General features: G+C 45.0%; 1 protein-coding gene, 1 non-coding gene and 1 pseudogene across 11 annotated transcripts; 2 read left to right on the forward strand and 1 right to left on the reverse strand.

Moving 5' to 3' along the window:
- Positions 1 to 35,509: 35,509 nt before the first annotated feature.
- Trnaa-agc (transfer RNA alanine (anticodon AGC)) lies at positions 35,510 to 35,582 on the reverse strand. The gene has a single exon. It is a non-coding gene; the product is annotated as a tRNA-Ala (tRNA).
- Positions 35,583 to 37,593: 2,011 nt separating this feature from the next.
- Slc39a11 (solute carrier family 39 member 11) lies at positions 37,594 to 387,548 on the forward strand. Of its 10 annotated transcripts, none has more exons than XM_074045239.1 (10): positions 37,594 to 37,715; positions 40,997 to 41,115; positions 42,926 to 42,964; positions 78,620 to 78,778; positions 149,831 to 150,053; positions 242,598 to 242,768; positions 320,901 to 320,970; positions 382,008 to 382,106; positions 384,426 to 384,584; positions 385,916 to 387,548. In XM_074045239.1, the coding sequence occupies exons 2-10, from the start codon at positions 41,008 to 41,010 to the stop codon at positions 385,992 to 385,994; spliced, it is 1,107 nt and encodes a 368-aa protein (XP_073901340.1). In that variant the 5' UTR covers positions 37,594 to 37,715; positions 40,997 to 41,007; the 3' UTR covers positions 385,995 to 387,548. The 10 variants fall into 10 exon arrangements, with proteins under 10 accessions (XP_073901340.1, XP_073901342.1, XP_073901343.1 ...); XM_074045241.1 differs by having other exon boundaries at positions 149,831 to 149,972; XM_074045242.1 differs by having other exon boundaries at positions 149,831 to 149,951.
- LOC109684553 (COP9 signalosome complex subunit 4 pseudogene) lies at positions 56,753 to 59,543 on the forward strand (annotated as a pseudogene).
- Positions 387,549 to 425,853: the final 38,305 nt, after the last annotated feature.

Here is a 425,853-nt window from a genome sequence, read left to right on the forward strand (position 1 = left end):
GATGCAGGAAGTGCCTTCTCTGCCCTCGAATTCCTTTCCCTGGGACCACACTATCTGGTAAAAGTTCTCTAACTTCTGATGCCAAGTTCATCTATCATTTAGAAAAATAACCACCATTTTCTACAGCATTGAAGGAATGACCCACTGACTCTCATCTGATTCCTCCTCTACACACAAGGTGACTCCCAGGGGTGATGTCCCGTGTTTGGTTTTGAGAGTGTTAAGTTTTAGTATGAGAATCACCAGCCAAAGCAGGTTGTCCCTGGAGGATCAACTCCCAGGCAACTTGAGTTAAAGGGCAAGTCTGCATGGCCTTTAACTTGAATGACCAAATATAGTGAAATTTCCCCACTTTCTTTGTGAAGTCTCCCTCCTGCCCCTCCCCCCCATAGGACAAGTTGGGCAGGTCCAGCCTGGAGAAAAGCACTGACCCCGACCATCTGAGTCCCACCTATCTTCCTGCAGCTAGCTGAGTGGTACCTGAACACTTTGACTCTGACAACAGAAAATGTATCATCTCCAGAAATCCTTGATTTTGTCTAGATCATGTATGACTCCCCATCTCTCCTCCACCTGTGAATGTTTGATGGCGCTGCCACCTGTGCCCAGCAGCCAACTCAAGTTCCTACCCCTGGTTCTTCTTTTGACTTGTATCCCCCTCCCCTAACTCTGTCCCCATTTGAGGAGTGAGGTCTAGGCTGCTGTGTCTGGTTCTCTTTCCCCTCTGTGGCTGAGTTAGTAACTAAGTAACAAAACCTTGAGCCAGAAAAATAGAGGGGTTGAGGAGGAGATAACCTCCCTAGTGGCTTGATATCTTTAAAGCAATTAAATAACACCTCCCCCCCCACTTATCAGAGGGACAATAAGTGGCAGGAAATTAAGAACAGGGGTCCGGACAAAGGGCCAGGCTAGTGCTTGGCCACTAACGCATAGCAGATGCACTCAGCTCACTCTTGCCTTGAGAAGTTCACAGCCTAGAACCTCTGCGGTGAAGACCCCAAACTCCCAAGTAGGTCATTATGTCTTTAGAAGCTCGATAAATTAGTTTGTGTGTGTGGGGGGGGATTTTTCCTTTACAATCAATTTGGTGGATTTGTAAAATGTATAAGTAAATGTTGCAATTAAGCCTGGAGGAAAGTGAGAGTGTGAGCCCCAGGAGGCGAGCTGGACCTGGTTGGGAGTGTTAGACGCTGATCCAAACTTCCAATGTTGTTTCTTGTCCTCCTCTCCATGGGACTGCCAAAGATGGGGCTCGTCACTTCCAGTGATGGAGAAAGAGCAACACCTGCAGTGCAGAACATGAACTGGGGGAGAGGGGCAGTACTGGCTTCCTAGGATACTCCTGTTTTCAGTTGTTCTGTCCCTTGTGCCTCACAAATTATCTGCATTACAAAATTTGGAAGGTCGACATCCACATTCTCTCTCTGACACTGTGGCATACCTGATGACACCAAAAAATCCTTTCTCACATTGTGGGTGCTGATGTTTAGTTTGGAAAACATAGGATGTAATGACCATAATGCTTTAAATGTGTGGCGTTTGGGCACAGGGTGCTTAATGGTCTTTTCAGATGCACACGGGCTAATGTGAGCACCTTCGTTACCTCCTCCCTCCCCAACCCATGATGCTTACGCATCTGGCCCATCACCATTCATTCTCTCTTAGTATCCTCCATCCTAAGTGAGCGAGTGAGCATTTGAACCTCTTTGGAAACCACTCCCAAAGAAGTCTAGAACCAGGGGTCATGAACTAGATATTATTCCTTTTTCTCTTCCCTCCCCCATTTTGGCAGAAGTACACAGAAATGAAATCCTGGCGCCAGAAGCCACCTTAGATATCCCTAGGTTTATAGCTCATGCCCCAACATTGTGCAAATGAAGATATAAGACTCAGAGAGGCCAGGTGACTTGCCCAAGGTCACCCAGCTAGGTAGTAGAAAAGTCAAGAGTCAATCGACTATTCTGAATCTCAGACTCATACCCCCTCTACAGGAACACCACCCATGTGGGCTGTGAGGGGTCCCCCTCAACTTGTCCGAGCACTTCTCTCCCCACAGTTGGTCATTCCTAACAATCTCTTGTCCTTGGTGGTAGTAGTGTTGTCATTTTTGAGAAGTCTTGAAGTAACGAAACCTGTTGATCTTTGCCCCGGTGTTTCACAATTTATTTTCCCCTGTGGATAATTTTTAACACTTACTGAGTTTCCTGTGTGCTCTGCACTGTACTAGATTGTTTATATTAAGTCACTGAATCTTCACTGTGATCTATGGAGCACCATTGCATAACTAATACCCTCACTTGTAAAGGAAGCAACCAAGGCACAGAGAGGTCAAGTACCCTGCCCAAGGCCACACAGCTACCAAGTAACAGACGATAACCACTCCGCCTTCTCAAGTGAATAGGGCCTATCCGTCCTCTGGAGCCCGGTAGCACGGAGGATGGACGGTTTCTTCCCCTGACAAATAACGTTAATTATTAAGGGCTTCTCCCTGCAGTTCTCACCCAGCCTCAAGATGTCTTTGTGAATGGGTTCTGTATTATTTCCAAGTTCTCTGAGGTCCTGACCACCAGCCAGTCTTACTCCAGCTCCTTTTCCTGCCCCCTTCCAGATGGAACCAGAAAACTAGAAGTGCCTGTGGCTTCCCTGCTATGTGGGTGGGGGGTCACGCTGCTCCAAGGCAGGCGTCCTCTTAAGAATGGAGGATTTATAGACTCCCAGCAATGACCCAGCCCGGGCTGTGCAGGAGAATCACCTGGGGAGGTTTCCAAACCAAGGCTGTGCTGGCTCCATCCTCAGCGATTCCAAGTTAATGGGCCTGGGTTGGAGCCCAGATAATTCTTTTTAGAGCTCCCCAGATAGCTTTCATGTCAGCTAGAGCTGAGAAGCCTCTCGAAGTTAAGCCATCTCATTTTAGAGGTGGGGGGACGTTTGGATGAGAGAGATAGAAAGGCTGCCCTGGGCGGCGCCCAAGGAAGCTGGTCTCTAAGCCAAGGTTTCCGTGGGCTCCCTGCACCCTCAGCCCAGCCTGGGAATCCTGCCAGGGGCACAGCGACCTCAGCAGGGCCTGGGAACCTCTGCTGTGCTCACAGGTGGGACTGTGGTTTTGCCTCTCATAAGGCAAAGCCTCTTTGGGTAGCAAATGCCCTTGTTTGCTAGTGGATGCCAGGGTGGGATAGGGCTCCCTCAGTGCCCTCTTGCAGGTGCTGATTGCAAAGTTTTGGCTCTGGTAGGAATGAGTATCTTGTGGCTTGTGACGAGGGCAACAATGTCACCAATGGGCTGGAAGCGGTACATGGGTCTCAATGGTCTTATCTGAGCATAGAGCAAGGGAGAGCAGAGCCAGGTGTAATCCTGGCCCAAGTGATAGACTGACTGCACTGGATCAGATCACTCCCCTATTTCTGGCATCTTCCCTCACTGGGTCTGTGTGCCTGTATGTCACCAGCGGCCAGGGACCTTGACCAGGAGCCCCACCCTGTCCTCCCTCCATGGACAGGACATTTTCCTTGTCCTTTTCTTCCTGTGCTAGTGACCCAAATGATAGCTCATTCTTAGTGGTACATGGAGAGGGCTTTGAAGAGGTTTCAAGATGCACCTAGCCACAGGGGTGTCTCTGTGGAGATGCTGGCCTGATGTGTGAAAATGGTGGGCTTCACCTGAGTGGTGTTTCCTCTCTGATCACAGAGCACCGAGCTTTTTCTTTTAGAGTCAGGCATTTCTACTGCCAATAGGCCTCTGTCCACCAAGAGGTCAAAGCCAGGAGTTGATCCAGTAACTGCAGCTGACCTCCAGGGGATGCCTGGAACCGTGGATAGTACAAAACCCTGTGTGTGCTATGTTTTTTCCTACACATACATACCCATGATAAAGTTAATTTATAAATTAGGCACCAATAAAATAGAATAATTAAAATGCACTGTAATAAAAGTTATTTAACACTTAGGAATTGTTTATTTCTGGAATTATCCACTAAATATTTTTGGACCACAGTTGACCCCAAGAAACTGAGACTGTGGAAAGCAAACCCTTGAGTTGGGGGAGGAGGGAGTTGGATGGCCTCTTTAAATCCTGTTTCCAAAGAGGCTGCAGTTCCCTTGCTGGCCCCAGGGTGGGGTGAGCACACAGAATTCCTTACTCCCAGGGCGGCCTCTGTACTTGGACCAGGCCTTGTAGGATGGAGCCCCCCAGCCCACACCACAGATTTGCTTTTCTCTTCTTCCTCCCCTCTGTGTCTCCTGCCAATGTGGGGAGGAGATGGAGATTGGACAGGTTCAGAATGATGATTAAATCTCGAAACCAGTCCAATTCTGCAACCAATTCTGACATCTGTCTCCCAGGGCTCCATCTGAGATCAGGGTAGCCTTCCTGGAGCATGCTTCTTGCTATGTTGTCTGGAATGAGATTGTTAGAAGGCTTGAGGGGGAGGCAAGGGGACAGGTATATTTTTGTTTGTTTGTTTGGTTTGGTTTTTATGAGATAGGGCCTGGCTATGTTGCCCAGTCTGATCTTGAACTCCTGGGTTCAAATTACCCAATTGCCTCAGCCTCCTGAATAGTTGGAAACACAGGTGCACACCACCATACCCTGCTCCTGGCAGGTACAAATTCTACAAAGGGAACTGCTGTAGCCAAGTGGATTTGGACAAGGGTGTTGAAAAATTGTCCCTGGAGCTTCTTTACTTTCTTGGGCTGTATGCTAAAGCCCCAAATGTGACATCTGCTGAGGGCTGCAGAAGTGTCTGCAAGGCAGAAAGGATGCACTTTTCCTCCTTGTCATTGGAGATGGCTCCCTAGAGCACTGGTGGTATTGGCTCTAGTTTCTATCGCAGGGCCAGGAGGGGCTTTGTTCAGCTGGATGAAGCCTAGGAAGGGGCCCTGGCCACTTTCCAAAGTTAGATTCAGTGATGGCTTCTCCCTTCTCCCTGTGGGGCAGCCAGCCTGTGGGCTTTGTTTGCTGGTCCAGTTGCCAGTCTCCAAGCTTCACGGTGCCCGCCTGCCCAAGGTCCCAGAACAGATGGCCAGACTGGGAAGGAGCCGTGGGAGGCTTCCCCACCCGCAAGTCATTCATGTGCCTCCTCTCACCCCGCCATGGCCCCAAGCGGCTGGTGCTTCTGTTCCTCCTCCTCCTCCCCCTCCCGCTCTCCCACCTCACTCTCCTGCAGCCAGACCTCTTCCCCAACAGATTGTCCCTGTCACTGCTGCCAAAACCAATTTTCTTTGTGCCACTCCAGACACTCAATCTTTTACCTTGGAAAGACTTTTTTCTTTTTATTCATATGTGCATACAATGTTTGGGTCATTTCTCCCTCCTTCCCCCTGCTCCCTCCCTTAACTACCCCACCCCCTCCCTCTCTCCCCCACCCCCTTGCTACCTGGCAGAAACTATTTTGCCCTTATCTCTAATTTTCTTCAAGAGAGAGTATAAGCAATAATAGGAAGGACCAAGGGTTTTTTGCTAGTTGAGATAAGGATAGCTATACAGGGAGTTGACTCGCATTGATTTCCTGTGCATGTGTGTTACCTTCTAAATTAACTCTTCTTAAACTAAACTTTTCTCTAGTTCCTGGTCCCCTTCTCCTATTGGCCTCAGTTGCTTTTAAAGTATCTGCATTAGTTTCTATGCGTTGAAGGCAACAAATGCTATCTAGTCTTTTGGGTGTCTTACCTATCCTCACCCCTCCCTTGTGTGCTCTCGCTTTTATCATGTGATCAAAGTCCAATCCCCTTGTTGTGTTTGCCCTTGATCTAATGTCTGCATATGAGGGAGAACATATGATTTTTGGTCTTTTGGGCCAGGCTAACCTCACTCAGAATGATGTTCTCCAATTCCATCCATTTACCAGTGAATGATAACATTTCATTCTTCTTCATGGCTGCATAAAATTCCATTGTGTATAATACCACATTTTCTTGATCCATTCGTCAGTAGTGGGCATCTTGGCTGTTTCCATAACTTGGCTATTGTGAATAGTGCCACAATAAACATGGGTGTGCAGGTGCCTCTGGAGTAACCTGTGTCACAGTCTTTTGGGTATATCCCCAAGAGTGGTATTGCTGGATCATATGGTAGATCTATGTTTAGATTTTTAAGAAGCCTCCAAATTTTTTTCCAGAGTGGTTGTACTAGTCTACATTCCCACCAGCAGTGTAAGAGGGTTCCTTTTTCCCCGCATCCTCGCCAACACCTGTTGTTGGTGGTGTTGCTGATGATGGCTATTCTAACAGGGGTGAGGTGGAATCTTAGTGTGGTTTTAATTTGCATTTCCTTTATTGCTAGAGATGGTGAGCATTTTTCATGTGTTTTTTGGCCATTTGAATTTCTTCTTTTGAGAAAGTTCTGTTTAGTTCACTTGCCCATTTCTTTATTGGTTCATTAGTTTTGGGAGAATTTAGTTTTTTGAGTTCCCTATATATTCTGGTTATCAGTCCTTTGTCTGATGTGTAGCTGGCAAATATTTTCTCTCACTCTGTGGGTGTTCTCTTCAGTTTAGAGACCATTTCTTTTGTTGAGCAGAAGCTTTTTAGTTTTATGAAGTCCCATTTATCTATGCTATCTCTTAGTTGCTGAGCTGCTGGGGTACCTTGGAAAGACTTTTATTTAAGGTTGTGAAGCCCAGCAACTCCTGGACTTTGTTTCCAACCTGCTGCAATATTGGACTCTTGGACAATTGGATGCAAAGCTTAGGGGGTGGCCTTCCTCCTAAGAGAGGTGAGTAGGATCCTAACATGACCAGACAGAGCAGGTGACTGGGGCGGGGAGGCGAAGCTTCCCTTAGGGTCCTTAGAAAAATAAGCTCAGGTAAGCAGAGCTTAAACAATTTTTATACAACTTTTCTATGTATACACAGCATTTAAAAATGTTAAACAACTTAACCAGAATGTGGCTGGCTCTAAAAAATCATATCCATCACTCCTCTGTAAAGATTTGGCACCCATGAATCTATTCTAAACATTATGGTTTCAGCTCCAAAATGAATTTTCAAAGACAAGTTCCAAAAATGATTTGGCAATGGAGATATCAAGTGCATATTTAGTTTTTCGTGATGAGCACTTTTGAGTACTATATGACTGTTAGACTTTAGAAATAGTGAACACCCAGTTTGATGTATAGTTCTAATGTTATTGTCACAAATAAACAAACCAAAAGCACAGAACAGGCAACTGACAATATGATCATATCTCTGAAGACTGTATCTGTATGTGATCCTCCTACATAGATGTAAGCACCTTCATCCATCTGTCCATCCATCCATCCATCTATCCACCCACTACTCACCACCTATCCATCCAACCATCCATCCACCCACTCATCCATCCATCCACTCATCTATCCATCTGCCCATCCATCCACACATCCAGCCATCCATCATCCAGCCATCCATTCATCTACCCATTATCCATCCATCTATCCTTCATCCTTCATCCATCTACCCATCCATTCATTCATCCATCCATTCACCCATCCATCCACACATCCATCCATCCATTCACATATCCACCCATCCATCATCCATCCACCCATTCATCTACCCATTATCCATCCATCCATCCTTCATCTTTCATCCATCCACCCATCCATCCACACATCCACCCATCCATCTGTCATCCATCTCACCTAGTCATCCATCCATCCACCTATTATCCATCTGTCCATGCATCCATCCAGTCAATAAACAAAAAGAGCTTATCAGAGAAAAGGGGATAAAATTATTTTCTAAGTCTTGAGATCAAACTTCTGACTTTGTCCTTTCAGAGAAAGAGTACCCAGAAGCCCCTACCTCAACCCAGAAACCCTTAGCAAGAAGAATACAAGGCAATATTTGCATTCGATGAGGCCTGCCTGTGCAGACCTTCCAGAAATCAAGTGTTTTTCATGGTCTCTTACATTTTATCCAAGGTAGAGACTGTAAAGGGTTTTTATATCTAAAACTGTTTTTGTCCCTGATTTTGGTATCTTGCCACAACACTGGCAGTTTGTCAAAAAGCAATTAGTGGTACATGACTTTGCGAGGATTTGATTCATTTCTGTAGTGTGGTAGGAGGGGGGGTTGCGCCATAGACCTGAGTGGATAGAGGCTGCCTAGTGGGCTTGAATTACTCATCCTGGTTAATTTCTCCTAAAATTACATCATTCTCCCTAGTTAGCAGTATAGATAGTAAAATATATGCTGATACATGAGCTGATCTTCAGTAGAAGATGGTAGAAGGATTTGTTTGACCAGTAAAATCTTTTTATTTTAAATTTAATTTTTTTGCTTATCAAGTTATATATATAGATGGCTTAAAAAGTCAAATGATTGTGAAAAACAGTGGAGTCCTTCTCCATCCTTCTCTGTTTCTGATACACTCCTTAAGGACAAATGCTTTCAGTTCTTCCTGCTGTTTCTTCTGTTACTCAATTTACCTGTGCATCTTATACATGGTCCAAGTGCGCTTCTGTTTCTTATTTTTTCTGTTTTAGATTCTGTTGACTTTCCCATACAAAAGATGCCCAACTCACTGCTTATATGATGAATTTCCTTCCTCCCTTCCCTATAGTGACCATCCTTTTTTTTTTTGTCAGATCAATGCCAGTGTTTACACTACTATAACTTTGTAAATGTCATTTAAAGCTGAACCAAGCACTTTTCTCTGCTGGCCTCTTTTCTTGTAGCGCTTTTTGTTTTCCCTAGAGTTAATGATTACCTCTCCTTTCAAAAAACCTTGCTTGCTTACTTTTCTATGCAACTCTCAATGATTTGTCCTCAAATTCTGACAGTTGAAAATTTATTCAACATATCATTTTCATTTCTGGCTTGAAGGCCTCTTCCCTGGACCCCATTGTTCTTCTGCACAATTGGAAGCAGTTGTCTTCAAAGTGTGAGGCACAGTGCAACCCTTCATTACTGGTCTGAGGTTTCCTTTTCTCTTTCCAATGTCCATCTTCTGTGTTTCTGCTCTTGCTCCAGATCTGGTTAGTTTTCTTGTGTTGGTGGAGCAACTCTAGGGACTCCTTGAGGAAGGGTGCATGGCAGCTAACTTCCAGGATGGCCTCTGTTGAGCTCACCTCCTGGTACTCACCCTGTGTGGCCCCTCTCATATGGTACCAGGATCACTCTGTGTGACCAATACAATACAATGGAGATGATGGCGTCACTTCCCGGATTAGGGTATTAAGAATGGCTTTCATCTTGAAGACTCTCTGGTTTGCTCTCTCCTGTAACTCTTCTGACCTCTCTCCTCTTTTCTTCTCTTCTTTCCTCTTCTCCTCCTTTTCCTCTGATCATCTTTCTAAGGAAAGCCAGTCGCCATGGCATGAGTGTTCCTAGGTGGTGAGATGCTGGAACTGCCAACTAACAGCCACGTGAATGACCTTGGAAGTCGACCCTTAAGCCTCATCAGCCTCAGCTGACTCCCTCATTGCTCCTTGGGAGATGTTCACAGCCAGAACCACCCCGCTAAGCCACTCCCAAATTTCTTATTCACAGATAATAAAGGTCCACTGTTTTAAGCCATTAAAATTGGGGGTGATTTGTTAGGTGGCAGTAGATATGTCAAAGGTAGATTTTTTGATATCATGCTTAAGACAATGTCCTTATTTTATGCTCACTTTAGGCTGATGACACGACCATGTACGCAATCCTAGTCTCCAGGTGGAAATTCTCTTCCTTGGAGTTTTGGAGGCATTCATCCACTGTACCCTGGTTCCCATGTGGCTGTTGGAGTGCTCAACGCCTTTGCTTTCCCTGCCAACTTTTTGAATCTTCCTCTCATCGCTAGTGTTATGCAAATTCCATGCAGCTATGCCTTGGGGCGAATCACTTTTTTAAAATTATTATTTGTTGTATTTCACATTCAGTGGGCCCCTTTCATCTTGAAACTTATGTCCCTTCTTTTTGGAAGATGTTATTACTTTGAGTCTCTGTAATTACTTCTCTTCTGGGGCCTCTGCAGTCTGTCAAAGGTGCTCCTATTTTTCAGACAGACTAGTTTTTTGATTCCCTTGGTTTTTTTCTTTTCTACCTCTTTATTGTTTTTATTTTACTTTCTAGGTGATCTTTCATTCTAACCCTTTTGTTGATCTTTTAAAAATTTCAGCTATTGTATTTTGCATTTCCAAGAGCTTGTTCTAGTCTCTAATCATTCCCTTTTTATATCCGCTCTGTTCTTATATCATCAATTCGATATTTTAATCTCAAATTTCTAAGGATTTTGCTTATTTTTAGTTTTCTTCTACTTCCTATGCTTCCTTCAGATCCCTTTATCTTATTTGTGTTCGTCTTTCAGAGTTTCCTTCAGAGGTCCTTGGCGGCCCTTGATTTAATTATATTTGAGAGAGAAATTCTAAAATGCCTTTTGCAGCTCTTTGGACACAAGTGCAACTGTCAAGGGATGGAGTCACTGTAGAATTGTCAAGGTCAAGGTCAAGTGGCTGGAAAATCTCCCTAATCCTTAGAGTCCTTTCACTGGTCTACCAGCATTCCCAGAATCCCCAACCTGGATGCTGAAGTTCTCTATCCCTGGCTACTAGTGTTAGTGGAGCCAGATAAGAGATGTTGGCTTAGGATTCCTTCTTTGGTGTAGAGATGTTCATTAGTTTCCTTGTTTGGCGTATTATAACCACATCCTCACTTTCTAGTAAACCCAAGACCACAGGCTGTAGGTTTTAACCATTTCAGACAGTAAACCCACTGAAATGAAGAAAACCTGAGGTAGGGGAATCTATACAGTGTGAGGCAAGGAATGGAAGGAGCTGTTTGTCATAAACTCCATCAACCATCTCTCTCTTTCCAACTCTGCCTGGAGTCTCCAAGTCCTGGAGATTTTTGGAGTTCTGCAGCTCAGATGGACTGTTTCTGGTTGGCTTTCCCTGTTCAGGCTGGTTTTTCATTGCTCTACTCTGCAGCACCAGCTATTTCTCTGCTTATTATCCAACTTCCAAAATTTTGTTGGCATTTCCTTGTTTGTTGTCATTTCTTCTGTCATTCTCCCTTTTTCCCCTTAAAATGTTTGCTTTAAAATTTTTTTACTGTAATTTTAGAATAGTTTGGAAAGAAGAAGAGAAAATTATCAGACATCTGAATAGGTAGTCCCCACTTGAGTTTTGTTTGGTTTGGCTTTATTCATTTGTGTGTGTGTGCTCAGTTTCTGTTTGTTTAGTTGCTTTTAACCAGCTGAGTGTTCTTCCCCCTCCCCCTTTGGCAGTACTAGGTTTTGAATGCAGGACCTTATACTTGCTAGGCAGGCTCTAACACTTGAGCCACAGCTCCAGCCCACAGCTAAGCATTCTTAATCTGGTTAACTTTGGACTTGGTCATTGATTTGGTTGGCTAAGTATTACTCAGTTTGGACAGCTTACTACATGGCTCCCACCCAAAGATGTCCTGGTGCCCACTCTAGCTCATATTCATAATGCCCTAATGGTAGGGTTGGTGACCAAAGGGTCTAGCCCATGGTGGACTTACTACTGTGCTTCTCTTTTCCCTGCGGCTGGATTGCTTTTCTGGGGTTTGGGACTCTGACTAGCAAAGTGGAATGTCTCCCTCAGATATGTGGAAATACCATTTCTTTCCAGTTAGTGTTTCTACACATGACAGATGGTTGTCAGCAGCTGGCCTTCCAGGGCCAAGTGATATAATGGACCACCTCCCACTTTTTTTTTCAGTGCTGGGGATTGAACCTAGGGTCTTGTATGTCCTAGGCCAATGTCTTACCACTGAGCTAAACAGACTGCCTCCTCCTACTTCTTGAAATTCTCTCTTCCTTGAGTCTTCCTCCTAGATGGCCACCACCTCCTGCTGTCTTTCCAGTGCCTCTCAGGTCCCCAGTCTGTCCCTCTATTCACTTAATTGAATACTTTGAGTACCTGCTTTGTGCCAGCACCTGCTTGACTAAGACAGAAAGTCACCCATCACAACATATGCCCACACTGGAGGTGGAGGGGTTAGGATGTCCATCAGCAGCATGGTTATTTGGGTTGACTGGAAGGAAGGATAAGAAGAAAATTTTAGAGTAGAGTGTTCTGAGCAGAGGAAACAACATATGCAAAGACCCTAGGCAAGGATGAGTCTGGTGAAAGCAGAAGGTCATTACCTTTGGGCCATACAGGAAATGGGAGTGGGGAGGAGAATGGCCAGGGTGGACGTTAAGGAAATTGGCATCCAACTGAAGGATATGGAGAATTCTAGCAAAAGTGTGACATGCTCAATCTTTTGCTTGGAAATAAATAGACTGAGTGGAAGAATGGATCACAGGAGTCTAACAGTGGTTGTAGGAGGGAGGGGACCAGCTAAAAGGTTGCTAGAGTTACTCAGGAGAGAGTTGTCAAGGGTTTGGACTGTCGCAATGGGTGTGAAAGAAGACCATATATCTGACAGCTTTAAGAGGGAAGAATCCAGTGCCCTAGGGGACAAAGGATCAGGGATGCAGTGGGAAGATGAGGATTTTTAAGACTTCCAGCTGCAGTGACTGGAGGGTGGAGGTACTGCACCCTTTCCCCAAGTGCAATAGACAGGAGTGCACACTGCGGGCAAGAGAGTGAGCTAGCTGAGTTTGAGATGCCTGGGGGACAGCTAAGAAGTGCCTAGAAAACAGTTTGATTTATGAGTCTAGATTCCATGGAAGGAAAAAATGAGCTAGACACTGAAATCTGGGAGTTGGAAATGAGGGAGTTGATGAGGCACCCAAAGAGAATATAAAGATGAGAAGAGAGAATGGGGAAAGCCAACATTTGAGAGAGAAAGAGAGAGGACCCTAGGGTTGTCCAGGATGATGAGAGGAGAGGGAGTTTCACAGGGCGGGGATAGGGAAGAGGAAAACTGAAAGGTGAAGGTAGGATTTAGCATCCAGGAAGTCTCTGGCCACAGAAGGCGGTGTGGGCAAAAGGCAGATGGCAGCTGTCGAGACAGGAGGAGGCAAGGGAGAGGAGGTGGTGGAGCCAGAAGTGTAGGCAGTGCTTTCAGTAACTAGCTGAGAAGAGGAGGGAGACAGCCATGATTGGTTGGAGGAAAGCATATGGCTGAAGAGTTTTTATAAGAGGTGGTAAATGTTATATGTACATAATGAGATGGGGTGGGGGAAGAGATTGAAGAGTTAGGAAGAATGATGGACTAGGACAGTGTTTTGGTACATTTTTAAATACGTGAGAGGTTTATTTTGACTCACATATCTGGAGCCGGAAGTCCAGCATCAGGGGGCCATGCATGTCAAGCGAGGACCTTGTGTTGAAGCCCTAGTGGAAGAATTCAAACCCAAGGGGTAACCTGGCTTATCACAACCGGCTCTCACGGCAACTAGTCCAGTCCCACAAGCGTGAGAACTCATTCACTCTTGTACGATGACTAATCTATTCGTAACAGCTCTGCCCCCACAACCCAGAGAACTCCCACAAGACCACACCTCCAACACTGCCACATGGAGGAATTAATTCTTCATATGAGTTTTTTTGTGAGCGCAAACCATATTTAAACCATAGTAGAGAGCAAGCAGGGCTTCTCTTGCTCTATGATTGGAGAAACTCATAAATACCAGATGTGGCTAGGGTGTCAGGTGCACATGGAAGGAGGAGGAAGAATTTGAGTTTATTGTGTATGTGTGTGAAAGAATCATCCATCCATAAAACACACACTTTTTGAACTCCCACTGAGACACTGTATTCCTTGCTGGGGACAGAGAGATTAAAAACACAACCCCTTCGGAGAGCTCAAGGCCCAGGAGGGCAAACAGATACAATAAAATGTCAGGGGATCCTGCTTCTGCCTAGAGGGAGGGGAGCCCGGAAGCATCCACAAGCTGACTCCAGCACTCATATGGAGTGAGGTGTGAAAGAGTGAGAAAGAAGTTTCCAGGTGGACAAAGTGGATAGAGTGTGTGTGGCCACGTGGCTTAACCAGTCACTTGCATGTATTGGGCACCATGCTAGGCTCCCTGAATTCAAAGACAACTAAGCATGGAGTACCATGCAACATCCAGGAGAGGCACACAGACTGCTTCTGAACACTGTGTGGCACATTCTGATAGTAGAGTGGTGTCCTGTTGGGGATGTAGAGGGTAGTTTGCTATGGAAGGAAATAAGGGAAAGGAAAAGCAGGCAGGTCCAAGGTCAAGGTGAAAAGAATCTTAGCTATGAATTGAATTGCACTCTCCAAGACATGTGTAAGTTCTAATAATACTGGTTCCCTTGAAGATGGTCTCATTTTGAAATATGGATTTTGCAGCTGCAATGAAGTCTGACAGTGGATGGAGACCATCCAAATGAGAACAAACAAAGGCTATGGTTGGATCGGCTCTCACCGGCTGCTAGGATCCAGTCCTCTTCCTGCCTGTTACTTTCTTCCATGCTCTTGCCATCTGTCCTAACTTGGGCCACCGTAACAAAATACCATAAACGGGGCAGCGTAAACCACAGACATTTATTTCTCACAGTTTTGGAGTTTGGGAAGCCCAAGATCCAGTGTTAGGTGAGGACCCACTTCCTGGGTTACTGTGTATTTTCACATGGTGTGGAGAGAAATCAACTCTTCCATGTGTCTTCTTATAAGGGCATTCATGAGAGCACCACTCTCATGACCTAATCACCCCTCCCCCCCAAAGTCCCTACCTCCAAATCCCAAATTGGGAATCAGGGCTTCAGCATATGAATTTAGGGGCCACATTCAGGAAACTGAGGTCTGGTGCCATTTTCTGGGAAGATCTAAGGGTGGGGGGAGAATGAGTCCTATGTCCTTACCTGTCCCTCTGCTCCCCAGCCCCACTTCCACCTGTAACTCCTCCTCTGGTGACCATGCATTAGAAACACATCTCTTCTAAGAAAAACAAAGCAAATTAAATATTTTAGTTACAAAAGAATTGCATGCTGTCAACCGAAATAACTTGCAAAACATAGAAAAATGCAGAGTAGAAAATACATACTAAAACATACACTCCCCAGACCCAATCTCCATAAGAATGCCTTCTAGTCTTTTCCATGCACGGTTGTAGCTGCCTGCAAACATATCCTCTTCCTCCAAGTGCAACTAGCCACTTGGTGTCCACCAGCAGGCAGGCTCCTGCTCTTGCTTCCGTCTTCCACAGGAAGCAATAGTGGTCTTTGGGTAACACATTGCAAAATGACAATGCCAAGTGCTCCACTGACACCAGTAGGTACTTCATCTCTTCTCTCTTGTCCTCCTCCCTATCTAAGGACTAAGGTGTGGCATCTTCTATATTAATATTTTAAAATTTTGGCACAGTAAATGACATGGGTCAGACGCCTAGATCCCCACTGCTCTTTCACTTTCTCCCTTGCCTTCCCTCACAAAGAGGCCCTTCTGAAGCTACTTTATTTATTTATTTTTTTTCCTTTTTCTTTTATTATTCATATGTGCATACAAGGCTTGGTTCATTTCTCCCCCCTGCCCCGACCCCCTCCCTTACCACCCACTCCGCCCCCTCCCGCTCCCCCTCAATACCCAGCAGAAACTATTTTGCCCTTATTTCTAATTTTGTTGTAGAGAGCGTATAAGCCATAATAGGAAGGAACAAGGGTTTTTGCTGGTTGAGATAAGGATAGCTATACAGGGCATTGACTCACATTGATTTCCTGTGCATGGGTGTTACCTTCTGGGTTAATTCTTTTTGATCTCACCTTTTCTCTAGTACCTGTTCCCCTTTTCCTATTGGCCTCAGTTGTTTTTAAGGTATCTGCTTTAGTTTCTCTGCGTTGAGGGCAACAAATGCTAGCTAGTTTTTTAGGTGTCTTACCTATCCTCACCCCTCCCTTGTGTGCTCTCGCTTTTATCATGTGCTCATAGTCCAATCCCCTTGTTGTGTTTGCCCTTGATCTAATGTCCACATATGAGGGAGAACATATGATTTTTGGTCTTTTGGGCCAGGCTAACCTCACTCAGAATGATGTACTCCAAGTCCATCCATTTACCAGCGAACGATAACATTTCGTTCTTCTTCATGGCTGCATAGAATTCCATTGTGTATAGATACCACATTTTCTTAATCCATTCGTCAGTGGTGGGGCATCTTGGCTGTTTCCATAACTTGGCTATTGTGAATAGTGCCGCAATAAACATGGGTGTGCAGGAGCCTCTGGAGTAACAGTCTTTTGGGTAGATCTCCAAGAGTGGTATTACTGGATCAAATGGTAGATCAATGTCTAGCTTTTTAAGTAGCCTCCAAATTTTTTTCCAGAGTGGTTGTACTAGTCTACATTCCCACCAACAGTGTAAGAGGGTTCCTTTTTCCCGCATCCTCGCCAACACCTGTTGTTGATGGTGTTGCTGGTGATGGCTATTCTAACAGGGGTGAGGTGGAATCTTAGCATGATTTTAATTTGCATTTCCTTTATTGCTAGAGATGGTGAGCATTTTTTCATGTGTTTTCTGGCCATTTGAATTTCTTCTTTTGAGAAAGTTCTGTTTAGTTCACTTGCCCATTTCTTTATTGGTTCATTAGTTTTGGGAGAATTTAGTTTTTTCTGAAGCTACTTTAAACTCTCTCTCTCTCTCTCCCTCTCTTTCTCTCTGTCTCTTTTTTTTTTTTTTTGCAGTACTGAGGTTTGTACTCAGGGCCTCACAATGGCTAGGCTTTCTAGCTAGAGCACTCTACCACTTGAGCCACTCCTCCAGCCCTGAAGCTGCTTTAGAACCAAGAATTAGTCCTTTTTCCATGCAAATGCAATGTGTAATAAAGACCTGCCCAGAGTGGGGAATAGGGTGTAGGGCGGCTTTTCCCAGCCATGTCTCTCTTTGACAAAGCATTTTTCAAAGTTATCCCAGGAGGGATCAAAGCAAGACAGCAGCTAAAAAGGTCCCTGACTAATGGTTTGGGATGTGGGGCCATTTCTGTTTAATTACGCAGGAAGCTGGGCAGGGTGGCTTAAACATTGTCAATGTGAGACTTTCTCTGCATCGCAGGTGTATTTTAAAAGTCCCTTTGAAAGTCATGTTCAAATGCTCCTGCTAGGGCTGGCGGGAGGAGCTCTTTATGGATTCTAGTCTCTGCAGTGCATAGAGGTTGGGAAAAAGAGTTGATGTAAGCGTTTGCTGGGCAACTTCTTTGCACCTTGCCCAGTGGTGGCACTTCCGGGACTGAATCCTCCCTTGCTCTCTGCCTGGGAGACATGAACTCCCCACCTACCCCCTGAGAAGTCAGTAACTTCCTTAAGCTCTTGAGGTTAATTAATGCACCACTGGAATCACTTTGATACTGAAGTTCAAGTTCTTTTCCTCCAAGCTGTATTGACATATCACTAACAAATGAAAACTGTATATTTAAGCTGTACAACATGACAATTTGATGAACACCTTGTGAAGTGTCATTATAGTCAAGTCACACGGTTACATTTTGCATGTGTGAGGAGCCACACGTAAGCCACTGTTTCCCAACGCCAAGCTCTTTTTCCACACCCTGGCTCACTTTCCCTGGACACTGAGAGCCCAGGTAGAGACAGTGGAGTCGATCCCAGGTGATCAGAGAGGATGGTACTATCCCCAGGCTCATGGAAGGACTCCAGAATCACCTGGAAACACCTGTGGGTTTCCAGAAAGCTGAAGTGAAATACAATAGGCCTCGAAGGGCTCTGAAAATCCAGAGATGCTTCTGGAAGAGGACCAGGTATGGGAAGAGGAGGACTGTTCTACAGGGAGGGGACAAGCAGAAGGTCCGGGTACCATTTCACTTCATCTTCCTGACCAGTTGCCACTAGGAAAATGTGCCATCAGCTGGACAGGAGTCAGAGAGAAGAGGGAAAAGAAATTCAGACATCTGGAGCTTTAGTTTTCATCTTTCTCCTATCCCCACTCTAGACAACAGTGGTCTTTGTGAGGGACCAGACAGTGAGCAAGGGCTTTCCAAATCAGCCTGTGAGTCTGCTGGGCCCCAAACAATGCGTTTGTCCCACCCCCACCCATGTCCACTGTCAGGTCATCCTTATGGGCTGTCCGGGAGGGCTGCTGTTTGACATGCTAGTGCTGGGCTGGTGTCCAGCCAGCAGGTGACTACAGGACAAGGAACTGTCCACCCGACAGCAGCATTGCCCAGCAACTGCCAACAAGTTTCCCATGGATCAGTGGTTCAGCTGCTTGTGAAGCAGCGGCTCTGTCCGCCTGAGGCTGAAGCACTTTCTGTGGGACCAGAGCCAGTGCTCCACCACACCTTGAACTGCTCACAGGACATATGACCAAAGGCACTTTGGTTGAGAAGACAATTTGCTCCAAACACTCTGTGTGTTACAAACTTCCTGCCTCATCTTCCCAAAATGCTGGGATTACAGGCATGCACCAACCACACACAGTGACATTTGTCTTTTCTGGTGTCCCAGCATGAAAACTGTCTACTTTTATACTTGAAGGTGCCATTCACTCACCAGGTGTGGGATTTTGTGGTCTCTTTTGCAACCGGGTCATGAGTGCCATGAGTGGGACATCGCAATCACACACACTTGCACATGGCCTTGGATGCAAAGCTGGTGACAGAAAGAAACAGGGACCATGCAAAGTGTTCTTGTGAGGGCAGCAGCAGCAGCAATTATGTCCAGCCTCTAGAAGATGCGTGACCCCGTCCTGCTGTTCTCACTGGTTAGTCCTGTAGTGCAATTATGGCTTTGCACCTGGTTGTTTTTTGTTTTTCTCCATACTAGGGTTTGAACTCAGGGCCTTGTGCTGGCTAAGCAGGCACTCTACCACTCTAGTCATGTCCCCAACTCTTTTAGCTTTAGTTATTTCTGAGATAGCATCTTACACTTCTGCCCAGGCCAGCCTGGATCACAATCCTCCTATTTACACTTTCTGCATAGCTGGATGACAAGAGTGTGCCACCAGACTCAGCTATTTGTTGAGATGAGGTCTTGCTGACTGCCTGAACTGGCCTAGATCGACCTCTGGCTGGCTGTCCTCTATGTCTGGCCATTCTGTCCTTCCTGAGCATATGGTTATTGAGTATCATTTTGTTTTCACTTAAACAGTCAGAGGTAGTTTCTATTACATACAGGTGAAAATTCTAGTGGAGACACACACATTGCCATGTATTTCAATATATTCAGTTTGCGTACCTTTGATCCAGTGGTGTCTTTATAAATAAAATGATGGTAAGTTTAAAAAATGCATTAGGACTAAGAGAGTTTTTCAGAAATTCCAGGCTTTTAAAAATAATACAAGATATTTGCATGACTTATAATACAAGATATTTGCATGAACGATTTAAGCCTAAAATTTTATGAAATCCTTAGAAAGGATTCTAGGGGGATCTTGTTGATGTTAGCTAATGAATTGGGTCATATATTGAAATTTCCAAAGGCCATGAAGGCTGGGATGAAAATATTATTTATAATGAATTTCATAGTTAGTCATTCCCCCAAGTGGCCCTGCATTTACATAATGGTAGGAGTTCTGTGATGAAGTCTTTTGATTTTCCGTATTGCTGCAATGGTAGGTCATTAATAACTCCTAAGTCAGCCTTGAACCACTGTTGAAATTTCAGTGTCTGGAGGATAGCCAAGAGAAAGATAAATATTCTTTGCCAGTCATCCTCTCCTTCCCCTCAGAGATATCAAACCACGGGCCGATGTATTTAAACCAAAGATTTTGTAAAAATTCCAATCATGTATTTTCTTGGGATTTCCCATGAAGTTAGTGAAAAGAGGGACTTCTTGGGCCAGAATCTTACCTGTTTTTTTGGTGGTACTGAGATTTGAACTCAGGGTTTTGCATTTGCTAGACAGGCACTCTACAGTTTGAACCATGCCTCCAGCCCCTTGGGCCAGAGTCTAGAGTGCAGAGACTTATTCATGCATATAATAAACATCCTTTCAACAAACTTTCAGAGTTAGAGGTTGTTTCATCTTCAAGTTCCCTTGTGGTCCAAAAGGGATGCTACAGTGATAGCTTTCCCCTCATACTCCCACCAGCAGGAAAGAAGAAGCAGAGAAAGTCCTATTTCCTCCTTCTAGGATAGGGCACTTCCTGGTTAGAGTTTAATCCTAGGACCTTGGATAGCTGCAAGCGTTACTGGGAAATATAGTCCCTGTCCCAGGGACATGGGTCATGTGCCTAGACAAGAACTAAAGTCTCTTTAGTGGAGGAAATAGGAGAATGGGTTCTCACGGACAGCTTGATGTGTCTGCTAGATGAGCTTGTCTAGGAATGTGATAGACATGTTGACAGTGACGCATTGAAAGGGCACAGGAGGGGTAGGAAGGAGAGGCAGCACAGCCCAGGGTCCAGGCTCTTCAGCTCTGGACTAGCAAGCACTTCACTGCCCGACTCCAAAGTGTTTGCGGCATTTCCTAGCTGCAGGACTTTCGGCAAGTAACAAAACCTCCTTGATCAGCCCCTGTTTTCCAGGGTTGCTACATAAAATGCAGGGCACCCAGTGATCCAATATTTGGGTTATGTCTATGAGAAAATATGCTCAGCTATCCAACTCAATGAATGGACTCAGAGACGTGGACTACAGTGGGAAAGAGACTTTAAGGGTGTCTGGGAAGCAGACATGCAGGAAGTGGTTATGACAAGCATGATATTGTCTAGTGTGCAAGTCCTTCCCCAGGTTCCTCACTGTCTGAATACTATGGGGTATACATTCTTTTCCCAGAAGTCACTTAGATTTCCTACGCGGTTATTTAAAATCTGCCTCTCTTGGGATTGGTCAAATTCTAGAGGCTGACTTTGGGTGGTACCTGCCTTCCTTTGTGGTGGGAAGGTCTCCCTGTGACATGTGCTTTCTGGCACATGAGTTTTTCCCTATTTGCTCACTCTGTTGTGACTTAACCCTCCCAGTTTCAGTTCCCTCATCAGCTGGCATTCCCCCTACATCCACAGGCTGACATGCTAGCTAGCAGCCAGCGGTAAATGCCTTGCCTCCGAAACGGACCACCACTGACTGACTTTATTTCCAACAATGTCTATTCTAAAAATTGTTTTTATTTATCTGAAATTTAAATTAACTAGATGTTCTGTGTTTTTATTTGCTAAGTCTAGCAATTCTACTCGATTACTTCCTCACCTGTAAAATGGGGAGTTATTCAACATCATTAAAAAATAGTCAGTGAATAAACAAATGCTTATTCATTTATTATTCCAGGAGCTTGTTGTAGGCTGGGTACTATTGTAGGATAGGGATCAAACTTATACTGTGGGGTTATTTGAAGCTTAAATAAGCAAAGAAGAAAGCCATGTCCAGAGCTGGCCTGGTGTGGGATGGATGATCTTGGGCAAGGGGCATGACCACTCCTCCTGGTCCTGTGGGCTGGCCAGTGCTGAAGAGGTTGAGGGATGCCAACAGAGCAAAGTCTCACCCATGTGGCGAGGTGGACACTGACCATCTTGAATGGCCACAGACGTCCTGCTCACTCTGAGATGCTATAGAAAGCACCTCCTCCTCTTAGTTCATAGTACAGACCATTCCTGACCTATGATGATTGGACTTAGTGGTATAAAAGTCATATGCATTCAGTAGAAACTGGTTTTTGGTTTTGTTTTTGTTTTTTGGTGGTACTGGCATTTGAACTCAGGGCCTCATCCTTATAGGCAGTCATTCTACCACTTGAGCCACACTCCCACTCCTTTTTGTTTTAGTTATTTTTCAGTCTTGTGCTTTTGCCTAAGGCTAGCCTCAGGCTGTAGTTTTTCTTCCTACGCCTCCCATGTAGCTGGGATCACAGGCGTGTGCCAACATTGCTGAGCTTATTGAGATGCGGTCTTGTGAATTATTGCCTGGGCTGTTCTTGAATCACAATCCTCCTGATTGCTACCTCTCAAGTAGCTGGGATTACAGGTGTGAGCCACCTCACTCAGCCAACCCCTATTTCTTAATTCCAGCCAGGCCCTGGGCTTTCTTGCATGGTGAGGCAGGCCCTTCCTTTGGCGTTCAGCCCCCTTTTGATGGTTTCTGCATCCACATTGCCTCCCTACCTTGCAGTCAGTAGGAATTGGGGTGCTCTGGGAGTGTGAGCGCGTCAGCCTAAGTCATGCATGATTAGGAAGATAAATCTGCCAGGGGACAGAGAGGGAAGTGGATGACTCCTATTAGCATCAAAAACCAATTATAAATGCTTTTGCCTTATCTGCAGCTGGGGATTTTCTGTGATGCTTTGAACACATCTGGGAGTTTGTTCCACTCAGATGTAGAACGGTGGGAGAAAACAGAGGGGAGCAGATGGGGCTTCTTGGTCCTTGACTGAACAGTGAAGCATTAATCTCTCCTTTACCAGGGGGCACTGTTTTCTTTCCTTAGAGCAGGGGTTGGCAAACATTTTCTGCAAATGATCAAAAGTAAATATTTTAAGCTTTGTGGGCAATACAGTCTCTGTCACAACTACTCAACTCTGTATTGTAGCAGAAGCAACCATAGACAATGCACAAATGAATGGTCATGGGAGTATTCCAATAAAACTTTCTAAATAAAGTTTTATTGGAACCAGACGATGACCAGGTTGGGCCTGTGAGCTGCAGTATGCCAATCTTTGCACTAGTGCTCCCGAGTGTTTGGTTCCCTCACTGCTTCCTCCCTTCCATTGAGTGTTTCAGATGGTACAAGTTGGCATGTCCCCATGGCTCCTGCTTGGTCCTTGAAAGGGCAGTAGGGTCCTATTGCCTTCTAGGAGAGACCACTTCGTCAACTGAGCTTGACATTTTTAGAGCCAAGTTTTGTGCAACCCAGTTCTTGGCAAAGAGCACTTTAGCTGACTTTTCTTGTTAACGACTCTTGTTTCATAAGCTGGTTTGGATGGTCCCCCGGAAACTCCATCCAGCCACATGACACTTTTCCAGTCTGTGCTGATGGGCTCCTGGAGACAGGAGCTGGTGCTGGCAGTCCTCAAGGGCGTTGCTTCCCAATGTGCCACCCACCAGGATGGTCCCCAGTCAAGAGCAGGCAGCAGGGCTTTCGTGGGCTCAGCTGCCCCCTCACCAGCTTGTTTATGAAACAAAAGTGTAAAATTATATGTCCATCTGTCTATAGCTTTGTATAGCCAGTTGTGAGGAAAACGCGTATTCAATTTCCTTCTTAACCATTCCGAAGCATCCAGTTCTTCACTACATACACATGTGTATCGGATCTTTAGAAGGTTCCATCTTGCAAAAGTGAAACTCTGTATCTGTGACACAAGTCCTCACTTCCAACTCTCTCCTACTTCCTGGAGCTCATCATTCTATTTTCTGATTCTATGAATTTGACTGTTAGATATTGCATGGAAATGAAACCAGTTTGTATCATCAATGTCATGTGATCCTCTTCCTTTTCAAGGTCGAATAATTTCTACTGTGTGAATGGACCAATATCTTTATCCACTCATTTGTTGATTGACCATTTGGAGGCTTCAACCTCTTGACTATTGAGAATACTGCTGCAGTGAACAAAGGTGTGCAAGCGAGCACCTTTCTGAGATCCTCTTTCCAATTCTTTCTGGAGTACACTCACAAGTGGGGATTGCTAGATTAGATGGTAATTCTAGTTTTAATTTTTTGAGAAACTTTCAGCTTGTTTTCCATTGTAGCCACATCATTTTCTATTCTCTCCAACATATTTAAAAGCTTTTTTTTTTAAAGGATAATGTAAACAGGGGAGTCTAGGTAGTTCCATCACCCATTCATTCAACAACAGTTACTGAGTGCCCACCCAAGGCTAAAGCGTGGAATACCGCATTGAACCAGACCAGCCCTTGCTCTTTTGGAGTCATAGCCTTTTTTTGGGAAGACAGTCAATAAACAAATAAACATATAATTCCACCAAGGAAATAAGAAAAGAATTTAATTTAACTGTGTTTACATTTCAAAGTGGCGCCAGGCATTCTAAGATAGAGATGGGGGAGCGGCCCTCACCACCTCTCCCAGGTCAGGCAAATGCATCTGAGAAACCCAAAGTTAATTATCATTTTTCTAAAAAAAAAACTGAGGTGTAATTCACGTAACACAAAATTAGCCATTTTAGCTGGGCATGGTGGGGCATGCATGGCTGTAATCCCAGCTACTCAGGAGGCAGAGGCAGGAGGATCACAAGTTCAAGTCCAGCCTAGGCAAAGTGAGCCCCTGTCTCAAAACCAAAATATAAACAAAAGGACTGGGGAAATTGTTCAAGTGATAGACTGCTTGCTAGAATGTGCTAAGGCCCTGGGTCCCATCCCCAGTGCCACAAAAAAAAGAGAAAACTCACCATTTTAAGAGAACAATTCAATGGTAGGTAGTACAAGCAGAAAGTTGTGCAACGATCACCTCTATCTATCTCGTGACAAACATTTTTTACCACCCTACAATAAAACCATATCTGCTAGGCAGTTGCTACCCGTTCTCTTTTCCCCACAGTCCTCGGCAACCAGCAATCTGCCTTTTTCTGTCAACTTACACACTCCTGCTGCTTCGTATAAATAGAATCACATTGTCTGGGGCTTCTTTCACTAAGCATGTGTTCGAGGTCCATTCACGTTGTAATGTGCAGCAGTACATCTTTTCTTTTTTGTGGGTAAATCATATTCCACTGCATGGGTATGCTCATTGTGTCTGTTCATTCCTTGTTTGAGGGGCATTTGGGTTGCTTCTACACTTTTGCCTGTTGTCAATAGTACCACTCGGAACATTTCTGTGCAAAGATTGTTTGACTCTCTGCTTTTGACTCTTTTGGGGGGCTGTGATCATGGTGATCACAGGTTCTAACCTACTGTAAGTAACATTAGGAGGGTATTGTAGTTTCCCTTCAGTCCTCTTCCCAGCTTGGCTGGGCTAAGTACTCCCTTCCTCTTGTTCAGACTCTTCAAAACTCTCTATCCTCGACTCACTGAAAGAGAGTAATCTGCTCAGTTGTCCTGGGTTCCAGGGCTCACCTCCTTGGGGCTCTCTGGCTCCCAGTTGTACCCTCTGGATCTCTCGGTGGTGTCTTTTGATGTCCTGTCTTGCTCTGCTGGCCTTAGTGGAGCTGGATCAGGGACCAGGTGTACCCTTGGGGTGGGGTGGGGCTCTGGTCTCACCTCTGTCCCTTTTGTGAGGTGACCTGTGCTTTGGCAGCAGTCAGGGGCTGGCAGAGGTTTCAGGTTGGAGGTGGAATCCCATTTTCCAGGAGGAAAGCTGCTTTTTCCCTCAGTGGGTCTCCCCAGGGGGTCCCCTGGCAGATTCCTCAGGACAGGCAAGAGGCACTTGCCTAGGATTGGTGTCCAAGAGCTCCTGGGGCTCACTGGTGAGACAGTGGAGGAGGCGTGAGTCCCAGCTTCTGTGTTCTCCTTTCAAAGGTGTTCTGCTTCAGGGTGAGTGATCTGTGAAACTCCAAGCATCTCCATTTGGTACCACCTGGGAAGGAAGAGAGTAGCAGGGAAAGAACAGAGCACACAGAGTAGAAGACACACACACACACACACACACACACACAAAGAAACACAACCACAGTGGGGACGATCGCGCCTCCCATAGGCCTGGCAGCTCAGTTATCTCCTGGTCTTTGACCTTGAGGGGCTGAATTTCTGTAGGATTTCAGCCTCTCCAACTCTTAGCAGAGCACGTAGTGTATGGAAGACGCCCAGTAATGAGTCTTCCATTGTCATTGACTGGTGGCTAGGTAGGACATGGCATGCAGAGCTTACCATGCTGCCACCTGCTCACAGGCTTGGAGAGCACCCCCTTTGGCAAATCTCATCTTGGGTATCCAAGATTTGCTCCAAACAAAATCAAAATGAAATATCAACTGGTTCAAGTCGAGAAATAATCCTGCTTCCTGCCCAGGTCACCCTGGCTTCACATTCTGGACTGGCTGACAAGAGGTTGGGGGACTGTATTGACTGATTAGCTCATAGAGCAACCCTTGGCTTCCCAGGGCTGGGCTGCTTTTATTTCCCGCTATATTCCTTGGGCGTAACTTACCACTAGGGAACATCTGCATTATCTAATTTATTCCTTTGAAGCATTTCATTTCTGCTGATTGCTGCTTAAAGGTCATTTTCAAATAAACATGGAATGAAAGGTCACTGTACCCAGCTGAAAAAATCATCTTAAAGCAGCTTTGGGCTGCTCAGTGCCATCACCGACCTCCTCTGACCTCCCATGCTGGCTGGAAACACTTATTCTTCCGGTCCCATGAGACTCATGTGGATTTGGGGGTGGGGGGTTAGGAACTGGAAGGCAAACGGCACAGATCTCATTGTGGATCTTTGGCAAAGGGCAGGAAAAATGGGGATGGGGCAGTGCAGGAGATGGAGATGAGGCCATTTTCAGAAATCACCCGGAATAATATGAATTCTGGCTGTCATCTGCTGGACAATGACGCTCCTGTACAAGATAAGTTAGGTATCTAGAGTAGAACCTGAAATTGTGAATCTGCTGAGCAGATTTCAGAAGAGCATAGGAAGGAAAATTACAGCAAAAGACTACGGAGGCTCTCCTTACTTTTGTGCTTTCCAAATAACAAAGAAGGAAAAGACTTCAAAGCCAGGCTTGTGGGTAAACTGCCAGTCCTAGAACAGAGTGCACAGTAGATGGTGTGTGTGTACCTGGAGGGAAGATGTGAGTTACAAAGAGCAAAGTAATGTTGGTGCTCATTCCTCTACTTTCTCCTTGGCTTAGGGGACAGTAGGTGTGTCCAGGGGCACGCTGGCACCTTAACAACCCATCCCCCCACCATGCTTGGGCAAGGAGGTGGGCTCAAGAGCTGCCCACAGAATAACCCAATTAGGTGTGTTTAAAATGATATGTATTCATGTTATACTATACAGAAAGGGGAACACACATGTGTGTATGTGTATATGTGTTTACATATGCATATAAAACATTTTAGAATATGTCAAACTGTTTTGGTTTGCTTTGTGGCATTGGGGTTTGAACTCAGGGCTTTGCACTTTCTAGACAGGTACTCTGTTGTTTAAGCCACACTTCTAGCCTTCACACTATTACCAGTGGTTACCTCTATTGGCAATGATGAGGGGTAGGGGAACTCTTTATCTCTGAAGAAAGGAAGGAAGAGATGAGAGTGGTAGGTATGGGAGACTCTTCTTTCTCATTTGTCCTTTTGGTATCCTCCAAGTTGGAGGAGGATTAAGAGGCACGGAATGGGGAGAGTAAGAAGTCTGCATGGATGGAATCATTGGGCCCACCTGGGAGCAGGAAGGGCCAACTCTCCTCGTCCTTATCACAGCGCCCTGGGCCTTTACCCTTAGGGGAGAACAAGGGTTGAGGGGCACTTGGCTGAGCGAGAGGAAGAATAGTTAGAAGCACTAGTCTTTGGGTTTGAAGAGGAAGAGCTGTGGACTGGCTGTGCCTTTAAGTGATAGGAAAGGATGCCAGAGGCTAGAAATGCCCCACATCTTTTGCTTTTGTTTTTGGCTGTATTAGGTTTTGAACTCAGGGCCTTGCACTTGTTAGGCAAGTGCTCTACCACTCGAGCCACGTCTCCAGCCCTTTTTAGCTTTAGTTATTTTTCAGATAAGGTCTTGCACTTTTTTTGCCCAGGACCTCACTTATGCCTCCTACTTAGCTGGGATAGCAAATGTGTGTCACCACGCCCTATTTGTTGATTGAGAAAAAGTTTCACTAACTTTTTGCCTGGGCTGGCCCTGAACCACGATCTTCCCAATCTCTGCCTCCCAAGTAGATGTGGTCATAGGCATGAACCATCATGCCTGGCCCTGCTCCACACTTTTGATCAATGTGTAGCAGGGTCCCTATCAGAGTTGTGTCCAAGAAGAGGCTACAGGTCAGCTTGTGGGTGAGGTTACAGAGAATGCTGTGGTTTTACTGTTCCATGTGTCCCAATCCAGCAGAACACCACTGATTCGGTTCAATCTTTGAAGCCAGAGCTGCACCATGTCCCTTCCATGACACACCTGAGGTTTGTAGCCCTTCCATCTCCACAGTGTCCCCAGGGCACTTTTTGTCAATGTTGGGACGTTGGCAGTGGAAGCACATCTCAGAAACTCCAGCCAGTAGTGTGGGGAATGCCTCAGTCTGTATCTGTACAGGGAGTCAAGAACTCATTTCATAAGGTCATTGTGGAGACGGAGTGAGGTGCTATAGGAAAAGTACTTACAATGGTGCTTTGCACAGGATTAAGTGTTAGCTATTGTGGGTCACTTTTAGATGTTTCTAAGTGATCCTGATTCATGTCCCCTGTCCTCTCCACCCTTAGCCTCATCCTGACCAGGTGAGAATCTGTGGTCTAAGACAGAAGGAGGTAGGAGGAGGCAGAACCAGAATCTCTGGTCTAAGGTAGAATCTGACACATTTATTTATAGAGCACCTACTTGTAGATTCACTTCTTTTAGGTGCTGGTGAGCCAAGATTGAGCAGTATCAGCATTGACTTTGTACCCTGGGGTCAGCATTCTCATTGAAAGACAGATATACAAGCAAACACAACACAACTACCACCACTCTCCCTTACCCACTCCAACTGAAGACAAGTCAGTGAAATCTTTGCATATAACTTGAGTTTTCAAATGCGGCTCCCAGGATCCATGTCCCTAGCCCCTCTGATTATTTGGGGGGTCACCTCTATGTGTTTAAAAGCACTGTGCTGTGTAGTGCCTCATGCTAAGTTACCAACTTACTGATGCCTCTAGGTCTTGAAGTATGTCTTTGAAATTGAGCCTTCTGATTCTGTGATGCTCAAAGAGGAAGAAGTAAAACTTTTCAGGCTAGGCTGGCTTCAACAGAATGGGCTGGTGGGTTCAGGCACTGCTGTTCCCTGGGAAGCACAGAACTCCCTTCACAGCATGTGTGATGTCAGCCACCAGCCTCTAGTCTCTGTACCATCCAGCTTGCCTCTACCTGGCTCTGAAACAATTGTTTTAACTTCTAATCAATTTTTATAGGATCATTGCATTTAGTCCTATTAGTGCTATGATGAAATACCTGAGGCTGGGTGCTTTATAAAGAATAGAAGTTAATTAGGTTCATAGTTTTAGAGGCTGAAAGTCCAAGATTGGGTGTTCCCACTGGTTCAGCCTCTGGTGATGGCATTAAGATGGTTGATCTCGAGATGGTGGAAGGATATATCACATGGTAAGACAGGAAGCCAGAGAAATTCAGGGTTTAGTCTTTCTGTTTTTATAACAACTAACTCTCAAGGGAACTAACTCACCCTGTGAGACCAGCATTAATCCTTTCTGGGGGCAGCGTCCCCAGTGACCCAATTCTCTTCTACCAGGCCCTACCCCTTAAAGGTTCCACCACCTCTTAATACTGTCACATTGGGGACCAAGTTCCCAACATGTGAAGCTTTGGGGAACATATTATCAAGCCAGATCCAAACCATAGTAACCACCCAGGAAGCCAAGAGCTCACCTAGCCCTGAGGGCTAAACTGGCTCCCAAGAAAGAGAGAAATCTGGTCAAAAGGTGGAAAGGCTGGTGGCTATAGGCATAGTGTCACGTGGGGCTGCTTAGCACGCTGATGTCTTATACCCCTTCTGCTATCATGCCTTGGGTGAGCATGCTGGGTCCTGCCTACTAAGGGGAGGCTGAGATCAGGAAGATCACAGCTCAAGGTCAGCCTGGGTACATACTTTGAGAGACCCCAGCTCATAATGACCAGAGCAAAATGGACTAGAGGTATGGCTCAAGTGGTAGAATGCCTGCTTGGCAAACCAAAGCCCTGAGTGCAAACCCCAGTCTCACAAAAAAAGAAAAAAAAAAAGGCAGAATTCTCCCCTTTGAGCAAGAAATACATTATTGCATAGAAGATGGTGACTAGTTGTGGTCTAGCCTTGTGAAAGACAAGGTTAAAAGTCTGTCACCAGAAATCTAGGTTATGTAGGTTAGATCAGCAAAGTCAGGTAGCAGAATCTCACATTTTATTGAGTCTAAGACTCTACCAATCTGAGGATGCTCTATTGTTTTATGAACCTCCAAGAAAGAAAAAGAAAAACAGTCCCAAACTATAATACTTGCTTATACTAATTCTTATGAGAACTCTTTTAGACATCATTTTATCATATACTGTGCATATCCATAAAGGAAACTATACATTAAATACATATTATGCATGCATACAAAGGGAATATAATTAAATGAATTGAAGAGGAATCACTTCCTAAAACTTCTTCATGTCACTAAAATTCCAGGGAATATTTTTACTCATACAGTATAGTCCTTGTGTACCGTATTGGTAATGGAGCACTTAAAAGATTCCCTAAAAGAACTAAAAGCCTTTGATGTTGATCTCTAAATTTAAGACACATGTGGAAGCCAAGTATAGTGGCTCATGTCTGCAATTCCAGCACTCAGGAGGCTGAAGCAGAAGGATTGGGATTTGAGGTCAGGTTGGGCTACATAGTGAGTTGGAGGCCAACCTGGGCTACTTAGCAAGACCCTGCCTCAAACAATCAAACAAAATGAAACAAAATAAAAAAATAGAACAGCACTTCTTGGCTGGAGCTTGCAGGAATATGTGAAGGGGGCCTGGTGCTGCTAGCTGGACCCCACCACAGAGATTCTGAATCAGAAAGTCTGGGGCAGGGCCTGAGGACTTGCATTTCCTGCTGATGCCTCTGGTGCAGGGCACACACTTTGAACACAGAGCGGGGCTGCCTCACTCTGCCTCCTTCAGACACCTGATCTCTCCCACCCCTTCCCCTTTTCATGGCTGTCAATCTTCTGTGTGGGCCAAGAGAGTTCTTTCTTCCAAGGGCGTACCGAGAGGTTTTATGCCAGTGCTTTGGATGTGGAGTACAATCAGGGCATGATTGCTTCCCACCTGCCACCTGGTTGACAGCATTGTAAAGTTATTGCAAAATGAATCCAGATTTCCAAAATGCCCAATGTAGGGGAGGGGAAGAGGGAGGAAAGAGTGCGTCTTGGAATTGGCAAAATATATAGTTTACCTACTTTGTATGCCTCGAGGGAGGGGGAGCCCCCGGGCAGCCTGGAGGCAGAGGTAGGAGCCTATTGGCGGTCCCCAGCCTTCTGGAACTGTGTAGATAGGAAACAGCACTCACCCATGATGGGTCGCAGAGCCGGGAACGCCAGGCCTGGGCTGGCCTCACTTCTTTGAGGATTGAGCCAGATGGTTTACTCTGGTGATCCTAACATAAACTACCCAGCCTTTTTTTTTTTTTAATAACAATGCTGTTAGAAAGCCTCCAGAATGATTCAGCACCACACACTAATAAAAAGTCGAAAGGCCTTTCTTGCATTCTGTGGATTAAACAATAAGGAGTGGCTGTAGGTGGAAGGGCAGATGGCATGAGCTAATGGCAGCTGGAGGCTGTTTGCCTTCATTAGTGTCACTGACAGAAGGCTTCGCCTTAGATGAGGGGTGGCCCTTGGTCCCCCAGCTGGTTCTCTCTGGAGCCTGTAGGGGATCACCCTGGCTTAGTTTTCAAGACTTTAATGAACTCCGTGGCAGGCAGGAGTACACACATTTCTTCTGCTTTTGGCTCTCATTTCTTAAGAGTGGCTCTTTTTTGTCTAAGGTAGTGGTTCTTTTTATTCTTTTGTTTTTTTAGTGGTACTGGGATTTGATCTCACAACCTTGCAATTGTTAGGCACTCTACCACTTGAACCATGTCTCACTTTTTTTTTCTTAGCTAGCCTTTGACAGTGATTCTGCTACCTCTGCCTTCTGTGTAGCTGGGATTACAGGCATGCTCTTTTGTGCAAACTATTTGCCTGGATCTGGCTTCGAACCACAATCCTCTTGATCTCTGCCTCCTGAGTAGCTAGAATTACAGGTATAAGCCACTGGCACCCCACAAACCAGTGGTTTCTAACTGGGAATTATTTTGCCTCTTTGGAGACACTGGTCAATGTTGGGAGACAATGGTGGTTGTCACACCTGGCAGGAAGTGCTACTGGCGCCCAGTGGGCAGAGGCCAGACCCCCACCAAGGATGGTCTGGTGTAGACTGTCCACAGTACTGAGGTTGAGAAGCCCTGGCCTGACGAGCAAAGCAGCTACTGAGCTCAAGATGCTGTTCTGGACTTTTCCACTCTTTCACGAAACCTGGAGAAGAGAACAAAGAGAGGAAATGGAGGACTAGTGCCGTGCGGTGCTGCAATTGCTCATGAAAAGCCAGAACTCACTTGGTACCCTGTTGGTGTGGCTCCCTCTGATATTGAGACAAGAAAAGAAACAGCAGGTGCACAGACTCACGGAAGGCACAAGGAACACATTCCATCTCACAGCTTTGTGCCCCTTACACATCACTGTGCATAGGAAATTTCCTGGGATCTTGTTGAAGTTTGGGATCTGATGCATCTTCTCTAGGTGGGGCTCACTCTCTGCATCTCAACAGGCTGCCGGGATAGGTCCATGCTGTCCACGCACAGGCCACACATCGAGTAGCAAGGCATTCACCTGACTTGGTGTCTCCCAGCCTGGGGAAGGGCCATTCCTTTCCATGTGAACTTCAAGACAGCCCTTGGCGGACACACACATGGTCAGGTTTCCTTCCCTCGGGTACCAACTCATCCTGGTTTGCTCAGAATTGTTCCAATTAAAACTGAGACTCTCCATCCCAAGAAATCCAAGTCTTGCATAAACCAGGATGACTGGTTGTCCTGAGGGTCTCTCAGAATTCCCAAGGGGAGAGATTGGATTGGGCTTTTTGAGTATCCATTAACAAGGAAGGCTCTGAGTCCTGGTGTGGTGGGGATTTGATTTACTTAGCTATTTTAAGTTTTTCTTCTGTTCTGGAAATAGAACCTCGTGTCTCGTTATGAAGTCTACTGGCTGACATCAGGGCATCTTTCCTGTGATCAGGATTGTATTGTGAGTCCTTTCCCTGAAATGTGCATTCCCCACAAAAAAGTCCCTCAATTCCAGCCTTTTCTTCTTCTCATCTCTGTTATCCACTGCTTCCAGATTCTTCCCCAGCTTTTCCTCTGAGTGGGCCATACACCTACTCTGAAACTTTCGGTATTTCCTGACATACAGTTTTTATCCTCTGGGAAATAAGTTTTATGTAAAGAAAAAAGGTAGGACATATTTACAGCTTTTTTTATGTGTGGTACTGGGGGTTGAACTCAGGCCCTTGTGCTGCTAGGCAGGCACTCTGGTGTTTGAGCCATGCCCCCAGCCCTTTTTTGCCTTGGTTATTTTTGAAATAGGGTCTGGTCTCAGTGTAATGCCCAAGTTGGCCTGGACCATGCTCCCCTCCCATTTGTCCAGGCTGGGCTTTTTTTTTTTATTTTGGGAGGTGAGTAGGACTAAGGTTTGAACTCAGGGCTTCATCCTTGCAAAGCAGGCACTCTACTGCTTGAACCCAAACTCCAGTCCATTTTACTCTGGCTATTGTCGAGATGGGGTCTTGTGAACTATTTGCCTGGACTGGCCTTGAACTGTGATCCTCTTGATCTCAGACTCCAAAGTAACTAGGATTATAGACCTGAACCCTGGGCACCCAGCCCAGGCTGGCCTTGAACTGTGACCCTCCCAATCTTTACTTCTTGAGTAGCTAGGATTATAGGCTTGAGCTACCACATTTGGCCTCCGACTCTTAAGTAACTTCTCTGCTTAGTAGGTGAGAAATATACATATATCATTTTTTTTACAAAAAGGTCCAAGATTTTATATAATCAAGGGCCGCAATGCTAGATCTATATGGGGTCTATATGGATATAGGTTTGTAAATAAACTAGAACAGAATAAGCATGCCTTCTAAAATTCCCCTCTGTGTTGACTTGGCCAGTGTCTTTGTAAGTTGTTCAAAACCTGGTGGTTAATTTCCACCTCTGAGCCTTTGTTCAAACTAGTCTTCCCATCAAGAATGAGAACTTGGGCTGGGGTGTGAGCCGTCACTTAGCAGCGGTGGAGCGCTTGCCAAGCCTCAAGGAATATCAAACACTATGGGTTAACTTCTCTCTTCTTTTCTCAGTCTGGTCATTGATTGAGGCCCTGGGTTCCATTCCCAGCACTGGCTCTAGGTCCTAATGGATACTAACCGTAGCCTGGCCAGTAAGGGCTCTGGGGGAGGGGTAGCCCTTGGCTAGATAATGATCACCATTGAAGGGGGACATCATTCAGGATGAGCTTTGCAGGACCCCACCAGCCTTATCACCTATGGTTTTCCCAGCCTCCCCAACAGCAGCTGCAGTTACTTTGATTAATTTTGAGTTTAGGACATGATCTGAGATCATTCACCAGAAGTCTTGCCCTGAAGTGTGCACTGTAAAAATTAATTGTCTTAAAAACTGTGGGTCACTGTTCATTTATTTGACAAATACTTATGGAGTGTCTTTTCTGCTCATCAGAGGGGTAGCGCACATTCATTGTAATTCCCTCTAGAGATGAAAACCCTAATTGGCCCACATGTTAGAAGAGCAATGTTACTTTGCTAATTAGCTGTTTTGGGTGGATATATTTATGTGATTGTGAACTGTGGGTTCCATTTATTCTTTCTGCCCTTCAGGAGTGATTTCCAGCACAGGGCTCCTGAGCTTGAAGGACTGCCTGTATCATGTTTATCAATTATTAATATTTCCAAAAGCTGAGCAACACAAAGGCAAATTAAAATCCAATTTGTAGCCCTTCGGTTGTGTAGCCTGGTCTGTCATGCTGATCCGAAGCTCTGATTGGTAGCTGCTTCAGTGTGCTTTTGATGAATAAAAAATGAGGCAAAAAAAGAATTCTTAGCTAACATACTTTGCCTGGCAAATCTCTTTCAAGCCATCTAGTTTGGGGGTTGGGTTAGGGAAATAATAACCAGAGCCTTCTAGTCAGCACAGAATTGCTTACATCCTAGATAAATAGTGCTTGTTAAAAAAATACAAAGAAATTTTGCTATTAAAATAGGCTGGACTGCATAGTGGTATATATTTGTAATTTCAGCACTCAGGAGGCTGAGGTAAAAGGATTGTGAGTTCCAAGCCAGCCTGGGCTACAAAGGGAGATTCTCAAAAAAGAAAAAAAGACTGGATGGTGCATCCCCATCTTATCTATAGAAGGTTGTGGAAGAACTCATAGCCTTCTTCACCCCAGAAGCAGGTACTTCAGGATACAGCATCCTGAAGTCCAGCTGCAAGGAGGCCACAGCTCTGGATGTATGTCCAGGGCCTGTGTAAACCCCAGCATCTATACCTTTCTGGGGCTGAAGGAGTAGGAAAAAGGATGTTGAGGTGTAGACACTTTGCACTCGGGATCTCCAGGAACAGGGTCTTTGGTGGATGGTGGGGTCAATAATGGTTCTGGAGCCTCCTCCAGCCTCAGATGCTCTGTGTGAGCCAGGGCTCACCAGCCATCTGTCTGTGAGGCTGATAAGGAAGGGTCAGGAATCTCACAGAGCAAGAGGAGCTGGCCTGGTGGTGACAGGCAGGCCCCAAGGGACTGGGGTGCCTGGGCAAGAGGGAGGGAGTGATCAGGAGGAAGGCATCTTCCAGAGGCCTCCGGCTCTTGTCACAGGAACAATATCTCATTCTGCAGCTGGCCTGTTGAAAAGTTAATGAAGGGAAAAGAATTCTTGGGAAATGATTGATTAAAACAACTGTGGAAATTTTCGAGGGAAACTGGTTTCCAAAGTTCTGCATGTTTAAACATCCAGGAGGCTTTGGACATGAGAGCAGAGTATCTGTTTCCCATACTGAAGGTCTTGTGCTAAGAATTAGGCATTTCGGTTTCTTTTTCTCATTTTTATTTGGTGGCACTGGGGTTTGAACTCAGGGCCTCATGCTTGCTAGGCAGGTGCTCTACCACTTGAGCCACTCCACCACCCAAGGATCTTGGTTTCTTCAATGGGTTTTGCTACTAGTCTTATTATATAAGCACAACGAGCCTTAATTTTTGTATGCAGCCTATTTTATACCTTTTAAAAGTATTTCTGAATTATGAAAGGAACATAAGGTTATGGAAAGGTCAGGGGATTGTACTCTGTTATCATGCAATGCCCCACCCACTTTAATTAGTATGGTGTCCTCTCTGGTCTTCTGTTACTTGCTGTGTTTTACTGGTGTGATGACAAATGGCATGTATTTTTGTATACTGCTTTTTTCACAAAATGTAATACTGTAAATATTCCTTATGCTGTTAGTGTTTATCATTTTGATTAGTTGCATTAAAGTCCACTTTCTTTTTTTTGGAAGTATGATTTTTTGAACTCAGGGCCTTGTGCTTGCTAGGCAGGTGCTCTACCTCTGGAAACTCCCTTCCCACCCTTCATCCCTTTTTGCTTTAGTTGTTTCTCAAATGGAGGCTTGAGTTTTTCCCCAGGGCCAGCCTCAGACAGAGATCCTCCTACCTGGAATGCTAGGCACATATCAGCATGTCCAGTTTGACGGTTGAAATGGATAACCTCTTTCTGCTGGCAGCCATCCCTCCCGATCTCTGCCTCCTGAGTAGCTAGGATTACAAGCATGAGTCTGTTCAAACTATCCTTTCCTCAATGAGAGCATTGAGGTGATCAATGTCTTTCCCCGCCTGTATTTAAATAGTCTTATTAAGCAAGTTCCTGGGAAATCACCTTGCTGGTTTAGCTCCACTTAGAGGAGCAGAGGGAACAGAGCAATTGCAGGGTCATCATTCAGTTTAATTAGACAAGTGAGTTTTTGAGCCCTTCCATGCATGAGGCTTTCTGTCTGTGCGGTTATCTGTCTCAGGCCTCTCCAGAGGTTTCCTGAGAATATGCAAAGACTTTAAACCCTCACCAGTTATGGTAACTGTAGGTAAAAGGCCAGTGTGAATCTATGTAAAGTCTCAATTCCATATTGCTATTATTTTTGCAGTGCTGAGGATGGAACCCAGGGCCTCACACATACTAGGTTAGTGCTTTCACACTGAGCTACAGATCCAGCTCCACATTATTTTTAAATAATCACAGAAGTTTTGGCATGAGAATACCTATCGTTTCCACGTCTTCCTTCTAAGCCATGTTATGACCTGGACAGGGAATGTCGGTTGTGTGCTAGAGGCTAGGCCTGGCAAGTCTTGGAAACATTTTTTCAAGCTTTGATATTTTGACCTATTTCTCTGCAGTCTTGTTCAGAATAATCATTGTCATGTTTGAACTGCAAAGAGTGACTATTCCCACAGCCTGGGAGGGTCAGGGGCTCCTGCTCATCTGTGGCCAGGCTTCTTCAAGCTTCCATGTGATGTTGCAGTACAATGTCAACAGAAGTGTGCTCTCATGCCTCTGTGAGCATCTGTAGCACAAATTCAGAATGTTAGACCAAAGAGTGCTGCCTCAGTTTCTCCTTCAAGCCCTCAGAAGAGCTCTTCCCTGGATCAGGCTTGATGTGTGGTGTCCAGTGGTACCGGGCTACTCTGATGGTGTTTAGCTAAGAGGTTGGTTAGAACTTTCTTTCCATGGGTTTATCAGTCACATAGAGCCAATGTCAAGGGTAGCCAGATCTGTCCTAACTGTTGGGGGGTTTCTATCAAAGCCCTTCCAGGCGTTTCTATGTAGGCAGATCAGTAATAGAAGGTGTTCTGATGACACCACCAGAGCATCTCTTCTTTCTCAAGTTTTATGGGGGATCAAACGCTAACTAGCGCCGTGATCCGTGCTTCTTGAAACTCGCGTTAAATTTTCAGGAGTGATTTTAATCATCTTGTTATTTTGAGATTTATTTTATGGGATTGCACCAGGCCTATGCCTGCAGAAGCTTGCCCAGCGCCGGTGGTGGCTGCTCTGCTCTTGGGCTCAGGGGTCTGGTCTGCCCGCCCCAACCTGTTTCGGAGCGGGCAGATGGCTGTGAACCAGAGACTTTACTCGTTCTCGGGGCGGGGCCTGGCGGCTGGAGGGACACGTGTGCCGGAGGGAAGCAGGAAGTGACTGCGGGAGTGGAGCGGCCGAGCGGGAGCGGCGGGGCCGATGGAAGTGGAGTGGGGGCTAGAGAGGCCGCCCTAGTGAGTCGGCTTTTCTCTCCTTCAGCACCTGTGGTTGGGCTGGAGGCCCGGGGGCCGGGGACATCACGACAAGAGTGTGGGACTTTAGGGCAGCGACCTGGAGCTTGCCAGGGGATGCCTTTGGAGAGAAGAGGGACTGGAGAAGGAGCAGGAAGGCTTTGGCAGGTGGCAGAGGAGGGAGGGGGCCCGGTCCCCTCTCGGCCCCTCTCCAGGCTGAGCTGGAGGCAGTGACAACGCAGTGACACGCATCCTTTTAGTCCTCTTCATTCATTACTTCATAGTGGGTGTCGGGGACCCAGGAACCCTGGGAGTGGAGGTGGCTGCAATTGCAGCAGCTTGGAGGTCCCTCCCCTCGCTCTTGGGCTTTCTCAGGAATCTGGTTAAACCTGCAGCAGGTCTGGGAGAGGCCTGAGATTCTGCGTTTCCAACTCCCAGCTCAGCTGGTCCGCGGACCACACACTTTGAGTAGCAAGGTGTGGAGAACTTTTCCACAGGCAGACCGGCCCACTTCTGAATCCTCTGCTGGCTTCCCCTGGGGAGTCCCATCAGTGTGTTGTGTGCCATCTCACTAAGTCCCAGGCAGGGTTCCAGTCCTCCACCTTACCAGCATCTTGGAAGGGAAAGCAACAGGTTTGAAAGGGGGCGAGGAAACAACAGAAGAAAAAAAAAGAAATGTTTTATGAGCCAGGACCACTTCGTGTGGGCTGCTGCAGCAGAAATGTGCACACGCTTAGGGTTGTGTTGGATTCTTTGAAGTTGGAGTGGGCAGAGAAAGAGCCTCTCTTCTGCTAACTCAGGTTGGGGTTCACAATAGTAATGTCCAGCTCAGGAAGTCGCTTTGCAGGTGCGGTGGCTGGTGTGCCCCGCTCCTAAGGTCTACCTGTGAGAGACAACTTTTGCTCTCTTGGAAGTTTTTATCAGCTTTGCCAATCCCCTGCAGGGCAAGAGGATTCACTTGCTAAGTTCTGAGTCTTCTAGAAGCTGTCCAGGTTTAGATGGGTGCTTCCCACACCCAGGTCCCCCCGAAACTGGGTAAGGTGCAGTCTGATTCTACACTTCTAAGTAGCTCCCAAGGGGAACCACTGCTGCTGGTTCTCAGACCACCCTATGAGTAGTGAGATTGTCAATCAGCAAATGGAAGAAACTTCTCCAAGGGGCACTAGGCTTGCATTGCCCGTGTTAAATGCTGTTCTTGTTGGGAGGGAAAGAATGTGGTCTTGCTTTTTCTTTTCTTACTGTGCTCAGGTGTAAGTGGGGAAGGGCTTAGAAGAGGGTTGTCCTATTCTACTAACCATCAGGAGCACCCACGAGCTCCTTTATGCTGTTCCCCCACCTGCAGAATCCACCTTGACTTTGGCCTGTTGGCAAACGAGGATTGTTTGCTTTCTTGGGTAGCTGACAAAGACACATTTGACTCCTGGAGGAACAAAAGGTGTTTTGTGTTATGACCTGTCTGGGTGATAAGTACTAAGAGAATGCTAACTTCGACCTTGTCTATTGAAATGTTTAAAATTTTATCCACAAACAGCTAGACTAGATGGTTGGTGTAATGACCCAGATGTCTAGGTATAAAAATAAACAGACCAGTCTTTTTAGGGTGACTTGACAAAGTGATGGATGTAAAAGGGTGGCTTTTTTTTAAAGAAAAAAATGATCTTTTTTTCATGGTTTGGAGCAGTCACCCATCCTGAGCTTGATTTAGACTATGGGGACCACAATCTGGATCCATAGGTGTTATTTATCTCATACATTTCCCAGCATAGGGGCTGAGTTGGGAATCACCTGGGCCTGTAGCCTTTCCTAGGTTTGAACTGGCTATGTTGCTGAGCCCCTTGGCATAGGCCTGGTCTACCATGCCTATGGTAACCTCTGCCGTGGTTTCCTGAGGGGTCAATAGAGGTGACGTCTTTAGCTCTTGATCTGCAGACCCAGGGTTCCTAGATTCTCTGTACCATGCCTGGCAGAGCTGAGGCTGGTGGGGTCAGGTCCAGCCCTGTGGGGGCTGGAAGGCCAAGGGAGAGCTGAATGAGGCCTTTGAGACGAGGCCCCAAGCCCAGTGTTTGTGTACTGGAACGCAAGGCTGTTCAATAAGTAGGCTCCTCTGCCTTGGAACTTTCCACAGGGAGAGGTGGGACTTGCTGTCATTTCAGAGCTAGGACTTTAAGCATGTTAAAATCAGTAGGAAGTTCTCTGGGTTCAAAGAAGACGCAAGGGCATTTGATTTTCTTTTTTTGGTGGGCAGTAGCTTCACTTCAGTGTCAGCAGCAGCATGCTGAGTTGGCCAGGGGAAATGTCATTCATGGGTCTGTTTCCGTGTCCTTGCTGACTGTCCTGTCCAGGTAAGCGCTCCTTCTGATCAGCAAATATTTTTCAGGGGCTGCAAAGCTCTATTTCACAGGGATACCACCTGTGGAAAAGCATTATCTCTGCTCTCAAGCAGCTAAGGATAGAAAAGCTGAAGGAGGCAGGCCACACAGAGAAAGCAAGGATGTGCAGATGGATGGGTATGGGATGAGGAAAGTCTTCATCATGAAGTTGGCACCAGGAGGGTGCTGGGTTCTGATGGCTGCAGCTATGGAAGGAAGGAATTGCAGGAAGAAGCTGCCTAAGCAGAGACTTGGAGACAGGACCAGCTGGGGCTCATTGAAGGTGCCATAAAGGTTTGAGTTGAGTTGGACCATGGTGCCTGTGCAGGGCTCAGTGGAGACACAGGCATGAAGAGTCGATAGGGGAAATGGAAGGTCAGTGGGTAGAATTTACCCTTCCTCAGCCCAGGGGCCCTCATGGGGAGCTCTGAAGGTGTGATTTGGAGTTTAATGGAAGTGCTTTAAAGGGGCATCTGAGCTAGTCACCTGTATTTGGAGAAGACTGACCACAAATGACAGGAAGGGCAAGTGTGAGGCAGAATGTGTAGGGAAGGCTGCAACATGTCCTCTAGGGGAGCCCTCTTGGTCCAGGTTACACAATCTACATTCTTTGAGCTTCTTCTCTTTGAAACTACTCCTAGTGTTGCAACTTCTTGTGAGGGCTCTCTGGCCTCTCTTTAGGTGCCTCTGTGTCTCCTTTCAGAGTTAGATGGCTTTTGATGCCTTGGGAACCAGCAGTGTGACCTGTGTGCCTGGTCTTTGAGGAGTGTTGAGTTGGTGTGGCAGAAAGGTGCATGCCACCAATCCAGATGGAGGGAAGCCAACTTAGGCAGGGAGGTTAGGAGGCACAAGGACATGTTCATGTCACTGAAAGCGATCTCTAGTGACTCACCCTGTGGCTCTTTCTGCACACAGCTGTATCCAGCATGCTTCAAGGCCACAGCTCTGTGTTCCAGGCCTTGCTGGGGACTTTCTTCACCTGGGCTATGACAGCGGCTGGAGCGGCTCTTGTGTTCATATTCTCTAGTGGACAGGTGAGTACCTCGAGGTTCTTGGGGACCTCCTTAGCAAGGTCTGAACCGGCCCCTCCACACAGAAGCTTGGCAGTTCTTGAGATTCCTGGCCACACCTGTGGGTGGTGAGTGGGTGGTGAGGTTTCTCCCTGCCTGTCTCCCTTCTAGGTCAGGAGAACAGGTGCCTGCTTGCTGCACACAGGTGATGCATTGTCATCTGCCCCTCCCCTGCCTTTGATGACCTGACTCCAGGATGTGGGGGCGAGGAACCCAGATATTCAGTCTCTAACCACTACCTGACTTCTAGCTTCCATTAGTGGACAGTGCAGTGCAGGACCCAGAAAGATTAGTGTCACTGCCCTCCCCTGTGGCCTTGCATTAGCTGGGACAGTTGAAAAGGCCTTGAGGGGAGAGAAAGGGGTCTACTTCCTGCTTACCCCAGCTCTAGGGCTTTTCATTCTTCTCCCTTGGATGAATAAGGGACAGCTCATCCCTCATGCTCCTATCCACTCCTACCCCATGTGTACTTCCTGTATTCTGCTCATATCCCCCTTGCTCACGCTCAGGCCCCACCGACTAATGCATCTCCCGTCATTGGAGACTTGGAACTCAAATCTTCTCAACCCAGGATCACAGAGCACCAGAATTTCAGTGCATAAGATGCCTAGAGATGTCACATTCACAGAGATAGAAAATAAAATGGTGTTTGCCATGGACTGGACAGGTGAAGAGTTGTGCTCAGGGATGGCTCATTTCACTTAGGGTAATGTCTTCCGGGTGCAACCACGAGGTCCCAGGTGCCAGAATTTCCTTGTTTTAATGCTGAAGAATATTCCATTGTATGTACATACCACATTTTGTTTATTCACTCCTCTTCTGGTGGATGCCAAAAAACTTCCCATTGGAATATTAGATGCAGAGTAGAAAGTGCATAGCTTGATCATTTTCACAATTGCATGTGAAACTAGAGCCCAGATCAAATATCAGCCCTCACAGCTCCTTCAGGCCCCTGTCCAGCCCTACCCCACCCTCACCCTCCACTCAGGGGTGATCCTTCTCCCACTCAACAACAGCAGGGGAGTGTTCCCTGTTTGCTGATTTATTTACATGGAGTAATCATATAATAGGTCCTGTTCTGTGTGTGGCTGAACTTACCCTGTGTATTTACCAGTCTGCTTAGTGCCTCTGCCTACTCGTGAGATGTGTGTGTGTGTATATAAAATGTGTATATATGATGTGTACATAATGTATATATACGTATGCACATATTCACAGAATGTACTATATGTGGTGTGTGTGTGCAGGCATTTTCTCATTGCCATATGGTGTCTATGGTATGTATATGTCCTCTGTGGCATTCCCATTCTACTATCGGGGATTTGGGCTCTTGCAAATAGTAATTCCAAGCATGCATTTCTTTTAGTTGTTACTTGGAAGTGACATGCACTGTAGGCACTTGTCACTGGTGCTACAAGATAGTTTTCCGACATGGTTGTGCCAGTGTGCATTCTCACCTGGGTGAGGGTTTTGGTTGTTCCACACGCTCCTCACCAAGCCTTGAAAGTTTTCATTTTTTGGGTCAGCTGCCTACTCAGTGTTCATGGTCATAATCCCCAGGGGGAGCTGAGTAAGAGAGAATACCTGGGCCTGGACCTCCCAAGCACACCCTGAAAGGATACTTCTGATTGGCCCTACCTCGTGGCTCATTTTATAAACTCAGAAGCTTACCAGCTGAGGCATGGCTCAGTGGCTTTCTGGTTTGCTCTTGGTCCAGGACACATCATCATCTTCTTGTCCCTTGGAAACTGAAACTTCTCGTTTTCCTTTTCAGAGGCGGATCTTAGACGGAAGTCTTGGGTTTGCTGCAGGGGTAAGTTGCATGTAGCAGGAGAAATGTCAATGGAGATATGTTTATTCTGGCCTTTCTCTGTCAAGGGCTATTGCCTGGATGGTTCTGAGTTCTTTCTTTAAGTGCTAATGCCTCTCCTCCATCACTGACCATATTCACTTTCCAACTGATTGGATGTGCCTGCCTCTCTTTATATAGTGAAGGAGGTCTGCTCAGTGGCTGCCTGAAGACTTGGAAAGTAAGATAGTATTTAGGAAGGGTGTTAGCACGGCCTAGCCTGGTACATAATATACTTAACAGTACTTAAGTGCCCCCCACCTTCTCTCCTCTCCTTCCTTCTTAAAGGATGTTTTATTTTATTTTATTATTTGTATTTGGAGATAGAATCTCTCTATGTAGCCCAGGCTGGCCTCGAACTTGCGATCCTCCTCCTTTGGCTTCCCAAGTGCTGGGGTTACAGATGTGAACCACCACACCTGGCTAATGGATGTTTTATTATAGATATTAAAAAAAACCAAACAAATAGAATTCTAAGGTACATCCCCAGGTACCCATCACCCAACTTCAATCATGATTGACATTTTGCTAATCTCACTTTATCTGTCTTCCTTTATCCTTCTTGGGAAGTTAAGAATGTTTTTGTAAAAGCAAATCTCAGACATCATGTAATTTCACCTGTAAATTCAATACACATCTCTGAGTGACTTAAAAAAACCCCAACACAATCACCTTTCCATCATCACACCTGTCAAAGTGAACAGTCATTCCTTACTATAATCTAACACCAACGTAAATTCAGATTTCCTCCATTTTTCCAAAGGGGCCTTCCAAGATTGTTTTTCTTGAACTGGGATTCACATGAGGTCCTCATGTTACATTAGTTTGTTACATCTTTTAAGTCTCTTAGTCTCTTTTGTTCTTCAGCAATTTTTTAAATTTAATTTTTTTTTAGCATAATTTTTTTTAACTAGGAATTTGTTGGAGAAACTGGGTCATTTGTCTCTAGAATGTTGCACATTCTGGACTTCGCTTATTGCTTTCTTGTGGTGTTGAATAACATGGCTCTCTGTTTTCTGTCTCTCTCTCTCTCTCTCTCTCCTGTAAGCCAAGAGTTAGAACTAAGGCTTGGTTGACTTCAGATTTCATTTTTTAAGCCTGAGTACTTCCTGGTGGTGGCATCAGTCATTTCAGAAAGTACATACTGTGTGTTTTCCCTTTTAGTTGATCATGATTTGGTTCCTTTCTGCACTGTTGATAGTCCTGTGATCTGGAAAAACTTGTCGTGGGGTAGGACCTCTCTCAGGTCATCTAAGTCAGCAGCTGTCAGATTAGGGCTTGTCCTTCTATGACACAGACTTTCCCAGCTGTACTCAGGTACACAGAGAGGGCACAGAACCAGTTTCCAGGTCCTCAGCTTGCATTCGTTCTCTTTCCTAAAACTGCTCTGAGAATGATCTGGAAGAGCTGGCTCCCTTTTCCCACCTTCCCTCACACAGGTGTGCTCTCTCACTTCACCCAAGAAAGACATGCCCTTGCCTTGTTACCTTGTCTCTGGGCAGCAAGGCCTCCCATCATGAACAGAGGGGCCCTTGGGATGCTAGTGGTGGTGTGGAGAAGGGACCCTCATCACTGATCCCTGGGCCCAGATCCTTCAGCAATTCAGATGTTTTCCCGGCCTTTGAAGGTGGATCTAATCAGATGCTCAGTCAGGAGAGCCTTAAAAGTCATTTCTCATGATGAGCCACTCTGGGACGTGGGGCCTGTAACTTAATAAGAACTCAAAGAACAGACTGACAGTATTATAATAGACCCCCCCATCTTCTCATTTGCATGAATACCTTTTCTTTTTGCTTAAGTTAATGAAGAGAAAAATGCAAAGAAAAATAGAAGTAAAATCGATACTTAACCCTATCTTAATCTAACAATGGCTACTTAATACTTATTCACGGATATATGAATGACTTGAAAAAAATAAAGGGGTCATTCATTAAGATATGCATTTCCAAGAATATTTAACTTTTTAATGTTTAATAATTAAAGATTGTCTGTTTTTATTGCTATAAATCTCTTCTTTGCTGGTATTGTAATTGTTGTTTAAGCATTAAAAACCTAGGCTCACAGGAAATTAAGAAAAATTCAATTGAAATGTATATAGATGTTTAGATGATAGAGAACGGTCGATGCAAAGTGCAGCTGTTGCTAGAAGGGTGTAAGAATAGTTAATCTGAGTGATTGTGGCTGAGGAGCACAGATTCAGATTACCCTGAATGACATGGTCTACTTGGAAGAGGTCACATGAACTTTTATGGTCACAGAACAAAAGAAAGTCATAAATTAATGCATTTACCAAACACACAGGTGAGGACATCCGGTGAGTGATGGGGGGCACATCAGATAAGTGGTTTCAGCAAAGCGGGGAAATCGCTTCTGTAGTCAGGTGTTATAACATTCGTGGCTTTCGGGCTGCTGAAAGCTACTGGTCTGCCGAGTTTAACAGTCCAATCCAAAAGTTTTACCTGATAGTCACAAAAATGTCCATCACATAAAGGGTTTGTAGTAAATGGCTATTACTGAGATCAAAGATAACCCAAGGTCATTTTGGCTCTTCATATGCACCAATCCATCTCCAGAATCATCCGGTTTTAGTCAGCCAGTCAGGCTGCACGGTCTTCAACAGGTAGTAAGATAAATCAATCACAGATTTTCTAGCATGAAATATAAGTTGCTTTAGAATGCAGTTCTGAAATTGAAATACAAATCAAGGACAGACAAAGAATGATGTAAATTGATTGACTTGCTGAAGTGTTTACTCATGGTGTTTTTTTTGAAGTTTAGGCAGAATATAACACACAAACAACATAGTGCATAAAACAGAGGCACACTCCCAGGTGTGCTGGCTCACACCCATAATCCTAGCTACTTGAGAGGCTGAGATTGGGAGGACTGTGGCCAGTCCAGGCAAATAGTGCACGAATCCCCCATCTCCAAAACAAGAGAGCAAGATGGACTGGAAGTGTGGCTCAGGCAGTAGAGTACCTACTTTGCAAGCGTGGAGTCCTTAGTTCAAACCCCAGTCCCACCAAAACTCCCCTCCAAAAACCAAAACAAGCAAACAAAAAAATCTACCCCCTCAAAAACCCCCAAAACCATAAAGGAACATTGCTTAGTTTATATATTATTTTTAAGTGAATAATGGTGGGGATAAAAAAAATCTTTATACCATTTAGATCCTGCTGGATATATTTAGAGGACTGATAAAATAGTTTGTGTTTTGTTTTGTTTTGTTTGTTTGCTTTTTCAGTGCTAGAGATTGGCTCCAGGGCCTAGCACCTGCTAGGAAGGTGCTGTACCACTGAGTCACACCCAAGCTCTGAGGAAACAGTTCCATGTATACAACTCATTATCTTTTGAACTATGAAATGAAAATATTTTAAATGAGGAAAAGGCTACTTAGCTTTCCAACATTCCTATAGTGGGTACACAGATAGAAAATCTGAAGAACCATGTTCTATGCTGTCTTCTCTTTCTGACAGGCATTTGGGTGTTTTGTTCTAGAGTATACTCTTTTTAGGTCAAAAGCTATTGCCAGATTCACAAAGCAAAAGACAAAAAATATCAAACAAGAAAGGAAGCAAACCAACAAAAAGAGAGTGTGATAGTCTTCAGGACATGTAAGAATAAATTTTAGAGCATTAAAAACACGAACATTTAAGATATAGTTTGCATAAAGAAATCACGAGGTCACTATATTAGCATGTTTATTTAACTGTGAGAATCTTCTGAATTTTGAAATAGTTGGTAGGAATATTTGAAGTAGTTAGTAGGAAATTTTGGAAGTTAAATATGTATATTCGTGAGAAAAATCATTTACTCTTGTGGAATTGACCATGAATATGGTGCATAAAGAAACTCCTGGCAGGTCCCACAATATACAGAGAAATTTAAAATGTGATGTGGGAGAGAGTTGGAACACAAATCCAGGAAACTTCGGCAGCACTGATCACTAGAAGTGGATTCTCACCCTTGCTTCTCCAAACCGGGAAGAGATGATAAAGCCCAGGTGGCTTTAAGTCATAATTGCCTGGACTTTTCATGGACTAATTTGTGTTTAATATAGCAAGGGCAGTGGTTCTCAACTGGGGACAGTTTTATCCCCAGGCGGCAGTTGGCATGCTTGGTTATCTCAGCTGGTACCTAGTGAGCAGTGGCCAGGGGTGGTCCTGAACATCCTACAATGGCCAGAACAGGATGTGTCACAGTCACAAAAATTCACAAAGCTTCGCTAGTGCCAAGGCTGAGAATCCCTGGTCTAGAACATTTTGGTGTCATCTCTAGTCAGAGAGTGATGTGAAAAGATGTGAAAAAGTCTTCCCCAACCCATCCATGAGATGCTTTGAGGAAAGATTTTGAAAATGGCAGAAGTGGCCCTGAGTTGGTTGACTGGGGTCCCCTTGTGCCTCCCACAGACACCTGCACAATGCGTGTTATGTGTGCATTGTGGTACATTTCTAACATGACGTGGCATGTGCACAATCTTAATCGTTCACCAAAATAAGTGTTTCTGTAAGAGAGAATCCTGGGACAAGGGACATGTGGATTTTAAATGCTGACCAATGTATTTCACAGGTTCTTTTTCCTCATTGGCAGGGCCTTGGAAGTGTGAATCTGTTCTCCTTAAATGACTCCTCTTGGAATCTATTTAACCATTTTCTCTCCAGATTCCTTGAGTCACCCTGCACGTCTCCAATAATCACCTTCTCTCTCCTCAGTACCTGTATCTCACCTTGATTTTTTTTTTGAGTTAATATGGAGAACTGCTACCATTAAAAAAATAAAGGTAGTCATTGTTCCCTGTTAGAATTCTAGAGTAATACAACTTTAAAGCTAGAGATTGCAGCCAGGCACAGTGGCTCACACCTGTAATCCTATCTACTCAGGAAGCAGAGATGGTGGGGACTGGGATCGCAGTTTGAGTACAGCTCAGGCAAAAAGTTCACAAGACCCCATCTTAAACAATGGCTAGGCAGAGTGATGCACCCCTGTCATCCCAGTTACATGGGGAAACACAAACAGGAGGGATGTGATCTAGGATGTTCCTGGCATAAAACAAAACCCTATCTCAAAAATAACCAACACACAAAGAGCTGGTGGAATGGCTCAAGTGGTGGAGTGCCTGCCTAGCAAGCACTGCCTTGACTTCAACTCTTAGCACTGCCAAAACAAAACAAAACAAAACAAAAAAATCCAACTAAAAAACCTGGATATTTCAGATGATTGTAGTATCTAATATTTATCTAGGCCTTATTGTGTTCAAGGTGCTCTGCTAAGCACTTTACCTAGGTCATCTAATTTAATTTTCACAACAAGTCAATGAAGTACACAACAGGTACTCTGATTTACTCCTACTTTGCAAGCACAGTGAGCAGAACCAGGATATGAACCCACAGTCTGACTGTAGAGCTCCTACCATTAAACCACAGTGCCTCCTTGCTGAGGTCTGGTCCAGCTGCTTCTGCTTACAGACAAATAACAGGTTTAGGGACAACAATGACTTATCCAGAATGGAAAATTACTAGACAGTGGCAGTGCTAGGACTCCGATGAGAAGTCAGGGCTGCCAGTAGTTAGCTGAGTGACCTTGGACAAGCTCCTTGGTGTTCCTGAACCTCAGTTGACTCTGCTGACAGCTGAGGACAATGGACTGGATGTTTCCTTAAGAGTTTTTTGGCTCTGGATGGTATAGAGGTGAGTTGCACTACAGGTTGGCACATATCTTTTCATTGTAAGGCAGCTGTGAAGCATGTCAGGTTCTGGCCTATTTACTCAGGGATATGATTTGATGGCAAACTTAAACATGTAATTGAATATCTTTTCATGTGAGTGAGAAAGAAAGCAGTGATGATCCCCAAAGATGTCCGGATGAGTTTGGAGGGGCTGAAACATGGAGGATCACTGTTTCCTTCTCTTTGCTTAGGTGGTGTGTCTCCTTGCTATTGCTTGAACCAACTGGGAATCCCACATCCCTGCACATTTTCTCAAACACGAAGCACTTGTGTGTAATAAATATGATTGTCATGATACTTGCGGAAGAGAAAGACAGGCTGCCAATCAAGAAGCTGGCTTCTAGGCATGGAAGGCAATTTAGCATCTATTATTCTGTCCCATGGGGAGAAGGTTTCTTAGGAAAGATAAGATTTTCTTGGGGAGGTTTTGGCCAAGTCTGCTTTTATGCAGCAAGTAGTGATTCATGTTTTCTCCAAATGACTTGCTCACTGTTGGAAGTTAATGATGCTGTTCCATGTTGGTCTCTGAGTCTGGAGGGGTGTTGGTGGCCAGCTGTGCCCCATTTCCATGGAGAAATGGACTTAAATTGTAGAGGATATTTTAGCCAGTGCCACCAGAAAGTTTCATTCTAGAGTAAATATGAGAGGTAGAAGGTCCAGGGGAGGGAGCGACCATTGGATTGGGTTTTAGAAATGCTAGCTTTTTGGTTTTTTGGGTTTACAGACCCTGGTTTGAGAAATAATTGCTCCTCTCTATTTTCCTTCATATCACCTGAGAGGGCAACAAATGTGTCCTAATGGGCTGTTTCATGGCACTGGAATATGGGGTCTTTGGATCACAGTAAAGTGGGCTGGACCACAGACAAAGTGCACAGGGAAGATGTTGTAGGAAGGAATACATAGCTCTGGGGCTCTGCTGGGGCTCCCTGACGATCACTGCTGTCTGTTTCTCTGAGCAATGGTTTCCCTCCTTACCAAGCTAGGAGTCCGTAAGGACTTCAAGATGGTCTCCCAATATGATGCTTCTCAGGGATGAAGGATAGTAGAGAATGTTTACCCTGGGAGCAGTCCCCACTCCCAGGAGCAGTCCCCACTCCCAGCATCACTCAGACCAGACAGATCACCTCAGAGGTTTTGGGGCAGTTGTCCAATGTGGAGCTTCTCTTAAATGTGCATCTTAAGGATTTGGGGAGCTGGAGAACCCCAGGGTTTCCTAAATTCTACTCTCTGCAGGTTTCTTGTTTTGTACTGGAAAGATGACCAGAGAGATGATGCTGTCTATCTTAGGCCTAAAGCTGCCTTTTTTAGGGGGGCATTCAATAAAGAGGTGAAGAGGTGTATCAGCATTGGCTTGTGTTTTGTAAGCTTTCCATCATTCTAACAAAATACCAGAGGCAATTAACTTCATGATTTTGAAAGTTTTAGTTCATAACTGAACAGCCCTATTACTTGGAACCACTGGCAAGGTAACATGTCACAGCAGGAGCACATGGTAGACAAATCACTCTCTTCATGAGCCAGGAAGAAAAGAGAAGAGACTGGAGTAACATAATCCCCTTTGAAGCATGACCCCAATCACCTAAGGATCACCCATAAGGCCCCATCTCTCAAAGGTTCCATCATCTCCCAATAGCACCACCCTAGGGCCAAGCCTTTACCACAAGGACCTTTTGGGGAATGCTCCTCCAAACCATAGCATTTTGGTTGATTTTGAGCTCCCTGCCCCAGGGGTCCCACCTGACAGCCAATGCAGTGTGGTGTGTGGGGAAGAGGCTTTTTTAACCCATTATTCATGGCCTTGTTCCAGGGTCCCTGGTACTGTTCTTATGGGATCCGTATGACTTCTGTCATGTTGCTTCCTGTACGGCAATGCTGGAAGACAGTGACACCTTTTCTAAACTCTTGTAATCAGGGGGTTGGGACCAGTAGGGTTTGCATGATGGAGTAGTTGGCATTTTATTTTAAGAACTTAAATGGCCAGTTTCCAATGGGAAGACCTCTATTTTCCTCCATTTTGGTTCTCTCTTTCTCTCTCTTTTGGGCACACTGGGGCCCAAAACTCAGGGCCTCATGCTTGCTAGGCAGGCACTCTTACCACTTGAGCCAATCGGCCAGTCCTTTTTTTGTAATGAACTTTTTTGAACTATTTACCTGGGGCTGGCTTCAAACTGTGATGCTCCTGGTCTCTGCCTCCTGAGTAGCTAGGGTTGCAGGAATGAACCACTGGCTCTGATTTTTTTTTTTTTTTTCGGATTCTAACCAGGTGCTCCTGGCCCCCGAACGCCAGTGGTTTCTGGGGACTCTAGAGTACTGTGGGGACATCCTTGGCCCTCCACTCATCTTGGGCAACATGTCCCAGCTAGCCCAGGGCTTTTCTGCCCAGTGCTTCCTGCCTCCTGACCATGCTGCCAGGAGAGCAGTCTCACATCAAGGAGAGGAGGCCAGGTGAGGGAGGCAGAGGAGGAGAACCACTCAGGAACGAGACAGATTATTGTTACTGTATTCTCTCTTTTCAGTTTCATGCTTTAGATTTCCAGTGTCGTTATCAACAGTGTGGGGAGGTAACGAATATATCACCTTTCCTCTACGGTGATGGAAAGTAACGGCTTTTGTCTTGGTGGAAGAGTTCCCGTGTATTCTCTGGCCCTGCTGAGCCCCAGTTGTGTGGTCCTGAGGCTTGCCAGAGCCTCCCAAATGGCCACTTCCCTCTCCTCCTTTCCTCATCCTCTGTTCCCTCTCTCCCACATTGGTACTCAGGCTGCATGAGGAGTGAGGGGTCCACTGCTGGCCTCATTCTCCCAGCCTAGAAGGCTGCCTCCTGCTTTCCCCCTCTGCTCTGCCTTGCAGGCCTGGGCCTTCTGTGAGGGGAACTGGAGCATCCACCTGTGGCACATCTGTCCCTCCCTGCTTGGGGCATCCTTCTCTGGTCCTATAAAGAGGAGGTGGGAATTGTACAAGTGATGGACGGAAGGCTAAGGATTACACAGTCCAATGTGAGCACTCTGAAGTCACACTGTGTATGTTTGTCCTTAGGAACGGGTAGGTTGAATAGAAATGTCTCTAACATGATTGGTTCATACTTCATCCAGTCACTCATCCATCCATCTGTCGAGAACCTGCTCTATGCCCGTCATGGTGCCCAGTGCTGGGGAGTTGAGGAGGGGCGGGAGACAGTCTTTGTCTTACAGAAGTTGTGATCTAATGGAGTGGTGTACAAATTGCATGGGTGGTCTCAATCCAGTCACTGCCTCTTTTTGTAAATAAAGATTTATTGGAACGCAATGCTCATTTGTTGACATAATGTGGGTGGCTGCTTTTGCGCTGCAATCGCAGACTGGAGTAGCTGCAACAGGACTCTGGCTCCCAAAGCCTCAGATATCTAGCCCTTTACAGAAAAGGTTTGCCGGCTTCCGACGCAGTGGTTTTGGCAGAATGTTCTGAGGCTGGGTGGCATTGTGAAGAGCCTGAGCAGCAAGGACAGGACCACGGCCCTGTGCTGCCAGGGCCTGACTGTGGGGCCCTAGAATCCTGCCTGGAGCACCTGGTCTTTCCAAGTGGGTGATTCTCTGGAGAATGCCTGACTTTGTGGTGGACCCTTCCAAAAGGGGCCTGGCCTTGACTCATGAACTCCATGCGATCGCTCCTCTTCTTCTGAGAGTCCTTCGGAGACTCTTCAGGAGACATGCCAAGCATGAGTTACATGGGCTCTTGCACTGTTCTCCATGTCACATAAGACACAGGGTTTCAAGAGAGATGGTCAAGGGCAGAAGCATGCAGCTTGAGATTGTGAAAGCAAACTAGGTTTCCCAGTTCCAACCCCACTCAGTTTTGCAATTGCCTTTAGCATCTGTGGTCTAGCAGAGTGAGCTAGCTTGATCTGATGTCCTCCACAGCTCTGTGCCAAGAGCTCTCTGGCTGTGGGGACATTCCCTTCATTCCAATGCCGTGGGCTCCACCCTGACTGCATGTTGGAATCCCCTGGAGAGTGTTTACACTGGCCCTCAATGCCCTGGGTACTGACTGCATCTGAATTTTGGTGGTGGTGGTGTACATTTAGGAAGATGAGGCTCCTGGTGACTACACTGTGCAGCCAGTGCTAAGAGCTGTCATTCTGATGGGTACTGTGGTCTACTGAAGGCTGAACAGACTCCCTCCAAAGGCTCCAGCAGCTGTGAGGCTAAAAATTGAACTGAGTCAATACTTAGGGTAGGGGCCATGGTCAGAAGGTGCTGGACCTTGGGGTTGGAGAAACCCATGAGGAGACTGCTGCCTCTCTCTCCAGCTACAGCCCTGTCTATTGCAGCTCCCATTGCAATCCACCATGAACTTGACAGTGGCCTTGGCTCCCAATCCTGGCGAAGTGGGCAGCTGTCATACTCTCAGTTCATTTCCAGTTGGTCAGGCAACATTGGACAGCCACCAGCTGGGAACATAGGCTCTTCCTCTGTGTTCCTTGGCTCTTCACTGATTGGAAAACTGATGCTTGGGTTTAAATTCTCACTTGATGCATGAATGCTCATTGTATTACATATTATGTGTGAAAAGCCTCAGGCCTGGCAGGGACTGGTGGGAGTCATCTCTGCCATCAGACAGGGCAATGCTCCCCCGAATCCAGACAGATGGTGGGAGTGTAGATTGTTCCCAAAGACAAAAGTGAACTAAGACTTTACAATTTTTTTTTTGTAACCTAATTGAGTTTAGCTGGCTTGTTAGAAAATGATCTGATCTCAGTGTCTTCTGTTGTAATTTAAATAATAGAGAGTAGCTGACATCATTTTTTTTAGGCATCTTGGTACCAATCCCATTAAAAAGCAGTTGCTGAGTGAAAGTCTTTTGAAAGATACTCTTACTGCATACTTAGGACCAGAGTTAGAATTGATTTAATTTTGTCCTTTATCCTTTGCATGTCAAGGCCAAGTCTGTTACACGTTATTAATACAAGTGCTTTGTGGAGAGGCGGCTGTTGGATCACACATTACTGCTTTTTAGTGTTGGCTTACACACAAGAGGGGAGAAGAGCCTGTAATCAAAGCCTCATCAAGGGCCAATATAATTTTAGACATGGTCAGACATGTTCTGTTTGCACAATAACTGTTGCTTTTCTTTTTTTGGAGAGCGGCTGCTCCAAATATAGGAGCAGGCAGAGAATTGTCTTCAGGCCAGTCCATCAACCATTTAGTGAGCACCTATTCCATGCTGGGCATTGTGGGAGCAGATGGAAAGCAACTGTATGTAATCCTTCGCCTCAAGGGACTCAGCATCTGCTGAGAGGAGTCACATTCACCTGTCGTCACAATACAGATGGGCATGTGATTTGAAGAAGGTAATGAATAAAAGGTGCCAAGAACCTAGGCACAGGGAGGCTACTTCTAGTTGGGGAATTAGAGAGAGCTTTGTGGATAAATGGAAGGACAAGCTGGGTTTTGACAGGTGGGGATGAGGAGGAGGGTGAGGAAATGAATTATAGACAGAGGGAACAGCATATCAGAAACACACTAGTGACTGAACCAGTGCTGGCAATTGGCTTGGGTGGGAAGTGGTACTGGAGAGGTAGGTGTTGGAGCTCTGATAGCGACAACCTGGGGTGCTTTGAAAAGGATTTGGATCTTGTCCTCTAGATGGAGGGGAGTCCTGGAGGCTTTTGAGATGGAACCAGGAGTAGTGCTATGCTTTGGGGACATGAATTCTGTGGGTAGCTGGTAGTGGCCATAAGGAGCATGCAGGGGATGCTGCTTGCTGGCAGCTGTGACAGGTTGAAGACTGTTGTGTTGCTTTAGAATGGTAAGGGTGAGGCCTTGACCTTGCACAGAGGCAGAGATGGGAAGCGAGAGCCAAGACAGTCTTGCTAGAGGGCCCCGAGGGCTTCACTAGCAGTCTTTTGATGGTGAAGTATCAGAAGAGGTTCGACCCTACTGTGGCAGCTGTGTTCCTGGGGCTGCCTCTCCTAGGTTGAGGAAGGGTTGGCATCCCTGTCTGGCTTGTGGGCTGAGGGGAACTCTACCAGAATGGGGAAGGGGAGTCTCAGGCTTACATCAGGTCTTTCTCATGTGAGTGGGTTTGTACTTTGGAATCTATGTGTTGGGGTGGTCTCCATGGCAACCAGACACCTACAGCTAGTGTACTGCTGGTGATGTTTCCTGCTGCTCTCCTTTGGGTGATCTGTATCCGTACTGATTAGATTTGACCAAGATGAACTGAGACTTGAAATACAGTGATTTAGACAAGAAAGATACCTTTCCCGTAGAATTCCAGAGACTGTGGCTGAGAAAGAAGGATGGATCACAAAGTCACCAGTGATCTAGGGTCCTGTTTTGCTCCCTGCTATGCCCTACAGGGTAGGCTTTGTCTTTCTGGGACAAAGTAGCTGTTAGACCTTTGGTCATCACAGCTGCCTCCCAGGCGGTAAAATGGCAGGAGGGAGAGAGGTTGCCTATAAGCCCTGCATGGCAGCTCTCCTTATATTTCATTGGCCAGAACTTGTTCATATGATCAAATGTAGCTGCAAGGAAGGCTAAGACATGGCCCTTTAGCTATGCGGCAATGTGCCTTACTCAACGTTGGAATCATTTTACTGAAAGGGAGGGGAGAACTGAAAGTGGTAGGCAAGGCAGTTTGTCCCACTGTCTGGTACATAGAGAACCTTGAGCCCTAATGCTGTTCCTGATTTATACTTTCAGTGTTTATTTTGTAGTTTTTAAGATGAGTCGTGTTATATTTTCTTTGACTAGTTTCCTTCTAAATGAAGGAGTAATACATGAGCTTGGTAAGAAATTCAAGTATTACACAGGGTATACAATAAAAATAAGTCCCTTGATCTCTTTGAGTCAGCCAGGATGTCTCAAAGAATTGAAAGTTTCATTCAATCTGGTGTAAGGAGGAATAGAACTGTTTGGAGCTGGGCTCAGGCAAAGCTGGACAGTGATGGAGAGGACATCCGGGCACCAGGGTGTTCTCCCTCTCTTGGCCCTGCTTTTCCCTGTGTGGCTCTTCTCTTAGGTAGTCTAGCTATATCCTCCCAGGCTCCAGTCCAGAGGTGAAGCCTCTCTCCCATGGCTCAGATGGTCCTGGCATTGACACTCACGGTCATCAAGGAGCTGGCCTGACTTGGTTTATGTGCTCATCCTTAAAGACTAATCCTGTGGCCAGGGGATGCAAGGGCTGAACTGGCCAGCCTCGGGTCTCCCTCCTTCTGGCCCCTCTCTTTCCCCATAGAATAGAACGCAAAGGCTAATAATGACTAAAATGGAAGGACGAGTGGTTTCTCCAAAGCAAGTTGAGTGGTGTTGCCAAAGTAGGTGCAAAGGATGCTGTGTGGTCAATATAAGGCAAACATATCCCACATACTTCACATGTGGTAGATGTGCCCTGCATGCTTCAACACACGTCAAACTTCATGCTTCTTGGAGTGGTGGCTTGTCAGCAGCAACTCCTCCTTTTCCTTCTTCCTTCTTCTTCCTCTTTCTCCTCCTCCTATTCTTCTTCTCTTCTTTCTTCGTCTTTCATTTTGAGATAAGGTCTTTCTATACAGCCCAGTCTGGTGTTGAACTTGCTATGTAGCCCAGGCTGACCTCAAGCTCACAATCCTTCTGCCTCAGCCTCCTAAGTGCTGGAATTACAGGTATGGGCCATCTGCCCTGCACAACTTACTATTTTTTATGCCTCTGGGGTAAGTGGGCTCAGCTGGGTGGCTCTTCTGCTGGCCTGGCCTAGGTCACACATGAGGCTGCTGTCACCTGGCAGCTCCCCTAGACTGGAGATGTACCACGGTGTCCCTGGCAAGGTTTGATTCTTGGTGCTGCTGGTTGACTGGACCTCAGCAATGCTACGTTGGCTTCCTTATCTGGCAGTGGGAGAGCACCCAGAGGCTGAGGGTGGAACTGCAGGGCCTCTGAAGACCCAGACTCTGAACTAACCCCAAACCACTTCAAACACATTTTCTTGGCAAAGAAAGTTACCAGACCCATTCAGATTCAAGGGGCAAGGGGGTAGGGTGGGGTGAGGGGTGGTGGATGGACTCTAGTTCTTAAAGGGAGGAATCTGCAAAACATGGGGGCCTGCTTTTCTATTTCCTTCCTGGCAGGATGCTGGTTCCAGGTGATCCTGATCCTTCCAGTGTCAACATTCCTTTTGGTGCCCAGTGCCTTCCTGTGCCATTCCCAGCATCTGCTTGACCCCATCCTTTATCTTGCTCTCTCAGTGTTGTCTCTGAACTTCCCCTTGGGCACCAGTTCCCACCCAGTGAGAGAAAAGGTGACTAAGTTTCTATTTGGTTTGCTTTCCGCCTAAACACCAAGGAGGAAATACTGAGCCCCAGGCAAACTTAGTTTGTTCTCTGTGAGCAGCAGAGAAGCAAAACCTTTGAGGGCCCAGATCAGTCATAGGTATTTTGATCTCCTGAAAGGGAAGGGTTTGGACTAAACTCTTTATCCAAGGGCTGTGTTGTTCTGCAAGTAAAAGCTATTAGAGGGATTAATATCCAGAGTGTATAAAGAGCTTCAAAAATTAAACACCAGAAGAACAAATAATCTAGTTGATAAATGGGCAAATGAATTGAACAGACAGTTCTCAATAGAAGAAGTACAAATGGCTAATAAATACCTGAAGAAATGTTCAACACCCTTAGCCAGAAAGGAAATGCAAATCAAGGCAACACTGAGGTTCTAACTCACCCCAGTCAGATTGGCAGTCATCAAGAAAACAAACAACAAATGTTGGTGAGGATGGTCTTGGGGGTGGTAGGGAGAACTCTTACACACTGTTGGTGGAAATGTAAAGAAGTCCAGCAACTATGGAAATCAGTATGGAGGTTCCTCAAAGAGCTAAAAATAGAACTATTATATGATCCAGCTATACCACCACTGGGCATATATCTGAAGGAATGTAAGTCAGCATACAGTAGCGATAACCTGCACACCCATGTTTATTGCAGTACGATTCACAACAACTAAACTATGGAATCAGCCTAGGTGCTCACCAGTGGATGACTGGATAAAGAAAGTGTGGTACATACACACAACGGAGTATTTATTCACCCATTAAGAAGAATGAGGCTGTGACTGGGCTGGAAGAAAGATGGCGGCCGCTGTGCGACAGGATTTGGCTCAGCTCATGAATTCAAGCGGCTCTCATAAAGATCTGGTGGGCGAGTATCGTCAGATCCTAGAAAAAGCATTCAGTTATCTGGGGCAGAACAACTAGAAGCTTTGAAAGCTTTTGTGGAAACAATGGTCAGTGAGAATGTCAGTCTTGTGATCTCACGACAGTTGCTAACTGATTTCTGCACACATCTCCCTAACCTGCCTGATAGCACAGCCAAAGAATTCTACCATTTTACCTTGGAAAAGATCCAGCCTAGAGTCATTTCATTTGAGGAGCAGGTTGCTTCCATAAGACAACATCTTGCATCTATATATGAGAAAGAAGAAGATTGGAGAAATGCAGCCCAAGTGTTGGTGGGAATTCCTTTGGAAACAGGACAAAAACAGTACAATGTAGATTATAAACTGGAGACTTACTTGAAGATCGCCAGGCTGTATCTGGAGGATGATGATCCTGTTCAGGCAGAGGCTTACATAAACCGAGCATCGTTGCTTCAGAATGAATCAACCAATGAACAGTTACAGATACATTATAAGGTATGCTATGCATGTGTTCTTGATTATAGAAGAAAGTTTACTGAAGCTGCACAAGGGTACAATGAGCTGTCTTACAAGACAATAGTCCATGAAAGTGAAAGACCAGAGGCCTTAAAGCATGCTTTGCACTGCACCATCTTAGCATCAGCAGGACAGCAGCGCTCGAGGATGCTGTCTACTCTTTTTAAGGATGAAAGGTGTCAGCAACTTGCTGCATATGGGATTCTAGAGAAAATGTACCTAGACAGGATCATCAGAGGAAATCAGCTTCAAAAATTTGCCGCCATGTTGATGCCTCACCAAAAAGCAACTATAGCTGATGGTTCCAGCATCTTGGATAGAGCTGTTATTGAACACAATTTGTTGTCTGCAAGCAAGTTGTATAATAGTATTACCTTTGAAGAACTTGGGGCTCTTTTAGAGATCCCTGCAGCTGAGGCAGAAAAAATAGCCTCTCAGATGATAACAGAAGGACGTATGAATGGATTTATTGACCAGATTGATGGAATAGTTCATTTTGAAACACGAGAATTCCTGCCAACATGGCACAAGCAGATCTAATCACCTTGTTTCCGGGTGAATAACATTCTGGAGAAAATTAGCCAGACGGCACCAGTATGGACAGCACAGGCCATGGAGGCTCAGATGGCCCAGTGAATCCTGCAGAATGTGTGCACACTGCATCTCCATGTTGTGCACACTGATCTCCCTGTCCCTCTAAAGTGTGTGCATCATGACCTGTACATTTCAATCCCTTTAATGCTGGATTCCATTAAAGAAGAGGTTAGAGCAGGAAGGACAGGCATTTAAACGTATGTAGTCACATATTCAGGGTCTGTGTACTAAGCTAACTCAGATGTTTAGAAAGCTTCCTCTTTAAACTGAGGTGAAGTATCTGTGACTAAAAGGTTTGGGATTTGTGATAACTTTGCAGTCATGTCAAACAAGTGCTTTGTGCTTCTCCAAATGTTGTAATTCTAATAAATGGAGAAATGAGCCAAAAAAAGAAAAAGAAGAAGAAGAATGAAATGATGTCATTTGCAGGAAAATGGATGGGACTGGAAATCACTGTGGTCAGGAAAATAAGCCAGTCTCTTTCTCCCATATATGGAATCTAGATTTAACAAAAAATGAAATGAATGTAAGAGAGACTGTTTGGGGGAGGAACTAGCGGGAGGGCAAAAGGGCAGGGTAATGGGGGTAAATGTGATTGACAGACATTATAGGCATTGTGGAACCCTTTGTACAATTAATATACGTTAATAAAAAATAGCACTTTCTGGCTAACAGAAATGTGATCTTTCAGAACTATGTGTTAGGGCCTCCTGATAACAGGGCCATCCAGGCTGTGGAATTGGAAGAGGCAGGGGAGAAATGCCATTTTTTCCCTTACATTCTACATGTTGACATTGCTTGATTTTGTTAATTTGCATATGGTAAAAAAAAGTTCTCTTTCAGAATCGAGACTCAACCTCCTCGTTATAGGGGAGAGTCTGTCTTATTTTATAATCTAATCTATGGGTATAAAGTGACCTTTGCTGAGAGTGGGAAGGATGGAGAGGAAGCTCACCCTGTGCTTTTTGAGCAGACTTTTGGACAGAGCAGTGGCAGAGCAGTGGTACCACCAGTGGCAAGTCCTTATCCCTCTCATTACCCCATGAGTGTGGCAAGAAAGATGGAGAGTGGAGCACTCATGCAACAGGCTAAGAATGAGTGCTTGCTGCCCTTCCCAGGGACATTCCAGGTCTGTCAGCCCCATGTTGGATGCCAAATGGAGGGAGGAGTTTTCTTGACCTCATTCCACCCTTCCCACTGTGGTCACTCCCACCCTGAGGAATGGGGCCTTGGGTATGCCCATAAGTATCTTGGTAATACTGCTGCTTTCCTTGGGGAAGATGAACCCCTTTTTGGGCAGCTGAGGCTGGGAAGCAGAACTCTGATCCCCACAGTAATGAAGAGTGCTTCGGCTCAGATGGGGAGTCTGGAGCCCAGCTTGTGCTTTTAACTGTCTTGCTTATCATCCTCACAGTAGCAACAAGTCCCTTAACCTCCAGGCATCTCAAGGCCTCATGAGGCTGAAATCCTTCCTCTCCTACCTTGTGCCAGTGGTGAGAGGATAAATACAGTCCTGACTGTTTAATGCTTCTGTGCCCTACAGAGAAAAGAGAGAACAAAATCCTCAGGAGGCAAGCGTTTTAATAGCTGGCTGGTGGAAGCTGATCTTTGCTGTCAGGGTACCCTGGCTTTTAATCCTGCATCTGACTTTAGCCTGGGTCCCTGAGCCATGGTTCTGGATTTCTACAGGCCCATCAGTCAGCAAGAGGGCAGCGCATCAGGCCCCAGGGAGATATGTGCATCTGGCAACAGGGAGGAGAGACTGCATGTTCACCTGTGCATAGATGCTTGTTCTTTTTTCTCCCTTTTTTCTTTTCTGCCTTAGCATTTCTTTGGAAACCTCTCTCAGTTTCAGAAGCTCTGATCTTGTGAAGAAATGAACCATGACAGCCTGAAGCTAAGTGAGTTAGCTCTCCAGGAGGGTGGAAAAAAATATATATCTGTTAAATGTATAAACAAGGGGAAAACGGATTAGTATTGTATTTAAAACAGAGGAAGGGACACACAGTCATTACCTGGGCATAAACTTTAAATAGATTATGGATTTTCAAATTTGTAATTATGCACAGAGTTACATGGAGTGAAGGTGTCCATAAGCTGATGGCAAGGAACACTTGTCTTAGGGAATCCTGAGTCCCCTAATACTATGAGGTGACTTTGCTTTATTGCTTTGGATTTCTCAAATCCCTTTCCCATCCGTTATCTCATCTGATTCTTGCAATAGTTCTGTAGCTGGACATTTTACTATTTGCATATAATAGATGAAGAGGGGGCTGCATCCACATGGATCCTTTGTCTCATCTGTCTATGGGATGCTCAGCAGTGGGGGAAAGAAGGCAGCTCAGTTGGGTCCTCCTGGACCAAACTGGGTGTCTTAAATGACTGGGCTGCCCATGAACTTCTAAATCATTCATCTACTGAACTACTATTTATTGACAGTCCCCTACCCCCTACTGTGTGCCAGGCACTGTTTTAGGCACTGGGGACAAACAGTGAACAAAGGAAATAAAAAGTCCTGCCCTGTGGGGCTGCCATTTTAGCAGAGAGTCACAGGATGCCCTGTACAATTGATGTATAGCATGTCAGACAGCAGAGAAGGATGAAGAAAAAGAAGGATAGAGAACACCCTAACAGGGGTGAAGGGACATGTCTAAATCTTAAAAGAACAGATCAGCAAAGATGCTAAGGAAGTGTGCCTGACTTTGGGAGTTCTCAATAAATACCTTTTTTTGTTTTTTGAATGTAGTGAGCAAATGAACTAATACGCAAATGGATGAGTGGAAGAGGAAAGATGGGCCCTACCTGCCTGAAGACTTGCCCTCTTTTCAGAGTCTTAGTGGACCTCAACATTTGCACAAACTCTTTCCTCCCCAATGCCATAAGTCAACATGGAGCATCCTAAATGGGACCCTATCTCATGACTCCCCCTTGCCAAAGAGATCCAGCCTCCAACTGGCTGGGGATAGGGACACTCCTGGTGCTGTGGGGGTTGGGATGGGAGACCAGTGTTGACACCTGTCCTAGGGAGAATTTGCCTGTCTTACTCCAGCTACACCTTTTTGTCATGGACCTGGCTTCTAAGCCCTGAGTGTCACTTGTTCTCTCTCCCTTCTCAGATCCTGGTCCCTTTTAGTCTTAGCCATCACGTCCTTGCCCTTAAGGGAGTTTTCCCCTTCTTCATCCTTTTCTCAACCCCCTGGATAAGCGTCTATAATCCTCCTCCCCACCCCCACACCTGTCTGTAGATTCCAGTGACTTGTTTGCTTGTCTTCCTCCCCAAACTGGAAGGACTGTCCTTTTCATTGGTGAGCCCTGGCTGTGCAGGTGGGGGCTGCATGTATTTTTAAAGCAGGCATTGAATGTGCGTGGCATATGCGTTAGAATTTTTCTTTGGGTTTCAATGCCTCTGGGCTCAGCCCAATTTCTTCAGACACCATTGTATGTTGGAGCATCAGTCTATGGTCTCAGAATGTGCAGTGAGAAACGCTCCCCACCGAGTCCACAAGAAAATTGGTATTACTGATTCTCCCAATGAAGGAGGAAACTAATTGAATGCAAACTCATTACATCTCTGAAGCACTTTGAAAATTTTCCCATGATTTAATTAGGACGAACTCTTGTCAGGATGTAGTCATGCCAGGAAATGTCTCAAACTGTTGACTGCATGGGGTGAGCTCAGGGCAGGGGCAGTGGGCACTGAGGGCAGAAGCCTTCTTTCTAGCAGATGGTCAGTTGCTCCGGCATCAGAATGGACCCTGGAGTCACTGGCGTGGGTTTGAACCCAGTTCTTTTACTCGTTAGTTGTGTGCGTTGGGACTTTGTAAGTGTCAGTTTCCTCATCTGTAAGGTGGGGTGATCCATTCCCTCCTTGGAGCACTGTTGTGCAGTGAGATCAGTAAATGCGCTAGAAGCCTTTAGCACAGTGGTTGGTCCACACCAAGTGTCAATCCCTGCTGACCATTGTTACGTGGAACGTGTAGAAGATGCCTGAGGGGCTAGGGTTGGTGTAAGTCATGGTCTTAGGCCATTTTCCCTCCAGCTGTAACATGTTACTAGGTGCCCCTTTCTGCATCTTCATTAATTACGTTCTCATGGAACCCTCCAGCCCTTTCTTCTTGGTAGCGTCCTCCATCCTCTCTGTTCAATATATAATTGAAAATAAAAAATGGGATCACAGCATCCTGAATCATTCTGGGCTTTTCCTCATCATTTTGGTGGCTTGTAATTCTCTGTAGCATGAGGCTTCACTGTGGTGTTTGCTTTGTCGAGGTAAAATCAAAGTGCAGGAAACTGGCGTGTAACCGTGACTTTTTAGATAAATCACTTATTGGAATCTTGCTAGGCAGGTGTTTCACCGCTTGAGCCACGGACCCAGCCCTACTTATTGGAATCCTTAAGTTGGTCCTGAGGTTTTGAATCTTTTCTTTTAATCAAGGGAATAGATGTACACATCTAGAAAGAGCAAATGTGAATAAAATGGCTTATAAAGGAAAAAGCGAGTAGTTCTTCCTAGCCGCCTTCCACGGACCTGCCCTTCTCTCCAGAAGTAGCTACTGTTCTGTTTCTTGAGAAATCTGGTCTCGCATTTCATAATAAACTTACTGTGTCCTTCAGCTCTGGTAAGCATCGCTTGACATCCTTTAATAGTCCCTGCAGACCCTCTGTTCTTTGTCAGTTTTATTAGTCGGTTGTTCGGCTTTCTGGACAGTCCCTCATTTTCTTCTTTCTTTGTGTATCAAATTTTGTCTGTTTTGTTAGTTGGATGGGAAATCTCCTTGACTTTAACTCCAAAAACTGGTAAATGTGTCTTTTTTTGGTTGTTTTCATAGTTTCAGTTTTTGAAAACTCTGTTGTTCTCTCTGCTTTTATTTATTTATTGGGTGATAGTGGGAGTTGAACTCAGGACATCACTTGCTAGGCAGGTGTTCTACCACTTAGGCCATGCCCCTGCCAGTCCTTTTGCTCTGGTTATTTTTGAGCTAGGGTCTTCACTTTATGTACAGCCTATACTGGACCTTTATCCTCCCATTTGTGCTTCCTTGAGTAGCTAGGGTGACAGGTGTGTGCTAACACGCCCAGTCATTGGTTGAGATGGCATCTCAACTTGTTGCCTGGACTGCTTCCAACAGCAATCCTCCTGGTCTCTGCCTCCTGAGTAACTAGGATGCAGGTGTGAGCTACAGCACCCATCTTTCCCTGCTTTTTTATTTTTATTTTTTCCCCTCTATCATCTATGCTTTTTTTCATGGGCTTATTCTGTGCATTCTATCTCTCTGATATTAATGATTTTTTTTTTTTTTGCTTTCTTTTCTTGGTGGTACTGGGGTTTGAATTCAGGGCCTCACACTTGATAGGCAGGTGCTCTATCACTTGAGCCACTCCACCTGCCTGGGTTATTATTTTCATAAAGGTCATTTCTCTGGCTTCCCTCAGAGACCCTTCTTCTTTTTTTTGTTTGTTTGATGTTGTTTTCTTCCTCAGCAATACTGAGGGCTTGCATTAAAGAATCATTTTCAAATGGGTAACAGATGGTGCCTTGCATTTGTAATAGCTGGCATTCTTTGTGCCCAGCAGGTGCCAGGAGCACTGTTAGCTCATTTTGTTCTCACAACATGGTAGAGCTAGGGACCATTGTTCTCATTTTACAGATGACAAGACTGAGTCCCAGAATCTGTGGGATTTATCCTCAAGTCTGTCTGATTCTTGAGGCTGTGCCCTAAGCCTGGTGATACAATTTTCCCTGATGTTTCTTCAATTATAGGCGAGTTTATGGATTTTCTCACTTCCTCATACCTTTTGGCATTTCTTTTGTGATGAAAGACAAAATTTACATTCATTTTTCAATTTGAAGTTTTAAATGATCATTTTCACTGGAGGCTTTTGAACTCAACCTTTTGCAGTCTTTTTACTCTCTCCCTTCTCCTGCACTCAGTCTGCTTTGCACTCACCACTGATTTGCCCCCTTTCCTCCTCTGCCTTCAGCAGCTCTGCCTCCAGTATGGCAGCAGCTTCCTTCCCAGTTGAAGGCAAGGTCGCTGTGCAGCCTCCTGACCTGTCTCTCCACCTGCCTGCAGCATCTGCCATCCCCTCTGTTCTACATCTCCCTCTGGCTGGCTGATGGACAGCTCACCTGCCAAGTTCTACCCATAGCTCTTGCCTATTCTACCTTTCTTCCTCCTGCATCCCACCCCACACCTGCTCTCCCCCGAGGTTTCTCTTCTCAGTCGAGGGCACCATGAATTTTCAGGGTGAGTAAATTGGGCTTGAATTCCCTAGGAACTCTAGCATGTAGATCACAAGGCTTTGAGTCAAACCCTTTTCTCAGATCACTGGCTGTCATAACAGCAAAAATAGGAACAAACATGTGCTCTCTGGTTCTTATGGGCCAGTTTTTCTGCTGAGTGTTTCCCATGCACAGCCCATTTACTGCCCCTGATGCCAACCCCAGGAGATAAGCACCAGGTCAGGGAGGCTGGCATAGCTGTGGCTGTGGTCAGGGAAACAAGAGGCCACTCACTGGACTTGAATCTGCCTTGCTAGTTACCAGCTCTTTGACTTGGTTCAATTACTTAGCCTCACTGTGACTCGGTTTTTCCATATAAGAAACAGAATAACAATAATATTTAATTCTTTTTTTGTGTGATACAGGCTGGCCTTGAACTCTTGATTCTCCTGCCCTAGCCTCCTGATTGCTGGAATTATAGGCATGGGCTCCTATGCCTGACCTAATAGCCAACTCTTAAGGGCCAGGAGAATTGATTCCATTATTTCTACATGCTACTATTATTTCTATTAATTACACTTTATATATGAAGAAATAGTAACCCCCCCCCCCAATCAAGAGCTTGATCTCTTACCCAATATCCCCAAGCTGCTAAATGGTGGCACTTGGACTTGAACTCAGGTAGTCTGACTTCAAAGTCATAACTTCTGTCCACCATGCTGTCTTACCTTCCATAAAGAGAATGGAAGGAAAAAAATATAGTGGACGTGCTCCAGCATTACAGAGAGATGTGGGGTTACCAGATAATGCAGAGTACATCTAGTTAAACTGAACTTTAGATAAATAATGGATGGGTTTTTAGTTTAAGTAAGTCCTAAATATTGTATGAGACGTATAAACATCTTATTCATTGTTTATCTGAAATTCCAACTTAACTAGGCCCTTCTATATTTTTCTTTGCTAAAGCAGGCAATCCCAGGAGGGATGCTTTTTCATACTATATCCAGTCCCCTCTTGAGGTCTTGCCCTGTCACTCCTTACTGGTTCTCTCCCTCTCTCAGGAATCACTGCCACCAAACCAGTGAGGTCTCTTGCATCCGTCAGGTACGTTAGGACTGAAAACACTTGCACTAGCCATATTTCCGTGAGTCACTGGTGGAGTGAAGTGTGGCTTTGGAATGAGAGGCGGCCTCTTTTCTTCCCCTTGACCTCGAAGGTCCTGTCCCCGAGTCTTGCCACAGTTGAGAGAGAGGCACAAAGACAGGAGGTGGTGACTTGCCACTTCTCTTGCGGGACAGGAGAGCTCATTCCCAGATCTTTGCATTTCCTGCCAATGGAGCCAGACACCTTCCTCTGCTGTCCTCCTTCCAGTGCTGGCAGGGGATGCCTGCTGAGCTGCCAGACCTGAGGCAGATTGAAACAGCGTGAGTATGTGGCAGTGTTGGGTGGGGGAGGCCTGGCCAGCTGGTTCAGTTGTCCATCAGCAGTCCCACGGCGAGAGGTGCTGACGGATTGGTGGCTGGGTGCCATGGAGAGGCTGGTAGGGGCAACATGTTCACACCCTCTTGGTGACCAGCTGGTGAAAGGACTTGATAAGCATGTCCCCTACCATCACCCTGCTTTTTTTCTTTTCTTTAATAATGCAGTTAATAATTTTAGCAAGGTGTAGGATTTGGGGAACCCTTCTTCATTTATCTGGTCTGAATCTACCCTGAAAGAAGGATTAATTAGTATACTTGCTCCTCTGTTCATCCAAGGAATGGGTGTGTGGAAGGCAAACATTAAACTCAGACAAAAACCCTAAATATTATTTGACTTTGGAGCATAATGGTTTTGCTTAAGGTGTGGCTAAGGTCGTTGCCCATGGGTGCTCCAGTCCCGGTGGGCTTCCCACACATCGCATTCACCTGTTAAATGTTTGTTGAGTTGAGTGCACTTGGAAATGGGAGCTTATATTTGGAGCAGAACCAGGCTTGTGGCTAAGTCTTTTTCAGCTCTGTTGCCAGAATTAAGTTGTTGGTCAGTAAATTTGAAGCCCAGGCATGACTTGGGTGATTGTCTTTGCTTTAAGAAACTTAAGGTAGCCTAGGACTTCAACAGCAAGGACCTGTAGCCCCTGAGAGTGGATGCTCGGAGGCCCCTTTGAGTGTGTTTGCTATGCTTGTCTAGTACTGATGGTGCTTGGGGTTTTGGAAGCTTGGCTCTCTACTCTGGGCCTGGCTCTTGTCACTACTTGCAGATTATATTGGATGACCCTACCATAGTCCAGGGGACCATTTCAGGGTGGACTCTAGAACAGAGAAGCCAAGCATGATGCTCGTGGAGCAAAGTTGGCTCATCAGAATCGCCATGCACTTGACCTTCCTGAGACTTAAAAACCAATGCAATTCGTTACAGTAATATGCTCAGACCTTAGTTGTCAGCCAAATGAGTTTTTTTTTTAACAGCAGTATTAATTGCAGGTTTACATGTAGTTATCCTACATTGTCTTCAATCCAAAGGTGTAATAGCAAGCAGAATAAGAATGATGGAGGGGGTAAATTCAACTATGATATATTGACAGACATTTGTAAATGTCACAATGTAACCCTAGTACAACAATAAATAAAAAAACCAAAAACCCAAATACGTAGAATAACAAATTATGTCATATCCATATAAAACTACTTAGTAATAAAAAGAATGAGTACTCAAACATGTATGTAGGGTTGGATCTCCAAGTAATAATGACAAATGGGAGAAAAGTGTCTGAGAAGTAAACACTTTATGGTTCAAATTATATAAAAGTCTAAAAATGGCAAACAAGTTTATAGTGAAAGACAGCAAATCACTGACCTTGTTGATGAGTAGCCAGGGAGGAAGGCAGAGATTAATAATAAAAGGCACAGGTGAACTGTGGGAGAGACAGGTACATTCAGTATCATGAGTGCGAGGGTTTCATGGGTTCATTCACATGTTAGAACAACACCTTTTCTTTAACTAGGTGTAGTTCATGTCAATTACAGCTCAACAATATCTCAGTTTTGAAACAGTTCCATGAAAAATCTTGGTCTCTCATTCCTCTTGAAAAACCAGATTCAGGCGGTTGGCTCTTATCCAACTGCCCACATCACCCCCTGTGTGCACCGAGGTATACAGCCACCACCCCAAATGAGACTGAGAACATTCCTGTTGTCCCAGGGCGAGCTCTTGTTCCCTGGGTGAGTTCTGCCCTCCTCCCAATCAAATAGTCTAGACTCTGTCACCATAGCTTAGTGTTTCATGTTCTTGTGCTTAAGTGGAACTGGTGTGTGTGTGTGTGTGTGTTCTGTCATTTTGCACTCAGTGTAGTGATTTTGAGATTCATCCAATATTGCTATGATATCAGTATTTTGCTTCTTTTTATTGGTAAGGAGGATTTTATTTTACAAATACACTATGATGTGTTTATCTATTTCCTTGGTGATGGACATTTGGGCTATTTCCAGTTTGGGGCTATTGTGAATAAAGCTGCCGTGAACATTCTTGTGTAAGTCTTTGTGTGGACATATGTTTCTGTTTCTTTTGGGTAACTGTCTAGGAGAGGAATTAATGGGTCATATGGTAGATCATGCATGTGTGTGCATGTATGTGTCTATGTGTGCATGTACGTGTGTGTGTGTTTTCAAGGAAAATGGTCTTGGGGAGAGTGTGAGCCCAACTTCTGCCCATTACCGGCACTGGGTAGGTGTACTAAGAAATGTTAGGTCATTCAAGCAAGTCTGTGATAATTAATAACTGTAATTGAAGCTGAATGTAATTGATTATAATTTAGAGCTGTTAAGTTTAATTCTGTAAAATTATATGAAGCTGATATATTATGAGGGGTTGCTGATAAAATCAAATTAGGCATAGATATAGCCCCTGTATGAATTTGATTCATAGTTGAGTCATGACTAATAAATGACATGCCAGATTTGAAAGCTGACTCAGTGCAACATTCAGGTGTCCACTCATCATGAGTTTTTGATCAAGTGACTCAATATTAAAGGGACATGGGTGATTTCATTCTGGCGGGTCACATGCAAATTCTTTCCTTCTTCCCAGTATCTCTCCATGCTTCACCACTTCACATCTGCTCCATTGGTTCCCAGTCTTCTCTCACATCCATCATGATGCTAAGCTAGTCTTCCAAGATGCCTCCCTTACCCCACTCAAGATCCCTAGTGGTTCCCTACTGCCCACTTACTCAGCATTGGCTGCACTTCTCCCGCATCACCTGTGGGGCTTTAAAACATTGTATGCACGGCAAATGCCCTGGCCCTGTCAGATGTGTCTCACCAGGCTGCGCCAGCATCTTTATTTTGAAATTTCCAGTTGATTCTAATGTGCAGCCAGACTTGGAAACCATTGCCTATTGTCTGAAGTCCAAGCCATGCTGTCAGACTTCTTAACCATACAAACCCATGTACCCGTGCACACACCCTCTTCCTCAACCAGGCCAATCTCCTTGATGTCTCCACAGCTCACTTCCCAGCCCCCTCTTCTCTTCTCAGCTAGAAAGATCCCTCCCTGGTGTTCTTTCCAAACCATGGCCAGCCTTGAAGAACCCGCTGGTGGCTCACATCTATAATCCTTGCTACTCAGGAGGCAGAGACCAGGAGGACCACAGTTTGAGGCCAGCCTGGGCAAATAGCTGAGAAGACCCTATCAAAAATGTGCATCACAGAAAAAGAGCTGGTGAAATGGCTGAAGTGGTAAGAGTGCCTGCCTAGCAAGTGTGAGGCCCTGAGTTCAAACCCCAGTGCTGCCAAATTGAGGTTTTGTTTTGTTTTGTTTTTTACATTGGCATCTCATTTCTTGGAATGACTGTAGACTTCCTTATTTATCATTTTGGATGTCTTCTGTAGTCTCTCATGGTACAGAGCTAGCTCTTGGTAAAGTCAGGACCCAGATGTACTTAGGGTCTTTCCTTCCTCTCCTTTGGTCCCCAGGCTTTAGCATAATGTCTATTAACAGTCATTGACTAGGTACTTGTTGATTGACTTTGAAATTTTTTATATCTGATTTGGAGCTAGAACTTAGAGACATCACTTGGCTTCTGTACTTAGGGAATAATTATTACCTTGATTTTTTATGGATTGCAAGCCTGTGCTTACTCCTTAATTACACGGTAGCTTCTTGAGTGTAGAGTCCGTGTTCATTTCCTTAACACACGTTTGTGGAGGGCCTACTCTGGAGCAGGTCTCCAGACAGGAACTGTGTGTTCCCGTCTTCTGTTGACTTCCTTGCACCTTCCTTAGAGGCATGGGGAATTGATACTGCCATCGATGCATGGTAATGGACTAAGTGCCATCATTTCCTCTCCCCTTTTTATTAAGAAGGGGATTTTGTTTTGTGGCTTAGATTTTTCTTTCAGTATTCAAACCATCACTGCAATAATAAAGGGAATGTTTCGCAGTAGCCCTGACACCAGTACTCTGATGCATCCCTCAAGAAGCTCTTCATAAATTCTCTTCTATTTGCAGAGCTGAAATTGTTCCAAGATGAGCACTTAAGGAGAAATAAAAAGCTTTGCATGCTTTGGGGCTAGGTGTTTGGCTGATTGGTTTTGACTATACTGTGCTGGTACCTCTGACACCAGAGGGAAATTAATAGCATTATCAGGACAGGACCCCCGAGGCATGGTATTTTGAGAACAAGGACTATATTATGAGCTAGGTTGTGAGAACTACAGAAGGAAAATGGGGATTTACTCTCTAGGAACACGAAAAAGAGCTTGCAGATACCTGCTGATTTTAAGTGTTTGCTTGGGTCCCTGGCACGAAGGCTGCGATTTTTGGAGTCTTCATAGCTCACGTGGGTGTTAGGTTACCACACAGAGACATTTCTGAAGACTGAGTTTTTGTACCCAGGATACTTTATCCCATTGGATTTCCATTGTAAAATTGGGTAAGGATGTGGGGGAAGGCTGGGTGTCCCCATTCCAACACATAGACTGTCACTTTTTCCCTGTTTTGTCATGATACCATTTCCATGGTTCAGCTGGGAGCCCCTGAATATTGGTGGGACAGTTGCTTGCTGTGTGGCATGCAGGAAGAATCTGTAGTCTATTTGCTTCTTACCTAAGCTTCCCCCAGTTCCTCTTTGTGGGCCTGTTTGTACTCTCATTTCAAAGGCTTCTGTCTGTCCCTGTGGATTCTTCTTGTCCTGGACTTTCACTGCAGCAGGAATGTAGCAGTGAGCAGCTTATTCCGTTGGCCACGTTTGACTAGAAGTTTTGCAACTTACATTTTGTTAGGTTCCCAAAGGGACTAGGGAGTTCACGTTGGCAGAGCAAATATTTGAAAATTATTAGAAGGAAATTACTTTCTTATTAGATGTACTTACTAGGTGACACTGCAAATACTATAGTTTGTTAAGGAATTTAAAAACAAAACAAAAAAGCTCCCAAACTCTTTAATGTGTTGTAGTAAAATGAATAAAGATCTAGTTTTGATTTTTACTTAACTGGCAAGCCAGTTGTTTCAGTATTATTTGTTGAATACTTACTTTCCCCCAACTGTTTTGAAGTGCCATGATAATTTATTCATAAAATTTATTTTTCTGTTAAAACAAAAAACATTACAAACATCCAAGCATGTAGCTTTGGGGTTAGGAGCCTGGTTATGTTTGTTTTGTTTTTTTTGGTGGGATTGGAATTTGAACTTAGGGCTTTGTGCAGGTGTTCTACTACTTGAGACACAACTGAAGTCCATTTTGCTCTGGTTATTTTGGAGATGGGGGCCTCTCAAACTGTTTGTTTGGGCTGGTCTCGAACCACGGTCCTCCTGATTTCCACCTCCCCAAGCAGCTAGGATTACAGTTGTGAGCCACTGGTGCCCGGCAGTAGCATGGTTTTAAAATTCGGTCTGGGTTTGAAATCTCAGCCTGATCACTTCCAGCTGACCGGGGGTGCTCTTGGCTGCTTTCATGACTCTGCTTGCCTGGTTTATGCCTCTTATCTGGGCTGACCTCCCTCAATCTTATCCCAACCTCTGTAACTTTTATATTGTCATTAATTTTTAGTAAGCTCTTTCCTTTGGAGGTATTTTAGATATACAGAAAAGTTTCAGAAATAATAAGAGGAATTCCTGTGTACCTTTTGTTCTGTTTCCCCTAAGGTAACTATTTTACATAAACATTCATGCTTGTCAAAGCTAAGACATTAACATTAGAATATCATGATGACCTAAACTCCAGGCTTCATTTGGATGTCACCAGTTTCCCCATTCATGTCTGTCTTCTGTTCCAGGACACCCCCCAGGGCACATAGTACATGATGCAGAGTCTTCTTCTTCTTCTTTTTTTTTTTTTGGCAGTACTGGGGTTTGAACTCAGGGCTTCCCACTTGCTAGGCAGATGCTCTACCACTTGAGCCACTCCACTAGCCCTGTTTTTGTGATGGGTTTTTTTGAGATAGGGTCTTGTGAAACTATTTGCCCGGGCTGGCTTGGACCACAGTCTTCCTGATCTCTGCCCCCTGAGTAGTTAGGATTACAGGCGTGAGCCAGCAGTGCCCAGTTACATGTAGAGTCTTCTAAATATGGCTCACTGTGGAGGAAGGTGTGTCTGGTGTGCCTGCTATCCACACACAGTGTGTGTGTAATGCTTTGTTTTCAAACCCCCAGTGTCAGCCACACACTAGGGGGTGATTATACTGTGAGCTCCTCAATGCCTAATTCTTTACCTACTTCTAAGGCAGTTAGAGACTATTAATAGACTGAGATTTGTGAGGTCTGATTTATCTTTCAGAGGCAAGTGTTTAACAGTTTCATTACCAGTGTTTGTTAGTTGCCAAAAAATGTCTGGTTCTGGGTTTTCCGGGAGTAGTTTATATCACAACTTTGAGAATACCTGTGGATCAGTTGTGTTCAGTTATTTCTGAAATTGATTCATTCCAGACTTTTTATTTTTTAAATTGACATGTAATAATTATATATATTTGTTGACTACAATGTGGTACTTCTATACATGCATATATTCTGCAGTGATCAAATCTGGGTAATAACCATATTTATCACCTTAAATATCCTTTTCTTCTGAGACCATTTGAAATTCTCATTTCTTGACATTTGGAAGCATCTAATTCCATTATTGTTAACTATGGCCACCTCACTGTGGAACTTCTTCCCCCTAGTTGTAACTTTGTATCCATGGTGTGGTCTGTCCTCCAGCAGCTCTTTTAGAGTCTACTTGTGATCATGCCTTGTTTGTCTTTCTGTGCTTGGTTTATTTCACTTAGCATCATATTTTCCAGTTCTAGCCACATTGTTGCAGGTGATAAGATTTCATTCACTTACATGGCCAAATAGTATTTCATTGTATGTGTATTCTGCAATTTCTTCATCGATCGATGGATGGCTAGGTTGATCCCAGGTCTTGGCTATCGTGAATAGTGCTCTGATAAACATGAAGGTGCAGATATCCCTTTGACTTACTAAGTTCATTTCTTTTGGATAGATACCCCTTAGTGAGACTGCTGGATCATATGTTCTGCACAGTGGCTGCACTAACTTACATTTCCACCAACAGCGTGAAGGTCCTTTTATCATTTTCTTTTCTTTTCTTTTTGATGGTACTGGGGTTTGAACTCAGGGCCTTGCACTTGCTAGGCAGGTGCTCTATCACTTGAGCTACTCCTCCAGTCCTTTTTGTATTGGTTATTTTTGAAATAAGGTCCTGCATTTATGCCTGGGCAGGCCTATTTACACTTCCCACCTAGCTGGGATAACAATGTGTGGACCACCATGCCTATCTTTTTATTAGTTGAAGTGTGGTCTCACTAACTTTTTGCCCAGGCTGTCTTTGAGCCCAAATCCTCCTGATCTCTGTGTTCTGAGTAGCTGGGATTACAGAGTGAGCTACTGTGTTGACACCTTTGTCTTTTTGATAGTAGCCTTTCTAACTTCATCCTGGGATTCATGCCTGATAAGGGGAGGCAATAACTTAAATACAGTCCTACTGTTATAGCTTTTAGAATTTCTTAAAAGACCCTGGGTCCAGTAGGGGTAAAGGTTTGCACTAATTTGATCTGGAGATGGTGCAGTCAGCTGTGGGTGGGATCAACTTGCTCGGTACTTTGGGAAAGCCATGGCACCTCTTGAGGTTTCACTTTTCCCATCTGTGAAGGGAAACATTTGGATTAAGTAGTCTGTGAAAGTCCCTTTCAACAGAGTCTGAGTCTACCAGAAGACCATTCAGTGGATTATCCACGGAGCTTTGGAAAGTAAACCTTGATTTCTTTCTACACCTCTAAGAAAATCCATCATTTTAAACAATTAATCAGCTGGTGTTTGTCGAGGAGCAAAGGCGTTTAAGTGTGAGTCTGTATAGTACTTAATTTGGAAGGTAAAAGTCACTTTAAAATTTAGGCAATAAGCTAAAAAGTGAGTGTTAAATCATTTCCTGATCACGGGTTTCCCAACCCCCATCACTGCCTGCATTAGCAACGATGACGGGGAACTCATTTAGGCATCAAATATCACACAATCCTCAGTCTCACACTGCTGGAATTTCTAGTGCATGAAGCCTAATTTTTTTTATTAGGATATATTCGTTAAGGGGGGATTCATAGTGGCAATTCCCATTAGACTTATATTGTACATTAGCTACATTGCCCCCTTCATCTCTCCCCTTCAGCCCCCCCACCCCTCTTAAAGCAATTGCAAGTAGTTTCTTTGTTCTATTTCATACTAGTACCCTCATTTTTTAAAATTGCACAATTAAAAAATTCTTTAATCAAGTGCAAGCAAGAGCTGCTCAAAGCTCTGTCCAAGCCCTGGGGTGTACGGGGGCCAGGGAGTTTGGACACCCAGCACAAATCCAGTGAGATGGAAACAGGCCCTAGAAGAGGGGAGCAGAGGAAAGTGGGAAGAGCGTGTCTAGTGAAGGCAGCCTCAGGGAGGGGGAGAATCCAGAATCACACCGGTTCATCACCTGTTTCCTGCCAGCACATGGGTTGGCATGGTGGCTGCATTGCGTCATGATTCTTGTAATAACCCTATCCAGTGGTATCATTTCCAGTTGGTCACATCAAGCAGTGGAGACCTCAAGTAATTTGTGGTGGAACTAGTAAGTGGCAGAGTCAAGGTTCAAACTTGGACCTGGTCCTAAATCCTGCATTTTCCTGTTATAAATGTAGACTCGGGGTCCAGGGTGCCTGGAAGAAATGGCACCTGAGACAGGTCTTGGCATTTTGTCATTGTCACAAATACAAGTGTTAGACCTTATGAGGGGGCTGGAGAGTTCAGCACACAGCATGGGCCAGTTGGTTAAGCCAGCTTTAACCTTTATTTTTTTAAGCTTGTACAGTTCATTAATCCTCTCGTGAAAAATTTGTGCAATTGCCATAGATAAGGCTATTGCAGAGTTTTTACTCCTTCTGCTGTTGTCCAACTTGCAGCTCATTTGTTACCAGCACCACCATGGGCTCTGCAGTCCCTGAATCTTTCTTCACTCTTTTCTTGCATTCTTTCCGCTGTTTGCTTGAGGTCTCTCCTTCTCACACAGGCCATGCTTTGCCGGGTCTGTGTGTAGGCTCATTTTTCTTTGCATAATCCAGGGAATCATAAATCATGCCAAACTCGCCACCAAAATGGGTTCTGACTCTAAATACAAAGTTGACATCCAATGTGGTCTTGTACATTTTGGTTAGTTCTCCCCAAATTTCTGTGTTACGTACTGTTGTTTTCCCAAGGTGAAGGACATGGATGATGACCACTGGCTTCCTCTAAAGTGGTCGGTTGGTCACGAACTTCAGATAGTCACTGTGTCAGCAAAGAAAGGAAAAGAAAAGAACTTGCATTTTTTTAAAATTGAGATAAAAGTTTACGTAATATAAAGCCAGGCATTGTGAAGTTTACAGTTCACCAGCAGTTAGGACATTCATAGTGCAGTCCAAACATCACCTGTGTAAACTTCCAGATATTTTCATCACACCCATGAAGCAATCGTTCCACTTTCCCCTGCCCGCCTTCTCCTGGTAGCCACCAGTCTGCTCTCTGTCTGCATGGATTTACCTGTTCTGAATATTTCATATACAGGAACTCACACCTCTGGTTTGTTATCACATGGTCCCCTGACCCTTAACTCTTCTCACACCCTGATAAGGACCCTTGGGATGACATTGGCCCCTTTCAGGTAATCCAGGAGCATCCTCTCATCACACCCGAAGATTTCCTTTTGCCATGTGAGGTGAAATAGTCACAAGTTTTGACTGTTAACATGTGGTCATCTTGTCTACCATAAATGCCCAATAAATTAATTTTTATTTGGGCTGTACTGTCATTTTACACAGACAGCCCAATACCATTTACAGATTGTTTTTGGTCATTTGTCAGTTTGTGGGGGAGGCTGGCAAGGAAAAGTAATCCAACTTTGTCCTACAGATTGGACGGGAGAGATAAAGAATAGTGATTCCCAGGGGAGAGGAGAACCGAATGCCAGCATGCCAGTGTCCAACACGCCCCCCTCCGAGAGACACTTTTTTCTGCTCCACATTGAGTAGCTTGTCCATGAGAACTCTTTGTGTTTCTCACATGTAGGGGCAGAAAAAGAAGGTTGGTACTTAGTGATACAGAAGGATGTAAGGGAGTTACAACAGAAGATGTTGACTTGGTGTGGAAAAGGAGATGATTGCACAGGCTGGGGAAGTACTTCAAGTGACTCTGATAAGCATGCTGGGTTCCTTCATGACAAAATGAGTTTGGGAGGGTTGAGAGGAGAAGGTAAGTGGCCTTACCTGGATTATACAGCTTCAGAGTTGCTGAAGGTGCAGCTGTATGGGAGCCCCTGAAACATTCAAGGAGAGAGGTTACTAGATGGGTCAAGTTTACAAAGAGGAATAAGGACATCTTGACCTCTGTGACCTTGTATAAGTCCTCTCTGATGCATAGCTATAAGGGCTGTTGGGTTCTAAAGCTAGTGAGGCAAATTGTGGAAAAGGAATGGATGAGGCCACAACAGAGAGTGGGGAACCCTTGGTCTTCCTGTGATGGACTTTTCGGCAACCTGGCTCATGCAGTTGAGCTGGTCAACCTCAGCACCCTTCTGGTTTGGATGAGGCATTTTCATTCTGTCTGGGAGTTCCAGAGGCAGATGCAGTTTTCCATGTGTGCTGAAGAGGCACCAAGACTTTTGGCTGTGAGAATTTGGCCTACTGCTTGAGGATCTGTGTGAACGATGGCTGGAAGGAAGGAATTTATGATTTATGCATGGGTTTGTTCTTTATTGCTGCTGCTATGCCTGGTCCTGTCACTCCAAATGTTATTTTGGAGATGGGTGATGCAGGTGTTTTTTTTTTTAAGGCAAGGCATAATTAAGTAATTTTTAGAAAACCATTCAACATTTTCCATGTTGGCGATGACTGTCATACAGTTGGAACGGGTGGTGGGTGTACTGTAGCCACGAAGATGTCACAGCATGCATAAGAATAAACAGCCATGGGTGATTATTTAATTTGGTCAGTGCTGGAGACCTTTTACCAAATTGACGTTGGAGAGATTTGAGACTAGCCTTTGTTTTTCTCTTCTTTATTTCTTCTCGCGGTCCTGTTTGGGCAGTTCCTGGGGTCTGCCACCTCTTGTCTATGTGAAAAGGAGCAACTTGCCTTCAGTTTCTTTACAAGGAGCAATGGAAGGCAACGACTGCCTTGTAGGGTTGTGAGGATAAGACAGGGTGTCAAATGTAAATCTTGGCCCTGGAAATTTTTGGTGATTGATAAATATTAGTTGACTTGGACTTGCTGGTGGTCTTCAAACATTTCAAAGGCTGTCACATATCACAGAGGAAAGACATATTTTTGATGCTTCAGTTAGCAGAAAAAGAACTAATAGGTAAAAATGGAAGGGAGACAGATTTCAGCTCACCACGTGGAAGATCTTTGTAATAATTAGAGCTATGTTATAATACAGTGGAGCTCATGAAATCATGAGCAGTTTGAACAGGATTTCTCAACAATGTTATTACCAACCTTGGGAGCCAGGACATTTTTTGTTGTCAGGTACTATGGTGTGCATTGTAGAATATCTACCAGCACTGTTGACCACTACTCTCTAGAAATGGTTACTCACCAGTAGCCATTTCCTTCTCTACTCCCATTGTGACAACTGAAAATGGCTCCAGACATTGCCATATGTCCCCTGGGTTGAAATTGCTGCTAGTTGAGAACCACTGATTCAGAGCCTAGATGACAGCAGACTGGACTCACTCTTCCCAGGTCAGTTCTATCCAGTCCAAAATAGGTTCTTATAACAGTAGTTCCAGGAGGAACATTAGCTCTGGGATTGGGTTTTTGGTTGGGATAGTTCCTACTGTGGGATGAAGTGTAGGGTTTCGTTTTGATCATAGAATACAAGTGAGGTCCCCACTTGGAAGGCTTCCGGGTTGGTTTAATGCTATTTTGCTCACTGTGCTTTTGCCAGGTCATGTTAGCAGCTTCCTATTGGTCTCTGCTGGCCCCAGCGGTTGAGATGGCTACATCCTCTGGGGGCTTCGGTGCCTTTGCCTTCTTCCCAGTGGCTGTTGGCTTCACCCTTGGAGCTGCTTTCGTCTACCTGGCCGACCTCCTGATGCCTCACCTGGTGAGTACCGCTGCCCTCTGGGCTGTGCTGTCAGGAGACGCCCACCTCTGTGCAATACATTTATTTCTGTTCCAATTTGAGACACCCATTAATGCTTATTTAAGTAGCCAGTGGTGTCTAAACTGGTAACAAGGCATTCAAGGAATTGAATGGTGATTCTTTCCGTAAAGAATGTGCTCTCTTGGTGCTAGGTCTCATCATCCCCTGATTTATGTTTGGTAAGTTCAGATTTTGAACGTCAGATTTCTTTACAAGTAGAGTGCAGCTGATGTTGTTCTGTGTGGTCCTGAATATTTGTGTATGTGAGCAGACCTGATGCAGGAGAAGGAAGTGGCCATGTTTTGGTCCTGGCCCTTGGTGAGTTATGATGTCATTAGGAAGGTAATGACACACCCTGCTATAGCATAAGACCTTTGACAGAGCAGCACATGAACATGGGCTGATGGAGGGGTAGATGGAAAGGTTGGACAGCAGGGCTCTGGGTTTGAGCTCACTGCCATGTCTGCCATGTTCTGGCTATGTTTCTCTTAGCTCCAGTTTTCCTTTCTATAATTTGAGGATTACTCTATTGAGGGACCATGTAGTAAAACAAATAAGCAAACAAATAAACAAGCAAAAAACAAACTAAAAAAGCACCAAAACTGAGTGTGAGCTAGAGATTTTAGGCTTTTCCCTCTAATATCAGGTTGGTGAATTGGATTTTTGATGAGCTTGTACTTGCCAGAGAAGCCCGGCATGAACCACAGCCCGAAGGATGCAGTGATGGCTTTCCAGAGAGAGCCAAGGCCAGGCCATGCAATGGCAGCTGCAAGCCCCTGGCTAAACCCCGTTAACAAAAGACACTGCTGTTGGTAGAGGAGAAGGGGTGATGCCAATAACGACATGAGGCAGGCACATGCAGCCTTACCTCAGTAAGTCCAGGCTGGGCAGAAGCACTCCTGAGCTGCTGCCTCCTTTCCCTGCTCACCCAGAAAGGGAAGAAGTATGGGAAGAACCATGTGGTGGAGAATGAGGTCAAAGGCTATTTCTTCTGTTAGATCTTGGTAAGGTAGGAGTCAACTGATGTGTACCTGTTGAACAGCATCTTGCTCTGTAGCCCAGGCTACTCTCAAACTTATAGTCTTCTTGCTTCTGTCTCCCAAGTGATGAGATTACTGGTGTGAACCACTAACCCTGGCCTTGCCTTGTCTTCTTTCTTTCCTTAAATTCTTGACTAGAGAAAGAGAAAGGTTTCCTAGGATCTTGATTTCTGGCCCTTGAGGCTAACGAAAGCTTTGCTCATAGGACTGAGGGACTATCTTCTGGATCTGACAGTTGGATCTGAAGGTCTGATGAACAGTTGTGATACTGGTTTGAGGAAACACCATCTGTCCTTTTTTTCGTTTCTTTTCCCATTGGAAGCTTGATCGACAGTGTCTGTTCTGCCCCCTGGACATTTGTCACCCTTGCCATTGCGTGTATCTAGAGGTGGTTTCCAGAGGTCCTTACAGTGAGCTGCTGTATTGCACTCTTTAGTCCACCTGGCTACGTGTGAAGTTGCTATTGGAGTTTATCCTACCTGCCCTAGCAGTAGGGTCTTGTCACCAGTGGTCTGAACTGAGCAGCAGACAGAAGTCAGGCTCAGTGGCTCTGTACAGCCCCTGCTGGGCCCATTCAAGCCTCTCACCTGGGCCCACTTGGGTTCCTAAGCCAGCCTCATTTTGAGGACCTTTTGCAATTATGATGGAACTGAGGGCAGGCATGACAGAGGTGTCAGGCTTGGCGTCAGGTGTATTTGATCAGCTGTCTGAACAGAGGGGCTTTCTCTGCACATGTAAATAGTCATTGGCCAATCCGTACTGTGCAGTGTGCTTTTTTTTTTTAACCTTTTGACTCATGTTTGTTCTAATATATGCTTTGAATATAGAGAAGCTCCCAGGGTGAGCCCTGGATAGATGATATAGAAAACCAGGAACAGTTTGGGAGACAGGGCTGAATGTTGGGGTGGGGGGTTAGGGCTCAGAAAGAGGCATGATGGTCTTTAGTGTCCAGAACTTTGCTATTTGGCAGAAAAATCAGTAAACATCTGTTCTAGGACATTTAGAAAGAAATTATTTCTTGCTATTAATGTGGGAAGGGGAATTTGTCTCAAAAGCCCTTTAATAGATAAGCAGTATTTCTAATTGCTGCAGTCCCTGAATACAAATGTGATCGAAAGAGTCGTGCTTAGAAACAGTGTATTGACCTTGACTATGAGGCCAGCTGAAGGTTTCCCTTGGTGTCACTATTAATTTGCTTACCAAGCCTGAAAAGGGCAGCAGCTTGGATCTTTCGAAGATGTTTTGTGGAGTGAGAGTTAATGCCTTGTGATTGAGCACCCACAGGGAGTATAGACTTCGGGGGAGGGGGGCGAGAATTTGTTTTCAGCATGTTCGTTGCTCTTAGAATTTATGAACCAGCTGCTTTTGAGGCTGTGGGAAGTTATATGGGCAAATTCAGCTTGGGATCTTTTCAGTTCCCAATTCCTTCCACAAAGCCCCACTGTACAGCAGATGGCTCCAGGATGAGGATGAAGTTGGTAGTGAGAAAGCTGTTGGCTGCAGCTCTGATTGGTGTGATCCTTTCCTTTAGGACAGGCCCAGGGATAAAAGGAGACCTGTCTGCAGAAAAATCCCTTGTCTCCTTTCTGTTCCCTGGATTATGCTTAGAGTTTGATGGGGTGAAAGAAAGTGAGTCTCTGTGTTATTTCACCTGGAGAAATAAGTGAAGGTAGAAATGTGGCTTGAGGGACCCACAGCCATCCCTGACTTGAGTCCTGACAAGTAAGTCAAGCACAATCCCGCTGCCTGGGGCCATCAGAGCCAATGACCCTGGTTATGTCCAGGAAGTGAAGGAAGGAAAGCCCTGGGTTTGGCAGGAAGGAAATGGTTAACATGTGGCCAGGTCCCCTAGCTGCACTGCTATGCTGGCAGCTTTTCAGATTTATTTCTCTTTCTATTGGAACTGAAGCAAAATATTGCCCATGAAAAGGGTTTTACTCATCACGGCCTGTCAGGTTGGAGCTGAAGTGGCTTTGTTAACTTTAGATGCATCGAGTCGCTCTCTGAATTGGGTTTTTATTTCCATTTATCTGTCTGGGGATAAAGGAGAGAAGGTTTGTGCAGTATCAGTTAAGGGGAAGTGAACAGACTGGGATTTACAGAGATTTTGCCAAATGGTATCTTAATGAAAGGGGAGGAGGCGGGGCGTAGGCCATGAGGGGGCAGCCTGTGAGGCTCGGGAAGAGGGCTGGTGGGGGGTCAGCCTGAGCCCAGTGTTCCCTGGAGGACAGCCCTAGGAAAGCAGAAAGGACATCAAACAGCAGTCGGGATATTGGCGAGTTTATGATCTTTGCAGTTTTGTAACTGTGAGATGATCTGGGTGGCCACAGGTGGGGTCTTCACCTTCAGTTTAAAGCAGTGATTTTTCTATTGTGTTTGTCCCCAAGGCCTTGTGTCTTTCTTTTTTAGCCTTATTAGGATCACATCAAAACAATACAGAAATCTCATTCTAAAAATGTTGTAGATTTTTTTATGTGAAATTTCCTCCTTTTTCCTCACCATCTCCCCAGACTACCAGTCAACTACTGTCATCAGTTCAATGGGTACTTTTTCTAGACCAATCAATTTAATGGGTGTCTTACCATTCTTTTCCTTTTTTTTTCTTAAAGAAAACCAGTTATAGGTGGGCATAGTGGTACATACCTGTAACCCTAGCTACTCAGGAGGTAGAGGTAAGAGGATCTCTGTTCAAGGCCAACCCCAGGGAAAGTTAGCATGGGACCCTAGCTGAAAAACAAGCTAAAAGCAGAAAGGCTGGGGTGTGGCTCAAGTGGTAGAGCACGTGCCTAGCAAGCAGAAGACCCAAAGTTCAAACTCCACTATCACAAAAAAACCCAGTGTAGTTATGATGTGTCTTTTAAATACTGAAATGCAAACACTTGCCCCACTTGCCTGCCTGGTTAAGTAGACTTTGTATCAACTTTATGGCAACAGGAACCCTGGCTCCATTGAGCTGTCCCTACTCTGTTCTCTCATATGTATGCACATATGTTTATACCCAATTGGAATCTGTTTGTGCACTCTCTTTTGTGTTGCTTTTAAATTTAAAATAATTTTAATGCCAGGTGTGGTGGTATACACCTATAATCTCAGCTACTTGGGAGGTGAAGATTGGGAGGATCACAGTCCGAGGTGGGTTCCTGACAAAAATGTGAAACCCTGTCTGAAAAATAACTGAAGCAAAAAGGACTTGGCTTTGCGTCTGCTTAGCAAGCACGAGGCCCCAAGCTCAAACTCAGGTACCACGATGCCTGCCCAGCATTCTCTCATCTCGGTATACTTTGCTCAGCCATCTCCCTATGTGATTCTCTGTGCTTACACGTGTGTGTATGTCTGGAAATGGAATTTTGTTTGGTGTTTTCTGCAAAACAAATGACAACACATTGTGTTGGTGCTACTTGCTTTTTGTGGCTTGCCTCCTATTTTGGCAGGCTTCTCCTGTGAGCTGTGTGCTTCCCTCTCCCTCCCTTCCCCCTCTTGGTGCTTGACATCTCCTGCCTAAGAGGCTGCAGTGCTGAGGGGAGGTAGCTGGTGTCTGTGACTGCCTGGGATGCTCTCCTGTCTGAGAGGACTTGGCCCATAGTGCTGCCCAGACAGGCTACTGGGGACAGAAGAGTTTAGTAAGTGGCTACTGCCTTTTCAGCTCTCTCCTTAATTTGTCCGAGCTCCCCAGTCAGGGAAACCGTCAGCCGTCTGGAAGTGACAGATGTTGCATAGGACCATTTTTCTCCCCCAGAGGAGTGCTGGCATTGTTTGCATGTGTTTCTCTCCTTCATAGATTTCCTGCATGATTAGCATTCCTTATTCTAGTTCACCAGAGAAGAAGAGGGGAGAGGAAGGTGGGGGGGAGGGAGGGAGGGAGAAGAGAGAAGTACATCTTACAGGACACAAAAAGGAGAGCTGTCTTGCCTCTACCTTAGAGCCTGTAAGACAGGCCTAATGTTGTCAGGTAAAGCCCGCCTCACCTCGGGTTACAGTGTAAGTGAAAATTGGTCCTTTGGGTCAGTTTTAGATTTGGCTCTTTCTAGTACTTTGTGAGGTTTGAGATAGACAGTTCTGTTTTATCCTGTATGGTACCCTGGGCAGATTGCTCGCTGACATTTTGGCTGGGCTACAAAGAGCCTCTACAGTCATAGCAGGGTCTTCCTGGTGGGGATCCAGTTATGCCACCAAAAAAAAATGGCTGGTTATGTGGGGGTGACTTGGTAGTTCCAGGCCAAAGAATATAGTCTTTTGCAACTAGACCTCTTGCTTACCTATCTACACATTTGTGTTAGTTTGCCATGGCAAAATACCACAGGTGGGATGGCTTAAACAACTGAAAGTCCAAGATCAAGTGTCTCTCTCCTTAGCTGGCAGATAGCTACCTTCTCTCTGTGTCCACACATGGTCTTCCTCTGTACACAGATCCCTGGTGTCTCTGTGTGTCCAAATTTCCTCTTCTTACAAGGCTAATAGTCAGATTGGTCCAGGGCCTCCCTTGTGGCACCATTTTAGTTTAATCACCTCTTCCCAGCCCCTGTCTCCAAACACAGTCATGTTCTGAAATACAGGGAGTTGAGGCTTCAACGTACAAGTTTGGAGGGACACAATTCAGCTCAGGACATTTTTGCAGTTTCTTTTGCCACTTGTACTAAGATTGAGAGATGACTGGTAAGGAAGGGGCCCATTCTGTGGATGTCTTCGGAGGACGTGGGCAGTTGGTGCCTGGGCACCTGACAGCAGACTGCCTGGGTGTGCCCTGAGGGGCAAGGCACTCTATAAATCCATGGCAGTAATTAATTCCCCAGCTCTGAGCTGAGAGAACCTGTGGACTTATAGCAGTGGAGGCAGTGTCTGGGGGGCGTTCTGACCAAGGAGAGCTCTGAAGTGTCGGACAGGATGCTTCACTGCACCGGGGACTCTTGGCACACTGAACCCACAGCCATAGCACCTTCATAAGATGGTGCCCAGATGGAACTGGAATTCCTATCTCCTGGGCACCAGGTTTCTTTTCTGAGTGCAAGTGGAAGCCATGGTTGAGGTGTTTTCTGCCTTTGGAACCTTCCACAGACTCCTGTGGCTGCAGCAAGGACACACTCAGGCAGTCTGCTGTCAGGTGTCCAGCAAGGAGTCTGCTGAGCATCAGCAAAATGCTCAGGTATGGTTTTGGGTCCTGATGGCATAAAGTCGGGGCTGAGGCCACTTCCTAATGTAATGTGCTTGCTAATTCCTTGAGAGATCAGTGGCTTAGCTTGGGGATGTGGCTCAGTGATAAAGTACTTGCCTTGTGCCTGAGGCCCTAAGTTCAAGCCTTAGTACTGCAAAAATATAAACAAAATAATCAAAACCCTGTGGCTTACCCATTCCATGGATGGATTACAAATGCACACGTAGGAGGGAGAATGTATGCATGTGCTCTTGCTCTTCCTGTATACTTGCTGTTTCTAGGGCACGTGGTGAAGACTGCTGCATGCATTTGTGTGCCTCTGTGCTCGCTGTGTCAGTCCTGGCTTACTGATGTTGCAGGAAAATGACTTGCAGCATTGTAGACAGTGGATAAGAGCGTTGTCCAGAGAGTGCCTGCTCTGGGTTTTGACCAGGGTTCAGAAACCTGCCTCTGCCAATGTTGTTTATTCCTGGAGGGCCCTCGTGGGGACTAGTGTGAGTACACACACACACACACACACACACACACACACACACACTGAGGCTGCTGTTTCAGTTCAGGCCAGCTTGGTGAGGGGGACTCCTCAAGCACCAAATGGTTCTAGTTATAATAAGCGTGGCAGGGATTCTTAAATGTGAACAGGCATTTCTGGTACCTTCTAGAACTTGTATTTTTTTTCCCATGGGTGGAGCATCTTTTCTTATGATGGACCATAAAGTGGTGACCTGTCCTCTTGCTATCACTTGAGCTGGGCAACATGTTTTTGAAAAATATCCAGAAGTCACCATGGAATTGTGTGGGAGCCAGCAGGCAGTAGGGGATAGTGAAGATGGCCGATGAGGAGGGAGGGGTGAAGGCATTGGGTGGGCATGTCTTCTGAACTGGCACTTCATTCCTCCAAAGGTGGCTGGGACCGGTCAGGTGGCAGATGCAGCAGCACTCAGTGGAGCAGCGCCATGGAAATAGTGAATGGTCATGGAAGATGGCGCAAGTGTGTGTGGGTGTGCACACGCACACACTTGCATATGGATAGTGCACACATGCACACATTCCTGCACACTCGCACGTGTGCACAGCAGACATGAAGGCCACGCATATGACTCTTCGGGCTGGCGTCCATCCCTCAGACCCCAGGAACTAAGCACCTTGTTGTTGCATAGGACGGCAGTGTCCACACAATGCACGGGGGCAGGTTGACAGCAGTAGCCTCTGCTAGAAGCTGGTGTTCAACCCTGGAATCAGTACAACCCACAGAACAGCCTGCACTTGGCTGGTGAACGGTTCCAGGTATGACATAGACGGCACTGCCTTCAGCTCCAGGGACTGCAGCTGATTTCAGAATGTCTTTTGGCTAGCGATCCTAGAGAATGGCTTAGGTTTTCAGGGTCAGTGATAGCGGATTAGGGTCAACAGCTGAAGCAGAAGTTCTCCCAGGTTCTTTTCAGGAGTCCTTTGTTTCCCTTTAGAAATACTATCCAGGTGAATGACAAGGCTGATGTGGCCTAAGTGTGTTCCTGATGCTGCAGTGTGGGCTGCTGTAACAGAACAGCAGAGACTGAGGGAGGGGCTTAAACAACTGTCAGTATCAAGGTGTGAGCTGATTTGGCTCCCGGAGAGGGCCCTCTTCCTGGCTTGCAGATGGCTGCCTTCTCATTATATCTGCACATGGGGAGAGAAAGGTAGAGGGAGCTCTCTGAGGCCTTTTCTCATTAGGACAGTAATGCTGTCATGGCAACCCCTCCTCCTGACTTCATCTAGCCTTGATCACCTCCGAAGGGTTTCCAGTGACATTGGACATTGTCAGTGCTTCAGTAGATGAAGGTTTGGGGTGGAAGTGGCACAAATACTCAGTTTGTAACACCTGCTCTAAAGAATTTGAGGAATTCTCTTCTACCATCTCAGGGAACTCTGAAAATTTTCCCAGGAGAACTCGGAATGGACACCTTTTTAGACAGCAGGAGGCCTGTGTGGTTCCTCACGTTTACTCTCAGTGAAGAAAATCAACAACGTTCGTGGCCCTCAAGCCCTTCATTTTGATATCAGTACAGGCGCTGCAGCATCTTCTGTATGGTGTGAGTTTCCCATTCTCGTACTTTTAGTCTAATAAAATTAGACTAAAACAATTAGACATCTAATTGGGTTTCACTGTTTTATCTAGTCTGAGGTCAGTTTCTTAATTAGGACATTTAATCAATTCACATTTAATTGATGTGATTACATTCATGCCGAACATCTTACTGTGTGTTTTCTTTTATTTTATTTGGTTCTTTGTTGATGTTGTCACTATTCTTTAAAAAAAAAATAGTGTATATTAATCACACAAATGGGTTTCATTGTGATATTTCCACACACACATAGTGTGCTTTGATCACATTTGCCCCCTCTGTTTCTCTTTATTTTCCCCATCTCTGTTCCTTCTTGCCAGCTTTTGGGTTAATGAGATGGATTTTGGTGTTCTGTTCTGTTTTCACTACTCGATTTAACAAATGTTACCTTTGCCATAGGAATACCAGTGTCCTAATGACCCCATCTAGCATGGTGCCGCTTCCCGTCTTCTGCAAGACCTATAGCTAGGTACTTCCAGTACTCCTCTTAGGTCCGTTGTACATTTTTCTTGTCGTACATTTTGTTTCTTCATACGGCATAAAATATTCAACATGTTGCTATTGTTTTTGCCTTAGTCAGTTGTCTTTAAAATAAAATTTAAAATTAGTAAAAATCTTTGTAGTTGCCCACAGTCTTACCACTTTTCCATGCTTCTCAGTTGTGGTCCTTATTAGACCCAAATTGTTATTTTTTCACCTTGTTTCTCTAAACATTTATTATGATTCAGGCATACTTGTGGCCAATTCACTTTGCTTTTACTTATCTACACGTCTTATTTTTGCATTTATTATTTGAAGAGTATTTTCACTGGATATAGAATTCTATGTTAATAGGATTTACTTTTAGGACTTTACAGATGACATTTAAAAAAAAATTTAAAAAAGGACATTCCAAGGACTTCTGGCTTAAAGTTGTTTCTGATGATAAGTTAGCTTGTTCTCCTGTGTGTGCTGTGACTTCTTCTCTGGCTTCTCTTAAGACTTTAACTTTTATCATTTTGGCTACGATGCATGGTCTTCTTTCTGTTCATCGTTTTTGACTGTTTAGCACCCACAACGGTCATCCTTTCCTTTGTGGTACTGGGGTTTGAGCTCAGGGCTTTCACCTTGAGCCACTTCACCAGACCTTTTTTGAGATGGGTTTTCTAGAGATAATGTCTTGTGAACTGTGGAGAGCAAATTATGAAAAGCCTATGAGAACTGGATGTAAGCAAGGCAATTGCTTTTACCTGTAGGTCAAGATAGACACAGCCCCGGCCATGAAACAGAAAAAAGCAGAACAGCTGCATCTCTAAGCTTGTGTTCAGAGAAGCAGGAACACAGGTTTCTCCTGTTACAATGTCACACCCCTCCCCAAGAGCCTCTGCTCCACTGTGTTTGCCACTTGGGTTTTTTGGGGCTTTGGCTTGGGTTTTGGCTTGATTCTTTTGGTTTGGGCCTTTTGGTGTGGGAAGCTTTTGGAAGGGAAAAGAATTACTGAAGGGAAAAGAATTGCTAAAGGGAAATTGCTGAAGGGAAAAGTATGGCTTAAAAAGGGGTTGATAGAAAGTCTGCACTGAGAACTTTGACACAGGCTTTAGAAAGCAAAGCTAAAGAAAGAACTTTAACATAGGCTTTAGAAGCTAAAGAAAAGCCAAGGAGAACATGGGACAGTACAAGATAGAGGACCGAGACTTTGCAAGTCTGAGCACCTAGGCTTAAGAAAGCTAAAGAGAGAACGCTAAAGAAAAGCTGCAAGCCTGGGGCAAAAGACTTTCAGAGTGATTAGGCTAAAGATTGCTTATACTCTCTCTACAACAAAATTAGAGATAAGGGCAAAATAATTTCTGCTGGGTATTGAGGGGGGGGAGTGGGAGGGGGTGGAGTGGGTGGTAAGGGAGGGGGTGGGGGCAGGGGGGAGAAATGAACCAAGCCTTGTATGCACATATGAATAATAAAAGAAAAATGAAAAAAAAAAAAAAGATAAGCTAAGAGCAAACACGGGGCAATGCTAGTCTCAGGAAAGAGGTTTTAAGCTAGGCTTTAAAGAACTGCAAGGAGTAAGGCCTTAAAGAATAAAGATAGAGAAAAGAAGCAATCGAGGGTTAGGTGTCTCCACCTGAGCACCCAGCACACCTGGCCCCACTTTCTGTCTGTCTGTCTATCCTGTGTCTTTTCTGAATCTCCACTGGCCCCCAGTTAAGCCCAGTTAGGTTTGGTAATAACCAGGAGTGAGAGAGAAAGCTCGCTCTAACAAGGGAGGGAGAGAGAAAACAGTGCCTCCTCCAGCGAACTATTTGCCTGGGCTGGCTTTGAACTGCAATCCTCCAGATTTCTGCCTCCCAAGTGGCTAGGATTATAGAGATGAGCCACTGGTGCCTAGCTTCATAATTTTTTATCATGTTCTAGGCATGTGGTTTGTTTGTTGTTGAATCTGAATTTTGTTGCTCTCTTGAGTGTGTTGTTATTACATGCAGTGTCAGGGCTTGGTCTTGAGCTTTGTTGGAGTGGGGAGCTTTTTCTTCGGGGTCACAGTGGCCGTATTTTTCTGGTTAATTACGTCTCTCAGATCTGGAGATTTATATTTTAAAATCAAATGAAAAAATTAGCCTGAATTTCTGACCTCATTCTGCCTCTCCCCTCTTTCTGATTGCACACACGTTCATTCCCTTGACTGGGTAATAATGTTCCTTAAGTCATTGACCTCTGCTTCTAGTTTCCTTCTTTTTTTTCTAGGTGCTTTTATGGGAACATGGCTATTGATTGGTCTTCAGGTGCCCTGGTTCATCTGTTTGCAGTGATCAGTCCATTAATGAAGACCATTGAAGGACTTTAATTTTATTTTTTATTTGACTTTTTCGAGATGGGGTCTTATTTTGTAGCCCAGGCTGGTCTTGAACTCATGATTCTTTTGCCTCAGCCACCTGAGTGTTGGGATTACAGGCATAAGCTGCACACCTGGATGGATTTTTTCATTTCATTATTTAATTATTTATTTTTGATGGTACTGGGGTTTGAACTCAGGGCCTCACGCTTGCTAGGCAGGTGCTCTACCACTTGAGCCACTCCACCAGCCCCTTTTTTGTGTGTTGGGTATTTTTGAGTAGGATCTTGTTTTTTGCCTGGGCTTGCCTTGAACCTCGATCCTCCTGATCTCTGTTTCCTGAGTAGCTGGGATTATAGGCATGAGCCACTGGTGCCGGAGATTTTTCATTTTAGATAATAAAATTTTCTGTTACAGAATTTCCCTTTAGTTCCTATTTAAAATTTAATTTTTAGATTAGCATACATGGATAGTATGAGGGGGTTCCATAGTGAAAATTCCACAGATGCTGAAGTGTACTGTCAGTTCCTTTTTTAAAAAATTTCCATTTTTCTGCTGAGATTTCATCTATGCATGCATTACATTCATCTTTTCCTTTTAATCCTTGACCATGTAATAGCTGTTGACAACTCCTGGTCTGCTAATTCCATCATCTCTATTAACTCTGGGTCCATTCCTTTTGGCCTTTTGGATTTAAATCCTTGTTATAGATCATATTTTTGTTGGTTTTGCATGACTATTAATTTTTTTTCTTGGCACTGGGGTTTGAACTTAGAGCTTCATGCTTGCTAGGCAGGTGATCTACCACTTGAGCCACTCGGCATGTTTTATTTTACATTGTACATTGTCAGTACTATATTTTTGAGAGATTGGGCTTTGTCATTTCAAAAAGATTAGGATTTTATTCTGACTGGCTGTTAACTTACTGGTGACTCAACATGATCTTGCAAAGGCCTGATTTTGGGCTTTGCTGGGATGGGAACAGACTAGCTTTTTCTGTCGGAGTAGAATAGCTCTATCATTCAGGAGGATCTTTATAGCCTTCACTGAATGACTGGGGTCAACCGTGAGATCTCTCCACTATGAGCAGTTGGAATTTCAATAACTTCCTCTTCTAGTACCATATGATCTCCATTCAGCTCAGAGTCCCCAGGAAATGATTCTCTTCCAGGACTCCTAGTGTTTCTATTCGCACAGCATAGCTTAGGTTTTAGCCAGCAACTCAAGATACCTCTTGGTAGATGTCTTGAGCTCCTATTCCTCCTTCTCTGTGGTACCCTGCCCTGTGAACACCGGCTGTGTCCGCCATCTTGAATGTGAATCTCTTTCTGTTTTCCACTCATTTCTTTATGGCATAGTTTGGAATGTGCTAAACCCACAGTGTGCATAGGTGAGTGCTGAGCATCCTTTGTGTGTTTCCCTTCTTGTGAGGGTCACAGCTCTGCACAGTCTATTGTCCAATTCCTGAAAATAGTTGCTTCATCTCCTTTAAAGTGGTTTACTTATTACTTCATCAAGACTAAAACAGGAAGTCACGATGGATTTAACTTGAAACATTGGTTCCAGATTCTTTGCAGGTGATCTTGTCCCCCCTTCCTCCCCCTTTTCTCTCTTCCCTCTGATCCCTTGACTTTCAAATGAAGGTGATTTAACTTGTAAGTTCATTTTAAGAAGAAGCATTTTTACTCATGTGTTTCTGGGCAAAAGTTTCTGCTTTTCTTTTTTGTAGCATGGATATCTGCTTCTAGAATCTTTGCTGCCTTCTGGCCACACACTTTTCCTTTAAAGGCTTTAATTAGTAGGCACTTGAGTAGGGAGCTGGAGCCTCTTGATCCTGATGTTTAATGGAGTGTTCCCTCAGATAACAGGAATCAGGATAATTGGATGATGGCTGGGATTCTGGGGATTCAGAAAATAAGCTGAAGGCTGACACTCTTGGGAAGGTGACTAGATTTAGCTATGGTTTAAGGGGTCTGAAGTATTGCCCTGGCTGTCTTGAATCTTCTCAAGTTCAAGGAGACTGCTTACATTTAGAAAGTCATCTCTTTGCAACAATGCAATTAAGTGCTCCTTGAGAGGATTTGGTGTTTGGAAGCTTTTGTGTGCATTAGAATGATGTGCTTTTAAAACACAGTTTTCTGAAGCTCTGCCAGCCTGAAAATCTCACTTGGGAGATTTGGAGTGGAAGAAGGGATGTGTACTTTAATAAAGTATTCTATAAGATTCTGATGTAAGGTAACCTATGAACCTTGCTTGAAGAAACACTGTCTAATGGATCTTTGCAATAGTTTACGTTTTAACAACTGGGCATGTTGTCATGTATTTCATTTTTCCTTCAAGAAAACGTATAGGCAGAATAGTCATTATGAGCTTGTGATACAGATGGTAAAAGTGACCTTGGAGATGTTGTGACCTTAGCTGGGTCTGAAAGCACCTTGATAGTGGAGCTCAGACAGAGAACCATCTTCCCATAACCTTGGGCTCTGTTGACCTTCGTTGGTGATGCCATGGTATAAGATGGGAAAACACCATCTCTTCCCTTCTTTAAGTGCTATTCCATTAGCATTTTGTAAAGGGTAAGTTATGGGAGAGAATGGGATGGCAAAAACACAGGGTGCATTAACACACTCTAATCTGTAAAGTACACATGCCAATGCAAGGTGCTGGTCCTTGAGCTTGTATAGGTTGTGACATTCTCCAGTGGTGTTTTTGTAGGTGAATCTGACACCACATAATAGAATGATCAGAAGGTCAAGAGACAAAAGGCCCACTGGCTCACTGGGAGATCCACCCAGAGGTGGCATGGATTTGCCTAAGGTGAGAAGAGTGAGGAAGCTTGCTGAAGAGACATGCAGGAGGAGGAGGCATGGGGAGGAGATGGCTGGAGAGATGGAGGAAAGACAGTGCAGGACCAGTCCTAGTTTTCAAACTTGAGTGGCTCTGAGACCATGCCACTGTAGGATGACAGCACACTATTTAGAAGGGGAAGAATGATTCAAAGGGGAGTGAAGTTGATTTGGGAAACATTGATTCTACACACATTGACTGGTCTGTAACTCATGTGTTATGTCTGTGTTGATAGCAATGGATCTGAGTTGTGATGCTTACAGGAGGTCGGGAATGGGAGGCAGGGTGGAGGCCAGAGAGATCTATACAGTGTTGGCAGGAGCCCTCAAGAGAAAGGGAGATTTGACACATGAGTACATGAGCCAGGAGACTGGCACAGGTGGGCTCAGGGTTCATGCCTAGACCAGAGTCAAGAGAAACCTGCACCCAGACAAAGCTGAGAGTGGATGGAACTGGGCCCTCAAAAGCTGGCAAAAGCCTCTGGGCCTTGGTGAGGCAGCGCAGGCATGGAGGCTGCTTTTTCTGTCTACTTACGTAGACAGAATGCTGAGGGGTCTACTGTTTAATAGTCACCCAGCTGATTCTTAACGGGACAGATCTGATGGGCTAATTATGTCAAGAGAAGGATCAAGGACTGAATGCTCCCACAACACCAGAGGCATGGGTCAGGTCAAGGTGAACCCGGCTATCTCCTGAGTTGAAGGGCCTTCTGAGGGGACAGACTGAGGCTGTCCCTGTGCAGGGGCAGAGGCCCTGGGAGGATGAGGTGGACTGCGAGGGTTCTGGGTTTAAGTCAGAGGGGCAGGTTGCAGAGATGAGCTGCAGGCTGGCGTGGATGAAATAAGTGAGCACAAATACATGAGGGCAGTGGTGTGAACTGTGTGGTGTCCTTGTGGTTTCTGAGAAACAGCAAAGGGGCACTGCTGGTGGATTTGCATGGACTCCTAGGTCGGATTGCTGGGCCTTTCTGTGCTCAGCCTCCTGACTGTGATGCAGTGGAGACATACCTGCTCTACCATCATTGTGCCCTAGTCAGCCACAGACCCTGCAGATGTGATCCTTTACGAAGGGGGCTAGTGAGTTGTAATGGAAGCAGACCCCCTTACAATTGACCACTTTTTCAGCACTACAAATGTAAGGCTCAATAATTAAACATGCAAGAGAATCAAAATGCAAATCTTAATCCAAACTTCAGATCTGTTCTTTGGTTGTTCATTATTTTCTTTCATAATTGTGTTTGCTTAGGAAGCTTTAGCCTCATGCTGCATTTACAATCTGCATTTTTGAGCTAGAAGGGAGGGCTGGGGGTGGGGAAGTTGCCTGTGTTGCTTTAGAAAAATATTGACACCTGGGTCTCCCTCTTTAGGTTCTGATTCTCTGTGTCCGGACTGGGACTGGGGCATCAAAAAAGAACTATCCCCCCCCCGAAGGACTCTTGACATCCAGCAAAGGTTGCTGGCCGCTGAAGGCTACTTACGACTTGCTTTTGTTAAGGTGCTGGATTTGGGGTAACTTCCAGATTCAAGTGTTATACGTTCCTTTTCCCTGTGAGACCAAAGTTCCTTTTTCAAAGGACTCAGGAAAGATGGAAAGAAGGCTTTTTTTCTGCAGGTGTTTTATGGTCAGTCTCAAGAGGAAAAGGGAGAAAAGGCCTGTCTGTGTGGACTGCAAACTTTGGACCACACCAAAATCAAGGCTCCATGCTATACTCAATGGCTTAAGAGTCCTGGTGTGAGGCACAGGCAACTTCATTTTAAGCTAGGTCCCCAGGGGCTTTCAATGCTCAACAAAGTAAGAGAAACAGAATAATCCAGAAAAGGCAGCTAGCAGTACAGTAGGAGTCTGGAAAACTGAAGTATCTGGGGGCAAAGTACTGAGGACTTTGGAGTAGTTGCTTAAAAAATTTTCATGGAGATGAAATTGATATTACATAAAATTAACTATTTTAAACTGAACAATTCAGTGACATTCAATGTATTAATTTTTTTCTTTTTCTTTTGGTGGTACTAGGGTTTGAACTCAGGGCCTTGTGCTTGCTAGGCAGGCACTCCTACCACTTGAGCCATGCCCCGAGCCCTACATTAACAATTTTATGCAAACAACACAGCTATCTAGTCCCCAAACATTTTCATCACCCCAAGAAAAGCCCATGCCCATTGAGCAGTTAGTGAGTCCCCTTCCTTCCTCTCCCCAACCGCTGGCTGTCATTGAGAGATTGAATTTGTGATGTTTGCTGTTCATGTCTCTTGTGGACTCTTTGTGTATTCCAAGAGCAGGTGGCCCATTTCTTCTATCACTCCCAAAGGAATGAGTTGGAAACTTCTGCCCATAGATTATACCACAGTTCATCTTTGTCACTTCTACTATGGTTCAAAGCAACAATGACCAGTTGGTCAGTCAGGCATCAGAATAATATGACCAGCTGAGGTGGAAACCTCCAAGTGCCTGGTGCCTTAACCTCAAATAATTAGACTTACTTTACTTAGAAGGTTGCTACTAGGCTACCAACCTCATGGGACACCTTGGTTATGGCTGGAGACTGAACCATGACCCTCCAAATTCATGTGTGAATATCCCAATCCCAGTGTGATGGGCACCTTTGGAGGGTAATTAGGTTTAGATGACGTCATGAGGAGGGGACCCTCATGATTAGTGCCCTTATAAGAAGTGACACTAGAGAGCTTCTTCTCTTTCTGGCATTTGAGGACAGATCAAGAAGACAAGCCAGGAAGAGGACCCTCACCAAAACCCAGCCATGCTGGTACCTTGATCTTAGACTTCCAGCCCCAGGACTAGGAGAAAGTAAGTTCCTGGTGCATAAGCCACCCAGTGCTTGGTATTTTGTTGTGACAACTGGAGCTAAGGCAATTGTAAAATCTATGCCTGCTGTCCCAGATCTTGGGTGACTCAGTCCTTCTGTGCTTCTTGCATTGGTCAGTGCCACTGTCTGCAGCTACCTAGCCCCTTGCTTGGCTTCCCACTGTCGTCCTTTCCAGTTGTGTCTGTGAGGTATCCTCTGCCCCTTCCCTTTGTTGCTCTGCCTTCTCACTGAAACAGACACCACTCTTGTCCTTCTCTGCCCACAGTTTCTTTGTGAGGTTCAAGTTTTCCATCAGTTTCCACCCAGGACTCTGCTTCACAAGCCTGGCCAGCCCTGTCTCAGGCCATTTGTCAGCCTTTTGTAGCCTTAGCAAACGAAACTCCCATTCCTATGTGTGTGGGGGTAATCCTTACATTTCTAGAAAACTTTTGGGTAAAGTTTATCTTCTAACTATTGAAAACTCAGCAAAGTTGAGTATAGGCTCAGATTTTAGCACCTTGGACATACTTGCTTAGGTATCTTGGGCTTGGGAGGCCCCAGTACCACTCCAGCTCTAGTTTGTGAGATTAGCTCAAGAATGGCTCTTGAAGGTGTCCACGTCCTAATCCCTAGAACCTGTGAAGACTACCTGACGTGGTAGAAGGATCTTTGTAGAAGTGATTAAGCTAAAGGATCTGGAGATGGGGAAATAATCCTGAATTATCTCTCGGCTGGGCCCTAAATGCAATCACACATGTCCTTGTCAGGGATTTGAACAGAAGAAAAGGAGGTAGTTTGACCGTAGAGGCTGAGGTTGGAGTGACAAGACCAGGAGCAAGAGACATGAAGCAGATTCCTCCCTAGAGCCTCCAGAGGGAGTGTGGCCCTGCCGGTGTCTTGATTTCAGTCTAAAGAGTGATTTTGGGTATCTGGCCTTCATAAGAGAGAGTGAATTTCTATGGATTTTAAGCCCCTAAAGCTGTGACAACTTGTTAAAGAAGCCATAGGAAACGCTTATGGTTTGCATCTGCAGTTCTCCCTTGGTGTTCCTGCTCCACCTGGCATTTGGGAAGCTTTGCACCCCTGAAGGGAATTCAGCAGTGACAGGCCTTCCTTTGACTCTGACCAACCATCACTGCTGGTGGTTAATAGCTTTTGGACATCTAAAAGCTCAGACTAGATCAGTGACTTTTGCACACATTCAATCAGAGTTTGGTTCTTGTTTTGCACACATTCAATCAGAGTTTTGGTTCTTTGACTTCTAAATGAGCTGCAAGGCTGCAGAGAAGAGTTGCCAGTAGCACAGGCTCTGCAGTTCACTGTCTGAGATCACTCCCACACGCTTCCACTTGCTGATCATGGCACCTTCAACTGTTACTTGGCCTCTGCCCCTTTAAGCCTCACTGCCCCTACTTCCAAGGAATTTTTTTAAAAATAAAGATTGGTCCAGCTGGCATGTTTCGTTGATTCTGAAAAGCATCTTTTCATATTTTGCCATCTTTAAAATTGGGGTGCTTCTTGCAGGTCATTGTTTGATTGGCAGCATGCTTTTCTTTCTTAGTGACATTGGGATAATGCTGTGCCTTGCCGTAGAAGGCATCTTGGAATAGATGCCCGTGCAAATGCAGGCAGATGTGCTTTGCTCAGCACCTTGACCTTCCACAGGCTCACTAAGTACTGGCAACTGTGCTATTGCCATGATTTCAGTTGTGGCGCACAGCCGAGGGCCGTAGGTATGATATCACCATCCTTTTCTATGCCCAATAGTCTTCCATCCCATCAGTCATCCCTGTGTCCCTACCCAGGCCCAGAACCCTGTCCTGGCTCTAATCCCTTCCATTGCCCTGGTGCAGAGAACCCTGAGGGCTCTGGTTAATGCCTTGGGTCTTCTTTTCCTTGGTCTCCCACAGTGCAGAAACTACCCAAGTGCACATAGTACCTTGCTTGCTGGGCTTGTGTAGCTTGAGCTCATTTCCTTTTTTTTTTTTTTTTTTTTTCTTTTTCTTTTTGCAGTCCTGGGGTTTGAACTCAGGGCCTACACCTTGAGCCACTCCACCAGCCCTTTTTTATGAAGGAGTTTCTCAAGATAGGGGTCTCAAGGAACTATTTTCCCAGGCTGGTTTAGAACCTCGATCCTTCTTATCTCTGCCTCCTGAGTAGCTAGGATTACAGGCTTGAGCCACTGGCAACCTGCTTGAGCTCATTTCTAGGCCCTCTAAGCTTGATAATTTACCTCTTGACTTGTCTGTTTTCTGTTGCTAATACCACATCTAAGCCTAAGTCATAAAGAAACAAGTTTATTTTGTCTCATGGTTCTGGAGGTGCGAGGTTGAAAGACCACATCTGGTGATGGCTCTCTTGCTGGCAGGTCCAAGGTGGCACAAGGCACCATACTGCAATAGACAGAGGACACATATGTGTGTATGTGTCTGCTTGGTCCCTGTCCCTTTTCATATGAAGCCATCAGTATTCAATCATGGGGTCTTCACCTTGATGACCTTGTCTAATCCTGATTGCCTCCCAAAGGTTCACCTCCAAATACCATAGTTGAATTAAGTTCCTGTCTTCTGAATGCCTCACAATGAGGATTAAATTTTAACCCTTGAAGCCTTTGGGGCACTCAGACTACATCCAAACCATAGCCTGTAAACTTTTCTTATTTGTCTGTTTCTTTTTTCTGTGGGGGCAAATGGGATACTCTTTGCTAGCTTTTATAAAGGTTGGTATCTATCAGTCGGGGTCTCATCCAAGATGGAAACCACACCAGTTATTTGAACAAAGGACTGCCGAGGAACAAAGTTGTTAGCTAAAGCCAAAAGGGTCTCTAAAGTATCATAGAGGTAGCAACTTCAGAAATCAGCTGCCACCCTAGGGATGAGGAAATAAAGGAGGAAGTTGAAATTGTTAAAACTTAAGAACCCAGAGGACAGCCCCCTCAGAGCTGAAACTCAGATGTCCGAGAGGAAATGCCTACAGGCTGGTGATGATGTCCTGGGCTGGGGCACAGCAAAGCTAGTTATGCACCGTAGATGCTGTTGGTGAAGACATGGCTGGGATGATGCTCACAACAGCAGTCAGCAGAAGGAAGAAAAGTGTCCCTTTCCAAGCCCCATGGTTCCTCCTAACATCTCTAATGGCTGCGGGAAAAAACAAAAATTGAGGTCGCAAGGCACAGCCCAGTGTCACAGAGCTGTGGGAAGGTCCATTTGGACTGAGAGACAGTGCAGGATTGTGAACTTCAGTTAGTCATGAACCCCACGCCATTGTAGGTAAAGCTGAGTGTGTCTACCTGCCGGGGTTCTGGATAGCAAGCAGCAGATGGTGACTCTGGCTGATTCAGTAGGAATGGAGCTAATGAAAGGACACTGAGTAGCTCCCAGAATGTTGGAGGGTAGGAGGGAGCTGGAGAACCAGGCTCAAGGCTTAGCTTCTAAGAATAACCCACCAAACCAAGCCACTGAACTGCTTCTTGAGCAAACTGCTGTGGACCACGGAGCACCAGAAACCTATGTTTGTCTGTGCCACATCCTTGCTGGGTGCCTGACTTGGATGCAACCACTACTGCTTTTGGGTCAGCCAACACTAGAGAAAGGGAGAGAGAAAGAGAGAGAGGAAAGGGGACAGAGAACAAGAGGGAGGGGGAGGAAGAGAGAGAGAGAGAGAGAGAGAGAGAGAGAGAGAGAGAGAGAGAGAGAGAGAGATGCTCAGTGGCCTCACCATTCCCGAGACAGCTGAGTTGGGTGCCTTTGGTAAGCAGAGCCCAGCCATGTGGCTGTGCTTAGCTGCATGGATGTCAGGAAAGATTGTCTAGTACCTAGACCTCCTGGGATGGAAAGAAGTCGTCATCCTCCACTCCATAAAGTGAGCAATTCCCTAGACACAGAAAAGGGTCAAAACAGGATGACCAAAATGAAAGGAAGCTGTCTGCTGCGCTGGGCAGTGTCACCAGCAGGAAATGGGTTCCCACCTTCAGAGGCTTCTCAGCAAAGTCTGCCATGCCCATGTGCCAAGGGCTGCTCAGGATTACTGCTTGGAGAGCACCCAAAACACGCGTCACAAATGATCTCCCCAGGTAAGGGCTCAACAGGCCTTCGTTGGTGAGACCCTTTGATAATTTTGATTTCGAGGTGCTCAGCTTATCTCCCAGGATTAGCAGCCCGGAGGGGATCTTACCCACAGAGTGCTAAGCCCCATGAGATTTCCAGGTTGGAAGGGCCTTTGGGAGTCCAGTCTGGTTTTTAATTTTCCAGTAGGCTCGCAGGATGGGAAGATCAAATATTAATGTGCTTCTGCCAGAGATACAGCTGGGTAGAAGAGCACGTTTTTTGAGGGTATCAGCAAGAGAATGAGGGACAGTCAAAAAGTGAAGGATGTAATTTGGAAAATGAACACTACCACCCTGCTTTTAGGAGGGAGGAGGTGCTGATGTCATTCCTGACATGCCGGTCTCTCTGAATTGCACCGTCATCGCTTTTGCCCTTTTTGTAGAGTCTCAGAGAGACTCTACAACCACTTTTGCTACCTGTCCCTTTCTCATCACACCGAAGTCAGGAGCATCTTCACAACAGCTACTTTAAACTGCTGTGTTCCTCCTTTAGTCCCTTTTCTGTGGCTGCAAACAATGTCACCAGCTCTCAAAAGTTCCACCTCCCAGAACCAGGGAATCCCATGTGGCTTTCTGTGCACTGTTACCAAGTTGTTCCAATAGGAATCATCTGGGTACCCAGTGACTGGGTAAGGGTTTGCACCCTGAGGAGGACGCCATACTGCGCCTGTCAAAACCATGTTGTGATGTGAGGCTGGGCTTAAAGATGTTTTCCAGACTTCTGCAGTCTGCCTTTCTAGGCCATGATTTTTTTTTCCTTTCCTTATTACCAATTACTGCCTTGTTCCGACCAGGCCTCTGTTTTCTCTGATTTATTCAGTGCCAACTTTGGGGGCCAGACATTTTCTGGTGCCAAAGATCAAAAGGCTTATAATTATCTAAACAAGAAAAATGGAGCAGTGACTGCTCTCCAGAATGAGGCGTGAATATACAGTGGGAACTCCAGTCTGCTTGGGGGAGTCACGGGAGGCTTCCTGGAGTCGGAGTATGAGTTAAGACTTAAAACCTAGGTCGACACTTGCCAGGTGGCTGTGCTTGATGGGAGACAGTGGGCTAAGCCTTCCAGATGAAGGGAAGAGCGTATCTGAAGCTAAGCTGTAGCTGGCTGACCAGTTCTTTGAGGCTGTGGTACACAATGCATATATTAGTTAGCTGTCACTGTATGACAACCATCCCAAAGTCCCTATGGCACATACAATAGAGATCAGCTATGGCTGGATGGACTGTCCTGATATGAGCTGTGTTCCTTATGCACCTGTGGGTCAGCTGTAGGGGGTTAGGTTCATTGATCTTGGCAGTGTTAAGCTGCAAGTTTGCAGATAAGGTGGCCCTGTTCCAAGTGTCTGTAATCTGCCTTGGGCCAGGGCGTTGCTCTTCTCCTGGTGAGACCATGAAAGAAGGGCAGAAACAGCAAGACCTCTTAAGGCTTAGGCACAAACTGATCCTCTGTCCCCAAATCATTGGCTAAGCAAGTCATATGGCAGAGCCCAGCATTGAGGAATGAGTATACTAGACTGAATGGTGTTCCCCAGATGTGTAGGTTTCCTGCCATGGACAGCATGACTGTGATGAGAGGCAGACTGAGTCAGAAAGGCTGTGGCATGTTATATGAAAAGCTAAGGTTCTGTCCCATCGGCCAGGGTGAGAGTGAGGAGTACTGGCACAGAGAGTGACATCTTCAGATTTGTATTGCAGACGATGGCTCTGGGGCAAGGGAAGGCCGTGCAGAGGGTCCTGGACCAGACATGGGCTACTACAATAGACCAGGTGAGGCTACAAGATTGTGGGAATTCAGGTGACCATAAGGAAGAAAAATTACAGGTAGAGCTAAAAAAATGTTTAAAGAAAACCATGGGTCTTGGTAATTGATTGGATGTGGGGAATGAAGCAAGGGGGAAATCTAGACTGAGTTTTAATAATTGGCTTGGGGAGTGTATTAAGTCTTAAATCTGACAAATTTTGCATATTAATCACCAAAGCATAGTGCTAGTTTATACTTGTATGCAAAGTGAGTTAGACAAGGTCTTGACTTCATAGAACTTGCAGTAGCCAGTTAAGTAGCAAATAGCCATTCCCACCAATGTCTGTGTTCTCTTTTTCCTGGAACAGTTAGATTCCAGTTAGGTTAAGTGTGTTAAATCCTGTACTAAATTTAATTAAATATTAAATCATGTCTGAGCCCATGGAGCCTGGGATCTGCCATCTGCAGACGGGAGAAGCAGAAGTGCCCGTGGTGTATTTCATCCTGAGCCTGAGAGTCAGAGAGTGGGTGATGGTGTAAGTCTCAGTTTAAATCTGAATGCTCAAGAACCAGGAGCATCAAGTCTGAGGGCAGGAGATGGATGGCTCCACTCCAGCAGAGAGCAAGTGAATTCCCCTTCCTCCATCTTTTCCTTCTGTCCAGGCCCTTGAAGGATTGGATGATGGCCACAGGCATTGGTGAGGGGGATTGTCTTAGTCTGAAGTTCACATGGGAGTCTCTCCTGGCCATACTCTCACAGTCATGCCCAGGAATTGTGTTTTACCAGCTATCTGGGTGTCTCTTAGCCCAGTCAAGTTGACATGTAGAATTATCCATCTCAGGGAGCTGGGTGGGTTTGTTCCCTTTCCTTGACAAGTGAACACAACAAGCAATGGAGCTTCTGGGGTAGGATTCAGATTTTGTGGGTCAGGCCCGATGTGTGCTCATTATACCTGCTCACCATCTCCTGGCCAGTTCTGAGTCACATGTACATCTACCTGGATGAAAGACAAGTCACATGGCTGAGCCTAGGAAGGGGACATACATTGTGTTCATTGGCAAGGGCATAGATGCAGAGAGGGATAAAGAGCTCAGCTCATCATTGAAGCTGCTGTGCAGAGTGACAGTGTTGAGCGATGAAGTCAAGGCAGGTAGGCAGGGCTGTATCAAATACAATCTCACTGTGTCTAGGAAGAAGAAAGAGCATGGATGTTGACAGGAGTGGCTGTTTGCTACCTCACCGGCTATCGCGAGCCTTTTGTAGAAATCACCTTTGTGCGCAGGTGGAAACCAGTACCACACTCTGGTTATTAATATGTGAAATTTGTCAAAATGACATGCCTCCTCAACATACAGTGTATTCAAAGCATGGAGAGTGGCTCAAGTGGTGGAGTGTCTGCCTAGCAAACGTGAGGCCCTGAGTTCAAACCCCAGTATTGCCAAAAAAAAAAAAAAAAAATCTACGTCAAAGCATGGAGAGGCTGAAAGCATTAAGAAACTGTTTTGTATAAGACATATATTTGGAAGTACCATCTATGATTTCTGCAGAGAAGATTTGGAGCTCATGCGTGTCTAGGCTGTGCCTCCAGCCCCTGTCCAGAGAGAACCTTCTGTTTACAGTGAGCTGGATCCTGTTTGTGGGGCACCACTTAACTTCCACAGAATTCCAATTTTAACTAATATAGGCCCAAACTAACCATCTTCCCACTCATTTTTAACTTTATTATTGTAAAATATACACACAATCATCCATACAACAGAGATATCAAGAATGGTTCTAACGTAAGTGCTTTTGTTAACCACTAATACTAGGTAAAGACTAGGAGCCCTCCCCACGCCCCTCACATTCCTTCTGGATCAGTCACGTTCCCTCCCTGCTGGTGAGTCACCACTATTCTGATTCGCTTACTTGCTTTTTTGTTTCTTTAAATAGCTTCCCCCATTATGTATACTTCCCTAAACAGCATAACTTAGTAATTCAACTTTGTATAAATGGGAACATTCTGTGTGTATTCTTGTACATTTTCCTTCTTTTGTTCATTATCCTAGAGATAAAATACATCTGCTTTGTTGTCCCAGCAAAAAAAATTCATTTAAAAAAATTTCTTGACATTTTACTGGGCAGTTTTTTTTTTTTCGGGGGTAGGGAGGGGCAAGACCTAAAAGCTCAGGAAACAAGTGCAGAAAATAGACATGTGCAATTGCACCAAACTAAAAAGATTGTGGGCAGCAAAAGAAAACAACAGGGTGAACAACCTATATAGAACGAGAGAATCTGTTTAAAAACTGTACATCTGATAAATGCTTGATATCAAGAATCTTAATTCCTCTTGGCTGTTGTATAAGTCGTCTACCATATGCATACGACATAATTTATTTTTTCATCCTGCTGTCAGTGGGCATTAGAGTTGTTTCCAGGTTGGGCTCTGTGTATGTAAGTCACATAAGCTATTGAAAGATGTTCAGAGAGGAAATTAGAAACAAATTTTTAAGGGCCCTAAAAGAAACTAGAGATATAAAGAAACTAGAGATATTTATCAATGAGAGAACTCACTGGAAAAAAAGCAGCCATTTTTCTTCAGACATAAATTCAGTCATTTCATTAAAAACTCTGCAGGTACTTGCTTTTGGGTGAAACTTGTGAAGATAATTATGTAATTTATATGGAAGTGTATAGAACCAAGAATAGAACCAAGGTGCTTCAAGGAGGGTGAGAGAAAGGAGGAAGAAGAGAAAGGATTTGATGTTCCAGGCCCTAAAACCTGGTAATCAAAGCTGTATGGCATTGTCACCTAGCTGTACAGGGTCCAACAGGAAGGCTGTAGACAGACTTGTGTGTCTATAGAAACTTGCTGTGTAGAGCAGCGCCAAGGTGTCAAGAACTGGGGAAAGGATTGCTCAGTCAATAAATGTTGACACAACGCCATTCCCTCTGGCATTAGATCTGTACCTTACATCATAGGCAAAAAACAACTCAGGTTTACAAACACCCAGAACAGCAGTTCCCAACCCTGGCTGTACACTGTAGTCATCTGTGGACTCTTTATTTTTTAATCACTTTTTGATTCACAACTGTTAATTGTGCATGTTGAGGGGGTGTACTGAGGCATTTCAGCATGTGTGTGATCGATCAGTGTGTGCTAAGTTAGCATAGTGAGCACAGCCTTCTTTTCATTTTTTTATGTTGGGAGCCTTCAGGCTCCTCTCTTCTAGGTCTTCATAAAATAAATCATAGGTTAAGGGCCAGGCGCTCTGGTGCATGCCACAGTAATGCCAACTACTTGGGAGGCAGAGATTGGGAGGATAGGGCTCAAGGGAAGCCTGGGCAAAAAGTTAGTGAGACTCCATCTCAGCTGTTAAGCTGGGTGTGGTGTCATGTGCCTGTGATCCCAGTTATGTGGGAGGCATAGCTTGGAGGACTGTGGACCAGGCTGGGCTTGGCAAAACTGCAAGACTAAGGGCTACAGACATGGCTCACGTAGTAGAGTGCCTGCCTAGCAAGCCTGAGATCCTGAGTGTCTCCTGTACACACACACACATGTACACACCCACAACGCACACTCACATGCACACATCCACACCCACACACGCACACACCCACACCTGCCCCCCTACACCCCCCCTGCCCCCCCCCACGGTTACTGTGAACTATCCCCCACTGTGCTATGGAACACCAGAAATCATTCCTTCTATCTGACTATGTTTTCATACCAGTTATCCAACTTCTCTCTCTATCCAACCACCCTCCTCAGCCTCTAGTAATCACTATTTTACATTAAGTTAACTTTTCTTTGTAAAGCTTCTACATATAAGAGAACAGGAGGCATTTGTCTTTCTGTGTCTGGCTTATTTCACTTGATATTAGGTCCTCCAGTTTCCATCCATTTTGCTGTAAATGACAGGATTTCATTCTTTTTTTATGGGGACTTGGATTTGGACTCAGGGCTTTGTGTTTGCAAAGCAGGTGCTCTACCACACGAGCCACACCTCCATTCCATTTTTCTCTGGTTATTTTGGACATGGGAGGGGTCTCAAGAACTATCTGCCTGGGCTGGCTTCAAACTGTGATCCTCCCAGTCTCAGCCTCCCAAGTGTCTAGGATTACAGAGGTGGGCCATCAGTGTGCTCGGCTGATTTTATTCTTCATTATGGCTGAATAATATTCCATTGTGTGTGTGTGTGTACGGACACATTTTAAAAGATAGAGCGTCTCAGTTTCACCTGCAGAGATTCTAAGTCACATTGTCGATGGTGGAGCTCCAGCATGTGTGTGTTTCCAGTCTACTGCACTGAGGTACAATTTACATGAAAGGCACCCATTTTACATACACAGTTTGATGTCGTTTGATAAGTGCACATACCTGTATGATTTTTACAACAATCAAATCGAAGGCTTTCGTATCCCCAGATTCCCCTGTGCCTCCTTTGGCATGGCGCCCCATCCTCCTGCATCAATCCAGACAACTGTTGCTTTCAGCCACTGAAGCTTAGTTTTAAACATCAACATTTTTAAAAGCTCTCTATGTGATTTTAATGAGTATCCCACTAATGAGAAAATAAAGCAATTGATGACATTAAAAATCTCTCTATGATAAAAAGACTTTGTAAAGTGAAATCCAAGTCAAAGCCCGTGAGAGGATATTTGTAGTTCCTATAATGGACAGAGGGCTGATGACTGGAAAATGTAAAGGGCTCCCACAAATCAACAAGGCAAGGGCAGACCATACTCATTAAAAAGTGAGCTAGGAAAAGATGCTCATGAGGTGGTCATTAAGGAAACGCAATTTAGACCCTTACCTATTAAATCTGATCAAAAATGGAAATAAGTTTGATGGTATCAAGTATTGAAAAAACAGGATTTGGGTAAATTGGAACTGGCATGGACTATTTGTGGGAATACAAATTGATACAGCTGGCTTGGTGAGTTACTGGGTAATATTTAGTGAAATTGGGGCTGGAGGGCCTGCCTAGCAAGCGTGAGACCCTGAGTTCAAACCCCAGTACCACCAAAATAATGATAATAAAAAACATTTAATGAATTTGAAGATGTACATATGCAATGACCAAGTAATTCCAGCTTTAGCTGTTGGCTATCTCAGTGTTCTTAAGAAAGCACACAAAGAGCCATGTATGAGAATGTTCGTTGCAGCACTGTCTTGTAATGGTGGACAATTAGAAATAGAGAAAATGTCAGTCATCAGATGGATGGCTAATTAAATTATGGTAAACCCATAAGATGGAGCACTGAATAGCCATTTATCTAAATCAGTGGCAAAATGCTATGTTATAATATTATTTGATTAGGTTTGAAAATATATAAAATACTAGTGCATGCTTTCAGAGACGTATAAAAATATTAGCATGACATGGGAAATGTACAAATAAGACCATGAAGGATCTGCACAATCTTTTCTAGATTGGCGGGGGTGGAAAGGAGGACCTTCAATTCTATGTGTAATATTTTATTTAACCAATATGGGCCTATGGGTTTTCATCTTGGTGTTTCTCTGTGCTTTTCTACATTTCTGAAAGAGTTTCTTTTTTCTTTTTTCATTTTTCTTTTATTATTCATATGTGCATACAAGGCTTGGTTTATTTCTCCCCCCTGCCCCCACCCCCTCCCTTACCACCCACTCCACCCTCTCCCGCTCCCCCCCTCAATACCCAGCAGAAACTATTTTGCCCTTATCTCTAATTTTGTTGTAGAGAGAGTATAAGCAATAATAGGAAGGAACAAGGGGTTTTGCTGGTTGAGATAAGGATAGCTATACAGGGCATTGACTCACATTGATTTCCTGTGCATGGGTGTTACCTTCTAGGTTAATTCTTTTTAATCTAACCTTTTCTCTAGTTCCTGGTCCCCTTTTCCTATTGGCCTCAGTTGCTTTAAGGTATCTGCTTTAGTTTCTCTGCATTAAGGGCAACAAATGCTAGCTAGTTTTTTAGGTGTCTTACCTATCCTCACCCCTCCCTTGTGTGCTCTCGCTTTTATCATGTGCTCATAGTCCAATCCCCTTGTTGTGTTTGCCCTTGATCTAATGTCCACATATGAGGGAGAACATACGATTTTTGGTCTTTTGAGCCAGGCTAACCTCACTCAGAATGATGTTCTCCAATTCCATCCATTTACCAGCAAATGATAACATTTCGTTCTTCTTCATGGCTGCATAAACTGAAAGAGTTTCTTAAGGAGGAATATGAGTAAGTGACACCATATCAAAGGTGACACATCATCTGGAGATCAGTGGCTTTATGTTTTCCTGTAACGGTTAGCAAAATATTTCTTCTATATTTTGTAGTAACAGTCCCTGGCTTTCAACAGTCCTGAAACTTACATATTCTAAATTTTTGTATGTAAAAAAAGTCTGCAAGATTTTGGTGTGTGTGTGTGTGTGTGTATTTTGAATCTATTTATACCTTCATGCTTGAGTCTCCCCTGTGTTTTCTTCCTGTTCATTTTTTAGTGACTTGTTACATTTCTAAGTTTAATTACTACTGAGCATCAAGTTGTTTGAATTTAGCAGATTTTGGGTTTGTAACTTGTTGGAAGACATTATCCAGAGTAATTCTTAAGGTACCACATTGACTTGACTTTAATATTCCAGTTGTAAGACCAAGAGGAATACGTCCCAAGTTCTTTGTCTGATGACGTTGCAGCTTGGTGCTTGCGTCTGAGATGAGCCCTTTGAGAAGTCACGCCTGTCACGTAGTGAGAGGCTCCAGCCATCCACAGCAGCATCTGCAAATGTCTGATAATATGTGTAGCGTTTTTCTCTCTTTCTCTTTCTGCTTTTTTGCATTGGGTAATTTAGGATGACTTCTCATTGAAAGGCTAAATTACTCCGCTGATGAAGACAAAAGAAATTGCTAGAGAACCTCTTACAACAGCATTCATTTCATTCTAGATGAGTTATGTCCCTAAATAATTAAGTTTTAATAATTAAGTTTTGTCATCTACATATGTGAAACCCACCACTGAGAGAGCAGTACATAAGGGTCAAGTACTGATGGATGCTCCATGCAAAGACCTGTTTAATTTTCAAGGTGGGAATTTATCACTTTCTCTTAGTGACTGCAACATGCTATATCTTGAAACAGTAGAACAAAAGAAATCCTAGCATTGCTCACAGCCTGGCTTGATAAACTACCAGGGTGAGGATACATGACAAATTGTCCTTTTGAGTTAATGTATATCTCAAGTACAATGGTAATTTCTCATAACAGTGGGTGCCCTTTAAAAATTGTATTAGAAGGAAAAAAACCAAAGACCCCAGAGTGGATTATTTAAAGGTAATCTCCATTCTGAAGACATATCTTGGGGTGGTATGAAGAAAAGAATCTGACATAAATGGAATGCTTTTAACGTTCCTGTTATCATGTTACAAAGCAAGATGGTTGCTCAAAGACTTATGGTGACAGTCATTCCACTGCAAACAAAAGGGTTAAACAATTAGAGGAAGAGAATCTAGAGTCAGGGCACACTGGAGAATGCCTTTTGTGAGAACGCTGATTCTTTATTATTGTTGTTGTCCTGTTTTTATTTTTCTATTGTGGTAAAAAGCAGGACACAATGTTTACTGTTGTGCTTTAAGTGTACAATTCAGAAGTGTTAACTGTATCCAGCGTTGTGAAACTGATTTCCAGAACTTTTTCGTTTTGTAAGTCTGCAACTCCACTCCATACCCAATAAACAACTCCCTTTTTCTCTCTGTCCCTAGCTCCCAGCTCCCAGCAATCTCTAGTGTCCTTTCTATCTCTGTGAACTCTGTCTTAGGTACCTCATGTGAGGGAAATCATTCGGTATTTGACTTTGTGATTGGCTTGGTTCACCTGGGTTGTAGCATAGGACTGAATTTCCTTCCTTTTTAAGGCAGACTAATATTCCACTATGTGTTTATCCTTTTTAGCTCCCATTTACTGGTTAGTAGGTCACTTTCCTCTATTGGATGTTGGGGGTATGCTGTTATGAACTATTTCTTTGAGACTCTACTTTCAATTCTTTCAGATATATACCCAGAAGTGATGATTGTTCTATTTTTACTTCTTTTGGGGAACCTCCATACTGTTTTCACAGCAGTTGGACCATTTTAGACTCCCACCACCAGTTCACAGAGTTCCAGTCACTCCATATCCTCTCAACACTTGTTACTTTTTGTTTCCATCCTGGCTGGTGTGAGGCGATATCTCACTGTGGTTTTGATGGTCATTTCTCTGATGATCAGAGATTTCGAGCACCTTCTTAGTTTATTGGTTATTTGTCTGTCATCTTTGGAGAAGTGTCCATTCAAGTGCTTTGCCCATTTTTTAATGATCTTATTAGCATATAATACTTGTACAGGGGGATGAATTGTGATATTTACATATGTGTTTAAAATATTTCTTAGTTGGATTTACTTCCTCATTGTTCTCCCTCTTCCCTTCGACCCATGTCTTAGAACAATTTCAACAGGCTGCATTCTTCTATTTTTATGTATGGGTAAAAAAATACATCCACCGTATACCGCCTCATTCCCCCTTTTTCTTGTGCTCACCCATCTTTCACTGGTACCCATTCCCAGAAAAGATTCATTTTTCCCTTCTGACCTTCACTTTTTTGATTAAGTGTATATTGATCATCCAAAGGGGTTTCGTCTTGGTATTCCAGGCCTTATATATGGTGCTTTAATCAAACTTACTCCTTCCCTGTTACTTACTCATTCTCTACCTCCATGCTCCCTGAACAGTTGACAGCTTACGGTACAGCAAATTATATTATATTCAGATATAGTTGGGCTGTTTGAATATTTTTCATTCGCTAACATTTTCTTTCTCCTACCTCCCATAGCTCCCCAGATGGACTCACTAACACCATTTTGTTCTCTCTCAATACACACACACACACACACACACACACACACACACACACACACACACGTGTATATATATACATATTTCTACGTATACATTTAAATTACAGGTCTAACTTCCACACATGAGAGAACACATGCAACATTTGGTGTTTTTTAGCCTGGCTTACTTTGGTTAACATGAAGTTCTCCAGTTCCAGCCATTTACCTGCAGACAACATAATTTCATTCTTCTTTATGGCTGAATAAAGCTCCATTGTGTGTATATGTATCACATTTTCTTAATCCATTCATTGTGGGACATCTGGCTTTGCCCATTTTTAAATAAGATTATTTGATATTTGTTGGCATCTGTTGTAGTCAGACTTACCAATTTAATTTACTGAGGGAGAAGGTTTTCTCCAAATATGGTACCTCCATTTTAAGAAATGGAGAGTCAGTGGCAGAGTAAGACATTATTATTATTATTATTATTATTGTTATTTGTGTACTGGGGTTTGAACTCAGGGCCTACACCTTGAGCCACTCCATCAGCCCTTTTTTGTGATGGGTGTTTTCAAGATAGTGTCTCATGAACTATTTTCCAGGCTGGCTTTGAACTGTAGTCCTCTTGATCTCTGCCTCCTGAGTAGCTAGGATTACAGGTATGAGCCACTAGTGCCTGACTATTATTGTTATTTTTTTTTTTATAGTGACTGCTTCTATAAAACCAAACACAAGCATATGGATTTTCCCATTTGTTTTAGATCTCTCCAGCTGGCACACAAAGAAACAAAGCAAAAACTGGCTTCCCTCATATATTTTCTGTAGTTCTTCTTTCTGGTGTAGATACTTTTTTTTTAGGCAGGGCATCAAACTCACAATGTAGTTCAGGTTGTCTTTGAACTTGTGATCCTCCTGCCTCAGCCTCCTGAGCACTGGGAATACAGATGTGTAATACCACTCCCAGCAGTTATGGACACTTTCTAAACCATTCATGTCAAGCAAATGTCACAGAATGTCACAGAATGACGTATGTTCTGGTCAATGTCAGACTGTGGTGCTGTAAGGTTAGGTCACCTAGTCACTTCCTAACATCACAGCTGGCTTAGTCTGTGTAAGTACATCTATGACATTTGCATAGTGAGGAAATAGACTAACACAGTACTTAGAATGGACGCCATCATCCAAGGATGTGTGATCTTATAATAATGTAAAGTAGGCTGGGCTTCTTTAGGACACAGGATATGAACATGGGAAGAAATTGCCTCTACCAGTAGGTAACTGGTAGGTCTACCTGACTGGTAGTGTACGTGTACGTGTACTGTTAGATAGCTGTCATTTTGGATGGCTGGGTGGATGAGGGAGAGTGAGTCTGCTTGACTTCAGAATGTCACCCGTCTCTCTAAATTTCATGAATTTTTGGAAGAAGAGAAATGGGTACGGACTTAGGACTTTGTCTTTAGTCAAAGAAAAATCTCTGGTTTTCTCAAGATTTCCAAAGAAAGAAATCTAATGCAATCCCCATGCTCCAGTTAAGAGCCCATTTCTGTTCCTTTCTTGGGGGCATAGGGTGTATTTTTAATGGTTAATTTGCCATGGGAGTTACTAAGCCCCCCACATGGGTTTCTTTAGTGTTCCTGGGGTTCATTGTCTGTTCCATCTTATTTTTGTAACAAATCTGAGAGCCTTGTGCCCCACTCAATCTACCTGGATACATAGGACATTTGTTGATTATGTAATAAGAGATAAACTGAGGCCTGTCACAGAGCTTCCAGCTTATGGGGTATCTCAGGGTAGTATAAACAAAAGGGTCCTTTCTATTCTTTTATAATTTCCCTTCTCATATGTCAAATTGTAGTAATTGAACCTGGAGATAATAAGCCATTCACCCTTTAGTTGTTCCTGGGTCTAGATAGCATGTATTGAGAATACATTGTGCCTAGGTACTGCTCAGAGCTCTGTTTGCCCATCTCAATCCTCACGACCCCACGAGGCAGACCCCACATCACCCCATTATACAGAACAAAGAATTAAGGCCTGGAAGGAGTTCCAACTGCAGTGCCCAAGCCCTTGACGGTTATTCAGTGCTGCCTCCCAACTCATTCTGATGTGTTGTTCTTTTGTCATAGTCACTTGACTTCTACCCGCAGAACATCTTCAGGCACTTTTTATACCAGAGTGTGCCCCCAGTTCATCTCGTGATCTCATGAAAAGATAGGTTTGATTGCGCAGGTCTTTGGTGTGTCCCACAGCTCTCAGGGATGGCTGAGACTTCTGGCTCCTGGACTCTAATCGCAGTAGCCAGGGGTGGAGGTGGCATAGCTGTCACTGAATTGGAAGGGCGCTGAAAGGGTCTGTGCACCAGTGGCTGGCAGGTGGCACGTCACACCTAACCCTCTGATATTCTGATTTAGGAGACTCGAGGTGGGCACTGACCTCTGTATTTCTAAAAACCTTTAGATGTGTTGACAGTGTTGGGACCCACCCTGTCCAATTCCCCAACCACAGTTTGAGTCACTTTCTCAATATCTCCCTTTAGTGGTTGTGTGATAACTGGCAGGTCCTGACCTTCCAAGATGGCTCTAGGGGCCACCCTGCTGTTCAAGGAACTTGATGTTTCCTAGTAAGGTACATCAGTTTGTTAGGGCTGCTCTGACTAACAATGTGCCACAATTGGAGTGACTTAAACAACAGAAATGTATGGCTTGAGTTCTGCAGATCAGAATTTTCTAGAAAGCAGTTCTGGAAGCCCAAGATCAAGGTATGGAAGAGCCAGACTCCTTTTGAAGGCATTGGGGAAGGATTGCTCCAGGCCTCTTTCCTAGTTCCTGTCCTATGGTAACACATCTCCAGTCTTCTGTGTGTCTTCCAGGTATTCTGTGTGTCTGTTTCTAGCCAAATTTCCTCCTCTTACAAGGACACAGTCCTTGGGGATTAGGTTCCACCCTGACAACCATATTGTAATTTGATCGTTTGCAAAGACTCTGTTTCCAAACATTTAAGCCAGTGGGGGCTAGGACTATGACATCATTTGAGAAAGCAGTTCAATCCATAACAGAGAGAGCTGGAGGATTAACAAATAAAATAAAAGGCAATACCGAAAAGTATGGGGGCCGTGCAAACACAAAGAGTTCGGATGGAAATGAACATCACTAACGAATACAGCCTCATCACTCATCAGCATTATTGTGGGTAGAGATTTAGAGGGTGACTGTGTGACTTGCTCTTCCCTCCATAGGCTCGGTCTGCGGGATCCTCACTTGGCCAGGTCTTTCTGCCCAGTCCCATTAGCTCTCCCTCCCAGGCTGTTGCTACATTCGCACATCATTGTCCTGTGCCTGGCCCAGGGATGAGTGGGCACATTCCTATGGAGGGGACAGCCTCGGACAGCTTACTGTACTCACGCCCAGCTCACACCCGGGCCTCCTGCTGCGCTCTGATGGATGAATCAATACGGGTGGAGTTGTTCGGGGGCAGACCGCTTTGTTCCTAACTGGAGAGAATTGATTCTATGAAGGTTGTTGCAGTGCATGCAATTCACTAAAGTTATTGGTTAGCAGAATTGTTAGCGTTAGAAATAAATGGATATTGTTACGTTTGCGATAAACAAATGACCTTCTTTGTTATTTGTTTGGCATTCTGTTTCTGGGGCGGGGTGTGGAGGGGCAGTGGGAGTGGATGACTCAGGGCTTGATAAGATAGTTTGTGGCACAAAGGAATGGCAACCAGGTGCCTTGTGAATTTGCCTTTCTTGCTCCTGTAAGAGGCATTGCTTTGTGCAGTGGTTCTCACACCTGAGTGTCCATCAGACTCACCTGGAGGCCTTGCTAAGACACAGACTGCTAAGCCCACCCCCAGGGCTTCTGGCTCAGGAGGTCTGGAATAGGGCCCCTGGGAATTTGTGTTTCTAGCAAGTTCCTGGGTGTTGCTGAAGTTGCTGTCCCCTGGGACCCTGCTGGAAGAACTGCTACGTTCCTGAATGCGATCCTAGGCTTATGGGAATCCTTTGGGCTTACATGCCTAGGACATCTGTACCCCACAATGCCCAGGGAAAAGGGATCTTGTTCCTTGAGTTTGTTAGAAGTGCCTGCCCAGCTGACTTGGCTAAGTAATGTCACAAGTAAAGTCACTTAGTGGTGATGCACCTGGAACTTTTCTAGTCTGATTCAGTTTTCACCCTGCCCCTTCATCAAGGCCCTGCTGTTTGCTGGCCTGATCCAACAAGAAACCCCTTTCTGGGGATGGCAGTGACATAACTACAGTTGTGTAGGATCATGAGTGTATATCTCAGTTTGCAGACCCACCAGGACTAGTATCTTTTTCTTCACTCCTGTTTGCTTGGGATGTACAAACTCAGTCCCACACCTCTCCCCACTTCTTGCCTAGTGCATAATGTCAGGGAAATTTGGGGGGGCCACAGGCATCTGATGTGGGTCCCTTTTGGTCCCATGGCTTAATACTGAGTTGAGTTGATCTGTGTTTTCTAGATTGGGGTCAGAAAAGTTTTTGTTTTAAATTTAATTTAATTTTATTTTTTTAGCAAAGGGCCTGATGAGAAATACTTTTGGCTGGCAAACAAGTGGGCATAGCTGAGTTCCAATAAAGCTTTATTTATAAAGATAGGAAGTGGGCTTGGTTTAGCCCTTGGGTGGTACCAAGCCCCTTCAGGTCACTTGGCTACTTCTGCAGGTGGACTGGCTTGTTCTCTGTTCTGTGCTGTGTATGATGAGGATGCTACAAGAAGCTCTCTGAGGGCCACTCTCCTTCATGGGGAAGAAGGGCAGGACTGGCTTATTGCTGTTGATTGGTAGAATTTGATGGGCTGGCCCCCTGATTGCCCTATCTCTGTGGTGTCGAGGCTCCTGGGATGACTCTACTATTCCAGTGCCCTGCTGAGCCATAGGGAACCTACAGGGAACCTAAGGCTTCACAGGGGTCTCTGCCTAGTCAAACCATGCTTGCCTCTCTAGAGCTTGCTGCTCTCCTGAGCTCCACTCAGCAAAGGGCTCCTGGGGCCTCAGCTCTTTGATTCCCAAATCCATATGGGAATTCTGTGGTTTCTCCATCCCTATGGGACCTGGTGTAGGCAGTAGGCAGATCTCAGGGCTCATTTGTCCACAGTGACTCACCAGCCCTCAGCCTCCCTACTTCCCTCCCACTGCTGGAAATGTTTATCAAGCCTAGCAGAAGTGCCCTGGCTTTCAGTTGAAAACAAAACAAAACAAAACAAAAAGTGGTGTGCCCACAGCTCACCTTTCAAAAGATGCAGAAGGGACCATGACAAAGTCTATCTCACCTCCGACTCCCAGTTACTTATTTTGCATCAATAAAGGCTTTTTCTCTGTGCTTCCAGAGGTACCCTGTGCCTACCTAAGCATGTTTGTTTGTATGACCATGTCAGTACTGCTCTGCACCCTGATTTGACTGCTGCTTGGACAAGAGTTCCATATTGATATGTCCATGTGCTCTTTCTTTTCTGTTTGTGGCTCACATCTCTCTCTCTCTCTTTGACTCTCACACACATGTGTATATGCTATGTATATGTACTATGTGTAAGTATGTATGACACATACATATATACATTTGAAACAGGGTTTCTCTTATGTAGCCCAGTTGGTCTTGAATTACATTTTATTTTTACTGTGCTGTGCTGCTCTAATCTTTTGTGTGTGTCTTTTCAGGTACTGTAACTGTTTCAGTCATTGGAAAATTGTTTTATTATCTGTTAGTCCCTATATGTTACTTTTCCCTGTCAAACGTTTCTTGGTTATTCTTACAGCTTTCTTGCTCTAAAAATGTCTTTCAGGTAGTTTAACAAGCTTTGTTTCAAATTTATAGATTAATTTAGGCAGAAGTGACAGGTTGGTGACCATGTGAGTTTCTCTCTAAGAACAAAGCATGCCACTCCATTATGGATGGATGTAATTAATTATGTCCCTCAGTAGCGTTTTCAGTTTTTCCATAAGGGGGACTTTCCATATTTTTGCTTCAGTGTATCCTGGGTGTTTCATTTTCCTGGTTACTGTTGCACATGGGGCCTTCCCTTTCACAGCATGGTTTATCTGGCTTCTTGTTTTTGCTTAGAAAAACTACTGATTTTTTTCACACTAATTTTGTACTGAGTCACCAAACTGAATATTTTTATTGTTAGTAATTGTTCTTTAGGTGAATCTCTGAGATCTGTACATATACAAAAATATCTTCATAAGTAACGTTTGTTTAGTCCCCCTGCCCCAAGTTTTATACCTTCGTTGTCTCATTTCTCTCTCTCTTATTGCCTAGATAATCTGGCTTTTAATTATCAGATATATCGTTTTTTCTCTAGGCTGAGTCTGTCATCCTCACAATCCCACTTAGCAGTAAAGTCTGCATTTTATATTTAGTGCTGTGCTGTTCTTTTCTTTCCCTGAAAGATTGATCTGAGTGACGGGGCTGCCTGACTGGGAACAGCAAAAAGCCAATGGTGCAATGAAATTATGGAATAAAGCCCCATTGCAAACAATAATTAAAAATCTTTTCCTGCCATATCTGACACTGAAATTGGGATGGATGTGGGGAAATTCATGAGCACAAGGAATTCTTTTTTTTTTTTTAGTGGTGGGGAGGGAGTTGAACTGAGGACTTTGTGCTTGAGAGGCAGGTGCTCTGCTACTCGAGCCTCATCTCCAGCCCTTTTTGCTCTGGCTGTTTCAGAGATAGGGCCTCACTTTTTGCCCAGGCTGGCCTGGATTTGTGACCTTTTTTGCTGGCCTGGAGCTGTGATCCTCCCAATCTCAGCCTTTTCTATAGCTTGGGATGTCAGGCACACTCTACTGTGCCCAGCTGCTGGTTGAGATGGGATCTCTCAAACTCCCAGCCTGGCTGGCCTTGAATGGTGATCCTCCTGATTTCCTACTACTTAGGAGGCTCTCTCTCTCTCTCTCTCTCTCTCTCTCTCTCTCTCTCTCTCTCTCTCTCCCTCCCTCCCTCCCCCTCTCTTCCTCTCCCTCTCCCCCACTCTCCCCCACTCTTCCCCCTCCCCCTCTCTCCCTGTTTCCCTCCCTTCCTCCCTCTCTCCCCTTACGGAATGAGGTTCGCTTTCCCTGAGTGTGGCTTTTGTGTGAACAGTCATGTTTTTGTCATCTTGTCTTTAAGGCTGTGTAATCTAGGGGTTTAATAGCTGTTTTACTAGAAATCCAGTGTGACAGGGCATAGACTAGAATATCTTCTCTTTTGTTAAGTTGATCATTTAGTTGATATGCAGCGACTGTGAGCCTAGCACCATGCTAGGCATTGTAGTGGGATTGAGAGGGCAACCCATGTCCTCCTGAAGGGTGTAGATTCTCTGAAGAGACAAACCCGGGCATCCAGAGGGCATCAGGCAGTTCAAGTCTGAAGGAAGTGGCTTGTGTTCACTGCAGATGAGTGTGCTGATAGCATGGACTATGAGCTCAAGGCCTTGAAGGAGTGTAGGAGTTGGCTGGGGATAGGAGAGGGAGGATTAATTCTCTTCTGGGGGATAGCTCTACTTAGACCGTGACATGGGGCAAGTGCCACATGTAGGTGTGTGACCAGGCTAGGACAGGTAGAGTCCAGGTGAGAAAGTCAAGAAAGGCACATGCACGATAGAAGGTGAGGAGATGAGGCAGGTCTCCTCTGACTCTCCCGTGGCTGAAGGCCAAGGTCAGTTATTAAGTAGGAGTTAGATCCTGGATAGTTAGAACCAGAAGTGACTCCAGGGGTCTTCTGCCTTCCTTCAGGGGCCTGTGCCAGAGCAGTGGTGGAGCTCTGCATTTCACCAGGTATCTGGCTCTAGTTTCATGTTAGGCAGTTATTATTCTTTTTTCATCCAAACTGAGCATTTCATGAATGAATAGTCTTAAAAATCAGGTAAGTAAGAAGCTGTGTTTTGATCTCTCATTTTGGCAACCCCATGGGGGGCTGATGTTCCAGCTCAGCCAAACTCGGAGTTGAGTGGCTGCTGGTCCTCCTGGGGAGACCTGAGCTTCTCTCTAGTCCTGCCTCCCCTCTTTCCTCAGTTCTCAGACAGTGAGCACACTGTCAATGAGCTACCTGCTCATTGAGGTAGCTCACCTGGGTCCCACCACACACCTGATCTTATGACCCCTGGTTTTGAATTTTAGGGGATTCTATGTAAAAAGTGATTGGTTTCTGGAATCCAGTTTATGCAATTTTTGAAAATACCGGTGCTCTTTCATTACTTCTGAATCCACCTGATTTTTAAATTCCATTTTTGGGGGAGGTGTTTTCCCATTTTTGCGCCATTATTTGATTTCTTCTGTCCCTGGACTCTGTCTGTGAGGCCTTCTTTGAGGCCTGACTTAAGTGACCCTCTTCTAGAACATTTTTGTTGGTGCTCTTAACTCTCTTCTTTGCCTCTGATAGCATTTTTGATCCTGCCTGTATTACATGGTGCTTTCCAGAGACTACTTTTGTTTTGCATTATTTGCATGCATGACTGGTAAACTCCTGCAGAGGCAGCAGCCATGTGTAACACATCTTTGTCTCTCCTATCATGGCAAGTTTGGTGCTTTCTACATACTAGCTGCTCAATGAGTATTTGGCTTTTGATTGGAGGCCACAGGATAGATGGAAAATTTGGGGGCAGCTGCTGAGTCAGGACGTTGATGGCTGGGTGAGGAATTGCCAAAACCTGTCAGAGTCTCTGTTATTGGGTGGGCTTATCTGCCCTGTTCTCTCTGAGTAGGTTATTTTGTCCAGGAGCAACCTGTGGAATAGAAGGAGATGCAGAGAAACAACCCATAGAGGAGTGAGTAGGGAAAAAATGCTCTTAGTGCACTTTTTTTTTTTTTTTTTTTGCAGTACTGGGGTTTGAAATTAGGACCTTGTGCTTGCTAGGCAGGTGCTCTACTATTTGAGCCATGCTTCCAGCCCTTTCTCCTTTAGTTATTTCTTTGAATAGGATCTTGTGTCTCTGCCTGGCCCTCTGGACCACGCTCCTCCTATTTATGCTTCCTGTGTAGCTGGCATGACAGGCGCACAGCATCATGCCCAGCCCAGCCTATTATTGGTTGAAATGGATTCTGGTGAGCTGCTTGCCCAGTCTGACCTTGAATCATAATCCTCTAATCTCTGCCTCCTGAGCAGCTAGGATTAGAGGCATGAGTCGTTGTGCCTGGTTACAATTCAGGTGGGGATCGGGAGGACTGAGGTTCAAGGCAAGTCCAGTCAAACAGTTCGGTGAGACCCCATCCTAACCATGGCTAGGTGCAGTGGTGCATGCCTGTCATCCCAGCTATGGGTGGCAGTCTAGGCCTGCCTGAACATAAAGTAGGATCCTTACTCAAAAACAACCAATACAAAAAGGGCTGACAGAGTGGCTTGAGTGGTAGAGTACCTGGCGAGCAAGCATGAGGTTCTGAGTTCAACCCCCAAAACTGCAAAAACAAAAAACACAAAAACACAAAAATCAAACAAATAACCCTCCCCCCCCAAAGAACAAAACCAAAAAATAAACAGAGAGATGCCTTTTATGGCAGGCGGTGTGATGGGCACAAGGCACAGATGATTTTGTTTGGACTTTGTAACCTTATGAGGTGGTTAGTGTTCACTCCTATTTTACAGTTGAGGAAACCTAAATTTGGGGAAGTTAAATAGCATATCCAAGGATGAATAGCCAAAAAAACAAAAAAAATGGCAAAGCTGGGGATTGAACCCAGTTCTGTGTGACTTCAAAACCCCTAACATAATTTTCTGCAGGTCAGTGGAGACAATTTATTGTTCATATCTTTGAGCTTTGCAGAAATTTGGATGACTGTGTGTTTAGTGTAACAGGAGAGGGATTGTTGAAAAGTCTGATAAGGTGCTGTGTGGGGAGGGGATGAGTGTGAGTGGTGACGTAAGCCACTAGGAGAAACCTAAAGAGGAAAGAGGTGACCCCAACTGAACAACCTACCCAGCACAGGAATCATGGCTTCACCCTGTTGAATGGGTGCTCCTCCTGCGCCATGGACAACTTCAGGGACTGGAAGCTTGGGTTCCACGACACAGCGTGTTCTGTTTCTGAACAGCCTGATGAAAAAGGCAATCTTTTTATTTCGCTGTTAAAATGAGACCAAGGAGGAAGACTAAGGACAAGGCAAGAATGGATTCTAGAATCCTATTTGACATTGAGGAACAGATCTTTCTCCTAAGGCAGGCTGCCCCCAAATCCTGTTCCTGTGTGGACAGCTTGCAACCAGCCGACTCTTCAGAGCAGCACAGCAGCCCCATGCTCCCAAATGGGAGCAGCCTTGTGGTGTGTTTCTGCTGAATGTCCAGTCTTCGTAGTGGGAACCAGCTTCTGAGGAAGCTGGAGGAAGTCTGACACTGCAGGAAAATGATTTCTCTTCCTTCTCAATTCATGTGGGATCTCATTGAAAAGAATCACAGTCCAGAGAAAACCTCCCCAGAGGTATTCCTGACCTCAGCAGCAACCTTCCTTTACCCCAGTCTTTTCTGAGTCACTCAAAGGACAGGAGGCATTTTGCCAGCTTGGAAACATAGCTTAAGGCATGCCCAGTGGAGAGTTCAGTGGCTTTTAGTTAACTCAGCAAAACATTTGCAGAGAAGAAATGGGGAGGGAGCAGTGATACCCCATTGCCAATCAAACTCAGCATCCTTGAGCAGCTGAGTAAATGAACCAAGACCATTTGGCAGGATTTCCCTTGACTTTCCTGGGCTTGTATCAAAGGGACAATGGCATAGACACTATTGAAATCCTTTCTTTCTCTCTGTGTGTATTTATAATTTTTTTAAAAAAAGATTCTTGGACTCTGTTGGCAAAAACTACCCAGTCTACAACTGGAATAGAACAGCGAACCCAGAAGGGGTTGGGGATGCCTGGCATAGGCAGAAAAAGGAGTGGTCCATTTAGTGACCTAGAATTGCTGAGTGGGCTGGGCTTACAGCCTCAATAAGGTGACACTCCAGAAGCCTAAGTCGGGGACATTGCAGTATAGGCACATCAAAAAGAGAGAGCTGTGTTATGTGCTAAAGGATTGACCAGGAAGCAAGTTCAGAGTGTAAGACGTCTTCTGTGAGGGCCGTGGGATGTAGGAGGTGGCACGGTTCATGGTTGTCAGAGCACAGGCCTGGAGTAGACTTCTTGGCTTTTCTTCCCCAACCTCTCCTAGATTCCCTGGTGTCCTTCAAACAGTTAGTTAAGTTCTCTGAGTTTAAGTTTCCTCCTTGAGCAAATGTGAATAAAAATATTATTTGCCTCATAAGATTGTTTGAGGGGAGTAAGTGAAAATACCCACATAAAGCAGGTTCAGTGCCTGACATTCAGAAAATATTAGCGAATATTATCTTAAGTGAGGCTCTGTTTGTGAGAGGGGTTGGCTTCTTATTTAGACAGAACCAGAGCCTGTAGGTTTTAGAATGAAGGAAGATTCTGTGGCAGGCACCCAACCTTTTCCTTGGTCTTTACCTTTGACCAGTAGTACCACTTTCTCTTCAGTATGAGAGCATGGTCTCAGGTGCCTAGTTCTTCTTCTCTGAGATAGACTGGTGTTTTTAGATACTTGGTTAGCTATAGGAAAATAATGAAGAAGCCTAAGAACCACAGCACGCCAAGTGCAGCTCACTTTAGAATCGTGAGGCCTTCCCTCGCCACCCTGACAAGTGAGTTCTCTGCAATCCAGCCACAACCAGTGGCCACAGCTCCAGGTATTATGTTTTTGTTCCTTCTTCTGCACTGCCAGCTTTTCTCTATAAGGGGCAAGTCAGGATGAAGGAACCTACAGGATGGGGAATTTCCAGGGCACTTTCTCTGCCTAGAGATTCTGCAGGTCCCAACCCTCGGAGGGTCTGGACTTTCTTCTTGATGGGATGTGACCTTCCCTTACATCTTCATGTTTCTTCCTCCTTCCCTCCCAGGAGTGCTGTGACCTTCCAGTGGGAAAACTCTTGCTGGTTTGTTTGTGTCTCTTCTTGATTTCACCACGTGTCCTACAGTGTCTGCTGGCTCTCTGCTCAAGGGTTTCCCCCTGGTCCTCTTGCTGGGGTCTGCTGTGATGTAGGCTTTTGGCCTCACCTCAGCTGGGAGTCAGCCAGATGAGAGGGATGTATACAGCCAGACTGGGAGAGGGCTGAGGTTCCGGCATCCACTTAGGGGTATAATATTTGGACAAGTGGCCTGTCTGGTCCTAGTTCATCTCAGACGCAGGAAGGCAGTCAATCTGTTGCTGGCAGGGTGGAAAGCATCCTCAGGCTCCCCCAGCATCCTGCTGCTGTGTGTTGCTGTTTACTTAGTTGAGTTGCCTGGTGGGTCCTTCTGGTTGCTCTGTGGATGTTGGCTTGTGCTCCAGTGACTTATGCATTTTTTGTTGGTGAACTCTGTTGTAATGATCACTGTATGGGGAATCCTGGGGTGTCCTCCTGGGCTTGCCACGTCCCAGCTCTGTACATCTCTGCATCACTTTGTAGTAATTAAGGAAGCAACCCAGAGGTGTTCCTCATTGACCCCACTACATCCTTGCCAGGAAGCACTCATTCCATCCCTTGAAGTGGGGTAAGCATTGTACAATCCAGGTAAGAGTCCTTCTTCCTATCCTTTAGGAAATGACAGATTAAGTTGGCCAACAGCTACAGGCATAGAAAAAGATCCAGGATGACTTCTATGTGTCTTTTGTTTTAAGTTCAGTAGGGCTCATCTTTGGGGCCAGAACCTTGTTTCTCACATGCATATAGATACTTGCTGGGTGCAAGGTACTTCATGCGTCTTGGTTCTTTAATCGGTCGGACCTGTGTACATCACCATGTCATCTCTGTTCATTAGGAAGTAGACTGGGAGGCCTTAACACCAGGTGGATGAGGATGGTGGAAGGACTGTCTCTGGGCTGCTCTCCTCTCCTCTGGCTGACACCTTCCTGCCCAGGGTGTGGTCTGTGACCTGCATATTCGGAGTACTGGGCGCTTGTTAGAAAAGCCGACAAATCTCAGGCCCTGGCTAGTCCCTGAATCAGAGTCCAGGTTTACCAAGGTCCTCATGTAGTTCAGGTGCATATCAAAGATTGAGAGGTGTGACTCTGTGAGCCAGGGATGGTGGTACACCCCTGTAATCTTGAGCTTGGGAGGCATAGGCAGGAGGATCACAAGTTCAAGGTCTTTGAGTTCCTGTCTAAAAACAAGCAAACAAAGAAGGTTAGACATGCATATCTGTGAGAGTGTCACAGGATACTTTTTGTATCTTTGGTGAGTGATAAATAGTTCTGGAACCTCAGAGGCATGGACTGATCACTCCGGAAGGAAGTCAAAAGTGTTAGGGCAGGTGGGGAGTGTAAGCTTGTACTTGGCTGTAAGCAATTTCCAAGGAAAGAATGTCCAGCCCTCTGAAGCTAGCATCTAAAGGAGCACGAGAAAGTGAGGCCAGTCCCGGCCAGTGTCTACCTGCAGTGATCTGGAGTCCAGGGTATACAGAGGCGACACTGGGGATTTATACACAGTAAAAATGCTTGGATGCAGGTGGGAGCTGGGTCTGGTTCTGGAATGTTCTTCCAGGAGGGGCAGATTGCCCTGCCAGCAGCTCACCCAGTCCAGTTTTTGTTAGAGTTAGAGATGCAGGTGGGGTGTCATGGTCATAACCAAGAAGACCGGCTGGGGAGGTCAAGGCTGCTCTCCCAGCAGGAGAGCTGGTGTGTGAGTAAGTGGGTCTGGGGACTGGGTAGGGGACAGGTCACAGGGGGTAACCACCATATACCTTGGCAGTAGCATTGGGTGGGAGTCTGCTCTGGGTCTGAGGTCTTAGTTCTGCTAAGACCTTCTGCTTCTGCTGTAGGCAAGGCTTATTTGGGTCCTAAGCTGGGGGTGGGTTAGAGGACTGAGTATTGGTAAACAGCCTCTTTGCAGTTTGGCTGGCAAGGGAGGGGGTGAGGAGTGTCTGGAGGGGCTCAGTTTCCATGGTGCTTCACTTACCTGACTGCTCTCATGCCTTCCCTGTGCCTTCTCCTAGAATGCGCACCTGTCCCCTTCTGCTTCTCAAGATCCAGGTGAGAATGGGTGGTTTTCCTGGTCGGACAAGCTTCCAGTGTTCACACTCCTCTCTCTCACTGTGTGGCTTCAATCATCTGTGTCCCTTATTTGGCCCAAGCAAGTGGAGCCTTTAAAAGTCTTTTCCTATTATGTTTCCAGCTAGTTGGGCACCTCACTGAAGGCAGGAACTGGGGAACATTCCACTTTGTGTCCCAGGCTAGCAGTCGTGCCTTTCCCAGAGTCACTGGGCCACGAGTGTTTGACAATAATGGAGCCAATTTGTCATTTCATTTCATTCTCACAAACAGGTGCTATTGGCTCTCTCCCCAACAGGTCTCGAATCCATCCGCTGCTTTCCACTTCTGGTGCCCATGTCCCAATCCATCATTGGCTCTTCCCTGGAATTCTCTTGGCAGGAACTGTGACAAGTCACCCTGTGTCTGTGCCCTGCACCCCAGCCTGTTCTCTGCACAGCACACAGAAGGGTCTTTAACACAGAGAAATCACATTTCAGCATTCTCCTGCTTAAAACCCTTTGCACTTAGAAATAAAGCCATTCCTTCTGCTCCTAGAGCTCACCAAACTTTGTCCCACCTATGGACCTTTGCACCTGCCGTTCCTTCTCTCTGAAGTGTTTGAGCAACTCGGTGAGGGGCTGCCTCCGGGCGTACAGCCCCTCTTCTCTGAGCCCCTCCAATCTGCCTGTTCCTCCCTGTTCATTTCTTTTCTAGCACTTACCATCATCTTTTGTGTCCAAGTTTGTTTCTTTGTCTGTTATTTTACTTACCATCTGTCTTCTCCACCAGAATGGAGGCTCCTTGAGGACAGGGACTTGTTAAGCTTGTTCTGCTGGTGCTCAGCACAGTGACTGACATGAGAGAATGGTCAAGAAACACCTGATGGAAGGCAGGGAGGGAGGGAAGGAGGAAGGGAGGGAAGGCAGGGGAGATGAGGGCTCTGTTTAACAGGCTTGCAGATGGGGCCTGGGCCCCAGGAAGTTGGGGGCATCCCAGATTCTCCCTGTAATTCTCCTTGTGTCTGCAGGTTGGCCAGTAGCCCAGAAGGTTCCCAATGGCCATTCTGACCGGGAAGCCAATGGTGACAGAGAAGCTTGGAGACTGACATTTTGTTAGTTTTCTTCTGGTGGAAAGTGATCTCAGCACTGGTTCTCATTCCCATAGCTTTGCGGGAGGGAGAGCTCCCTGGGAACAAAGGCCAGTGTGGTTGGTGTCTGGTACTGTGACTCTCCCAGGCAGCTGACGGCTCATGGTGTCTCTGTCACTTTATTGCTGTATTGAATGAAGCATTCATCAACCTTGGGAACTGTCCACTAATATGACTATGATTTCTCCAAACTCATTACTACGGGGTATAGGGTGGGATTTTGTTCTATTTTGTTCTAGTGGTCAATCTGGGGGAAATTCTGGAAGGTGCCAGCACCTTGTGGTTCTTTTCTGCATGTCTTCCTGAGTCCCTCTCATCGCTCAGCTTCTTCTCTTTCTCTGATGCTTTTGCTGGGGCTCATCTCAATTTTCTCCCTGGCTTATCTCACCCAAGCAAGGGCTGCTCTCCTGTTGCCTCAAGTATATCCTAGAAGACTTTGTCTACACCCACTTGGCCTGGGACTCACTGCCTCCCCTGCTCTGGTATAGAGCAAATGAATAAAGATGTACTGACTTTAAATAGCACACAAGTATGAGCTCAGAGTTCTGAGGTCAGATGTCTGAGAAGACATGGCTGGGTTCTTCCTTGGGTTGCTGTTAGGGTTAAAGTCGTGACGTCAGTGTTCTGGATTCAGTCTGGAGTCTTCTTCCAAGCTCATTCCCACTGGCAAAATTCAGTGGGATTGTAGAAGTGAGGCCCCTTTTCCTGGCTGGCTGTTGGCTAGGTCTTCTCTCACCCCCTCTTGGCCAGCCACATTCCTTCCCACATAGCCCCATCCTCAAGCCAGCCATGGCGCATAGAAGCTGTCTCTTTTCCCAATGTCTGCAACTTCCCTTTCTGTCAGCACCAGAGAAAGCATCTGCATTTAAGGCCCAGACAGGGTAAGGTCAGCCATGCCACATAACACACCTCAGTCATAGAGTGGATGGCTTGTCACAGGTTTGGGACGGTGGTCTTTGGGACAGCATTTTAGAAATTCTTCCTGATATACCTGGCCCAGGGGTGGAAATGTACAATCCTGAGAACCAACAGAAAAATTTTCTGCCTTACTACAAATTAAGACTTTTCCCCAAGTTTAGTTTTCTATAGTCTGTGTCACTTTTTTTTTTTTTTTAGAAAATTAGGATGTGGTGTGTGAGAGTGTTGGACCTTGAGAGCAAGTTGTTAGTTAGAGCGTCGGACACCTGTGGTCATTTGTCAGGGAGGTATGAGGTTAGAGTGGTGGCTCTCCAAGTTTGGAATGAGGAACTCCCATGGAGGGCACTCAAGGTTCTTTCAAGGGAGCTGAGTGGTTAGGATAATAAAAGTTAATTTAATAATTAAAATAGCTAATTTTCATAAGAATAGTAATATGTTCATTCTCATTCACTCAGAACCCCAGTCCTTGCTGATCTCTGTCCTCCTTACCAGGCCTTCCACAGGCTAGCCTCAAGGACTTTGACATAAGAAATAATTGTGCAGCTTTTTTTTTTTTTTTTGGCAGCACTAAGGTTTTGAACTTGGGGCCTCACACTTGCTAGGCCTGTGCTCTATCACTTGAGCCACGCCTCCCAAATCTTTTTTGATTTGGTTATTTTTGAGATAGGGTCTTGCATTTATGCCTGGGCTGGACTTGACTTTGATCCCCCCATTTATGCTTCCCTGTATAGCTGAGGATGGCAGGCACACGCCAACATGCTCAGCTTGTATTGGTTGAACTTTTTGCTTGGGCGGGCCTTCAACCAAAGTCCTCCTGATCTCTGCCACTCAAGTACTAGGATTACAGGCTTGAGCCACCATACTTGGCCTATCATTCTTTAGTCATTGTTAACTTTCTATTTTTGTTATGGCAACTGAACTGATGCCTATTGTCTTAGGCCATTTGGGCAGTTATCAAGAAATGGGTGGCTTATCAGCTACAGAAATTTATTACAGTTCTAGAAGCTGGGAAGTCCAAGATCAAGATGCCAGCAGATTCAGTATCTGTGGAGGACCCACTTTGTGGTTTGTAAAGGGTGCCTTCTCGCTGTGTTCTCACATGGTAAAAGGGGCAGGAATCTTAGGCCTCTTTTATAAGGATCTAATCTGTTGTAATCTTGAATCTAGTTACTCCCATTCCCCCTCCACACACTAATACCATTACCTTAGAGTTGAAACTTCACAGTTTTTTGGGGAGAACCCACACATTCACACCTATCACATATCTACTTACTGTTCCTCCTTTCTAATAGAACTGTGGTTTTGTTTGACCCAGTCATATGTCACTATAAATCTCCAGTGAAGCAGACTCCTTGCAGCCATGGGAACCAGGTGACAGGACTGACAGAGTCCATATGTAGGGCTTCTCTCCTCCCCTTCTTCCTTTCTGGAACTGTGTGGCAGTACCTGGGGCCCAAACATCACTGAGGGTGACAGCTGGAAGTCAGTAGGTGCCCAGTCCTCTCCTGGCAGTGCTGGAGCCACTGTAACAGCTGAATTGTTGACCCTTGGCCTTCTTGCTGAGCCAGACAAGCCTTTCACATGTTTAGGGCCCTTGCTAGGGCTTTCTGTTTATTCTCATTAATCTAGTTATCGTAATAAATCTAGTTAATTTTAAACCAGTTATTCAAATTGACTTTTGTGTAAAAGAGGGCTTCTGTAATTTTTCTGTTTCTCTTAGTTCAGGTTCCCTAAGAGAGGGACAAGCAGAAGAAGGCTTGGATGTGTCGTGGTGGGCACAGGGGGCTCAGATGGGAGTCCGTGTGGGGGTTGTAGAGCACTTAAGTTAAAGGACCTCATGGTGCCAAGCAAACCTCAGCATCCTCTTCATTGTGGACCAGCCTACCACAATGTTCTGAACAAAGTGTTGAGTTCTGAACAAAGGAAAGAAAAGCAGAAGGTCCAGCAGGAGGTCTGGCCACAACTTGACGCTGGCCAAGAAGGTGAGGGCCAGGCCAGACAACTAAATGTGATGATCAAAGTGCTTTCAGGGGCAAAACAATGTTCTTCGTCCAAGGCTAGCTCCAAGAGGCCTCATGAGGACTGTTTTGGTTGCTGCAGTCTGGAAAGGGAGCCCCACGGAGCCCAGGAAATAATCTGTTTGGCAAATAGAGGGGAGCAAAGTTAAAAATGGTGACCTTTTCTTTTGAAGCTTCTCCAAGGGTTGTAATGATGGAAAGTAATTATTAAGTCTTGGTTGTTGGCTCAGAGCCCCTAAATGGAGGTGGGAGAGAGTATTGATTACCTGAATGGCTCTTTAAAGAGCTGGCTGTGTTTGCCCTCATGCCTCATAAGCAAGCAGCTCTTTTCTGTCTCCATACATATTGGATTTTAGATGGCAACGTACACAAATACTGCTTCCACTGGGTAAACATTAGCCTTATGATTGGATGGAGGCCTCAGAGTGCATCTATCAGATGGAAGGGTGGGGGAGCCATCTATACTGTGATGCACAAGCTTGGCTGGGCTGTGTACCCTGCCTCCCACCCATGCCCACAGGTTTTCGCTTTTAGTTCTCCTAAAACAACATGTCACGATAGCTGTCATCCACGGGGAAAGGAGACAGCAATGGCGTTGATAACCATGCTGTCTTTTTCTGTTCTACTGTGGAGCATGCTTTTGTATGCTCACTTAGAGTTGAGTGACTGTGATTTTGTTACAAGTGCACTGAGTCTGTTTTCATTCCCGTTCCTTCTGTTCCCATGATAGCCCCAGGAGTAGAATTTCCTTTAATCGTGATGATGGTGATGGTAATCACAGCTAATATTATCGGAGGGCTTATTACTAGCTAGCCTGCTAACTCTTGGCACACATTTTAGGGAGAAGCTCAGATCCCGGCAGGTTGGAAACAGAATTTGGACCTGAAGCAAGCGTCCTTTGTTCTGGAGTTGGAATCTGGGATCTGTTGTGAACACCACAGATGCTTTGTAGATAAAATCTTGTGCCCCCAATGGCCAACTTGGAGTCTGTATCTCCTCCATGCCCTGGGGCTTCTCTTCTTTAGTTTCATACAGCAAATGTTTGGGTGCTGTACCCAGTTAGGTGTGGTGAGGGGTTAGCATTCAGGGAGCCATGAGCTTGTAACCAGGTTATCTTCCTGGGGGGAAAGAGGATGCCCTTCAGGCTCCTCTCCCAGCCAGGATGGAAGCGGGTGGTTCAAACAACTCCCTTCACATTTGTTCTCACTCCTTTGGGAGCCAAACTTCCTTGAAGTGCTATTGATCACAAGCCCCAGTGGCACATCAGTTGTGTGATTATTACAGTTGTGCTCCATCTGGGCAGGGAAAAGGAGAAAACACACTCTTGACCAGAAAGGGGTTGGAAATAAAGAGTTGAATTTTTTATAAAAATTGGGTGTTGTGCCATTTCCTGTGGGAGGTAAGGCTAAGTAATCAGCCTAAAGATGCTTTTTTTCTGCCAGAGAAGTAACCATTTTCAGAGAGAGAGAGAGCAAGTGAGAGAGAGATGTGTATATGTGTGTGTGCATGAGTGTAGCATGGTGAATACTCAAGTCTTCAGCCATCCCCAAATCTGTTGCAAGAGATGGCCATAGTAAACAAGTATTTATTTACTTATTTTGCATTTGATCTCCATCCTTCAGGATCACGCCCTGTAGTAAATGGAGATTGAGAAACAATCTCTGAGACAGACCAGGAGAAGTAAGAGGTCTGAAGTCTGGGGGATTCAGAGGTAGGAAAATAGGCCTCTGGGGTATGACACACAGTCTGTAGATGACTAGTTGTGTGTGGGCATTGGTGAGGCATCAGGGACCCTGTGAGTCCCACACCAGCAGCAGAGGTGCAGTGGAGGAAGGGACCAAGGAGAGAGCCCCGTGCACCTGTTCTGAAGATGCCTGGTGCCCATGAGACCATCTGGAAGTAGCCCCTGAGGGAGCAACGAGTCTTTACTATTCCCTGTCTTGCGTTGGTAGGAAGCTTTGGCTAGAGACCTCAGGTGGCCCAGGACTTACATATCCCCTGACTCAGGGCCCCTGGATTGCTCTTCTCTCAGCCAATTCCCTGTTGTCTTTTTAATAAGCATAAGATGAGCGTCTTTGGGGGCAAATACTGGTGTCCTACAGCTGACTTCATTCTCATCAGCTAGCTTGCTCCAGCAAGATGTCCAGCGCCTGAATATCATGTAGACAAGAAGCTGACGGGGCCGTTAGAAACTTCCTCCTATCAGCAGCATCTCTTCCCTGCATCTCTGGTAGTTCAGTCAAAGTCTGCTCAGAATTCTCTTTGTTTCAGACATGAAAGGGGAAGCCTGTGTTAGTGAGATGTGGCTGGCTGCTGAATGCTCTAAGGAGCTCATGTTTCCTGGCCCTAATAAACAGTCTTGCAAATGCGAAGGCAGGAAAGTGGGTCCATGAGAAGCAGAGAATTGAAGGAGAGGTTACAACTCAATCTGCCTCCTGGCTCCAGTTGGAAACTCAATTCCTTGTTGAGGGGTGGGGTGTGAGAGTGGGAGATACTCTTTTTTTTTTTTTCCATCCCCTCCATCATTCTCCCTCACCCCCCTCTCTGCCTTCTTAGAACAATTTCAACAAGTTCCATTGTTCTATTTTCATACATGAATACAAAATACACCCACTGTAGTCACCCTCCTTCACCCTCTCTGTTTACCCCTGCCCTCCCACCGGTACCCACTCCCTGACAGGACCCGTTTTTCCTTCCTGTCCTTCATTTTTTATAAGGGTATATTGATTGTTCGCGGGCATTTCACCTTGGTATTTCACACATGTATATATTGTGTTTTAATCGGATCAACTCCGTCTGTTACTTTCTCTTTATCGCCCTGTCCCCGTTATTCATCAGCTTACAGTGCCTTGCATTAAACTGTCTTCATACACAAACACATCGTTTCAATATGATCCACTCTCTATCTTTCTGTTTTCTTCTCTCAACTCTTCATAGTCCCCTCAGGCAGACTCACTAATACAGTCATGTTCTCTCTCTCTCTCTCTCTCCTCTCCCTCCCTCCCTACCTCCCTCCCTCTCCCCCACCTCTCCTTTTCCCTCCCACTCTGAGAGTGAGTTATACTTTGGTTTAACCCCAGACACTTATCATGGTTTGCTCATTAATTATTTTTTCTCACTCATTTTGTGAATACTGGCTTTTTAACTGCTGGAAGATTAAAGGCTAAATGGCTTAGGACTTTAAAAAACTACTTGGGCAAAAAATAAGTGCTGTGAACACACTGGGAAGCCCCATGTTCAAGTATGTGGTGTGGATGCTGGGTCTGCCCTGGACTGTCTCTTTTTCCCTGAAAACCATGTTTGTCTCCTCAGAATGGTTCGTGTGAAGGAGGAGGAATCGCTGGCCTGCCAGCCTTAGAAAACATATTCCAGGGGCTCTCATGTGTTGGGATGCACCCACTTTGCTGTCACATAAGCCCTCTGGGCTTCAAGATTTTTAAAGATAACAAGGATAAGACCAATATTCTCTTTGGTGGTCATTTATTCTCAGTGTTTAATGTCTCCCCAGTAACCAGGGAGCTGAATTGGGAGTCTTCTCCTGGATTGTTTCGGTGTTTTTACACACATATGTCTTGAAACTTATATACATAGGGATGGAAAATACATAGGTGTGTGATATGAGTATATATACATATATATGTATATGTAGAGAGACAAAAAAGGAGAGAAGGGGAGAGAGAGAGAGAGAGAGAGAGAGAGAGAGAGAGAGAGAGAGAGAGAAGAAGAAGGAGGGAGGAGAAGGAGAAACACAATGGCACATTGTTCCTGCCTGAGATTCCTGGTGGGGGCTCCTAGGCATGATGAAGAGGTGACTTTGCCCTCTGGAGATGTCTTGTTTTTGTCCCCAGGATTTTCTGTTAGTGCCCCCTTCCCCTTTCCAGCATCTCCCCTGCCTCGTGTGTTCTTTTCCTAAAGACAACCCTCCCTTTCATGATCTCACTGGTAAGTCCTCTGGGGGAGAGGCTCAGTTCCTTGTTGCTGCCACTGAAACTGGGTTTGTCCTGTGCCCCCTGAACCCAGCTGGTTCTCCATTCTTCCCGTTGGCCCAGGCTACCACAGTGGGGCTCCAATAAAATAAAATGCTAACCCTGTAACTTTTCTGTGGTCATGTTCTCTGAGGCATCATGATGGGTAAAACCTCCAAGGACCCTGTGCTCCCACAACACAGGACACTGGTCTGTCCTTTGGTGGCACTCTCTTCCTATGAGACACATAAGCCCGTGCATTTCCTATCCATGAGCCTGAGGCCTATGACCTCCCACTTGGGCAGGCAGTGGTGAGGGGGCAGAACCACAATGGCTTGGGAAGTTGGTCAAGAAACCCCCCTAAAAAATGCTTTCCTTTCTGTTAACTCCTTGGGGTGCCCAGGGATTGTGTCCTCAGCTTGTGTGTAGACTATTTACTCAGTGGCTGAGACTGGTCACATCTTGCTCTGTGTGACCATCTCTGATGCATGCACTTTTCTGACTCAGTGGGAATGAATACCACACTTTCCTCTTGTGTCCTTTGCGCAGGGTTCTGTAGTCTGTGGGTGCTCATGCGTGACGGGGTCAGTGACTAGACCTGCGGAAGGCAAGGCCTCTGTGAACACCCACGTGGTTCCTTGCTCAGCTCACCACCTGCCCAACAGGTCAGGTTACCAACCTGGGCTGAGGCAGATGGCTGGCTGGGTTGGGGGGGCTGACAGATTATAAGTCACTTTCCTCTATATGAATTAAGCATGACCTATACCCCTTCACACGCCCACTAGGTCCTTCCTCATAATTGTCTTAGCCTTAGAAATGGGGTGGTTGGGGAGGAGAGGTATGAAGCAGCCAGTTTTCCATGAGTTGGTCCTGACATGGCTGGAATCAGGCAGACTGTTTCGGACACTGACTGACGGTTCTCTGTCTTTACCTTCATGGGGGTGTTTCCCTCCAAATTCTGGAACTTACTTTCCCTTTCTGTTTCCCCACTCTGGCTCATGGGGTTTCTTAGACAGCAGCTAATTTTTTAGATATGCATCTGCTCCTACTAGCAACAAGCATTGCTTTCTAGGCTCCCCAGGGGATACATCCATCTTTTTTCTCCTTAGTACTCCTGGCTAAGTCAGGATGTAGAATGGTGCTACAGGTTAGGCAGGGATGATGCTCCCATATTACTCACCCACGTGAAGGCCATGACAATAAGCAGGGGTGGCAATGAACCAAGCGGCAGACAGAAAGACAAGGCACTCTGACCTGTAGTAGAGTCAGGACCCAGGTACTGACCTCTCTAGTTGACCCCACCTACCTCAGCAGTGGCTGCTTCTCCAGGGTATACATGTTAATCTGGAGCTGTTTTATTGGCCCAGTGCATCTACTCCAAGAATGCATATACACCCTTGTGGAAGTGCTCTGCAGAGGAGGTGTCAGAGAGACACCATGTCTCTATGATGGCCTTGTGTTTACAAAGAGCTCTGTTCCAGCCCTTTGGGCTTCCCATGATGGGTTCTTTTTCCTCACTTGGGAAAAGAAGTGTATGATTTTTCTTGCCTGAGTTAGCTCAACCCTCCCAGTCACCTGTGGTCACTTCATCATTTTGCCTGCTTTTTGGGATCCACTTTGACGTGGAGGACACTTTTAGAATGTCTGCCGTGATGTGTTCATTATCTAGGTCTCCCAGGTAAAAAAGACACACATGTGTACACACACACACACGCACACACACCACACTCTTGTGTATGCATGTTTATCTCGGCAGGTGCTTCCTTATAATAAAGAGGTGCAATATCCCACTCTAGCAGATCCATGAATTTCTGAAAGTGCTGTTACTTCCAGAACATTCCCACCTTTTCACCTGAGTGTGTTTTCTCAGCTCCCTTGTGTGGTGGGGAGGTAGTCATTCTCAACAGATTGTCTTCATGGGGGAGATGCCCAAAGGGCGTGGCCTGACCTCTGTGAGTTTGCTGTGGTTAGGATAAGTGTCTCTCTTTTAAAGACCCATGTGTTAAGGGTTTGATCCCCAGGCTGTGGTGCTATTGGGAGTTGGTGGAACCTTTAAGAGGTGGGGTGTAGTGGGAAGAAGTGAGGTCATTGGGGCATGCCCTTGAAGGGGACACTGGGACTCTGCTCCGTCCTCATTTTCTTCACTTCGTAGCAGCCAAGAGGTGAATAGTCCTCTTTGGTTACCTGCTTCTGCCATGATGTCCCCATAGGCCCAAAGCAACAGGGCCAGGGAACTGTGGATGAAACCTTTGAAAATATAAGCCAAATTAAACCTTTCCTCTTTGAAAGTTGTTTTTCTAAGGTATTTTGTCCCAGTGATGGAAAACTGGCCTACACATACTGCCACAGTTTTCTCAGTTCACCTCCTGTCTGGAAACCTCGGGAACTCAGTGTTCTTCTGTAATGGAGCCTACCACATTTGATGTTCCCATAAGGAAACTCTGCCTGTGAAAAGGCAGCACTACTCCAGGTTAGTAGAGAGGCCGGCCATGTCCTCCCTCTGCATCTCACCCTTTTGAGGGTCTTGAGTGGCTGTGTTGTTGCCCCTTCTGGGCTTGTCACCTGGTCCAGCAGGATAAAGAGCCACCTTGCAGCCAAGGGCTCTTTTCCTCAAGATGCACTACACCTTACATGACAGCTTGGAAAGCTATGGGGAGAAGCGATTGGATTGATTCTTCCTTCTGTGGAGTGGGTGTTGATATATTTTTCTAGAACTAGAAATTCAGAGATTTTTGGTGGTTAGGTGTAGACCAGGCCTCAGGGGCCATCTAATCTGGATACCCCAGTTTTATGAAGAGTTAAAGTGACAAAGTCAGGAATGTTAGCAACAGAACTTTCTCTCTGTTCAGGATTCTCAGCTCTTGGGTTGTTGAGACAGAGGGGCCACTGTCTGTCTCTGGTCATCGTCCTGGCATTAAGCCTCTCCCTCTTCCTTGTACTTCTGTCCACCTTGGCATCACCTTGTCCTTGCAGTCTCCCAATCCTTGGCATTTTTCCACCTCTTGTATACAAATGTTTAAGCATTACACACTAACACCTCTTATGATCAATTTATAGTCTTTTACTTTAGTTTCCTCTCTTTCTCTTCTTTTAAAAAAACAGAGTGATTATTCAGTTGATAGTGTCAGTAATAAATAGCTTTATGCTTGCTTTCTGGTATTTGAGAAAGATTTTAATTAGTTCATTTAAGTCCTTGCATCCCCTTGGTGGCTATCCACTCAAAGCGTTGAGGCAGTGGTGGGAATTAGGGGCCCAATGTAACCATGGATCTAGACAAAACTAAATGGCCTTTCAGGGACCAAACTTGGCCTATGTTTGTAGCTTTAAGCTAATTTATTCCCATCAAACTAATTAGTGTATTAGCACTGTTTCACAGTGGCCTGAGAATTACTCTGATCTGTCACTTAGCATCCTCATTGCAGTGAGGCCAGGGTTCCACCTTGTAGGGCAAAGATCTTGACTCTTTCTTTCTGAGGCAGCCTCTGGTGCTCTCTGGAATTGCCATAGAGCTTGCATTGTGCAAAGAAAACATTTGTGTCAAGAGAGAAGAATGGCAGGATGAATGTTGTCAAAGTACATTGCAAACATATATGAAGATGTCATAAGGAAACCCATTATTTTGTATAATTAATATACACTAATGAAAAGATTTTTTAAAAAGGTGTGTGTGTACCCTGAAAGGATGCCACACCCATCTGTGGCCACCTTTGGACTTTCATGGACCTTGGGGACCCTGCCTTCCAGAATTCCTTCCGCTACACACACACACACACACACACACACACACACACACTGTGTTGCTGTGTTGGTATAAAGATGAAAATAATTCTGGCTAGATTTATTTTTACGTATTCATTATTATTAATTTTTCCCTTCTGATTTGAAAAGGAATTATTTTTGTGTCTCCATAAGTGTGCTACTAAGTTCTGTGTCTAAGGGATCACTCTCTGCCACATCTTGTCCCATGATGGTTGAACTGAAGGCCTAGCCTGAGAACTTCTGAAACATAGCATCAGTCAGGAGGCATGGGACTGGTTCTGTGAGGTTGAAACTCTGGTTGAAAGTGTGTGTCGCAAAGATTTGGCACAACTCCGCACCTACTCTTGGCATATAGCCCCAGACTTAGGCTCCTAAGGGAACATGGAGACCCTGGTAATCTCAGGGGGGCAGATGTCAGTGTCATGAGAGGCGTTGTTGTAGGCCCAAGTTACACCCTTGATGTGCAGGCCACGGATCCTTCTCTTGATGGGTTTCGATTCCATGAAGTTATCATCATCATCATCCCTCAATCAGTTGACTTTGAATCCAGCAAAGAGGAGCTCACCTTGGACTGGAATGACCTAATTGGAAAAGCCCTTAGATGCCAGGCTAGACCCTCCTTGAGGTCTGAAAAATTACAAGCAAGATGGAAGCCTCTGCTGGCTTCAAAAAAGCAAGCAGCCATGCTGTGACTTGCCTATGGAGGGGGCGATGTGGTGAGAACCAGAGGGCAGCCTCTGGGGCTGAGCGTGGTCACTGACTGGCAGCTAACAAGAAAATGGAGACCTTAGCCCTCAAGTACAAGAAACTGAATTCTTCCAAATAACTACTGTCTTGGAAGAGGACCCTGAGTCTCTCGGCTGGACCCCAGCTTGAGCCCTAGGATTGCTTCAGCCTATGAGATTCTGAGCAGAGGGTTCAGCCTAACCTCCCACCTGGATTCTTGACCAGTGAAAGCAGAGATACGAACAAGGGCTGTTTTAAGCTCTTGGAATTTGTTACATGGCAGTGGAAACTTCCCAGAGACATGTCTGTCTCAGCTTGGCAGTTTGCTTTGGAATTTAGGCTTAGAAGGGAGAGAAGAGGGGGAAGATGACAGTCCCCATGTACCCACCGCAGAAAGCAGGAAAACATTACCTCAGAAGCAAGCTGCTTCAATACCATCTCAGCTGTCAAGCCCTCATCAAGCCCAGATAAGCTGAATAATTAATTCTGCTCCAAGCAGAGAGATGCCATGGATAAAACTCTGTTAAAAAGAAATCAAATAATGTTCTTCAAAGCCACAGCTTTCCCTTTGAAGTGGTTCATAAAAATGTACAGAATCTTCCATCTTCACTGAAAGCCTATCCCTTCCTGGCCCCACCCTTCTATCCCCCACTGAATGGTCTACCTGATTCCACATTTTCCAGCGGGATTGGTTTGGGATGAATACCCTGCTAGAGATTTCCTTCTATGAAGCTGTCTGCCCTGGCCTTGGAGGTAGCAGAACAGCTGTTAGACCCTGGCAGTCAAGACTACACAATGGGATATTATTGGGAAGGCTTCTGCTGGAAGGGTGGGTGGAGACTGAGGAGTTGAGGGTGACATTGACTGTGAGGATGAGAGGGAGTGACTGTGTAGGCCTCCTTACACCCAGTGCCCTCTGTATCCTGCTCTCGCCAGCCCGTCCTTTGTCCTCTGCGTAGTAGACTGTGAGCACTATTGGGTTTCACCTGAAACAGTTTAGGAGACAAACATTCAGCTCTCTTCACTTGGTTTTTGGAGGAGCAGTCTTTTTCTCCTGGTCTCTTACAGCCAATGGTTGTCTCAGAGCCTCTGATGCTGATTTCCAGGGTGGCTGTCTGATGCCTGTCACTGCACCGAGGGCATCTGTCCTTGCCGAGGAACAATTGTCTTTGTCCTCTTTTCCATCTTAGGATCTCTTTAACAACAGCAGTAACATCTGACAGTTTTTTCCTGTAGCCTGGAGGTCTGGTCTTCTTCCGGTTGGGCCCTTACCCTACAGAACTGTGCTTTAGCTCCTTCTCTCTGTAGTTGGGGAATGAGGATTTTGTGGGCAGTTGCATATAGGCTGAGAAAAGGGTGAGGACCATGGATCCATTCCCTTGGATTCCGCTAGGACCAGAGACTCATGCCATACCAAGAGGAGCGTGGATTGCCCTGCACTGTGGATTCCAGGTTCGCACTGCTGAATACACTGGCTCACAACTTGACACCTAGGGTATGCACAGGCCCACGCAAGCCCCATGCCTCCATGTTTATGGTGTTACTTCTTGAAACCTCATTTGCCGCAGCACATTGCTGGCTGCCTGCCAAGAACAGCATGGTGCTGGGAGAGAGGTGAGATTGGGAACCAGAGGTTCTGGACTCGAATCTGCTTGTGCATCTGATTAATAGTATGATGCTGATTAATTTATTAGCTTCTATAAACACTTAATATCCACAAATGTCAAATAGCAGTGGTATTTGTTTGTTGGGGCTGTTGGCACAAAGTACCATGGAGTGGGTGGCTTAAATGAGAAATTTATTCTGTCACAATTCTGGAGGCTGGAAGTCAGAAAGAAATCAAGGCATTGGCTGGGTGGTTCCTTCAGAGATCTGTGAGGAAGGAGCTGTTCCAGCCCTCTCTCTGGCTGAGGATGGCTGTCTTCTCCCTGTGTCTTCACATTGTCTTCCCTGTACACATGACTCTGTGTCCAAACTGCCTCTTTTTATGAGGACAGCAGTCATATTGGGGTTAGGGCCCTCTACCAACCTCATTTTAAGTTAATTACCTCTTTTATGGCCCTGTCTCCAAATACAGCTACGTTCTGAGTTACCAGGTCTTAGGGATCCAACATACGAATTTTTGTGGGGAGGGATGCAGCTCAGCCTGTGTGTTTACATCACTGGAGGACATTGAGAGTCACGCACAATACTGAAAGAGAAAGCATGTTAAGAGGCCTGGTGTGTGGTAGACTGGAGAGTTGTGCAGGCACAGAAGTTACCTACAATGCTGGGGTCAATGCCAAACGTATTTCTTCTCAACCCTGTCCGTCTTCTGTGCTTCAGCTCACCTTGGATCTGGCTGGTCACCAGCAGCGACGGGGACAGGCCTCCTAATCGGTCTGCTGTGGGTTGTGACTGCCAAGAGTTGACTCCCTGGGCATTTGTTCTCAGTCTCCCTCCTTCGCCTGGAGTCAAGAGAGAATTGTTATGTGGTTGTGAAAGCCGTAGAGATTGGTGGCAAACAGACTTCAGCCTTTTCCCCTTTGTAATACTGTGATAAGGATCTGCTTTCCAGCACTGGTAATAGAAGGTTTATTCATTTTTATTTTTATTTAAGTTGTGGTGAAGAAAGGGGAAAGGCTGGGTTGTACAGAGTAATTATCTTCTTGGTTTTCCTCATTCTCAGCCGGTATGCCCATAAGGGATAGGAGCGTGTGTGTGCGCGTGGTATTCTAGTGAATCATCTCAAAAGATGATAAATACAGACCTTTATTTGTCCAAGTGATATGATATTTGAGGCCAAGGGCTCCAACCACCTTTTTTGCCCCTTGATAAAATCTGATCAGGTTCCAGTGTGAGGAGAAGTATTTTGTTGAGTTTTCTGAGCACTAAGCACAGAAGAGAGCTGTACTGAACTCAGTTCCCCAGGGCTTTGTCTGCTGAATATGATGTATGGCCAGATAATACGTGGTTAGCAAAACTCACATTCTTTGCTGTTGCATTTCTTAGAATCGTTATCTGCTCATGTATAGACTTTATCAAATGTATTTCTCCAGGGAATCCTTTCTCTTGAAGCATCCCATGAAATAGGGAACTCTGGGAACTCGTGGACAGGGTAAAATTAATCATGAAGGAGATTTTTATCTGTGCACAGAGCTCTGCATGGTATCTTGGCTAGTGTGTTACATTGACTCCACGAGCCCCAGAGTGTTTAATTTTAACCAGTTAGTAATTGTAGAGCACAGAAAAACCATTATTAAATCACTCTGGGCTGTTTATGTTCTTTGTATTAGTTGGCATGGAGAAATTTCTGTATTTTGAGAGGTAGTTAATAGGGAGGGAAACAGGGAGGAAGAGGGTCCATTGTTCTGGGCTGTAGGACAGTGTTTCTCCTTGTTGACTAATACATGTGTCCATTTTGAAGGAAATAAAACCCAAGCATCTCCCAAGGCTGAGTCAAGTTATTTTTACTGTCCTATTACATATGTATTTATAAGCATAAATATGCACAAGAATAAAGTTTGCTATAAATTAGACCTCAGATTTTTGGCTCTTGATCTTTCATAAAACCAAAAACTTGTCAGGACAAATCAAAGCAACAAAATCGATAAAATCAAAGCCAATATTTTTGTAATGTGGCAACAGATATTTTGCTAAAATTAACCACCAACTGCAAGGTCCAGTTGTGCTGGCTTCTGTCATCAGCTCCCTTGTGTCCTGGTAGCTCTAACTCATGAAAGGCATTGGATGGAATGAATCTTCTCTCCCAGTGCAGTTCTAGAACCACCTGGAGACCTACATCAGCCCTGTGGGGCTCCATGAAGCTATGCAGCTTGCTCTGGGCCCAAACAGCCCTGCCTATGGCACTGTCTCCACAGTTAAGGCAGTGCAGCGTGGTACCCAGGCATGGTAAATATACATGTACACAAAGGCACTGAACTCCAACGCTAGCGTGGCTGATACTACTTTTTCTTCAGAATATCATTTAAGTAAAAATTAAAAATTTTTTTCATAAAACTTTCAGACATCTGAGAATGTGTGTCCATGTGTCCTGTTGGAGGAACCCCATTTTAGGTGAAAGAGACTGAGTTTGTGTGTTTAAGCTAAAGCCGTTGTCTGTAGTCTACACCCATGGAGAGCTGCCAGGAATTAATTCATGGGTCCTGTTCCTCATACTGAATGCCATGTTTTGTATGTCAGTGCTGCCATAAATTACAACGAGGTCACAGCTTCTTTCCCCATTGGCATCACACTCCGATAACATCACACTGTAGATCCTTCCAGCAACAAGTGCCACAATTTAGCCATCTCTGCAGAAACGATGGGCACTGACTTGCTCAGAGGCTTGATTTGCACTTGATCTTGGAAGCCAAGTATCAAGTATACTACATGATTTGACCTCAGTCTTGCCCCCTGGAGGATGGGCTGTTTCTCAGCCAGCTGTCAGCCTGTCTTGCCAGACCACCCGCCCTGAGTGAGCCACCAGCTGACCAGACACACAGGCACCCCAGGAAGGTCAGCAGCAATGCCTGGCTGACTCCACAGCAATAATAACTGGTGGTAGTTTTAAGTTACCCATTTTGGGATGTTTTGTTACCTTAGCAATACGTACCTGAAACACGTGTATTTTTATGGGAAGATACGAGGGCTCCAGTGTCCTCAGTATGGGCAGAAAAAGTTGTCTACGAAGATGGCTGGAGAGTCTCAGACTGTTGAGAAGCCAGAAAAGTCTGAGGGGATGAGATGGGTGTGTTTTAATGACATCTAAGACTAGGTCTAGGATTTGATTAAAAGCATTGAGTAATCAATCACTAAGGGTGGATTAGAAAGCAATAACCTTGTGATACTTAGGCACTTGTGTTCTTCTAGATTTCCATTGTTTTAGGGAAAATTACATTTTAAAATTTAATTTCTAGTTATCATTCATTAGAAATATGAGGGGACTTCATTGTGACAGTTCTACACATGCATATAGCGTACCTGGACAAGTTCACCCCTTCCACTATGTTTCCATCTCCCCACCAAAAAAATCACACATCGAGCTAAAAGAAATAGTGTAATGGCTTGGAAAACTCTGCTACATCTGCCTCTCTGCCACCCACGCTGCTGGGACTCCCAGCTCTCTGGACTATGAGCACAGGGCTGTCTACCTGGTGGCTGGAGGGCTACCTTTGCAGATCCTCACAGACCTGTGTCTGTCTTTGCAGAGCTGTGTGGTGCTTTAAAATCTGTTTTATGTAATAAAATAGGCTTGATTATGAATAGTAATTTGGCATCAGAAATAGGAGAAGGTTTTGCCCCTCCAAAGGTGGCTTGAGTAATAGCACGCTCCCACCATTTAAATATAGCTGAATTTCCATAACCAACTGCTTCCGTGATGGGGCTTCATGCTGAGGTCCAGGATGAGATGGAGGAAGCTGGAAGATGTGGCCTGGGTTTCCAGTAGAAAAATCCAGCCTTAACAAGGAGCTGCCTTGGTTGCTTCCTTTCTGCCTGACGGGGGAGTGGAGCTGGACACTTTGGGCACTTTGGGCGGAGAGTCCCAGGCTACCCGTCCTCAGGTGGTCTCAGGACTGATGTTGATGGTCACACACAGTCTTCTAGAGCATAGAAAAGCTGTGCTTTTTTTTTTTTTTTTTTGGAACTGGGGTTTGAACTCCAGGCCTCATGCTTGCAAAGCAGGTGCTCTACCACCTGAGTCACACCCCCAGTCCAGAAAGCCATGCGTTTTGCCATCAGCTGGGATATCATGATTTATTTAATCTCTTTCTAACGCTCTCTGCAGGAATCCCTCTCATCTCTCACGGCTGAACCCCTCCGTGGTCTCCCAGATCTTGGCTGTCCATGGTGGGCAGCATTTCTCTCCCCTTTCAGAGCTTTTTTATGTTACACAGAGTACAGGGTCCTGACAGTGGAGCCTCAGCTCATACGACCTCTGCTGTAAGAACCTTGTGGTTTTGAATGGTCAACAAACCTGAAAAGCTACTTTTCAGTTTGGTAAATGAATGACAGAAGCAAGCTTGGGATGTCAGGGGCGGACAGAGTGGGGACATTTGATCCAGACAAGGCTGAGTGATCCAGCAAGCCTTCCTGGAAGTGAGGTTCTTCTTCTTCAGCCAGGATTTTGAAAGTCTCAAGCAGGGAGTGATTGAGAGCTTTAAACCTGCCTCAATTTAAAGTTGATCGGATGTAGTGTTGTTTTGGTAAGGACAAGGGACTGAAGCTCAGTTAAAGGTGCAATCTTGGTGTTCTAGACAAGGCAAGAGAAATTGTACTTTGAAAGCCAGAAGGAGCTGGGCGTGGTGGCTCATGCCTGTTACCCCAGCTATGCAGGAGCAATAGCTAGGAGGATCGCAGTTCTTGGTTGGCCAACAGTAAAAATTCAAGACTCTATCTGAAAAATAATTAAAACAAAATGGGCCGGAGGCTCAAGTGGTAGAGTGCCTGCCTAGCAAGCACAGGGCCGTGAGTTCAAACTCCAGTACCACCAAAAAAAAAAAAAAAAGCCTAGGAATCCAGTATTTTGAATTGTCATTCTCCTTACTTCTAGAGCTCCTGACTATGACCCGCAATCCCTGATTGTATAGATAAACTGAGGCAAGGAGGACAGTTGGCCTTAAGACCTGAGGCAGGACTGTGCACTCCACCTCAGTGTCTACACCACTCTGTTATCCCCATTTGCTTTGAGGCTGGCTGCTTGTCACCTGAGCCAGCCTGGCCCTGGGCAGCAGGCCATGCCAGGCTTCCCTCCAGAGAAGGTCATCTATTATGTAAGCGTCATCCATATTCTAGCTGGTGATCAGGGGTGACATTTAATTTTTTCCCATTATATAGAATAATTTAAGATTGTGTTACAAGTGTCATTATTATGGCAATGTCTCAGTCATAAAAACAGCATCAATTATTCAAGGTCACCTCATGTGTCTGGGTTAAGTGCGGATGTCGGGAGGTGGGGGTGGGGAAGAGGTAGGGCTCCAGCAAGGCCCCAGGCAGGTGGCCTGCAGACCCTACCCCATCAATGCCTGGGTCCCTGGGAGTGAAGTTCCTTTCCTGGTCCCTGGTCCTCTCTCCCCTTGGTGTAGCATCCTGACTCAGCCTTGTTTTAGAGGAGTCTGGCAGGGGTGCCAGTTAATCCCCTGGCCTTTCTCTTCCTCTAGGAGTTCTGACCTGTTGGCAGCCCTCATTTAAAGAGCCTTCACTCCAGGGGGCCCAGGAAGCTCAGAGTCCACACAGCCTGGGTTGGACAATACCAGGGACCAAGATCGAAGAGCTCCCCCACCCCACGTGCCAACACAGGTGTGTGTGGGCTTAGAAAGGTCAGGTTTCTCCCTTCTCCACACTGTGGGTATCAGGCTTGGTCTGCTTCCCTCTGTAGCTATGAGACCCCAGTAAGGAAGAACCAGAGAGCAGGTGATATAAAACATAGGTAGCTATTGCAACTTGGAGCAAACGTGTCCAGCTGTCTGCAGTGAATTTTGGGGGTAGCAGGGACTTTAGTTTACCATCAGTGATATTCTAGCTTATTCCTTTGGTGACTCATTTCTTTTAGGGCTCTGGAGCTCACTAATCAGCAGTTCTCTTTCTTATCGCTGGACAGCAAACCATGATGAATAGCATCTGGATTTTATTTTATTTAAAAAATTTTTTTATTAGCATCGATTAATTGTACGAAAGGGTTTCATTGCAATATTTACAACATGTATACAATATACTCGATTAAATTCACCCTGACTTTATTACTCTTAACCACTCTCCCTTCTCTCCCTCCTTTTTAACAGTTTTGGTGGGTTTCATTGCGCTGTTTTTATTCATACATGTGTGTATAATATTCACCCTGTGAATTTCCTTTCTTGAAGGAGATGTATGTGCCTGCAGTTTCCTGTGGCTTTTTGTCCTAATATAAGGCATATCACAGAACTGTTTCCCTGATTCTGCCCTCCACTGCCACTTCATTTCACCCGTCTTGCTTCTTCTTCCCACTTCCTGTCTTCTCCTCCTTCTCAGCTCCTGCTTCTTTGCGTGCCCTTCCCAGAGTGGGTGGAAAATTGCCCTGTTTATTCTGAGCCAGAGACTGGCCCTAAACCACGCATGATAATAGTAATGATAATCATGATAATAACTCCATCATAAAATGACGGAAATCTCCAGCTCTGTGGCCCTGGATGGGTGCTCTTTCCTGCCTCCAGTGGTCTACTCTTGGTTTTCAGTACCGAGCTGGGTTTGGAGAATTGTGTGGAATTGGGGGAGAGAGAGAGAGAGAGAGAGAGAGAGAGAGAGAGAGAGAGAGGAGAGAAAGAGAGAGGAGAGAGAGAAAGAGAAAGAGAGAGAGAGAAGCTTAGGGGAGGGAATGGTGGAGAAGGAAAGAGACCATTCATGCAACTTGGGAATAAGCCCTTGTTTTTGGCACAGTGCCATTTGGGATTGCAAGGTAACACAGCAATCCTGAGCTATTCAAACCTCCCTGGCCTTCCTGCGCTGTGGTGGGGACAGGGAGGCGGGTGACTCATAACCCCTCATGAGCAGCCAAGCACCCTCAGGGCTGTGTGGAAAGTCAGTTGGCATCAGTCACATGCCTGCCCTGGAAGGGAACATGCACTCCCCTCTAGCCTACCCCTCAGGGTTACAGAATTGAGTGAGGTAGTGCGAGTAAGGAAGCATTAGGGAGGTTAAAATAAATTAGCCCCAGAAATGGAGGGAAGAACAGCAAGTGAAGATGAGGGGAAAAGTAAAGAAGGACTGTCTCCTTCTGTTCTTTGTCCCTCCTGCCCAGGCTGTGTTTATCGAAGACTGTGTTCTCACCTGGGTAGAAAACTTCACCTGCGGCCCAGCTGCCTGGCAGGCAGACAGAGTTGCCTGGGGGAACAGTGGTGTCAGTCCACCAGGTCGAGAGCCATCTTGGCCTAACAGGTACCACCTGACTTTACCCCCACTGCCAGGGACATTAGGGAAAGCCACCAAAAACAGGCTGTTCCTGGAAGTTGAGGGAGCCATATTTTATCTGTTTTCCTCATCAGCATTTGAGAGTGGGGAATAGGGAGGAATGCTGGGACTCCCAGGAGGGAGTGTGAAAGGAGCCCTGGGAGGCTGGGGTCAAAGGCAGGTGGAGGGAGTTGCCAGGTGTGGGGATGTGGGAGGTGCTGCCCTGCTCAGCCCTCTGAGATGCTTCTGTAGCTCCCATGTTGCACACCTGCCCCATTCTTTTCTAAAAATGAACACAGATTAACTGTACATATGAATGAGATTCAGTGTGATATTTCTAATCATGCCTGCAGCATGCACTGATCAAGTCTAAACCCCCTGCCCCATGCACCCTTCACAATCTCTAGTAGTCACCACTCCTCTTGGGCAGACATTGTTAGTTTCCACATATGAGTGAGAACAGGCAGTACTTGTCATTTTGTGTCTGGCTTATTCCACTTTACATCAGGTCCTCCAGTTCCATCCATTTTCCTGCAAATAACAGGATTTCATCCTTCTTTCTGGCTGAGTAGCAGTCTATTGTGTATATATACCACATTTTTTTCATTCTTTCATCTGTTGATGGGCCCACAGCTTAGCTCTTGTGAATGGTGCCCCACCCTTTTTAAGGCTAAGTGGTTGGTGGAGCTCATGGTGGTGGTACAGGTCGGGTGGACACAGGTGGGATATGCTGGGTCCTGGTCTAGCTTTTCAAAGGGGCTTCTAGGTGAAGTTGGGGTGGGATTTTTTTTTAGTACCCTTCCCCTGCTTCCTCAAACACTGATACAAATCAGAGCAACCACCAGAATACAGACTGATGGAGGGGTAGAAGGATCTGGAGGGGAAGCGGGTATTAATTTTTATTTTCCCCTATTTTCACGTCTTTGCTCAAAAGTCACTTTCTCAGAGAGGCTTCCTCATACATTGTAACCCAAGGAGCCCGCCCTGTCCACTGTGAATAATGGGCGAGCTCATTTGAATTTCTGAAAGCCCCTGTAGGAGGATGGCTACACAGAGGATCTGCACAGAGCTCATTTTCCTCCTTAACATTGTCACTATCTGGGCCTCTTGTTTTTTTTCAGTCTGTCAATGGGTTTATTATGGTCTGTTGAAGGAGAAGGAAAGATTCATGAGGATACAGGACTTAGCTCTTTCGTATCAAAGGAGCTGGAACTGCTCAGGCACACATTGATGCTTAATTAAAAATTTACTGAGTACATAAGGGCAGACAGTGTTCCCAGAGGAAGTGGCAAAATTCTTCTCGTTAGAGTAAAAAGTCTGTGAGTTCCCAGCATTATTCTGTAGTAATACAGGGAGCTTTTGGGTCCTGTTCATCTAAAGTCTCTCTAAAGGTGGGCTTCTAGCCTGGCACTATTCACATTTAGCTGGTGCGTTCTTTGCTGTAGGGCCTGTCCTGTATGTTGTAGGGTTTTAAGTAGCATCCCTGGCCTCTGCCCACTAGAGATACTACCAGCACTGCCCACCCACGTGTGACATCCAAAGATGCCCTTTTGTCAAAGGTCCCGGGGAGGTGGGGTGTGTAAAATCAGCTGAAAACCACTGTTCTAAATTAAACCAGGTGTCTCTCTGCCAGCCACACATTGAATGAGCAGCCTCAGCTTGGCACACAATGAAGCGGTTCCCTTTCCATCTTTCCCCCAGTTCTGCATCAATCACATCATAAAAAGAAGGAAGACAAAGGAAGGAAAGTCAGCTGACACACTTTCATGGTGAGACGCATCTTTTAGTGCCACAGTGGTCCCTCAGATGTCAGCCGAGATGTAGAATTAGAAATAATTAAAGCACATAAACAAACAAAGAGCTGAGGCTCTGTGGCCCATGGCACATCACACAGACACCAGCTGTCACTGGAGGGTGGCTGCAGGGGGTTTCTGCAGAGGCGTGGAGTGGGCTGCTCAGAGCCTCTTCTGGGCCCAGGATCCCGTCCATCTGTAGTGCCAGCCGTGACCATGATGTAGAGTGCCTGCTGTCTCTTGCTGTGACCAAAGGGGCTTTCCCAGGATTCAGCAGAGGACCCGAGGACTGTGTTGGTGGCGGCCAAACAGGGCTAGAGGCTTCTTTTTTTTTTAAACTTTTAAATCAAGGTTAAATGAGATGTTGGCACTCATTAAAATTCATGACAGAGGATGTAGCAAATGAGGAATTCAGATGATATCAGTTCATTAGAGAAATGAGAAGACATGAGAAAGAGCTATGAATCATTTTAATATTTAGTTGGAAATATCTGAATCTTTAGGTCTATTTCTTATCCTTGATGGCCATGAGAAAATAAGAAAGGGTGTGTGTGTGTGTGTGTGTGTGTGTGTGTGTGTGTGTGTGTGTATGCACAAGACACAGCCTGCCAAAGCTTCTCAGAAAGTTCTTCATGGAAGAAACGTAAGGAAACTAAGGAGAGGGTTTTTCTGTTCTTAGAAATGCATACATTTCTGTGACTGCATCATAAGCCTTTATCTCATATTAGTGTCACATATTGTAAGTGGAAATTTCTATTTGTTTGAAACTATTTTTGCTGGGTCCTGGAGTGTGAATGTTTTATGTTCCCTCAAAATTCCTCTGTTGAAATCCTAATCTCTATGGTGGCTTTAAGAGGTGGGGCCTTTGGGAAGGTGGAGCCCTCAGTAGGTGGAATTAGTGCCCCAATAAAAGACACCTGAGAGGGATTTCGAGTCCCTTCCACCATGAGGGGACATGGCTCCAAGTTGCTATCTGTGACTCAAACTACACAGGAAAAAGAAGAAGAAAAAGGGGAAGGAGATCAGGAGGAGGAAGAGAAGGAAGAGACGGTGGGCCCTGACCAGATGTGGGGTCTGCCCATCCCCTGATCTTGGTCTTCCTAACTTCCAGATGGTGATAAGTATTGTTTGTAAACTATCTCATTCATGATATATAGCCACAGGCACCTGGACAGATTGTGAAATCTGGTTTTCAAGAAATAACTGCTGGGTTTTTTGCCCCTGACGATGGTGCTACCTATCTTCCTCAGCTCCTACTAGGTCTTCAGATGAAGGTGAAGGTGTTGTGTAGCTGGTTGAGCCCCTCACCTGCCTCATTCCTGATGAGATCCTGGGTACTGTCAGTGGTGTGGTTGCCACTGATGGCTTCTGGAGAGGAGGTCATGGTTTATTATGTCTCTGCTTGCTCCTAACTTGAAGGAAGCTTCATAAGAACTGGAACTTGGTCTTGTTCACCTAGTTTCCACAAAATTGACGGTCAAGAAATGTTTATTAAACATGGGGACCAAATGTACACCTTTGCCTGGTTAATGTCAAATAGTTCAATTGAGTAAAGATAACACGGATAAGTGGCTTCGTTGCTTTAACTCCATATATGTGTGTTCTTTGGGACTTTCACTATTTTCTCTCTTGGAAATGCATTTGTTTGGGTCTCTTCCTCTTTTGATCTCATGAGCAATGCAAAGATGGTGACTTCCTAAACATATTGACCTTGGATCCTATACTGAGGCTATCATATGAGAGAACTGGCCTTATGGACTGTTTCTTCTTCTTCCTTGTCCATTTTCCCTTTTCCTCTCCCTTACTCCTTCTTTTCCCTCTATCTCCTCCTCCTCTTCTTCTTCTTCTTTCTCCTCTACCTCATCTTCCTCTTCCTACTCCCCTTCCCTTATCCCTTTTCCTCCTCCTCCTTCTTCTTGCTATGTAGCCTAGACTGGCCTTGAACTCTAGATCCTCCTGCCTCAGCATCCTGAGTGCTGGGAATACAGGTGTTCACCACCATGGCCAGCCCTATAGCGTTCTGTTGAGAGGGTAGAAGCTAAGCTCATTGTGCCAGCAGTGATGAGTTCTGTCCTGGGGTTTGGTGTGTGGGCCTCTATGTTTCCCAGTATATATGTTTTCCCATTTCTAGGATTAACATCAACTCCCCAGTGTTCTGTTTTAGAACCCCCAAAATTTTCTTCATTCCTCCCCACCCCCACTGTTTGCCAACTTCCCATCTTCCTAATGATCCACTCTGGCCTGAAGTGGCCTCAGGCAAGGGCCCAGCTTAGCCCTGGGCAGACACAGGTCATTTGCCTTGGTATCTGTGGGCTAGAAGGGTCAGAGGATGAAGGGAGTGAAGGTGCTTTAGTGACAGTATTGCTTCTTGTTTCAGGGTGCAGCAGAAGACCCCCAGACGGCCCTGGCACTGAACTTGGACCCTGTGTTGGTGAAGAAGTCTGATCCCGAGGGCCCCTCGCTGCTGCTCCCTGAGAGTGCACTTTCCATCCGGATAGGTAGCACTGGGCTTCTTTCAGGCAAGCTTCCTGCCACAGACGCTGAGCCGTACCAGGCAATGCAGATCGTGGCTGGTGGTAGAAGGATGGGGGAAATGCCAGGTGCTCTGTCTGCCCTTACAGGTTGTTCACTCACTGTTCAGAGCTAAACTGGTATTCTGGCCCAGTACCCTCATTTCTCATTTGTTCTGGAAACCACCTACACAGTGTACTTGCAGTAATGAGTGGTACTTTTTGCTCCTCTGTCTAACTTGGATGAGTTGACAGGTGTCAGTGTGATGGGGATGGAGCTGATTTGGGTTTAGAAAATCGGCTTTGGTCTCTCCATTTCCCCTCTCTCTGACGGATCTTGCATGCCTCTTTTTGTTTATGTTACAATCATCTTGATTTATTTGGGAAACGGTGAAGGTGTCTCTCACTGATATTATTTGGAGCCAGAAAAACTAAAGACAGTGGTGGCAAAGCCACACCTTTTCTGTTGCATTAGCGAGAACAGACTCTTGAGAGGAATTGGGTAGCAATTCCTGAATCCTGGAGGCACCGGCTGGGCTGGGCTGCTTTCCCTTTGAGAAGTTGTTCATGTTGTGGGATGTGTTACTTCCAGCCTTTGGGGCAGCCTTCTCCCCTACATGCCTGGGAGTTGTTTTTTGCTGGGGGCATTTGGCTCCTTCGAGGAGAGTCCACCTGCCTGTCTTTTTCTTTTGAATTTATTTAGGAAGTCTTAGTTTGATCCTGGAGGTCCCAGGTGCTTTGATGTGTCTGCCCTTAGGTCTCCCACTTCTATAACTCTTGGACGCCGTTGAGAATAGTACCTCCCTACTTACATGGCATGTTCTGCTGAGTGAGTTGAAGAAGCACATGTTGGCAACAGGTCACTGTCTTCATGGGAGTGATGGAAGGGGACAAAGGCCTTTCACCTCCCCATGCTGGCCTTTCAGTTTGGTGTTTTCACCATCTCTAGGATAAGATGATGTTCAGTGCTCAGAAAAAGCAAATGTAAGAAGGCAAGCTACAGCCGACCCATAGCCTGAGCTCAATGGTCTGTGTTCAGATTCTGTCCTGTGTGCATTATTCATGGGGACCTGGAATGTCTTCTCCACTCTGGTTAATCCTGCCTGCCTCCCATGACTTCCTGCGTGAGATATAAAGAGGAAGTAAGGTTCATCTCATAGGAGCTCAAGCAGTAGACGGTTGGAATGCCACAGCTGCCCTCTGCCTCCAGTCACACATCTTACCCAGCTTAAATTAGAATGACTGAGGTGTTGTTTGCTGTTCCCTTTTCTCCAAGTGTAGTCAAAGGCTGTCTCTGGTGATGCGACTGGTTGTCGTACTCCCCTAAAATTGTCATTTTTTCCTGCCAAGTTCTGTGCACACAGGCACATGGCCTTTCTGTGGCTTCTCAGTGGCAATGCTGCTTCCGCTCCTGTGTGTGCCTTTGCAGGCTTTGCAGTCCTGATTCTGAGCTTTCTATAGTATGAGAAAGTTGACTAGACTTTATTCCATCCCATTGTTCATCTTGAGCTCATTTGAAGGAGCTAGCAGAGGAGCACAGCTACTTGTATGCCCTTGACTGAAGAACAGTCCTTCTCCATTAGGGAAGGTTGTTCTAGAAGCTTTGGGAGGAAGAGGACACCTGTCTAGCCAGCCAGATCAACCCAATCAATCCTGGGGATCGTCCTCACATCTCTATTATTTATCTTTAAAGCCCTGCGGGTGGGAGGTGTGGTGGAGATTCAGTGCCAGTCAATCAAACATCCTTTTCCATGGACCTTTTCCAGTGGAACCATGGCAAGGATAGGGCTGGGGGGAGCCAGCTCTGCAGGAGAGCCTTGGGAATTGCTGGCTCTTCTTGGGCAAGCCAGGATTAAGTGGTGCTGGGGCTGTGTAGTCGGAGATGCCGTTCCCTCCCCTGCTTCTGAACACCAGGCACAGCCTGTTGCTAGGTTACCAGGCAACCCTCCTAGTTGTTGCTAACTGTTCAGATACAGAGGCAAATGCAGCTCTTATGAAGTACATAGATGGTTTGCCCAGCCCGAGAGCACCCAGCCATCTCTTCTCACCTGGACACACCTGTGCTGTCAGGCATCTGGGGACTCTCAACACTGATAATGGTTATTTGATGACCAGCCTCATGCACACAGAGCCTGAATGTGCATTATTTGTACCATCTGGATTTGCCCTTAAGCTCCCTGTAACTGGAGCAAGGAGATTGGTTTAATGGGTATTTAGTGAGAAACATCAGCCTTTAAAAAATAATATTGGTGCTGCTGTTATCATGTCCTGTAATTGGTTCAGCAAGAGGAAAAGCCACCCTGTGGGAGGGAAGTTCAGCTGCTCTGAGTGGTAGCAGCAGGCAAGCGGGGCAAAGCATTTATGAGATAACTCTCCTATTTATGTCTTATGCCAAACATTTTACGATATCAGCTATTCTCAAGACTGGGGATATTTTGGGATTTAGCTAGGCCAGAGGTTCTTTTAAAATTTAAAACTGTAGTCTCTCTCTCTCTCTCTCTCTCTCTTCATGCTTCCTTCCTTCCCTCCCTTCCTCTCCCTTTCCTTCTCCTGCCCTCTGTTTCTTCTTCCCCTTTCTTCCCCTGTATCTCTCCTTCCCCCCTTTCTACCTCTCTTTATCCATCCATCCATCCATCCATCCATCCATCCATTCCAGTTATCTTTCTTTTCATTTAAAATGTAATAACAAGAATTAAAAATTAAGTTTGTTCCCAACCTCAGGTCACTTATGGCTTAGTCCCCCATTTCAGACACAGACACTGCTTCTATTTCATTGAGTGTTCTTAAGGAATGCTATATCTATGCAACCATAACTAACCCACTGTCTATACCTTGTGATTTTGCACTTGACTATACATTTTGGCATTGTATGGGGCACCTCTAGATCCCTCCCATTCTTATTACTGGCCATGACATTGCAAAATTGATAATCCTTTAGACTCTTTCCAGTCTTTTGTTATTATGAAGGATGCAGCAGAGAACATTTTAATATGTACATCTCTGTGAACAATTACATTGTTGATAAATTAGGTAAAGGATCACATTGGAGGTCTGTTTGTGGGCACCAAAGGGTTCATGAGCCTCTTGGAATTTTGTGTAAGTCTTTTGTGTACATGTGTGCTTTTGGAAGGCAAAGGGCTATATCTCACACCACACTGCATGTCTTCATGACTCCATTGTGTTCTAGGTCTTGGGTTTTTTGCCTCAATTTCCTGCTTTCAGCTAAGTTAGACTCCCCCACCCCACTTATTAGCAACCCTCCTGCCTGGATCGGGGCCTGTAACCCAGGCTATTTTTTTATTAAAAAGGTGGGAATGGGACAGAATGGTTATTGAAATGTGCATGCAAAACTTTTTACAGAGGAATGAGAGCAAATTAACAACAACAAGAACAACAATTGCCAGGAGCTTCCTAGTATCATGGGTGTTAAGAAAGAAAGTAATGCAGACATACCTTATTGAACAGGTCCTATTGAGCATGTCCTGGCTGGTGGTCTCTTACCAGGCAGATACTTTATAGATTCTTTGGCTTCCAAAGAGTGTTACACTTGATCTGAGAAATGCTTAGTACTCAAACAGCACTTTCCCCACTTCCTTGCCATTTTTCTTTTCTTTTTAAAAGGTAGTCCTGATTTTCTGAGCTAGCCAGTCATTTCAGAGTGCATTTTCATGTGGTCTGGCCTGCAGGCAGTTTGGCATTTATCTAAGTCAGCTTGGACTGCTCTTAGAAGAGCACACTCTGGGAGGCCCAAGCAACAGAAATTCTTTCCCTCATTCACTCTGGAGGCCGGAAGTCTAAGAGCAAAGTGGTGGCAGAGTAGGTTGGTTTCTCCTGGGGTGTCTCTTCCTTGGTTTGTGGGTGGCCATCTTTTCCCTGTGTCTCCACATGGTTGTACCTCTGTGTATCTGTTCCAACCTCCTTCTCCATAATCTGTCTAGTTCCACAGTCTTAGGACTCACCCTAATGACCTCATTTTACCTGAATTAACCACCATTAAAGTCCTGTCTCCAAATACAGTTACATTTTGAGATACTGGGCATTAGGACTTCAGCGTGAATCTGGACAGTGGTGGGCGGGGGGTCACACAATTCAGCCCATCATAGTACTAAATTATTTTGCTTTGAAACGTTGTCTTCCTATGGCTGGTTGTCAACCTAAAGGAGACAACCATGTGACAAGAGAACCTGGCTCTCTGTGTTTCTGTCTTTCAGATTCTCTTGCTGTATTTCTAGCTGCTATGTTAGCCTGACCTGGGAGCACTAGGAATGCTGGGAAATAGGATGGAGAAGACTAGAGTGAAGCTGAGAAGTCACTCAGATGGAGAGAAACTAGCAAGCAAGGCAAATGATTTGAAGTCTGATGGTATAAGATTGCTGGCAGGTGTGTACCCTCGGCCAGTGAAATTACAGGGTGCCCCCATTATCTGAGACAATGGGCCCGGGGAACTTTTGGGGAGAGTAGTGTGAAAATGCAGTCAAAAGTGCTCTCCTGACCTTGTCCCTTTCTCTGTGGCTACTATCACAAAATGCTACGAGCCTGGCAGCTTCCAGTGACAGCCAGAAATCTATTCTCTTACAGTTCAGGAGTGTCAGGGTTTGAAATCAAGGTGTTAGCAAGTCATGCTTTCTCTGAAGGCTCTGAGAGATGACCCTTCCTTGTGTCTCCTAACTTCTTATGGCTCCCAGAGGTCCTTGGGACCTCTAGTCTATGTCCCATTCGTCATTGTGACATGGGTGTCTGTGTCTCTGTGTACTTATGCCCTGAACTTCCACTCCTTTCTCTTACAAAGGCACCAGTTTTTGGGTTCAGGGTCCATCTTAACCCAGCATGACCATTTCTTTTTTTAAATTAAAAAATTTTAATTTTATGTTTAAACAATGAATAATAATGATATATATTTCTTGGGTACAATGTGGTGTTTTGATGTATGTTACATTGTGGAATGGTTAGTCAACCTAATGAACACATCTGTCACCTCACTTACTTTTTGTGTGTGTCTGGCGCAAACGTTCTATAAACCTGCTCTCGGCAACTTTGAAATATATGTTATATTATTATTCACTCAAAAAACTTCCTTCTAACCGAAACTTCATGCCCTTTGATGACGTCTTAACTAATTGTTCATGCAGCACCCTAGTTTCCAAGAAAGGTCATGTTCTGAGGTTCCAGTTAGATGTGTATCCTGGGGAACACTCTTCCATAGGGTGCACTGACTGACTATGCCTATTCCCTAATCACCCCATACCCAAGCTTTGGGAGCTTAGTGTGTGGAGGGTGAGAGAGAGGGAGAGAGAGACAGAGAGACAGACGGACACTGACTAATCCTGGCAGTAATAAAAGCCTTTTTAACTCATCTGGAGTCTCAAAGCATCTGCCGGGAGCTTTGCTTGACATATTCATTAAGTGTTACTGAGGAGTTGAGAATCCTGTCTCCTTATGCGAAATGTAACATTTGCTTGGTTAGCAGGCTCCGTCGTCTTTATAAGAGCCTGACACATTCATTTCAGCTCCTAAGTCTATTAAACAGGGAAACGTGTCTTTACTGTGCTTTCGGGAAACAGCAGATGAGGGACCTGGGTAGCACCAGCCCTTGTTAGAATATTCCTGCTGGGCTTTTATTAACTCAAAGATTTAGGATGTGCTCCCTAAAAAGAAAGCAGCCTGGCTGCTTTTCATATTATTTTGTGTTATTTTTCAGAATTTCTTAAGGATGGGTAAACCCAGGGTGGCATTTTAGTTTTTTGGGTTTTCTTTTTGAGACGAGTCTTGCTTTGTAGCCCAGACTGGCCTTGAACTCATGATGCTTCTGCCTCCACCTCCCAAGTGCTGGAATTACAGTTGTGAACTGGTGTGCTTGGCCAGCACTTTGGTTTTGAATACTTAGGATCTTTAGGAATCCTTTGTTTGTATTCACTCCCACCTCAAAATCTTTTCTTTCTTTTTGCCTGTTATTAAAAGTGCCTGATAAGGTATGGAAACTGGGTTTGAACCTGTGACACTGGGAGGGAATTGATGCCACTGTCAAAATACTCAGCCTTCAAGATGGAAGTGGTTGGGGAAAGGTGCGGACTTGGGCACCAGCATCTGGGATGGGATCGATGTAACCCGTAAGGCAGAAGGGTCAGTGATGTGCTCGGCCCTACCTGGGCTTCTTTGTGAGCTGCCTGTCCTTCTGTCTCCTCTTCTGATATTCTCTTCTGCTTTGCCCTCTTGGGATCAGACAGAGAAAATAGCTCTCAGAGTATGAAAACTCAATCTGTTGTCTCAAGGGAATATGATTTTCAGGCTTGTAGTATTTTGAGGCTGGATGTTCAGGGACTTGCCACGACTCCCAGTTGGTTGCTTGTGTGGGTAGATTGTTGGTTGGATGGTGGATGGGTGGTTGGCTGTTTAGGTGGGTGGTTGGTTGGGTGGTTGTTATTTGAAACAGAACCTATTCTCAGTTCTCTTGATGCCTCATTGCCTGAAACTCATCATGCAGTGGTTGGGGAGGCAGAGGTTTTCCTGGAGGACAGTAACCAGGGAAGTAGGGAGATGGTCTCTTACAACTCAGACACAGCCAGACCAGAAACTTGTGTTTTCTTCCCCAAGAGAGAGGGCTCACTTGGCACTCTCAACAGGCCACAAGGAGGTTTGCTCCAGTCCATCTCAGCAAAGAGCGATTGTGTACTCTTCAGTGGGGAAGAGTCTAAAAGCAGGTGAGCCATGCCCTCAAGAAGATTCACACTTCCTTGAGAAACAAATATGGGGCACTTTTTTTTTATGGTTCAACATAGGCTACATAAACCAACAATCTTGGATACCAAGCATCCCCTGGCTGCTTACCATGCAGTCAGTCTCAGCACCCATAGAACATCTGCTCTCTGAGATTCTGCAGGGGTCCTCACATGCTGACCTTAGTGGGCCTGCTGTAGCTCAAATGTGGACTCAGACTGTGTCCTTGCTGTCACATAGCCTCTCTGAGACTGGCTGTTGAGTGACTTTTTAATTCAAGGGTTAGGGAAGAGCAAGGAAACCTTAAAGAGAGAAGAGTATCAGCTAGCTACCACGTTCCTTACTAAGTTCTATGCTTTCAGTCCTGCCCAGGGGTAGAGTTTGAGGTTTAGTGTTTTCTAGACCCTCAGACCTGCCCACTACTACTTAGAATAAAGAAAGTGAGGCCCCATACCAGGGCTCACCTTGCAAAACCCCATTTCCTTCCCAGCATCTCCTCTTACCCAGGATAATTGATAAGGGGATTTTTCTGCTTCTTTTAGAGGAGATATCGCTTAGACCCTACCCCTGGCCTCACCAGAACAAGGGCATTGATGTTCATTACTGTAGCGTTAGTAAGAAGCCACACATCACGTTGTGATTGTCTCTGAAAGCGATCTGATGTGCAGCTTGATTTCAAAACCCCTAAAAATCATACAGTGATAACATAGGAGATTCAAAAGCTCTACAGATGTTCCAAGAATACTTATAAAATTGCCCAGGTCACAAGGGGTATGAATATTTTTAAAAATTATTTTAAGATTTATATACAGTAAAACAAGTTTACTCTCTTGTGTACAGTTTTATGAGTTATAAAAGATGCATACAGTTGTATAAACACCATACAATCAGGATCTTGAACAATCCCTATCACTTTTTTTTTTGTGGTACTGGGACTTGAACTCAGGGCTTATACCTTGAGCCACTCTACCAGCCCATTTTTTTGGTGATTTTTATTTTTTTGAGATAGGATCTTGCAAACTATTTGCTCCGGTTGGCTTTGAAATTTGATTGTCCTCATCTCTACCTCCTGAGTAGCTAGGATTACAGGTGTGAGTCCACCAGCACCTGGCTCCTATCACCTCCCTGAATTTCCTTGGGCCACCCCTTCTAGTCAAGCCCCAATCCCAGCCCCACCCCCTGGTCTAACCCTTGGCAATGTCTGAGCTAATTTCTGCCCTAATAGTTTTGCCTCTTCCAGAATGCCACCTAAGTGGATTCATACAGTGTGAAACCTTTTGAGTCTGACTTCTTTCACTTGGCATCATGCATTTGTTAACCCTTCACAATGTTGCAAGTATCAGTAGTCGTTCCTTTTTATGGCTAAGTGGTACTCTGTTATATACCACTAGTTATTTTCCCATTCACCAACTGAAAGGCATTGGGTTGTTCCCCAATTTTGGTGTTGAGGAGCAATTTGCTGTAAATATTTGCATACAGGTTTTGGTGCAGACATCAGTTTTCATTTCTCCTGGGTAAATATCTAGGAGTGGGATTTCTGGGTCCTGTAATAAGTGTATATATACACTGGAAACTCCAGCCAAGCATGGTGGTGCATGCCTGTAACCCTGCACTTGGGAGGCTGAGGCAGGAGGACTGTGAATTTGAGGCCAGCCTGGGCTACATAGCAAAAATGTCTCCAAAAAAAAGGAAGAAAGAAAAAGAAAACCCAAAACAAAACAAAAACCAAGGAAACTTCCAGTCTGTTAGCTGTAGCTGCTTCCTGTTGTAACCAACCCTTGGCATTGCCAGCTTTTTGTTTTGTTCTGTGCATTTTTGTCATTCTAGTGAGTGTAGTGGTCTCTTGTGGCTTTAATTTGTATTTCCCTAAGAGGCATTCAGTATGGTCTTATGTATTCATTTGCCATCTGTATGTCTTCTTTGTTGTCAACATCTTTTGCCCATTTAAAAAATGTTTGTTTATGTTCCTATTGTAGAGTTTTGAGAGTTCTTTATGTATATTCTGGATTCAGATCCTTTGTCAGACATGTAATTTCTATGTATTTGGTTATTGAAATGATTGGTAATCATTTACTTAAATGATTATTCATTTATTCCCTTAACAGTGAGTGCCTTTGCAAAGTGAAAGTGTGCAATTTTGATGATGTCAAGTTTCTTTTTAATTTTTTTTTTGTGGTACTGGGGCTTGAACTCAGGGCCTACACTTTGAGCCCCTCCACCAGCCCTGTTTTGTGTTGGATTTTTCTGAGATGGGGTCTCATGGACTATTTCCCTGGGGCTGGCTTTGAACCTGCTCCTGACCTTTGCTTCATGAGTAGCTGGGATGACAGGCCTGAGCTACCGACTCCCAGCTCACTTGATGATGATGATGTCAGATTTTGATGAAGTTTTTTCTTTTATAAGTTATGATTTTTTGGTGTCATGTCTAAGAATTCTTTGCCTAATCCAAGATCACAAAAACTTCCTCTTGTTTTCTATATTTACACTTAGGGCTATGATCCATTTCGAGCTCTTTTGGTTTTGTTTTTTAAGATAAAATGTCAGAGTTCAAGGTTTAGACTTTTATATATATATGGATATTCATTTGCCCAACACTACTTGTTGAGAAGATATATTACCTATTAAGAATAATGTCACCATTGAATTCCCCTGGTGTTTTTGTAAAATTTAATCGACCATACTGTGTAGTTTCATTTTGGACTCTTCATTCTGATTCTTTGGCTTCTGTGTCTCTCACTTTCTCTTAAGTATTGCTGCTTTATAGTAATTTAAAAATCAGATATTTTATGTCCTTCCAGCTTGTTCTTCTTTTTCAAAATTGTATTGGTTATTTTAACTCCTTTGCTTTTACATACAAATTCTAGAATCACCTTGACAATTTCTATAAAAATCCTGATGAGATTTTGATGGGGATTGCATTGTATCCACAAATCACTTTGAAAAAATCAGTGTCTTAATCATACTGACTCTTCCATTTTATTCACACTGTCTGTCCATTTGTGTAAGTCTCCTTTGATTCCTTTTATCAGTATTTTGTGGGTTTTAGCACAAAATATACCCTACATGTTTGATTAGTTTTACACCTGCTTGCATCTCATTTTATGGTGCTATTGTAAATAGCACTATATTTTAAATTTCAACTTCTCATTGTTTGTTGCTAGTATATAGAAATATTATTGATTTTTGTGTGTTAGCCTTGAATCCTGAAACCTTACTAAGCTCAATTATTCTCAGAATTTTTTTGATATATTCTTTGTGGTTTTCTATGTCAAATCTGTAAGACAGTTTTCTTCTTCCATTCTGCATGCTGCTAATTTCTTTTCTTTGCCTTATTTTCTATTGCCTTATTGACAGCATCCTTTTCTTCCTTATTTTGACCTTAGGGGGAAGCATTCAGTCTCCCAACATTACCTATGATGTTTTCTGTAGATCTTGGAGGAGGTGAAAGGCATGCTTATCTGAAAAGCCACTGGGCTCATTCTTGAAGGTTGTCGTACTATGCGAATGGTGTATAGTTGGAGGAGGTCAGAGAACAGGTTCTGGAGTCAGCCTTACTGGGTTTGAATTCTGACTTGACCTTTTAGCTTGACCTTGGAGATTCTGGGAAAATAGTTTAAGGTAATGCGTGTAAAATGCGTAGATAGAGTAGTGCCTACTGTATTTTGAGTCTCAATGAATACTAGTCATTTTATGCCCCTCAGTCAGGAATAAAGAGTGCCAGAGGTCTCAGGGGGCCTGGATGTGGGATTCCTTTGGCTTAGACTAAGGGCCTTTGCTGCCATATTGGACAGTATGGAGAGCTTTCAGGTCTTGGATGTGGAGTCTCCCGTCATCGAGCAGTGCTCGCAAGCTGCTCACAGAGATGGACAGCCCAGCCACAGAGTATTCATCCTGAAAGAGAATAGGTTGCTCCCCTAAGTTAGAAGGGGAGGCTTCTCAGTAGAGAAATGAATTCCTAAAGAACCCAAAGTAGCACAAATTTGGTAAGGAAAAATGCACCATAAAACATGCAAAAAATTATAGGATAGTAATTAGATTGGGGTGGTGGACGTATGCATGTGTGGGAAGAGCAGGAGGTGGACTCAGGGCATGTGGCAGTAATAGGGGTACATGGTTCACTAGGATCCAAATGGACTTTGCTCATTTTCCTCTTTCCTCTGCCCAGGAGTTAGAGCAAGGCTTTGAATAAGAATGAAAGTTGAGGTGGTAAGTTTTGCATCAGACAGTGGACTGAGCTTTCCATCACTGAAAGGATTCGAGTAGAGGTTTGGTGACCAATGACCTGAGAAGTTGGATGTAGGATGGCCTCCTGTGTGGTGTGAAAGTTTGGAAAGAGACTCCGTTTATGTTCCAAGACACCTTGCTCACGACCCTACCAAGGACACATGGGGCGGGTGGGGTGGGGAGCAACTATACACCTGAGCCCATGACTCCCAAGTCCCCTCTGGCCCATAGGGGAGGGGCTTATGTGACATTAAAGTCTGAGGCAGCAGATGAGCAGAGAGCAGGTTCAGTCTGAGTTCATGAGGTTTGGGAGTAGGAGTTTGCGTACATGCTTCACAGCACAGTCTCCCAAGTGGGCAGGTGTTTCGTCAGGTGTAGCTATGGGGATGGCAGGTGCCTGCACAGGGCCTGTGTAGCTGCACAGCCTGAGCTTTCTGCTAGGTGTGTTGCCATGGTAACCTCTCCCCTTCTTCTTGGAGGTCCACCTGCACTTCTTGACTTTGTTAGCAAGGCGTCTCATGATGATGAAACCATCATCTCCTCTCCCTCTTTCTTCTCGGCCTCTGTCACTCTCCTCTTTGTCTTTTTGTGCCACACAACATCTTTGCTCTTCTCTCCACGATCTACTTCTCTCCCTTTGGCTGGAGTGAAGTCCCTTAGCCTCTCCCTCACTTCTGAGCATGGGCAGCTCCTTGGAGGATCCTCTTGGGCTCCGTGGGGCCCAGAGGGGCCTTTTCCAGCCCCAGTGCAGCAGCTCTTAGTGGTACCAGTAATTGGAAAAGCTCTTCTGAGGAACTCTTTTCTCTGTATGGAGATCCATGTGGGTAGATCCCACCTTGGGGCCCCTCCCTTTTTTCTGGAAAATGAGATCTGGGTAAATTTGTCTTCCAAGCCTTTGCTTTGGGCTGACTTTGCAGAGTGGAGGCCCATTAGCCTGCAGTGCTAATTGAATTCATCCAAGAGATGTGTCGTGGGGGCCCTTGCCATTCATTTGAAGGAAAGTGAGGAGTCTGGATATCTGGAAGATTTGTTATGGAGTATGAGCCTGTCCTTGAAGCCATCCTTCTGAGTGTCTCTGTGACAGCCCTTCAACCAGCCCTACTTGATTAGAGTCATTAACCACTCAAGTGTCAAACTGTGTCTGTCTCAACTGGGAATAAGCTTTGCCCTATTAATTTTCCTTTTGGTAGGGTCTTATGTTCCAACACTATTCAACTTGAAGATTCTTAATTGTGGGCGCTTCTTTCCTTTGCCACTCTATACCTGTCTGGGACTAGAGAAGATCAGGATAGCTCAGGATAATGACTCTGAGCTGGCATCTGATCCTATTATCCGGACTGACTTACGAGCCCATTTTTTGCTGGTGATTGGATTAAGCAGTCCAGCAGCTCAGCCAACTTTCAGGATTGGGATGGTTGAGTAAAAAGCCTTTGCCAGTGGAATGCTTAACAGGAAGGCCAGGGAAAAGGAAAAGTGACAACCAGGATAAAATTGAAATGGTGGCTCTCCCAGAACTAATGAGGTGCCCCCAACTTCTCTGTCTACCTGCTGTTGGGAAGCCATGGGTCTCCAAAAGCTGGCTTAAAATGCTGAATGCAGAGGGCTTCCCAAAATGTAAGCTTCCCTTGTACATCTTGACCAGCAGAAAAGGACATTTTGACTCAGAATCTAAATTCTGAAAGTCTGGCCAGGAGAGGAAGTGCTATGGGAGCTTTGTTTCCTCTGCCTCTCCTCCTTTCCCTCCCAACCATGTCCCCCCTTTAATGTCCTTGCAAAGTCAGGTACATTTCTGCGTCTCTTTTTACTGGTACATTGAGGCTGACATGGCCTTTCCCAGAGGGGTCTCTTTAGTACCATGCATTTAACAGAGACGTGTCTTGCTTTCTAAGCACAGTGACTTCCTTAAACCAACTGGCAGTTATTTTCTTTCTAAAGAGCCTAACGGAAGTTAGGGGTACCATTGGGTTGGGGAGGCTAGGAAAAGGGTCTCTACTGTGATGGTCTGAGAGCTGAGATTTCTGTTTGCCCTCACTTTTAAGAAATGGAAATGTGGCTTCCAGCTTGAACTGTGTCTTCAGTATTTGAGAAGTTCCAGTTAAGTGGTAATGCTGGCCGAACAGCAGCTTGCTGGTCTTCCCAGGGTGTTCTGATGCACGCCTACACACCCTGAAGTGGCTACTCACCTCTTTCTCATTTGTCAGAATGACCCCTCACTTGTCATCCTCAGAACGTCTATCTTAATTCTTCTGGAGGGAGAGAGTTAGACCATCTGAATACCTGATGAAAACCACCCATTGTTGAGTTATTGCATTTGAGAGCAGGGTAGTTCTTGTGGCATGGGCGTGTCATGTACATTGCAGGTTGCTTATTACCTCGGTCACCCACTAAATACCTATAGCAGCCTCTAGACTATGGGGCAAAAGATGCCCCAGACATTGACAAAGGCCCCAGAGGGCCATCCACAAGGAAGCAGGGTGGATCTTGCACAAGGATCCCAGGTCCAAGGAGTTTGGACTCCTGCTGGGATTCTCCTGGTGCAGAGGTTAGGCTGGGTCTGCTCAGAGCAAGGGGACCCTTTGAAATGTTCTCTAGGGACTGGTTGCCATCCTGCCGTCCCCATGCTGGAGACCCTCTCCCCAGAGAAGTTCACTCATGTGGGCTCGCATGCATTTTACATTCAATTCCTAAATTCTTCTGGACTGGCCCAGCACAGGGCCTGGCACACACTGTGTGTCTGTGGATTGAGTAAAATGAATAAAGCCCAAAGATCCTTGGTGACCAGCTCTTGCCTGGTCCCCAGAGGCAGGTGTTTCCCTCTGTTTGTTCCATCTCCCTCCTGTGGTCACCTGAGATTCAGATGGTGGGGAGGTGTGGTGCAGCCAGAGGCCCCAGCCATGGGATGGTACTGGTGCACACTTGAAGTGGGAGAGCAAAGGAGGAAATCAGATGTCAGGACACCCGGAAACTGGAAGTTCCACCTTTTTTTTTCCCTTCAAAGCCACAGCCCAGACTTTCTGGGTACAAGATTCAGTCTTGCTTTCTTCTACCCCTCTTCCCCATCTGGCTTTTCATTTCTTCATTTCCATTTCAATTCTCATTCTTAACCCTGTTGCTTAGACACTTGGAATTGTGTTCTGTTGTAAGAGTGCGGACTAACTGAAGAATTCCTAATCAACCCTGTTTCATCATTGCCAACCACATTCCTAGTGGCATAAGATCATGTTTGCTATCGCCAGGACTCACCATTCTATTTTCCTTTTGTACAAAACTTCCATGTTGTTTTCTTCATTAGTTCATTCACTCATTCATTCACTCATTTATACTTCATTGAGATAAACACTGCTTGGCTGAGTCTGATCAGTGAACTAGGCTCCTAGCTTGGCTCTGCTGAGGCGGAGACAGATACCAAAAAATAAGCAATTACATAGTAATTACAAACAGTCTACTATGATCTTGTTTGTTTTTGCAGCACTGGGGTTTGAACTCAGGGCTTTGTGCTTGCTAGGCAAACACTTTGCTACTTGAGCCACATGTCCAGCCAGTCTACCATGATTTTGATTTCCTTTATTGTCTCTAGAGAGTGGCTATTTTAATCCTGGGCCCAATCAACAGGCCTAGGATCCTCCTCATCATTGCAGGAATCTTAAAACTCTGTCGCTACCAATGAGTGTGATTTGGGCACATTGAATTCAAACTCACTGAGAATCAGATGGTTTCTTTGTTAATCCATGTATCTCAGGCTATCATGTAAAGCTTAGGATGACACTACAAATGCTCTCTTTGTCTGGATGTTTCCTGTGTGAAAGGGGAAGGTGGGCTTTCATGTGTATGTATGCATGTATGTGTGTTGACATATTTCCTTCCCAGTACCAATGACCCTTGTTGCATGCACGGGATGAAATCCCCCATTGATTTCACAGATTAACTGATCCCCATGCACTCTTCCCAATGCAATCTGTAGGGACTTGTGCAATGCAAGTGCTGATAACATGCTTGTGAGCAGGGTCACATGGCTGCAGTATGGAATTGGCACTCCTGCTGGTCCCTGTCCATGAGTGCTCACTCAGGAGATAAGTGAGCTGGTCAAGGAAGTCTTCACCTCACCAGAACTGTGTTTTTAAACAGCAGTATTTCTGAAAGTCACAGAATGCCTTCCATTCTCTTGTGCATTGATACATGCACATTTAAAAGCAAGGTGACAGACTTAGAGACACTTCAGTGAATGTCAGCCCATCCAGGCCTAGAAAAGCCGGCATTGTCCTCCTCAAGAAGTACTTTCATTCACAGCTCTGTGCTAGGAGCTGTGCAATCAGGACAAATGGTCTCTTCCATCCAACAGCTCCTAGGCTAGGTCACAAGTACATGCATTTGTTACCAGAGCCTCAGCCCACTGGGGTCAGAAGCCAAAAGAACCACTAAGACCTCCCAGTACCGCTGGGCGACATTCTGAGGTGTGCATGCCATGCAGTAATTCCTTTCTGAGCAAAAATTGATGAAAAAGGCATTGAGCTGATACATGAACAAACATGGCGGAACTCATCTGAACAAATGAGCATGGGCTTCCTGGGAGGGGTCAGCTTAGGGTGACAGCTGTCATGGTGTGGACATGGTTGGAGTCCCTTGCATGGGTTCCTGTGCTGGAAGCTTGGTCTCCAGTGTGGCAGTGTTGAAGTGGGGAATTTTTAAGAGATGGGGCCTAGTGAAAAGTAATTAGATCACTGAGAGCACTGCCCTTGGAAGGGGTCAAGGCTGGTCTCACAGAGCGAGTTAGTTCTTGATAGACTGGGTTGGTATACAGTGAGGCCACCCCCACATGTTCCTCTTCTGCTCATGGCCATTTCTCTTTCTGCTTCTCTGCCATGTTGTGAACAAGGCCAGAGTCCAAACAGATGGGCGGGCGGGGGTGTCACCCAATCATGTCCTTTCAAGCTTCCAAAACTGTGAGCTAAAAAATCTTCTTTTTCTCTGTAAAGTACTGGGATTCAGGTTTTTGTCACAACCGCACAAAACGGACTAATACAAGGGCAGGCATTATTCTGGTCTTTTGGAAATCTCTTGCAAGTCTTTTCAGGGTACTCAGAGTTGACTTACAATCCAAATTTAAAAGCAAAAGTAAACTTATTGTGTGTATGTGTGTGTGGTTGGGCATCACTGAAACACCACCACCACCGTTTCTAAAATAACCTTCTTTCCCTAAACATTCAAAATAAATTTTCCTGGGCCTGCGTGGCCTTTGCTCATTTGTCCCTGCTGTTTTCAGTAGGAAGGAGACATGGGGCAAACCCTATTCCGGGTGCTATGTTTTTATGGCATTTTCTCATGTCTGTTTGGCCTTTGTGGCTTCCGTTTGCCTTCTCTTGTTCTCTGGAGCCCTCAAGGTTGGGTGAGAGGCCACAGTAAGAGTGCCGTGAGAAGAGAGATCAGGAGGGCTGTAGATATACTTGCTTTTCAAAGCATAGCTGGTTAAAAATAAAAATTGCGGGTTGGATTTTTTTCATTGTTATTAACTTTCACTGTTGGATGACTCATAGAGATGATGGAATTTACTCAAAGTTTCCAGAAGCATTTATAGAGAGACAATCATGCTCTCAGGCTGCTTCGCAGGAGGGCTGAGGATTGAAAGGCCTGAGGGCTCACGTGGGCGTCCAGGCAAATTGGCTTCACTAGGTTATGTGCTGCACAGTTTCGGCCTTGCCTTCATTTGCCTGAGTGTAGCAGGCTGTGTGAGCCAGCTTTGCCGTATAACAAGCACCTTGTAAAGCTTCATGGTTCACAATTATGAGGGATTTTTTTTGCTTCCTAATAACATGGAAACTGCAGGCTGTTGTGTCTCTACTCCATTTGTTTTTTCCTTCGGGGTCCCAGGCTGACGGACGGCTGACGAAACAACTTCTGTGAAGGACATGCCCAGTGTCACGGTGCAGGGGGAAAATAGAAAAGCTGCTGGAAATGTATGATGCCCTTTAAGAATTCTGCTTGGAGCCAGGCGTGGTGTTACATGTCTACAATCCCAGCTACTTGGGAGGTAGAGGAAGGATGATCACGAGTTCAAGGCTGGTCTGGGCAGAGGTAGCAAAACCCTGTCTCAATGACAAAATGAAAACAAGATGACTGGGAGTATAGCTCCAGTGACAGAGTGCTCGCCTAGCAACTATGAGGCTCTGGGTTCAATCCCTAGTACTGAAGAAAAAAGAAAACTCAGAATTCTGTTTGGATGTGATATGTTCATATCCACCTCAAGTTTTGCCCAGCAAATCATAAGGCAATGTCTGACACTGTGCAGGGAAATATACTCAGCTCATAGGGATGCCCTTCAAGCCCAGGTGGGGATGCAAAAATCTTCTACAGGGCAGGGAGGCATGAAAAAGTGTGATACAGCACGGTATGTTACTGCCTTCCCTCTTGGTTATAGTCACTGTACACAGGATAGCACTCACCTTCCATTGGTCCAAGAGGCTCACAGGCCTAGCCCTGACAAAGGGCAGGGAAGTGAAGGTGGCACATCTCGCCTTACATTACATTGCATAACACAGAGTTGTATAATTATCACAGCTATTAAATAAAAATTACAAGACTAAGTTCTTGTTCTGGGCCCCAACAGACCAGGCTGAAAGTCAAAATGGAGTCACTCATGCTAAAAGTCCACGTCACCAAGCTGAAACTAAGCTGTTTAATCTGACTTTTTGAGAAATCAGGATTAAAGAGAGAGCAGCCAAGTTTCCCAGACAGGCCAGTTTCCCTCTGCATGATCAGAAAAGTTCCCTACCTGACACAAAAAAGGTAGCAAGAAGTAAACTGATGTTAATCACTTATTTCCCCTTTGTTCTGTCTTCCTGTCCCCACCTTATAAGGAAGGTGACTTTGAAAAGATCAGTTTGCTTTTTGTTTTTTATTTCTGATCTCTTTGATCCTTTTTTTTGGGGGGGGGGCGTGTCATTCTCCTCTCCTTCCTTGGCTCATTGGAACACTTATTTTATAGGATGAATTGCCCAATTCTAGAATCAAAAATCACAACAGTGAAGCTCTTTAAATTGTTTCATTTCATCCTTTGGCCTACAAAGAGGAGGGCTGAGGTGTGGTAAATAAACATCACACCTGATCACCAGGCCTTTTGAGCAAACAAGATAAAACAAGAGGGAAGAGCTGATGATGCCAGCCCTTGAGATAAAGCCAGGCCCACATCTCCAAACTAAGCAACATCTGGAAGGCAGGTTTAGTATTTTCTTGGAGAGCTTTCTCTCTGTTAGTCTCCTGGTGGGGGTGTTGCTCACGGAATTCCTTAGAATGTCCCCAGGGAAGGAACAGCACATCCTGTTTGTGAAGGGGTCCAGTGCACTGGGTGAGTTTTTCCTCCATGCGTCTCCCTTCTTCTTCTCTAGGGCACACACAGGCATACCTATGCACACACCTATCCATCTATCCACCACGTCTTTCTTTGGTTCATTCTTTGATAATAAGCATGCATTTTAGGACTGGCAAGGAATCATAACCTTTTGTTTCTAACCCCCCTCTTTGAGCACAGAGTGCTATCTGCTCTGGATCATTAAATTCCACTTAAGCCGTTGTTTATTGAAGTTGTTTATTGGAGTGAGAGAGAGCTGTATATACCATCAATGAAAATGCAGATGCTCCTTTGAAGAAGAATGTGGGCATCTGGAGGTGTGTTAGAAGCACTGTTCCAGGTACAAGCTGGGTGCATCTGTGATTATTTGATGTCCAGTTCTAAGCATTTGTCTGTCTCCCAGTACAGCTGATTGTGAGAGGTTCTTGTCTTGCACTTGACCATGAGGTCTTCAAAAGTAGAGCTGTATCCTTGTTGGCAGGTGGTGTGTTAGGATGGAGGCATCCACACAGACCTGCATGTTAGCTCTCCTTGGAATTCTGGCTGTGTGTCACTTATGTTACAGGTATTCTAATTGAATATCTGTAATCATACTTATCACACTGGGACTCAGGTGACATATGCAGTGGGACTGACAGTGCTTGGCATATATATGTGATTTAGGAGGTGGGAAAGAAGCCTGGACCACATCACATAAGCCCTCCTAAGTCATGAGACATTGGGTTTTGTGCTTCGGGTCCCCAGTCACTGGAGTTTGAACTTGGCCTGACTTAAGTTTTAAGAGGATCACCCTGGTGGTTGTATTGGAAATAGATCATACCAGGGAGACCATTTCCCCATATCCTCCATGCGTTTTCCCTTACTTATGTCTAAAATGGTTCTGGCAATGTTCACTGGGCAGAGAAATCATGTTTTTCAAATGTTTAGTGAGAGCATAAAGAGAGAAGCCCATTTGAAAATGTCCCTATCAGCCAAATTTACTGAAGCCGCTCTCCCCAAATAGAAAACAACCCAAGCTTTAGCTTGCGATCCACTTCTCTTAAATGTCATTTGGGGCAGTGAAATTAACAGCAGCAAAAGTATTAGAGGACGCCCTTGAAATTCATTGCAATCAGACTTGTCCTTGTCAACAAAATGCTCTGAAAACGACTTTCAGCCATATCTTGCATTCCCAGCAGGGCACTGGGATTAGCTAGAGTGTCACAGGTGACAGCTACACTGCCAGGTCACCCTGAAGCGCTGACTCTACTGCAGGTCACAGTCAGAGGACTCTGAACTTCTGTCCCTTTGGGTTGTTGATTCTTGACCTTCTCTTTGCTTCTTTAAGGAAGATCCACTTTTCTGACTCCTATGCTCTGTGTATCTTACCAGAGTGATGTCTCCAGCTGTCCATCTTTGTTGATGTGGTCTAAGTCCCTCCCTTCTTTCTCTCTTCCTCTTTTTCTCTGTCTTTCTCTCTCTCTCTCTCTCTCTGTCATCATGGTAAAGTGGTTTGTTTAGTTTCTGTTTATCCCAAATTCCTTCCTCCCTCCCTCCCTCCCTCCCTCTCTTCCTCCCTCCTTCCTTCCCTCCCTGTCTTCCCTCCTTTCCCTTCCTTCCCTCCCTTCTTATCTTGGAGACAAGGCAGAGAATTTCTTTAGACATATTCTTTGTCTATTCCTCAACATTTCAAGAGCATGCTGTGACAAACTGAGAAGTGACTCACATGGAAAGCCAGGTTTAGAGACACAGAATCCATTTTGGGCACAATTTATAAGGCCAGCAAAGGGTCCCTCTCTCCTTGGGTTTGCAGTGTTTGGCAGGCTAACTGCCGTTGGATGGTATGTGTGTTATCATAACAGAACTATGTGCATTGTGTAGCACAAACCTAGAAAAGAATTTTGGGAGAGTTGGGGCTAGTAGAGAGAAACTTTTCTTGCTTCCTTTTACCTGTTTTTGTCTATAGTTTTTTTTTTTTTTGGTTTTTAGAGACAGGGTTTGGCTGTATGGCCCAGGCTGACCTAGACTTTGCTCTATAGCCCAAACTGGCCCCAAACTCTTGATCTTTCTGCTTCTGCCTTCCAGGTGCTGCGATTACAGGTGAGTGTCACCATACCTGGCTCCTTTACATATCTTCTGATGCCAGTGTCATTCACTCACTGGTGGTCTTCCCATTCCCATTTCCTGGACTTGGATCAAATGCTTAACACATGGGCCTTTAAGAGCCAAACTATAGCAACAGGTGGTGAGATCCAGTAATTGGCAGAGGGAAATTAAACTGGAAAAGACACCCACCACACCAGTAAATTACTTGAACTTTTTTCTCTACCATAGTCCCTGCATTTTCCAGTAGGCTCTCCATAGAAGTCAAAGATAAGATTTTCTGGGTATGACAAATGTAAAGGAAAATGTATACAAATAGACAAATGGAGAATCCCTTTGTTTTAATTTAAAAAGACGTATGGGCTACAGTTATATTTTGGATCTTCAATGTCCACCAAAGGCCCACGTGTTAAGGCTTGGTTGCTAGCCTGTAGTGCTTCTGGGAGGGAGTGAAACCTTTAGGAGATTCCAGTAGTGGAAGGAAGTGAAGTCATTGGGTGGTGTGCCCTTGAGACTCTGGCCCTTCCTTTCTCTCTCTTTGCTTCTTGACTGCCACAAGGCGAGCAATTTCCTACACACTGTGATGTGTGCCTTGACACAGGCCTAAAGGCAACAGGACCAAGGGACCATGAACTGAAGCCTCTGAAACTCTGAACCAAAATAAACCTTGCCTCCTTTTAAGCTGATTTTGTCATAGTGACAGAAAGCTTTCCATCTCAGGTAACAAATCAGGTAGCTGAAATCAGGGACATTGCAGTTTTGGGGGACCTTTGAAGTTATTACCTGGTTTAATGCTCTTTGTTCTAGATGAAGATACTGATTCCCCAAGAGGAGAAATGTTGTGTCCCAAATGGCATGGTGTACCTTGAGAGTTCAGCCCTGTTAGGTCTTTTGGTCTCACAGGGTGACAGTCCTATTGAGGCAAGGTCTTCAGATCCCATTAGCCGTATTCTATTCCTTGGCCACCTACAGTGCTTAACTCCTCATCCTAGTCAGAGACCTTCCTGGTGTAGATAGGTGGTGGTCACAGATGGATTGACTCAAGAATGTCTACTGGAGACAACAGTATAGCTCTCACTTGATGATCCTGGTCTACTAGCAACAGATAATTCAGTTGGACATTATTAGCATGTTACAGACTCACCTCACAGTGATTCGTGCACAAGTCTGTTTTGTACTCAGCCCAATAAAGAGCTGCAGGCAGATTTCATAGATGTCCACATGCTACCAGGGTCCTTGAAAATTTGTAAGGCTAATGAAATTTTATCTCAGAATTGTCTCCCTCTCTCTTCCTAGCCACCATTTCCAAACTTTTGAGGAAATAAAACTGCTCCCTGGCTGTGCAAGTCTCTCCACAGTGAGATGCTCCAGTGAGAAGGAAAGATCGCTGGTCCTCACTTGCCATGGTTGCTCCCAAATCAGGTTCCACTTTTCCTTTCCACCTGCCCTTCCCCAACTCAGTGTCCATCCTATTCATTTTAAACAGAAGCAATTCTCTGTAAAATAAATTCAGAGAGCAGGGATCCAACCTTTCTTGCCTCTGCACCCTTCCTCGGCACCTGGAAGATCCTTAGCAAATCTTGGCAAAGAGAATGATTTGAGAGGTTCACCCAGGGAGTGTGTCAGTAAGCCTAACATTGGATGGTGGATTGTGGGTAACATGGAGGCTCACCTGGCCCCTCCCAGCACCTTTATTGTCATGTTCTGGCTGAGGCATCACAGTGGGGACATGTCGCTGCTCTCCCCAGTTGGGGTCATTTTACCCCTTTCTGCTTGGTCACTTAGGACAGAGCAGGCAGCCATTGACAAATGATGACATTTATACTTGTTCTTTTGTTTCCTTTACTCTTTCAACTCCCGCTTACCCTTCTTTTACTTGCAAATGTTTGAAGTGTGTTAATCACATATAAGGTATTAATTACATATAAAGTCTCCTATGCGTGTGGAACCTGGGACTTCCTTACTTGAGCCAAAGACGTGTTTGCTGGTGACATTCAGCTCTGCTTGGGCATGGTCGTTAAAATCGATTGGGTGGGCTTGCCTTGAGGCATAGGGGAGCCTCCTGGGAGAGCTCATGCCTGGTAAACAGAAACAAGTACACCTTCATGCAGCAAGACACCGTCAGTGGCCAGGGGAAGGCTGGAGTCTGTCCTTTGAACTTGGCCTCTGGCCCATGTCTGACTTTTGGATTACTGCCCATATACTACAGAAGGGGGTTGCAGGCAAGAGGAGATTTGTGAGAAGCAGAATAGAGAGAAGCAGTGTATAGGCCTGGTGACTCCAGGACAGTAGCATCCTGAAGAAGTGGCAGCAGTGCCCAGCCCCTTCATGGTGACAGCTGCACATAGCTGTCTCCAATTTAGAAGGCCCAGAACCTGGCAATATAAAGGTGCTGAGGCTGGGCATGTGGCTCACACTCATATTCCTAGCTACAACTTGGGAGGTGGAAGTAGGAGGATCTCTGTCTGTGGCTTGCCCATAGTTAGCATGGGATTTTATCTTAACACAAACTAAAAACCAAAAATGACTAAGGGCACGGTTCAAGTGGTAGAGTGCTTGCCTAGCAAGCATGAGACCCTGCTTTAATCTCTAGCACCTCAGGGGGGAAGAGAAAAAAAGGTACCGTGTGTGATGGAACTTTGGTGAGCTCCTGGGACTACCCCAGAGGACTCCCAGAAATACCTGTAGAAAGGCTTTGTAAGAGCCTGGAGCACTGGCGACATTAGTGATGTATGTGTAGGATGTTTAAGATGACTAAACGATGGTTCAAGGTCTTTTTTCCCTTCCTCTCATGTGTCTTTGAGGTTCTGTGTGTGTGTGTGTGTTTGTGTGTGTGTGCATGTGGAATGAACATATCTGAATGTGGCATCCACCCTTCCCTCTGTGATTGCACCTGAGGATTAAGTACATGTAGGGTGAGCTTAACGGAGCCCTTAAATGCAGCTAATTGAGTGCTCGCTCATTGAGCAGAATTCCCATCGTTCTCAAAGACAAGTGACTTCTAAACATGATCCCCTCTTGAAAAACAGGACTCCTTTGTGTATTATGTGCGTATTCCTGGGCAAGGCAGATTTGTGGACGTGTGTTTCAGTAGACAGCACGAGACTTTGGCATATGGTTGTGGGGGCGTGGGTGGCTGGTTCCTATTTACACAAAGAGAAAGTGCAAGTTTCTTAAAAATGTCTACCTAGCAGACTTGTTTTTTCAAAGTCACTTAGTTAAAGCAGTCAGAAAGGTGTGGATCCAGGAGCTGCTGGGGTGTGAGCTGCTGCACTAGGCTGATGGTGCTCAGGACCATCTGGGCCCTGTGGCATTGCCAGCCTGGTTCAGCTTTGCCCACTGCCAGGATGAACAAGGTGCCAGCATATGGGCAAAATGCATGGTGACAGGGAGTGGGGGGATGGCTGGAGAAAGGTTGGTGTGAGGTGGGCTGGGGAGTGGAGTGTCTCATTTTTACCCACAAGATAATAACTTATGCCTGAGTGACAACATGAAGGGGCCAGTGCCATTGAGAGAAGAATTTATGACTTACATGTCCCAAAAGAAGGGAGAATGCCACACCAGACAGGGCCAAAGGAAAACATCCAGAAGCAGCAGTCAGGAGCAAGGGGATCACTGAGGCCAGAGCTTACCTTGGGGCTTTCTCAGGAGAAGCAAGGCAAGGCTGGGCAGATGAGCAGGTCAGGACTGGCTAGTGCAAATGGTTCTGGTAGCTGTGGGCTGCAGGCTTTCCCTACTGACTGCTATCTGCCCCGGGTTGATGGAGGGTGAGGAAAGCAGCATCTTGGCTGGGGAGAGTTGGCTGAGGAGATTTTGGCCTGTACCTGAGAGGCCCTCTCCCAGGAATCTCTACTGTCCTCACTGTCTTTGGGAGTTAACTCACATGGGAGGGCAGTCCCTGAGTGTCTAAGACTCCACAAATGTTAAGTCATCATTACATATATTATATATAAAAGCCATAACTAATACAAGGGGATGACAAGAGGTTCCCAAAATCAGATATTATCTGCAAGGTCAGGTCAGGATGGCTATACATGCATAAAAAGAAAACCCATTAAAAAGGAAACCCCACTTAAAAAGGACTGAACCCAACTGTGCCATGAGAAAACCAAGGGGATGACTGGAATGGAAAAAACCCCAAACCCAAAACCACCAAGAACCAACGCCTTAGACATTCACACTTTCATAAATGGAATTTCTTTTTCTTTTTCAACTGCCTGTTTTAACTTTCCAAGGCGGATAGTCAGACTTTTTGACATTTAAAATTTTCCCATCGATGGGAACTGGAGACATTTGAAGACTAGGGAAGGGAAGGTTATGCTGATGTTTGATGTATGCAGACTGAGGTTTTTCTACCAGGTTCTCTAGTTCTCCAATGACAGAAGTGTCCTGGTTGCTGGAGAAGTGGCACACAGCCCTTGCATTGCTGCAGGTGATCTCCATGTCAAGTTCATGATCCCTAGCCTCGGAGGAATCTTGGACAATGGTTTTCAAACTTGCAGCATATACCAAATGTACTCTTTCATGTGTTTCCAGGGTGACCAGTCCAAATCTTTACCTCTCTTCCCACCCTCCAACCTCATCCCCTCTTTTGACTTTTCCTTTTTTACAATTTCAGTGAAAAGATTGAGCCTCTGGGAATAGGCTCCATCCACTTCCTGTTCCCTTGCCAAAAAAAACATATCTTGACTTTTTGCTTCCTGCCTGGCAGTCTCAGAGGAAGCCAGGTCCCCTGTCCTTCTGCAGGATTAGTCAGTGCAGCTGCATTCTTGATCTCCATTGCTTTTTCTGCTGGGAGTTTGCTTCAACAGTTAGTCTTTCTCTTTGTTACATTTAAGACAGAAGTCTCCCTGTGGGCTTCTTTTAGTCTCCTTGTGGGCTCATAAGGATGCTTGAACTTTTCCACTAAAAATAATGTGTTGGCCCTACACCCTACCATTTCTTTCTTCCTGCTGCCCTCTTACCTCATAATGGTTTTCTCTAGTCTCTACCAATATGGAATATGGGCCAAGGACATTGTGACATTCAGAGTATAAATTGGAAATTTCTAGAATAGCTGGAAGCATCAGAATGGTTATATTCCTACTTTGTTACTCAAGAGAAAAAAAAAAAAGCAGCTGTGAAAAGTACTTTGTTTCCATCCTGGAAGCACTTCTAGGGGGAAAGGTGGTCCAGCTGCCTCAGAAGTTTACACTCCGGATCTAATTACCCGTGCAAACAGGAGGTCTGGAGCAGGTTGGTGGAGTTTAGGATCAGAGCCATGGAGACAGGTGATAAAGTCAGGGCTGCAATGTGGGATCCTGCAGAGCTCTCACATCATGTTTCATTTTCTACTTGCCATGTTCTTGGCATGGATGGGACCAAGGTCAATGCTGTGCTTTGGTTGATGCCTTCTTGCCTACCATTCCTTTCTCAACCCAGCACCTTCAGCTTCTCCTCCCTCCATTTGCCAAGTTGCCACTGTTGAGAATTCTGTCTTGCACATGTAATGATCATGACTTCCCTGTATCTCTCGTAAACAGAAATTCTAGATTTTTACATTCTATGTGGGTACATCCAGGTGAAGATGAAGGTGTGGTGAGAGTGATACTAAGAGTTTGTTAAAGGTGAGTGAAAGGAGTTACAATAGGCCATAATAGTCAGGTGGAAGCCTGGGTCGGAGAGAGAGCTCTTTCTGTTACTGCACTAACCAGTGGGAAGGGAAAAACCAGAGCAGTTTTTGATCACCAATAATTGGCAAGTTGGGGAGGTGTTTGGGTGGTCCCTGGGTTAGGGTGCTGATTCAGGCTAGGACGTGATCAATATTCAAGTTTCTATCTGAGGGATGATGGAAGGCAAAATCACTTGAAGGCTTTGTTTTAGAGTTTACAACAACAAAGGATAGCACTGGGCTGAGATAGGGAGTTTAGCGTGAAACATGTGTCCTGGTCTGCCTCAATACTAATGCCGCTTCCTCTTTTCTCTTAAGAGCACTGCCTTCTCCAGGTCTGCTGCTTCTTGCTTGGATGGTTCTAAAAGTGATCACTGTTTGCTGGGGACTGTGCTAGGTCCTCCTCTGCAGACATCGTAAAGGATAAACTCACAAAACACCTGTAAGCTACCCACCATAGGACTGAACTGGCTGGAGGTGAAGACACTTGGGTTCAGAGAGGTTTACTTGCCCACTTGCTCATTTTGTAGCTAGAAAAGCCAGAGGACAAACCAGGGCCTGTCTCTGAAGGTACTCCTCTCCTTCCACCCTCACTAGTGACTCACATGCTCCGTGGTGTTAACCAGGCTGAGTAGTCTAAGAAGATACCAGACCAGAAGTCTCTGAATCTTTGTGTCACCTGAACAGAGAACTGAACGGAGAAACAGATTGCAAAACAGTAACAAAACTTTATTGGAAGAAAAGGAAAGAAATAGTAAGATGAAAGAAAAGAAAAGTAAAAGCACTGCCAGAAAAGCAATGGGCCCCTGCCGGATGGCAAGGAGACATTGATTAGCAAAACTTTACTGAAAGAAAAGAAAAGAAAGAAGCACAGCAAAGGAAACGATGGGCTCTTCCAGGTGGCACAAAAGCATCGATTTTTTAGTTTAAGTCCAATTTGTAAGTTGTAAGGTGGGAAAAATCTCGGCAGTCCTTAGAGAGGGGTTAGGGTGGCTGGCAGGTTTAATTAGCACAGCTTATCACATAACATGGGATATCCTACACATGTGCTTATGCTAGTTTTCAGGTCTTTCATTGTCTGTGTGAGATGTGACCAATATTCGTTAGGTCCTCAGTAGAGGACTTGACCTGGGAGGTCAGATTGGTGGCAGGCCCCCCTTTTTTTTAAACAAGCAAGACAGACCCATAGGCACCTCTTCTGGAGGCTATCTTGTAATATTTACCAGGCCAGGTTATTTACAACTTAGAGGGGATTTATTGCTCTAGAGATGGTTCAGGGTCCTGCTTGGATGCCTGTTAGCTTTGTTTGCTTGAGAGAAGAGAGCTCCTGGGAAGTTATTTTCCCTGCCTCAGTGAGGACTCCTCTTGGGCCTGCAACATCCATTGTCCATAGTTCGCCTGTGAATCTACTTGGATTCACTGTTGAGCACACACCTTTTTCCTCAGCCCTACCCTTTATTTTCAACTGTGTATTAGAAACGTCCAGACTGACATGACCGCCAGACTCATTCAAAACCAAGTTTAGTTCTTACCCTCTAAGTCTGCCTTCCTGTATTCCCTCTTTTGCTAAATGAAGCTATCAGCTTCCATTCAGAAAGTCATCTTTGAGTGTTTCACATCCCACACCTTTGGGCTTTTTCTGCCTTCTAGATTCTCTTCCTTAAAGAGTGCTTAAGTATTTCCCCATTCTTCCCCCACCCCACCCCCCGGTTCCTGCCCCATTTCCTTGAGTCCGCTCATGCTTGCATTGACCCCTTACCAATTTGCTATGTGGCATCTTGTCTCTAGTTCTCACGGTCCTGCTCAAAATCGGTCATGGTCTTCCTGTCATTTCCGGGATAAAGTCTCAGTCCTCAGCTTGGAGATAAAGCTCCTACAAACTGGCCCACTGCCTCAGCTTCCATCACCTTGCCCTTGAATACTGTGCTCCTGTCCCCTTGAGCTTGCTGCCAGGCCATGGGCAGGTATAGGACACAGAAAATGCATTCCCCTGAGGTGGGAATGAGCTCAGAGTTTGTTGAAAAGAAGGCCATTGTAGCTAGAGCAAAATAAATGCTACGGAAACACACAAGCTGAGGCTGAGGCTCACCTTACTCAGCTGTCAGTTTATTGTCATCAGATCGGACTCAGTGACTATCCCAGGAAGTAGAGAACAGCTGTCCTGGCCACTAAAACTCTTGGGGTTCAGTGAGGACAGCAACAGAGGGACAAGCTGTGGATGCCAGATGACAGTGGATGTCTCATCTATGGCAGGTCTGTGACAAAGGATTGGAAGTAAATTTCTGCACTGCAGTGTTATCAAGAACCAGGCTGGCACAGAAGCCCCTTCCCAGGGACAAGGGCACAGCATGCATAGCATCACATCTGAGAAAATGTGAGCAAGCTGTCCTTGAGCTGTTTCTCTCCTGTCATCTATGCTGTCATGCCTGCAAATGGCTTCCCAACCTGAACACACAGACCTCCCTGAGCCCAGGAGTGCTGGTCTCCTCCTTCCATATGTTCCCTTCCCCTCTTTTTGTGATTGCCCAGTGCTGGCACACCTTGGGTTACTCCTGTCACGTGGACATTATTTTATCCATAGTCGGAAGATAATCCTGGACCCAGTAATGGGGAACCAAATTGGACTGGTCGTGGGATGGAGATGGCAGGGGGCAGTTAGTTCTGTCTGTTGTTTTCGGGGAGGTGGAAGAGGAGAAAGGACAGTTATTTCAGAACGCTGGTGGGACAGGAAGCCCTTTCTGGTCCCCACTTGAGTTCTGCTGCTGTGAGTGGGCAGGAGGCCTCACACCATCCTCCTGACTCATTCTCTTCTGACTGCGTTTTTCTTGCAAGCCCTCTTAGGACAAGGAGACGAAACACGGGAAATGTCACTGCTTCCTGAATGCCAGCGCTCCCTCCTCACATCTCTCCTCTTGTGACCGTGGGATTTTAGTCCACCCCTTTGATTGTGGATGCTGGTCTTTTCTGCTTTAGTGGAAGTGACAGTCAGAGCCCTTTGGGCAGAAGCAGGTATTTTTGAGTAGGCGGCCTTGGTTCTAAGGTACAGGATGTGACTCAGGGACCTACTGGCAGAATCTGTCACTTGAAGGGTGTTCTCTATCTACTTGTCATCTGTGTTTACAGGGCAGATTTCCAGCTGAACACAAACAGGTAGCAATGAAGAGGTAACGTAGTGATCTGTAAGGTTCATGGCCCAGGGGAAGGGTTACCTAATACCTAGATGGATTTTGATTTTAGGCCTTTAATGAGATTCATTTAAGGAAGCTCTGCTGGTAGATGTTATTCTGATTTATCTGCATGAGCCATGTACAATTAAATGGGTCTGTGGTAGATAAGTCACCTTCTGCTATCAGTGTGTATCTCGGGCCACACAGCAGGCCACTGAAATACCGTTGGTGTGGACATCTTCCTGCAGGACACCAGGTCAGGAATTCCTTGGCATTCAGCCTTTCCGCCCTCTCTCCAGCAGGTGTCCACTTTTTCTTCCTGTGTGCTCTGACTTGAAAGCCTTGAGCACAGTTCTGGCTCTGATAGGGAGTCTAAAGGGAACCTTCCCAGCACCAGGTGGTGCTAGCTCACCTGGAGTAGCCACGTCTCCATCCTGACTCTTCACACTCTTTTGTGGGCTCAGACCGCTGGCCAACTTCCTCTCCTCTCCCATAGACTCCTGGCCTGGAATCTGGATACCTACTCATCTTTATAGCCAATTTCCCCTCTTCTAATCTTTATCTTTTTGGACTTACTAGCATTTTTAAGTACCTTCTAACTGAACTTCACTTTGGCTCTTCTGGTCCACTCTATCTAGTTATAAGCTTAAAACCAGCATTTAGTATTGTGACTTTGGCACTCTTCATGCTGAGTGGTAGCTGCAGGGCTTGGGGTTGTCACTAGATGGTAGATAAAGCAACATAGAAGTGGTAAATCTTGTTCACCAAGACAGGTCACCAGAGGAGGAATAGGAGCACCTTTTCTTGGGAAGTTAAAGAGCAGAGCAAACCAGAATCTCCTGGGATCAGGCTAGGAGAAGTTCATCCAACAGGAAGGAGTAGAATGACTTGGAATTGGGGGCTGGCCCAAGACAATGTGCCACAGAGCTCTGTGTTTGCACTTATGCCATTGACTCAGGAGGCATTTCCTATGGGTATGTATCTGTGGAACAGACACTGGAATATTTGCCACTAACTTGTATTAAGAACCATCAGTGGATCAGGACCTATTGATGAAATGATTTTTTAAGCACAGATCATCTTGATTTACAAGTACCTGGACAGAAAGTGACAGGGACTATCACTGGACAGAAAGTGACAGGCAGAGCTAGGACTGGAATCTGGGGCTCTCTCAACCTTGGACACCTGAAGGCTGATTGGGCACTACCTCTGTCTCTTTGCTTGCCCTCCCTCTCAGCTGTGTTCTTTCTAAGAAGTCTAGGTGAAATCTGACAAATAAGTGAAAGAGATGGAGCCAGGAGGTGGGACAGAGAGCATGACTGCACTGTGCAGCTGAAATTCTTTACTTCAGCCCAGGGTGGTGCTTGTCTAGGGACCAGTTGGGCTATGCTTTGTGTTCCCAGAAGTGGCAGATATTCCCAGCTGTTCCCATATTGCCATGTTGTAATATGGATCACTTATGGCTTCCTGCACAATTAATATGTAGCTCAGTGGTCAAAGTTCAAGAATGATTGAGGGACGATTCCAAGATGGTGGCTAGAGGGAGGAAGCAGAAAGCGTGCCTCCTAAAGTAAAATCTTGGAGAGACGCTGGAGATACACCTTACAGGAAAAACCACTGAGAAGAGGCAAAACTATGACCCCTCCACACCTCCAGCCAGCGCGTAGCATCTCCACCTCACGTTAAATGGAGAAACCAGGAGGGTCCCCGGGCCACCAGACACCAGCACCCAGATGGCTTGGGAAGACGCAGACCACAAGGTGAGCTAAGCAGGACACAGTACTCCCACAGACAACCCTGGGCCAGATCAGCATAGCCCCCTGAACAGACTGACCCCCACCCAGGGAAAAAAACAGAAAAAAAACTGAATAATAAGCAATAACAACAAAAAAGACACGTAGCAAAGAAGGCGGGGCAGGGGAGGAGGGGAATCCCTCACAACAATCTGGCTGGAGCAGGCTGGAGCGGCAACACACGCCCAGCAACCAAGAATGATTGAGGGATATAGGGAGGACCTGGAAGCTTGTGATCAGTAGCAGCCTCCAGCTTTCCTGCTAACCTGAGTGGCTATGATGAGTGGCATGAGCCATTGCTATCCTTCTCTGTAGTTAGTAGCCATTCTCCCCAGGCTCAACCCATATCATTTAGGGTATGAAGGACTGAGGACCAGGGACAAAGACTCTCTTCTCTGGGTAACTTTAGTCAAGCTCCTCTGAGGTTTCTTTTTGACTTGGCCTTGACCTTGGCCTGCTGAGTCACATTTTAGCAAAGAATCTCCCCCATCCTTGATATGCAATCACCATGGCTAGCCTTTAACAAGAATCCTGTTCCTGTTGAGCTAGTTTTGCAAGAATCCTCCATGCACTGACATTCTTGCTCTGCTCATTGGCTGTAAATCCACAGTTGTCATTGCTTTTGGGTTCCATGTCTTTCCTTATTATCATAGTCTTGAATAAAACCCCCTTTGCCTTTTTAACAAGCATCCAGCACCTACTAATCATCAAAGGGGCTTCTATGCCTCACATGTTTTTATTTTCTAAACATATTTGTGTTAGTGTCCTATTGCCACTGTAACAAATTACCAGTAATTTAGTTTTGGAGATCAGAAGTGTGAAATCACTGAAGTGAACTAAATCAAGGTGTCAGCAGGGCTGGATCCTTCTGGAGGCTTCTTGCTTCTTCTAACTTAGAGGCTGTAGCTTTTCTTGACTTCATTCCAACTTCTATTTCTGTTATCACATGACCCCTTTCTGACTCTGAGTCCTCTTGCTTCCCCTCTTCCAAGGACTGTTTGATTATATCAGTTCCCACCTGTAATCCAGGGCAATTCCTGATTTTAAGAGCCTTAGGTTAGTCCCATCTGCAAACCCTTTTTGCCATATAAGGTAACAGTCATAGATTCCAGGGAGGATTAGGACCTGGGCATATCTGGAGGGGCCAATTCAGTCTGATACACTATTCTGCTAAATCATTTCACTCCCTTATGCATGTATGTCACTTATATCTCTTTTGTTTCTTCCCCCTCTAACCACTCCTGCAAAACCAGCATCCCAGAACCACAAAGCACCCACATTCCTGGGTCACACTTCCCCTGAGGACTCTAGAATGTGCTGTCTTTTCTTGGGTAAAGAACTCTGCTATGAGAGTTGAATTTTGCCAAAGTGGGAGGGGAGCCATGTTTTCCTTTCCCACCATCTGGGAGGGATGATTATGGGAGAATTCCCTACTCCTGAGCCATCTTGCCTGCTTTGAAATGTCCCCCCTTTGTCATGCTGAGCTTCCTGGATTATCAGAGCCACAGGAAGGAAATACAGTGAACTGAGGTCCCCTTCGAATTCAGGGCTTCTCACGTGGATGCAAGGCTTAACCTGTCAGGAAGGCTCAAAGGCCCTGTGACTTTCCTGCTGACTTTGAAGCATGCCCTGCCTTTTCCCCTTGCTTCCTCAAATGGGCCCAATGCCTGTTTGGAGCTACCATCTTTAGGTGACACATAGACTACTGTCATGGAGACAAGAGGGAAGCAGATGAGAGATGCTTTGTCAGGACACAGTGTCTTCCCCAACTTTTTCCGTTCTGGACGCTACATGGGGAAGGCTCACTGCACAGAGTATGCATTGGGTTCCCTTGCCTGAAGCACCTCTCCCCTATTCCTGGAAAATCCTTTCTAGGCTTCTTGTGCTGGGCTCACCTCTTTGGATGGAGCCTTCTTCTGTTGCCTCTCCCCAGCAAGACCCTCGCTGGATCTTCTCCATTTCAGGGTACCCACATAGCCTGGCATGTACTGGATGAGCAACCAGCCTATTCCCATAGCCAACACTGCCAAGAGTTGGGCAAAATGGTTTCCAGCCCAGGAGCTCACTGGTTCCCATTTTGTATGGCAGGAGTGAGAAGGAGGCAGGAAGTGGCTGGCTTTAGGGCCAGGCCAGCCAAGGCTCAAGGATCCGGGAGGAGGCTGATTGCTGAGATCTCAGGATATTTTGTCCCTTAATCCCCAAGGCAGACAAATCTTTCTAGACAAATGAAAAGACCAATCAAGCCCAATTACTTTGAAAAATTCTGATTGGTTTCCTCCATTATCTTCTCTCCCTACCTCCCCCATCAAATTTAATGGGAAAAAAATATGAAGATAAATGAACTGGTGCTCTCAGACTCTGGGAGATCTCGTGTCTGCTAATTTCTCTGAGGCTCAGCTGCCCCTTTGTACTACAGGGCTGGCTTGGGCCTCCTGCAGCCACAGGCCAGCAAATAAGCCATTGAGGGAGTCACAGGGTCCAGGGTTATTACCAGTGGCCGTCACAGAACACGAGCAAATGTAGGCGATTGTTCTCGTGCCTGACAAGGGGTATCTTAGAGACTAGGAAATATTTGTGGTTCAAAGAGGCCCAGCAGGAGGGCTGAAGTGGGCTTTGCTATTGGAAATTAAAAAGTCCAAGAAGCCAATCTTGTCCTTGCACACGTTTCTCCTGTGGGCTTTCCTGTGAGACTTGTTTCTTTGTTTGAGATGGGATCTTGCTCTTGCTCTGTTCCCCAGGCTGGCTCAGAACTCTGGGTCTCAAGTGACTCCCCCCGCCTCAGTCTTCTAAGTAGCTGGACCCTGCAGGCACAGGCCACCATGTATGGCTTTCCTGTACACTTTGATGGAATTTGTCAATGACTTTTCCCCTAACTGTAACTCTTTGTTTTTGAGTAAGGAGAAAAAATTCCCAAATAATTCTTGGGTTCCTCTACATGTTTATAGGGCAGGATCTGCTTTGTAGTTTTAGGAAAAGTCCCTAGATTATACTTAGTGTCCATCCTAGACCACAGGGTGCCCACCAAAAGAAAGTGGCTTTTAAGTTAATACTGGGCCTTCACCAGCTGCATGTGAGGCTCTTTCTTCATTACTGGTTCTCAAAGTCAGCCAGATCTTCCACCTACAGGTTCTTGTTCTTGGCATGTGGGTGGGTATCAGCCCTACCTTTCTTTCCTTCCTCCCTTCCTTCCTCCCTTCCTCCCTTCCTTCCTTCCTTCTTCTCCCTCCCTCCCTCTCTCCTTCCTTCCTTTCTTCCTTCTCCATCCCTCCTTTCTCTCCCTCCCTCCCTTCCAGCTGCATTGGTTGCCTAAGGCTTCTGAAACAAACTGTTACACACCTGGAAGACTTTAAACAATGGAAATTTATCTTTTCAGGTTTGAAATCAAGGTGTCTGCAGGGTTGTGTTCCTTCTGACTATTCTAGGGCAGGATCCTTCTTGGCCTCCTAGCTTCTGATTGCTTCCAGCTATCCTTGGCAACCCTTGGCTTATGTATAGCTAACTCACTGCAGTCTAAGCTTCTGCTATCACATGGCCTTCCTCAGAGTGTCCTATCCTCTTCTTGCAAGAACACACTCATTGAATTTGAGGCTTATCATAATCCAGTATGACCCCAGACATTTGATCATGTCCTGAGGTTCTGGATCACAGGAGTTTGAAGGGGATGTTGTTCAACCCACCAGGGCCAGTATTCATGATGCCAGGCCCTTGTGGGGAATAGATCATTGTGCAAGGCATATGTAGCCCTTCCCTTCTGGAATGCACAGCCTGCTTTGGGAGGACAATGGCTCAGTTTTCACAGAAAGATCTCCTTGTGGCCCAGAACCATTCTCCTGTGGCCTGCTTTCCTGGTCCTCCTATCTACGTAGTCTGTTTCATCTGTGCCATGTCCAGGTCTCTACGTCTTATATACAGAGGTGGTATGTACCTGATCCTTTTGTCTTTGCTCTAAGCCCACAGGGTCAGGATTCTTGTTGCCAGCCTCTGCCTTCCACCTGCAGCTTATGTGTCTGATAATCTTAAGATTTCACACCGAGCAGTGCATGGACCCTCCCCAGGATGCAGGGGACTGTGACTAGGTGAGCAACACCCCTGTCCCCAAATCTGGTACAGTGCTTTTAACATCCCCTGCAGTTCCCCTGCATTGGCATTCAATCCTCAAGGCCACTTCATTGGCTTTCAGCTTTCGTTCTTCATAAATCTGCAAGGAGAAATCTGTCTCTCTCACCTCTCTCTTGCACCGAATTTTTCACAATTTATCATTGTTACTGATGTTCTGCGTGATTTCTTGGGTGAGATGACCTCCTGCAACACAGTCTTGGGGAGTGACGCACTTTCTTTCTTTAGTAGGTGCATCAGGCAAGGGTTATTTGGAGGCTTGGATTCTGCTTGGGAAGAAGGAGGTACTAAAAGCAAGTGTCCCCTCTGCACTGTTGCTGGTGAGATGCTGGACTTTGTAATTGCTGCTGATACATAATTGCTATCCACTGGCCTAGCACAGGGAGGACAACCCACAAGCATAGATACTGTTGCTTCTTCTTTTTTTCTGTCTTTTGTGTGGTGCTAGGAATTGAACCTGAGATCTTGAGTATACTAAGCAGGCACTCTGTCCCTATGTTACACTCTCAGCCCCTTATTGTTGTTGCATCAATAATTACAGATACTGATGAAGACTCTCACCAAGTGATTGTCTCCAACGGCATACCACCACGTTCTCTGTCCTGGAGGGTGATGTCTGCCCCCTCATTAATCCCTTTGTCCCTACTCTTTCTTCCTTGTATTCAGGTCCCTGTCCAGCAGCCCGAGAGACCCTGTAAAATACAAATCAGATGGTTTCAGAACCAAGTCCAAGGATCCAACCATAGGCTTCCAGGCCTTGTAGGAGCATGTTTCCAGCTGGCCCTCTGGCCTCATTTTCTGCCATATCCCTGCACTCTTCCTCACTGTCCTCATTGCAGATCCTCAGATACCCCAGTCATTTCTTCTTAGAACTCTTGGGCTTACTCTTTCCCCAAGATGTCCTCCTTTACTGATGTCTCTGCTCTAATGACACCCCTGGAGGCACTTCTCCCAAAGAGCATTGCGGCTGCTCCCTGCTGTCTCTCTCTCTCCCTGTGCTCACAGGACCCTATTGCCTGTCTCCTTCCCCAAATCTGTTTGTCTTGCCCATCTGGGTAATGAGAACAGTACCAAACTTTATGGGTGATGAAGGGCACTCAGGAGGGGCTGTAGTGTGCAAGGAATGAGAGGAACCAGAACCAAGGCTAGAAGAGTTGCCTTTCCATAGGATTCCATTATTCCCTCTTCAAATTAGGATTAGATACAAAGAAAAAAGAGTTTAAGTTAAAAAAAAACTTTATATGGCTGAGATTGTTGGTTTGAGGATAAGAAAGCCAAGTAGGATTCAGGGGCCAGCTGAAGTTTGGGGATGGATTCCACAGGGCTTCTTCCTTAGCCCTTTCCACACGGCATGAGGATAGAATCCTTGGAGCACGCCTTCCCACTGGTTGGGACATTTCTTAAATGTTACCCCTCACGCCAACCCTTCCTTACTCTCAATATGGGCAGAACTGAGCACTTTCTCTTCTTTGTCTTCCCTTCCTCCCTCCCTCCTTCCCTTTGGCACTGGGGTTCGAACTGAGGGTCTCAGACTGACTACACAGGTGCTTTGCCACATAAGTCACATCCCCAGTCTCTTTTGCTTTAGTAATTTTTCAGTTAGGGTCCTGCTTTTTGCCTGGGACTGGCCTCCTGCTATGCTCATCCTCCTTATACCTCCTGCAGAACTGGAAACACAGGCATGTTGCCATCACTGCCAGCTTGTTAGGGTCTCTCTAACTTTTTGCCCAGGCTGGCTTTGAGCTGCGATCCTCCTGTCTCCACCTCCTGAGTAGCTGGAATTATAGACATGAGCCACACTCCTGGAGATTCTCTGTCTCTTTTCTTGCTTCTGTTACTGCAATTAACTAGTAATACATATTACTGATGATAGATCTGTGTCCCCCTCTGTAAGGAACCCTTTGAGGAAGGACAGGCTTGGTCTTGATTCATCCTCTAGTGCTCTGTTTGTGGCACCATAATATAAATGTTTATTGAGCAAGTAATATGGATTTACCCCAAGTGTTCCCCTGGCTTCAGATCGCAATATGGGCTTTTGTAGTTGTAAAACTCCCATCTATTAAAAAATCACATAGCCTGAATGTTGAGTTTTCACAGTACCATAAAATATGTTCAATTCACTTTTGAGTTTTAAGGTACTGAATCATATATACACATACTGAAAAAACAAACAAAAAGATTTAAAAAATCTTTAATGGGGCTTTGGTATTGTGTGCACTTTATTAAGCACTAATTTTTTCAAAATTGGCAATTTGTGCATGATCTATATTAGCAATTTTCATTTAACTATAGTATTTGGTTAAATAAAACACCCTTCCCCAACCATTCTTCACACAGAAAGAGTTTATTGAACATCCTCAATTGGATTTTGCTGAAGGTAATGTAAAAATGGAATTTTCTGTCCTTGAACCAAACAGGTGGTGGCAAGGAGCAGAGACTCAAGCAGAAAATAGGAAAGGGAAAAGGGAGGTAGAAATGGGGACCACACTGTAGATTAGCTAGCTACTCCAGTGTTTGCTTCTTTCAGGGGGAGAGCGGGCAGGGCTCTTTCTCTGTATATATCTCCTGATATATACAGTGTGTGTACATGAATATTTGTTCCGTTTAAGCCATTTCAAGGCAGAACAGGGGTGTTTTCTTCTCTGTGTGGTCAGATGTCTCCAGACTATAATCCTGGCCATCTTCAGCTTGTCCTGCTAGTCCCCTCCCAGTCTTTTGTAGTCCACCTCATTCCCAAAAATGGCACCAGCAGCATCTACTTTGAAATTGCCAATGAAACAACCTTCTGATCTTAGTAAACCAATCAAGCAAAGGCTCAGGTATTTACTCCTAGACCATTATGCCAGGTTCTAAGAAACAGGGTGAACCTTCCTGCGGCTCTCTTTTGCAGCTCCAGCCATCCAGGTTCACCATGCATGCCTCGGTCTCTCTACTGAATTTGGCATCTGTGCTTGAGATGTTTTCCCCAGTGCCTGTCAATTTCCTAGTCATTCTCGCTGCCTCCTTTATGAAACTCTCTTGACTCCTTTAGGCTGAAGCACCAGCTCCTTCTTCCAGAGTCCTTCTGTATTTCTCCCCACATATTATTATCAACATTGTTTATTTTGAGTTGTACTGTACCAGTTCACATATTAGTCTCTTGTGCTCCTTGCATCTTCTAACTCAGATGCTGTATTGTATCTGTTTCTGTATTTCTAGCACAGGGTACTAACAGTACCTGGGATATAGCAGGCATTTGAGAAATATTTACAATATTTAAAAAAAATTTATTAGCATACAATAGCTGTACGGGGGGGGGGGGGATACATTGTTATATTTGCATAAGTGCTTACAACATATCTTAGATTTACCCCCTCCATTGTTCTGCCTTTCCCTCCATCCCCCTTCTTAGAACAATTTCAACAGCTTTCATTCTTCTGTTTTCATATATGGATACAAAATACATCCACCATATTCACCCTCATCCCCCCTTTCCTTGTGCCCACCCCTCCCACTGGTATCCACCCCCAGAAAAGACCTATTTCTCCCTCCTGTCCTTCAGTTTTTAAAGTGTATATTGAAAGTCCAAGGGCGTTTTGCCTTGGTACTTCAAGCCTGTATGTATTGTGTTCTAATCAAATTCCCCCCGCCTCACCTCCATTACTTCCTCATTCTCAATCACCATGCTCCCCTAATATTCAACAACTTACGGTACAGCACATTGTATTATATTCAGATATAGATGGGTTTCAGTATTTTTCATTCTTTAACATTTTCTTTACCTCTCCTGCCTCCTGTAGTCCCCTCAGAAAGACCTGGTAATGCAGTTTTGCTCTCTCTCTCACTGTATATACATATGTATATATACAAACGCTCTACCACAGAGCTACATACTTAGCTCCTCGGGTGTTGTTTTAATCAATCTTTTCCTAGCCATGGTTTTTCTCATATTATGAGTTTTGTTAGCAAATTAAGGCCCTACTGGCACCCCACATTTTACCCATTGGCCTTCCAGCATTAGCTTCACAGGCCAATAGAACAGAAATGAAATTTAAAGAGCAAATTGTACATTATAGGTAACCAAGGGACTTATTGCTATATTGGGCTTTTATGGTGCACATGTTTTCATTCCATAGCATTGTGCTTCATTTTCCTTTATCTTATTTCTCTTCTTTTTTGGAGGAGGAAAAGGAGGGTAGGGGGTATTGTTTTCTTAGAACTTGGTATTAATGATCATTGTGACAGGGGAACCAAAGCTCTCATTCTGATTGGCACAGTATTTGAAATCAAAGTCACAGCTATCATTATAAAGACTTCATTTCCTGGTGATTGATTTAACATAATTGCTTCTTGGAGATACTGCCCTGGAAAATACATCAATGCTGACAATGAGTGACAAGCTACACTCATTCGCCCCTCTCCCTTTAGCTTGTCTTTTGGATCCAACTCTTTGGTTACTTGGAAGAAGGAGTTTGGTGGGCAGTGGCCAAGCAATATCTTGAACGTGTTCTCTGAGCATTTTCTAACTGCAGAAACTGTGTGATCCTTCTGAATGGATAGTTTATAGACCAATTGTTTCTGCATCAGGCTATCTCACCTCAAATCTATGGAAATCTATAGCATCTTTTAGCCCCAGAACTGAGAGATTCAATTTACTCTGCTGTTCACTTAGAAAAGTCAGGGGAAAAAAATAACCCCAAATCAGTGGGGAATTGACTCTCCAATCTGGAAAGATCTATACAATATTATTTAATCTATTTTTCTTCATCCTTTGTCTACCCAAGAAAGATAATTATCTAATTTTTTTCCTCCCAAGACTCTCAAGAGAAAGAATCTGTTTTCCTTTGACATCTGTTCTGATCCCCAATAACTTTTTATAATTACAAGAGAAAGTTCTAAATGTTTTCCCTCATACTTCCACAGAAGCTTATTTCATCTTGTACAATATGTGGAAAGAATCAAGACTCGTCATAGTACTCATTCAGAAAATATATTTTACTTTTTTGGTGATAAAGATCAAATCCAGGTTCTCATGAATGCTAGCCAAGCTGGCTACCACTGAACGACTTCTCCAACCCCATTCAGTAAATCTTTATTACTGAATATGTATGCCAGGTACTGCACTTGGCCCCAGGGATGCAGAAATACACAGTATAGAGCAGCAATATTCCAGATTCATGGACTAGTGGGGAGAGGATAAAAAATAATAATAAAGATTATAATTAAGAAAGGGTGATAAAATAATGCCATACAGTGGTGTGTATTATGTATGTGTTTGGATGTATATGTGAGTTCATATCTGTGTTGAATAATGCAAGGTAGGAATAAAAACAAAGAAACAAAATGAAGCTAGGAAATAGCCAGAAAGAAGGAATGACCAAGAGGGTATTTTTGATAAAAAGTTTAAAGAGAGCATTGGCCAGAGCCTGGAATCATGAAATGAGGGGAGGAGGTAAGGAGAGAACATTCCAGACTGAGTAGCAGCAAGTGTGAGGCCTTGAGGGTGGGGAGTTGGGGATACAGGTGGGGGCAGAGTGAGCTCCTGGGAATATGTGTGTGTGTGTGTGAATGTTTGTATGTATGTGTGTGTGTGAGTGTGTGTGTGTGATTGGAAGAGGAAAGTCCAAATCATTTAGCCAAAATTTTGGTTGGTCCAACATTTTGGTTCTCCCAATAATTTGGGCCTTTTTGACCACACCCAATGTACTACCTGGCACATTAGGTAAGCCTCACGAAGTGATTATTTCTTCCCTGTGCTCACTGTCTCAGACGCTGCTGTGCAATTGCCTGAACTTAAAACCAGAACCCCCATGGTCAGTCTGGCCTAGCTCATCCCATCCTACCTTAGCCCTCTTGTTTCTGTCTACTTTCTTGGCTTCCTTTTCTTCTATATCTTCTGGAAAATGTCCTCTGCTGACTTATCATTTCTACTGGAAGAGCCTCTCATCAGGGTACTGCCCCCTCCTAGCCTAGAATACTACTTTCTGATTCAGGTGCCCTGGAACCAGAGGCAGTGTTCATATTACTCTTATTTTAGCCCTAAAGGCCTTCTTCTTTGAGATTCCTGGCATCTGTCTGGAGCATTCTTGTTTAGTCAGAGCAGGCAAAAACTGCTGTAACAAACAGCTTCTAAAGCCCCAATGCATATTCCTTGGACAAGCCATGGCCCCATTTAGGCAAGCTGTGAGAGAGGTTCTGATGACTGCCCTGGTCCATGTACCTTATGTCCTTCAGGTCCTTAGACACTATTTATCTGGTGGTTCCTAGGGTCTTGGAGTTACCCACTTAGTCCTTTGCTTTTCATCTATAGACTAGGGAAGAATATAAGCTAGGAGGATTTTGCAAGAGACTCTTTCAAGTGCCACATCTAGAAATGCTGCTTATCTTTTCTGCCCACTTTCCATTGACTGGAATGGCGTCCATGGCTCACTCTACTGTGGGGAATCCTGGGAAGTGCAGCCCCCCCCTAGATATGCCCTGGAAGAAGAGGAAGCAGAACATGGTAACACACTGCAATCCAATCACTGCTGCCAGCTTCCACTGGTGTCGGTTCTGGCAGCATTGCCTGTGGTTACTTCTTAGCTTTGTTCTCAGTTCAGATTTAAACTTTAATATCTCATCCTCTGACCTCAAAATCCTGTCCTTCCATGTGCCTTGTTATTTCCCTTCCTTCAGAGACCTCTGTTTTGGACATTTTCATACAGTGATCATGCCTCCTGTCTCTGGTTCCTTTCCTGTCTTTGCCTTGATTCTCTAGATTCCTCTCTTCAGACCCTTCACTTTCCCCACACCTTGTAATTTGACCTCAGCCTTGGACCAATCCTACAATCTACCTACTCTGTTTCTGTGTTTGGGCTTGTCAGGATGTTCCCGAGAAAGATCACACACCCTCATGTATGTGTGTGGGAGTGTGCCAGTACAGATTCCAGGGTTCCAGTTCCACTAAGGTCTTGAGACTTATCAGCTCCTTCTCTTGTGATCTTGATATTATTCAAAGTTTTATCAGACTCCTCAAAGCTTCCTTCTCAGTCTTCATCCTCCTAACTCTCAACAAACAATTCTCTTTTGGTTTCACTGAGAAAACCTGCGCAATAAGGAGAGGACCCCTACAGCTCCATGCTCCTTTGGCTTTAAACTGACCTACTTTTGGCCATCCTCCTTTCCTCCAGATCCAGGGGATAAGGAGTCTGTTTCCCCAGTTCAAGGTCAGTTCTTCATTCTTCCCACCTGGTCTCCTCCTCCTCTTCCTCTCTCCATCAGTTATCCTTTCTTCTTCTATGTCCTGATTCTTTCAATCAGCCCATATACCTTTTGTCTATAATAAAAGGTCTTCCCTTACCCTGCCACCTACCCCCAGATGCCATCTGCTTTCTTATTTTTCAACACAACTTGTGAAAATAGAGGACCACATTACCTGTTCTTATTTCTTTGCTTCCCATCATCTCCCAACAAGTAACCTTCTCAACATCAACTCTAGTGGAAAGCGGAATCATTTCACTGAAATTCCCAGTGCATTTGTAGCAGTTATCATTCTTATCCTTCCTTTGTGACATTTTATCAGTCTCTTTTTGGTATTCTTTCTCCCTTGTCTGTCCACTCAATTATTTACCCTTACCCCCATCCAGCATTTCATCAGTGGTCCTTTTTTTTCCTTTTTCTTTCCATTCTCTTCTGGGGATCTCATCCAGGTTCACCACTGTCCTTAGCACCTACAGGTTGAAGCTTCCTAGAGCATTTTCCAGCCAGGCTTTCTTTGGTGAATATCAGAGTCAAATATTCCCCACTCTTGCTTGGTATCTTTACTTATTTGTTCAATAGCCATTTATAATCAGTGATGGACTACATCACCTGATCTCCTTCCCCCCAACCTCAGCTTTCTCTGTCTCCTTTATTGCTCATATCAGGAAGAATTTAACGGAACCAAATTTACTCAGCTTCTCAAGCTAGAAGCATCATTTATCTCTCCTTCTTTTCTCTAATCTCTAAATCCATTTAGTTACCAAGTCCTGCTGATTTTGCTTCATAAATATTTCTTGAGTCACCTGTTGCTAGGACTGTCAAATCCCTTCTTATGATTGCCAAGGCAAGCCCCATTTCTCACCTGTCCAAATCCATGCATGTAATTGCTTCCAGCCTTTCACCAGGTCAAAGGCCACCGTTCCTTACATAGCACCCAAACCATGCTAATCAATGTGGTTATCTAGTGCAGATCAAATATGCTCCTATAGCATGAGTGAAAGCAAAATGAAAAACTACCCTGTTGTGTGAAACTGAGCCCAGGACAGAATCACTAGTGACAGCACCATGTGGATTATCAAATAACTTAGATGGAAGCAGAAATTATGAGCTGTTGAAATTGTCTGATAACTGAAGTCTTTTGTATATGCAACAATACTAGTGTGAAAGCTGACTGATAAAATTGTTTTGTGAAATGTGAGACTGAGAAAAAGTAGTATTTTAAATTTAGTATATTTTATATAGTATCTTAATTATGCCTGTGGAATGGTATTAATTCATTACTGCAAATAGACGTTTGATCATTACATCCATATCTGTGTCTCCAAAAGTTTACATTTAATGGAAAAGTGGAGATTTGCCCTATCTATATTCAGGGTCATTGTATTTTCAGGGAGTAGATGAGATTAAGGGAATTTTATTTGACTACTTGGAGTCCTTAAGAATACATTTGAGCTCTGTAGCACCAAGTCTTTGTGACTGGTTACTGCTACCCAACCCTTACCTTGAATGAATTAAAAGCTTATGAAGTAAGCAAAGTGGATATTGCCACATGGGACTTCGAAAAGATCATGCCTTATACAATACTTAGAAGCTTTTTTATTTAGACTAGAGAACATTCCAGAGGGCTCGATCCTAAATTCAAGCAACTGTCAACAAGCAACCACTAACCACATCTGTAGGTAATGGGTACACCCAAGTATTTTGGCGCTGTTATGTGGCTTTGTACGGATCCGTGAAGGTTCCTGGATTGAAAGTATGTTGAATGTTCTGTACAGTCCTTCTCTTAATGCTGTGGCAAGATAGCAAAGAACTGATGGGCACATTTTAGACCTTTGACCTCCTTATAGTTTAATAGAGCTTACAATGTGCTAAAACCTAAGTGTATAGAGACCCTCCATCTCAGGCACAATAGCTTCATCCCCTCATCTGGAATATTCGCTCCTAACTTGTATGACTGGGAAGAATTTTCCAGTGCTTGAGACATCTCAGTTAAAGAAAACAGAAAAAAAAAAAGTCTTTTTCTTTTTTAGAAACAGTGACTTGAATATGAGGGAAATGGAATTTCTGAGGCAGGCTGAGAGCAACTGGGGAAGGTTTTATTTCTATACTCCCACTCAAAAAAAATCAAGAGGTTGGGGAGAAGCAATTTTTTCCAGAAGCACATTCACATTTAGTGTTTAGGTTTGTGAGGATGGGAGAACAAATGGAAGCAGAGACCTGCTGAGGAGAGCTGGTGTTCTTAATGAGCATTTTTTTCCCTTTTCTATATTTGTTGGAGTCCAGGCAAGCATGCACACAAATAGCCACAATTTGTAAATTGTTCCTGACATATTTTCTGCTCTTTGAATTCCCTGAGTGCCTGCAATATAATTAGAAATAAGCAATCTTTTACATCAGTAAAAGGGAAAAGGACATGGTTTCAGCATGCAAATAAGATGTTACCTAAACAGAAAATTATAGATTCAGCAGAGACTGTTGTCGTCACAGAGGAAGAAAGGGATCTGTTGAAGGCAATGAGAGTCGTTCTGAGCTTTGCATGCTGACGTTTTCCTCTGCTGCTCAGAGCCACCTACCATGTGCACAAGCAGGGGAGAGAGGATGCAGCTAGAAGGGGAGGAATGCGAGACCCTCAGGAGAAATGTCCTAGGCTTTTTTGTGGATGTTTTCTCTGTGGGGTTGAGGCTGTGGACTTGAAAACAGTTGTTAGTCAACTTCCTCAGCCCTGTTGCATAGCCTCCCCTCCCCCGCCTCCCCCTTCCGCAGACTGGAAGACAGAGGTAGATTTTTCAGCTCTAAACTTGGGTTTATGAACAGCTGCTTAATTGATTGATTCATCCACTTATGCCATGGGTGGCAATTTTGAATGATCCTAAATCATGGGGCTATATCATTGCTCAAAAAAGGACAAAGCATCTGCCATCATAAGGTTTATACTCCTTTGGTGGAGGGAAATAATAGACAAAGGTACATAATATTCTCTGGGGAAAAATCAGGCAGAGCAGAAGGATAAAAGTGTGCCTGGGTTGTTACTTCGGATAAAGCAGTCGGGGAAGACTTCTCTGTGAAGGTGGATTTTCAGAAGAGACCTGAGTGGAGAGACCTGAGGATATCAGGAGCTTGTCTGTAGAGGAAGGATCCTGGTCAGAGGGAGCATCTCAGGAAGTGTCTGTCAGAAGGGGGACCTTGCTCACAGGGAGCACTAGTGGGGAAAGCTGAGAGGTGGTTGGTGTATTTGAGGGATAATGAACAGGCCAGCGTCTGTGACCCAGGCAAGACATAGGAGGGGCTGAGGACTGAGCACTGGCACCCTCAATTTGGAAATCAGAACATTGAGGAGAATCCAGCAGAGGAAATGGAGAAGGTAACCAGTGAGGATGTAGGAATACTAAGAGAGGTCAGTTCCATGGAAGCCACATGAGGAATGGGGAATTGATTCGATGTGCCAAGCCAGGAGATGAGCAAGATGAGATCTGAGAAGTGACCACTGGTGGAGACCAGAGGTAAACCTGGCAATTGCAGCCTCAGTGGCACAGTGGGGTTGGGGAGCTGCTTAGAGTGGGTCAAAAAGAGAGAGACTGGAAAATGAAGACTATCGAAGAATCCACTGAGGAAAGCAGCAACAGAGTTGTGACATCTATGGAAGGATTTTTTGAGAGGAAGATATAGAAGGCATATACTATAGAAATAATCCACTAGTGAGGGAGAAATTGGTGGTCTTGGAGAACTGCAGGAACAGAATTGCTAGAGAGCGAAGAGGGAATGGGATAATAGTAAGGATGGTCCACCACGTATCAGATGGGACACAGAGTGAATGGTGCAGACATGGGAACACAGGTGCATTGGTGGTGGCAGTAACAGGCAGTTTTCTTCTAGTTTCTCAATGAAATAAGAAATATAAAACAGCAACTAGGAGAAAAGCATTTTTGGAGGGAAAAAAAGCATAGAATAAATAACCTTTGGATGTGCGATCATTTCTTCCTGAGGGGAATGTGGTAGAAATGCTAGTCAGCCCAGAGAGATTTTTAAGTCAGGCCAGCCTTGATGGTGGTAGGTTTTTCTCCAGCCCCGTTCAGCATCCTGGGGGCAGGTGCACAGTGTATGGGGAGTTGACATTAACTAGGCATGAGTGCAAGTGTACACCAGTGGGTGGCTATAACGGGCTACTGCTGGATATGGAGGGAAGTAAAGACACAGAAGAGTGATGAAGTGAAAAAGGTGTTTGGTCAATGAGGTGCCAGTGGAATCAAACAATGATTGGATTGAGGACTCACTAGGAAAAATCAGGAAATACAGAAGGCAGGTGGTCAACTATCTGGGATGACTACAGCTACAATTTGGGAGCTGTTGCCCTTGGGGCTAGTGAGTTGAGATGGTGTGTAGGATAAGTTGATGGAGGTGGAGTAGATAAGGAACCAAATAAAGAACCTAAACCAAAGGATTCGATAGTTCATCTATATGAATACTGACCTCTTAATAATTGTGCTTAAATCATCAATGAATGGAAGAAGAGTGATTACAAGAGTTGACTCCATAGTGAACAGTGGTAGAGGGGTATGCAGAAAACATTGACATTGCATTATCAACAGCAGCCTATCAAATCTGAAGGTAAAGGGGAAGGAGAAACTAAAGAATTGCTATCTGAAAATGCAGGGAAAAAGATCTAGAAGCTGAAATCTTTTCCATTTTGATAACCTCCAAGTATCATGAACAGTTCTTGAGACTTCTGGGTAAGAGTTGCTCTGTTTCATGACACTTTGGAAATACACACACCATCAAACAAGTGCAAGACTTCCTTGTCTACACAGGCTTTTTAAGTGGCAAAAATCTGATGAAAGTTAAGTATCTTTCTATAGAGAGACCTGTTTTAATTATTACTATTTTATAATATATTTAGTGATGAGTCTCTCTCATCTTATGCATTTTTGTTTGTCCAGATGAAGTTTAGAATCCCCTTTGGTGTAAATTTTGTGTTGAGATTTTGACTGGGATTTTACTGAAGCCATCAAGTTGAAAAGCATTAGTAGTTTTATGGTTTGCACCATTTCTATTCAAGAACACATACTGTCTTATTTGATATGTTTCAAATTGTGTCATGCTTACTTTGTTAAACTAATGTTCATGACAGATGTCAGGATTTCCCTTGGTTACATATTTCACTATAGCAAGCGAGTCTGGTTGTTAAGATACCAAACATAATGGTTTAGAACTGAAGGCCACCTGACAAATCTAAAGCAAGATTGCAGCACAGGTGAATGAATAGGGTGATAGTTTCTTTTCACTGAACACTAAAGCTGAGAGCAGGTTATCTGCCTCCAGCAGTCAGCCTTGCTGAACTCTAGGTATCATCTACATATGTGAAACTAAAGACTGAGCCAGCTTTGAACAGCCAGCTCTCTGTATCCATGGGTTCTGTGTCTGGATTCAACCAACCATGAATAGACAATATTGAAAAATCGCATCTGTACTGAACACATCCAGACTTTTTTCTTATTATTTCGTAAACAATACAGCATAGCAGCCATTTACATAGGCTTTACATTGTATTGGGTATTATAAGTAATCTGGAGATGATATAAAGTATATAGAAGGATGTATATGTAGGTTATATGCAAGTTTTGTAGAATTCTTTTTAATATAAGGGTCTTGAGCACCCACAGATTTGGGCATCCACAGTGGAGAGTGGGGTTACAGAGAGACTATACTGCAGTAGGTAAATAGGAGTAATGCTCCGAGGATCCCTTGTCTGAAAGCCAATTTAAAAGAATGCACTGTTTGAGATATCTATACAGAGAGTTTCATTATGACATTTCCATGTACATATGTATTATATCCTGAATGGGGTTGGTAGCAGTGGGAGGGGAGAGGATATAAGGAAAAGGGGCAGGAGGGTGAATATGGTGAAATATTATGTCCTCATGTATGAAAATGGAAAAATGACACCTGTTGAAACTATTCTAAGAATGGGAGTTTGGAGATAAAGGAGAATGATGGAGGGGGTGAATTTAACTAAGATGCATTGTAAGCACTTTTGTAAATGTCAAAATGTACCCCCAGCACAACTATAGTATGATAATAAAAAAGGAAAAAAATAGTGTACTGTTCCTGCAAATGGCCAGGCAACAGCCCCAGTCCATGAACCAACATGGCCTGTGGCATTCCGCAGTGACATGCTCCTTTTTTAATCTAAGCTGTGGGGCAGCTAAGCTGGCCCAGGGCACTGTGGTCAGTTGTAACAGATTGTCCTTTCCATGGGCAGAGTCACTCTACTGACCAGTTCCTACATGGATCCAATGGGATAAGGTCATACATCAGTCTTCAAAGTCTGGTATATAAAGATAGCACCCCTTCCCTCCACTAGAGGGAGGGGTGGAAGAACGTATAATAGCCGTCTTTATGGCTGTCCACTGGCCAAGTCTTTGATGAGGCCAGAACACATTTTTATTGGCTGTTTCTCCCTTACATCCTGATCGGGTGCTTCGGGCCATTTCTTACTCAAGCTTCAGAAAATAATTATCTTACCCTGCATCAGTCACATTTCACCAGGAGAACAGAGCTCAGAACCTGGATTATGCTCCCAAATTCCCTTTAATTACCTGACTGGTTCCTGCAGTGCACCTCAGCTGGCTCAGTCTTGAAGATAGTGCCACTTAGGGTCATCTTTGTAATTTTTCAGCCAAATTCATGGCAGTGGCTCTGCTGAGGACCCTACAGAGAATTTGAAGAGGAAATGGTGTTGGAAAAATAGAGTGGATATGGACTGCTGTAAAGCCAGCCAGGCCTATGAGGCTGGGTGGTTAGGATATGCCTGTGTTAACACCATGGAAGTAGCTTTGTGCAGAATCCAGCCTTTCCCCGTGACTTATGCAGGTTTTGCTCACCATACCCATTCAGCCAAGCTGCTCAAAAGACATGGGGGAAAAAGATGAACCCCATCCATAATTCTCCTTAAAATCCTGCTCTACTTTAAGCAGGTAGTGAGATCTTTCATCAGGAAAAGCAGCTGACTCGTCCTGCCCAAGCCAGACATTATTCCTGACGGGATTAGGTTTGCAGATGAAACTCAGGCTAGTGGATTAAACATTGCATGAGGTTGAGTGACTTACAGGAATAAAGAGAGCTGGCCGGCTCCATCAGACGGTTTATAGATGTTCACATAGAGCAGCAGCTCTTGGAGGTTGGCCCTGGAGTAGTCAAAGAAAATGTGTGTGGACAAGTGAAATTAACCACATACTGTGGCATTCTAAGAGTTTGTACAATTGTGCTTATCATCATGCTTGGATTTTCTGAGCACTTCTCTTTTCCCTGTCACTTGGATTGTGGGTGTCTGATGTGTTTCTTAAAGGAGTTGGCAAAAACAGCTGTTTTCTTAGCATGCCATACTCTGGGTGTGCTCAAATAATTTAGCAATATCATTACTAACAATAACAGCCACTGCTGGAAGATGTTATGGGACAGACATGACCATTAAATCCTAGCCAGCAGCCTCTGAGTTAGCAGAAATTGGAGGGGAATAAGCACCATTTGTAGCTGCAAAGAGACGTTTGGGGTCCTATAGCTGCAAGGCCAAGGGCACACATGTATTTAGGCATCTGAGATGCTTCTGTATATGTTAGAGCAGACACAGGGGGCTTCTCTTGTTCTGAAGACATTTTACAAGGTATCTTGTCATTTACCACTGAGAAATTTCAAAATCAGGAACAGATTTGGTCATATTTTCCAAAATGAAATGTGGGCCGGTGTGGAGAGTGCTTGCCTTCACAGGCCAAAGAATTGGCTCATGAGGCAGCAGATTGGCACACAAAGTAGGATTTATTAGAGAAAGGAAAGGCTACAGCTAGAGCAGTGCAATGGAGGCGGGAAACCAGTGGCTCCCTGCTCAAGTAAAGACTGGGGCTTTTTATGGACGCTTTAACCCTGGGTTAGGGTAAGGGTTAGGTGGGTTCTTTCCATTGGCTGTGGATTCACGCGCATGGGCTCTCTTCAGTGAGCTGGTCTTTTTGCCTCTTATGGGGGGTGAACAACTTTGAGAGCATTCTGTTTATCAGCCCCATGGCAGATTTATGAGACCACGTGTCTCCTCCTGAGGGTGCAGGACTCATAGTGCTCTCTGTGGGGGTGGGATACTGACTCACTCATCTGACCCTTAGGTTCCCAGATCCAACAGTTCCATGGAATGGCAACTCCATAAGATACTCAGAAAATAAAGTAGAAGACAAAAGATAGTAAAATAAAGGCCGTGGAAGAACAAGTTTGAGAAATGACATATATAGGCTCTGGAGATTCTATAGAGAAGGAACTTACTTAATTGTATTTAATGCAGGATTTCCCAAACATCTCAACAGCTTTATTGAGGCATAATTGACATGGACAAGCCTATAATTTTGAATATCTTAATATTTAATTATCATTTTAGTTATTATTATTTGTTACAATTGACATTTTACTGTTTTACAACTTGATAAAATTTGACACATGTGAACACCTGTGAAACTATCACCACAATCAAGATAATTTTCTTTTTATTGCTGAGTTGTATTTCATTGTGTGGATGTGCCAGATTTGTTTATCCATCCACTTGTTGACAGACCCTGAGGTCATTTATAGTTTGAGGTTATTATCACAAACAAAGCTGCAATAAATATGTATTTGCAAGTCTTTCTGTGGACATATGTTTCTTTAGATAATTACCTAGGAGCGAAATGATGGATCCTAAAGTACAAGAATTTTTTTAACTTTTTAAGTAACTACCAAACTCTTTTCATAGTGGTTTTGCCCTTTTATATTGCCTACAGCAGTGTCTGTGTTCCAGTTCTTCCACATCTGCTTCAACACACAGTGTGGCCGGTCTTTCTGATTTTAGTTTAATAGGTACGCATGGTGTCTCAGGATGGTTTTATTTTGCACTTCCCCAGTGTCTAATAGTGTACAGTTTCTTTTTTTTTCTTTTTTCATTTTTCTTTTATTATTCATATGTACATACAAGGCTTGGTTCATTTCTCCCCCCTGCCCCCACCCCCTCCCTTACCACCCACTCCACCCCCTCCCTCTCCCCCCCCTCAATACCCACCAGAAACTATTTGCCCTTATCTCTAATTTTGTTGAAGAGAGAGTATAAGCTATAATAGGAAGGAACAAGGGTTTTTGCTGGTTGAGATAAGGATAGCTATACAGGGCATTGACTCACATTGATTTCCTGTGTGTGGGTATTACCTTCTAGGTTAGTTCTTTTTGATCTAACCTTTTCTCTAGTACCTGTTCCCCTTTTCCTATTGGCCTCAGTTGCTTTTAAGGTATCTGCTTTAGTTTCTCTGCGTTAAGGGCAACAAATGCTAGCTAGTTTTTTAGGTGTCTTACCTATCCTCACCCCTCCCTTGTGTGCTCTTGCTTTTATCATGTGCTCATAGTCCAATCCCCTTGTTGTGTTTGCCCTTGATCTAATGTCCACATATGAGGGAGAACATGCGATTTTTGGTCTTTGGGGCCAGGCTAACCTCACTCAGAATGATGTTCTCCAATTCCATCCATTTACCAGCGAATGATAACATTTCATTCTTCTTCATGACTGCATAGAATTCCATTGTGTATAGATACCACATTTTCTTAATCCATTCGTCAGTGCTGGGGCATCTTGGCTGTTTCCATAACTTGGCTATTGTGAATAGTGCCGCAATAAACATGGATGTGCAGGTGCCTCTGGAGTAACAGTCTTTTGGGTATATCCCCAAGAGTGGTATTGCTGGATCAAATGGTAGATCGATGTCCAGCTTTTTAAGTAGCCTCCAAATTTTTTTCCAGAGTGATTGTACTAGTCTACATTCCCACCAACAGTGTAAGAGGGTTCCTTTTTCCCCGCATCCTCGCCAACACCTGTTGTTGGTGGTGTTGCTGATGATGGCTATTCTAACAGGGGTGAGGTGGAAACTTAGCATGGTTTTAATTTGCATTTCCTTTATTGCTAGAGATGGTGAGCATTTTTTCATGTGTTTTCTGGCCATTTGAATTTCTTCTTTTGAGAAAGTTCTAGTGTACAGTTTCTTTTCATGTGTTTATATGTCATCTACATATAGTCTTTGGTGAAGAGTCTGCTATATTTGGTGTGAGGTCTGAATCCATTGAGTTTATCCATTGTGTATGGATATCCAGTGGTTTGAGCACTATTTGTAGAAAAGACTAGCTTGTTTTTCCTAATGAATTGCCTTTGCACCTTTGTAAAAAAAAAAATCAGTTGATCATATTTGTATTTCTTGACCTTCTACTCCATTCCATGGACCTATTTCTCTATTTTTGTACTGATTACAATCATTCCTGCAAAGCTTCACTTTGAAGTTCATTTTCACTACTTGAAATCAAATAGTGTAGTCCTCCAACCTTGTTATTCTTTTCCCAAGTTGTTACTGTAGAGTCCATGTACTGAAGGCTTGGTTGCCAGCCTGTGGTGTTGCTGGGAGGTGGTGGAAACTAAGAGGTGGGGGTTAGTGGAGAGAAGTTAGGCAGTGGGGGCGGGGGTGTCTTTGATGGGGGGAGGGGAGCCCCAGGCCCTCCCTCTCTCTCTGCTTTTGCTTTCTGGCCACCATGAGTAAACATGCTCCATGATGTACTGTGCTATGCTGCCAGAGGCCCAGAGCATGAGGGCCAAGTGACCGTGGACTAAAGCCTCTTCAACTCTGAGCCAAAATGAACCTTTCTTTTAGTTGACTGTCTCAGGCATTTTGTCATAATGACAGAAAGCCGACAAATACAATTGCTGCTATAGGTCTTTTTAATCTTTCAATTCACTTTTAGAATCAGCTTATCAATTTCCACACAAAAGCCTGCAAAAATTTTAACAGGCACTGCACTACATCTATTAAACGTTTTTGGAAGAATTGACATCCTAACAACATTGAGTCTCCTCCCCATAAATAAGTGGGGAACTTCAGTTTCTCTCAGCGATATTTGTAATTGTCAGTCTATCAGTTTTCCATTTCTTTGGTTAAATTTATACCTAAGTATTTTATTCTTTAGATTTCTGCCTTTTACTCGTGCCTCTAGACCATTCATATTTAATGTGATTATTAATATGGTTAGATTGGAATATATCTTTTTACTCTTTGTTTTCTGTTTGCCTCATTTGTTCTTTGCTCCTCTTGCTTTGTTTTGTTGCCTTTTGAAGAAATTGTATCTTTCTGGGGTCCTCACTCAGGTAATGGTAGTTTGTTGCCCACTGAACTGGAGCTTCTGCAGCACAGGGCCTGGTATGTCTCTGTGGCCTGTTTTGTGGTAGCCACGCAGCAAAATGGGCTTCTTAGGGTGTTGCAGAGCAGTTTGGTTTTGGAGGGGGCGGATATTTGTTGATGGGACTGGGGTTTGAAGTCTCAGGGCTTCATGCTACCACTTGAGCCACACCTCCAATCCATTTTGCTCTGGTTATTTTGGAGATGGGGGTCTTTCAAACTATTTGTCCCAGTTGGCCTTGAACTGCCATCCTAAGTAGTTAGGATTACAGGTGTGAGCCACTGGCACTTAGCTCAGTTTTTTCTCTTATCCCGTTTGTTCTTTGTCAGTCTTTCCTAAGAGAGGACTCAGTTTTCTTGGATTTAGTGTCATGGTCCTTCAGTGTCATTTTTAATGAGATGGTGCTCTGGTTGTTAAAGATTTTTGGGTTCGTTGGGTTTAACGAGGCATTGAGGTGGTCGCTATGATTGCTTAGCTGAGAACATTTGCTCTGTGATTAAGCAATGGCTTAAACATGACCCTCATTTGATATCTCCCTGACTGGAGGTATCTTTCTGTGACAGGTTTCCAGGGGCAGTGAAGTTGCAGTGGGGTTATGATGTTCCAAAAAATGTTAGAATATAGGTCTTCTGTCTTTTTAGGATTGGTGATTCAGAGTAATTATGGTGTGATGCCACCATGATTAAAAAATGTTTTGAGTACTGTGCTATAAATTTAGTTTCTAAACTAGTTTTGCCTTTCCTTGACTTTTATTATCCTTGCCTGTGAGATCTCTTCAGCCCTCAGTAATAACCGTTGTTGGAAAGCTTAAATCTCAACAGGAAAAACTGCAACTGTGAGTTATGTTTTCATTGGATTTAAATTTCAAGTCTGTGGAAAAATATAAGGACAGTATGAAGTGAATTTTCCTGTGTTCAACAGTTAATGTTAATTTTCTAATAATGGGATCAGAGTTAGCTAGGCACTAGCCCCAAGGTGTGAGATTGTGGGGGGTGGGGTGGTGGGGTGGTGGTCTCTCAAGCCCAGAAGCCCCTTCATGCAGCACCGTGTTGCTTCTGTCACCCTGTGTCCTCTGGAGGGGACTTAATAACCCAGAATTAGTTAATAACCATGGAGTTGCATGAAATATTTCTCTGTGCACATGCACATTTTCCTAAAGAGAGGGTCAGTACTTTTCATCATATTCTGCATGATATCTGTAACCACAGGGAAAAAAGCTAAGAATCACTTTTTAGGGAAAAACTATGGGAGCCATCTGAGGAAAGGTAAACACTTCTATTCATTTGGCCCCTTGTTGATGTGATTGACATGATGTTAGATCCACTGATGGGTATTCATATTCTACATCATCCACCTTTGCTCTTTGAGACAGTGACTCCAGGAGTCCAGGGTCAAGGTGTTATGACATGTGCAGAACCAAGGGTATAGACACAGAAGTAATGATGCCATAACTGGATGGCTTCACGAGAGCATGTACTTCCCAGTTGCTTTCCTCCAATCTCAAACATCTTTATGTCATTGTCCAGTCTTTTCAAGAATCCCCATTGGAGCTAGGAACGTGCCAAAATGTGAGTCATCTCCAGGACTCCCTAAAGTCAGACTTAAGACCCCCAACCAAAGCAGGACTTGAAAAATTATGTATATCAATTGTACAAAATAATGTATTTCATTATTATATTTTACTGTTTTTTCTTTCTTTTTTTTTTTTTTTGGTTGTACTGGGGTTTGAACTCAGGGCTTTGCATTGCAAAGCAGGAGGTGTTCTACTGCTTGAGCCACCACACAAGTCCTTCATCATTACATTTCATTCCTGTATGTAATGTAAGTTGATCATATTCTTGTCCCCCACCCTTCCTCCTCCCAGTGGTCTCCTTCATCTTCCCAAATAGTCCCCCTTCTGCTTTCGTGTCTTTTTTTTTTTTAAATCTAAATTTCACATATGAGAGAAAATGTGCAACACTTGTCCTTCTGAGTCTGGCTTATTTCACTTAACCTTATGATCTCTGGTTCATTCATTTGTCCTGCAAACAACATAATTTTGTTCTTTGTGGCTGAACAATACTCCATTGTGTATATGCATGACTCTTTTTAAATCCAGTCATCCATTGACAGTCACCCAGGCTGATTCTATAACTTGGCTATTGTGACTAGTGCTGCAATAACCATGCTTATGTAGGTGCCTCCATTTTATGCCACCTTTGATTCTTTAGGGTATATACCCAGGAGCAGTATATTATATTGTGGTTATATTTTTAATTTTTTGAGGAGTCTGCGTATTGATTTCCATAGTGGCTGGACTAATTTACATTCCCACAGCGTATATGGATCCTTTTTCCTGCATTCTCACCAGCATTTGTTGTTGTTTTTGTTGTCTTGAAGACAGCCATTCTGACTTGGGTAAGATGGAATCTCAGTGAGTTTGATTTGCATTTCCCTGATGGCTTAAAGATGTTTATATTCCTTTCTTTTTTTTTTTTGAACCATCTGTTCAGTTCATTTGCCCATTTACTGTTGGATTATTTGTACTTTTGGTGTTTAATTTTTTTGAGCTTTGTATCTCCTGCATATTAATCTTCTATCAGATGAATGACTGGCAAACATTCTTTCATTCTGTATGCTGTCACTTCATCCTGGTAATTGTTTCCTTTTCTGTGCAGGAGCATTCTAATTTGATGCAACCACAGTTGTCAGTTCTTGCTATCATTTCTTGAGCAAATGTGTGGTGTATGCCTGTATCTTGAACTCCTTTCCTCTAGTAGTTCAAAAGTTTCAGTTCCTAAAATCTTTGAGTTGACTTTTGTGCAAGGTGAGACATGGGGACCTAGTTACAGTTTTCCACATGTGGATATTTAGTTTTCCTAGCATCATCTGTTAAAGAGGGGCTGTCTTTTCCCCAGTTTATGTTTTTGGCATCCTTGTTGAGCATCAGATAGCTATAGTTGCATGGGCTTATTTCTGGGTTCTCTGTTTTACTCCATTGTTCTACATGTGTGTTTTTGTTCCTGTGCCATGCTTTTTTGTTACTGTGGTTCTGTAGTATAGTTCAAAGTCAAGTTTTGTGATACCTACTACTCTGCTTGGTCTTCTTGCTCTTATTCTGGGTCTTGTGATTCCATATGTTTTAGGATTGTTTTTCTATCTCTGAAGAATATCATTGGAATTTTGATGGGAGGTTGCATTGGGTCTGGAAATAGCTTTAGGAAACATGGCCATTTCACAGTGTAATTCTGCCAATCCATGAACACAGAAAGTCTTCCCATCTTTTAGTGTATTCTCCAGTTTCCTTCTTCAGTGTTTTATAGTTTTCTTTGTAGAGGTCTTGGTTAGGTTTATTCTTATGAATGTACGTGTGAATGTATGTATGTATTATTTGTATGCTGCTGCGAATAGGATTGTTTCCCCAATTTCTTTCTTAGCATGCTGGTTAGTGGTACGTAAAAAAGCTACTGATTTTTGTATGTTGATTTTGTATCCTGCCATTTGCTGAAAGTATTTCTCAGCTCTGTGAGTTTTGTGGTGGAGTATTTAGGGTCTCTTAAATAGGATCACGTTGTCTGCAAATAGGGATAATTCAAAGCAGGACCTCTTGATAAAAAACCACTTTTTTTTTTTTTAAGCCCTAGGATTGCCATGCTATCTAGGATAAATGAGAGAACCACTTAAGATGACAGGATTGTTTAAAATAAATTCAGTATTTAAAAAAGATATACAATCTCATTTCCAGAGGAGGCATGCAGAATTAACTACTGCACAGAGGTTTAGAAGAGGGGAAGGAGAGTCACAAACAAAAGAGACTCCTGCCCCTGAATAACCTTGAACTACCATTGTCAACACAGCTGAGTTCGTAAGTCTCCAGTGGGCATTCCCTCTGTTGGCTTATTCCTGGGGTCAAGCCATGGAGCCAGTATAGTAGCCCCTTGTGCTGTTCAGGAATGAGCTCTAGGAAAGAAGCAGGATCTCTTAGTCATTGTCTTATCATCTATCTACATAAAACTGTTGGAAGAAACAGCTCAGAGCACTAAAATGTCTCATTCCTCCTGGCATATGGAAGCATTTGTTAGATGACAGCTCTGCCGCCCTCACGTTCTCTTGGTAAAAGACTACAAATGAAGCCCTGCGGGTTTCCGAAAGTTCACTGTCTGAATTCAGATACTGTTCTGTCATTTTATATGTAAATGTAGAAAAAATTAGACAGGGTCAATCTTGGTGACTTTTTCAATTCTAGAAAACATATCAGTCAAGAAGCCAATCTATTACATGAACTTGGTTGCTTCCCTTTTGGCTGTTTCTTCAGAGAATATGTGTAGTGTATCCACTTTGTAGACCCTGACCTCACTCTTGGGCTGTGCAGCCTAGTGCTGGAAAGACATGGAAATATATAGGTAGCTAGAACTGGTAGGGGTATCACGAAAGAAATGAATAAGGTGCTAGCATCAGAACCAGAGGAGACCTACATGATCTTTCTAAAATTTCAACTTAACTATGTTTACGAAAATGATGGCTGCCTTTTATAAACATTTAAGTAATATAGAGTGTCCACAGGAGAAGGTATGGAATCTCCCTAAGTCCTACCCTCCAAGAAATAATCAATATAAACATTTGTTTAAAAAAATAATAATTCTGGTCACCTGCCTGTGCATCTTTACATGCAGTTTTCAAAGTAAGTATTAAATCTGATTTTATTTTAATGTAACTGAATCAAAGAAACTGCAGTACAACTAAAGGAATCACTCAACTTTATAGATATAACCCCCATACACAGAGATAGGCTGACGCTGAAGTCTTTCAGGGCTGTTTATTTAGGTCCTAGATTTTAGTAACATTGCACTGGATTCTTCTTCCTTCCTGTAGATCCTATAAAAGATTCAAGGCTTACATGGTCTCTGAGGGTTGGGACTAGGAGAGGGAACAGGTGAAGCAATAGTCAGTTAGTTTTAGTGATATTGTACATTAATATCATACATGAGTTCTGGCCATGACACCGGGGCTTGCAGAGGAGAGATCTGCCATGTTCCCACTCTGTTTTCCCATGTTAAGATGGATGACAGAGCCCCCATTATGTGTGAGGGATGTAGGGGAGTGGTTAAGTGAGATCCATGCCCAACTGTAGCCGTCAGTGTAACTGAAATCTGCCTCTGATGGCCACTTTGTCTGGGGGCCCTTTCTGATACTCTATTTTTGGCCAGATTTGTGTATAGAGAACTCCTAGGAACAGCTCCCTGCCCCCACCCATTTCCAGCTCCCTGGCTCATGTTCTTGGGTAATATCTCCAGTTCTTCTGTCATACTCTGGGGCAGGGCCTCAGCTTCTTCATAAGTTTCTGTGTGGTTGAATGTCACCTGCTTCTTAGCTGTGTTCCCAACTCAGGCATTCAGCAAAAAGTCACTATTCCCTCATCACAAAAATTTTGAAAACCTAGTACGAGGTGAGCTTCCTTAATCCAAAAATCCAAAATGCTCCTGAATCCCCAAATTTTTGAGGGTCAGCATGATGCCATGAGTGGAAAGTTCCAAGTTCCACATAGGGTCTCATAGTCAAAAAGCAGGTGCTCTAAAAATAGGATATGTAATTATTCATGCCGTAGGAGAAAAAAGAATTCACGTGAAGCAGAGGAGTTTTCATTGTATGATGATCAAAGGCTCTTCCAGAAATAAAAAACATTTGATTTCTTAATTATTGACTTCCCACTCTGGATGGGATAGTAAGATGTAATTGAATAGGTGCCAACCAGAAAGAACCCCCAATGGAACAGCTTAAGCAGCAAAATTAATATTGTGGTATTGGATTACAACCCAAAGTATAAAATAAATGCCCCTGAGTCTATACGGATGTAAGTAGATGATTGAATAAGTAATAAACAGGCAGAAGAGACAAGCGCATCCAGAAAAATTCCAAATAAGGTATGTAGATCCACTCTCCTTAAGGGGTGGAATTCCCTGTCTCCCTGAGTGTGGGCTGCACTTAACTTTGAAGAAGTAGAGAATGGGAAGGAGGGAAAGGTCCCTTTTTGTGGTAAATGTTCGACCTTGGCCAGGCAGGTGACCAAGGTTAACTCATCAGAAATAAGTCCTTTTAACAGTATGGACTCCAATATGATGTGATGAAGAGAGCATTTTATCTCTGTGGTCTTCCTCCTCTAAGCCCCAACCCCTGCATCTAATCATTTAAAAAAAAAATCAGAAATATCCAAATTGAAGGACCTCCTACAAAATACCTGACCAGTGCTTCTCTAGATTGTCAAGGTCATCAAAACCTTGTGCCTCCGTCTCCTTGCTGTAAAATGGATTTAATTAATCATATCTGCATAGTAAGGTTGTTTTGAGCTCACAGAAAGTACAATTCATGTTATAGCCAAATGTTTTGCTTTAAACTATATATATTAAACTATATATATATATACATTCTAAATTTCTTAAGGAAATGTGGTAACTAAGTGTAATGGGGGATCCTGGACCAGGAAAAGGACATTAGGGGACCTCTAGTAAAATCCAAATGAAGTGTAGCGTGGAGTTAATAGTGATGTGTTGAGGTTGTTCTGCTGGTGTAATAAATGTGCCATAGCAATGCTAAGCTGTTAATCAAGGGGGAACGTGGGAGAGGGGAGTAGAGCACTCTACTGTCTTTGCAGCTTTTGTGTGCATCTGAAACTGTTCTAAACTAAAAAGTTGACTTAAAACGAAGTGAAACAAAGTGCATCTGGTTAGGAAGAGAGACTGCACTCAAGGTATTTCAGAATGTCATCGGGAAGGTAGACATGAAGTTCTCATCACTTTGATGACCCAGTACCTATCAATCCCTGAAGTTAAGAAGTTCTTTCTGATGAAACAACTAATTGCGTGAGTACCATGAAGAATAAACTCCTGTCCACCGCTATCCTATACCAACTAGTCATTTCTGCGAAGTCCCTGGTAAGTGGGCTCACAGTCTCTCTGAGATACTGGGAGGAGAATCAGAGACACACAGTTGGGCTGTGTTCTTGGTTACGCCACTTTACTCCTGGCTGAGGTGTCATGGGTGTTTGTTTAACAGTGTAGATGGTACATACCACCCGGTTTGGAAGGCAGCTCTCCACCAGCTTGCCAGGAGTGTGTACAAGCCAGGGTGCCCACTAGTTTTAGAGAAGGTTGTTGATTTAGGAGTTTTATTCTCTTTTCTGATAATTGCCCAAGGAAAGTTCAGTTTATTGCAACTATTACTACTTTTTTTTTCCATTGTTACTACTTTTAAAGATTTCTCCTCTTTATAAAGTGCCCTACAATGTGCCCACAGGTACTAAGAAGCCTGTGAAATAGAAAGAAAGAGGCATGACCACCACTTCTAGTTATACCCTGTTCTCTGCACAGGCTGCTAGAGCAGGTTCACACTGAACCTTGAACCTCTGGGGATGTCAGGACTTCTAAACCTGCCTTCAGCAGACAGGAAAGAGGCCAGCCTTAGAGTCTGAAGTGGGATTTTAGACACCTGTTGTATCCATCAAACTTCCAACTTGCTGGTGTCAGGGCAAGGGGGTTCTGCAGGAAACATCAGAACAGGGGACAGAGGTAAGGTCTGGGTCCCTGGGGGACTCTGGTCAGGAAGGCACATGCAAAACCTCAGGCCTGATGAAGTGACAGTGACTCTTATTCCTTTGTGGGAGGTAACACAGATAAAAGGAGGACATAGGTTGATTTCTAGAAAATTGAAAATAAGAGCTGTGTAAAACATAGCATAATTACACTGTCCACTCTCATCCTTCCCTTTCTTTCTAAGGCTTTCAGTTTTGTGACGGAGGACTCACAGTATCAGTTGCATGTGGAGTTTTGTGACTTTTGCCCAGTTATACAGTGTGTCCATTCCCATGCTTGCATTCTGTACAGTATAGAGAATCCATTCCTCAGCGCTTGAACACTGTATTTGTCTTGTGACCCATTATTTGCTTCTCCACGTTAGGTAACATGTAGGTTCTGCTAGGGTGGAGGTGGCCAATGGAGAGAAAGTCAGACCTGGCTGGCCCTTACCTATGGGTCTCTCACATGTGAAACTGTCTCCAGGTAGAGAGCGTCAAATTAGAGGATGCCCGGCAGGTTTCCAGTGCAGAACTGATTGCTTGTTGGTGGGGAGAGAGCCCCTGACATTTGGCTATCGAAGCATTCTGTGTTGATTGTGGTATGAAAGTCGGGAACACTTATTTTCCCTGCATATAGCAGAAAGGCAGGTGGGATGTTGAGTTTTCAGTGGGATATTGTTTGCTGAGAAGATAGCATGTGAATGAGGCCTGAATGAGAAATGGGAGCCAGATGAAAGTGTCTGGAAGGAAGAGAATACCAGACCGAGAGGAAAAAGCAAGGGCAAAGGCCCAGAGGTTGGAGCAAGTGCAGAGGGTTCAAACAGCAAGGAGGCCTGGGGGCTGGGAACCTAGTTTACTTTCCTGAAATAAATGAAGAAAATATCCTACTGAGCCAACTTGTATTCCTGAAATCCCTAAGAGTAGTGAAGCAGCAAGATACCCTTCTACAGTAACAGCAAAACCTAGCAGCACAGGTGTGACAGAGTCAAAGCGTGCCCAAGAGCAGTTCTGGTTCTGGAATGGAGACATTCCCTGGTGCCATTTTGAAAATGAAGGCAAAGTCCAGTCACTCACCCAGATGTGAAAGATGAACCCATGAGAAAGCTCACTTGTTCCAATCTCTGCTCAAATCCCTCATGAGACCATGGATTTTGTCTAACTGGCTCCCAATAGGAGCTCCAGAGTAGGGCAGCTGGAAAAATCCCTTTATTGGGAAAATTACCTGCAATTTCTCTGTCTTGCCCAGCTTCAGATTTTGCTCGAACATTGATTACCTTTCATGAATAATTGGGGGAAAAATAATGTATGTGTTTCATTTGAGCATCATAAGCCAATCGCAGAGAAAAGGTTTGGGCCTCTTTTCCCCTCTTTTGCCCATTTTAATGTGACATCGGCCAGATAGAAAGTAATTGTGTCTGTGAGTCTAATTGCCCACCCTTCAAAGGAGTCAAGAAAATGGGGCTGTATTATAAAGCCACCAATCATTTTGCCTGTGAATTACTGTCCAAAGACCCAGTATGGTGGTTGTTCATGAAGCGAAGACAAGAGATAGACAATTAGATTGGAAATTGATCACAAAGCCTTTTCCAGAATTTTCTATCAAAAGTATGCCCATAACACCAGAATTTCTCAATATAACTTGAGGCTTACAATGATTTAAAGAAAACAGGGCATTGTGTAATGATGAATAATGATTCTTTTGAATCTTTTGGTAAGATGGTACTCAGGTTTATCTAACTCAGGTAGAACACCAACATTACACATTTCCTCTTAACCCATCTCCTAAACAAGGACCTGCATTCACTATGTGCTTGATGAGGTATCTTTGGGCTTATTTTATGGCTGTGGACACAAGGAAATTGAAAATGTTCCCAGAGGCTCCAAGTTTCTGTGATGTGGCCTTGATAGTACTATTTTCTAACAAGCAGAGTCAACTTTCAGAACTTAATAACCTGCTTCCTTCTCTCTTTTGTACTTGACTTTGGCTTTGAAGCCAAGGGAAGTCAACCCCTCTCCATTGCCCACTTCTTTCAGTAAGAATTCTGCAGTAGTTCGCTGCTTATTCTCTATTTGTCCATCATAATCTAACTCGTATTTCTTCCCAGTGATCTGAAGGCCTTGGGTAATGACAGAGGACAGTGATGCGTCAAGGTAACAAGAAGGAGAAACTCCAGGTTTCACTTTGACACCCCACACGAGGTGCCAACACAGCAGGTGTTGACAGTACTACAAGGAAAAAGGAAAGAAATGAGGAAGGAAAGATATCCTGACTCCAGGGTAGAGCATCCTTAAAAATACTCAGGTGAGCTGGGTAATAAGCCAGCCACATGATACACACACATAAACATGCATGGCCATGGGTGCACATCCATGGGAGACGAGGAAATGAAGGGTAGATGGATTTCAGAGCATTTGGGGTCACTATATTTGAGCAGCTTTTTCATAAAATTCGGTCTCCTTGTGCAAGTTCATTGGCATTTGTTGGACAACCTCGGGATTTGGGGATCCCGCTGCCTCCCAGGATGTCCTCCTAGGGTGACAGCTGTGTTCAGAATGGTGCCTGTCACCCTGGCCATTATGAAAGCTCATCTTTCTCCTGTGGCAGCTCTCGGGGACATGAAAAATGTTCCACTCTGCCTGGGTGTAATTAAACTTTGGGTTGAAATTTTACCCTGCAGCTTTTCTGGCAAATCCAATAATGATGAATTAAGTGGAATATTTATGGTGTTAATGGGAACAGGATTTAAAATAATGTGTACAGTTCACTTAATTACATTCTTTGTGACTCCCACCCACTTTGAAAATGTCATTCCAGCATCGGCCTAATTTGCCAGTTTTTCCGTCTCCTCCTTTCCTCTGCCTGATTTACTTTCTGTTTTTCTCTTGTACTGCATTTTAAATATATCTGCCCGGTTGGATTTTTTTTTTTTGGTTGTGGGGCTTCCTTTCTTCCCCCCCATTTATTCAGTGTGCAATCATTAACATTCCTTAGCTTTATTTGGTGAATAGATGTCACTTGCTCCCATTTTCAGGAAAAAGAACTAAGTACTAACCAGGTCCCAAACTCCATACATGTGTTCTCTTTGCTTGATCTGCAGCTGGGTTGAAGCCTCTGGCTGTTCTTTCTCTTTGGAGTGGGGATGGAAGACAAGGCTCTTGCTGGGTGTGGCTGATGCAGACAACACCCTCACCACCACCATCCTCCCTCCCCACTTAGAGCACTTCTGCTCATCTGCCAGGGCTTGCTCTGTCCTCTCTGAGTTGTCTCTGGAGGTTTCCTTGGAAGCAGGCTTTTGAAGGTGAACCTATGTTTTTTCTCTGTACTGGTAACCAGGTTTCTGCAAAGCGGGAGAAGTTTGTAGGCACTTGAATTACGAAGCATCAGGATCTTCCCTTTGCCAGCCTTGCTCAGCATACCCATGACAGCCTTGCAAATAGCTGTCCCTGCTCTTTGTTCTTGATCTTCCATCCTGGCTGAGGATGCATCTTTCTCACCCTTCAGTCACACACTGTGAGTGGGAACTGCTTGTCTGGAGTGGGAAAGGAGGAGGATAGACAGCTCTGCATCTAGCAGGAAATGCGGTGGAGTCTGGAATTTTCTCTTTGCCTTGAAGGGACATTCATGCTCACTTGTCCCAGGTGATTACTGCCTTGAGCAAATGGGTTACATGATTATTTCCAACTTCCTATTCTCTCATTATACCATAAGCCATCAGGACTAATTGCAACTGTGGTTTTGTCCTGATGAAGGAAGTGTGCTTGTAGTTGAAAGGAAGGAAAACTCTTTGAACTAGCTGAAGGAAGAAAGCAGAATTTATTCTAAGGAAACAATGCCAGGGCAGTGAGATCCACCAAGACTTGTGGGTGTTGGGCACTGGCATTGGGAAATGTGAAGCCAATGGTACATGCTTATTCCTCACACTCTGCTTCCACAGTCTCTACTTTCCATCTCCTGTCTCACTCTGCAGACCTACTTTCTCATCTTCTCTGTGCCACAGCCATTAAAAGTACCCAATGCTACACCCTCAGTTCAAGAAAACAGTCAAGCCTGAGAAGCTGGCACTTGAATGGGTTGTACCTGCCTTGTCCAATTTCTCCACCTCCCCTCAGCCCCCAGGGAGCAGAGTAGTGCTCACCTGTACTGTAGGCATTCCTGTGTCTGGAAGGCACGCCTTAAGGGATGTAGGTGCTTTGTGGGTAGTCCACTGAGGACGTACCTCAGAAGATCTGTAAGTCCAGGGCAGTGGATCTCAGCTTTCAACACCCTTCACCTGTAGGATGCTGCCTGCTACCTGGGGTCATCTGTCTTCCCCAGGCTGGGAGGAGGGCATTTTCAGAGAAAATTAGATGAAGGATAACATAGGCTCATTAACAGGGAAACCTTTTCCAATTATGCAGTAAGTGAGACTGTAAAATAATGCTTTGGGCAAATCAGTAGCAACATTACCATTGGAGATACTTACCAGTCAGCCAGAAATCTGTGGGAGAGGGCAACAAGGAGACCCAGAGGGGAAGGGCAGAGGGCTATTGAAGACCAGCCTCTAGGCTGCTTCTGTAGCTTTAGCTGTGATTCAAGATTGAAAATGAATGGGCAGCTACTTAGGGGTCTACCCGGAATGCTTTGAGAATGAACAAATGGCCTCTGGGCACACCATTTTCAGAGGCAAGGTCGGGCATGATTTCCTGCCCATGCTACCTGATCCCTGGCAGTTATCAGGTGAACTTGCGGGTGGATAAACAGAGTCATCCATTTGTAATGTGACCACGGTGTTGAGAGGCAGGGTGTTCAGAGGGTTTTCTGGGGCTCTGCTTGTTGGGTAAGTGAAAGGTATTTCCAAGGCCTTAGCGTGGATTGAATTGGAAACCAGCGAGAGTTCAATGTGCAGTACACCTGTCTTCCAGGTCAGAGTTTGACACCCCCACCCCACATATATATACTCATTAGACTCACCTGAAGTGTTGAATGAAAATGTGATTCCTTCCCTACTGCAAGCATATCTAAATGAATAAGGCAGTTTCTATGTGCAAATGTACACTATATATATATATACATAATGTGTGTGTATGTATATGCACATATATGTATTTTTTAAAGGCAAGCTACAAAAAATACAATTTCATTAGGGTAGAAAAATGTTGGAGATGATGTATGTCCTGATAGTATAATTTTCTTTTTCTTTTCTGGAAGGGCACATTAGCATCTTTAAGTAGGGATTGGGTGGGGTAGGGAGATTCCAGGTTTCAGCTTCTACCCTTTTCATTCTTATTGCATTTCTAACTACCAGGAGTTACTCTCATACTCTCAGATGTCAGCAGGGACTATCTGGGCAGTGGGATTCCGTGTCATTTTCTTTTTTTTTTATGATCTTTTTGTATTAAGAACATCAGTTTTTAAAAATACATCTGCCCCTGCTCCTAGCAGCAGATTCTCTGGAGAAGCTGCCCAGGATGCATTATTTAACATGTCAGCCATATTTGAGGACCTAACTCTTCATCCCACATGCTTCCAGATAGACAGCTCAACAAAATCCAGGGCCATTTCCATCAGCAGAGATTCTTGGTGCTTGCTTGTTCCCTGCATGGTAATGTCAGGGATGTCAATCAGAGTTCATTTACCTGGAAGTGGTGCCATTTTCCAGAGCACATGCATGAGCTTAATACCCAGGGGAATTTTCTGACCATCTTTTCAGAGGCTAGCTGGAGAAAACTCTTTTACAGAACTCATGTGCTTTGGTCAGGCCCACCTGGCTAATCTCTTTATGTTAAAGTCAACCTTAACTGGAGAGTGGCTCAAGTGGTGGAGTGTCTGCCAGCAAGTGTGAGTTACTCAGTATCTCCAAAAATCAAAGTCCACTGTGCCCGATCACAGGAGTGAAATCCAGTGTTTTCACAGTCTGTAAAAGGATTGGGAAAAATTCTGGACACTATCTTTAGAATTTCTGCTTCTGTTCTACAGAGGACATTTCTATATTTTTACCATTAATATGATACTTACTGAAGAGTTTGGATAGAAATGTTTTGGTAGATACCAAAGATAGTTCCCCTCTTATTCCTAGTAGTTTGCATCTATGTTCTTAAGTGAATATGGCACAATGTCTTGTTTTGTTTTGTTTTATTGTCTTCCTCTGAATACTGAGCTCTTACCAGTCTCATCAAGAGCCAGGAGATACTACCTCTCTTTCTTTTTTTCTCTTTTTTATCTGTCCTCTAGAATAGTTAGCCTGGGATTGGAATCATTTGTTTCTTGATAATCTGATAGTCTTTACTAATGTTAAAAGTAAAATTTAAAGCCTGCCAGACTGGCTCAAATGGTAGAGTGCCTATCTATCTAACAAGCAAGAGGCCCTGAGTTCAAGCCCCAGTACCACCAAAAAAAAAAAAAAAAAAAAGTAAAATTTAGGCACATTAAATTTGCAAGAGTTTATTTGGTCTTTCAGCAATTCATAAGCCAGGAAGCCATCCACCACAGTGTTGGGGATTTCAGAGCTGCAGGTTGGTAAAACTATTTACTGAGGTAAGAGAAAGCAAAGATTTATCAGGGCACCGTTAAAAAGAAAGTGGTAGGCACATAGTTAAAGGAGCATAGCACTCTGAGACAGGGTTAAGAGTTGACTTTATACTTTGGGTAGGCTACTTTTGATTGGCTATCTCCCTTTTGTGGACCTTTCTGATTGTCTTTTCCTCAGATCATGGTTTGAATTTCACTCATGGGAACATCTCCCAAGCTTGGCTTTTACTTCCACATTCCAATTGGCCCAAAAGTAAGACAAAGAAAATTACTTGATTGATCAGTGTGGAAAGCCCCTAGTTGAGGATAGTTAATAATTTCTGACTGGTGAAGATGAAGTTTCATTTTGTACTAAGTTGAGTTTTGGTTTGCTTATGTGGGAACCCAAAGTGCTGGAGTCATCTCAGTCTACCAGCCTCTTGATTTTTTTTTTTTTAATACCAATTGTGTTAGTCATCTTTACGTTACTGTGACAAGACACCTGCAATAATCAATTTTAAAGGAGGAAGGGTTTACTTTGGTCCTCAGTTTCAGATTATGGTCCCTTAGCCCTGTTGCTTTGGGCCTGTGATGCTATAGTACATCATGGCAGAAGGAGGTGGAGGAGGATCTGTCACCTCAAGGTAGCTAGGAAACAAAAAAAGAGTGAGGAAGGGGAGATCCCAATATCCCCTTTAAGGGCATACCCCCAATGACCTACTTCCTTCCACTAGGCCCCACCTCTTAAAGGTCTCACTACCTCCCAAAAACTCTGTAGGATGGAGAACAAGGCTTTAATACATAGGCCTTTGGGAGACCCTTAATCCAAACCATGGCTCCATAATGCCATGTGGGTCTTGTGCGTGCACTGTGTAGATGTGCCCTTCACTCAACACGCCAGGAGCTCTGCTTCTTGGAGAGCGTCTGTGAATGACTGGGTCTGACTGGTCCAAAATTTATACTCCTCCATATTTAAATTATTCTTTCTAATTATTAAGCATTTTCTTTTGCCTTTTTTGGTACTTCTTTGAATTGATTGATTTTTCTTAATCTCCCTTTTAAAATCCCTTATTGGAAAATGTTTCATTTAGTTCAATTTAATTCAATTCAGTTTATTTATCTTTTCTTTTGCAGTACTGGGGTTTGAACTCAGGGCCTACGCCTTGAGCTACTCCACCAGCCCTTTTTTTGTGATGGATTTTTTTTCAAGAGAGGGTCTCATGAACTATTTGCCAAGGGTGGCTTTGAACTGTGATCCTCCTGATCTTTGCCTCCTGAGTAGCTGGGATGACAGGCATGAGCCTCCTCCACCCGGCTGCCTTTACTTTTTCTTTTTCTTTTTTTTTTAACATTCGTAGTTAACTTAATGATGTGCAGAGTCTTTATATACCCTCCTCCCTAGCAATCAGATGGAAGACCTTAGAAGGGTCTATCTTGGTACCCCCGTTATCTCTCTGTTACTATTTTCCCAACATCTTCCCTCTACCTTTTTTGCAGCCTCCCAAAGTAGTCACTGGTATTGCGTCCCTACCCCCTAATGAATGCCTGCTTCTATTTTCTGACATTTCTGCTAATTCCTTTGCTCACTATTGCTTCTTATACCAAACTCTTGTGGATTCACACTCCTGAGGATTCATACTCGGAAACAGATTGCCTTTGGTTCTTCTCTTAAAAATAGCTTCACTTAATCTTATCTAAAAATGTCTTTAATTGGCTCCAACTCTTGAGAGATAAGTTGAATTGCATTTAAATTTCTAGGTTGACAGAAATTTTCATTTTCTTAGATGGTGTCTGTCCATTTAAAGAATCTTGTTACCTGCTGTATTCTCTGTAAGCATTTTGAGAATATCTACAGCATCCTCCTCATTTCAGGTTTTTGTCTTTTTGGTTGCCTGTACTTTTTTTTTTCCATTTGACTTTAGTGGTTTCAGTATGATATGATTGTGTGAGTACACACGTGTGTGTTGTATGTGTGCGTGCATACGTGTGCATCTACTTAAGACTTGCAGTGCTCTTTTAAGGGGAACACTTGTTTTAAAAAATCATTCTTCCTTTTCTTTGGCAGTACTGGAATTTGAACTCAGGACCTCAAGCTTGCTGGACAAGCGTTTTACCACTTGAGCTGCTCCTTTTTTCGTGTTGAGTAGTTTTGTGATAGGGTCTGTGGAACTATTTCCCCTGGCTTGACCTTGAACCTCGGTCCTCCTGATCTCTGCATCTGGGATTACAGGTGTGAGCTACTGGTGCCTGGCTTGAAACCATAATTTCTGAAAAGTTTCTTTTTAGCAACTGTCTCTGCAAGTTTGCCTCTCCCTCATAGTCTTTCTTTCTCACACAACACTGACTAGATACATGATCTGTGCTCTCATTCATCTCCCTATACTTAATGCTTGCCATCCAAAGTCTCTGCATTTCACATCTAGTCTCTAGTTTATCGATTAGCCTGTTGGATTTTTAATTGAAGGGACTGTAGTTTTTGTCTTTGAGCTTTAGTGGGTTCTTTTTAGTATACCTGTTTTATATGTGATCCCTTGTTCATTTCTTCTTTTGGGTCTTTAATCAGGCTGGGCACATCATATATTGTGTTTTAAATGGCAAGATTGTCACGTAAAGGTCACAGCTTTCTCTGTTTTCAGTGTCTACCCTCGTTCATAGAAGACCTTTTTTTTTTTTGGTTGGACTGGGAAATGAAGTTAGGGCTCTGTGCTTTAAAAGCAGGCATTCTACTGCTTGAGCCACACCTCCAGTCCACTTTACTCTGGTTATTTTGGAGATGGGGTCTTGTGAACTATTTGCCTGGACTGGCTTCAACCCATGATCCTCCTGATCCCAGCCTCCCAAGTAGCTAGGATTACAGGTGTGAGCCACTGGTGTCCAGCCTAGGCTTTGTAACTTTTAGCACCAGTCCTTCTGTGCTGGGTCTGTTTTCTTTTAAGGATCTCCAGGATCCTGGATCATGAGGGCATCATTTGAGAGAGGTTTTGCATTTGCTTCTATAAGACCCTTTTGTAGTCATGTTAACCTTAACCAGTTTTTAGAATATCATCCAACTGGAGTTTCCTAACCCACATGGAAAGAGACAGCTCAGACCTCAGAATGTGCAAGGTGCAGACCCAAGGTGTTTCATTTTTAAGCAAAATTCATTTTTTTTTTTTTCTGGAGAGGCCAGGCAGAAACATGTAAGCATCCCTTTTAAAAGTCTCTGTATGCTGCTGGGTGAATCCCGCCCCCCACCCCCACTGCCATCTCACCCAATTGTGTGGTGACAGAATTACATGGGTCTTGCCTTTGTAGAATGTTATCCCTGCCTTTTATGGGTCAAGGCCTCATCTTTGCCCCCATGTGGACAGTGATAGCCAGCTCCCTCTTGTTTCCCTCAAGGTGGCTTCTGAATTGGTTTTGGTGTTAATGGCTCTGTTTTGTATTTTCCTCATCAGTAATGATTTCCTTTCTTTGTTACAAGTGCTTACCTGAATTTAAAACTTTTTTTTTGCTTGTTTGTTTATTTCATCCATCATTTCTAAGTGTTTGTGGAAGGAGTATTGGTTTATTTTTATTCTTAATCTTGCTGGAAACAGACGCATCTGTGGTAGAATTTTAAATTTGCAAAATTACCATCCCATGAGTGTCTGCTGCACAGGAGAACAGGCTATTTTTCACTCCCTGGAGCTTCACGAAGTTGTATCTTTTTCAAGATCTGTGATTTGACATTACCACACATTTGACAATAAAATAAAAATGCAAACAAGTGTTCACAATCACCAAGAGTGATGTAAACAGCAGGTTAGGACTGCTGATAAACTATTAGGCAAGGAGAGGATTTGGGGGTAAAAACTAAGGTTTTAAGGTGTGAGTTCAAGAATGGATTGTCCTGGATTGTGAACCTGTTGATTTTCCTGTTCTACCCTGCACCTGGTGAAGAAACACCTTTATAAGTGGGATCTCACGTTGTGTTTTTCATGTGTTTTTTTGTATTCAAAATCCTGGTAGGAGACTCATTGTTGCAGTGACCAGCAGCTCCTGTTAGCCATTTATAGCCTGTGGCTTATTTGGTGAAGTCATTAGATGTCTACCTTTACCTGAGCTTAACCTGCCTTACAAAGGAGGAACCAATGGGAAGAGTTTGAAGGTGTTGGCCGACATCCCAACAGAGTAGGTCCTGGATCTATTCATATCAGAATTCCCTTGCGTGCTAGAAAGAAGTACAGATGTTTCTGCTCTGTCTCTGGTAGCAAAACCCAACTCTTTTGCAATGGGGTGAGGTAATCTGCATTTTAATGCTCTCCAGGTAGTTGTAAGTTACATGAAAGCAGGAGAATGGCATCCTGGGTGTCCCAGGTGAGGTGATGAAGTGGTACAGTGAAGCCATGAATTCCTAAGAACTCTGACAAAGAGAATTTCCTTTGAGGGCTTGGGAGTGTAGCTCAGTGGTAGAGCATGTGCCCTAAGTTTGATTTCCAGTACAGAGAGAATTTCCTTTGAGATGGATAGGCTGTTGTTAACAGCGAGGAGAAGAGAACTGGTGTGTGTGTTGAGGGGTGGGGCATCTTAGGTTGCATTGTGCCAGAGTGTGCTTTGGGGGAGGGGGTTAGTCTCTGGTTTATTGAGTAGCTCATCTTTGGAAGTGCTTGTTTAGGGAGGAAAGAGGAGAGGGATGTTTTAAAGCCACTCAGTGACATGAGAGAAAAGGGGAAAAAGAGTGCAGGAGAAAACCTAATTGGGCATTAACTTCCTTGGGGTTTGTGTTGCAAAGTCACCCAGATTCCAATTAAGCAAAGCACCTTCTTTCCCATCCCTGGTTGATCGTGGGTTGCCATGGCAGCAGGCACATTGTGCTCTGAAGCCCACTCCAGCTCCCTGCCTCTGGCATGGGGAGTCCACAAGCTCCGTGCAGCCAGGACCTGGCTTTTGCAGATGTGAGTCCTCAGTGGTACACTGTGGGACAGATGTTGGAAGTGGGGGAGATCATTGCTTCACGCTAATGGCTTCAGGAACATGTGCCATGTGCCAGGCATCCCTGAGTGATAGAACATTGTGTTCCTTCTTATGTGCTTGAGACTTGATTTGGGAACCTGGTGAACAGAGATGTCACCGGTCATCCTGTGGGCGGAGCACACCCTTGAGCCAGCTGCCCTTGGTGCCATCTAACTGTGAGTCTCTCTCTGGGTTTCCCTTGAGTCCTCCCAGAACAGAGTGGGTTCCGTTGGCTTTCCACACTGACACTTTTTCTCATTCATGTTCCTGGTTTGGTAAATAGTGGATATTATAGAATCTGTCATCCTAAGAGAGAGTACAAAGGGAGGAAGATATTTGTGGCAAAAACTGATGTGTTTCCTTTGCGGGGAAGGTGAGTCAAATGAAATAGTGACCCCCAAATGAAAACTCCCAGTGAACAGTTGGCAGGAGGTCTGGGCTCCTGAGGGCTCAAGCTTTAGAAACCATTCTTAATGGACTTCCACTGTTTTCTTGGACTCATCTTTCTCCTCTGAATTATGGTACCTAGAGTGCCTGTCACTCCAGAACTGAAGACTCCAGAACCCTGCCCAGGTGTACCATGGATCCCAAGAATTTGCACTTTCCTTCAGCTCTCTAAGTGGATTTTTAAAAAATTTTATTTGCTTTTTTGCATGCTGGAGTTTGAGAACCAGTTTGAAAGATCCTAAACTTGACCTGGGCTCAATAGAGTCTTTTGCCCTCCAGCTACTCCTAGATCACTCCTAGTGCATCATGCGCACACGCGCACGCACACACGGGCCCTCCTCCCATCCCTTTTGTATGATTAGAGCTACAGCTGGGTTGGAGACAGCTGCCTTTACATCTCCTAGGCCTGTGGCCCTTCTTTCCATCAGAGTGTGGACAGCACTTATCTGAACAACAGCCGGTAGAGTCCTTGGAAGAGTCTGCTCTTCCAAAGCCTTCATTTCAGCAAGACATTTTTGCCTTTAGCTGAAGCTGGAAGAAGAGAAAGTTCTCATTAGCCACACCGCCCCTTTCTGTAACCCTTTGCAGGTAGCATTCGTGTTCCCATTAGGAACGAAACCCTTCTTTGTGGGTATCTTGTGGTCCCTGTGTAAGAAGAACAGTAGAGGAAAGTGTGTTTCCACTCTGCCCCATTAAATCTACTGATTCCACCAGGCAGAGTCCACCCTTTGCTCCCACACTGATTTCGCCAAGTCCCGCTCCATTTGATTTCTAATTTCTTTTATTCCTGCTCTCTCAGAAACAGTTTTTTCTTTGCTCTGTTGGCTCCAAGAAACCTTAGGTCAACACAGATGCCTTTGCCTGACAGCTCCCTTCTGACCCAATGCAGAGAGCAGAGGGTATGAGAACCCTGCCACCTGGCACTGGAAACCCAGCAATGCCCTCCCCAGGCCAGTTGGGCATCCTAGCATATCACCTATTGGATTGGGTGAATAAAGACAGCCATCCTTTGAAAATGCAGTGGCCCCCAACTCAAGGAAAAATGGTAGTGAAAGTTGGATTTCTCTTGCTGGGAGCTATAAATTTACCTAGGAAACTAAAACTTAGTAACTCAATGAAATAATATTGAGTATATATTGTATATAGGTTATACATGTATTTATGTGGTAGTGTGTACATATGTCATCTATCTTGTCTATCTATTATTTATCATCCATATGTATCTATCTATCCATCTATTTATCCATCCATCATCCTTCTATCTATATCTATCTATCTATCTATCTATATCTGTCCATCCATCATCCTTCTATCTGTCTATATCTATCTATCCATCTATCCATTATCCTTCTATCTATCTATATCTGTCTATCTATCTATCTATCTATATCTATCTATAATCATTTGTCTACCTACTATAGTCTACTGAATAATAAGCAACTAACCAATGCTTATATAAAATAAGCAGGCTTAGAGATGCTACTGATTAACTTTATTCTCTCCCTGGTTGTAACATTTTTTAGGAAGTACAAACTTGTATAATGTCACCATAAGTAAACTACATTAGGAGAGTAAATTTATTAAAAAAAAAAAAAAAGAAAAGGCAAAAGGGAAAGTTACTTTGTATTCCAAAGCAATCTGAAGCATCTTAAAGGTTACCCCTCCTCCCTTTATTGATGGAAAGTCTCTATTATCCTTAGCAGCAGGTAATCCTTTCTGAAAGTTTAAAATGTCAACATGATTGCAGAATGTTAAAAGTGATCACATTATAAGCAAGCCACAGTTCCACTCTGCTAAGTTGGAGATTTGGGGTTTGATGGTAACAGAGAATTCTGCACCAAATCCAATCACGATCTCATTTTTTCTCCACTATAGGCAGATTTAAGTTAGGAATAGATTAGGTGTACTAGGTGCACCCTTCGTCTTCCTGTTTGTATTTTTATAAATACAGTACAAACTTATTGCGAAAGCTACAGAAATGTGGCTTGTGTCATGCTTGCTCTGCACCTACTCTCAACAGTCCTATAGCCTGGATTATATTATGCTTTCCGTGTAGCAAATGAGGAAGCTGAGGGATGGTGGGGCTTAGATATGAACATGGTGGGGGCAGGGAAACTGCTGCTTTAAAGTGAGGGCACATATGTGAAACTCTTATTTGCCAATTTAAAAATACCAAATTAAATTTCAGAGACAAGTAAGTGAAGGCTGCAGCCCAGGCTCTCAGTCTTCAGAACTGTTCACTCTTCCCTGTTTCCTTCTACACTTACCTGGGAAAAAAAAAAAGGAAGAGGGAGAAGAGTGGTGAGAGAGAAGAAAGACCTGGAGGATCTGCTGCGGGCTCTTTGCTAGCCTGCCAGGGGGATCGGTTCCCCTTGGTGAGCATGCCTGCAACACACACCAGTTCTCATGCGTCCAAAGGACATGGCAGCCCTGTCCTTTGCTTTGATGACAGTCCCCAGAATATGCATGCGCATTCTCTCTCTCTCTCTCTCTCTCAATCTCTCTCTCTCCCCTTCTTCCCTTCCCTCTTCCTTCCTCTCCATCCATCTTTTCAGTGTATCCTCTGAAAAGATGAGTGAGAAATTTCCAGAACTCACAGGCATGCTAGGCAAAGGAACCAGGTGGACTCCATGTATCTGAATCACTTCTGATGATCCAGTGTGTGTGTGCGTGTGTGAGAGAGAGAGAGAGAGAGAGGGAGAGAGAGAGAGAGAGAGAGAGAGACAGCAAAAGTAGCAAACTAGAAACCTGGCAATGAGCCAGGAACTTCCAGCATGCACCTGTCTGAGTTCCAGGGGGTCTTTTCTTTCTGTCTGCTCCATACCTATAGTGAAAGCTTGGCAGAGATTTGGCGTAACACATCTACTCTGTTCTCTTTTCCTGGAGAACCCAGGTTGGGAGAGTAGCTATGTTATTTGATGGGATCCATTCTTGCCGAGTTTTGCTTTTCCTTCACAGTGTGGGTGAGCATTTACCTGTGCACTGTTTGTGATGTTTCTTGATTACGTTAATAGCATGAAAACATTGCAGGGGAATATTTAGCTAATTGAGAAAACAAACTTTTAGAGACAAACATTTAGCTTCATTTGCATAATGTGTAAAGAATTTACATCGCAATGATATGGTAATGGCTACTTTGGAGCCCGTGCTCATCAGATATGAACGTCCAGTCCATCTATGTACGTCCAGCCCATGGTGAAGCTTTGATAGTGCTTCACCTTCTTGGCCCTGCAGTTTCTGCCAACACAGGGCCACTTCTCACTGCCTGCAGGACACAGGTGTGCCTGCCCATTGCTTGTTCTCTGTGGCAGAATGCACTTTGTGATGTCCGGGAAAGGGCTTTCTCCTCTGATCCTTGTGCAATACTCATTCCTGGGTGGACATCGGCAATTACGTCCCTAGGGGAACAGAAAGGCTTTGGAGAAATTCCACCAGTGACTAAAAGATACGAATCTCAAAGCAATCTTAAAAGTCCTGCTTTTAAGGGTCTGTATCAGAAGTCAGCAAAGTACAATCTGTAGGCCAGATCTGCCTTGCAGCCTAGTTTGTAAATACCCTTGTATTGGAACACAGATATGCTGACTCTTTTCCATATTGTTTGTGGATGTTTATGTTACAAGGTGCAGCTGAGTACTAGCAACAGAGATAAAATGACCTACAAAGTATAAAATTTTACTCTCTGGGCCCTCAACAAAAAGTTTGTGGACTTTTGATCTTTATGAACATACAGTGCCAGGGATAAATAGTGCTGGTCTAGCAATAAAATAGGATATTCTGGAACAAGGTTCTTAACCTTAACGGAAATCACAAAGTCCCTGAAAGTATGAGCAAAATCTCTGCAAGGGTGTGTGTGGATATTTCAGGGAAGAGCAGACATTGGCTCTCATGATACACACCATAAATACTCAATTATTCCTGCCATGTGCCATGCTTGGTACGAGGCTAAACAGACTCCAGCCTTCTCTCAGGGTGTTTCTGGATGTGAGGGGCGGTGGACCCTAAGATAGACAGCCAATAAATGATGCACTTGAAAATTATTGAATATTATGAAAAGTCAGCTGCAAAAAGAGAGCTCCCTCTCTGCACACACACGTGTTCTCTCTAATGTGCCATTCGAGCTGCCCTAGAAAGGCAGCTTTCAGAAAACTGCTCATCAAGGTAACATTTGTGCCATGGACGTCTCAGAGGAAGATGGATTGGCCCTTTTAAGTTCAAACAACATTTGGCCAATTTTTAAGTGGTAATTTATAATTCCTGTCCAGCTAGCTTTTATTGTTCTAAGCAGCACAGTTCAGTAGAGAACTGGAAGGTAGCTGGTAGTGCCTGACTTTGAAATAATTTAGACAATGAACACACATTTTTTTTCTAACAGAAAATTTGAGTATACATTTTTGGTACTCTGTTTGGCTATTGGAAATTCTGCGTTTTGCTCCTCTTGACCTCTAGCAACTAAAGGAAATTAGGCTGAGAACCACTGGCACAGGAAGATATTTAATGATCTAGAATGTGTTTACACTTCGCTATTATGTAAAATTATGTTTCAAAGTCCACTTGAAAAATTGTGTGTGTGGGGGGGGGTTCATCTATGCATTTACATATCCAGCATAACTGCTAAAAAATTGGTGTTTTAAAGGTGGTCACTGCAGGATCGTGAATGAGTTCTAACTTTCCTTTGTGCTTATTGGCATTTCCTCATTTTTCTGTAAAGCACAAGGATTTTTGTATTATTAGAAAATACTTTATTTGAACACAGTGGTAGGCTATAATCCCAGCTACTTGGGAGACTGTGGCAGGGTGGTTAACTGAGACCAGAAGCTAGGGGCCAGCCTGGGCAAGATAGTGAGATCCCATTGCTTAAAAAATTATTTTAATTTTTTTTTTTTTTTGGTGGCACTGGGGTTTGAACTTAGGGCCTCGTGCTTGCTAGGCAGGAAGTCTAACTGCTTGAGCCACTCTGCCAGCCCTTTTTTGTGATTTTTTTTTTTCCTCAAGAAAGGGCCTCGCAAACTACTTGCCGCTTCAAACCATGATCCTGCTGATCTCTGTTTCCTGAGTAGCTAGGATTTTAGGCATGAGCCCCTGGACTTTAAGGGGGAATAGTACATTTTATTTTAGGTACAAAGGGACATCAAATCCTCTGGGCAAAGATTACTCCTTGTTCAGTGGACGTTGCGCTTCCACAAGCAGTTGGTGGATGGTGTCCCTGAAACTCTTGGGGAATTCTTTGGGCTAGAATAGATCTCTGTAAATACAGCCATGTACATAGCCCCACTCTGCAGCTCACAGGGGCTGACCACAGGGTCAGAGGCTGGCACAGCCTGGAGCCGGAATGCTGGTGCTGGAGGGTGTTCTGGAGTCTACCCAGCGTGGATGGGTATATTGAATATGTAGACATCTAAGGACCTTACTTAATAAGGCTTCCCTCTGGTGGCTGTCTACTCTTTCCTTCCCTCTTCCCCACCTTCCTCCAAATCCCTTGGTATGTTTGGGAATCACTCTTCTCTCCACCCTTTCAGGTTTGGTGGAAGGCAAAACCTGCTTTCAGGGCAAATGGTGGACTTCCAGATGTCACCTTGCCTGGGTTCTCTCAAAGAGATGGGTGACCTTGGCTTGGCCTCATACCAGGTGGGGCAGTGGTTCCAGCCATCAAGGAGGGTGGTGTTCGGGGGGACAACCTCCGTGAAGGCATTTGATGTCTGGTGCTAGGGAGAGAAGTGCTACCCAGAGTTCTGTGGTGGCTTTTGTCTCGGAGCAGGAAAAATCCTGGTCCCTCTTGGTCCCCTTGAGTCCCAAGATGGGTTCTTCAGCCTTCTTGGGGTGTCCCTGTGGCCCCTCAGTACCTTCTCACAAATGACTGGCTGATAAATCCACCCTTCTGATGAAGCTGGGTCTAACTCACAAAGTCTCTCACATTCCAGGTCAGACCTCAGGCCTCTTATCCTCCTTGTAACAAAGACAAGATGCAAAAGCTCAGTCTTTGGGCATGAACTTATCTTTTGCTTTTTTTTTTCCTTCCTTCCTTCCCTCCTTCCCTCTTTCCCTCCTTCCCTCCTTCCCTCCTTCCCTCCCTCTTTCTCCTTTTTTTTTGGTGGTACTGAAGGTGGGACTCAGGGCTTTATGCTTGCTAGGCAGACACTCTACCACTTGAGCCACTCTGCCAGCCCTTTTTGCATTGGTCATTTTTGAGTTGGGGGTCTCCTTTTATGCCCAGGCCAGCCTGAACCACACTCATTCAGTTTGTGCTTCCCTGGGTAGCTGGGAAGACAGGCAAGCACTACTGTGCCCGTCAGTTGGTTGAGATGGAGTCTTGTGAACATTTTGTCTGGGTTGGCCTTGGACTGTAATCCTCCCAGTCTCCACCTCCCACATAGCTAGGATTATAGGCACCAGCTACTGTGCTGTTTCCTCCAGTGGTTTTCCTGTGTTTGGCATTTATTGTTTACAACCTAAACCATGAAATGCCTGTGTTACACCATTTAGTATCACATTTTCTTTTTAGTTACATAGCTCTGGACAGAAGAAATATTCTTGTATTTATTGTAGCTTACAGAATATGGTACTATTTGAAAATATCAGTAATTGGTAAACTGACGATAGCAACTGCTGGTTTTCATTGATGTCATATTTTGATTCCTGGCGACTGACTTGTAGAACAGGAGAGGAAATGATAAAGAAAAGTGGAGGGGTGGATTTGACAGGTAGACAGACTCAGGGAAGATGAGAGGATGCCTGGGTGAGAGGGAATTTATTTTTCTATAAATTTCTCTGCTGTGGTTGCACTTCCTTTTCTATTCCCCTTGTGAGAGCACATAGCCTCCTTTAAAAAGAGAGTTTTCTTTGATAGAAGAAAATCATGGTTTCTAGAAAGACAATTCAGTTGCTTTTCACTTTGTAGTCTTAAACTCCTTTGCCTTCTCTGCTGTATGTTTGGAAAAGAACCACATGCATCCTCAGGTGCCTAGATATCCCTAAGGGTCAAGTGTATTCCTGCCCATTACCTAATTGGGCAGCAATAATGGACAGAAGGAGATATAGGTGCAGAGGAAGCACCTGGTCTGACTTGTCACTGGGCATTCTAAAATGGTAATTTTCAAAATTGAGTCTCTGTCACAATTATCTTGGGGTGAGTGTTGGGGTGTGGCTGGTACAATACAGACTCCTAAGCCTCTCCAAAACATTCTAATCAACTGTTCTAGAGTGGAGCCTACCATGATGCTGGATTGGGTGGACTTCACTCAATTCTTTAAGGTACAGGGTCTAGGCAATTGGTCCTTACAGAATCAGAGAAGATAGCAGGGCAGCACCACCTCTTTGGGGTGTGAGCCAAATGAGAATTAGGTTATGATGAACAGTTGGTTGTGAGCCCTGAAGGAGAGACTGTTCTCTTGTTCACCTCCTCTTTGACCTGGTAATTCACAACCATGTGAGTTAAACAAAGGGATCCCATCTTGCAGGGGGAGGTTGGAAGTCCTTTGCAAAATGCTTCTAAGCATTTTCTAAGGTGTTCTCCGAAATGCCCTTTCTCTGAGAGTATGCAGGGACTTACTTGAAGCAAATGTTTTTTTGCTATGGGCAAAAAATGCCATAGGGCATTTGTACTGAACTTGCACGTTCAGGGTGGGCTAGGAAGAAGCACAGAGGGAGCTCTGGATCCCACCAGGATTTATTTTTGGACTCACAGGAATGAGTTTGTGCTGAGATGGTTATTTGTGCCCTTACTGTGAGTGCCAACCTGGTAGGTGGACTTGGAATGTTATTGGACACGTTGGCTCCCTTGCTTGCGAGTAGGAATTATTTTCCCTAGCTACTTGGGATGAAGAACATTTTAGTGGGCGGTTTGCTTAATGGATGAGATGTCTTCAGCTAATAGTAAACCCATCTCTTCTTCTGATGTACGTTTAATTTTCATCAATTATGCAGATCTATTTGTATCTGTGTTGTCGCTAAGTAATTGCTTATTCATAAGCATCCAAGGTAAGGCTTGGATGACTTTGGGTGTTTGGAAAAACATGTACTGACTGAGAAGATGAGGAAATCAAATCAGCCTCCTCCGACAGGCACCATTTGATCCTCGAAGAATCCTGTGGTCTGTGATTATTAGAGTGATAAATGAAATATCCTTTAGAGTTAGGAAGGTTGTAAATAAGTTTATAATCATATTTCTTAAGCTCCAGAAGCCTCTCTGCCTAAAGGTCAGTAACCAAGCACAATAAATACTTCAGTTATATTCCCGTGAAGTTTCTCTGGTCTCTGATTGGGTATTTTTCTGCCCAAGGCTGTGCATGGCCCATGCGGTGTGTCCTAAGAGTGGCTTCTTTCCAACTAGAGTGAAATCAATTTGCCCAAATCCACTTTCTCCATAGAACTTGGGCTCTAGATTGGGCACAGTTAGGGTATCAAAACAAATACAGGACATCTAGTTATATCTGAATTTTTAGAAATGAACACTTTTTAGTGTAATACAACCTATGCAATATTTAGGATATACTTACATGAAAACATCTTTAGTCTGCAACTTATATATAACCAGACACCCTCATTTTATTTGATCATCTGTCATCTCTAGCAGGGGTTCTGCTTGTAATAGATCCTTTTTGCTAAATATACTGTCTGCAAAACTGCTGTATAGTTTATGAGTCCCAGGGCTGGGGTTGGGGGAGAGTCTAGGGAGTGAAAGATGCTCATCCATATCCTCTGCTTGTGAAAAAAAGCAGCGTTTCAATATTGAGAGAGAAAATGACCTGAGAAAATTATCTTTTGTGACCATAATGTAGAACATCACAAGTAAAGCAGATAACTCTTGTTTTTTTTTTTTTTTTTTTTTTTTTTAAGGCACCATAAGGTCTTGAGAAATCTCCAAAAGGAATTAGTAAAAAATTGGAGCTGAAACCCCTACTTGGCCACATCTGTCTGACGTGTGATAATACCTGCCACTCCCATCTAGGACTCGTTAGTCATTGACAAACATAAGTGCATCACAGGAAAATTACCCAGCTGTAAGGAATTGACTAATCATATGACCATTACTGAAAGAGGCCTGATTTGGGCCAAGGGCATTTCAGAAAAGAGGAATGAGATACGCCTGAAACTCTGAGAAATGTTCACCTTCACTTTAGTCAAAGAAATACAAATTAAGGGAAATGTCATTTCTCTCATAAATGAGCACATTTATTATTACACGAGAATATCAAAGGCTGACTGAGAAATGGCGAGTGAGAACTTCCAAATGCTGCTCGGGAAGGAGGCCCACCAACAGCACAGTCTTCCTGGAAGTTCATTAGACAAATGCACCACGGCCCTGCCATCAACAGTTCAACTTCTGGGAACTTTGTCCAAATTTCTGGTTGTTGGCACAGGTTAAAGTTTTTGCAGTGATATTTATAAGAAAACAATTTAGAAACAGCCTACATGCCCAGTGGTAAGGGAATGTAAGTAATAACATATATTGCTTGAAATGCTCACAGGGTATTTAACCATATGGGGAAATGCTGACGTTATCTTTTGTGGGAACACAAAGACGTCTATTGTTATATAATATGATAGCTCAGCTGTGTAAAAGCCACATGAGGAAGCGAGGCAGGATATACGCCAACCTCTAACTGTTATTATTTTTTTGGTGGCATGGTCAGGGGTGGCATACATTTTCTTCTGTATGCTTTTAAGTCTCCCACGGTTGCTTTAGCATACTTTTGTGACCACAAGCAAGGTCGTTGACAGGGATGCTTCTTGTGAGCTGTGAGCCCAGTGGCAAGATGGATGGCTAGAACTGGCCCTGCCTGGCTTGCTAAACTCATGACTTGTATTCAATTAATGAGATTCCAACAAATGCCCTGCTCTTGGTTTTGTGCAAAGACTTTATATTTGCAACCACACACTGGCAGCTCAAAGGGTTCTGGAGGATTTGTGGACACTGTTGGGTATGTAGTCCTGGTAAGATTCAGAAAAGCAAAGGAATTTTCTGAGGGAAGGCACCAACAGCATCCTTCGTTCCTTCTCTCTACTCTCCCTTGCCAACCGATAATACTGAGTTTATTGGCACTGTGAGGCAGACCCACCTGCCCAGGGCCAGGCAGGCCAGAGCTCTGGTGCCCACTAGGTTCTAAGGACAGCAGATTATCAGAGTGGAAATCACCCCCTTGAAATCCTTTTTCTTCCTGAAACCACCAGGAGATCAAAAGCTAAGAATCAACTTTTGTTTTTCCTCTCCATTTCAACTGAAGCTTCTTCTTTTGAAGCCAAAATTCATTTGAAGAGGCAGTGGAAATGGGAAAGAATGAAGGGAAACAAATTAAGGGATTTTTCCCTTATTTATTTTGAAATTCATGTACTTGTCTTTGCATTTGGAAATTACACATGGGATTCAGATCCACTGTAGTTCACTTTTAGGGAACCGATTACTAGCTAGCAGTTACAACCAAGCACATGAAAGATTGAAGGGTCTCTGTGTGAAGATTCTCTCCACCAACAGTGAGAACCCTTTACATGTGAACTCCCTTTACATGTTCTCATTGTATATGTGATGGAGAAAGCCACAATACAAAGATCTAGTGCATCATGTCATGAAGGTCCTTTATCAGAATGGATGCCCTTTCTGAGTGGGAGGGAGCAGGAGGAGGGAGCAGAAAGAGTATGCCCCCATGTGGCAAGAGATGGAAACTGCATCTTTTAGCACCTGGAAAAGAAAAACTAAATTTGAATTAAAAAAGAAAGAAATGCCTTTGCAAATAATAATAGGCTCAGAACTAAGCAAAAATCCCTAGCACTATTAAAATGAGAGCCACAGAGGCTAAGAAATTTAGAATGTATATATATATATATATATATAGTTTAGTATATATATATATAGTTTAATATATATAGTTTAAAGCAAAACATTTGGATATAACATGAATTGTACTTTCTGTGAGCTCAAAACAACCTTACTATGCAATATGATTAATTAAATCCATTTTACAGCAAGGAGACGGAGGCACAGAGCCAGAATTTTCCTGAGTGAAGCATTAACTATTATTGTTAATAATAGTTATTATTGGCTAATAACTGATGGAGTGGTAGTTCCATGGCAGACACCATGGTCCTTTCACCACTTCTCTCCATGACATGCAAAACATCAATGCACTTCAATTGTAGCGACAAGTGAAAACAGTTACTTTAGGGATGGGGGGATCTTTTCCTTTTTGGAATGTCTTCTTTAATATAGTTATATTTTTACAGCTCAACAAAATGGATGTAGAGATAGTCATGCTCTTTAGTTTTGGATGTCCCCAACCTGAGGGTTTTCTGCCAGGATGAGCAGAGATATCCTGGCTCTGCCTTGAATTTCCATCTGCGTGGTTGGAATGTCTCTGTAGGTCTTGGTTTCTCTAGGCCAAGGTTGATGCTTACCACTGTCAAGTAATTATTTCACTATCAAATTAACATTAACTATACGAGAGAAGTCCTTCTAATCCCATGTACGGTTAAAGAATCAGAACCAAATTCATAGCAAGCATTGCCATAACTCATGTTGATAATTGAATCTCCCCATCACCAATTGTGCTGATTCTCTGGAAAACAAGAAGGAAAAATATAAGTAAGGGGATCCTTTTCTTTTGTACTTTTGGTTGGCTTTTTGATGTCATTTGTGAGTATAGACGACACAATGGTTATGCCTCATTGGTTGCACTTCATCCTATGTTTTGTAATAAGGTTTAGAAAGCAGCCTTTCCTGAGGGATCTGGAATTGTCTGCACTTAGCACATGAGAATTTGCCTACTTGTGCTAATCCAACCAAATCATCTGCAATGATATCTTGGGGTATTGTTCTAGCTCTCTTGTGACTTGGTGATCTGTTAATTAGCACCACCATATTCATTGGAGGCTGAGATGGGCCCATTGGACTTAGCCAGTCATCATCTCAGGGACTACAGACATTCTGTGTCCTCATAACCAGGCCCATGGGCTCTGAAAGCAAGGGTTTGCTAACATTTACCTCCCAAGATATTCTCTTGAATCCATGAGGGCTCAAAAGTTGTTTCAAAACCATCTGTGCATTTTTTGCTACAGAGTAGTTAGTGGCTTTCCTTGCATTTTTTAAAAGCACAAGATGGTTTACATCCAGGGGAGAGAAGACCTCAGGGCTTGTCACATCACAAGGGAGCTGCTTCCAAGGCAGCAAGATTTGGGCCCAGGGTTGTGCCTGCCAGATGTCTCTTGCTGCTGTGCTGTGATAAGAATCCCATCCCCTGCTTTGGGGAAGAGGGAAGCAAGTACATCAGATGATATTGGGAACTTACTCCGAATTCAGATAAGGTCACCTGGTGGTTCCAGGGGAAGAGTAAGCCAGGAACTTGTCTTGGTTCCACAGTGAACTCCACTCAGTAAGTAGCAATGCAGTGCCTCTCTGGGAAAGAAGGAATGGAAAGGTTGAAGACCACTGCAGCCGGGCCCTTCTTTGTGTGGATTCTCAGATGCTTGATTCTAAAAAAAAAAAAGACTGACAACAGGCAACTTTGTTTCCAACAGCAAAGTCTTTTGTTTCTCCCTTTCTGGAAGAATTAATAGCCATGTGTTCTGGGCTTGGTGTTGATAAATATTTTCTACTTAGAGCTGCCTTCCAACTAGAAATAGATGATATAAGACGTTAAGAGGTGCCATTTCCATGTAATGTGTTCAGGTTTGTGTACAGGAGGGAGTAAGAGTCCCACCAAATCTCTCCCCACTCTGTGTCACATAGCCAGAATCGACCAGATCCTCTCTGCAACCTTCTACTGCCATGACCACTCCCACCTACCCTTTTTTGGTGAGCAAATGAGATCAACCCTCAACCCCCCCTCTGCCTCTACCCCACTCCAGCTCCACTCAACCATGGGGCCCTGGCTGGGACAGTGGCCTCTAGATGAAAAGGACCTGGGCTGCCCCCTGACCACCATGGACTGGCAGTGTGACCAGGGCAAGTTACTCTGTTCCTCTCTGTTCTTCAATTTCATCATTTGTCAAAGGGGATGAATCCAGACCTCATGGGGCTTCAGTAAGGATTGGAGAAGAATTTGGGATAAGTTCCCAATGTCACTTTGAATCAACAGGTCTTACCGTGAGGACTGAGCTTGATGCTGTTTTCGTTTCTGGATTTGACCTTGACCATGTCATCTGTAAATGCCCTTCCTATGACTCTTTGCCAAGCCCTCCTTTGAAAGTGCTCAAGCCTTTCCCGTCTCAGGAACTCTCTTGGGATCTTGTCACTTGACTCTGGCACTTGCATGTTCCACGATGTGCTCACCCGGTCATTCTTTGCGAGCAGTTCACAAGTTGCATGTGCGTTTTAACCAGTCTTAGCTGATGAGTCAGGAACATCTGTTGCTCTGGAAGACTTTTCCTGTCTGTCATGATTAATTTGGTCTAATCTTCCTCGATGCAGACTCATTAGTGACTGTTACCAAATGGTGACGTATTTAAATTTCGCGAGTGCGTCAGGCATTCGAACCCTCCTGCTTCCTGCCAGGGGAGCACTCACATCAGTTTTTACACGTTGGGACCCAAGGCCAGGCATGCATCTAGGCGTCAGTTAATACCTCTTGATGCAGTCCCTGTTGGCCACAGCATGGGGCTGGCACTGCCCACGCCCCTCCCAGTTCTGTTGCTCTCTGTGCATCACCCATAGCAGGGTCAGACACTTTACTCTGGAGATGCTGGCGAAAATAAGTTCTGGTTAGAAAGTGTGTGTCTCCTGCCCTGAGATGCAAAGGAATCTGTCTCCCTGTGTGTGTTCTCTTAAATTGTTAACTCCATAAAGGAAGAGATTCTTTATTTTTGGTTCCTTATCAACTCCCAATAGAGTCAGTTAGGCCTGGCCTGTGTGCTCAGAGGGGGTCCAGGGAATGATGGCATTTACCACTGCCCTGGGAGAAAGCTGCGTGCCCTCACTGTGGTGCAGCCTTGCTTGCAGGCAGCATTCAGAACAGCTCTGCTCCTGTCCCTAAAATCCCAGATGTTCAGTGCGGGTTCCCGACTGGCCTCTGCAGCCTGAGTCATCAGACATTGTTAACCTAAAATGTACAAAACACCTTCTGCCTCACACACACAGAAACACACAGCACACACATGTAATGTCCAGGAGGCTGCCTAGTATCCCCATCACAAGAGACGGAACTGAGTGGTAGTCGCACACTCACACACAGTGTGGATGCCACACTGTGAGGACTGAGCTTTATGTCCTCTAAGTATCATCTGGGAGGAGCTGCTGTCCTTCTGAGACCCTGCATTCTCCACAATCAGTTTTGTGAGTTGGGCTACTGACCCTCAGAGAGCTGGTGTCCTTGCATGGTAAAGAATCAATAAAAAGCCCCCTTTCCCTCTGTTGCTTTCCCTTCCCTCCCCTCACCTCCCTTCCCTTCTTCTCCCCTCCCTTCCCTTCCCCTCCCCTCCTCTCACATTCTTTCCCCTCTCCTCCCTTCCCTTCTCTCACCTCCCCTCCCCTCTCCTTTCCTCCCCTCTCTTCCTCTCCTCTCCTCTTCCCTCCCCTTCCCTTCCTTTTTTCTTTCCTTCCCTCTTTCCTTCTTTCTGCCAGGGGTTGAACCCAGAGCCTTGCACATGCTCCACCACTGAGCTGTACCCCCAGCCAAGACCCCCTTTTTCTTCAAGGGACTGAGATCCAGCTGGTAGTAGGAGAGAACAGATTGGGAGATGGGGAGGACACAGTTCACTTGCCCTTTGGTTCTTTCTTTCTCTTCATGCTGTATTTTCTTGATTTGTATAAACAAATACAAAATGATTTTCCAAGGAAGGATTTCCTTCTTTTTGAAATGTGACACTGTATTCCATGTAGACTGTTCATCTGAAAAAGGGGTCACAGATACAATCAAATTTATATAGTGGGCTCTGTTCTTTCAGTGTCACACCCAGAAGGTGAGATAATCTGCCTTCTTGTGACCAGGAGGAGGAAGAGGTAGGGGCTGTACCAAGCACTCACATGGAGGGAGGGGTTGTCATGGAACCCTCACAGCTGCCCCTCATTTCTTAATTTGGGTTTGAGCAAGTTCATCCAGTTTATAGATTCTTTTTTTTTTTTTTTAGTTGTCCTTTCTTTTTCATTTTTCTTTTATTATTCATATGTGCATACAAGGCTTGGTTCATTTCTCCCCCCTGCCCCCACCCCCTCCCTTACCACCCACTCCGTCCCCTCCCTCTCCCCCCCCTCAATACCCAGCAGAAACTATTTTGCCCTTATTTCTAATTTTGTTGTAGAGAGAGTATAAGCAATAATAGGAAGGAACAAGGGTTTTGCTGGTTGAGATAAGGATAGCTATACAGGGCATTGACTCACATTGATTTCCTGTGCATGGGTGTTACCTTCTAGGTTAATTCTTTTTGATCTAACCTTTTCTCTAGTTCCTGGTCCCCTTGTCCTATTGGCCTCAGTTACTTTTAAGGTATCTGCTTTAGTTTCTCTGCGTTAAGGGCAACAAATGCTAGCTAGATTTTAGGTGTCTTACCTATCCTCACCCCTCCCTTGTGTGCTCTCGCTTTTATCATGTGCTCAAAGTCCAATCCCCTTGTTGTGTTTGCCCTTGATCTAATGTCCACATATGAGGGAGAACATACGATTTTTGGTCTTTTGGGCCAGGCTAACCTCACTCAGAATGATGTTCTCCAATTCCATCCATTTACCAGCGAATGATAACATTTCGCTCTTCTTCATGGCTGCATAAAATTCCATTGTGTATAGATACCACATTTTCTTAATCCATTCGTCAGTGGTGGGGCATCTTGGCTGTTTCCATAACTTGGCTATTGTGAATAGTGCCGCAATAAACATGGATGTGCAGGTGCCTCTGGAGTAACAGTCTTTTGGGTATATCCCCAAGAGTGGTATTGCTGGATCAAATGGTAGATCGATGTCCAGCTTTTTAAGTAGCCTCCAAATTTTTTTTCAGAGTGGTTGTACTAGTCTACATTCCCACCAACAGTGTAAGAGGGTTCCTTTTTCCCCGCATCCTCGCCAACACCTGTTGTTGGTGGTGTTGCTGATGATGGCTATTCTAACAGGGGTGAGGTGGAATCTTAGCATGGTTTTAATTTGCATTTCCTTTATTGCTAGAGATGGTGAGCATTTTTTCATGTGTTTTCTGGCCATTTGAATTTCTTCTTTTGAGAAAGTTCTATTTAGTTCACGTGCCCATTTCTTTATTGGTTCATTAGTTTTGGAAGAATTTAGTTTTTTAAGTTCCCTGTATATTCTGGTTATCAGTCCTTTGTCTGATGTATAGTTGGCAAATATTTTCTCCCACTCTGTGGGTGTTCTCTTCAGTTTAGAGACCATTTCTTTTGATGAACAGAAGCTTTTTAGTTTTATGAGGTCCCATTTATCTATGCTATCTCTTAGTTGCTGTGCTGCTGGGGTTTCATTGAGAAAGTTCTTACCTATACCTACTAACTCCAGAGTATTTCCTACTCTTTCTTGTATCAACTTAAGAGTTTGGGGTCTGATATTAAGATCCTTGATCCATTTTGAGTTAATCTTGGTATAGGGTGATATACATGGATCTAGTTTCAGTTTTTTGCAGACTGCTAACCAGTTTTCCCAGCAGTTTTTGTTGAAGAGGCTGCTATTTCTCCATCGTATATTTTTAGCTCCTTTGTCAAAGATAAGTTGCTTATAGTTGTGTGGCTTCATATCTGGGTCCTCTATTCTGTTCCACTGGTCTTCATGTCTGTTTTTGTGCCAGTACCATGCTGTTTTTATTGTTATTGCTTTGTAATATAGTTTGAAGTCAGGTATTGTGATACCTCCTGCATTGTTCTTTTGACTGAGTATTGCCTTGGCTATTCGTGGCCTCTTGTGTTTCCATATAAATTTCACAGTAGATTTTTCAGTCTCTTTAATGAATGTCATTGGAATTTTGATGGGAATTGCATTAAACATGTAGATTACTTTGGGGAGTATCGACATTTTTACTATGTTGATTTTACCAATCCATAAGCATGGGAGATCTCTCCACTTTCTATAGTCTTCTTCAGTCTCTTTCTTCAGAAGTTTATAGTTTTCCTTGTAGAGGTCATTCACATCTTTTGTTAGGTTTACACCTAGGTATTTGATTTTTTTTGAGGCTATTGTAAATGGAATTGTTTTCATACATTCTTTTTCCGTTTGCTCATTGTTAGTGTATAGAAATGCTAATGATTTTTCTATGTTGATTTTATATCCTGCTACCTTGCTATAGCTATTGATGATGTCTAGAAGCTTCTGAGTAGAGTTTTTTGGGTCTTTAAGGTATAGGATCATGTCGTCTACGAACATGGATATTTTGACAGTTTCTTTACCTATTTGTTTTCCTTTTATTCCTTCTTCTTGCCTAATTGCTCTGGCTAGGAATTCCAGTACTATGTTGAATAGGAGTGGAGATAGTGGGCATCCTTGTCTGGTTCCTGATTTTAGAGGGAATGGTTTTAATTTTTCTCCGTTAAGTATAATACTGGCTGTAGGTTTGTCATATATAGCTTTTATAATGTTGAGGAACTTTCCTTCTATTCCTAGTTTTCTTAGAGCTTTTATCATGAAATGATGTTGGATCTTATCAAAGGCTTTTTCTGCATCTATTGAGATGATCAAGTGGTTTTTGTCTTTGCTTCTGTTAATGTGGTTTATTACGTTTATTGATTTTCATATGTTGAACCACCCCTGCATCCCTGGGATGAAGCCTACTTGGTCATGGTGAATAATCTTTTTGATGTATTGCTGAATTCGGTTTGCCATTATTTTGTTGAGGATTTTTGCATCAATGTTCATTAAGGAGATTGGCCTATAGTTCTCCTTTTTGGAGGTGTCTTTGCCTGGTTTTGGGATAAGTGTAATACTGGCTTCATAAAATGTGTTTGGCAGTTTTCCTTCCCTTTCTATTCGTGGAACAGTTTAAGGAGGGTTGGTATCAGTTCTTCTTTAAAGGTCTGATAGATTTCAGCAGAGAATCCATCAGGTCCTGGACTTTTCTTTTTGGGGAGACTCTTGATTGCTGCTTCAATTTCATTTTGTGTTATAGGTCTATTCAGGTGATTAATTTCCTCTTGATTCAGTTTTGGATGATCATATGTATCTAGAAATCTGTCCATTTCTTTTAGATTTTCAAATTTATTTGAATATAGGTTCTCAAAGTAGTCTCTGATGATTTCCTGGACTTCCATGGTGTTTGTTGTTATCTCCCCTTTTGCATTCCTAATTCTACTAATTTGGGTTTTTTCTCTCCTCATTTTAGTCAGGTTTGCCAGGGGTCTATCGATCTTGTTTATTTTTTCAAAGAACCAACTTTTTGTTTCATTAATTCTTTTTATGGTTTTTTTGGTTTCTATTTCGTTGATTTCAGCTCTTATTTTTATTATTTCTCTCCTTCTATTTGTTTTGGGATTTGCTTGTTCTTGTTTTTCTAGGATTTTGAGATGCATCATTAGGTCATTGATTTGGGATCTTTCAATCTTTTTAATATATGCACTCATGGCTATAAACTTTCCTCTCAAGACTGCCTTAGCTGTGTCCCATAGGTTCTGGTAGGTTGTGTTTTCATTTTCATTGACTTCCAGGAACTTTTTAATTTCCTCTTTTATTGCATTGATGATCCACTCTTCATTAAGTAATGAGTTATTTAGTTTCCAGCTGTTTGCATGTTTTTTGTCTTTACTTTTGTTGTTGAGCAGTTTATAGATTCTTAACAAAAGTTCCTTGCTTATGGAAATTTGGGGACTGGAGAAGGGAAGGGAACACTGATTCCCTGTCACCCTTGGTCAAGAGCATGGACAGTGGGCCAGAGCTGGGGACACAGAATGGCTCCTCCAATCCTGGATACTTTTGATAGTGAAGGAGAAGACTGGGGTACAGCTCAGGATAGAGCACTTGCCTAGCATGCCTGCATCCTTGGGCTCCATCTCTAGCTTCCCATCTCTGTTGATTGACACACATTTGCTTCCTCTGTCTGACTATAAGTCTCCCTCTCTTCATTCTGACACAGCTGCTTTTACATCACATGAACTTTCAGATTCATTACCACTCCCAATTTGCCAGGTTGTCTCTGGAGGGGGAACCTGATTGGCTGAGCCTGGCCTATGTGGCCCTCTTGTGTCTCAGGGTGATGAGAAGTAGGATCACCTGTTATATAATTCCATCAGGGTCTGGGAAAGAAGGACAGTATCAATCAGTGCACCCATCACTTAGTACATTACAAGCACTTCCTGCATTTCTTCATTGAATCCCTACCAACTCCCTATGAAACAGGTACTAGTACTGCTCCATCTTTAAGAATCATGAAACTGCAGCACAGAGAGGTTAAACATTTGCTTAGCACCGTACAGCTGATAAGTGGCCAGGTCAGGAAGTGAGTCAGGGGGTTTGGTTCTGGAATCTGTGCTTCTAATCACTTCTCAGTATTGCTTGCCTCATGTAGGGACTGTGAGGATGATACCTTTTCGTCTTTTGTACCTTTTGTACCTGTGCACTGGGCACTGGATGTCTGTTCTATGAATGTCTGCTGAATAAACAGATGTGCAAGTGAACGAATGGGCAGTCAGGGTAATACCCGGGCCGTAGCGTTTGGAAACAGATGGCCTGTCTTGAAAGCTTTGCTCTTGCTGCTACTTGCCCAGGTGTCAACCTGCACATTTTCAAAGCCTATCTTCCCTGCCTTCTCTTTTTGCTCAGACAAGAGTGAGAATGGTGAGGCGTACCAGAGAAGGAAGGCGGTGGCCGCAGGCCTTCCAGAAAGCCCTGCTCCCCTGGTGGCTTCTCAAGAGAACATGGTGCAGCCCAGGGGCAGCAGCTGGAGAAGGATTGCACTGCTCATCCTGGCCATCACCATACACAACGTTCCAGGTGAGACCTTGCCCTTGAGCTCTCAGCCACCTGCCTGCAGGTAACGCCACTTGTCAGAGCAGTTGTCTGGCTGAAAGAGGGGCTGTGGTCAGATGTGACATGGATCCTTTTGGAGGGAAGTGGAGGTGGGGGTGCAAGCCTTTCTTGACTTCATGTTTTGGGTTACTCAATGACCACTGCTCATTCAAACTTCCTATTCTAATTACTTTAAATAACTTCTGATATTTCTACTCATGAGTCCTTTTCTTTACATATTTGGTACCAAATTGTATGGAACATAATTTGTGACTGTTACATGATTGCTGTGGTGGAGGGTGCCTTTTACAAACACACATATCTCTGGTTCTGCCTAATGCTTTTTAAAAACACCGAATTCAGTTTTGTGTGACACTGGTATTTGATGCACTTGCTTTTTTTATGGGTGCATCTTTTTGAAATATCCTTACTGATCTTGTTGAGAATTGTGGCTTTTATTGTGACTGCAGAAGTACATCTTGAAATGAGGTAGTGACAGTCACTGATTCATTATACTGGAGCACAGGTGGCTGACCTGGATCAAGCAGTGGGAAGGAAGTTTCTTTCCCAGCCTTGTCTTTTATTAATTACATTTTAAAGTTGTGTTCTAGACACTTGGGTTCTATCAGTACTAAAACATCAAGATCTCTGGTGTATACTATAGTAATAGTATACTATACTAATTATACTATGTTATATATAATATACATAGTGTTACATACTATATAATATTTTATTTAGCATTATATATGGCATAATATGTTATATTATAATTAAAACTATAGTTTATGATAAATGAACTATACAACACATTAGAATGTGGCTAGTGCTATAAAAAAAGAAAAGATTCAGTGGGCAGAGGAAAAGCATGTTAGAGAAAGGGTTTGCAGTTTCAAATAGAGCAGATAAGTCTTTCTAAGACTGTCTTGCATTTGAGTCAGCCTCACAGATCCCTGGGAAAGAGCGAGTGTTCTAGGTAAAGAAAAACATGATGTAGAGGCCCTGAGACAGGAGGCCAGGGCCTCGGCAGTGATAGTGGGAGGTAGAGGTAAGAGCGGGGTGTCAGCTGAGCCTGTAGCTGGAGCTCCAAGGCCTTGTAAGGACTTTCAGTTTAGCTCTGTGGGTGATGAGCCCTTGCAGAGTTTTGGACAGGGAGGCTTATGACTGCACTCGGGTTTTAAAGGTCTCCCTTTAGGTGCTGGAATGAGATGTGTGCAGAATCCAGGTCAGACACAATGGCAGCTCAGATCAGGGTGGGAATGCTGGAGGGGACAAGAGGGATCCCATTCTGGGTCTCCTCTCACCTTTGGGATTTGTTGATGAATTGGTCATAGGGTTTGAGAGAAGATGAGCAGAAGGGACCTGAAGGTCTGGGAGCAAAGGAGCTGCAATGAACTTGCCGTCTGCTGAGCTGGGAAGGCCTAGCAGAGTAGCTTTTGGGTACTGTTAGGAACTTCAGTGTGCAATGTGAGGTTTGGTTGCTGTTAGAAATTAAGTGGAAATATTTATCAGACAGCTGGGTGCCCAGGCTTGGAACTGGGTAGCAGTCTGGCCACGGGTATAAATTGTGAGTCTTTGACATGTGAATATTACTTAAACCCACGGCACTGGAGGGAATCAGACAGGGTCTAAATACAAATGTGTGTGTCTCTGAAGACCCCACCTTGGCTCATTGAGTTTCCAGTCTCTGCTTCCATCTAGAAAGAAGGGAGCTCATCTGCAGTTACCGTTAGCAGCAGCACGCCCTCTGACGGGTGCATGGTGAGTCTGTCTGCAGCCAGCTTGTCTTTGAAAAGGTCTTCTCTTTAACACTATCCTTTATAGTTTATTAAAAATTTAACTGGAACTTTGACATTCCCCAAGACTCTAGGTTTTAAGATTGACTTTTCACAGTGACTAATGGATGATTGGGTTTTTTTGAAGTTTTTAGTCTTTGCTGATTTAATTTTATATGTTCTCAGGATGACATTTTGTTAATTTTTTTTTTTGCAATGCGGAAGGAAAAAGGTTTGTTAATGAGTACCTTTACTCCTGAATGTTTTTGGACGGTGAGGACACACCTGTGGGCCTTTGCACACATGCAGGGCACTTGGGTTAATAGGTAACACGTGTGCAAGGACAAATTCATTCTTCACCCTCTGTGGTTTACAATCCACTTTAAGACTCTGATGAAGCTATGGACCTGCGTTAATCACTTTCTGTCACTGTGACAATTCCTGAGTGAAATGAACTTGAAGGAGAAAAGTTGATTCTGGCGCATGATTTCAGAGGTTTCAGTCAGCTGGCTCCAATACTTTGGGCCTGTGTTGAGGCAGAATACCATAGCAGCAGGAGCATGTGGTGAGGAGGCTGCTCACTTCATGGAAGCAGAGAGAGAGAGAGAGAGAGAGAGAGAGAGAGAGAGAGAGAGAGACCAACCAACCACTTCCTCCAGGGAGGCCCCACCTTCTAACGGCCCCTTTGGCTGTGAATCATCAGTGAATTGGTCCATCGATAAAGTTGGCGCTTTTGTGAGCCAGTCACCCCTCCAAAGCGCTAGCAGCTGGGGATCAACCTTCAACACAGCCTAAGTGGGGGACATTTCATCTCTAAACCCTAGCAGGACCCTTTCATGAGGTGGTGCTGTCTTAGTCCTTTCAGGCTGGTATAACAAAATGCCACGAGCCGGGTGACCTATGAACCACAGGCATTTATTTCCAGCAGTTCTGGTAGCTGAAGGTCTGAAGTCAGGACATGGTTGGGCTCAGGTGAGGACCTCCTAGGGGCTGCAGATGTCTGTTTCTCGTTGGGTCCTCGTGTGGTAGAACAGGGTATAGGAGTTCTCTGGGGTATCTTTTTATAAGGGTACTAATCCCATTCCGGAGGGCTCCACCCTCATGACCTAATCAGCTCCCCGAGGCTCCACCTCCTAATACCTTCGCCTTGGGTGGATAGGTTCAGCAGAAGAATTTGGGGGAGTACCCACACATTCAGACCATAGCATCACAACATCCTGCAGACCTTATCATGACTGTCTGTAGTCCTCAAGCAGGAAAGAATCCCCACTACAGAGGGAAAAAAAACTATACAGTTGCAAGCAGTTTAGCTGGTTTGGGGAGAAACAGATGACGTGTCTGGCACAGGACCCTCACTGCCATATTTGCTGTAAAAGGCAGGTGCCTGTGAGAAACAGCACAGAGACTGCTTGTTTACCACCACTCCCTGACCTCTGCCCATGAGCATCGGTGGAGGTGGCTTGGACACCTGCTGGGGTCCATTGGAAACCAATGTCCAGAGGAAAGGACATGTTTTCTAAGAAAGCAACCCCAGACAGTAGCCTCCTGAGTACAAGTGTCTTTGAAAGTGCTTTTTATGAAATATCTCACCAATACAAGGCTCCTACTCTTTCCCGACATTCCTGGACCTCAGAAAACAAAGCCCTTTCTGTGCTTGAGTGGAATTAAAAGTCAACCAGCAGTTGAGTTCCTACTAATCTCTTTTCAAGAGTAGTTGATTTTCTTGACAGCAGACCACATAATGGCTAGTATGTGAGAAGGTTAAATTTAAGTCTAAAGGGATTATAGGGGTTATCTCGTTCAAACACCACCCCAACTGAAAACAAAGGGGTGTATTAATTGTCACCCTGGCTCCTCACAGCCCTCACATGAGAGGATTCTGTGAAATGTAATATAAATGCTACATTATGAATCCCTCCCTTCCTTCCTGTGCCAAAGATTGAACCCAGGGCCTTGCAAATCTAAGCACATGCTCTACCACTGACCTATGCCCGCAAGCCCCTGAATTTCATTTACTGAACAAAGCTAATCACCCCTCCCTTTGTGACACCTTTCTGTTCGCCATATCTTCTTCTGTTAAGACAGCTATCACTCTAATATGTAGTTATTTTAATGATCTGAAATTGTTTGCACCTTCTTAGTTAGAGTTTCTTGCAAGAAGGGCACTGCCATGTACTATCTATTTTGGATCCAAGGGCACACCACATTGAAGGTCCAGTATATTTGATTCATTTTATATACTCGGCCACCTGGAATGACAAGCATGTTTTGATACCTGCCTTTCTTTCTAAGAGAAGAGAGGCCATTCCAGAGTTAGATGACTCGTTCTGTTTCTGCATTGGCCACCAGGAAGACCAAGGGAGGACTATGACTCCTGTGAGTCATGATGATTTGTGGCAGATGCTGCCTCCTCTGTGTTTGAGATTTTTTTTATAAAGGTTTACAGAAGAGCTGGGTTAAATCACATGCTTTTCATTTTCCTGCCCTTAGAGTCGAGAGCCAAGTTCATTTTGCTGGTTGTTGCTGTAACATACACAGACCCTGAGGCCACTGTTGTTGTTTTTTTTTTTAATCTCCAGAACAGTTGATTTTAATTATTTGACTTATCATCATTGATGGTTTCTAATAATGGCTTCAAAAGGAATGCAGGAGGTTTTAGTGAGAAGTGATTTTTGTTTTAGGGAATAAAAACACAAATTTGGACGTCAGAATATTAATCATGCTTGGTTATTCCTGGCTGATGGGCTTGTGACTAATTTTTAGTTTCTTCATGCTGGTGAGATCTATAACAAATCTTCCTATAGTAAATACTTACTACTTTTGATCAGATAAAAATGTTTCTGCAAGGGAACCGCCCATCATCTAACCACTGTGACACTACTACCCCTCAACACACCCACCAAAGTATAGAAGTCAATTACGATTTTATGTCAGAGACAATCTTATTGGGGTTGTCTTAATAACCTAGGCAAGTTAGAAACAGAATGGAGGACAGTATTAGTTCACTATGGCTGCTGTAACAAATTGTCACACACTGAGTGACTTAAAACAAACCCAATTTATTTTTCTAGTTCTGGAGGGCAGAAGTCTTCAATCAGTTTCTCAGTGGGCCAGTGTCGGGTATTGGCAAGGTCACGTTTTTCTGGAGGGTTAGTGGGGGAGGTGGTAGTGGTTGTGGAATCTGTTCCTCGTCCCTTCCAGCTTCTGGAGGCTGCTGACAATCCTTGGCTAATGGCTGCTAACTCCAATCTCTATTACACTGCTTTCTCTTCTGTGTCAAATCCCCACTGCCTCCTTCTTCAAAAGATTCTTGACTTCATGTAGGGCCCACTCAGATAACCCAGAATAATGACATCTGAAAAGTCTTTTGTTGTGATAGGTAACATTTGTAGGTTCATGCCTTAGGACCTGGATATACATTATTTGGCTGACCACAGAGACTAAAAGGAGCCTTTGAACGCAGACAGAGACACTTAGCTTGGGTTCTGAAATGGATTCTTCAGCTTATCATTCCTTCATAAATCTAAGCCCGAGTCTTCCTCTTGCCCCCAGACTCCCTTGGGCTGCTAGCTCTGTCTTCTTCATTTCTCATCCTTGGCTGTTTGCATTTGAGCTTCTAAGTGATTCTTCAGACTTGTTGAGTTCATTCAGCAACTTATTCTCTGATCCTTCATCAAGAGTGTTGGGCAACAGTCAGAGAGACATAAAAATTATTTAGCTTTCATGTGGGTGCACTGGGCACGCAGGGCATGGGGTCATTCATATCAAATGAACCTCTTGTCCCCGCTTATCCCACCACTTACCTTAGCACCACGTACCCCTTCTCCTGTGACCTTTTAGCTCTTTGTGATTAGCTAGTTCACAGTGGCAGAAAGGAAATCCATAACTTTGGTTTATTGCTGATATACATTTATTTCTTAAGGTTCATGTCATCCTTAAATATTTTTTTTCTCTCTTAATTTCTTTCTCTTTTTCCTAAACAACTTCATTGTGTGGCAGTTTATCACATGGTGGTTGCTTTGTAAAGAAAAGTAATTTCCAAGCTCTATTGCTCATTTGAGGGTTTGTCACTTACCCTTCCACACTGAGGAAATTGTCCCTGCTTATTTTTTTTGGAAGTTGAAATCTAATTCACATACCATTAAACTCATCCTTTTTAAGTATAAATGCACTGTATGCTGTGGGACTTGTTGTGTTTGGCCTCTTTCCCTTAGCACTGTGTTTTCAAGGTTCATTTATGTTACAGCACATACTCATGCATCCTCCATTTTAAGGGCCAGTAATATTCCATTCTATGGAAAAACTACACTTGGCATATCCATTCATCAATTGATGGACATTTTGGTTGTTTCTGCATGTTTGCTGTTGTGAATGGTGCTGCTTTTTGTGTACAAATATTTGTGTGAGTATGTGTTCTCTCGTGCATATCCCTTGGGGTAGAATTGCTTGGTCAGATGGAAATCAAATATTTAACTCTTTGAAGTCAATTCTTTTTGTGTTAAGTTCCTCCCCTTTGTTCCATGCTACCATACTAATTTGCTTATAAGTAAAGACCTTTGTGACTGAGGACTAATCTCAGTACCACTCACCAAGGCATTGGGGTATAGACTTGCTTTCCAAAGGTGTGCCAATCGCTTTTGGATTTGGGTTTTGTATGGAATACAGACGAAAAGCCAGGGGACAGGGAGGGTGGTAGGGGGTACTAGCTGCTGCTGGCACAGTGTGGTTTCCACATGATATAAAGATGACTTTGCAGGGGCAGCGCTTAGAACAAGATCAGGGCTATGGCTTTCAGGAAGAAGAACATACTAAGTTTTCATTTTCCTGAGACAAAGATTGAGTAGAGAATTCTATTATTAGATATGGAACCTCGCAGGGAAAACACTGGTGTAGCCAGTTCTACTTCTCATTGCTCTGCTTCAGAAACTGGACAACATTCCTAGCAGTCAGCAGCCTTGGCTCAGCCAACAACTAAGCAGGGTGCTTACACAAAGCCACAAATTATTGGGGAGAATAAAATGCAATCATAATGCAAAAGGTTGCTACTTCCTGGGCCCTCTGGAAAGTCCTAGACACTGTGTGAAGCACTCCATGTATATTATTTAATATCTGTGTCCTTGATTTACATTTTACAGACCGAGACCGGAGGTACAAAGATGGAAGCCAAGACCACGCAACTACTTATTAAGGGTGGAGCTTGGCTTACACTCAGGTGTGATGTACATCTCCTCTCTGTCTCTTGCTCTGTTTCTTTTCTGGTGCATCACAGTGTTTTTCAGAGTCAGTTAGAGAACAGTTCAGGGAATACTTCTTGCTTTTGTTGTCTTGCCAAATGAAATGTTACCGTCTGCGGCATTCAGCTCAGCAGGAGACTTGGGCAGGGCAACCTGGAAGGGAATTCTTGTCTGTACCTGGGACTACCACCCTGGGTGCCCCGCAGGGAGGTACAATTTGAACACCCAGGAGGCTCCCACATATCTACCACCACCAGGTGAGGACAATCCAGGACCCACACAGGTCACTGACTTCAGGGGTGGGACCAGCCTGGAGTCAGAAGGGCTGGGACTTGTATCCTTAGCCACCAAGTGTTTTCATAGCTAGGTGACCTGGGAGGGAGTCTCAGTCTTCCCAGCTGTACAATGGACCTAACATCTCACCTTACCCATCAACATAAAGGGACCTGACAGCTGTCTGTGTTATTGGCTGTTAAGGTTGAACACAGCAGGACCTGGAAAACCTGCATTCCCTTCCCTTCCTTCCTCCCGTCATGGCCTCTGACTTTTGCCTCACCTTGCTTTGATCCCCAGGACTATCTTCTGGTTCAAGTCACAGTGGTCTTAATGGGGACACCCCACAGAGCTTTCATTTCCAACTCCAGCACATATTTGAAGACGCTTCTCACTCACTTCCAGGAGTTTGAAAACACTGTAATACTCTCCTTTAATTATCTGTGTCTCAGTGGGATGCCTGACATTATAATTAGCGCGGGCTCCTGTACAGGATGACATTTTGCTTAACATATCGTGTTCCTGGGTGTGCACGGTAGCAGACTCCAGGCGGACACTTCCAAATTACGCTGTTGGATGTGAGCATGAGAACTGTGTGAACTTGCCGGGGAGGAATCACAGCTCTGAGATTACTGTGTGATCTCTAGTGAAGCGGCAGGGCAACTGTAGATCCCCTAAGTCCCTGGCCTTGGGCTGCAGACGCAGGGCCGCCAGAGCCTTGCTTTCTTGCCTTTAGGAAGCTGTAGCCTAAGGCTGCGCATAGATTTGGGTTAAAATCAAGACTCATTTCCACATCTATACCGTTATATCATCCTCCTACCTATTATGTAAATTCAAGAAAAAACAATTTGAATACAGTTTTGTATTACAACTCGTTTCTGGTAACTTCCAGCTATCTTTCTGCCATGGTCAGATAGCTACTACATAGAACAGGGTTTTAATAAGGCCTTTTATTTTATTTTTAAATTTAATTTAAATTTTTTGAGATAGGGTTTCACTATGAGCTCAGGCTGGCCTTGAACTTGCTATATAGCCCTGGCTGTCCTTAAACTCTCCATCCTCCTGCCTCATCTTCCTGAGTGCTGAGATTACAGGTTTTTGCCACCTCGCCTGCCTTAACAAGACCTTTTAGATGTGCACTGTCCAGTATGGTAGCCACCTAAATTTGTACTTAAATTTTAAAAAAAAATGATAAATGTAACATTTAGTCTCTCAGCCACCTTTAGTGTCAGGTGGTCAAGATACACAGGGATAGTGACTACCGTCCTGCATAGGACAGATGTAGAATATTTCCATCATCTAGAAAGTTCTGTTGGACAGCACTGCTCTAGCCCCTTAACCAAAAAATATAACTTTACAAATTATTCACTGTTAAGATTCTACCCGAGTTTTCCTTAGAATTTTATTTCAGGAAGACAGACTAAGACAGTTCTCAGTCACGCGTACATTATAAATAAAATAATTTAAATATCAAAACTTACAAATAATTCCTTTTTTTAAAATAAATGCTGAATTGTATAGAGTCAGCCCCGTGGTGCTGTCATTCTTGCTCACGTGGGTTCTGGTGTATTCTCTTCTTTCTGCGAGATGGGCTTGGGAGGGGAAGTGTGTAGCAGGCTGTGAGCGCCATGATGTCCAGTGCTGGGGAAGAGCTACTCCAAGGACAAAAGCCCCTCTGCCTCTCTTCTGAGTGCTCTGTGTTATCTGCAGATTTTCTCCTACCCGTCTCTCGCTCCAGGCACCATAGCAGCTCTGTGTCAGCTTCGCTCCTCTCACTCAACCCAGGTTTTGAGGAAAGGACGTTAATTGTTGTATGAAAATGCCTGCAACATTTATTCTTAGATTTTTGCTAGGGACATTGCCCAGTTCATCACCCAATGCCTTTAATAAGACATTTATTTTAGAATACCTGTCATAGAAAAGCTGTCCCTCCCTTGTGAAAATGACATAGGTCACTTCCTGTGTATATACTTTTTTATACCTTGGCTGCTGGGAGGAGCACAGAACTCCAGTTGCTGCTTAATGATAGGCTCTTAGTTCTCCTTCCATTTTTCCACCAGTCATACTGCACTGCAGTTTCAGAAGGAGGAGCTTGATTGGTTGGCACAGGTGAATAAAAACCTTCAGAGCAAGAGTATAGTTTTTCCCTTCGCTTGATAAACCTGATAGACTTTGAAGATGATGCAATTTAAAAATTAACATCTACTGCTTTCAGAGTCGCCATTGGAGGCTGGAGAGGTAGTTCTGTGGTAAAAGTGCTTGGCTAGCATGCAAGAGACCCTGCGTTCCATGTCCTCCACACCCCAAAAGTTGTCATTGTACCTTGGACTTGTAGCGCTGGTTGGAAGTGCTTCGATCAAAGTAGAGGGGCTTGGAAGGAGCAGCCAGGAATGCCCTGTGCAGAGGCCAGTAAGAAGGGTCAAGGCCAATGGCTGATACCAGATTGCTGTCTTTCTTCCCACTAGTAATTGAGCTGACTAGCAGGTAGGGTAGCGATCACACTGACCTACCTCCCTGAATGTGGGGCAGAGATTTGTATGAGGCATGGCCTCTTCTGCTAGATTTCATCCCTGCAACTATTCAGCCTGGTGACTCCACCACAGGTAAATGCTACAATGAGGTCCATGTTAAGACACTTTCTTGCTTCCAGAGAAGTCACACAGAGGATGGTCCCTACTGCTTCCAAGCTGGCTGTGAGTCAAGGGCACTAACAATGATGTCAGTAAGTAGACATTCCAGATCAGCCATAATCCATAATGGCTCAAAGATAACTTTTCCAGTGTTTTTACATCACTATAAAGAGAATTTGTAACTTTTCTAGAATTTTGGGTTATGAAGATGCCTGGCACCTTTGTTAGCAAGATGGTCCACCAAGGAGTCACCCATCTGTAACAAGTCTCACTCTCCCCCCTGAGGAGGTGGCCTAAATTGTCCTGAAACCATAGCAGATAACAAGTTTAATCAGCTGATAACAGTTGAGATGCATGCTCTATAATAGCCCCAGCTGATTCGTATTCATGTATGCTAATTTTAGTGCACATTACTTATGTACTTAATGCAGCCCGATTTATTCTGTTTCGTCTCCATTCCCTTGATAGCTGTTATGGTGTGGAGTTGAAAGTAATTAGAATGTTATTTGTGTTCTACAAATAACAATTAACCAAGGATGGATTCTGAAATCAAAATTCCATTTTCTTTTCCTTTTACTGATTGAAAACAACAAGTGAAAATGACATCCAAGTGTGCTTCTACGTCCATTCTTTGCTCTGTTGTCTCACTCTTTGGGGGAGGTAATTGCCAGTTGAGTTCCCAGTTTAGCATAGATGTATCATAACTTGACTTTGATGCTTCGGCCTCTCATCCTCTTGTTCACATGAAGACCTGGTTGGAGGCATGAGCTCAGCCTGGTAGTTTGGGAGAAGAAAGCAAAAGATAGATAGGGTCCCCTCCACAGAATAGACCAGGAGGTGGAAGGCTTGCAAATCAGTCTACATAAAGCTGCTTCTAGAGCTTGTCACAAGTCTTAAGCTCCCACCAACGCCTAGATTTCTGAGCTATTGCAAACCACCTATTCTTCAGTGGTTCTGGTATCCAGCAAATAGATGACCCCATGGCCTGTGTGTTTTGTCTTTTACCTGCCCAAAGTGTCAGTGTCACCTCCTGACTCAGGGTCTTATCCTAATCAGTTGTGAGTTTGGCTGGTAGCTTTTAGAAATATACATTTGAACCCATTTCCTTTTGTCTTGGATCCTGGGTCAAAGCTTGTCATGTTGCAATGTCCTACACATTATATAAGCCTAGCAGCCCATTTTGCTCCCTCAACCTCCTCTTCTCCCATGACTACTTATTTTTCAGAATCCTTTAGATCTCCCTACACAGTGGATCTTTGCAGCCCACTCCCATAGCTTGGGCTTCCTTCCCTTTAGCCTTATGGACTCTTCTTTCCTCAGCTTCAGGGGTACAGATGTTAGAATTCAAGTGAGGGTTTTGAAAATAAATGCAGTCACTTCTGCTTTACAATTCTTCTCAAGAGAGAATGAATAAGGGGCAGAATCTCAAACAGATGGATTACCAAAATTTTAAATTAACTCAAAGATCATGAGTTAATTTCAAAATTGAATTATAGCAACTGAAACTAGCAAAATTCCCCATTACCAATGACAAAATCAGCATTCGGAGTCAGAATCTGTAGTCTCCATCTTCTTTTGAAAATCACTGGCTGGGTTGGGATTTCTAAGTCCTGGAAAGGGAGGGGAATCATCCCTGCCCTGCCCCCTGCTTCACAGGTGCTAAGAGGGCAGGTGGGGTCCTGGATGTGAGCCTGCTTGAGACCAATATCAGTCTTCCTGACTATTGGGTGCAGCAGCTGAGAGCTTGGGGTATTGGCTCCTACTTCTAAATTCCATCTCCTTCAGCAGCAGAACTGTGCTTACCAGCTCCCTTCTCTGGCTCTGGTTAAAGATCAGAGCTGTCATTTCCAGAGAGTTTGTTCATTTATTCCTCTGCTCTATATTCTCGGAAATTTTTCCTAGCTCAGAGATGTTAGGAGAGAGGTTGGGGCACATGGGGGTGGGGGGAGGAGTCTGAATCCTGTGTTCAGTGGTAAATGAGGTCTTCTTGAATGTCAACACAGCAATATAAGTGTTTTTTCTCCTCTTTTTAAATCAAACACCTTTGTCCAGGCTTCACCATTTGTTTGCAAAATCAGAAGTCACAGAGAGAGCGACATCCTAACTTCCTTTCCAGCCCTGTTATCTAAGGTCAGCCTACCCTCTCTCCCTCAATCTAGAACTATGTTGGGTTTTTCTGTTCAGATGGGGGAGGAGGGGAGAAGTCAGCTGATGGGCTGAATCACTGACCCCCTCTAGAGGACAGGGGAGTGACCCAAGGGGACAGAGATTAGAGGTGGAGTTTCAGGCCTGAAGGAACTTGGTGGGCACAAGATGGGGAGAGCTAGGGAAGGGTATTTTGGGCCACACACTTTTTCATGGTTCCTTGTACTTTGCCTTGTGAGGCACCAATCGATCTCTCTGCCCTGATTTGCTTATCCTAGAAGACTTGGGGTAAGCGCTGGGTTTTACCTCCTGGTAATTCCGAAGAGTGCCCTGTTGCTTAGAGACAGGGATGGTGCCTGGAGTGAAGATAAGGTTGTCAAGGAAACCAAGCCACAAATTCCCTTGTTTTTCTTCAGGTTGCTGGACTGAAGAGTAAAGGATTTTTGCTCTGATGGCTAGAAGAAAGTATCTTCCTTTCTGGGTGTGTGTTTAATGAGTTGATGCATTGTCTTAAACATGGCCAAGTTAATACCCAAGTTGACAAACAGAGCATCAAATTTCACATTGTTCTGTCAGAGACCAACTAATGATACAGAAGGAATTAAGCAGCCATTTTTCTCCGGACTCTGTTCAGATGCCAAGACCCCAGTACCCAACCACTCTCTCACACACTTAGCTTTATTGTGGTATGACTTTTGATTTATTGTCCCCACTTTTCTCTTTTTGTGCTGTTTGGATGTTCCTCTTGGAGATCCAAGCAATATGATTCTGTTCTTTCATTTGTCACTTTTGAATTATTTGAGTAATGTTTCAGATGGCGGCAGTGGCACCCTTAGACGTCTTTGTCTTAACTCTGGAGTTTGTGATTCAAGGGAGAAAAAGTCCATAATGTCCTCATCCTTAGGGGATTCCTTGTTGAAGACACAGAAGACCTTGTCTACTCTGGCCCATTGTGTCAGTGAACTGAGGACCTGGACAGGTGACATCCAGGAGTTGGACCCCAAATGCTCCACCTCCCTGAGGAGGTTGAGGCACAGCTAAAGGGTTCTTCCTTTACCAATTTTAGCTCCTGATGCTGGAAGCCTGCTGGGAGTTTGACTTCTTATTTGTGGGGTGTGTGTGTGTGTGTGTGTGTGTGTGTGTGTGTGTGTGTCTTAGCTCCACCTGTACTCTTGCCTACCTGTCTGCCTCTTCTTCGCCCTTCCTCCTACCTGTGTGTCCCTCTTAAGTAGCATCACAGGCTTCCTGAGACCCTCTGACTTGCTTCTGACTGTCCCCTGACACTGAACAGGTCTGCCCACCAGGTGACCTCCCTTAGCACACTCAGTGCTGTCCTTTTACCAACCCTGGTGGGGGGTGTTTTGAAGGATTGCTCAGGCAAGCGAGGGGGCTGGAAACATAACTACTGAGGGAGGGAGGCACAGCTGCTGCACCAGTGACGCAGAGGCAAGGGCATCAGGTCAATTCTGTGTGGGGGTGTGAGTACAGTGGGAGCCCTGAGGCAGGGAGACAGTGGGGTGCATTACCCCCAACAACATGGAAAGGATTTTGTAGAGTGGAAAAGGGGGGAGAGATGAGGGGTCAGGGTCTCTGGAGCCCCTGACATTTGCTCCAAAGGACCTGCTGAGCATCTCTGCCGAGGTGTCCTTCAGACGTCCCCTCACACCGTGTCCTATCTTGGTGAAAGTCCTGGTTATCACCCAGGTGTCCTTGGACTACACACCTCCCTGTTGTTGTGGCTTCTTCCAGAACTGCATTCCCCATCAAATCCCATGGGTTTCCTACTCCTACCTTTCCACATCTATTCCCTGCTTTCCCCTTCCAGCCACCCACTACCCTACTTTAGTGGGGCCCCATCCTGTTTGTTTCATCTTCTCTCTCCATCTAACCTGAACTCCACTACCAAAACGAAATATTTTTATGCCAATCTCCATTGTATGGGAGAAAGAAAAATACATTCTAATCTCCCCATGACTCACCCCCATCTCCCTGCCCGCTTAGCCCTTGATCCTTGTGTACTCTGCACACTTGCAGATGTGCCATTTGACATGCCCCAAACAACATCTGCGGGTCTGACTTCTCCACATCTTCACCAGCACTTGTTACCTGTGGTTTTGATTATATCCATCCTGGTGGGTGGGAGTGGTCTTTCATGACTAACGATGAATCTTTTTTTTTGTTGTGTATGTTACTTGTACAAAGAGGTCTCATTGCATTGTTTCCACACAGTGTGCTTTGATCACACTCACCCCTCTATTACTTCTTCTCCCCCTTTGTCACAGTTTTAAGGAGTTTCATATGTCACTTTCACGAGTGTGTATAATCATCACCTTCTCCCTGCTGCGATTGTCGCCCCCCCAGTACCTCTTTGCATTCATGTCATTTGTATATGTAATGCCTGGATTCCACATATGAGGGAAAGCACACAATATCTGTCTTTCGGAGTTGGGCTTATTTTGCTTAACTATGATCTCTAATTCCATCCATTTTCTTGCACACAACATAATTTCATTCTTTTTTATGGCTGAATAATACTCCACCATGTATATGTACCGCATTTTCTTTATCCATGTTTTTATGTGTGCCCACAACAGCGGTTCTTATGTTGGGAGTCTGTAGACCCCCAGGAACATTTAATCAAGCTTAGTGAACCTTTCACTAAGTTCCTAGGATGGGTCTAGCCATGATGTACTGTGTACAGCACCTCTGAGTGTATTGTCTGCATAGATTCTCGGACTCCTCGTTTAATTACTCTTCTGAAGGGTTTGTAGGACAGTATATACTTCTGGCTTTCTTAGAAGAAGCAGGATTCAAACCCTTCCCTGAAGGAAATGTGCCACAGGCAGAAAGGGGAATTTTTATGCTTTTCTTATGCTTTTATTTTAAGTTTTATTTTGAAGTTAACCTTGAAAAATCCTTCCTAAGCATGGAGGTGTGGTACCTCTCATCTTGCTTTTCTCACTTAGAATTTCATCTGTTCATTATCGAGTTCAAGGATCTTACAGTAGATTATTTTCTACAGGTTTCCATTCAGCTATAAATTTTCTGAATTTAGAAAATTCTCAGTGGCAATTCCAGGAAGACAAAGTACACTGCAGTACACCCAGGAGTGGCACTCAGTAATCCTGGTCACTTCTGGGCTTTCTGGTTAGAATTTAGCATCTGCCTCTGAGCTTCAGCTCCCAGGTCCCCTGTTGGAGTTTAATGGGAAAAAAAAGGTCTCTACTATCCAGCAATGACCTTAAGTAAGGATGTAAGTATGGGTGACCTAAGAATTAAAATGAGGCTTGGGAAAACTACTTTGTGTCTCAGAGGGAGGAAGGAGGATTGCTGGCAGAGAAGTAGGTTGTTGCTGCATATGCAGCATGGGGACATCTCTCCATCTGTGTCTCTTGAAGGACTGTAGAGTTTGTGTCTGGCTGCTGCTGCTGAAGGACCTTAGAGAAGCTGATGCACAAGACCAGTGCCTGGAAAGCCCTGGAGGAAAAGAAGGAGGAAACAATATGGTTTTCTTCTGAGCCTGTTCATGTGTATTTACCCTAAAGCTTGCCTCTAGATATTGTGGGTAAAGGGGAGGAAAGAAAGGGGCCTCGTGTCTCAAGGTCAAAGTTGAGCAACTAAGATGCCCTTCTCTTTAAGTGCAATGAAAGTAGTTTTTCTTCCTTGGAAGCATCTTCCATGGTTCTGGAGGCTGGAAGTCTGAAATGAAGGTGTTTGCAGGGTTAGATCCTTGAGAGGGGACTGAGGGAGGGATCCATTCCAGATCTTTCTCCATGGCTTCTTCACGATAGCCATCTTCATCCTGTGATTCTTCACATCATCCTTTCCTGTGTCTTATCTCTGCCTGTGTCCTCATTTCCCTTTTTTATAAGGACATTCGTCACACTGAATGAGGGACCCATACTGCATCATTATGACCCCATTCTAGCCTAATTGATTCTCTCTGCAATCACTCTACTTTCAAATAGAGCTATTGGGGTTTAGAGCATCAATATATGAATTTGAGGGGGAACCAATTCAACCCATAACACTCTTTTTCCAGGAAACACTAGATAGAGGATGTTTAACCTGTTTTTAGAAAATGTATAATATGATAATAAGCCAAATATAATTAATTACTTAGATGAATATATTAATGGTGTGACAGTTAATCATGAAACTGAAAGGGACAGGTAATTTGTGAAATGATTGAATCATTAAGCCAGAAGGTCTCAATAGGCTGAAGTTTTGATGAGCTCCAACAGGTGAAATGAATATAAACAAGACCTAAATAGACTCTGAAACTGGAGCCCCTAAAGAGATGATAAAAGTATATTGGGAGCAGGAAGAAGAATTTGGGGTTTAAATGAGTAATAAGCTTACTCACCCATATAGATCTGAGAATATTCACTGCCCCTTAGGCACCATGCGAGCCCTGGAAGTGTAAGTCAGTCTTGAGAGGTCATTCTTAGGATGGCCACTCCATCTGAGGTCACTTGTCTACACCTGGAGGGTGCTCCCTCCTCCAGCTATCCAGGCATAGAAGAGGGCTTCACCTCTTAGGATTACAGAAGATAACCTATAGCCAATTGGGATGGAAACTAGGCCACGGGAGCAGAGGATAAAAAGCTGCAACCTTTCAGGCTAGAGACAAGAAGCCATGGATGGTACAAACCTCTTTAAGTCTTGGGAGGTCCTCTATAAGGGACAGTCTGGGTTTGTCTATATTCACTCCAAGGCTGGAGCGAAAGGCAAAGGAACAGAGGAATAGATGTTGACACAGGACAGACACTCCCTGATTTACAGTTGGGTTACATCCTGATAAACCCATCGTAAGCTGAGACTGCTTTTAATACATCCAATCTACTGAACATCAACTTTTACTCCAGGCTCAGAGAGCTTTAAACCTGCTCAGAACACTTGCATTAGGCTACAGTTGGGCAAAACCCTTGAGTGCAGATTATTTTATAATCAATAAAGTGTTGAAAATCTCGTGTAATTTATCGAATACCTCTACCCAGAAAGGTTTGACAGCCTAGCACACTGTTGATTATTGGTTGTTTACCCTTGTGATCGTGACCGGGAGGTGTGGCTCGCTGTTGCTGCTGGAGGAGGGGAGAGAGACATATTAATCTCTGTTTCATTAGCTTGCAATTGAAGCCTGGTTTCTACTGAATGCAGTCACTTTCAGTCAAAAACTCACGAGGTGAAAAAAATTGTATGTTAAATTGTACATCATGAACCACCTGTGTAAGGAACAACTTTTTCACAGTTAGAACTGTTTAAAAATGAAATGCTTAGGTCTGTTGTCTTGAGACATTAGGACATTTCCATAGCCACCATCCATTAAGAAATTGCTAAGTGCCAACCTGTTCTTACCAAACACGTCCTAGGGAAAGAGACCCCAGGATTTGCCGTAGTCAACCATGACCACAGCTAATGTCAAGAACCCTTAAAGTAAGAAAATTATCTTGATCAAGCCAACTGCTTTCTTCCCAGACCTGAGTCTAGAGAAGCTATTTGCATACCTATTAGTGGTTTAGAAGTAAATTTTACTTTTGGAAAAAGAACTCTGTTCTTCTTATCTCTCCACTTAAGCTTGAGCCTAGACTGTGGCATATAAAATCTAATCTCCAGTACCAGGAAACGGTTATTTATTTGAATGCTTGTCTAAAGCCCATTAGTCTCTCTGCAGTGTTGGTTTGGGATGATAGATTTCGTATCTGTGCTGCTGACACCTGGAACAGCGTGGTTTGTATATTCCACCTCTTTGTGCATGGCCAGCTCTGAGTGAGGGGATTAGAGGCTCCCTGCTGCAATTGGCAGGCACCCTGTCCATTAGCCTAGAACATTCTGCAGCCCCCATCACTTTAATATGCTGGCTTTGTGCATGGAGATAATTTGCAAATGTTCTTCAAGCAATTGTGTCACAGCTTTACAAATGTTTTTCTTCTAATTAAGAAAGGGAATTGGATGTACTATTGCCTGGCTAATTTTTTTTTCTTCCTGGTAGAGGAATGGGGAAGAAAGAGCAAAAGAAATAACAAAGAGATGTTTTTTAAAAAATAATACTGCTCTGATCCCACCAGTGATCAGGGCTGTGTCTGGAAATTTCATTCCTGTAGAACTCCCTAACCCCCCTCCAGTCACAGAGATCCCCAAGTTCAAGTCCAATCTGAAGGACTACAGTCTTGGAAATGAAAATACTCTCGACAACCAGGAAGCCAGCTTCAGTCACATGGGCAGGTGACTTTGAATGCAGCACACAGGACTTTATGTAACTTCCCTTATAGGATTTCTGACTTCTCTGATGGGATAAGGGATTGGCTGCAGATACAGAAAATCTGAAACAACAGAACTGCCTCTTATCTAAAGAAGTCTAGGATAGGCAGTCCAGCCCAGATACGCCCACAGAACGCTATTAGGGATGTAAATCTCTTTTACTTTGTAGTTTGTGTGTGGTTTTGATCTTTAAGGTTACCTCATGGTTCAAGATTGTACCTTGAGCTCCAGTCATCACTTGCTCCTTTAGTTAGTACCGAGGAGGACAACTTTAAATTCAGGTGCTTTGCCTTCTGGAAAATCCTAGTACAGTGTTCTCTTACTAAGGAAAGGTGGGGGATGGACTTTGGAAGGCAACAGCAGCCTCTGTCCCACACAGTGGTCTGTTGGAACCAACACTGTACCTAAGTGACCTGTTGAAAAGGGGCCCCCGCTCCATACCACACCCTTGCTGAAGCAACAGTGTCGTGCTTAGGACCCAGCCAGGTTTGCATCCTGGCTCAGCTACTCACTCGTGTTCCTTGGCAAGTTCCGGAGCCTCCAGCTCTCTATGAAAAATGGAGGTAAGTATCGTGTATTTCTATTACATCCCCAAACGGGAGGCTACCCATGCCACTGTTAGCATCACGCTCTTATCATCACCTAACCAGGGCTATACCTTTATTGTGCATTCTTTCTGGAACCTTCTGAGTGTGAAGGATAAAATCATGGAACGACTTTATTTTTGTTCTTATCTGCTCTGTTGGCTCTCCCTTCCCTGTCCCTAGGCAGTTTCATGGGCAGACACCAATGTTCCCGTAATTTTGGGTATTGACGAGCATGTTCACTGACATACTTATTTTTCATCGTCACTGTCAACTTCAACCAGTAGCTCCTGGTCTGAAAGTGAGAAGGCTGCGGTGAGAAAGAGGTGGGCAGTCTGTCCTTTACTTGGTTTTGTACCTACCACCCTTATTTGTCAGGATTGAAGGAGGACAGAAAGAGGAAGTAAGGGAGTATGTTTGGGTGTCAGGTGCTGCATTGGTTTGACTATGTCCCCTGGAGCTTGTGTGTTGGAAACTTGATCCCCAATGCAACAGTATTGACAGGTGGAACCTTTAAGAGGTGATTAAGCCACAAGGGTTCTGTCTTCATGAATGGATTAATTCTGATACCATGAGAGTGCATTTCTGATAAAAGGATGAGTTTGGCTCCCTTCCCTTCTCTGTCACAGACAGCTGCCTTCTGGCCTTCTGGCCTTCTGTCTTCCACCATGGGATATCACATTAACATGGGCCTTACCATGTGAGGGTCCCTAACCTTGGACTTCCAGTCTCCAGAGCTGTAAAAATCTTTTTTTCTCTATAAATTATCCAATCTCAAACTTTCTGTTACAGTATCACAAAACATTTAAGTATGGAAAGGTCTTTCCTGGACTTAGAGTTAGTGTTCTTAAAGTAGCAGATTACCAAATGTGGACCTTCTTTTTCATAAGTCCTAAGTTTTAGGGCTCTTCAGGGTTTCTACGTGTGTCCTCTGCATCCCATATGGATGGCTACCTAGGAGCCCTTCTTGCCCTTGATGTTCCTCTCTGCACAGAATGCATTAGAGTCAGTTTGTCCTAGGAAGACCTTTCAGGCAAATCTTGAGAGAGTTTGTGTCCCGTCACCTTCCAAGAAGTCAACTTGGCCCTTTGCCCTCTGAAAATTCAGACTGCTCCAGGGCTCAGTTGACCACTGGAGTCCTCCCAGCTACCTGTCATCTTAGGACTCTTCTTACATATGTTCAGAGAGCAAGTCCCAGGAGCCCTGCAGGCTTGGTAGCATGCATGTCAGAGGGCCCGAGGAGGTCAGGCTCCACCTTTAGCACAGGCTCTGACACATTCTCTGTTCTCCTTCCTCTTTCCCCTGGAGAGCCATTTCAGAGGGACCTCATAAACACCTACAGAGGCTTCAGCTCCTCCCAGTCCACCAGCAATGCCCAATAGGACATTCTGTAGTGTCAGAAATACTCAATATCCATGTTATTAAACGTGGCAGCCGAAGGCCACATGGGACTTTTGAGCACTTGCAATGTGGCTTGTGTGACTGAGGCCCTGGACATGTAATCTTGTTTCATTTTAACTAATTTAAATTTAAATTGCCACTGGTGGCTGTGGTGTTGGCCATGATGGTTCTAGAACGTAAAACGAGAGAGTAATGTGTGACTTTTCTCAGTAATAGCTCTGAGACCAAAAAAGTTGCGTTGGATGTTTTGCTTTGTTCTCTCAAGAAAGCCATCCTCGTGGTGTTATAACCCAGAAATAAGTAGTACTGTCAGTGTCAAGTTCAAAAATGGTGGTTGACAAAACCATATTGGCAGGGAGATTGATGTTAGCCTTATTAATGGGAACTGTGCTTTGCAGCCTTCCTCTGGCCCACCTGTCCCGACTAGAGGCAGTTTCCTCTTTAAAGTATAATATGTGAAGCCTTAGCCACTGGTATATTTTTTGACCACCTGCTAAAAACAAGCTCATCGTTTTCTTGGCAGAAATGCTTATGTCAGGCAATGACATGATGGGCTTAGGCTGAGAGGCAGAGTTACCAGCTTTGGCTTTCCTCTCTTAGGGTCAAGTGGCAGATTGGCTGCTGCTGGGAACTGCACAGGATTCTGGGGATGCCCATGCTTGTAGAGAACTAGCTTGAGGGTCTGAGCCTGGAATGTGGTTGCTGGGAGTCAGAGCTAGCATGCTAGAGAATGATGCTATTTTACCAAGTTCATCTGGTACAATCTGTGACGGCAGAAAATTAAAATTATGTTTCAGAATGTACAACTGCTCCACTTACTCTAATCTGGAGAAAAAGATATCTTAACTAGACAAAAAAAAAAACTTCATTGTTTAGAGTACTTTAAAGCGACTTCAGTTATGCATTACTTCAGAGTGTTCAGTCCACAGTGTGGAGAGGAAAGGAGGGTTAGTTCAGAAGCAGCAGAGGTCAGTTCTGGCTAGCTGAGTTACAGGAAACAGTTTATGAAAAATATAAGGAGTAATTCAGAAAATAAAGGAAAAGTTCCATACCTTGGACAACCAAGTAACAATAATCCCCAAATCTGCGGGCTGACATCAGAGTGACTGAGAACAACCCACTTCTGCCCCTGTGTCATCCATCTCAAGAGAACATCTGCTTGGCTTGGTCCAGGTCAGATTGTAGAGGCTAACAGAGGGGGCAGGGAGGGACTCAGGCAGCAATCCTATTAAAACTGCATAGGAAGGAGATAGATGGAGGCTTTTCACAAAAGAAGAGGGTAGGGGTGCACTGCATATGAAAACTATGCCTATGTCCTCTTTAAATAGTACCAAGATGCTTACCTCCCCACACAGGAGGGAGTTATGACAGCAAACCTGGTATTTATTTTATCATTTTAATTTTCATCTGTGCATCACAGAATAGTAAAGTACATAGAAAGGTGACTTTGGGCTGGGCGCCAGTGACTCACACCTGTAATCCTAGCTACTCCGGAGGCAGAGATCAGGAGGATCGAAGTTTGAAGCCAGCCAGGGTAAATAGTTTGAGAGACCCTATCTCAAAAAATCCTATTAAAAAAATTGGGCTAGTGGAGTGGTTCAAGGTGGAAGCTCTGAATTCAAGCCTTAGTTCTGCCAAAAAAAAAAAAGAAGAAAGGGGACTTTGGAAATTATTTGTTTTACTCTATTATACCCAGTTTACAGATCAAGAAACTGACTGATCCAAGGCTAGGTAATGACACAGTTGGAAAAAAAAAACAGGTATGTGAACTACAGAATGATGTTTGTCATTGTCTCTACTTCCTCAATGAATGCTTTGAAATTGCTCAAAAGAAACACATAATCTTTGTGCACAGTTGACCTTTCCTTTTGCAATGGCACAGATGTCAGTAGATTTCTCAGATATCTTTGTTATAGGTCATATCCAACACTACATTCAAATTCCCATTAATTATTACCATTGCTCTGATTTTGAATATTAAGCAGAATATCGCAGATACATTGACAGTGATTCTTGAACCTGACCCCCAGACACGATTTCAAGGAGAACTCCTGACAGCCCATCACATCACTCCAGTGCTGCCTCCTCTCAGAAATGATCTCTGGTCATGCTAAGGTGATCTTGGAGAATAACTTTCTCGAAATAGTATGTTTCATCTTTTTTAAAGTTTCTGACCAAAGGAAATATAATATCATGTTTGCAGAGAGAAGAGAAAATGCAGTTTATTCAATGGTCACTAAAGTTGGTTGGTGCAAATTATAACTTTCTGCAAAGCCTCCTTTTGCTGGACAGCCATGTGGATAGAATTTTCATTTGGGTGCAGTTTCATCACTTTATAGACAGAAGGCTTTGCTTCAGATACAATGTTTTATGGCAAAATCAGGCTTTTCATCTTACAGCGTCTGCTACACTCGTGACATGGAACTGGTTGAGTATAAAAGACATAGGTGATGTGCTTTCTGGGTGCTGAGGGCTTATCATCTCTTCAGTAGTGAGAAGATAAGGGCAAAGAAAGCCTGTGTCTTGTAGACAAGGAGGAAACAGATAAAATACCTTCTTGTTAAAAATCTCAATTTTCCCCAGTGGCCAAAGAATTTTAGAATTAGAATGGACCCCTAGGATAATGTAGGTCGTTCCTTTGTTTTAAGAGGAAATTGAAGCTCAGAAGATGACACCACAGAGCCTTGCTGGGGGAAGTAGAGAGGACTGAGATGTGTGTTAGGCAGACCATCCCAGCAGCCACACGTCCGATAACAGAGATGCCCAGCCTCACTTCTGAGACCTGGTGGGTTTTGGATTTCATGTAGTTTATCTTTTTTTTTCTCTCCCACAGAAAAATATTTTCCCACAAAGCTTTAAAATTGCAATCATTAATTACTGTCATCTGAATATTTGTGTCGTCTGTTCCCTGCTCTCCAAGTTTATATGTTGAGGCCTAAAAACCCACTGGGATGACATTAGGAGATGGGGCCTTTGGGATTTAGCTCAGTCATGAGGGTGAAGCTCTTACGAACAGGATTAGTGCCCTTGTAAAAGAGGCCGCAGATGCTGCCTGGCTCTTCCTCTACATGAGGACACAGTGAGAAGTTGGCAGTCTGAGGCCCTTGGCAGACAGTGCTCTGCTGGCTTTGATCTTGTACTTTCCAGAACTGTGGGCAAAGAATTATTGTTGTTTATAAGCTCCCAGTTTATTGTGTTTTGTTAGAGCAACCTAAACAGTGACATTTTGTTTTACTTTTGTTTAAATTGAGATTTATCATATATACAATAAGACAGATATTAAATATATAATTCAAATTTTTTACATGTGTGTACACTCATGTGAGCCCTATTCAGATCAAGAAAAATATTCTAGCAACTCAGAAGCCTCCTCATGTCCTTTTCTAGGCAGTAACTTCCTCTAACACATAATTCCCATTCTTTCTTCTTTTATCATACATAGGGTTTTTTTCCTATTCTTAAATATTATTTAAATGGAATCATGCTTCATGTTCTATTCTGTATCTGGCTTCTTTTACTTAACACTGTATTTTTGAAATCCCTGTGTATGTTGCAATAACTGATTACTTTTTTTACTATCTGGTATTTCATTGTTTTTATATACTACTATTTCTGCATCGCACTGTGGATGGACACTTGAGTGTTTTCTGTTTGGGGCTACCGGGAGAAGAGTCACAAAGAGCACTTTATACATGGGTTTTAGTGGACATACATACTCATTTATCTTGTGTGCATACCTATAGGTGGAATTGCTGGGTAATAGGATAGGCAAATATTTAGCTTCAATAGATCAATCAGTGCTCCTTCAGAATTTGGGAAATAGATTTTCTGACCATAGTATTCAGGTATTATTACTGATATTTTCTACCTGCTAGATTTTTAAGACACAAACAAACAAAAAACATACTTAGAATAATTAAAGAAACTTCCATCAAAAGTGGCAGATTTAGCTAAAAAACTTTACTGAAATGCCAGTAAGGAACTACAAAAGTGTACCAATAGGGACAGAGACCTGGCGCAGTGAGAGGGAACAGGCAAAGTCATGCCAATGGACACAGAGTGGAGGAAGACGTGATCCAAGTGCTAAGCTGGAATGCATCAGTTGAGTTTGAGACACCAGGCTGGGAGCAGAGGTAGGGACAAAATGAGACAGCAGTCAGGTGTGTGGATTAAGCTCTGTGTCTAGAGTAGTTAGGTCCTCATCCCACACTAAAAAAAAAAAAAAAAAGCAACTGCCTCTCCTGCACCAAGGCCAGAACAAGTTATTATCTGGATAAATGAGCCCCAAGGTGCATCTGGCTAGTGAATCTGAGGAGAGGGTAGGCTTGGGAGGGCAGAAAGAAATGGAGAAGAGGACCCAAGTTGAAATACAGACAGGTGAGACCAAGAATGTGTCCTCCGGTGAGAATAAAGGCCTTTCAGTTGAAGAGTTTGGGAGAAATGATCTCCAGACGCTAATATTTGCTGTCTACCTACCAGAAAGATTACTCAAGCCGTGCTCAGTGCCCCTGGAGTGTTGCCACACCCTCCCTGGCAAGCCCGGTTTATGCAGTGAGCCTCCAATCCACTTCTTAATGCCTTGCAATAAAATATGGTTGGCGAGAAGGAAAACCCTTGTTTCCTCTCTTCACACACACAACTTCTGGCCATGAAATGTGTGTTCCCACCCCATAACCAATTCTTAACGTCTCTCCAGACATCAACTGGGTCTTCTGCAATTTAACTTGGTTCTGACTCTACCTGCAGATAGCATCAGCTCTCATAGGCAAAGGGCTTGGGTACCACCAGCCTTCCCCCACTTCAGACATCATTTGCAATTCTGAGTTGCCACCTGTGCTTCTGACTTGCCAGCTGAAAATCTGGGACTCCCATGACCCCTCCTCTGTTCGGTCATCTTCTAGAAGAGCTCATAGAACCCAGGGAAACTTGCTAGCTTACCAGTTTACTATAGAAGGAAGAGCTGCAGAGGAGAAGCCTGAGGTAGAGGGTAAGGAGCTTCTGGGCCCCTCCAGGCCTGCTACCTCTCACCTCCATGCCTTCAGGCGCCCAGCAGCAGGTCAGATCTGCTAATTAAGAGTTTTTATAGGATTTAATCTCCAGCCCCTCCCATTCTGGGAAGTCAGCAGGTAAGGCCTAAAATTCCAACCTTGTAATCACATAATCTTTCCGGTGACATCCTGAGACTATCTAGGGGCCCCACCTTAAGTCATCTCATCAGCATAAATTCAGGTGTGGTCAAAGGGACTCCTTATAAATACGAAAAGGCACCTCTGTCACTCAGGAAATTCCAAGGTCCAGGGACAGAGACCAAATATATTTCTTATTATACCATGACTGAATAGACTTCTGAGGAATGGTTTCAGTATGGCAGTTAGACTAAATACTAATATGGAGATAACAAAAACAATGCAGCGATCACATGAAAACATAAAACAAGAGTAACTACTATCTGCAGAGAGAAGAAAAAGGGAACTGCCAATAATGAAAGAGACCAATCAGATTTAAGGAGAGGAGGCTCTCAGTACTTGGAAAAGGGAGATAGCTAGAATAAAAAAGAATACAAAATAAAGTTGTGGAACTCTTGAAGGAAAAATGGGATAAAAGACACAAAGACGCAAACTGAGAAAAGAAGATACGAAAATGAATCTGGAGGGTTCTACCACTGACTGACCTGACATTCCAGAAAGAGGAAAGTGAAGCTTAAAAAAGGATGAACATCACATAATAAAATCTTTCCCAAATTGAAGTATATGAATCTTTAAGACATCAAAGTCCTCCTAAGTGCCCAGCCCAGAATTGAAAAGGGACCATTGCCCAAATACATCATCATAATATTTTAGAAATGCCATCTTTAGAGTTTGTAGATATGGGCCAGAATAAGAACCAAACATTTCCACAGCAGTATTTCAAGGCTTTCAAAGTTCTGAGGAAAAATTGTTTTAAATCTAGAACTTTCTATAGCCAGTCACAGATTCATTCCACTGTGACTCATAGAATAAAGATGCTCTCAGACTGGTCCCCTTCTTGGGAAGCTGTTGAAGAATGGCTGGGAGCAGTGGGGGCTGAGAGAGAAGTGGGGTAATCCAAGGAGTGAGAAGGTATGGACTTTTTAACACTCGCGGCTCCTGCCATGGGAAGAGAACCTCAGGTCAGGTTTCTCTCTTCATTTCCACCCTGTAAAAGATGATAGGCCAGAGTGGTGGGGTACAAGGTGACTCTGAGCCATGTCCCCTTGTCTGTATTGTTGGGTTTTCAAGATGTCCTCGGCCTCATTTAGCAAAGCGAACTGATTAGATCATGTGCAAATCTGAGCCAATGGACAGAGGGAAGCAAAAAGTCAAGGCACAAAGCAGCCCCAGCTGGCCTCTGCACCATGACTGTAAGTCTTCCCATAGAACAGTAGAACATCAGGCATCACATGTGGTCATTGTCACATGCTAATTGCACAGTTAGCTGAATTAGCAAACCTTGGCTGCTGCTGCCCAAGCTCACCCAGCACCCTCCCCTGAGCTTGGCCATCAGAGCCCCGGAACACCTACCAGGCTGGAGCAGGTGTCAAGAATAGGCGAATCTGAGCTGGTACTTCATGTCTACCGCTCTACCTTGCTCATCTACAAATGCTTATCCTCAAAAGCACATTATCTGTATACAAGACCACATCTGTATTTATGTGTGCATTTATCTTTTAGGTCCAGTTTCTACCTATGAGGGAAAACATGTGACCCTTGTCCTTCTGAGCCTGGCTTACTTCACTTAGCATGATAATCTCCAGTTATAGTTTATATATACACAGAGAAAAAGTGAGGGTGAGAGAGAACATGACCAATAGTGGGTCTGTCTGAAGGGATTACAGGGAGGCGAGAGAAGAAAAGAGAATGATAGTGAACAATTTCAAAATACATCACATCTGTGTATGAAGATGTATAACGAAATATACTGAAGCTGTTAAGTAATAGGGGAACAAGATGATAGAGAAAGAGTAATAGAGGGGCTAATCTGATTACAATATGATGCATACGTGTGTGACATACCACGGAAGAGCCCCATTTAACAATCAATATGCACTTTAAAAAATGAAAGGAAGGTCAAACAGGTCCTGTCTGAGAGTGGGTCTCAGCGGGAGTAGGGAGGGTAAACAGAGAGGGTGAAGGAGAGCAAGTATGATTGATTACTTTGTATATGAAGATAGAACAATGAACCCGTTGAAATTGTTCTAAGGGGGAGAGGGAGTGAGGAAGAATATGGACGGGTGAATCTAACTAAGATACATCACAAGCTCATGTATAAATGTCACAGTGAAACCCCCATGTGCCCCCAATATGTGCTAATAATATGTTGGGCAGAGGCCAGCTGGGCTGCTTTGTGTGTGTGTCTTTGTGCACAGTCTCACAGATGAAATTAACTTGCTAGTGTATCCTTGTTACAGATCGTATCCAACACTGAACTGTAGCTTCTAAATTGTGGAGCTACGCTGGGAGCGAGGGTGGAGAGGGATTAAGTGCTCCTCAACAAGGTGTGTGTCCTGCTGGACTTCTGTGTGGCCAGAGCTTCATATGACATTGGCACTGGGCAGAGCTCACTGGGCCAGGGAGATAATGGGTCCCTAGGATTCTACATTCCAATAAGGACTCAGAATAAAAATGTATGGAGACAATGTGTGGAGGCACAGAAACAGTTTCAAGGCTCTCTATGAACTGCAGCCCTTTTTGATTTAAAGTTGGTGGGAATGGGGTATGACCCACAAGGGCTGGTATCTAAAAGGCTTCTCACCTGAGATAAGAACACCTGAATCCCACCGAACCCGTATGTCCCTGTGCACACAAATGTTCCCTGCCCTAGGCCATTAAGGGAGAGTGAGGCCTAGAGGGTGAAGCAGGACTGGCCTTTTACTCTTCCAAATACCTGTCAAGGAGCTGCTCTGTACCAGGTGTGGATGCAAAGTAGAAAAAACAGATCTGGCCCCCAGGAGACTCGAACCCTGCTGGGGAGGTTATCAGGGAAGGCACTGTTTCCAAGTGAATGAATGAGAAGCCTGGAAGAACCTTGATGTACCAATAGCCTCCCTCTTTTAGCCCTTCAAACTTCTCCCGTGGGGAATGTAGCATGCTGTAACTGCCTGCAGCCCATAGGCCATGTGGCCTCCTGGCTGCCCCAGGGTGGCTTGCTTGGGCCACAGGTCTTGGGTGGCTCCTTTGTGCTTCCTAAGCAAGTTGCTTCATGTCTAAGCAGGCATGGCCCAGATCCTAGGTGCAAAGCTGCTTTGACCTGAGAAAGGTTCATGCCTGATGTGTTGGTGTAGAGACAGGGACACAGACAGCAAAGTCTACCTGTGGATCACTCACCAAGCCCTCAGCTATCTGAAAGGCTGGATGGAGTGGGTGGCCTTGCAGCAACACTGTGGCCTAGCAGTCCCTAGGCTTCTTACCATAGGGCAGAAGAATAGGAGGGCCCACATGTTTGAGGGGCAGGTTGCTGGTGGCTTTACAGAAGCAACACACTCAGAATTGAAATTTCTTTTCTGTTTCAATCACCAAATCCTGTCTATTCCACAAACAAGAGAGGAAGACATGACTTTTTTTCTCTCCATGAGTCTGCATGCTTGCTCTCAAAGACCCTTATAGGACAGGCTAGTTGGCTTGTCCCCAGGCAGAGAAACACTCTGGATGCTCCAGCCTGAGGTTGGCTTCTGTTGACAGTGAGGAGCAGGGTCCTTTGGACCCTGGGAATGCAACCAACTGACACATCTGGCCTTTGTCTTTCTGTCTCTTTCTAGTTTCTTCCAGGGCAGCCTCAGAGCCTTACTGGTTTTTAATGAAAGGTCTCTCTTGTCCAACAGCTAAAATGATTTTTCTAGCCTCCCCCTACTCCCTGGGCATTACATCTCCTTCTTTTTTTTTTTTTTCCTGGTCAAAGCAGCCACTGTGATTTGCAGGGTGAGATTTATCCCTGGTGCCTGGAAGAAGTAAAAAGCAGGATTGCCTTGCCCTTATTTCCTATGGGCTGTGGGATTTTTCCATTGTCCAGAAATATATTTCTGTCAGATCACAATTTGGGCCTAGCCCACCCAAGCATTTGCTGCACCTCGGAAGCATCGGAAACCAAAGTCAGAGGCAGGAAGAGTTGTTCCCTTAATTATAGCTCCCCTGTGTCGAGATCCCACTGTGGGATGGGATATATCTTACATCATCCTCAAGGTGATTCTGCAGAACTGTTGTTCTTTGATGGATGACTTAGGATATTTTTGAGCCACTTCTGTCTGAATGTACTGCAACCCTATAATAAAGTGTTTTATATACATCATAAATTTTTTAAAAATTGTTTTAAACAGCTTTATTGAGACGTAATGGATGCACCATAAAATTCACCAGTTTTAAATGTACACTTTAATGATTTTAGTAAATTTGCAGAGTTGTACAGACATTTCTCGTCATCCGATTGTAGGGCTTTCATCACCCCAAAGGATCTCTTCAAGACACCCACATACATGGTAAATTCTAGCATTTCCATTGAAACATAATTCGCAAACTATGCGATTCACTCATTTAAAGTACGCAATTCAACAGCTTCATTATATGCAGAATCGTGCAGCCACCCCACAAAAGAAACCCTTTTGTTTATTACCCCCAAAAGAAACCCTTATCTTCTTCCAACTCCTCCTCCTCACTATCCCAGACAACCACTAATACGCTATTTTCGTAAAATTGCTTATTGTAGACCTTTCTTAATACCTTTTGGCCTTTTGGGTCTGGCTCTTTCACTTAGCAAAATGTTATCAAGGTTCATCCATGTTGTAGCATGTGTTAGTATATTTTCCCCTTTTATTGCTGAATAATTGTTCATTGCATGACATAATAGTATGTGACGGTTGATCTTTAACTGTGAACTTGGTTGGATTAAGAAATGACTAGAATATCAGTAAAGCATATTTCTGGGTATGTCTGTGAGGGTATTTCCAGGAATGATTAACTAAGGGCAGAGGGCAGGGGAGGCCTGACCTGAATATGGGCAATACCATCCAGTTGTCTGGAGGCCTAGATGGAACAAAACGAGAAGGAGGAGGAACGAACGTAGATGTAGTAGGCACTCCCGCTCTGCTTCTGGGAACAATAAGGTGAGCAGGCTCTGCCACACTCACACCAACGTGACATTCTGCCTCACTTCAGTGATACAGCTGACCTTGGACGGAAACCTGTGAAAACAGGACATAAACAAATCCTTCCTCCGTTAAACTGTTTCTCTAGGGTATCTATCACAGTGACAAAAAGTTTGACTAACATAGAAAAGAGAAGAGGGGTTGCTGCTGTGATGACCTGACTGTGTGGTCCAGAAGCCTTTGGAACTGGTGGTGGCAGGAATTTGGAAGATTTGGGCTGGAGATGCCCAGGAATGCTATAAGCCAGGCTTAATGGGTGATTGAGGAGGGAGCCGATAAAAATGTAGACAAATGGGACCCAGAAATACCAACTGGAAAATTCTACAACTAAACACCTAAGAAGTTTTAATATTGCATGCTGTTCTGAGTAGCATGGTGAAATATTTTATCAACCTGGGGTCTATCCCTTGTGAGACATGAATCATGTCTTTATACAGTATATCCGTGCTGTATAGGCTACCCCTTCATTCATTGCTTAAGTCTTAGTTATCAGCTTGACTGTTGTGGTAAAGCAGTGCTTGGGTTCAAGTAACTCTTACTGCACTTAACAATGGCCCCAAGGTGTCCCGTCCTGCAGGACACATCAGCGTGGGTAGCGAACCTAGAAGGGGAAGAATGAAGGGACAAGAGACACGAAGGAGACAGCAAGACAGGAGTTCTGATCAAGCTGCAAAATTTCATTGTTCACACAGGGGTATTTATGTGCTGAGGGAGTGAGGGGTACGACGAGGTGCGGGCTGGTTGGCTGGTTCTGCTATAGGACTTCTGATAGGGTGCCCATTCGCGCCGGCGGCAGGGTAAACTCCCGGAAGAGAAGCGGGGACGGTGCCATCTTGTGCTGGAGGTGGAGAAGTCGGGCGGGTGGCGCGATACCGCAGGGTATTTGCATGAACACGGGATGTTCGGAGAAATGCAAGATGTCCCAGGAAGACGAACAACCGCAAAATGTTCCAGGGCAAGGTCAAGACAGAATGGCTCACAAAGGGAGCCTTGTCTCCGACACCAAGGCACAAGAGTAGTGGTGCTTGAAATTTAGATATGTCAAAGAGAAACCGTAAAGTGCTTCTTTTAAATGAAAATTTAAAATAAAAGTTCTGAACTTAAGGGAAGAAAAAGAAATTTTATGCTGAGATTGCGAATATCTATGGTTAAATTATTTTTGCTGATCTCTTACTGTGCTAACTTGTAAATTGAACTTTATCATGGATGTATATGCATAAGAAAGAGCACAGTATATGTAGAGTTGGGTCCTGGCTGTGACTTCAGACATCTGCCAGAGGCCTTGGAATGTATCCCCTATGGATAGAGGGGGATGGCTGCATTAGAGTCTTACCGTGTCCTGCATATGGGAAGCAGATCAAACTGTGAGACACACTCATCACGCACAGGCACTGACAAGCTCAAATGCTTCTCCACTTGGCCATAGCAGAAGATTAAAGCCCTGAGTCCCTTGGGGGACTTTCAGGGACTGCTCCATCCCTGGGGACAGCTCCCTTGTGACAAATGTGTGAGTCACTTCTTTGGCCTATGGCATCTGCCACCTTGTATTATATCATCATTTATCCTTTCCATATATGTGTCATTTCCCCAAGGAACTTTGACAGTCAGAGCTTGGGTGAGGTGTCTTCTGTACACTGAGCACTTCATAGTGTCAGACATTACAGGCAATACTCAGTATCAAGTATGAGCCTGTGATGCCTTTGGTTCTGAATGTGTATGGTGTCCTCTGGGTATAGTGGGTCCCCTCTGTGGCCTTGATCCTGTTTTCTCAGCTTCCTGTTGAAATATGCTTGTTCTCCATTTTGTCCTTCCTTCTCTGTCCCTTTCCTCTGTTGTCCATCTTTGTATCCTGCACCCCTCATCTGACACATCCTTTAGAGTGGTGGAAGGTTCTGCCTACTGAGGCCAAGTCTCAGAGTGCTATATAGTCCATCACGACAGCCCAACCCCATGGAGAGTGGTATTTCCAAGAATCTTGGGTTGGGATTCTCAAAATAGAAGAGCAATGAGCCGCTTCCCCTCCCTATGCACTTGGGGTGACACCAAGAGAAGGCTGGGAAAACTGGCCAACTGGTTTCCCCAGGTGCTATTAATGGGAGTGTGTGGATTTGAAGTCCATCACTACCCAGGAGGACAATGAGGGATGCCTCATTTAATGAATGCGATGTGACTTCCAGGCTCCTGTGTCTCATATATCGGGAAACAGGTCTCTTGTTTTGTCAGAGGCCTGCTGAGCCAATCTAAGGAGTGTTCTGCTGCCCAGGGCTTCATCCTCAGAACTTGGAATGTAAGCCACAGGCAAAAGAAACGAGGCATGTGGCTCCAAGTGGAATTTGTATCTGATTATGTTAGCATGCCAGTGGATAAAGCCATCATTTTTGGCTCCTTTCTTGTAGTCATTCTCTACATCTGGTTTATTTCCTCTTCCATTCATTACTTGTTCATTCATTTATTTACTCACTCATTCATTTGTTTATTTCTCTATCCAATATTTATTGAGCCCCTCTCATACTGAATGCTGTGCTGAATATACCCTGTAACAGTCCTTGCTTTTCTAGAAACTTGAATTTAGAAAGAAAGACAATTACACACCTCATGAGTTTATTGCTACTGTGATTGGTCTTAAGCTACAGAAGCCTGGCAGGTTGCGCCCACTGAGCTATCTAGCAGGGAATCTTGACCTCATCTATTGGGAGGATCTTAAAAATATGTCCACAGCCCCTTGATGTTCCTTCCAGACGCAGAGCCTAATTCTCCCCCCATTGGGTACGTTAGTATTAGTGGTTAGCTTCTAACATACAGGAGAAAGCAGAAAGGTGGTATGTGAGCTTAGAGACCAGGTCAGGAAGAGTTTCTGTGGCTTCTATCCTAGTGTGTCTCTATGTCTCTGTCTTTTTTTCTCTCTCCCTTCCTCTGTTCCCTTCCCTCTTTCTCTCTCTGCCCTCTCTACCCCACCCCCTTATGCTGGGGATAAAATATCCACACCATAGCACTCCCATGCAAGTAGCACATCTACTTCACATCTTTGAATCCTGGGTGGTCAACAGGTTTGATATTTCATTGCATCCCAGAAGTCCTGATTTCCCTTAGCTCAATCTTTCATACTCTAGGGGGTATCAGAAAAACAAGTTAAATTTTCTGCACAAACGTCTCCGGACCTGCCAGACCAGATGTGGAAGGTGAAATTTGGTCACGTTCACAAATTATTCACTCAGCATGTTGGGAGTCATCTGCATACTAACAGATCTTTCCCTATTCCAGTAATACTTGGCCTCTGGGTCTGAATATCCGTCCCCCAGGGAATGGGGTTCCACACCTCCCTCATAACGCAAAGGTTCTTTCTTATAACTAAGATGCTTCAGAGAAAGCATGGCCTTTAATCAAATTGCTGTTTTATGTCTTCAGTGTCCAGTCTCCTGCGCACAGAGGGTGACCAATGAGTGTCTGTTAAAGTGAACTGAAGGTGGGGGGGATAAATGACCCAAGTTTTGTATACACATATGAATAATAAAACAATAAAAACTTAAAAAATAAAATCAAATAAAGTGAACTGAAGGGTGGAATCCAAGCTCTGGCTATCATCTTCCAGGTAATAGGCCTGCTCCAAGGGTGGTCCTCACCTTGGTGACAGGTTAACTTGCTTCCAGTATCCATCACAAAACCATCCTTGGCCTCACATGCCCTTTGCCCTTTGCCCTTTGCCCCTTGCCCCAACAAGATCTTTGACTTGAGTTTTGAGGTAGCCCATCCTCCATTGCTCTCTCTCGTGTCAAGGCTTGGCACATATGCAAAGTTATGACAAACACATCAAGATTGCCTGGCATGGGGCAGAGTTAAATATCACTCTAACCCCAAAACCTGTCTCTCCTCTGGGAGAAAAGTCAAATGATGACACGTGAGGTGAGAGTTATAACATTACAGACACATGAAAATATACTAGGGTATAACAACTGACTTTATCACTGTACCTGAAGCCTGTGGTCACATTTCAGTTGCATGGTTTGTGGTGGTCGCCTGCTTTTACTCCAGCCTTGCCTCATACTCCACTGTGGACCAGTGTTAGTGCACAGCATCCCCTCCCAGTATTTGGGATGGGGTCTGCAGCTTCTAATGTTGTCTAAGATTTATGTTTTTTGAAATTTTTTATTGGCATAAATTAATTGCACAAAGAGGCCTCATTGAGATATTTACAATATGCATATAATGTAGTTTGATCAAATTCACCCCATGTGTATTACTCTTTCTTTATAACCCTTCCTCCTTTCTTTTTTAACAGTTTTTTGGTGGGTTTCATTGTGCTGCTTTCATCCATCCATCCATACGTACATATGTAGACCCACACACCTATGTGTGTACATATGTATATGTACATATACTTGTACACACACACACACATCATGTAGGACTTAACATTTAATTAGGATACTATTGCCTGTATGCACACCACAGACCCACATCATCACCAGTTTTTGGATGGAGCTAGTATTTGGCCATTATGATAAGGCACCCTCTTGCTTCTCAGTTATGTGTATGGATTATTTCTATATTCCTTTTTCTGCAGACAGATTATTGAGCATGCCTAGCAAAAGGTAGGTTTTTAGAAAGCAATATAACAAGAGTTAAAAAATAGAAAATTATAACTTGGGGCTGCCAACTGGTTGTGTGATATCAGTCAACTTCCTTGACTTCTTTTTTCTCTTCCATGTCTAAGGAAAGTGTGCAAACATTGACTAATCTTCAAGGATTTCCCAAGACACTAATGTGGCTTCATTGTCAGATGGGGAAGATTGTTTAAAAACTCTCAAACCACAGAAACAAGAGCCAAGGATGTACTTGGCCAGGAAAGGCAATGGCAGACAGCAGGTGGGAGAGCTGATCCAAAATGGATGCTTAACAAAGGGACTAAATCTAGAAGTTTCTAGCAGAGATTCAGGAAGAATGTTGCTAGTTTAGGCTTAATTGGGTGGGGAGCAACTTTTGGGCTCAGGGAACTCAATTAGAGACTACTTGCTGACTGCTGGGAACCAATGATTAATAAATTACGGGCTACTTGAACTGCACCTGCTTGAAGTGTTAAGGCTGTTTTGGTTAATAAAACATTGTGGTCCCTGACCTCATGCATATCTGCAGTCCAGTGCAAAGAGTGACATTAAAGAATTACACAAATAAAGGTGAATTTCAAGACTGATAAAGCTGCCTACAGTGGAGAGGGGGATGGTGCCATGAGACTGCATAGTAACTGGCATGACCCGGAGAGGGGACCCAGGGAAGGATGGGGAGAACCATCTGGGTGAGCGTTGCATCCCAGGAGGGCAATGAAATATACAAGGGGCGCGGTGACTTTGGGATCAGCAGTGACTTTGGAGTTAGCGGAAACGTGACTACGAAGGTGAGCTTAGATGGGCAAAGTTGGATTCTCTGTGTACTTGCTTTTTGCTACCTTAAAAATGATCTTTACTGCCAAGATTCCACAGCCATTTTATTTTTAGCTAAACATGTAATCATCTGAATAGTTAGGAAGAAGTCTATGAGTAGGAGAAGTAGCTATACAGTATTTCAGCTGAAAGGAAGAGAATTCCTTTGAAACCTTTGGGTACTTACAGCAAAAGTGACGACTGGTATACTGGTAGCATACTATTTCAAAAGCCCGCCAGGTGCATTTGTCCCAATACTCAGATACCAGACCTATTGTACTGAATCCTAGAGATATGGGACTGCCACTCTGCTTAGAGCCTGCCTCAAGGACCTGGGCTCACAGCATGCTTCGTATCCTGCTTCCAGTACTTCCATTCCCTAATACAATCTCACATCTGAATATGCATCCCACTTTCTATCCATGCAGAAGGAAGGAGTCCAAGACAGACCTAGAAGTTTCTATGTGAACTCCTTGGTCATCGAGGAATATCCTGGGTATTTTGTAGTCATGAAAAATGCCCCAGAATCTATCCTAAATCTTCTGCTTTTGTACCCAGTTGAACATTTCAGGGTGTGGCAAGGGGGCTTATTTTAGTATCTAGGACAACTTCCCTATCTCGATGGAAAGGCATGATGTGATGTATAAAATAAGACATGTGTAGGAGGGTGCATAGCGCATTTGCCTTTGAAATTGGATTATTTACAGTAAGACAGGAAGATAAATGTAAAAATTTGTTGGCATGGGCTATGGGTTAATTGTCTAGAAGAGCCAAGATCAAAGGCATCTGTGGTTACAGTGTTAACTAAGAATAGAACTTTCCATTGGCTGTTCTAGCATGCTCACAGTCTTTACTGAAACTCCCCATATGTTTGTAGATGGGATAGGGTGATGGTTCCCTCAGATTCCGGTTCTCAGGCCCTGCCTTCTGGTTTCTCACTCACAAGATTGTAGCACAAGGCTTCAGCCTGTGCTCACTGCCCTCTTAGGGCTATTTTCAACCTTCTTGTCGGATTCTGATAATTTGACCATTGTTAGCCATAGTTGGAGAGAGGAGAGGAGGAATCTCATTTGATGAGGTAGAGAAAATGAATGTTCAACAGCCTGAAGAATGGACTTTGACCAATCTATTTAAAAACCATCTTTAAGCATTAACAGGGACTATATTTGAAAGGCACAAATTATAAGAATAAAGACCATTTGGGAGGGTATTGCAACAATACAAGCAATGGTTATTCAGGGCATGTATTATTTAGCGTGTTATTAGGGTGTATGGAACATGTGGCTTATGTGTGATAGAAATGCATTTGTGTCTTGTCAGTTTATAAGCCTTATTCAAGCTGCAAGGGAGGCTGGAAATAAAATCCCTACCTTGATAGTCCTTGTCCAACTAAAACTCTGTTTCCAGGGAAGGAGAGAATGGATGTATGGGATGGGCTCAGTTTCCCACAAAGTAATGGTACTAGGAATATCTGCCTGTGATAGAGTCAACACACAATGGGCTAAACTTGGCAGTCAGTTGGTATGGGGAGAGAGGGGATAATGAAAAATGGCTCCTGCTTCCAACTCGAGCAACCAAGAAAGACCAGGAATGCATGAGGAGGGAAGAGAGTGAGTGGAAAATGGGGTCTGCTGGTTGGAATACATTGATTTTGAGTGTCTATGGGAGATATCCAGCTCTTGAACTTGATATGCCAGGAGGGAGGGAGGCCCTGGACAATGATAGAAAGGGGCAGCACGAGTAGAGTTATAGAAGGTCCTTCCCACATGGCCCTGACTTTGCTCCCTGCCCAGCTACCTTAGTCTGTTTGGGCTCTATAGTAAGATGTTATACGCTGAGTGGCTTACGGACAACAGGAATTTATTTCTCACAGTTCTGGAGGCTAGGAAGTCCAAGATTAAGGGAGGCATATATTCAGTGGCTGATGAGGGCCTGTGCTCTGGTTCATAGTTGGTGTCTTTTCACTCTGTCCTCAGTTGTTGGGAGAGGAAAACATTTAAGGGTACTACTCCCATTCATGAGTGCCCCACTCAGGTGACCTAATCATGTCCCAAGGCACTCCTCTTAATACCAACCACTTGGGGCTGAGGATTTCAGCATATGAATGGAGAGCAGGTCAGTCATATTCAGACAGTAGCATTGGTCTCTTCATTCTGGCCCAGCCCCTGGCCCCAGTTACACAGAACTTCTTCCCGTCCATTAAGAGGCCATACCCTCTAATAAAGCCAGTTGTTGCAGGTAGCATCACTGTCTTGAGTGGATCCTTCCCCTCTTCTTTTGGCCAATCCATTCACATTCTCTAATATCCCGGCCCAAAGAGACCTCCCAAAGGAAGGAGGACCAGGACAACCTCTAAGTTGAGGATCTAATACAAGTTCCTATGGCTAAGCGCAGAGGTGTAGACAACTAATGGAGCTGAATAAAAGGTTGGGACCTTCTGGGCTGTGGTCAGCGTCTCCTTCCTGTGGCTCCCAATGGCTCCAATACCCACTGCTCTACCTTGTACCCATCTGTTCACCATGCTTCTCTCCCCACTCCTCACTCAGGCTATGTGTTCCCACTGAGCATGGACTGGATTTGATTCATCTTCATATCACCAGTATTGCCTGGGACTCAAGAGATGCCTGTGTGTGCATTATAAAAGAGATTGTATAAGTTGGGCTTGATGATGCATGTTTGTAATCCCAGCACTGTGTAGGCTGAGACAGAAGTATTGTGAGTTTCAGTTCAGCTGGAGCTACATAGCAAAACCTGAAAAAAATAAAGAAGACTTACTTTTGTTCTTATTAGAACAATTTAGAGTGGGAAAGTTTCTAGAGGTAGCTAAATATTTGAAGCTTCTTGGGAAAAGTGAAGTTGGAGACTTGACCTTGGAGGGTGCATGAGGTTCTTATAGGTGAGGTGCAGGAGGAAGGGAAACCTGGGGATGAGAACACTGGACACAAAGACACGGAAATGGGAATGAAGGTGAATGTAAGGATAAGGTCCCAAGAAGGCTGACCTTATTGGTTCATGGAGGTTTAGTGGATCAGAGGCTGACTGGGACATCAATAGATGGAGAGGTAACAGGGAACCATGGCAGGCTCTTATAAAAGAATGTAATTATTTTGTTGCTTTAGGGAGATGAATTATAGATTGGCATGCCAAAAACCTGTTTAACCCATTGCAGTATATAGTGATAGGCATCTTTGCTATCAGTAGAGGAAGAAGGGAATCTGTGAGGCATTTCAGAAGGAGACACAGTTCTTGATGCCATGTTGGTTTGGAGGCTGCAAAGCCAAATGTAAATCACTCAAGTTTTGTAGTATCAGGAAATTAATGGTTTCATCAGTGAAAGTAGCTATTATGGGAGGAAAGGGTGACTTTGTGGATTCACTTTGGGACGCATTCTGTGAAGGAAAGGCATTTTCTGGAGGTCCGCAGGGTAAGTAGGGTTGATCAGCAGCTTTTCTTTTTCTCCTCTAATTCTGTTTTGCCATGTTGACCAGGCTGTGACCTTGACAGGTATATATATAGCTTGTTACTGTGACCCTAAGAATTCCACAGACAAATAGGTATGTTTGTCATACTTTTTTTTTTTTTATCACTGTGACAAAATACCTGAGAAAGCTGACTCGAAGGAAGAAGGATATTTTGGCTCATGGTTTCATGAGTTTCAGTCCATAGTCCTGGCTGTGGTGATTCTGGGCCTGTGGTGAGGCAGAACATCATGGCGACAGGAGGGTGTGGCATAGGCTGTTATCTCATGGTGGATGGAAAACAAAAAGAGAGATAGGAAGGGGCCAGGGCCAAGATACCCTCAAGGACACACACCCCAATAATCTACTTCCTCTATCTAGGCTCCACCTCCTAAAATTTCTAGCACCTCCCAAAATAGCACCACCAGCTGGGGACCAACCCTTCACTACATGAGCGCTTTTGGAGGATACATCATATCCAAACCATAAAAGAAACCAAAAGTATTCACATACTTATGTGAATGCATAAGTAGTCACTGACAAGACTTTTGGTGGAGTGGTATCTTGGCCCTTTTACTGTCTTTCTCTACTTCCCTTGGCAGAGTGGCACCTTTAGACCCTGTTCCTAGAACATGTATATTAGGGAACTTGGCCAAGTGTATCAGTTTCCTGTGGCTACCATAACAAGTACCAGAATCTGAGCGATTTAATACAAAAGAAGCATATTGTCTCACATTTCTGGAGGTGAAAGGTCCAAACTCAAGACATCAGCAGAGTTGCTTTCTTCTGGAGACTCTGAGAGAGGGAATCCATTCCATGCTTGCCCCCTCGCTTTGGCGACTGCTGGCAGTACTTGGTGTTCCTTGGCTTCCAGACACATCATTCCTGTCTCTGCTGCTATTTTCACAGTGTCTTCCCATGCGTGTATCTCCTTCCATTTCTCTTTCTTTCCACTTAGAGGGACTTATTATTGGTTTTATAGTCCATCCTAATGCAGAGTGATCTTATCTCAAAATCCTTACCTTAATTCTATGTGCCGAGAGCTAGTATTTAGATAAGCTCATATTCACGGGACAGGTGGTTAGGACTTGTTGGGGAGGGTAGGGAGATACAATTCAATCCATTTAGTATGAAGGAGTCTTTTTATAAATAGAATCTCTGTTCTTCTACCCCCCCACACCACAATGTTGCTGGATGGAAAGTGAAATACATTCTTGGGAGCCAATGTATTGAAAGTCTGTTCTCTAAAAACATCTTGTATCTGTCGTCGTTTAAGAATGTTGATAACAGCATTTCCAATTCCTGAACACACACACACACACACACACACACACAAGCTTGGGCTAAAAATGGTAGAAACTTCAAGGCATTTCCAAAGAGATGGAAGTGAGGGATGGATGTTAGTAAAAAGTTGTCTCTTCCCTGGAGTTTTTGGAGAAAGAGGCTCTCTGAAGCAGGGGTCCTTGGCCTAAAAGGGTTGGATCAGAAGGGGAAAGGTTGAGAAAATGGCACACTCAGGATTCGCATTATGGTGGAAAACTTCTGCTGTTCCCCTGGGTTTCCTCACAAAAACAGCGTTGCTACATTACCTTTCCTTTGGCAAAGATGATGTATGTGAGGCCCAGGAAAGGGGAAGAGACAAGACGCCAGACAGGCTTGGTGATAAGAACTTGGGCTAAGATGATGAATGTGAAATACAAAGAAAAAAATTACTTTCAGAAATATTTTAAAGAAGTAAAGAATGCTGACTAACACAGAAAGGAGATAAAAGTGGAAGAGCATTGTAGTCCACATGCAAGGATGCACCTGAAAGGCCCTGGCTGGCTCTGACACATTTCTGTGTCCCTGTGGTCCCCAGCACATATGCAAGACACGTAGCAGACATGTCATAAGTGCCCATGAGGTCAGTATTGTCCCTTTCAACCCATCCATCAGTTCTTACCTTAGAATTGAAATTGAGAAGTGCTGTCAGGACTCTCAGGAAGGTGGTATTTCCTCATGATATAGTTATGCCTAGCTCAGAGATGTTAAAATCAGCCCCTGAGCCATGAAGAGAAGCCAGGTATTTACAGTAGGTCTCGTTTGGAGGTGATCTCAGAAAAGATCTAATTCATCCAACAGGAGCTCGGTTTCTCTGAATGATGTTGGCCTGCTTGCTTCCTTCCTGTCTGCCAGAGTCCAGAAACTGGGTTGAAACCAACAAAATGGTGTTTAGCTCTTCTTTACCTTGGCCACTTGGTAGGCCCTGGCTACTCAGACGAGAATGATGGTCAATACTTGACCACCCCGGGGAAGTTGTCCATGTATGTAGCCTTGTATGTGGTCACTAGGGAAGGAATCCCTAGATGCCAGGTATAAATGGTTCCTGACTTTACAATGGTTCGATGTAACGATATTTTCATATTAACATGGGTTAATCAAGACCCCGTTATAATTCAAGGAGCAAAAGGGGTTGTGGACTACAAATAGGCCTCCCTCCTAGACCCCATGGACTCCTTGCCCTGTTAGGAGGAGAGTGACCAGAGGAGAGCAAGAAAGGAGCAGGGCTAAGGGTGAGCCTGGTGGCCCCGCTCTCACAGTAGTACTGCACGTGGATGTTTCTCACCATGGGTTGCATGTGCAGCTGATACACAGGCTGGGGACTACATAGACCATAGAAGAGTAGAGACAAGAAGGTGTGAATTCCCTTCACCCTGAGATGGCACAGTGTCTACTGGGTGAAGGTAGAGGTTGTCCCCAGCAGTCTTAATGAGAGGAGCCAGGGGTGTAGAAGAGCTAGATAAATTATATCTTAGCTCTTGTGCTAGGGAAGCAGAATCCAGGAAAGAATTTATTAAACATGTCTCTTGTCCCAGGGTATTTGAGAGGTCATCAAATGCACTTTAAAGGCCACTCTGCCAATTGTAGGTAAAAATGGATAGATACTAATGGATAGATACCTATTATTGCTTATACTCTCTCTACAACAAAATTAGAGATAAGGGCAAAATAGTTTCTGCTGGGTATTGAGGGGGGGAGTGGGAGGGGGTGGAGTGGGTGGTAAGGGAGGGGGTGGGGGCAGGGGGGAGAAATAAACCAAGCCTTGTATGCACATATGAATAATAAAAGAAAAATGAAAAAAAAAAAAAAAAAGAAGAAAATCTGGTTTTGATGCTGGGAGCCTGAGCCAATTCATTCCCTGCCCCAAGTCCCCAAGAATGGGTATTTGTAAGTGAGGTCAAGATAAAAGGATAGATTCACTCTTTGGTCATGAACACCCTGGGTAACTGGAATGTGGGATAGAAGGCCTCTGCATTCCAAGAGAGAAGACAGTGCCCTTAAGCACATGAACTTGACCTGTACAAGACCTACTTAGTACACAATAGTGTTTATTCTTCCTCTTCTCAGTTCTTAGGGATTCAGCCAGCCTTCATTAGATTAGGGAAGAAGAGACAAATGAAATGGGAAAGGGAAAAGGTCCTGATGGACACAGGCCTCCTTGACAACTGGGAGCCAGGAAAACAGATGCCCTGAAGGTAATGAGGCGGGCTTGATGTCGATGACCACATGTCGCTCATACAGACGCCACCTTCGTGAGCAGACCAGCTGGGGATGGCTCTAACAAGGATCTGACATCCTTTCTTGCCTCAAGATGACTCAGTCCATCACTGTTTTGTGTAGTCACACAATAATTTATGTTTCCAAGACAATTCTGAGTCATCAGTGCAGAAATTACATAAAATAAAGGATGCAGGAAAATGAATATTGCCCTTAGGAGCAACTTCTATTAAAATAAAGGAAAATATCAACAGGTGAGGGTTCACCCTCACTGAAGGAAAATCCATGCTAATTAGACTGTCCAGCTCCTATGGTTTTGAGTAACTGAGGCCACACTCCTTTTGAGTGTGCATACCAATCAGGAAAGTCGGCCATGAGAAGGTGGATGTAGCCTTGCATGGCAGTGTGGCCTAATGACTGAGTCTAGCTTCTTGGATCCTAAGTCCTACTACCTCTGCAAAATTGAGCCTCTGTGGTGTCCTTGGTGCAGTGATAGTTCTAATACTGTGTCCTTCATAGGACCAATGCAACACTAGACCAAAAGCCAGGTGCCTGCCTCAGAACCATGGAGTGCCATTTGTTTTAGTTTGCTAGGGCCAAAAAAATGCTGAGTGGCTTTAAAACAACACACATTTATCACTCTTACAGTTCTAGAATCTAGAAGTCTGAAGTCAAGATGTCAGCAGAGCCACGCTCCTTCTGACACCTCTAGTAGAGGGCCCTTTTTTGACTTTTCCAATTTCTTGTGGTTATCAGAAGTCCTTGGCTAACTTTGCTTATCTATTCCTCACTCCAGTCTCTGCCTTTGTCTCCCATGTCCTTCTCCCTTCGTGTCTCTGAATCCTTATTTTCTTCTCTTATAAGGAAGCCAGTATTGGGTTTAGGTCACACCATACCCCAGTATGGCCTCATCTTAACTAACTACATCTGCAAAGACTCTGTTTCCAAATGAAATCACATTCTGAGGTTCTGGGTAGACGTGAATTTGGGGGAGACATTACCCAATCTAGTACATTATTCCTTGGTGTGATTTATAATTGATGAGATGGGTCCCTGCCCAATAAGTAACTCTTCCTCTGCTCTGACTTTCTTACCATGAAGGCTAAATAAAACCTGAAGCCTCTTCCTAGGACTTTCCTCCCTCGGTTAGAGCTTTGCCCTTGTGAAAGTACACACAGTACAGCAAGGATATTATTGTTGTTGTTTCGATTTCACCATATTGAACACTTGAATATATTTTTCAGGTCTATCTCAAATCCTAATAATGAAAATTCAATTTATGAAGCAGATACACATTCAATCTTAGTTTGTCTCACAGCCCCCAGATATGTAGGCAGACCAGATGGCCTCATCTTACAGAGGAGGAAAGTGAAGTTGAGAGAGGTCACATAGCAGTGAGCTGCACAAGTCAGCTTCCCTGCTCACGCCCTAGTCCTCATATTAAGGCAGAACTTACTTTACCACAGACAGGCTGCTGCCTGAAACAGCAGCTTCAGCTGCTGTTTTCCCACCTGGAAAATTGGGTGGAAAAGATCTTTGGGATGCTTTTGTGAGAACAGAATAAGACCATGTGTACTCATGTTGCAAATTTCCTGGGAAGCACTCTCCTCATTGTAGCACGTGTACTGTCAACAACTCATCAGTGCTTGCCCTACGTGGTCCCAAATGGTTTACACTGGGAAGTGTCAAGTGCATGGTGGGGTGTGTTGGAGGGGGAAACAATGGAGGCAGCGACCTGTGGGTCCCCACACATCTGAGCATCTGTCTGGGTTGGGCACCAAGCAGACTTCCTGGGGTGGTGCCTCCACTCTGCCATCTGGCAGTCCTGTCCTAGTCCTGCTGTTTGTAATCACATCTCTCTCAAGCAGAGGGTCTTACCCATCTGTATTTCCTAATTCTTCCCAGACTGGGCTGATCTAGGGGGAGGGAACATGTGGCAGCTCCATGACATCTGCCTGGAGAAGACAGTTTCGTAAATTACATGGAACTACAGGGGGTCCTAGGGGCAGGCCCAGTGCTGGAGTTCTGTGTGGATGTCATGATTGTTCCAAAATATGCGCAGATGCAAAGTAGACCAGCACTAGGCTTTTAGCAATAGAAAACAAAGAGTCGGGTTGGTGAATTGGTTCAATCAGTAAGAGTGCCTGCCTCACAAGCCAGAGGCCCTGAGTTCAAACTCCAGTGCCACAAAAAGAAAAGAAAAAGCCAAAATCTCACCCCGACTTTCCAGCCCAGCCCTGTAGTGGCTTCTTGAGTCAATGGATGTAGAAAGGATTTGGCTTGATCTCTCAAGGTAGACCATAAAATGTACCTTAAGGCAGAGGCTGGAGCTGCAGGGCAATTCCTGTATGTTGAGATTTGAGGAATTGGCTGGTTCCTTGTAGCTTGGCTTCCTGCAGCTGCCCCTAAGGAATTATTAAATCTGATTGATACAGTTCTCCCAAGATCATCTTGCAGGAAGTAATCCCATAGGAAAGACTTTCTGTTTCCTAGAAGCTTCCATTGGGGGTAGATCTGCCCACTGGGTTGGGATATGCATTAGCTCATAGTCTTAAAGTTTTTACCTTGTCTACCTGTGCCCTGCAACTGCTTCCCTAGTGTGTCAAGTAAGCAGTGCAGTTATCCTTCAGTATCTATGGGGACTAGTTCCAGGACCCTCTGAAGATACCAAAGTCTGTGGATGCTCAAGTCCTTTATATTGAATGGTGTAGTGTTTGCACAAAACCTCATCACACCCTCCCTTATACTTTAAGTCATCTGTAGATGACTTGTAATACCTAATATGATGTAAATACTATATAAGTAGTTGTTATACTGTATTGTTTAGGAAATAATGACAAGAAAAGAAACTTGTACATAGTCAGTATAGCTGCAATTTTTCCCAGATATTTTCAATCTGTGATTGGCTGAATCCATGATGCAGAACCCATGAAACTGAAGGGCCCACTGTACTTGAATCGTCTGTCATACCTATTATAGATATAGCATCCCCAGCCCCACTGCACTCACTGAATCCAGATATGTGTTCTGTTACGTCACAGATGGTAAAATGCAGCCACCAGCCTGCTGGACAGCTCTTAGACAGAAGCATAAGTGGAGGGGTGGGGAGCTCTGCAGCCTAGAGACTGGGCTTCCAGGGACGGGGTCCTCAGAGGTGTTCCAGGATTGGGATCACCAAGCTGTTACAGAGAAGGTGCTTCCTGGTGTAAGTGCCACAGTAGGAGTTGTCAAGGCTGTAATGTTGCTGCTGAAAACAAGCAAAGGAAGGAGGTAGGGTGGTCGGAGAAATGGGTGCTTGATATCTGCTGCCTGTGAAATCAGAGGTTTTTGTCTAGCTGAGCAGATGCCACAAGATTTTTCTTTCTTTCCTTCCTTCCTTTTTTCCTCTCCTTTTCCCTCTCTCTCTTGCCTTTCTCTCTTCTTTCCTTGCTATATAACATGGAATCATTACTCACTTGGCAATGAATGCACCAGAATTTGACAGGCATGAATCAGAAGATGGTACTGCCAACATAGAACAGAACAGAGGGAGAAGTCTGAATCCTTGGGTCTCTTAGAGAGAGAAAGAAGGGAGGAGGAAATAAGCAGTTGGCATTCTCTGAGCTCTAAGTCACTCCAGACTGAAGAGGACGTTGGCTCACAAAGAGGACTAAAGCAATCCAGCCTAAGTGGCAAATGTTCATAGCTAGAGCCCAACAGATGGGTGATGCTCAAACCAGAGGCCACTGTTTCCTCATCAGAGAAGCTTTGTGATTTCTTCAGTAAAGAATGAGACACACAAAATGGCCCATTTGTCAGCGGTTGATTGGGTCACTGCCTGGCTTATTGAATTTTAAGGCCAGCTGCCATACGAGATTAATGCAAGATTGTGAGTCCGGTGAGGCATGATTTCAGACTCATCTGTTTCCCTTTCTTTGGTGAAAAGGGTCTTAGGAGGGTCTTAATGGGTTCAGGTTGCTCCAGGGAGGTGAAGCTTTAGACAATTTAATTATATGCTACTCTGGAGCTATTGTTCTGTACAATGAAGAGCTGTAACTGAAGAACTGTTAATTTGGTTGCTTGGAAACTAGTGCTATTACTTCCCAAAGTTGCCACCAAACCCTTCTAGGGAGGCAAGGTGAGCTGCCACAAGCCCTTATTAATTGTAAATTTCTCTGGAGCCAGGCATCAATCAGTGGAATAAGATAATGGAGACTGGTGATTGTCCACTGAGAGACAACTAAACTGCCTGTAAGGGGTACAAGCATGTCTGGTCCATGCTTCTGGGCCCAGCTATCTATTCCACCAAATGAACCATTGTTCATTTGCATTCCCATGAACTGTGTCACCATAAAATGTAAGGATGGCTCCTTATCTAGAGAGATCTGGGTGAGTTAGCACCATTTTGCAATCAGAGCAATCAGTTGGAAGCCTGTGACAGTTAACTTTGATTTCCAACGTGACTGGATTGAGAAACACCTGGGAGATTAGTGAAGCACACCTTTGGGTGTGTCTGTGAGGACATTTCTGGAGAAGATTAACTAAGGGGGAAAGACCAGCCCTGAATGTGGTGGTACCATCTATAGACTTGGGACTTTGCTGGAGTAAAAAGGGAAAAGGAAAAAGCCCATAGTGCAAGCATTCTCTCTCTGCTTCCTGACTGCTCTGCTCTACCTTGCCCTCCACACCTGTGATGGACTGAAACTTCTGAAAACTTGAACTGAAACAATTTTATCCTCCCTTTTAAGTTGTTCTGGGACAGGTATGTCCCAGTGATACAAAATTCTGACTGATACAAAGCCCAAGCAGTTGGGTTCAACGTTTTTCCAGCCAGCTTTCTGGCTTTGTTAATGTTTTCCCTTGCTCTTTGGCCTTCTAACTACATGTCCAGGCTTATAGGAAGGAGAGATACCTCCTAGTCCAGGGTACATCAGTGGTCCAGACTGCCCCTACTGGTTCAGAATCTTTATGGGAAAGTATATACTTTGCTGTCCAGCCCCTCCTTGAACTGACTACCTAGTCCATGGTTAAGCTTGAATGTCTTTTTTCCAGGTCAACACATCAGTAAGAGCCAAATTATTCAGGTCCTATTTTAGTGGTTATGGAAGTGGCCAAGAGCTGTGGTCAGCCAGCCTGGTGCTAGGTCACAATCTGTGCTTTTGGCCATTCTGCAGAAGACAGACACCCTATGATACTCTCTATATCCTGTGTGTGGGGGGTGTATATTAGAGCAAGACAATCTCCCTGTCTGTGGAAGATTCATTCAAAGTGGTGAATAGTCCATGGCTAACATGCCTATCCTGAAATGAATTTCAGGATAATTCATTTGTGCCAGGGCACAGCCCTTTCGGACCTTAGCATGTCTGTGCATTCTCTTTCGTCTTTTCCATGTCCTCTGTTTTTTTTATTCTTCTTTCTTTTCATTTTGCTCATTCATTTCATTCATTCCCTCAACACATGTTCATCCCATTCCCTCTGTAAGCTAATCCCTGAGCTGTGGGAAACAGGTCTGTCATCATACAACACAGTGCAACCACAGGAAGCCCTTGGCTCAGCCACATTTGCCTTCCTGCTCCATGTCACCCTTTGGCTGTGCCCTACCAAGTGAGTAATGTATTCCCTTGTTCATTTCCTCACTCTACCAAAATGATTCTTGAGCAATGTCAGTCATTTTATACATGGGTTTTGAACACTCACTGTGTAGCTTTCAAAACCGAAGACATGTGGAAGGTGCCCAAGGCAGAGCCATGATCTCTACCCCTAAGTAACTTAGAGACCTGATAGTCAAGAGGAATAACACACATAAGAAGCAGATAGAGGGAATTAGAAGGTGCCACTGTACTAGACCCTAGGGGCTAGAGATGCTGAATAGGCTGGATGTGCAGGTTATGGAACAGATGCTGAGGTAAAATGAGGAAGAAACAAGTATGATATGAAGGGTGGGAACCCCAGAATCCACCCTTACTGGGGTGGAGGGCATTGCAGAGTAAAGAAAAACCTCTTCCAAAATGACCAAAGTCAGTCTGGCCCAGCCACCCTGAAGATCATTCCTACACACAGGCTCAGTGGGCCAGCTCTCCCCATTCTGCTGTGTTGGACGGGGTTCAAGGGCAGTAGGAAGAGCCCAGGCTGTTGCTTGCCCTTTTAGGTGTACCACCTGGTTAGAATGAAGAGTGCCTGACTCTTTTGTTTGAATGTGAGGAGGGAAGCAGGACATAGCAGGGTGAGATAGAAGAGCACCCCTTCCAGCAGGAAAGGAGTATAAATTTGGGGGAGACTGTTGCCTCTAGACCATTCATACTGACTCCTTCTCTGTCTCTGATGACTAGTTTATTGCATTTTTTTAAATTAACATGGTGTCAGATGTTACACTCTCCTTGATTGTTTGACATCTAAAAGATAAAACTCGCTAAGTCACACATTGATTTTTCTCGTTTCTATATTGCAGTTGGCCTCAGCCGTGGCTGATGCACATTACAGTACAGTCTTGTTTTATTAGGAAGCTGAGCCAACACGCTTTATTACTCACTGGCATGTCCTCTCTTTGATGGCGCCTGGCACAAAACCAGAGACAATCCCCACCAGACCACAGAGCCTCAGCTCAGGGACACTCTCCTGCAAGATGGGCCTGAGGGGTCAGTGGTGCCATAAGTCCCATTTCCTCTTCTGGGTCAACTCCTATAGCACACTAAATGACAGTCCATGCACACCTGTGCCCTCACTGTTCCCTAAAACGTAGGCCTGTTTCAGGGTTGTTTTTTTTTAAATATGAACAACACACATAAAAAGTATAGACAAGGCAGGCATATGTTACATGCTAAATGATGTTGCCTGTCTGTTATTTCTAACATCATTAAGATCAATTATAACCAAATTACATATTTATAGTAATGTCCTACAGTTTACTCACGTGCAAAATGTGGCAAGTACCAGCCTGCCTGACTCTAAAGTGAACCATGTACACGTGTTTTCTGTCATCAGGAGCTTAACACACACCTTGAATGAACCGCATAGGGTGCAAGTTATAAGGTCTGAAAGAACACAAAGCATTTATCACCGATCTTGTGCTACTTCCAGGTGTGCACATTGCCCTGCTGGGTGTTTATCGGGTGTGCTACTCTTTTGGCCAACACGATGGTGTAACAGCTCAAGTCCTCAGAGCATCAGGTACCAAGGAAAAGATTAGACATGCTGGTGATTTGTTGAGGGAGAGTCTTACGAGGGCTTAAAGGGAGGGAGCAGCGCCGGGACCGTGGTGTAGGCCTGGCCCCTTCTAGGAGAAGGAAGGAAGGGGATCTGCGGAGGAAGCGCCTTTCATCCTAGCACAATTCCCAGAGCGTCTCAGTGAAGCTAAAATGGCCTTCAGGAGGAGCCCCACGTTCTGTCTGAGAGCAGCTCTGTTGGTCCCCCGACCCTCGACCACTGGCTGGAGCTGCTGGGGGAGGAGGTGTGGTGGTGGGTTCTGACGGGCAGAGCCTGGGGCTGTGTTCTCCCATTCTCTTGGCTACAACAGCTGGACAGTGGATTCCCAGGTAGAATTGCTAGGCTGTAACCTCCAGACAGAATTGATTACCTCTGCTTCCTTTTCTCCTCACTTTGGTTTCTACTCCTCACCTGTAATGGGCAGGCAGCTATCTGGATATATTTGCTGAAGCATTGCACATCCTGGGAGGGTGTGGTGGTAGGGTTAGAAGCAGGGCAAGGGTTTATTACGGATTAGTCATAAGTCATTGTCCCAGCTGCCCAAGCCTGGAGTCTACTAGAAAATCAGCCAGTTATATGCAGAATCAAGTGTGTGTTAGTTACCGGAATACCTGAGAGAAAACCCTAAAGAAGGGAAGATTTGTTTTGGCTCACAGTTTCAGAAAGTTCAGTTGTGATTGCTTGGCCCCATGTGCTCAGGCAGAATATCATGGCAGCAAAAGTCCTGGGCTTATGTAACATCTTCAACAAAGAGCAGTGCATTTTAGAAGAATAACAAGACAAAGGAATGTGGTTTTCTCTGTAGAGGTGGGAAACCATGAGAAGACAAACAGATGGGAAGAAGCTAGCCAACGGAGGAAGGTTGGTTTGCAGATTGTCCTGGGGCCCTCTCTGAGCTGAAGGTTCTTTTCTTGTCATGGTTCAGAGAGGGCATCTTTCTCTAAGGAACCTCTTGGCCTGCTGTAGGCAGGAAAGGGCAGTTCAGATATCACTTTCTGCAAAGAGCCTTCAAGTATGCCAAGCCAGCCTATTTTGTTTTTATTTTTTTATTCATATGTGCATACAATGTTTGGGTCATTTCTCCCCCACTTCCCCCACTCCCTCCCTTACCATCCACCCCACCCCCTCCCTCTCCCCCCCCCCACCCCCTCGATACCCAGCAGAAACTATTTTGCCCTTATTTCTAATTTTGTTGTAGAGGGAGTATAAGCAATAATAGGAAGGAACAAGGGGTTTTGCTGGTTGAGATAAGGATAGCTATACAGGGCATTGACTCACATTGATTTCCTGTGCGTGGGTGTTACCTTCTAGGTTAATTCTTCTTGATCTCACCTTTTCTCTAGTTCCTGGTCCCCTTCTCCTATTGGCCTCAGTTGCTTTTAAGGTATCTCAAGCCAACCTATTTTGGAGGTGACATTCTGGTTTCCTTCAGCACACATGGTTGTTTTTGTTTTGTTTCCTGCATTTTGTATCTTTTTATTGTGGCAAAGTATTTGTAGCATAAATTCCACAATTCTAGTGATTTTAAGTGTAAAGTTTCATGGCACAGAGCATATCCATACTGTTGTGTAACCATCAACAACATCCACCCTCAGAACTTTTCTTCTTGTGATACCAAACTTTGTACCCATTAAACACAAACTTCCCTTTGCCTTCTGCCTCCCAGCCCCAGGCAGCCCTGCCACTTTCTGTGTCTATGAATTTAACAGAGTTGTGGGATTATACAGTATTTATCCTTTTGTGACTGGATTGTTTCACTTAGCATAGTATCCTCAAGGCTCATTGCAGCTTGGGTCAGAACTTCCATCCTGTTTAAATTGAATAATATTCCATTGTATATAGCACATGGGTTTTAAAGGTTGTGAACCTTTAAAACAACCTACTGCTTGGTTGTACAGCAGGTGAGAGACACATTGGAAGATGAGTATTGTGCAGGACCAAAGGGTTGTAGACTGTGGTGGGCTCTGGGACCACAGCAGTTAGCATTAAGGTTTTCTGCTAGTACTGTGAACTAACATGCCGTTTGGGGCGGGTAGTAAGCAAAGAAGGGTTACCAGCGGAAGTCATTTGTTAAATGACATCTAAAAATTCTTCTTGCTTACCGCCTGGTCACTTCCTGGAGGCCAAGCCAAATCCAGCTGCAGCAATGCTGTGCCATATGCCAGTGTTATAGAAGCATTATTGGGCCTAGAAGGTTGGCAGGTCCAATGATAGTAGAGACACAGAAAACAGACCTCAGTGTCAGCCTTAGATGTGCACACAGCCCTGGGAAGGATGTTGCTTGGGTCACCTGCTGGGAGGCTACTCTCTGCCTCTGGGGCTCCTCCACATTGCCTGGTGGCCCCCAGGAATGGCCACAGGAACAAGATGTATGGATCCTTGAGGGAGTGCCATTTCACTGCTATGATTTGGATCTCAAAAACCTGTGTCTTGAAAGCTTAGTCTCTAGGTGATACTACTGGGAAGTATCACCAGTATCACTGGAGCCTTTAAGAGGTAAAGCCCAGTGGGAAGTCTTTAGGTCATTGGGGGTGTGCCCTTGAAGGGGACAGTGCACCCCTCCTTGCTTTCTTTGCTCCCTGGACCTTGAGATGAGTAGTTTTGTTCCACTACACATTCAAACTAGTCATGAACTGGGGTCTCCAAAACTGTAACCTAAAATAATCCTTTTCTCTTTAGAAGTTGATTAGCTCAGGTATTTCATTATAGTGATGGAAAGCTGATTAACATATGCATTTACCCTATTGTAATTTCAACGGAATGACAGAGTGGACCCAAGCACTCCTTGCTTAAGTGCTCACATCCAGTATGGGCAACGGATGCTTATCCAAGCTCCTCCTCCATGAAGCTCTGTTGACCATCTCGTCAAAAACAGAATGCTCTTTCTGGCTCTGCATTATTTTTCTTCATGGAGCTTATCAGTTCCTGACAGTAAATTCTATCTCTGTTGATTTGGTCTTCTCTATCCCCTTTAAGAAAAAAGGCTCCAAAATGGCAGGGACTGGTTTATCTACTGCTATTTCTAAGTGTCTAGTACAATTTCTGACCCAAGATATGTGCTGAGTAAATACCTACTGAAAAGCCAGCAAAAGAAAGAATTTCAATACACATGCAGCTCCCATAGTCTTGAAGGACAGTGGAAGGTCAGAGAGAATGTATATAAGGAGTGAGCGTGACTTAGCATGGAGATCAGGGAGGGGTTCTCAGAGGAAGCTACCTGAAAGCTGAGGCCTGAGAGACAAGCAGATGCTAACTTAGCAGGCAGAGGGGAGAGAGCAGAAGCAATGGCACGGAGGCCCTGAGGTTGGAAGGAAATGAATATTTGGAAAGCCCATATGTTGTTCAGGTTTTCATCCTGTGACAAATAACCGAGATAAACAATTTAAAAGGAGGAAGAATTTCTTTTGGCTCAGAGTTTCAGAGAGTTCAGTTCAAGGTCCACTGGCTCCATTATTTCTGGTGAGGCAGAGCATGGTGGTAGAAGGGTGTGGTAGACAGAGCTAATGACCTCATGATAACTAGGAAGCAGAGAGAAAAGTGACAAGAAGCTGTATCTTTCACCTGCAGTGACCCACTTCCTCCAGCTAGGCCATGCCTGCCACAGTTCTGCCACCTCCCAACAGTCAGTGCACATTGTGTTTGTTTTATTTTTGAATTAGCATACTTAATAATACAAGTGAATTTCATTGTGATAATTCCATACATGTGTACAGTGTCCTTTGAACAAGTTCACCCCTCCTTTATATTTCCATTCCCCCTCATTCTCTTCCCTCCTTTTCCAAACAGTGTTCAGTGGGCTTCATTATGCTGTCTTCATACGTATACATGCAGCATACAGCAATCCTCTTCACCCCTCAGTGTCCTTTCCTTTTCCCTCCCCCTTCCCCATCCTCCCAAGAGAGCCCCTCATTTACATTCATGTTCTATCATCATCATCATTTTAGGTCGAAATTCAGTAAATGAGCGAGAACATGAATATCTGGCCTTTTTTTGCTTATCTCCCTCAGCATGATGATCTCCACTCTTTCATCCTGCAAGTGGCATAATTTCATTTTTCTTGTGGTTGAATAACACGTACACACCATATTTTCTTTATCCATTCATCAGTTGTTGAGTATCTTGGCTGATTCCACAGTTTGGCTATCGTGAACAAAGCTGCAACAAACATGGTATCTCTTTTGTGTATTGATTTAAACACCTTTCGGATATATGCCCAAGAGTGGTATAGTAGGGTCATAAGCTTGGTCTCTTTTATTTTTTTGAGGAACTTCCACATTGATTTCCATAGTGGTCACACTAGTTTACATTCCCATCAACAATGAATGAGCGTTCCTTTATCACCACATCCTCACCAGCATTTGTCCTTGTTTTCCTGATAATTGCAAATCTGACTGGGATGAGATAGAGTCTTAGGGTAGTTTTGATTCGCATTTCCTTTACGGCTAACAATAGCCATAAAGTCACGGCTTTATTATGTTGAGGTACATTCTTTCTCTTCCACGTTTCTTCAATGCTTTGATCAGGAAAGGATGTGAATTTTGTAAAGGATTCTTTTGTATCAATTGGGATAATCATGTGATTTTTGTCATTGATTCTGTTTATGTGCTATATTACAATTACTGATTTGTATATATTAAACCATTCTTGCATCCCTAGAATGAAACCAACTTAATCATGGTGTCTCATCTTTTTAATGTGTTGTTGAATTCAGTTTGCAAGTATTTTTTGGGATTTTTTTTACATTTATGTTCATTAAAGAGATTGGTCTAGAATTTTCTTTTTTGGTTGTATCCTTCTCCAGTTTTGGAATGAGTGTGATACTGACTTCATAGAATGATTTTGGTAGTGTTCCTTCCCCTTCTATATCATGGAAAAGTTTGAGGAGTATTGGTGTTAGTTCTTTAAAGGTCTGGTGGAATTCAGCAGTAAATTCATTGGGTCCTAGGCTTTTCTTTGTTGGGAGACTATTAGTACTTCAATTTCATTGTTTGTTATAGATCTATTTAAGTGGTTTATATACTCTTGGTTCAGTTTTGGTAGGTCAAATGCATCTTGAAATTTATCTATTTAGTCTAGATTTCCAGTTCGTTTGAATACAGGTTTTCAAAGTATTCCCTTGTGATCACCTGGATTTCATTGGTGTTTGTTGTGATAGTCCCTTTTCATCTCTAACTTTATTAATTTGGGTCTTTTCCCTCCTCTTTTTAGTTAGATTGGCTAAGGATTTACCCAATCTTTTCAAAGATGTAACTCTTTATTCACTGATTCTTTATATAAGTTTTTTGTCTCTATTTCATTCATTTCTACCCCAATATTGTTTCTTGCCATCTACTAATTTTAGGTTTGGCTTATTCTTATTTTGTAGGAGTTTGAAGTGTACCATTAGACTATTTACTTTAGATCACTGGGTTTTTTTTTGTTTGTTTGTTTGTTTGTTTTTTTGATGTAGATACTCATAGCCATAAACTTTCATGAATTTGCATGCTATTCCAAACACAGGAAAATAATTCTCTGTATTATTCCAATTTTAGCATATGTGCTGCTTAAGCAAGCTCTCTATTCACATTTTGAATCCATCAATACATTAAACCATTGATTAGCTAGGCACTGGTGGCTTGCACCTGTAACCCTAGCTACTGGTGGAGGGTGAGATCAGGAGAATCACAGTTCAAGGCCAGCTCAAGCAAATAGTTTGAGAAAATCCATCTCCAAAATATTCAGAGCAAAATGGACTGGAGGCATGCCTCAAGCGGTAGAGTGCCTTCTTTGCAAGCACAAAGCCCTGAGTTCAAACCCCATTCCCAGCCACCCCCCCCACCCCCCAAAATAACATTGATTAGGTCAGAGCCCTCAGAATCTAATCATCTCTGGAAATGCCCTCACAGGCACACCCAGAGGCATGCTTTATTAATCTCCTAGGTGGCTCTCCATCCAACCAAGGTGACAATCAAGATTAACCATCACAGCCCAGGTGGCTTTAATACAAAATGAGCAAAGGAAGGGAGACACAAGGCCAGGTGATGAAGGTCTTTCAGGCTGCACTGACATTTCACTTCCTTCTAAGGCAGAGTGCGACCAGTGAAGGCTGTTGGGCAGGGGAGAGAGATGCTGACAGCTGACTTTTCAAAAGGTCCATTGTCCCAGCAATCCCTCTTCTAAGTACCCTTGGGACTGTGGTCTTTTCTGGGTTGTCTTTCCATCTTTACTGCAGCAAAACAAAGGATGAAATTCACAATCAACATCACATAGTGCCTTATAGTGGAGAAACCTTTCATATATGTTATCTCACTCAATCCTCAACCATCTCCTGGTCTAGAGCTGAGGCCACTGGGCCCCTATGACAGTCAGTGATTCACAGAGGGACCCACAGCTGGTGAATGACCAAACTCACTGGGCATCACTCTCATTCTTAAATTTCTATCCCACATTCTACCATAAGCTCTTGTGGCCTCTTCGGCCAACAGGATCTCCTGGCAGATTGCTAATTCCTATCCTTGCTCTGCCAGTGATTATAGATCCCTGCTAAGCTGGACCCTGGAGGAGGAGGGATAGGCTGCTTGCTGGAGTGGTATGTGGGTTCTTGAGGTTGGAGAAGATTTCATCTTGCTCCCAGTGTTGTGTCAAGTTATGAGTCAGATGTCCTTTGTTGGATGTGAAAAAAAAAATCTCTTTTTAGGGCACATTGAGACACAAATATAAAAATGACCAGCATGTTGTTACTGGCTTAAGAAATAGCTGCCTTGGAATTGGCCTGCTTTTAAAAGTTTGTGGCTACAGGAAATAATGCTGGTGATTTCATCTGGAAGGACAGCACCCAGCCCCAGTGCACCCAGCTCCCTGGACATTCTGGCTTCAGCTGTCCACATAACCCCAGCCAGACTGATGCCACAAGTCACTGGCTACATGGCCATTTCTGGCTGGTCTGTAGGGACATTGTGCCCAAACTCCCCACTCCCACCCATACCATTCCCCATTTTACTCTCCGGCTGATAGGCTACAAATTGTAGGTGTGTCACACAACTTCCCCAGGATATAGGATCAGACCCAAACCCAGAGCACAAGATCCCAATAGCATGGCTTCTGGCATCGATGGCATTTATCCCTGTCTCACCATGCATTTTGTCTTGCCACAGCCATCCATGGTTTTCCCATTGTTCCATGGGGACTCTTCTTGTGACTTGAGACAGAGGGCACTGGGTCTGCCTTGGGCGAGTGTCATTGAAGGGGGACCCTGAGGGTTGAGAACTATAGGAGGAAACCTGTTATCCCCCTAGTGATTCAGTACCCCATCTGGTCCTACAGTTACCAGCTGAGGGCTCAACCTCAATTATTGCTACGGATGAGCCAAGGGGGTTTGGGGATGAGGAACATTATCCTATAAGGCTTCTTGTCTTTGGCAAGCACAGAAGAGTGTTGCCTTGGCTTCTACTCCCACTTTCACCAGTAGGAAGGCCAGGATACGAAAACTAAAAGGATGGCACAGCATTCCCTTCCGCACCTCCCAACTGTACACTTCTCCTTTCTGTAAGTCACAGAGTCTCTGAGACCCCAGGCTCTCTCACAACTCTAGGTCAGCCATGAAGACAGCCCCTCACTTAGCCCCTTGAAACTTCTGTCTCAGATACCTGAAGCAGGCTCAGAGAGAGCTAAAAAGACCAGGAGGGAGTTGTGCGACAGAGGCTAGGGAGTCACTCTGGGCCTCCCCTTGGGATTGTATTGTCAAAGCACATGGCAAAATAGTACCAGCCTGAAGAAAGCCAGGCACTGGGCCCATAAGACACTGAATAAACCAAGCAAAGCTTTATTAAGATAGATGGAAGAGGATAAGAGTAGCACAGGCAGTACACAATGGCTGCATAATCACATTTGCCAGAGGGACCATGATGTTCCTGGGAGGCGTGCTTTGAGAATGGAACTGGCTATGAATAGGTGACCTTGGTTTGCCTCAGTGGACAGATGGGGCACTGACCTTTAATCTCTGTCCTAGAAAATTACTTTACAACTCAGGTCAAAACTGAGTTCTTGCATGAAGCCCTTGTAACTCTACACCAAGCTGCCCACTCCATCTTAATGTTTCAACGTGTCTGGTACAGAGAAGGAACTCTGTAAGTAGCTGTGGATTGACTAAATGAGTGTAGTACAAGGATGAGTGGATTTTATCTTACACAGATACAGTTATGAAATGGGAGAGGACAGTTCTGTGAGTATCTCAGAAAGCTCCTAATTCTCAGTTTTCCCAGGCAGTGCTTCTCAAAATTATTCCCACAAAAATACAAGTTCTTAAGCTGTTAACAGGTGTTATCTGATAAAAGGGTTCTGTTGTCAAATACATTTGGGAAACAAAGCTATATAGGTTTCTTTACTGCAGGGAATTTGGGTCTTTAAAATGTAAATGTGGACTCTATATCTTCAAGAGAAGAATATTCAAGGTTTCCAGAATTCATTAGTTTGGATTATATGAGAATGCTGTTTTGTTGTTTCTAAAAATGGTTATGTACTAGGGGTGTAGCTCAGTAGTAAATCATGTGCTTAACACGTTCAGTCCCAGCATCCTAATTTTTAAATGAAAATGGTTAAATAATAGCAATTTCATAGGATTCAACCTAACATTTGATTATAGAACCCTCTTAAATATTATTGATGTTCCATGGAGCTCCGTTTGGAAAGCACTGGTTTCCAAAATCTAGAACATTGATTTTCACATTGGTAGTGCTGGAGGAGAGGGAGGGGACGATGGATGAGAATCCAAGTCATGCTGGGGGGCATCTCCTCTCTCAGGACAGGCTGACCTGCTTGGAGGTGGTAGGTGTGTGGTTTTTAGGAAATTATTTCTGTAAAGATTCAGGTGTAGTTTTCTCCGCTTCCACCCCATGGCAGCCATCTGAAAACCACAGTTGAGGAAGAGAGCCCCTGAGAAGATAAAGTGTTCATCCACTGGAGGTCAAGGTCAATTTCTTTTTTCCCAATAAGAATCAACATAGCTGATCTTTGAAAGTCTAAGGAGTTACAGTGAGCAGTAATGAGCATGAATGGTCTCAAGTCACAGGAAAGGTTGTGACTGCCTAGGCATCCTGTGTCCATCTGTGGTTGGAAAAGAGTTAGATTTAAGTAGGTAGGCGTCGGAGGGTCTGCAGTGGGGAAACAGAGTCAAGGCAGCAAACACTGTTCCGTAGGGAGCACTGGCAACAGACATTCAGAGATATGTGCATCCTTATTGGAAAGTCAGACTTTGCCAACTTATTCTCTCTCATGCTTCTTAGGTTCTCCTAAAGCTACATCTGTACCCGCTGTCTATATTTGCAGATAACCATCCCCATTCCTGACTAATGGTAGACTTCCTTCTGTTCTTTCCTCCTTATGGAAATAATCCCACCCTGACTGCTCTCCCTTGCTTCCTCCTACTCTTTGATGACATGTGACTTAAAAGGGAATTGCAATCAAATGGATTTCCTTTTCTCTGGGGATAAGTGGTGAGGGTTGGGACCAAACTTATATTTGATCTTAGAAAAGTGGAATGGGGCTTCATAGACAAAGTTGTAAAACATTGTATGACCCAGAGCCCTTCCCTTAACTGCTCTTTGATCTAGCTTTCTTGTCTTATATTTTAATTTTTAGATTTTTTGGTACATGGTTTCACTATTAGTGAAGGCTGGCCTTGAACTCACTTTAATAGCTTAGGTTGCTCTTAAACTCATGATCCTTCTGCCTCAGCTGGAATTACAAGTATGTGCCACCACACCTAGGTGCTTTCTTATCTTTAAAACTCAGGTGTTGGTTATATCTCTGCTGCACAATGATTGGAAGGAGTATGTTTGAAAACATGAAGTATAGTGGCTGAAAAATAGCAGGTGCTCGAAAGATGACCTCCTTCACTACCACTGACTTTGGCATTTCCTTTGAGCTCTTGCTTTGAGATGCTTTAGCAATGGTGAAAGTTGGGGGATGTTGGGGTGTTTGATTAACATGTTTTATTGTGTTTCATTTGACATACACTCTGCAATTTGAATTGTTCCACAGATAAGATAGAGTACTGGGGACCTATAACAGACTGGCTGTTGACTGGATGGCAATGTGATAAAAGGGAATGAGGCCCATGCAAGGGATTCTATCAGAAAAACAAGCAAATAGGAACAGACCAGTTTCCTTTCCAGAGGATTCTACTCTAGGATTTTCCCTGCAGAGACTGGAAGCAGACTAAATAGTGACCCAGTGACATAGGAGGTGGTGTGAGGACATCGCTTCCCCAGGCCATGATTTGAGTTGCCTACAGACTTGGGTGTGGGATGGCTGTGGGGGTAGAGGATGACTGTGGGTGGTCAGGGCTATGTGGCTGACCTCCTTGGTCATGAATATCTGTTCTCAACAAAAGTAGAGAGGATGCATCCCATGTTGATCATATCCACCCCACTGACATCCCAAGGCATCCTTTAAATGATTTCCCAGTGGTTGAATCGCTCACATTTTCTCCCTCAGCACTACTGAGGATGGCTGCTGCATGTGTAGGTGGCTGGGGTTGCAGATGGCTTCAGCTCAGCTGCTGTGGGATGGCTCAGTGTCCCACGTGGAAACTGAAGCTGTTTCTCTGTCTGCAAGCCCAGTGCTGGCTTCATAAACAGGAGGGAGCTGCAGGCTTAGACTGACCAAACAGGCTCTGTGCAGAAAATACGCTATTTTTCTTGATGTCTTTTCTAATCAGAATATGTTAAAATATGCTCCACAAAGCTCATGTATCATGAGACCTGTCGAGAAAAAACAAAACAGAATTCCATGATCAAAGACACTTGGAGATTTGTGTTCTTCATATCTCAGTGGCAAATTCACAAAACAATTATAGGCATCTGTTTATACATACATAGACATGTGTGTACATATACTTGCATGCACATATAAATACATATGTGTACATAAACACTACACATGTGTACATGTAATGTCTGTGCACATAAAATATGCACATGTATATATATGTGTGTACATACATATTTAATGTCAAATATATTAGATAGAATGCTTTCATGAAATGCTTAACATGTAGAAGAGCTGGAGCCCTCCAGAATTCACTTGAGACCTTTCTCTTTTTAGTTGTGTTTAAGTGGGTTCTGCATAAGTCAGGTTTCTGATAGACTGGGTCAAGGATGCTTGAGCCAGGCTTAACAAAGGTACACAGGCCTGACAAAGGTACCTCCAAAACAGCACTCCAAATGGGAGTGCGTATAGGCACCAGGCAGTAATACACATAGGACTGGGCCAGGTGCAAACGGTTAGGGAGTGATGGAGCCTTGTCACCTGAGGAAGGCTCGCTCTATCTAAAGGCTTCAAAATTTTGAAGCTGCAATGCTCTTAGGAGACCAAGCTAAACTTTACCTTGAATCCAACAGAGAATGGAAGCTTGCAACATTTCTCTTGCTCAGAGAGGGGGTTTTGGAATAATACAAGTTTAGGGTGCAGAGAGAAGACTCATTTGAACTTCCAACACTGCCAATTGTGACATGCCTGAGGTTGCTTCTTCTGCCTCTGCCGAATAGTCCTGCTGTGGTTAGCCTGATTAATGAGGCTTGTGACACTGTCCATGGGTAGCTAATTATGAGTGAATGCCTCCTTATATGAAGCCCAGAGCTGCCCACCAGTCTTTTCTTGGCTAGTTCTTTAAGCCTACATTCAGAACATCTCATTTACTTTTCTTAAATAGCTTTTAAGATATCTCTTCTTCCGTATCTGAACTAAATGTTTTAGTTCACTTTCCACCTTCTGAGATGTCTAGGTCTTGTTCCTTTGAGCCTGTTACCTTGTGTTCTTGGCTTTGTGCCCTCCTCTAATTTTCCCTTTTTTGTCCCTGCTGGATTTGTTGATACTAACATTGAATGGACAGCAGCAGCCACCAAGCCATGAGGCTTAACTCTACCTATCTCACCCCAGGATTGTGTAACTCATTAGCTTACACCTGTTGAGTGTGGCCGACCAGCCAGCTATGAATTCACTTAACTGCACCATGATATCACCAGTTTTTAAAAATGGTGTTCATATGGCATCATGAGAATCAAAAGCCTGAAGGAAACATAGACACATGGTACTTTGAAGAGGATTTTGTTGCTAGTTGAAATGCTAGTATTGTTGAGTCTATGCTGGTTTCTCTTGATTGCCACTTCTCTTTGTTTGCTTATTTGTCTTAGAGATTCATAAACCAGATTTAATAACCTGTCCTTGATTTTTTTGTATGTAGGGTGGTTTACTAACAATTTCTTTTGTTAGTATAGTCTATAATCTCTGCATTCAGAAAATCCAGCCATTTTCTGCTTTCTGGAGCTTAAATTATTTTCTGTAATTCCTCCAAGATCATTTTATTATTGGTGTCATTCATGAATATATTGGTCCTGGATTTTGAAATGTCCCAGTTGGTATGTTCAAGTTAGGAATGCTCTGACTGCAAATAACCAAATCTGTCTAACGGGATTCGTGTGTCTCACATGATGTGAAGGCCAGGAAGTTTCAGTCTTGGGCTACTCTGGTGACCAAATATTGCCTTTTTCATTGTTCATCTCCACTGTCCTTCCCTATGGGGTTCATGGTTGATTGTCTTTAGTCCCAAATCACCTGGCTGTGCATCACACACGTATCCCAGGCAAGAAAGAAAATCATGTCTCTTTCTTTACCTCTCTTCAGAATGGGTTGTTGCCCAGGTTAATGGACTTTCCAAGATATCCTCATTTTTACTATTGCTAGTCAGAACTGTGATATGGACCGCTTCTGGCCACAAGGAAGATGGGAGAACTGTAAAGTTTTTAACCAGATACATTACAACACTGTACAACATGAGAATTCTGTTAGCAAGGACAAGGGGAGACTATTCATTGACTAGAAGTTCACGCCCAGGAGTAGAGATTTCAGTTAATTTTTAGAAGCCAAATGTTATCTTATTGTTTATTGATTGATCTCCTTGACCATGTTTTCTGGATTGTTCCAGTTTGGCAATCATTCTCTTTGATTGTTATGTTGATCCAGTCAGTTATTAAGTTCAGCTATTCAACAAATATTTACTGATCACTTTCTGTGTCCTTGGGCCTGTCCTCTATGTGGGAGGTACTGTGGTATATGCATACAGCACATTAAAAGCAGGGGGAATATGTTCCAGGAAGCCCAGCCCAGACTAGGAACTAGTGGAGGCTTCCTAGAGGAGAGGACTTCCAAGCTGAGACATGAAGGTGAGGAGGCAGTTCCTAGGTGAAGAAGGGTAGGCAGAAGAGATAAAGAGACTATGTCAGATGCAGGATGGAATTGTGATATGTGCACCTGTCACTAGAGGTGCAGTGCGGCAGGTTGAATGGCCTTGGAGGGACAACTCCAGGCGGCCCTGGCTCTGGGACCATCCTTGCTCAGCAGGGATGCTGTATGAGAGCATAGGGGAGGGGTCAGTACGTACCTTCCCCACCACCAGGAAACAACTCAGATGGGCCTAAAGGGGAAACTCAACAAAGCCATTGTAAGAAGATGGGTGTCATGCCATCTTGATCAGTGTCAGAGTCAGATTTACATCACAGGTTATATGTCCTGGTCTTACCCTTCAGAGTTTAGCTCATTTTGCCACTCTAGGCCTCAAACCACTTTAATATCTTAACTTCCATTTTTCCCCAGTTTTTCCTTGTGGTTGAATATATATATACAACATAAAAATTACCATGTTAACCATTTGGAAGAGCACAGTTCCACAGAACGAGTACACTCACATTGCTGGGGGGACCATCACCACCATCTATCTCAGAACTGAAACACTGTCCGTTACACACTAGCTCCTCATTCCCCCACTTCTTCCCTCTGTCTCTAAATCTGACTACTGGGGACCTCATATGAGTGAAACAACAGTATTTGTCCTTCTGTGACTACTTTTTTTTTGCTATACTGGGGTTTGAACTCAGGGCCTCAGGCTTACTAGGCATGCACTCTACCACTTGAGCCACTCTTGTCAGCACTGTTTTGTGTTGGGTATTTTTGAGATGCTGTCTCACAAACTGTTTGTCCAGGGCTGGCTTCAATCAGTGATCCTCCTGATCTCTGCCTCCTGAGCAGCTGGGATTGCAGGCCTGGGCCATGGTGCTCGGCCTTCTCTGACTGCTTTATTTCACTTAGCATAATGCCCTCGAGGCTTGTTCCTATTTTATCGTATGTCAGAATTTTCTTTTTTATAATATTTCATTGTATGCTTATCCATTCATCCTTCAATAGACTTGTGGATTGCTTCCAAAAGCTACTTTAGTGAAGAGTGTTGCTATTCACAGTGCAAGTGTCTCTTAGAAACCTTGTTCTGTGTTCTTTTGGGGCTATACTCAGAAGTGGACTATCTTTAATGTTTTGAAGAACTGCCATATGTTTTCCACAGTGGCTGTACCATTTTACATTCTCAGCAACAGTGTACAAGGTTTCCAATTCCTCTACATTCTTGCCAACATTTGTTCTCCCCACCCCCACTCTAGCAACCATCCTAATAGTATGAGGCAGTAACCTACATCTTAAAACGCCAACCCACATTGGGATCCAAAACAGCAGCACCCTCCAGGGAATCCCCAGACTCTGGAGACACCCCACTTTCCTAGTCTCCTCCTCCTAGGAAAATGGGGTTGCACCTACCAGGTAGAAGAGCAGATTCCACACAATGATGACCAAGTTGAGGAGCAGCCTGTGTCCCCTGTGACATGGAACCTGGAGAAGGGACTTGTTGTGGGAGGGCCCAGCCCCTGGGCAGACTTCTGTGCACCCCACCCATCTGTCCTGGGAGTGCCTTGGATCAAATCTGGCATGAGCTAAAACAGGGCCTTGAGGCTGTGAGCACCTTGCTGACTGAGTTGCACATTTAATCAATATTCCAGCATTTACACTGGACTTCACATTTGCCAGCGTTTTGCAGTGATGGACAAGATCTTCTTTACTGACATTTGCTGGGCAGCACCTTGTTCAGCTGTCACTGATGTGTTACAGGTGCCATCTCCCAGCTCCTCTGCTTGTTGTCTTTTCCTGCTTTTGTCAGTCAGTCGCTTGGGCTGGGGGTTGTAGCTAGTGGTAGAGCACTTGCTTAGCACACACAACATCCTGGGTTTGAGCCCCAATCTTGGAGCTGTCCTGCAGGTACAGTAGGCAAGTTTTATGGAAGGGGGGCCTAGTGTGGTAGCATCTAATACCCAGGTTTACACCCTTGTTTCCATGTGTGTAGAAGACTGTCTTCCAAGTCTGTTTGCATCCATGCATGTGTCAGACTTGTGCATGTGCATGCAGACTCATGCCTGCACACAAACCCCTTTGCTGTTATCATTGCTGGACTGCTGAGTGTGTGTGAGCTAACACCTGTGCACACTCCCTCATGCCTGCACACTCTCCCTTCCACTCACTTCTCTGCTGAGCTCCTGCGTATGTGAGTTGGGATGTTCCTGAGGGAGGCTTTGCATGTTCCCATGCATGTGACCCTGAGAGTGTTGTCACTCCTTGTGTTTCTGCTTAGGAAGTAGCTTTGAGGATATGCTACTTAATCATTTTCAGCACCATATGGTGTTATGACCTGCAAGTCATTGGCACTTAATCTTACCATGCTTGCACTCCTCTCCTCCCTTTGTTGCCCCATCATCCTTTGTAACCTGATGGCCAAGCTAAAGTTCTTTCTCCTGAAATGAAATTCCAAATTTATTGGAGAGGCCTATTAAGGAAAAAGACTCCTACAACTGTAAAAGTAATCCTTTCTACTACATATCAACCCCATTTTGCATCTGTGACCATGGCCCCAGAATGACAAGATTGTCATTCATTGAAGAAAGCCCAAAGAGTGAAAAAAGGACCCCACCTTAAAAAAAATAGGACAGCTCACCCTGGAGAAAACAGATGACCCAGGAGGCAAAAAAGATTGTAAAAAATATGTCTTGCTGGATCTTCAAGGGAATATATATTGTACCTACAAAGCAAGAACTGTCTGTGATGGAAAAAGAATAATCAGAAAGTAAAAAAGAATTCTTTAAAATTGATACTATAATTGCCAACATTTTTTAAGGTTAAATGAATAGATGGATTAGAGTGTTGTGGAAGAAAGGCCAAGCTGGTTATCTGGAAGTTTAAATAGAAAAGAATCTTCCAGTTCCTAGACACAAAGTCAAAAATGTAAAATGACAACTGCAGGAAATTTTCTTAAATTGAAGAAAAACAAACTCATAGATTTAAAGGGTCGACCAAATGCTGAGTAGGGATGAAGAAGAGACCTCATTCAGATATCTTGGTGAACTTTAAAACTCCAGAAACAAAGAAGAGAAGGTTTAAGGGATTCTGGAGAGAGCGAGAGAGATAGAGAGAGAGAGAGAAAGAGAAACAGTCTGGTTAGCAGCCACCTCGGACACTAGAAGATGACGGACTAATGCCCTGAATATATTAAAGAGAGGTCGTTTGGGGCATAGAATTTTAGGTCAAGTCACAGGGCAAAATCAAACCTATTTTTACGCATGTATGCATGCAGAAGTAGATCACTACACGTCCCATAGGTGCTTAAGGAGGCCCTCTAATGAAATGAAGGAGGAACACAAGCAAGGGGAACTAGGATATATTAGGAAGCAGCATCACAAATGCTGTGGGGTCACCTTCCATGCAGCTCCTAGAGTAGTCATATTCACAAAGGCAGAAAGAACAGGGGTGCAGGGACTGGGGGAGTTGGTGTTGAATGGGGACAGAATCAGTTTTGCAACACGAAAAGACTTCTGGAGATGGATGGCGGTGATGGTTGCACAAAAATGTTAAGATGCCACTTTTATGTGATGCTTACTTTGCCACGATTGATTAAAAACGTAGGAGGGAGTGAGGAAGGGAGGACGGAGGGAGGGAGGGAGGGGTTATCACCTACAAGATGGGAAGATTGTCAAAAAGTATCAAGAAAGACTCCACTGAGTCTTGATTCTTGGGACCATCTTATTCAGATGGGAAGAGTTAAAGCCTCAAGACTGTTTTTCTTCCTGTAGCAACATGAGTATATAGGAAATAAGACATTATCACCCCAGTATTGTAAGTTCACATTCAATTTAGAGTTTCTTTTTCTGGATTGGTCTGAGAATAAAGCTTAGATGAAGTATTTCTGTAGAACAGTGTTACACACTATAGCTTGGACAGAGTAAAATTGAAAGAGAGCTTTCGGAGGAAGAAGGTGTGTTTTATTCCTTGATGTTTAGAAGGAGGGCTAAGCAGAGTAAGGTTGACAAACAAATTCTATCACAGACCCTCCGCACCAAGACTGTGCTAAATTAAAAAAATGAATGTGTTAGCATACTCTTTAACTAACATGGTATCTGTCAGATAATTGAATTCCAGAAATTGTTTTTTTTTTAAAAACAAACAAAAAGATAACTTTACCCCTGAGGACAATGAAGGATGATGAGTGGAAAAAGGAATTTTATAATTTTAGACTTTTTGAGTATTTTGACTTTCTGCCATGTATATGTAGTATTGCTTCTGTTAAAAAGCAGTAAGCTGTGTAGTTTAAAGTGACTTTTTTTTAGTTTCAAAATGAGAATCTAAAATGAAGCATTTTATGTGCTTAAAAGTCTCAGAAAAAGAAAACTGAACAGCAGTGTTGAAGTGTATGGAGGCAACATCAATAGAGGCGTTGAGAATGCTGGTGAGGGCTAGAACAGAGGAAATTCCGAAAGGCAGCTTAGAGAACTGGGGAGGACACCGCACGGGGTGCTGGGGCCGTTCCCCACCTCTCTCAGCGCTACCTACAGAGCTTGGATCCTAGGGTTATTGAGAGGACTGAATGAAATCATCCAAAGAGAGCCCTGAATGGGACCTGCACCCCTCATACACGTCAGTGGGGACAAGGTGGCTCCCTGAGTTCAGGCCTCTCCTTCCACCCTACATGTGTGTTGGGAGTCACCCAGAGAGCAGCCCGTTAGATGTCCTGCCTCATCTCTTTCCAATGCACACGGCAGAAACCATCTCCATCCTTTTGTAACCCATCAGTTGTTCCCTCTTCAAACCTTGAGTTAATGTCTTTATGCAAGTTTCTCTGACTTCATTTGGCGTAGCCAACATGGCCAAAACCACATAGGACCACCCTGAGCAATGCTGGCTGCTGCCAGGCCCCCACACCTGTTGAACTGAGTAGAAGGCACATGGTTGTTTCGTTTGTGTGTGTCCCCTCCTCAGTCCACCTCCTGGTGAAATACTGCTACTTGTAAAAAGAAATGTCCCCTCCCCAGTTAATGCGTGGTAGGGCACTGCCTGCCCTCAGTGTAGCAACACAGAATAATGATCTGAAGCTTCAAACCTTTTCTGCTGCCTGGTATTTAGAATGCTTTGGTGGAAGTCAAATCCAGGGAGTGATAAATGAACCTGTATCTTAGGTTATTCATCATCCTGAAAGAACTGCCAGAGTATAATTTTATTCAAAAGTCCTCCAGGGAGGTTGAAAACAAATCCTCTTCCCATTTTCTTTAGGCCAAGACCACGGGAATTATATAAACATGTATAAGCACTCCTCCTCTGAAGGTTTCCCGCACAAAAGCATGTCCAAGAGTTAGTTATTACATCGTGCATAATGGGGGACAGGGTGAGGCCAGGTGTCACCAACAGGTGCAGCATGTGTGATTCCAAGGCTCTGGCCCTAAGCTGCCTTTCCTTTTACCAGGCATGGGACTACACTGTGTGATGCCTCTACCTGAAATCAGGGGAAGAATGGCAAAGATCAGTCACCGTACACTTCCCCAGAGTGACAAGACCCTCTGGCCAGGATCATTCCAGCAGGACTCTGTTGGTTCCTAAGTAGCATAGAGTGGATGGCACCAATGGGCTACAAGGGAATGCCTCACTGGCCTGCTCACTGGGTCTGTGCTTGTTCCAGGAATCCGAGTCTTCCCATCAAGAAGAGCTCTATATTTACCTTTCCGTGCACAGGTGAGAAGCTGGGTTCCCAGAGTCTGTGATGTGCGCTCAGCTATAGGCAGTTCTGGATAGGAGGGACATCCGGCTGCAATCCTGCTGGGACTTCCTCCTGTGGTTTGTGAATCTTTTGGGTGGGCATGGAGTCATGGTGGCCAGGTTTCCCTCTCAATGATGGTTTTGTCCTAGGATCAGAACAAGAGAAGCCTAGGTCCAGTGATTGGGCACGTGTTGCCTTCAGTATGCAGGTGTGAGGATGGCACTTAGAAAGCCTCCATTTTCAGCCCCAGTTTCTCTGAGGTTCCAGAGAGCCCAGCTAGGGTGTTTGAGGCTCACTTATCATGGGACTTGCTTGTCTTGGGAAAAGTAATTCCTTTCTGTGCCTACTATTCACTGCCTACCATCGCCATCATCCTGTCTGCTCATGTTTGTAGAGCGTCTTAGATTCTCAGTGGCCCCCAGAGCAATTCGTTGCTAACTTACAAGGTTCCCCAAGACATAACCCCATCAACCTACACACTGCAGATTTGTCAGATCCCAGCAACAAGATGGCTCTCTGTGGGCCATGGCCTTTGGAAGGGGGAGAGGAAGCATTGTGCCCAGGGAATTGGTCTGGCTGTGATTCAGAAGCCAGCAAATTTTTTGGTTGAAAGCACTTTACCACCAAAGCCTGAGTGGAGCAGAATGGTGGGGAACAAAGATGGCACCCCTCCACCTCCACAGAGGAAATCATGAATTTTCTGACTTCCACCAAGGCATCTCTTCTGCTGGTGGGTTCCCCTCCTGAGTCAGAACCCTCTTGACCTATTCCTTGCTTCTGATCAGTCTCTTGACTTGAAAATTGCCAATCACCCGGGTTCCACTGGGCAGATAACTCAGAGAGCAGATCACAATACCCTACCTGGGCTCTCTGCCATCTGCACTGTGTCTCTGGGCCAGCAGTTATTCCTGTAGATCCAGAGCCAACCCAGGGATGGGCAGTGGTGGTCTACAGTGAGGTGGACTTGGCCAAAAGCAAGAGTCTGGGCACGAGGCAGGACTGGTGGTTAGAACAGCTCAACATTTTCTGTACCATTAAAGGCATTCTCTTCCTTGTGCTCCATAGGAACACAGGAATCTGATCTGATCTTTGTCTGGTTGTTATAAACCAAAGTAAATTGAGAGCCCAGCATGGTGGTACATAACTGTAATCCCAGGTATGCAGACGTGGAGATGGAAGGATTGCAGTTCAAGCCCAGCCCAGGCAAAAAAGTTAGTGAGACCCCCATCTCAACAATAAGTGGTGGTACATGTCTGTTTTCTCAGCTACAAGGGAAGCAGAAGTAGGAGAATTGTAGTCCCAGTCCAGTCCTGCATAAAATTGCAAAAGCCTGAGTGAGAAATAAAGCAAAAAGGGCTGGGGCATGGCTCAGGTGGTACAGTACCTGCCTAGCAAGCATAAGGCCCTGAGTTTGACCCCCAGTACCTCCAAATAAATAAGTAAATAATAAAACAAATTGAAATTGCCTCCTGGATGTGGGTGTATAATCAGATTCTTCCCCTGATGTTTAAAGATGAGGCCCTATGTCTGTTCTCATTCACAGCTGCAAGGCAATGTCGCCTTCCCCCTGTCCTTCTGGAGCTAGCTCAGTCCTGCATGGATAGTGAGGACTAGGGGTGAGTGCATCTTCAGGCTGTACCACTGTGCAGTGGGGTCCACCTCAAGACCTAGAACATGCCCCTAAAACACCCTGGGAAATGGTAATCAGGAAGTGCTTATTTTAAGTTCAGGGCATTTATGTTAGCATAATTTCTGTTTTCAGTGTCTCTTTGTCACCTTTGGATATAACTTTATTGATAAGAATTTGAATTAAATTAGACTTTTCTGGAATTCAACACTTCTTTTCATTTCTGACAGCACTTCACTTTGTCCAACAGGATTAGGAGGATTAGGAAGCCACACTGGAAAACTGAACCCAAGTTCTTGTTTAAGAAAATAGCTAGCCTTTACCAGGCTCCGTAGGGATTCCTAGGCAATGTCTAGCTGGTTCTGCCAAGATTTTAATAACCATGTAATATGATCAGAGTCCCTGATTTCCTGGTTTCACTTCCTGCTAGACATCTGGGGCCAAAGCCAGGCTGGGCAGGGTTACCAGCATATCGCTGGTCAGACAGTCTCCCTAGAAGCCTCCGCCAAGCTTCAGGAGTCAAACGAGGCTAGAAACAATAGCCCTGCCCTGTGGTGTGTCACAGCCAGATCTGTCGACCCTCCTGATAAACAAGCCAGGAAGCCCCTGTGTAGTATTGTGTGATATTGTCCCCTCATCTGGCATGCATGCTGCCTCTCTCACAAGTTAGTGGACAGTTAGTTCCTAGACCAGCAGGGACAGAGGAGGAATCAAAGCTGAGCTTGCCCAGTGCCCCTTGGAGGCTCCCGATGCACCTGCAAGTGTTCGTCTTCTGTCTCCACGGCCCTTGTGGTGCCCTCCTGCAGTAGATGTTCTAGCATGGTTCTGTTTCCATCTTTTTAATGAGTGACTTGTGACTTGTTTAATGATGACCCGCAAATATGCAAGTAGATGCTGAGACTGCCAGCACTGAGTCCATAGTTAATGTTGAAGTGTTACCTGAGCAGAAGGAACATGAAGAAGCCACTCCGTCCATTCTTCTTGGCCTACCCTTCTCTCCACATCAGTATCCCAATGCGGGAGTCACACATCCTTCAAAGACCCCTTGAAGGATAACCTTGACCTTCCTGCAATGGTTTCAGCCTGTTTCAAAATCTTCCTCCCAAAGATAATTTTTTTTTCCCTTGGCTTAAATCCCTGGAGCTTCAATTTAAGTCATTTTTCTCTTACTCTGTCCTTGGTGGACATGGAAATGACTAAGCCATTCCATTTCCCGTCATTCTTCCTCCCTTGGGGCTTGTTTGTTGTTCATAGTGGTGGTGGTGGCGACTGTGTTTAGTATTTATTAAACTTCTACAGGATTATAACTGCAGTCTTGATTTTAATATTTTTTTAAATCAATGAGACAAAGTCACAGGATCTTCCCTCATTTCCCGCAGAGCAGGACATTTTCTACACTGCTTTTGCTCATAACTTCTAGAACTGATACTGTGAGCATTTGAACCAGAGGCCCAGCTGGAGAGTGAATGCACATAACAAGGAGACTTAGTGACACCCACGTGAGGCACAAAGAATTCACGGCACAGGCACAAGATGGAGGAGTGTGGCCTCAAAAGATCACACGGAGACACTCAGATTTTAGTGAGTTGAGTCCAGGAGACAGCCCTGTTGTAAAGCCACCCGGGGGAATACATTCACGAGTGGAAAGAGACTTATACAGAGCCCTGTGTATAGGGAAATGGAAGCCTCACAGTCTTCAGCTCTGGTTTGATCTCCCTTGGACAACCATGTTCTTTCAGAAGCCCCACGCCTGCTAAGGTACCTGGTAGCTGTACTGGGTGGGAGAAGAAGGTGTTCCCATAATAGCTTGGAGGGAGCCGTTTCTGCCCTAGCCGGGGTAGCAACTAAACCCAGACGACTCTACTTCTCTACCTGCCCCATAGCGACATTGCCAACACCCATGAATGTCAGCTGCTGTGGCCCAAATGTTTGTGTCCCTCTGAAATTCATGTGCTGAAATCTTAACCCCCAATGTGATGGTATTAGGAGTCAAGGCTTTGGGAGGCACGATTAGGTCTGGAGAACGGAGCCTTCCTGAATGAGGTTGGTGCCCTTATAAAGGAGACTCATGATGGAACCCTCACTCCTTCCACCATGTGAGGACACAGTGAGAAGGAGGAGGTACCATCTATAAACCAAAAAATGAGCCCTCACCAGACACCAAATCTGCCAGTGTCTGGATCTTGGACTTCCCAAACTCCAGAACTGTGAGAGCTGTTATTTATAAGCTAAGAAGTCCATTGTGTTTTATTATGGCAGCCCAAGGTGACCAAAACATCAGGCAAAGCTGAAATCACAGAGATGGCATTGGGGAGACCAGCAAGAGAGCCTGCAAACTTCACCCCAGGCCATTAAAACTAAGAAGTGAAGTGGTTAGCCCTCAATGGAAAGAGAAAATACTTGTTTGCAGTCCTTTTTCTACAATCTACTTAAACTCTAAGAGAGTTCTAGAATATTTTAAATTTTTCATAGGTGTTGCCCATTAGAAGGCAGAGAGGAAAATTAATGTGAGTGGAATGTCTACCATGATCCAGGCCAGTGTTTGCTTTGTTTTGTTTTTTTGCAGAACTGGGGTTTGAATTCAGGGCCTTGAACTTACTAGGCAGTCACTCTACTGCTTGAACCATACCTTCCAACCCATTTTGCTCTTGTTACTTGTGAAATAGGGCTTGCTTTTTTGCCTGGGCCAGCCTGGACTGTGATCCTTCTATTTTATGCTCCCAGCAGTAGCTGGGATGACAGGTGCGTACCACCATAGCCAGCTTTTTCCATTGAGGTGGAGTCTTGCAAAATTTTTGCCCAGGCTGGCCTGGAACCATGATCCTCCCAATTTCAGCTTCCTATGTAGCTAGAGTGACAGGCACATGCCACTATGCCTAACTATTGGTTGAGATAGGGTCTCTCTAACTGTTTACCCAGGCTGGCCTTGAACTTTGACTCTTCTGATCTCAGTCTCCCACGGAGCTAGGATTATAGGTATGAGCCACCAGGACCTGCTTGCATTAGTTATTTTTTGAGATAGGGTCTCACTTTATGCCCAGGCTGACTTGGACCATGATCCTTCCATTTGTGCTTCCCCACAATGCTGGGATGACAGGTGCATGTCACCACACTCAGCCATTGGTTGACATGGGGTTTCAAAGACTTTTTTCCTGAGGTTGACCTCAAACATGGATCCTCCTGGTCTCTGCTTCCCTAGTAGCCAGGATTACAGACATGGGCCACTGTGTCCAGCTTCTAGGCCAATGTTTCTGAACTCTTGTAAGTTTTGGTCTTCCCCTACATACCTCCAGAGGACATTTGGCAACTTCTGGAGACATCTTAATTGTCACAACTGGGAAAGGAAATGCTACTGGCATCTCATGGGTAAAGGCCAGGGATGATGCCACCAAGGACATTCAAAGTGTCAACAGTGAGCATCTCTGAGCCCAGGATTGTCCCCAAAGTGTCAAGAGTAAGAAACTCTGGTCTTGCCAGAGTTAATGCCACCACTCTTAATGCCACCACTCTGTAAGCAAAGCCATGCCACCCTCTTTCCATTTTTGCAAGAACCTTAAGTAACAGACCAGGATCTGAGGCCAGGTGTGTCTCAACAAAAGGCTCCATGTTATCCTTTTCCTCAGTGGAGATGCAGGAGGCCTAGGGCCATGGCAAGAGGCACGCGTCCCCTCTTGCAGACCCAAGGCACAGCTGAGGTGGCCACAGCAGTTTCCTCCTTGGTACTCAGTTTGTCCTGGAGATGGCGTCCCTCTGTGACTAGCTGGCCTTTGCAGGCCAGGCCCAGCAGTTTATTTTTCCCTGTCTTGGCACCCGAGCTAACAGCAGGAGCTGTGGAAAGTGACAACCGCTTACTATTGATATTCCAGGCACATCGTTTTCCTGTCTTAATTACCTTCCTCATTTGCACTTTTGGTGGAACACCTGGGGTAGGAGCTCCAGTCGGCTTTTTAATGCCCTTCCTTTCCACCCAGTGGGTTTCTTCTTCCATCTGTTGATCTCAGTGTCTGCTTTGCTTCTCCAATTGATGTTCTTTCCATATGTGTAATTTATCTTAGCTTCTCATTTGTTTCATTCCCAGGTACCACATTCCGTCTTTGAGCACAGTAACAAATACATTCTCTCCCTGGTTACTTCTTCTTCCTCTTCCCCTTGCTTACTCCAGGTGGACCTGTGCTTTTGAGGCAGTGGTTTGTGGTTCCTCCATGGGCCAGCAGGACAGAGAGCACCCTGTGCATTTTTGCAAACTACTGTAGAATGTTCCTTTGTGAAGGAGTCTCTCGCTGTGGCCTGGCTTGGGTGCAGTGCTAGTCAGGGGGACAAAGCATTCACTTTGCCCCATACCTTTGCAGGATGGAAAGATGCAGAGACCAGCACTTGCTATCCCCAGGGCCATGTCACACCTGGGGGAAAGCCACAAGCCTAATCAGCAAACTAGATGTCAAAGGGCACTTGAGGGAAGGGATCAGAATGGAGGCTGAGATTCAAGGTTTGGCTCTGTCCCTCCACAGCTGTGTGGCTCTGAGCAGGTCCTTTGGCCCATCCCAAAGCCATTGTGAGCATTTAGATGTCAAAGTGCTGGTCTGCTTGCTAAACAACTCATGGGGTTACTGTGCTAATTAACATAGGTCCTATTGCTCTGGATTGCACTATCATTTACATTAAAATGACTAATTAGAGGAAAACTTCACTAAAAAGCCAACCAGCTGTTGGCCTCAGAGAACAAATTTCTTGAAAGGGAAGGAGACGCACTGCACGTCTGTTGTCCCCAGCGGGCCAGGGGTCCCAGGCACAGACCTTTCTTTGCCCTGGAGACCTGCTGTTACTCCTGGGAGTGATCTGTGGTCTCCGCTGTGTTGGTGCAAAACAAGGCTGATGACAGCAGGTTTGTAAACACTGGATTTCTTGCATGTGGGAGGCAGCAGCTCAGATGTCCCTTGGGGCCACACTGCACAGAGCGAGGCTGCCTCAGACATTTCCATCACAGCCTGCCCTGAAATCCAGCTCCTGCCAATATCAGGTGCTCACATGGGATCTCATGCTTGTCCATCTCTTCTTGAAGCCAGTCAGATACATCAGGCAAATCTTAAAATACTGACCATTAAGACTTCTTCCTGTAGGCATGGCCTCCTCTCTGGAGGGAATTTCTGGAAGAGAAGGGGACCAGCAGGCCATTGCAGAGAACAGAAACTGTGGACCTCAGAATCAGAACCCACACGGGATCTCAGGCCATCCTTTTCCTCTCCCCTCTGGAGCCAGGAGGTGACAGTTCCTGACTATAGTTCATATATGAAGTACATCTCCCATGCTTAGCATGCAAAAGTCCACCAGCCCCCATTCCCAAGGGAAATCACCCTAGAGAGACTAGGATCTTCAAACAAGGCCCAATTTGGAATCCAGAGTCACCCTAGTGGGAAGACTTTACAAATGAGGACTCTGCAGATGTACAGCCTTTATTAAGACTTTGTATCAGAGGTGGACATGATGGTTCATGCCTGTGATTCCAGCTACTCTGGAGGACAAGGCAAGAAAATGGCAAGTTTGAGGCCAACCCAGACAAAGTTAGAGAAACCCTGTCTCAAAAGCAAAACAGAAGCATGGCTCCAGTAGTAAAGCACTTGCCAGCATTCTTGAGGCCTTAAGAAAAAAAAAAATGAATTGACATCAGGTGGACACAGAAAAACAAAAGCAAAGTTTTAAAACCTTGATTGTACAGTTTATCCCTCTGGTAGTGCTGACTTGCTGGCCTCCTTTGGCCTCAGACTTTGTTAGAGGGAGCGTTTGAGGGACTTCCCTGTGGGCTGCTGTTGTGTACACCATACATACAGCTCCCCCTGACACATTGCTTCAGAAGCTGGAAGTGGCCCAAGAGTCATACTTATCTGTTCTCTGGGAATTCCAATTCTTCTCTGCAGCCTAGAAGGCTGCAGTCCAGGGTTGTTGGTATAAGAAATGTGGGAAGTTATTTGATGAGGAATGAGAAAGCCAAATTCTCAACCAGCAGCTGATGGTGACCACAGCTACCTCATGAGGTCCCCAAAGGAAAGCAAGCACAAAGGGTAAAGTGAGGCAGAAAGACACCCATTATCCCATAGCAGGGTCTTTGGGCTGTAAGCCCCATAGTGGTCTCATGCTGAGCCAGACTGGGTCCCAGCTGAGCTCTTTCTCCTTCACACAGAATGAGCCCAGCAGCCTCCTTGTCCCCGTGTGTTTCAGAACTCAGCTCTACAGTCCCCGGTCCTTGGCCTGCTCAACCCGATCAGGAAGTGAGGAAAGAAATGAGGGAAATCAAAGAGACAGTGAGTCTTGAAAGTAGACGAGCCCCTCTCACTCAGGAGCATCCCTGGACAGGACCTGTGAGTCACCCCTCCCAAGCTTCAAGCTGGACTACAGCCACGCCATCCCAGAGGGGTTCTGGTGTTGGCGACCTAGTCACCTGCCACAATCCTCCTGATAAGGCCTCTGGTTATTCAGGTGGCATATGGAGAGCTGAGGAAGTTGTCAAGGCGAGTCCTTCCCTACCCCCAGGGAGGGATTGAGACTGGCCCAGAGCTGTCACCAAGTCTCAGTATTCTGGCCCTTGGGCTGGTGTTGGCCTTGGTGGACACTGGTTGCTGTTCTGACCCAGGGGATGCAAGGGAAGGTCTGCCAGGAAATGCTTCCCTTCCAAAGTACTGAGACAAAGGTTCCATGAGAAAAGGTTTTATCTTTCCACTTTCTTCTTGTCTGGGACATAGATGAAGTGGATGGAAGGGCGTAGTCACTTTGCAACCTTAAAGATATAACTGGAGCAGAAAATCCCTAAGAAGCCTGTGTCTCCAACAGTGTCTTTGGGTTCTGGGTCGGCCTTGTTAAGTTCACTTGGTGAGCTAATAAGCCAAGCCCTATGGGTTAAGTCAAGAGTCTTTCTGTAAAGGGCCAGATAATACCTGTTGTGGGTTTCAGGACACACAACTCTGTCACAACTACTCAGTTCTGTTTATGTAGCATGAAATCAGCTAGAAATAAATCATCCACTAGCGAGCATGACTATGTGCCAATAAAACTTTATTTACTGACTCTAAAATCTGAATGTAATATAATTTTCATGTGACATGAAATAACTATCCTTTCGTTGATGTTTTCTTAACTATTTAAAAATGCAAAAAATAAAAACAGTGGTTCACACCTATAATCCCAGCACTAGGAAGAATGAAACCAGAAGGATTTTGAGTTTAAGGCCAGCCTGGGCTACATAATGAGTGTGAGGTCAACCAAGGCTATGTAGTGAGACTTGCCTCATAAATTTAAAAACAAAACAAAACAAAAACTTTAAAAATACAAAAAACCATTCTTAACTTGCAGGCAGATTTGGCCCCTGGGGCTGTAGTTGTGGCCCTGGCTTAAGTTCCTGTCACAATGATGTTCCGTTAATGTAGCCTAACGCAATCTTACTTGAGACAGCAATGGGGATGGTGGTGTTCCTTTATGGGAAAGTTGTTCCTAACTCTCGCATTATCTTTGTGTCTCTTTCAGAAGGCCTTGCTGTTGGAGTCGGATTTGGGGCAGTAGAAAAGACAGCATCTGCCACCTTTGAGAGTGCCAGGTAAGCCAGCGCCTGGTAGGCACCCAGGGCGTGGCCCTGCACCTAGGGGTGCTCATTAACCTGGGTGAACTACAGAGGTGTGATTGTTAAGCACCCCCAGCCCCATGGGGCTGAGACGAAGGTGGGCATGCGATCAGGTGAAGGTCACACCTGAGAGAGGTGCTCCATCAAACAAGCAGGTTTGCACCGAGTTGTTCAAAGAAGCTCTGTAACCAGGAACTGTCCTGAAATGTGAATATAATCCCATGCTGCACTCTACGCATGTTAAATGTACAAAGGTGAGAGAGAGAGAGAGAGAGAGAACGAGAGAGAACGAGAATCACAAGGCAGCAACTGAAGCTCTTCACAGCTCTCTCCTTTTGAATTCCTCTCTGCTCAAATCACTAGACTCTCCGGTACTCCCATCTTTGAGCTGCTTCCCACAAGGTCCCCTTCTCTGTTTCTCACCCTGTGACCTATCCTTCAAAGCTGCTGTCCCTGGGGTTCCATCTCTAGAGCACCTTTTCTTCTCACTTCACATGCTCTCCATGTCTTATTTCCCATTTCTTTGCTGGTGACACCCATGTGCATCTCCAGCCTAGACTTTTCTCCTGAACTTGGTCCTATGTGGCTGGCTCCTCCTGGTTGTCTCCATGTGGCCATTTCACAGGATCCCCACACTCAGCATTTCCAGAATTGAGCTTACTGTCTCCATCTGCTGTCCTATAGTATCTGCCCCTCCTCCAGGGTGCCCTGCCACCACCTTGTACCCAGCTGACCAAGACAAACTCACTGTCCCCATCCCGGCTCATTTTCTCTCACCTTCCACACACAACCATCAGGCCTTGTAAATTCTTTCTCTCTCCTACTTCCCTTGCGATAAAACAGAGGTTACAACCTTGGGAATACAGGATGTCCTTTTGATGTCATGCAGGGGAGCTCTCCGTGGTCCTCCTGGGCCCACAAAGCCACAGTTGCTGCAGCCTCCAAGCCACAGGCCAGCAGAACAAAGCCTTCCATCCAAAGGCCACAAACTTAAATGCCCTTGGGGAACTGAGGGGCAACAAACATGAGTGGAAATGGTTGGGAATGGTGGGGACTGAGGTGGCCTTAGATGGCACATGTACTGCCTAAAGTACTTGAATTTTAAGTCAGATGGCTCAATGGCATTTTGCTTATTCTGCTGTCTTCAGACTGGTGCAATCCAAAATCGTGCTGCTTTCCACAGCAAGCAAATGGTGGAACCACGTCTTTGATGATAAGCCCTGTGTCTGTTGGTTTCCAGGAATGTATTTCTCACATAACCTCTCTTCCATCATTTCCTGACTGCTGGACTTACATGGGCCACTGAGGGTCCTTTATGTCCCTTGAGGACTGTGTTTTAATCACCCCCTCGCATCTATTTGCCCAGCCAAATGTTGAATGAAGTCACTGCCAGTCACTAGGTTACTGAATTCTGAGAGTACGTGTTAGATATGTCTGCTCCATGAAGCTCCAAGTGTGTGGGGAGGCTGGCGTGTTCTAGGCTGTTCTCAAATCCCCTCTTCTTCAGTCTCTCAGACTCCTGAGCCATTTCCTCCTTATCCTCAGCACCATCATGAAAATGATGTTCTGTTGTGAAAATCAGTGAGGTAGCAGATGGGGAAGGAAGGGCCTTTAGAATTTAAGAAATGTCACCAGAAACAAGGGCTAATTATGACTCAAAGCACCCTGCAGGCCACTCTGCTAGCACAGGGTTTGGGGAGTTGTGAGCTTGACTCTGCCTCTTGGCATAGCCATTTTGATCTTGACTTCATTAGACCACGAGGACCTTCTAAAGCCAGACAGTGTCAGGGAGTGAGAGCCCAGAGGGGCTGACCTTATAAGCACTCAAAGGCCAGGCCATCCCGGAGCATGGGAAACTGCACGCGCTCCACAAGGGCTGTGTCTGCAAGTGACAGCTGTGCCCCGGGCATTGCACTCGCAGGCCAGGCTCTGACTTGGGCACCCATGACATCTCAATGTCAACTCTAATATCCCTGTGTGCCGTCACCTGCACTGTCTGTGAATCTGGATAAATACTTCTGTAGGAAGTGGAGCAAAAACACTTCTAGCCCAGTTCCTCCCTTCTCTCCACCTAGCAGGTTCTCTAAGTTATATGAACTGCCAACAGCCCCTCCAAGGGGGCCTCTGTAGCTTCAGCTTTGTAAACCTGTCTGTGACCCAGGAATCACTGGGGCTTTCCCAGGCCCTTACAGCCTGCTCACCCAGGGTGTCTGCTTCTGGGGGAAAAGTTGACCCTTGGGGCTGTGCTGCCATCTCCATCACTGCATGTCCAGAGTATCTGGGGTGCAGCGAGGTCCTTGCAGAGAAGGCTGTGGACAGGAAAGCACCATCTGCAGACCCTACCCTTCAGCTCTATTTCCCCACTTAGAAACCCACCTGGGGTTTGCAGATTGGCTTCTTCCCTTCTGAATGCCCACAGTCTTACTCTTGGGGGATAAACACAGAGCGGCCCCCAGGCAAGGCCTGCTCTTCCTGTCTGTTTTCCTCTCCTGCTGCAGTGCTGCACACCTGGGAGGAGGGGGAGCAGAGGGAGCAGCAAGTGAGAATTTCCCCTCAGGCTGCCATGAGGAAAACACCTGCTGCACCGTGGGCTGCACAGGCAGAGGTCATATCCTGCAGGCTGAGGGAGGCCCCCACCAAGCATGTGGTTGGGGCAGTGTGGTCCCTGTTTAAGCAGAGCGGTCAGGTGGAAAGACCTGGCTTCCAGTTGTCTCCTCACTCTGGGGTGTTTGAGTCAGGATCATGTGCGGGATCCAGGGAGGCAGGCCTTGTGGAAACAGAAGAAGGGTTGCAGGGGTGGCTGCCCAGTGAGGCAGGGTCTTGCCTTACATCACCAGCAATTCCTGGATGAAACTTTTGCTTTCAGAAGTGTCCACTCCCACTACTGTCTTTACAGAGAGAGGAGAAGGCAGTCAGAATGAGATGCTGGTGAAATCGTGATGTCCCCAGGGCTGAATAGGGAAGTGTGAAACAGGAACTGCTGTGACTTAGAGCATAGAGCAAAACCTCCCAGACCCATCGAGAACTTTGCTTAGACTTTTTGTGAGAGCAAACCTAAAACTCTGAGATCCATTAACCAGACACACAAGATACCAGGGGTAAGAGATGGGGAACTCAGATATAGATAAGATTACACCAAGATAAAAAATAAAATAAAGACAAACAAGCTACCATGAAGGAGATATTGCAAGTACAGAACTAGAGCTATAAAACAGCTATGTGAGGAAGACATCAGACAAACCCAAACTGAGGCACAAAATACCCAACCAGCTCCTCAACACTGTCAAGATCGTCAAAAACAAAGTGTGAGACTGAATGTAGAATGCTGCCCTGGATAGAGCCCTGGGGACATTAGGAAAGAGTACGTTAGGGAAAGCAAATGAAATCTGAATACACCATGGGGTGTAGTTAATAAGTAATGCACCAAAATCAGCTCCCTGGTTGTGGCAGACATAGCATCACATGTCAGATGTTAAGGAGAAATGAATCCAGGTATATCAAAACTGTACTTTCTTTGAACTTTTCTGTATAATCTGAAATTTAAAAAAAATTTTTTAAACTATGAGGCTGCAAAAGTGAGAATTCTTTTTAATATTTAATAAGGGGTAGACTATGATAATAAAATAAAATAGTTTGCAAGAGAACAGGTGAATTTGAAAAAAGAACCACAGAGAGCCTTTTAAAAGGAAAAATGCACACATTGAAAATGAAACTTACAATAGTTAACTGGTAAGATACAGCTGAAGGTGGAATTAATAAAGTGGATCACTGACCTGAGAAAATCTCCCACAGTACAGCCAAGAGAGGCAAAGAGATGGAGCTTGTGAATGATACGTGAAGAGACATAGAAAACAGGGTGAAGAGGTTAGTGTTACCTAACAGGGATCACCACGTGAGAGAATAAGGAAGATGGAGTTAGTATGAAAGAGTAATGGGTGAGAACTTTCCAGAAAGGGAAAAAGACATGAGTCTAGATTGAAATAGCACAGGGTCAAGTACAATCAAAGCATCGTGTAGATACTCTTGCCTTTGGAGCACCAGTGCCTAGGAGAAAATCTGAAATGACAGTAGAGGAAGACTGATTCCCTGCACAGACATGACAGCTAGGCTAACAGAAGGCTTCTTCAGCTCTGGAAGACCTGGGGCCTGCCATCTCAACAGAGACCAGGCCAAGTAGCTGCCATTCTGGGGCAGAAGCTGGCCAACTTTCTCTTACAGCCCCGGATGGCTTGGGGGCCATATGGCCTCTGTCACAACTACTCACTGATATTGTGGAAGTGACTTAAGGGGCCACAGGCAATCCACAACCAATGGTGTGGCTGTACCTCAATATACACTCATCCACAGCAACCAGGAATGGCCCTTGTGCTGCCATTTGCCTATCCCTAGTCTATGCCATATTGACATTTTCACTGACATCAAATACAGGTGGCCAGGTTTACTATTCATATAAGCCCTTGTTACAGGGAGAAAGGAAAAAGAAGATATTAATAATTATGCTAGGACCAGGTGTGACATCTCACAGCTGTAACCCCAGCTACTTGGGGAGGCAGAGTTAGGAGAATCGCAGACAGCCCAGGCAAAAAACTAGTGAGCCAGGCATGGCAGTGCATTTCTATAATCCCATCTATGTGGGAGGTAGAGGTAGGAGGATCGAGGTCTGCGGCAAGCCCTGGGCAAAAGCACAGAACCCTATCTGAAAAAATAACTAAGGCAAAAAAAGGGCTGGAGGTCTGGCTCAAGTGGTAGAGCTACTGCCTAGCAATCTCAAGGCCCTGAGTTTAAATCCCAGTACTGTCCCCAAATAAATAAAATATGCTAGAGAATCTGAAAGGATAATGATACTTTGAGAAAGAAGGAGAGATAGGATGGAGGAAGAATGAATGAACACAAAACACTATGAAGAGAGAAGAGATACAAAACAAAATGGAATAATTCACTCATCAGATGACTGCATTCATCTTTTAAAAGAGATAGGTTTTGCTTTTTAAAATCCACTTCCATGTGTGGTACTCCTAACACATGACATAGAAAGGTTGAAAACAAAGGAATGAAAAAAAATACTAATAAAAACAAAGCTAGCATTGCAGTTTTAGTAGCAACATGGACTGTAAGGCAGGAAGCCATATAAAGAATAAAGGTCAATACTTAATGAAAAGGGATGCTGTGCCCAGGATGGTCAATGAACCTGCACTTGTGCTCACCTGGCCACCTGAGCTCACACTGCTTAAAGAACAGTCAGAACTGCAGGGAGGAGCAGACTCAGCCACAGTCGTGTGGAGAAGTCTAATGCCCCTCTTATTAACCACACAGATAAAAGACAAACTGCATGGAGAGTGGACCCAGCCATTAAAAAGCACATTCTTTTTAAGCACTCATGTTCATATTTCCCAAAATTGATTGGTGCTATGCTACAGAGAAAGAATAAATACCCCAAGATTAATAGCATTCAGGCCACATTGCCTGACCTCAGTGTGATGTAAGTGAAAATCCATAACAGAAAACAGCCAAAATACTTTGTCAGCGGCAGTGAAAATCGTAGGCAGCGGAAGATCAGCACAGTCTGAGCTCCAAGGGAGTGATACCAACTAGACGATGTGAGCAACCAGTAGGCAGAGCGAGCCTTTTGCAGCTCTCAGGGGCGCGTTGTAGAACGAGCTGTTTCATGGGGGTGTGAGGAAGGCCAGATGGGATGAGTGGGGATGATGAGGGGCAGGTAACACTGTGAGCCATCCCTGAGGTAGGTCCAAAGCACTTTGAGGATCCAGAGAGATGCCACTGGGCTGGAACTCCCTGGTGCAGACGGGAGGACTTCATTGAGGCAGCAGAATAACAAGCACATCAGTCTGCTGGCAACTCCAGGGGGGCCCCCCCGTGCAGGGTCAAACTCCAGAGAGAAGGGACATATGAATCTGTCTGAGATGGAATGACTTGGGTTGCAGGGAGGAGGAGCAGACGACCAACCAGTGTGAGGAACTCAGCAAGTGAACAAAATGTTTATTGAGCTCCCGCAGTGTGAGTTTCCACAGCTTGGAAGAAGAGAAAAGGGGGATGGACGGGGTGCTGATATTGGGAAGGACTGGGATTTTATTGTTGTGTGGAAGGGAGAATTCAAGTTCAGGTGACATAGGAGGGGAGAATGGAAGAATTACGAGAACTGTACAGAAGTTACCCAGCATAGGCCTGGGGCAGACAGATGGGCCCAACTTCCGATGTTTTGACTTTACAATGGTACAAGAGAACTTAACAGGAACTGTACTTTGAATTTTAATCTTTTCTTGGGCCAGCAATATGCGGTCTGATCCTCTCCACAGGCCATATCTATAAATAAAGCTTTGTTAGAACACAGGTCCATCGTTCATTTACACATTGTCTGTGACTCCTTGCACACTACATTGGCAGAGCTGAACAATTGACACAGAAATCTTAAGGCCGAGGAGCTGACAAATTCTACTGTCTGCAAACCTGGAAATATTTTCTATCTGACTCTTTATACCTTTCCCCTTACCCCCAATTAGTGGTCAACATCCATGGTTTTAGCCCAGAATCATCATTAAGTCCTCTAATGCCAACTGCTTGTGCCCTGTTTTTTATTGTTGTGGTGGGGGGGGGGGTTGGGGGGGTGCTGGGGATCCAACCCAGCACCTTGCACAGGCATGCTAGGCAAATACTTTACCACTGAGCAGTACCTCCAACCCCTGTGCCCGGTTTGTAATGCATCTTGAAGTGGGAGGGTCTCATCTATCACCTGCAGCATCATCCATCGCCACCATGGGAGAGGAAACAGTAAAAAAGTAAATATTCCAAGAAGACACTGTTCTATTTTCACTTCAGGAGTTTCTGATTAGAAACACAGGAGGCTTCTAGCCTAGTGTCAGTGTGTGACTGCTGCCACCTGCTGTCCAGATGCCATTACTACTTTACATTCAGGGAGCCCTCCCTGGCTCCTTGCACTCAGTCCACCTTCTTTCCTGGCTAGATGAGTGTGGGGGTGTTCTTTTAGAAATCAGTGTCTCATAAGTTATGAAGACTCAACCAGCCAAGGGCAGACTGTTGTCCAAGGGAAACAGCTTTTTTTCTTTCTGATCTGGTCCCAGAGTGGTTTCTTTTTGTTTCAACCACAAAGAAATTTCTTGTACTTAACGTCTTTGGGGATCTTGATGCTTAAGCAGTTTGCCTTTCTCAAGCACCATTACCTCCAACACATTCTGTGTTCCCTGGACAGGGGCAGACCCCCCGCCCTCACTCAACGGCGGGCATAATTCAAACCAGCAGGGAAAGCAAGTTGGCTTCTGCTTAACTATTCTGCTTCGTATACCATTTCCTACTTCAAGCTATGGCTGGAGGTGTGTGTAGTCCAAGAATACACCTTGACCCACAGGTATCCTGGAGTGGGCTGTGCATAGCAGAGGAGGTTGGCTGCAGACTTTACAATGTGCTGTGAATAATTCACAAAGCACATCCCCAAGATATGGCTGAACATGTCTCCTGGTGAGTGTTCCAGCCAGCTAGTGCCACCAATGCCTAGACACTAGGCCAAGGATGCTTGGTGGGTTAGCCTACATTTGGAGCTGATGTATCTCCTTAAATTACATATGGAGGCATCAAAATCAACTTTATATGTCTGCCTCCCAGATCAAAGAGTAAAGATCATAAACCAGATAAATCCTTTTCCCCAACTAATAAAATACATATGTTGGAATATTGTCCATCATTTAAGACAGCAGACACTAGTTAGCTGAACCACCATTTATTTTGACATAGAAATGGCAGCAGGCATACATTCTTGGACATTAATCAACATTAGCCAGTTGATATGTCTGTATATAAAGGTATATTATATGTGTGTCTGTCTGTCCAGGTAGCCCCCCACACACACTTTTGTTCTAGTAGATCCTTGAAAACATGCTTGCAAGTTATATATAGAGAAGTTAATGGTGAGATTTGTGTGGAGAGGGATCTCCAAGAGCTGAAATACACAGGTTAGATTATTGTTCACTCACTATCTTTTAACGAGCTACCCTTGTTGTCTCCCACCAAGTACCCATGTGGTAGCATTTGTGATGTCCCTAGACACCTGGGCAGGACCAACTGTCCCAGACCACTGGAGCATCCTGGGGAGATCCTCGCTTCCTCTAGACCTTTTTCTGCCTTCTGGATTTGGTCTCTCCACTTCCAATCCAGTCTCCCTGGAGCCTGGTTTCCAGCCTGAGAAGTGGAGGACCACCATGGGGGCAGGCAGGCACCCTGGGGAGGGGCTTCCACCCTTCCAGGAAAGCATTGCCCCTCCCTGACCTTCACTCCTCTCCTGCTGCCTTCATCTGGCACTCACAGATCCTGCTCTCAATTTCACTTACATGAACAAGCGCTGCTCTTGGACCTATCACACTGTCTTGCCCAGAATGCCAGAGTAATCTATTGCAGCTGCTTCCCTCACATTTTCATCTCCAGTTCTGCGGTGGAATGCGAAAGTGCTGACCAGCAGGCAGCGAATGACAGCGCCACCATGCGGTAGTCTATCGTCATAGCTTGCTAGGCAGGGTAATGAAAGAAATAAAGACCTTGGTGTATGAGTCCATTTTTGGCTGATGAGGGAGTTGTATCTGCAAAAGTAAAGGACCATGAACCTGTACATATGAATTTATAAACGTGCTCTGTACATTTCATAAAATGCAGCATCTTCTTATTGTAGTTGTTTGGACCCTAATATTTCACACTTCATTCAATTCAGGACTGAAAAGATTCATCATCAGAGAATTAAAATACAGTTTTTATGTTAGCCTACATAGAGGGGGGATTATGAAATGGGCCAGTTACAGAGCAGGAAGCTACTCCAGTGGAGGAAAATACAGGTGTGGGAGAGTCCCCAAAATCAATTCAGTTTTTCTTTTTGTCATTTTGGGTGTGACCCATTTACTGTTACAGGGTAATGTTATTTATTATACCATTCTTGGGAAGTGAAGAAAGTGAGCTAGAAAGTGTACTGGACACATAGGTGTAGCTGACAAGGATTAAACTGTTTCTCATGGACAGTCTCAGGTAACAAGGTGTCAAGTCACTCATCCATCTGTCCATCTGTTCAGTCCACGGGAATTTTACTGAGCACAGATTCTTCCTCACCCACCCCTCCCTCCCCCAGGTACTGGGGATTGAACCCCAGGGCCTTGCACATGGTAGGCAAGTGCTCTACCGGGATTCATCTTTTTGGAGAAAACTAACTTAGGGTAAGTACTCCAGCCTTTGTGACTAGGAAGTACACTCAGAATCATAGCATCGGTGGGATGGAAACAGCCTTCAGAGATGGTTGTACCTCTAAAGGTTTTTTTTTTTTTTTAAACTTTTCAAACAAGATTCTGGATGGGATTGATACCCTCCCCTACCAGCCTCACCTCTGCACTTGGCAGGAAGCCCCTGATGGAGCCCAGGTGAAGAAATTGAAGCCCCAGAGTGGAAAGTTGTCATCAAGGGTGATGGGAGTCCTGCGTTTGATCCCCGAATCCTGGGGCTCTTTCCTTTGCCAGAAAGAAGGCTGTCACCACGTGGCCATTAGAGGGTAGAGGGACCTCCAGGGTGTCTCAGCCCTGACTTCTTCAAGGTCACCCCTTTTGGCTACTTTTCCTCTCCTTAAACCTCAGGAAGATCCTTCCCCACCCTTGGGTGGGCCTCAAAGTCTTTTCATGAGCTTGGAGACTGCCTGCTTTGTGCAGTCAAAAGCTTGAGTAAAAGGGGCAAAGTGGGAGCAGGGGCTGGAAAGTGAGCAGGGATAAGCAAATCATCTTGGGACCCATCTGCAGCACCTGCGCTGCTGCTCTCTCTCCTTTCCCTGTCCTCCTCCTTCCTGTGGCATTCTATAACTGTGTCTTTCGAGCTACAAGCAAGAACAGCATTTTATAGACAGACAAGGGTGACAACGTTTTGCCAGGTCCTCTGTCAGTCCCCATCTACTTCTCCACAAGTTGCACATGCATGGTTTTTTTGACTGAGTGTTTCTTGCAGGATGCCTCTTAGGGACTTTGTCCTTCACATCCCCAGATCTATGTGGACAAATGCAATCTCTGTGTTCCTCAGGAACCTGGAGGTAACGCTCCAGCTGAAGCAGGGGATGGTCTGGAACTTAAAAGCCATTTGCATGCAAAGTATGCCCTTCATCATACCTGGTGGTCATAAATCTTTACATCAAATGGGTGGACAGATGGACCTGGTGACCTGTTACCTGAGATTGTCATGAGAAACTTTTATCCTCATCTAATTTCATCTTTGGGTACAGCAGACTTTCCTGGTTCACTTTCTGTTCTTCCAGGACTGATAATAATAAATTATATTAGTGGAACAAAAGTCAGTAGGAAAGTAAACTTGCACCCCCAATAGCAAAAAGAAAAACTGAAATTGATATTTGGACATTGTGAAGTTAGGACTGTACACATCTCTGCTTTCCTCTACTAGCACAAGTAACACAGTCTAGGGCAGCCATTGGGTATGTTGGGGGTGTGTGGCCTCGCTGGTAAATCCTGTTATTGCCATCTGTCTCTTCTGGTCAATAGGAGAACAGGGGTGCGTCTCACTCTAAAGTGAAGAAAAATGTTCTGTAATTCACGTGTCCTGACAGCAAGTCTGCCAATCACACACACACATACAAAGTGTTAACATAGATAAAGAAAATGCCAGAAGGTTTGTTAAGAGAGGTGGTCATTTCAGAATTCTGTACTCCCAGTAATATCCGTTAAATGGTTATGGTTCCACCTAACAAGCACCTGACAGTCTGCCACTCAGTTTCCACACATTTCTCACAAGAGGTAGATTGTATCTGTGATTGTGTGGGCAAATAAAAATATTCCTGAAGTATATAAAGAGTGCTTAAGACTGCCATCGTTTATGTCTTGCAAAGTAAAGGCATTGGATGAAAGGTGCCATTGGAGACATCCCGCGGTCACTCAGTTCTTTCATGAGGTTATCACTCTCTTAGAAAGCATGTTCATTGCCAAAAATTAGTTCATGAACTCAGAACAAGGCTCTTTCTCCCTTCCTGGCAAGAACTGACTTTCCTTCCTGCTTGCCCTTCGTCCAAACTTGGTAAAACTCACAATCTGAAAACTTGTGCAATAATACTTGACCTTTATTCTTCATTCACATTAGTCCGTTTGCACTCCTGGGGACAAAGTATTGAGGTGCTCTGGACCATCTACTTTCTTCTGCTACTATGTTTTAATATATGTTGAAAATGCAGTTTCGCTCAATCAGGATGATGCAGTTTTACACATTTTCCTTTGTGTTTTGCTTCCCCGAATCTTTCCCTGGGTATGTAACTAGAAGGGAGGAGGATGGGGTGGGGGGTGGGGTGCTTTGGGGAGAGGGAAGTCGCAGCCCTCAGAGGAATCTCAGTGTTTGAGTTCCTAAATAGTATCCAAAAAGAGTGAGCCACTTAGGGTCCTGTGATAACTCTATCTTTAACTTTTGAAGAAGGGAATAGAGGGATGCTTTTTGGGTTCTTATTGTTTTGCTTTGTTTTGTTTGCTTGGTTTTGGTGGAACTGGGGTTTTGAACACAGGGCCTTCAAACACTCTGCCACTGGAACAACACCCCCAGCCTTCTTTGCCTTTTAGTCACTTTCATATAGGGTCTTCACTTTTTCCCAGGCCAGTTGGACTGGCCTCAGACTGCTACCCTTCTACCTCCACCTCCCAAGTAAGTGGGATTACAGGTGTGAGTCACTGCCCAGCGCCAGTGGAGTTTTAAAAAAGCACCAAAAGCATGCCCAAAAAAAGGAGCTGGATTAGGCCAAGAATTTATTTTTAACCTTTAAAGTTCCACTTCTCAAACACAGAAGCATCCTCCCCTCATGAGATCCTCTGTCTGGGTTTGTGCCCCACACAATCACAAGGAATGAGATGACTCAGTAGCTTCTGCTAAGTGCTTGCTGGGTACTCGGTCCTGGGTTGTCCTTGACTTTCATTCTCTCACTGAATCATCACACAGCAGGTGGGACCTAGGAGGAGTCTCATTTTATAGACCCAGAGAACTGGGGCACTGAGGTACCCCATCCACATTCCCATAGCCCATGCCCAAGTCTGTCCCAAGAGAGCGGGACAGGGGCGGGTGGTCGCTTCCTGTTGTGCCTCCCTTATTGCAGATCCTCTGGGGGTAGAAGGAGATATGTAGCAGAATATTTAAGAGCATGGGTTCTGGAGCCAGATTCCCTGGTTCAGATCCTGGCCCTGTACTGACTGGCTGTCCGATGTGATGGGCTGCTTTTTTTTCTGTGCCTCAATTTCCCAACCTGCAAAGCGCAAGTAACAGTAGCCACTACAATGGATTGTTCCAATACTTGCTGAATTTTTCTACAAAAAGCACCTGGGACAGGGTGTGGCAAACACGAGGACTGTATATGGCATGACTATTATTCTTGCTCCCTGGCCCACCCACTTCAGAATAGAGTGTCGGCCCATTCCTGTGGCTCCCAGGTCCCAGGTTCCACCCTGCCCAAGAGGAGGACTGGTGGAGAAGCAGCTCCCATGGTGTGCAGAGCCTGGCCTGGGAATGGGGGTCTCTCTGGGTGTGCATGGTGCCCTGCTCTCCCACTGCTTGAGAAACACACACTCTGGGCTGGATTCTGGACCTCTGCACATGGGCTGCTCTACCTCTGTGGCCTTCTTGGAAGATCTCACTGTCCTGCCTTAGCACAGAGTTTTCGTGCTCCTTGGTCTTGCCCTTAGTTGTCCACCTGCATGGTGCTGTGTGTGTTTCCTTCATTCCATACACTATTGTCAGCAGAACCTCAGGTACATCTTCTGTTCTCTCACAGTCCCAGACCCACGTGTGCACTAGGTATCAATGACCTGCTTGTAATCCTACAGATGACTTTATAGTAAGAAGACCTAAGTCTCCTGTTATAAGGCTGCCAGCCTTTTGCTCCCCAAATTCCCCTGACTCATTTCCAGGCCCTCCAGTCTAACTGCACAAGTCACTGTCTCGGAACAAGGCAGCCACCACGCCGCCCCTCTGTCTGCGGAGCAGTGACTTCTCCCCCATCAGCAGCACAAGGAATCCTTTATGCTGCAGCCCCTTCCTCCTCCACCACTGCCCCAGCCACCCCCACCCAAGTCCCTGGCGACAGGGGCCGGACATCTTGGCACCAGGAGCTGTCTCTGCACAACGTGTGCTCTGTTAGGCTGGAGCAGCCTGGGGGAGGGATGGACCGCAAAGCCCTTTGGGAATGCAGCGTGCTCTCTGTGTGGCTTTCCCAGGCACTGGGGATGGCCCAGGCATCCTCCCTCTCTCTGTTCCCACTGCTACCCTGGCCATTGTCCCCAGTAGCTGGTTAGAGACACCTCAGGAAGAAAGGCATCGTCTCCCAGGGTAGATCACTGAGGCAACTCTGATCATCAAACAGGACCCTGCCCATCCTTTAGCTCCAGTGGGGAGGGGAGGAAAGGAAATTTGTCTTTTAGAGCATTTTGCTTGAAGAGCTAAAAGAGGTAGCTTCAGGACATTAGTCTCCATGTGTCACTTAAATGCAGACTCGTCACTCCTGGGCTGTGTACAATGTGATTTCTTGGTCCTCACTACTGCCCCAATGTGGAGATGTGACTATGGAGCTTCAGAAGCCGGGGGAATTCTCAGAGGTCATCCATTCAATGGATGTCCCTCTGATTCCAAAGCTCTTGAACTAGCCACCCGGGCCCAGCTCCTGGCAGCCATGGGACAATAAGAAGAAGCTGATCTTCTGCATGGAGACCCACACTCACTGTCTAAGTCTCAAAACCCTCTGTGCAGGAGAAAGTGTCACACCTATTATGTAGATATGGAATGTACCCAAGGGTGCACATGGGCAGGCAGAGGTGGGTTTTGAACTCAGAAAGCCCAGCTTCAGACCTCTGGCACTGCACTCTTCTGCCTCCCAAATCATTGCCTGCTGTACCCTAACGCTTTAAAAACTGTCTCTCAAAACAGAAGAGAAATTGGATCAGCTCCATTGCAAAAAAAACATGGAATTCACCAGTGTGAGACCTTTGAATGTTAGCTATAGAAGTTCTGATTCGACCGTCAGGCGCATTTTAAAAATCATGTCTCCCTCGCCATGTTGGAAGCGTGTGCAAAACTCCTCAGTGAGGAACGGGTTTTGCAGCCCGTGCTGTTGGAAGCAAATACATACGTGAAGGATGGCTTTGAGCATTGTTCCAGACGCCTGCCTGTTTCTGTGGTAAGAACTAAAACCCTCGCTGGCAGCCTCTGCACAGTGAGATGCTGAGGGGAGGAGGGAAAGAAGAGGAAACCCCAAAGACAGGGCCCCCACATGATCTGCTGGCATTTATGTTGTGACCTGCTTCCCCAGCCTTGCCTCTTGGAAGTGGGTGGATAATGGGCAGGGTCACTGGGGAGGACACTGCTACTGAGCAGGGGGTCCCCTGACCTTGGCCTGGAAGCTCCAGAATAGGAGGTGATGGTAAAATTGTGTGCCTAAAAAATATGTTGAAATCTTAACCCTGAGAATTAATACCTCTAATGATTGAGAAAGTGGCCTTGCTTGGCAATGACTCTTTACAGATAGAATTAATTCAGGTCAGTTTATACTAGATTAGAGTGGGTTCTAAGTCCTATATAACTGGATTCCCTTATAAGACCTGACAGAGAGAGAGGGAGAGGAGAGAGAGAAAGAGAGAGAGAGAGAGAGAAGGTGGTGTCACAGAGACTCAGAGGACAGGTAGCCATGTGGACAATGGAGGAAGAAATTGGAATGACACAACTGGAAACCAAGAGACACCTCACAGTGCCAGATGCCACCTGGAGCTGGAAGGGGCAGGAAGGATCCTCCCTTCAGCCTTCAGACGGAGATAGCCCTGCTGGCACCTTGACTTTGGACTTCTGGCCTCCAAAATCATCAGAATAGATCTCTGATCTATTCTACCTTAAACCCCACAGGCAAGACCTCCCTCTGCTCCATTTGGAGCTTCTGACCTCTGACTCCCACTTAGCTTCCTCCATATTCTCCCCCTAGGGACACTGAGCCCCAAGGTCACTTTTGAATCTGAGTTCTTCTCTATGCTAATAATGCATTTGGCTTTTCCCTCCCTTTTTGTAGTGCGTACCTTTCCTTTTGATTTCAGGAGGAGATTAAAGTTTGGGGTTTTAAATTTTTTTTCCCCTGAAGTCTCTCTCAGTTCCTTTGGGCCAAATGGCAGAAAAGCAACCATATTCTCCCTTCTCCAAGGGCAGGCCCCTTCAGGTGGGAGGCGGGGTGCATGGGAGAGTGGGGCTGTCCCCGTATTGGAGCTATTAAACTGTCGTAAGAAAGAGGCCTTTGTCGCAGGGAACACAGCCCTCTCAGCTCAGTCACAGAGACAGATTGTGCCAGAAAACAAACAACAAAAAAAAAAAAGGTTCAACCACAGCATTCTTTGGGACTTCAGTCATCCACCTCCCGCCTGTTCTTAAAAGACGCGTTTCCTTTCTTCGGTGTGATCCCATCAGAGAGGTTGTCAGGTTTTAATTCTGTCCAGGGCTGGGTGGGGGCCCTACCTAGACCATCTGCGTGGGCCTGCCCCCAGCCATCCATGCATGTGCACGATTTGCAGGTGGGGAGGCAGAGGCCCCTGGGCCTGGACAAGGCTGGAGGTGCAGATTTTTTCAGTCCAGGGAAGGGAGAAGTGAATGGAGAAGCCGGTGAGGCCATGTTAACACTACGGCACATAAGCAGGTAGACCGTTACAAACAGACGTTTGCCGAATCTCAGACCATGTTTGCTGCCCCAGACCCAGCAGCAAGATGCCTCCTGACCCAAAGTGGCCCTTGGGCACTACTGTGGGTCCAGGAGGCTGCCAGCTCTTCAGCAGAGCCCTCAGCTCTGGTGTCCAGCTGCTGCCCTGGGCCTAGGGCTTCTCAGATCAGCATCCCTGGTGGCTGCTCAAGTGGCCAGATTGTCTTGGGAGTGACTCTCTGAGAGGGTGGAGGGGGGAAGAGACGTTGTCTGGGCCTTTGGGGAGGAAACCTGCATTCAGGCCATGAAAATGAAATGCATGCCGGTGGTCATGCCTGTAATCCCAGCTACTCAGGAGGCAGAGATCAGGAGGATCGCAGTTCGAAGCCAGCCCAGGCAAATAGTTCCATGAGACCCTATCTCGAAAAACCCTTCACAAAAAAGGGATGGTGAAGTGGCTCAAAGTGAAGGCCCTGAGTTCAGGCCCCAGTACCTAAAAAAAAAAAAAAAAAAACTTTTTAAAAAGACAAGGTGAAGTGGGCACCACCCCACTCAGAAGATACAATGGAAGTGGGCAGTTTTCTGTCTCCTTCTCCAGCTCCCAGAGCCCCACTTCCTGAACCCACCTGGGGGGGTCAAGTGTGAAAATGACCAGCCTCCAGCCTCCAGCTCAGACATGCCAAGTGGACTCTCAAGGTTGGGCCCTGAAATCAGTCTTTTTGGCAAACTCCTCTGTACTGATAGTGTAACCCATAGTGCAAGAGCAGGATTCTAGAAGGAAAGTAGCAAAGAGGGACCAGGGGACCCCACCCCCGTTCCCGCTGCCCCTTCTGTGGGGGCAGCATGCCCCCCCCCCAAGCAGTGTATTTCCTGCATCAGAGTATGTCGTACCCGCTTAAGTCAAGCAGAGTTAGGGCAGTGAGGAGGTGCAGGGGTTTTATGCCATGAGGGCTGGGTAGCCCCACAATTTGCAGGACCCACTGCATAATAAAAGTGCAAGGTCCCCTGTTCCACAAGCAGGAGAAAAAGAGCATTTGTCCTTTCTTCTGTGATGTCCCTCTCAGCTTGTATGGCAGTGTGTGTGTGTGTTTTAACTTTTAGCAAAATTTACTACCTTAACAATTAAAGTGACATTATTTTATTCACACATTACTGTGCAGCCATCACCACCATCCATCTCCAGAGCTCTGCTGTTTCTCCAGTTGAAACTCTGTCCCCATTAAACACTAACTCTCCAGTCCCTCCTGCGTCAGCTCCTGATATTCCTCCCATCAGCCGCCCACTTTCTGTCTCTCTGATTTTGAATAGTCTCAACTCAACACAATATTTATCCTTTTGTGTCTGCCTTTGTCACTTAGCATAACCCTCCTTGGGTTTATCGATGTTAAAGCATATGTCAGAGTTTCTTTTTTCCAGGCTGAACAATATTCCATTGTGTGGATAGACCACATTTTGTTTCTTCATCCTCTGTCAGTGGATACTTGGGTTGTTTTCACCTCTTGACTATTGTGGGTAATGCCTCTGTGAACACGGTGTGTCGAAATCTCTTCAAGGGCTTCTTTCAATTCTTGTAGGCATCCCCAGAAGAGGAATTACTAAATCATATTGTAGTTTGATTTTTTAATGTTTTGAAGACTGTCATGATGTGCCTCATTTGCCATTTTGTACTGTGCAAAGGGACACTTTGTGGAGGAAGGGACCCTCCCAGGTTCACAGGGCCAGGCTCAGTGACCAGGTATGTGGGATGTGTGCCTGTAGTCCTGTCCTTTTGGGTGCAGGGTCTGTGCCACACGCCCACTTGAGTGGCCCTGCAAAAGAGAGAGAGGGAAGAAATCAGGGGGAGAAAAAGAGCAACTACACAGATGCTGGGTGAGGCTTTTGAACAGTACCTGGAAAGGTTTCAGATTGCCCTCATTTGTTGTTTAACCAAGTGCGCCTCTCACCGTGGGCTTCATGAATCCAGCCACTGTCCCTCCTCTGCCAGGCAAGTGACAAGCTCCATGAACCCAACTTGAAGCCAGGGCAGTGACAAGAGGTGACCAGCTGCACACCGTGGTCCTGCCTTCCCTCCAGGCTCGGGGGCCACCCAGTAGCCACAATGGGCCCTTGTTCTCTGTTTGCTGCCAGGGAGGCTAAACACAGATGGTGCTCAAACTCAGCCCTTCCTCTGCCTTGGACGTCAGTTTCCTCGTCTGTAAAATAGTATTGTCTCAAGGAGTAAACAGAAGCAGAAGCAAAGCTAGTGGGTGGTGCCCAGTGTGCAGCACGGGCTCCGGCGAGGTGCTGACTCTCAGCAATGGGATATGAATGTTCGAAGCTCAGTTTCTTCCTTGGCTTGTTCTGCCTTCGCTACCTGTTATTGAGAGAAATGTAGTCCTACACTCACGGTCTCTGCCTCTGTTGCTTGTCAGCTGGATGAGCTTTGGAAAGTCAGTTAACTTCTCTGTGCCTTAGTTTATTCTAATCTTTATCATGGGACATCAATATTTGTATATTTGAATATTCTCATCTCAGTGGAAGAACATAACATTTATCCTTTTGTATCTGTCTTTGTCACTTAGCATAACCCTCCTGAGGTTCATCCATGGTATAGTGTGCGTCAGAGTTTCTTTTTCAAGACTGAATAATATTCCATTGCGTGGATGGACCACATCTGGTTGTTTTCACCTATTGGCTATTGTGAGTCATGCTTCTGTGAACATGGTGTGTCGCTGGTTCACAGTGTTGGGGAAGGAATAAGCAAGTCCTGGGAATCCGTAGCCCTGCCCTAAAAGGATGGAAGTTCTTCATGAGAAGAGGGCGGTGGGCGAAGTAATATAAGCAGACTCAGGACAGGGTCACATTGTGGCATGTAACAAGTAAAACCAACAGGAGTCGGAGTCCAGTTTAGGGTTTGTATGCGAGGTAGGTGTTAGCACCTTCACAGAGTGGAGGCTCCAGGGAGGAAGAGGCAGAAGAGGAGCTTGCCCACTGATGTGAGGGGCAGGAATGAGAACGCTGTGGGCGTCTCCTGTGCTGACTGAGCTATCACTAATGTAATGAAGAAAAGTATAGTGCATGGCCTGCCCCGCTCCAGGACCGTGGGTGAGCTTGCTTGCTGCCTCCCCTGGAATTCCTCCCACCCACACCCTGGTCAGGGCATGTTGCACGGATGTGTGCAGTAGGACAGCCTCCTTTGTAAAATGCGTGCCCACTGTTGAGGTGAGACACCCTAGCTGTGCTGGACTCCACCTTGTCATCCAAGTTTCAAACCTGGGCTTCAGGTCTCTGGTTCCTAATTCTTTCAGCCTGGATTCTGACTCCATTCCCGACCTGGTCTGTGGGCATGGAAGTCTCCACGTGTGCTGCACGGGTGCTGGCTCTGGTGCTATGTTCTACCTGCCTGAACCTGCCTACTCCCCTCTGCATTCCCCTTTTCTGGACTCAAGCCTGCCTGTCTGCTTGAATTTTGAGCTGTTTCCCTGTCCTTCCTCACTGCCCCCAATCGCTAGAATCTCCACTCTTGGTTCCCACCTGGACTCACTCCTCCCTTCCCGGTACTGACTGATGTCACCTCCCCATTTCACCACTGTGCAATGCTTCACCTGTCTGTACCACTGGCCTCCACTGTGACTGGCCTGCTCCTTCCTGCTGGGGATCGTATCTCCAAGACCCATGGTGTTGACTTTCATGGTAAAATTCCATTTTTTTTTCTCTCTGTGGTTTAGTAAAATATACGAGAGCAAATCCCCTGACCAAGCTCTTTGCAGATGGAGAAACAAGGAAGTACAGCAGCTTTCCAGGGGAGGATTACCTCTAAGTGCTCTGGAAAGTTCCTCATGTCACCCAGCAGAGTGCTAGAAAAAAGCACACTGAAAACCCACCTTCTAAACTTCTAGCACTGCTTCCTGCTGGGGCCACCAGCCATCATACCTGGATCCAAGAATTCTGAAGATATTCTTTCCATAGTGCCTTTAGGATTACCTTCTGTTTAAAAATTCTTTATAGCTGGCACAGTGGCTCACATCTATAATCCTAGCTACTCAGGAGGTAGGGATTGGGGGGCCAGCCTGGACAAACAGTGAGACCTTATCTCAACCAATAAAAAGCTGGGCATAGTGGTTCACAACCTAACGAGGATGACCACCTCTACAGCCTCAGTGGCTGTGTCCTCATCACCTGTGGTCTGAGGTCTCTGTGCTTCCACTGAGCCATTGCCCCATGTCTAGGCTTTGTTATTTACAGTGTTCTACTTGCAGTACTGATTCTAGATTATGGGTTGGCTCTTTGTAGCAGAATCCAGATTCATAGTGGTATACACGAGATGTTTGTTTCTCTCACCTAGAATTACATATCATGCCATCCTGGTCACTTGTGACTTAAAATCTGTCTAAATTTCCACTTTACCATCTCCAGCTTCATGGTCCAAGATGGCACCCAGCAGTCACTCCCAGATCCCATAATAGTGGAACGGAGGCAGAGGGAGTAGGGAGGAGAATACTTCGTCCTTGTAAGGACCCATCCAGAAGTTGTGCTCATTTCTTCTCTACATTTCTTCGGCCAGAAGCTCATCGCATGGTCTCAGATGGCCGTCTTTATTCCACGCAGCACGTGCTGAACCAACAGTCCGGGATTCTTTTCCTATAGAGGGACAGGTATAGGCTAGACAAACAACAGACAGTATCTGCCTCAGGTCAGCAAGCTGAGTTCTCAAGTTTGATCAAGAATTAGGTAGATTGGCTGGGAGCAGTGGTTCCTGCCTGTAACCCAACTATGCAGGAGGTAGGGATTGATTCAAAAGTTAGCAGACTCCCATCTCAATCAGTAAGCCAGGTATGATAGCACACACCTGTGGTCCCAGCCATGTAGGAGCCTGTAGGTAGAAGGATTGTGGTCCAGACTAGCACTAGGCAAAAGCACAAAACTCTACCTGAAATATAACTAAAGCAAAAGGCCTGGGGGGCCTGGCTGGAGTGCTAGAGCACCTGCCTGGCAAGCTTAAGGCCCTAAGTTCAGACCCCAGTATCACCAGGAATGAGGTTGCCCAGGTAATCAGGACCCATTGTATTCTCTGTGAGGACCTCTCAGTTCTATCTCCGAAGGAAGCAGACCATGAACCAGCTTTAAAAGGAGTAGATTCATGTTCCAGAACAATCACTTTGGGGCAGCTGGTTTAAAGTTGCCAGAAGCCCTGTGTGATGAAAACTTTCAACAATGCCGAAAACTAAGACAGTGTGTTAGTCAGACTTTCCCGTCACTCTGACAAATACCTGACAAAAACTATTTAAAAGAGGAAAAGTTTGTTTTGGCCCATGGTTTCAGAGGTTCATTCCACAGTTGGCTGGCTCCATTACTTTGGGCCAGATGTGACGCAGAGCATCATGTCGCTAAGAATGTGTAGAGGAAAAGGCTGCTCTGCTCTCCTCTGAGAGCCAGGAAGCAAAGGGGAGAAACAGGAAGAGCTGGAGCCAAGATTCACTCTTGGGAGGCCTGCTCCTCATGACCCATCCTCCAGGCAGCCCCACCTCAATTGAATCCTTCAATGAATCAAACCATTGATCAGGTCAGAGGCCTCATAATCTAATCACCCCTGGAAATGCCATCACAGACCCGCCAAGAAGTGTGATTTGCTAATCTCCTAGGTGTAGCTAATTCGGATCAAGTTGACAAGAAAGATTAACCATTACAAACAGCAATGTCTGGGGGAGAATGGCCCCTAATTTTAAAGCCAGTTGAGCTGGAATAAGAAAAAAAAAACATTTATCTGACTACACCATAGAAAGTCTTATACACTCAAATCATCAGGAAGTCACTGTGTGGCTTCCTGGAAACAAGAGTAGCAACTTATAAAATTTATTAAATGAAGATTGTCTTACTCCATTTTCGCTGCTAAAACAAAATGCTACAGATTTTATAAAAAAAATTTATAAATAATGGAAATCTGTTTCTCATAGTTGTAGAGGCTGTAAAGTCCAAGATCAAGGTACTGGTAGAGTCCATGACTAGTGAAGAGCTTGTTCGCTGCTCCATCGCACAGAGGATGTGTTGTTGCAGCCTCTCATGGTGGAAGGAATGGAAGAGCAAGAGTCTAGGGCTCTCTTTTCAGCTTCCAGGATGTGCTCATCACATCCTGAAGGGTGGAGCCCTCGTGACATACTCACTTAATTGTGACTTTATACATAGGCTCCAACATAAGAAATTTGGAGGTGCATACACACTCAAACCCTAGCAGAGGTGGACCAATAACAGAATATGATACAAAGTCAAAGAGAAAACAAAGGTGGGCAGAGAGAGAAGGAGAGAACCACAAGAAACTGGACTCGTGATATCATGGCGCTGAAGTAGAAACTCAGGTGCAGGAAGTAAGAGAGTTGGCGTTACAGAAAAGCACAGTAGTTACGTGAAAGGAAAATGAAGTGTCTCCCAGGGTGCAAAGGAAGAGGAGGGAGACCGAAAGAGACGGAGGAGGGGGAGGTGACAGCATGGTTGACAGAATATGCCTCTGGGGTTTCTGTGTCTTCCCAAAGGAGAAGCTAGATCAATTTGAACAAAAACAAAAATCAATTACAATAACAAACAAAACTTCTAAGCCCTGGGTTGGGAGGAATCTGAGGATGTGTCTCCAAACAAGTCACCACATTGTGGGTGAATTTAATGAAAAAATCGTAGTTCAATTATTTCTTGGGCAAGTTTTTGAATTACAATGATTAATAAAATGTCACGGATCCACCCAAATAGGAAAATATGGTCATTTGTAAAGGAATTATATATTCCATTGATGAGAAATGAGTTCAAGTGAAGAACGTTCATTGAATAGAATAGGAATAAGGGACAACCTCATGAACAAGTGAAATTGGGCCTTTGTTACATTTTAGTGACGTGAGGGCGGGAAGGTATTTGGCTAAGATCAGCTCAGCTCTGTTCAGAGAAGACCTTCCAGCAACAGGTCAAAGACCAGCCTCTCTGTCAGATCACCTGGGGCAGGTATCCACTTCTGGTCCAATTGAAGGGTACCCTGGTCAAACTAGAGATCAACTATTTCCTGGTCAGACAAATGAATTTCAAAAAATATATATCTTTGCCTGGGACTCTGAGAAGTCAGAGCCTAACACCACATTGACACATTAGAGTGACTGCCAGAAAAGTAAAGGAAGGGGAATAGAGGGGTCACAGGGAAGGCAAGAAAGTAAATCCGAGACAGATCTTTGGCCAGAGTGTCTCAAATGCTCAATCTCAGTGCTCTCCATGGTCATTCAAAGAGCTAGAAGTGTGGCACCTCAGAACAATCTGCTGGAAGGAGCAGAGGGGACAGAAGAAGGGATGGGCAAGTAACCTGATGCTTGTTTCCTTCCTTCCCATCTCCTGCTTCTTTGGTCCAGGCCCACCTTCCCCACACTTTGGGGTTGTGTTTCCCATTCTTCCAGGCAGCTACTGTAGGTCCAGCCCTTTAGCTGCTGAGTGTCCAGCTTTTACTCCTGGAAGGCCGAGACCATGCCTGATATTAGGAAATGAACTGATGGGCTACAAGGCGAGACTGTAGGGATGGCACGACATATCAGTCAAGGTTCCCAGAGTACCAACAAGGCATGTTTATAACGAGATCGTATGGAACTGGCTTACAGGATGCTGGAGGCCAGAAAGTCAAATCAGACTGTGAGCCAGCAGAAGACCTGGGAGAGGTGAGGAGGCAGCACTAGTCCAAAGGCAGCCTGCTGGATAATTTTTTTCTTACCCTGAGGAGAATTAGTCTTTTTGTTCTATTCAGGTCTTTCCCTGCTTGGACCAGGTCCACCCACAATAGGGAGGGCAATCTGCTTCAGTCCACCAATTATAATGTCCATCACATCTAAAAACACCCTCACAGAAACACCCGCAATGTATGACCAGATATCTGGGCAGCCCATAGCCAAGTCAAGTTGACATGTAAAATTAGCCTTCACACGAGACTTGCTATGGACATTTGACTTGGAATGCAATACAAGCAGCCAAGGGCCAGAGTCCGGCAGAACCCCAGGGCACTGGACTGGTGCAGACTGGGGATTGGCCGTCACACTGCCCACCACGCCTGACACAAGAGCATTGTGTGTACTTGCTGTTCTGTAAAGATTTCACTCTCATGCGTGCATTCTGCTGACTTGCCCGTCACTGACACAGCCTTTATCATTTAAGCCAGTTGGGCCTGGAGGATATTTTTTGCCGTACTTGAGAAGAGCATATAAAAAGAGGCCCCAAGGTCGAACTTTGCCTTTTGCTTGGAAACAATTATTCCATGCTGTAGACTTTGCCTTCCCAACCATTTTCCCTTTTGCTGGAAAGTAGTCGAAGCATGACTTCATGACAGTGTAACAGAACACGTCTGTGTGTCCGTGTGGGTGTGGGTGTGGGTGTGCCGAGGGAAATGATTGGGACTTTGTTCTCCTTACAAATGGAAATGCTGATGTCGTAAGGGTGGCTTGAAGACACATGAGTTTTTTTCAGTCTTTCTACTCCTTGAGTGATTTTTTCCATTTCTTACCTGCCCTACAGCACCACCCATGGCTCTGCCCACACAGGTACTTAACTCACTGGGGACAGGCCCCCATTGTTTCTGTCAAAATCAATATAACAACATTGCCAATAAAATAGTTTACGTTTTCTTTTTCATACCAACTCTTGGGAAGCCGATGAGCATTTTCTATTTATAGTGCATATTAGTTTGGGTTCACCTATTTCAAGTGATCAATACCCACACGTCCCTCACAGCTACCATACTGGTTGGAGCATAGTTCTACAGCACTGATTCTAAACTTTGGCTGCATGTTGCAGTCAGCTGGGGAGCTTTAAAATGCTGATGCTAGGCCCTTAGCCCACAGCAGTTCTGATTACCTGGGCTGGTGAAGAACCACTGTTTACTGGGTACTCTCCCTGGGAGGCTGAGTCCTTCCTCCCACTGGCCAGGCCTCTCTTCCCCTCCTTCCCTCTGAGACCCACTGTAAACAGAAATTAAGCAAGCTCTAACTTGGGTCATGGGGGAAGAAAAACAGAAACAGGATGGTATTAAATTCTATCTGACAGGCAAGCGAGAACAAGCTAGATTCAGTTGTCTTTTTAAAGGTCTGTTTACCAACAGGCTTGGTAATTATTTGTTTTGCCACTGCCCTTTAAGCTTGCAATGTGTTTCTCATCCCCTCTGTGCCAGAGTGTTCTCTGAGAATTGAGGATCATTTAGGAACACTACTGATTTGGCAAGATTTGCCCGAACCCCATTGGGAGCTTCCAAAGGAATGGAAGTATTCCATGAAAGATCCTGATTCCTGGAGAGAACCAAAGAAGTAGAGGTGACAGCAGACAATCTATTTTTCGTTGCCCTAGACAAGTGAACTCTCCTTCTCCTCAAATAGAAACCAGCCCAGACTAACCACAGAGACTCGGGTTTCTAAATGCATCCAAAAGAGATTGTTTCAGGGAAGTGGACAAATGAGGCATGAGTAATTCAATCAGCAGGAAAACAAACACTGGGAGCCCGGCATCTGAATCCCTGGGGGGTGGCTGGCATCTCCTTGCCACTTCTATCAGCTCACACACACCTGAGTCTCCAACTGGCCAGTTGATCCCTCACACTCAAATGAGATGTCCCAGGGATGGCACATGGCTGCCAGCCAAGTGTCTGGGTGTGGGGGGCTGGAGAACTGCTAAAGATTTCCTGGGGGCGGGGAGTGCTGAGAAATTAGACAAAAATATACAAAGAGTAGAATCACTAGAGGAGGGGACACTTGTTTGATATTTCCTGTCTGCATGGTCTCACTCCAGAATTCATAAAGTAAGTCACTGGCTGAAGGAAAGGATTTGCTTTAGCAAATGCACTTGGGAGAGGCACATGGTCCAGTGTCTGCCTTCAAGTTAGGTGGCCTTCTATTGGCTAGGATGCCAAACCCTTTTATGTTGACCTTGAAGTAGAGAAGATGGGCCAACCCTTCTACCTTCATTTGTCTAGCCTGTTACCCTTAACTACAAGTAGCCAGCTGGGGTCAGGGGGACAAAGTGTCTGTAGATGAAGGGTTGATGTGGTTCAATGAACAGCTCACACAGGAACCAATTCTTTGAGTTTACTGAAGACGTTCAGAGATAATTAGCTATGCAGAGCACATAAATTTGATTACATTCCCTCTGCTCTCCAAAAGTTTCTATCTTCCTTATGATCAAAGTGTATGAGGAGAAGAGCTTTGACCACCATTTCTGTCACTCTGTTCCCAATAATTGTAGTGTAGTTACAACTCTTAGTGCATTTTTTAGTTCTTATTTTATCATTTACAAGACAAAGAAATACAATTCATCCTTTGCCAAGCTAAAAAGAGAATTTACTGATTCACAGAGTTGAAGAGTCCAAGGGGGCTGGTTTCAGGCACAGTTTGGCCTAGGAGCTCTACTTATATTCTCAGTCCTCTGTATTTTTCTTTCTCAACTCTGCTTCCTTCAACGTAGGCTTTCTTCCCAGTTCTACATGGTATCAAGATGGCTTCTTGGTAACAACTCTAGCCCTATATTCTCCCAGGGTCAAGTCCAACAGAAATAATACGCCATCTCCTTTTAATAGCTTTCTTGAGATCCAATCAGACCAGCTTGAGCCATGTACTCCCTCTTGGACCAGTCACTGTAACCAGAGATGGAATTGCATTTATTTTACAGGGCAAGGTCTCTTTCTTCTTCCTGGTGCTCAGAATGGAGCCCCAGCTAAACCACATGGTCTAAAAGGAGAGATGGGGCTCCCAGGCACCTGCTGGTTCACTCTAAGGTAGGAGAGGGGACCTTCATGGTAGAGCCCATGGGTTCTTCCAGAGATGATGCATTTGCTCTCTGTGTGTGTGTGTGTGTGTGTGTGTGTGTGTGTGTGTGTGTGTGTGTGAAGGGGGGGTGTGGAGTAGGCAGTGTCACTGCAGGCCTAGAATCTACCATCAGGTTCAGAGCCTTACAGCACCCACTGGAAAGCACACTGGAGAAAAACATTTTGTCAGTTGCCTAGCAGTTGGCAAACTGAATTCATCCCTTTCACAGGTCCTGAGGATCTGTGAATTTAGCTGCTTCCTTTACTTCTTTAGCCTAAAGAAGTATATTCTGAAGAACTGGGGAGTTACTCTCTAGCATAAGGTTATGAAAAACAGACTCTGAAGTCAGACTTCCTGGGCCCAAGTCTAGGCAGCTACCATTGATCACTGCATAACCTTGAACAAATTTCTCAAGTCCTCTGTGTCTTGCTTCATCTATTAATCAGGATGACAATAGGATATCTCACTGAGGGAGATGATAAGAGCTAATGAATTAATGTGTGTGAGTGCTCAGTTCAGTGTCTGACAACCCTCAGGTCCTTTATGGTAAAAATAATGGCACTTGCTGTTATGAGGCTTTCTGTTTAGAGATGAAGAGAAGTTAATTTGTGAGCCTGTCCCAAAGAGGCACCAAGGAGGAAGGTAGCTAAGATAAGTCTTTCCTACACTTGTTCAGAGGCTTGGGCTATGAAAACCCTGAGTGGATCTTAGTTGGCAAAGTATTACAGTTTCCTAGAAAAGATTTAAGGACTGGGGCTACCTTGTCTTCAGTTTGACCTTAGGAAAACTACCTAAGCTCATCAGAAAAGTGGAAAAGGAAACCTTTCTCTGGGTGCGTCACAGTCCTGTTGTCAAGGCAAAGGATATAGGTGGCCATCTTAGAACCTTGTGGGACATCATACCTACTGCTGTCACCTCCACCCTGACAGGAAAAGGCACATCCAAAGATCCTCCTTGGTTTACTTCCTGTCTGTGTTTACGATAGCGCTCCCCTTGCTTGCTCCCTAGAACTTCTGTAATTAAAGGGCCATCAGCTTTGCCTATCTTGACTTGGCCGTGGAGGCTTCTGCAGGCTGGGACTTGAGTCCTGGGGTATTTGACCACAATCCACTGGGTTAGGTTGTTGTCTGTCTTCCTCCTGAAGCTATACTCCCCAGGAACTGTAGGAACAAATGCGGGACTTTTCACTACCTGATGGTTTGGAAGGAATCCACTCCTGATGGAAAGCCCCTAATATTTTAGGAAAAGCCTATTAAAGAAATCCAAGTGGGAGGAAGGGGTAGTCGAGTCAAAACAGGACAGTTCACGGCTGTGGTGTCTGGTGATGGGGTAATGAAAGAGCTCAAAGGATCCCATGACCTGTTTAGGTCTTTGTTCATCTCAGAATCCCAAAGCCACAAGGACAGAGAGAATCCATTCTTCTTGGAAAAGAGGCATTCATATACACACTCCCAGGCTCCCTTCCTGCTTTTATGCAAAAGGGATTGCTACATTAGGAACATTTGATCTTTGGGATGATAATTCTTTGTCATGGTTAATTCTTCCATCATTTGCATTGTAGGATATTCAGCAGGTATCCTTAGCCTCCATCCACCATGTACCAGAAGCACCCCTCCCACAGTGGTGACAAACCAAAATATCTCCAGACAGGGTCCATTGTCCCCCAGAGGACCAGATCACTCTGGTTGAGAACCACTGCCCTGGGAAATGAATCCCTCAAACATTTGAAGGCCTACTGCATGCCAGGCACTGTACCAGGTGCAGCCAGTTCCCCCCTGGGACTCCACTGAACACACCAGGACTAAATTAAAGTAGTGTGCAAATCTGTGTAAATGCACAGAGTATGGATAGGTGCCTGGGGGGGTGAGTCACAGATCTGCTCATGTCAAGTAATGTCTTTGTTCTCTAAACTGCATCAATGTCTTCCAAAAGAGCTCTCACTGGCCCTGTGCCTTACATGACTTTCCGTCCAGCCGTCTCTCACACCCATCCCTTTACCCCCTTCCTCAGGGAGAAAGAGCAGCTGCTCTCAATCTCTTCTGGGCCCACCCTTCTGAGACTCAGCCAGCCGCCTCCGTGCCTCCCTTTCTTCAGGAGAAATTCCAGGTCTTAAGCCTTTTGGAAGGCATTGTGGGTCATGCCAAATCTTGATGGGAACTGCAAAGGGACAGCAATTCTTCCAAAGTTTCCAACTCTACCACTGGGATGGAACATGAGAGTGTTCCACCATGGTGCCATACATAGCCTTGATCTGGAACTCCCAGTTCTCCAGCAGGCCATGTGGTCAGCATTTCCTCTCACCTTTTCCTGTCTTCAGCCCTTCACTCACTTTGGACTGCTTGTATCTGTCTCTGCCACCAGGGCCTGTGGACCTTGGGGACAGGACCATGGCATTCTGGTTCTGTTGTCTCTTCCCTGGCAGCCTCTAGCCCCATATTTTGTTACAGTGAATGGAGGAGATGCTCAGAAACCATCGCCACCTCTAGATGTTACCTACGAATCGCCAAATATCCTCCTAGGACTTTTAAGTTTCAGTCTGCTCAAGCTACATGCAGCTGTGCTCACTGCCCACATTAGACGGGAGATTTTATGACTCTGAGATGTAAAGTCACCTCTCTGCCCTAGTCGTGGACAGGTAGCCATCAAGAATCTTAGGGTCATTGTGTCTCCATAGAAACAAGCACAGATGCAAAATATGAACTTCAAATTCAAAAAAAAGATGCTGGCCTGCCAGGCGACAGTGGCTCACACCTGTAATCCTAGCTACTTGAGAGGCTGAGATAAGGAGCATTGCAGTTTGAGGCCAGTCCAGGCAAAAAGTTTCCGAGACCCCCATCTCAACCAATAGCTGGGCTCAGTGGCATTTGCTTGTCATCTAAAGTTACTAGGAAACTGAGATCGGGAGGCTCGAGGTTTTCAAGCCAACCCCGAAAACAGTTTGCAAACCCTATCTCAAAGGAAGAAAAAACCTGGCCGTGGTGGCACACACCTGTCACCCCAGCAATGATGGGAAGCCTAAAATAAGAGGAGTGCAATCCAAGCTGACCTGGGCAAAGTGAGACTCTATCTCCAGGCAAAACATTTTTTTTAGGCACAACTTTTTTTTCTTTCTTCAGGCACAACTTTTTTATTATTTATTTTTTTACATTTTGTTTTTAAATCAGTAAAAGAAACTGGATATCTCCAATATAACCAGACCTCAAAAAAGGGCTGGAGGTGTGTCTCAAGTGGTAGAGCACCTGCCTAGCAAGTATGAAGCCCTGAGTTCAAACTCTAGTACCATTAAGGAAAAAAAATGACACTGTCCCAAATCTTGCCCATCTCCTACCAAAGAAGCCCACCATGCCATTGCACTGAAGGGGCCTGCGGCAGGCTGAAGTGAAGCTGAGGCTTCCACCTTCTCAGCCTCCCTCTCCCAAGAGCTTCTGTATTTCTGGGAACCCACTCCCTATCTGGCTACAAGTGAGGTTTTGGGGGCACTGCTCAGGCAGGCTAGCCTTACTGTGGTATTTCCCATGGATTGATTTTTAGGTATAAGATGCCATCAAAACCCAGATTTTGAAAATAGTCCCCTGAAGGTTAGCTATTGATGGCAAACCCAAAAGCTGGTGATCTGGTAGCCAAGCTGCCTGTCCTCAGCAGTTAAGATGAATCTCACGCCCAGAAGTTAACACCGAAGGCTGTCTCCTGGTCCCTTGCTGACAACATCTACAACACTGGCCACCCCTGCCAGTCTCCATCCCAACATCTTTGAAATCAGGGTAGCACCTGGCTGTTCTGAGTGTTTGCAGCACAGCCCCAAGCAAGTGGGGCTGGACCTGTCTGGGCACACCCCTCAGGGATAGGTAGCTGTTACTCATGGATGACAGGGTAGACCAGCACGCATTGCAGAGGCTGCTGAAGCCCCTCCCCCTCCCTTGTGCTGCTCTAGGACTGAGGAATAGCAGACTGAATAGATCCAGGAGGCCGGGATCGAGTGCTTTGAGTCTCCTCCAAAGAACCCCTGCCACACCCCCGAAATCCCCTTCCATTTTTGAGGAATGAACCTGCAGGGATATTTGAACTGTGGAGATAATGACAGCTCCATCTGGGACAGGGTCTTCACTCTCCCAGAGCTCAGAAGAATATGGAGCACAAATACATATTTGCTAAATTGTGAGAGTAAAAGAGGTTTTAAGCCATTTTTTTTGTTGTTTTGTTTTGAGATAGGGTCTCACTATGGAGCCCAGGCTGGCCTGGAACTCCACCTCCTATCTCAGACATAGCCCAGTTTGAGCTACTGTCTTTTGAGCAGAGTCCTATTCCTGTTTCTTGTCCTCTCTCTTGTCCTCCGTCTCCTCCTCATTCCAGGGAATATTTTAAACAAACATACATAAAGGAGAATACTATAAAAAAATTCCATATGCTCATCTCCCAGTGCCAGCAATGATTCAGCCAAACTGCCTTATTTTTCCTTTTTATTACACAGATTTGTAAACACAGAAAAATGGGAAACTCACATAATAAACCCCATATGGTCATCGCCCAGCATTGCCAGTTGTCTGCAACAGCAACCAGACTCACCACTGTTTTAGGGTCCCCATTTTGGAAGTAACCAGATTAGTTCATTTCTGAACTGTTTATAGAGAGACGAACTTGACATCTTATAATTATATCCAACTTCCTTTCTGGAAAAAGATCCAGAAAATAGTTTTTTCTTTTCCCTTTAATCTGAAAAGCAGCCCCCAAATTTCAGCCTTTGCCTAGGAAAATGCAGACATAGAGCATATATAGAAAAGTACCCAACCTCCAGTGAGCTATTATCTGTGTTTATCTTATCAGTCCCACACAGAACAAGGCAGTTAGTCTTTGCAGCCGGGCTTCTGTTCCTAACCAGCAGTTCAGTTTATAAATTCACCATCCAAGGCGGAAAACAATTTGAAAGGCAACATTGTTTCTAGACAAGGCTGTGACTGTGATAAAGAGTTTTTGTGGCTCCTGTTTACTAATAAATCCCCAGGCCAGGGGTTGTGACTGGGGCCTTGGCAGGAGGACTGGGCAGAGTGTCATCCCTCCCGGACCCATCTTTATGACCAGTGTAGACATCAAATGGGACAGAAGAACATTTCACGGGGGTGGTAGGTTTTGCTCCCAGGAGATGTGGAGGAACAGAAGACTTAGGTCCCTCCCACGGGACGTGTTCTCCAGGCTGTGACAGTGTTTCTCAGAGGGAGGGATCACCTGCCACCAGCGATCCGACCCATTGGCAGCCAGGGGATCAGCCCTGTTCTAGATGGTCACATGGTTGGCTTCTTTGAGATGGTTTGGGGGCAGTGGGCTCTGATGGTGGCTGTGGGAGGTTGGGTGAGCCAGGGCCTCTGCCCGCTACCTCCTCCCCCGGCCCAGTCACCCTCGGGCCTTGCTCTTAATGGAAGCAAATTGAAGAAAGACATCTCTCACCTGAGGATGTCTGGAAAGTTTTTGCAATAAAATGAAATGTACAAAAGTACTTTGCAAAACCATAAAATGCCACCATAAAAGTTGGGTGTTACTTACTAGGAAAAAAAAAAATTCTGCTGGCAAAAATACAGTAGAAGGCATTGAACTCAACCTGTCGTCCCCAGCCTTGAAGAAGATCCCAAATTCTGTGTATAAAATGCAGATGCTGAGGCTGCAGTGGCAATGAACCAGACCTGTCTGAAGCATCCAGCTGAGTTGGTACAAGCCAAACATAGGCAGTAAAAATATAATAGCAATATTTATAACTTACAACGTCATTGTTACAAGCATTTACATGGAGGTGTTAAGAAGAGGGGTCAGATTCATGTGTGTAAAGTAGAAGGTTCCAGATGGGTTGGGACAGTGGCTTAGAAGAAATTTTACATGGTAATCAGAGAGTCAGGGGCACAAGGCACTGCGCTGAGGAGTGTGGGTTTTAGATATTAGACCGTGGACAACACCTGGAGGATTTCAAGTGAGACACGGTCCATTCAGCCCAGAGGTACAAGAACAGACTTGGGAGTGAGATCTCAGGCTAAGCATGGAGGATGCCGCTCCCTCCTTTCCCCAGCCTCAGGTCTTTGATCTGTAGACTGGGGATTAACATCAGCTACCTGCAGTCTGAGACTGTCCTAGTAGGCACAGTGCAGTGCTCACTGCCGTTGCTGTGTTTTACAAAGATCCTTCCACCATAAGGTCAGAGGGCAGGGGGAGCAGCTGGACGCACAGGCCAGGGTGGGAATCCAGGTGTGGACTCACCTCCACCACCTCTTCTGGTCCTTGGGACCCCACAGGAAATGCCAATTCCTCTGAAAGGCTCAGCCTTCCTTCCCGCACCCCAGGGACTCCAACCGACAGCCCACCTGTTTCCTTCCAGCTCCCCACAAGCTCTAATGATGAACACTTTTTTCTTTGCTTGATTACTGTCTGTCTCTCCTCACAGACACTGCCCCATCTCAGGGTCTGCCTCGCCTTGTCCAGGGGCCAGGTGTTGCTCATTCTTCCTCCTCTGTGCTCATCTTCTGTGGCCCCTGTGACAAATTTCTTAGAACCACAGAAATTGATTCTCTCATATCTCTGGAGGCCAGAGTCTGAAATCTGGATGTTGACTGAGCTATAGTCCGTCCTAAGGCTTTGGGAAGACCTTACCTCTCCAGCTCCAGGTAACTCTAGGCTTCTCTGGGCTGTGGCTGCGTCACTGTTCTCCTCTCTGCCATGGCTTCCTTCTCCTCTTTGTGTCTCACTTTTGTTTGTCTCCTGCAAGATCATCTGTCCTTGGATTTACAGCCCACCCACCCCACCCACTCCACCCACCCAGATAATCCAGGGTGATCTTGTCTCCAAATCCTGAACCTCATTACATCTGCAAAGCCCCCTTTGCCAAATAAGGTCCTGTCCACAGCTTCTGGGACTCAGGTAAATCATTTAGGAAGGGGGGAGCGCTGCTCAATCCCCTATACCATCCCTTGTTTCTCTAGAGGAGCAAACAAGTCTTCATCAGTAACTCACCAAGTGCCCACAGGGCATGAGGCTATTGTCTAGGCACAGAATAGAGTCGGGGTGGGTGTAGCCCAGGAAGCCTCCTGTTCTCCTGGGTTCATTTGCTAGGTTAGAAAGGCTGACAAGGATGCACATAGATTGTCCAATGGTGGGCAGTGTGTGCATGCTGAGATGAATCAAGCCTAAACAAAGCAGAGTGTGACAGAATATGTGATGGGTGGCTTATGTTTAGGTGGGTGTTCAGGGAAGGCCTCCAGGAGGAGGAACACTGGGGCAGGGACCTGAATCAAGGGTCTGGCAGCCTGGGGGGGAGGGGAGAGTTCTCCTTTTTCTCTTCGGGACATCCCTGACCTGTGACCTTTGTGTAGGCCATTCCCTTGATTTCCAGAGAACCAAGGAATCCATGCAGGACCAAGAAAACGGGCAGCTCTTTCAAGAAGTGGGGAGAGAATGAAGGCAGGGCCATAAAAGCTCTGAGCTCAAAACCAGAGGGGGGTGAAGCCCCGCTCACAGCAGGCCCCTCAATGTGAGCAAGATGAAGGCCCTCTCTGGGGCAATATCAGAATGGATGTCCACAGGGTCCCCACCTCTAGGCCCACAGAGCCAGGGTGACAGCACCTGCCAGGTAACCCAGTGATGACCCCAGTCTCAGGTTAGCTCACAGATGGGCTGTTACAGGAAAACACGCTGTTTCAGATTGTGATATACAGACCCTGAGGGGTCTCCCAAGGAATATATTGCACATGCTTTTCCTGACACTGGTCCTTATGGCTTAGCTGTGGAACCACTGGAAGTGACCAAAAAGGAACATCAAAGCCAGCTCCACTACAAAACCAGAGGTCCCATGGTGGCCTTGAAGGGGAGCATCATGGAGCCACCCACCAATGGCAGAGCAGCAGGGACCATAGGTACCACAGCGTAGGAGAGCCAGGAACCACTGCTCTGCAGCCTGTGGAAAAGGACCAGAGCAGGGAGCCACCAAGGGCACAGGGCCCTGGGCAGCACCAGGAAGGAACCAATTCCAGCTCTATTTCAGTTTGTAAAAAAATAGGAAATTAAACAGCTCCATGTGGATCGGCACCTTCAGACCCATTTGAATGTTCTGCAGCCCTGTGGGGACCACATTGTGAATTTAGTGAGGTCAGCTCTGTTGTACCCCGAAACCCTATCTCAGGAGCCAGCAGGCAGGCTCTACTGCTTGTCTCAGCCCCTCCCTGGCTGCACGTCCCCTCAGGCCGTGGCTGTACAAGGAGACTGCAGGCTGAGATTCCCAGCAGGACCCCCTGCCTCTTTTCCTCCTCCCCACCCTGGACTTTAAAGCATGGAACATATCAGTCCATCTCACAGACTGAGCAAGGACCAGACTCTGTCCCCTGGGGAGGGCCAGGGCAGGGAGGAGGGAGCAGCAAACCTACCATCTTTCTCTAAAGAGCCAGTAGCCAACATTTTGGGCTCTGCCAGCCAATCTCAATGGCAGCTGCTGAGCTCTACTCTGGTAAGCCAGCAGCAGTTGTAAATGTATATAAGTGGATAGGTGTGACTGGGCTCTGATAAAACTCTGTTTACAAAACCAGGTTAGGTGAGATTTGGCCCTTGGGCCACAGGTTTGCCAACTCTTTCTAATAGTTGGCAGCCATGGATTTTTCTTGAGCAGAGTTGTAGCATGACCATGGCATGGAAGCTGATGGTGGCAGGCATGGGTGGAAGGCAGAGACAGTTGTTTTCTTTGCATTGATTCCCAAGTGCCTATTGAACTCAGTGCTGTGGAGAGTACAGTGGTTTCCCTAAGATAATGTGGTGTCTGTCACACTTGTGCAAAGCAAGATGCTTACAACTCTAGGACCACCCAAGGAACAGACGGTTTTTTGATCTAATTTTTAAAGAAAATAGTTCAATAATGTTTAAAGGCTTTGAAGCTCTCTCCAGGCCAGTACCCACCCAACATCTAGGTTGCCACCAGGATAAAGAGTGCAAGTCTGCCAGCCTTAACATCGTTTTGATTAAAGATGAAAAAGAGATTTCCCAGGCTGTGGCTTGCTTGACAATGAGTGGCCTGCACAGCTTTGGAGAAATGAGAGCTTATTCTCAAAGCCAAGTGCTCACACACCTTGGTGGGGTGGCCTAAGTGCATGCCTAAATGAGCACTTAGCTTTCCAAACCAGATTGGAGGGTGCCTCTGAAGTTCAAACCGGCATTTCCCTTTTTGCCTTCTATTTTCAGCTTAGGACTCTAATTTCAAGTTGTCTAGATGTTTGGTTTAGAATGAAGATATATGACATGTGATGAAGCCCACAGAATGCTGACAGAATCTGAGATTCTTTAGGGCCAGATAGACTAAAACTGTGTGTAACATTATCACTTCCTGGCAAATGGGTCTTGTTTAGGAAAGAGGACCTTTCTAGTCTAAAGCCCAGTTCAGATGAGAGCAACTGTGTGGACAAGTCATTGCAGAGATGTGGCTGGGCCGGCTGAATACCATTCTCTCTGCTTTTCCCTCTCCCTTTTAGCCACCAGCCAGCCTGTGTGCACAACAGTCTGGTGGACATCTTTTTCCAAAAGCCTACCCATCTCATTACAGTAGGGTTTGAACTAACAAAACTTCATTCAGTACAAATGGATAGATGTTGAGATAGACGGGGGGGGGGGGGGGGGGGGGGGGGGGGGAGACTGGAATGTTCAGCAGAAGAGCCTGGTTCTTATCTCCTGAATCCTCAAGGTCAAAGGTCACACCTCCTATTTGGTGCAATTGAACTAACTTTGACATTTTCATGGCTAGGTGTCTATATGTGCAAACAACTTGTGTGTATACGGAATGGGGGGTACGAATACTGGGGATCCAACCTGGTACTTCTAGCATGCCAGGCAAGTAAGTGCTCTACCACTGAGTTACACACCCAGCCAAATTAAAAATCGATGTGTACGTGAGGCCCCAGAAATGTTTTATCGAGAACCTTCATGAAGGAAGGAAGTCTACACGTGGACATGAATCAGATGTGAGTCACAGCTAACTTCCACTTGTGAGTAATGTCACAGGTCCACAGTTTCAATGTCAGTGGAATTAATCCTGAACACCTGAAATTATTTAACACACTTTTTTCAGTTTTTGATCCAAACTAGAATTTTGGCTAAAACACTGGAATGAGGGCAAAAACTTCAACTTTTGCACTTCAGGCACAAGTGGGTATTGGGTAAGTAACCATCAAGTACATAGATGAAGTCCATGGCAGATAAGTCTGTCAAGGGACACCTGGCCATCAGATTTAGTGACTGCCACTGGTGGCCATTTGTTTTAAATAATAAGTCTCAGAGAGGCTGGAGCCAGGGTCAGGCAGGCTATAGATGAGTGGAGATTGACTACCGCAGGGCAGCACTGTCACTGTACACAGAAAGGAACAGGTGTAGAGAATTTAGCAACTTGCCCAAGGTCACTATGAGGACATGCTTGAGCCAGGACTGAGCTCAGCGTTTTTTCTAAGTGTCTTCTCCCTGCACTTGGCCATCCGTGGTGCAGACTGCACTTCTGACTCTCCCTTGAACTTGTTCAGTAGCCCCATCCCCAGAGAATCAACATCTGGATTTTTGCAAAAGCCCTGTGTTATTGGGTTAGGTAAAAGTTCACATTTCCTAAAATGAGGCAACTTAAAGTGAAACTTGCAGTAGCAACTACCACCTCTGTCTAGTTCTAGAGGAGTTGCATTGCCCGGAGAGGAAACTCCACACCCATTAATAGTCACGCTGCATGCTCTCTCCCCTCAGCCTCTGGAAACGACCGATCTTCCTTCTGCCTCTGTGGATTTGCCTATTGGGGCAATTTTGCAGCACTGGAATCATATAATATGTGGCCCTTTGGATCTTACTTCTTTTGCTCAGCATAGTGTTTTTTAGGTTCTTCTGCATGGTGGCATGTATCAGTGCTTCTTTCATTTTTATGGGTGAATAATATTATATTATGTATTTGTCACATCTTGATAATTTAATGGACATTAGGTTGTTTTTCTATCTTTTGGTAAATGAATGACGTTGCTGTGAGCATGTGTGTACAAATGTTTGCTAGAGAGCTGTGTGCAATTCTTTGGGGGTATATACCCAAGAGCAGAATTGCTAGTTTATATGGTAATTCTAAGGCTCCCATGCACCTCTGTGAACTCCTGATAGGCCCAGCTGAAACCATCACTGGTAGAGGATGACAGTTTTCTTATAAAAAGCAGATCCTCCTCCACTTATGTCCTGGAAGAACAAGAGGAGATGATATTTGATCTTCCCAGCTGCATCTAGAATAATGTATCAATAGTCCAGCATGAAGTATAGTAATCATGTATCTGATATGTCACCTACAAAGCCATGCCCTTGCAGAAGACACCAAATACATACGGGGATTTGATTTGTATGGAGCTCAGGAGGGATCCATGATGCAAGGGACTGGTCAGGGAGGGCTGACTGTCCCACCTCAGGTCGTGCTCCAGAAGAGACTCTGGTCAGCCTGGGGGTAGACAGGACAGCAGGCATCTGGCACAGATATTATAAGTAAACTTAACATTCTCACCCAGGGAACAAAGTCAGATGAAGTGGATGAGTTCCAGAATCTAGAGGAACTACCTTTCTCCCCTCTCCCTAATCCCTCTGCATCACAGCCAGCAGCTTGGGTCTAGGGATCTGCATATGTTAACTGATGGCATCTCTTCCTTTGGGGTCCCACTGCCACCCTGGATCAGCCTGAAACCATCTCTTACCCTGCAAAAGGTAACATAGGGAACTGCTCCTGCCCTTACCTCCTCCCATTGCCAGCTGTTGTCCTGTTAACACCTGGGGAGCCCCTGGAAACACCCAGGGGACAGGCAGTGCACCCTCATTGCCTGGAGCAGCCCTCAGGGGAGGCATCTTTCCCAATAGGGGCAGGGGGCAGCTGTGGACACGTGTGACGTCTTGGCAACCATGATTGGATCAGCCTAACCTGGGTCGAGGTGTATCCAGCATGAGGTCAAAGCTGCATTGTCTGCCTGGAAATATTAATATCTTTCCTCTTGTGCCATCATGCTTGGCCACTGGGCCCTCTCCTAGCCTGGCACTCAGTTCAGTCTCCAACAATGGCCATACTTTGTACTTCCCCTGGGCCCTTTATTCAGGCATCTTAAGGCCTATTCTTGTTCTGCCAGACTCCTGCAAAGCACAGCTTCCTCATTCAGAGTACGGAAACAGGCCCGAACAGGCCCGGGGCAGATCTGCGGCATGAAAGCACACTTGTCTTCCCTTAAGTTCACAGTTAATCAGCCCAGAGCACTTGACAATCACCTCAAGTGGCCTCCAAAGCTGCTGGGTTCTTCCCCATTTGCACCCAGCCTGGGTCTTTCAACTGGAGTCATGCGATCCCTTCATACAATGGGCCCTCTGATGGGTGCCACTGGCTGTAAGTGGGACTTGCCAGGGTTCAAATCATGGCTCTCTGGGAGGTGTGTGGTCTTGGAGATGTCACTTAGCCTCAGTTTCTGCTGGTTTAAAATTGTAGTAATTATACCTGCTTGGCAGTGATGCTTGGAGTTGCACAATGGAACCTGTAGAGCATTCATCTCTGTCTTGGTGCACACTTGCTTAGTAAGAGACAACCTCTACTGTCGTGTTACTACCTTCATCATCATTAGCATCATGTACCTCCCACTCCAGTCCACTCTCATGGGGCTGTTTGCCCCACACATGGCTTGATATCTCTGAATTTTCAACAGTCATTTGCAGACTATCTCCTGCAGAGCTCTGAGTTTCCAGGGTAGGGTGAGGACTGAAACTTTGCTCTCATAGGTGTTAAATGTTATGCTCCTACCCAAGATTTCATTTGAAAAAAACAAGGATTCCCATCAAGTAACTATTCATCAAGTAACTATTCATCATCATTCATTCATCAAGTAACTATTCCAGAAGACTCCAGAGAGTTTGTTTTTTCCTTTAGTTCATCTGACCATTGGCAATGGGATGGATGCTTGGCCAGGGAATATAAGTGTACTTTTTCTTTAATGGCTAATGGCAGAAGGATGGATCTGGTGACCTGTGGGGGTCACCACATAGTAGAACTCCAGACACTGGCCAGCGATTCAGGAGCAGCAATAGGAGATAAGGAACCAGCAAGATGAGGCTCGAATTGTAGGAAAGCTAACTGCTGAGCCAGAAGCATGCCAGCAGCAGACTTGGGTTGCAGGGACTTGTTTGAGTTTAGGAAAAAGGCAGAGACACTTGTTTTCAGAACAGCAAAGGGATGTTGGGTCTCATATACCTGGACAAGACAGCCTGAGTATATCTAGAGTCAAGGCTGTGTCTGCAGGTGGAGGCCCAAGGGTCTAGCCATGGCTGGATCTGACACAGCGGTTAGCAATCTGGCTGTTTCCTAATCAGGCAATTCCCCTGTGTTCCCAGATTATTCCCTAATCCTAGCTGACTGTCCTTAAGTGGGTTGTGTGGGAAGCTGAGCAGTGTTTGAGTGGGCTTGGTCCTCAGCACATGATGAAAACTGACCTTTGCATGATCCTGAAAGTAATTCTCAGGGCATATGGAATAAAGGTCAAGTTTACTGCCCCCTCACCAGACTCCAGCCAAGCGGGACTTCAGGTTGCTTGAACACACACAGATCTTGCCCATCTGCTGGCCTTTCTTAATCTTTCCTCTGCACAGAAAGTTCTTTTTCCCTACTGATCACTCACTAACACCCCATCCCTTTTGCTTTTCAGTTTCTACTTTCAATTTCACCCCTTCAAAGAGTCTGTCTCCAACTGCCCTTCTTAAACTAGGTCCTCCCTGAATTCTTCAGTAGATTCCCAAGGTCATGTCCTTCATGGCTGGTCATAGTTCAATGTGTGGAGGTGGCTGCTACTCACTTTTTTATTTGCACATTGTCTCTCTACTCTCAACTCCAGGAGAACCTGGGCCTTGTCTGTCACTTTCACTGCTGTGTCCATGGCACGAAGGAAGCACTTGGCAAATTTTCGTTGACTAAATAAAATGATTAGTTTCCTTCTCTGAATCATTTCTAGCCCATGCTTGACCCATCCTGAGTTGGTTCAGGTGAAAATAGAGGGAACTAACAGTCCTCAGGATGGTAACCGTGTAGTCCATGGGTTTAATATGTCATTGTAACCCCTCATGGCCTGAGACAAGCTCTGTGTCCAGACACACTGACAACTTGAAAGCACCAAGGACCCAGCCTGAGCACCAACAAACTGCAGAAGCAAAATGCTTTCTCTCTTGTCTGCTCTCTCTGAGGAAGCGCACCATTCCCCTCCCCCAGCTCTCTGATGATGCCATAGCATCCTGTTGCCAACAATGCAGAGTGACCCCAGTCAAGGACCACATCTGTCACCTAGAGCAGGAGGGAGGCTCACCAAAGTCACCCTCACAGAGGTGGATGATGGCACTTGCCATAAAAGACATCTGCCCATCTGTTTAGGTAAAGAGTTTAGAGTCAGTGTTAGTTTAGTTCTGTGACCTAAGCGGTCTCTAGAAATTCCCCCCAAAGTTGACAGTAGCTGTCTAGGATCATGGGTCATTGTCAGTATTAGCTGGGCCTGCCTTGCCTGGCCCCAGGACCGTGTCTTCATCAGACTGCTTGGTCACAGAGACAGGTCTTTCCATCCTGGCTTGTTGGCTCATTAACATTTACTGCTTGCTTTTATTATGAGTTACTTTGCTCATAAATGGTGCGCCTGTCCCACTAGCCTGGGCAAAGCCTCCAGGCCATGAGTTGGTCACTTGCACCTCTGACTCTCCCATGGTGCCATGGATGTTCTGCTGACCGGGTCACAGAAACCCAGAGTCTGACTCATGAGCCGCTGAGAAAGCTTGGCAAACCCACTTCTGGAGGGAGCCTAGGGACCAGCATGACAAGCTGTTAACAGGCCAGCAGAAATAGTTCCGTGACTCTCTGGGACCCCAAACCAGACCATAACACCTGTCCTGTGAGTCTCTGCACATTTCTACCCTTGAAAGCAAGCTTGATGGTAGTCTTTCAGGCACCTGGAGGGCACAATTCTTGGGATTTAAAGGGCCCTCTATCAGCAGATAGCCCTTTGTCAGATCGGTCATATTGAAAGGGTCTCTAGGATGATTCCCCCATTTTTATAAAGCATGCAGCCGCATGCTGACAGACCTCCAAGAGGAGTCTAGGAAAGTGCAAGCGATGGAGTCCGAGGGACATATGTGTTCTCAGGGGACCTGTTATCCAGGAGCACATCCAAGTTCCAGCTATAGTTTGGTTTTCCAGCTCTGCCTACCCAAATGGGGTTTTCTACCAGACCAACCCTTTGCCTCTCAGTGGGAGCCTTTATGGGCCAAGTACGGAGTATAGATACCCCTTCCCCACAGGCTGCATTCATAAGACTGGACATTCTTAAGGCAGGACAGAATCTTAAGGCTGTCAAAATCAGCCTTAAGAAAATGGGGCAGCAAGCCCAAAGCAGATCCTGACATGGGACATGTTTCTTGTTTTCATGGAATGTGCTTTATCCATTCATCTGTCTGTTACTGGATTCATAAAAATCCCCCAAAATATGTCACAGGCAATCCATAGGGAAAAGAAGGCCCCCTCAGACAGATTTGGGTCACAGGATCCAGGGGCCAGAATGTTCTTGGTTTGGTCAGAGAAAGAATTCAAGGATAGACACTGAAGAGGCAGAAACAGGAGCAGGCTTATTAATGCAAAGCAAAGTGAAAGGACAGTCTCCAGATGGGAGAGTGGGCAGGCTTAAGAAGGAACCCTGTATTGGGAGGTCCCTAGACCTCAAGCTTTTATTGGGGTCTGTGGGCATGGGGGTGGTCAGTCTTGGAAGACTGGATTAATGTGTCAAGAATTTCCAGAAACCAGGTTATTCATCATCAACTCCTGCTATATGTTGAGCAGAAGAGCTTTTGGCCTTGGATGTTCAGACTGGGAGTGTCATTTTCTTTGGGCTGTTTTAAGTCATTCCATTAATATCAACAGTCCAGAATGTGATTGCTTATCAACATTCAAGCCATCATTCTCAGCCATCAATTAGGCTCACTCCCTGTGTAACTTGAGCGTCCTTCCATCAAGGATTTGTTGACAACTAGCTTCTTGGGGACATCAGAGTAGGCCTTTTGCCCACAGTTACTTGTGATGAATTAGAATGGGGTGGGGGGGCACCCAGATGATTCTGCAGGAAGCAGAGCTCTCTCCAGAAGCCACTGACAACATGACCACCTGACACATTTTCAGCTGGAGGGACTAGGGTCTTGCTGGACTGCCCTTCAGAACAGAATGAAAGTGGAAAACAGTCATTGTAAGGACTGGGGGCAGACTGTCCAAGTGCCTCTTAGACATTTGTGCTCGTTCTCTACAGTGGAACTAGAGGGAGGTATAGGTAGATGGTTTTGTTTTGTTGAAATTTTTGTTTTGGGAGTCTTAATTGGTTTTGGTTTTGATTTTGGTATTCAAAAAAGAGAATGCGCTGGGTCTTAGGTTATTTATACTGGAGAAGGTTAGAACTTTTGCCTTGAACTTGAGACTGACTCAAAAGGGTAACAGTTATATAAACAATAGGGCTGATAAGACCATGTCAGAGGCTCCATGGGAACAGACAACTTCCTGTTTGGTGCAAATCAGCTTGTGCTTGGAGGGAAGAGGTGAGTGGGCCATGACCAAGGTCATAGGCAACCAGTAGGGAAGTGAAGACTCCCTCAGACAGAATGGGATCTCTGCAAAGAGAAACTTGAAGAGTTTGGTGGAGATCGGTGAGTTTCTCATAGTTCATCCGGGAGGAAGTTCAAAATCACCTGGATAAGCCTCCCTTGTCCCCAGTGGGCTCTGCTATTCACTCATTAGTTGTCTTCAGTTCACAAAATGTCAGTGGGGAAAATGCTTCTTTCTCCTTTGTGGCTAGATGTCTGTCACCGTGACAGGGAGAATGGCAGGATTAAAGAGATGAGGAGAAATGGAAGTATGAATTCTCTCCTTTCCTCAACTCATATCTGGTCTTTTTCACCTGAACTAATACCCACCTCTGGCCACCAGTGCCCCTCTCCAGCCCTCAATCCATTTCAGCCGCTGTGAATGCTTGAAAACATCCTCGTAGTCACATGGGCCTCACTTAAATGACCCCCAGTTGGTTCTCAGACAAATCCTGAACACGTGACTGCATTCCACCCTCAGGATGCACCCAATATAGTGAAACCCGGTGTCTGAACAAAAGTCATGCTTATAGGAGCAATTTATTGGCAGCAGCCAGAAGGTGAAAAAGAACAACTGTCCATCGGTGAGCGAAGTAGTAAACAACATGTGACATCCCCATACGATGGAATATTATTCAGCCATCAAAAGGAGCAGGATACTGATACATGACACAATCCGGATGAACCTCGAAAACGCTGTATGATGTGGAATAAGCCGGGTGCACAAGCCCACACATTGTATGGTTTTCTTTATGTGCTATTGAGAGCGCGCAGATCCACAGAGACAGAAGCAGATTAGTGGTTGCCAGGGTATGGGAAATGAATGCTGATAACTATAGAATTTCCTTTGGGGATGGTGAGAATTTTCTGGAACTAGGTTATTATGGACCTAGTGGTGATGGTTGTACAATATTGTGAGTGTATACTAATGTCATCAAAATGCACACTGAAAATAGTGAATTTTATTTTGGATGAATTTCTCCCCAATTTTTTCTAAATCTTCAATGTGCTCTCTAAGCCCGCCTTCCATCGGCCACTCTCCCCCACCCCCACCTCAGCTCCATCTCCAATCATGATAAACATTTCCTGCTTCCTGTTGGCCTCTGCTTGGTGTGTCTGGTCAGTTGACCTCATGTGGTCTTCATCTTGCCTGGCCAGCTTCCTTCAGGAACCTTTTAAAAAAAAAAAGCCCAAGGTTGGGCATGGTTGTCCCTCACTAAGTTCAATTTCTCCTGCCCTTCCCCTGCAGAGCGGGTACCTGGAGGTTTGGAGGGGGAGGAGAGGTCATTGCCCATCTCTCTGCCTGTTCCCCCTCAGACCCTGAGCAACAGAGGACAGGAATCCACACTGTTTGTTGTCACATCCTCGGTGTCTTATCTGAGAGAAAGTAGGAATTATTTGTGACTTGGTGACTCCCTAAATTGCTTGACTGCCATTTCCCCAAGGGCAAGAGGAATGTTCTCCCTGGAGTTTGAAAGCAAAAGGAATGTTCCTGAATTCAGTCTCTGAGCTTAGTCCCCTCTTGTTCCCTTCTCCCTGTTCACAGGGAAGGCATTTTCCCATAGGGGAAAAAAACACGTTAGAAATGGTGATTCAGTTTCTGAACTCCCCCACAAATTTTACATAACCCACAAGGTACTTAAGTCCTTATAAACTACTCATGCAGGAGTTCAATGGGCTTTTGTGAGCTGAACGGGCATCCAACCTGCCATAACAGAACCTCACTGTGAATTGGCAAATTCACTGTGAGCTCAAAAACATGTTTTTGTATTCAAAAATGTTTTGTATTCAAAAAATGCCATTGGAACATGGACCCTCTGCTTCTGCTTATGGGATGTGGGTTGATGAATATGTTTGACTCTTCTGAGATCCACTAAGAGGAAAGGATCTTCAGTCAGGTTAAGCTGGGAATTCAGGATGAAAGGAGAACACCGTGCAACCTGATGGGAGTGTTGATGAGGGTGTTCCAATGGCCCTAAGTGGCAAGGCAAGGCCTTCTGAGGTCCTCCTCCCCTCCCATCCTTCCTCACACATGTGGTCCCTGCTCTTGCTCTGTTTTCACCAGGAAGATGACTCAAGACTCCAGAAATTACAGTAGTCCTTGTAACTTCATTTCCCCAGCAGCACAAGTCTCCATAGATGGTGTGTCCATTGGGGACTGTGTATGCTCAAACAAACCTTGCTTCTGATGCATATGGAGGTTGGAGAGACACTGCTCCTTATGACCTTAGCTCGTGGGACCTTATTTGCCCAGAGAGGAAGAACACATGATTCAAAGATAGCTTTGGCCCTTCTGATTCTAGGTTTGCTCAACTTGAGTTCAAGGGCTAGAGGTTTGCAACCCTCTCTCCCTCTTTTCTTTCTCCCTAAAGGAGAGCTGGGACCCCAGAATTTCTCAACTCCCAACCCAAGGCAAACCACATCTGGTCCCATGCTGTCCTTTCCCTGTGCAGCATCCTTAGTGCTCTTTGCTGATTTCTAACCTAGAATGAATGGATTCTGTGCTATTGGATTGGTGGAGCACACCTGTAATCCCAGCACTTGGGAGGTGGAGGCAAGAGGATCATAAGTGCAAGGTCAGCCTGGACTATATAGCAAAACTCTGTAGGAAGGAAGGGAGGGAGGGAGGAATGATGAAAGGAAGGAAGGAAGAAAAGAAGGAAGTTAGTTGTTAGTTTACTTCTAGATATTCTTGCCCCAAGGTGTAATCTTAGTCCAATCATTAAAAAATGTGATATCAACTCAGATTGGGGCATAGTCTACAAAGTAACTGCCAGTATTCCTCAAAGTCACAAAAAATGCAAGTTATGACTGAAAAACTATCTCAGAATAGAGCAAAGAAGACATGAGGACTGACTCAAGGTAGTTTCCCAGACTGGATCCCGAAGCAGCGAAAGGATGTGAGAGTGAGAAGCACTAAGATCAGAGTGGGACTGTAGCTCAGTCGTGGTGGTGTACCAGTGCATTTTCCAGTGCTGATCAGTGTGTCACAGATATTCATGTCACAAACACTGGGCAAGTGTGAGTGAGAGCCATACAGGAACTGCATGTGTTCTTTTTCTAATGTTTCTGTTATTCTAAAAGTATTTCGGCATACAGAGTTAAAACAATTGGGTACTATGCACATAGTAGGTATTTTCTAAATGGTAAATGACTGAATTTGTACATTTGATTATTTGAAAAGTCTCTAAAAGAAACAACCTATGTAATTTGAGGTGGGAAGATAATACAGATATTCTCCTTACTGATTCTCAATATGGTTATCCCAGTGTAGAAATTTAATGCGGATATGGTAAAATTTTCTAACCTACTGGCCCCGTTCAGCCTTTCTCATCACCCCTTAATGTCCTTTATAGATGCGTGTTTGGTTGGTTGATGCATTGTTTATTTCAGTATTGCTTTGTTTGTCCTGGCTCCTTAAGCTCCTCCAGGGGAAGCAGTTTCCCGCCTTTCAGATCTGTGTGGTGCTGGCATTTTGGAAGAATTCTAAGGACTGGCTTTTCTCTGTAGAGTGCAGCTTCCAATGTGGAAGGAACCTTACTGTAGACTCCCGTCCACACAGGATGGTTCTTAGGTCTTAGCTCTGAGTTGATGTGCTCTGAATGCCATGTGTCCCCAAGTGGCTATATGGGGGATGACTAGGCAGCTGTCGCTGTGATTGTTTGGCACATGGTAGACTTTAGCCCCGTCCCTTCTCTTCCTTTCATGCCCCTTCAGAGCCATATACATTAGTTAGTTTTTCGTCTCTGTGACCAAAATACCAGCCATGAACAACTTAAGGGAGGAAGGACTTATCTTGGCTCATGGTTTCAAAGGGTTCAGTCCATAGTTGCTTGATTCTGTGCACTTGGGTAAAACATCATGGCGTTGGGAGCCTGTGGTGGAGGAGGTTCTTTGCCTCATAGCAGACAGGAAGCAGAGAAAAAGACAGGAAAGGGACAGGGACAGAATACCTCTAAAGACCTACCCCAGTGACCTACTTCCTCCAACTAGGTCCCACCTTCTAAAGTTTCCAGAACTTCCCAAAATAGCACCACCAGCTGAGATCAAGCATTCAACACATGAGCCTGGGGGATGGGGGAGAACATTTCATATTCAAACCATGACACAGTGGTTGTGTGTTCTCCTCACTTTGGACTTCTCACTCCTTTCTCCCCTTCCTGCCATGTTCAGTTATGCCTTGGACTTCTCACTCCTTTCTCCCCTTCCTGCCCATGTTCAGTTATGCCTCCCAGATCTCCAATGAAGCCCAAACCAGCTGCCTTGCCCCTCTTCACCAGGCTCAGGATTTGCAAATTCCAGGTGGAATGACTAGCAAGAGCTACAGAGATGACAATATTGAACGGCCTCCCCCCACAAGCTGGATTTGCCACTTTAGGAATGCCCCCAGGGGCATCCATGGGAGCCAGTTATGGCCAGCCTATAAAAATAGCCAAGGAATTCTTTTTCTATATAGTTACTGACTTGGTTAGTAGGGAAAAGGCCACCAGATGTATGTCAGAAGGCAGTGATTCATTTGAAAATACCAGGAACCTCTTTTTATTTGAATGATTAACTCAGCATTAATATTTAGGGCAACCAGATCTTTTACAATGCCTCTGTGAGAGCCCACCCCGCAGTGGAAAGTTGGTAAAAGTTGGCTTCAGGGTATGAATTCTTGCTGATAATCACAGACTACCCCTCTTATAAACACACTACACAAGCTCCACCTCGCTGTGCATTGGCTGAGGACTCAAGGGGCGAAGCCCTTGAGCTATGGAATCAGCAGACCTGAGCTGGAATTTCAGCTATGGCACCCGTAAGGAACTTGGGAAAGCTAACCCTCTCCTCTGTCTCTTCATCTATAGTGTGACTTGATAACATTTCCTATGTAGGAAAATTAATTGTCAGAGGGAAATGAAGTGATGTGTGACCAGAGCTCAGCCCTTGGAGCTGGCATGACACGGGGGCTTAGAAGGCCGTGCTCGTGCACCTGGTGTGGTATATAGCCAGGTGCCTCTGCAGTCAGCACCAGGCATTTCTGGAAGAAAAGGCTCTGAGTGGGGTGGTTTCTTTGCTCATCATCTTGGTGTTGCTGGTAGCAGCAGGCATCCAACCTCCTGTCTTGGACCAGTGGGGGATCCCACCCACCACATTGGCATCAATTTCCCAGGCTGGTTGCCAAACAAGGAGATTACACACCGCTGGTAGTTGCCTTGTACCCTGCATGCACCCTTGGCTATCCATACTAGGAAGCCAAGAAAACAATCATTTCCCAGCAGCAAAACTCTAAGTTCCTGGCTAGTTGGAAGGCATGTCCCAAAACACAGAGCTCAAGAAAGGAAAAGATTTCTCTTTTGTTAGCTTCCTTTCCAGCTTCCTGCCTGGTTTCTGCTGCACTTAGAGGCAGTTGGCTTTTGATGCTGTTGGGCTTCAGTAGACACTAGTGGGAGGTTCCAAGCTTTAGGGAGGTGCTGTAGCTGAAGGCTAAGGATCCAGGGCTGGGCTTCCAGATCTTTCCTGGGTCTTGCTGCTATCAACTGTACCCAGCAGGGTGGTCTGATGAAGCATGAGATAACCAGACACTCTGCCCCAAGGTCTCCACTCACTTTTCTTCTCTCCTTGTAAGCATCCCCTGCTGGCCTTAGGACACTGACTCAAAAGCTCCCTGTCACCATATGAGCCTCCCATATTCCAAGGCATTCTCTCTCCAAGACTTTGACATCCCCAGGTATAAAGGTGCCAACAGGAAGCGCCTACTTTGTGCACACGCCTCCTCCTCTCCCTGTGCTGTTTCAGTATCCTGAAACTCATTTCATTTGCAAAGGAATAATCATTCCTATTTGTTTTGGGGACCTAGGCTGGTTGTCAAACAAGGAGACTACATACTGCCAGGCACCATTCCCTTCCCAGCCATGGAGGGAGGGAGCCCATCCTAGTTGCATGCAAATAGCTAGGGATTTCTCAACAGCTCTGAAAGCTTGGTTCAGTTTGTATTGGGCCTGCAGCTCAATCACTCTGCCTAAAGGGAGTGGAGGAGGAGCAGGTGGTGTTCGGCTTTGGCTTTGAACTCAGGCCACATCCCCCAAGGGTAAGTGAAGGTATAGTTTGGTCTAAACAAGGGGTAGGGAAAAAAATCCCTTTCTGTAAGTTTTGCATTGGCCAGGAGCCAGGAGAGAGAGCAAAGTGACAGAGACTGCAGTCAAAGGCTATTGAGAGCGTATGGTATTCAGCGGCAAAGGCAAAGCATTCAGCTCCTAAGATCGTGCCCAGAAGATTGCTTTGCCGGGTGGAAAAGAAAGGAGCCTTTCAACCTCTCCCATTTGGCCTGCGCTGCAGTTTTGCTGAGCAGCCGTTTTGGAGTTTCCTCTTGGAGTGATTGGTTTATGCTGTCCAGATGTGCACAATGAGATGGTTTTGTGTTTTGGCTTTCCAGATGTGCACGGACAGGAAAGTGAGCTTTGGCAAAGGTGGAAGCCTGTTTCTGCAGCCCCCAGAATCTGGAGAACCCACAATGCCGCTGTTGTGTAGGAAGCACAAAACTTGGGATCTGGGAAAAAACTTATGGGTCGCCTAATTTAACCTCCTTATGTTACAGCTGAAGACACTAAGACTCCGAGTCATGACATGCTTTCTGCTGATTGATCCCCTACAGCTGGGAGCAGACCTCTGCACCGCTAGAATTCCAGGGACTGCATTTGTACATGCATCTCTGCTGTATATACCTGGCTCTTTTCCAGGTGCTGGGACACCTCAGTGAACAGACAGACCTAACTTGTTCTGATGCCAGATCAGGCAAGGGAGAAAGAACAAACAATAAACACACAAAAAGGAATATATTACATAGTAAGTTAGAAGGCAAGAAATGCTATCAGAAAGGAAGGAATGGAGGGAAGAAGTAGAGGAGAAGAAGAAAGTAAAGTAGACCAGGCTTTAGATGGGGGGGGGGTGTGGGTAGATTTCATTGAGAAGATGAGTATATTATTTATCCACTGCTCTATAACAAAATACCTCAAAACTTAGTGGCTTAAAGCAGAAAGCATTTTGGTATGTATGACTGCTTGACTATGCTTGTGATGTGACAGCTGGCTTCCTCCAGAACTCTCTCAAGAGAGAGACAGAAGTGACAATGTCTTTCAGGGTTTAGCCTTGGAATGGTCAGATGGCTATCCTTGAAAGTGAGGTGAAGTAAAGAAGTGAGCTACAGATGTCTGAGAAGGAACATTCCAGTGAAAATGCCTGAAGGAGAGAGTAACCGCTTATATTTGAGGAAGAGCAAGGAGAATGAGTGTCAGGGGTCAAAGAAGAGCTAGGGGAATGGCAACAGGAGAAAAAGGTCAGAGAAGAATGAAAGGTGGGAACACATAGGTCATGGCAGGGCAGGGGAGGCCTTGGTCTCTGCCCGAGTGAAGTGGGAGCTACAGCAACATTTCGAGCAGAGAAGCAGCCTACCCAGACACGGAAGGAACGCAGGGAATAGACTTTAGTGGGGGCAATAGTAGGAGTGAGACACAGGTTAGGAGGCTATTACCGTAATCCTGGAAGACATGATGGAGCCTCCCACCATGGCGTAGCTATGGAGAGGGAGGAGTGACTGGATTCTGGGCAGATCTAGAAGGTTGACCCCTCAGGATTCCCATCAGATTATGGGTGAGTTGAGATAGAGTAGCCAAAGATGATTCCAAGGTTGATGGTCACCTCCCTGAAGCTGCCACTGGCCACTTGTTCTCTCTGCCTTTTGTGGTGTTGGAAAGAACAATGTGTTCTGGAAAGCAGTGTAGAAGCTAGCATAGATCACTCAGCGCAGTGAGCCACGCTGCGTGAGAGCAGGCTCGTCGCTTACCTCTGTGGGCCTTGGTTACTGTGTCCACAAAATGGAAAATGATCCTATATCCTCTAGGACATGCTATTAGAACTGAGGATGGTGAGCCCCTCTGTCGGGGGAGCCCAGAGCTGGGGGTCTTGGGGTGCTGGAAATGTTCCGTTTCCTGATCTGGATGTGGATTGCATGGGTTTGACAGTTACTGAGAATTCATCCAAAAGAACACTTACACTATGTGCTCTTTTCTGCGCCTTTATTCAATCACAATAAAACATCTTTTAACAAGGCAGTGGGAAGCCATTCTTTTCCCTAAAGTGTGACTTCCACCCAGGAACCGAAATCCTGCCTGTGGAGGGTCTTTAGTTTCTGCTAAAGTTCCAAATACCTTAAAGACAATTAACAAATTAAACTGCCAGTGGTCACTGGCCACTCGTACTCATGTCAGTGAGTGCATAGACATTGCTTGGTTTTGCCTGTTTGGGGATTTTGTGTAAATGAAATCATACATTTACTATTTTGTGTCTCGTTTCTTTCACTCAAAATTCTTTCTGTGCAGTGCCCCCGCCCTATTGCCTGTAGTGCAGGTCTTTCACTCCTGTACTGCACAGTCTTCCCTCCCTGGTGTGAATGGAACACAGTTTGACTCATTCTGTTGTGGACAGGTGTTTGCATGGTCTCCAGGCTGGAGCTAGTGTTGATAGCACTAGAGTTAAGAGCATTTCTGGCCTGGGTGCATGCCCCCACCATACTGCTTGGCACAGCATTCCTGGCCAGCACCTAGGGTTGGTTTTATCTGCGGGGAAACTTAGCAGGTAAAGATCCCCAGGGCATGTTCCTGGGAGTCAGAGATACATGGATTCTCAGCACTTCTTCAAGGAGAGGAGTGCAGCCAGTGGACTGGATCACCCTCAGCCTACGCCCTGCCTCGTGGCTTGAACGCCTGGGGCTCTTCCCTACCCACTTTGAGGGAGTGAATGGGTCATCTCATCTTCCCATTCTGGACCAATGAGGCTCCAAGAACTGCAGGAGTGGGGTGGGGGAAGATCCCTTGCGTGCTAAGCCAGCTCAGCTGAGCTATCTAGGTAGGGCCCGGCAGCCCTGCGGGGAGCACCCAGCCCCTTCCCACCTGCAGGCTCATCAAACACCTCGACAGGCTGCCCAAGTGGGAAGCTGGTGATGTCATTGCCAGGCCTGAACAATCAGGCCTTTCAGGGCAGGACGATAACAATCAAAACAGTATGTAAGGGCCTGCCACGCAAGAACACACACGCTCATCGCCCCTGGGAGGATCTGAAAGCCTGGGTGAAGTGGGGCTTGTCTGGAATATTCCTTTCTCCTTTCACAACCAGCGTCCAGAGAATGTAGCCTGGAGAACAAGGTCACAGATTGCCAGGGTGCACTTTGCCCATTCTCCAGAGAAGTCCATGACTCTCTCCACCACCTTCCCTGAAGGCGCCTCACCTACAACCTATAACTAAACCCCAGGCGAGCAACGATTTGTGATTGTGGTTAAAGCAGGAATGTCCACTGCACAACTCCAGGGGGTACTATGTGCAAGAATGCAAAGGGCACAGTGCTCCTAAATGGAGTCATAGTGGGTTGGAGGACAGCCAGGGTCTTCGGGCCAAGGATGAAAGTCCGGGTGTTTCTCAGGTGTTCCTACGCTCAGCCCATCCATCTGCCTGGCTGCACCTGAGTTTTAGAGGGGTCAGCTCCACTGAGCCTAACTGTCCTCGGTGGGATGTCTGAGATGGGGGGGTTTCCATGTGCACTTGTAGCAGTTTCTCCCATTCAGGCATTTGTTGAGGAAGCCAGCTCTCCTTGACTATTGCTTACCCTGGGTCAGTGGCTCTCGACTAGGGGCAGTGCCCTGCAGGCGGCCTTTGGCTATGTCTGGAGTTTTGGTTGTGATTAGTAGGAGGAAGCTCCTGTCTCCCAATGGGTAGAGGTCAGGGATGCTGTTAGCAGTCCTACAATGTACCAAACAGGTCCCTACAACAAAGAATTAGTGACTCCAAATGCTCACAGAAGTGATGTTGGGAAACCTTGCTACAAATGTCTGTTCCCACTCCATTAACCCTGGAGGTCTCTGGTTAACATCCCCCTATCCAGACAGGGACCAGAATGGGACAGTACCTGCTCTCCTGCTGGGGATTTGAGCCAGGTAACCCCTCTCTATGATGGTTTGATGGTGTGTGTGAGGTCCAGGGGAGTGGAAGCAGGCGGCAAGCATGAAGAGGACCTGCTCTGTCACTTCCCTACTGGGTAACCCTGAAGATTAGTTACCTAACTCTTGCGTATCAGTTCCCATCTGTGAAATGGGAATACTAATGACAGAAAACACACAGGAGGTGGGGGGGTGGGAAGCACGTTGCTGCATGTAAAATGTTAAGACCATGCCCAGTGCTTAGTAACACTCAATAAATGGCAGTAAGATTATCATCATTTTTTATTCTAGCCGGAGGAGCTCAGGCTCCCTCCGACGGGTGTGGTAGCAAAAGACTGGAGCTGGTTTCAGCCGCAGGTTGTTGCAATGGGCTCCCCAGTGCTCCGTGCTGACTCACGCTGGAAGCTTCCCCAAGCTCAGAGGCCCAACCTTTTGAAAGGGCTGAGTGCTGATGGCTGATAGATAGATCTCAAGGGACCCCCTGAGCAACACTCTCAGCACAGGGGTCTGCCTCCCGGAGATGGAGTGAGGACCCGTGGGGTAAAATCCTATGCTTTTGGCTTGGGAAGAGCCCTGTGCTGTGGCTGGAGTGCTTAGTCCCCTAAAAAGTCAGCAGATCCTACCAGACTCAGAGGATGGTTGTCCATAGAGGAGAGATGGGCTTTGGCTTGGTATGCTTTGTGGTTTTGGTTGTAGGTTGGCTTTGACTTGGGGCAAGGAGGGGAAAGAAGATTTGGGTCACCCTACCCCGTCATCTTACAGATTTGCTTACTCCACTCCTTCGTCCTGTCTGAAGTGTGATTCCCCCCACCTTGTCTATTACAGTTGTCCCCCTCCTTCAAGGTCATCTTCTTCACAAAGTTTTCAGGGCCAGCCTTCTCTGTTATACTTGCCACCTCCCTCATGCTAGTGGCGAGCTCCAAACTGTGTGGTAGCTTTTTGCCCCCTACTCCACTGTAACTTCCTTGAAGTCAGGGCCCTTCCTAAAGGCTTTTTTTTTTTTTTTGTAGTATGAGTTCTTGCTCATGCTCTTGCTGGTGGTTGGTGGCTGATTCTGGAGTCACTCCTGAGAAAAGCCCCCAGCTGGCCACATTTCAAATGCAGGGCATGGTTCTGACCAGGAGGACCCAGAACTGAAAGGCTATATATAGCTGTGAGACCAGAAGTCCAGGCCCTGTTCCTCATTGCCTCATTTGGAGGCCTTGGGCAATTTTAACAATGGCTGCTGTGTAAGGAGCACCTGCCCAGGGACTGGCTCCTCACAGTGATGGTTTCCCTGCAAGTGGGGGTGGGGGTTTGTGCCCATTTTACAGATGAGCAAAGATTGGTGCTGGGTTGTAACAGTGCACTTAGGGCTCCCACCCCAGGTGTATTTGACTCATTACTGATTGAGTAGCCTCCAAAAGCACTGAACTTGCCTGTGCCTCTGTTTTCCACTTTAATGATGAAGACATTGAGAAGGTCACCTTCAAGGGGACCTTTACAGCCTGAGTATTTTCCAATTTGTAATTTGGGATGGGGTCAGATGCAGGAGATGTGAGAGCAGCCCTGTGTGGAGAGGAAATGGAGTCCTGTCTCTGGCTGCCTCCAGGCCTCTAAGTAAAAGCAAAAGCAATGATCCACCACCTGGAATTAGCAGCCTCTGAAGACAAGGGCAGGGAAGCCCTCACTACCTAGTAGCGGCCCGGGAGGATCCTGGTCATGTACCTCTGAACCTCTACTAGCCTGGGAGGGCACGGAATGACAGGCAAGAAGTAAAGTCCCCTCAGGCTTTTGCTTCTGCCCTTGCAGAAGACTGGAGCGGTCCAGCTGGTAAATGGACACCCTTGACCCCAGTCACACCTCCTTGGCACCCCTCACGGTCCAGCCCCTCCATCTGCTGGGAGTCAATATTTGTGAGTGAGCCCAGCCCCTCCCCTGCCCTTTCACAGGTTTCTCCACCCCTGGGGGTTTCCAGCTGCCTCCTAGCTCTATGCAGCCTGAATTGCTCCTTTGTGTCTCTGCCCAGACCCAGAGCAAAGTGTCTGCCACTGTCCCTACAGGGAGGCCACCTTTTCCACCCCTGTTATGCCTGGCCAGCCTCTGGGTGTTACTCAGGTCTGGGTGGAAACAGTGGCCCATAGGTACTACCCTGGTGTCCATGGGCTGATGTGGGGTGCAGAGAGCTGACTGTCTAGAGAGGAAGAAGTGTGCAGAAAAGTCAGAACTTGTATGAGACCACTGGAAGTGTTGGCTGAGGCCCTTGGTTTTTAGACATCTCAACTTCCAGGATTCTGTACACCTGCTCTGTGAGAAGTTCAGCTTCTCACCCATGGCTTGTCTCTGCCACCTACCTTTGGGTGATTCTAGGGTGATCAGCTCATCCCAGTTGTCCTGGGACAGTCGGTCCTGCACCCCAGGAAATTCCTCAGCCCCAGATGAGACAGAATGCTTGGGCATCTTGATTCCATCAGTCACAAAAGTCCCGCTGGGATCCCACACCTTAGCATATTGGTCTGCTCCCTGCTGATGCACCCCTTGGAGTCAGATTAGGCCAGGCACTCACCTCTGCTCCCAAACCCTCAGGGTAAAGTGCTTTGTTCGCTTCCTGCTTGCCATTTGTGATCCCACCTCCAACCTTCCTACATGTTTAAAAAGAAATAAAAAGAAAAATCGAAGAAGGATCAGAAATGATCCTTAAAAACAAACCCAGTTTCAAACCGCAACCCTGGATTCCGAGTTGGTGGTTCTCTGTGTCTCTGCCCCTCCCTGGCAAATGCCAACTCCCAAGGGAAAGGAAAGGAGAAGTCTAGATGCCCAAGCCAAAGGCAACTCCTCCACAGAGACAGACCCTTGGCTCACCTTCCCAGGAGAGGCCCCAGCAGGACTGCTTCTGCCCCTACAGGTACAGCCTGACCTCCAGGAGCCACTTGCCCACCCCAGTGACACCCTGCCTTCCCGGTCTCTTCCTACCCCTCCCTGAAGGCTCTTTCCTGGCACTCCACTCACTCTGGTCCCCCTTTTTCTTCCCAGTCAGATCCTGGTGACAGGTCACTATGGGGTTTGGCTGGTCACGGAATGGATACTGTCAGAGAACAGCCTGTGGTTGCTTTTTGTAAAGAGCCCTTCATTCCTAACATCAACTTGTCATGGTGCAGAACAGTAATGATGTCTTTGTGCTGCTGGGAAGCAAAAGCCAAAGACAGCAACTTCTTTCCTCCAAGGGGCATGGCAGGGTGGGTTTGCTCCCCCCTTGCTTTTGAATACTGCTTGGAATTTTCTTAGCTGGCCCGGGAAAGGAAACCTCTCATTTTGGCTTTCCCTTCCCCAAGCTTCAAGGAAGGAGGGGTAAGCTACTCCACTTACCCAGAGCCCTGGCATGGAGTATATGCTTAGGTTGGAGGCCATTGAGGGGTGCACAATAGAGCTGAGGTGGACAGGGGTGGTATCAAGCCTTGTCCTTCTCCAAGCCACCTGCTCATGTTTCCCTCTTTGCAGTGTCCCATCCTCGCCAGCTCCTGAGTGCTCCTGAGTAAGCCCAGAATTTGTTCCCCATGCCCCTAGGGACCTTTCTATCAGTCTCTCCCTTCTGTGTCTCCCTGGCACACACTCGTTATTGTCCATCACTTCTGTTGCTGCATCCTGTCATCCTACTTATCTGCTTTGATGTTCCTGCCCTTTGTTCCCTCCAGGGCTTCCCAAATCAGGTTCTGTAGACAGTAAGCCACCACCCTAGTCTTCCTGATATATTCACTAGTGGCCTCCAGTGTCCTTGGCTCCCACTCTTTGTTGAGAATTGAAATAGCAGAGATGGAGGTAGGCTCAACCACCACATTCATCCTCTTCCCATTTGGTCATGTCTGAGGCCAATGGTTGTCAACACTGCCACATAGTCTTAAGATACGAAGGCCACAATTCATCAGAAACAACAGAGCCAAGGTATTGGCTTTTGCCAAAGCTCCCTGGTGATTGGAGTGAGTCGCCAGGTGTGAGAGCGGTGGGCCCAAATCACGGGTGACGAGGAGGCGTAGAGGGCATGGAGGTTCTGAACCATCCACTGGGTGACCTCTACCTAGTCAACACCTGCTGTGCGTTAGGTAGGAAGTGTGTGACAAAAGGCTCATGCATTGAAGGCTTGGTCCCCAGCTGGTGGATCCGTTCATTGAGAGGTGATTGGCTCCCGGGGGCTCTGGCCCAATCAATGGATTCATAAGTTCATGGCATTATTAGGAAGTGGTGGAAAGTTTAGGAGGTGAGTCCTAGTTGGAGGAACTAGGTCACAGAAGGCATGTTCTTGAGGGTCATGTCTCTTTTTTTCTTTTCTCTTTTTTTATTACTGTTTTTATTGCATTCATTACATTACAAGGGGTTTTCACTATGGCCATTCACAGATGCATATGGTGTACATTCCCTCTATCATATTCCCTTAGTCCCCCCTCCCCTCCCCCTTTTCCAACAGCGTTTGGTGGGTTTCATTATACAGAGAAAATATAAAACATGCTTCCATCTCTTGGAGGTTATTTGTTCTGGCCACCTTCCTCTACTTTCTGCTTCCTGGCTATCATGATGTGAGCAGTTTCACTCCACCACCTGCTCCTTGCCACGGAGTTCTGCCTCGCCCCAACCCACAAACAGAGCCCAGTGACCATGGACTGAAACCTCTGACACCACGAGGCAAAATACATCTTTTCTCCCTGAAGATATCTAGGTCAGGTATTTTGTCACAGTGATGAGAAACTGACTAACCCAACATCTAAAAGATGTACAACTTGCAGCAGGACAAGGGCTAGGCCCATGCCTATGTCACACTTTGCGTGCGTGTGCCTCTGTGTGTGTGTGTGTATGTGTGTGTGTGTGTGTGTGTGTGCATGTGCACAGAAGGGCTGAATTAAGAAGAGCCATGTAGGAAAGGGTGAGGACAGAAAAGCTGTGGTCCCAGCCCTTGCTGTGGGGAGTGCTCATGAGGGACTCCACGATTGCCTAGTGGAGCACTGCCCTACAGAGAAAGGCCTGGCAGGATCCAGAGGGTGTGGCTCCCAGTTGGGTTGGGCTGGAAGCCTGGTGCCAAAGCTGAGGCAGGGCAGAAGCAAGGAGGCTTGCCAGGGGTGGAAGAATGGGGTTTCTGTACTGCTTATCAGGGCAGGATACAGAGGAGGCTTCCACAGCCTACCTGGCGGATGGCTGCAGTCAGCGCCCTGTCATAGCCAGGACTTTGGACAGGGAGCGCCACCTCTGATTTGCTGTTCACATTAGGCTGGCAACTCTGTGGTCATATCTAGGGTAAGTCATGGTCCTGCCAGTGCATGTGGTGGGGGCAGACACTGGCAGTAGACTACAAGCCAGCCACAAAGTGCTGCCTTCATGTCAGAGAAGGTCCACAAGACCTGGTTGGGTCCTTTGGTCTTCCTTATTGGAAAGAAACCTTGGACTCAGAGTTTTGAAAAGACCAAGAAAACATGTATTTATCCTTTATCTGGGGTGCAAGCAGAGCAAGGTTGATGGGAAAGGGCTCTGCTGCCAGAGCTATCAGAGAAGACAGAAAGAGGACTGATGAAATGTTGGTAAAAATTTGCTCTTCAGGTTTGTTTCTTCCCAGAAATATATTTCAAATGCCCCCTGCTCCTGTTCAGTGTCTTCTAGGAAAGGAAACTGGTAACAGAAGCTTCTGGTAGCTATAGTTCTGCCATAGCTGCCAAAGTTGGATTTGGATTCCTAACCTGGGGCCCAAAAGGCAAGTGGCAGAGAGCCTGTTGACTGTGATCCTAAGTCCAGCTCCTTCCCAGACCTGGGAATTCCTCACCCTCCACAGCAGAGGAGGGAGCACAGGGCCTTTTGAGAAAGAAAGGACTCTTGACCCTTTTATCCCATAGGCTGGCTGGGGACTGGTGGCTAGGGGCCCAGAAAAGGAGGAAAAGCCAGGTGGCCCTGTGGGACCCACTGCCTCATTTACATGCATACTTTAAAAGCAAGGAACAAAACAGCATCACAGTTGAGTAGTTGCAACAGAAACTCCATGGCCCACAAAACCCAAAATATTTATTATCTGGCCTGAATAGAGCATCATCACTGTCCTTTAGATCATACATGAGACCCCACTAAAGAACACGGACAGAGTTGATGGACTTGTAGGAGAGGGCAGCAGGGCTGGGCTCTTGGTGGGCAGGCCCTGGGCCGTTAGGGTAGGAGTGTCTTCCTGTTTGTGTCCTCTTGTTCTTTTAGGAACAACCTTGCTCAATGACCCTGCTAGTCATAAGACATTCCCCCTCTTAAGAAACTAAGAATAATTCTTCAAATGTTGTCACTTTGATGTTGAGGGGAGAAATTAAAAGCTATCAAGAAGGGACAGGATGAGAATTAACTAAATGAACTACATGTCAACTAAGTGTTTACAAGTTAAAGATTGTGATAGGGTCAGTCTTTTTTTCTAAAAGTCTCCATAAACTGGTCCCCCAGGGTGGGAACTCCCTCCCACACAGGGAATCTGGATCAGTGAGCCCCAAATGAAACATGTGATGTGTGGCATGGGGGATGGGGGTCCAAGGCAAGCACAGGGTGAGGCACAGCCCTTAAATACAGTGGGGTTAAGTTTAACACTGTGGGTTATCTTTGGTGTTCTTTGCTAGAGGGTAAAATAGGGGCAACAGCGGAGCTGACCTGATAGGCTTTCAAGGCAGCAAATGTGTCCTGAGCCAAGGAGCCTGGTGCTAGGGAGTGTGTAGTGAAGGCAAAGAGGTGCAGGTCTGTAGCACTCCCTTGCCTCCATTCACAGCTGATGGGTGAATTCCTAGTGGCAGTAAGGTGGACAAACATGAGTCAATTGATGAGAAAGCCAAGTGACCATAGAGCTTCCCTTTTCTGTCTCGTCTACCCACAACGCCCTCAGGCCACATGCCAGCATCACCTACCATGTAACACCCTCTTCTCATGACCTTGGATATCTGTCCCACCAAAGTATCTCTTTGTCAGGGGACAGGCTCAAACTACCTTTCTGTTGACTCACACTGACTCCATTTCACTCCTGTCACATTTCTGCTTCCTCTGAAAGTTGACATTTGGTTGACATGTAGTCATTTTCAGCATGCAGGATAAGAGTTAAGGATTATATGAGTGTCTTGTCTTCCTTACTAGATTGTGTACTGCATGTCTACCTGTCTTATTCAGCTTCTCCCTCCCTTCGCATTCTAACCCGTCATTGGCCCGAAGCAAGTGCTCAGAGACAGGCACCAAGCAGTTGACCCAGTCACGCTGTATGGCCCCTCACTGTCCTGCAGAGGCAGAAGGCCAGAGGATCACAGTGAGCGCCACTGAGCTAAAGAAACCAGTGACTGTGTTCCGTCTGTACTGTAGTCCTAAAGACAGAGCATCACCAGGATGGCAGGAGGAGGATCAGTGTCACTCCCCACTACGACCATAGCACACCTACACATGTACTATTACAGTTTGAGTATGAAATACCTCCCACAGGCTCATGTGTTGAACATTTGGTCCCCAGCTGGTGGTGCTATTTTGGGAGGTTCTGGAAACTTTCAGAGGTGACTGGAGGAAGTGGGTAACCAAGGTCATGCCTTTGAAGGTTATTCCTGGTCCCTGGACCAGCCCCTTCCTCTGTCTCAGCTTCCTGTCCACCATAAGGTGAAGAAATTCCTTCACCACACACTCCTGCCACCATGAAGTTCTGCCCAACAGCACAGGGCCAAGCAACCATGGGCTGAATCCTCTGAAACCAGGAATCAAAATAACTCCTTCCTTCTTTGGTTATTTATGTCAGGTATTTAGTCACAGCAATGAGAAAACCTAATACCCAGTCCTGACCTTTCTCCATCCTTCCCCTGTTGCAGGTCCCCAGGTAGCTCCCTAATACTAATTGATGGCCTTGGGCCTTGGCCAGGGTCCCTATATCGGTGTGTTCATGGTTTAAGACAAGAACCTTCACGTGTGTTCTTGGTTTTTCAGGAATTTGGCCATTGGAATTGGGATCCAGAATTTCCCAGAGGGCCTGGCTGTCAGCCTACCCCTACGTGGGGCAGGCTTCTCCACCTGGCGAGCCTTCTGGTGAGTGTGTCATGTGTTGGCCTCAGAGGAGGGTCATGCAGGATGTAAAGTACTCAGCACATATTTCGTGTGAGCTCCCTTCTGCAAGAACAAGTTCATGTCAGAAGCCAATCTGGGGTTTCTGGTAGAACATGAGAAGGCAGGTAAATATTGCACTACCAAGGCTGGGGGAATCCCAAGAAACAATCTCATCTCCTGACCTTCGGCCTCTCCAAGCACCAGCCAGTGTGGTTATGGCCCAACCCAAAACGCTCCCATGGATAGCGCCCTGTGCGTTGGGTTCTCTCTCCCTTGGGTACGTCTACTCTAAGCGTCATAGGCTTCAGCTGGTGCTCATGTTTGCCACCACCACATGGCCCCAAGTCACAGTAGCTCCTCTCATACACCTGCCAGGACAGGAGCTAGGCAATGGTGTCTGAGTAATGATGACTATTGTATGTGTGCCGTGTGTTTTCACACACACCCCCTCCCCCGAGGCCTTTCCCTGTACCCTTCTAACATCAACACCCAGTTTCCATGTTTCAGACAAGGGAGCTAAGGCCAAGGAGCCAGAAATCCCCTAGCTCATCAGTGGTGACTCTTAGACCAAAAGTCTGATAAGACAGACGGTTTTGTGCCCTCCACTCAGGGCTCCAGCCTCGATCTTGTCTTTTTTAAACAAATGCTACTCTACAATGTATGTTCAGAGCACTTAAAAGTCCCGCTAATAATAATTTTACAATGTCTTCCATTTTAGAGGACCTTATGCCTCACAAATTCTTGCACATTCTTAAATTCTGTTATTCCACCCTCTATGACCGGCCTCCACAGTTGGAGTCTACAAATAGAGGCCTTGAGAGGGGACAAGAATCAGGTGGCCTTAGAGATTTTCTTAGGGTGTCAAAGCCATGACTGTCATTTCAAACAGTTGAGACACCAAGAAGAAAGAGAGAGAAGGTGTGGGGCATTTATGGCCAGCACACAGACATGAAACAAGTTTTCTCTCTCTTTTCCTCTCTCCGGTCTGGAGTCAAGTCCACATTTTCCTGAGGCTGACAAAGTCAAGGCCAGGAATTGTGCACACCAAAGGGCTGCCAGTTCTGCTGGTTTGTGCATAAAAGCATGGGGAGCCAGGAAGCAGTAGCCCCCTCAGGGGATTCTGAAGCAAAAACAGGCTCTTCTCCTACACCTACTTTGTGCGTCAGGCCAGGGAAAAGCAAGGAAGAACAGGGAATTCACGGTCCCCCCAAGCTGTCCTCTCATCTGAGGAGGCTAGGTGGGACAATGCCTCTCACCCCTATTGTACAGGTGGAAGGACTGATACTAGAGGGAGTGTGTCTTGCCAAATGCCCGTTTCAAGAATCAGCCCTGTTGGCTTTGCACCTGTAGCATCTGGCTTGTGCCTGTCGGCCTCAGGTCCTGGCTTTTCTCTTGCTCTTGAAATTCTCAGTGTTTCCTGTGTGCTGCTGTTTCCATCAGAGCTCATTTTATTTCAAGCAGTGAAGACCCATGCATGCTAGCTTCTTCTTAGCAGAAGAAATCCCACCTTAATCCAAGATGGGTTCCATGTGGGTGAGGATCAGGCTTTTAGTGTGCACATAGCTAAACAGACACACCCCTGCAGCGGAGGTGCCTGCTTGGCATCCTGCCAGGAAGGTTACAGTCACAGCCTGACACCCCCAACATACCTTGGAAAATGACCATACCACTCCTAACCGCCATCCTACCCTTGATGCGGTCATCAGGTGATGAGTAGATATATAGCATACCACACAGCCACACGCTGGAATGCTAGCCATCCATACAGAGGGCACATGCGACAGGGATGCACCTTAAAAACATGCCAAGTGAAATAAGCCAGCTGAAAAGGACCTTATATGGTATGAGTCCACTTCTGTGAAATATCCACAGGCAGCAAATACACAGAAAAAGGAGGGGGGAATGACTGCTAATGTGCATGGGGTTTCTTTGTGGGATGATGAAAATATTCTAGAATTAGTGGTGATGTTTGCACAACCCTGTGAATATACTGAAAAACCACTGAATATGTACATTAAATGGGCGCGATCATAAGGTCTGTAAATTATATCTCAGTCTTGCTGTCATGAAGAAAGGCAGGGAAGGAAAGTTAAAACTCTAAGGGAAATTGGGGGTGGGGTCTACTAGAGCTGGGAAGCAGCGGGAGGTGACTGTAAAACCATGACATGCTTTGGCACTGCCTTGCTCAGATATGATGCAGAATGACACACATCTGTTTTCTAGGGTTGAATTAATAGTCCAGACATGCAGAATGTCTGTGTGACTCTCCCTGAAGTAGCCTGTGTCTTGTTCCCTCCTTAGGTACGGGCAGCTGAGCGGCATGGTAGAGCCCCTGGCTGGGCTCTTCGGTGCTTTTGCTGTGGTACTGGCTGAGCCCATCCTGCCCTATGCCCTGGCCTTTGCTGCTGGCGCCATGGTCTACGTGGTCATGGATGACATCATCCCAGAAGCCCAGATCAGGTGAAGAACTTGCCCTGCCTGTCTGCCCCACCCCAGGCCCAGCCCAAAACGTTCCCTCCACATCTGCCCTTTCTTCATTCGCCTCTCTTTTGCTGTTCCCAAGATAGTCCTGCCCCTTCCCAAGGTCATTCCCACCCCCTCCTCACCTGTGCTCTCTGAAACTGAAAGAAACGTAGGAAAGGGCAGATGGGGAAGACACAAGGGGATATCGTGCAGCCATGTAAGTGGGGGCCCTGACCTCTTGATGAACTAGACAGCCATTTATGTATATTCACTCTCTCTCTCCTCTCTCTCTCTCTCTCTCTCTCTCGCTCTCTCTCGGCTGAAGTAAGAAGAGAGGTGGCTGTAAGACATTAGCCACAGTGATCTCATTATCTAGCTATGAGCCAGGCGTCAGGGCATTGGTGGATGAGAGGGAGCCTCGATTTGTTTCATTCTGGTTTTTATAGAAGAATATTTCTTTGGTGATACTGGGGTTTAAACCCAGGATCTTGTACTGAACGGAACAATGTCTCTCACCCCCATTTTACAGATGGATAGACTGATGGTACAGGCAGTGTGTCTTGCCAAATGCTCATTTCAAGAATGAGTCCCAACTCCTTGCCTATTGGCTTCGCACCTGTAGCAGGTGGCATGTGCCCGTGGGCCTCGGGTCCTAGCTTCTCTCTTGCTCTGGAAATTCTCAAGTGTTCTTGTGTGCTGCTGTTTCCATCAGAACTCATTTGATCAGAACGTATCCTGAGCACATAGGGTTTCGAGCTTTTAACCCAGGCTGGGCTGAATGAAGATCCTCCTACTTACGCTTCGTGCATAGCTGGATTACAGGCCTGTGCCAGAAGAATACTTTTGAAGCTAGTCTACTAGGTCAGATTAAATAATATCTTTAAGAAATTTAGCTACTCAGGAAGCAGAGATCAGGAGAATTGAGGTTTGAAGCCAGCCCAGACAAGTAGAGCACTTGCCTTACAAGTGTAAGGCCCTGAGTTCAAACCCCAGTGCCACCAAAAAGAAAAAAAGAAGAAATAATTGCTGCTCTTTGTTGTTTCAACATGGACTCCAGAGACATGGACAACTTACTTCTTTCTCTATGCTTCTTTTCCCCCTCCTCTCCCTAGGAAAATGGGGTGATAAAGATACTGACCCTGCGAGGTTGTTGTTTGGGATTACATGAGTCAGTCCATTGCCTGAAGACAGCAGGCCCTCATAAATGTCACCATCATTCATAGCAGAATACTTGCTGTTTGACCTGGATGCTGCAGACAGGGCCTTCAGCTGAGAATGGCCTCAGGAGGCCTTCAGTCTTAACTGCTTTTCCTCTCCTTCCTTCCTAGCGGTAATGGAAAGCTGGCATCCTGGGCCTCCATCCTGGGATTCGTGGTGATGATGTCACTGGACGTGGGCCTGGGCTAGCCCTAAGTTGCTTCAGACCCCAGGACAGAAAGCACCAGGCTTCAACAGGACCACGAGGCTCTCTCTTCACATTAAAACCTTGTTCTTTCCCTTCTTTCATCTCCTTATCAAGATCAGCTCTGATTACCCTGTGACCATTTTTTCCTTTGCTTTGAGAGAGATACTGGTTTTCTTTGGAATCTCAAGTTGTCATGGAACTACAGATTTTTGTTTTGATCACCGAATGAAATCTTTCCTTGGTAGGATGGCTGAGAGCGTACAGATTAAGGAAACACCTTCTTTCTTACCTTCCATCTCCCTCACTAGACTTAGCAGTGACTCCTCAAGGTCACCCCAGAAGCCAGCTCCCAGGAGACACACCCGGAGCATTTTGGCCTAGAATCTTGGAGCAGGTGGCCAGTACATCTCCTGCTCCCATCTCTAGATGGGACCAGAGCATCATAAGCGTGCAACCTGCTTTCCAAGACTGAGCCAGCCCAAAGAGAAGTACACCTTCCTCTGCCTCCCCCACAGAGGGGACACACACAGGGAGAAAGAGGTCAGCTAGTCCATTGTTTTTTTTTTTAAGGCCAAGATTGACACTATTGAAGTTAGGGGAATTCGGGAATTAGGACACAGTGAGCCCTGTGAAATAGGGACAGAGTGTGCTTTAACCAGCAACCTCTGCTACCCATGGATCCCAAGAGTGGTTCATTATGGTTCCCAAATACCCCAGGCAGTAATCTTGATGAGATTATTTTGTTTTTCTGAGAGACTTGGGGATACCAGCAAATTGCTACAGCTCACACCCTTCATTTACTACTGGTGGGATGCACTAAGTTAGCTCAAGTGAGTGACAGACATTTGGGATCCATAGCAGGTTCTTCCCTGCTAACTAATAACTTAGAACCTGACCAGGAACCTGGAGTTGCAGCAGACCTTGTTGGAGTCTGGCCACTGGGCTGTAGGATGGGAAAGGGGAAAGGACAGAAAGAGAAGAGAGATTTTTACATTTCCTTTTTAAAGTATAGTTTAGCCAAACTAACATTCTAAAATGACCATCACGAATGACTCCACCTAGGTTAGAAACCAACCTACTTTATCATTCACAGAGCTTCTCAACTAGGGGGTGGTAGGTCATGTCTGCTTCCAACAAAGCTGAGGCCTGCGTCCTTGGTTAGAGGAGTGTATGGGACTTGGGGTGGGCTCTGCCAAGAAGGCAGGAAGCCTGCCCCAGAGCCAGACATTCTGGCATTGTGGCACCAATGCCTGAGCTCTTGAGTTTACATGTACGATTGCTTCCAAGGCTGAATCTTCTGCTCTGCAATTGCTGTTAAGACTCCAGTGGCCACCTGGGCTGTGTCTGTGTCTGTTCTTCCTAAGCACTGATGATCAAAACTGAAGACATTCAAAGGATGTTTGATTGGTTGAGATGAGCTGGTCCAGTGGTTGGTGGATGTGTGTGTTTTGTTTTTATGTCTCTGTACTTAGTTCTTCATGATGCAAATTGTTCTTTCTGCTGGATAAGACCTCGTAACTGTGATTAATATCAATAAAGGGAGTACTGTCATGGAAGATCTGTGTTACGTGAGTCCTTCTCAAAGCTCCTGCTTTCCAGGGATGGCAGTATGCAGGGAATCTAACATGTCACATCTCCCCTACCCAACTCCCAACACAAAAGAAGCAAAGGAGAAACTGTGCTGCCCAGGCTGGCCATGAACTTAGATCTTCCTGCCTCTACCTCCTGGGTGCTGGGCTTACAGGCTTGCACCACCACAAAGATGGTTGCTTTTGCCCATATATCAGCTGAGAAAGCAATGACATACCCCGGGGAAAGAAACTGTCGCCACAAAAACTGTCGCCACAGAGTTGATGGTCTTGTTCACTTAATCACAAAGTGCCTCCTTCCTCCACAGTAGGAAATTTGGAATTTTTAGTTGAGGAACAGTTGTTTCTAAATTTGAACGGGACGAGTGACTGAGGCCCTGAGTTCAAACCCCTAGTACTAAAAAAAAAAAAAGCAAAAAAACACATGTATGTAAATGCAAAAATGATACCTGCTGAAACTATTCCAGGAATGGGGAGAGGAGGGCATAAAGGAGAGTGATGGAAGGGGTGAATTTGAGATATTTGATACATTGTGAGAACTTTCGTGAATGCTACAGTGTACCCCCACCCAGCACAACAATAAAAAAATGTTTCTAATTTTGGGGCATTCTGGGAGGTGAAGCCATGTGTTTGTCTCCTAACCTCTCTGTCACTAAACCTCCACTCTTTCTTCTTTCAAGTCCTTCACCTTTTGAAAAGACCATTTATCACTGGTCATAAATTGGCATAGCTTCTCAAATTGCACCTTCTTTCCTTTAGGCAAAGGGGTTGCCCCACTGGGAGGTTTACTCTTCACCGACTCTCCTCATTGGGACGGTAACTCCACAGCCTATCCCCCTGGGCCACTCCTGGTCACCTGTTCTGGGGAGCGTCCCCCTGGGTTGCTGGGGTCAGGAGCAGGTACATGGGGAATGAGCTACACATGCGACTTTACCCAGCCTGGCTCAGTCCCACTTCAACCCCCGCTAACTGGTCTTGGGGTTTTTTGAGTGGGTTAGATGACCAGTATGTGGCAGGAAGCTTGCTCAGAAGCCACCCTCAGTTTTTCACACCAGCACAGTAACCCCAGAATCCGCACCAAGTGTTCACATCAGCAGCATTGTTATCAAGCACCCTAAGCATTCATTCCCATATATAGTTCCCCCAATTTTGGAATAAAGATTAGAAAAATCCTGAAATTATGTTGCTTTTAATCCTTTCCCTCCCTGATTTAGGTTTGCCACTGTTCCTCTGCTATGGTTTTAATGTGTCCTCCAACGGTGCATGTGCTGCATGCTTGGTCTCCAGGCAAAGAGGAGGGACCTAGTGGGATGTCTTAGGTCATAGGCGCATCACCCTTGGAAGGATTGAGGTTGTTCTCATCAGTCCCTGGTCAGTTTTCAAGAGAGAGGGTTGCAATAAAATAGCGAACCTGGCCCTTCCTTCTCTCTGCCTTCTGTCTCACCATGTGATCTCTCTTTTGCATGTGCCCCACTATGATGCCATCTGCCATTAGGCCCTGATCAGAGGCCAAGCTGATGGAGCTGTTCCATCTTGGACTTTCAGCCTTCAAAACTATGGGCTAAGTGAACCTCTTTTCTTTATACAGTTTCTAGCCTCAGGCACTTTGTTATAGCAATGGTATACTGACTGAAACACCCACCCTCTTCTGAAGTTTGCTGGTATATAACTCAATCAGTCCTGGGGACAAGAGAGGGTAGTGGCATGGGGAGCTGGCATTCTCTTTCAGGGAGACTCCTGCTAAATAGGAGAAGGAATTGTAGTGTCTTCATGAAGGGCTTCAGAAGACAGGAGAAGAGGGGACACAGGAGGCTATTTGAGGATTGATGATTCAGAGAACTCAAGCTTGTCAAATTCTCCCATACAACTCCCTTCTGGTCCTCTGAGTCCTCTTGAAAAGGCTGTAGAGACTCAGCCAGTCTTCAGGGTCCAGTTTTTACCTTCAGTTTTCTATGTTTGCAATCTTAATGGAGGTAAGAGGACACTGAAGACAGTCAAAGAAAGCCCCTTGGGTCCACCACTTTGGGACTCGAGCTTGCCAGTGTCTAAGTTGCTTGGCATTTTTTTACAGAACTGCCTCTCAGGCCTCATGTCTCTGATTATTTGATGACAGAAACAACCTGCTCCCTCCACGTGATGCTGTTAATGGACCCTCATTCCAGGTGACTGGCATGACAAGTGTATGGGGGGATATTCTCTGAATCCCTGCTGTGAGAAGAAAGGATGAAGGCGTCATTGTCTAACTGTAGTCTTGGGGCCAAGCTGGAAGCTCTGCCTCTCACCTCCTCCTCTAATCCTACTGAGTTCCTTCCCGTCATCCCCACTTACGCAGGAGGAAGTTGAGGTTCAGGAAGTCTCCCTGGTGGAGGTGGTGCCAGGCAGTGCAGGTGGGTTTTCACCGCACAGTGGCAGCAGGATGCAGAAACTGCTTGTTGGTTGAATCTGAAACCAGGCAGAAAACGGGAGCCACGGGGCTATTCTTTTCCCTTTCCTTTTACATGGGGTGTGACATGCACAGCAAAGACACAAAGGTGGTGTGTTCTACACAGCTCCATGGATTTGACCTGCATACCTCTGTGCCCACCCAGCCTGAGGGTCTTCCTTAGCCATAGGTGTCTTGTCCCCAATGTCTGGTGTCTCCCCCTTCCCTCCTTCACTAATGTCCTGGGTGAACCCAGCCTGACCCCAGGTGTGATCCAGCTGTGCACACCACCACCACCACCGCCCAACTGAGGCTGACTGCCTACAGCACACGTTCCCTGTGGTGGCATCCAGTGTCCTGGGGTGTGGGGCCCCGGGTAGCTGATGACTTTTGCTGGGCCCAGCTTTGCCCACAAAGAGCAACACCCTGAGAGGAGGCAACGAGGCTGGCCCTATGTCTTAGAAGCCTCCAGGCTGCCTGCAAAGGGACACCACGCACTATCCGTGTCACCTGCCTGACTGCAGGGAGGGTGGTCAGATGCAGGACTCCTGGCTTCCCAGGACCCCTCACTGTCATTGAGCTGTTACTCGCAGCTTGTCCCTTCCAAGGGTATATCTGTGAAGCCCAGAGTGTATACAATTTGGGGAGCTTGAGAAAAATAACACAGAAGTACCAAACAACATTAGGTACGGTGCTTTGCAAGGGGCGTCTGTGAGTGAGCACCCCTGAAGCTCTGACGTCATTGGCTTTCAGGTACCCTGACTTCTGGCACAGGGCAAGGAGGCCTGAGGTGCTGAATCCCACTCAGCGAATTCACTTCTCTGCCATCTTCCCATACTGTCCAGGCCAGCAACTGCGAGAAGGGGTGGTGGCACGCTCTGAGACAGAGGAACACACGAGATCATGCAGCTCTCTCCTGCAGGAGAAGAATGAAACACGTCTCCCTCCTGGTGGGATGGAGATTGCAGGAGGCCAGGCCTGGGCTGCCAGTGAGGGCCCTGGGAAATGGCGACCCTGAACCTGTCTGTCTCTGGCCCTCTGCCCTTCTGATCTATTCCCAGCGACCAGTGCCTGGGCTCTGCCAGCAGCTTGAAAGTGAAGAGATTCTGTTTGTCCCCAGGGACTGCATAGAGACCTCAGGACCCTCGAGGATGCCCAGGGTACTAAGGCTACCGTCCCTCCGACATGAAAGACATGAGGTATTAGAGGTGTGCCCCTTTCTTTGCCCTTGAGGTGAGGGGTTGGTGTGCAGCCTGTTCTGGTCCCCAGCATGCCCTGGCAGGTGTCCTATAGAAAAGAACAAAGAACTGATACAAGATTAGTACATACATAATTTTAAGCTTTTCTAAAGCTTTTCTTCAGTAGGAACCTGCCTCTTTTTGCTTTTTTCAGTGAAAATACTTACTGAACTGAATATGGGAAATATAAAATTTTTCATTCCCTAACAAGCCTGTTACAATTTTTAAAAAAGAGACTGCTCTTACATAAATGATTTATGGATTTAGTGATGTTTTTCCTGTGGACATGGGTTATATTTGGTAAACTGGTGAGAAATGGTCATTGCATCCCCTCCCCTCTCCTCTCCTCCCCTCCCCTCCCCTCCCTTCTCTTCCATCATACTAGGGTTTTAAACTCAGAGCTTTGCACTTGCCAGGTGGATCTCTACCACACTGCCAGCCCTTTTGGCTTTAGGTATTTTTCAAATAATAGAGTCTTACATTTATGCTTCTGGCAGCCTGGAATGCAATTCTTCTATTTACACTTTCAAGTTAACTGGAATGATGGATACACCCCACCAAGCCCAACTTTGATTGGTTGAGATGGGGGTCTGATGAACTTGTTGCTCAACCTGACCTGGAACTATGATCCTCCTTATTTCCACCTCCAGAGTAGCTGGGATTATGGTGTAAACCACCTTACTAGGCCTCTGTATTTGTTTTCTATTGCTATATGACACACTACCACAAACTTGTAGATTGAAATGACATGCATCAGTGTTGCCCTTTCTCTGGGTCAGAAGAAACTGGGTGCTCCACTCAGAGTCTCACGGGCTGCCATTGCCATGTCAGCTGACTGTGCTCCTCGGGAGCCTGAAGGAGGTGCCTGCGTGCCAGCTCACTCACGTTGTTGGCGGTATTCCATTCCTTACACCTGTAGGACTTGGGACCACTTCTGACACAAGGCTTCCCCAGGCCCTAGAGGCCACTCAAAGTTCCTGGCCACATGGGCACTTACAACATGACTGCTTATGACATCAAACCAGCAGGGAGTCTCTTGAGTGTGTCAGCTAGCAAAAGAGACTCTTACCAAATGTGACAGGATAGGGAGTGACATTCCATTACCTCTGCCATCAGCTATTGGCCCAAAAGCCAGATCACGCAGTTGATGTCGAATCTTCGTGTTCATCTCTTCACCCGTCAGGACAAGCATGACATCACAAACTACACGTGGTTAGGGTGTGATTTTATTCTGTCTCTTTGGAGGTAAAATGAGAGATGATGGGGTGGATGAACAGGGAAGAGCCTGCAATCCCACATGGCAGATGGGCTGTACTGCTTGAGCCCTGAGGAATCCTGGTCTTTTCTGCCCTCCTCTCTGAGAAGTTTCCAGAGGCTGATCCCCCAGAACTGTGGGTCAGGGCTGAGGCCAACTCTTGGCTTCTTTGCTTGACCCAGTGAGAAGAACTGGAGATGCTGAGAGCTCGAGGAACCGTGCCTGACTGTCCACCCTCTTAGCCCAGCTCCCATTAGCACACTGTAGCTGAGTACCAAGACACTTTGGATTCGAGTTACCATTTCTACATAGACCCCCGGGGAGTGATAGCGATACCTTAATTTTGGTCTCTACCTTTATTTTGGTCCAGGAACTTTTATAAATCAACTCCCAGTAGCACAAATTCTGTGACAATGACTGTTTAAGCCTCAAACATTGGTTGTTACGGGAAAGAAAGGGAAGGAGAAGGATTGGGGGACATCAGAAAACAAATGGTCCCACTACTAGACCTATAAGAGGATGTTGACCTAAAAGTCTCCCAATGCTTTAAAAACGCACACTAAATATTGAAGCCTTGTATACTAAAACAAAAATATCGTAGGTCAAAACCAAGGCTTAACTTTCCCGTATTGGAGCCCAGACTTTCATGTGAGATTTTGGCAGAATTGGTTTTCTGGTCCTCTGGTGGAGATTAAAATGGAACATGCTCTGGAAACCAGCAAAGTTCATGAACCCGTATCATCCCCTAGGAGCTCTTTCCTTACCTAATAGGTTATGGCCTTTTGGGAGGAAGGGTGGTGTAGGTGTGCGTGTTTATTTAACGTGGAAATCTTGGCAAACCTACCCTTTTGGCAGGTGCTGAAAAGTAAAATGTTTTCCAAATCAGAAAAACCAACGCCAATTTCTTACCATCATCCTCACAGTTGTCTCTGCAGAGCCACCTCTCTTAGTTCTGGGTACACCCAGGACTAGAAACAGTGTCATCTCCTAGCAGGATAGTGTAGCCATTAAGGTCAAAGGGAAGGTCAGGTTTCAATGTTTTCCTCCACGGGCCCTGTCATTCTGAATATTTGCTTTCCAGGTTTAGGAGACAAGGACGACCATAGGTGGCTGTTTCAGCCACATCTTAAGACCGAGAATTGGGGTAGAAGAGGCATCCTAACCAAGAGGGAAGAAAGTGACTGGAGAAGTAGTTGACACCATCAGCCTGGTAGGTCTGGATGGACAAGTAACAGCTTTGGGAAAAGGCAAAACTCCTGCCGGGAGCATCCTCAGAACTCAGCACTAAATGCGTGTCTGTCTAAGAGATGACAATGCTGATAGCATGGCAGATTGGGATCGGCTTGGCAGAGGGTTCCCAGCAGGGCTTTGTGGTTTGGAAAGGCGCAAACAACAGGTAGGCCACAGGGCTGTCTTGGAAACGGGGCTGCCACTGCCGCCCACAGCCTGGCTGCTCCCATTGTGAGCTCACTTCCACTTACCACCTCCTTTTACTGGTCAGGGAGGCTGGTGACACCTGTTTGACCCCTCAAGGGTGTTACCCATGAGCAATGGGTACTCTGCTTCTTTCGGGGTCATCCTGTGTCATCCATAGCCCATGAGTTGGTCAGCACCATCACCCATTAAGATTATCTTGGTAGGTACAAAGAGGAGCTGAGCCAACCCAGTGTTCGAAGCTTGGATAAGTTGAGAAGAAGGTTAAGATCATGCCCATCAGAAAGAAAGAGCAGCCATGCAGGTGAGCGTGACTGTGATGCTTCAGGTGTTGAACTGGTTACTTTCCAAATTACCCCTCTAATTCTTTTTTTTTTGTTTGGGCAGGTCTGGGGTTTGAACTCAGGGCATCACCCTTTCTAGGCAAGCATGCTACTGCTCACTTGAGCCACACCTCCACCCTTATTACTTTAGTTAGTTTTGAGATAGCATCTTGCTTTATACCCTGGTTAGCCTGGACCATGGTCCTCCTACTTTAGGTTTCTCACTATAGCTCGGATGATGAGTGCATCACAGCATACTCAACTTTTTCTGTTGAGATGGATTCTCAAAAACTTTTTGTCCTGGCTGGCCTGGAACCATGACCCTCTCCATGTCCTCCTCCAGCATAGTTGGGAACAGGCACATGCCATTGTTCCCAGCTATTAGTTGAAATGGGGTCTTGTGAGCCTTTTGTCCAGGCTGGTTTGGAACCTTGATCCTCCCAATCTCTACTTCCCAAGCAGCTAGGATTACATGTCTGAGCCACCAGCACCCAGCCTACCCCTCTAATCTTAACCTCAACCAGCATGAGCTGCTAAGAACAAAAGAGCAAGAAGAAAATACTAAGTAGATAATGAATTTGAGCAATGCACCAGTTAAAATGGAATTGCAGCTCTCTGAAACAATATGCGAAAATAACACAACATCCTTCAGGTTATTTGGGTGGCTTTTCCTTAGGGTACTGGATAACTAAAAGTGACTATTGTCAGCCACTCACCTCTTCCACTCACACATCCTTGTGGCAGTTTTCTTTTAAACCATCCCTATTTCCTTGATCAAAATATATCCTATATTTAGGAGCTTTTTGAAGGTCAGAGGACCTTTTGCCTGATCTCTGTTTCTGTGACATACTTCTGGTACCACCACAGAAGTGTTTTGAGGGTAAATATTTCCAGATTCTGCTCTGGAATCCAACCAACAATGGTGAATGGTTTTAGTGTCCAACACAGGCTGGAGCTTACTTAGTCTTCTTATTGTCTGGTTACAAACAGCAGAAGCAAATCTGTTTTAACCACTACAATTTAAGAGCAAGACCAGGTTTTATCATTTCTTTACAACACACACGTAAGTTTGTTCACTTACAGACTTATTCTTTGCTCTGTCTTTTTGATCTTTAAATTTTGTTTTTGTTCACTTTTTTATTATGAAGAATTTCAAAGCTTAAAACAGCTTTGGCACAAGAGAATGGCAAAATGAACTTTCATAGTTCATCACCCAGTTCCGGCAACCATCCACCCCAGCCAGTCCTGCCCTGCCCCCCTGCCTTGTGATAAAAAAAATTTTTTTAAGATATCTTGTTATTTTATTCATAAATAGACCAGTATGTATATCAGGAAGAAAAATGCTATGGTTTCTATGTGTCCCCCCAAATTTAGTGTGTTAGAAACTCAATCCCCAAAGTTATGCATTAACATATTTGAAAGGTGAGAGCTTGGTGAGGTGACTGGTCACAGAGGTGCTGCTCTCATGAATGGGTTAATTAAGGTTAATGGGTCATCTTGGGAATGGCTTGTTACAAAGCAATTTCTCTCTGGTTTACTTTTTTCCCCTCATCATGTGATGCCCTCAGGCATGTTATCATACAGCAGGAAGGCCCTCACCCGAAACCCAGCAGAAACCTGCCCCAGGCTCTTGGACTTCTAGCTTTCACATCCCGTGATCTAGATAACCCTCAGTTCTTTTTAAGTCACCCAGTCTCTGGTACCTTGCCACAGAAAAAGACAGAAAGGATTTCTCTTTGATGTGACTCTGATACCATTATCACATACACACAAAATAACATTATATAATTTACTATATGACTACAATTTACTGAATAAATTTGCAGGAATTTACTAGGCAACTATAATTTATAGAAGTTATACATTGCATATCTTTTATTGCTTTGCTTTTAGCAGTGGCCTTTGGCCAAAAACAATAAAATCTTACTTAATAATATTTGGCTCAAACATCCTGTATTTCTGAGAGAATTTGTGTTTTTCTCAAAATTCATTCATTAGCTCATTTCATTCCATAAATAAGCCTGTGAGTTTAGCTTAGGAGTGGGACCCAGGGAGCATGGCTGAGTCAGCGTGATTCTTAGTTCTGAACTTGCCTTGTCCCAGTGGACTAGGCAAGTGGTGCCAATGACCCCACCCCAGGGGGACTGAAGACTTTGACCACACCCTCCTCATCTGTCCCCTTCCCTCTTCTGTGTTGAGTGCCAAGGTCAATCTAAGTGTGGGAGAAAGAAGAGTTGTTAGCCCGAGAAAAGTGCCTGTAATATTCCTGGCCTGGTGGCTGGAGGTCGCTTGGCTGGAGGGTGGGAAGGGAGGATGGATGGCCCAACAGAATGGGGCAGCCAAGAGTGGTCTGCAGGGCACATCAGAAAATTCACCAAAAGACATGGGCATTGTCCATGGAATCTGCTTCTAGGTTCACTTTGGCCACAACACTCCTAAGTTTCTGCAAAGCCTGCCACCTCACTGGCTACAGAGGAGGGTCTTGGTAGAGAATCTCATTTGGGAATTCCCATTTCCTACCTCCCTCTTCCCTGATCTGTCCTTACATGAACCAAGGATGTGCATCTCGTGGTTTACATCATGTGTGCTGCATAGCGGGAGCCTGTGCCAACACGGGGAAATGCTTTTTCTTCATGCAGCACTCTCTTGGGGCTGGTTTTAAGAAACGATGTGTCAGAGTTTCAGTGGCACCTTCTTTGGCTCTAGTTGGCTTCTGGGAATGAGAGCCCCATGCCCCCCTTCTGCGGATTCCCGCCCTTAGCTTTGAGAAAGTGACTGACACATTGCGTGTCTGTTAGAGCTCCCTGCTGGAAGCCTGGGGCTTGGCTGGGGAGTGTGGCTTGTAGCTTGCATTGTGTATATCAAGAGCCTTGACAAGTGCTGATGGATTTGGTTTCCTTGCAGCTCCCGAGCCCTGGGCGGGGACAAAGGGGAGCATTGTTTGGGAGGGCAGGCCTCTGCCTGTGAACCCACTCATTTGCCTGTCGGTGGAGACAGGTGTATCACACTGAGTGTGCCAGAGCAATGCTGGGTGATAAAGAGCTCAGCTGTGTTCCCTAGGGCCAGCTCAGAGAAGCAGAGGCCACATGAGGAATGGCCTGTGGTCACTTTCCTCTTCCTGAAAACTGGCCCTGACTCTTCTTCTCTTGGTTTGTCCCACTAAGCTCTGTTCCTAAAATTGGGGACTTGCTGGGGATGGGAAATGGGATTCCACCCATTTCTGCCCTTTGTAGCTCAGGAGGAACAGCAGGGCACTGGGCCATTCTTGAACTGAAACTGGCTGTGCTCCATACTGTCCACACAGGGTTGTCCTGGGGACTCTCCTAGCCTGACCCACCCCAGCCAAGGCCATCCCATGGGCAGGTATTTTCCTTGTCCCTTCTAGATGGTGGCTACAGATGCTTCAAACCATATTCACCATTTCTTTCCTTTTACTGTTCTTTTCTTTTCCCTTCCCTTCTTTTCTTTTCCTCTGTTGCATAAGTTAACCCATTTATCGCAGGCACACGGTAGGGTTTCTACTGGTTTTCGGTTCCTCCAGTTCTCTTACAGCAGACTTGACTGTGACGGCGGGAGTGGTGTTGGAGGTCCAGTAGCACCAGCCACTGTCTTTACACAGGAACTACAGTGCAAGGTCTCACACCCTGTCTCGTCATCTTGGTTTTGTCACAAAATGAGCAGTCGTACTTGGTGTGCTGGCTGATTTCCCTTTTCTTCATTATTTTCTGGAGGGAGATACCACAGTGGTGTCAACAATTCTGACCTTCTGGGTGCGTTTAGTCTCTGCTGTAGCTTAGTTTTCCTTAAGTTCAACCTGACAAGACTAGTGTCCTGGGGTGCCTGGTGCTCCAAGGACTCCATGTTAGGCCATCCCAGGTGGTCCAGGCCCCTCCAAGATGTCCCCCATCTGGGTTGTGCCCCAGAATCTTTTCACCATGGTTTTAGATTAAAAACACATTTCTAATTAAGTGAAAGATGACTAAAGCTTAAGAAGTCGGGCAGCACTTCTAAAAAGTAACATGTTTAGAGAAAGTCTGGCACACGCTGTCCTCATCTTTCCCTCCTTTGGAATCCACTCCCCAGGTTCTCTAATCCCAGCTGAGATATTTCCTTTGGATTTACGTTCTAGTTTCCAGTGCTGGCACTTCTCCCTTTTGGTTTGAGACATTACCTATTCACTTCTTACCTTGAAAATGAAAGTTTCCTTAGGCTTGTGTTTGGCTTCTTGGAACAAAAGCTTCCCTACCATGCCCTAACCTGATAAGGGTTTATTTCCTCATGAACTTGAAGTACAGTGGAGGTTCAGATTAGTATTGGAGCACCCGCCACATTGCGTCCTGGGAGCCTGCCTCCTCCTATCTCTCTATTCTGCAGTCCTTAGTGCGTTTGCCAGCTTTACATCTACTCTTACCTTTAGCCTTAGCAAAATGGCCCAGATTGTGTATGAAAATACAACACACCAAGTATGGTGGACAGAATAATGGCCTCCTGGAGATGTCTGTGTCCCAATCCCAAAAACCAGGGAACATCCTGTTACATGGCAAAGGAGACTCAAGTTTGCAATGGAAGATGTCAATCAGTTGGCCTCAAAACAAGATTACCCTGAGTTTCCCCAACTGGCCAGGATAATCCCAAGGGTCCTTTTAAGTGGAAAAGGGAGAGAAAAGAGAGTGAGTCAGACTAAAGTGGTATGAGAAAGACTCCACTGCCCACAGAAGATGGAGGAAGAGGCCTTTATGACACAGGGTCTTGGTATGGATCTATTTTTATTCATTGCCTTGGGCCCTAGAAAGTCTGTCTCAAACTAGAAACTCATGGTCATTTTCTCATATTATTGATTTCACCATTTCCTCCCCTCAATTTTTTTCTGTTTCTCTCTTGGAATTCTCATTCATTGGATCTTAGAATGCCTGGTGTGATTCTCTTGTCATTTCTGTCATACTGACATTTTTTTCCCTCTCACGGTCCACTTAATGTCCTTCAGTTCTACTACTGACTTTTTCTACTTAATTTTTGCCATCACACTTTTAATTTCCAACAGCTCTAATTGCCATAAACTCCCTTCTTGTGGCCTTCTGTCCTTATTTTCTTGGATGTATTACTTTCTTTTCTCTCTCTAAGGATGATAATGAAAGTTGTCCATACTTTTTGTTTTGTTTTTCTTCTTCTCCATGCATTGTATCCCCTTTTTCTTTCTTCTCTCCCCTCCCCTTCCCCCACCCTTCCAACACTTCACTATTTTGGTCCCTGTCTTTCCTACAAGGGGCTTTTCTCAAGTTCACGGTGAAATGTGCCTGCCTCCTTGAATCTTCTGGAGGAAGAGTGGGGGATGGAAGGAACTTGAAAACTGGTAAACCTCACTGTAGGGTACCACACAAGACTTGAGTGTTCTCTGGGAACCCCCACATATCACTGTCTTTGGGTCTTTTCTCTTGGGGGTGACCTATTTTACTTTCAAGGAATGCAGGTGGCTCTTGTCAGGGGATTGAGAGTTAGTTGTTGACATTTAAAGAGTAACTAGGTGAGGGGCATGTAGACATTGCTTTAGCGCCTCTGCTTTCTGCTCCATGTTTTGTCTGCAGTCCTCACCTCTGAATGCTCTCAGATATATCTTCCCCCGCCACCTCGCCCTGCCAACCTTGCAAACTTTCTCTTAAATAAGGTTCTTAAGATAAAGCACTTACAGCATGCCTGGCACACTGGAAGCTCTAGAGAAGCAATGACCATGATTTACTGTCTTATGCCACACACCTCTCCTGACCTCATGCTCACATATCCTCTCCCAAACCCCTGGCCCGTGCGTCTCCCTTACCCTCTCTCTCCTCCTGCCATTCCCATCTCTGCTGGCTCTGACTCTGTTTTATTGCCAGCCCATTTCCCGGCTACACAAAGGACGCCTTTGTAACAGCCCTTTCCAGATGTTGAGTATTTAGAAAACATTCCGATCTGAAGGTGCTTGTCCTCTGGATGCCCCCAGAAGAGGAAATAATCCAGGACAGGGATGTAGGAGTGGTGGTCCCTGTTCTGATTGGGGGTTTCCTGGGGGATCTGGGGAAAATCATGTGTGCTTTACAGTCTCATTATTACCATCATCCTCAATTTTATCCCAGTCAACTCACCACTTCCCTGATGTTCGGGCAGGCCTCATCCCCTACCCCTCTCCCATGTGCATGTGCCTTTGAGTTGACTGAGCCTGGTCACATTCTCATCTGATTGACCAACGGTGAGAAGGGCAATTCAAGCCTTATGATGCACATGCAGTGAAACAGGGATTCAAGAAGACAGGTGTAAGGATTAAGGGTGTGTCTTAGTGGTAAAGAACTTGCTTAGCATGCAGACGGACCTGGGTTTCATCTCCACCATGGAAAAACAAGATGGGTGACTTAAATAGCACATTGGTGTTCTCATTCCAAATCTAATACTCTTCCACGACAGCATGCCTTCTCCTTGTCATTTCTTCAGGAAACTAAGGTAACAAACCACCTCTATTGGGGTTCACCTGGGATGGCATCTCTTGCTCCTAGGGGACTTTTATGCTTATTTTCCCAGTGGCTCTGGGAAGTCAGGTAGGTATTAGTTCCATTTTTCATTACTATAGCAAAATACCAAAACACTAGGTAACTTATAAAGAGTAGATGTTTGTTTAGCCCACAGTTTTGAAGGTTGGTAAATCCAATGTCAAGGTGCTGGCATCTGATGAGTCCTTGACACAACACAACATGACATGGCAAGGACATCACATGGTAAGGAAAAGCAAACACACTAGCTCAGGCCTCTCTTCCTCTTCTTAGAAAGCCACTAATGCCATCATGGGGACTCTACCTTCATGACCTCATCCTAACCTCTTTATTAATCCTAATCACCTCTCAAAGGTGGTTTCAAAATATCAGTTGCATGCATTTGGGGCTTACGTTGCCAACACATGAAATTTCGAGGGACATAATCAAACTATGGAAGCAATTCATAAATGGAGTGCTTGAAACCCAAGAAGGTTGGAGTTAGTCCCCTCTATGGAGGCTATTATAAAAACCGGGGAGAGAAGACCTCAGGGAGGAGGTGCTGAGAAGCAGTTCCTGGGAAGTATGCAGCAGGAGACACTGCTTTGGGGAAGCCTGGGTTAAATACTGGTGATGCCATGGACCATCTGAGAGGTCCTGCAAAATTGCTTTTCTCTTCTGTAGAGTGGGCTCATCATCACAATGTTATCTAACTGGGGTTGGTGGGAGGATCTCACCTAGTCTTCAAAATAGGGGATCAAATTATCCCTGCTTGCCCAGGACTGAAGGGTTTCTTGGGATGTAAGACTGTCAGTGCTGAAAACTGCTAAGTCCCAGGTAAAGTGGGTCACCTTGCTTTACCACAATCCTATAAGAGATGAGTACCCCATGTGACCCCATGTTTTACTATTAGAAGTTACAGTCGGTCATTACAACTTGGATTGTTATTTAGTGTCATACACACACAGTGTTAGTCAGTGTTTTGTCTCGCCATGGCAAAATACCTCAGGTAAACTACTTTCACTGAGTAAACCATGGCTCATGGTTTCAGAGTCAGCTGGCTCCATTTCAGTGTACCTGACTGAGACATCATGGCAGGGAGCTTGTGATGAAGCAAAGTGGCTCACCTCTTGGCAGACAGGAGGCAGAGAGAGGAAGAAGAATCTGGGGACCAGATACACACTTCAAAGTTACACCTCCAATGACCTGCTTTATCCAACAAAACCCCACTTCCTACTTTTCATCACTTTCCAATAGTGTCATCAAATTATGAATCCAGTGGGCATGGTGGGGCACACCTATAATCTCCATACTGGAGAGTAGAGGCAGAAGGATCACAAGTTCAAGGCCAGCTTGGACTGCACAGTGAGACCCTGTCTCAAAAACCCAAGGGCTGGGTATGCAGCTCAACTGCAGAGTACTTACCTAGCATGTGCAAGGCCCTGAATTTGATATCTAGCACCACAAACAAAAAAAGGAATCCATCATGAATTAATCCATTGATGAAGTCAGAGTCTTCATGATTCAATTGCCTCTCAGTGATTGAATTCGCCAAGCCTTCAACACATGAGCCTTTTGGGAGACACTTCATGTCCAAACCATCACACACACACACACACACACACACACACACACGCATCTCTTCCCACTACCCCCACTGACTTTGGCCAATAAAATGTTAGTCACTATGCTAGGAGCAGTAGCTTTGAGGTGCTTTGCAGTTTGGCTTGGTTTGGGCTCCCATGGTCCCTCCCTCCAAGAAAAGTATATCCCAGGTCACTCATATCCTTTCAGTTTTGGTTCCAGAAAAGCCACAAAGGAACTTTTCCCCAACTGTGGTGAACTGTGTTAATAATTACCTCCCTGCCTGTCCCCTCCATGCATCTCACTATCCTGAATCCACACCCCTTTGTGATGAGAACTTGCACATTTGTCAAGAGGGAGGAATCTCCTTAGTCTGTTTCTCCTCTCTCAACCTGAATCTGGGCTGGCCACCTTGTGACTTGTTTTAACCAATAGAATGTGGTAGAAGGAAAGTATGTGAATCCCAGAACCTCATCCTTCAGAGATCTTGCATATTGAACTCCTGCTCTTTTAGAACCCTGAGCCCACCATATTGTGAAGAAGTCAGTCTAACTTACCAGAGAGTGACAGGCTACATGCAAGAGGATGGAGGAGCCCCAGTATGTAGCTGGTACCACCTGTTGAGCAGGTGAGTGAGGCCGTGTGGGACTCTAGCCAGACAGGGGAGACCAGGCAGCCCAGCCAGAGAACAGCCCCATCAGCTGGAAGAATCATGAGTCATCAGTCCTTGATTGAAGCCACTTGGTTTAGGGTTCTTTGTGATGCAGCTACTGATAATTGGTTCAAGCTCAGCCAACGGCAACCCGAAGCCAAAGTGCTTGGTTGAGTCTCAGAAGCACATTTAACCTGGCCTGCAGAGGTAGGAATAAATGCCTCTCGTTGTAAGTAACTGAACACCCAGGAGGTTTGTTTGCAACACTACTGTGCCCATAGCTGATTAATACAGGAAGGTTCAAACCCAGGAAAGCCTGATTCCAAAGCTCTTAGCTTCACTACAATATGGGCTGTCATCCCATGAAATATCCCATAAATTTTTATCTCAGTGCTGAACTATATTCCCAGGCTCCCCAGAAACCCTTTTTCAAACGTAGGTCTCATTTTATAGTCTTCATGGTGGGCAGCCTTCTAGATTGTTAGAAAAAGAAGGGAATAAAGGTATGTGCCCCAAAAAGATGATGGGGGAGGGACTATTTTGTGACCTCTGCAACATTTCTCCTTAAATATAAATTAAAATAGCTTAGATCACACCCGGGAGCGCTGAGGTAGAGAGAAGAGGAAAAGATGTTCACATCTTCAGGGTAGGGAACTTGCAGGCCACATGTGACTAAAGGCCATTTTTTTATGAAGTTCAAAAACACAACGTGTGGTTTAGGGATACTTGCAAGTGTAGCAAAATCACAATGAAAACAAAGGGACAATGAACAAAAGCCAGTTGGCCTGACCTTCTGGGGAAGAGGGAGAAGAGTGACCATGAAGGAGCAGACAAGGAATGGCAAGGTCAGGACTGGCCAGGTTTAAGGTCTGGTATTGAATGATGGATTCCAGGTATTCATTTTACTATTGCACATAAGGGTGGCATCCTACAAGAAGCAGCATAAGATGTTGTCAGGCTGTGGACACTTCTGGGTTAGAATCCTGGAGTACCATTTACTGGGGACTTACCCAAGTGACTTAAACCCTCTGTGCCATAGTTGCCTTATCTGGAAGATAGGCACTGACGTCAACAGTACCTACTTACATGACCTCTTAGGAGGAAGGTCTCAAAGCAGTGCCTGACACCTAAGGGCAATTAATGCAGCATGCCCCACCTCAAGTGTAATTAATTGGATGATTCCTGTGCTTTTGTATATACCAACTATTATACAATGAAATAGATGGAGATGGGAAGGACACTAATTCACTAATTTAATGTGGATTAAGCATTTGGTTGGCTGTGCCCAGGTGCTCACATGGCCAAGAAATAAGGCCGTGAGTTACGTGGTTCCAGTGCTGTGGTTGGCTGCAAAGTGTGTTGTTATAAAAGTGCTCTTTTGCCCAAGTGTCATGAGCAAGGGTTGGAGAGGCTTCCTGGAAGAGGAAAGAGGTTTCACACTTCACTGCTTCAATCCCTCTCTGGGTGTGGACTGGATGTGGCCCCTGAGCCAGGTGCTCCCATCGTCTGCTGGCTCCTGGTGTGCCAGGTCAGTGGATTCCCGCCCCAGTGCCATGCATGGGAGGGATTGTCGTGTGCACGGGGAGGAGCTGGCTGTGGAGTTCAATAATTAATTTGCCACAATTAAGCCAGAGACTTCTGTCTCCAGCAGCAGATAAGCAAGCGTAGAGCTAACAAGGAGGCAGGGAGGGGTAGCTTTGACAAACCGGTTGTGAAGGGAAGGCCAGGCTGATTGAGTGTCGATAGGGCCTGTCATTGCTTTATTGTGGCAATAACGTTGGGGATCTAGGAAGGAAGGCGCCAGCTGTGGGCATAAGGCGGGCACCCTCAGCCAGGCTTCTCCAAGTCTGCTGGGCTACGAGGCAGGGCTTGGGGTTCCTGACTTCTGAGGGAGGCACCAGGACGGTCACCAGCTTGCCCTTTATTCCCTGTCTGGGTTAGAATCACCAGGGACAGCTGGAGTGTTGAGGTCTGACATCACCAAGGACAGGCAGCTGAAATGAAGAGGAGGCTCCTAGGCAGAGAAGGGGATCGGTCTATGGCAAATGGCTTCCCCTGGGAGGCAGGGAATGGTGCAGACAGCATTAGGGTAGACTCCAGAAGAACAGGGCTAACTAATCAGAAGAACTACGTCTACTAAGTGCTTGCTCTGTGCCCAGCATTGTGTGCTTTCTGCGATTTCACTAATTCCTGTAACCCACAGGTAGGCACTTTTATTACCACTTTATAGAGATGAGGAAACTGGGTCCCACAGAAGTTAAACACCTTGCCCAAGGTCACAAATGTCCTAGGTAACAGAGACAGGAATTGAACTTGACAGCCCCCTCTCACAGCCTGTCTTCTCAAGCTGTCCACCCATTGGTCAGCAGTTGGTCTTTCCGCTGATAAATTTTCTTTTTCTTTTCCTCTTGGTGGTATTGGGATTTGAACTCAGGGCTTCGTGCTTGCTAGGCAGGCAATCTACCACTTGAGCCACGCCTCTAGCCCTTGGTCTTTCCTCTGGAATCTTCCTTGGTCTTCTTGCCCTGCCGTTGATCAGCTAGCATGGACACACACATAGTACACACACACACAATACACAACATTCAAGCTCACGTCACATGTACGCCCACCACTGCATGTATGTACCACAGAAGCGTGTGCACACACACACACACACACACACCACTGCATGCATGCACACACCACACTATCACACATGCTTGAGTCATCCGCCCCCTCAGCCCACACACAGATCTCCAAGGAACTGGTGTGAGTGTAAATGCATTGCTGTTGCCTCCCGCCCTCATTTGCCCTGGAGGAGTGAGTAGATTCATGGAAGTTTAAGGACTGATTCCATCTGACAGAGTAGAGGGACCTGGCCTGAGGCCTGGGTTTCAAGACACAGGTTGGGAGAGCAGGACTTCTCAGGCTGAGCACTGTGACATTTGAGGCCAGTTTGTTCTTTGTTATGAGGTACTGTCCTGTGCACTGGAGGATGACTACAGCATAAGAACTGCTGCTCACTAAATGCCAGTAGTACTCTCTCCCAGTTGTGACCATCTAAAAGATCTCCAGGCATTGCCCACCTTTTCCCAGTGGTCAGGAAGGTGTGCAAAATTGCCTGAATAGAGACCCCTAGTACTGATCACTCTAAAAGTTTGGAGTCTGGCCAGGGGCTGGAAGCTCATACCTGTAATCATAGCTACTTGGGAGGCTGAGATCAGGAGGATCGAGATTCAAGGTCAGTGCAGATGAGGAGTTCTTGAGACCCCATCTTCAAAATAATCAGAGCAAACCAGTTTGCTGAGGTATGGCTCAAGCAGTAGGGCCCTGGCTTTGTGAGCTCCTGCTTTGCAAGTGTGAAGCTTTGAGTTCAAACCCCAGTCCCATCAAAAAAAAAAAAAAATTGTAGTCTCAGTCCTTTTGCATCTCTACTTGTCCCCGCCCTTCCCATCTGCTGGAGGGAGCCGGGACAACTGTGGAGAGACCATTTGCTTTGTAAGTCAGGAGGAAAGCAAGCCCCATGCCCTGTGTTACACTGCCTCTACAATGAGCACTTGATAATTTCCAGAAGCAGGCCACACTTCCGAGGGGTGGGGCATGACAGCTGAGAAATAGGACTTTCTTTGCATTCCCCTCAAGGCCCTAGTTCTCTGCACGGTCCCCAAATGGCCAGCAGTCCCTAGTCCACTCCAAAGGCGGGGACAAGCAAGGAGCACAAATACCCCTCTGTCCTGTCTCCAGAGGGAGTTTTTTCCCTCTGTCCATCCTCCTCCTCCCCTTTTAGGACAGCTTGGGTTTTAGCCCCATTGGTCCACTTGCATGGCCACCCCTTACCCACCCACTCCTGCTCACCACCCTCCCCTTCGCCTGGTGCACCTGACTTATTTATTTATTTATGGCTGGAGTACTTGAGCGGAGGGTTAGTTCGGTTTATTAAGTTTGCTCCCTTTCCTGCCTGGGAGTCTGGTAATGAGTAACCCTAGCGTGCTACAGGCAGCTGTCTCAGACAACCCGAGAGACACCACGGAGCTGCATAAGGGAGCATTTGTTCTGTCCCTGCTCAATAGTTCCTTGTGCAGGAGGCAGTGATGGGAGGGAGGGTGGAAGGGAGAGACGGAGGCAGAGAGGGAGAAAGAAACAGACACTAAATCTCTGCGTTTTGACAATTCCTCTCTTCTCTCCCACCACCACCCTCCCCCGACCTCTGCCGATGGTCATGGACTTGAGGTTTTTCAGAGTCCTCTCTCTGAGTCCATGGACCGGAGAGAGGCTCGTGCATACCTCCCGTGTGCTTTTGGTCAGTTGTAGATTACATGGAGCCCAGGGGCTGAATGTTCACATGGGAGAGGGTTAGGTGCCCTGTATGTCCTCTCACTGTGCAGATAGGCAAAATGCCCATTGTCCTCTAGGTCACTTAATGATCCAATAAATCTTTAGATATCTGTCCCCAACCTTGTAAGCCTGGATGTGCTATAAAGCTGTTTGAAAAGTGCTTTCATAAGTGTATTCTGAATCAACTTGTATTGTATTCATAAGTATATTCCAATCAACTTGGAACTCATTAGGACCCTACGTGATTTGGATCATTACATAGACCACAGAGACAGACCAAGACATACACATATGGCTTCCGGAGGCCTTGAGAGGTTTCTCAAGTGACAGTCATATTTACTCATTAGATGTGCAGGATTAGACACCTCCAGTGAACCAGCTGCTTGGCCAGTAGTGGGAACAAAATGAGCTACAGAATCAGCAGGGCAAGGCTATGTCCTCAAGTTGACAATGTGTTAAGGAAACAAGAAAGAAGAAAACAAGAATTTTCAGTTCTGTAAGGTAGGATGGGATACATACCATGGGGAAGTTTCCAGCTGAATAGCTACAGAGAGGAGAGGAAGAAAAGATCAATGTCTTTTGGGAGCAGGAGTGAAAACTCACCTTAGGAGGCCAAGTTGAAAGGCAGCCCCTCCCCCAGGCAAAGGGAAATGTTTTGCAGAGAGTTTGAGGCTGCAAGCACGGGGCACACTGGGGAACAATGAGGGGCTGGGTTGGAGAAGGCACAGGCAGGTGACTCACAACCCGCAGGAAATTTTAGGCAGATTTGTCAGGCTATGGCGTGCAAGGTACTTTGAAAGGGAGACACAGCCATGTGGAAACCAGTTAGAAGCAAATGTCAGCAGAACATGAGAAAAGACAGAATGGTCAGGGTGGTGATGCAGAGGCCAGTGGAGGGACGGCTTAGCAATTAATGCCATGTTTCAGAGGCAGAGTGGAAGTGGCCCTGACACTTGAAGACTGGATGACTGGAGGATAGATCTAGAGAAATGTGGTAATCAAGAGTGCCAGGGAAGGCTCAGAGGTAAGCAGCAAGACAAGTTGTTGATTTGGGTATAGAATTTGAGAGGCAGCAAGGGGCAGATATCTCACAACCAGTTGGAAATAGAGGCAGGGAGCAGGTGTGAGATCAGGGCTGCTGTCTGTCTGGGGTACCCCCTTCTAATACTTCCACGAGGCTAGAGACTTCCCAGCAACATGGGGTGAGCTCCCTCTGACCATTGGTTTTACCTGTGCCCAAGGGCTTCTCGGGTGGATTGTATCAACATGCTCTCATGTCCTATGGATTTCAGCTGAGGACAGCCAGGCGCGCAACCAGCCAGGGGTCAGCATGAGAGGAAAGTAGCCTGGGCTCCTTGTAGCTGTGGTCTATAGATTCTGCAAACATTCTGCTCACCTCATCTCTTCTGATTCTGTGGATGAGGGACAAATCTTCCCACTGGTGCTGGCCCTGAGTTTCTGAACTCCCCCTGTTGGTGTTCCCAAGTTCTGCTCATCTGGAACATCTAATGGTCCTTGTCTGAGACTCTCTTCAACCCTTCGGTTTGAATGCACCATCAGGAGCCCAACTCATACAAAAACCAGAGTCCAAAAACACAGAGAACAAACTGTGTCTTTCTTCTTTCCTGGGTGATATTTCTGATGGAACAGGCCTTGTAAGAAACAGACTGATGCTACAGTTCAGAAAGCTTTGCATTTTGTAAAAGTTTCCTTGGTTTCTTCCAGAATTCTGAACACAAATTTGTTGGTTCTTGATCTTTTTGCTTCTTAACATTTCTGAGCCCTTCTCTGTCATACTCCATCTGTTACTGATATCCCTGGGAACTTCACAGTTTCCTTTTTAATGCTAAGGTAAGCTGCTGTTCCCAGTAGAAGCAACTCTTTCCAGGCAATTTACACTTTCTTTCGAATGGTGCTGGCAGGGGCAATCCCTTGGCTATGGGCTTCAAGGAATAATAAAACCCCCAATTGGAACTAGCAGGGATTCAAAGAGGAATTTATTGGGAGGATTCTGAGGCAAAATAAGCTCAAAAGAAAGAACGAAATATCAAAAGTCCAGTCATTCTTCAGTATGCATGTGGCCCTGTTTTTCTCTGCACAAAGCTCTCTTCCCTCTCCTTGCAGGTTTGCTTTCATCAGGTGGGAGAACACATGAGCATGAACTGGGCATTTGACATCTTGCAGTTTTCACTGGGGGTCTGTTTCCCTTATCGTGTCCTAGCTGGAAAAATCTTAACGCAGAACTCTGAATTGGCTTAATTCAGACCCATCACCTATATCCAAGGGGTTAGGAGAAGACCATGTAAGGACAGAGCTGCTCCCGCTAGAACCAGGGTATGGGTAAAAAGAGTTGTTTTCAAAGGAAAAGAGAGATGCTAGGTAGAATAATGTGTGTTGTAGGCATTTTTAGACAACAATTATTTTTAGAAACAAATTTAACAGCATAAAGAAATTTTAGGCTCAACAAATGCTATTAGACATCATCCCAATTGTAGACAGAAGCTATCCATTCAATAAGTGAATGAATAACTTGGGTAATTGCTGTGACAAACTAGGAGAATCCTTTTTTTTTATTGCTAATGGATTCATCTTAGTTGCATGATAAGGGGATGATTGGGACAATGATGGGAATTATGTCATAATGGGCCTAAAGTGAGATGGTACAGATTCAAGATCCAACTTTGCCACTCCATCACAGCATAACTTTGGGAAATCATTCAACATGCCTGACCTTTATTTCTTATCTTAGAAAAAATAGGACTAAGAGTGCTGGTCACCTCAGAGAATTGATGTGACACTTGCATGATATAGTATTTATAAAAGGTCATGAATACCAACACTGCCTCAGGTTTCTATAGGTCTTTTGTATCTCACTGATGTTTAAAGCATCTTGCAAAATAAGGAAAGATATGGGAAATTCTCCCCATGTTCAAGATGGAGTAAACGGAAAGGTTAAGTGACTTCTTCAAGTGCCACAGTAGTCTAGGATCTCCAGACTTCAACCTGGTTCAGTTAACCCAACTGGTGACTCATCAAAGATGCCTCTGTACCAGCGACACAAAGCCCAATGGAGCTTCGTTTAGACAGGGAGGACATGGATTATTTCACATAGCAAGAAGTTTCAAGGGAGGATGAGCTGCAGTGCTGGTGGATGTGGCAGATAGATACTTGATTCAGGACTTAGGCATTTTCCTTTCAGCTCTCCCAGCCCAAGTTTCACTCTATTCCAGGGATAGTCTTCCACAAGGCTGCAAGATGGCGGCTAATGATAACAGAGACTATCTACTTCTTTATTCATGTAGGAGAGGAAAACCTCTCACCAAACAGGGAATCTGCCTTCACATATTCTATATACTGCAATTATACACGGCTGGGTGAAGGAGCCACTCAAATCTTGTGATTCAAAGTCACAAACATTGTACTACACCTCACAGATTTGCAGGTCAGGAATTTGGGCAAAGTTTAGCTGAACAATTCTTGTCTCGTGTGCCATCTATGGAAGCCATTCAGTGATATTCCACTGGGTGGCTAGTCTCAAGCATCCGAGTGACTTTGGTCATATCTCTGAGCCATCTGTGGAAATGGATCAGAATGAACAGGCAGTGTATCATCTTTAGCTGATGATCCCAAAACTGTGCTCTCAGACTGCTCACACTCCTCCATGATGGTTCAAGATTCCAGACATGTGTTCCAAGATGCTGAACAGCTTCTTGTGATTGAGCTTAGAAATCTGGGAATGGCACTTGAAGCACAATTCCTTGGTGAAGCAAGTCACTGAGGTCAACCCAGATTCATGGACACAGGAATTAGACTCTATCTCTTAGTGGGAAGAAGAGTGAAGGATTGGTGGACATTTTTACACTACCCCAGGATATATGTGTGTTCTTTCAGTCATTGGCTAGTGTACATCACGTTCGCTAATCCCTTTCCCCAGAGCAGTAACAGTTTCTAGGGAAAAGCCCAGTGCTGGTTGGCTGGAATGAATTAGGATGCTCCAATGGAGTCAACATGAGGTGAGTCCTAGACAGTCAGAGCTCCATTGGGAAAGAGGAAGAGAACATGGAAGGCTGCGTAGATAAGTTGTCCCCATAGAAAATAGACTCCATCTTGGTCATCTTGCCTGAACTCTGAGTTCCAGAAACTCCATCTTCACACATTCATTTTGGGAACAATCCAACTATTTAATGAGCTATTTAAAGGGTACAACATACAGAGCACTGGAAATGAATTTCATGTCTGAATACTTTCATATGTAAGAGAAGCTTATGAGAAGAAAGGCCACATTGTGTCAGCCATCCTGACAAACTTGATGAAATGTTTCCAGCCTAACAAGACTCTTCTAATAGTCTTGTTGATAAAGAAGGGCAACTGGACCCTGAAAGCATAAAGTGGGGGACAAAGTCTCCTTCCTGAATTGCCTTACAGGCCTACTACTGTCTTGTCTGGTCTGCCCTCTTTCATTCCCTTTGTTCTTCCTTGCTTGTCACTTGTTCTGGAGTAAGAGAGTGGCTCCCTCCTTTGGGCTGCTTTGCACTTGGTTTGGATTGACTCCTGAACACTCAACCCAGCTGCCTCATGACCTTCATTTATGTACATCCTCAAATACATCTAGTCTCTCAGTGAGATCAAGACTCTCTTTGCTCCTCCACCTCTGTCACTATCTGATACTCCTTTCTTTCTTCCCTGTCCCATGTTCTCTCTTCATTCTTTTTTCCCTTCTTTCCTTTGCTTCCACCTTCCCTTGTTTATTTTTTCCTTTTTTATTAATGGATGTGAATGCTGTTAGCCAATATTAATCAACCACATACTTTATTCTAGACAGACTAATTACTTTACATTCATTGTCGTATTTAATCCTTATGCTCACACACACACACACACACACACACACATATTGATAATATGAAATGTGTTCCATTACTGTGCCCATTTAACAGGTAGAGAGACAAGCTTAAAAGCGACAGAGCTGGAATGCTGGCTCAGGGGAGGTAAACTCATATCTCATATCCTTAGCCATGGTGTCACTCAGTTCTCCCTCACTGTCCATGGGGATTTGGTTCCAGGACCCCCAGAGGAAAAGAAAAACTGTAGAAAAATGTTGTAGTATGTACATACAACCTGTACACATCTGCCAGTATACTTTAAATTGTCTCTAGATTACTTTAATACACGTAACTGCTATGTAAATTGTTGTTCTGATGTAATACTTGAGGAATGATGACGAGAAAAAAGGTCTCTACATGTTTAATACAGATACGGTAACTGTTTTCAAATACTTTTGATCCATGGTTGGTTGCATCTGTGGATGCTGCATCTGTGTATATGGTGGGCTGACTCTTATCTTTTTACACTAATTAAACACATGTGGGCATATTTACACATATCTGTTTGGTATGAATTTCAATAAAAACTTTGGTTATTAAAATAACAACAAAAAAGTGGGGCTGAGCCTCATTCAGTCAACTTTTTAACAAATCTATAATTAGTGTCTGCTTTGGGCCAGGCACAGTGCTAGGTGCATAGGATAATCAGAGGAATTTTCTTCTATAGGAAACAAATGATAAGTGGGTAATTAGTAAACAATTATGCTAAATAGTTAGCAGAAGTTAGCAAATTATACCTTCTAGTGGAAGCTAACAAGTGCTATGGAGAAAGAAAAGTAGAATTGACTAGAGAGAATTCCCAGGTTGCAATTTTAAAATTTATTTATTTTCTTTTGGTGGTCTGGGGTTTGATCTCAGGGCCTCACACTTGCTAGACAGGAGCTCTACCACTTGAGACACTCCACCAGCCACCCCCCCACCCCCCGCAGTTGCAATTTTAAATAGGGGCTTATCTCTTTAAAAATGGGACATTTGAGCAAAGACATCAGGAAGTGACATTTTCCTCTCTCCTTTCTGTGTATTTGTATTGCTGAGTTTCAGTGCACTGTTACAGTATGTAGGTGTGAAACAAATATTGTATTTAATGGTGACATGACCCATTGTTTCTGACCTCTAATTTGTGGCCATTAGGATATAAAACCTTCAAGGACACAGAGAGACATTACTATGCTCCATAAACTCTGGATTATCTGGGTTGGACCAAATCAGATCTTAGATTTTAGAACAGGAAAGAGAGTTGCCCCACCCTTTCATTTTATAGGTGAATTTTGAATGCCTGGCTGAGCGCCACGCAGTGAGGTAGAAATGCAATCAGTGATGGTAGGAAATCAGTAAACTTCCCATGACTCAGAAAGCAGGTTGCATGGTCACTTCTTCGTTCCCTGTTGCTTGATAGAAATTTCTGGACCTCCTGTTTTGTTCTGAAGCCTTATATTCCAGCTGTTTTAAATGTGTCAGTGAGAATGGTATTCTGGCACTGCCGGTTCGGATAGCATGAAATAACAGTGTTTTCTAAAGGGGCCCTTATTCTCGAAGTTCAGAGGGCACACCAGAATGTAGCTGTCTCTCAGAGCTATGTCTTCCTCATTGCACAAGAGAGTCTTGCTCTTCCTTTCTCCTTTAATTCATGTCTCTATTTGTGTCTTCTGCTATTGGCATTGATTGTAATTTATAAATCTTTTGCCAGGCCCTTCATATCTTTATCTTAAATAGCAGCTTTACAGAGGTATTATTCACATTCCATATTCATGTTTTCAAAATGTACAGCTCAGTGATTTGCAGTATAATCACGAAATGTGCACTGATCACGACTACCCAATTCTAGGACATTTCCACCTTAGTAGCCACTCTTCATGCCTCCCGTCCCCCAACCCCCACATTACAATCTACTGTCTGTCTTTGTAAGTTTTCTATTCTGGAATCATGCAGTTAGTGGCCTTTGTGTCTGGCTTCCTTATTTGGCATAACATTTTCAAAGTTTCTTTCTATTGTAGCATGTATCAGTACTTCATTCCTTTTGTGACTGAATTGTATTCCTTTGTATGGTTACAGTACATTTTATTCATCTGCTCATCTATTGATGAACATTTGGGGTGTTTCTATCTTTTGGCTATTCTTATTAATGTTGCTATGATATTTCTGTACTGGTTTCGATATGGACTTAGGTTTTCAGTTCTCTTGGATATATATTTAAGGGTAAAATTGTTGAGTCATACAGTAAACCCTTATGTTTAGTCATCTGAGGATTGTTAGATAATTTTCCAAATGGGAACACCATTTTACATTCTCATTAGCAATGTCTGAGGACTCCAACTTCTTCACATCCTCTCTAGTAGTTGTTATTTACATGTCAACTCCCAATCTGAAGACTCTTTAATTTTCTTGTCTTATTGCTGTGACTAGGAACTCCAGTACAATGTTGCATAAAAGCTGTGAGAGTGGACATCACTATCTTTTTGGACCAGAAAATATCCTGTCTTTAACCATTGAGTATGTGCTACTGGTTGTGGTTTTTCATAGATGCCAGATGTCAGGTCAAGGAAGTACCCTTCCGATTCTTGTTTGAGTGTTTATATTATGAAAAGACATTTGACTTTGTCAATTGCTTTTTCTGTGTAAATTGAGATGATCACATATAGTATGGTACACTGATTGATATTCATATCTCAATCCAGCTTTGCATTTCTTAGATAACTCTCATTTGAATCTGGTGTATAATCTTTTTATAATTGTTGAATTATGTCTACTGGTATTTTGTCAAGAATTTTTGCAACTACATCATAAGGAATGTTGACCTGTAATTTCCTTTTCTCATGATGTCTTTGTCTTGTTTTCCTATGAATTGAAAAATGGTCCTGAGTCTTTGATGTTTTTCTCAAGAGTTTGTGAAGGATTAGTGTTAATTCTTCTTTAAACGTTTGGCAGCATTCTTCTGTGAAGACATCTGATCCTGGCTCCCTTCATGTTTTTTTCTTTTTATATTTAAAACTTTTTACTTTTTATAGATCTATTTAGATATTCTGTTTCTTTTTGACTCAGGTAGCCAAGAAGAATAGGTAGGCTAAAGACCAATTTGTCAAAGAAAAAGAGTGAAGATTCTTTCCATTTGAAGTAGCTGCTGTTGACAATGTTGAGCTGCCAGTGGGGTTTTGAGAGATAAAACCATGAAACAACTTCCCCTGCTTATCTTGACTCTGATGCTCCCCATCATTGTGACTCTGAGTTTCCGTATCCATTTCCTCATCTGCAAAATGGGCTTAATCCCACCATCCTCCAACTGTGTGAGGGGATCAGATCCCATCCACCGCACACCTAGCATATGATTGACTCTCAGTCATGACTATGTGTTTGCTCTGTCAAGATCTGACAAGCACCTATAAGTGCTGGGTATCTCTCTAGAAATAGAGATTTAGAGAGGAGAAAACCCAAAAACTCTGGTAGAGAGGCCAGAACAAGCAGACATGTGTTAAGGGCTTTAAGGATATCTGTGCCAGACTTTAAACCACCTGAGAGATGAACTTAGGCATCAGACAGGTGGCTGATCAGACAGGTGGGATGATCAGACTCCAAAGTTAGGTCGTTAATGAGCAGGGCTGGGTTAGAGGATCCCACTGGCGTGGGACCAGGGGATCTCACCTGAGCATTCTCTCACTTTCTAGTCTAGTTTCTGGCATAGTTGTCCTAGCGGAAGTTTGGATTTGCAGAGCAGGACTGCTTTTGAGATTCAGTACCAGATCCTTCCACCTTCTGAGTGAATTAGCTGCTCCCACTCAAGAAATTGGGACCTGTGAGAACAAGGTGGATTATGTAGTCAGGAGTAGAACTCAGCAGGGGTCTCTTCTCATCCACGCATGAGGAGCTGAGGATATCTCCAGCCCTCCAGCACACAGTATTAGAAGATAACAAGGAAGGGGAGAGACCTCAAATAGGGTGGTTGGAGAGGGCTTTTCTAAGGAGGTCATATTTCAACAGAGAGCTGAATGGTAAGAGTGAACCATATGGGCAAAGACTGCCTTATTGGTGTGTTTTGGGAGCACAAATGTTCTTTTCTGCTTCTCTGTCTTCCGTCCTCTCTCTTTCCATCCCGTCTTTCTAAACATCATGTGTACTCCATCTTCCTCAGCGTCCTGTGGGGCTTGGAGAAGCCAGACAGGCTGTACCGTCCAGCCTGTAGCTGGGCAGAGTATCTCTTAGGGGGAGCTAAGCCCCACATTCTTGAGCTCCTACTGACAGCCGGCTAGGACAAATGACTTTGGAGGCACTTCTGACCACCTCTGCTGACATGGGTCAGGATTAACCAAAAGAGCCATTTGTCTTTGAACACAGTTTTCTTTCTGGCATATTCATGGCTAGAATCTGGCTCCCCAAGGAACGCTTCTAAATTTATTCATGAGAAAATGTTTAAATATGTCACTGTAGGGTAGATACTTACAGAGACTACCGGAGAACATGGATATTGTGGTGGAATGTGCCATGCTGTTACCCTGTGCCCACTTAGCATAGCCTCTGAAGCCATTGACCACTGCTTGTCCCTAGCTTCCAAGTGAAGGATGAAGACATTTCTTATTCCCCTTGACCTTCTGTGTTCCTCTCCTGCAGCCTCCTACCCAGGGAGTCTTGGCTAGGAGCAAGGCTCAGGCAGTAGTCTGCAGGCTGAGAAGATTTGTCCTGATACCTAGCAGGTCCTATTCCTGGGTAATCAGACCAATGTCTTGTTTTCTTTGCACAGAACATCTCACCTGCAATGTGACAAATTAGCTGGAATATCTGTTGAGGTGCAACTTCCTGAAATGAGCACTTCAGATGCCGGATAGAGTTATCATCAGAGCTGGCCTCAAAGTCCAGTCTTACCAAAGTGCATCAGCAAATTAAAGCTTATGTCTCCATAGAGCATCTCCTGCAGAGTGGCTGACTTTATTTACATTCCAGGAAGACCTGCAGTGGGGTTCCACATGTATGCTCCAGCTTCCGGCTTAAGTCAGTTTAGAACCAAATGGCATTTCCTGCCTTCTTTGGGTAGCCTGGGCTACTATTAGACCCCATTGTCAGGTATGTGACTGTAGTACTCTGTGGTTTCTGCTGCCTCACTCTCTGAGTTTGGGTGAGTCACTTGCCCTGTCTGGACTCACTTGTACCTCTTAAAAAATGAAGTACATGAATTCCTCCAGAACTCAAGAGTGTCTAGGCCAAAGGGTCATAATTTGGGTGGTGGGTCCTGCTATGGGCTTGGCACTTGGAAGTCTCTCAAAAACTATTTTTTTTCTTTTATTATTCATATGTGCATACAAGGCTTGGGTCATTTCTCCCCCCTGCCCCCACCCCCTCCCTTACCACCCATTCCACCCCCTCCCTCTAACCCCCACCCCCTTAATACCCAGCAGAAACGATTTTGCCCTTATCTCTAATTTTGTTGAAGAGAGAGTATAAGCAATAATAGGAAGGACCAAGGGTTTTTGCTGATTGAGATAAGGATAGCTATACAGGGAGTTGACTCATTGATTTCCTGTTCATGTGTGTTACCTTCTAGGTTAATTCTTTTTATCTCACCTTTTCTCTAGTTCCTGGTCCCCTTCTCCTATTGGCCTCAGTTGCTTTTAAGGCCAAAAACTATTTAAATGAATGAATGAAAATGTGACAGTTTGTTATTCTAGCTCATCAGCTCTGTCTTTCCTTCAGATTCCATGGAAAAGACTTTGTGGCTTATGACCTCTACCCTTATTTTCCCACAGGAAACTCAGTCTCTGCTTATTAAAGGCTGACCCAAAACTTGCACCTGGGCCTCCTTCTCTCTTCTGCCTGCCTGGGGTTTCTTCTACAGAGAGCCATTTCTCCAGGTGGGCTGTGGTTTGACCCGCAGGGAGGCAGGTGATGTTAGGGGAAAACCCACAGCTCGTGCACTTGAAATAGGCTGAGTTCAAATCTGGTTCAGAGTTTTAACCACATTGTGAGCTGGTAAATTTCTCCCACCTATAAACCAATGTTCTCATCTGTAAGTGGGGCAGGGAAGTGGGCACAGGACTGGACATGCATGTTAGCCATTATTAGCTGTACTTCCTTCCTGCCACTCTTTCTAGTTTCCTCTTCTAGCCTCCCCAAATCCCAAGGCAAAGAAGACAAAGACAGATCCTTTGTCATTAGATGAGGTAAATTGGGCTGCTGATCTCAGAACCTCCAGCAAACAAAGCTTCAGTGTTCCAAGGGGAGCGCCCATATGCACCTCCTCCTTCCAGGGGTAGTAGGAGTGGGGTGGGGCCCAGGCATTTTCCCAGAACTGCTCAATCACATCTCCCACCTGTCTGACCTACACCCTGGGAGGGAAGAAATGAGCCAATGGAGAAGGGAGAAGGAAGACATCTGAGGTGAACACCTGAACTCATGTCTTTGAGAATATCTGCATTATAAAGCTTCTTGAAAAATCTGGACAGGGCTTCCATACATGTAGCTGTATTTGATTTTGCTAGTTCTGTGAAAGGAAGGTGTTTTCTGGATTTGTCTCATACCCTCCATCACCTGGGACTTGCACTCCTGGGAGTCTGGGACTGTCTAAAGCCACTCCATTCTCAGAGAAAATATGGTTCTCAATTGAGCAGTTACAGTGATGGCTGCCATATTCCCAGATGTAAGGTTGTGTCACACCGGTTCTGACTTCTTGTAGAAGAGCTCAACCTTTTCTTGTTCCCATCATCTCCTGAGCATGCACTTCTTTTCCTCATCCTCACCTTTGACTTATTCACCTCCACATCATCCTGTTACCAAACTTCTCTACCTGCTTTTAAAGCCAAAATAAAGTCTGACTGTCTCAGGAAGCCTTCGTTGACTGGACAAGTCACTCATATCACCAGATCAGGTGTAAGGGTGTGTGCACACCGAGTGATGGATGGCCAGGTTTCCATTGCTTTTGTAGCTTGTCCCTTCCCCAGAGAAACCTTTCCTAGTCACAGCCTCTTTCCCTCCATTATAGGACAGATTTGTGTCTTTCCTTGTTCTTATCATATTATGCAATTATTTAATTTAGTTGTTCACGTAGGTATTCTGACTTCCAACAAAGAAAGGGACCATAATGCTCATCTTTCTCATTATGTCCCCAGTGCTTAGCATAGTGCCAGGTGCTTAACAGGTGCCAAATAGATGCTTGTCGCATATATGAATGAGTGCTTTGTTCAGGTTAAAGGCAGGAAGCTACCCACTCACCTTCTTCCTAGAACCTATAGGACACACACACTATCCTTTTAATATGTGCAACACCACCAACTTTATGCTGCATGATTCCACAAACCACCAAAAATATTAACTGGTAGAATGATGTAAGCACAGGCTAATTAATTCTACCAGCTTGGGTACTTTGCTGTAATATCAAGTTTTGGAAAGAGTTTTCTGAGTGAGACATTTGGAGATTGATTCAGTACAACTTGGGGAATGAGTACATTTGTCTACCTGCAAAAGCAGCATTTATTTGCACTTACTTTGTTGGCTATTTAATCATGTCAGTCAAATTAAACCAGATAATGTTGACTGAGTCTCTTCAGAGGGGATTAAAAAAGAAAGAAACATATGATATGTATATCCCTCTCAATCCGACTGTACTTACTATTTATTGGAGGAGCCAGAAGTGCACATAGCTAGAGTCAACGGTGAAAGCCAGCATATTATTGTAAATTAAGTCACGTGAGCGGAGTGATAAAGATGAAATGGAAGTCTGAGAGGAGAGCTGTGACTGGGGTAGAGCAGGAGGGAGGGAAAAGCCATCCAGAGGTGCCCGAAGGACAAGTCTAGAAAAGTCCAAAGAACATTCATGGCATGAGTACTGACAAGGGATCATCAAGGTGAGAATTGTAAGGGATTGAACTTGAGTGGGTATAAAAGAATAGTGGAAACAAGCACTTCAGAGCATCTCAGAAAGACTGTAGGGTGGAAGAGAAAGAGCAAAAGAATCAGCCATGCTTCTAAGCATCTGGGAGGCTTTGAAAACCGTAGGCATAAGTTCTTTGCTTATCTATCTAGAAAGAAAAGCTGATCTGCAGGTGGTGTCTTCCTTTTGATTCTTCTTTAATTTGAGATGCGTTGATGCATAATGAATTTGGGAGTTTATCTTTGGAAGCACAGAGTGAACTGGGAGGGAAGAAAATCAGTAAGTCCTGGGTTAACAAGAGTTTCTGCTGAATCTCACTGAGGGTCTCTGGGCAACAGAGTGGAGTAAACTTCAGAATGACCAAATCCCAGGATGGAAAAGATGGGATATTTGTCCAATGGCTCTCTTCTCTCATGCTTGAGGACTGTCCTTGGAGGGATTAAACCCCAGGCTAATCAGCTGCTCCTGTGAAGGACTGAGCAAGGGCCAGGAACATGACCCTGAAGCAGCAAGAAAAGGAAAAGAAAATAAATAAATAAATAAATAAGAGCCACAGATGGCTGAATGGAAAGTGGTCACTGGCTGAAATTTTCTGCTGTGGTCACTAGGAAACTCAGAGGCCAGAGCATCTCAGGTAGGGAATCACCAGTGGGTGGGTAAAGGTGCTCATTCTCAACCTGAGATGAGGGGGTGTAGAAATGCCCAGCAGGCAGGTAAGGAGGCCAACCTGGAGGAGAGCCTACCACATAGTAGGAAAGGATTGGTTATGAGAGTGGACTGGGTACCCAAAGACAGAGATGAGGGACAGCTCAGAATCAGAGCTGGGATGGCTCATGGTTAGGGGCAGAAGGAAGCGTTCCCTGGTAAAAAAGGGCAGAAACCCAGTAACCAGCATACTGTTGACAAAGCAAGGGAAGAGGAGGTTTCAGGACCAGTGAATGCAGAGAGGACACCATTGATTAGCAGGTCCCTGGGGCTCTGGAGAGGATACTATTAGTGGTGTGATAGAGGTAAGAGTCAGAATTTAGGGACCTGAAAGGTGAGACGCTGTCCTGGAGGCAGAGGAGAAGTGAGTTCACTGGATAAAGCCAGGAGGATGGAGTCTGGAAGATGGCAGAAGGGACCCTGGGGATCTAGGAAAGCTACTCTGTTCTGGATATTTCAACTATGTGTAGTTTTGGAAGAATCTTATTTCCTGTCTCAGGGGGCTCCCATGAGCATTAAATGTTTGTGAAGTCTTTGGTCTACTGTAAGTGCTCAATAAATGCCCTTTTTGTTTATAATTGAGAATTGAGTACTTTTGAAACCAGAAAGGGATATGGACAGGAAGGTCTGGGCTTTGACAAGTCTCTCACAAGGCTATGACATTCTGGCCGATCACTTCTGAAAATTCTTGTTATCTGTGGAGCAGTCATTCCACTGAATCATACCTTTTTTCCCCCCTGAAATCTGTCTATGCCTCTCTGTTTTTGGTTTGTTTGTTTGGCTTTTTTTTTTTTCAGTTACTTGAATCTCTGCTCCAAGCCCAGAAAACCTAGCAATTCATCCCACAGATTTTCTCTCAAATCCCTAGAACAGTCCAGGATACTTTGCTTTGGGTTTTTGTCTGATTATCCTCCCATGGTATTTTTGGATGTCAGCACCATGTTCATCTGTATATTTTAAGCAGCCAATACACATATCCTGTCACCTGAGGGATGACACCATGTGAGCTGTGAAGCCAGTCTCATACTTTGTTGTGTTTCTTCTGTGTCAAACTGTTTCCAAATGCTCTCTCTTCTTTGAACTGCTAGATTTATGAACATTCTTCAAAACAGAAAGAAGAACATTGCAGAATGAGTTGGAGAACATGTTCTTCTTGTTTAAAGTAAATACTCTGTTCAAGAAGTTTTTACTTGAAAAAGTTTTTTAAGCTATAAAAATTTAAAAACACAAAGATTCTGTTGCTTGGTTTACAGTGCCAGATTGCAGATTGTACTTTTTGTGTGTGTGTGTGTGGTGCTGGGGAGCTCATGCATGCTAGACAAGTGCAGTACAACTGAGCTACATCCCCAGCCCAGATTCTGCAATTTTATTAAGGTTTAGGTGATGCTGATGCTGCAGAACTTTCTGTGATGGTGGAATGCTCCTTTGGACAAGGAAGAGTAGGATGGGTGATGCAGAACTCAGTGGGGGAAGTGAGGTGCAGAAGGGAGGACAGGAGACAGGTGGGCTGGCTAGATCACAAGCATTTGTTGAGTGCTCATGATTGACAGGGTACTGTGCTATGTACTTTATGCCTGTCCAACTGCATTTTTACACCAGATTGTGTGGAGCATGTATTTCCGGGAAGGAAGCTTGGAGCAGCAGGTGCAGTGTTGTTGAGAGATCCAGCTGTCCCTGCTGGGAAATTGACAGGCATGTGCTTCTGAGAGAGGCCTCACCTTGAACAAGGTGGTTTATTGCTCTCAGCTTTGATTTCTTCATCTCTAGTATGGGGTTATTAATAGGACCTACTGATGGGGGGAGGAGGATAAAGGAGAATGATGAAGGGGGTGAATTCAAGTATGATATATTTGATAAATTGTAAGAACTTTTATAAATGCCACAATGTACCCCCAGCACAATAATAAAAAATAGGATTTACTGTTGGCATCTTGGGAGATTATAGGACAAGATACACAGTATTTAGGATAGTGCCTGGCACATGATAAGCTTTTGGGAAACTTTAGTGTCTGCAGTGATGGCGTTGATGGTAAAGACAGATGCAAACTGGCACCAAGGACTCCATGCCATGCACCACCATTAATTTTCAGATACATAATAATGGTGCAATACCCTTAATGGTGGTGACGGGAAAGTCATGGCAAAGAGGAATGACTTTGAGGCATGACCTCAAGAAACTGCCTTGAAAGAGAACTCAGTGTTTGTAGCTTCAGTGGAGTTCTTCCAGGTAGTGGGCATCTGAGAAGGCTTTCTGGAAGGCATCAGAGAAGATACTCCGAAACTCCGCAGGTAGAGATAGGTGAGGGGTGTATAGAAGGTACTGGGAACCACTGTGAGGACTGAGAAATCTAAAGTTGGCTTGAAAACAACAAATATTATACTTTACTCAGACCCAGTGTGTTTGGTGGGAATTCTGAGAGATGAGGGTGAAAAATGAGAAACAGCTGGACCATAGCAGGCTTTGATGCCAGGCTGTCGAGTTTACAAGCATTTTGTGTGCAAGGAGGGACATCTGGAAGTATTTTTCCTCTATAATTTTTATTTTTATTTGAAATTTAATATGTTTAAATTTAATATGGAAATGAGTACTAGAACAGCTACAGACATTTTTTGTGATATTGGGGATTGAGCCCAGGGCTTTGAGCATGTTAGGCAAGCACTCTGCCATTTGAATTACACCCCCCAGAGCTTTCATTTTTTTATTTGTTTGTTTGCTTATTTATTATTTTTGACACAGGAGCTCACCATTTGCCTGGGCTAGCAGTGAACTCAGCAATACACCTGCCTCTGCCTCAGTAGTTGGGATTACAGGTACGTATTACCATGCCAGGCACGAAAAAACTTAGAGAAGACATATTAAAGTGTAAGAAACGCATTCAAACAGAGGCAGCATGATCATGGGGACAAAGTTAGAAATACTGACGAATGGAAAGGAATAGAGAGCCATGAGCCTCCCACCAAATTCAAAAAGGACTCACAAGACAGTGAGTGCTCTGTTTTACAGAGCATTTGCAAAGATAGTACGGCGTTCCCATATATTCCCCACAGTCGCCCTATTGCTGGTGCTGGTATTAGAATGCTATATCTACAGCAATTATGAATCGATATTGACACACTGTTATTAGCTAAAGTCCTTACTTCGTTCAGATTTCCTCCTTTTTTAGCTAATGTCCATTTTTTGATTTTGTAGACGGTTCCTCCTGGAATTTGTCTGACCCTTTCTCATGATGAGATGGAGAGGGGTTCTCTTGCCCCCTTTCTTACCTTGTTCTTGGGAAGGAGTTGCAGTGTGCACCCCACATTTAAGGAGTGGGGAGCCATGCTCTACCTCCTGGAGGGCGTGCCTACATCCATTTTTGGAATTCTTTTGCACAGGGGAATCCTTTATTTCCATATTCACACCATTAGAGAGAGAGAGAGAGAGAGAGAGAGAGCGTGCTATGTCTGTATTTTAGCACTGTCTGACTTTCTGGAACTACAAGATGTTCCAGACTCATCTTGCATATTACTTTTTTTGTGTTTTTGGTGGGATTGGGGTTTGAACTCTTCAGAGCTCTGCACTTTGCACTTACAAAGCAGACACTCTGCTGCTTGAGTCACACCTCCAGTCCATTTTGCTTTGGTTATTTTTGAAGATGGGGGTCTTGCGAACTATTTGCCAGGGCTACTAGCCTCAAGCCTCAATCCTCCTGATCTCAGCCTCCTAACTAAGGTGGGATTATGGTTGTGAGCCACTGGCACCTGGCCATATTGTGTATTCCTTGCTCCCATCCTAGAATTAGCCATTCTCCAAGTCTCCCTGGCTCCTTTTATTGGACAATGGTATTAGACCTAGTGTTCATTGCTACTGGGCACTGACAGTAGAGAAAGCAGAGAAACAGGTCTGTGCATTCTAATCATTTATACGTACATATCTATAAATATTTGTATCAGGCTATATCTATTGTTAGCTAAACATGGGTTCATACTGATATATCTGTAGATTTTTGAACAAGGAAGAGATGTGCTCTCAACTTTTTCTGGGAAAAAAATCCATCTCACAGCAATGAGGAGAAGTGAATGATGAATTAAAGTTAATTTCATTTTTCCCCCTAATCATTCAAATATCCAATATTTGCTGAGGAGGACTTCATTTTATTTATTGATTTATTAGTATAGTATAGTTGTACTGGGGGTACATTGTGTCATTTACAAAAGTCTTACAATATATCTTAAATTCACTCCCTCCATCATTCTCCTTTATCCCTATTCCCCCTTTCTTAGAACAGTGTCAGCAGGTCTCATTGTTCCTTTCGCACACACGAATACATAGTTCTTCCACCATGTTCGCCCTCCTGTACCTTTTCCTTATGCCCTCCCTTCTCCCTTGGACAACATCTGGACAGGACTTGGTGCTGAGGGAAAATTTAAAAGGACAGAGGAGTGGAATGAAGTCAAATGTAGAAAAACCAATAACCCATGCAGATCAACAATAGGCACTGGTACCATTTTGAGACTACAGGAGCCTTTTTACCATCTTGGCTATGTGGCTCTCTACTATGGGAAAGACTGAAGAGGCTTGGCAGTTTCTGGTAGCAATGCTAAGGGCTTCTACCCAGGATTCTGTGGGGAAGTTCTACAGAGGCCGTGACATTCACCTTGTTCTCAGCTCTTCTGGAAGTAAGCGATGGAACAATTGTGTCTATAAAATGGAGACAGCAGCCAAACTGCACTGCACTGCCATTGTCTCTCTGGAGATGTCACACAGCACCACGTGGGAGCCAGGTGTGTATGGCCAACTCTAAGCCTGCCTATCATCTGTGACTTGAATGGGAGTAGAGTTGATCACAGTAGCAGATGGAAAATGGAGGACCCTGCTTAGGGAAGACCTAGGCACCTTCCCCACTTCTCTCTTTGCGGACTCCATTTCCCTTACCTGAGGGAACATATCCCAGTGTCATTTGTCACTTTAAATTGGATGCTTTGTCCCCTTCCTCTCCAGAAGTCCCATTGTGGCCACAGGGAAGAAATGTTCGAGGCTTCCCCTCTTGGAGCGTTCCCTCCTATCATAGTCCCAATGATTTTCTGGTTTCATCTCTTATATCAGTTCCTTCTCTGATCAAAAGGACTATTT

This window comes from Castor canadensis, chromosome 11, assembly GCF_047511655.1.
Source record: "Castor canadensis chromosome 11, mCasCan1.hap1v2, whole genome shotgun sequence".
NCBI lineage: Eukaryota > Metazoa > Chordata > Mammalia > Rodentia > Castoridae > Castor > Castor canadensis.

What these genes read in the sequence shown, in the direction of transcription:
- Slc39a11 (XM_074045239.1), top strand. Translation starts at nt 41,008, where the DNA reads ATGCTTCAAGGCCACAGCTCTGTGTTCCAGGCCTTGCTGGGGACTTTC. An exon ending in TCATATTCTCTAGTGGACAG is followed by an intron (nt 41,116 to 42,925) that starts GTGAGTACCTCG and finishes TTTCCTTTTCAG; the next exon opens with AGGCGGATCTTAGACGGAAG. An exon ending in ACCTCCTGATGCCTCACCTG is followed by an intron (nt 78,779 to 149,830) that starts GTGAGTACCGCT and finishes TTCTTGTTTCAG; the next exon opens with GGTGCAGCAGAAGACCCCCA.